At 40.8% G+C, this 559982-nt stretch overlaps 18 protein-coding genes, 2 long non-coding RNA genes, 1 other non-coding gene and 1 pseudogene across 37 annotated transcripts; 11 read left to right on the forward strand and 11 right to left on the reverse strand.

The window, feature by feature from the left end:
- Positions 1-29098: 29098 nt before the first annotated feature.
- On the reverse strand, positions 29099-33996 carry LOC119719275. The gene is made up of 5 exons (XM_038188669.1): positions 33871-33996; positions 33246-33338; positions 32890-33011; positions 31655-31783; positions 29099-29322 (listed from the first exon to the last, which is right to left on the reverse strand). The coding sequence occupies exons 1-5, from the start codon at positions 33926-33928 to the stop codon at positions 29224-29226; spliced, it is 501 nt and encodes a 166-aa protein (XP_038044597.1). The 5' UTR covers positions 33929-33996; the 3' UTR covers positions 29099-29223.
- Positions 33997-59860: 25864 nt separating this feature from the next.
- LOC119721219 lies at positions 59861-94361 on the reverse strand. 2 transcript variants are annotated; one of them, XM_038191178.1, is made up of 21 exons: positions 94219-94361; positions 90848-90912; positions 89218-89334; positions 87387-87478; positions 85308-85476; positions 83789-83919; positions 81594-81720; positions 80378-80509; positions 79335-79487; positions 78350-78509; positions 77194-77570; positions 75363-75543; positions 74490-74638; positions 73900-73979; positions 71530-71618; positions 68883-68961; positions 67001-67067; positions 65628-65787; positions 63732-63815; positions 62683-62753; positions 59861-60131 (listed from the first exon to the last, which is right to left on the reverse strand). In XM_038191178.1, exons 1-21 carry the CDS (start codon positions 94271-94273, stop codon positions 59937-59939), a joined length of 2733 nt encoding a protein of 910 aa, XP_038047106.1. In that variant the 5' UTR covers positions 94274-94361; the 3' UTR covers positions 59861-59936. The 2 variants fall into 2 exon arrangements, with proteins under 2 accessions (XP_038047106.1, XP_038047105.1); XM_038191177.1 differs by lacking the exon at positions 94219-94361 and adding an exon at positions 92891-92960.
- A 236-nt stretch (positions 94362-94597) lies between these two features.
- LOC119721220 (charged multivesicular body protein 2a-like) lies at positions 94598-100306 on the forward strand. Its single transcript, XM_038191179.1, has 6 exons — positions 94598-94748; positions 95573-95779; positions 97132-97311; positions 98666-98796; positions 99404-99465; positions 99933-100306. Exons 2-6 carry the CDS (start codon positions 95612-95614, stop codon positions 100055-100057), a joined length of 666 nt encoding a protein of 221 aa, XP_038047107.1. The 5' UTR covers positions 94598-94748; positions 95573-95611; the 3' UTR covers positions 100058-100306.
- A 9529-nt stretch (positions 100307-109835) lies between these two features.
- Positions 109836-137689, reverse strand: LOC119721221 (metallophosphoesterase MPPED2-like). 3 transcript variants are annotated; one of them, XM_038191182.1, is made up of 8 exons: positions 137517-137689; positions 129566-129625; positions 120014-120213; positions 116613-116762; positions 116426-116572; positions 114668-114896; positions 112341-112456; positions 109836-110988 (listed from the first exon to the last, which is right to left on the reverse strand). In XM_038191182.1, the coding sequence occupies exons 2-8, from the start codon at positions 129574-129576 to the stop codon at positions 110735-110737; spliced, it is 1107 nt and encodes a 368-aa protein (XP_038047110.1). In that variant the 5' UTR covers positions 129577-129625; positions 137517-137689; the 3' UTR covers positions 109836-110734. The 3 variants fall into 3 exon arrangements, with proteins under 3 accessions (XP_038047110.1, XP_038047109.1, XP_038047108.1); XM_038191181.1 differs by lacking the exon at positions 116613-116762; XM_038191180.1 differs by lacking the exon at positions 116426-116572.
- Positions 137690-138270: 581 nt separating this feature from the next.
- Positions 138271-144231, reverse strand: LOC119721222 (annotated as a pseudogene).
- Positions 144232-170241: 26010 nt separating this feature from the next.
- Positions 170242-271207, forward strand: LOC119721223 (calcium-activated potassium channel slowpoke-like). Of its 6 annotated transcripts, none has more exons than XM_038191184.1 (26): positions 170247-171522; positions 187505-187566; positions 193575-193668; positions 204602-204713; positions 210788-210939; positions 211999-212169; positions 213027-213118; positions 215778-215888; positions 240072-240177; positions 241089-241241; positions 241467-241622; positions 242342-242389; positions 248829-248876; positions 251892-252001; positions 252883-252951; positions 254280-254366; positions 256929-257023; positions 258629-258706; positions 259890-259938; positions 260413-260512; positions 263495-263716; positions 264947-265151; positions 266666-266758; positions 268257-268387; positions 269555-269758; positions 270688-271207. In XM_038191184.1, the coding sequence occupies exons 1-26, from the start codon at positions 171190-171192 to the stop codon at positions 270931-270933; spliced, it is 3327 nt and encodes a 1108-aa protein (XP_038047112.1). In that variant the 5' UTR covers positions 170247-171189; the 3' UTR covers positions 270934-271207. The 6 variants fall into 6 exon arrangements, with proteins under 6 accessions (XP_038047117.1, XP_038047112.1, XP_038047113.1 ...); XM_038191185.1 differs by having other exon boundaries at positions 251895-252001; XM_038191188.1 differs by lacking the exon at positions 170247-171522 and adding an exon at positions 185429-185451 and having other exon boundaries at positions 270688-270933.
- A 6710-nt stretch (positions 271208-277917) lies between these two features.
- Positions 277918-325564, reverse strand: LOC119721224 (1-phosphatidylinositol 4,5-bisphosphate phosphodiesterase delta-4-like). Of its 4 annotated transcripts, none has more exons than XM_038191190.1 (22): positions 325382-325564; positions 320815-320921; positions 312333-312485; positions 311346-311580; positions 310441-310570; positions 308753-308880; positions 301366-301432; positions 301157-301250; positions 300116-300233; positions 298458-298543; positions 297546-297666; positions 296723-296808; positions 296061-296143; positions 295481-295618; positions 293700-293720; positions 286444-286534; positions 285616-285795; positions 284972-285079; positions 284081-284142; positions 283143-283269; positions 282818-282964; positions 277918-281059 (listed from the first exon to the last, which is right to left on the reverse strand). In XM_038191190.1, exons 2-22 carry the CDS (start codon positions 320882-320884, stop codon positions 280959-280961), a joined length of 2346 nt encoding a protein of 781 aa, XP_038047118.1. In that variant the 5' UTR covers positions 320885-320921; positions 325382-325564; the 3' UTR covers positions 277918-280958. The 4 variants fall into 4 exon arrangements, with proteins under 4 accessions (XP_038047118.1, XP_038047119.1, XP_038047120.1 ...); XM_038191191.1 differs by lacking the exon at positions 325382-325564 and adding an exon at positions 321393-321583; XM_038191192.1 differs by lacking the exon at positions 293700-293720.
- A 93-nt stretch (positions 325565-325657) lies between these two features.
- LOC119721226 (cyclin N-terminal domain-containing protein 1-like) lies at positions 325658-335496 on the forward strand. The gene is made up of 8 exons (XM_038191194.1): positions 325658-325791; positions 326643-326837; positions 327522-327597; positions 328465-328636; positions 329112-329274; positions 330700-330844; positions 333341-333437; positions 334988-335496. Exons 2-8 carry the CDS (start codon positions 326663-326665, stop codon positions 335087-335089), a joined length of 930 nt encoding a protein of 309 aa, XP_038047122.1. The 5' UTR covers positions 325658-325791; positions 326643-326662; the 3' UTR covers positions 335090-335496.
- Trnat-ggu lies at positions 332097-332169 on the reverse strand. The gene has a single exon. It is a non-coding gene; the product is annotated as a tRNA-Thr (tRNA).
- Positions 335497-340434: 4938 nt separating the features above from the next.
- Positions 340435-385618, reverse strand: LOC119721227 (DNA replication ATP-dependent helicase/nuclease DNA2-like). Of its 5 annotated transcripts, XM_038191200.1 has the most exons (32): positions 385492-385608; positions 384693-384882; positions 383418-383471; positions 382877-383139; positions 382602-382834; positions 380594-382353; positions 379962-380107; positions 379520-379588; positions 378240-378401; positions 375438-375462; positions 375074-375136; positions 374581-374666; positions 373204-373332; positions 371600-371723; positions 371189-371287; positions 369716-369839; positions 369070-369229; positions 368454-368648; positions 365616-365729; positions 363028-363162; positions 362377-362496; positions 361740-361825; positions 361147-361248; positions 359030-359145; positions 358353-358481; positions 356590-356783; positions 354970-355183; positions 354482-354568; positions 343418-343510; positions 342702-342872; positions 341383-341529; positions 340435-340975 (listed from the first exon to the last, which is right to left on the reverse strand). In XM_038191200.1, exons 2-32 carry the CDS (start codon positions 384717-384719, stop codon positions 340913-340915), a joined length of 5490 nt encoding a protein of 1829 aa, XP_038047128.1. In that variant the 5' UTR covers positions 384720-384882; positions 385492-385608; the 3' UTR covers positions 340435-340912. The 5 variants fall into 5 exon arrangements, with proteins under 5 accessions (XP_038047128.1, XP_038047124.1, XP_038047127.1 ...); XM_038191196.1 differs by having other exon boundaries at positions 382602-383139; positions 385560-385618; XM_038191199.1 differs by having other exon boundaries at positions 379962-380104; positions 382602-383139.
- On the reverse strand, positions 348676-351736 carry LOC119721228 (snaclec GPIB-binding protein subunit alpha-like). Its single transcript, XM_038191201.1, has one exon. It carries the CDS (start codon positions 349980-349982, stop codon positions 349236-349238), a length of 747 nt encoding a protein of 248 aa, XP_038047129.1. The 5' UTR covers positions 349983-351736; the 3' UTR covers positions 348676-349235.
- Positions 385619-385629: 11 nt separating the features above from the next.
- On the forward strand, positions 385630-387070 carry LOC119721229. The gene is made up of 2 exons (XR_005270164.1): positions 385630-385847; positions 386368-387070. It is a non-coding gene; the product is annotated as an uncharacterized LOC119721229 (long non-coding RNA).
- Positions 387071-391148: 4078 nt separating this feature from the next.
- On the reverse strand, positions 391149-397204 carry LOC119721230. The gene is made up of 2 exons (XR_005270165.1): positions 395140-397204; positions 391149-392651 (listed from the first exon to the last, which is right to left on the reverse strand). It is a non-coding gene; the product is annotated as an uncharacterized LOC119721230 (long non-coding RNA).
- Positions 397205-397993: 789 nt separating this feature from the next.
- On the forward strand, positions 397994-399414 carry LOC119721231. The gene is made up of 2 exons (XM_038191202.1): positions 397994-398278; positions 398768-399414. Exons 1-2 carry the CDS (start codon positions 398153-398155, stop codon positions 398975-398977), a joined length of 336 nt encoding a protein of 111 aa, XP_038047130.1. The 5' UTR covers positions 397994-398152; the 3' UTR covers positions 398978-399414.
- An 899-nt stretch (positions 399415-400313) lies between these two features.
- LOC119721232 lies at positions 400314-401510 on the forward strand. Its single transcript, XM_038191203.1, has 2 exons — positions 400314-400598; positions 401089-401510. Exons 1-2 carry the CDS (start codon positions 400473-400475, stop codon positions 401293-401295), a joined length of 333 nt encoding a protein of 110 aa, XP_038047131.1. The 5' UTR covers positions 400314-400472; the 3' UTR covers positions 401296-401510.
- Positions 401511-402643: 1133 nt separating this feature from the next.
- LOC119721234 lies at positions 402644-404048 on the forward strand. The gene is made up of 2 exons (XM_038191204.1): positions 402644-402904; positions 403400-404048. Exons 1-2 carry the CDS (start codon positions 402779-402781, stop codon positions 403607-403609), a joined length of 336 nt encoding a protein of 111 aa, XP_038047132.1. The 5' UTR covers positions 402644-402778; the 3' UTR covers positions 403610-404048.
- Positions 404049-404899: 851 nt separating this feature from the next.
- On the forward strand, positions 404900-406251 carry LOC119721235. Its single transcript, XM_038191205.1, has 2 exons — positions 404900-405215; positions 405704-406251. Exons 1-2 carry the CDS (start codon positions 405090-405092, stop codon positions 405908-405910), a joined length of 333 nt encoding a protein of 110 aa, XP_038047133.1. The 5' UTR covers positions 404900-405089; the 3' UTR covers positions 405911-406251.
- Positions 406252-414395: 8144 nt separating this feature from the next.
- LOC119719282 lies at positions 414396-415956 on the forward strand. The gene is made up of 2 exons (XM_038188682.1): positions 414396-414647; positions 415068-415956. Exons 1-2 carry the CDS (start codon positions 414531-414533, stop codon positions 415362-415364), a joined length of 414 nt encoding a protein of 137 aa, XP_038044610.1. The 5' UTR covers positions 414396-414530; the 3' UTR covers positions 415365-415956.
- Positions 415957-420261: 4305 nt separating this feature from the next.
- Positions 420262-425033, forward strand: LOC119721236. The gene is made up of 5 exons (XM_038191206.1): positions 420262-420492; positions 422316-422531; positions 423049-423246; positions 423564-423699; positions 424428-425033. The coding sequence occupies exons 1-5, from the start codon at positions 420488-420490 to the stop codon at positions 424536-424538; spliced, it is 666 nt and encodes a 221-aa protein (XP_038047134.1). The 5' UTR covers positions 420262-420487; the 3' UTR covers positions 424539-425033.
- Positions 425034-449529: 24496 nt separating this feature from the next.
- LOC119721237 (frizzled-5-like) lies at positions 449530-466004 on the reverse strand. Of its 2 annotated transcripts, none has more exons than XM_038191208.1 (3): positions 465680-466004; positions 459188-459257; positions 449530-453985 (listed from the first exon to the last, which is right to left on the reverse strand). In XM_038191208.1, the coding sequence occupies exon 3, from the start codon at positions 453611-453613 to the stop codon at positions 451991-451993; it is 1623 nt and encodes a 540-aa protein (XP_038047136.1). In that variant the 5' UTR covers positions 453614-453985; positions 459188-459257; positions 465680-466004; the 3' UTR covers positions 449530-451990. The 2 variants fall into 2 exon arrangements, with proteins under 2 accessions (XP_038047136.1, XP_038047135.1); XM_038191207.1 differs by having other exon boundaries at positions 449530-454423.
- Positions 466005-466377: 373 nt separating this feature from the next.
- LOC119721238 (ubiquitin-like modifier-activating enzyme 5) lies at positions 466378-474756 on the forward strand. The gene is made up of 12 exons (XM_038191209.1): positions 466378-466706; positions 467509-467554; positions 467811-467900; positions 468590-468699; positions 469026-469112; positions 469860-469944; positions 470230-470334; positions 471127-471254; positions 471691-471826; positions 472848-472923; positions 473406-473515; positions 474557-474756. Exons 1-12 carry the CDS (start codon positions 466558-466560, stop codon positions 474626-474628), a joined length of 1194 nt encoding a protein of 397 aa, XP_038047137.1. The 5' UTR covers positions 466378-466557; the 3' UTR covers positions 474629-474756.
- Positions 474757-477865: 3109 nt separating this feature from the next.
- LOC119721239 (nephrocystin-3-like) lies at positions 477866-514625 on the reverse strand. The gene is made up of 24 exons (XM_038191210.1): positions 514431-514625; positions 512798-512990; positions 508980-509149; positions 506051-506176; positions 502407-502545; positions 501409-501555; positions 498973-499109; positions 497586-497776; positions 495615-495704; positions 494891-495032; positions 493858-494031; positions 491942-492160; positions 491083-491226; positions 490254-490351; positions 488331-488655; positions 487588-487752; positions 486774-486874; positions 484973-485196; positions 484487-484575; positions 483737-483975; positions 482898-483110; positions 481639-481879; positions 480868-480993; positions 477866-480032 (listed from the first exon to the last, which is right to left on the reverse strand). The coding sequence occupies exons 2-24, from the start codon at positions 512949-512951 to the stop codon at positions 479736-479738; spliced, it is 3951 nt and encodes a 1316-aa protein (XP_038047138.1). The 5' UTR covers positions 512952-512990; positions 514431-514625; the 3' UTR covers positions 477866-479735.
- Positions 514626-559982: the final 45357 nt, after the last annotated feature.

Consider the following 559982-nt stretch of genomic DNA (forward strand, 5'->3'; position numbering starts at 1 on the left):
TGCCAACCTGGAACTCGCGGACAGTACCAGCAGCAGTGCTTACCGAATAAGCTATTGGTACTGTTGGTATTTAACGACGGAAAATTAAACATCTTATAATGACTGAATATAACGCGTGTGTTGAAAAGCAAAAAGACACCGACGGGATTCGATACCGGGCTCCGCGATTCGTGGACGACGGATCTAACCACTCGGCCACCAGGCTTCCTTAGAATTCTCCTCAAAAACAATTTGTCTTAATAATAGGCGGAGAAACCTGGAACATTGCTGTGTGCATCTATTATTTTGGCTTCAAGGACGAACAGAATTGAAGTCGGCAGTAATGAGTCAACTGTTGTCATTTGTTTGGATAATTGTATACGGCAGCCTCGTTAGTAGTAGGCCTACACGTGCGCTAAACATACTTATCGTTACGCAACAATGAACACTATTATTATGTAGGCTATTTTGAATTTTGGCGGGGTGGGGTGGGGCAGGCCTGTTAGATTTCTATATCTGATCTTATCATGTTTGTAATGTTTAGCCTATTTTGTGTGTGTCAGAGCGGGGGGGGGGGGGGTTCCAGCTGGGTGGGGGAGGGGTTGGGGTTCGAACCCCCAGCTGTTCGAACCCCCAGCTGTGCCTGTACTACCCATAGTGTTATGTGCATGCATTGAGGAGTGCATGACACATGGTCTGAGCTCCAAGGCCGATCTGCACCTGTCCCGTTCTGTTTATGAAAAAAAAATCAAATTGTAAGGGGTTAACCTTGCATTTTTGTTTAGCAAAATCGGGAAAAATCAGATGTTTCTGGAAAATTGCAGATTGTATGGGGTTAGATGTTTATGAAACATTTCAAATCGTAAGGGATGAACATTGCATATTTTAGCGAAATTGGGCAAAATCAGATGTTTCCAAAAAATTTCAGATGTAAGGGATTAAGGCCAAAAAAAAAGTCTCCGGTTTCTGGTATGCGCGCGGGTCGCCGTAGCCATGCGCGTCGGCAAAATGAAAAAGGTTTTATTTTCAATGAACGATGATGTCTCAAAACCGCCAAACTCACTGGTTTTACTGGAATCCTGCTGCTGCACAATTTTAACATGTTTTTAGATGGGGTTTTGATCGAGAATAAGCTTTATGTGGCCTCTCTGGACTCCCATATATTTGCACTAAGTTTAGTCGGGCACCATTTGCCGTCATCAGCCGACATTTGAAGCAAAAAAGTCAGGTAAAAAAATAAAGAAGCTGCGTCGCCGCACCACTTTTTGGGCAAGCTCCATACCAGAAACCGGAGACTTTTTTTGGCCTTAGGGCGTAACCTTGTATTTCCAGCAAAATTGGGCAAAAAGAAATGTTTATGAAAATTTTAAAATTGTATACCTTGTATATTTAGTAAAATTTGGCAAAATCAGATTTGTATGAAAAATCTAAAATGGTAAGGGGTTAACCTTGCTTTTTAGGAAAATTTCGAACATATTTTACTAAAATTGGGCAAAATCAGATGCTTCTAAAAAATGCAGATGTAAAGTTTCCTAAAAAAAAACAGCTGTTGAAATAGACCCCAATGTTGAACTTTACTGAGTCTGAGGTCTATCGAGGAGACGATCCTTATTTCAACTCCCGGAGATTCGCTGACAGTCTCTATTTTTCTTTTTAAGAAAGTCGAAATAGCTGAAGAGGGAGGTGAGAATCTATATGTGCCCAGATACAAAGAGTAGAAGCCTACGCGTCTGCCTTTTGAAAATACACAATTGCGGTGTTCATTGTTGCGTAATGATCCGCCCAGCACGCGACTGTTTTGCACATTAGGCTGTGTTATGCAGCTTCCTAACAAACCAAACACACTGGGCTCATTATATCGACTTGTTTTTACCCATTAAGGTAAAGCAAATGGACCCAGTAATCTTCCTGGCGCGTTTGCACACCTATAAAGACAACTTTTCTCAGTTTAAGGACAATTCTAAGGTAACGAAATGGCCGAGTGGTTACGATTCGTCGTCCACGGTTAGCGGGGTCCCGGGTTCGAGTCCCGCTGGTGTCTTTTTGGTTTTTAACGTATGAGTTCAATTATTCACTATAAGAGATTTAATTTCCCGTCGTAAAGTACCAACAGTACCTTAGCTTAATCGGTAAGCACTGCTGCTGGTACTGTCCGCGAGTTCCAGGTTGGCGCCTTCGTATAGGTTCAGGGCATGTGGTCCACTCGGAGGATCAGGGCTTAGGGGCCGCCCTGTTCCTCCCTTAGCTCTTTGCTTTTACATGGTGCCTGGCCCTCCGGGGTTATATGGATGGATAGGGAAGGAAGTGTGTATTGGTCGGGGACGCCGAGACCCCGGAAGAGAACTAAGGGATCGGCTGGGGCATTGTTATGGCTCAGACCGATCCCTGAAAGCTTGACTAGCACATAACTTTTTGATTTTTTTTACCCTCTATCTTTTATACTTTGGTTTAGTTTGATATCTACAGCTGCTCGGCAGGTCTACGGGTAGTATCAAAGTTGAAACAAAGGTGTATGTCATAAATCAATGAATATTTCATAATTGACTATAATCAAAACGGAGTTTCGTTTGATCAATTTGACTATCATTATTTAATGACGCGATTGCAAATTGACGTAAGAAAAGCCATAAATTATACCGGGAAAGAACAAAGATGTACATTGTAATATAAATATATTTATAAATCTTTCAAATAACGTGTCTTTAATTGTGAGCATTCCAAACAATACAGTTATTCGCAATAGTAATAGAATGGTATATGATAGCACGATCAATGCGTCTCTATTAAATTTAAAAAAAAATATAATTTAGGCGCCTAGGTGTGAAATATTCTTTGATTGACTATAAGAATTCCATACGAATGAGTTAATTCGCAAAATATAGCAACAACAAAAGAGAAAAGAAAAAGAGAAAAAAATTCCTTTACCCTAAAAACTGGAAAAATAATTTGTTTTAAAAAAGCCAAATTGGACACTTCATGTATTGATTTAAAATTTTGCAGTTAACCTTACATTTTAGCAAAATTGGGAAAAATCAGATGTTTCTGGAAAATTGCAACCTTTAAGGGGTTAACCTTGCATTTTTAGTAAAATTTAGATGTTTATGAAACATTTCAAATTGTAAGGGGTGAACCTTGCATTTTTTAGCGAAATTGGGAAAAATCAGATCTTTCTGGAAAATTTCAGATAGTAAGGGGTTAGCCTTGCTTTTTTATTAAAATTGGGAACATTTAAATGTTTACGAAAAATTTCAAATTGTCAGTGGCTATCCTTGCTTTTGTAGTAAAATTTGGCAAAATAAGATGTGTATGAAAAATTTCAAAGTGTAAGGGGTTAACCTTTCTTTTTTAGTAAAATTGGGAAAATTTAAATGTTTACGAAAAATTTCAAATTGTAAGGGGTTAACCTTGCATTTTTTAGCAAAATAGGGCAAAATAAAAATGTTTCTGGAAAATTGCAGATTAAAAGGGGTTAACCTTGCTTTTTTAAGCGAAATTGGGAAAAATCAGATGTTTCTTGAAAATTGCAGATTGTAAGGGGTTAACTTGGCATTTTTAGCATAACTGGGCACTATCAGATTTATATGAAAAATCTCAAATTGTAAGGGGTGAACCTTGTATTTTTAGCGAAATTGGGCAAAATCAGATCTTTCTGGAAAATGTCAGAGTGTAAGGGGTTAATCTTGCTTTTTAAGTGATATTTGGCAAAATAAGATGTGAATGAAAAATTTCAAATTGTAAGGGGTTAACCTTGTTTTGTTTAGTAAAATTGGGCAAATTTAATTGTTTATGAAAAATCTCAAATTGTAAGTGGTGAACCTTGCACTTTTTAGCAAAATAGGGCAAAATCAGGTGTTTATGTAAAATGTCAGATTGTAAGGGGTTCACCTTGCATTTTTAGCAATATTGGGAAATATCAGATTTGTATGAAACATTTAAAAATTGTAAGAGGTTAACCTTTGCCCAATTAGGGCAAAAACAAATGTTTCTGGAAAATTGCAGATTGAAAGGGGTTAACCTTGCATTTTTAGCAAAACTGGACAATATCAGATTTTTATGAAAAATCGCAAATTGTAAGGGGTGAACCTTGCATTTTTAGCAAAATTGGGCAAAATCAGATGTTTCTGAAAAATTTCACATGTAAGGGGGTTAACCTTGCTTTTTTAGCGGAATTGGGAAAAGTCAGAATTGTATGAAAAATCAAAAATTGTAAGGGGTTAACCTTTGCCAAATTAGGGCACTAAAAAAGCAAGGTTAACCCCTTACATCTGAAAATTTTAAATTGTTAGGGGTTAACCTTGCATTTTTTAGCAAAATACGGCAAAACCAGGTGTTCGTAAAAAATTTCAGATTGTAAAGGGTTCACCTTGCATTTTTACCAAAATTGGGAAAAATCAGATTTGTATGAAAAATCAAAAATTGTAAGGGGTTAACCTTGCCAAATTAATGCAAAATCAGATGTTTCTTGAAAATTGCAGATTAAAAGGTGTTAACCTTGCATTTTAAGCAACTTTGGGCAAATCAGATGTTTCTGAAAAAATTCCGATGTAAGGAATGAACCCTACTTTTTTTTAGTGAAATTTGGTAAAAATTAGATGTTTATGGAAAATTTCAAATTGTAAGGAGTTCAGATTGCATTTTTTTTAGCAAAATAGGGCAAAATCAGATGTTTATGGAAAATTCCAAATTGTAAGGTGTTAACCTTGCTTTTTTTAGTAAAATAGGGCAAAATTAGGTGTTTATGGAAAATTTCAGATTGTAAGGGTTATCTTTGCAGTTTTAGCAAAATTAGGCAAAATCAGATTTGTATGAATAATCAAAAATTGTAAGGGGTTAACCTTGCCAAATTAAGGCAAAATCAGATGTTTCTGGAAAATTGCAGATTGAAAGGGGTTAACCTTGCTTTTTTTAAGCGAAATTGGGAAAAATCTGATGTTTCTTAAAAATTGAAGATTGTAAGGGGTTAACTTGGCATTTTTAGAATAACTGGGCAATATCAGATTGATATGAAAAATCTCAAATTGTAAGGGGTGAACCTTGTATTTTTAGCGGAAACTTTACATCTGGATTGATAAAAGCATCTGATTCTGCCCAATTTTAGTAAAATATGCTCCAAATTTTGCTTAAAAAGCAAGGTTAACCCCTTACCATTTTAGATTGTTCATACAAATCTGATTTTTCCAAATTCTACTAAATATACAAGGTACACCTCTTACAGTTTAAATTTTTTCATAAACATTTCTTTTTCCCCAATTTCGCTAGAAATACAAGGTTAAGCCCTAACAATCTGCAATTTTCCAGAATCATCTGATTGAGTCCTTATTTGCTAAAAAAAAATGCAAGGTTAACCCCTTAAAATTTGATTTTTTTTCATGAACATCTAATTTTTCCCAATCTTATTCAAAAAGCAAGGTTAAACCCACTCTGCAATTTTCCAGAAACATCAGATTTTTTCCCCAATTTCGCTTAAAATATGCAAGGTTATTCCTTTATAATTTGAAATTTTTCATAAACATCTAACTTTGCAAAATTTCACTTAAAAAGCAAGGATAATCCCTTACATCTGAAATTTTCAAGAAACATCTGATTTTGCCCAATTTTGCTAAAATGCAAGGTTAACCCCTTTCAATTTGAAATTTTCCATAAACATCTGATTTTGCCCTGTTTTGCTAAAAAAAAATGCAAGCTGAACCCCTTACAATTTGAAATTTGTCATAAACATCTAATTTTTACCAAGTTTCCCTAAAAAAAAAAAAGTAAGGTTAATTCCTTGCATCGGAATTTTTTTCAGAAACATCTGATTTTGCCCAATTTTGCTAATATCTGCAAGGTTCACCCCTTACAATTTGAGATTTTTCATAAAAATCTCATTTTGCCCAATTTTGCTTAAAATGCAAGGTTAATCCCTTTCAATCTGCAATTTTCCAGAAACATCTGATTTTACCCTAATTTGGCAAAGGTGAACACCTTACAATTTTTGATTTTTCATACAATCTGATTTTTCCCAATTTTGCTAAAAAGCAAGGTTAACCCCCTTTCATTTGAATTTTTTCAGGAAGATCTGATTTTGCAGAATTTTGCTAAAAATGCAAGGTTCACCCCTTACAATTTGAGATTTTTCATGAAAATCTGATGTTGCCCAATTTTGCTAAAAATGCAAAGTGAGCCCTTTAAAATCTGAAATTTTTCATGAACACCTGGTTTTGCCGTATTTTGCTAAAAAATGCAAGGTTAACCCCTAACAATTTGAAATTTTTCATGCACATTAAAATTTGCCCAATTTTACTAAAAATGCAAGGTTCACTCGTTACAATTTGAGATTTTATATAAAAATCTGATATTGCCCAGTTTTGCTAAAAATGCAAGGTTAACCCCTTTCAATCTGCAATTTTCCAGAAACATCTAATTTTGCCAAAATTGGGCAAAGGTTAACACCTTACAATTTTTGATATTTCATACAAATCTGATTTTTCCCAATTTTGCTAAAAATGCAAAGTGAACCCTTTACAATCTGAAATTTTTCATGAACACCTGGTTTTGCCGTATTTTTCATGCACATTGAAATTTGCCCAATTTTACAAAAAAGCAAGGTTAACCCCCTTACATCTGAAAATTTCAGATGTAAGGGGGTTAACTTTGCTTTTTTAGTGCCCTAATTTGGCAAAGATTAACCCCTTACAATTTTTATTTTTCATACCAATCTGATTTTCCCCAAATTTGCTAAAAAAGCAAGGTTAACCCCCTTACATCTGAAATTTTTCAGAAACATCTAATTTGCCCAATTTTCAAATTTTCAAATTGCAAGTTTTGCTAAAAATACAAGGTTAACCCCTTTTAACCTGCAATTTTCCAGAAACATCTGATTTTGCCCTAATTGGGCAAAGGTTAACCCCTTGCAATTTTTGATTTTTCATACAAATCTGATTTTTCCCAATTTTGCTAAAAATGCAAAGTGAGCCCTTTAAAATCTGAAATTTTTCATGAACACCTGGTTTTGCCGTATTTTGATAAAAAAATGCAAGGTTAACCCCTAACAATTTGAAATTTTTCATGCACATTAAAATTTGCCCAATTTTACTCAAAAAAGCAAGGTTAACCCCCTTACATCTGACATTTTTCAGAAACATCTAATTTTGCCCAATTTGGCTAAAAATGCAAGGTTCACTCGTTACAATTTGAGATTTTATATAAAAATCTGATATTGCCCAGTTTTGCTAAAAATGCAAGGTTAACCCCTTTCTATCTGCAACTTTCCAGAAACATCTAATTTTGCCCTAATTGGGCAAAGGTTAACCTCTTACATTTTTGGATTTTTCATACAAATCTGATTTTACCCAATTTTGCTAAACAGTGCAAGGTTCACCCCTTACAATTTGAGATTTTTCATAAACATTTAAATGTGCCCAATTTTACTACACAAAGCAAGGTTAACCCCTTACAATTTGAAATTTTTCATTCACATCTTATTTTGCCAAATATCACTAAAAATACAATGTTCACCCCTTACAATTTGAGATTTTTCATATAAATCTGATTTTGCCCAGTTATGCTAAAAATGCCAAGTTAACCCCTTACAATCTTCAATTTTCAAGAAACATCTGATTTTTCCCAATTTCGCTTAAAAAAAGCAAGGTTAACCCCTTTCAATCTGCAATTTTCCAGAAACATCTGATTTTGCCCTTATTGGGCAAAGGTTAACCTATTACAATTTTTGATTTTTCATACAAATCTGATTTTGCCTAATTTTGCTAAAACTACAAAGTTAACCCCTTACAATCTGAAATTTTCCATAAACACCTGATTTTGCCCTATTTTGCTAAAAAATGCAAGGTTAACCACTCACAATTTGAAATTTGTCATTAATATTTAAATTTTCCAAATTTTACTAAAAAAGAAAGGTTAACCCCTTACAATTTGAAATTTTTCATACACATCTTATTTTGCCAAATTTTACTACAAATGCAAGGTTAACCCCTTACAATCTGAAATTTTCCAGAAAGATCTGAATTTGCCCAATTTCGCAAAAAAATGCAAGGTTCACCCCTTACTATTTGAAATGTTTCATAAACAGAATATTTCACACATAGGGGTCTGAATTATATATTTTTAAATTTATTAGAGACGCATTGATCGTGCTATCATATACCATTCTAATACCATTGCGAATTACTGTATTGTTTGGAATGCTCACAATTAAATACACGTTATTTGAAAGATGTATCAATAATATTTATATTACAATGTACATCTTTGTTCTTTCCCGGTATAATTTATGGCGTTTCTTACGTCAATTGGCAATCGCGTCATTATATAATGATAGTCAAATTGATCGAACGAAACTCTGGTTTGATTATAGTCAATTATGAAATATTCATTGATTTATGACATACACCTTTGTTTCAATTTTGATACTACCCGTAGACCCGCCGAGCAGCTGTAGATATCAAACTAAGCCAAAGTATAAAAGATAAAGGGTAAAAAAAATATCAAAAAGTTATGTGCTAGTCAAGCTTTCAGGGATCGGTCTGAGCCATAACAATGCCCCAGCCGATCCCTTAGTTCTCTTCCGGGGTCTCGGCGTCCCCGACCAATACACACTTCCTTCCCTATCCATCCATATAACCCCGGAGGGCCAGGCACCATGTAAAAGCAAAGAGCTAAGGGAGGAACAGGGCGGCCCCTAAGCCCTGATCCTCCGAGTGGACCACATGCCCTGAACCTGTACGAAGGCGCCAACCTGGAACTCGCGGACAGTACCAGCAGCAGTGCTTACCGATTAAGCTAAGGTACTGTTGGTACTTTACGACGGGAAATTAAATCTCTTATAGTGAATAATTGAACTCATACGTTAAAAACCAAAAAGACAACAGCGGGATTCGAACCCGGGACCCCGCTAACCGTGGACGACGAATCGTAACCACTCGGCCATTTCGTTACCTTAGAATTGTCCTTAAACTGAGAAAAGTTGTCTTTATAGGTGAGCAAACGCGCCAGGAAGATTACTGGGTCCATTTGCTTTACCTTAATGTGTAAAAACAAGTCGATATAATGAGCCCAGTGTGTTTGGTTTGTTAGGAAGCTGCATAACACAGCCTAATGTGCAAAACAGTCGTGTGCTAGGCGGATCATTACGCAACAATGAACACCGCAATTGTGTATTTTCAAAAGGCAGACGCGTAGATTTCTACTCTTTGTATCTGGGCACATATAGATTCTCACCTCCCTCTTCAGCTATTTTGACTTTCTTAAAAAGAAAAATAGAGACTGTCAGCGAATCTCCGGGAGTTGAAATAAGGATCGTCCCTTCGATAGACCTCAGACTAAGTAAAGTTCAACATTGGGCTCTTTTTCAACAGCTGTTTTTGCGGAAACTTTACATCTGGATATTTTAGAAGCATCTGATTTTGCCCAATTTTAGTAAAATATGCTCCAAATTTTGCTAAAAAAACAAGGTTAACCCCTTACCATCTTAGATTTTTCATACAAATCTGATTTTGCCAAATTTTACTAAATATACAAGGTATACAATTAATTTTTTTTCATAAACATTTCTTTTTGCCCAATTTTGCTGAGAAATACAAGGTTAAGCCCTAACAATTTGCAATTTTCCAGAATCATCTGATTGTGTCCTATTTTGCAAAAAAAGGAAAGGTTAACCCCTTACATTTTGAATGTTTTTCATGAACATCTAATTTTCCCAATCTTATTCAAAAAGCAAGGTTAACCCCTTAAATCTGCAATTTCCCAGAAACATTTGATTTTTTCCGATTTCGCTTTAAAAAAAATGCAAGGTTTTCAATTTGAAATTTTTCGTAACATCTAACTTTGCAAAATTTCACTAAAAAAGCAAGGTTAGGCCAAAAAAAAGGCTCCGGTTTCTGGTATTGAGCTTGCCCAAAAAGTGGTGCGGCGACGCGGCTTGTGTTTTTTTTTTTTACCTGTTTTTTTTTTGCTTCAAATGTCAGATGACTGCAAATGGTCGACTAAACTTAGTGCAAATATTATGGGAGACCAGAGAGGCCACATAAAGCTTATTCTCGATAATAACCCCATCTAAAAACACGTTAAAATTTTGCAGCAGCAGGTTTCCTGTCAAACCAGTGAGTTTGGCGGTTTTGAGACATCATCGTTCATTGAAAATAAAACCTTTTTTATTTTGCCGACGCGCATGGCTACGGCGACGCGCGCGCAAACCAGAAACCGTAGACTTTTTTTTTGGCCTTAATCCCTTACATCTAAATTTTTCGGAAACATCTGATTTTGCCCAATTTCCCTAAAATATGCAATGTTCACCCCTTACAATTTGAAATGTTTCATAAACATCTAACCCCATACAATCTGCAATTTTCCAGAAACATCTGATTTTTCCCGATTTTGCTTTAAAAAAATGCAAGGTTAACCCCTTACAATTTGATTTTTTTTTCATAAACATCTAATTTTGGCCAATTTTACATCAGCTTATGCTAACAAATTATCAGGTAACTGGATCATTAAACGGGACAGGTGCACATCGGCCTTGGAGCTCAGACCATGTGTCATGCACTCCTCAATGCATAGATGATGCACATAACACTATGAGTAGTACAGGCACAGCTGGGGGTACTGCCCAAACAATGATGAACGCATTGCGTATGCTTAAAGAATTACCCACAATTCCGGATTTTACCGTTTAGGTCTGGCTCTAATCAGTTTACGCGATCCCCTGACGTCTCATACACTGCCTTTAGGCAAAGTAGTCAGACTTTCGCGGTCTGGTAACCAGACTTTGACTCTTAAAGAAACATCGAATGAAAAGGGAAATATCAAATGCATATTGAAAAGATCGAATGCAAACATACCGATGAAACATCGAATACAAATAGCTCGAAATGTCAAACATATGTGTGAAACATTGCTCACATAGTTGAGAATATCGCAAATATATTGAAGAACAACACACACAATTGTATCGAAAAACATCGCACATTTAATGCAAAAAATCGAACATAATATTGAAAACATCGCACATATATATCGTCAAAACATCGCACATATAAATTGAAAATCGCATATAAATGTAAAACATCGCACACATATATTGAACATCGCACATATATTGTAAAACATCGCACAAATATATCAAACATCGCGCAAATAATGAAAAACATCGCACACTTATATTGAACATCGCACATAAATGTAAAAGATAACAAACACATATTGAACATCCAACATATATATTGCAAAATATTGAATATTGCAACGTTTGACTCGCCGTAGTTTTGACGCAAAGTGTTGTTTTAGAAAGCGTTCAACTTTAGTTGCCGTTTTCTCCGATTGCTATTTTTTACTGGTATGTAGATGGGTGTTATTTCGTGGTGTCGGTGACGATTTGTTTGGTATGTTAATCAGGCTTCTATGCCTATTCCGTTCGCTGTTCCCAACAGTCCTTCACCAGGCTGTAATCAACCATTATTTTCCTGAAAAATAAAGTAAACATTACGTTCTCATCCTTAACTCTAAAATAAAAAAAAACCTTAAATATACACGAAAACAACATTACACAAGAACACCACATTACACCAGGGGAGCTGTTCACGATACCGATGTGCTTCCTATATGATAGCGCTTCGTACGGGTACCCCCGCCCTGCAAACAGGGCCTAGGGCGCTGGGCCGGGAAGGGCTAGGCTGATGAGCTTCACAGAATCTTGTGAAGGAAGTAGGGATGGAATTCTGGGTAACTTATCATGCCCTATATATAAAGACATAATTAAAGCTGCTGTAGCTTTTAAAGGGTACAGGCTAGTCTGGTTCCCTGACCCCATTGACTTGAAAAAATATCTTCAGGTGGGCCCGGGAAACAGTCTACAATCCCGGCCAAATGATTGGGACACTTCCTGAGCCTAGCAACAGTCACCCTCCCCCGCTCCCCCGGTCAATGTTGTTCTCTCTAGCTGATGGAGCACTCACCACGCAATGACAGACAACATTAAACGGGGGTCGGGGGAGGGCGGGGGCCCAGCGAGACTCGGCCAGGATTGTAGGCACGGTGCCTACCGTGCTTATTGGGTAATCCAGGCCTGGCCACCAGGGGTCTACTTTCAAGCCCTATACACGTTTTACATGTATGCACATTGCCACGTTGTCGTTTACAAAAATAAGAGAATATAAAGGGAAAAAAAACATGCAGTCTAGTAAACATGCCCGCGGGCCAGTTAAGAGTCTGTTCAGTAGCCCGGCTGGCTAGTGAACAAAAAAGTTAAGGTCGAACCCTGGTAACTTCCTTCCAACTCCCAAATCATCCCCCCCCCCCATTTCGCTCGAACTACTGTAATACGCGGATAATGACCCATCAGCCTTTTCAGAGTTGGAAGCATTTGTTGCGGAACCGCCTAAAATATAATTTAGGCCCCTATGTGTGAAATATTCTTGGATTGACTATGAGCATTCCATACGAATGAGTTAATTCGCAAAATATAGTGTGATGAATCATCAACTATACGTTGTATACATTAACATGAACTGTATAGTGACTTTTCCTTAGTGCCCAGTCACTCATACTAGAACATCAGCATTTAATTGGCCAGCGCTGTTAGTGGGCGTGGCTTAAGTCATCTACTAAGTAATACTGCATTTTCATTGGTTGAGGCACCCTGTGTACTTAGTAATGAGGGGCATTTATTGTATGTGAATGTATATGACCATGTTGGCCTATAAAAGGCACAGTTCGAGAGAATAAATCTCACTTCTTCGCCTGTTGGGACCAAAGAAGTCAAAGAAGTCTCCTGTCTCTGTTTTATTGTCTAATTGTCACTAATTAGGGTGTAAGTCTCCCCCACTTGAGCCACTCGAGCCACTCGAGCCACTCGAGCCACTCGAGCCACTCGAGCCACTCGAGCCACTCGAGCCACTCGAGCCACTCGAGCCACTCGAGCCACTCGAGCCACTCGAGCCACTCGAGCCACTCGAGCCACTCGAGCCACTCGAGCCACTCGAGCCACTCGAGCCACTCGAGCCACTCGAGCCACTCGAGCCACTCGAGCCACTCGAGCCACTCGAGCCACTCGAGCCACTCGAGCCACTCGAGCCACTCGAGCCACTCGAGCCACTCGAGCCACTCGAGCCACTCGAGCCACTCGAGCCACTCGAGCCACCGGTCAGCCACCGGTCAGCCACCCAGAGCCACCGGTCAACCTCCCAAACCACAGGCTAATCCACCCAAAACCACAGTTTAATCCACCCAATCCCCTAAATCCCAAACACAAGTTGAGTTAGCGCTTTCCCCCTGGTGGAGCAGATTTGGGAGTGCTGTTCGTCACTTGGTGCTGTGGCCTCCAACCGCAGGTGCTTCAACTCCATCGGGACTGGGCCAGAGAGGCAAGGGACCGACTAGGCGACGCACGTTACAATAGCAACAACAAAAGAGAAAGGAAAAAGAGAAAATTCCTTTACCCTAAAAACTGGAAATATAATTTGTTTTAAAAAAGACAAATGGGACACTTCATGTATTGATTTAACAGTTTGCAGTTAACCTTACATTTTAGCAAAATTGGGAAAGTCAGATGTTTCTGGAAAATTGCAGCTTGTAAGGGGTTAACCTTGTATTTTTAGTAAAATTTAGATGTTTATGAAACATTTCAAATTGTAAGGGGTGAACCTTGAATTTTTTTTAGCGAAATTGGGAAAAACAGATCTTTCTGGAAAATTTCAGATTGTAAGGGGTTTACTTTGCATTTTTAGCAAAATTGGGCAAAATCAGATTTGTATGCAAAATCAAAAATTGTAAGGGGTTAACCCTTTTCAAATTAGGGCAAAATCAGATGTTTCTGGAAAATTGCAGATTGAAAGGGGTTAACCTTAGTTTTGGAGAAAATTTGGCAAAATAAGATGTGTATGAACAATTTCAAAGTGTAAGGGGTTAACCTTTCTTTTTTATTAAAATTGGGAAAATTTAAATGTTTACGAAAAATTTCTAATTGTCAGTGGTTCCCCTTGCACTTTTTAGCAAAAATAGGGCAAAATCAGGTGTTTATGGAAAATTTCAGATGGTAAGGGGTTTACTTTGCATTTTTAGCAAAATTGGGCAAAATCAGATTTGTATGAAAAATCAAAAATTGTAAGGGGTTAACCTTGCCAAATTAGGACAAAATCAGATGTTTCTGGAAAATTGCAGATTGAAAGGGGTTAACCTTGCTTTTTTAAGCGAAATTGGGAAAAATCAGATGTTTCTTGAAAATTGCAGATTGTAAGGGGTTAACTTGACATTTTTAGCATAACTGGGCACTATCAGATTTATATGAAAAGTCTCAAATTGTAAGGGGTGAACCTTGTATTTTTAGCGAAATTGGGCAAAATCAGATCTTTCTGGACAATTTCAGATTGTAAGGTGTTAACCTTGCTTTTTTAGTGATATTAAATAAGATGTGAATGAAAAATTTCAAATTGTAAGGGGTTAACCTTGTTTTTTTTAGTAAAATTGGGCAAATTTAAATGTTTATGAAAAATCTCAAATTGTAAGGGGTGAACCTTGCACTTTTTAGCAAAATAGGGCAAAATCAGGTGTTTATGAAAAATGTCAGATTATAAGGGGTTCGTTTACCTTGCATTTTTAGCAAAATTGGGAAAAATCAGATTTGTATGAAAAATCAAAAATTGAAAGAGGTTAACCTTTGCCCCCCAGGCCTTTGGGCAGTAGCCCATCTGTGTGGTCACTGAGAATAATGCATTTTATTCTGTATGCAATAAAATGAATTACTCTCAGACAACTCACATGAAAAACAAAAATGGACCTTGTTGTGATTTCTGGTACAGCTTAACAACTGCTTTTATTACAAATCGACGATAAAACGTCAGGCCAATGGCCCTTGAACTTAGCAGTTTGTAGAAGTCAACATTGCGAATTCTGAGATGGAAAACAATGGTTACCCAGTACATATACCCAATCATTTATCTCCCCATGTCCCCCGCCAACTTGGCACGCTTGCCACACATAGATTTGGACACGCTTGTCCTGAAAACTTGGCTCGCTTGCCACACATAACCTTAAACTTGGCACGCTTGCCACACATAGATTTGGACACGCTTGTCCTGAATACTTGGCACGCTTGCCACACATAACCTTAAACTTGGCACGCTTGCCACACATAGATTTGGACACGCTTGTCCTGAATACTTGGCACGCTTGCCACACATAACATTAAACTTGGCACGCTTGCCACGCTTGCCACACACATTTGGGTACATTTGCCCTTAAACCAATCGGCAGAATGATTGAAAATGTATTAAGTATTTATAGTTCTAATTTGAATATAACCTTAATCTATATTTCCACCGTTAGGACGTACGGTTGGAGAGCTAGCCCCCTTGGGACATGGGGGTGTTAGCCTAGTATTTATACAGAAATAAGGAATTGTTTATCAATGACTGATTTTCATGAGATTGAGGTGGTGGCAGCCCGCATCCCGATCGAAATATGCCACACGCGCAAAGCGCGCCCCACAGGGATGAAGGAACGCCACGACCAACACAAAGGACCACGCCCCTTACTTCCTCAATCGAAACGAAACTGACACGTACTCAAAGCTAAAGTTATAGTTAAAGATATATGTATATATATATGCATATATAGTTTTTTTTTTTTTTTTTTTAAATGCCACTAATGAACATCAACTAACGTTAATGATTAAACGAGTGGTAGCAAAAATACATTACCCGGTACTTTTATGAACATGTCATTACAGTACGGAGCATTAATTAGCCCTCAATGCAGGCCCTAAGATTGTTACGGAAGTACGCATTACCTTCCAGGGAAAGGTGTAACCTTGCTCTTGTTTGGTATTTTGTTGTTTTATTTGTACGTTATTGATTGTGGGTATTTTATTTTCATTGTCATTTTACTGTCATGAGCCGTGCAACCCGCCTACAAGCCATTGGTATGGGTTGTGGGGGACTCCATCGTCCACTGGACTGGCCGAGCTGCTGTGCATGCTTCAGCTGGAGGGGGCTCTGAATGATGTGGCTAATATCCGTTGGTTGGGAAAGCGGGGCCTTCACCTTGCGGACTTTAATGACTTTCTGCATCGCTGCTGGTTAACGGAGCAGACCAACCCCGACTTTATCATATTACATGTCGGCTCCAACGATCTGGGGATTCTCCCCAAGAAAGCTACTCAGGAAGCAATAAAGAGTGTGCTCACTCTCACGCGGTCTCTGTTGCCGCATACAATTATGTTTTGGTCCGCTATTCTGCCGCGGGTCCACTACCCCGGGGCAAACCGCCCAAACAAAGTTGAGCGAGCCCGGGTGGCCATTAATCGCTGGGTAGGCCATTTGATGCGGTTTGCCCCGGGTGGTTTGATCCTTCACCCCCAGATCGTTTGGGACAATCATTTGCTGTTTCGGCAGGATGGCGTTCATCTTGCCGACGAGGGTTCTAGATTGATCATCCACAACTTTTACGATGCACTTGTCACTGCTTTCAACATTTATTAGTGTCCCCTTAAAATCCCTCATTCTTGCACCATTGCCTCGTGTCCCATTTCCGATTTCTTTGTCAAATTCCCAGTTACAAGTCTATCATTAAATTTGAGCCTCTAGGCTATTTTGGCGGCGGTCATAAATGACCGTTTGGCGGAATTTCATTCAGAACGCCTGCATAGGCCTAAGGCTTAGCAATTTACTCAAGGTTGACATCCCCGAATTTTGTAGTCACCATTGAAATTATTGATTTTGATAAAAGTCATGTCGGGCAACATTTTTAATGTCAATCACTACACCGATTTATCACGGGCTCGTGTTGACCTCACTGTACATTTTTGTACAACAGACCTTGTTTTTCATGTATTATAAATCCGTGTAAATTAGTGGCGTTCGGGAAACATGCCAGTTGTTTGGCAAATTAACGGGGACGGAGAATTATGATGGAATGTTTTGCTTGGCACGCAATTAACCGTATTGGGTTTCGCGGGGATCGCTACGACCGGAAACCAAATGGAATAGTGATGTTATATTTTGTTATTTCGCGGGGATCGCAACGACCGGAAATACACTTGTACTTGTACAGTTAATGTGATTGTTTCGTTAACGTGTTTCGCGGGGATCGCTACGACCGGAAACACATGTGATTATTGGTTTATACGTTATTATTTCGCGGGAATCGCAACGACCGGAAATATACTTGTACAGTTATGTTATTGCTTTGTTTTCGGTTTCGCGGGGATCGCTACGACCGGAAACAAATTGGAATATTGGATATACGTTATTATTTCGCGGGGATTGCAACGACCGGAAATAATACTTGTACAGTTATTGCTTACCTCTGTTATTGGGTTCCGCGGGGATCGCTACGACCGGGAACATGACATTGGGCTATAGATTTTCGCGGGGATCGCTACGACCGGAAAATCATTGTTATTATTTGCGTTAATGTTTATCAACTCTTATGATCGCAAACAATTGGAGACAATTTGATGTTTTACTTAACAAATGAACAAGTTTTCGCGGATCGCAGGGACCGGAAAACTTTTGCTGATAATCGATCTGGCAATGAACTGCTCTGGCCGAACGCTAACAAAGTTCTGTTACTTGTCGAAGCCTGATTTCTTTACCAGCTGTCTTGTCGCATGGGGTAATAACTGGGCAATATCAGATTTTTATGAAAAATCCCAAATTGTAAGGGGTGAACCTTGCATTTTTAGCAAAATTGGGCAAAATCAGAATTGTATGAAAAATCAAAAATTGTAAGGTGTTAACCTTGCCAAATTAGGGCACTAAAAAAGCAAGGTTAACCCCCTCACATCTGAAAATTTCTTATTGTTAGGGGTTAACCTTGCATTTTTTAGCAAAATACGGCAAAACCAGGTGTTCATGAAAAAATTCAGATTGTAAAGGGTTCACCTTGCATTTTTAGCAAAATTGGGAAAAATCAAATTAGTATGAAAAATCAAAAATTGTAAGGGTTTAACCTTTGCCAAATTAGGGCAAAATCAGATGTTTCTTGAAAATTGCAGATTGAAAGGAGTTAACCTTGCATTTTAAGCAACTTTGGGCAAAATCAGATGTTTCTGAAAAAAATTCCGATGTAAGGAATGAACCTTACTTTTTTTTAGTGAAATTTGGTAAAAATTAGATGTTTATGGAAAATTTCAAATTGTAAGGGGTTCAGATTGCATTTTTTTTAGCATAATAGGGCAAAATCAGATGTTTATGGAAAATTTCAAATTGTAAGGTGTTAACCTTGCTTTTTTAGTAAAATTGGAAATTTTTTAAATGTTTATGAAAAATTTCAAATTGTCAGTGGTTAATCTTGCATTTTTAGCAAAATAGGGCAAAATCAGGTGTTTATGGAAAATTTCAGATTGTAAGGGTTAACTTTGCAGTTTTAGCAACACTGGGCAAAATCAGATTTGTATGAATAATCAAAAATTGTAAGGGGTTAACCTTGCCAAATTAGGGCAAAATCAGATGTTTCTGGAAAATTGCAGATTGAAAGGGGTTAACCTTGCTTTTTTTTAAGCGAAATTGGGAAAAATCTGATGTTTCTTAAAAATTGAAGATTGTAAGGGGTGAACTTGGCATTTTTAGAATAACTGGGCAATATCAGATTTATATGAAAAATCTCAAATTGAATGGGGTGAACCTTGTATTTTTAGCGGAAACTTTACATCTGGATTGATAAAAGCATCTGATTCTGACCAATTTTGCTAAAAAATGCTCCAAATTTTGCTAAAAAAGCAAGGTTAACCCCTTACCATTTAAGATTGTTCATACAAATCTGATTTTGCCAAATTTTACTAAATACACAAGGTACACCTCTTACAGTTTAAATTTTTTCATAAACATTTCTTTTTCCCCAATTTCGCTAGAAATACAAGGTTAAGCCCTAACAATCTGCAATTTTCCAAATCATCTGATTGAGTCCTATTTTGCTAAAAAAATGCAAGGTTAACCCCTTACAATTTGATTTTTTTTCATGAACATCTAATTTTTCCCAATCTTATTCAAAAAGCTAGGTTAACCCCTTACAATCTGCAATTTTCCAGAAACATCAGATTTTTCCCCCAATTTCGCTTAAAATATGCAAGGTTATCCCTTTATAATTTGAAATTTTATAACTTTGCAAAATTTCACTAAAAAAGCAAGGATAATCCCTTACATCTGAAATTTTCCAGAAACATCTGATTTTGCCCAATTTTGCTAAAATGCAAGGTTAACCCCTTTCAATTAGAAATTTTCCATAAACATCTGATTTTGATCTGTTTTGCTAAAAAAAATGCAAGCTGAACCCCTTACAATTTGAAATTTGTCATAAACATCTAATTTTTACCGAGTTTCCCTAAAAAAAAAAAGTAAGGTTAATTCCTTGCATCGGAATTTTTTTTCAGAAACATCTGATTTTGCCCAATTTTGCTAATATCTGCAAGGTTCACCCCTTACAATTTGAGAGTTTTCATAAAAATCTCATTTTGCCCAATTTTGCTTAAAATGCAAGGTTAATCCCTTTCAATCTGCAATTTTCCAGAAACATCTGATTTTGCCCTAATTTGGCACAGGTTTACACCTTACCATTTTTGATTTTTCATACAATCAGATTTTTCCCAATTTTGCTAGAAAAGCAAGGTTAACCCTCTTACATCTGAATTTTTCAGGAAGATCTGATTTTGCAGAATTTTGCTAAAAATGCAAGGTTCACCCCTTACAATTTGAGATTTTTCATGAAAATCTGATGTTGCCCAGTTTTGCTAAATATGCAAAGTTAACCTCTTTCAATCTGCAATTTTCCAGAAACATCTGATTTTGCCAAAATTGGGCAAAGGTTAACACCTTACAATTTTTGATTTTTTCATACAAATCTGATTTTTCCCAATTTTGCTAAAAATGCAAAGTGAACCCTTTACAATCTGAAATTTTTCATGAACACCTGGTTTTGCCGTATTTTTCATGCACATTAAATTTTGCCAAATTTTACCAAAAAAGCAAGGTTAACCCCCTTACATCTGAAAATTTTAGATGTAAGGGGGTTAACTTTGCTTTTTTAGTGCTCTAATTTGGCAAAGATTAACCCCTTACAATTTTTTATTTTTCATACAAATCTGAGTTTTCCCAATTTTGCTAAAAAAGCAAGGTTAACCCCCTTCCATCTGAAATTTTTCAGAAACATCTGATTTTGCCCAATTTTCACATTTTCAAATTTCAAGTTTTGCTAAAAATACAAGGTTAACCCCTTTCAATCTGCAATTTTCCAGAAACATCTGATTTTGCCCTAATTGGGCAAAGGTTGACCCCTTACAATTTTTGATTTTTCATACAAATCTGATTTTTCCCAATTTTGCTAAAAATGCAAAGTGAACCCTTTACAATCTGAAATTTTTCATGAACACCTGGTTTTGCCGTATTTTGGTAAAAAATGCAAGGTTAACCACTAACAATTTGAAATTTTTCATGCACATTAAAATTTGCCCAATTTTACTAAAAAAGCAAGGTTAACCCCCTTACACCTGAAATTTTTCAGAAACATCTGATTTTGCCCAATTTTGCTAAAAATGCAAGGTTCACCCCTTACAATTTGAGATTTTTCTAAAAAAACATCTGATATTGCCCAGTTTTGCTAAAAATGCAAGGTTCACCCCTGACAATTTGAGATTTTTCATAAAAATCTGATATTGCCCAGTTTTGCTAAATATGCAAGGTTAACCACTTATAATTTGAAATTTTTCATTCACATATTATTTTGCCAAATATCACTAAAAAAGAAAGGTTAACCCCTTACAATCTGAAATTTTCCAGAAAGATCTGATTTTGCCCAATTTCGCTAAAAATACAAGGTTCACCCCTTATAATTTGAGATTTTTCATATAAATCTGATTTTGCCCAGTTATGCTAAAAATGCCATGTTAACCCCTTACAATCCTCAATTTTCAAGAAACATCTGATTTTTCCCAATTTCGCTTAAAAAAGCAAGGTATACCCCATTCAATCTGCAATTTTCCAGAAACATCTGATTTTGCCCTAATTTGGCAAGGTTAACCTCTTACAATTTTTGATTTTTCATACAAATCTGATGTTGCCCAATTTTGCTAAAAATGCAAATTTAACCCCTTACAATCTGAAATTTTCCATAAACACCTGATTTTGCCCTATTTTGCTAAAAAATGCAAAGGTTAACCACTGACAATTTGAAATTTTTCATTAATATTTAAATTTTCCAAATTTTAATAAAAAAAAAGGTTAACCCCTTACAATTTGAAATTTTTCATACACGTCTTATTTTGCCAAATTTTACAATCTGAAATTTTCTAAATTTTACAATCTGAAATTTTCCAGAAAGATCTGAATTCGCCCAATTTCGCTAAAAAATGCAAGGTTCACCCCTTACTATTTAAAATGTTTCATAAACAGAATATTTCACACATAGGGGCCTAAATTATATATTTTTTAATTTATTAGAGACGCATTGATCGTGCTATCATATACCATTCTAATACCATTGCGAATTACTGTATTGTTTGAAATGCTCACAATTAAAGACACGTTATTTGAAAGATGTATAAATATATTTATATTACAATGTACATCTTTATTCTTTCCCGGTATAATTTATGGCTTTTCTTACGTCAATTGGCAATCGCGTCATTATATAATGATAGTCAAATTGATCGAACGAAACTCCGTTTTGATTATAGTCAATTATGAAATATTTATTGATTTATGACATACACCTTTGTTTCAATTTTGATACCACCCGTAGACCCGCCGAGCAGCTGTAGATATCAAACTAAACCAAAGTATAAAAGATAGAGGGTAAAAAAAAATCAAAAAGTTATGTGCTAGTCAAGCTTTCAGGGATCGGTCTGAGCCATAACAATGCCCCAGCCGATCCCTTAGTTCTCTTCCGGGGTCTCGGCGTCCCCGACCAATACACACTTCCTTCCCTATCCATCCATATAACCCCGGAGGGCCAGGCACCATGTAAAAGCAAAGAGCTAAGGGAGGAACAGGGCGGCCCCTAAGCCCTGATCCTCCGAGTGGACCACATGCCCTGAACCTGTACGAAGGCGCCAACCTGGAACTCGCGGACAGTACCAGCAGCAGTGCTTACCGATTAAGCTAAGGTACTGTTGGTACTTAACGACGGGAAATTAAATCTCTTATAGTGAATAATTGAACTCATACGTTAAAAACCAAAAAGACACCAGCGGGATTCGAACCCGGGACCCCGCTAACCGTGGACGACGAATCGTAACCACTCGGCCATTTCGTTACTTTAGAATTGTCCTTAAACTGAGAAAAGTTGTCTTTATAGGTGAGCAAACGCGCCAGGAAGATTACTGGGTCCATTTGCTTTACCTTAATGGGTAAAAACAAGTCGATATAATGAGTCCAGTGTGTTTGGTTTGTTAGGAAGCTGCATAACACAGCCTAATGTGCAAAACAGTCGTGTGCTAGGCGGATCATTACGCAACAATGAACGCCGCAATTGTGTATTTTCAAAAGGCAGATCGCGTAGATTTCTACTCTTTGTATCTGGGCACAAATAGATTCTCACCTCCCTCTTCAGCTATTTCGACTTTCTTAAAAAGAAAAATAGAGACTGTCAGCGAATCTCCGGGAGTTGAAATAAGGATCGTCCCCTCGATAGACCTCAGACTCAGTAAAGTTCAACATTGGGCTCTTTTTCAACAGCTGTTTTTGCGGAAACTTTACATCTGGATTTTTTAGAAGCATCTGATATTGCCCAATTTTAGTAAAATATGCTCCAAATTTTGCTTAAAAAGCAAGGTCAACCCCTTACCATCTTAGATTTTTTCATACAAATCTGATTTTGCCAAATTTTACTAAATATACAAGGTATACAATTTAAAATGTTTCATAAACATTTCTTTTTGCCCAATTTTGCTAGAAATACAAGGTTAAGCCCTAACAATCTGCAATTTTCCAGAATCATCCGATAGTGTCCTATTTTGCAAAAAAAAATGCAAGGTTAACCCCTTACAATCTGCAATTTTCCAGAAACATTTGATTTTTTTCCGATTTTCGCTTTAAAAAAAATGCGAGGTTAACCCCTTTCAATTTAAAATTTTTCGTAACATCTAACTTTGCAAAATTTCTTTAAAAAAGCAAGGTTAGGCCAAAAAAAAAGTCTCCATTTTTTCTGGTATGGAGCTTGCCCAAAATGTGGTGCGGCGACGCGGCTTGTTTTTTTTTTTTTTTTTACCTGTTTTGTTTTGCTTCAAATGTCGGCTGATGACTGCAAATGGTGCCCGACTAAACTTAGTGCAAATATTATGGGAGACCAGAGAGGCCACATAAAGCTTATTCTCGATAATAACCCCATCTAAAAACACGTTAAAATTTTGCAGCAGCAGGATTCCAGTCAAACCAGTGAGTTTTGCGGTTTTGAGACATCATCGTTCATTTAAAATAAAAACTTTTTCATTTTGTCGACGCAGATTTTACACTCTGAAATTTTTCGGAAACATCCGATTTTGCCCAATTTCGCTAAAATATGCAATGTTCACCCCTTACAATTTGAAATGTTTCATAAACATCTAACCCCATACAATCTGCAATTTTCAAGAAACGTCTGATTTTTCCCGATTTTGCTTAAAAAAAATGCAAGGTTAACCCCTTACAATTTGATTTTTTTTCATAAACATCTAATTTTGCCCAATGTTACATCAGCTTATGCTAAACAAATTATCAGGTAACTGGATTATTAAACGGGACAGGTGCACATCGGCCTTGGAGCTCAGACCATGTGTCATGCACTCCTCAATGCATAGATGATGACATAATACTATGGATAGTACAGGCACAGCTGGGGGGTACTGCCCAAACAATGATGAACGCATTGCGTATGCTTAAAGAATTACCCACAATTCCGGTTTTTACCGTTTAGGTCTGGCTCTAATCAGTTTACGCGATCCCCTGACGTCTCATACACTGACTTTATGCAAAATAGTCAGACTTTCTCGGTCTAGTAACCAGACTTTGACTCTTAAAGAAACATCGAATGAAAAGGGAAATATCAAATGCATATTGCAAAAGATCGAATGCAAACATACCGATGAAACATCGAATACAAATAGCTCGAAATGTCAAACATATGTGTGAAACATTGCTTACATATTTGAGAATATCGCAAATATATTGAAGAACAACACACACAATTGTATCGAAAAACATCGCACATTTAATGCAAAAAATCGAACATAATATTGAAAACATCGCACATATACATCGTCAAAACATCGCACATATAAATTGAAAATCGCATATAAATGTAAAACATGGCGCACATATATTGAACATCGCGCATATATTGTAAAACATCGCACAAATATATCAAACATCGCGCAAATAATGAAAACCATCGCACACTTTATTGAACATCGCACATAACTGTAAAAGATAACAAACACATATTGAACATCCAACATAGGCCTATATATTGCAAAATATTGAATATTGCAACGTTTGACACGCCATAGTTTTGACGCAAAGTGTTGTTTTAGAAAGCGTTCAACTTTAGTTGCCGTTTTCTCCGATTGCTATTTTTTACTGGTATGTAGATGGGTGTTACTTCGTGGTGTCGGTGACGATTTGTTTGGTAACACTGTTAATCAGGCTTCTATGCCTATTCCGTTCGCTGTTCCCAACAGTCCTTCACCAGGCTGTAATCAACCATTATTTTCCTGAAAAATAAAGTAAACATTACGTTCTCATCCTTAATTCTAAAAAAAAAAAATATATATATACACGAAAACAACATTACACAAGAACACCACATTACACCAGGGGCCTGAGCTGTTCACGATACCGATGTGCTTCCTATATGATAGCGCTTCGTACGGTACCCCCGCCCTGCAAACAGGGCCTAGGGCGCTGGGCCGAGAAGGGCTAGGCTGATGAGCTTCACAGAATCTTGTGAAGGAAGTAGGGATGGCATTCTGGGTAACTTATCATGCCCTATATATAAAGACATAATTAAAGCTGCTGTAGATTTTAAAGGGTACAGGCTAGTCTGGTTCCCTGACCCCATTGACTTGAAAAAAATATCTTCAGGTGGGGCCGGGAAACAGTCTACAATCCCAGCCAAATGATTGGGACACTTCCTGAGCCTAGCAACAGTCACCCACTCCCCCGCTCCCCCGGTCAATGTTGTTCTCTCCAGCTGATGGAGCACACACCACGCAATGACAGACAACATTAAACGGGGGTCGGGGGAGGGCGGGGGCCCAGCGAGACTCGGCCAGGATTGTAGGCACGGTGCCTACCGTGCTTATTGGGTAATCCAGGCATGGCCACCAGGGCTCAACTTTCAAGCCCTATACACGTTTTACATGTATGCACATTGCCACGTTGTCGTTTACAAAAAAATAGAGAATATAAAGGGGAAAAAACATGCATTCTAGTAAACATGCCCGCGGGCCAGTTAAGAGTCTGTTCAGTAGCCCGGCTGGCTAGTGAACAAAAAAGTTAAGGTCGAACCCTGGTAACTTCCTTCCAACTCCCAAATCACCCCCCCCCCCGCATTTCGCTCGAACTACTGTAATACGCGGATGATGACCCATCAGCCCCTTCAGAGTTGGGAGCACTTGTTGCGGAACCGCCGTTTTTTACCCCCCTGAAGTGCTGGTGTCCCCCAGGTCACACCCCCTGAAAAAAACCACTGTCGTGGCATATAATGCGCATGCGCAGCGCAATTTTTACAACCCACCTTTTAAAAGAAGCGACGTTTTGAAAAAAAAATCCCGCAATTTACTTGTACGGCTGTTGAGGAATGATCGATAACTCATATTTCATCAAAACAAAAATCCAAGTTCGATCTGGCCTGAACTTGACACAAGCCCGTTTTTTGCGCCTGCCTTGCTGTAGGGCGCCCTCAACGGGAGATAATTGAGTTCCAGCTCCTTCCAACCCAAAAAATACCCCCTCCCCTTCCCCAATTTTCGAAATTGCTGTCATCGGATGACTGTCTATCTGCCCCCTTCAGATTTGGGAGCATTGTTGCGGAACCACCATTAGTGACCCCTTTTACATGTAATAACGCATAAAAGTCTACAGACCACGTCACCATTGACGTCATACCAACGGCCAACAGACGGGCAACCCAAACATTTGTTTTTATTCATTGCTTTATTTCTTAATAATTAATGCTAAACGCAAAACATTTGTTGTTCAATAGTATGAATAATATGAATTCGACAAATTTTAAGGCTTAAAAAGGCCCATTAAACGACATGCATTTCGCAATAGCAAAAACTGATAACAGATAAAAGAAAAAGCTCAAAGCAAGACAGCAATAAAATAGTTCAATTGTATGTGTAAAATAGCGTTACTAAAATAAAGAGCTGAAAAAGTACATACATGCGTAAATCTTATTGATAATTCTCAGGAATGTCGAAAGGAAGTACTAATGAATAACAGTGGTCCAAGGTTTGAACCTTCAATGGTACGTATTGAGCGCTGGGCCTTTCAAAGATTTTGGATACATATTTTTCTTGCCTTTTTGAGGTATGCTGGGAACAATAGGACAGCGCTGTTTGGTTACGGTGTCATATGAAAATCCGACTCCTATGAAAATCGGACCCCTTTTCCCGATTATTGGTTTATCCCTCGCACGCGACAGGTCACTCTCCCGTATGTGATCCCAAAAATAGCATATTCTCGTACTTACGCATGCGCAATACTACAAAAGAGTCCACATTTCATGGAGTCGGATGTTTACGCTACACCGGCATAAATACAAAAGAGTTTACCCAAACTAAATAGCGCCCCCTTTTTACCTATCGCGATAGAATCGCATCACCGCAGCTTGTTAAACATTGTCCAATTCATTATACAAATGAAAGCGGAAAGCGCAAAATTTGAGACAAACAAACTTAACGTACACAATTCCTGGTAGGGTTGTCTATTAAGGGGCGTGGCTAACTCGCAAACGGCGATTAGAGAATAACTGGTCCGTGTTTGTGTCAAACATTATCTCATAAAAGGCCAGTGACCGACAATAGAGCCTGAAAAATGACTGATGGCGCGCTTCGCGCAAATCGGGATCCTCGAAGAGGAAAATTAGCGTGTTACAATTCGGAGTTTTTCCCACTTATTTTTGGTACACTGGTGTCAGGAAATCACCATCGGAAAAGTCCTTGGTAAAAATGTTATTAGCATCTCAATCAATGGAAACTGAAAAAATCGCTTAATGTGAAAGAGAAACATCGTGCCCAAAGTTGACATTTCACTTCCAAAAATCTAAAATACATGTGGACTGTTAGAAGTCGGAGCACTCGTACAAAGACGAACATTATTTTATGAAACAATTTTGTGGAGGTCAATGGGCAAAAACTGAAACTTTAAATTTAAAATAAAATGTCTAAAATGTCCTTTCAATACAAACTTAAAAGAAATAATTGTTATTCACAAACAAATCTAAAATTACCTTTGATAATGTCACGCCCCAACTATCGCATCGGTCCCAACTATAGTTGGGACTGTCCCAACTATAGTGCGGCAGTTGGGTCGGCCCAACTATAGTTAGGACTGGAGTTGCGCTGGATGCTTCATGCTTGGTAGATCTTGTTGGATTAAATGTTTCGCGGCGTTGGCACCGTGTATTCATCGTGCATGCATGCCGCAAGGCTGGCCGGTCACGTGGTACTGCCTAGTTGGATGAGTTGTCCAGCTGCTGGGTTGATTGTCCAGCAACATTTTGCAAAATTCAAAGATTGCCATGGCCGGCCACCTATAGATGGGCCCCACCCATAGCTAATGTCAAGGTCCCAAGTGAAGTTAGACAGTATGTAACAGAGCTGAAGGGAATGTTTTATAGTCGTCGTACATCAATGTAAACTATAGTTGGGACCGCCAAATAAAAATATTGCGGTGGTCCAACTACAGATGGTCCCCACCCATAGATAATTTCATTGGTCCCAAGTAAAGTCAGATGTGTATTAGAGTTGTAGGGAATGTTTTATAATCGTACAACAATGTACACTATAGTTGGGACCGCAAAATAAAAAGATTGGAGTGGCCCAACTATAGATTCGCCCCATGAATAACTAATTTCAGTGGTCCCCAGTAAAGTCAGACGTGTATCAGAGCTGTATGGAACGTTTTACAGTTGTACATCAATGTAAACTATAGTTGGGACACCGCAAAATAAAAGATCGGAGTGGCCCAACTATAGATGGGACTGCCCAACAGTGGAACTTACAGTTGGGACCGTCCCAACTATAGTTGGGACAGGCCCAACTATAGTGGGGCAGCCCAACTGTGGAACTACAGTTGGGACAGGCCCAACTATAGTTGGGACCGATGCGATAGTTGGGCGTGACAACAACAACTGTATTCAAGTAAGTCTGTACTAATCTAGAATCCATGGGGTGTAGGTAGGTATAACTATTCGCGTCGTTATCATTTTCGTTCTCACGCAAGTCCGCGGTGTGAAATACACGCGATTAAACAAGGAGACCCAGGTACGAAAATCAGGATGTGTTAAGATAAATTGATACAACATGAATGTTTCTTGGAAACATTCTGTCAAAATTATAGCAAGAGAAAGGGTGACCCCGTGTAAAATGCCCATAGAAGGTTCGCAGAGGGGCCCAGAAGCTCAAAGACAAAATGGCGTACTTTCAAGCTCTATTATGAAAAGATCTTACACAACAAAAAATACTATAATTTGCATCAGAAATTAAACTAGAGGTACATTGTACTCCGAGAGCACGAACCTTAGCAGGGCGGATCCAGGAATTTTCGCAGGGGGGGGGGGGGGGGGGGGGGGTTCATCAGCAAACAATTCTGAAAATGTACACAGGTTTTTTTCTCCGGACACTTGGCCTCCGTAAAATCAAAAACTGGGAGTGGGGGAGGGGGGGGGGAGGGCTGGTACCATATTTCAATAGGGGGGAGGGCGCTTTTCAAATTCGATGATTATTAACACTAGATTACCGAATGGTGTACCGTATTTTGAACAGGCAAACATTATACCAGTATAACTTTTTTGGGTGTCACAGCAGGGGGGGGGGGGGTTTCGACTTATTTTTGTGGAATTTGTATGGAAATTTTTTTTTTTTGACAGAGCTGGGGGGGGGGGTTGGAAAAAATATATCTCGTAAAAAAGACCTTGGAAAAAAACCCAATACGACTAAGGTAATTCGCCATTACATTGTTATTTAAACTGGAATATTTGAACAAACAAAAAGCAAGCTAGTGCAAGGAATGCATCCAGATTCTCCTACAAGGAGGGACGGGTTTCTTGGAGGCCTTCCTAAGAAGCTCCGCCCATCTTGTTGACAATGTTGCCCAAGACGTTCAGCTGCTGGTTCACTTCCGAGGACTGGCAGAGAAGTACGCAGTTGTTGGGATTCTGAAAATGAATGAATGATTAAAGAAAAGGGGAATGACATAAATTGCAGAACTATAGGTTTTTGTCTAAATTGACTTTTTTGGTGATTTTCTTCAAATGGTGTTTGACATGCATTTTACTTCTTTTTTCTTGTTTTTATAATGTAAACATTTATTATACACAGCCTGGCAATGAGGTCACTAGTGCATGTCTATAGGTGCACACCTGTAAATAGGCCTAAACCCATCCGCCGAGCTCATGAATAAAAGTTCTACCCTCAAAATATTCCTTATTATAGAGTTCTGAGAGCCATAGAATTGGGGAATTGAAGCAATATAGCCATGAACCTCTGGCCCAGACTTGGGCCTTCCAATTCTGAGTATTTTGGATGCAATTGAACTCTACGAAATTGGTGCTATTTTTTTTCATGTTGTGGAGGGATAGTTTTCAAAAAGGCTACTTTTCCGCTTTGGGGAAAAATTGTCTTCTTTGGGTGAGAATTCCTCGAAAAGTCAATGGTCACTCCACCAAAAATTGAAAAGAAAATCAAGGATGACATGTTGATCATCATTTTTCTGTGCAGCTTAAGTACCGGTGAGAGTTCTGGGTATTTTTAAAAGAATTTAGAAGTATGGGCATTAAGCACTCTTGTCTATGGGAATTTTAATACACTGTTGCACACCTATGCGCCCCGAGGGACTGTGTGTGACCAGAAGAGGGTCCTATTTCCTGAGGGCGAAGGTCGAGGGAAATAGGCATGGGCGTCGCGAGGGGGGAAAGGGGCGCTTGCCCCTCCCCCCCCCAGCAAGAAAAAAGAGGAATAAAGGGGGAGAAAGAAAAAGAGGCGCACAATCATGTTGTTATTAATTTAATGGGTGTGGGGGGGGGGGGAAGTCTCCCTGCCTTCCCTCAAAAATAATGATAAATCGGGAAAATGCTGGAAAATGTAGGGATTTTGGGGGGAAATGTGTTTTGAGAGGGGGCTGTTATCGGGTGCTGTTATCGGGTACTATCTGGCTCGTTTGTGTGACATCATCTCTTCTTAACCACGCGTACTTCACACGCATAGAGCTATATGACTCTGTGAGATAGCACAACCTCGTTTCCATGAGTACGATCTTGCTGCGCCCATAGACATCTAATAACATTTATTATAATACACCTCTTGCTTGTTCTTTATCCTGGTTGGCTGAAACGTGGTCACGTGTGATTCACTTAATAAAGGTTAGTGTCTGAAACTTGCGTCATCGTGAACTAGACGCGCGTCGAGGCATTGCGCGCGTAATTTCCAGAGTATATTGCCTGATCGGGCATTATAACACATCACCCACAGATTCTGTGTCTTGATTGGCCGAGAGCGAGTTACATGATACTTTCTATTTTTGCTATCTGTCAGTGCACGTCCAAAAGTACCACTCATAGCAACCAAAGGACTATACCTGTAGCAACCAAAATACTATACGCACTGCGTGTAAAAGGCATAGGGGTACGTTGCGCGTTGCGCTACAGAGCTGGGTTCAAACATTTTGTGAAGGGGTAGTTAGAAAAAGTGCAAGTTAATTTTCAACTAATTTCATATTCAAATAGAAGTAAATTTTTATTGTATTCAGATCAAATTAATCAGTTATCGCTTAAAATCAAGCAGAATCTGTGGGAGAGGTGTTATAAAACAAATATTGACTGCTTTATCTATCCGCCCTCGGTAATCCATGGAGCATTCTATTAAATAGAATGCTCAAAGATCATCTGGGGGGGGGGGGGGCTAGTTTTGCTACACCACTCAATGCAGTCAAAATTTGTAAACTATACTCAAACATTTTGGACTGGTATTGGTAACAGCGCCCTCTGACAAAAGTCAAACTCAAAAATGTAATCTAGGGAAACTAAAAGCGTTAATTGACGAATTGTTTATTGCTTAAGAGTTATTTGTTAAATTATATAAATCAGTTCAATAAAGTTTCTTGTCTTATTTTATATTTTGGACATACATGTAGGTGAGTGATATCAATACTTATGGACTGGCATAATTCGGTCAAAGATCTACCTGGATGTTAATACAAATAATCAATGTTTTGCATTCGTGCGATGGTTAGAATATTTCCATTGTACCATTCAACTCGGATTCGCCTCGTTAAATGGAACGTTCAATCTTTCAACTCGTGAAAATAATCTCACCGTTGCACTCATAAACATTCATTATTTGTAGCTTTACAGTCCGTGTAGAGTCAGGAATAAGACCAAACAAACAAAAAAACAGGAATGGCAAACCAATATATTTTGAGTAATTTGACTTATTCATAGGGTATTTATTTGCATACTAAGGTAAAATAATTTATGCTTTAAAAATACTGACCAAATAGGTGTTGGCGAATGCTATGATGAGGTCTGGGATTGCGTCCACGTAGGCGTTGCATTCAGCCTTGTAACCCGCAGGGACCAAGTAGGTGCAGGCGTACTGCCTCATGAACGTCTGCACTAGGTCCTGTAAGCAACATTTTGATTTCCATTGAAACCCAGTCCAAATAAATAACTGTAATGTTAAGCCAAGACAAGATGACTTTGCGGTAGCACCATGTGAATAAATCTCTTTTGAGATTTATTCACATGGTGCTACCGCAAACTCATCTTGTCTTAGTATCTTTCCACCATGCAAACCTTCAAATCTCATCTTAATGTTAAGCCATTATGAGTAATATTATCACGGCTCATGTACATGTTTAATTGCCTTTGATGTCCAGAAAAACCAAAATTTACAAAACCAACCATAAAGCGAAATTTGAATTGCTGGTTGTTTGTTATTTCAATTGTACACAAATAGGCCTACATATTGAAAAACTGTGCAGAGATGAGTGAACATAAGAAGCATGAGCTTGGCTAGCTCCCGATTCATGAATGTTAGTAACATTGGGGAGGCGGGAACTAGACTAGGCCGCAATACAAGCTGCAACCACGCCATCTTGCTAGCAATGCGTTCAAGGTGGAGCAATGAAATCGATTAAAAAAATGTTCTCGATGTGTACTATGTGTACCGAGTACTGGGGTCGAGTACCGAGTACCAAACCGTCGAGTCCGTGCAAAATTCGAGTACGAAGAATCGAGTAAGGGCCAAGTCCAACATTTTTTCGAGTACTGATAGTCGAGTACGGGCCGAGTACCTGTGTGTACTTGAGTTGTACTCGAGCACGAGTACGAGTACAAGTACTCCAACACTGCTGACTGGTTCATTGATTAGCACTTGTGAACCGGGCAGTGCTATCATATAGGATAACCCAACGCCAATGAATGGGCTCAATCTGACCCATTGTGTAGACTGATGCGTGAACAGACTTCAAATGAAGAGATAATGCTTGCATATAGTCTTGATGTTCTAACTTTTGCATTGAACTTTCTGCAAGTTGGGAAGGTCTGCTCTGTTTGTCTCAGAATTAACCGGGCAACCTCATTAACATGTTTAAAGTGAGTAAACATCATAAAAATGCTCAGGGGTAAGTTGTGAGAAATATTTTACCAGACCAACCCCTAGAGTAAAATGGTCCCCGCTATTGTCAGGACCTCGACCATGAGGGAATTATAGAGATTCTCACTCACCAACAATCCCTTGTCGACGGCCATGCCATGCGCCATGGTCATCAGCTGCTCACACCACATACAGGGGAAGTTGGGAGCTTGATCTACGGTCGACAACTTTTGGATCTCTTGGATACCGCTGGCTAAAACATAAAGATGTAAGAACAATATATTTATTAACTTGATATCACTCAAGAATTTGGTTCCTCGAAAGGAAATAAAATGCGTCAATTACTTGTAGCTTCTATCTTTGGTTTCATTATAAAAAAAAATGGAGGAGTGACACCGTATACCCTATGATCCGCAATTGCCCGAACTCCAAATTTCATTCTGCTATAAGAGAGGTATTTTTCTACCATTCTTATATTCTATCTTACCAAGTTGGTGGATCATCCTAGCCACTTTATCACTGGCGGACGTGTCATGCTCTTCTGCATACTGCACCTCTTGTTTCATCGTTAGAACATATTCTTGTGAATAACAAAAAAATGGAAGGAAATAAATTGCAGGTGGGCATCGGGAAAAGACTAATCAAGAACATCGGCAATCACTTTGCCTTGTAGTTTTCAAGCTCTCCCCGTGCTGAGTTCAACTTCAAGTTTCAGCCCGAAAAACACATTTTGCTTTAAAGTGCTATTTTTCGTGCTACCGATACAAAATTTACAAAAGTTATTTACTTTTGATAGAAACAATGACCAATGTTTTCCTTTAAATCCACATTAATTTTAGCTATGGATTGTATTTTACAGATTTCGAATTATTGCGGCACAACAATATACCAGGCGTATCTTTTTGTGCGGTGTGCGCGCAAAATCTATATAAAATAAAAGCACATTTTCAGAGGATTGGATCGTCCATAGTCGAAAAAAGTAGCTTTTCAGGTTAAACAATACTTCGTAAGGAGAAATATGTTGAAGAACATGGGTAGAGAAACTTACTTTCATCTCATTTCCAGAAAAAGAAAATTCGTTTTCTCTGATCATGTCCCTCTGTTTTACTGACCTTGCCCGCTAACCGCCACGATGAACATGATCACCAAAATCCCAACGCTTTTGTCCATTTTAGGAGAGTTTTTTTCCGGATGTACTGCAAACCGTCAAATGAAAACACAAGTTTTGCTCTCTCGTGAGGAGACTGCACAAGGTTTCGACTTTAAGTGACTAGCTTTGAGCTCGCGATAAAGATTTCAGACCGTCGGCGGCAGTTGTTATACCCCATGCAAGGGCGGATCCATGGGGGTGGTGGGGTGGCTATTTTGGGGACACTGAAAAGGTCATTACAAAAAGTTACGAAACATGACTCAATGCTTAAGGCCTTTGGTCGATTTATGTGGCAAACCTCGTCCAGCCCATCCTGAAAACTTTTCAATTTCAACACCCAGCCACCCCTTTTTGGAAAAGTGGATCCGTCAGAGACAAGCTTCCTTTGTTTGATGCCCAGGGGAATAAAGGTTATGTCCCAAGTTATCCAATCAAAAGCCGTGCAAAACAATAAGGTCCTCCCCACCGACGCCTCATCCAATCGTTCACAAGAAGCACCGTTCTAACATTATGCTTTTATTGTTACCAATGCATGTTGGAACTTTCCAACTACCAACCTTTGGTGTCCTCCGATAACTTAAAGGGAATATACATCATTTGCTTTTACTGTAATTTTCAGAAATGGATGGAATTGGGGGGTTGAAAATATATAGCAAATATAGTTACACTGACTTTTTTGAGGCTTTGGGTTCGAAAATGCTATAAAAACCAAGAAAAACAATCATTTTCCTGTAGTCTGGTTCCCTGACTCCATATAAGAAGAAACAGAGCAGTTTACATACATTGGGGAATTGTAAGGTCAGGGAACCAGTCTAACTGGCTCGTACCCGTTGATAGGTTTGTAATCGATAGCAAACAAGTGCGAAGGTCGATTGGGGCCAGTATTTGAAAAAAAAGCCAGTTTTTTCCAACGCTGATCGGCCGATTTCGATTAATAAAAAACTGAACATGTAGGCCTACATGTGCATGCACTTGCATGTACATATACTTGAACATGAACATGTATACCCATGTACATGTGTGTCTAGTTCAGTGACGGCTTGAAGTTGTCGGTCTTCCTCTTTTGCACTGGTGACCTTCAGTTTTCTTGTGTTTCGCCAGCTGATATGCTGTTGGGAATGTATGGAACGCCAAAGAGGCATTTAATGTGATCATCGAATCGGTGATGGACTTTTGCAATCGGTGATGCATATTCACGATCGGTGATGGACTTTCGCGATCGGTGATGGACTTTTACTGGTGATGCATATTCACGATCGGTGATGGACTTTCGCAATCGGTGATGGACTTTTACTGGTGATGCATATTCACGATCGGTGATGGACTTTCGCGATCGGTGATGGACTTTTACTGGTGATGCATATTCACGATCGGTGATGGACTTTCGCGATCGGTGATGGACTTTCACTGGTGATGCATATTCACGATCGGTGATGGACTTTCGCAATCGGTGATGGACTTTTACTGGTGATGTATATTAACGATCGGTGATGGACTTTCGCGACCGGTGATCAACTTTGCAATCGGTGATGGACTTTTGCAATCGGTGATGGACTTTTGCAATCGGTGATGGACTTTTGCGACCGATGATCAACAAGGGCGGATCCAGGGGGGGGGGGGCAAAGGCATCGCAATAAAGGCAGACAATGAGTACACCACCATCTTTTCCTAAAAAAAAATAGGTTAAAGTGGTCAGAAATTGCCTCAGATCACACCACAGAGCATCTACAATCCAAATTTTTTGACCCACTGTCTTGGGGACCAAATTTCCCCCCCCCAAAAAAATTGTGTTCTGAATCCGCCCTTGATGATCAACGACCCATCACCGATTGCAAAATCCATCATCGATCGCCAAAGTGCATCAGTTATTGAACGTGCATGCCGCTGTGGCTTAGGGTTTCTCGTGTTGCCCCTGACGGTGATATTTGTTTACGGTGTTTTTGTGTTTGAAAGTGTCTTTCTCATATGTGAACTGCATTTTTTTTTAAAATTAATGTGCGTAAAATGTTTGTTGTTTGTGTATGCCGCTGTGGCTTTGGGCTTTGGTGCTGCCCAAATTGCAACCGGTAAATGCCCAATCGATGGTATCCGGAATAAAAACACTCCCCCTGTGGATGTGGCATAAACACAATGATTTTTTTTTTATCCAATAAATGGTAAAAAGTTTTTTTGCACCTGGTGATTGATGGGTGGGCCATCGGAGACAGCATATGGCGGGGTTATTGGGGGGCCTGACCAGGCATCCAGGGGGCACAGGAATGCAATCACATCATCATCATCATCATCATAAATCCATCTAATAGCCAATCTTGGTATAGATATGTGGGGCCCTCTGGTCACTTAAGCACACTTAAGCGAGCACATGATGGACAGTACACAGAGGAACTTTCCTTGCAAATGTTTTTCCACCACCACCCCTTACATCCGCCAGTTATAGTGCTCCAAGGTTTCAAGAGACTATACAAATTACAAGGATTAAAATGTTCGCAATTTTTAGGATACAGACAGCCTGCTCCTCATATTTATGGGGCAAATGGAACCATTCAATCCCTTGTTTTTCTATTTTGTTAGGCTAATTTGATACTTGCCGTAGCGATCTCACTGTGTCACGAGGCTATGATGTTTTCCTGACTGAATGTACATCTGTGGGAAGCTATTTTTTGTTATTCAACTTTAATTTGCATTTGTTGTCATTTATTGCCACATATATCTCATTTTCATATAGGCCTACATGTATTTCATTTATTGTCAAGCATATTGTGTATGCCGTGGCTTTGAGTTTCTTGTGTTGCCCACTACTGGTCGGGCCTGGTGTTGCCCCTAAATTGTGTTAATACGGTTATATGTTATATAATATGTCCGTTCTCACTTGCAAACTCCATTTTTTGTAATGTCCGTGAAATGTTTGCAGTTAGTGTATGCCGCTGTGGATTTGGTCCTTTGGTGTTGCCCATATTAACATAACCATAACAATTAACAATTCAAACGGTATATGCCATATCACAGGTATCCGGAATAAAACACTCCTCTGTGAATGTGGCATGAACAGAATGATTTGTTTTATAATAGGCCTATACCCTTCGGGAGACTCTTTAGCGTCACACACTTAGAGGCAAAATATTATCGTCGCAAATAGACTCGATTGCTCGTGGTCAAATTAGTAAAAAATACCCGGCGAATTAAGGTAAAATTGGAGTTACGGGTCATTAAAGTTGGGGGGGGGGCGGACATGTGTGCACTAGTTTATGGGAATGTTCCCCAAATAGCCAATTATGGAATATTATAAGTTATTATTTTTTATCATTATTATTAACATTATTATTATTTGGGTTGATTATCACCATCAATCAGCTCAGAAGCTGAATTGCACAGTGATTTACAGTAAAAATTAAAATGAATTAAAAATAAACACATTTCACGAGAAATCGAAACACATACAAAATGCACAACAATCCATTATTCTCAAAAACATATACACTCGATAATAGCAATTAAAATTGTATACATTTGAAAATCCTATGTTGAACTATTGATGAGTCTGGGCTATTTCGAAATCTCTTGGATGAACTGGGATACTCCTTGAGTGTTCTACTCGATCTAAGATTCATAGTGTGCCAACTTTTTTGATTGAGGAAACCACTCATTAAATTTGCCTGATTTAAAAGCACCTAGTGCAAAGTTTGTACACATAGTGGTTCTTCTATCATAAAGGTGATCCAGAGATAGAGTAATACGGCAAACTCTTTTGGATCGACTAAATTAGATTGGTCTGTTTGAGTGTAATGCTTGAGTGCCAAACCGGCGATGCGTTTGCTAGGACTGGTATAACATAGGGTAACAAGTTCTTTGAGTAAAACCAGTTTCTTTCAGTTTCCTGAACATGAATAATTTTCTATTAGCTTTACCAATCATCTCAGCAATGTGTTTCTCATGTCCTTAAATTTGAGTCCGAGTATTTTTTTACCAATACGCGATAAAAGGTTTTTGCATAATATGATGATTGATGTGTGGGTCATTGGAGACAGCATATATGGCGGGGTTATTGAGGGGTCTGAGCTGGCATCCAGGGGGCACAGGAATGCAATCACATCATCATCATCATCATCATAAATCTATCTAATAGCCAATGTTGGTATAGACATGTGGGGCCCCTGGTCACTTAAGCACACTTAAGCGAGCACATGATGGACAGTACACAGTTCCCCCATCTTTTTTTTGGGGGGGGGGCTTTTCCGGGGGGGGGGGGGGAAGCGCCCCCGTGCTCCCCCCTTGTGACGCCCATGGGTGATGGTCTTTCACATCGGTGATCAACCTTGCATGGACTTTTGCTATCGGTGCAGAGGTTTTTTTTAAAAATATTATCAAAGTAAGTGGGTGAAAATATCCCAGCCAACCCCCCCCCCAAAAAAAAACCCCACTTTCTTCAACTTAAATATGCTGTCATTTCTGGGCGACGGAGGCTGCCGGCGTCATGGGCAGACTAAGCTTTGTTTAGGTTGTCGGTACATAGGTAACTGTTGCGGTTGTACTCCTATTGGAAATTTTTAGTGTGTTTTTATTTATACATTATTCAATATTTTCCTTTGATAACTCCGATGTTTAAAAAGACTGTGCACACCGGTGAATAATTTATTATTCATTAGTTAAAGAATAATGTAACCAATTGGGTTAAAATAGCGAATGTCTGTTCTGTTTTGTGCACTATACAATTGACAAGGCCACTTAAGACAAGCCCGAAAAGATCTCGGAAGTTGCGGCTCGATTGTAGACCGTTGTAGCCTATACATCATGTACATGATGTAAAGGTATGTTCTTAAATTGAAAAGGATTCCATTATTTTGCTGAACGTCAGTTGGTGCATGGAACGCGTTTGCATGTGGAACACCCAATTTGTGAGCCCCCATGTAAAAATGATTGACCTCGATCGTGCCCCAATTCCACGACTGCAAAAAAAAATGTAGCTGGTAAGTGGAGACCTGAAGCACGTGTTGTTGCGAGGGCTAAAGGGACAAGGTGATTGATTGCCAAAGAAGACATGGCTGGCACAAACCATAGAGCTAGCTCTATATTTCCCACAGTGGTCTTAGCAGATTGAGTACCATGCTGCATTACAAAATGTACACATCGAATCATTGCTCTTTGGAAAAACAATGATAATATTTTCTAATCTTAAAAATGATTAATCTAAATTAACTCTTATCAAACACACACACCATGGTTCGAAAATTACATCGGTTACGTGGAAGTAAAATTTATCAGATTTTCGCGAAAGGTATTAAAAAAACAGAAGAGCAAAATAAAGGCTCTGCGCATTTGCAATTAAATTTAACTTGCTCCAGAGCAAGGAACATAGATAAGTATAATACGTGTAAATGATTACGACGCAACACACAGATGCGACGGTCGCGAAAGTCCATCACCGTTTCGGTGATCACATTAAATGCCTCTTTGGCGTTCCTGTTTCGCCAAAAGCGGCATTTAATCGGTGATGGACTTTCGCGATCGGTGATGATCTTTCGCGATCGGTGATCAAAGCTGCAATGACCAGTCGTTGAGTAAAAGTCCATCACGATTGCGAAAGTCCATCACGATTGCAAAGTTGATCACCGGTCGCGAAAGTCCATCACCGATCGTGAATATGCATCACGTGAAAGTCCATCACCGATTGCGAAAGTCCAATCACCGATCTGTGAATATGCATCACCAGTAAAAAGTCCATCACGATCGCGAAAGTCCATCACCGATCGTGAATATGCATCACCAGTAAAGTCCATCACCGATTGCGAAAGTCCATCACCGATCGTGAATATGCATCACCAGTAAAAGTCCATCACCGATCGCGAAAGTCCATCACCGATCGTGAATATGCATCACCGATTGCAAAAGTCATCACCGATTCGATGATCACATTAAATGCCTCTTTGGCGTTCCTGTTTCGCCAAAAGCGGCATTTAATCGGTGATGGACTTTCGCGATCGGTGATGATCTTTTCGCGAATCGGTGATCAAAGCTGCAATGACCAGTCGTTGAGTAAAAAGTCCATCACCGATTGCGAAAGTCCATCACCGATTGCCAAAGTTGATCACCGGTCGCGAAAGTCCATCACCGATCGTGAATATGCATCACGTGAAAGTCCATCACCGATTGCGAAAGTCCATCACCGATCGTGAAATGCATCACCAGTAAAAGTCCATCACCGATCGCGAAAGTCCATCACCGTGCTCGTGAATATGCATCACCAGTAAAAGTCCATCACCGATTGCGAAAGTCCATCACCGATCGGAATATGCATCACCAGTAAAAGTCCATCACCGATCGCGAAAGTCATCACCGATCGTGAAATATGCATCACCGATTGCAAAAGTCCATCACCGATTCGATGATCACATTAAATGCCTCTTTGGCGTTCCATAGGAATGACAGGTTGCAGTTTTGGAAGCCACCAAGATGACCGTGGATTTGTCGTTTTCTGGATGAGGTGGATGACATGTGACCATACGAGGTTGTGCCTGTCACGTGAGTAGCTGAGAAAAACATTCCCTCGTACCCCCGCCCTGTTTGCAGGGCGGGGGGTTCGAGCGAATTAAAGAAAGAAAAACATCAGGTTTGGGCAGACATCACATCACAGGCTGCGGTCCTCGTAGTCTTGGAGTCCAGTGGTTGAATAATCCAGTTTTTATAGCGATTGGTAATCGACACCCGCGCGCGTGTTATAGAGCCGATCTAGTACACCTGGGACCCTGCTGCCTCTGCATGGCCTAACTGCTACAAATGCCCGGCGCCCAAGTCTACTGAAAAACCACCTCCCTCTCATGCCACAGTGGGCTATATACACGTACATGACGTACATGTACAGTACACAGGGGACGAAGTTGGAAAAGAAACACGCATCGCGATATCGGAACGCTTGCGCGTAGTTCAGGCAAGTCATATTAGTTCAGACTATTATATCGCGTTATCGCGATGCGACGTACAGCAATACACGTGTGAACGACAGGACGTCTGACAAGAAAAGTCTGGTACCTTACCCTATCAATCTTGCATCAATGCAGTATTAAGTGCGGACGGCGGGGTACAAGTTTCGGTACATTGATTTCTTTAATCAATATATCGGTAAACGGCCACGGCCACGCACGCACCCGCATCGAGCGCCTGAATTGTATTGCACAGTAAAGAAAACGATCGACTTGCGTATGTGCGCGTGTGCAGTTCGGTAATTTCCGTCGAGTCACAAGTCAGTTCGAGTCCAAGTCCGAGTCCGTAGCCCCGAGTGCGAGTCCGAGTCCGAGTCCGAGTCCGAGTCGTAATTCAAAGTGACTCGAGTCCGAGTCCGAGTCATTAAAAATGTGACTCGAGTCGGACTCGAGTCGAGTCGAGTCACGAGTCAACAAATCTGCGAGGACCACACTCAAAAACATTTTCATGCAAATCCGTCCATAACTTTTTATTGATATTAACAGACAAACCAACCAACAAAACAACAAACTGTAACCGAATTCGATAAAAACATAACCTCCTTGGCGGAGGTAACTAGAGATTCGGCGTTGGTTTTTGACCTGATGTTTTAAATTGTACATATGTTGTGAGATTTTTTTGGGGTGGGGAAACTTCAACCTCTATGCCACCTAGCTATGATATTCCAATACATTTTTTAAAGAAATGTAGATTTTTTTTTTTGTTTTGTTGGAAATGTGACCTATTTTAGAAAATCCCTGCTGACATAGTAAGTTCGCTCAATTTAACACTAACGAAACTGAAGAAACAGTTCAATGATCGTTAAGCAAGGTGAGAATGACAACAATTACAGGTCGAAGGTCATGTCTTACGTTGACACAAAGATGTTAGATTTTTGAAGGTGACATTTCACAGCCTCGCTCCGGGTCTCCCCCTCCCAGCAACCCCCACCCAAACACACACAACCACCACCCCCATCCCCCCAATGTTATTTTATTGAAAACATTTCTACGTGTTCTCCTGCCCCTCCCCCTCCATCACCAGCTTCAAATACGAATAAATAACAACAATCAGCTATGTTGCTATAGGGACCTACATGTACAACTAAAACGAACTGGTGTTGATTTCCCCCCTCTTTTGCTAGCCGGGAGGCGCGGGAGGGGGACTGGTACCCGATCTTCCAATTGGGGCGCTATTCAAATGTGACGATCATGCATACTCTCCACAATAGTGTGCACATAACCTTCTTGCCCCGGCTGACTATAGTCTATGTAACAGACCACGGCGAATGCCGTGAGATGGCTCCGTGGATAACCGGTGATACTCAGACTAGGTGACTACGCCTCTGTATCCAATCTCTTGCGGAAGGCGTACATATAGGAATGAATTATTACTATATAATTGTCATATTTTTTAGGTGTCACAGCAGGGGGGGGGGTTGACCCCCTGGATCCGCGCCTGATATACAATCACCAATCCATCCCCCACAACTGCTATGGTGATAACAAATAAGCACTATCTTGGACGTTTCTCAGCTAATCTTATCCACGAGGATATGTTTCCGTGGGATAACTTAGCATAAATAACATCATCTGTCTATACCCTATTACTGAATTTGCTATTTACACTACATACTAACTAAAATTGAAACTTTGCATATGCATGGGTGTAGAGCAAACTAGTGAAGGTTTGCGGTAACGCCACTGGACAATCTCCTTTGGGACGTGTGCTTGTGAAGGATCAGCAGCCTCATCCAGCCTCATCTAGTTGCAGCCTCATCCACGCAGTCTGGCTATCTTCTGAAGACGATCAGAGAATACTGATTGAAACGTCGAGTTTCAAAACCAGCCGGGTCTTTTCAGAACCACACATCTTCTCAAAGAGATTTTTCCACATAGTGTCACCGCAAACCTTTAAATACGTACTTGTTGATATATCTTGTTGCTATGGAGGAATTTGTGATTTAAAAATAGATTTTTTTGCTAACTAACTAAATGACTGACTGACTGATTGACTGACTGCCACTGGCGACTATCAGTGATAATGCACATCAGCATCAGGAACAGTAGTTTGAGTAGCACCCGTTATCCACGGAGCCAAGTCTCCTGTATAACGTCTGATATGTCAAAGCATGCAGATTTATGCGATCTCGCGCCTCAGCCAATCGGAGTCGACTTTACTAAATCGTGACGTCATTTCATTTCTAAATCAGGACTGAAACTGTCATTGGTCAATTCGAATGCAGTTTTTTTGTAATACAACAACAGCCGTGCGCGTGTCGCGTATAAACATAATACAGAGCGCATGATCACAGCCTTTTTGCTGTGTCTAGGGTGGTTTTAGGCTGATTGGTCAAAATCTATAGAGGTTAAGATGCGGTTGTCTTGCATAATTAATCAGCGAATCTGTTCAAAATTATAGACCATGGCTTTCGCCATGATCTTTTACATAGACTACAGGAACAGCTGATTATTGCAAAATGGACTGATACATTTAACCCTAAAAGGGACGGTGCGGAATCCGCCCCCCCCCCCCATTTTTTTCCGCGATTTTTTCGCGACCGAGCTGTAATGACTTTTTAGCCTCGAGCCTTGCGCATCTTTTGATACCCAAAAACATTTTCCGGCGCTATGCGCCGTGAAAACTGAATATTCCCATATACGTCGTGTACACAGTTCAGAATTACCATTCGTACATATAAATAATTAATTAGCCATAATTCCAAAACCCTTTGACCTATAGCCATGACATTTTCTTGGGTATGTTGATGATGAGTTGCTCTATGCATGTACCGAGTTTCAATTTTTTGTGGTCACTCGATGACCGAGATCTTAGGGGGGCGGAATCCCCCCCCCCCCCGGATGAGAGATGGTCAAAATAACCCGCCCTTTTAGGGTTAAGGCAGGGTTCGAAATTAGCGGTAGCCTGCTAGCCAAATGCAAGTCAAAACAGCGGCGGGCTAGTCAAACTATTCCTTAAGGAGCCGGGCTGGCGAGTCAAACATTTATTGGGATACGGCAAAGATGAACAGACAGGAATAAATAAATCATTAAATTCAGAAAGCAAACCTGTATCAATTTGTGTCTTTTAAAGGGTTACATTATTAGATATGTTTATTAAAAACACTGACAAGATTGCCTCAGAATAGATCAGAAATCAGTTGGAAATGGGGGAAAAACCCGAATTTTACTTACGACCTATTTTCGTTCCAAGGTTGCCCTTGTGGATCACGTGTTTTCACATCGCATGCTTGCGTGAGAACGAAAATGATAACGACGCAAAGATTTACCTGCGTACATCCGATGGATTCTAGATTTATCTAGACTCGTTTGGATCACGTTTTAATACAGTTTTTTCAACAATATTTAAGATTTTTTTGTACATGGAAATAAATCCTTCAAATCTATTCCAACAAATTGTCCTTCCCAAAAGCCATTTGCGTCTCCTGTTTAAGTTTGATATCAGTTTTTACTCATTACACAATTTTTTTCAAATGTCATGCTTGAACGAGTGATCGGGTTCCACGAGTCCACACGGAAGTATTCGGAAGTGAGAGGTCAATTTTTGGCACGATATTTCTCCTTCACGTCATGCGAATTTTTAGTTTCCATAAAATTCCGAGGGTAATTTTCTTAAGAAATCAATATACCCAAACTAATTGAAGCGCCACACCAGGGGTCATCTTTTAGGCTCAAGCCTCTATACACGTTTTACGTGTACGCACATTGTTGTTCATGATACATTCTATAAAGGGGAAAAAAAAAAACATGCGGGCTAGTCAAAATGCCCGCGGGTTAGTTAAAAGCCTGTTTCAGTAGCCCGGCTGGCTAGCGAACAGTCTAGCCCCCCCCCCCCCCAAAAATCCCATAAAAAAAAAATGCACTAGCAAAATGTAACAAATTTGACGTACATGGGAACGGTCTCCCCCTAAATGAGAAGGGTGCATTTGTACACTTTTAGTTAATATAGTGTGCCTGATTGTAGGATTTTCTTACCGCTCCCATTGAAAATATGGCACGAGCCCCCCCCCCCCCCCCCCCACGTATTGATTTTCAGAAGCCTATAACCGGTCTACATTTCAGCACGCCTCCCTGAAAAAAATTCTGGTTCCAACTTGCTAGCCCCCCAAAATATTGGCTCTAGAACCGCGCCTGGCCGATGCATTTTCAGCTTATTGGTAATCTCATTAAATGTAACTCTTCTTTTGGGGCTGAGGTATGTGTTAACCATCAGCACGGAAGCTATGCCATGACACCTCTGATCTGAAGAAAGCTTGCCCTTGATGAAATAATACTTTAGGGTTTTGTGACTCGTATGCTCGGTCAAATGACAATGGCTTTTCCAGTGGAATCTTAACAAGACGATGTTATACAGTCACGATCCCGTGTGTGTTTTGCAGTCAACACCTAAAGACCTGATTCTGTGGGAAAATGTGATCAAATGTGTTCGATTGGTATCGCAGGTGACATAAATTATTCAATCATGTACAGACAGGTTCAAACGGTCACTGAATTTACTTGAACTCACATTCCATCTGGTATGGGTTTGCTATGTGCCTCTTATGTTTTCGTTAGACTTAGCGAGCTGAGCTAGACCAGCCAAGAAAGTTCCCAATCCTCCTGTTTAGAAGTTCTTAACTAGAAACAATACCTTCCTGTCTTAAATGTTCTTCCTTCGCTAATTAAAATCCTTCATGTTGGCTTAATGTTTGACCTATTTTGTGGCTGAGTTTCATCAAGTTTTTTTTATTATAATAGACATTTAGAACATCTTTTGACAAGCTTGTTTTATTATCCCCATTGAAGCAGTCAAACCTGCCCGTCTCCATCAGAAACTCCGGCAGTGTCTTTTCCTTCAAAAAGGCTCTCAAGACCTACCTTTTCCCCCAAACGTAGCTGCATGTCCTTTTTTTTTTTTTGGTCTTCTATTCCTCTTTCTTCTTTTCTAGCGCCTTGTATCCTTTGGTAATTTGGCGCTATACAAATCCAGTTATTATTATTATTTATTATTATAGCGCTTTTAACTAAGATCAAAGCGCTTTACATTATTATTACCTGGCTAGCGAACAAAAACGTTACGGTCGAACCTGTTTAAGGTCGTTAGGTTGGATGCACCAGTGGCAGTTCTACAGGGGGGGGGGGGCTAGGGGGGCGCTAAAGCCCCCCCCCCCCAAGGGCGGATCCAGGGGGGGGGCAAAGGGGGCCATGCCCCCCCCCCCCCCCCCCCCCAAAAAAAAAACGAAACCAATTTTTTTTTTTTTTGAGACATCGCAATAAAGGCAGGCACGTGAGTAACCACCAATTTTTCCTCAAAAAAAACATTGGTTAAAGTGGTCAGAAATTGCCTCAGATCGCACACACAGAGCATCTAGAATCCAAAAAATTTCGGGGCCCGAACCCCACGCCGTAATTTGTTTGACCCACTTTTTTGAGGGACCAAACTTTTTTTGGCCCCCCCAAAAAAATTGTGTTCTGGATCCGCCTTGCCCCCCCCCCTCCCCCAAGGTTTGTCTAGCCCCACAAAAATAAATTCCATACAAAAAAATAAAATCCACTAGCAAAATGTAACAATTTGACGTACATGAGAACGGTCTCCCCCTCAATGAGAAGGGTGCATTTGTACACTTTAGTTAATATAGTGTGCCTGATTGTAGGATTTTATCAGCGCTCCCCAGTGAAAATATGGCACGGCACAACCCCCCCCCCCCCCCCCCCCCCCCACGTATTGATTTTCAGAGGCCTAAGTGTCCGGAGAATATAACCGGTCTACATTTCAGCACGCCTCCCTGAAAAAAAAATTTGGATGCCTCCACCTTGCCCTAGCCCCCCCCCCCCCCCGAAATATTGGCTCTAGAACCGCGCCTGGCCGATGCACTTTCAGTTAATTGGTAAACTCATTTAATGTAACTCTTCTTTGGGGGGATTAGGGATGTATTAACCATCAGCACGGAAGCTATGCCTTGACACCTCTGGTGTGAAGAAACCTTGCCCTTGATGGAATAATACTTAGGGTCTCGTGACTCGTGTGCTCGGTCAAATGACAATGGCTTTTCCAGTGGAATCTTAACAAGCACGATGTTATACAGTCACGATCCCGTGTGTGATTCTGTGGGAAAATGTGATCAAATCTGTTCGATTGGTATCGCAGGTGACATAAATTATACGACAGATTATATCGAGAAAAAAATGTCTTCTTGCCATCCCGCTAGAGCCTTCAAATAAAAAAGATTGAAAATGCCGATGAATATAACCTTGCAATGTATAGTCATTCCATACCTTCATGTTCAGACAGGTCACTGAACAGTCACTGAAATTTACTTGAACTCACATTCCATCTGGTATGGGTTCTTGCCCGGCTGACTATAGTCGAGTCTATGTAACAGACCACGGCGAATGCCGTGAGATGGCTCCGTGGATAACCGGTGATACTCAGACTAGCCTGACTACGCCTCTGTATCCCAAATCTTGCGGGAAGGCGTACATATAGGAATGTATTATTAAGGGAATAAATGTGTGCTCCGGAGGTTTTTATCACTCGTTTAATACCGCTTAGAGTCTGGGTGCTGATAATTACCCGAGCCGGAGGCTCGAAGAAACCTGCCCTTGATGAAATAATACTTTAGGGTTTCGTGACTCGTATGCTCGGTCAAATGACAATGGCTTTTCCAGTGGAATCTTAACAAGACGATGTTATACAGTCACGATCCCGTGTGTGTTTTTGCAGTCAACACATAAAGACCTGATTCTGTGGGAAAATGTGATCAAATGTGTTCGATTGGTATCGCAGGTGACATAAATTATTCAATCATGTTCAGACAGGTTCAAACGGTCACTGAATTTACTTGAACTCACATTCCATCTGGTATGGGTTTGCTATGTGCCTCTTATGTTTTCGTTAGACTTAGCGAGCTGAGCTAGACCAGCCAAGAAAGTTCCCAATCCTCCTGTTTAGAAGTTCTTAACCAGAAACAATACCTTCCTGTCTTAAATGTTCTTCCTTCGCCAATTAAAATACTTCATGTTGGCTTAATGTTTGACCTATTTGTGGCTGAGTTTCATCAAGTTTTCTTTTTTATAATAGACATTTAGAACATCTTTTGACAAGCTTGTTTTATTATCCCCATTGAAGCAGTCAATATTTGTATAATTTATAAAATGTAAGTTGTTTAATTATCATTGGTAGCAATATCCCGTCCAAACCTCTGGCCATGTCAAGCAGGCAACATACATCAAAGTAGCTAAAGAGCAGTGAAGATTCAGAGCCCATCTGAAAATCTCTGCCACTTTTGGTCTGTTTGACGTTTCCCCCTTTTTTTCCTTAAAAGTCTTCACAGTGGTTACCAGGTTTGAACATATTTATTTCATAAACACAACTGGGCATCTTCATCGGGATAGCAGTGTCAACTTTACATGTTCTGAGGACTGATACCATGACAGGTGCATTCCCGAATTAAATTGTGTGTGTGTGTGTGATACTGCACAGTAGGAGCAATCGAACACAACAAACGTCATACAATAATAATAACAGGTTATTATATAGCGCTTTTAACTAAGATCAAAGCGCTTTACATTATTATTACCCTAATCATTGTGCCAATTAAACATTCCATATACCATCTCAGCTCCCTGGGGAGTATACAGCTCGATGCAGCTTGTTATTAGGCGCAAGGAGCTAATTCAATTACAATAACCATCACTGCCCTCGTATTTTTTAGGTACCCATTTACTCCTGGGTGGAGAGAAGCAATGAGTGACAAAGTGCCTTGCCCAAGGGCACACGCACACACGACTCGAACCCACAACCTGCAGCTTTACCCGCAGACCACGAATCAGTGCCCTTAACCACGATGCCACAGCACTCCACATACCGTGCAAGATTAGATGCACTTATTTTTGGCAGAGGAATATTATCTAATTATCACCTAGCGTACTTTGACTCCTCTGGTCGAAAAAAAACCCTGCACCTGATGAAATAATACTTATATGGTTTCGTGTCTCAAACTCGGTCAATTGTTATGAGTTTACCAGTGGAATCTTTAAAACTTTAAAATAATATTCCTCATTAAAAAAAATGGAAAATGTTGACGAACACATGTTAATACCTGTCTTTATGCCATGTATAGTAATTCCATACCTCCATGGACCAATACATTTTTTTCAGCACAGAGTTATTTTCAGACAAACCGATTCAAACAGTTCGTGAATTTGTACTTGATCTGGTATGGATTTAGTATGCGTCTCTCATGCTTTGTCGGACTTGGTGGATTGAGCTAGACCAGCCAAGAAACGTTCCATCCAGATCGTCCTGTTTAGAAGTTTTTCATAACCAAAAACAGTACCTTCAGTTTTGTCTTTGATGTTCTTTCTTCGCTAATTGAGTCTCTTACGTTGGCTATATTCGTTTGGGTCTGGGGTTCATCAGTTTTTCTAACAATGCACATTAGTGAAAGTTGGGAGAAGGGCGTCAGCATGACCAGCCAAGAAACGTTGGTTGTAACAGTATTGCACTAGCCATACGTGATCAGGTACAAAGTGCAAGGAGATTTTCCTGGCTATTTCAAAACGGTTATCATTCGAATTAACCTTTGTACTATTCAAATTCGTCCGTCAACATCGATTTAGTGCACTTCCAATGTTGAATTTCGTCTTTTGTGAGACAATTTCAAATTCAGTTCAAGCAAATTCAAACAATGAGCACAGGTTTTCGTCCGGGATAGTCTGGTTCCCAGACCAAAAGATTCTGACTATTTCTGATGAATCTTAGGTCAGGTAGCCTCCCAACCTCGTCCCCAGTGCTTACTTTATATCCAACCGCGTTTCCAATAGTAAACCCTGGATAGGAAACTTTCTTCCTGTATCCTGATTGGATACTGCAATTGGCCAGTAATGGATTTTATCGTGTACTTGGTGCTATTATTGACAACGTGCAGTACGTGTTTTCGCGATCATTCGTCCACGCCTTCTCGAAAATACTAATTTCCTTTACAATTTGCTCATATTAATATGAAATATGATACTGCATGTTGTCTCGATAAGATCGTAACAGTTTGATTTCAAAAATCGTGTTTTCGTAACTCACGCCGTGCTCGCGCTGCTAAGAATTGACTCTGTTTTTACCCCAGACACCGCATTCAAAAACAAACGCTAATGTGTAACGCATATCCAGGCACCAGACTGTTCCCTCATTTGCATACGTGTTCAAAAATCTTGCACATGCAAATGATCCAATACCAGGGTGAGAGAGCAGGTAGTGGTGGGAGCGTACTGCTCGACACCCTGAGGACGAGGTTGGGTAGCCTCCGGTAATACATTGTATTACAATTTACGTCACGTGACTAAAACGGGAGGAATTCCTCCTTTTTCCGAAAATGCCCGAAGTTTGCCGAGTTCATTTCGTCGACAATCGGATAGCGCCCGAGTATTTCCGAGTATAATATAGGTTTAATTAACTGCTAATTGCTTATTAAAAGTTTTTAAATGAGTGATAATTAATATTCATTGCTTTCATTAAGAAAACTTGAAATTCAACGACGATTTTGTGCATCAAGTATACTCGGATCATATGGGCGAACTTTTTGCTGCGTCATGTACTATTTTGAATTTGACGACCGTTACCGAGTTTTTCCAAAACTCGGTCTTTATTCGACTCAGCTCCGCCTGCTAACAGTGCTATTTGGGTGCCTAATTTCAAAGATTCCAGATCAACATTAGTCAATGTTATCTTACAGAAATATCAAGCTGTATTATCATAACTGTATGATATTACGAAACAAGTGATTTATTTACAGATTTGATCAGAACATTAAAAGCTGTAAGTGATAAAGTGAAATCGGAAACGAAGCCGAGCTTTGAAAAAGGGCCGTCAATGTCGTCATGTATATTTTTAGCCACGGAGGCTGCCTGACCTACAATTTAGAAGTGAGCGTCGGGAATAATTGTCAGGTCTATAGGGAACCAGACTACGTCCGGAAGCATTCGATTTCGTCTCGTCTACGCCTTTCGCCGCTTTGTCTAATGCGGGCAAGTTAAAACTACGATGGCCTTGGTGAAAGGCTACGCCAAACCTAGCCCGACTGCGTCTGGCCGTACAGTACTATCGCAAGCTCTGTAGTACGGCCAGACGCTGAATGCTTCCAAAAAGACTGGATTTTTTTTGGCCGCTGATGTAGCGATTTTGCTACATCTTTCGATCGAGATTATCTTTTCATCCAGGACACAAATTTCCAAAGTTAAGGTTCTTAGTCGTAGAGCAACTCATACCTTTTCGAAAAAACGTTCTTTGGTCTCAATATTTTCATCCATCTGGCCACAAGACGAATTTCAGTCATCAGATTCCACAAATATCGTCCCCCATGCGATCCCCCATGCGATTTCAAAATGGCGGCCGCGCTGTAATGTATGCAATATGCAGGCGCGCCCGCGCAAACTCATGAATATGCATAAACAGTCTGTGACGTATGACCTCGTGTTTTTGGACGTACGGCCCCGCCGCACGCACGTCCAAAAACACGAGGTCATACGTCACAGACTGTTTATGCATATTCATGAGTTTGCGCGGGCGCGCCTGCATATTGCATACATTACAGCGCGGCCGCCATTTTGAAATCGCATGGGGGATCGCATGGGGGACGATATTTGTGGAATCTGATGACTGAAATTTGTCTTGTGGCCAGATGATGATGAAAATATTGAGACCAAAGAACGTTTTTTCGAAAAGGTATGAGTTGCTCTACGACTACGAACCTTAACTTTGGAAATTGTGTCTGGATGAGAAAGATAATCGCGATCGAAAGATGTAGCAAAATCGCTACATCAGCGGCCAAAAAAATTCAGTCTTTTTGGAAGCATTCAGCGTCTGGCCGTACTACAAAGCTTGCAATAGTACTGTACGGACGGCCAGACGCAGTCGGGCTACGCCAAACCTAGCTTGTTCAAGATTCGGAAATCAAGTTCGTCTAATTAATTTAAATAAGACGAATTCGATCTCTGAGTTAATTTGATCTGTAATGACGAATACTCTCAACCCATGACTAAGGGTGACCAAACTTTGAAATTACTGAATTGGTTTTGTTAAAAGCGTGTGAATTTCTCGAGCCGAAATTGAATGTTAGAGTTAGTGAATTTGAATGAAAAAATATGGTTTTAAACTATAGCCGGGAAAATCTATAGTGGATATGTGTAACAGATCTTATGCTTATTAGATCATCCTGTACTCTGATTGAGTATCAGAGTCATTCCGCGTTATGATTAGCCCAACATGCCTAGTAGAGACGCTCTGTCTGTTTGAAGACATCTTGTAGTCTGGTGCAAAAATCAACTCCTAATTTTCACAAGAACAGCCTGAGCAAGGTCAGTCTTAATCTGCTGATCAGGAAGGACTGCCTCTGTACTGTAAATGTAATCAATTTAATGGTGATGATTTTTCCCCCTATATAATGTCGTCAAAATGTTCGGGTGAGAGCCCTTTTAATTCCTTCAGGTTTTCTTAAAAATATATTGCTGATTCTGTGTTTATCAACCTTTACATAACATGGTATACGGCTCTACCTTTTTGACCTCCTTTTTAAGCTTGTCCCTCGCATTTTGAAGAACACAGACTTGTACGTGAACACATACCTATAATTTACAAGTCTGTTGCGGGCGGCGGAACTGGGGGGGGGGGGGGGGGGGTGCAGGAGGGACCTGCCGCCAGATTTTCTCAGGCCAACAAAAGTGCCCCTCTCGCGGTTATAAATGTGCCCCCTCGAGATGAAAACAAAACTGCCCCTCAACGCACACATATGAAAACATATGATCCCGCTACAAATAAAATGTTCTCCTCTCTTGTAATGCCAAACTGCTCCTCAAAAACGCAAGTACATTGTACCCCTCTCGCATTAACAGGATTGTGCATCTTCTCGAGTTGGAAAACTAACCCTCGAAGGCACAAATACCCCTCTCGCAGTAATAAAATTGTGCCCCTCTCGAGATCGAAAACTGCCCCTCGAAAGCACAATTAGTGCCCCGCTCATTAAAATTGTGCCCCCTCACAAGATGGGAAACTATCCCCTAAAAACTAATAATACTCTTCACGCGAATAAAATGATCACTGAACTTGCCATCAAAAGCAACAGTGCCCCTCTTGCGATAAACAAAAATGGTCTCTCTACATATTAGGTAAAAGAAACACAAAGAGCAAGATAGACAACATATTCATATTTTTTTTCTCGTCACATAAGTTTATAGCGAAATTAACTGGACCATTATTCATTTCGTCCACGTTCACACCGACAGAAGGTGGCCCGTTTTTTTAAGCAAGTGCCCCTTTTTGGTGTCCCCCCCCCCCCCCCGTTTGAAAAGCGTTCCACCGCCCCTGATCCGGGCCTACGATTGCACAGCTACGCCAAGTAAATGGATCGTAACTTTATTGCGCAGCTGCGCAACAAAGTCTTACGAACATGACGCATGGCGTTAATTTCTCTCCCACTACGGATCATCCACTCCAAAACAAACCTGAATCCAAGGACAAAAATATCTCAAGGGCGCCGGGTAATGGGGATTCTGCTTCCCAAATGTAGATGACAGTTAATTCCAAGAAATTTGACAAACGTACATAAATTTACCCAAAATTTGCCAATTATGGCTCAGCTGATATCTCCGAAAAGTGTACTGAAAAGATTCCCAAAACTTATACCCATCCCAGCAAAAATGATACCATCTTTTGCTTAAAAAATGTTTTTAAAGTGGTCAGAAATTCTCGGATCGCACAACAGAGCATCAATAACCAAAGATTTACCGGGGCCCTTAAGCGGACCCCGAACCCACGCCGTAAATTTGTAAATCAACCTTTTGGGGAAACCAATTTTGGCCCCCTCCCAAAAAAAAATTGTGTTCTCAATCCGCCCTTGCCTCGACATCTACCTTGATTCCTCCGTTGTGAAAAACTACACCTGATGAAATAATTGGTTCGTGACTCTAACTTGGTCTTAATGGTATGGCTAGCTTTACAAATGGAATGCGTAAAAATCTAAATATTTACGAAAATCTGTAAAGGTACTTGATCGAGTTTGAGTCACGTAAGCATGTAAGTATTATTTCATCAGGTGCAGCTTTTTTTTCAGATCAGAGGAGTCAAAGTAGTTTGAATCTTAATTTGTTGATCAGGAAGGACCGCCTCTGCACTGTTATTTCGGTTGTGTAAAAATCAGACGGTTGTGTACTATATGAACCTAGCAACCCGTTGTTACACAACTTGTTCAATTGTTTTTACACAACTGGTTGCTAGGTTCATAAAGTACACAGCCGAAATAACAGCTGTAAATGTAATCAATTGAATGGTGATGATATATTTTCCCCTACTGTCGTCAAAATATTCGGGTGAGAGCCCTTTCAACCCCTTCAGGTTTTCTTTAAAATATATTGCTGATTCTGTGTTTATCAACCTTTACATAACATGGTATACGGCTCTACCTTTTTGACCTCCTTTTTAAGCTTGTCCCTCGCATTTGAAGAACACAGACTTGTACGTGAACACATAACTATAATTTACAAGTCTGTTGCGGGCGGCGGAACTGGGGGGGGGGGGGGGGGGGGGGGTGCAGGAGGGGCCTGCCGCCAGATTTTCTCAGGCCAACAAAAGTGCCCCTCTCGCGGTTGTAAATATGCCCCCTCGAGATGAAACAAAACTGCCCCTCAACGCACACAATATTAAAGCATATGATCGCGCTACAAATAAAATTGTCTCCTCTCTTGTAATGCCAAACTGCTCCTCAAAAACACAAGTACATATTCTCGCATTAACAGGATTGTGCATCTTCTCGAGATGGAAAACTAACCCTCGAAGGCACAAATACCCCTCTCGCAGTAATAAAATTGTGCCCCTCTAAAGAGATGGAAAATAATTGGCCATCAAAAACAATAGTGATCCTCTCGCTATAACTTCTCGAGATCGAAAACTGCCCCACGAAAGCACAATTAGTGCCCCGCTCATTAAAATTGTGCCCCCTCACAAGATGGGAAACTATCCCCTAAAAACTAATAATACTCTTCAAGCGAATAAAAATGATCACTGAACTTGCCTTCAAAAGCAACAGTGCCCCTCTTGCGATCAACAAAAATGGTCTCTCTACATATTAAACTAGGTAACAGAAACACAAACAGCAAGATAGACAACATATTCATAATTTGTTCCTCGTCACATAAGTTTATAGCGAAATGAACTGGACCATTATTAATTTCGTCCACGTTCACACCGACAGAAGGTGGCCCGTTTTTTAAGCAAGTGCCCCTTTTTGGTGTTGCCCCCCCCCCCCCCCCCCCCCCCCCCCCCCGTTTGAAAAGCGTTCCACCGCCCCTGATCCGGGCCTACGATTGCTCAGCTACGCCAAGTAATGGATCGTAACTTTATTGCGCAGCTGCGCAACAAAGTCTTACGAACATGACGCATGGCGTTAATTTCTCTCCCACTACGGATCAATCCACTCCAAAACAAACCTGAATCCAAGGACAAAAATATCTCAAGGGCGCCCGGGTAATGGGGATTCTGCTTTCCCAAATGTAGATGACAGTTAATTCCAAGAAATTTGACAAACGTACATAAATTTACCCAAAATTAGCCAATTATGGCTCAGCTGATATCTCCGAAAAGTGTACTGAAAAGATTCCCAAAACTTATACCCATCCCAGCAAAAATGATACCATCTTTTGATTAAAAAAATGTTTTTAAAGTGGTCAGAAATTCTCGGATCGCACAACAGAGCATCAATAACCAAAGATTTACCGGGGCTTAAGCGGACCCCGAACCCACGCCGTAACTTTTGAATCAACCTTTTCGGGAAACCAATTTTGCCCCCCCCCCCAAAAAAAATTGTGTTCTCAATCCGCCCTTGCCTCGACATCTACCTTGATTCCTCCGTTGTGAAAAACTACACCTGATGAAATAATTGGTTCGTGACTCTAACTTGGTCTTAATGGTATGGCTAGCTTAACAAGTGGAATGCTTAAAAATCTAAATATTTACGAAAATCTGTAAAGGTACTTGATCGAGTTTTGAGTCACGTGAGCATGTAAGTATTATTTCATCAGGTGCAGTTTTTTTTCAGATCAGAGGAGTCAATGTAGTTTGAATCTTAATTTGTTGATCAGGAAGGACCGCCTCTGCACTGTTATTTCGGTTGTGTAAAAATCAGACGGTTGTGTACTATATGAACCTAGCAACCCGTTGTTACACAACTTGTTCAATTGTTTTTACACAACTGGTTGCTAGGTTCATAAAGTACACAGCCGAAATAACAGCTGTAAATGTAATCAATTGAATGATGATGATATATTTTTTTTCAGATCAGAGGAGTTCAATTGTTTTTACACAACTGGTTGCTAGGTTCATAAAGTACACAGCCGAAATAACAGCTGTAAATGTAATCAATTGAATGGTGATGATATATTTTCCCCTACTGTCGTCAAAATATTCGGGTGAGAGCCCTTTCAACCCCTTCAGGTTTTCTTAAAAATATATTGCTGATTCTGTGTTTATCAACCTTTACATAACATAGTATACGGCTCTACCTTTTTGACCTCCTTTTTAAGCTTGTCCCTTGCATTTTGAAGAACACAGACTTGTACGTGAACACATAACTATAATTTACAAGTCTGTTGCGGGCGGCGGAACTGGGGGGGGGGGTGCAGGAGGGGCCTGCCGCCAGATTTTCTCAGGCCAACAAAAGTGCCCCTCTCGCGGTTGTAAATCGAGATGAAAACAAAACTGCCCCTCAACGCACACAATATGAAAGCATATGATCGCGCTACAAATAAAATTGTCTCCTCTCTTGTAATGCCAAACCGCTCCTCAAAAACACAGTACCCCTCTCGCATTAACAGGATATTGTGCATCTTCTCGAGATGGAAAACTATACCCCTCGAAGGCACAAGTACCCCTCTCGCAGTAATAAAATTGTGCCCCTCTTGAAATGGAAAATTGGCCATCAAAAACAACAGTGATCCTCTCGCTATAACTTCTCGAGATCGAAAACTGCCCCTCGAAAGCACAATTAGTGCCCCGCTCATTAAAATTGTGCCCCCTTACAAGATGGGAAACTATCCCCTAAAAACTAATAATACTCTTCACGCGAATAAAATGGTCACTGAACTTGCCATCAAAAGCAACAGTGCCCCTCTCGCGATCAAAAAAAATGGTCTCTCTGCATAGCTAGGTAAAAGAAAAACAAAGAGCAAGATAGACAACATATTCATAATTTGTTCCTCGTCACATAAGTTTATAGCGAAATTAACTGGACCATTATTCATTTTGTCCACGTTCACACCGTACCGACAAACGGTGGCCCGTTTTTTTAAGCAAGTGCCCCTTTTTGGTGTTGTGCCCCCCCCCCCCCGTTTGAAAATCGTTCCACCGCCCCTGATCCGGGCCTACGATTGCGCAGCTACGCCAAGTAATGGATCGTAACTTTATTGCGCAGCTGCGCAACAAAGTCTTACGAACATGACGCATGGCGTTAATTTCTCTCCCACTACGGATCAATCCACTCCAAAACAAACCTGAATCCAAGGACAAAAATATTTCAAGGGCGTTCGGGTAATGGGGATTCTGCTCTCCCAAATGTAGATGACAGTTAATTCCAAGAAATTTGACAACCGTACGTAAATTTACCCAAAATTAACCAATATATGGCTCAGCTGATATCTCCAAAAAGTGTACTGAAAAGATTTCCCAAACGGATCCCAGCAAAAATGATTTCCTTAAAGGGAATATACATCATTTGCTTTTGCTGTAATTTTCAGAAATGGATGGAATTGGGGGGTTGGAAATATATAGCAAATATAGTTACACTGACTTTTTTGAGGTTTTGGGTTCGAAAATGCTATAAAAACCAAGAAAAACAATCATTTTCCTGTAGTCTGGTTCCCTGACTCCATATAAGAAGAAACAGAGCAGTTTACATACATTGGGGAATTGTAAGGACAGGGAACCAGTCTAGCTGGCTTGTACCCGTTGATAGGTGTGTAATCAATTGCAAACAAGTGCGATGGTCAATTGGGGCCAGTATTTGAAAAAAGCCAGTTTTTTCCAACGCTGGTCGGCTGACCAGCGTTGGAAATTGATACAAAAATACCACTTTTCTTGAAAATGACAGTATACCAGGTGCCATGATTTTACTGGATGCTTTACACTGTCATTCACTAACAGCCCAGCAAGGTATTTCAAACTGATTTGTTAGTTTTATTTTTTTTATGTTTGCAAATGTTGTATTTTCCCTTTAACATTCCCCACAAAAAAAAAATGAAGAAGAAACACACTTGTAGTTGCATTAAAAATGAACCAGATACACACTGTAGAATCGGTCATCCTTTTGTTCAAAAGTGGCATTTTATTCATTTTGTTATTTATGTGTAAGCAACACAAAATATACAAAAATACATGTACATTCAAAGTTACTGTGACTACTCCAAACACTCAAAACAGTAGTATAAAAATACATGGACTACATCAGAATGTAGACCAATTTCTTCTTTCCCAATACAAAGCTCACACGTTCCTTTGTCACATCAAATGACAAATGTCATGATGCCAAAATGTGACATTGACAGTTTAAGCAGGCTGTTCACAGAATCAGTATAATTTCTATTCAGCTGACATCCCAATTTTTATTTACGGAATTCACATTGTCATGTTGCAAACCTTCAATCCTTACCTATATAATTGCTTAATGAACCTCAGCATCTTACTTTACAACCAATTGGTGAAGTTAACACTTCTTTTTTCAGCTGATTTTGACAAATAAAAAGAAAAATCTTGGTATTTTTGCAATGAATTTTTAGATCACAAGCACTGAATGGTGGTCTTCTTATTCATGGCATACTTTTAAATTCGGGCGATTCACAATGCAGTGCGCCACCAAAAGTTGGCCACGGAGAGTTCAATTTTCCCAGTGCATTGTGGGAGATGGTTGACAAATTCACAGCGCGGGACATTTGAAATTGTTAGTTTTTCCGGCCAGAAAGTTCGTAAGCGTATGATTCGAGTATCTGTGTGCCCTTGTCTTTTCGTTTGATCAATATGGAGTTTTTTTGTAAGGCGGCAGAACGCTTTGCCCCAATCTATAACAAATTAGCTCAAGTTTTCTACTGACACTCGTTCAAATGGGCCATGTTTTTCGACCGTGACCTTGAAAAACGAACTCTCCGTGGCAAACTCTTGTGGCGCACTGCATTGTGAATTGCCCGAATTGAGGACACAAAGTATATAAATGTAACAATGTATCCTCCAATACAAGTAAATATCTGAATTTTATTCATCAGTGAACTTTTGCACAATGTAAATGTACTTTTTTGACGAGGGTGGTGGGTGGAATGGAGACCGAATGTCATTATCCCCCTAAACAAAAATCATTTTTGTTGAGAGTAATTGAATTGTTGAACTGTCGCCAAATACATGTAGTTTGTCTCGTTGATAAAAAAGCTATGCAGCACCCCCCCCCCCTCACTTTCTCAATTTAGGGGGGGGGGGTGCATGAGGTGAGAACAATTAATAATAATAATAATAATAATAGCAGGCATTTATATAGTGCTTTTACGCCGCAATGGGGTATCAAAGCGCTTTACAATTATCATTTTCCCTTTTTCAACGGGCAAGCACTCCTGAAACCTTCTCAACTCCCTGCGGAGCATACACGGCCGGTTGGCAGCCATTTCGGCACTCTTGGCTGTAATCAACCTCTCACAGTCACCAACACTGCCCTCACAGGTACCCATCTACTCCTGGGTGGAGAGGAGCAATGAGTGACAAAGCATCTTGCTCAAGGGCACAAGCACCATAACCCTAGGTTATGGCGAGTTTTGTTCCTGCATTCAATAGGGGACATTGAACAATAGAGGACAATAGGGTCCCCAATTCCCCGAAGGTCCCCAATTGTGTACAAAACATATGAGAGGTCTTCCTAAACAGTTAAAGTACAAACAAAAGAGGGACATTAGGGGCTCCCCCATTGCAGGTAAATACACACTTGGTTTCTGGTTACCCCCACCTCCTAAACATTTGTCTGGGGACATCCATTGACATAACCCCAACAACGCATTCCTGTATTCACTCAGTGACGGGTCTAACTGCCTCCGGGCTGGCCTCTCCCATGTTGGACGGTAGAGGGGTGTTAGGCTGTGACAGGTTATTGGTTGGACTGCTGCGGGCGCTCTGGATCCAGTCTCCGCCCCCTCCCGCTCCGCCCACCATTCGCTGCTCAAAGTTCTTCCGGATGTCAAACAGGTTGATCACCGAGACCCTCTGTGTAAAGGATGGGTCAAGGAAACATGCTCCCAACACCTCTGACTTGATAAACAGCTGTGATGCTGTACCATTATAGACCTACCAGGACAGGGATATGGGTTCTACGCATGAACAAAGATCCGTGCCTCTGAAGAGATCCTTCTAACTCTTTCAGTGCCAAAGTCGTACATGTACGAGGTATATTTGTTAGTTCGAAATTGCCAACCTCGTACATGTACGAGGTAATGTTTGTACTTAAAATCGCCAAACCTCGTACATGTACAAGGTAGAGTAAGCATGTTATCACAAGGGGGCGCTCTCGCTCTTTCTAATAATATCATTTTCATTGAGGTACGACCTGTATTTATTTGTTTCCTTCGAGTTCTTGCGAGAGAGCGCAGCACTAACACTCGTATTTTCTGCAAATAGTGCGGAATTCCCCTGTGTGCAGGACAGTGTTTCAGGGTGTATCACTATGTACGTGACTACTATTGATTTTCCAATATACCAAGAATATACCAGAGAACAACAACAACAAATTTAGTGAGTAAAACTTATTTACTTTTTTGTTTACAGAATTTTGAACAATTAAAAAAAAACGCTCAAAGTTGGGCACTTTGGTGTTAAACTTTTCAAATTTTGCGGGCACTGAAAGAGTTCAGGATCTATAAGCGTTAGCCTCTAACTTCTTATGATTCATGAACAAAAGACGGTGTTTTGTGGGCACAAACTTGTAGCATTTGTGCGTGGGCACCAGGCAAGTGACTATTTGGCCACATCCAAACCTTTTGTTTAGAAGCTCCATGAATAGCCCTTGCTGTATCCTGCTATACGGTGTCGAGACATGGTCTGTGAAAGAGCAGCTTAAACAGAGTCTAGATGGCACCTACACTTGCCTCCTCACGAGAGCGCAAAATATATCGTGGAAGGAACATAAGACAAAGGCAGAAATTCATGGCAACATCCAACCTATCTCAATTCTCAACTACAGTAGCACAACGCAGAGCCCGCCTTGCCGGCCACTGCTACAGAGCCAAAGAGCAAGTTGTCTCTGACCTCATCTGCTGGAGATTGCCTTGCCCCAACAGAGGAAGGAGACCCCTCAACTACGTCGACACTGTATGCAATGATGTGAGCCAGCACGTTGATGACATCACCACGGCCATGGCGGTCAAGAGAGTTTGAAAGAGTTTGGTTTCATCCATCTCGGCTGCGGCCGCCCAATGATGATGAGGAGGGTTTGTAAGAATGACATTAAAGGCAGAGTAGGTCATTTGCAACTATCCAAAAAGTAACTCACGAAATAGTTGTTGAAAACTTTACTTGGTTTAAAGATGGGGATGCAGTAAACTTCCTGTGAAATGATTCTTACTGGCATGCTGTCATTTTGAAGAAAGCAATAAAAGAAGGCCATTTCCAAGAATGTGTCAAGTGATGCATTTTTGGAAGTTTCCGTTAGTAGTTGGTTAGTAATTTGGCAAATCCGTGAATGGGTGCGCGCAAGCGTCGACATGACGCACACGAGCACGTTTGCTATCATTCATCGGTTCAGTACATGACATCACGCAGCTGCAATCGGCTGAATAAGAACGTGTCCCGAATGCTGCTTTCGGATGCAATTCAAAACATGACATGACAACTTTTGAATTGCAATCAAGATCCTAGAATACTGTTTTCTCGGAATATACAGTGTTCACAGAGTTAAAATTCATCATGTTAGTTGTTAAGCACCCGTCTTTAAATTTTTTAGCACTTTTGTTGCTTCAAACGAAAAAAAATGCACAAATGACAAATGATCTACCCTACCTTTAACAAACACAGACAGTTTGAATAATTATAGGTCATTCAAAACTAATTCCTTCTCAGATAAAATTTTCATTCATAAATACCTCAGACAGTTTAGCCATTCCTATTGGTCGAGAGCCCGTCACGTGGCCGGTCTTAAACCGATGATAAAGACATGGCCAGCTGGTCTTAAACACTTTTCCAGTGTCACATAAAATGTGGACTCCTAAAAATCCAGTGCCTCTTACAGTTTCATTGGTTGAACGTTCACAACCCTCACATAGGCATGCACAACACTACCAGTGAGTCAGAATTTTATAGTTCTAAATTCAAAACGCAACGCCCCAGGTGCGTTCTGTGCGACATCACGCAGAACATGATACGCGCGCGTCAATCTCCATAAAAGGGTTGTTTACATCTTACTCGCCAGCTGAACACTCCATTATTTTGCTAGAGGGATAATTCAAAAAGCTGGAGTGAACTTGTTGATCAAAATCAGGATTTTTTTTAACGAATTCCTTGATTTTTTTTACCGAAAAGGTATTTATGAATGGGAATAAACATGTGCTCGGTCAGTATTAATCACTCTGTTTAAGACTGCTTAGAGTCTGGGTGCTGATAATTACCCTCGCCTCCGGCTCGGGTAATTATCAGCACCCAGACTCTAGGCAGTCTTTAACAGAGTGATTAAAACCTCTCGAGCACATATTTATTTCCTTATTAATCCTAGCTATACATGATTGGAGCACTGCTCATGCACTCAACCAATCACTGACAAGGATACATTTTTGTTTGGTAATGGTGGCAACTGGAACATGGATGGTGGTTGGGTGAGCCGCAACTGTCCTAAAGATCCTGCATAGAAAACAAAAAATTGGCTGATTTGTAGAAAATGTTTTCTAGCTCAACAAAAATGGAACAGCTCAATCCCTTATGTCTAATTCCAAATGTATTCAGAATAATCAGCAATTGTCTGTCATATTCCTTCATGAGTTTCTTCATTTTAATATTCTGTTCCATTACAAGTTTCTGCCCATGCCATTTTTTTAGATTAAACTTGAAAAAATAAATCTATTTAATTTTTTTTTTTAGAAATACAAAAGTTATTCACTTTAAAATTAGACTTCAGCGGAAAAGAAATCAGTCCATATCAAGCTATGGATTAATTATTTAACAAATAATGACGATAATTCTCGTTTCGCAGACTAGACTGGTTCCGACCTCAAGCAGAAGGTGTAAGGCTTGGGACCAGCCTACTCAGATCTGTACTTTCACAAAATCAACCCAAAATAAAAGCCTTTTTTCAGAGGACTGCAGACACCCCAAAGTAGAAAAAGCAGGATTTGGGGGTCGAAATAAGACATTCAAATGTCAAAACTTGTTAGGAGAAAAATGGTAATATCTAACAGTTAAATTGTGATTTACAAATATTGCATTTGGGTGTTTCACAATGCAGTGCGCCACCAAGAGTCTGCCACGGAGAGTTAATTTTTCCCAGTGCATTGTGGGAAATGGTCGACAAGTTCGTTTTTCTGGTCAGTAGTTTCGTAAGCGTCTGATTACGAAATTACATTATCTGCTTGCCCTTTTCTTTTCATCAATATGGTGTTTTCTGTAATGCGACAGAGAGCTACATATGCCCAAATCTACAAAAAAATAGCTCAAGTTGTCCAATGACACTCATTCAAATGGGCCATGTTTTGACGACCGTAAACTTGAAAAATTGGACTCTCTGTAGCAAACTCTCGGTGGTGCAGTGCAATGTGAATCGCCCGAATCGTTTTGAAATCAGAACTTGTTTTTTTTTTACAGTACAAAGTTGCACTGACTCACCTGTGGGATGGAAGTAGGAATGAGCTCTAGGGTTGTACAGCTGACCCGTCTTGGTGGGCATGAAGATCGCTGGAAGACACACCTCTGTAGGATATCAATCAATCAATTTGTTATAACTCTTGAGATGTTCTTACTTTCACAGGACTGCTAGACACATCTTGAACACAGTGAGTAATGTTGGTGCAATGCAAATGCAGGGTGAGTAAAACAAAAAATGTGGGCTTTTATTTTAGTGAAGTTCTGCATGTAGCACTTTCAAACATCTATAGTCCCCTGGGACTTGTGAGAAGCGATTGCGCTTCTAACTGCATGTACGGATATCCGTAGTCCATTGGGACTTTTGGAGAAGCGATTGCGCTTCTAACTGGACGGATATCCGTAGTCCATTGGGACTTGTGAGAAGTGATTGCGCTTCTAAATTAGTGTAGGGATAGCCGTATAGTCCCTTGGGACTTGGGTGAAGCAATTGCGCTTCTAGGTGTAGGAATACATCTATGATATGAAAGCCCAATTTATAAGCTTTCTTTTAGTACAAGAATCATTCAAATCACTCGTGTAATTTTCAAGTTACGGAATTTTAAACACAACCACCGTTTTAAAGTTCTGTCCACGGATCACAAAAAAAGGTGTGTGTTCTTTCAGCAAAACGAAAACAATTCACACACATCCCTATGTGATTTGTTTTGGTTTTGCTGAAAGAACACTTACCTTTTTGTGATCCGTGGACAGAACTTTTAAAACGGTGGTTGTGTTTAAAATTCCGTAACTTGAAAATTACAAGAGTGATTTGAATGATTCTTGTACTACAAGAAAGCTTATGAATTGGGCTTTCATATCCTAGATTTTGAAAGTTCTACATGCAGAACTTCACTAAAACAATGGTCCCCACATTTGGGTTTCGTTTTTTTTTTTTTACTCACCCTGTACATGTATAGGTTACCAGCCACACATTACAGAAACTCAGTTTTGACACTTTCATGGCTGGTAGTCAGCTTGATTCAAATTAGCAGTTCTACTCTTATGATCAAGGACTGTATCACTGATGTTCAAAGCCCACTCTTTATTGAGCACATAAAACTGGCCACAGCATCTTAGAATGTTTGCTTCTTAAAAAATACAACACCCGAAAAGGGAATACAATTTGAATTACATAAATGAGATGGACCTTTTCTGCGCTTTGAAATACTACCTACTGAGAGAAAACTCAACAGTATTTTTTAAAAGTGTGCAAATATATTTCTTTCACCTCTGTAAATGCTCAAAACTTTACTAGACCTCTGTCAGTCAAGAATATGGACAAAAGTCAGTCACTTTCTTTGTCTTTAAAGATAAAATACAACATTTGCAAACATCAAAAATAAAACTACCAAATCATTTTGAAATACCTTGCTGGACTGTTAGTGAATGACAGTGTAAAGCATCCTGTAAAATCATGGCACCTGGTATACTGTCATTTTCAAGAAAAGTGGTATTTTTGTATCAATTTCCAACGCTGACCGGCCGATCAGCGTTGGAAACAACTGGCTTTTTTTCAAATACTGGCCCCAATTGACCATCGCACTTGTTTGCAATCGATTACTAACCTATGAACGGGTACGAGCCAGCTAGACTGGTTCCCTGACCTTACAATTCCCCAATGTATGTAAACTGCTCTGTTTCTGCTTATATGGAGTCAGGGAACCAGACTACAGGAAAATGATCGTTTTTCTTGGTTTTTATAGCATTTTCGAACCCAAAGCCTCAAAAAAGTCAGTGTAACTATATTTGCTATATATTTCCAACCCCCCATTCCATCCATTTCTGGAAATTACAGCAAAAGCAAATGATGTATATTCCCTTTAAATAATTTCCGATACTTTCTGCAATAATTCATACAAACAGGGACGGTGTTTATACCTTTATTAGCGTCCGCGTTGCTGTCTGTCCGTAGGTTGATCTTGTATTGGCCGGCTAGCTGTTTGACGATACGATCCTCCATGTCACTCTTAGTTCTCTCGATCAGCTGCCTCCGCCGAATCTCACTCTCCTCTGAGAATAACTTCAGACGCTCAAAAAACTAAGGTAAAATGAAAGGCAAATTGATTTTTTTTTAAATTTAGGTTAACTGAACTTTTGTCTGAGGTTAGTGATCACTATGAACATCTTCATCCCTTAAAAATTCATTAAAGAGCCATTTCCCCTTGAAATTACAGTTAACTAAATTTTCACGGATTTTTCAACATATTAAAGCTACAGTCCATCATTTGTAATTTGTGCATTTTGTTCGTTTGAAGCAACAAAAGAGTTCAAAATCTAATGAAGGATACTGAGCAACTAACCTGATAAAGTTTCAGCTAAGCTTCAGCTGTACATTCCGAGAAAAACAGCATTCTAAGATCTCAATTTCAAATCAAAAGTTACTGAATCATGTTTTGAATTGCAGCTATACGCGACGTCGCGCACTGATCCGACGAATTATAACAACCGCGTGCGCGTGTGCGTCGTTTGAATACTTGTGCGCGCTGCGCTGAATAACAAAACGAACTACTAATTTAAATTTTCCTACGGTGCTTCTTAAGAATCACCGTTGGAAATGCCTCCTTTCGTTGATTACTTCAAAATGACAGCTTCCCAGAAAGAATAATTTCACAGGGAGTTTAGTTCCCTTACTATCTTTCAACCAAGTTTGTTTTTCAACAATAATTACGCCAGTTACTTTTCGGATGGCTGCAAATGATGGACTATAGCTTTAAGCCAGATTAGGAGTCCGTGAAATCACCCTTAGGAAAGTCCTTTGTTTACCCATGGAGATAGACCCAGTGTACCGTTATGTTTAACCAATGATAATCCTCAGTGGCCATGGTCATTAAAAAACCGTGAAAATACCCTTACAGGATTAGTCCTATATAAGCCCCATGTAAATGTCTGTGAAACATCTCTTAAAGATTCTTTTCACGGAGAAATGGACTTTTAATGAAAATTTAAGGGATCAGATGTTCATGAAAGTGTGAACATTCTGTGTCCATACTCACATCCATGTTTTGTGTTTCGTGTTTCTTTCATGCTCTCGTTTGGGACAGAAAGGACCAAATTTCCACGGCACTGCTAAGCACGTAATTTTTTCTGCTAACGACAGTTTGTCCTTTTGGTGGAGATGGCTGAGCAGCGAGTTCAGCAAAGGCAGTTTTTGCTTAAAACTTGAGATGTAACAATAGAAATCTCCATGTGCGTAAGTTTGAACACATCTAAGCTGAAGCACGACCAAACATTACGGTTGACTCATTACTTACGTCTTTGGGTAAGTCACTACCCCAATCAGGCAGATTGGCTGGACGTTTACTTCTACTTTTGACTGGTCTGCATAGACAAAAATGAAAGTTTTTATTAAAGAGGTTGTGGAATGCTCGCAGACATTTCCGTCATTTTTCGGGTATATGTAGCCTAAGGTGTGATGAAATAAAAACGACTATTGTTTCTGTCATAAAATGAGTACAAAAGGTACTTTTGAGAGCTGTTTTTCAAGTCCTGTCATGCCTGTTTCGACCCAAACGTGCAATTTGTGTAAAAGTCGTCGTTGCGGGCAGCAAACAAAAAACAGTAAATCGTGACGTAATAAACAGGACTCCCGATGCAGAGTAGCATAAACGAGTCCTGTTTATTACGTCACGATTTACTGTGTTTTGTTTGCTGCCCGCAACGACGACTTTTACACAAATTGCACGTTTGGGTCGAAACAGGACCTGAAAAACAGCTCTCAAAAGTACTCTTTGTACTCATTTCATGACAGAAACAATAGTCGTTTTTATTTCATCACACCTCAGGCCACATATACCCAAAAAATAACGGAAATGTCTTCGAGCATTCCACAACCTCTTTAAAACTGAATGACAAATGGTTACACACAGTAGATGGCCCCATGTGATCACACATGAGAGCTTCATATGCAGGACACATTGTGTGTGCGCACTGGTTCGCAAAGTACGCACGCCTAATTTTATTCTGTACACAAGCCCGCAGCACCTACATGTGATATGAGAGTCCGGTACCATTGGCCAAGTCGTTCAAGAGTCTCTTCTAGTGGGTAGGCCTACACCGCGTTAGGCCAAAAAAAAAAAGTCTCCGGTTTCTGGTATGCGCGCGCGTCGCCGTAGCTATGCGCGTCGGCAAAAAGAAAAAGTTTTTTTTCAATGAAAGATGATGTCTCAAAACCGCCAAACTCATTGGTTTGACTGGAATTCTGCTGCTGCACAATTTTAACGTGTTTTTAGATTGGGTTATGGTCGAGAATAAGCTTTATGTGGCCTCTCTAGACTCCCATATATTTGCACTAAGTTTAGTCGGGCACCATTTGCAGTCATCAGTCGACATTTGAAGCAAAAAAGTCAGGTAAAAAAAAAGAAAAAAGCCGCGTCGCCGCACCACTTTTTGGACAAGCTCCATACCAGAAACCGGAGACTTTTTTTTTGGCCTTATAAGGAAGTTTTTTATTGTTAGGCAAATTAGGACCGAGTTATGGGGACTTTCTGCTGTCCCCACAGCGTTTTCGGTCCCCACAAATTCCTCGTACAGACGAGTGTATGTCCCCACAACTACGGAACAGGAATGTGTGGTCTCCCGAACCTGCTCTTTGGAACTGTTAAGGGGTACTTGAGCACCGAGTCTAGGGGCTCCATACCGTCAACAAGTGAAAGTTACTGCAGTGACATTTTCTGGACGGTGCACGCTGATGATTGCATGTTTTCCATGTAAACAAACTTGAAAAATTAATAAGGTTCGTTTCAGAACCACACATCTTCTAAAAAAAGAGATTCTTCCACATGGTGTTACAGCAAACCCTCACTAGTTTAAACTTCAACAAGATACACACTGCTTGCATAGAGAGTTTTCAGAGTCCAAATTTTATTGTAAGATTGCCAAATGACATTATTGGTCGACAATTTTATAATTTCGTCCTGGTTTTTCTCAGACCTGCCACATGTTTCAGACCGTAAGCCAATTGACCTATCGCAATAGAATCGCGTCACCGCAGCTTGTGAAATTTTTGTCCAATTACATGATGTACAAATGGACGCGAAACGCACAAAATCTGAGACAAACAAAATTCAACGTACAAAATTCCATAGGGTTGTCTAAGGGGCGTGGCTAACTTGCAAACGGCGATAGGTCAATTACCTGAGCTCCTTAGCTGATTTGGTGATCCTACTGTCTGTTGCCCAACCAGCGAGGGGAGAAGTCATATTGCGGCGGTGACCTGCAAAGGAAGACCGAGTTATGAAATGTAACAACAGATCTTTCCTCCAAAATTCTGGAAATATTTTACAGAAAGTGAAACCAAAGAATACAGTTTTGAAAAATACTCTGAATGTGCTGTTGGAAATGTTTAGTTCACTACCACTAGGATTATGAAACATTCCCTGAATGTTTCTGGGCAATGCCGTGAAAATGTTGACATGGCTGTAAAAATGGAAAATTTATGAAATCTTCAAAATGCAAGCATCACAACCTCAAATGTGATATCATATTAAAGGGGACAATAAGACCATAATATTAATGATGTGCCACTAAGGTGGAATATGGTTGAGTGTTTTTTTTCTCTCAAAATACTGGTATTTTGCTGCCAATTATGGATTTTGGGTAGTCCTTTTTCACCTTGTTTTTACATGCAAAATGCAACAGTGTCACTGTAACTTTTTGTTTTTAACCCTAAAAGGGGGGAGGGGGGATTCCAACCATCAAGTGACCAAACATTTTGAAACCCAGTATATGCATAGAGCAACTCATCATGAACATACCCAAGAAATTTCATGACTATATGTCAAAGGGTTTTGGAACTATGGCTAATTAATTATTCATATGTACGAATGGTAATTCTGCTTTGTGTACATAACGTATATGGGCAAATTAGCGTCGGAAAATTTTTATGTTTTTGGTATCAAAAGATGCGCATGGCTAGAGGCTAAAAAGTCATAACAGCTCGGGTCACGAAACATTTTTTTTAAGGCTATGGCGGAAAAAGTTGAAGGGGGGGGGGCCGGTTCTTTTAGGGTTATGGAAGAGGAAAAGGTTCATATTCTATTCCAACAGAGTTTTTGTGATTGATTTTTTAGTTTCTTAATCTTTAAACTTGTGCCAAAGAGGAGAGAACAAACTGTAATGTAAATTTGTTTCAACATGAGTTACTGAAATAATCCCTTTGGAGATTTTATGCTCAATTATTTTTGAAAAATTGTAATGGTAAAATTATTTTTGAAAAATTGTAAGGGTAGAATAAGACTTACATGTATACCCCAACAATGTAAGGGCACTAACAATATTTTCCATCCGTGCACAGTATTAGGAAAACTTTCAAATGCAAGGGAGTTACATTTTTTCCATGTCCTTTTTGTGTAACGCGAGTTGCCAATAAAACGCTTATTGCAAAACCATAGAAGTTCCTTTTGTTAGCCATTTTTGTGGTAGTTTAGTCTTTTAATATCAAGGGATCTTCTATAAGAAATCTACCCTCAATGCTTGGACTAAAATTGACTTTATGAACAGCACGGAGTTGACAAAAGAGTTAGTTCGGAATTGCCACATCCAAATAAGAGTTATTTCTTCAGCTTTGACATTTCATCTAACTATAACTCCGGGAATCTCTGTGTGTCTGTGTGTCTGTCTGTGTGTCTGTACGTCGATTATCTCCAGAACCGGGCACCGTATGAAGTTGAAAATCGGCGGGTGTATTGCTCGGGACACCAGAATGTTAAGTGTCAAGTTAAAAGTTGTTTGGACGAGCGGTTCGCAAAAAAGCTGAAAAAAAAACCCCCGGAAAGTTAGCACCATTTCTCCTCATAAAAGATAAAACATTTTGGCCTCTGTACGCAAGTGCGTTGTGTGACGTCACAATTAACACTACGTACGTAGAGTTTGGTAAACAAAAAAGATGCGTATAACGTACATGTAAAACATGTGCGTTCGGCTTGTGAAAACAACACCACGCATGCGTGTGGCGCCACTGAGTTGTGTGACGTCACAATTAACACTACGTGCGTGTGCGTGCATAGAGCTAGCTGACTTTCACTGGGGGCTATTCCATTATCAACAATGGGTAAAATAAACAATATCACACTTTTCTTTGTCATTACTATTATTGTCTGTCCACATGTAAAAGAAATGCGAGTTCAACCTGTGAGTGTGCGTTCAACCTGTGACTAGGCACATTTTCAACTGGCCCTGCACTAGTTGTATCAAAAGAAAATAACAAAGCCAGAAGCCGGATTTGGAAATGGCCAGGGTGTGCATGCGCGAAGGCAAGTATTCATATTTATGGGAACACCCGACAGTGTTCAAGTCAAGTCCATAACAGGTTCACTGCAAAAGTGGTCACAAGTACATCAGAGGTGAATTCACAAATTCAGGCACGACAATAGGTCTCTCTCAAAGAAGGCCATCTCTGTAGGAGAACTGAACTGCGTATTTTACGCAATCACGCACGCATTGCGCAGTGTTTAACATGTTCCAAACACGGGCGCTGGTTGCTCGAAATGTGTTCGCAATACGACGCAGCTGATGCGCGTTATGCAAGTTGACGCTCAAACTGCCGATGCACGTGGCTGGTCTGTAGGAAATGACGTCATTTGAGAGAGACCTATCAAAGGAACATACTTGTCACAGTTTGTGACTTGACTTGAGACTGAAAGACTTGTGATGGACTAGACTACGACGCTTTTCATCGGTAGAGGTGTGAACAAACCCAAGAATCTAGGGTGTTTGGTTTTTTGTTTTACGTAGCAAAACGTTTTCAATGCATTCCAAAAGATACAACCAAGCTGCTACCTACCATCGGAAGATTTCTGTGGATTTAGCAGAGAGTTGAGCTGATCGTTTTGCAGCTGCTCCAGATTCTTAGCTAGCTCATTCAGTCTCTGCCTATCGAATTAGAAGGGGAAAAAAGGAGATTTTGTTTAGTCCATTTCAAAGAGTTCAGAAAAAGTAATAACTTTCAAAAGCGCGACCAGGCCGCGAATTTTTTTCTCCCAAACGACATCCGCATATGGGTGTACGCTATGGCGTTTTGGACTTTTCTAAAAACATGAGAAGAAAATATAAAATTAGAAAAAAAATGATTTCGAGCATTATGAAATTCAGACTTCATTTCCCTTTAAAAAAAAATCCTCCAAAGCCTCAGATTAGAAAAGAAAAAAAATTTGGGTACAAAACCGAGATTCAAAACCCAGACCCGCAACCTCGCGGTGCAAAATCCTCCTGCGTATCGACTGAATTACCGCACTGTTCGGCGAAACGTGGGGAAAATAATAATAATATACCTGCGTACCTATCACAAAAGTATCGTAGAGGGCGCTAGACAACCATGTATGCGGATGTCGTTTGGGAAAAGAAAATTCGCGGCCAGGCCTGAGAGCCAGGGCCCTTGGGCATCTGTAATCCCTACAATGAACAATAAAACTCTCCCTTGGGACCCTAGCTCAGCCAGTAATTATTGTGAAGCACTACACGTTAATAGATTGACAGCTTTGAAACTACAGACCAACTTCTGTTTTGACGCTGACCCAGAATTACAACGGGAAAAGAGCTTTGGATGGTCACATTTCAGTCTCCCAGATTAAGGGTGTGCATTTACGGGTAGTACGGGAATCGGATACGCGATTGAAAAAAAAAACCACGGGTACCCGTTAAAGAAAGCCGACCCCAAAATTAAAATCTCGGGAGTTTCTGTACAGATTGTTCATAAAGGTCCGCATGATAATACTACCTCATCGGTGCGTTAAAGCTATAGTCCATCATTTGCAGCCATCTGAAAAGTAACTGGCGTAATTATTGTTGAAAAACATACTTAATTGAAATATAGTAAGGGGACTAAACTCCCTGTGAAATTGTTCTTTCTGGCAAGCTGTCATTTGAAGTAATCAACGAAAAAAGGCCTTTCCAACGGTGCTTCTTAAGACGCACCGTAGGAAAATTTTAATTAGTAGTTTGTTTTGTTATTCGGCGAAGCGCGCGCAAGCATTGGCACGACGCACACACGCGCGCGGTTGCTATAATTCGTCGGATCAGTGTGCGACATCGCGTATAGCTGCAATCGGCTCAGTGAGAATGCGTCTCGGACGCTGAATTCAGGCCCAATTCAAAACATGATTCAGCAACTTTTGATTTGAAATCGAGATCCTAAAATGCTGTTTTTCTCTGAATATACAGCTGAAGCTGAGCTGAAACTTCATCAGGTTGTTCAGTATCCTTCATTAGATTTTGAGCACTTTTGTTGTTTCAAACGAACAAAATGCACAAATTACAAATGATGGACTATATCTTTAATACCAGATTCAAGTGTGTACAGTGAGCTCAATATATGTAGCTTTACGGTGTAAATTGCATTTTCGCAAGCATCGTTAAAATCAATATGTGTTGTGTTTCAATGCAGATTGGTTTTCATTTTGAAAATTACCCACAAATGAAATGCAAAACCTTTCTTTTTCGTTACAAAAAGTTGGTGATGGGTACTCAATTCCATAATCTGGGACTGGTTCCTGACATCAGCGGTCGGGAACTCGGGTACCCAGAATTGTGCCTGAACACTAGCCACAGATTTGAGGTACCAGTGGCCAGGGTTAGAGCCCAGCCTGGTCACCTGAAAGCCCAGCTTCATTGTATTCTGAGCTGACAATAGGAAGGTTTTAGGCACAAACACCTGGCCCTATTCAGGTAATTCAATCCCAACTCCCTAGGCCTTTTTGCTACGATGTAGCCTCAATCCTGCAAAATCCTCCAATTGGCCTCATGGGAAAAATAGCATATAGCCTCAATCCTGCAAATTCCTCCATTATTTCTTGAATATGGTCCGTGGAGAGGTAACCACTGCCTGAATCCTGCAAAATACTCCGGCTATGTCTGTCAATAAGCTGAGGCAGAGTGACATCCTGGAACAGTGCGGAGGATTTCAAGTATAATATAGGCCTAAATTTATGCACGGCAGAGCATAAACAACACAAGGTCTGGCCCAAGACCTTGACACAGTGCGTCCTCCGAAATCAGCAACGCACTTTTGCCATGTAACCCCAATCCTGCAAATTCCTCCAATTTGCAAGAAAGATTTTGGAGGATTTGGGATGGTTAGGGTTAAAGGCCAAGCCTGACTGGCCTTATCAAGCCCTTCCCTGAGGTGATGGGTTCCAATGAAGACCATTACACATACTCATATTCCTCCTGGATAAGAGAAAGCTCCTGATTATGCTGCTCCACCAGGACGTCTACTTCAGCCCTTGGGACCATCTCCTGTGATGCACAACATGAAAATAACTACATGTATTAGAAAGGAAATGCTTAACCCTTCACTGTCCAAAACTGTGAGTCACTGTACCAAAATCACGAAAGTTGCAACATTCATTATTTGTATAACTCCTTAAAACATAATCGTCGTTGTGTGGATGGGCGTCGCGAGGGGGGGGGCAAGGGGGGACACTTGCCCCCCCCCCTGGAAAAAAAAAAAAAAAAAAAAAAAAGAAGGAAGGAAAAAAAAAAAAAAAAAAAAAAAAGAGGCGCGAAGACAAAGTGGTGTAAATTTAATGAGTTGGGGGGGGGGGGGGGGCAAAATGTCCCTGCCCCCCTCTAAAACTGATAAATCGAGAATGTGTTGAGAAATACAAGCATTTTTTGGCCCAAATTTTTTTTTCCCCCTCTAGAAAAAATCCTGGCGACGCCCATGGTTGAGTGATCAGAAACCACCAATAGTTTATTCAGGCATTGTACGAAATATGATGTCACAGTTATACACGGTTTTATTACCGGTTTTTCTGAGGACACACTGGAGAGGATGGAGAGAGCAGACAGGCATCTCTCCTCATAGATCTTGTTGATCGACAGGTCCTCTTTCTTCATCTTGCTAAGGTCCACCCCGGTAAGGTCCAGCACGATGTCTGTCACTGTTTCAGATTCTGAATCAAAGACAGGGAGAAGAACTATCGTGAATTCTTTGGCTGCAGCAAACCTACTAAGAATGACGGCTGATTATGACTGCTCCAGTCAGTTTGTATTCATATTTCTATCACACAAAAAATAAAGGCAACTATATAATTACAAAGGCAGAGTAAAAGGGCTTTGGACAACTTTTGGCTGAAATTGGTATCAATGTTTACAATTTATTTGAGTGTTAAAAATGTGTATAGGCACTCTAATGCAACAAGCTTGAGTTTAGTAGACAACTAACTTGACAATTTGCCCCCTGCTTTTATAAAATTAGGCCCAACCCCCAAAGAGGCAAAATTCTGGAATTGTTTTTTCTCTTGATGTAGCACTTGGGTGAGCTGCCCAAATGCTCAAAAGAAAAGTGACATTATCTCAATCATATTTTGCACACGAAGCCCCCCACTTTTTAAAGTCATGGCCCCGCCCATAAAAGGGTCCCCTGCTTTTTTTGAAGATCTGTCATACATACTTGTGCCGCCAGACCTGATAGGTGCAGTGAAGGCATATGTTACGCTGCATTGTTGGACAATTTATGCCACACAAAATCCCCCATGCAAACTGTCCGAGGATGCACTGCAGCATACACCACCACTGCATAATTCAGATCAATCCGTAAATCCTGTTCCCTCACTAGCTCTAGTGAGTGCGCTAATTCCTGCACGAACTACACGTTGTATTCAATGTAACACTGACCTGTTTCTTTGTCATGCACAAATGGTCGGTGGACCCTGGTGTAGTAGAACGCCATTGGGATGTTACCGCAGGGTATGGGTGCACTGTTTCTGTCCTTGTGGCTGATACTGATGGGGTACAGTGGGAAGGAAGATGGCCGTAACTCCTTCAACTTCTCCTCCTCCTCAACGATTTCAATATCCTGCAGCAACATCATGGTGATACAGTTCACTCTCGTTTTAGTACAAACTCTATTAATACAAAATTCTGGTTATAACAAACATAAAGCCTAGATCTCGACTGTGCATTAATGTACAGAATGAATGGGACTGATGTTCCTCTTAATACAGAATTCTGATATAACAAACTATTTGGCTAGGTCCGAAGGGGTTTGTTATAACGAGACTCGACTGTACTTCGGTCATGGTGGGATATTTTTGTACAGTGTTTTAGAGATGTAAAGTGAGTAAAAGGCTGGATGGTTTTAGGCAGTGGCGTTATTAAGACTTTGTGAGGCACCATACAGCAAATACTGAAAGGTATAGTCCATCATTTGTAATTTGTGCATTTTGCTCGTTTGAAGCAACAAACGTACTCAAAATCTGAAGAAGGGTGCTGAACAACTAACCTGATGAAGTTTCAGCACAGCTTCAGCTGTACATTCCGAGAAAACAGCATTCTAGGATCTCGATTTCAAATAAAAAGTTGCTGGATCATGTTTTGCATTGGGCCTGAATTCAGCGTTCGAGACACGTTCTCACTGAGCCGAATGCAGCTACGCGATGTCGCGCACTGATCTGACGAATTATAGCAACCGCGCGCGCAGGTGTACGTCCTGCCAATGCTTGCGCGCGCTTCGCCGAATAACAAAACGAACTACTAATTTGAATTTCCTACGGTGCGTCTTAAAAAGCACCGTCGGAAAGGCCTTTTTTTTGGTTGATTTCTTCAAAATGACAGCATGCCAGAAAGAATAATTTCACAGGGAGTTTAGTTCCCTTACTATCTTTCAACTAAGTATGTTTTTCAACACTCATTACATCAGTCACTTTTTGGATAGCTGCAAATGATGGACTATAGCTTTAACTTATTTTTTTCCAATTCTCTTTTTTTTGTGGCAAACTATGATAAAGCTGTAATGTTTCAGGTGGATTAGTGTAGGGCTGTGCATCTGAACCGGGGACCCAAATACCCGACTCTTGACGACAGGAACCGGTTCCAGATTCTGGGATCGGGTACCCCTAACCAACTTTACAAATTACTTAGTAACTTCTCAGACTATGATACAGAAAGGTTTTGAATGTCATTTGTGGGGAATTTTTCAAAATGAAGAGCAGGCTACATGGAAAACAAAACATATTTCGCATTTATGACACTCAAGACAGTTGCTGTTTACACCGTAAGCTATAAAACTTACTGTAAAGACGGTGTACACACTTGTATCTTGCTGTATTGACGCACCAATGTGGTAGTATTATCGTGCGGACCTTTCTGAACAATTTGAACAGCAACTACTGAGATTTGAATTTTGGGGTTGGGTTCCTTTCATGGGTACCCGGTTACCCGTAAAAGCTCACCCCTAGATTTGGTGATCATCTTAAATTGCTAGCTTGCACAGTCTCTCAGCTCAAAACATAATTCAGATTAAAATGAATCAATTTTCTTCACCTTGTATTTGCACACTTTTAAAGATTCTCTTCACACTTAAAATAAGCCTGAACCATAAACGTGTATTTCTCAGCACATGCCAACAAATATTGGATTATGTTTAAAAGATGTTTTAAATATCAACATGAGAGATCTTCACAAAAAGATATGATGTTTAAAAGTAAGAAATTTAAAAGGTATTTACCATACTATGGAGGTCCTCCATACCGACCGTCCCCATGGCAACCATATCTTCCAGAGTCCCAGAATGTACGGCGATTCTCATTGGCTCCTCTGCTGATGAGATTGGCCGTGATTGGCTGGAGGTGGCCGGGGTCACTATGTCTGTGTCCGACTTGTCGGTTGCCTTCTCGTCTGGTTCCTGGACTTGTTTTTCAGGTTCGGCATCGTGCCGTATGGGCTGGTCGCCAATGGGAACTGCGACGTCGTGAAAGTTTGTGTCCGGGGGCGGGTTTTTCTTGTCGCCGTTGCCTCCGTTGCTGCTGGAATCTTTTCTGCTGGCAGCTGATGATCCCTTGGAACCAATCATGGACTTCGGTTTCAATGCTGATTTCAAGGGGGCTATGTCAAAAAAGTAGGAGTGCAACTTAGAATCAACTTCTTAAAGGGAATATACAACATTTGCAAACATCAAAAAACAAAACTACCACATTTTTACAAAATACCTCACTAGGATGTTGGTAAATGACAGTCTAAAGCATCCTGTAAATTATGGCACCAGGTGTGAAGTCATTTTCAAGAAAAGTGGTATTTTGTATACATTTCCAACGGTGATCCGCCGACCACCTTTGGAATAACCTAACTATTTTTTAACTACTGCTCCAAATTTACCATTTTTTTCAGTCCAAATGTTGTTTGCTATTGGTTACATGTTCATGAACGGGTGCAGGCCAGCTAGACTGGTTCCATTACCTTACAGTTTTCCGACATCTATAAGTGGATCCATTTCATCCTTAGTGGAGTCAGGGAACCAGACTACTTGAACACTTTTGTTTTTCTTGGTTTTTCCAGCATTTTCGAACACAAAACTTCAAACATGTCAGTGTAACAATATTTGATCTATTATACTAACCCCTCAAATAGTTCATTTCTGAAAATTACAGCAAAAGCCAATGATGTACATTCTCTTTAAGTCGTTGGTTACAGAATTCATTGCCTTAATTATGGACGGGAGTAAAACAATGCCCGATCAATGTCGAGGTGATATATAAATTGGCTTGATAACGCAAACTGCAAAATGTTAAACAACATTAAAGAGCATTCTTGAGCAGAATTTTGTCACAGTAAAGTCTAAATTTTGAAAAAATGTTCAACATAACACTCGCTTTTATTTGACCTACATTTTCCATTGCCTCCGTTCTTGTCTTCAAACACATCTGTCTTCAGGAACTTCTTCTTAAAATTGACGCTGCATTTGAGTTCCTTGTGGTCCAGACCCACAGGTTTATACAGCCTTACGTTGAGAGTGTAGTCGTACTCCGGCTCATGTGTCCAAACAACCTAAACAGGGACATAAACAAATGTCAAAACTGAGCATTTTCTGTAATAATCAGCTCAAAAATTAATTATTTTTATTGTTATTTTTCTGACAACACAAGAGTGAATCACTTTTGAATGAGACATTGAATGAAAACAAAATCCTCCTACATTCAGTTTTGGAATAATTTCTATATAGATTTTGAGTTAGTTGTTGCCTGACAATAATTTGTGCATTGGAGGTGCAAAAGCAACCCAACAGAAAAGCCTAGGTTTGGAAGGCGGGGAGCAGAAGCCAAAAAAAAACATTTTAAAAATCGTGGGTTTTTTTTGTTTAAAAAAAAAATCATACAAAGTTAAAATTTGCTCAGAGAAAAAAACCCCAACATATTTGTTGAAGAGCACAAGGCTATTTCAGAAAGCCATGCTTTAGTGGGGTGCTGTGGTCCAATGGTTACGGTGTTCAATTTGTGTGCCGTGGTACATGAGTTCCACTCCTGACCGTGGGAACATGGTGCTTGTGCTCTTGAGCAAGGCACTTTACCATTATTGCTTCGTCCTTCGGATGGGACGTAAAGCCGTAGGTCCCCTGTGTTGTGTAATGCACGTTGAAGAACCCAGTAACACTTATTGCTAAGGGAAGGATTTGCCCCAGGGTTCCTGGCAGTGGCTGCAATATGCGCCGCAGCACCTTGTCAACCCTTATAAGGTGCTATATAATGGGTCTCATATTTCTCATATACTTTATTTACCTTTTTTTTAATAATAGACATAATTTCCAGCGCCTTGAGTACCTAATTGTTGGTAGATACGTGCGCTATATTAGACTCTGTTATTATTATTAGTTACCTTATCAGCGGAGGGTGGTTTGGGTGCCGGTACCTCTACGTAGACTGTTTGAGGCTCCACTATCGTAGCTGGAGGGGCCACCTCTGACTTGGCTCCTTTCTCTGCATCCTCAGCGCTCATCCCCTGCTTAGACCTCCTCCGGAATTTCACTTTCTACAATAAAAAGGGCGATACAAAATTGATTTTTATCAAATCACAAGTGTGGTGGCAAGTTGAACAATGACAAAGGAATGACTTGTGATTGACTTGTGATTGATTTGTGATTGACTTGTGACTGACTTGTGATTGACTTGTGACTGACTTGTGACTGAGCTGTGATTGACTTGTGATTGACTTGTGATTGACTAGTAATTGACTTGTGACTGACTTGTGAATGACTTGTGACTGACTTGTGATTGACTTGTGATTGACCAGTAATTGACTTGTGATTGACTTGGGAGTGTCTTGTGACTGAGTTGTGATTGACTAGTAATTGACTTGTGATTGACTTGTGATTGACTTGTGATTAATTTGTGACTGACTTGTGACTGAGCTGTGATTGACTTGTGATTGACTAGTAATTGACTTGTGATTGACTTGTGATTGACTTGTGATTGAATTGTGATTGACTCGTGACTGACTTGTGACTGAGTTGTGATTGACTTGTGATTGACTAGTAATTGACTTGTGATTGACTTGTGATTGACTTGTGACTGACTTGTGACTGAGTTGTGATTGACTTGTGATTGACTAGTACTTGACTTGTGATTGACTTGTGATTGACTTGTGATTGACTCGTAATTGACTTGTGACTGAGTTGTGATTGACTTGTGATTTACTAGTAATTGACTTGTGATTGACTTGTGATTGACTTGTGATTGACTTGTGATTGACTTGTGATTGACCTGTGTTGCCTTGTGATTAACTGTAATGGACTTGTGATTTGACTAGTGATTGACTGTCGATTGACTTGTGAATTGACTTGTGAATTGACTTGTGACCAACTTTTCATTGACTAGTGATTGACTTGAGAGATATTTTCAAACAGGCTGTGAAGTTATTACCTTGCTTGCGGGTGTGACCATATCACTATCGATGTCTTGCTGGGTGTGACCTGTCTGTGCTGTTGCTCTTGCTGTACTTGCATCCTCATCTTCTTCTTCAGAATCTTCCTCCGTAAATTCTAGCTCATCAGACTGCGAACAGAAAATGAACAAACACCTTTCAAAACAATTACAGTTTACAACTCTGGTCAAAATGTTAAGCGTAATGTGACCTTGGTAAACTTGCACAAGTCTTTTCATTAATTTTGAAAGAACACAATGAAATTACCAACGTAGAAATAACATCCTCTACAGAACTCACTGGTAAACCAACAAATTTTTTTTGAACTATCGTGTAAATGCTGTATATTCCGAGAAAACAATATTCTAGGATCTCAAAACTTGTCGAGTCATATTTTGAACACGTTCTCATTCAGCCGATTGCAGCCGGGTGATGTCACAGACTGAACTGACGAATAGCAATCGTGCACACGTGTGTGTCCTGTCAACGCTTGTGCGCACCCATTCATGGATATACCCAATTACAAACCAACTACTTATGGAAATTTCCAAAAATGCATCACTTGACTAATCTTTGGAAATGACCTTCTTTTATTGTTTTCTTCAAATTGACAGCATGCCAGAAGGAATAATTTCACAGGGAGCTTCAGTGCCATTACTATCTTTAAACCAAGTAGGCTCTTTAACAATAACTTGGTCAGTTACTTTTTTGAATAGCTGCAAATGATCTACTTTACCTTTAATGCCTTATAAATGTTGTGTTGAAACTTTTAAGGAATCCCAAAAAGATTCAGAGAGGAGAAAGTTGCATTAGAAATGGAAAGTTCTTATTTTCTTGTGTTTCAGATGACATGAGTTGCTGACTTCAATGCATAGCTACTACACCCAACCTTACATAAACCCCAACTCCCCAGCCTAATTTACTAGGAACCATACCCATTCAGGCAAATTCCAACACCCACATGGGGAATTATACACACACTGTTGTACTTAGTTTCTGGATTTATGCCAAACCCAATGTAAAAGACCATCAGTTTAGGGGTACTGTACCTATCCCAACAGATTTAAACAAAACCTGCTGTTGTGCTTGGATGGGTTGAGTTCGGTTAGGGTTAAAAAAAAAAAAGTTGTAATGTTTGGAAGTTTGACTACATGAAGACATGCAAGGATTGTTACGGTTCTACAGTTCCAACCCCTACTGCTTGCATGGACTTACCGAGCTGATATCAAACTCATTGGCTGAAGTGTGACTGACGGAATCCTCTTTCTTCTCTTCTTCTTCTTCATTTTCTGAGTCCTCCTCTCGATCCAGGTCATCGATGTAGGCATGCAGATGCTCCATACTGTCAGAAAAAAACAATGTCTCATTAGCCCCTGTGCATTGTATTACATTGTATTTATTCCCTAAAGTCATAAGAGCTAGGCCAGGTTAACCCAAAAAGAGCTGGGGGGGGGGGGAGGGGTGGGAATCCGCCCCCCCCCCTCAACTTTTTCCGCGATAGCTTTGAAGAAAAAAAAAAATTGCAACCCGAGCTGTTATGACTTTTTAGCCTCAAGCCTTGCGCATCTTTTGATACCAAAAACATCAAAATCGGACCACGGGTTGCCGGGCAGCGAAAAATTTTGAGGCGCTACGCACCATGAAAACTTAATTTTCCCATATATGTCATGTACACAAAGCAGAATTACCATTCGTACATATGAATAATTAATTAGCCATAATTCCAAAACCTTTCGAAATATAGTCACGACATTTCTTGGGTATGTTTATGATGAGTTGCTCTTTGCATGTAACGAGTTGCAAAATGTTTCGTCCCTCGATGGGCGGAATCCCCCCCCCCCTTCCCAGCTGAGAGATGGTCAAAATAACTTTGCCTTTTTAGGGTTAAGGCAATACAGGGAATAATGGGTTAACGCCGTTCTACTTTTCACATTTTGTTCCTCCTAACCTTACTTTAATACTTTTATCATATGAATTATAATTCACCCAAGATTTCATCCCGTTCAGAGAAACCTGAAGACGAAAGAGTAATTGTCCACATGACTGCACAAATCTAGTACCCTTCCAATCTGTCACCTTTATCACACAAAATATTATATCAACATTTATATTTACAGTGCCCAGTTCCTTTGAGATTCAACACATAGATCAGGATTGGCATTACATATGTTTCACACTAACTACATCCATGACAACTAAAGTGTTATCATACTCTTTGGTCACGTTTGTCTAGAGAAAAAAAAGGTGCCGCCGGAAAAGAGGTTTTGTAAATGGGCAATGGGATATTACACTCGGAGGCTACTGACCAATTTGAAATAATAAGAAAACGTAAGGCCTAAAATTCTTGCAGTGAAAGCACATTTTATATTTTTGGTATATGGGTCATTCCACCGGGTTGGGAAGCAGTGCATGTTACATCCATATATTTGGTTATATTATGAAAAGTATCAATGCATTCTAAACAATTGTTCAACATAATATTTGTCTGAGGGTGTTTCAATACTTGAGAAAGTTTGAAATCATTTGAAATTACTTTGACAAAAATATGAGCAAAAATGTATTAATTCGGACGTAACATTGACACCGTGTCAATGTTACATCCAAATATTATTTTTTTGCCATTTTTTACACGTATGTAAAATATTATCCAAACCGACATTGCATATTTACAACTGGACACCTGAGCACCAAGAAAAGCTTTGGTTTTGTTATAGTCAGGGTTCAAATATAGCAGAAACAATACCTCAAGTGTGGATGTAACGGTGTAAAAATCACCCAATGGAAGTGTGACATTTGGGTTTTACACCGTGTCAATGTTACATCCACACAACCAAGTTATCATTTCTGCTCTATTTGATACCCGACTACCATAACAAAAGCTTTTCTTATTGTGTTGCATGTACATAGTAAGAAGTACGCAAAGTGAATTTGAGTAATGTTTCGCAGAAATTTAAAAAAGGTAAAAATGTCATATTTGGATGTAACACTGACACGGTGTCAATGTTACATCCAAACTGACTTTTTTGTTCATATTTTTGCGAAATACATTGACATGATTTCAAACTTTCTGCAGTAGTGAAACACCCAACAACAAATATTATGTAGAGCAACTGCTAGCAAGGCATTCATGCTTTTCTTAATATGGTCATATGTCACACTTTGTTCCCCAACCCGTTGGAATGACCCATAACTCTAGTTTATGTACAACATGACATGGTTAATGTAGAGTCAGCTGAATTAATTAATGAGATACGCACAGTAACTGATCGACTGTTACTAATGTTACACATTCTGATTTTTTGAATTTCAGTTTGCACTGATAAGTCTGTGAAGTTTCTTGCAAGAATTTAAGGAAATAAATATATTGTGGTAGATCATATTTAATAAATTGGATATACATATATTCTCACCCAAGTTTGGATTTCTGCTTGAAGTTATCGATGAGGAAACGCCAGCGTCGGCCATGGCCACGACTGCTGGTCAGTTTGGCAAATAGTTTCTCCCAGTTCATGATGCGCTTCTCATGTTCGATACGTTTGGCCTGACAAAAACAAACAGAAAGAACTTTTGAATCACAAACATGTATACAACTGGTTGCAATTATCATTTCTCGATAAACCAACACTCCTGAAATTACCTTTTTTTGTTCAGGTACTTCTTATCTCTTCAAACTTTTGTATTGTGCTTGTTTTTGAAAAAGACTTCGGCATGAGAATGGACCAATCTAGTAAGCACCGCCCCATGATATTCTGACCAATCACAGCCGTGATTTATGTCCGACATGCGTGCACAAAAGTCCGACATGCATGCACGCGCGTATGATGCGCGCGGCAGGAAAATCCAGTGTGGCATTGGAGAGGAGCACGTGTTAATTTGCCCAGTAAACGCAGTGGGCGGGGCTTACTGGATCGGCCCATTACTGTGAATAATCGTTTAACCATAGTTTGACATGCTTCACTTGAACCCACGCTAGATAACAATATTGGACTAGTCTGGACAACTATTCGGGACCGGCCTACCAGGGTCAAACACCTCAAAGGCAACAGTACCAGCATACATCACCATGCACAGCACGGTGCCAGGCCTAAGAAAGTTTGTAATGATGCCTTGACCATCACTTGAATTGAGACAAATCACATATTGTTATGTTACAAATTAATCCCTAGTCAGCCGATGGTCCTCAATTACACTAGCCTTGGTCAAGGCATTTGTCATTATTCGTCCATACGTGCGGTAAATGATCAGCGGCATATCCTCGCATTAAAAATACAGCGCGAGCAGCGACCTCATGCGGCCACTATTCTATGCAAATAATATGGATCCAGACGATCGCCTTGGTCCAATCGTCCATGTGAGGTTTTAGGTGTGGTGCTCATTATGCTAATAGCCTAAGCTGACCTTAAAATTTGTTTTCTTATTGGTCGATCGTTGCGTGGAAACTTGCATAGTTAGTGAGCGGTACTGGCGACTAGACATGTACTGTACATAATACATGCACACACGTTGTGTCGATGTCTCACATTACACACAGCACCAATGCACAAAAAATGTGGTTTCTGACAAGTCCGCAAAGGGCAAACAGCTCCAAATGTTTTGATGACGTCGACATTTACTAGGGTGTGATTGGACACTCCACATATTAGCCCCGCCTACACTTATCTGTATTCGCATATGAGGTTGTGCGCTGGAAATCTAGCGCAAAATAAAAAAAAAACATAAGCTTTCGCGGACGATTGGACCAAGGCGTTCTATAGGATCCAAATGATTTGCATAAAATAGGGCCACGTGAATTCGCTTTTTATGCTGTATTTTTAATGCACTATGTAAAGCGTTTATGTAAATTGTTTACCACGTACGGACGAATAATGATGAACGTCTTCACCAAGGCTACAATTACACCTGTTAATAATTGATCTCCGCACACTCTACCTGTGCATCGGCCAGCTGTAATCTCCTGATGGCAATATTCAGCTGTTTGTGTTTGCTCTCATAGTCTGAGTGAAGCTTCTTCAGGGCTAGACTCTTCTCCTCCCAGGAGCCAGAGTATACGCGGACCAGCCGTACCAACTCGGATGTGGGTGTGTACAGATCGGTGGTGCTGGAATAAGCAGAACAAAAAAGAGACCCGCTTCTATTTAAACGATGTAAAAATGTAATAGTCTCACTTACAAAACTGTTCAACTATGTATCAACATTCAGTCGTCATTTGTCTTTGATTGATAGAATACTTACCTGAATCGGCCAGAATAATGCATATTAGGTCTTAAAGGTATAGTCCATCATTTGTAATTTGTGCATTTTGTTCGTTTGAAGCAACAAAAGTGCTCAAGATCTAACGAAGGGTGCTGAACAACTAACCTGATGAAGTTTCAGCTCAGCTTCAGCTGTATATTTCGAGAAAAACAACATTCTAGGATCTCGATTTCAAATCAAAAGTTGCTGAATCATGTTTTGAATTGGGCCTGAATTCAGCGTCCGAGACATGTTCTCACTGAGCCGATTGCAGCTTCATGTACGCGATGTCGCGCACTGATCCAACCAATTACAACAAATTGGCGCGCGTGTGCGTCGTGCCAATGCTAGTGCGCGCTTCGCCACATAACAAAACGAACTACTAATTTGAATTTCCTACGGTGCTTCTTAAGAAGCACCGTTGGAAAAGCCTTCTTTTGTTGATTTCTTCAAAATGACAGCTTGCCAGAAAAAATAATTTCACAGGGAGTTTAGTCCCCTTACTATCTTTCAACCAAGTATGTTTTTCAACAATAATTTTGCCAGTTACTTTTTGGATAGCTGCAAACGATGGACTCGGGCTTTAAGCACAAACATAAGCTAATCCAGATTTAGGCACCAGTCACAAATCAGCTAAGACCCTGTCACAAGTTAAAGGTAGAGTATATCATTTTTCTTTCGTGCAATTTTTTTGAAGCTACAAAAGTGCTCAAAATCTAAAGAAGGGTGCTTAACAACTATCCTGATGAAGTTTTAGCTCAGTGAATGCTGTATATTCCGAGAAAACAATATTCTAGGATCTCGATTTCAATTCAAAAATCAGCGTCTGGGACACGTTCTCATTCAGCCGATTGCAGCTACGCGATGTCACGCACTGAATCGATGAATGACAGCAACTGCGCATGCGTGTGTGTTGTGTCAACACTTGCTCGCACCCATTCACCGATGCACTGAATTACAAAAACCAACTACTAATGGAAATTTCCAAAAATGTGTCTTAAGACGCATCTTTGGAAATGATCTTTTATTGTTTTCTTCAAGATGACAGCTTGCCAGAAAGAATAATTTCACAGGGAGTTTAGTGTCACTACTGTCTTTAAACCAAGTATGCTTTTCAAAACTTTCGTCAGTTACTTTTTGGATAGCTGCAAATGATTTGCTCCACCTTTAACAATACACAGTTACACATCAGGCAGCATCTTAACTCTTTCAGTGCCAAAGTTGTACATGTACGAAGTATATTGTTAGTTCGAAATCACCAACCTCGTACATGTACATGTACGAGGTAATGTTCGTACTTAAAATCGCCAAACCTCGTACATATATACGAGGTAGAGTAAGCATGTTATCACAAGGGGGCGCTCTCGCTCTTTCTTAAAATATCATTTGCATTCTGTTACGACCTGTATTTATTTGTTTCATTCGAGTTCTTGCGAGCGGGCGCAGCACCGACACTCGTATTTTCTGCAAAAAGTGCGGAATTCCCCTGTGTGCAGGACAGTGTTTCAGGGTGTATCACTATGTATGTGACTACTATTGACTTTCCAATATACCAAGGATATACCAGAGAGCAACAACAACAAATTTAATGAGTAAAACTTATTTACTTTTTTTTTTACAGAATTTTGAAAAAATTAACAAAAACACTTGAAGTTGGGCACTTCATGGTTAAACTTTTCAAATTTCGCAGGCACTGAAAGATTTAATAACTGCTGTCCAAATACAGTTAAATCCAGGACAAGTGTTCACGGCACTGCTGAGCACTAGTAAACATACCTTCTGAAGAGTCTTCCAGCTATCATAGTGAGTCTAGCCATCAGGGATGGAGGCAAGGCATGCAGGAGCAACTCATCCTTCAGATTTAGGAACTACAAGGACAGAAATCCGCAAGCTGAAGTCAAATATGGGATTAAGCCACCATCACAAAGACACAACTGCATGACCGATAGTTTTCTTAGTTCTTGAATTTATTAACAATTGTGATGCGATCAAGCTACATGCATGACACGAGTCGTTTGTCGACTCCGGGCAATTTTTATTTTTTTTAACAGATTTGAAAAGAGCACAATCTCAGCATTACTTCAGTGAAAACTGCATGCTGATACCATCTTTAGTTCAAAAATTATGGAAGTCGGAACACCAAGAGATGTGATGCAGTGATGTGATGAAGTGATCTTATTTTGGCCTGTATCTCCAAATGAAAATTCCCGACAAACGACTCATTTTAGCTTGATCGCATCACAATTATTTAAAGAGAGGAAACTCCAAAAGAAATTAACTGTTAAAGGGCCTTGGAGTACAGTGGAACGCCGCTATAACGAACATTGCGGGATCCACAGAAATTGTTCGTAATAGCAATCATTCGGTACAGCGATTTTAAGCTCCGATACTCATTTTTCAATAAATAGCGCCCTTCAGAACTTCACCCTGCACGCCCTGGTACTTCTAGTTACTGAAAGATGACTTTGAACACGTGCCGAATATTGAATAAGGCCCCCCCAAAAAGTCTCCGGTTTCTCGTAGGGAGCTTGCCCCAAAAGTGGTTCGGCGACGGGGCTTTTTTTTTTTTTTTAACTGGTTTTTTTTGGGGGGGGCTTCAAATGTCAGCTGATGACTGCAAATGGTGCCCGACTAACTTAGTGCAAATATATGGGAGTCCAGAGAGGCCACATAAAGCTTATTCTCTATCATAACCCCATCTAAAAACACGTTAAAATTGTGCAGTAGCAGGATTCCAGTCAAACCAGTGAGTTTGGCGGTTTTGAGACATCATCTTTTATTGAAAAAAAAACTTTTTCATTTTGCCGACGCACATGGCTACGGCGACGCGCGCGCATACCAGAAACCGGAGACTTTTTTGGGGGGCCTAATGTAATTACACAGATTGTGAGCTTACTACCGGTACCTACAGCAATATGGATGGCTTTCCCCTTCTATTCCTTGGGGAAATAATAGTCACTTTTCGCTCTCCTGTTGACATTTTTATAACATTAATATTCGGTACATTTTGTACACAAAAATCAAGAGCCAAGGACGATGTTCGGTGTAGCCAAATGTTCAGTATAGCGGTGTTTGGTATAGCGATGTTCCACTGTACTGCCGTTATAGGTAAGCACTTATTAAGACCAAGCTAAGTATTTATGACGCACATCCGTGGCCCAATTTCATGGCGCTGCTTAACAGTTAGCAGAAAAGGTGTGTTTAGCATAGTAGAATAATTTGCTAACCCTTAGCAGTATTTCACGGCGTGGATGTGCTAACGGTCACGCGTGCATGGAGATTTCCATGTTACGTCACTAAGTTAAGCAAATTTTTCCTCTGATGTAAGCGTGCCTTTTGCTGTGCTTATGCTTACGGTCTCCATGAAATGGACGGAGGCTCTGTTAGCAGAAAATTGTGTGCTTAGCAGCGCCGTGACATTGGGCCCATGTCACAATAAGTGGTTCAAAATACTGGCCTCTGGAGATTCTTATCACAGAATGAGTACAAAATTTCAAAATGTTTAAAGATCACAAACTGTAGGTTTAGGAATCCAATTCAAAAAAGAAATCAATTCTTGCAAGGACTGTTTGATCACTGAATTGCCAAAAATGCTGCCAGTACAGACCTCGGCCAGTGCCGCCTGAACCAGAGCAATAGAGTTGAGAACTCCGTCACACAGCATCTCAAACTTGTTGGTCTCTGCTTGGGTGGCCGCCTTGGCTGCTGCAAGCTCATCTTCACTCTGTTCAATTGAAAAGAAAAACAAGAAGCATGGAATTAAAAGAAAACACATTAAAGGGAATGTTCAACATTTGCTTTTGCTGCAATTTTCAGAAATAAATGGATTTGGAGGATTAGAATGATATAGCAAATGTTGTTAAACTGACTTGTTTCACGTTTTGGGCTTGTAGATGCTGGAAAAACCAAGAAAACCAATCATGTTCTTGTAGTCTGGTTCCCTGACACCACTTAAGATGAAACGGAGAAATGTGTAGACTTTGGGGAATTGTAAGGACAGAATATCGGTCTGGCAGTCTTGTACCTCTTCATTTGTATGTAATCAATTGCAAAGAAAATGCGGAATAACTTAATATGAAAAGAAATAGGAGCGGTTATTGAAAATAAGCCAGTTTTCTCCAACACTGGTCGGCTGACCAGCGTTGGAAAAATACAATTTTTCTTGATGTTAGCACACCAGGAGCCACGATTTTACAGGATGCTTTAGATTGTCATTCCCTAACAATCCAGTAAGGTATTCTGTGATAATTTGATCATTTTTTTTTTTTTTTTATTTACAAATGTTGTATCTTCCCTTTAAAGGATAAAACAAATATGTTATTATTCAAAACTTAACAGCTTCATTTTAAACATCCAACTTGGCATCAAATGCGCAGGCTTACATGTACCTACCTACAGCCATTGGTTCTAGATTTAGTGGGGTTGGCTTGGGAAGCTCATACTCACACAACTTGAAAATCTCACAAGACATCTTGGTCTTTGATTTCACTTGCAGTTTTCACCTAATGACCACCACAAATTTCAGAAAGTCTCATCTACGTACACCTTCCCATCTCATGTGAGCAAAACATTGTGGGACCGAATATTGGATGAACAATCCCACCTGATGCTGTAAGCTTGCTGTCTATTGGTCGATTAGGATTGCGTTACTCAATTCATTGTAAATGCAGGTTGGCATAATAATAGGCGGGAGTCAGGTTGGCGTAGCGGTACTTTCCTCACCTTTCACCGCTGTGACCCGGGTTCGAATCCCACTTGGGCCAATAAATGGATTGGGTTTTAGTCCCTATTCCATGGGTTTTCCCCCGAATATTCTTCTGGAATTTCCTTCCACCTCTAAAACTGTAATTTCTTCTGATTGTCTTCTCTGCAGGTTTCTTCAGGCTTGCGAGCTACAGTGCCTAGGGCGCTTTGAAGGAATCCTTGGTTCCAGTACCAGAAATTAATAATAAAAATAATTTTGAAAAATGACATAAATTTGGCTTAGGTCAAGTAAAAAAAAAATACTTTCTTGTCCTGGCTTTGTTATGGCGGTTGGATTTCTTTTGCTGATACTTTTGTGTCCAAAGCAGCCATCACCCTTTCTACCAGATTTTGAAATTAAATACATGCACATTGCTTCAGTCAATTTTGCTGGAAACAAATAAAAAGACAAAATAAATCTATGATTTAAAAAAAAGGAGGCAGGCGGGATGAGTAACTGGTTTATTTTTTACTTTACTGGGCTTTATACTCACTTCACTATCAGAGTCCCCATCTTCCTCACCCAATGGATCAAGGGTCATGACCTTCTTCCCAGACCCTGCAATAAAAATAACGTAGTGGCTATTATTACGACAGCCGTAACCTAATTTTCAATTATGACATTGCCAAAAAAACGTTGCAAATACATAGGCCAATCACGTGTATAACTGTAGGGACTAGGAATTTGTTGTTCTCTCATTTTTTAAAAATCTATAGGGTATTTTTTTTGTACTTTTTTTTTTAATCAATTGCTAGCCTACTTTTATTTTTAATTGAAGTAGATTTCATTTAAAAATCCCATCAATCCAAATGATAGAGGACATCATATTGCTTCAAAATGAATGGTAGTGTGCCATGGGTTTGTAATAGTCGCACTAAAAAGCATCAACACAGCGTCAACACAGCATCAACACATTACAGAAGCGTCAACACACCGTCAACACATCCAAAACACATTCTGAATTAACAAAAATGGTATATAATTGTAAAGCATAGAATAAAAGAGAATTTCCATTTGTTTGAGTTTCCATTTCGTTGTTAAAAATATAGTATTTTCACGCGAAAAAATGACCTTTCACTCGCACAGCCGTTGTCCGCCATCTTGACTTTGCACAAAGCTTGGACTACACCATTTCAAGTAGGGGTATGTAGGTAATGACATTATCTTGTCATAAACAACAGAGGGATACCAGATCTGTGAGGACTGAGGATCGGAGTGGTGGATCATTATTTTGTGATTTGTGTTTATGTTTCATTTACTTTATTGAAATGGACATCTTTTGGTATTGGCTGGCTGCGCCCTCTCTGTTGGTTTATTGTACAACGCTATCACCCTTTAGCATAATGGTATGGTCCGCACTGCCACTGAGGCATCATGGCAGCCGATTTCGGAGCGGCACGGAGAGCCAATTTTCTTGAACTGAAAATCGCAATTTTCAGACGTTTAACCTATCAATTTTAAGCCAAAATCTTGTTTCTGTCCATACTGTATGGGTTACATACTGCTTTTGTCACTTTTAATGCATTTTGGATGTGTTGACGCTGTGTTGACGCTTTGGAGTGTGTTGACGATGTGTTGACGCTTTTTAGTATGACCGAGTAACTTGGACCCAACTTATCGCCTTTTTAACATTCCGAGATGGTCTGGCGATAGTAGGGTCCAAGCTAGCTCTACTGAGTGGAGCGTTGAATTACGGGTACCCCTCCATACAAACGCTCCACTGATTTGCCATACTTTGGTAGCACTTACACGGTCGTCATGACGGTATGCATTTTGTGCATGCCCTCGCGAGGACAAGGCCCAAAAAAACTGATAAAGAAAATACAAATGAGAAAGACAGTAACCCTGGATAGATCCACACATTCATGACATTCCATATGACCCCTCAAATTGTTTCAAACAACCGGTAATTTTGAAAAAAGAACAAAATAGTCTGAACTTACCGCTCACAATTAAATGTGTCTGCCGAGTTGCACAGTCTATTTCACTGACATGACTGATGCATAATTCATTGCGCGCGTGTGTGACGTCACTATTGAAGAAAAACAAGTTGCGCTTACTCAATAGCTGTTTCATGTAGTCATATGTGCCCCGCGCCGTCTGACTGTGGGTTTTTGGTGCGGGGCACATATCAGTACATGAAACAGTCATTGATTAAGCGCGACTTGTTTTTCTTCAATAGTGACGTCACACACGCTCGCAATGAATTATGCATCAGTCATGTCAGTGAAATAGACTGTGCAACTCGGCAGACACATTTAATTGTGAGCGGTAAGTTCAGACTATTTTTTTTCAAAATTACCGGTTGTTTGAAACAATTTGAGGGGTCTTATGGAATGTCATGAATGTGTGAATCACAAAGAATGCTTCGTTTCAAAACGAATGTGAAGGCTAATCCAATGACAATGTATTGGGGAAAAAAAGAAATTGTCTGAAAACTGGGCAATCTATAAAAGCACGAATACATTTCTTTTGCACTGATAAACTCAAGGTTATATCATTATCAAATTCTAAAAAGTCTCGAGTCCATAAATACCTGAACCATCTGATCCGTTATTCCTAAATGAACCTGCACGGGGTGAATCTCCCATGTTGAAAAACAAAACTAGAGATCAGAAAAGACTTTGTTTTTATATCTTATTTATTTTATTTATTGGCTTATAATGTTTACTTATATTTATTGAGTTAATAATGTTATGTTTGAAAGTGTTTATGTTTTAATGCCATACTTTCCAATTTTATTTTTCTATGAAGATCTGTTCTTAATTTGTATACTCGTTACGTTGAAGTTTGGATTAAAAACAAAATAAATTGCTGTTAAATTTAGCAAGATGGTGTGAACGATGTCAATTAATATGTTTTAATGAAAATAAATAATTGGCTAAACTTTTAAAGCGCAATTTGTTTTAATGGAAACAAATAAAAATAATAAATAATTAATTACACTTTTAAAGCGCATTTCAAAATAGCATTTCAATGCGCTTTACAACGACAAAAATGTTATACTGCTGCAATACAGATATGAGATAATTTACCTTACAATTACAATGAAAATTTATACTAAACAGCATCACTGTAATAACAGATGTGACGGTATGCATTTTGTGCATGCCCTCGCGAGGACAAGGCCCAAAAAAACTGATAAAGAAAATACAAATGAGAAAGACAGTAACCCTGGATAGATCCACACATTCATGACATTCAATATGACCCCTCAAATTGTTTCAAACAACCGGTAATTTTGAAAAAAGAACAAAATAGTCTGAACTTACCGCTCACAATTAAATGTGTCTGCCGAGTTGCACAGTCTATTTCACTGACATGACTGATGCATAATTCATTGCGCGCGTGTGTGACGTCACTATTGAAGAAAAACAAGTTGCGCTTACTCAATAGCTGTTTCATGTAGTCATATGTGCCCCGCGCCGTCTGACTGTGGGTTTTTGGTGCGGGGCACATATCAGTACATGAAACAGTCATTGATTAAGCGCGACTTGTTTTTCTTCAATAGTGACGTCACACACGCTCGCAATGAATTATGCATCAGTCATGTCAGTGAAATAGACTGTGCAACTCGGCAGACACATTTAATTGTGAGCGGTAAGTTCAGACTATTTTTTTCAAAATTACCGGTTGTTTGAAACAATTTGAGGGGTCTTATGGAATGTCATGAATGTGTGAATCACAAAGAATGCTTCGTTTCAAAACGAATGTGAAGGCTAATCCAATGACAATGTATTGGGGAAAAAAAGAAATTGTCCGAAAACTGGGCAATCTATAAAAGCACGAATACATTTCTTTTGCACTGATAAACTCAAGGTTATATCATTATCAAATTCTAAAAAGTCTCGAGTCCATAAATACCTGAACCATCTGATCCGTTATTCCTAAATGAACCTGCACGGGGTGAATCTCCCATGTTGAAAAACAAAACTTTACAGACGAACTTTCGTCAACTTTCGGCGTAACGTTGCTATGCTACCCACGTTGAGGGCGCCATTCGAAATCAACAGCCGTCGGATCAGGAAGATCAGGTACTTGTACCTTCTTTACCAGCATGTAGATGGTGTTTTATTTTTAAAATTGAAATTCTTGAACAATACGTAATTCTTTAAAAACCTTTCCATATTTTTGGAACATTCAGGGTGTTTCATAAGACATTCCGATTTCATTTCTTGTTTTCCAGCAAGAATAATAGTAAACTTATTTCATGAACTACACGACATTTACAATATGCAAAGTCTGTCGATGATGTCATACCTCAAAACAGAGAAGTAAATCCTCCCGTGATTGTGACTCTGTTTTGTGACTGAGACTTCGTCACTATTTCTTTGGTGAAATTCGCCACTCTTTAAAAATCTGAAGACCAACACTGAAATCAGTAAATTACTGTGGTGAGTTTGGTTTAATTAGAGTATGCCTAGGGGAAAATATTTTTGGAAAAAATGTAAGATCCAGACGGACGCCAGTAATTGTGTACAAAGGCTATGGCATGTATGGAGAGTTGAGTGCACTACTCACTAGAGTAAGACAAGGAACACTAACTGGGGCGTTAAGAAATAGAACTCCTTTTTTAACAAATTTTTTATTTTTATTTTTATTTTGGGATGTGGTCTGTCGTACAAGCACCCCACAACGCATAAATCCTCATTAAGGTACGGAAAGTGTCAAATAAATGTCATTTTTCCAGACCATTCCCCTCAAAAGTTGCCGAAAATAACGCAAAATACTTGACAAAATACCTTTCAAAGCTCGTACTGGCTTCTCCACATGTCAAAGATGAAGTAATCGGGCTTCAGTGACATTCACGATTATTTTGGGGGTTGAAAATCCGTGAAATTCGACCAGTTTAACAGTAACACAGACATCAGTTTTGCCACCAGCTAGAGTCTAATAGTTATGCCACCTGAGCTATAAAACTTGTAGAGATCGATGATTAAGATTGCGGTACTAAGATTTACTTACCAATTGTAATACAATTCGAACAAATGATAAAAATTTACCGTTTATCAGAAAGGTCGCGAAACTGTGCATAGACGCAATTGGCATCCGTGCGGTATTCGTGACGGAGCCCTCGCTGATAATCGTAAAATTTCACTTTTCATCCAGATTGTAACTAATCTTGGTTGATGAGCATGGAAAGAGTAGATTTACATACATGCCAAATATACATTCATGTGTAACTTTTGTTATCCTATTTTTCCATTTTGTTTTTCAGGTTTTTTCAGCACAAACATCTCTATCATCAACCGTGACAATGTCGTTCCTCTTCGGAAGAAAAAAGACACCAGCAGAAATGCTGAAGCAGAACCAGCGGGCCTTGAATCGAGCCATGAGGGAGCTGGATCGGGAACGGTCGAGGTTAGAAGGCCAGGAGAAAAAGGTCATCGCTGATATCAAGAAGATGGCCAAGCAAGGGCAGATGGTGAGTAGACTCAAAAGTAAAGATTGGGTACCAGACTTGTGCATATGTTTGGAAATTTTTCCAAAAGAAAACACAAAGAGAAACAGGGGTTTATTTGAAAATTTCTGATAAAAAGCAGTATCCCCTCTGAGTGATCCCCATTTGTTATTTGCCAGGTTTGCAGCATTGAAAATGTGCCAGCATTGTGACGTTGGGTGTGATCCCTGGCTACATGGTATATACAGGTTTATGGTTTCTGACTAGCGCCCCTTGAATAATGACAGTGACAAAATCGGGAACTGTCAATATAGGCCTCGATAGCAGGAATGGCAATACAGAGGTTGCTGGTTCAGACCCCTCTCCAGTCAATATCTTTGTTCAACTTTCAACTTGTTGTAATGCACCTGGTTAGTTTCCCATTTTGGTCTATTTGCAATACTTTTCGAGATTGTTTTTGGAGAAACTGAACCCTTCTTTTTTGGTCATGTGTAATTCAAACAGTTTTGACTTGTAAAAAATACTTTGGTATTAAGAATCAGTCTTAATTTGACCCATGAATTAAGTCAAGTTTGGACTACATGTGTGTTCATTGTTTTAATACAGACAGCATTCACCCTGCCCTGACTGTGACTAGATCCTACAACAAAAAGTATCTGATGAAATTTGTTGATCAAAGCAGTGAACAAAAGATCCGTTGTCTGTGGTTCAGTCCATCACAAGCCCCATCACAAGTCCCATCGCATGTCCTCACAAGTCTCTCATAGGTTCCACCACAAGTCCTCACAAGTCAACCACAAGTCCATCACAAGTCAATCACAAGTCCTCACATGGCTATCACAAGTCCTCACAAGTCCATCACAAGCCCTCACATGACTATCACAAGTCCTCACATGACTATCACAAGTCCTCACAAGTCCCTCACAAGTCCAATCAGAAGTCCAATCACAAGTCCTTCACAAGCCCTCACATGACTATCTTAAGTCCTCACAAGTCCCTCAGAAGTCCAATCACAAGTCCTTCACAAGCCCTCACATGACTATCATAAGTCCTCACAAGTCCCTCAGAAGTCCAATCACAAGTCCTCACAAGTCCATCACAAGCCCTCACATGACTATCATAAGTCCTCACAAGTCCCTCAGAAGTCCAATCACAAGTCCAATCACAAGTCCTCACAAGTCCATCACAGGCCCTCACATGACTATCATAAGTCCTCACAAGTCCCTCAGAAGTCCAATCACAAGTCCTTCACAAGCCCTCACATGACTATCACAAGTCCTCACATGACTATCACAAGTCCTCACAAGTCCCTCACAAGTTCAATCACAAGTCCCTCACAAAATTAACTCTACTGTTTGTCTTCTTTTTTCTCCCAGGATGCAGTGAAGGTGATGGCTAAGGATTTGGTCAGAACGAGGCGGTACGTCAAGAAGTTCATCATGATGCGTGCCAACATCCAGGCTGTCTCCTTGAAGATCCAAACACTGAAATCCAACCAGACCATGACGGACGCAATGAAGGGAGTGACAAAGGCTATGCAGACCATGAACAGACAGGTGGGTAGACTATACCCTTATGACTATTCGTCTTGCTCCCCGGTTCACTCTATTTTAAGAAACCAAGGTATTTTATTTTAGAAAGTCGTTTAGGGGTTGGCATATAATTAAATTTTGTAATAAGTTATTTTTAGTAAAACTACCCAAGTGTCAGAAATCTTTTCAAATGTGTTTTCTACAGCGTATTTTTTTATCGAGAATACATTGCAATGATGCCCAGACGATATAAACTATACACATTATTACACGCTATTCATAAGGTAAACAGCCCTAAGACCGATCTTAAGTTAAGACAAGGTCAGCCGCGTTGCTAAGGAAGTTAGGACGTGTTGCACGCATCTTAAGTTTGGTGAAATCAATCCTAGGACGAGTCGCGAGATAAGATGAGACGGCTTCCCCAAGATGCGTCTTAGCGTTTCGTGAAATCGGCCCCTGGACACATTGATGGGTTTTGTAAAGAAATAGACCATCCGCTTGGTCCTGCCCAACACACACATGGGAAACCAACACATTCTCCTCTTCAGTGCCGGTGTCACGGTCTCACTTCTCCGGCGTGCTAGCTTCTCCGAGAGGGAAATTTCGCTTCAACACGCATGCGCAAAATTGCGCAGTCGCCAACTTTATTTTTGTGCTGAGTTCTTCGTGGTGCACGTAAGATCTTAAGATATTTGTATGTACACGTACGTTACTTTGTACCAGTCCAATCCAGAATTTTCGTGGCGTGCGCGCAACTCCCAATAACCAAAAAGACTTGATGCACATTTACTTTAAAACGTGGTTGCAAAAATAAAGACAAATGGGACGTGATGGACCACGAACGAGCAGAGAACACAGACCAAAGAGTTCGTTCTTAATTATTCCTCCATGAACATACACACACACATGACGCTGGGAACACAAATTAGAATGCTTGCAAGACCATGGAATGACCATACTGCTCAATAGCTGACCCACAGGAAGTGTTACATAACACATTCTTGGGTGTTCCTCACTGTGTTATTTATGTACTTGCATTGAGCACAGCCCAAGGGAAAGTAAGCACAGTGGACACATGAGCATGCATCGTGCTCATGCAGCGTGCATTGTAACGTGCTCAAATATCCGCCAAATCCACCCTGAGAAGCTAGCACGCTGGAGAAGTGAAACCGTGACACCGGTCGCGTGCGTCATGCACACACACACATATGTTGGACTTTTGTGCACGCATGTCGGACATAAATCACGGCTGTGTTTGGTAAGAGCACCATGGGGCTGGACTAAATGGATCCGTGTGTTCACTGAAGTGTCCTCAGATGACCATCTCAGCTCTTTCAAATAAACCAGTATCTTGCTCTTTTTTTTTTTTTGGTTGCAGTTGAAACTACCGCAGATTCAGAAGATCATGATGGAATTTGAGAAGCAGTCGGAGATTCTGGACATGAAAGAGGAGATGATGAACGATGCGGTGGATGATGCGCTGGGTGACGAGGACGATGAAGAGGAAAGGTAAGATGAAACGTTCTCAAGAAAGGGGGGATTTCAAAATGGTGATATTAGATAAAGTTCGCTCGTCCCCCAAACCCTATCCAAGGGGGCTGGGGATCCTAGATTTTTATACCATAAAATACCCGCTCTCCCATTACAATAGAACAAATGCCCTTGTACTTAACATTTGACTAAACAATCCCTTTGACTCCCACATTGTGTAAAATTCTACAGAACCGAAAGCTCCCAATCGCTTCAACAAACGCCCACTGTACTGAACAATCCTTTGTGAACCCCATTTGTGATTTACTCTTTCTGTATATTCAGGCAGGCATGCAACTGGGAATTTAGAAAAAACAAGGAAATTCCACATCACACAAGACTTAGTACAATGGGTTTTTTTTCTTCAATTTGCAATGGCATTCATGAGAGGTAAAAAACGAGGAAATCAGCGGATCCATGAAAAGTTGCATGTCTGCATAGTGCACCACTTACTAAATTTGAATATATTTTTTGTGAGCCTACGATCTATACATAAACTGTGCTTACCATTGAAAAACCATCAAATACCACCAAATTATTTGATGTAGATTTTACCCTTTTGTTTGCTTTTGTTGTTTCTTTCCAGTGATGCCATCGTGTCTCAAGTCCTTGATGAACTCGGTCTTGTACTCACTGACGAACTCACAGGTAAGGGGGTCTTGAACAGTCATATCAGTCTCGGGACAATTATGAAAGTCTTATTCAAGTGTTGAAGTGGCATAGTACATTCACCAAAGCACAAGACCGATCCACTGAGGCCCACTTCAGACATTTAAGGGAATATACATTTGCTTTTGCTGTAACTTTCACAAATTGATTGATTGCAAAGAAAATGCAAACTAACTAAATATGACAAATTGGGAGCAGTATTTGAAAAAAGCCAGTTTTCCCAGGGACCAGCGTTGGAAATTGATACAAAAATACCACTTTTCTTGAAAATGACAACACACCAGTGGCCCAGATTTTACAGGATGCTTTAGATCGTCATTCACTAACAGTCCAGTAAGATTTTTCGTGATAATTTGGTAGTTTTGGTTTTCGATGTTTGCAAATGTTGTAATATTCCCTCTAATGGTACAGTTTTAAAACCAACCTTTGTTTTTCTATGCCTGCAGCAATTCCGGGAACGGGAGGCCCAATGGCGCAGAAGAACCAGCCAGCCGCAAAGCAAGCCGTAGCTGCTGAGGGAGAAGCCGATGATGACTTACAGGCCAGATTAGATAACCTGAGAAGAGAGTGAGCCTTAATCCCTCACTCCTTAATCCCTTGCCTTAATCCGCTCTCCAATAATCCCCTATCCCAAATCCCCTCCCTGGTTTCTACATAATGTGATTTTAAGAGCAGAGTAAAATGGATTGGATAGCAAGGTTGTCATGATATTGACATTCTTATGTCTCTGCTTTTGAATTCACATTAACCCTAACTCCATAGCATAATTTACTAGGAGCCATACCCATCCTGGCAAATTCAAACACTATAATATAGTGTTTGAATTTGCCAGGATGGGTATGGTTCCTAGTAAATTATGGGAAACTGTGCATACATAGGATTATTTCTGACTTTGTTTCTGGAGGTGTGCCAACCCAGTGGAAAAGACTGTCAGTTTAGGGGTACTGTACCCATCCAGACAGATTCCAACAATACATGCTGTTGGGGTTTGATGGGTTGAGTTCTGTTAGGGTTAACCCCAACTCCCCAGCCTAATTTACTAGGAACCATACCCATTCTGGCAAATCCCAACACCCACATGGGAAATTGTACACACACACACACACTGTTGGACTTAGTTTCTGGAGGTATATGCTAACCCCAGTGTAAAAGACCATCAGTTTAGGGGTACTGTACCTATACCAACAGATTTAAACAAAACCTGCTCCCAAATTTGTTAAGCAAATGTAATTTACAAGCCAAAAAAAAAAAAAATTATGTACATGCAGTTGACATTTGTTGTCGGCAAATTTGACCTAAACTTTGCTATTAACTCTTTCAGTGCCAAACTCGTACATGTACGAGGTATATTTGTTAGTACAAAAGCGCCAACCTCGTACATGTACGAGGTAATGTTCGTAAATGTTCGTACTTAAAATTGCCAAACCTCGTACATGTACGAGGTAGAGTAAATATGTTATCAAAAGGGGGTGCTCTCGCTCTTTCTAATGGTACCATTTTCATGCACGTATGACCTGTATTTATTTTTTCATTCGAGTTCTTGCGAGAGGGTGCAGCACTAAATCTCGTATTTTCTGCAAAAAGTGCGGAATTCCCCTGTGTTCAGGCCAGTGTTTCAGGGTGTATCACTATGTTTGTGACTACATGTACTTTAGACTTTCCAATATATCAAGGATATACCAGAGAGCAACAACAAATTTAGTGAGTAAAACTTATTTACTTTTTTTTTTACAGAATTTTGAACAATTAACAAAAACGCTCGAAGTTGGGCACTTTAGGGTTAAACTTTTCAAATTTCGCGGGCACTGAAAGAGTTAAGCACGGTTTTGTTTTTGCAGCTCAGTGGAATTTTCTCAAACGTATTGAAGCTGTAAACTGCATAAATCATATTTGTACGTGTATTAAGCCCTTTTAGTTTTAGATGGAAAGAAATCCTTTTGATATGACCTTTGACATAGTCATTGGTATGAACAGCGTCCTCTGTTGATATATTGTAAGTACAAGTAGAACAATGTTGAACACTTTTCAGGTACACAATTTTTCATAATCAGTGAGAATAGTGTCTGCTTCGAAACAAAGTTTTTCGAATTGGAATTTCAAATTGAAAAAGTAAGCATTACAGATTTTGTAAAATTTTGTTAATTTATTTGGGGGGGGGGGAATGATAGCAAAAAGTAGTAATATGGCATTTGCCCTGACTTTTTCAAGATCCCTGAAAATTGGTTTTGTCAAGGATTTTGCAGGCTTGAGAAAACTAGAGCCAAGCTGCTATTAGATTACGTGGGGACAGATATCCCTTGAAAGAAAGCATAAAAAGAAGGAAAGGTTTCCTTTTCTTTGTAAAAGTCGACAGCATGTGACCCTAACATGCAATTTTGTAAACAAGTGTGACATGGTTTATAGCTGTCTCAATGCCTTTGCCATAACAGAGGTGTCCTGTGAGTGTACAGTGAGTGTATGTTGGTCAAAATATTAATTAAAAAAAAAATAGAAAAAGTTAGTCAAATGTAGCTACTTCTGTTTCAGCTCAGTCAAAAAGCTCATCTTATGTTTGTAATTTTTTTTTACAGATATATAACTTAACTGCAAAATTTTTGGTATTTTTTTCCTTTTCTTTGAATTATTGTATATATAATACAATCAGATTTCCTTATGTCATATAAGCATAACAGCATACAACTTACATAGAACGATCAACAATTCTACGTTTTCATGTGAAGTATTTTATGAATCAGAAAATAAAATACCTTTTGTAAATAGCAACAAATCTTTGATATTGTGATTGTGTGGAGTCAGTTGATTCTTTTCATTTCATTCGTATTTTATTTCATGTCGCAGTAGCAAATGGCGTACAAAAGAGCACATTCTCTGGGAGTTAATCAAAAGTACAAAATCTGTGGGATATCAGCAACAACTTCCATCAAAATGCAACAATCCTAACAATTGTACCTCATAAAAAGTATTTTTTATCGTTTTCTCCCACAACTTGGCTTCATCTTTACGCCTTTGTCAGAACCCACAGTATTAAGATAAACAGTCTATTTTATACAAGTACTGTTTTGCAACATGCAATCTAACATCTTCATGCTGCTTGAGTTACCTTGGCCCTCATCCCACTTCCAATTTTCATAGGTACCAGTTTCTAATAACCACTGTATCACCAATTCAGGCATGCTGTCACTTTTATCACAATGGCCCCCTCCAATGGCCAAAGCATTGTGACAATAGCTATCACAATGCTTTCGCCATTGAAGGGGGCCTTCATGATGGAATAGCTAGCGTGTCCGGATTGGTCTATAACGTAGGTGGGAACTTTCAAAAGCCTCTGAGAAAAACTGCAGAGACGTACATGTACTTCAACAGGACTCGAACCCACTACATAGAAGTGCAGGTATCTTGAGCAATTTTCCACATATCTGTTGGTTTCACAATAAATGTATACAAGTTGGAAATTTACATACCAACAACAACCCTCCTACGTGCATGTATGCAAATCCTTTGCTAGCCTTACACTGTGCACAAAACCTTCCAATATCCTGTCTGTAATTTTTGCAGGTGTAACGCTGGGTTCACAAAAAGTCGCAATCCTTTTAGCACGAACAAGTACAATGCTAAACTTGCCATACTGCTTCTTTCAAATAAAAGTGGACTTATCTTGCAGCAATACTGCTGCTAGCGTACATGCAGTCATTGTGTTTACATGTCATTTTTTTTTCAGCTTCAAAATTAAACAAGCCAGTTCATAAACCCTGTATTAAATTATAGGAACATCCCTATATGCCATCTTCAACACTTTGCTTTAAAACAGGTAGACCATGTTGCAAAGTTGCCATTTTACCATGCATAAATATTTTGTACCAACTACATGTACAATTCCTATTATTCTCTCCTTCATTCAAAGTACATGTAAACCATTTTCTCATTCGAAAACATCCACATACTGGGCCCAAGATTAGAAAATCTTTCATCAAAGACGATGTCTTGTGTATGGCAAGTTATCTTTCACATCAATGTTTCTCTTGTACAATATTTATGGCAGATGGGTAAATTTACATGTATTTTATAACATGAATGGCCATAATATTTAAAATTGTAGCCGCAATCGATTAATCATTGCTAGCACACTCCAAAGATGCTTTAAATACATACTAAATTGTATCAAATTTACAGTTTATCATAAAAAAGTATTAATGGTCCCTTAATACGAAGACAGCATATATTTATTAGGTACAAGGATCTTTCAAAAGTGATGACAGATCCAGAAAACGGGGCAACTTTATCACTTCACAAAACTTACACAATTTTGCTTTTCAGTTGTTCCTTTTAGTTGTTTAGTTCTTTTGAGTACAAAATTTGGATATACTTGCATACATGTAAGTACATGTACATATACACATTATCTATTCAAAGCAGCAGGATATTTTCAGGACCATTGCTGGTAATTTTTAAAACTTTTTAAGATTTTAGTCTTCCATGATAAAAATATGAATATCTAGTCTGTCATAACTTTTTCCCCTTTAATCTGAGTTGCTTGCACAAAACATTTATGGTTCAATAACATTCCATTCCATAAAAAAGGTAGCTGTTTCAAAGTGATACAACAAGAGACCAAATAAATGAGCAAATTTCTCAATAAATGTATTTAAACAACATTTTCTTCTTTAGAAACAAAAGTCATAGTGCTATCATCGAAACATATCCCTACTTTGACAAATTTTGGTACTTAACAACCGCACATACTTGGCCTCCTATTGAAGTTGTACATTCTCATGTTTTCGTTCTCACATTCAAACCATGAAAGCAACTTTGTGTAAAGAAAATGAAAAGTTGAGTAATTTAAATAAGGCCCACATCTTGGCAGTTTGTCTAAGATACAAAGAAGCATTCGAAAGAAGTAAGTTTACAATTTGTGTACCTATCATATTTGTTAGTATTGAATAGCGTAAATCGTTGGCAATAGAAATGTTGGTCAACTAATTCTGGAAGACCAGTTTTACTTCTAAGCAGAAATGAGGTATTAAATACCATTGAAGCAGCATTTTAAACACCCAAATGAACAGAGGAAAGGCCAGGGTTTTTGTTGATGAACCAACATTATAAAGAGTTTTTGAAGCTTTGGCTTTGTATCGGCTTTTGTATCATCTCTAGCACCACAATCATATAGAAGCCTTTGAAGCCACAACCTGAGATGTGGCCACGGTTTCAAAAACACCCATCAACTTGACAGCATGGCCAAAAGAGGGCAGCCTATACCTATGTGAGATAGAGAAGAACACTTTCATTTCACTGGTCACATGAACCGCTTAACCATGCATGAGTACCAGGGAAGTGTCCTTCATTGACAGGTATGGCTTACATTTTCACCATTGAGGGCGTACGTGTGCACAGACTCCCAGAGATAGTTCAATACTGAATGGCATTTTTCACCAAATACTGGTATTAGGCTACAAATACACCTTGCAGCCAAGCTCCATACTCCTTAAAAATGTAAAAAATCTTCCAATCAGCAAAATACAACGCAGTATTCCACAGCTCCCATTTTAAATTTAAACAATGAAAACAAAATTGATTGATCAAAGGTCACACCAAAAATCCCTATTAAAAACCTAGTACACAATCACCGGACAAATTTCACAATACTGAATTATTACACTGCGTCTACAGCCTCAAAATGAAAATCATCAACAAAAAGCCTACGTACATTGTATTAGAGAATATTTACCTCAAATATTTTATACACAAAATTTACAGCGTGATTTAATTTTTTTTGCTTTTTACATTGCACGTCACCTAACTGCACTTCCAATGTTTTCAAGAAACATGAAACAATTTGATAAAACATGTCATGTGACTATTGATCAGAGGGGTAGGACACAAAATATAAAAAAAAAACCCAGTAAAATACTAATGCACATTTCTTTCAAAATGATATGTTGTATAACCGTTTGTACAATTATGCACAAAAGATGCGTAAAATATCTACAGAGTATTCAAAAATACAATGTCACCGTTCTAAATATATGGCACACCAAGAAGGAAATAATACAAAATAAATAAATACTTTATGGTTGGTAACATGCACGTAGCTCAAAGTAATTGCACAAATATTACACAGTGAACTTTTTCTCCTGGTACCCATCAGTGTCCAAATGTGAACCACTCTCGCAAAATGAGCTTTAAAATAAAAAAGTCATGTTTTTGATTCTCATATTGAAAAAAACCCCAAGGCATTTGATTAAAAATATGCTAACTGTACTAGCACGAAGTGGCATTCAGTCTTTCAAATGCTGGATAAATCTACAAATTTTGAGATACCTTAGTTGAAAGAATTTCTTATATATCTGACAGTGTCAACAAATACCTGAGGATTTTAGTCTCATTTTGAGTTGCAACAAGATGCACTCTTTGACGGTATTATGAGGATGTTAATGTGTAATACACAGTTTAATACCTTTCAATCCCAGCACCAGAAAGCTTCTTTAAAGTTTGGTACCAATATCCAAAGTTTTTAACTCAAAGTCTTCCACAAAAAATATCCCAAACAGTACCAATAAGACTGGCGTTTAACGACTAAAAAAAATAATAGTAGGTTTTTACAATGTACATCGTTAATGTTATTCCATAAATACTTGAGACAGTTTTCCTATTGGTCAAGAGCCCAATAATTGGGTGGTTATTAACAGCCGGTGAAACACAGCTGCATTCTGCGCCCCTTCGCGCAGTTCGAGCCGTGCACCAATCTTCATAAAAAGATTTTTAGCACTACATTTGTACGCGCACGAGGCACATTTCATATGGCCAGAGGGGTGTTTCACAAAACATGAGGTAAAATTGTTAAACAAAATCGTTGGAAAATTATGCATTTTTGAATTGTTTTGATTTTGGACCAAGGGTATTTATGAATGGGAATAAATATGTACTTGGCCAGTATTAAATAAACACATTTAAAGGGAAAATACAACATTTGCAAACATCGAAAAATAAAACTACCAAGTTTTTATGAAACACCTTACTAGGATGTTAGTAAATGACAGTATAAAGCATACTGTAAAATTATGGCACCTGATGTGAAGTCATTTTCAAGAAAATGGTATTTTTGTATACATTTCCAACGGTGGTCGGCCGACCACCATTGGAAAAACCAAACTATTTTTTCAACTACTGCTCCAAATTTACCCTTTTTTCAGTCCAAATGTTGGTTGCTATTGCGTACATGTTCATAAACGGGTGCAGGCCAGCTAGACTGGTTCCCTTACCTTACAATTTTCTGGCATCTATAAATTGATCCATTTTATCTTTAGTGGAGTCAGGGAACCAGACTGCTTGAACGGTTTTGTTTTTTCTTGGTTTTCCAGCATTTTCAAACACAAAACTTGAAACACATCAGTGTAACAATGTTTGATCTATTATACTAACCCCTCAAATAGTTCATTTCTGAAAATTACAGCAAAAGCCAATGATGTACATTCCCTTTAAAACTGGCGAGGGACCTGGTTGTGCATTATTGTGTCCAGGTCCCTAGATGGTTTTAAATGTACTTGTTTAATACCTGCCAAGCACATACTTATTCCCTTTTTAATGATACAGGTAAAACATAATGTATATATCCAAATTGATACTGTCCATACCAAACATTAGAAAATAGAAATTATGTAAAAAAATAATAATAATAATATATGTATGTATACTGTTAAAATCAAACAAAAATCTGAAATAATCTTTATCAAGCTTATTCAAACTAAATGGTTTAATTTAAAGGTGGACAAGAGGTAATTGTACATATAGGCTGATCAAAACAAAGAAATGTTTACATCTTAACAGAAAGCATCATACAGCGACACCAAACGTTTGTTCTGGGTTATCCTTATAAGTGACATTTGTGTTCCCAGCGACACATCAATTCCCAATATAATGGGCAGTAATACTGAGTCACAATTGTGGCTGAGACTTTAAAATTTTGGGGGCAAAAATGCCAGAGTAACTTACATGTAAAAAAAAATAAATACATGAGCCACTGGTACCCCTGTGACATTACATGCAAATATTTATGCAATGCAAACCGGTCGGCACTAACTCTCATCACAAAGTGTCGTCGCTCAGTGACATACATGTAATATCTAATAAATAACAAATATGACTTACACTTGTCCATGTATTGCACTACGTACAAAATGTGTCATGATAGTATATGGTACAAAAGGTATTTGGTACAAAAGTAAACAAGGTTTCTAGGACCATTTGTTGAGGGTTCATTGCCATGTACATTCCACTATTAATAAAATGTGAGCTCGTCTGGCTGAAGTAATAAACATACAGCCCTGTGAAACTTCAGTCCAACTTTACTCCAAAACCTCCGAGCCCTGGCCCACTTCTTGGTGGGCTGGTCTATCATAGCAAACTACATTTGTCAAACTAGCATGTCTTTGCTTATAAATACTTTCTCCTTGAGCAAACTTGGACATGTTCGTCACTGCATGGGTGAATGGTTACATGTCTCTTAACAGTGTTGCAGTTTATATTTGTATTGGATCACAATCATCACAAGTCAAGTTATCCAGTCTTAATGGTAATATACAACATTTGCAAACATCAAAAAATAAAGCCACCACGTTATTGTGAAATACCTTGCTTGACTGTACATGTAAGTGCATAATAGTCTCAAGCATCCTGTGAAATCATGGCACCTGGTGTGCTGTCATTTTCAAGAAAAGTTGAATTTTGTATCAATTTCCAACAATGGTTGGCTGACCATCATTGGAAAAATCAGGGTTTTTTTCTTCAAATACTGCCCCCAATTTACCAAATTTAGTTAGTCCACATTTTGTTTGCAATCGGGTACACACCCGTGAATAGGTGCAAGCCACTTAGTCTGGTTCCCGGACCAGACAATTTTCCCGACGGCTATAAATTGCTATGTTTCGTCTGAAGTCGGGTCAGGGAACCAGACTACAAGAACTGCATTTTTTTTCTTATTTTTTCAGCATCTATATGAACTTAAAACTTCAAACAGCTCAGTGTGACAATACTTGCTATAAAATACTAACCCCCAATCCATCCATTTCTGAAAAAGCAAATGTTGTATATTGCCTTTAAGTGAAATCACAAGCTATGCAAATGAACTGTGACACAAAATATCGTTTGTTATCATTCGTCCCCTATTACTTGTGAAAAACATTTGTGACTGGACTTGTGAATTTACTTGCATCACAGTCACCTCAACAACACTGTGTTTTGGGCAACATAACCCTCACAACATGCGTGCTCCAAATTAAAGCTATAGTCCATCATTTACAGCTATCCGAAAAGTAACTGGCGTAATTATTGTTGAAAAACATACTTGGTTGAAAGATAGCAAGGGGACTAAAACTCCCTGTGAAATTATTCTTTCTGGCAAGCTGTCATTTTGAAGTAATCAACGAAAGAAGGCCTTTCCAATGGTGCTTCTTGAGACGCACCGTAGGAAATTTAAATTAGTAGTTCAAGCATTGGCACGACGCACACGCACGGGCGGTTGCTATAATTCGCCGGATCAGTGCGTGACATCGTGTAGCTGCAATCGGCTCAGTGAGAACGCGTCTCGGACGCTGAATTCAGGCCCAATTCAAAACATGATTCAGCAACTTTTGATTTGAAATTGAGATCCTAGAATGCTGTTTTTCTCGGAATATACAGCTGAAGCTGAGCTGAAACTTCATCAGGTTAGTTGTTCAGCACCCTTTTTTAGATTTTGAGCACTTTTGTTGCTTCAAACGAACACAATGCACAAATTACAAATGATGGACTATATCTTTAAGACTGTGAAGATTGAGAACTTTTTTCAGCATCGTTCATTTTGCAGCACATGTACAGCTCACAGACGTTTTCGCTCTTGGACAAGATTTGAGAACAATGCTTTCAACGTGACTATGCATGTCTTCATGCAGTTTTCTTAAGCAGTTTTCTCCAGCACATTTCTCAAGGTATTACAAGATGTTAAATGGAAGCAACTTGGAATAATACTTTCCAAATTCAAGTGTCTGCAAAAAGTGTACAAAAGTTGTAAAACAGCAGTACAAAATTATCATTACTACAAAATAAATCTGAATTAGTTCGACATTACCATGTATCCTCGACACGTCAATGTCTCCAAAAAGCATGTCGTGTACGCAGTTTTGGTGACAAACAAGAAGTGGGATTTAACAATAAAAAATATGCACATTTTGTTTATCTACATGCTATGACAAAAGACTCTTTGGTTGTGACCAGACATTTCACAATGGACTCAGCTGAGGCATACTTGACTTCCTCATCGATAACAAAACTTATGGCAATAATATTTCAACGTTATTAACGATTTCATTCGTTTTGTATTAAAAACGGACAAGGACTTTCTCAAGAACAAACTTTTACAAAAAAGTATCACCAAAAAGGTATCATAAAAGCAACATCGTTGTCAGTAAAAAATGGCGTAAAAGCAATGGTGCAACTTTGGCACTCCTAAAAACTTTCAACAATGAGAAATTTTGGAGTCCTCTTTCTTTACTACATCACCGACATCGAAGGTCTTTGCTTATCAATGAACATGAACCAAACCTTCGTTGCAGCATAAACCTTTCAGTCATGTCAGTAGCAAGCTGAAGTGATACAAAGCTCTCACTTATTGCCCAAATATTTGGCCAGTTTTTAGCTTTATGTGGTGGTTTCCTGTGAAAACGAGCAAAACCTGGTATAAAAAAATTGTTGATACAAAAATGCTCAATTTTCAACCTGACTACATCAGTTGGAAGTTTGATGAAACTTGGTTGCAACACGATGGCACAACTATGTATACTCAAATCTGATTGGTCACTGCAAGTCACATGACTTGCATACTCACATGTGATTGGTCTTTACAGGTCACCTGACTTGACGTCACATGAATATCCTCATTCCTCAAAGCCTACTCTATGCTCCTAAAACTAGCCACATTATTTTCAACTTGCCTAACTTTGCAGATGAAGTTCAGATGTACAGCATTGCACATGGTGTCAAAGGTCACAACACCAGGGGTCACAAAAAGGTCAATATAACAATACGAGTGTTTTCGAAATTGTGGCTTGGTTTCCAACTTTGGTTTCATCTCTGGCTTGAAAACAAACAAGCCTTAAATTTGAAACCAAATGGAAGTACCAATAAGCCAAAGTTGAGAACTAAGCCGTGATTTCGAAAACCTCCAAGGTATCTGCGCTTCATGATCCTTCATCAGAGGTCAAAGGTGAGAGGTGATAAGTCAGAGCGATGTCTCGGCCTCCATGTTGGGTATCTTTGGTGTGGGCAAGTCAAACACGATGGGTTTGTTGGAAGGGCTGTAGTTGACCGTGCAGATTGAAGCGTTGATAAACGTGGTCTTGTTGTCTGTGGTCACGCCGTAGCCCTCGTGGATGTGACCAAAGATGTGGTATTTGGGTTTGACCCGACGCTGGACCGTGGTGAGGAGTTCCACGCAGCCGGCTCGCTCTTTGGAGGTGGTCAAATCACCGTGACCTGTGGCGGTGACAAAACTCATTTAAAGGCACATAGGATCATTTGCAAACACTCAAAAACCAAACTGCCAAAATGTTATGAAATAGGAGATTTGATTGCAAGTAAATGATAGCATGAAACATCCTGTGAAATCGGTGAGCCTGGTATGCTGTCATTCTCAAGAAAAGAGGAATTTTGTATCAGAACTAATGATGGATACGACCTAAACATCACTGAAAACCAACAGTTTTCTCAAATACTACATCCGTTAAATGGTCATGAGCCAGCTGTTGACTTCATGCGTATGCTCAGGATGGCTCGATTGTACATGTATTACTTGCCCATGACAGAACCAGCACTCAGGCACTCCCTGTGACCTATGGGTTCTGTGCACGACAGATTCCGCGTGCTGCACTTTGACGATTGAAAATGAACAGCGTTTTTTCGTGTTTTGCTGCACCAATGGGCACAAAACAGATCAGTGGAACGATGCCAGGCTTTCAAGCAGACCCAGGTGAAACAGTAGGAGATCAGTATGATCAAAACTAAATTTAAAAAAAAAAGGACAAAACTAGGACTTTGGAGAACAAAATCAGGATATAAGTATTTTGCGGGCTCTCGGGTGTAGTTTTCATTATTAAATAATCACCCATAATCAATGAGATTTCATTTTTCGCATTTGTTGGGCAAGACAAAAGTAGGAAAAGTACGCATTTCAAGAAAAAAGTAGGAGCAAGGTAAAAAAAAAATAGGAAAAAGTAGGTATACTTGAAAGCCTGCGATGTCCACTGTAAATTAATAGCCGTTAAATTGGTCCATTTCATGAAATTACGACACATGCAAATGATCCTAGGTACTAAGACAAGTTAAGTTTGCGGCAGCACCATGTGAATAAATCTCTTTTGTGAGTATGTGTGGTTCTGAAAAGAACCGGAGGGACTCAACGTTTCGAACAGTATGCTCTGCCCGTCGTCAGGAGAATGAGGATGCTGGGATGTTATAAGGATGGGTGCGGTGAGGCATGAGAAGGATGCAAACTGGTGAAGCTCGAAACCGGTGAAGCTGAGAAGGATACAAGTTGACTGAAGGATGCTGGATGATCACTGGAGCGAGTCAGTACACAGTGAGGGGGCAAAAGGGAAGGAGCTCAGGATATAGGTGACCCATAGGCGAGAGCTGAACCTAAGTTGTCCTAGGGTATAGGAGATCCTAGGTACATTTAAAACTGACTCTGTGCATGAACAATAGCCATTGCCTTGTGACTCCACTGACAGTGTGGAACACACTGCCTGCCTGTGCTGGTCTAGGCATATATGTTTTGAATTTCCACGAAGAAACAGGGAAGGAAAAACAGAAGGCAAGCAGGGCCTTACCTAAGGGTGGTCCGTGCGTGACAAGGACGTCAATACCGGCAGGGATGAGGTTCCATTTGTCTAGTAGCGGCTGGCCTCTCTGTAAATTGAAGGCCCAGTCACAGAACTCTGGTTGCCTGTGAATGAAACGAAAGAGAAGACGGTTCTATCATCTGTGGTATTATAGTCAAGATTCCAACTAGGCCAGGCTCACAAGGCTTTTGTTCTTGAGCAAGATATTTTACAATGAGCAAGTATCTTGTCAGGACAAAGTTTGCCATAAAGCACACTCAGAGATGCCAACTTTACAGACTACAAAATAGTAATGATTCTTCCTGCAAAGAGTAATGCTAATGTAAATACATAGGACAGCAGTCAAGTTTAAGAGTAACCACAGTACTTTTCAGAGTAACCATAGATAAGGACAGCTGGAATTTTCAAGAGTAGTAACATGCCTCGAAATCATAATAATTACTCCTAAAGAGTAATGGTTGGCTGCACACTAGTTAACTACAAACAAGAAGAATGTAACCATGTCGGCTCTTCCCATCCACTGAGGTTATCTTTACATCTAGACTGAGGCTTTTGAATGGGCTTTCCAGAGAAAAGGCTTGTTATTTTGTAGTCTCCATGCTTTATCTAATACCAAAGTATAACTAATAAACTACTATACTACATCAGATAGTGTTAACACGTATGTAACTGGGTCATTCCACCAGGTTGGGGAACAGTGTGTGACATATGACCATATTAAGAAAAGCATGAATGCCTTGCTAGCAGTTGCTCTACATAATATTTGTTGTTGGGTATTTCACTGCTGCAGAAAGTTTGAAATCATTTCAATGTATTTTGCCAAAAATATGAGCAAAAAATGTAATTTTGGACGTAACATTTACACCGTGTCAGTGTTACGTCCAAATATCACATTTATACCTTTTTTTTCAATTTCTGCGAAACATTACCCAACTTCACTTTGCGTACTTCTTACTATACAAGCAACACAATAAGAGAAGCTTTTACTACGGTAGTCAGGTATCAAATGGAGCAGAAATGATAGCTTGGTTGTGTGGATGTAACATTGACACGGTATAAAACCCAAATGTCACACTTCCATTGAGTGATTTTTACACCGTTACATCCACACTTGAGGTATTGTTTCTGCTATATTTGAACCCTGACTATACCCAAAAAAAAGCTTTTCTTGGTGCTTAGGCGTCCAGTTGTAAATATGCAATGTCAGTTTGGATAATATTTTACATACGTGTAAAAAATGGCAAAAAAAAGAATATTTGGATGTAACATTGACACGGTGTCAATGTTACGTCCGAATTACTACATTTTTGCTCATATTTTTGTCAAAGTTATTTCAAATGATTTCAAACTTTCTCAAGTATTGAAACACCTTAAGACAAATATTATGTTGAGCAATTGTTTAGAATGCATTGATACTTTTAATAATATAACCAAATATATGGATGTAACATGCACTGCTTCCCAACCCGGTGGAATGACCCAACTACTACCTACACTGTATGTTCCACAATATCAATGTGAACTGTAAAAGTCTGACTTTCACTAAAATCACCTCAAGAATAATATTGTAAAAAAAAATTAGGCATGTCCATGTACTTCAGACTTCAACAAAATTGTGTGAAGCAACGGTATAAAGGTAGCTGGAATCAAAATTTATGAACATCTTGAATTGAAGAAAATAGGGGGTGTATAGTTTGATGTATATGGGGCAGAAGTAGGACTTAAAGGGAATATACAACATTTGCAAACATCGAAAAATAAAACTACCAAGTTTTTAAGAAATACCATACTAGGATGTTGGTAAATGACAGTCTAAAGCATCCTGTAAAATTATGGCACCTGGTGTGAAGTCATTTTCAAGAAAATGGTATTTTTGTATATATTTCCAACGGTGGTCGGCCGACCACCGTTGGAAAAACCTAACTATATTTCAACTACTGCTCCAAATTTACCTTTTTTCAGTCCAAATTTTGTTTGGTATTGGTTACATGTTCATGAACGGGTGCAGGCCAGCTAGACTGGTTCACTTACCTTACAATTTTCTGGCAACTATAAATTGATCCATTTCATCTTTAGTGGAGTCAGGGAACCAGACTACTTGAACAATTTTGTTTTTCTTGGTTTTTCCAGATTTCGAACATACAACTTCAAACAAGTCAGTGTAACAATATTTGATATATTATACTAACCCCTCAAATACTCCATTTCTGAAAATTACAGCAAAAGCCAATGATGTACATTCCCTTTAACATGATAAACATTTACAAGAATACAGTTGACATGGTAGAAACTTTGTACACAAATTCCCACGTTACCATGGTGATCCATAGATGCGGAATCCCATGATGTTGACCTCGGCATCCTCCAGGTAGGTGCAGTTGGTCAGCAAGGCCGGGATGTGCTTCCAGTCTTCCTGCTTGACCTCCTGCAACGCGGTGGCAAAGCTCATGAAGACGTGGCTGTTCTGCTCCGTCATCAGCTGCCGGTCAAAGGTCACCTCGTGGTTACCGGCGATCACGATCTTGTGCCGGTGGGGCAAGTGGCCTGAAAAACGGGAAGAAGAAGATTTGAAGAATTTTTTTCTGGAACCTTTGAAAAGGTGACAGACATTATGCTAGGACCGAAGGGAAAGCCTACACACCTCTGACGGAGTCTCTGACTGACTGACTGACTGAATCACTGACTAAAAATGGGCTGAAATGAAACATTCAGACCAAGCTCGGTTTCGGCTAGCCTAAGCCTAGTTGCTATCAATTTGAATTTAAAGGTAGAGTTTATCATTTGTCATTTGTGCATTTTTTTGTTTGAAGCAACAAAAATGCTCTTTATCTAGAGAAGGGTGCTTAAAGGGACACTAGGTCCTGGAACAGCCCAATTGGGCTACAAAACGCGCTTGGAACGAGATGATGTTAATCGGAATTAACATTTAAAATTAGGATATAAACATCCACACAACTATCCTTTTAAAGCTGGGCATTTTTGTGTTATTCCTGTATTATGCGTGCGAGACGAATTTCGGGGTCCACTTTTGCGACCCCATAAATTCGAGCTGTCCGGATGCTAGTTGTGATTTCATTCGTTGAGTGTTCCCCTTTTGCGGACGTTGAAGAAACTATTTTTTTTTGCATTGGTGATTGGTCACCGCTGTTCCCAAGACACACAACGTGTATATCGTACACTGAGAACGACACGAAAAACTAAATTTGTACTCCGTCATGTCCGATGTAAACAACCGGTTTTTTTTTCGTCTTTCTCGGGAATGGTAAGACATTAGGTTAGTTTTCTTTCAACCAGATGTTTGAAATAGGCTAAGTAAACAATCCAAAACATAAAATTTTAGGGGATTTCAGGACCTAGTGCCTTTTTAACAACTAACCTGATGATGTTTAAGCTTAGTGAATGCTGTATATGCTGAGAAAACAATATTCTAGGATCTCGAATTTCAATTCAAAAGTTGCTGAATCATGTTTTGAATTGCATCCGAAATCAGCGTCCGGGACATGTTCTCATTCACCCGATTGCAGCTACGCGATGTCAAGCACTGAACCGACGAATTATAGCAACCGCGCACGCCTGTGCATCGTATAAACACTAGCCGCGCACCCATTCATGGCTTCGCCCAATTAAAAACGAACTACTAATGGAAATTTCCAAAAATGTGTCTTCAGACACATCTTTGGAAATGACATTCTTTTATTGTTTTTTTCATAATGACAGCATGCCAGAAGAATCATTTCACTGGGAGTTTAGTGCCATTACTATCTTTAAACCAGGTATGTTTTTCAATAATAATTTTGTCAGTTACTTTTTTGATAGCTGCAAATGATATACATACACCAAGCGTTGCTGGTACCGGTACCTGTGATAAACATGCCTTGTGAGGGCATTTTTTTTTTTTTAAATTTAGGTTGACTCTTGCATATTTCAGTGATACAAAACCATTGCCCTCTGACTCCACTTTAATGCATAAGGTCCATACAACTGTACATAAAATGTATACTAAGCATGAAAACAATTGAACATTTTGTTTGTCCTTCAGAAGTTTAGAAAAAACTAATCGTCTATAACCTCACCCAGAAACTCATTGAAGGCTACCACTTCCCTTGGCAGTCCAATGTTGCTGAAATTCCCAGCGTGGATCAAGATATCCCCCTCCGGAATCTTAGCCATGTGACTCGTCCTCGAAAAGGTGTCGGAGATGCAAACGAACCTGGTGTGATCTGTGCGACAACAGACAGAAAACGGGTACGGTAGACTCACCTAAGAATTCGTTGAATCTCTTAACTTCACTCGGGCGACCCGTGTTGGTGAAGTCGCCCGCGTGGATCAGAACGTCGCCGGCGGGGAGAGTTTGGATAAGTCGGGCCGCTTGGTTGTGCGTGTCGGAAATACAGACAAAGCGTACGGCCCCTGATATGGACGCAACACAGGAAAAAAAAACGTGCATGGGGACAAGGGTACAGCTTGAGATGGGATGAGATGACTGCATGCAAGGTGGAACGTAACAATCCAGTAAAACATTACCAGCACTAGAAAACTTTGATGCTCCTATGGAAACATGCATTGTCAGCCTAGTTATTACTTGGGTCAATATTGGTCAAGACCCCCATTGGTTTGTACACAGTAGGCCAGGAGGTGAGGAAGAAAATTTTGACCATTGGTGACCTCTTAAGCAAGATGAGGGTTAGAGAATACAATGTAGATGCACCACCAATGAAAACAATTTGAAAGCATTCCAAGATGCCCGTGCGTGAAGCTTTTCGAGTATTTAAGCTCGAACATAATTGAAAATAAATTCACACAAAATCAAAGCAAGCTGCATCATGGCATGTACATGTAAGTTGTAACCAATTCAGTCACAAGTTCAATCAAAAATGGCAGCTCACAAGTAACGGAGGATCAACAGCAACAAAAGATTTCCTCCAGTCACAGTTCATTTGAATATTTTGCCATATTTGAGATTTGGATGTCTTGCAATTCGGGCAATTCACAATGCAGTGCGCCACCAAGAGTTTGCCATGGAGAGTCCATTTTTCTAGTTTACGGTCGACAAAACATGGCCCATTTGAATGAGTGTCAGTAGACAACTTGAGCTAATTTGTTATAGATTAGGGCATAGCGTTCTGCCGCCTCACAAAAAACACCACATTGATAAAAAGAAAACAAAAGGGCAAACATACTCGAAGCATACCTTTACGAAACTACTGACTGGAAAAACGAACAATTTCAAATGTCCCGCGCTGTGAATTTGTCTCCCATCTCCCACAATGCACTGGGAAAAATGAACTCTTCGTGGCAAACTCTTGGTGGCACACTGCATTGTGAATCGCCCGAATTGATTTGATCACAACTCTTAACAAAATGTGCAAGCCAAGGAAGTACCATAAACAAGCAACAAAACTGCCAGACATTAAGAAGACGCATGCGAGACAAAGTGACCAGTTGCTACATGTACCATAGACGGGCATAGGACCATCCCAAATATACCAAATACTCAAATATTCTATCATCAACTGAATAAACGAATAGTTTTTGCCGCTTTGAACATTCAAAAACCAAAAAACTACGCACATACATGTACACACACAACTGTGATGTTATTTTTTTTTGGAAAGTTGCGACGCTTTATTGTCAGATGTTACTGTTTTTTTGGCGATGGTGGTTCACTATTCCCATCCTTTTAGCTGGTTAACTCCTTCAGTGCCAAAGTCGTACATGTACAAGGTATATTTGTTAGTTCGAAATTGCCAACCTCGTACATGTACAAGGTAATGTTTGTACTTAAAATCGCCAAACCTCGTACATGTACGAGGTAGAGTAAGCATGTTATCACAAGGGGGCGCTCTCGCTCTTTCTAATAATATCATTTTTATTCAGGTACGACCTGTATTTATTTGTTTCATTCGAGTTCTTGCGAGAGGGCGCAGCACTGACACTCATATTTTCTGCAAAAAGTGCAGAATTCCCTTGTGTGCAGGACAGTGCATGTTTCAGGGTGTATCACTATGTACGTGACTGCTCTTGACTTTCCAATGTACCAAGGATATACCAGAGAGCAACAACAACAAATTTAGTGAGTGAAACTTATTTAATTTTTTTTTACAGAATTTTGAACAATTAAAAAAACGCTCGAAGTTGGGCACTTTAGGGTTAAACTTTTCAAATTTTGCAGGCACTGAAAGAGTTAAGGCCCTTGACAGTTATAAAATACTGACTTCAAAACACTCCAGCGCCCCATAGCAAATTTTAACTGTCACGCCCCGCGTGCATCGTTTCATTGGCACGGCACAGAGTTTCAGCTGCCAGTTTCGAATATCCGAATATTCGGTCCAATGCAGTTTGGAGTAATCGAATGCTAAATTATTCGAAAATGGACAGCCCTAGCCGAGCAAAATATGAACCATGCTCCACTGTGCTCTGCGTACATGCAAATAATCTAAGCCGTTCATGGCAGGAGGGTTGGTGATTGGTCTGTGTCTGTCTGTTAGTCTGACTGTCTCCCTGTCAATCCTTTGCTAAAACTGTGATTTCAGAATTACAATTAGGACTTAAAACTAGACTTGAAATAGACCTGTAAGATTACAGTATGTACATGTTGTACCACGGCTGCCCAGCTATGGGGGACGGGGGTGAAATGGCGATTGATCTATAGGAATGAAATGCTGTCAGATAAATACATGTGCAGTTCTTTTTTACAAAGTCCTGAAGACACGATTTCATCAAGTCCACAATACTTTGGTTTTTTACTTTTCTTCGGGTTTGTGGGTTACATTTTCCATCTTTTTTGTTTGTTTGGGGGGGGGGGGGGGGTTTGGAAAAGACCTACCGGTAATTTGACTCCTTTATCAACTGACAGGAATATCTGTTTCTTATTTTCAAATCCAAGCTAATTTGCCAACACTTTGGGACCAACCATAGAGCTATATCAAATTACTAGAGCGCTAACTCGATGTACAAAGTAATGCCTGATGGGCGCATCCATGTTTGTGCACAAACCTATGGAAAACTCGAAATTTTGTACGGCTTTTGTACAGCTATTTGCATATCTGCATTTGTATTCCATACCGGTGCGTCATTGAAGCCGATACGCCCAAAACCGAAACGCACGATCAACAAATGAGCGTTTCATTTTTGCTCTACGCAAACAGCGCAACGTGTGCGCGTCCCTCCGCTGCAGATGCTTTTCGCCGTGACGTTTTTTGAACCGTCATGACGCACTTAAGTTGTTTGCGTATCTTCTACTTGCGCGTTGCATTTAGAGTACACTTTTAAAATTCAATCCATCTATTTTGATTGTGTGCTACAAACACGCACATAAATTCAACATGTCTGCGCCCAGAGCGGCTTCACAGCATCTCCGTGCGTAAAAATGAGGAGTTAGCACTCTAGGCCCAATTTCATGGCGCTGCTAAGCACAAAAATTTGCTTAGCACAAAAAAGGTCTGGCTTATAAAAGCAGGTTACCAGCCAAAACTCCACTTGATGTACATTGCTCGTGATTAGTATTCAGCTGTTGTTTGCTTAGCATGAAAATCACATGGAGTTTTGGCTGGTAACCTGCTTTTATAAGCCAGACTTTTTTTGTGCTTAGCAATTTTTTTGTGCTTAGCAGCGCCGTGAAATTGGGCCCTAGTAATTTAATACAGCTCTATGGGACCAACCTTCAGGTTTGGGCGTGTCCGGGCAGACCGGAGTGACCACCCTATACCCTGTGGATGACCGGTTCTTCATGGTGTCCCACACGTACGTAGGCCTGTGGGTCTCTGGATGGACGGCCACCTCCCCGGCATATTCATCCTCAATGTCCTCATCTCGAGGCTTGGCAGACATGCTGCGACTTCCTGTAGCACGGAGGAAGCGTCTGTGGACAAGGAGATATCAAATCAAGTCAAATCAAAACACAAACTAGTGCTTTGGCATTTGTTTTCCACATGCAAGATGATCGGGCACAGAAATATTTTGTGTGTATTATTAAGTGAATAACTCACTGTAAAATAGTTCATTGAGTATGGACCATTTGATTACTAAGTATGAACATGATTGTTCAATTCATTCATTAATTATAAATTTAAAATATTGTCATTTCTTAACTAAAATCACTTGATATCCTATATCCTATAATTTGATATCCTATGCAGTGTTGGAGGTCTTGACCAAAGTCTTGGTCTCGAGACTAGTCTCGAGACCATTTTTTCAGGTCTCGACGATTTTGAGGTCTCGGAATGTTGTGGTCTCGGTCTCGACTCCAAATGTCCCTGTCTCGGACAAGGGTCTTGGATCAAGACCTTGACGAGACCCGTTAAATATTCCAGAGTGTTTGAAGACAACTATTCGATTAACCGCTTATGGAGTCGACACTGTACCGGTATCACCAGGGCAAATCTATGATAACGCATAGTGCATGTCAAAAGAATTTCCGCAGGGAGAGAATGCTTATCGCTAGCATATCGCCGCTCAGTTAGTAGCATGGACTGTTTGTCAAAATCCGTTAACAAACAGACGAGTTCAGCCTTCATCAGGCACGTGAGCCGTGTCCACAAAGTAAAATACGTACCTACCGCCTTATGTAAACCATTTATTAGGCCTAATAATATTACCCCCAAAATAATTGAACCAACATTTCCGTCAATTTGAACTAACGTTAAACAAGGGAAAACCTTACAGATGTAGGGCCAGGATGATGTATGTTGCACCGTGTGTTGCTGGGCTGAGGGCCAAGTTCGCCATGTTGAACTTTTTTCTTACGTGTTGTTTGACAATTTACCAGTTCAGTTACATGTATGTTGAAGTTGATGAAACAAAGTGTAATTGCTGCGACTAATAATAGTTATTTTCATGTTAAAAAGTAATCAAATTATCAGCAAGCTTTGACTTGAGCAGGATTGAAGCTGAGTGATAGTACAGGTTTTTTTCGGTCCTCAAAGTTTTAATGGAACTTGGGCGCCGCCATCTTGGATTGAGTGCGCCCTAACACGTTATTTATTTATTTAATTTTTTTCTCAAAAATAATTTAAATGTCCACCAGTTGTCCACCCAAGTTTGCTTAGATTGTTTTCATACTGACTGGTTAATTTGAATGGATAATGGGAACATTTTTGGAAACAAGTAATTTTTTATTTCTATTTATTTTTTCTCCAGAAAATTATTTCAATTTAATATGTTTCATGTTAATATGAGTTTCCTTACTGCAAATAACTATAACTTTTTTAATTGACTCATTTGCAGATACAATGAATACATACAAAACAAGACTCAGGCAGACAGTCAGCAGCATACCATCACCAGTTTTATTACACCCGGTGCACATACATGTAGCAGCAGTTTGTTTTTTTAAATGAGGTCTCGGTCTCGGTCTCGGTCTCGGACTTTGAGGTCTCGGTCTCGGTCTCGGATGGGGAAGTCTCGGTCTCAGTCTCGGACTATGAGGTCTCGGTCTCGGTCTCCAATGGGGAAGTCTCGGTCTTGGTCTCGGTCTCGGACTATGAGGTCTTGACTCCAACACTGATGCTATGATGTCATCATGACGTCACTATTTTATGCACATCAGAGTCTATGTTCATACCAAGTTTCAAGTTTAGACACATTGTTCAGTTTGAACCAAAAGCTGAGACTTATAGGCCTAATAGTAATGACAATAATAATAATATTAAGTGGGTATTTATAAAGCGCACGTATCCACCAGGACTGGTGCTCAAGGCGCTGCATCATTATTACCCCTGCTCATTGGGCCCATGAAACATTCCTAACACTGTATTTCAGCTCCCTGGGGAGTATACAACTTGATACTACCATTTCAGTGCAAAGCAGCTAAATCAACCACACTAAACCATCTCTGCCCTCACAGGTACCCATTTACTCCTGGGTGGGAAGAAGCAATGAGTAACAAAGTGACTTGCCCAAGGGCACACGCACCACGACCTCAGGCTGGACTCGAACCCACAACCTGCAGCTTTACCCGCAGACCATGAGTCCAATGCCCTTAACCACGAGGCCACAGCACTCCAGAAGAGAAAAAAAACACAGAAAGCAAAGAAAGAAGAACCATTACAAAAGTACATGTACTGAGTGATCACTTAATTGTGACATTTGTTTAACTAGGAAACCTTTCTGAAGCCTTAAAATGTCACCACATTTGGAATCCAAATTTGCAAAATCTCCCAAATCAAATTCTTTGAGGACTTATCACTATTTCAAATTCCGCCATGCTTCACTGTTATGCTTGGGGCATACAGCACAAAAGTCATATAAATTGTTTTTCACTCCCAGATGTCCCCTGAAAACATTCCCACTGAAATTCTTCAAAATTAAGTTTAAAACACTCTAAAAGCATGTACGTACACGCATTCAGACTCACATTATTTAGATACTATTGAATTATTTCAGTAGTGCTACAGCATCACAGTAAATTATTGGAAAGGTATGTTTAAAAAAAAAAGGAAATTTTTTGTCACGGAAGTGCATTTATGGCGAAAGGGAAGAATGACTGGTACAAATAAACAGTGATCTCAGAATGTACCGGTACCGTACATGTCTAAACAAATGTCATATCAAATATGTTCAATATTAGCTACAAGGCATCATATCCACATAATTTTTTTGTAAATATTTGGTCATTCAAATTTTTTTCGAATCATTTATTTTGATCATGTGACCATATTTTACTTTGTCGTTTGTTGCATATACATGTAATGTGCATGTATACATGTATGTATCAAATGGCTTAAACCTAAAGACTACTCAAAGAAAATACATGCACCTTTAAGGAAATTAAAAGTCCCTAGATGGACATGATTGAATATTTTACAGGCAGTAATTTGAGAACTTTTACTGTCAAAGAAAATCAATCTCATGTTTATACAATTTGTTTAACTGTGACAATGAAGATACCGGTAGTTTTAATTGTACAGCAAGATAAATATAAAAAAGGGAAAATTGTGTGTTAGTATTAAGTACTGTACCGTATGTTGTCATACGACAATTTTACATGTAGTTTAGATTCCATCCAATTACATGTACAAATTATTTTACCTGTTTAAATAGAAACTCTCCAAGCTACCTGCAGTTTAATTTAGCACTTGTGAACACTTTGTAAATTGACATTTTATTAGGACACTGACTAACATGATTAAATGCTTTAGTTTTAAAATCAATCGGTCGGAAACGTCAGACCTGAATCCTTCGCAGTCTATTTATCGGTCAAATTGACTCACGAGTCAAATTTTTAATTACTCGGTGCCCATACTGACATGCAATACCGTCCTAGAGTTATCATATGTGCATCCCTGCGTATACACTATCAACTTCACAAAACTCCGAGAGAAAGAGAATTGGGACACGCTTTTCCCCTCGGGGCAATGTGTTTATTTCTTCTTCGTTTTTTTTTTCTTTTTTTTTTTTCCAAGGACCTCTAGAAATCAGCTGAGACCAGCTGATGCAGCGCGCGAATCGGAGCACGGCAACACGAGACCGTTGCATTCAGTACAGAGGAGGCTGCACATTGCAAACCGGACAAGTAGTGGCTAGAAATTCCCCAGGGCCCAGCTATGTGTACATAATATGCAGTCTAGTGAGGACTGCCTCACCAGGTCAGTCGGTGCTGTGCGATATGTCAGTTAAACTCACGTGCGTTGTGTATGAAAGTATCGATCTATCAATATATATTATACCGGTACATGCGACAGAAATAAAGAGATAGGAATAATGATAATATCATGGACAAGTGTAGATGTTAATGGAGTTATTTACTTAAGGCTAGCTACTCAAAGTACGTATGACAGGAGTAATGCCCAGCTATATTTTGGGGGTTCTTACTTGTACAAACAGAGCAGATTAAGTTTTATGCCTTGTCATATTTAATGAGCTACATGTACATGCGTACTGCATTATTACTGCATTGGCAACAGCAGAATTTATACATGATACGGAAAGATTTCCATGTATACAAAGTTCACTCAACACCCTGTGTACAAACCCTATGAGATTGGACTGAAAAATTCTAAGTGTGTTCTAAGAAAATGCTTGTATTTTCTCACTGCTCAAATTGACTTTGATGACATGAAATTGTTATCTGGGGGCTTGTTAGTCAATACAGAGGGAAATTAGTGAACTTCATATATATGGAAATCTTTCCCATGATACATGTAGCTTTAAGCGATCATTATATTATTTTACTATTTGTAAATTTGTAAAAGGATGCTTTAAAATACATATTTGTTTTATTTATTACTGATAAGAATGTAGGATGTAAGAGCAAAATCAATCACCCACATTTTACACAAATGCAATGAATTTTGCAATCACGTAGGCCTACATGTACGCACACATTTATCACAAAAGAATGAAGACACCTTTGTCATTTTTTAAAGCTCAAAATTTGATGCTTTGCAAAAACCTGATAACGTCTGACAAACAACAACTCCACACCTAAGATAGCTGTGTATCTGACTCATGAAAGTAACCGTGCTGAAAGCCACATTGAAAGTAACCATCCAATGCACACGGCTTGCAATGCATCAATTAATCAAAGAAAACTTTTTCCTAATGCAGCTTTCATTAACAACATGTTCATCAGCACCAAAAACTTGACATCTACTAAACACAACTACATCAAACTGAACGATCCTGCCAACTTCAACCTGAGTAATTTCCATAGAGCTACATGTATATCAAATTACTAGAGCGCTAACTCCTCATTCTTGCACGCGGAGACGCTTTGAAGCCGTCCTGGGCGCAGACATTTTGAATTCATGTGCGTGTTTGTAGAACACAATGAAATTAGATGGATTGAATTTCAACGCGCAAGTAGAACACACGCAAACAGCTTAAACTCGTCATGACAGTAAAAAAAAACGTCACAGCAAAACGCATCTGCAGCGAATACGCGCACGCGTTGCGCTGTTTGCGTAGAGCAAAATGAAACGCTCATTTGCTGATCGTGCGTTTCGGTTTTGGGCGCATCGGCTTCAATGACGCACCGGTATGGAATACAAACGCAGATATGCAAATAGCCGTACAAAAGCCGTACAAAATTTCGAGTTATCCATAGGTTTGTGTACAAACATGGATGCGCCCATCAGGCATATCGAGTTAGCACTCTAGTAATTTAATATAGCTCTATGTAATTTCATATTTAATAATCATAACATACTATACAAAAATGTACATGTTCTCACTCAAACTTTTGAACCATTTATTCTCTTTTTATTCACTCTGCTTATACATGTACACGGGACCCTAGCTCATTAATATAGTGATCTTTTTGTGAGACAACTAGTCCATTTCAGTGTGGTATTGCACACAGTGGAACAGACTCAGCACTCCATTCAAATGTTGCACTAGTACTGTGGCTTCATTCGCTAAAGAATTGAATGAACTGTCAAATTCCTATGCCCTAAAATTTAAAGTAAGTAATTCATTGATTAGTACTCAGTCTTATTTCGCTTCTTTTCTTCAGGTTGACATACTACAAAAAAATATTTTTAAAAAAAGTTCAAGAGAAACACGTAGCATTGGAACTCTTTCATATATTCCTGCAATAAGAATATCAGCTTCAACCACAATGCTCATTTAATTAATCAGGCTTTTAATCCCTAAATTTTGCCCCCCCCCCCCCAACATTGCTAATCCAAAGAAAACACACTGATCCCACACATCCAGTCGTAATCATTTATGCAGCACCTCTAGCTTTGCATGATGATGTACATGTATGTACATGTATGTGTACCGGCTGATTGACTTTCACGGTGTCAGGGTAAGATCAAGGCAAAGCTATCTGTAATCTATGGTCCAAGGACAAGTGTATGGAGCACCAAAGGTGCCTTCATCAATAGTTCATATCACTCCATTCGTCAGACTCATCATTCCATTTGGTAAACTCATCGTTCCATACGGCAAACTCATTCCATTCGATGAATTCATCACTTTTTGTGGCGAAATCATTATTTCATTTGGCAATTTTATCACTCCGTGCTGTGAATTTGCCATATCATTTGGCAAAATCAGTACGTCATTTGGCAAAATCGTCATTTCATTCTGCCAAATGACCATGTTCTTTCGGCAAGTTCACTATTTCATTCACAAATTCCCCATTTCATTCGGCAAATTCATCAGGATGAAATCGCCAAATGAAAGGATGAAATTGCCAAATGAAAAGGTGTACAGTACAACTTTGCAGAATGCAAATTTATGAATTAACAGAATGAGGCGATAAAATTGACTATTTAGAATGATAAAATTGCCGAATAGAAAGGTGAATTTGCAGAACGAAATCTGAATTTGAAAAAAAATGAAGAATTCAAAGAAAAACATGATGCAATTGCCAAATGGAATGATGAATTTGCCGAATGGAATGATCAATCTGACAAATCAAATGCTATGAACTATCAAAGGCAGTTCTGGCGTTCCATACAATGCACAAGTGCGGTTCCGCAACATGAATCTACATGGTATGTAACAGACTACAGCACAAACTACACTGACATACATATTTAATATGGCAGACACGAACTACAAGCAAGAAGTCTTGTACTGTATTAAATGCAATATAGATATGCGCCATTAATTGAAGTTGATGCTGAATTTATTTTTATGAACAATGCACATGTAAATCATATTTCAAGAACAAATTGGCCTATATTAGTTATCCCGCGAGCGCCAGTGGAACAAGGAATAATGTAGTGCGCTGTGTCCCACATACAATGTACATTGTACCACTACATTTTCCGTGTTCCACGAGCGCGAGCGTGATAACAAATTTATCTTCAAAGGGGCACTACCCGGTAGGTCCTGAAATCCCCGAAAATGTTATGCTTTGGATTGTTTACTTAGCCTATTTCAAACATCTGGTTGAAAGGAAACCAACCTAATGTCTTACCATTCCCGAGAAAAGACGAAAAAAACCAGCTTGTTTACATCGAACATGACGGAGTACGAATATGTTTTGCGTGTCATTCTCATGTACGCTATACACGTTGTGTGTCTCGGGAACAGTGCGCGGTGACCAATCACCAATGCAAAAAATTGTAGTTTCTTCAACGTCCGCAAAAGGCGAACACTTTACGCGTACGAATGAAATCACAACTAGCATCCAAACAGCTCGAATTTACGGGGTCGCAAAAGTGGACCCCGAAATTCGTTCTCGTACGCATAATACAGGAATAACACAAAAACGCCCAGTTTTGAAAGGATAGTTGTGTGGATGTTTTTACATCCTACTTTTAAAAGTTATTTCCAATTATCAACATCTCGCTCAAAGCGCGTTTTGTAGACCGATTGTGCTGTTCCAGGACCTAGTGTCCCTTTAAGCAAACTTGACGCGCAGTAAAGTTGGACCATCGCTTTAAGCCCAGTTCATACTTCACGCGAAAGCAAGTGCGAAACGAAATTCATGTCGTCAACAATGGTGGACGCGCTTCAAACGCAACGGCTTTACACGAACCTTTTAGCGGTTTAGCGCATGCAGCTGGAATGTCGCTCGCATCTTGGAATAGCGCATTACGCAGGGTGCAATGTAGACCGTGCAATACAGCCTTATATCACACTGTTGTTACCATGGATCGACCAATCAGGATCGAGGATACAAGTTTGCTTGAAGATAAATATACATGTACAGTGCAAGCCTAACTTTAGATCAATTAATACAAGGATCACCTTAAAGGGGCACTATTTCCTGAAATCCCTGAAAATTTCATGTTTTGCATCATTTACTTATCCTATTTCAAACATCTGGTTTGAAGGACACCAACCTAATGTCATACCGTTACCGAGAAAAGACGAAAAAACTTCGGTTGTTTACATCGGACACGACGGAGTACGAATGCGCTTTTCCTGTCGTTTTCACTTTCAGTCAATGTACATACGATATGTATACATAGGCCTACACAGCACCGTGCTTGCGAACAGCATGCGGTGACCAATCACCAACGCACAAAATATGGTTTCTTACACATCTGCAAAAGGCGAATCACTTTACAGATGAAATCACAACTAACAGCTCGAATTTTTGGGATCGCAAAAGTAGACCCCAAAATTCGTTCACGCACGCATAATACAGGAATAACACAAAAACGCCCGGTTTTGAAAGGATAGATGTGTGGATATTTATATCCTACTTTTAAATGTTCTGTCAGATTTACATCATTTCGTTTTGGCAAAGCGCATTTTGTAGCCCAATTGGGCTGTTCTAGGACCCAGTGTCCCTTTAAGAACTTGGAGCATTCTAAACCAACTAGAATATGGAGGGTTAGTATGGACGGTTAGTAATCATGGGAACTGGTGGCCTGAGTTTGATAAGTCCCTAGGCCAAAAAAAAAAAGTCTTCGGTTTCTGGTATGGAGCTTGCCCCAAAAGTGGTGCAAATGTTGGCTGATGACTGCAAATGGTGCCCGACTAAATTTACTGCAAAATGTATGGGAGCCAAGAGAGGCCACATAAAGATTATACTTGATCGTAATCCCATCATAAAACATGTTAAAATTGTGCAGCAGCAGGATTCCAAACAAACCAGTGAGTTTGGCAGTTTTGAGATATCATCTTACATTAAAAAAAAAAACCTTTTCATTTTGCCGATGCGCATGGCTAGGACGATGCGCACGCATACCAGAAACCGGAGACTTTATTTTTTGGGCCTTAACCATGTTAACCAGCATTTGGGGGAAAACGCATTGAATCAGTAATAATGCTTGCCCTACAGGGAGAAGAAATTTTGTATCATTGAAAATCCTTTCAGGGATGAAAAGCTGGAGTACATATTTCTGGCACCAATATGTTATCTACAAAAAAAGGTGCCTAATCCTTTATCTTTTGCCTATTTCACGCACATGGATACATGTTCAAAAGTGCCATTTAGTTACTAGACCATGCGTGAAATTGAGGCTATTTAAAATATTGATGAGATCGCATTATCAGAAGGTCTTCCTTCATTGTTTTATTTCACTTGGTTCAGTTTCATAAATAATTCTTATTGTTTACAGGACACAATGAGGCAATTCAATATCCATTTATAACTTTGAAATTTACATTTATTTCAAAAATTGTAACTTTCACCCTGACTTTTGCAGGCACTGCATAAAATATCTGGAACATACATGGTTTCCAAACTTGTCTAAACAACATTTCTATCGAACACTCTGAAGTAAAAAAAAATTACAAGGAAAGTCATTGTCTGAAATGACTTTCAGGTTTTTGTTGTTGTTTTTTTAATGATGAGTTCTTACCTGAAAGACATGGCTGTGGTGAATGGGGAGCATCAGCCTGATCACTGTCCAAACAATCCCCTGCAAAGTGGACAGAAAATTCAATATGACCCAAAAAACTTCTACTGTAAAATGCAAAGACCATGGCTGCCTAATCAATATGACCCAAAAAACTTCTACTGTAAAATGCAAAGACCATGGCTGCCTAATCTATCGCTAGGATTTCCTGATGTGACATGCAGAATGTCATCATTTGGCCACTGTAGCTACATATATTAACACTGCTGCACCAACCCAGTGATAAAAAAAGTGAATATCAGGATATCCTGACCCGGTAAGGCAAAGCAAAGTTATTTTTCATCTGGACTTTTGAAAAAAGGGAAGAGGTGGCCTTTTTTTCCCCCAAAAACAAAAGGAAAAGAACAAGGGAGGGGGCCGCAGAAGAAGGAAGTACGGTAGGCAGGGACGAGGAACTGGTATATTTTGCTTTATTTGTAACCTTTAAAATCCTTACTGCAGGATACTACATTCTCTTCCAATACTATACCACACAATACCAACACCTTTATTATACAGACGTACCGTGTATTTACCTAGAAATCAATGTTGGCCAGTAACCGCACCACCGGTATGCTACAACTGGGTTGTTATAAATGATAACTTTTTTTTAGGGAAATGAAAAATTCTGATTTTTAAACTTTAAATCAGATTAGTCTTAAAAAAGTGATCTTTTTTATTTCAATAACTTTATCTTTATTTTACCAGTTAAAATAAAAAAAAAAGTTTTGTCCATTAAATTATGATGCAAATTAAGTAATTCATCTAACATCTGGTAAAGTCAGTGTATTCTGCACTGTTTTGTTCACCTCTGAAACTCCTACAGTAGGCCTACAGTTTTCATTTTTCTACATAAGATTATCTACTTTCAAAAATAAATGTACATATTGTACATATTGATCATTACGTGCAGCTTCACAATACATATGGGTTACTCCATGAAGTTCGGGCAAAAAGTGTGACATTGGGTCAAAGTTCCCAAATGTTGATCTGAATATTGTTTTTTATAGCTCAACTACTATATTTTTAGGAAATAGTATGCTTTTTACCCAAAACATAAAACTGAATTTGTGGTTGATTTTTATATTCATGATGGGAAATTCAAAATACCTATGCTACATGGACACCAAATCTAAACAATTGCTCTGAACATTTTTGAATGGGTTAGGTTATTTGTCAGTTTTCTTGTTGTTTAAGATTAACTTTTAGGGTATAATCAAAGGGGAAACAAATGGTTCAGCAGATGCTCAAAATAAGTTGATACAACCCATTGTAAATTGAGGCTTTTTGTGTAATTTTGACTAAATTGTGCTTGTTTGGAAAAAGTAACCAAATCAGCTAGAAGAGATCTAAAATAGCATTTATGAGTAAAAGTTTGACTTAAATGACACAGTCAGTGAACCACCTTTCTAAAATGATGTTCAAAATGTATGCCTTTGCTCATCGTGCTGAGAAATATGGCTGACAATGTGTCAATTTTACCTATGCTACATGGACACCGTGTCCTGTAAATAGGTAGAAAACAGCACAATTTATCCAGTAATTAACTGAAAATTAAGCAAAAAATGGCTGAATCATGTTTTATGGCAGTGGACATGCAAACCGAATACAGAAGCTGAATTTTGGATACATAATTTGGATGTACGTATGAATTATAGAGTGTGGAACAATACCTATGCTACATGGACACCGTGTCCTATTTATCAATTTTCACTTTAGAGGAGCAAACCCTTATGTAAAATAGAGTTCATCTGTATCTGATTGTTATTAATTTATTGTAATTAACCACTTTCTTGGTTCTAACATTAAAAAAATAATTTGTCTACAATCATAGCTTCACAACTAAAGGAATACTCTCTTACCTATGCTACATTTTCTACCTATGCTACATTTGGACACCACGCTATATTTTGGAACATAAATCTTAATTGCTGAAGAACAATTTTCCAAAGCATGTTTTATTTTGAATATCCATCCAATTACTATTTACCAAAGGTTAAGATGTGTCAATATGTGTGGAGTTATTTCTGCTTGAGGGGTTTCTTTAGTTTGAAAATACCTATGCTACATGGACACCATTTCAAAAAATGATACTTTTTCTTCTTGCATATTACAATGTATAAACAGCAGCAAGTTTGGAGAATTCAACTTTTTAAAAACTCAACTTGGAGTGAGTTGAACATATTAAAATCAAAATCTTTCAGATACAGTGTGCTGTATGGAGATAGCAAGCCTTAGTACCTACCGGTATGCTACAGGACACAAAAAGTGCGGACACCAAATGTTTCACATGCATGTAATATCAACACGAGCAGCTTTTGTACAATTTTATGCATAGATACATGTATGGGTGAATATGACTTTAATCTAATAGTAAATTACTTAAAAGGATTGATCAGTTGGCATTTTTGCAACAAAACACAAAAAACAACAACACATGTTTCTGTTAATTTAAATGTCACACTTTTTACTGACATTTTTAGTGGGTTTTGCACACATATTGCCCAATAAAAATTATTTGAGGGCAGATACAGTCCTAGTTTGATTTTATTTTTAAAAGTAACATCACATCCTTTGAGGAAAATGTTACTTTGAAGGATTTGAAAGACTAAAGTTTTTACAAATTGATAACAAACAGAGTAATTTCAGCATTATCAGCTATTATTCCAACTTCATGGAGTAACCCATACATGTACCGGTATGTGAGGGATTTGATCTGGTAATGAAATCATTGAACTGAGCATGAGTTACAGACACACTATGGAAGCCAAGTGTCTTCATCTGTTGAAATGTTTATTTTTGTGCAAATTAAAAGATTGCTGATTGTATGTTTACAAGTATGACTTCTTCGAAATTAACGATTTACTGTATGTGGTTTTTCATAGGTTTCACCATGCTATTTTCTGTCAACAGAAAAGTTATTCACTTTATAATGAGCCATTCATCAGAAAATATCAGGCCAAGTGCAGTTGGGGAATTTTGAATTGTCTTCAAGCAAACTTGAATTCTATGCCTGATTGATTGAAAAAGCAGGATTGACTGGCTCTGACTACTTATATCTTTATACAGCTGCGTGCCTTGACTGTAGGTGTTTGATAAGCCAGCTGTGTATGACTTGACTGCTTTTGTCTGTCAACTGTAGGCTACTATTAGCTGTACAATTCCCCCCCCCTCCCCGGTGAAATGGTCAAAATAACCTGGCTCTTTCAGGGTTAGCCATGATTAAAATTGTTTGTTTTACCGTTTTGGATTTCCTCAACAACAAAAACAGTAAACGAACCATTGACTGTTATGTCGTTTTACAGTTTTGTAAAATGGTCAAACGGTTTTCAGATAAATACGGTTATTCCGATATCAGTTTAGTAAAATTCATTACAGCATAACGATCAATGATTTTTGTTTTACAGTTTTGCACAAATAACTTTGAAAAACAGTAAAACGATACAGACTGTTTTTTAAATTCAGTGTCATAGTTAGGGCCTAAGTCCGTAGTGCATTTTGTGGCGGTTGGCAAGGGGGGTGGAGGGGGACCATGCCGCGCACGAAGAAGCGTTACCTCGTCATAATTAAAGTGCGGTGTGATTCCTGGCTTGACCCTGACCCCCATCTACACTGCGATTCAGTCGGTGCCGTAACAGGGCTAAAGAGTTGCGAGCAAAAATGGCGCTGGAAAATTTCATGGATCAAATTTCACAATGGATACAGGATGGTAAGACGTATAAAGAAGTTGCAGATATTTTTAAGGAAATTGGAGTTCGGCGTGGCTCTTCAATGGCCAATATTCGCAAATTTTGTCATGAGAACGACAAAAATGTAAAAAGGGCAATTTGGGTCCCACGCATTGACTCGATCCCAAGGCCAGGACACATTAACATTCCAAGGTGCATTGCTTAATTGCCGAACCCAAAATGATCGACAAGACCTATTTGCTCTTTTCACACTCCGCCAAGGGGCATGCAGAGCCTCGATCTGGCAACTTTACACAATAAAAATTTAACCCCGACACGGGAATCACTGAACGGGCAATATTTATTGGGCAGTGGATATTTTGCCGGAGACGGCAAACCTTTAGTAAACGTTAGTTTGCCGGATATGCATTGAACATGTGCAGTTACTGTTTTTTTGTACCTTAACATTTTCTGGTGACAAATTTTAGTCTGGCTCCATGCCAATATTATCGTTGTAACCTCGTATTCACAAGATGGGATTCAGACCATTTTATAATTTTGGACTTTATTTCCCTTTAAAAAAAATCCTCCAGAGCCACGAATCAGAAAAAGAAAATGTAATACTCTGCAATAAAATGTTTTGAGACATGTTAAAATAATAAAAGAAGAATACTCTTATTTATTTGGGGATGGGGATGGGGAAATTTAAAATGTGGCAGGAAGGGATCGAACCCGAGTCATCCCGCTCACTAAAGCCTTTGCTTAACCACTACACCAAACGTGCTACACAACTTTTGGTGGGAATTTAAAATATATAATTCAGCCCTATCTTAAAGAGTACAGCGCCCTCTGTTGATATGGATTGCCACCAGCAAACCTTTAGTAAACGTTAGTTTGCCGTCATTACCTCCAGCAAAATATCCACTATCTATTTATTGTGTAAAGTTGCCAGATCGAGGCTCTGCATGCCCATGACGGAAGTGTGAAAAGAGCGAATTGACCGTTTTGTCATCGTCATGTTTTTGTCAAACAACACTCTAAAAATAGCAACTAGGTAATCGCTTATCGCTTTTTACAATTTAAAAAACAACAAAAAGGTAATTTTTCTGGTCACTAATTAATACCGTTTGACAAAACTGTAAAACGACAAAACAGTCAATGGTTCGTTTACTGTTTTTGTTTTTGAGGAAATCCAAAACGGTAAAACGAAATACGATTCCCTATTAATCCCGGGACATACCGTTATTTCATTTTACCATTTTGGATTTCCTCAAAAACAAAAACAGTAAACGAGCCATTGACCGTTTTGTCGTTTTACAGTTTTGTAAAACGGTCAAACGGTATTAAGTCACAAAAAGCAATTACCTTTTTATTGTTTTTGTAAATTGTAAAAAGCGATAAACGGTTAGTTGCTTTATTTTTAGAGTGTTGTTTTACAAAATCTCAGAAAGTTGACTGGATATCGCCGCTATGCACCATCATCCAGTTTGACTTGACGCCGGTGTTGTGCAAGCGTGACAAAAACATGACAATGTCAAAACGGTCAATAGTCTTGTCGACCATTTTTTTTTTAGTCAGGTTTAAGATGGCAATTATAGCAATGCACCTTGGAATGTTAATGTGTCCTTGGGACGGTGACTGCCTGTGAAATTGCCCACCTTACATTTATGTCGTTCTAGTTCTCACGACAGAATTTGAGAATATTGGCTATTGAAGAGCCGCGCTGGACTCCAATTTCCTTCAACATATCTGCAACTTCTTCATACGTCTTACCATTCTGTATCCATTGTGAAATGTCCCCCTTGAAATTTTCCAGCGCCATTTTTGCTTGCAACTCTTCAAGCCGGCCCCACCAACTGAATCACAGTAGATGGGGTCAGGGTCACGCCAGGAATCACACCACGCACGAGTTATGCCGAGGTAACACTTCTTCGTGCACGGCATGGTCCCCTTCCACCCCCGGCCGGCCTTGCCCACCATAAGTACCGCCACAAAATGCACTACGGACTGTTAACTATGACACCGAAGTAAAAGGAAAAACAGTCTGTATTGAATACTGACCGTTTTGCTGTTTTTCAAAGTTATTTGTGTAAAACTGTAAAACAAAAATCATTGATCGTTATGCTGTAGCTCTACTGAGTGGAGCGTTGAATTACGGGTACCCCTCCATACCAACGCTCCACCGATTCGCCATACTTTGGTAGCACCATCACAGTAGCATAGTCACAAACCCACGCGAGGACAAAAAGACCCCCAAAAAACGGTAAAGAGATTACAAATGAGAGAGACAGTTATCCTGGATTGATCTATACATTCTTGACATTCCATGAGACCCCTTATATTGTTCCCAAACAGCGAACATTTTGGAAAAAAACAGCAAAATAGTCTGAAAACTTACAGTTCAATGTGTTTGCATGGAGGCTCAGTTCTTGAATTAGCTTGTCAATGAGGGCGTCTGACGTGACGTCACCGTCGTTGCTCGATAGCGAAGAAAAACAAGGTGCGCTTTATCAACGACTGTTTCGTGTAATAATACGTGCTCCGATCCGCGCCGCGCCGTACGACAGTATGGGCTTTGAACACACCCAAGGAGCACGTATCGTTACACAAAACAGTCGTGGATAAAGCGCGACTTGTTTTTCTTCGCGATCGAGCAACGACGTTGACGTCACGTCAGACGCCCTCATTGACAAGCTAATTCAAGAACTGAGCCTCCATGCAAACACATTGAACTGTAAGTTTTCAGACTATTTTGCCGTTTTTTTCCAAAATGTTCGCTGTTTGGGAACAATATAAGGGGTCTCATGGAATGTCAAGAATGTATAGATCAATCCAGGATAACTGTCTCTCTCATTTGTAATCTCTTTACCGGTTTTTGGGGTCTTTTTGTCCTCGCGTGGGTTTGTGACTATGCTACTGTGACGGTGCTACCAAAGTATGGCGAATCGGTGGAGCGTTGGTATGGAGGGGTACCCGTAATTCAACGCTCCACTCGGTAGAGCTAGTTATGCTGTAATGAAAGTTATGAAACTGTAGCTGGAGTTACCCAGCCCTGAGTTTTATCATTGGGTTGTCTATTAGGGCTGGAGCGCATTTTTCTCAAAACTTGTAGTATTTGCAAAAAAAATTTGGAAAATGTTCAATTTTGTCCCCGTTACACACTAATTGCAACTGCAACTCACCCCAAACTTGCCTGGAATAACCATTACACAGGTCCTTGAAGTAAAAAACGATCCACGATGAAGATTCAGCCTACAATTGCAGTGAAAACAGGAGGAATAACCGCTAACTTGACAACCTTGCTGGATTGGCCAGGACCGCTATTGGTTTGTGCACAAAAAAATTGTGTACAATGAATGGCGGTCGATTAACAGGCACAGAGAGCGATCGCTGTCAACTACTCGTTTTGCCGGCTGTGCTGGCTGTTGGCGCATGACGTCACGCGGAAGCGTTACACCCGATGACTGTTTCATGCACTATTGGTTGCGGTTCCAGTACCAAAGCTGTGATGCGAGTGGTAAACCTTATACTAGTGCATGAAACAGTCATCGGGTGTTACGCTTCCGCGTGACGTCATGCGCCAACAGCCAGCGCAGCCGGCAAAAACGAGTAGTTGACAGCGATCGCTCTCTGTGCCTGTTAATCGACCGCCATTCATTGTACACAATTTTTTTTGTGCACAAACCAATAGCGGTCCTGGCCAATCCAGCAAGGTTGTCAAGTTAGCGGTTATTCCTCCTGTTTTCACTGCAATTGTAGGCTGAATCTTCATTGTGGATCGTTTTTTACTTCAAGGACCTGTGTAATGGTTATTCCAGGCAAGTTTGGGGTGAGTTGCAGTTGCAATTAGTGTGTAACGGGGACAAAATTGAACATTTTCCAAATTTTTTTTGCAAATACTACAAGTTTTGAGAAAAATGCGCTCCAGCCCTAATAGACAACCCAATGATAAAACTCAGGGCTGGGTAACTCCAGCTAATGAAACTGTAAAACGGAATAACTGTATTTATCTTAATACCGTTTGCCGTTTTACAAAACTGTAAAACGACAAACCGGTCATTGGTTCGTTTACTGTTTTTGTTTTTGAGGAAATACAAAACGGTAAAACGAAATAACGGTATGTCCCGGGATTATTGTAGGCCTAGGCTACCGGGATTCCCTATTGACGAATCCCCCTATTTTTATTGACAATGACACCCCACACATCGTTAGTAAAACTCCCGTAACAAATAGGTGATTCTACTCACTGATTTCCTCAAATTGTTGATCTCAGATGTTATTATCATTCATCGTGTCTTCCATCAGTCATTTCTGCAAAGCTCCTGTTTCTTTGAGCCTAATAAGTGTCGTTTTTCGGTGAGATAATGTGGGCGATTTGTCGGGAATTTACATCGGCACGACTGCAGTGCAGTATAAATTCTTGCTTTTATTTTTATGAGAGCGCCCTCCAGCGGTGAAAAGGTGACAGGCATTTTCGTTTGTCGGTCGATTTGTCTATGATTCATACAAAGTTCTCGTTTATATGGACACATTTTAATGTTCTAGCAAGAACGAAAATACCGGGAAAATATTTCCAAAAACGAGGCTATAGTTTCAAAAGGCGTTTTGGCCATTACGGCTAAACCCCTCAACTCCAAAAAATTAGCTGGGAATTTCTCCTATGTTTTAAAAGCGAACAAATGAATTAATCGAGCATAAAAAAAATCAACTGACTTAACGATAACAATCTGTTAGGTTCTGGCTCAAAAAAGTTATAATACCAACAACATCGCGATTTGTAATTTAACAAATTGTCGATTGCTCAGGGATCGAGGAGGAATTTCGAGGAAAGACATTGCAGAGAAAGAGTTTTCAATCTATTATAATTCAGACTCTTTTTTGCGTTTAGTGGTGATTGTTTTGTTCACAGAAAACTCGAGACAACGGGAATAGATAATAATACATGGAAGAAAAAGAACACACACAGGTGATAGTGTTCAAAGTTTTATTTTAGCATTCATTATTCAAGTCCGACACCAGTAATATTAAAAAATACAACGTGCGTATACTGTCAAAATAATCAAAAAACAACTTATCAATAAATCAGATTTTGTCTTCCCGTAGTAACACCTGACTTAGCGGGAATCGAACCTACGACATTAGCAAAACTGAGCAATGTGTCTAAATCTGGACAACTTGTCAAGTAGATAAACAATTTTTTTTAAATTACATGTCACCTTGATTCGGATTATTACCAATAATTTTAAAGTCCAACCACCGTAAATTCTTTTAATTTTAACCCAGCACCTAACTTCCTGTCATCCCTCAATCCTTTGATGATAAATTTACGCCTGAAAAACGAGTGGAATTTCAGGAAACAACTAAAGGGCGAAATTCACTATCGCAGAGAATGAACGGCTCCACAATAATGTTTCAATACCCTGAGAAAACATATAAATGTATTATATGACTGCTATGATTGAATGGGGCATACTACCAACATTGGAATTATTAATACATTGATTAAAGACAATCGTATTCATTAAATCACAAGATCTATTTTGGCGTCCAGAGGTTAATCAAGAAATTGACAAAGTAAAGACATGAAGGGAAGACACAGAAAATGACTTCACTGATTAACAGTCTAATGGATTTTGTTGTTGAAATAATGACCATAGTAGAAAGGCTTCCTCAAAACACTGCACAGAATACTGACAGCCAGTGATAATGAAGAAAGGTTTAGAATAAGGAAGACATTACAGTAGCCGTTGTCCAAACTTTGGCTTCACCTCCGGGTTCGGCCGCGTCGGTGATGTTCTGGAACAAACAAAGCATTTTTTGACAAAAAGGGTCCACTTTCAAAATCATAGGAGTTTGTTCCTGTCTACTAAAGAATGGAGCCACGTTGAACTGGCGTCTCCTAAGTCAGTGACCTGAAAAGAAATTATAAGCCGTAGCCCGTAATCCAAGCCGGAGATCGAGAGAAAGTCAAGTTTACGAAATGAAGTGTGATAGGCCTACTGCTTATTTTTTTCGAGTGCTTCGTTTCTTCCGCACTACACGAGCCACCTTAGCCTTGGGCATTTTGCAGACGTATCGAAGCTTGTGACCGCAATCCTGGTAGCCCCACTGCTTGTTGAGTGCATACGAGCACATCCCCGGCGAAGCTGCGTTGATTTCAGAAGCCCTGTAGCCAACCACGCCGCCATCCAGCCACAGGGTCCCAGCCACCCTCCCGATCCAGAACGGGCTGGTCGAGGAAGACTGAGCCACCAAGAAGTCGTCCTCCTCGGCTGAGGTGATGGAGACCAAGTTGGCTTGTTCCATGACGTCGTTACCGAAGAAGTAGGACCGGCATTTGTCTTTGGCCTCTCCCCAGGGAAGCCCCATCTTGGAGAAGTGGTAACAGGAGTCTCCAAACTCTTTCCAGGTCGGGAAACAGTATTTCTTTGCAGAAGTGCCTGCTGCCTCCGGTGCTCCTGCTGCTGCTGCTGATGATGATGACGAAGATGACGACGATGAAGAAAACGAGAATGACGGCTGCACTACACGTGACCCCTGCCCACCCGGTACAGCTACACTAGACGTCTTGTACTTCTCCGTCTTCTTAAACTCGCAAACGAATCTCAGCTTCCCTGAACAGTCCTTGTGTCCCCACTCTGCCCTCTGGTTGATATATGCGCAGCCGTCCATGGCGTCATCTGTCTGAACAGCAACGGCGTTGAAGACGGACCCCTCGTCAACAATCCAGCTGTTTTGCCCTCCAACTCTCTTCTTACCGATCCATGTGTGGGCTCCACCTGCCTGTCTCCTTACCATTAACCCCAGTAGGAGGTTTTCCAAGACGTTTTCTACGGTGACCAGATGGGCTTGGTAGTCACGGAAGCCTTCCCCAAGGTCAGCGCTGTTGCAGAAGCTCTCTGCTTCATTCCACGATTTCTCCTCACTGGCAACGAATTGGTAGCAGGAACTGCCCTGTTTTGTCCAGCCTGAAGGACAAGATGCTATTATGCTGGAAGAGACAGCGGGTCTAATTGGTCGGTTCATAGGGGAGGTCTCAAGAGCAGGTACCGACTGAGCTGGGGCCGATCGATCCGGGACAGGGGTCGTCTCAGCAGGGACAGATTGATCCGGAGGTTGAGGCCTTGGCGCTGCTGGAACGGCGTTACTCTGGCTAACCCCGCTTTTGCTCTGAGCCGGGCTTTTGAAGGCAGCTCCGAATTTGAAGGGAACCTTACCACCACCAGATCCGCTTCTTTGGACTTGGAAACTCTTCTTGAAATTCAGACCAGAGAAGGGCGACTTCTTGTTCGTCGAACCGAGAGTGCGTGTGCTGCTGGGTTTACTGCTCGTCTTCTTTTTCCACAGGTTGCTGAAGCTGAGTTTACGAGTTATGATTGGACTCTTCTTAGGTGCGCTCTGTGCTGGACTACTCCTGGATAACTTGAACCTTTTGGCAAAATTGCCGAAATTGAAAGTACCTCGCCGGTTTCTGGTGCTCCTATGCGGTTGCTCCGAGCTGTCCGCCCTGTCTACCTTACCTGTAAGTCCCAATGGTTCTTCGTCGGTCTCGGTGTCTGGTTCTCCCAAGTATAAGAGACATCGATTTTGAAATGCCACTAGGCCCACCGGGCAGCCACTCATCTTACAGATGTATGGTGCGGTTTGATCGCAGTCCAATGCTTGGCTCCATACCCCGTCTCCGTCCTTGTGCATCTCCATGCATCCACCGAGCGCGCCCCGCTGAGGGTCGGCCGGGCCTTCGCTTCCAAAGTCCCGCTCTGCTGTCCAAAAGAATCGGTCGCCATCAGGGACATCGTAAAGTCCGATCCACGTCTCCGAGAGGTTTTCATTTCCTGATAATGCCTTCTGCCATTCAGTGAGGAACCTGTACATCGATGACAATGTTCACACCATTTGTATTACGACTCTTTTAAGTCAACTGGATTATTGCTAAAAATTAACACATTCTGAAAAGCAACAAACTAACATGTCTAGCTCCGAAATCAGAAAATAAAACAAAATTCCATTACTGAAAAGCAACAAGCATTTCATGAACTGCTGTTATAAAGTTCAGGGTATGTTTATCTCCAATACAATCCTTGTTACCTGTTTTCATCGTCTGTGGCTATAGACACCAGATGACCGCTGGCCCCATCCTTCCGGTATCCCTGGCAGGAATCTTCAGCTGCAGTCCACGATTTCCCCTCGTCGAAGTACTTGAAGCAGCTACCGGCGTGCGGCGTCCAGCCCACGGGGCAGATGCTGAGTTCACAGGCGTAAGGTAGAGGGGCGTCACAGCTCGTCGACCACAGGGTTGGCTGGCCATCGTCCACGATTGCTTGGATACAGTCTCCTCCTCCGCTGATGTCAAGGAGCTCGTTGTCAAGGAGACTGAAGAGGTCAGTCGGCAACCCGTTTGACCAAGTCTGGAAAACAAACACCCATAATGATCTGTTAACAGACATTCCGTGCCTTCTCAATAGCGCCCTCTCAGAAGAAAATGGTAACCACCTTGGGGGATTAAAATATCCCGGTGTAATAAGTCTAAAAAAAAATTAGCACCTGGTGTAAAATAAACTAAGGCTTGATCAATACAAGGGCGGATCCAGGGGGGGGGGGGGCAAAGGGGGCCATGGCCCCCCCTCCCCACCAAAACGAAACCATTTTTTTTTTTAATGTGACATCGCAATAAAGGCAGGCAATGAGTACACCACCATCTTTTTCTCAACAAAAATTGGTTAAAGTGGTCAGAAATTGCCTCAGATCGCACCACAGAGCATCTAGAATCCAAATTTTTTTCGACCCACTTTTTTGGGGACCAACATTTTTTTTTTGCCCCCCCCAAAAAATTGTGTTCTGGATCCGCCCTTGGATCAATAGACGCGATTGCATAACTACAGAGTTGCAGGTTTTGCACTGACCATGGTCACTCATATTGTGTAGATGTAGTGCAACCCCCCCCCCCTCCCCCACAACCCACCCCCTCCCAAAAAAGTGCATAAATAAAAACAATTTTACCTGAGGCCAAAAAAAGGTTCCGGTTTCTGGTCTGCGCGCGCGTCGCCGTAGCCATGCGCGTCGGCAAAGTGTTTTTTTTTTAATGTAAGATGATGTCTCAAAATCGCCAACTCACTGGTTTGACTGGAACCCTGTTGCTACACAATTTTAACGTGTTTTTAGATGGGGTTACGATCGAGTATAAGCTTTATGTGGCCTCTCTGGGCTCCCATACATTTTACACTTACTTTAGTCGGGCACCATTTGCAGTCATCAGGCGAAATTTAAAGGGGAAAAAAGTAAGAAAAACAAAGCCGCGTCGCCGCACCACTTTTGGGCAAGCTCCATACCAGAAACCGGAGACTTTTTTGGGGCCTAAAATATCCATCATAAGAATGAAGGCCTCCTTACCGAATTGATTTTGATAATTTCCTCCGAATTATGGATCAGATATGATAACTGATTTATTTCTTACCAAAGTATTGTCACCTCTTACCAAAGTATTGTCACCGTCTTTCTGACGCGCTAACCCCATCCACACACCGCCCAGTTGTGCCTCGTCCATTATCAAGCTGAGTAACATAGTTTCTTTCACGTCCGCAAGAGACATCAGGTGACCCGCTTCGCCGTCTTCATTGGAGAAAGAGCGGCAACTGGCCTCTGCCTCCTGCACATACAAATTTACATTGGTTAATAGTTTTGAAGATTCAGATATCCTGACGCAGTTTTCGTTTCCAGAATTTGAAAGTTTAGAGAGAAAGAGAGGATGCTTTCCGGAAGAACATTTCGGAATATGTGAGTATGTTACTCTGTCATCCAGGACATTTTGAAACCTAGGGATGCAGTTGGCTTGGGCCTATGGGTGATTTTGTAGAGAGAGAAGATTGGATATTTTCAAGGAGGTTGGAGAGTGCAAGGAGGCAAACCATATCTCATAATTTCAGAAGATATACTCGTCGTTCCTTCCACAGTGCGGAGGTATTTCGCTCTCCCTCCCCTATCGTGGTGAGTCAAAACTGAATGTCGCGGGCTGCCTTTAATAGACATCTCCCCATTACCCTTGATTATTTAGGTTGGTGTATAATAGTGGTCGTTTTTTTGCCTTAGACTTCCGTGGCCCTGGTTCCAATCCCTCCTTGATCCACACATGAATTGGTTATTCGTTCTCTGTCTGATTCCATAGCCTTTCTCTAAGATTTCCAAGGTGATTCTCCTACCCAAATTTAACATTTCTTCATATTATCTTCTGTAAACAGTTTTCTTTCGGCTTACGAGCTACAGTGCCATAAGCGCTGATGTCGGTTTTCATTACCAAAATGGATCATTTTCATTGATGTTTTAATCCATTCATGATGTTTTAATCCATTCTTTTTGGGGGGGGGGGGGGGTGGGGTTGCCTTTTTAATCATCCTGCCTTGTTTCAATTTTTTTTATCACGGTAATCTCCCTTTGGCAAATACAATTTTTGTGTTAATGTTTAAATTTATTAAATTTATTGTCAGGGTCTTATCTTATGAAACGGTTTAGATATGTTGTCTTATATATTTATATCTATAAATAATGTACTTGCTTTTTTATATGTATTAACTAAGTTTTTTTAAGCTTTTTAAAAATTTTTTTTTTTATTATAGCTTGTTTTATCGGTGCAGCAGGTCCTCGGACCACAGTACTTGTGCTTTTGCTGCCCCTTGCCTTTCTTTGTTATGTTGTAAGAATGGCTAGATAAATAATAATAATAATAATTGTGAGGTGAAAAGTGAATTTACACCTACCTCCCATGACATCGGCTCCCAGAACATACCGATGCACTTGAAGTCCAGTCTGGTCCAACCCTCGGGCACTTGGCCCAAGATGGCACAGCCAGGGTCACGGTGACACACACCGCCATAAACCCCCACATAGAGGGGGTCATTTTGAAAAGTTCAAACGGTGATTTCTAAGTATTTTCCCCTCTCGAATGTGAATTTCTCTCCAACATTTATTCCTAAAGGCACTGATTTGTTTCACACGACACGTTAATTGTTTGTGCCAATTTCATCAACAGGTGTTCTTCGGATTGCGTGTTTTCATGTAGCCCCGCCAGAAAATCGATGGAAAATAATCGATAAAATATATTATTATTTGAATGGGCCTTTTATTTCCTGGTATCGATTGCCTCGATCTGATTAAGTTAACTAACCATTGTTGTAACCATTTACAGTATTGATTATTTGTGAGATGTAAATGGACGGAATTCAACTACATGTATTGTTATTGCATCAATCGTTATCAGTGCTTCTTCAGTGAGGCATTCTAGATGAGGAAAGAAGATGCGAAGGGAAACAGTAAAGGGAAAATGGTGTCAATATTAATTTAGAAAAATATGTATCAAATTTATGTGGGTCATGTGCTTGTCAACTATTTGAACCCAACATAGATAGACAATACGGTATGAACAATGAATGAAATCGGTCCGAAATTGCCTACGCCGGCCAAATCACGATTTGCATGCCCTCAAAATCTTCAGTTTTTGAGCATGCTGTGGGCCATGAACTTGAGGGTTTGTAAAAAAAAATATGGATGGAAGCCGTGCACAGGACTGTGAGCTTGTAGTTCCGTTCAATTTGGATGAAATTAGGGCCCTTAAAGCGCTCTATTTTGCAATGGAGTGTAGGCATCGTTTTTCAAAATGGCGATGGGCTTCGGGACTATTTTCAGGGGTGATCATCTTCGGATAGAAATTTCTCCTAAAAGTCATCAGTTGACTCCCCGCAAATTGAAAAGAAAATAAAAGATGATGAAATAAGCTTTAATTTGATGTGTGTCTCGAGCACCTTGGAGAGTTGTGAGTATTTTTTCCGAATTTCTGAAGTGTGAGCATCTACCATTGGGGTCTATGGAAGTTTATTTACTGGTCTGTAACCCTAACAGGGCACCGGGAAGGCTCATTTCTTCCGGACGCATGACGTAATTTCTTCGAGCCCTTATTGGATAGAATTTGTTTGAACATAACACGGGTCGACACATATAGAAAAAGAAATTTATTTTATTACGTCAGAGATGGATCTAGTAACTTTTGTTGGGGATGGGTTGGGAGGAGGGGAGTGGTTCAGGCCCGTCAGATTCAGATACACATGAACATACTTTATTGTGTCAGAGCTGGAGAAGGGTTCGACCCCCCCCCCCCCCCAGCCTCTCTGGATCCGTGACTGCATGTCACTGACAGTCAAAGGCAAGTCTGTAAAAGCCCCATGTTATGGAATTTTCCAATTCAATCCTTAAGGTACATTGGGGTTTTCCACTTGACTATATATGCCATTATTAATGGCATATATAGTCATTGATCGAACAAAACTTCGTTTTGATTATAGTCAATTATTAAAAATTCACATAGACCTTTGCTTTGTTTTAAATACTACTGTAGAGGCAAAAACACAAAAAGTTATGTGCTAGCCAAGCATTCAGGGATCGGTCTGAGCCATAACAATGCCCCAGCCACCCCTTAGCTCTCTTCTGGGATCTCGGGGGTCCCGGCCAATACACACTTCCTTCCCTGTCCATCCATGTAACCCCGGAGGGCCAGGCGCCATGTAAAAGCAAAGAGCTAAGGGAGGAACAGGGCGGCACCCTAAGCCCTGATCCTCCGAGTGGACCACATGCCCTGAACCTGTACGAAGACGCCAACCTGGAACTCACGGACAGTACCAGCCGCAGAGCTTACCGATTAAGCTAAGGTACCGTTGGTGTTTGACGACGAGAAATTAAACACCTTGTGCTAAATGTACTTAGAATTACGCAACAGTGAACACTATTATTATGTAGGCTTTTTTGAGCTATCGGGTGCGTTCAGGGGCGGATCCAGGATTTTTTGCGGGGGGGGGTCCGGGCACCTTATATCCGATTATTGAGGACAGGCGGACCGTGTCATTATTATATTTGATTAAAATTTATTTATTTTTCGTGTGTGTCTGACCAGTTGGGAGGGGGGGGGGGTTCGTCCCCCTCTGGATCCGCGCCTGACTTCTACTATTTGTATATGGACAGATATACAGATTTTCAACTCCGTCACTACTATTTCAACAGTATCACGTCTTTAGAAATAAAACGATAATTTGTTTTTACGGATTTGCTTCCTCAAAAATAATGTAAACAGTACGTTCTCATCCTTAATTCTATATAGAACCAAAACAAACATTTAAACGTAGATGAAAACAACATTAACCAGGACACCACATTACACTAGGGGGCCCTGTTCACGATGTCCTGATCTTATGTTTCGTACAATAACGCTTCGCTCGTAACCCCGCCCCGCAAACAGGGGCTAGGCGCTTGGCCGGGAATTAAGGGCTGATGCCATTCACAGAATCTTGTGAAGGAAGTGGGGATGGCATTCTGGATAACATATCATGACCTATATAGCCTTACTTTTGATGAAATTTGGCCAAAAAATGACTTTTCTCAAAACGATGCAGATATTCCTTTAGAGGTAAGAGGAGCATCAATTAACCTTCAAACACCCAATATTTTGCATATTTGGGCAAAAATCATGGATTTTTAGAGAAAACCAATCTCATTTCTGACTTATTTCACCCAAAATTTTCGTCCAAATTTCCTATTGAAAAGCACATCTGTACAGAAATCGAATTGAAATGTGTTCTAGGATCCTTTAGGCCTCTTTCCAGCAAGTTTGAAGCAATTTGATTTTTTGGCCAATATTGGAAAAATGCAAGGGGTTAGCCTTACTTTTTTGGTGAAATTTGGCAAAAAAGAGACTTTTCTCCAAACGATGCAGAAATTCCTTTAGAGGTAAGAGGAGCATCAATCAACCTTCACACACCCAATATTTGCAGATTCGGACAAAAGTAATGGATTTTTAGAGAAAATATCCTAATTTTGACTGATTTCACCCCAAATTTTCGTCCAAATTTCATTTTGAAAAGCACATCTGTCCAGAAATCGAATTGAAATGTGATGTGGGGTCCTATGGGCGTCTTTCCAGCAAGTTTGAAGAAATTTGATTTTTGGGCCAAAATTGGAAAAATGCAAGGGTTAAAAGACAAAATTATAGCTGCGGCTGTTTAAGGGGTTGAGGCAGTAAAATGGGTCCGAAGTAGCATACGCCGGCCAAATCACGATTTGCATGCCCTCAAATTCTTCAGTACTTGAGCATATTGTGGGCCAAGCACTTGAGGGTTCGTAAACAGTGAGGATCGATGCAAGCCGTGCACAGGAACGTGAGCTTGTATTTCTGTGCAATTCGCATGAAATTGGGGCTCTAAAAGCGATCTATTTTGCGTTGGAGTGTAGGCGCCGTTTTTCAAAATGGCGATGGGTGATCATATTCGGGGCACTGTTGAAAGCGGACACTCATAGACACTCTTTGGCAGTAGGTGGCGCTCTTCATCCCTGCCGACTGACGAGACAAGCTTTTCACGACGGGCCGATGTCGCCGGCTCGATTTTTCTTCGCACGTCCCCCCCTGGCTCGCTCTTTAAATCTGTAGCTAGCAGTTTGCAATTTGCCACTCTGCAAACGACCCCTCTACCGCTGTGCCACTGGCCAGAGGTGGATGAAATTAGTGGCGCACCCAAGGGGGGGGGGGGTTGACCCCTCCCACTCGTAGAGGTTGTTAATTTTTAATATTTTTTTTTTTTGGGGGGGGGTTCATTTTTTTGGTCCACGAATTGACCGATATGTATGTGGCACATTTTCGAGTATTATAATAGGGGTGTAAGTGGCGCCACCAACGTCAAAATATTTCCCCTCCCACAAAAAAAACACCCGATTTGTTTGAAAAAAAACACCCCAAAATTGTGAGCCCCCCCCCCCCCCCCAGCTAAATCCTGTGTGTGCTACTGGGTAAAATAGGCGCCAAAGATATCGGGAAAGTAGGAACAAAAATATCCAGCTAGTTTGCAGGCCTTTACACAGTTTGAAAAGTTGGTTTTAAATTGCGCGCTCCAGTTCTGAAATTGCGCACACTATTCAAAACGAATAAGGATCCGAGCATCCCGCTCTTCATTCGAAAATCCAAATTAATTAACTGAACCAAATAAATCAGCGCATGTCGATGTCAAGCATTAAAAATAAAACATTTTTCTGAGACCAAAAATTTTGGGCTAATATTTTTGGATTCTTTTAAACTTCTACAAAATTTACCAATTGACGTAAAATGAACGGTTACCGTAGTCATATTGATCGAACGAAACTTAATTTTGATAAAATCAATTATTTAATATTCATAGATTCACGACGTGTACCTTTGATTCCTTTTTAAATACTACCGGAGACCTGCCGGGCAGATGTAAATATCCAACTAAAGCAAAGTTAAAAAGCAATAGAGGATTTTAAAAAATCAAAAAGTTATGTGCTAGCCAAGCATTCAGGGGTCGGTCTGAGCCATAACGATGCCCCAGCCAACCCCTTAGCTCTCTTCTGGGATCTCGGGGGTCCCGGCCAATACACACTTCCTTCCCTGTCCATCCATGTAACCCCGGAGGGCCAGGCGCCATGTAAAAGCAAAGAGCTAAGGGAGGAACAGGGCGGCACCCTAAGCCCTGATCCTCCGAGTGGACCACATGCCCTGAACCTGTACGAAGACGCCAACCTGGAACTCACGGACAGTACCAGCCGCAGAGCTTACCGATTAAGCTAAGGTACCGTTGGTGTTTGACGACGGGAAATTAAACACCTTGTGCTCAATGTACTTAGAATTACGCAACAGTGAACGCTATTATTATGCAGGCTTTTTTGATCTATCGGGTGCGTTCGGGGGGGGGGGGGGATCCAGGATTTTTACCGGGGGGGGGGGGGGGTCCGGGGACCTTAGATATTTATATCCAATTAGTGAGGACAGGCGGACCGTGTCATTGGAGAAAAGTAATTTGATTTTTTTGGCCAATATTGGAAAAAAATGCAAGGGTTAGCCTTACTTTTTTGGTGAAATTTGGCCAAAAAAATGACTTTTCTCCAAACGATGCAGAAATTCCTTTAGAGGTAAGAGGAGCATCAATCAACCTTCACACACCCAATATTTTGCAGATTCGGACAAAAGTAATGGATTTTTAGAGAAAATATCCTAATTTTTGACTGATTTCACCCCAAATTTTCGTCCAAATTTCATTTTGAAAAGCACATCTGTCCAGAAATCGAAATGAAATGTGTTTTAGGGTCCTATGGGCGTCTTTCCAGCAAGTTTGAAGAAATTTGATTTTTGGGCCAAAATTGGAAAAAAAAAAGGGTTAAAAGACAAAATTATAGCTGCGGCTGTTTAAAGGGTTGAGGCAGTAAAATAGGTCCGAAGTAGCATACGCCGGCCAAATCACGATTTGCATGCCCTCAAATTCTTCAGTACTTGAGCATATTGTGGGCCAAGCACTTGAGGGTTCGTAAACAGTGAGGATGCAAGCCGTGCACAGGAACGTGAGCTTGTATTTCTGTGCAATTCGCATGAAATTGGGGCTCTAAAAGCGATCTATTTTGCATTGGAGTGTAGGCGCCGTTTTTCAAAATGGCGATGGGTGATCATATTCGGGGCACTGTTGAAAGCGGACACTCATAGACACTCTTTGGCAGTAGGTGGCGCTCTTCATCCCTGCCGACTGACGAGACAAGCTTTTCACGACCGGCCGATGTCGCCGGCTCGATTTTTCTTCGCACGTCCCCCCCTGGCTCGCTCTTTAAATCTGTAGCTAGCAGTTTGCAATTTGCCACTCTGCAAACGACCCCTCTACCGCTGTGCCACTGGCCAGAGATGGATGAAATTAGTGGCGCACCCAAGGGGGGGGGGGGGGGGGGGGGGTTGACCCCTCCCACTCGTGGAGGTTGTTAATTTTTAATATTTTTTTTTGGGGGGGGGGGTTCATTTTTTTGGTCCACGAATTGACCGATATGTATGTGGCACATTTTCGAGTATTATAATAGGGGTGTAAGTGGCGCCACCAACGTCAAAATATTCCCCTCCCACAAAAAAACACCCGATTTGTTTGAAAAAAAAAAAACCCCAAAATTGTGAGCCCCCCCCCCCCCCCAAGCTAAATCCTGTGTGCGCTACTGGGTAAAATAGGCGCCAAAGATATCGGGAAAGTAGGAACAAAAATATCCAGCTAGTTTGCAGGCCTTTACACAGTTTGAAAAGTTGGTTTTAAATTGCGCGCTCCAGTTCTGAAATTGCGCACACTATTCCAAACGAATAAGGATCCGAGCATCCCGCTCTTAATTCGAAAATCCAAATTAATTAACTTGACCAAATAAATCAGCTCATGTCGATGTCAAGCATTAAAAATAAAACATTTTTCTGAGACCAAAAATTTTGGGCTATTTTTTTTTGGATTCTTTTAAACTTCTACAAAATTTACCAATTGACGTAAAATGAACGGTTACCGTAGTCATATTGATCGAACGAAACTTAATTTTGATAATAATCAATCATTTAATATTCATAGATTCACGACGTGTACCTTTGATTCCTTTTAAATACTACCGGAGACCTGCCGGGCAGATGTAAATATCCAACTAAAGCAAAGTTAAAAAAAAATAGAGGATTAAAAAAAAATCAAAAAGTTATGTGCTAGCCAAGCATTCAGGGGTCGGTCTGAGCCATAACGATGCCCCAGCCAACCCCTTAGCTCTCTTCTGGGATCTCGGGGGTCCCGGCCAATACACACTTCCTTCCCTGTCCATCCATGTAACCCCGGAGGGCCAGGCGCCATGTAAAAGCAAAGAGCTAAGGGAGGAACAGGGCGGCACCCTAAGCCCTGATCCTCCGAGTGGACCACATGCCCTGAACCTGTACGAAGACGCCAACCTGGAACTCACGGACAGTACCAGCCGCAGAGCTTACCGATTAAGCTAAGGTACCGTTGGTGTTTGACGACGGGAAATTAAACACCTTGTGCTCAATGTACTTAGAATTACGCAACAGTGAACGCTATTATTATGCAGGCTTTTTTTAGCTATCGTGTGCGTTCAGGGGTGGGGGGGATCCAGGATATTTTGCGGGGGGTGGGGGGGGGGTCCGGGGACCTTAGATTTTTATATCCAATTAGTGAGGACAGGCGGACCGTGTCATTGGAGAAAAGTAATTTGATTTTTTGGGCCAATATTGGAAAAAATGCAAGGGGTTAGCCTTACTTTTTTGGTGAAATTTGGCCAAAAAAAAGACTTTTCTCCAAACGATGCAGAAATTCCTTTAGAGGTAAGAGGAGCATCAATCAACCTTCACACACCCAATATTTTGCAGATTCGGACAAAAGTAATGGATTTTTAGAGAAAATATCCTAATTTTGACTGATTTCACCCCAAATTTTCGTCCAAATTTCATTTTGAAAAGCACATCTGTCCAGAAATCGAATTGAAATGTGATGTGGGTCCTATGGGCGTCTTTCCAGCAAGTTTGAAGAAATTTGATTTTTGGGCCAAAATTGGAAAAAATGCAAGGGTTAAAAGACAAAATTATAGCTGCGGCTGTTTAAGGGTTGAGGCAGTAAAATGGGTCCGAAGTAGCATACGCCGGCCAAATCACGATTTTGCATGCCCTCAATTCTTCAGTACTTGAGCATATTGTGGGCCAAGCACTTGAGGGTTCGTAAACAGTGAGGATGCAAGGCGTGCACAGGAACGTGAGCTTGTATTTCTGTGCAATTCGCATGAAATTGGGGCTCTAAAAGCGATCTATTTTGCATTGGAGTGTAGGCGCCGTTTTTCAAAATGGCGATGGGTGATCATATTCGGGGCACTGTTGAAAGCGGACACTCATAGACACTCTTTGGCAGTAGGTGGCGCTCTTCATCCCTGCCGACTGACGAGACAAGCTTTTCACGACGGGCCGATGTCGCCGGCTCGATTTTTCTTCGCACGTCCCCCCCCCCTGGCTCGCTCTTTAAATCTGTAGCTAGCAGTTTGCAATTTGCCACTATGCAAACAACCCCTCTACCGCTGTGCCACTGGCCAGAGATGGATGAAATTAGTGGCGCACCCAAGGGGGGGGGGGGGGGGTTTGACCCCTCCCACTCGTAGAGGTTGTTAATTTTTAATATTTTTTTTTGGGGGGGGGTTCATTTTTTTGGTCCACGAATTGACCGATATGTATGTGGCACATTTTCGAGTATTATAATAGGGGTGTAAGTGGCGCCACCAACGTCAAAATATTCCCCCTCCCACAAAAAAACATCCGATTTGTTTGAAAAAAAAAACCCCCAAAATTGTGAGCCCCCCCCCCCAAGCTAAATCCTGTGTGCGCTACTGGGTAAAATAGGCGCCAAAGATATCGGGAAAGTAGGAACAAAAATATCCAGCTAGTTTGCAGGCCTTTACACAGTTTGAAAAGTTGGTTTTAAATTGCGCGCTCCAGTTCTGAAATTGCGCACACTATTCCAAACGAATAAGGATCCGAGCATCCCGCTCTTAATTCGAAAATCCAAATTAATTAACTGAACCAAATAAATCATCTCATGTCGATGTCAAGCATTAAAAATAAAACATTTTTCTGAGACCAAAAATTTTGGGCTATTTTTTTTGGATTCTTTTAAACTTCTACAAAATTTACCAATTGACGTAAAATGAACGGTTACCGTAGTCATATTGATCGAACGAAACTTAATTTTGATAATAATCAATTATTTAATATTCATAGATTCACGACGTGTACCTTTGATTCCTTTAGAAATACTACCGGAGACCTGCCGGGCAGATGTAAATATCCAACTAAAGCAAAGTTAAAAAAAAATAGAGGATTAAAAAAAATCAAAAAGTTATGTGCTAGCCAAGCATTCAGGGGTCGGTCTGAGCCATAACGATGCCCCAGCCAACCCCTTAGCTCTCTTCTGGGATCTCGGGGGTCCCGGCCAATACACACTTCCTTCCCTGTCCATCCATGTAACCCCGGAGGGCCAGGCGCCATGTAAAAGCAAAGAGCTAAGGGAGGAACAGGGCGGCACCCTAAGCCCTGATCCTCCGAGTGGACCACATGCCCTGAACCTGTACGAAGACGCCAACCTGGAACTCACGGACAGTACCAGCCGCAGAGCTTACCGATTAAGCTAAGGTACCGTTGGTGTTTGACGACGGGAAATTAAACACCTTGTGCTAAATGTACTTAGAATTACGCAACAGTGAACGCTATTATTATGCAGGCTTTTTTGAGCTATCGGGTGCGTTCAGGGGGGCGGGGGATCCAGGATTTTTACCGGGGGGGGGGGGGGGTCCGGGGACCTTAGATATTTATATCCAATTAGTGAGGACAGGCGGACCGTGTCATTGGAGAAAAGTAATTTGATTTTTTGGGCCAATATTGGAAAAAATGCAAGGGGTTAGCCTTACTTTTTTGGTGAAATTTGGCCAAAAAAATGACTTTTCTCCAAACGATGCAGAAATTCCTTTAGAGGTAAGAGGAGCATCAATCAACCTTCACACACCCAATATTTTGCAGATTCGGACAAAAGTAATGGATTTTTAGAGAAAATATCCTAATTTTTGACTGATTTCACCCCAAATTTTCGTCCAAATTTCATTTTGAAAAGCACATCTGTCCAGAAATCGAAATGAAATGTGTTTTAGGGTCCTATGGGCGTCTTTCCAGCAAGTTTGAAGAAATTTGATTTTTTGGGCCAAACTTGGAAAAAATACAAGGGTTAAAAGACAAAATTATAGCTGCGGCTGTTTAAAGGGTTGAGGCAGTAAAATGGGTCCGAAGTAGCATACGCCGGCCAAATCACGATTTGCATGCCCTCAAATTCTTCAGTACTTGAGCATATTGTGGGCCAAGCACTTGAGGGTTCGTAAACAGTGAGGATGCAAGGCGTGCACAGGAACGTGAGCTTGTATTTCTGTGCAATTCGCATGAAATTGGGGCTCTAAAAGCGATCTATTTTGCATTGGAGTGTAGGCGCCGTTTTTCAAAATGGCGATGGGTGATCATATTCGGGGCACTGTTGAAAGCGGACACTCATAGACACTCTTTGGCAGTAGGTGGCGCTCTTCATCCCTGCCGACTGACGAGACAAGCTTTTCACGACGGGCCGATGTCGCCGGCTCGATTTTTCTTCGCACGTCCCCCCCTGGCTCGCTCTTTAAATCTGTAGCTAGCAGTTTGCAATTTGCCACTCTGCAAACGACCCCTCTACCGCTGTGCCACTGGCCAGAGATGGATGAAATTAGTGGCGCACCCAAGGGGGGGGGGGGGGGGGGGGGGGTTGACCCCTCCCACTCGTAGAGGTTGTTAATTTTAAATATTTTTTTTTTGGGGGGGGGTTCATTTTTTTGATCCACGAATTGACCGATATGTATGTGGCACATTTTCGAGTATTATAATAGGGGTGTAAGTGGCGCCACCAACGTCAAAATATTCCCCTCCCACAAAAAAACACCCGATTTGTTTGAGAAAAAAAAACCCCAAAATTGTGAGCCCCCCCCCCCCCCAAGCTAAATCCTGTGTGCGCTACTGGGTAAAATAGGCGCCAAAGATATCGGGAAAGTAGGAACAAAAATATCCAGCTAGTTTGCAGGCCTTTACACAGTTTGAAAAGTTGGTTTTAAATTGCGCGCTCCAGTTCTGAAATTGCGCACACTATTCCAAACGAATAAGGATCCGAGCATCCCGCTCTTAATTCGAAAATCCAAATTAATTAACTTGACCAAATAAATCAGCTCATGTCGATGTCAAGCATTAAAAATAAAACATTTTTCTGAGACCAAAAATTTTGGGCTATTTTTTTTGGATTCTTTTAAACTTCTACAAAATTTACCAATTGACGTAAAATGAACGGTTACCGTAGTCATATTGATCGAACGAAACTTAATTTTGATAATAATCAATTATTTAATATTCATAGATTCACGACGTGTACCTTTGATTCCTTTTGAAATACTACCGGAGACCTGCCGGGCAGATGTAAATATCCAACTAAAGCAAAGTTAAAAAAAAATAGAGGATTAAAAAAAAATCAAAAAGTTATGTGCTAGCCAAGCATTCAGGGGTCGGTCTGAGCCATAACGATGCCCCAGCCAACCCCTTAGCTCTCTTCTGGGATCTCGGGGGTCCCGGCCAATACACACTTCCTTCCCTGTCCATCCATGTAACCCCGGAGGGCCAGGCGCCATGTAAAAGCAAAGAGCTAAGGGAGGAACAGGGCGGCACCCTAAGCCCTGATCCTCCGAGTGGACCACATGCCCTGAACCTGTACGAAGACGCCAACCTGGAACTCACGGACAGTACCAGCCGCAGAGCTTACCGATTAAGCTAAGGTACCGTTGGTGTTTGACGACGGGAAATTAAACACCTTGTGCTAAATGTACTTAGAATTACGCAACAGTGAACGCTATTATTATGCAGGCTTTTTTGAGCTATCGGGTGCGTTCGGGGGGGGGGGATCCAGGATTTTTACCGGGGGGGGGGGTCCGGGGACCTTAGATATTTATATCCAATTAGTGAGGACAGGCGGACCGTGTCATTGGAGAAAAGTAATTTGATTTTTTGGGCCAATATTGGAAAAAATGCAAGGGGTTAGCCTTACTTTTTTGGTGAAATTTGGCCAAAAAAATGACTTTTCTCCAAACGATGCAGAAATTCCTTTAGAGGTAAGAGGAGCATCAATCAACCTTCACACACCCAATATTTTGCAGATTCGGACAAAAGTAATGGATTTTTAGAGAAAATATCCTAATTTTTGACTGATTTCACCCCAAATTTTCGTCCAAATTTCATTTTGAAAAGCACATCTGTCCAGAAATCGAAATGAAATGTGTTTGAGGGTCCTATGGGCGTCTTTCCAGCAAGTTTGAAGAAATTTGATTTTTGGGCCAAAATTGGAAAAAAACAAGGGTTAAAAGACAAAATTATAGCTGCGGCTGTTTAAAGGGTTGAGGCAGTAAAATGGGTCCGAAGTAGCATTCGCCGGCCAAATCACGATTTGCATGCCCTCAAATTCTTCAGTACTTGAGCACATTGTGGGCCAAGCACTTGAGGGTTCGTAAACAGTGAGGATGCAAGGCGTGCACAGGAACGTGAGCTTGTATTTCTGTGCAATTCGCATGAAATTGGGGCTCTAAAAGCGATCTATTTTGCATTGGAGTGTAGGCGCCGTTTTTCAAAATGGCGATGGGTGATCATATTCGGGGCACTGTTGAAAGCGGACACTCATAGACACTCTTTGGCAGTAGGTGGCGCTCTTCATCCCTGCCGACTGACGAGACAAGCTTTTCACGACGGGCCGATGTCGCCGGCTCGATTTTTCTTCGCACGTCCCCCCCTGGCTCGCTCTTTAAATCTGTAGCTAGCAGTTTGCAATTTGCCACTCTGCAAACGACCCCTCTACCGCTGTGCCACTGGCCAGAGATGGATGAAATTAGTGGCGCACCCAAGGGGGGGGGGGGGGGGGTTTGACCCCTCCCACTCGTAGAGGTTGTTAATTTTAATATTTTTTTTTTGGGGGGGGTTCATTTTTTTGGTCCACGAATTGACCGATATGTATGTGGCACATTTTCGAGTATTATAATAGGGGTGTAAGTGGCGCCACCAACGTCAAAATATTCCCCCTCCCACAAAAAAACACCCGATTTGTTTGAGAAAAAAAAACCCCAAAATTGTGAGCCCCCCCCCCCCCCCCAAGCTAAATCCTGTGTGCGCTACTGGGTAAAATAGGCGCCAAAGATATCGGGAAAGTAGGAACAAAAATATCCAGCTAGTTTGCAGGCCTTTACACAGTTTGAAAAGTTGGTTTTAAATTGCGCGCTCCAGTTCTGAAATTGCGCACACTATTCCAAACGAATAAGGATCCGAGCATCCCGCTCTTAATTCGAAAATCCAAATTAATTAACTTGACCAAATAAATCAGCTCATGTCGATGTCAAGCATTAAAAATAAAACATTTTTCTGAGACCAAAAATTTTGGGCTATTTTTTTTGGATTCTTTTAAACTTCTACAAAATTTACCAATTGACGTAAAATGAACGGTTACCGTAGTCATATTGATCGAACGAAACTTAATTTTGATAATAATCAATTATTTAATATTCATAGATTCACGACGTGTACCTTTGATTCCTTTTGAAATACTACCGGAGACCTGCCGGGCAGATGTAAATATCCAACTAAAGCAAAGTTAAAAAAAAAATAGAGGATTAAAAAAAAATCAAAAAGTTATGTGCTAGCCAAGCATTCAGGGGTCGGTCTGAGCCATAACGATGCCCCAGCCAACCCCTTAGCTCTCTTCTGGGATCTCGGGGGTCCCGGCCAATACACACTTCCTTCCCTGTCCATCCATGTAACCCCGGAGGGCCAGGCGCCATGTAAAAGCAAAGAGCTAAGGGAGGAACAGGGCGGCACCCTAAGCCCTGATCCTCCGAGTGGACCACATGCCCTGAACCTGTACGAAGACGCCAACCTGGAACTCACGGACAGTACCAGCCGCAGAGCTTACCGATTAAGCTAAGGTACCGTTGGTGTTTGACGACGGGAAATTAAACACCTTGTGCTAAATGTACTTAGAATTACGCAACAGTGAACGCTATTATTATGCAGGCTTTTTTGAGCTATCGGGTGCGTTCGGGGGGGGGGGATCCAGGATTTTTACCGTGGGGGGGGGGGTCCGGGGACCTTAGATATTTATATCCAATTAGTGAGGACAGGCGGACCGTGTCATTGGAGAAAAGTAATTTGATTTTTTGGGCCAATATTGGAAAAAAATGCAAGGGGTTAGCCTTACTTTTTGGTGAAATTTGGCCAAAAAAATGACTTTTCTCCAAACGATGCAGAAATTCCTTTAGAGGTAAGAGGAGCATCAATCAACCTTCACACACCCAATATTTTGCAGATTCGGACAAAAGTAATGGATTTTTAGAGAAAATATCCTAATTTTTGACTGATTTCACCCCAAATTTTCGTCCAAATTTCATTTTGAAAAGCACATCTGTCCAGAAATCGAAATGAAATGTGTTTGAGGGTCCTATGGGCGTCTTTCCAGCAAGTTTGAAGAAATTTGATTTTTGGGCCAAAATTGGAAAAAATGCAAGGGTTAAAAGACAAAATTATAGCTGCGGCTGTTTAAAGGGTTGAGGCAGTAAAATGGGTCCGAAGTAGCATACGCCGGCCAAATCACGATTTGCATGCCCTCAAATTCTTCAGTACTTGAGCATATTGTGGGCCAAGCACTTGAGGGTTCGTAAACAGTGAGGATGCAAGGCGTGCACAGGAACGTGAGCTTGTATTTCTGTGCAATTCGCATGAAATTGGGGCTCTAAAAGCGATCTATTTTGCATTGGAGTGTAGGCGCCGTTTTTCAAAATGGCGATGGGTGATCATATTCGGGGCACTGTTGAAAGCGGACACTCATAGACACTCTTTGGCAGTAGGTGGCGCTCTTCATCCCTGCCGACTGACGAGACAAGCTTTTCACGACGGGCCGATGTCGCCGGCTCGATTTTTCTTCGCACGTCCCCCCCTGGCTCGCTCTTTAAATCTGTAGCTAGCAGTTTGCAATTTGCCACTCTGCAAACGACCCCTCTACCGCTGTGCCACTGGCCAGAGATGGATGAAATTAGTGGCGCACCCAAGGGGGGGGGGGGGGGTTGACCCCTCCCACTCGTAGAGGTTGTTAATTTTAAATATTTTTTTTTGGGGGGGGGGGTTCATTTTTTTGTCCACGAATTGACCGATATGTATGTGGCACATTTTCGAGTATTATAATAGGGGTGTAAGTGGCGCCACCAACGTCAAAATATTCCCCCCCACAAAAAAACACCCGATTTGTTTGAGAAAAAAAAAACCCCAAAATTGTGAGCCCCCCCCCCCCCAAGCTAAATCCTGTGTGCGCTACTGGGTAAAATAGGCGCCAAAGATATCGGGAAAGTAGGAACAAAAATATCCAGCTAGTTTGCAGGCCTTTACACAGTTTGAAAAGTTGGTTTTAAATTGCGCGCTCCAGTTCTGAAATTGCGCACACTATTCCAAACGAATAAGGATCCGAGCATCCCGCTCTTAATTCGAAAATCCAAATTAATTAACTTGACCAAATAAATCAGCTCATGTCGATGTCAAGCATTAAAAATAAAACATTTTTCTGAGACCAAAAATTTTGGGCTATTTTTTTTGGATTCTTTTAAACTTCTACAAAATTTACCAATTGACGTAAAATGAACGGTTACCGTAGTCATATTGATCGAACGAAACTTAATTTTGATAATAATCAATTATTTAATATTCATAGATTCACGACGTGTACCTTTGATTCCTTTTGAAATACTACCGGAGACCTGCCGGGCAGATGTAAATATCCAACTAAAGCAAAGTTAAAAAAAAATAGAGGATTAAAAAAATCAAAAAGTTATGTGCTAGCCAAGCATTCAGGGGTCGGTCTGAGCCATAACGATGCCCCAGCCAACCCCTTAGCTCTCTTCTGGGATCTCGGGGGTCCCGGCCAATACACACTTCCTTCCCTGTCCATCCATGTAACCCCGGAGGGCCAGGCGCCATGTAAAAGCAAAGAGCTAAGGGAGGAACAGGGCGGCACCCTAAGCCCTGATCCTCCGAGTGGACCACATGCCCTGAACCTGTACGAAGACGCCAACCTGGAACTCACGGACAGTACCAGCCGCAGAGCTTACCGATTAAGCTAAGGTACCGTTGGTGTTTGACGACGGGAAATTAACACCTTGTGCTAAATGTACTTAGAATTACGCAACAGTGAACGCTATTATTATGCAGGCTTTTTTGAGCTATCGGGTGCGTTCGGGGGGGGGGGGATCCAGGATTTTTACCGGGGGGGGGGGGTCCGGGGACCTTAGATATTTATATCCAATTAGTGAGGACAGGCGGACCGTGTCATTGGAGAAAAGTAATTTGATTTTTTGGGCCAATATTGGAAAAAAATGCAAGGGGTTAGCCTTACTTTTTTGGTGAAATTTGGCCAAAAAAATGACTTTTCTCCAAACGATGCAGAAATTCCTTTAGAGGTAAGAGGAGCATCAATCAACCTTCACACACCCAATATTTTGCAGATTCGGACAAAAGTAATGGATTTTTAGAGAAAATATCCTAATTTTTGACTGATTTCACCCCAAATTTTCGTCCAAATTTCATTTTGAAAAGCACATCTGTCCAGAAATCGAAATGAAATGTGTTTGAGGGTCCTATGGGCGTCTTTCCAGCAAGTTTGAAGAAATTTGATTTTTGGGCCAAAATTGGAAAAAATACAAGGGTTAAAAGACAAAATTATAGCTGCGGCTGTTTAAAGGGTTGAGGCAGTAAAATGGGTCCGAAGTAGCATTCGCCGGCCAAATCACGATTTGCATGCCCTCAAATTCTTCAGTACTTGAGCACATTGTGGGCCAAGCACTTGAGGGTTCGTAAACAGTGAGGATGCAAGGCGTGCACAGGAACGTGAGCTTGTATTTCTGTGCAATTCGCATGAAATTGGGGCTCTAAAAGCGATCTATTTTGCATTGGAGTGTAGGCGCCGTTTTTCAAAATGGCGATGGGTGATCATATTCGGGGCACTGTTGAAAGCGGACACTCATAGACACTCTTTGGCAGTAGGTGGCGCTCTTCATCCCTGCCGACTGACGAGACAAGCTTTTCACGACGGGCCGATGTCGCCGGCTCGATTTTTCTTCGCACGTCCCCCCCTGGCTCGCTCTTTAAATCTGTAGCTAGCAGTTTGCAATTTGCCACTCTGCAAACGACCCCTCTACCGCTGTGCCACTGGCCAGAGATGGATGAAATTAGTGGCGCACCCAAGGGGGGGGGGGGGGGGTTTGACCCCTCCCACTCGTAGAGGTTGTTAATTTTAAATATTTTTTTTTGGGGGGGGGGGGTTCATTTTTTTGATCCACGAATTGACCGATATGTATGTGGCACATTTTCGAGTATTATAATAGGGGTGTAAGTGGCGCCACCAACGTCAAAATATTCCCCCTCCCACAAAAAAACACCCGATTTGTTTGAGAAAAAAAAACCCCAAAATTGTGAGCCCCCCCCCCCCCCCCCCCCCCAAGCTAAATCCTGTGTGCGCTACTGGCTAAAATAGGCGCCAAAGATATCGGGAAAGTAGGAACAAAAATATCCAGCTAGTTTGCAGGCCTTTACACAGTTTGAAAAGTTGGTTTTAAATTGCGCGCTCCAGTTCTGAAATTGCGCACACTATTCCAAACGAATAAGGATCCGAGCATCCCGCTCTTAATTCGAAAATCCAAATTAATTAACTTGACCAAATAAATCAGCTCATGTCGATGTCAAGCATTAAAAATAAAACATTTTTCTGAGACCAAAAATTTTGGGCTATTTTTTTGGATTCTTTTAAACTTCTACAAAATTTACCAATTGACGTAAAATGAACGGTTACCGTAGTCATATTGATCGAACGAAACTTAATTTTGATAATAATCAATTATTTAATATTCATAGATTCACGACGTGTACCTTTGATTCCTTTTGAAATACTACCGGAGACCTGCCGGGCAGATGTAAATATCCAACTAAAGCAAAGTTAAAAAAAAAATAGAGGATTAAAAAAAAATCAAAAAGTTATGTGCTAGCCAAGCATTCAGGGGTCGGTCTGAGCCATAACGATGCCCCAGCCAACCCCTTAGCTCTCTTCTGGGATCTCGGGGGTCCCGGCCAATACACACTTCCTTCCCTGTCCATCCATGTAACCCCGGAGGGCCAGGCGCCATGTAAAAGCAAAGAGCTAAGGGAGGAACAGGGCGGCACCCTAAGCCCTGATCCTCCGAGTGGACCACATGCCCTGAACCTGTACGAAGACGCCAACCTGGAACTCACGGACAGTACCAGCCGCAGAGCTTACCGATTAAGCTAAGGTACCGTTGGTGTTTGACGACGGGAAATTAAACACCTTGTGCTAAATGTACTTAGAATTACGCAACAGTGAACGCTATTATTATGCAGGCTTTTTTGAGCTATCGGGTGCGTTCGGGGGGGGGGGGATCCAGGATTTTTACCGGGGGGGGGGGTCCGGGGACCTTAGATATTTATATCCAATTAGTGAGGACAGGCGGACCGTGTCATTGGAGAAAAGTAATTTGATTTTTTGGGCCAATATTGGAAAAAAATGCAAGGGGTTAGCCTTACTTTTTTGGTGAAATTTGGCCAAAAAAATGACTTTTCTCCAAACGATGCAGAAATTCCTTTAGAGGTAAGAGGAGCATCAATCAACCTTCACACACCCAATATTTTGCAGATTCGGACAAAAGTAATGGATTTTTAGAGAAAATATCCTAATTTTTGACTGATTTCACCCCAAATTTTCGTCCAAATTTCATTTTGAAAAGCACATCTGTCCAGAAATCGAAATGAAATGTGTTTTAGGGTCCTATGGGCGTCTTTCCAGCAAGTTTGAAGAAATTTGATTTTTGGGCCAAAATTGGAAAAAATACAAGGGTTAAAAGACAAAATTATAGCTGCGGCTGTTTAAAGGGTTGAGGCAGTAAAATGGGTCCGAAGTAGCATTCGCCGGCCAAATCACGATTTGCATGCCCTCAAATTCTTCAGTACTTGAGCACATTGTGGGCCAAGCACTTGAGGGTTCGTAAACAGTGAGGATGCAAGGCGTGCACAGGAACGTGAGCTTGTATTTCTGTGCAATTCGCATGAAATTGGGGCTCTAAAAGCGATCTATTTTGCATTGGAGTGTAGGCGCCGTTTTTCAAAATGGCGATGGGTGATCATATTCGGGGCACTGTTGAAAGCGGACACTCATAGACACTCTTTGGCAGTAGGTGGCGCTCTTCATCCCTGCCGACTGACGAGACAAGCTTTTCACGACGGGCCGATGTCGCCGGCTCGATTTTTCTTCGCACGTCCCCCCCCTGGCTCGCTCTTTAAATCTGTAGCTAGCAGTTTGCAATTTGCCACTATGCAAACGACCCCTCTAACGCTGTGCCACTGGCCAGAGATGGATGAAATTAGTGGCGCACCCAAGGGAGGGGGGGGGGGGGGTTTGACCCCTCCCACTCGTAGAGGTTGTTAATTTTTAATATTTTTTTTTTTGGGGGGGGGGTTCATTTTTTTGGTCCACGAATTGACCGATATGTATGTGGCACATTTTCGAGTATTATAATAGGGGTGTAAGTGGCGCCACCAACGTCAAAATATTCCCCCTCCCACAAAAAAACACCCGATTTGTTTGAAAAAAAAAAAAACCCCAAAATTGTGAGCCCCCCCCCCCCCCAAGCTAAATCCTGTGTGCGCTACTGGCTAAAATAGGCGCCAAAGATATCGGGAAAGTAGGAACAAAAATATCCAGCTAGTTTGCAGGCCTTTACACAGTTTGAAAAGTTGGTTTTAAATTGCGCGCTCCAGTTCTGAAATTGCGCACACTATTCAAAACGAATAAGGATCCGAGCATCCCGCTCTTGATTCGAAAATCCAAATTTATTAATTGAAATAAATAAATCAGCTCATGTCGATGTCAAGCATTAAAAATAAAACATTTTTCTGAGACCAAAAACTTTGGGCTAATTTTTTGGATTCTTTTAAACTTCTACAAAATTTACCAATTGACGTAAAATGAACGGTTACCGTAGTCATATTGATCGAACGAAACTTAATTTTGATAAAAATCAATTATTTAATATTCATAGATTCACGACGTGTACCTTTGATTCCTTTTTAAATACTACCGGAGACCTGCCGGGCAGATGTAAATATCCAACTAAAGCAAAGTTAAAAAAAAAATAGAGGATTAAAAAAAAATCAAAAAGTTATGTGCTAGCCAAGCATTCAGGGGTCGGTCTGAGCCATAACGATGCCCCAGCCAACCCCTTAGCTCTCTTCTGGGATCTCGGGGGTCCCGGCCAATACACACTTCCTTCCCTGTCCATCCATGTAACCCCGGAGGGCCAGGCGCCATGTAAAAGCAAAGAGCTAAGGGAGGAACAGGGCGGCACCCTAAGCCCTGATCCTCCGAGTGGACCACATGCCCTGAACCTGTACGAAGACGCCAACCTGGAACTCACGGACAGTACCAGCCGCAGAGCTTACCGATTAAGCTAAGGTACCGTTGGTGTTTGACGACGGGAAATTAAACACCTTGTGCTAAATGTACTTAGAATTACGCAACAGTGAACGCTATTATTATGCAGGCTTTTTTGAGCTATCGGGTGCGTTCAGGGGTGGGGGGGATCCAGGATTTTTTCCGGGGGGGGGTCGGGGACCTTAGATATTTATATCCAATTAGTGAGGACAGGCGGACCGTGTCATTGGAGAAAAGTAATTTGATTTTTTGGTCCAATATTGGAAAAAATGCAAGGGGTTAGCCTTACTTTTTTGGTGAAATTTGGCCAAAAAAATGACTTTTCTCCAAACGATGCAGAAATTCCTTTAGAGGTAAGAGGAGCATCAATCAACCTTCACACACCCAATATTTTGCAGATTCGGACAAAAGTAATGGATTTTTAGAGAAAATATCCTAATTTTTGACTGATTTCACCCCAAATTTTCGTCCAAATTTCATTTTGAAAAGCACATCTGTCCAGAAATCGAAATGAAATGTGTTCTAGGGTCCTATGGGCATTCTTTCCAGCAAGTTTGAAGAAATTTGATTTTTGGGCCAAAATTGGTACAAATGCAAGGGTTAAAAGACAAAATTATAGCTGCGGCTGTTTAAAGGGTTGAGGCAGTAAAATGGGTCCGAAGTAGCATACGCCGGCCAAATCACGATTTTCATGCCCTCAAATTCTTCAGTACTTGAGCATATTGTGGGCCAAGCACTTGAGGGTTCGTAAACAGTGAGGATGCAAGCCGTGCACAGGAACGTGAGCTTGTATTTCTGTGCAATTCGCATGAAATTGGGGCTCTAAAAGCGATCTATTTTGCATTGGAGTGTAGGCGCCGTTTTTCAAAACGGCGATAGGTGATCATATTCGGGGCACTGTTGAAAGCGGACACTCATAGACACTCTTTGGCAGTAGGTGGCGCTCTTCATCCCTGCCGACTGACGAGACAAGCTTTTCACGACCGGCCGATGTCGCCGGCTCGATTTTTCTTCGCACGTCCCCCCCCCTGGCTCGCTCTTTAAATCTGTAGCTAGCTGTTTGCAATTTGCCACTCTGCGAACACCCCCTCTACCGCTGTGCCACTGGCCAGAGGTGGATGAAATTAGTGGCGCACCCAAGGGGGGGGGGGGGGGGGGGGGGGTTGACCCGTCCCACTCGTAGAGGTTGTTAAGTTTTAATTTTTTGGGGGGGGGGGGTGGGGGTTCATTTTTTTGGTCCACGAATTGACCGATATGTATGTGGCACATTTTCGAGTATTATAATAGGGGTGTAAGTGGCGCCACCAACGTCAAAATATTTCCCCTCCCACAAAAAAAAACACCCGATTTGTTTGAAAAAAAAACACCCAAAATTGTGAGCCCCCCCCCCCCCCCCCAGCTAAATCCTGTGTGTGCTACTGGGTAAAATAGGCGCCAAAGATATCGGGAAAGTAGGAACAAAAATATCCAGCTAGTTTGCAGGCCTTTACACAGTTTGAAAAGTTGGTTTTAAATTGCGCGCTCCAGTTCTGAAATTGCGCACACTATTCAAAACGAATAAGGATCCGAGCATCCCGCTCTTCATTCGAAAATCCAAATTAATTAACTGAACCAAATAAATCAGCGCATGTCGATGTCAAGCATTAAAAATAAAACATTTTTCTGAGACCAAAAATTTTGGGCTAATATTTTTGGATTCTTTTAAACTTCTACAAAATTTACCAATTGACGTAAAATGAACGGTTACCGTAGTCATATTGATCGAACGAAACTTAATTTTGATAAAAATCAATTATTTAATATTCATAGATTCACGACGTGTACCTTTGATTCCTTTTTAAATACTACCGGAGACCTGCCGGGCAGATGTAAATATCCAACTAAAGCAAAGTTAAAAAGCAATAGAGGATTTAAAAAAATCAAAAAGTTATGTGCTAGCCAAGCATTCAGGGGTCGGTCTGAGCCATAACGATGCCCCAGCCAACCCCTTAGCTCTCTTCTGGGATCTCGGGGGTCCCGGCCAATACACACTTCCTTCCCTGTCCATCCATGTAACCCCGGAGGGCCAGGCGCCATGTAAAAGCAAAGAGCTAAGGGAGGAACAGGGCGGCACCCTAAGCCCTGATCCTCCGAGTGGACCACATGCCCTGAACCTGTACGAAGACGCCAACCTGGAACTCACGGACAGTACCAGCCGCAGAGCTTACCGATTAAGCTAAGGTACCGTTGGTGTTTGACGACGGGAAATTAAACATCTTGTGCTAAATGTACTTAGAATTACGCAACAGTGAACGTTATTATTATGCAGGCTTTTTTGAGCTATCGGGTGCGTTCAGGGGCGGATCCAGGATTTTTTGCGGGGGGGGGGTCCGGGCACCTTAGATATTTATATCCGATTAGTGAGGACAGGCGGACCGTGTCATTATTATATTTGATTAAAATTTATTTATTTTTCGTGAGTGTCTGACCGGTGGGGGATGTTTCGTCCACCTCTGGATTCGCGCCTGACTTCTACTATTTGTATTTGGACAGATATACAGATTTTCAACTCCGTCACTACTATTTCAACAGTATCACGTCTTTAGAAATAAAACGATAATTTGTTTTTACGGATTTGGCCGGGAAACAATCTACAATCTTGGCCAAAATGATTGGGACACTTCCTGAGCCTATAGCAACAGTCACCCATGCCCCCACTCCCCCGGTCAATGTTGTTCTCTCCAGCTGATGGAGGACACACCGCGCAATGAGAGACAACATTGAATGGGTGCCGGGGGAGGGTGCCAGGGCCCAGCGAGATTCGGCCAGGATTGTAGCTGGTGCATGGTGATGAAGTAAGGGAAACTGCGTTTACGAAGTAACTCAGTCTTTTTTTAGCACACAAAAAAACACACTCGGCGGCATACCGTCAGTTGTTAAAAACAGGAAAATTTCGAATGAATACAATCATTTGCAAAACAAATCAAATTGTACGTTTACTTAATTGCTGTCACTGTATGCCCAAACAGGTTTCATTCTTAAAACAATTTCAATTATTATAATTTATGTCCCGTATATCGCTGAGAGATAAGACCGGCGAAAACGTTTCCATTTGTGTTTATTTACATTGTATAAATGACAACAGTTACCCCTTAATTTAGAATACCTTCGTGATGAGACCATGCAAGGAATCAATTCCCCTAGTCCCGTATACGCGTAATTCACTTAATGTTTGCGAAATTAGATTTGGATGATAATTACATGAGTTGATTTCTGGATGCAAAAAAAAAAAAAAAAAATCTATACATGCACCATGACCAAACGGCCGCGAACCGACTCTCTCGTAAATCGTGTAATTTGATTAAGACAATCGCTGGCTTCCCGTAATTTGATTGGTATCCGCCATTATCATGGCGGCAAGATATTTTCTACGTCACGTGACGAGACTGTGAATTCATCATCAGAGACTGGTTCCGTGAAATAGCCTGTGATTTCTTATTGTCTGAGCATCTAGCATTCCGTCACTTGGAGATGAGTTTGAAAATGAACCGCAGGACGTGTAATCGGTCAATGTCTATTTATACCATATGTAAAAGAAAAGCTTAATTAATTACTTTTGGAAACACTCAAAGTGTGTAAGATATGCACATGACAAACAAGGGCGGATCCAGAACACAATTTTTTTTTTGGGGGGGGGGGTCAAAAAATTTGTGGTCCCCAAAAAGTGTGTGCAAAAAAAATACGGGGTGGGGTTCGGGGCCCGCTTAAGGGCCCCTAACATTTTTTGGATTCTAGATGTTCTGTGGTGCGATCAGGCTGAGGCAATTTCTGACCACTTTAACCAATGTTTTTTGAGGAAAAGATGGTGGTGTACTCATTGCCTGCCTTTGTTGCGAAGTCACTAAAAAAAAATGGATTCGTTTTTTTTTTTGAGGGGGGGGGGGGGCACATGGCCCACTTTGGCCCCCCGAATCCGCCCTTGATGACAAACAAGAGAGAGGGAACAATAACGAAAATGTACATCTATAAGGAAAACAATAACTACATTGTTAAAAGGGGTTGCCGTGTTTATCAAATGGTGTGCCCTTCTTTTTAAATATTATTTTTTATGGAATAAAAACTTATTGTTGTAAAACATGTTCAAACTCTGTTTTCTCTATAGTTTCCAGATATTACTTCATTAGTTAATTTGTGACCAGCTCCACAGAAAAGGGTATTAAGTCGCGCTGAGCAGTATTGTGTAATGGCCCGCTCAACATTGAGAGGATGAAAAATTCATCAAATTGTGATTTTCAGTTTTTGTTGTGAATGACATTTTTAATACTTACAGTTTCAGGTTTCATTCACAGAAATGTTGATTTGATGAACAAATTGGAAAAACAACCATATTGTGTGCATGGCTCTGATATCAGCCATTTCAAAGCTTGTTTTCTCAGTTGTGTAATTTGAACTCCAAGGAAGTAATTAATATGCAAATATGTCATATCTCCAGAACGGGAGGGGCTATTGAGCTCAATTATATACCAGAGGAAAGTTTACGTTCACATTTTTGCGACATAATACCCTTTTTTATGGTGCCGGTCACATTTTGTTCGTCGTTCTACGTAAAAAAAAAAAGAGGAGATTATATCATATGATAAATGCTAACTGTTATCAATGTGTAAATATGTATTCTTGCCTTTCATTGAAAAATGTCAATAGTTTTGATTACATAATGTGGTGGCTTTGCCTATTTACAAAGGCAATAAAATTCGCCAGCTGGTTTGGCCATGGAGGAATACTGGCGCGTGCAATTCGCCGAAAGAACCGAAAAGTGCATGTTGACCTTCGCACAACTAAATATAAATTCATTTATCTTGCATGTTCGAGTCTATTTATACACTTTGAAAACACTCTTGTTCAAGTTTGACTAGAAAAGAGTCAAACTATAGCTGTAGTCTTTTCGAGTCAAATGGAACTAACGGAACAATCTTGTTCAAAATTTAGAATTGGACATAGTCGTTTGTTTTTTCTAGCTTGACAGCAGTAATTTACCAGTTTGGATGTCAACAAACTCTACGCGGCATTTTGATACAGCTACTTAGTAGGGTTTCATGCCTAAACCTATATCCCCTTGGCATTGGATTCAACCATCCCAGCGTTACGATTCAACAAGCCTTCTCTTTCCCTCCTTTGCTCTTCTTATATAGCGCCCTCTGTCTTGTGTCAACAAGATAGGGGGCGCTATACAAGAAGAGCAAAGGCGACGCATTATTGTGTTTAAGTATTTTGGCACAGAATTTGATGCCACCGAAGAAGCCACGAGGGTGAAAGATTGTAAGGAGGTACAATATTCCAATGAAATGAATCCTCCTAATTATTAAGTTTCTTGATCAGCTCTTTTCTTGTGTTGATTCTAGGGCACGGTCGGCTGTTATTTTTTGAAAATCGGGCGTGTTTAGATGATGGGTGCGGGATGTAGGATGGTAATCAATTTTTCGAATTGTAAAAAATATAAATGATATGTAAACCCTAAATTGAGGCTTACTGCTTATTCAAAAAGCTTAGACCTATCAAAACAAGATGTCGATGCAGCAAGAACAAATACAGCAGATAAATGATGATGTCATAAAATATTCTTACGTGCATTCAGAATTTGCAAAGCACTGTATATTGGGGGAAAACATTCGTAAATGTTTGCATTAATTTCTGTTGATGGGAGCGCCCTATAGTCTAGGTTAAAGAGCAATCGATGTTCTTGTATGTTTTATTGAAACAAGATCACTCAGTACAACCTCTCCTTCGCATTAAGAATACATAGCCTAATGTACCAAATTTGTGACAAAACAGTTATTTAACCGTCGTTGAAGTGAGCTGTGAGTTCGTGCGTCTGTAATATCTTATCCTCGAAAGAGAGCACCAGATAACATTTTGATATGACTCATAAATCTAAGCCGATTATTAATAACAATTCTGTTATCTGAAATCTAACCTCTTGTGCGCATCATTAATTGCGTGCGGGTGTTGGGTCTGAGCGTAGCTGGTTCTGCACAGCGCCGCATGCGAGTCCTGCAAACCAATTGTATTCCGCATTAAAAATGTTGGGTCGATGCGGTACCAGCGCCACAACGCACTGTGACTTCTGCAGGCAGGTAAAAAGCTGTGTACGCGACGGTCATCAACGCTTCGCGAACCTGGCCGTCGCTTTGAACTACCCGAGTGGTCATTGCACGGTCTTGGCCTTTTCGTCATCACTCCTCGCTTTCCAGCGAGAAAAATGGCTTTGTTTTGAGGTGAATCAATTTTGATTTCATCGACGGGAGGAATACCTGGAGTTAACGGATGTTGACTTCGTCGTCTTCACGTTAAGGAACAAATAGTTGGCTCGATAACAGATTTTGCTCATTTAGACTTCACAGTGCGTTCGTGTGGAATGTTGCAGTTTTGGAGTGTGCGCTTTCTGTCTACCATTTGTAGGCTGTTCGACCTTTTTTGACTAATGGCTTAGTCGGTGGAATACTCGGAGTATTATGTGAAGTAGGTCTGACAACTAAACGGTTTACCTGAGTTCTAGTGTGTGGTTACAACGAGTGGGGAATTCTTTGTGCCCTGTAGTTGGATTTACCCTTTGAAAAGAATACAATAAGCCGATTGCTGAGCACATTCGTTGCAAGGACGAGAATTCAGACGTCTTTTCAACGAATTTGAATAGAATTACGCGACCCAGCCATCCGTGGCATAGTACTAGTAAACGGAACCACGTAAACAGTGTAGTCAACAAAAAAGTAGTGTCAGAACAGGAGATATGGCAGGCAAGTAAAGGCCTCCAGCTCGCTGCATGAACAGTGGATTTGGTGATCCCATTTCATCAAGATTTTCAAGGAGTTAGGAGTTCGTTAGCCAAGATTTCCAAGAAATTGAGTTCCTTACAAGTCAGTTTTGGGGTTGATATTGTCATACCAATATATTGGTATCGCTGGGTATCAGAAGTTACCGTTGTTGAAGAGCTACATAGTGCATCATGAATCTTTCGGAGGAGTTATGCGAGGCAACCTACTGTGGTTACCCAGACTGCAACGATAGGTACTGGTGGATGTTCCTGACCTCCAGTTTGGCCACTTTTTTCTTCGGTATCGGCTCAGTCTTCATAGTCAGATTCATCAGCAGGTTGCTATGCCTGAACCACCGGCGGCCCCACCCCGGGACTGTGCCCGAGGGGTCGAGCTGGTGTGGCGGTATCTGCCCCATGAACTTGCTGGACAAGAACGCGGAGAGTGAGATGCGCTCTATGGAAGCGGCTAAGGACTGGGCTACCAGGCTCATGTCGGCCCAGAGCCGCTTTGGCAGAATTCTGGTAAGTAAATGCACAGAGCCTGATGTCACTTGTTACGTCACACAGGCTGTCGCCAACATATCATAATACAGCCACCCAACTATATACCCCCTCAACTTTATACATGTACGTTGTAAGATAACGTGTACATTTTAAACCATCGAAATTTCAGCTCAGTCATAAACAAGAAGTGTAGAAAAAATATTTTATTCGTGCTGAAAGTTGGCATCACCGTACCCCAATAGGCCATATTATAGTAATAATTATGACAAAACGTAATGTGACAATATGTAATGTGACGATTGAGAGCACATGTGCATTTTTGTTCGTACAAATGTGGTTTGTCACCCGAGATTTCTGCGCACGGTAATTGTAGGAAATCCTCGGTTTTGCAGGTTAAGTTTTTGCAAGATTTAAGTTAACTTTGTTTGAACATCTTTCCGTACATGATAATGCCCGAGGTACGCGACATTCGTGGGTTCGCCCTCGGGCCATTCTTACCCACGAATGGCGTGTTACCGAGCGGCATTATTCGACTTAAACTCCACCCGTGACGTCCCCCTATTGTTTCTATTATAGCGCTCCATTATTTTGCACGAATGGAGCGACTTTGTTTCATACAAAGAAAGACACAAGTGTTGTCATATTGCGTAACTGTAAAATGCGTCAGTATAAATGGAATTGTACTGAGCAATTGTAATCATTTAGTAAGCTAACATTATGTTCTTACGTAACCAATTCAATGCCGAATTCTGGGTGCTCTTGGTATAAATGCTAATAAGCCACACCCAGGCACCATGCATTCGTTCTTTCTAGGAAAGCGTGCTGATGACGCGGTGTGTTCATCTCAAGACGTTGAGGACTGTTATGATCATGGCGCACGCGTGATACAGTGGAATTATATAGCGTGTCACATGGCCAGGAAACATTATCTTTTGAGAATTGATATAAATACATAGATTTTGGGACGTTTTCGAACGATTTCTTCCCGACTTTAAGTTCAGCTTTACTAGTAACCAGTATTGACGTTTCGGCATCGATGACGGCGATTTTTCACTGACCTGAAGTTTAGAATTTCTTCTTCCGTTATAATTTAACATTTCAATCATACTGAGCATAAACACAACGTTCAAAAGGCCATTTTTTTGGAGTGTAGGCCTATGGATTTCACTGCTTGGTTTTAGCGTTTAAGTACGTAATCGTATTTGTGTATCAACGGAAACGCTTAGGCCTTCGCAACCACACGGCTGTATAATGACCAACAAGACGCATCAACTTACGCCGTAAACTTTGATATGTGAAACATACTAAAGGAGCGTTTTTTACAGAATTTCTAGAAACCTTACTGTTTTCATGCAAGTTCAATATTTGATCACAACCACTTTTATACAGAAATTTCATCTAATCCTCATATCTCAACTCGGTGGTAAATTCACATTGAACAGCCAAATGTTCTTTGATTAATGAAAGAAGATTTCAGCATGGTGTTGGGGTAAGAAGGGGGGGGGGGTTGACGCGATGATATTGCGCATCTTTGAAGAACCCACACAGACCCTTCAATCTACGTACGTCAAAGATTGCCGCAGGTGTGTTCAAGGTGTTCGTGCAACGGCAGATATCTTCAATTATTAAATTCCGTAAGAAGAACTCGAGATGAAGGCTACCCGCTTATATTATTAAACCGATAGTGGCAGGAAATCCAACGGGTTTCGTTTAGGGGTATATATTTAACACGGGGCGCTTTGGTCCCGCACTACCCGCAGTTATAATATACACAGCTGCCGACAACTAAATCCAAAGAAGCTATTCTGGATTATGAAAACAACGTTTGAAGACAGTGAAATCACTCTAAATATAGGCCCTAGCTTGTCCTTTAGTGTTCGACGAATGAGTTTCGTGAGATCGTGGGATTTATCAAACTGTTTACCAGGATACCACCTATCCATATAGTAAACCCATTTGCGAGTCAAATTTGAATAAAATCTGGAACGCTGACTTAATCCAATGCTTTGCACGTTTTAACTTTGCATTCTCCCGACCAAAGAGACTGTTACTATATCACAGGATTCGGGGCAAGCCTTATGCTAGCAACCCTCACCTCCGGCATGGTCTGGTGTCTTTGAGCCATTCTCACCCATTCTGAACAATGTATTGGTGCTGAGCGTCTCTTGCATGTGATTAGTAACAGTGTCTTTGGTCTGGACTCTGGAGAATGCAAAGTTAAAATTTGCCAAGCATTCTGAGCAAGTCAGTGTACCAGATGTTTTCAAATTTAAATCCCAAAGGGTAGAGGTCACTCGCAAATGGCTTATTCAAACACTGGTTCATTTGTTTGTTTGCTTATGCTTGCTTTTTGATTATTTGTTTGTTGGTCGGTTTCCCCGAGCAAGAGGATGAAACATTAAAGTAAAGCTATAGCTCATTCTCTAAATTCTTAAATTCCAAAGAATAACTGTTTTTTAGTCGGTGTTCCTGCATGAAATTCCAGAAACGATCCGGCCAAGATTCGATCCTCCCAAGATTCGAACCCCCCCCCCCCCCCCCCCCCCCCCATCCAGCACGTCAGCGTTTATACACCTTGATCCAAGAACTTGATTCGGTTTTGGAATCTTTCTTGAAATTATTTTCATGCTCACTTTAACATGCAACTTCGCTACAGGCTGAGTGCAAAATCAATGTTAAATGACGACGTGTCTAACATTAATTGAAACAGACTTTTCCCTTTCTACGAATAGTATGTTTTGCAGTGCTTGGTGACTGTCAATTCTTTTTCATCGAGCAGATGAAAATTGGCTCCATTTTATCAATTTGATCTTCAGTTTGACAGCACCAGTCTAAATATACTCAGTTGTTATTATTTTTTTATATCGAATGTAATTATGCGAAGTGCACAGGCACAAGGATTTTGTACTTGGAACTGGGAGGACTATACGGCCGAGCGTGGGCCTCTTTACTTGCTTGGTCCAAGCGCTCCCTAATTAACACAGCACTTTAGATTTAATATCAATTCCATCAAAACACTCCATCACACCTCCACGCGCCTGACGATGGCCTTTCGGTGATGCTCGGAATATTCAGGAGGAGAAAAATGGTGTTTGGCAGGGTTGGGGGAGTCGACTGGACGGGGGAGTATTATAATAGTAGATTCTGATATCATGGGAATGCCACAAGACAGGAAAATGATGAGCACCTAAAAGTATGGTTGTACCGAAAATACCAAATCTCCGAATATTCGATCTTCCACCAAATAGCATTTTATACCAAATAGACTGTTCAAAAAATAATGTGAGCGTCTCGACAGCCACTTTACACGCGTGATGAGAGAGCTTCCGTTATAAATATTTGCCCTATGTTTCATCTTTAAAATACACAAAGTATAGGCCTACCAGCTAATCAGTTATATTGAAAAAAATATATATACCTATCGATACATGATATTCGTAAAAAGTGTTAGCTCAATGTCAGTGTTCAAATGTTCAATGGAATCTATGTTCCAATAATCGAATAAAAAATTATTTGAATACGCACAGCACTAGTTACAGAAAATATTTGCCTACCCAAAAAATACCAGGCAAAATGTCATGCTATACACTCAACCAAAAAAGAAAGTCCCCCTTAATACTTCTTTGTCTTACTCAAAAACTACTGAGCACATCCTGCTCAAATTACGACTGATCAGTACAGAAAGTCCTTAGCAATCCAGCCATACTCTTTGTTTGGCCTAAAACAGTAATAATGTGTACAGAATTATGCAATGTATGACATATGGTACCGAAAAATTAGTTGCACCTTTGTATACGTGCAAAGTGAGTGTGAACCGCAACTTGCGCGTACACAGAAGTGCAACTGCTTTCGATACCATTTGTCATAAATTGCATAAATTCGTACACGTTTTCACTGCTTTGGGCCAAACAAAGAGTATGTATGGCTGTATTGCTGAGGAATTTCTGTACTGATTAGTAGTTGTTTGAGGGAGATGTGCTCAGTAGTTTTTGAGTTAGACCAAAAAGTATTTGAAGGGGGGGGGACTTTCTTTTTTGGTTGAGTGTATCTGTGCATTACGTTTAGCAGTTTGTTTTTCTTTAGCAGACTAACTCTGCTAACCAATATCACATTGTAGGCCTATTCTACGAAAGCCCTGTAGTGCCATCAAGTATATATTTGGCCACGTTCGTTTTTATGAGTTATATATTTGGCCAAGTTCGTTTTTATGAGTTATATATTTCGCAAGGTTCGTTTTTATGGGTTATATATTTCGCAAGGTTCGTTTTTATGAGTTATATATTTGGCCAAGTTCGTTTTTATGAGTTATATATTTCGCCAAGTTCGTTTTTATGAGTTATATATTTGGCCAAGTTCGTTTTTATGAGTTATATATTTCGCCAAGTTCGTTTTTATGAGTTATATATTTCGCCAAGTTCGTTTTTATGAGTTATATATTTCGCCAAGTTCGTTTTTATGAGTTATATATTTCGCGAAGTTCGTTTTTATGAGTTATATATTTCGCAAGGTTCGTTTTTATGAGTTATATATTTGGCCAAGTTCGTTTTTATGAGTTATATATTTCGCAAGGTTCGTTTTTATGAGTTATATATTTGGCCAAGTTCGTTTTTATGAGTTATATATTTGGCCAAGTTCGTTTTTATGAGTTATATATTTGGCCAAGTTCGTTTTTATGAGTTATATATTTCGCGAAGTTCGTTTTTATGAGTTATATATTTCGCAAGGTTCGTTTTTATGAGTTATATATTTGGCCAAGTTCGTTTTTATGAGTTATATATTTCGCCAAGTTCGTTTTTATGAGTTATATATTTCGCCAAGTTCGTTTTTATGAGTTATATATTTCGCCAAGTTCGTTTTTATGAGTTATATATTTCGCAAGGTTCGTTTTTATGAGATACATTTTGTCCAAGTTCGTTTTTATGAGTTATATATTTCGCCAAGTTCGTTTTTATAAGATACATTTTGTCCAAGTTCGTTTTTATGAGTTATATTTTACGGAGTTACGGAGTTTTATGAAGTTACGGAGCCCCTAAAGTGACATCCAAAATTATTTTTTTTATCTCGTGCGCACGACATAGTATCTCGTGCGCACGAGATAATTATCACGTGCACACATATATCTCGTGCGCACAACATATGTCTCGTGCGCACGACATATATCTCGTGCGCACGAGATAATAATAAGTATTAACGGAGCTTGCTGCACGTGCAGCGGACGAGTTTGTGTGTAACGAAAGCAGCGTGTCAGTTACGGAGCCCCTAAAGCCCCTGTCACACTTTTGCGTATCCCAATTTCTTATGAGTTCCTTATCAACAATTTTCAATACGCAGCCGTACGATCAAAAATTTCGAAATGTTTTGATTACTTTGACATATGTGCGACGCACATCTAGCGAACAAGTAACGAATTCAGCGTATCCACTGCGTATGAGATGCGTATAAGTTGCGTATGCAGTGCGCAAGTTCGCCATCTGTGCGTTTCTCATAAGTTACGAATAAGTACAATGCGCTCCCCGCTCGCAAGACGAGCGGTACTAATTCGTGCAATACGTCGCTATGTATACGTCCAATATAGGAGGTCAGCGTATTGCCGCGTATGAACGGCTTATCCCTCACAAACACATAGCGTACTCGTACCGCGCTCGACCGATGCGGAACCGATGCGCTGCGTATTTATAACTTATGACCTGCGCAACAGCGTACGCAGCGTAGTTTTGTGCATGCCCAAAACTATCCAGCGTACTGGGCCATACCATGCGTATGCCGGCGTACATAAAACTTACATAAAACGATAGAGATGCATATGAGGTGCGTATTGTGCGTACGACTGCGTATGAAAAAAAGTCAATGTGCAACTCATAAGGAATTAGGATACGCAGAAGTGTGACAGGGCCCTAAAGGGACATCCAAAATTATTTTTTTACCTCGTGCGCACGACATAATATCTCATGCGCACGACATAATTATCTCGTGCGCACGACATATATCTCGTGCGCACGACATAATTATCTCATGCGCACGAGAAATATGTCGTGCTCACGAGATAATTATGTCGTGCGCACGAGATATTATGTCGTGCGCACGAGATATTATGTCGTGCGCACGAGATATTATGTCGTGCGCACGAGGTAAAACAATTTTTTGGATGTCCCTTTAGGGGCTCCGTAACTGACACGCTGCTTTCGTTACACACAAACTCGTCCGCTGCACGTGCAGCAAGCTCTGTTAATACTTATTATTATCTCGTGCGCACGAGATATATGTCGTGCGCACCAGACATATGTCGTGCGCACGAGATATATGTGTGCACGTGATAATTATCTCGTGCGCACGAAATACTATGTCGTGCGCACGAAATAAAAAAAAAAATTTGGATGTCACTTTAGGGGCTCCGTAACTTCATAAAACTCCGTAACTCCGTAAAATATAACTCATAAAAACGAACTTGGACAAAATGTATCTCATAAAAACGAACTTTGGGAAATATATAACTCATAAAAACGAACTTGGACAAAATGTATCTCATAAAAACGAACTTGGCGAAATATATAACTCATAAAAACGAACTTGGCGAAATATATAACTCATAAAAACGAACTTGGCGAAATATATAACTCATAAAAACGAACTTGGCGAAATATATAACTCATAAAAACGAACTTGGACAAAATGTATCTCATAAAAACGAACTTGGCGAAATATATAACTCATAAAAACGAACTTGGCAAAATATATAACTCATAAAAACGAACTTGGCGAAATATATACCTCATAAAAACGAACTTGGCGAAATATATAACTCATAAAAACGAACTTGGCGAAATATATAACTCATAAAAACGAACTTGGACAAAATATATACTTGATGGCACTACAGGGCTTTCGTACTATTCTCCAACTTTCGTCTATCTATATCGCGGAGACTATACCAGATGATGATCCACAGATAGATTTGTCTTGGGTGATACACGGTTATCCGGGGAAAGGGTGTGCGGCTGGTATAAGTTTTCCCCCAGAAAAAAAATGGTGCTTGATTTTTTTTTCTTCAAAGTATGTACGGATGAATCACTGTTAGCCCTGAGACGTAATGACGTCATGCTTTGTTTACATTTACACTTTCCTTTGGGAGCCATGGCCATGAGAGCCACCAAGCTCCCGCAAGGAAGCCCAGGTGTAAACAAAGCATGACGTCATTAGGTCTCATGTAAATTCCTTGTCTCCGCTGCCGCGAATCATTTTGATTGGGGTGGGGGTGGGGGTGTGGAGAGGAGGGGGGGGGGGGGGGGGTGAGAGGGAGGAGTTGCTTACAGCTCTCCCGAGTGGTGCGTGGGCGGCCTCAGGGGAGTCCAAGCGCGGAACGTCTTTGTCTTCCTTTTCATCGTTGTCGAGGATAATTGCGTACACATTCGTGATCAGGATCTTAGATAGAAAAGTGGTCGTCGTGATTTTAAGTTCATCCTGATTCCTTGAAAGTTATCAGTTATCAAATCCATTGTACGCCCGTACACGGTAAACACTTAAGAGGGATGATTTCTCCGTTAAAATCATCATGGGAGTGACATTTATCTGTTGAACAGATGCAAATTTATTCGTCATAAAAAGGAGGTTTTTTTTAGGTTTTTTTTTAAACACAACCCCCTTGCACAGACACTGAATACGAGATAGAGTAAATAAATTCAGACAGTCTCCTACTGGTTAAAGGTAATGACACCATTGTGCAAACATTCGAAAAGAAGCTTCCAACTGCATGAAATATCCCACTTTATTGTAAGTAAATAGTAGGATCAAGCATCCTATACAATCCTTGCGACTATAGCAGTATACTGTTACAGCAAGAACAGAGGAATTACTCATCGTCAGATCGTAAGGACCAAAACATCGTGGGGACAAAAATAACATTTGTCAAACTGCTCCCAACTGACTGAATTTAGTTTAGTTTGCAATCGGTTACATGTTTGTGAAAAAGCGAATGGTAATAATTTCCCAGAGGTTGCCAGTCAAAACGTAGTAATGAACATTCGGGAACGAAAGGCTACAGAGGAACTTTGCGTCGAGAAAAATGAAGACCTATTTTCGCAGTTTTCTCAAAAATTATAATCTAATGTGCTGAAATTTTGACATGGGTGAAATAACCTGCTTATCTTGAATTGCTGTATCGGCAAAAACACTTGTGCACAATGGTTTTCATTACCTACACAGCGTTATCAGAGAAATTACTTTTCATCAGTCAGTTCGCGAGAAAACACTTAGAAATAAAGAGAGAATGGATGCTCAATCAGCAACCGTGTGTATGTGCGATATCCTTCGCGTCTCGCATGGGCGTTCGAGTGCGGCTAATATGAAGGTTATTGCGTGCACGTCTCACCGCATAATACATCAAAACCTTAGAAAACCTGCGCTGGGCGAGCAGGCAACACGCCGGCAATTTTCATAATCATGACGACCAGCAACAACAAGCACAGCCTCCCTCTAATTAATTTCATCTGAAGTGCACCCCGTGCGAATATCATATTATGATTTGGCATCAACACTATAAGAGCCGCCTCAGGGGTCCTTCAGATCTGCATAATGTTTAACCGTGATATCGTGTTCTGCCGGCCTTGCCGGACGAAGTCTCTAGCCTTCCTATGACAATGATATCCAGATTTGTTATCAGAAAATATAACATTCCGTGTATACTCCCAACAAATAAATGTTATATAATCGGCTCCACTTACTTTTTTTTATAAATTATTAGCGAAATCACAGATATCAAATCTTAATCTTGCGTTTATTTTAATTTAGAAATCATGTTTATTGCCCGATGTGTAATATGATAATGAACGGAACATGTCACCGTCCCTTAATACCATTTGCCCCACGACAGTAATATTTGCTACAATTATAATTTCAGCCTATTATTATTATTATAATATCGTTGCAGTTATGCGTTATATATTTACAATTGCCATACGATCAGTTCTTACTATTTTAACCATTTAGACCCGTTCTTGAACAAACCAAGTTGATGACTTGTTTCATTTTCGTTTCATTCGCAAATAAGATGTAAAACTCAACATCCAACGTGGGTGGGAAAAAAGTGCAAAGACCTTTCAGAGAAAATTTTAACCACAACCAGAAAAAAATAATAATATAAATCGTTATGTTATGCCAAATATATGTCAAATTCTAAACAGTTATTTATCACTTTAACGGCTAAAACGCTGTATAGTTTTGGGTATGTGGTATAAAAGTTACGTCCATCAAATTTTCATGCGGTTTACTTTAAAATAAGCTCTAAAGGCCCTGGAGCGTTCCGTGTGATTGACTCGCAGTTCAGCGGTGTCTCTTGAAGTCCTTTCACGTTGAGTGGTGATGACGTCTAACGCCTGCATGACGTCGAAGGTCATTCTCACATTACAATCATGAATATTCATGTCCAGTAGATGAGATTCTGTCAAGATCTCCCATGTCATCAATGCGTACTTATTACAACTGGGAATATTCATGATATGCAGATTGGCTCTTATGAAAGTTGTTGGCTTGTTTTGCGTAAACTCAAGGCGGAGGACTGAATTTCTTTCGAGGAATAAAACATCTCATATTTCAGTAAGCCTATACTTGTCTGTTTTCACATGCATTGCTATACCGTGTTGTTTTGGTGCTTAACATGACATTACAGCATTTTATTCATGGTTTGTTTTGCATTATATTTTGTGAAAAATTGCCAAAATGATATGCGATTGACAAAGGAACACAAAATCTAATAATTTTGCACTTATTAATTAAAACAACTTCTATTTGTTAGCCTTCAGAACTGAAGGAAGTACAAACACAAAAAACTTTTTCCGCAAATGACAAACACCGAATAATTTTCCCTGTTTTGAAACCGAAGACATTGTCACAAATAAAGATGGCGATACGTCCACACGCAGCAGTCAACACCTCATATGTACAAATCGGAGTTATTATTTACACTGCCGTTTTCTCGTACAAAGGAAAATCGGTTCAGACTGTGTGTGCAGTCACGGTTCCCGTCTCTCGACCGGTCACGGCTCGATGTGCATTAGGAATTAGCGCCCATGTCCGGCCGTGACATCTCGTAGCAACGGTGTGTCGGTCGGTCGGACCCGACCGAGGTAAGGGGAGGTACAGACCGGGGGTTCCAAGCGGCGACGACCCGCTCGGATGATTTGACAAGGTCACAGCAGGTCCTTTAGGGATTAACTTTTACCGATAGCAGAAATGATCAAACAGAGCCATGATCGAACCAAATCGAAAAGTTATGTAATGTTGTCAAGCCATACGCCCGATAACAAATCAAGATTGTTTTGGGTTCCAACAGAGAGATTTTTTTCAATTAAAAAAATTGCGAAATGGCAGCGAGGCTAGTTGTTCTCCTTCCAATATAGAATGCATTATTAAGATACCATCATCAGGCCCGATGAACTGGAACATAATAATTGTGCGTATGTTTCGCAACATTCTTTTTAAGGTTTCTTTCCATGACTGAAATAAAGTACGTAAATCGCGATATCGATTGGGCGAAAACTGGAAAAGGATCCGTCCCGGTTTCATTTCCTTTAGACGAAATGACGTCACTTCCTCTTCTGTAGACGTAGGTGAAATACATGAAGATTGCCTCTATTTTAACTGATTTTTTTGTAGGTGTGAAAAGAGCGTACAATTTCCAAGCAAGCAAATTTAGGACAAATGGATGGGTAATAGGAGCATCCATTCACTTGTTATTGCAATTGTTATACTTATTTTTTTTGTCATCTCAAACGACGGAGATTCGAGCGATGAGGAACAAACAACAAGCTCTGTAAATATATAGTAACATGATCTTCACTATCGGTTAGGCTATACGCTCATATCACATAACAAAATGCTTCTAGTCGACTGCAATTTAATTAATGATAATGAATTGCAATAACTGCTATGAAATATTCTCATAGGGACCAACATTTCTGTTCGCCTGATAACAAAATTGATACAGACAATCTAAAACATATCTGAGTACACGTATACCGAATAAAACACAGGGTACAACTTTAAGTGTTCCCATTCAAAATGTATGTACAGTCGACTCTCGTTAGTACAAACTCTGTTAATACAAAATTCTGGTTATAACAAGCATTAAAGCCTTGGTCCCGACTGTGCATGTATGTGCACAATGAATGGGACTGATGTTCCTCTTAATACAAAATTCTGATATAACAAACGATTTGGCTAAGTCCGAACGAGTTTGTTATAACAAGACTTGACTGTATATCAGTGTGGAATATATTATGTGTGAAAATGACAAACTACACACTCTGAACTTGGCTAATGATGGTTTGGTCGTTCTGCGACCGAAGTTTCATCATCGTAAGATTCGTAAGACGCTAATATTAAACAAATTTTCAGTGTTTCAGCTTTCAACTCAATTTTTTTCAATTCAATTGAACACAAATAAACAAAACGAAAGTAAACGACAAAGATAAATAATATAAAATTGCGGCTTTTGTCCCCAACAACGGATCATACAAGGTTACGAGGTGATAAATATCAATTTAGAATTTGACATTGACGTAAAATTAATATGTCATTAACAATTTTGAAAGAACAAACAACTTTAGGAAACGGTGAAAGAAAAAAGATGATTTTCTATTTTGCAATCGTTGTTCGGTATGTTTGTTTAACGTTATTGCGTTATTGATATCTCCATTAAGCAAGCATCATTTTTCATTGATTGAAAATTGTATTTTTTTTGTATACACAAACTGATTGTAAATGTCAAGCACAGATCATTTTAAACATAGGTTCTCCGGCACTGTAACATCGACATGTACTGTATTTGGTTTGCATTGAATAATATGCAAACGTCTCCATTTTTTTGCTGTGCAAGAATCGATACGCATCGGCCTCAAACTGAAATTCTTGTGAATGCCATAATATGATTTCTAATGGGAAGGGGAAAACCTTTACCAAAATGTCCACCTTCTGTTTTTCATCTTGGGAAGAGGTTCAGCAAAATAAAAAGCTCATTTGTTTAAGGCAATGATAGAGCCGATTGGTATTTCTTTCCGCACGGTCCGGAGCAGAGGAATGTTTTCCTTCGCAGTTACGCCGCGGCCGCTGCGGCAGATTAACGGCATTAAAATATATCAAGAAGAAGAAGAGATCTGGAAATCGGCGACTATCCGTAGACAACCTTGCTCGGGGTTCGGTAATCCACTTCCCTTCTGCTCCCGAGTTTTGTTTTGTTATTGCATGTATGTGTGACTGTGTGTCTGTAGCTGTGTGGGATGGCGGGAACCAGACGAACAAACCAGCGCATTTACCGGCGTCGCGTCGGCGCGTTTCTGCTTGACAGCCAATAATAATATCGTATACCGTCTTGCCTCACTGGTTCGCGCGCATCGTCTCACCTACACGGGATGCGGGGAATCTGGGCCAAATCTGCCCATGGGCGACTCCGATAAACCCCAACTGGCTCCAGTATAGAAAACAGCACCTTGGGATGGCAGGATGTTTTTTGCTTCGTCCGGGGAAAATCCAGATTGAAAGGGGATTGGACCTTGCCCTGAGTACAGGAGGAAGAGGGTACAGGGGGGAGTGACCAGGGGACGACCAGGAGCATGGACTGATGCTCGGATCTATTTCTAAGAACTCGTAGAGGATAGGGTACAACTTAATTGGAAACCTAGCGTGCAGTTTTTCAAATTCGTTGATGCTGCTGCAAAAAAAAAGAATTTCCTCGTAATAAATTTGTAATCATTTATTTACCTGACTTTGACAACTTCTAAAATCAATAGACCTTTAATCGTAATGACGTCACAATAAATTGTGTGCCTTTTCTTATGGGAGCTTGGCGGCTTTTTGTCTATACCCGGCTTCCGTAACGTAAGCAAGCCACTATGCGTGACGTGTCTCAGGCCAATTAATGTGAACCTTTTTTTATTTAGATAAAAAAATACAAAGACGAGAAGGAGAATATAAGATGTCCAATCATAAAAGGCGGGAGCGGCTATCTTTCCGTAAAATTGATCCCTCTTCGAAATAAATAACGGATAGGGTTATAGCATTAATAAGCTGTGTATTGAACTCTAACTTTTATTTAAACCTCCACTCTCTTCTGAAAAATAACATGCCTTTAAAAAGTTTGGAGAATTGACTCAGAGTCAATTTCTGAGAACATTGGTTCAATATTGTTTATTTATTTATTTTATCTTATCAAGTTTTCCCCAGCTTGTTTCTCTAGCGGGCAAGCACCTCACATCATGCCCGGCTGATACGGTAGACCAGGAGTACGAGAGACATTCATTACACCTCGGTAATTGGGTTGTCGTCTCATGAACTGAAACACTGCCGTCATCTTGCCACGTCAGGTTTTTTTCCTCCGTTGAAAATAATCCCAGAACCCTAAGCTTGATGAGACGCCATCAGACTTCATCGTCACACTGTAATTACTGCGATGGTGGTGATATTAAAGTTGTGCTTCGGCACAAATTGGTTCGATTTGTGACCGTAATAAATTATCAAAAAAATAGTCTGCAAGTCTAGCGCTAAAGTATTTTATCTGTCATCACGGAGTAGAAATGGTCCCCCCCCCATTACGGATTAGGATGTTGCCCGCATGTATCCCCTTTTTGAGGGTGTGGAGGGACAAAACTGCTCGATTTCTCGCAGTTGAAATTGGATTTCAAAGTTTATGCATTTTAAGCTAATCAGACAAGCGATTAAACATTCAGCCAATGAGCGTTTGTTTTGCATGATTAACATATAATATTTACATATTACTCTGACGTCATGTAAACTTGAAGACGTCACACGTGCTTAAAACAAAATGGCCGCGCACATGCAGCGGAAGTTTTCTGCTAATCCTAATTTGAAATGTTCTTGAAGAAGGCCTTGATTTCTGTGTGTGTAGTAGTACTAGTAGCGAGGTGACGAAGGTTACAGGATGCTTATCGTATGATGGGGGTATGTCCAAGACCTTTCTGCTAAATTTTCAAGTCGATTATTTCCACTCGCACTCGGGCGCGCGGGCGACGATCCGTCCTGCATCATCATGACTCGGTGCACTACCGGCCAATGTACCGGCGCGGTACATGTGGCACTCTGGTACGCCGGCCAGTCGTCAGGTCGTTGTCCAGACTGGGACCTTGAACTGTACTTTACTCAGTCTTTAGCTGACAAAATTTTCCAAAATTTTCAAAATAATGTTAATCCTCCAGCTAATCTTTATGCAGAAAGTAAAATTTCCCAATAGCCTATTTCCACCAGGGCTTCAATTTCCACCACGTGCTTCAATCTCCACTGCCATTGACGCAAGTGTGGACTTAGTCCAAACATTTGGGACTCTCAATACATGTGTATGAGCATGATGAGAGTCCCAAAACTTACGGTATTGAAAACATGCAACACAAGAAAAAAGACTGGCACCTGAAACAACCAGCCCAACACTGCTTCAGTTCTGCATCAATCAACTGTGCCAAAAGAAACAATTGGCATGAACTGGGAACTATAGTCTCTATTTACTGTACATTTCTCCACAGTCAGCCACCAGACTAGTAATGACACTGAATGAAGAGGGCAGTCTTTTCAAATAGTTGGACCATGGTTGGACATGTACCAGTCTAGTCTTTCGCCTCATTTTGAAATCACTTGACTTCCCTCTCATGTGCAAAATATTGAAAAAAAGTCTCCTTTAAAAATTGAATTGAGTCTGCAAACTTGGTCGGTGAAATGAAGACCTTTTCTTTGCCCAATGGAATGTTTGGAGAAATTTGCTGGCTAAAGAGTGAGTAAAGTTGGCCTGATTTAGTTTTGCACGTTTCAGAGCAGTCCAGGTGCCAGTCTGGTGTGAACTTTAAGAAGGTGGCACATGCTACTTAACCTATTTCTCTACTCACTTAGTCATGGGCACATTTTACATACATCTTACAGGAGCAGGTGTTTTTGGCTGTCAGACAAAATATCACGATTGAGTTCCTTAAAGTGAATTAGATGTCTGTGTTCTGTTGCAGGCTAGGAGCAGACACAAATGAAATCAAGTCTGATGATGTAACAAGGACAAATTTTTCTCCGGTTTTCTCAGGGTAGAATCTTGCTTAATTGATAATTTGAGGTTTGATGTTTGCGAGGTTGACAAATTTCAACACTGCTGTGTACATCTTGTATCTGTGGCACATATATTTTTTTATACAAGGCACAAAAGGCCGATCAAGGTGGGGCCCACAAGAAGAAAAGAGCAGAGAAAAGTGAAGGATAGAAGATTAAGTTTAATATGAGAGATGCACATTCACATTGTGCTTGAACCGAGATAGCAGGAGGTCATGGGTTCGAGTCCCACCCGAGTGATTTGTTCCAACTTTCACTTGGGAGGTAGCACACTGAGTATACAGTGTTTAAACGTCGGTGAAGGGCAAAACCTGATTTGAACTGAGATAGGTTATAGGTATCTGAAAAACAGGATGAAGTTGGGAATTTCAGAGTGACGCAGTGCGTGGAAAGAAACTTGAAGAATACATCTTGGATATATTAGTATTTTGCAGTAAATTTGTAGCCTCCAACATAATTATAATTAAACATTTCCAATATCTCTACTTCTTATAAAAAAAGTGGGAAAAAAATGAAGCAATAACAATTGAATATACACCCTTTGAATAATGTGTAAAATGTGCTCATTTCTTCCTTAGTGTTGTATTTTGTACACATATATCATTGCAAAGTTTAAGCTTCCATTAAAAATTTGGACGATCATTGAGTGTTAATATTCATACTCCACAAAAAAAAATTGAAATAGACACTTTATGAAATGCAAAAAAGTAGCGAACAAAACAAGCAGACTAATAAGATCCAGTGGTGGTTATTTGGAACTTTTTAGCTAATAAGCTGGTGCCAGAATGTGGCTGTTTCATATTCTTAGACCTCCCTAAAAAAACCTAGTAAATTAGTTTCATGGCTCATTGTAAGAGTAATAAAGTAACATTGACCAGTAAAAACGTGTTTTGTCTTCTTCTTTTTTTTGCAGTTGATCACATACTTTTGCGTCAGCATGGGATCCTATGCAATTTATGTACTAGACACAAGCAAGTAAGTACTCATTCCTTTTTGTATGTTTATTTTTATTGTGTATGTTTAAAGGGAATGTACATCTTTGGCTTTAGCTGTAATTGTCTGAAAATAAACTATTTGAGGGGTTAGTATAATAGATCAAATATTGTTACACTGACATGTTTGAGGTTTTGTGTTCACAAATGCTGGAAAAACCAAGAAAAACAAAATAGTTAAAGTAGTCTGGTTCCCTGACTCCACTAAAGATGAACTTGATCAATTCATAGATGCCGGAAAATTGTTAAGTAAGGGAACCAGTCTAGCTGGCCTGCACCCGTTCATGAACATTTAGGAAAAAAATTTGGACAGAAAAAAATGGTAAATTTGGAGCAGTAGTTGAAAAATAGTTAGGTTTTTCCAACGGTGGTCGGCCGACCACCGCTGGAAATTTATACAAAAATATCACTTTTCTTGAAAATAACTTCACACAGGTGCCATAATTTTACAGGATGCTTTAGACTGTCAATTACCAACATCTTAGTAAGGTATTTCGTAAAAAATTGGTAGTTTTGTTTTTCGATGTTTGCAAATGTTGTATATTCGCTTTAAATGTTTTGCTATTACATTGTTTATTTTTTAAAAGATGACTAAATTATATGTTTTGCTAAAAAGTGAATCTCCAATGACTTATTTGGATTTTTTAAAAAATTTCCACCACGTTTTGACGCAGTTTTGGCTCAACATGTGACGTAACTGGGGTTCAGTTTTTAGGGGGGGGGCACAAATTGGGGGCCTCATTTTCTGAAGGCACAAATGGGTTGAAGTTCATTCACCTTCCGGGGGAGGGGGGGGGGGCACAGAAACCCATGCCCCATTAGTTATGCTATAGCATAAAATATAAAGAGCGGTTTTAACAGTTTGCAATGGCTGCTCCAGCCATATGGTCCAGCTGGAATTGATAAGCCATGAAGTCACTACACGGTTGACTGGCCAAGTCCATCATCCATACAATGGCCAGGCCTGCATGTCAGGCTACTGTCTGCACGTCATCAACTCCTGCAGTCCTGTATGGGATGGAAGAGTCTGTGTTGGCCTCATTGAAAACAGTTGTAACCCTAACAGAACTCCACCCATCAAACCCCAACGGCATGTTTTGTTGGAATCTGTTTAGGGGTACTGTACCCTACCCCTAAACAGTACCCCTTCAGGGGGCTGAAGGGAGCTGAACCAACCCCAAAGATTCCCAAAGGTTCCCACAATGAAACAGGCTGCCGCTTAACATTGTACCTACATGCACCAAAAGGTGATCAGATCCAACTTTGGAATTTTTTTTATTAAAAAAAATGAAAATGAATAAACTGCTGCAAACTGCTTACTTGACCTGAAAAACTATCAAAACGGTTAGAGCAGGTTCATACTCGGCACGAAAGTGAACGCAAATGTAAATATGTGACTTCGGGGCACGTTTCGGCACTGAATTTTGCAGCGAATGCTTCTTGACGTCAAATTGATTCGCATCTTATTCGCTTTTGCTTGAAATATGAACCGGCCTCGAGTCTAAATTTTTGATTTATTAACAAATATATATATTTTGTAAAACAATTTTGTATATATACAAAAAATGATCAAATTATGATCAATTGTATCACATGTAGTGGTTATGGCATTCCTACATCAAAGTTACCTTGTCAAACAGTGAAATTAATACATCCATGCATGAGGGCACACGGCAAAGTATATGACCATGTGTCAATGAAATTCTGGTCCCTCAATTTTTTTTATCAAGTACACGTAAAGCATCCTGGTGACGTCTGTTGATGTTAGCTGTTGTACGTGCAACTTTACAGATCAAGTAATGGAATGCTACACTTATGTTGATGTGTTAAGCAGCTGTCACCTTTGTAGATAAGTGTGTAATGGCATGCATTGTAGATACATGAAATCGATATTCTCTTCAAAATTATAATGAAAACAGGACTAGGCAAGCATCTGAGTCCATTTTGTGGGTCAAGGCAAGGATTACGCAAATCTAATTCACAATTGAGAGTCAGTCAGATGTACAAAGAGGTGAGAGAGCACACAAGTTTGGCCCTCTGGAAGCAGCAAATTCAGTTATTTTTTAGCAAAGGTGAGACTTTTAGCAAGTCTAACAGTAGTCAGTCAGTCAGTTAGTCAGATGACATGCTCTCATAGAGCGTTTTCGAAATGACTGGCTTCGGCTTCGTCTTCGGCTTAAGGAGATTTTAGGCCCCGAACTTCTGGAACTCCAGCTACATTTTTATGCCTGTTATGCTCAGGAACATTCAATCGGTTGATGTGAAGCAAAAAGTGGAATATTTTTGTTTAGTTTGCCTCTCAGAGATTCAGAAGTCCGAGGTAAAGCCAAAGCCAAAGACGAAGCAAAGATTTCGAAAACCCCATTAGACTAGCAAAAACCTAGAAAAACTCATTCTTTCCCAAATTAAACACCTACACATGTACGTACCATATGTTGCAATGAATCCCTTTTATCCAGTTTTACTGCTGTAATTAGATTTAGAATAAAGCCAGTTAATAATTCATAACACTTCACAAAGGTCTTCAAATTCAATGATCATTTAGGCCTATGGGGTCATTCCACACAAATGAAAGTAGTAGGTGAAAATGTAAACTACACAACCATGGCCTACATGTAGTTTGTATCTACATGTAGTTTCATGAATTTTATACATTGTACAGGGTGTCTACAAAAAGGTAGCAGTCAACAACATTTTTTTTCTGAGGAAACTAAATCGTTTAAAAAAAAAAAAAATATCACCATGAGATGATAAAGTGTTTCTTTACCCTTGACAGGAGTTTTGTTCTGTGTGATTTGGACCTTTTGTTTATAAGTTACGGCAAAGCTTGTAAAGACTGTCAAAATCTGTTTGTGCCACTTTTTTCACCTACAGTACTTGGTACATGTATGTGAATGCCTTTCATTAGATACCAAGTGGCCAAACTTGGAATTCAAGTCCTTTCATTTAATTAGCTGTATCTCTGGACTGGGATGTCCAAATGAGATGGGATAAAGACCATTGTGTAGAGTATTTACTAGATAAGTTTGGCAAAAAGAGAGTGCTAGTATTTTAAATATTTATGGATTGATTGCTACATTTCTTTAGGACACAGATACATACATGTATTGCTTTTGGTTGTATCTATGCACAGTGAAGTACCGGTACCTGAGTGAGTTTTCAAGCTGAAGCTCACAATTGTAATGTGCAAAACAGGCATGCAACTTTTCCTCAGATTTTTTTTACTTCTCATGAATGCCATCATAAATTGAAAAACACTGTACAAAGTCTTGTGTTGTGTGGAATTTCCTCGTTTTTTCTAAATTCCCAGTTACATGCCTGGCACAAGTTTTGAACAGTTTTTATGTTCCAATGTGGCACCTCAGTTTCTCCATTTTTTAAAAAAATTGCAAAGAAATTAAAAGGGTCCCGTTCTTTTTAAAAAATCCATTGTATTTTTTTAGTTTCTCACCCAAACTGCCAAAAGTAGTTTGTATTAATTGCTATTTCTCTAGCAATACAAAAGTGATCCGCTTTGGAGTGAGACATTTCATTACAGAATACTGTCAACAATGCTTTAGGCAGTTCTTTTTGTGCATTAGAGGCGTAAAAGCAATAAAAGCCTTTTCCAGATGTTTCCAGATCTGCAAAAAAAAATTTTTTAATTAAAAACTTTTTTTTTTTCTAAAATAAAACTCAAAATTGAAAATTCTTACGGAACTAAGAGCATGATTGGGTAACTACTCAGGAAGAACAGTTGAAAGTAATTAAAGTTGTCCCCACATGACCTCATTACTCATTGCTGACAGAAATAACATTACCTAGACACTCTTTGTGGGTTGAGAACCTCATTTTAATATTCTGCTCAAACAACATGAAGCCATCAGCATTGAACAAAATAATTACACCATTCGCCAATTACAATAAATTGCCCAGATATTAGGACCAGCATGACCAGGGCTGTATATTTTGTAACATCTAGAGGTGGTCTACGCTTGAGCGCTCCAGTCATAAAAACCATTGTTGAAATCAATTAGAATTACAGAATGATTAATCTGATTGTTACCAAACAAAAAACAAAACAGGGAAAGCAAAACCAGTAGTCCAAACCATACAAATTGACTTTTAATGGGACTCCCTTTTAAAGCGGTCATAAATACGCTACGCTTGAGATCCGAGAATTGATTATTAACCTCTGGTTACCCCCCCCCCCCCTCCGGGAATTGTGAGACACCAAATTAGGTCTCATCAGAGTCTGGTCATTTAGCTGATTGATTTATTGAGTTTGGTTAATTGCTAATTTGGATTTAATTATGTTTTATCTATTGTCGGGAGTACAGCACCAAGGTCGTTTGTGGAAATCACTGTTAGATGATGGGCACGCTCAGATGTTGGGGGGGGGGGGGAGATTCGTCTTCCCAGCTAATTAATTAATAGGCTTAATATACACAGGGTTATTGCTGTCAATTTTAACTGCTCTTTTTCTAACGACTTTATAAATGAATGTACATTGTAGCTGTTATCTTTTTCAATTAATTTATATCTTTGTTGTATCCATGGAGGAGTGCGATTTATTAGTGTGATTTTTTATTATGTTTTTTCATCTTTGAAAAAGCTAGGAAAAAAAATAAACATCTTTGGTGTCAGTGTCTCTTTTAAACACCTTTTTAGGGAAAATGGCTTTATCATCAGTGATACCGTATGTTTTAAAACTTGCTGCTATTTTGAAGTGGTGAAAGTCCAGAAAAAGAAGAAGTTTTACAAATGTGTATGTATGCTACATGTATGTACATGTACATGTATGTACTCTGATTGATGTCACATAATGTAGGCCTAGATCAATGATTGAACAGATGTATACAGATGTACGTGTAATGCATGATCTCATGATACGATGCATATGCCAAGATGTGTTGGTTGCGATTGGTCACGATGAATTGTTAAACATGAATTCATTAAACATGTACTACTTTGAATGATGGCTGACATTAGAACAAATGAAGTGAACATTTCAGGTTAGTGCCTGGCAATTCCACCATTCATGATATCACATTAGCGCGTGTTATGTTTCTGCTTTTAAATTGAAGAACACGTGAAATATCACATTAGAACTTGGCTGTAATAAACACAATGGTATCCTCCAAAGATTTTTTGCAAAGATTTTTTAGTATGCCTCCTGACGATGACTAGAGCAGGCTAGTCGAAACGTTGAGACCAAAGACAAGTTCTTTTACAACTTAAAGCAGGACTGTTCTTATCAGAACAAAAACTACTTAGCGAAAGTTGATAATAAGCAGGACAAATTCTTTTCAGAACTAAATATCTTCTTTAGCAGTAGTTATTACCACGTTATTACCACGATACTGATACACCACCATGCAAAGCCTCAAATCTTATGTTTAATATTGCGATTTTCGGCTGTCATTGCTAATTTTGGAATAACCCTCCTGTGCCAAGCAGTCTCTTCAGTCAAAATCAATCAAGTGACTGTTTTCAACAGTTAAGAATTCCCATTCTGCATAAATAACAAGATTGACTGGCCCTGACTGTTTATGTAACTTGATACAGCTTGGCTTTGACTGTGGATAATTGATAAGCCAGCTGTGTTCACAACTTGCCTGCTTTGTCTGTTCATGGTCTGTTGACTGAATGTGACTAGTCACAGTGCTTGCTTGACATATGATCTGACTGCTGGTGACTAGCCTGTTTTAAAAGTATAGCAAGGAAGTGGATGGAAATTTTGACTGTCTGTGACTGTTTAAATAGCAGGAGGGTTAAAGAAGATATTGGTCATAGCCAGATGTTCAGTTATTGTGGCATTCTAGCCACGAATTTTGCAGCACACTGAAAGAGTTGCAAAGTCTGATAAAACTATTCATATAAAGCAGAAATCATTGAAGCTTGAATGATAACGAGAGCATCATGACTTTTGAATTGTTGATAGTTTGTAATACATGACAGCCTAGCATTGGAAAGCGTTTTATGCATTTCTTGTCTTGTATCACTCTGCAGGCCAATTGAACGATGTTTTCCTCCGGACGGAGACCTGCTGTTTTTTATTGACAACATCTTTAACTTCTTCTTTCTTGCTGTATTTATATTGAGGGTAAGTCACTTGTTTTTCTTCCGTGACAATGACAACCCCAGCCCCAGTCCCACTTTGCCAACAATCTTTAACACCTTCAACCCAAATCCTCATGATTCTTCGAGATCCAGCAGATCTGACGGATTTTCAGAGAATTTCGGAAGGTCAAATAATTCACTTTTACAAAGACATTGACTAAAATCGGGAGCCACCAACATAGGGCTGGATAGCTCAGTTGGTAGAGCACTGGAACGGTAATCTAAAGGTCGCAGGTTCAAACCCCGCTCCAGTCAATGTTTTTGTTTTACCTTGAAACACTTTTACTTCACACCGGTCTTGATGAAATTTCAAGTATAAACAAAATGTCATCGACACCTTTCACAAAGTTTGATTTGGGGAAGTTATAGGGTGGTCCCTAGCAAAACTGGGATTTGAATCCTGCCTACTAATGAGTCTCCTAGTACTTGCATGTGTCAGTGAGGCCAAAAAAAAAAAATAGTTCTGCTTCCGGTTTCCCTACCTACCCTATTCTGACAGCCCCTACCCTAACTTTTTTTATTGGAAAAATGAGGAAAAGTTACCCCAAACCATCAATTTCTACCTTTTGCTCTTGACTACATGCAGACCCCTCCATATGATTGTACACAAAAAAATTGGCAAAAAAAAAATAATTTCCCTACCTACCTACCCTATTTTCGAATGCCATGTAATCGGAAGCAGAACTATTTTTTTTTTGGCCAGATGAACCGAATGGAAATCTCGTGTATAGGGTTGTCCAGTGCTTGGAAGTGAATCTACACTGTACAAGTGCACATTGTGTAAGAAATGACGATCGTGCATTTTTGCAATCGTTTAATCAGTCAATGAAAAAAAAAAAAAAAAAATGCAACGATGATCCTGTTTGCACACTCTTCACATGTAATTTTTTGAAACGTTAAAACAATTAAGATCTCAAATGATACCCAAAAAATCTCCAAAACGCTTCATCAATAATGCAAGCAGATGTATATATAATAGGAATAATATTTATGTTGGCAGGCTTAAACCCGTGGAAATGCCAAATTGCAATTCTTAATGGAAAACTGCTGACACTGCAGAATCATTGACACTTTCGTATTAAGTGAACACGTTCTCTGATTGTCGTGTACTATCAGCGGCATGTGCACAATGATATAATTAATCGTAGCAGGTATGTTATTGTGCTGGCACTCATTATGCGGTGTTCTTCTCATTCCACCTGCTCAGTGGTAGTTATCAGGTGTACGATAATTACTAACACCAGTTGGCAAATTAGCTTTGCAGGGTTCAATTATGCAAGCATTTTTGCTGTAGTACCGCACTTTATCAAGTGCTAATGAAGTGGCTTTTTTATCTACCCCAGTTATTGTTAACCAGAGAAGCATCACTTTACGAAATCCTTGGATTGCATGACATGTTATCATTTATTCATCTATTTATAAAACAAAGACAGAAATCACAAATAGTCTCGGGTGGGGGGAGTGCATCTCTACAAGACAGATAAATATAATATCTTCATAAGTGAGATATTTTGTACAGTATATGTTATTGTTTTTATGCTTTCATCAAAAATTCATATTTGGCAATGTAATTTTAGCTTTCTTCACCTTTGTCATAATTTAACCCTAACCCTGCTGAATCCAACAGGATCCAACTACTGTATGTCACATACCCGATGGAGCCTGTTGGATTGAGCAGTTAACCCCTTGTGTACATTCCTCATGCAAAATGTTGGATTCAGCAGGCAACTGAACCGCATTATAACGCATTGTTGGACTCCATTGGATTCAGCAGAAAATGAGGCACAGTGGATTGAACAGGAAAGTCCGGTTGGACTCTGTTGGATTTAGCAGGGTAGTCCTGAGGAAGTACTAGGGGGTTCTTTTGAGTCCACTTTTTCCTTCTCTGTTCCATCACAAATCTATGATTTTGTAATTCGGGATGCACTCCTTAATGTATTGTGGCGGGAATATCTGTGACCCGATCCGTAGTCCCTTTACCCAGACAACCTAGCTTAGGATCAATACCCCAGCAGCCGGGAATGCAGGCCCGTTTGGATGGAAATATACCGCCCTATACGCGTAGCAGCACTCACCCACGCCCCTCAACCTCAAAGATGGACAAGGACAGACAATTAAGTACACAACAGTCAATGACCTCAATTACTGATTGATTTATTTACATAGAATCATGTCATATGATGGACCTCTCGTTAAATTATAATGTTAGCCTCTAATAAGTGATTGTCTCTGAGCCTCTCAATTATCTCTGTAGGGGTAGCCTCGCATTAGCCGCTACGGTAAGGCAGTGCTGGGCAGCACGGCAATGCCTGGCTGGGGATAGCCTCTGAATCCCGGGTAAGAACCGTACGCCTCCAGCGTTCCTGTGCGCCTCCACTCTCCCGCCCTCGACCGTTTCCAGTCGCAATCCTTCCTCGAGGCGGCGGGTAGATGAGCGCGCCCTTCCGGCTCCGTCACGTTACAATCGGCAGATCGCTGTATGTCGCTCCGCCTCCAGTAGCCTCCGCGGACTCCGTGCCTCCTTATGCCAGCCCGACTTCACCGCACCACCCAGCACACGCCCGTCAGCGCGCGCGAGCTAATTTGCCTACCGTCTCTTCCCCGCAGATGATCTCGGCGTACGCTCGGTCTACTGAGCTGTGTCTACCTGAGCTGAGTCTACATGTACGTCTCGCAACTGCCACGGGGCCTTATATAGGGCCCACAGCCGCGAGCGCGCCCTCTCTAGACTACGCTGCTATAGTAATTTGCGCCACAAAGCCTCCTTCTTAGCATGAACGTCCTCGTTCATAACAGCTAAAGACCTGATATTCAAAAGCAAATTACTCAAAACTTTCTTATCAAAACTTTTAATCTAAACAACGAAAAGGTCCATAACGTCAACACGTCGGCACCTCTTTATACATGCGCCTCATAAAGGAAACATAGTTAACTTTATAAAACTCTGAGAAAACTTGATAGAAAACTTTATAAACTTTTAAGAAACTTTAAGAAAACTTATATAAAGGTTTTAGAAAACTCTGTATAAACTTAAGAAATGATGGCTTAGAGAAACGAGCCTAACTCATAGGAACCGGTACGAAACATGTTGCCTCTGTGATCTCTCGGATGCGCTGTTACTTCTTGCGGAAATCTTGGTCGAACTGGACATCGTACACCCTCTCCAACCGCTGCTCACGAACTTTCACACCCTCCTTGTACTCGAGGGTGGTCGACACCTCCTTCACTCGGGTAACCCTGCCCCTCAGTACCTCTTCCAGGGATGTCACGTGGATTGGGCGCAGATCCTCTCGGATGTGCGCAGCTGCTCCGTTGTTGGGTGCTGCCTCAGCCGCCTCATGTTGTTGCAACTCTTCCGCCTCCTCTTCACTGCTATCCACGTGGTCCTGCTGGGCCATAAGGAGCATCCCCCGAGGCTTACCACCAAGTGGCTTACGCACTGGGGCTGGCACATCTTCTTCTAGCAAGGACAAAGAGGCCGGTGACAAAGACAGTCCTCCACTCGCCTCCGGTCCTACAATCGAGAGATCCAGGGGGCCTCCTTGAGTGATTGTACTCTGCTTAGCGGACTTCCGCTTGGCTGGCGGTTCCTCCTGTGCCTCTGGCTCACTTTGAGTCGGTCGCTTCTCTCCCCGTGGTTGTTCGTCGACGTCGTCTTCCTGATGGAGTATACGTAGGGCCTCTGCCCATGTCTCAGCATCTCCAAGATCCTTCACCTTCCGTCCCTCTGTTCTCTTCACCACCATCCGTCTGGTCTCCTTTGCCGCTTTTTCTCCCTCTTCCGAACGTCGCCTCTGCGCCCGCTCTCTCTCAGTCTCCAAGGGAAGAAGATCCACCTCATGGATGTGGGCCTCGTGATTCTGACGGTAGTGTCTTCGCAAGTTATCCTTCCTCGTACTCTTGAAGGGACACCGTACGCACCAAGCGAAGATCTGAGACGGGCCATGACCCACCTGTCTATGTCGGGCCAGGCTGGTCCTGTGCTGAAACGTCAGTGAGCACTCTTCACATTGGAACTTTTTCTTTTCCTGCTCCTTCATTGTGTTCAGTCGTCGTCACCTAATAAGTAAACAATAAAAACAAATTGATAAGTTACTGAATTTGTACAGAATTATATACCGCCTAACGGAAACGGAGAGGTAGCCTCCTTTCCCTCCGTGGGTTTCTTCGATTCTGGCTTACAGGATCATTCTCCGTGTCCTGCATAGTCTCTGTAATTCCGTCTCCGTCAATGCTCCCTATGTCAAGTACTGGGTCAGTTTGTGTGTCCTCCTCTACACCTCTGTCAGGAATCGTTTCCTCGTCACTCCTCTGGTGATGCCTCCCTGCAGGCGATCGCTCCTGATCCACATGAGGCGGAGTTTCAGTGACTTGTCTTGGAGGTTCTGTTTGCCAAGACTCGATAGGAGTGCCTTTGTAAGGCTTCAGTCTATCGAAATGAACCACGAGCATTTTTCCTCTGGGTTTGTCTTGTATCCTGTAGTTTACGTCTGACAGCTTCCTTATGATGAGGTACGGCCCTTCCCATCTTGAAACTAACTTCTGGGAGGCCCCTTTCTTCCTTGCATGGTTATACAACCAGACGAAGTCACCTTCATTATAACCTGCACCCTCAACTCGTCTGTCATACGACAACTTTTGGCGTCTAGCACTAGTCTTGGTTTGTTCTCTGGCTCGCTCGTGGGCCTTTTGCATCCTCCTGCGCAACTCCTCCCCATAGTCTGTCTTTGGTTCCATGGCCTCGTCATCAGGAGGAGGCGCTTCTATAGTAAGGTCCACCGGCAGCATAACCTCCCTGCCCAACATGAGCATGTTCGGAGTCTCGCCTGTTGATTCTTGTGGTACCGATCTGTATGCGAATGTAGCAAAGGGGAGTTGCTGGTCCCAGTCTCTCTGGTTACGATGGGGGTCTAGCATCATCGCCACCGTATCGATAAGTGTTTTGTTATACCGCTCCACTAATCCATCTGATTTGGGGTTGTAGGCAACCGTGCGAGTTTTCTGAATGCCTAGTATCTGACACATCTCGGCGAAGACGTCCGCCTCGAAGTTGCGACCCTGATCTGAGTGCAATTCCTTTGGTACGCCATATCGGCAAACGAAATTCTCTACAAATGCCTTGGCTACCGTCTCGGCTGTACTGTCGGGGAGGGCGTAAGCCTCCATCCACTTGGTGAAGTAGTCGGCTATAACTAGCACCCATTTGTTGCCTCTCTCCGTCTCCGGCATTGGGCCGACGAGATCCAACGCCACCCTTTCCATCGGAGCGCCGATTCGGTACTGTCTGAGTGGTGCACGCCTCTTCCGAGCAGGCGACTTTCGTTTAGCACAGATATTGCATTTCCTGCACCAGGCTCTCACGTCCGCCGCCATTCCAGACCAGTAATATCTCAACCTCAACTTGGCAAGTGTGCGACTGATTCCAAAGTGTCCTCCGGTCTTCCCTCCATGCAACTCATCCATCTTCGCCTCTCGAAGGCCGACTGGGAGGACTATCTGCCACTTTACCTCCCTACCGTCGTTCGATTCCCATCGCCGACATAACACTGACTGTCTCATCTCTAGTTGGTCCCATTGCGACCAATAAACTTTGACTGCAGTTGCACGGGAGGACATGCTCTTCCAATCTGGCCTCTGACCTGACTCCTCTTTCTCAAGTACTACCCAGGCAATGGAGGGGTCTTTCAGCTGACCCTCCCGCAATTCGTCTGTGGTAACGTTTGGCTCGGCAACAACCACTCTCACATCCGCCGGCATAGGTGCCTCTACAGTATCATCGTCCACTCGTCCACACTGCTTGCACGGTCGACGTGACAGGCCGTCTGCATTTCCATGTTTCTTCCCAGGGCGATGAACTATTTCATAGTTGTACTGCCCAAGCACCTCCAGCCATCGAGCGATCTGCCCCTCTGGGTTCTTAAAAGTGACTAACCACTTTAATGCCGCATGGTCCGTTCGTACAGTTATCTCTTGTCCGTATAGGTACTGCTTGAAGTGTTTAAGATAGACAATAATTGCAAGGAGCTCTCTGTGCGTCACGCAATAATTCCTCTCAGGCTTGGAGAGTGTACGGCTCGCGTAGGCTATAACGCGCTCCTCTCCATTTTGCACTTGCGACAAAACAGCTCCGATGCCGACTCCGCTAGCATCTGTATCCAACAAGAACTTGCCCTCGGGTTCTGGGTATGCCAGTATTGGCGCCTCTTGCAGGTGAGTCTTCAAGGTTTGGAACGCCTCCTGGCATTCGTCACTCCAGTGGAAGACACGTGCTTTCTCAGTTAGCCTATGGAGCGGGCGAGCCACATCAGCAAAACCTCTGATGAATCTTCTATAATAGGAGGCCAACCCAAGAAAACTCCTCAGTCCTCGGACGTCAGTCGGAGTTGGCCAAGATCTTATCGCCTCCAGCTTGTCTGGATCGGTAGATACTCCCTCCGGGGACACCACATGTCCCAGATACTTAACCTGCTGTCGGAAGAGGTGGCATTTCCCTGGCTTTAATTTAAGTCCAGCCCCACGTAACCTCTGCAGAACCTCCCTCAAACGGTTGATTTCCTCCATGATGGTTCGTCCATATACAATAACATCGTCTAAATAGACGAGCAAGGTTTCCCACTGGAGGCCACGCATTATCCTCTCCATGAGCCTCTCGAATGTGGCGGGGGCATTGCACAGACCGAAGGGCATAACCCTCCAGCTGTACAATCCCCCGCGCACAACAAAGGCAGACTTCTTCTGAGCCTCTTCATCAAGTTCGACTTGCCAATAGCCGGAGGCAAGATCTAGGGTTGAAAACCATCTTGCCCCCGCTAGTGCGTCAAGGGTGTCATCGATTCGTGGGACGGGGTAAGCGTCCTTGATCGTCCTTTCATTGAGCCCTCTGTAATCCACACAAAACCTCTGCGTTCCGTCCTTTTTCCGAACGAGAACTACATTGGACGCCCACGGGCTGTCGGATGGCTCTATAATCCCCCGCTTTAACAAGTCATCCACTTGCGAGTCGATCTCCTTTTGCTTACACAGGGGTTGTCGCCTCGGTCTTTCCCTAACAGGTCTGGCACTTCCGGTGTCTATGGTGTGTTTCACCCTGTCAGTCCTCCCTATGTCGTGGTCTCCTCTGGAAAATACATCCGAGAACTCCGACAGCAACCCAGCAACGGCGTAATGATAGTGCGTATCTAGCCCCTCAACGCTTCGCTTCCAGAGGTCCTGAAGGTGTCCGGGGACATGAACATCTTCCGATCCTTTTTCCATAGCCTCCTGTCGCACCTCATCGACATCCTCTTCATCCACTGGTGTGAGGCATGCGGCAGTAACCCCACAGCGCAAAACGCACTTCTGCCTCCCTGGGTTCAATACCCGCACCGGTAATGTATCTCCATCCATGTTCACCAGTGACCTCGCAACTATAAGACCCTTATCCGCTACCACGCCGCCTCCTTCGACTGGCTCTATCACACCAACATGACACAAATCAAGTGACTTATCCATCCTCCCTGGTATAATGGTTTCATGTCCCGGCGGTATGACAGTAGTTCTGGCTACCACAATCCTCGCGCATAACGCTGTTCCCCATCGGCTTGTACATTTGATGTGTTCTCCATGCAACACAAGCTCCAAGGCCTTAAAGTCCAACATTCCTCCCGTTGGTATGAGAAAGTCCATTCCCAGAATTCCTTGTGCCTTAACCTTTGCAAAAACTGCACGTACTGGAAAAATAGTTCTTCCTACCTGAACCTCAATTTGTGCCACACCCAAAGTTTCTATCGGTGTCCCATCCGCCTGAAACACTTTTAAGCCATCTGTCTCTAGCCTCGGCCGCCTCTCAGCTGGAATTCTGTAATACACCTCGGCTGAAATAACTGTATCAGTGGTTCCGGTATCCACAAGGAGCGGAATGTCAAGGGAACGAATTTTCCCCTTAACATAAAGTCCTTTCTTGGGAGAAATTGTGGGCACAAGTACCTTCCGTTCAACTACCGGGATATTACTACTTGAGGTTGGTTTTAGATTGAGGGTTGACCCTGCTGTGGTTTCAGCCCTTCCTCGGGTCCTAGGAGAGGCTGATTGCCATTTCCCTGAGGCTTAGTTTTATTTCTCTTTTCCGGACAATCTCGTAAAAAGTGTCCATACCCTTGACAATGATAGCACTGGTCGCCTGGGGTTGCACGTCGCCTCTGGTGGAAACAGTATACCCTGGTGTCACGCCTCTTCTTTGTTTGACCCCCCTCGTCCAAAGTTTGGTCCGTCTGTCGTTCTGCGCCATGCTGAACGACATCCTCCACGGCGTCCTCCAGCACCCTAGATTTTCCAGTGCCGAACTTGGGCCCATTCCTTTGAGCCTCAATCTTCTCGAAGTTTTCAGTTGCTAAGGCTGCCCGTATCGCCTCATCAAGTGTGGAAGGGTTGGCCCGGAATACCCCCTCTCGAATAGACTGACTAGCTATCGCATCAGAGAAGTGTCCTCTTGCGAGGCGGTCCCTTGCGGTTTCCGTAAACTCCGGGTACGAAAATGATGCCAATTCACGTACCGCCTGGCCGAGCTCCTGTATGGTTTCCTTCGGCTTCTGCCTCCTATTCCTTAACTCCAGGAGGAAATTTTCTGCGCGCTCTCCAGGTCCAAAACGCCCATCCAAAAGCTTGAGAAGTTCGCTGTATGAATGCCTCTTCTTCTCTCCGTCCCCATGGTGAAGAAGTATCTTTAGTGCCGGACCCTGGAGGCTCGCCGACAGAAACACCGCCGCCTCCTCGTCATCCCATCTATTTGCTATTTTACATGACTCAAAGTGTTCCTTGTAGTCTATCCACGGTTGTTTACCTCCAAAGCGGTCTGGGACAATCCTTGGGCGACCCGAGCTCTTAGTCAGCCTCTCTTGTAACTGCTTCTCACCGATTATTTTTTGATCTCGTTTAAGAGGCCATGGTGTCTCCTTATTAGAGGCTCTTGCGCCTCCTATTTCACGAGCTGGCTCCTCACTTTTCTCTAGTTCACTTATGACCTCCACTGGCTTCGGTAACTCCGCGATTGCCTCCACAGGTGGCGTTGTGTCTCCTCTAATGCCGGTAGATTGTGCCTGTGGCATCCAAGACTTATTCTTCTTCATGATACTCCTCGGAGGCGTCCAGTTACCTCCAGTAGCCTCCTGCCCTATGTCCTGCACCTGGGAAATGGAGGCAAGTCCAGTGTGTACACCTGAATCCAGCGAAGTCCCCTGACCTATGCTCTTCCAAGCATCCTCTAGTCGAGATATCCTACTCATTAGTTTCTCTATTGTAGCCTCATGGCGTGAACTCTCCTCCATTGAACGCTGGAGCTCATCCTCCCTTCCCTGGAGGTCCACTCGGAGACTGTCAACCTCCTCCTGAAGTTCCTTAGCAGTCTGGTCTGTCATTATGAGTTTGTGTCTTCGTCTTAGTTAATTAAGTCTGATCTATTTGAGGCGTCCTATCTATTAATAATTGTTGTCCTCGCCTCCTCAAGGATGAGAACGTGGGCAAATGGCAGCTAGGCGTATAATCCCACTTCTGACACCATTTGTGGCGGGAATATCTGTGACCCGATCCGTAGTCCCTTTACCCAGACAACCTAGCTTAGGATCAATACCCCAGCAGCCGGGAATGCAGGCCCGTTTGGATGGAAATATACCGCCCTATACGCGTAGCAGCACTCACCCACGCCCCTCAACCTCAAAGATGGACAAGGACAGACAATTAAGTACACAACAGTCAATGACCTCAATTACTGATTGATTTATTTACATAGAATCATGTCATATGATGGACCTCTCGTTAAATTATAATGTTAGCCTCTAATAAGTGATTGTCTCTGAGCCTCTCAATTATCTCTGTAGGGGTAGCCTCGCATTAGCCGCTACGGTAAGGCAGTGCTGGGCAGCACGGCAATGCCTGGCTGGGGATAGCCTCTGAATCCCGGGTAAGAACCGTACGCCTCCAGCGTTCCTGTGCGCCTCCACTCTCCCGCCCTCGACCGTTTCCAGTCGCAATCCTTCCTCGAGGCGGCGGGTAGATGAGCGCGCCCTTCCGGCTCCGTCACGTTACAATCGGCAGATCGCTGTATGTCGCTCCGCCTCCAGTAGCCTCCGCGGACTCCGTGCCTCCTTATGCCAGCCCGACTTCACCGCACCACCCAGCACACGCCCGTCAGCGCGCGCGAGCTAATTTGCCTACCGTCTCTTCCCCGCAGATGATCTCGGCGTACGCTCGGTCTACTGAGCTGTGTCTACCTGAGCTGAGTCTACATGTACGTCTCGCAACTGCCACGGGGCCTTATATAGGGCCCACAGCCGCGAGCGCGCCCTCTCTAGACTACGCTGCTATAGTAATTTGCGCCACAGTATTCTTCCTCCAAGAGCGATTATGTGATTGTAAAGCAAATGATCCACCTAACAAATAATTAATTATTTGAAGTCAATATAAATGCCACTTAAATAGCACATTACAAATAGGCCATCAGCCTGGTGTTTGGTCAGTGTCAAATCAGGGCCTAAATGATTAAAGTGCGCATGTGTAAGGTATACCGCCCCTAAAGTGTTAACAAGCATTTTGATGGACATTTTGAAAAAAAGGGTGATAACACCCAAAAAGCTGCCACCGCTGCAATGCTATCACATATTTTCCAACTCTGGAGTCGTACCTTGCCAAAAATCGCTATGACGATTATTCCCCTCATTTGATACCAGTGGCCAACATTTTGGACCGAGGCTTATGGGCTAAAAGTACATGTAGCAAGGTACATAATGTAACAGGGATGGGAAAAATGTCACACTTTGGACCCTCATTTAAAGAATGACCCACGAACCAACGAGTACGACTGTTTAACTACAATGTAGGTCATGGTGTGGGGAATTTTCTAGATAACTAGTTTTGTTTGGCTATACTTTCTTTTCATTTGACAGTTCATCAGCTGGAACGACAAGTTCTGGTTCTGGTTTTCAGTCAACACTCAGGTTGACATTTTCACCATTCCACCGACAATCGTTGCCCTTGGGGTCTCCAGGACATGGTTAGGTAAGTCTGCATATACCGGTACATGTATGTATGTGGTACTGAGTGATTTTTGAAGCACTATCATTGGATAATTCGGGCGATTCACTATGCAGTGCGCCACCAAGAGTTTGCCATGGAGAGTCCATTTTTCAGGTTTACGGTCGACAAAACATGGTCCATTTGAATGAGTGTCAGTAAACAACTTGAGCTAATATGTTATAGATTGGAGCATAGCGTTCTGCCGCCTTCCAAAAAAAACACTGGTCATATTGATAATAAGAAAAGAACAGGGTAAACAGATCCTCGAATCATACGTTACAGAAACTACTGACCGGAAAAACTAACAATTTCAAACGTCCCGCGCTGCAAATTTGTCGACCATCTCCCACAATGCACTGGGAAAAATGAACTCTCAGTGGCAAACTCTTGGTGGCGCACTGCATTGTGAATCGCCCGAATTGGGGCAGTGTCAGGAGAAGACATTAGGGCTGTCCTGAACATACCGAATACTCAAATATTTGATCATCAACCGAATATTTGAATAACTTTTTGCCGGTTTGAATATTCAAAAACAATCAAATTATGTACATACTCATCCGACTGTGATGTTACGTTAATATTGTAAAGTTACAGCACTTTAGTTTCAGGTGCCAAATTTTTTGGCTACAGTAATTTTTTTTGTTGAGGGTGGTTTATTGTTCACATCCTTCCGCGGTTCGAAGCTCTTTAAAGTTATAAAATACTGTAAAAAACTCTGGTGCCACATATCGATCGCCGCAAGCAAATTTTAAGTGGCACACTCGTCATGCAATTTTTTTTTCCGGTGCAGCACGCTGTTGCAGCTGGCAGTTTTGAATATATCCGAATATTCGGTCAAACGTTCTTCTGATGAATCGAATAGTAGATTATTCAAAAAATGGACAGCTGTAGAAGACATACAATGTGATTGGTTGTCAAAGCAGTGATGATGGGCAACACATGCACAAAGTCAACCAATCAGTGGGTACTTTCTAATATAGGATTAGGTTTACCCACAGTTCTTTACAGCTTCCGTCCAAGACTCTGTAAGGACTAGTTTAGACCAGTTTGTTGAACCTGATAACAAATGAATGTTATTTTGAAGGAAAAAAAGAACCAAAACAAAGAAAAAAGTAACAAAATAGAAAAAATATATATACATTTTAAGCAAGACAAGACTTTTTGTCATGTTTTGGTCACAAAAAAGGATTTCTTTAAGGTTTGGAATATTTCAGGTGTCAGAAAAAATCCTAAGAAATTCTGGATGTACATATACTAATATTAAACTAAGCTGCCCCAACCCCTAATATTAAAATCACTCTTTAAGTTGTAGATTTCAAAATAAAGTCCAATTTCTGAAATGGAATTTGGAAGTTTAAACTAAAGCCACTTTTCTATTAATTACGATAGGAAGAGGAAACTAGAGTTAAAATAGGAGAAACTAAAACAAAATAATTAAATTAACCCCAAAACACAAAACAAAGGCCACAGAAGATGAGATTGTCCCACAAAGGAATGACATACATGCAACATACAACAAATTCTGACTAAAACAAATCTAACGAAACAACTTGTTAATTTTGTTTTTTATTTCAAAGTTCATGTACATGTACATGTACATTGTATACATGTAGAATGCATTCTATTAGTAACCCATGGTTTGAAATTAGCGGTAGCCCGCTGGCCTAATGCTAGTCAAAACAGCGGCGGGCTGGTCAAAGTGTTCCTTAAGTAGCCCGGCTGGCGAGTCTAAAAATGATTGGGATACGGCAAAGATGAAAGGACAGGAATAAATAAATCATTAATTTAAATTCAGAAAGCAAACCTGTTTCAATTTTAATATAATTTTATCAACTGTTTTAAACTTAAAGGGCTAAATTGTATGTTTATTAAAAACACTGACAAATTGCCTCAGAATAGATGATAAATCAGTTGGAAATGGGTAAAAACGAATTTTACTTACGACCAATTTTCGTTCAAAGGTCGCCTTGCTGGATCACATCTGTTTTCACATTGCGTGAGAATGAAAATGATAACGACGCGAAGATTTACCTACACACTAATCCGATAGATTCCAGATTTATTCAGGCTCATTTGGATCACGTTTTAATACAGTTCTTATAACGGTCATTTCAGATTTGTTTGTAAATGAAAATATATCCTGCAAGTTTGTTCAAAAAAATTGTCCGTCCCAAAAGACATTTGAGCCTCCTGTTTAATATTACCCAATGACTGCCACAACATTTTTTCATAAATTTTCATGCTGGAGCAAGTGATCGAGTTCCACGAGTCCACATGGAAATTTTCGGAAGTGAGAGGTCAAATTTGGGCACGACATTTCTCTTTCACGTCATGCAATTTTTCAGTTTTCCATAAATTTCGAGGGTGATTTTCTTAAGAAATCAATGTACCAAAACTAAGTTCAAAACCCTAGCTGACTTTTACACGTTAATTTTCTTTTTGAGTGTCCCTGAAGCGTGCCACCAGGGTAAACTTTCAGGCTCTATACACGTTTTACATGTGCACATATTGTTGTTTATGGGACACTACATGTACATGTATATTAAAGAAAGAAAAAAACATGTGGGCTGGTGAAAATACCTGCGAGCTATAGTTAAGAAGCTGTTTCAGTAGCCCAGCTGGCTAGTGAAAAAAAAGGTTAAGGTCGAACCCTGTGTAACCAGTCAAAAAATCATCTAATAAATGATATGACGTACATCATATCATTGACCTGCTCTCGCTTGAGTAGATACCGGTCCTTGGCCAAAACAACATTTTCTGTATGAGCAGTTCTTAATTATAACCTCAAGGTCAGGGTCATTTCTACCACAAGACCACAACAAAAGACTAACTGTTACCAGAAGAGTAAGAGGTAAACCCTTTCTGAATAACCGTTTTGATTTTTTCCCCACAGTTGAACAATCATTGTTGTTGTGTGGCATGCGCAGCAAACTATATATTCAGTATACACAATGTATTTTGATTCAAGGGTAACAGTAAATGGTTCAACAGATTTCAACAATAGAGTCCCTTTAGGCATGGAGGAAGGAAAACAGAACTTCCCTTCTTTAACAATGCGACATTTATAAATATATAAATAAATAATAGATCACCGAATACTAAAAAAAAAATGTATCTATTTAGAATGTACTTTTACAAGCCCAAGAGGGATTTTGTGCTGATAAATGTTCAACTCCAGAAACTAGGCCCGAAGAGGAAGCAGTCCCTCGGCCAGTTGCAATTTCCTTGTCCTGATACTGCAAGTGTCTGTAAGATAGATGAGTTCCAATAAGCCCCAAAGATCTTACTAAATCATAGTTATTGCCAGACCAGAGTGTGGTGCATCTGCACACGCACGTTCACATCCACAAAATTGGCAAATACTCGTAACATTAATCAAACTGCCGGACGTTAGGATCGGTGCTGGATCTGGGCGAGGTATTTTAGATTATTGTTCGGCAGGTGGTTTGAGTCTTGGACTGGGACATTTCCACATCAAAAATGTGAGTGGCCTGGTTATATTTGAAAGGGCATCAGATCTGGTTTAGGTTCATGCAGTTTGATAATGCTGGCTCAGAAATTCTTTGAGCAGCATTATTTCTGAAAGGAAACAAAATTATCACGGCAGACATGATTTTCTGAGAGAGTGGAAATTTGTGTACATCTTGGAGACAATTTTGGATAATACAATCTTGAAAGCATATTGGCTTCAAATTTTGTTAGAGTTAATTTGTTAGACTAATATTTCACAATCATATGTGGTGTTGGGTCATTCTTTAAATTTGGGGTCCCCTTTTGTCTGCTCCCTGTTAAACCTGACATCTATGATTATATAATTCTGATGGGCAATTCCACAGTTACTCACGTTACATTTTTGATGTACTTTTGAGTTTCCTTGGGCTGTAATTACCTTACTGAAAATGTTTAATAACTGTCATCCCCATGGTAGATAGAGTAGACCTAGACCTACCTAAGCACCAAAGATGACATCCAGAAAAATGTGTTATAAGACGCACAAAATCGGTCACTCACGTTACGAAAATGTAACGTGGAATTGCCCTGATGCAATCCTTGATGCAGTCATCCTCCAAGAGTGATTACGAATAGCAAACTACCTACCCAACAAATAAAAAATAGTTTGAAGTCATTCTTAATGATACCGTACTTAAAATATTTTAATTTTTAAATATTTTTTTTAACATTTTTTTCTATCCCCGTACCTTGGGATTTGCCAAGGTACGGGGATAGAAAAAAATGTCACACTTTCGAGCTCAAATTTATAGAATAACCTCTTTGCACTGTTCTGATGTGAGAGAAACCATAATTGTCCCCAAAAGATGCCAGTCGTTATAAAACTGATGAAAGTTGACGTACATGTACATGTACATGTAATACATATACAGTGTAACAGAACACTAGTACTGAATTGTGATGTAGCAAGGGCTATCGGTTGAAACTTCTTAGACTTTCCCATTAAACAAAAGGTGATTTATTTCACCTTTTTCTGACATGTAGGCCTAGCTACATCCCCTCTAACGAAAGGAGAACATATTATAGAGAGAACCTAGGGCATTCACACGTTCTATTTCATATTGTAGAAAGAGTTCTGTTGCAGAACGTTTGCCTTACATGAACATTTGTATTCAAAATTCCCAGTGTTTCAAATTCAAACACACTCCTATGATTGTAGGAAATCAACAACATTGTAGCCCTCTTTTTATATTTTGTTGGGTTCAAATTTTTCACATTTCCTTTTTATTAATTTTTAAATAAATGTTATCAAGATGAAGCTTTGCATGCCAGGGAAGCTAGAACGGCAAGAGTGGGCAACCTTTTTTTTTGTACGCCCGTGGAAAGATTGGACGGTTTTGATAAATGGGCTCGATTGACTCAGCTAGGATTCTTTAATCTCCCTTGGAATTATCTCAGCTACCCAGAGGGGTAGCACTGCAGAGTCTGAGTCTTTGAGAAAGACCGATTACGCCAGGGTGACTACACTGATACAAAGTGTCTCAAAGTGTTCTTTAAAGTCGGTGTGTGATGGAGGTCTTTCTGCAAATTGTTTTGAGAGTTCCTGTTACCAGACGGTTCCATTCATACATGTAAAAAGAGTGTTGCGGTCGGTTGTGTTGGTCATTTTGCATATACCCAATTATACATAAAATTGATGTCTAATTCAGTGGAGAAAATTCCAGAATTTGACCGCATCTGAATCTCCTGTCTTGAGCAAAACAGTCTAGGTCTTTGACAATTACAATACGTGGGAAATTGCTGAAAATAGACATAGCTGTACCGGTAGTTCATGTGGCTGGTTTTGGACATGACCGTATGGACTCTGGATTTGCATGGGTACATGTAGGGCGTGAAGTATGCATGTCTGATTTTTTTCCAAGTGTACACAAACCAGTTGCGCCAGCACGCAAATATCAGGCATCATGTGAATGTCCCTTCCAGTGGTCACCCCGACTCGCCCTTTGTATCCTGTAAGGGCCAACTTGTACACGGAGTCGAAACACTCCTCCCACCCAAGAAAAATGAGATGTGTTGTTTTATTTTATGCAAGACACAAGTGCAGTCCTTCTGATTTGAAAATCACAGGTGTGTGGAAAACGCACACCTGGATTTTTCTAGGCGTGTGATTTTTCTAGGCGTGTGATTTTTCTAGGCGTGTGATTTTTCTAGGCGTGTGATTTTTCTAGGCGTGTGATTTTTCTAGGCGTGTGATTCTGGGGTCCAAGCTGGGACTGAACAATCTGGTTTTGTTTTTCAAAATATTCTTCTTGGTTTACAATAAAGCCATATTCTCTTCACCGCCGTACTTTAGTTTTCAAAAATTATGAAGTGTAATTATGCCGTAAATGTATGCCAAAGTGTGCGGCACTGAGGGATTCAGGCATGCGATTATTCGAACTTCTCAGGAAGCTTTTAGGCATGTGATGGCGTGGGGGTGTGATCGCACGCCTCAAAACAGAAGGACTGAAGTGTAGTTTTAGTAAATATGCAATTTACTGCATTATTGCTTTTGAACTACACGATTTTGACTGACATTTGTTTTGATACTTCCCCTCACTAATCAGGTTTGCGATGCTTACGGATCATGATCCTCATGCAGCTGCCGGAGATCCTACAGCTGCTGAGAGTGCTGCGGACAAGCAACGGGATCAAGCTGACCAGCTTACTGACCATAGTGGCTGGGGCGTGGCTAACATCGGCTGGCATCTATCACTTGGTGAGTCGTGCAGTGGCTACTGGAGCCTGAATGGGATGGGGAAGGGGAGAGGGGAGGGGGAGGGAGGTGAGGGGAACAAGCATGAGGCTGCGGACAAGCAATGGAGATAAGACCTGACCAGTCAACCATTATTGGCAACCAGGATCGTAACTGGTGTTAACCAGACGTTAAAATGCTCCATTGCACTAATATTGTCTCATTTAAAGATATACAAATGTAGTCTATCATTTGTAATTTGTGCATTTTGTTCATTTGAAGCAACAAAAGTGCTGAAAATCTAAAGAAGGGTACTGAAAAAGTTTCTGCTCAGCTTCAGCTGTATATTCCGAGAAAAACAGCATTCTAGGATCTCAATTTCAAATCAAAAGTTGCTGAATCATGTTTTGAATTGGGCCTGAATTCAGCGTCCGAGACACGTTCTCACTGAGCCGATTGCAGCTACGCGATGGCGCGCACTGATCTGACGAATTATAGCAACTGCGCGTGTGCGTGCTTCGTGCCAATGCTTGCGTGTGCTTCGCCGAATAACAAAACGAACTACTAATTTAAATTTCCTACGGTGCGTCTTAAGAAGCACCGTTGGAAAGGCCTTCTTTCGTTGATTACTTCAAAATGACAGCTTCCCAGAAAGAATAATTTCACAGGGAGTTTTAAGTCCCCTTACTATCTTTCAACCGAGTATGTTTTTCATCAATAATTACGCCAGTTTCTTTTCGGATAGCTGCAAATGATGGAATGTAGCTTTAAAGTTCATAAGAAAACTAATGAAAGATTAGAGACACCCATCAACATCCCAATTTGCATGTAGCAAATGTGGAAAATCAGAGCAGAATTATTCCAGTAAGAGGACGAAAATGCTTAGGAAATATGATTGTAGAACTCCATAGAATTATCCTTTGATACACATTTGACTATTAATACCAGATAAAAACAAAATTAATTTGTAACACACTGAGAATATAGTGTTTTTACGTCGGTGAAGGGCAAAAAACCTCATTTGATTTACATCACCCGACGCAAAATTCCATCTTATGAACATTAAGTTTGTTGTCTTTATAGGTTGAGAATTCAGGCGACCCCTGGCTACACTTTCAAAACTCCCAGCCACTGACATACGGACAGTGCATCTACATCACAGTGGTGACAATGTCTACTGTGGGCTACGGGGACTTGACTCCACAGACGACTTGCGGAACCATCTTCATCATCTTCTTCATTCTTGGAGTCTTGGTAAGCACACTTTCTACGTGCAATACATTCGCCACAAAACTTTCTGAAGATACCTGCCTTAAAGTGTGCCATAAAACTTGCTGATGAAATAAGTCTGAATGACCCCGTACTTTTAATCACTTTTTCTCGCCCAAATTCAATACAAACACTTAAGCAGAATTGCAAGCTAATAGCAAAAAAAATATTGGTCAACAAAAAAGAGGTTTGACAAAGTATGGGCTTCGCGTCCAATCATGAGGCTCAACCGTTTGTTAAAGAGGCTCAACCGTTTCCGAGCAAAGTAATAAATATTTTAGCAATCAGGTGCACAGTTCACATTGGGTGCTATAGGGCTGTAGCTCTTTAAATTCTGTCATTCTCCCTTTCCCACCACTCCCAACTCAAACAAATTTTTTGGTCTCAAGCAAGTGATTACTTTAGTCAAGAACTTCAAAATTCATAAAATTTCCTCCTAAGAGTATGGAAAGCGTATTTTGCATGTTGAAAAACAGGTTCTTTAAAAACTGTTTCCTTCCCTAAAAAAACTGTTTCTTTAAAAAAAAAAGGATTTGCCAAAAAGTGGGAAAAGTTTTCTTTCAGTCTCGTCAATTACCTGCTGGAGAAGTAGAAACACAGCAGCTATTTTGACACTATGATATGATGTCACGCTTCTCACTCAAAACTCTGTGTTGTTACGACAGCAGCAATCAAAGCGACACCGTGTAGGTTTTACTTTGACGTCATACCCCATCTCCCAGATGCATACAGCATTTCTTAACTTCGGCCCGTCCTTTCCGTCACTGTGGAAGAGCGGTCTGGCTCCCGCGCTCCCAGCCCCTCCGTATATTAATCCAATCATCAATTTTGATTTCCCACAGGCCATCTTTGCCAGCGCCTTGCCAGAAATTGTGGAGATCGTCGGGCAGGGGAGCAAGTACTCCGGTGTCTATGAACCCGTCAAGGGGAAGAAGTAGGTCACGGGGAAGGAAGAGGGTTTCTTAGGGACGTGTCAAGGGCCCAAAATATCTGGGACAGATGGACACAGAGTGTGCTTCCTGTGATGTCTTTGTTTCGTCTCATTACTGTTGGTTTCATATTTTTTTTATTGTGTTATCTTTTTTCTTTTTGGAAGGTGCACCATAAAGGCCCAGTTTAAGGATGTAGTATTTAATTGATGTTTACTGAGCTACTTTTTGCTTGTTCATATTGTCTATTGAAAAACTGTGATCATCATACCATTGTTTTGTTAGGCTGTCAAGTTTATTTGCCATTTTAAGCTTTTTTGGGGGGAGGGGGAATGAGGGGGAAGGGGCGATGGGGCTGTTTCTTGTCTTTTTGTCTACTGAGGTACATGTACTTTTTGCTTGTTCATATTTTTTATTGAAATAATATGATCATTGTACCATTGTTTTTTTAGGCTCTCAAGTTTATTTGCCATTTTGCAGTTTTTTTCCTCTCAGAAATCCTTTCCTTAAACCTTTTTTTTTGGGGGGGGGGGGAATGAGGGGGGATTGGGACATTTCTTATCTTTCTGTGTTTCATTCTTTTGCTTGTCTTTCGTCTCTGGTAAAACATATTTTGTCTCTCTAGTCTGTCTCATTGTATCAGAGCAAACGGATGTACCTAAAACATCCATTTCTGTCTGAAATATAGTCTAGTTTTACCAACTAAAAAAACGTTATCTTTCAAGTTTGTCCCTTGGCACTCAAACCAAATCAAAAAATAAAAATTCGAAATTGATAGTTACATGTAAAACAAAAACAAATCATCTCTCTAATTCCTCCTGCTTGCAGTTTTCTGCATTCTTGTGTTTTTACGTGTCTTTCTCTATCCATCACTAGCCTTTCTTCCTGCAAGCTTTCCTTTCAAAGTGTCTCATTTTGGCTCTTGGAGTATCTCACAACATCTATCAATTCCCGACAGTCGGTGTCCCCTGTGCTCTTTCCATGTCATCTTTCCCTTGTCCTTTTATCTACTGATGCCCCCTCTCCTTTCTCTCACTGCCGACTGACCCTTTATTCCTCCATTTGATCCCTGCCCGGGGCATTAGGTCTTAACAGTAGCGTCCAGGTACTGAATCCGTCCTTTTTACTTTGTCGCAAGCAATCTCTTGGGTCCCTGTTCTTCCCTTTGAGCGCTGGTCTGCCGCTGATTCACTTCAAAGCATGGCGTTTTACCCTAGCTCACTCTGTCCTGATAGCCTGTCTCATTTGTATCCTATTTGGTCGTGTTTTGTTGTTTATTTGTTTCAACATTTCACCGATTTTGAAAAAAAATAATGTGTGCATTTGCATCTTACTAATTTTGCATAGTGGAAGTTGTTTTTTTTGATTGAGCTCAACAATACTGTTAACACACGCATGTTTACGTTACAAACCTAGTGTGGACATTCCATTGCTTCCGTGTAGTTAAGAAAAACCAGTGAAAAAACTCAGTTTTCTCAAACTGTGAAAACTCTTTCAACCCAAATTTTTTTCTATGATTCCCTTTAGTGTTTCTCTTCATTCTGCCACAGATAAACCTTACCCAAAAATGCCTCTAAACCTGTTTTCCAGAAATGGGGAAACACTGTGTGGACTTGCCCAAGTCCACACAATGTCGCCTCTACCTTTTTAATTTTTGTATTCAAGAAAAAGCTCTTACTACACTCTTCATTCTACTTGGTCTTCCACAAAAAGATGTTTTCATTATTGAAATGTGCAAAGATTGATAATCTACTTTTCAAATCGTAAGCAGGATGGTGCTAATTTAAAATTTGACATGTATTTTATCTGTAACATAGCGTTGCTGTTTGCTTTGATGCAGTATACCATTAGACAGCTCATAACACAGATTATAACGCCTCACCCACATATTCTGTGTCTTGATTGGCTGAGAGCGAGTCACATGATACTTTCTATTTTTGCTATATTTCTGTGCACGGCCAAAAGTACTATACCCATAGCAACCAAAGTACTATGCACATGGCGCGGTATTTGTGTGCAAATGCATACTGGTGTGCGCGTTGCGCGTAGCACGTTTTGTTCCAAAGAGAGCGCGCCGCAGAGTTGGGTTCAAACATTCCGTGAAGGGCTAGTTTGGAAGAGAGAAATACATTTTCCACCAATTTTGTATTGAAATTGAAGTTTATTTCAACTGTGTTCAGATTTAAATAATTTAAAATATTAAAACCAAGCAGAATCTGTGGGTGAAGTGTTATAAAACAAAAATTGAATGCTTTATCTCGTGGTGAAGTAAAACTAGCCTCCCTCGGTGATCCATGGAGCATTCTATTTTCCTAATAGAATGTCCATGGATCACCTCGAGAGGCTAGTTTTACTACACCACTTGAAGCAGTCAATATTTGTATACTATGCTAAAATCAGCAGCTCAATTAGGAAACCTATTATAGGAGTGCAACACCAGAAATCCATCTTTAACGTTTGTGACATTCGGAACACAAAAACCAAAAACAGAATCCTAGAAATTGAAGCATACTTTACATGTACATGAAGCGCACGCCTGTTTTCACATTTTTCGGCTGTAACTTCTTGCATGCTGATTTTGCCGTTCTTGCCTTTGTAGACTCTTGACGGAACTTACTCCGTTATTAATTCGGTGCTCCCTCCCCCCTCCATTGTCTATTCCAGACACATCGTCGTCTGTGGCCATATCACCTACGACAGTGTCTCCAACTTTCTAAAGGACTTTCTGCACATAGACCGGGATGTCGTCAACGTGCACATTGTCCTGCTGGACACGTAAGTACACCTAAAGCCGCTATTTTTTTTTTCTTGTGGACTTTAATTGATTTACTGCTGCAAATTTGCAAATTAGGAACGTGAAAGTTGTGACAGTAGTGCAGTTGCATCTGGTCTGACGTTACTGAGTGAGGCGTTGTCATTGAGTTAGCTGATTACGCACTGACGGATCCTTCATCTGTATGGGTGGTTCTGTGGGGTAGGAGTTGGCGGAAAGTGCTGAGAATAGCCCTAAAAGCTCCTTCATCTCATAGCTAGCATGCCCACATCTTATCAAAGGGCACATAACCTCAGAGTTAAGAACGAGTGTGACATGGGCACGAGTGTGCTACAATAATTGGAATCATTAGTACAAACACCTTTTGAATCCATATTTTTAATGCAATAGTAAGGGCCAGTCCATACTCTATGCGAGTGTGTAGCCAATTTTACATCACAAAACATTGGCAGCGAAATTTGCCAAAATTGAAAATGTAGTGGGAATTCTTGATGTGACGTCACAAATTACCATTCTTGTTCGGGTGCTGAGTATTAACTGGCCCTAATGATGTAGCTGCGTATTAGTGTCCATCCCTTTGTAGAGTAACTTCGGTAATTTTTTCGTTGCTCAGTAAATATCTTCTGTGTTGAGTAACATGCGGTCATCCCACTCTGATAAAGCCACTTGCAATTAAGCAGGTCATTAACTCGCAGCGTTTGAGCTTAACCAGGCTTCATCTGTCTTATAACAATCCCTCTCATAATCAAACAGACAGCCGTTTGTCCTCCGGTTAATTTACAACCCGTAATTTATGAAGGCCACTTGCGACCAGGAGATCCGAAAGTCAAAATATAAATATTTGTCCGTACATCTCCTCGGGCCGAGACTAAGAGCGGATCGTCGTAATGAATGCGTAATGTTCCAGGGACAGGCAGACGTGCCTGCCTGTGTTTTTTTTTTTTTTTTTGGATGGGCAAGCTGAAATGAAACAATCCGGTGCATGATTAGACAAAAACGAGTTGTCTTCTTAATTTACAACCTGCTGGTACTAGGATTGTTGTTTGCATAGGTCTGGCTGTCAGAGGACGTGGAAACTCATAACTGCCGCACGCAATTGATGATGAATTACATGGATGCTCCATCATGGGCTTGTAAATTTGACAGCTTCACAGCGCCCTGCTAACTTTGGATTGCGAACAGCTGCTTCCGGGAGCAGATGTAATCTTAAAGTTGCGCTCTCTCTGTGATATGTTTTGAGTTTCACTTTGAAAAATATATTTTGTTTATAAATTTGCTATTCTTCTTGCAACGCTTAAGTAATTTGCTTGTGAATGAGACATCGTAAAAAAAAAATCTGCTCACATTTAGTTATGGACTGACAACTTTACATATTGCAAATTATTTGCAGTCTGATAATAATTCAGGTGTATCTTTTTGTACTTATGGGCGCAAAAACAACCCAAAATAAAAGCGCATTTTCAGATGATTGAAAACTCCAAATCTGGAAAAAGTATTTTGTCCCTTTTATATTAAACATTTATATTGAAATTTCGGGTATTAAATATGAAGAGCACAGGCAGAGCAAGGGACTAGAGCAACTTTAAAGATTGTTAGTAAAGGGTCCACGACACTTATCGGTTGTTCATCGTCAAATGTTCACTCAACCGACACCGTATGCATCCATTTGCCTTTGGGGGAGTTACTCCGCTTTTAGCGGGGCTGTTTGTTACGTGGGGCAATCACAATTTCACGGACGTTTCGCGGTCCGGCGGTCAATGCACTTGGCCATATAAATTTCACTCTGGGAAATCTGCATAATTCAATTTCTCTTTTTGTCGGGTAAGCTACGATCGCGGCCTGGTACATGTAATGGACATCAAAGGAATAGGCCCATTCTCGTAGTAAAAGGTACACGTACCTAATGCATTCCTTGGCTAGTACTCCTATGCCTAAATCAAGCTTTTTTCCCCCAGGATGTGAAAGGATAGATCTTTCCTGTTTTAGTATAATGAATGAATCAAATTTGATTTTTTTTTTGCGAGAAGTACCGGAACATGTAATTCACCTTAAATCCCTTGGGTTTTAGCAACGAACCTTTTCTGAGTCTTGATCCTTGTACATTAGTCACTTCGCTGGATACCATATTTCATACTGAACTTTCATGGGCCATTAAACCCAACGTAAATTAGTAGTGGCTAGGCTCTACATGTTCATGTTCCATTCCCAAATCCCACAAAATCTTTCAAATCTGACAGATTTTTGTAGGATTGGAGTTGGGGAGGATTCTTCCATGCGCCAGACTTCATCATCCACAGTCCCGCAATTTGCAACGCGTGACTACTTGCACGGATCTCTCCGGGATCTTTCCTAGTTCTGAGGAATTGCAACATCCCACAGAAGTGACAGTCCTAATGTATCTGTGTGCCCTGGGCAATGATGGAACGTTTCAGTCGAGTTTCTGAGATCTTGAATAAAATTGGCGGGAAGTGTGAGTGGATGTGCACTATAGTGGCACGTGTGCAGTAAAATGAAAAAGCTCTGGAGTTAAAAGGGGAATTACGGCCTCAAATCCCCGAAACTTTCATGTTTTGGATTGTTTACTGATCCTGTTTCAAAGGTTTGGTTGAAAAGGAAACTAATGTCTCACCGTTCCTGAGAAAAGACGAACAAATTGGACGCAGCGAACATTTTATGGCATACGCATGTAGTATAAGCTGTGTCTGTTCAATGCACCATACACGGTGTGTGTGTGTATCACATAATACACACAGCACCAATACACAAATGTTGTTTCTTACACGTCCGCAGAATGTGAACCACTGTGCGGCAGGATTCACAACTAGCACTCAACAGCTCCATTTTTAAGAGGCTAAATTTTGGCCCCCGAAAATCGTTTTTGCATGATTTTCACAAGAATAACACAAAAATGCCCAGTTTTAAAGGATGATTGTGTGGGCGTTTAATGCTCTTTCCAATTAATTAAATTTTATTAAAAATGTGGTGTTTTTTTTAGCCCAATTGGGCACATTCCAGGCCGTAATGCCCCTTTAAAGTGAATATGATTGAAAACATACCGTATCCTAAGGTAAATAACTTGTTTCTTATTCAAAATATTAAAAAAAAAAAATGCCCATGACTATATGTGTAAATTTTTCTCTTATCTTACACAATGCGTATACAATTTCAGAAAAACAAATTACAAAAATAAAAGCAGAAAAAAAAATGTGTGCAAGTGAGACTTTTTCATTGATTTTTGTCTTGACTTCGAACGTGCGCTTCCTTGACAACTGTATATAAAACCACATGAACGGATAGCTGCACGGACTGCATATATTGTAAAATGCAATCAATAAAGTGCCTTCAATAAGGGAGTAATAAAGTGGTGGAGCAGTTTTAAACGTCTTGTAGAGGCCTGCAATGTATTCGCCGATAATGGCCCCCAAGCCGAGGGGGAGGGTCATTACCAGTTGCCAGGCCCCTATAAGATTTTTAACCAGACATTTAATGCATGTACTGCTCCACAACGCTTTTATTCCCATTCAGTATTATTCCTGTTCATGGTGTAATTTAAAATGAGACTCCATTTTTTAATTTTTTTTTTTTAATTTTTTTTACAGCTGAATTTGAGATTAAGGATTCCAATTTTATCACATTTTGGGGGACGTTCTACTCCTAGATAATATCAAAATGTTTAATGTTATAAGACGCTTGCAGATTTCCAAGCACTTTCAAAACCTTGTGATGTTACTTTAGTGTGAATGTCTTTCCTCAGAAAAATTCATTTGTGATTTTTTTTATGAGTACCATTTTTAATTCATCAAGGAAAAAGTGCTTCTTGTTATCCTAGCATTTACCATAAAAACATTCATTTGGAATTCTTGATTTTCTTTGCCAGCGACAAAAAATTTCATTGTAAAAGCCAAAATAGACATTGTCGTGTAAGTACCGGTAGAAGTTCCAAAACTAGACATTGTCGTGTAAGTAGAAGTTCCAAGAAGAAAAGGGGAAACAAATTCATTTGAACAACCATAGATTAAATTGTGATTGAAGATGTGCATGGTATTGTTATAAAGCATAAATTGCCGACAACTATTTTCTCGTCGCTCTGTTACAAGCATGTACATTGTATGTACACAAGGGGCCTTGACTTAAAGCAATCTGCTTCAATGCATTCTCGGCGTCCTGATCACAAACATGCACCGCACTGATTGCGATTTGATTAAATAAAGACCAACACGCTGTGTGGCACGGAACAAAGACGACACCAACACAAAATTGATCAGGACGATGGCCAAATCTGGAAGCCGGAGTCTTAATCAGCCGTGCCATCAGAACTGACAGCAGATTATTGTAGTGGGCAAATTATGCAAATGATTTAACAATCATGATCTACGGAAGATGCGACTAGCAACAGCAGCAGCTTATAGCTGCAGCGCTATTTATATTAAATTCAGTGTCTACGCGCAGTTCACAGCTTGCTGATTGAGACTGCATACAGTGATTAGTTAATTAAGTGTGAATTACTATTGATTGATACATGCCTACTAAAGAGCTAAAGCGAAAGTATTGAAGTGAAGACTAAATTAACCTAATGCGATGAGTATTGAGTAGAGAATGCCTAAGCTTGACAAAAACAGACGGATATGAGAGACAAGAACTAACGAATAAAAAAAATCATGAAGGCACTGGCATGACAGACATGAATTACTTCAATTAAACAGAAATACAAAAACGGTTGTAGTTCACTTTTAAAGTTGAATTCCCCGTGCTTTTTTTCGAATTTCATCCCGAAAAAAAGATTGCTTTTCTAAATTGCTGTTACTACTTTACAAATTTAGAATCACTTCTGGCCAGACAATAATTCAGTTCTGGCGGGGTAGTCTGACTTCCACCCAAATCCCAGTATCGATAATGTACTGACCCGGCCTTAACCAGTCTCCTAAAAGGTGGATCTGTTTTTGCTCAAATTAAAAACCTTTTTTTCCCCAGAGATTGCAAACGCCCAGAAAAGTTTAAAAGATTTTTTTTTTATTTTGGATTATACAATTAATTAAGGTTTTTTTTTTCATTTTTTGTAATAAAACATACTTGAAAGTTGAAAAATTCTGAAGTGAAAAAAAAAAATCAAATGTGTTGAGGAGCGTGGGGAAAGCATTTTTAATTATGCCAATGGGGGGAAGATTTGGAAAATACACAAAATTCTTAAACCTGAAAGTTAAAAGCACCAGGTAAAAGATTAACATACATGTAGCCTACATGTGAGTTGATAAATTGATAGGCAAACAAACGTCAATAGGCACAATAGTGACAGTACCAGCGATTCCAACAGCAAATCATCGCGTCAGTGCAACAAGGTCGTAACTTGAATCTGCAACAAAGTTGTATCTTGCGTATCACGACGTCCATTGACTTTATGTTTATATCCGATTTATTTTATGCGAGACACGACCTCTTGACATTGAAAATTCGCGTTTCACTTACGGTACATGACGTCACACGCCATTTTAGGAGAAACGTCCTTGTTGCACGGACACGACAAAATGGCAGTTAAGTTGACTCAGTAGATACAATTTCACTTCACAAATTTTCTTAAACACTGCTAATTAAATCTCCGTTCTGAAATTATTGTCAACAGACACTCCCAGTTACTAATCATTTAAACGGTGTAATTAAGGCAGTGAAAGTGACTTCCCTAATACATTTGCCAACTACTGAAACATATTTCTTGCAATTCGAAGAACAAGTCTGATATTGAGGCAGTTAGATCAGATCTGCGGACGGGAATTTTTTCTCACTCTGTGTAGTCTAGCATCATGTACATTCTGTTAAATTTGTTTGGCAAATAAAACTGAGCATTGACAAACCAAGTCGATTGTATTTTGCTTTCAACCAGACAATACACTACAACCCCTGGACTAAAAACAAAATCAAAGCCAGCTTTAAAAACAAAAACACTCCGTCTGATTGTCTTGATTTTGTCCCGGCATTAGGCTTTTTCCAAAACAGATGGTCCGGTAGCGAAATGTCAACATGGCAGAGTGCTTTGTGCATATAGATAGACGGTTCCACACTGAACTCGCAGACAGCTCCGACAGTCATTTATCATCCGATTTGGTGCTCATGGTTGGGACCGCTGGGGGTAAATCGAGGAGAAACGGCAGGCTGGCCTCGGCAAAAGTTTAATAGAGCGGGCTCTGATTTTCTGTGCAGACTCCTAGTCCTGTCGCCTTGTCATGAACTGCTGGCATTAAAGGACAATTAGCAATGTTGGCAAAACACTTGGGTGTTTTGGTTGTGTACCTGTTTGTATTATAAAGTCAGTTTGATCAGGTGACGGGGGGGGGGGGGGGGGGGGGGGCGCGGAAATCAGGTTAAGTGTATACGCTGAGTGTAATATATGCACTGCCATACCAAATGTCCTCAATTGCAGTGCACAACTCTGTCAATTTATTCAAAATAGGCACGTTTGTATTTGTGGGATGATGTAATAACTGGAAATGGGTTAAGATTGTGCAGGGAGATGGGTTATTTGGCACAGTGTGAGTGACATCTCCGGACATGGTCTGTAAACGAAGAAAGCACCTTAATAAGAGCAAAACAATCAATTGAACAACTTGGATAATTGGTCTATAATCTATTTTTAACGTTGACCCATTTCCCAATACTAGGATGTTTCCTTGACACACAGGAATTTTTATCCAAGGAAAAATTACAAACTAGGTGAAACTGATGCCTTCTATTGGTACAGGAATTGCCTGTGGAAAGCTAAAACTCCTCAAGCCATAAACATTATTCCTTTTGTACCAAATTATAACTTCTTAAATTGTCACATGAGATTGACTACTGCCAAAAAAGAAACCGGTTAAAGCTATAGTCCATCATTTGTAATTACTGCATTTTGATCGTTTGAAGCAACAAAAGTGTTCAAAATCTAATGAAGGATACTGAACAACTTTACTTGATGAAGTTTCAGCTCAGCTTCAGCTTTATATTCCGAGAAAAACAGCATTCTAGGATCTCAATTTCAAATCAAAAGTTGCTAAATCATATTTCGAATTGTTTTGAATTGCAGCTTTACGCGATGTCGCGCACTGATCCGACGAATTACACGTATAGCAACCGCGCGCGCCTGTGCGTCGTTCCAATGCTTGTGTGCGCTGCGCCGAATAACAAAACGAATTACTAATTTAAATTTTCCTACGGTGCTTCTTAAGACGCACCGTTGGAAATGCCTTCTTTCGTTGATTTCTTCAAAATGAGAGCTTGCCAGAAAGAATAATTTCACAGGGAGTTTAGTCCCCTTACTATCTTTCAACCAGTATGTTTTTCAACAATAATTACGCCAGTTACTTTTTTGGATAGCTGCAAATGATGGACTCGGCTTTAACATGCAAAAACCAAAAAAATAAAAACTTCAGTTTACTGCAGAAAATCAAAAAAAAAAAAACCACCCAAAATAGCTTCTTATGCTATCCCTGTATTGCTTGCAGCTTTAATATAATACAGTTGTCAAAATTTGACATTTTAATTGTGTAACTTTGGTATCGTATATCGAGCCACATATATGGACGTTTGGTTATCTCCAAAATCTACATTTACTTCCAGCGCACACAAGTAGCGTGTATGGCACGGCACCGTTCCTTGGCCCATTGATTGAGCTTGATTTGACATTCACGTTTTTGTCGATTGCGTGACACAGATCTGATTTCACGGTTCAGCACAATTATCCCAATTCATCATGTCGCTGATAGCCCCTACTGCGCGGTGAAATATTAAACAGAAGCGGGTAACCAGAACGCGTAGTTCAGCACATTCTGGAAACTAACCAGTTCAGTCAGATGGCTGGGCTTTTTGTCACTAAAGGCTAACAATTACATTTTCACCAGAGCTTTTGGAGATATGAATTGAAACATCTCGAACATTGTTTTTGTTTCACATTTGTTGTACACCCTTGTGACAAAGTTTATTTATTTTACTGTTAAATTTTTATTGTTATTTAAAAAAGATGAAACCTTCAGCTCACATTTTTATACATGTGTACTAAATTCCTTTAAATTTTGTAACACAATTCCCCCCATTTAAAATACTTTAATACATTTGTGATTAAAATTCTTCTTATGGTGGTTAGAATTCCTGTTTTCAGTTTTCGTCAGAGGACAGGCACATTTTGGAATTGAAAGGATAAAATGAGAATATTTATTGTCTCAAAAGATGTAATTTGCTGGGCTTCAAATTATAATAAAGAGATTGATAGTCATCCCAAATATGGAAATGTATGCTGATTATGCATAATATTGTCCTTTGATCGCCCAAAACTCTGTCCTGTAGGCTCCCCGTCATGCACACCAATAACGTGGAAACTGAACTGCCATTTTTGAAATTTTGAGATAATTTAGAAGGCAGTTATTGTCGGTAGTCATGGCGAACAAGTCAATTTAGTAAACAAAATGGCCTTACTGTACACAGCTGAATGTGCAGACAGTAATGTGAAGAGGGAGTAAATCAAATTCACTGAGATCCAAAAAAAAAAAATGATTAGTCTCTCCATGAGAATATAAAAAGTGAAATAAAGACCCCAACAGTGAGAGAATCGGATGTGAGATTTATTTTGCTCTCTGATGAATTTTTTTTTTCATTTGTTGAGATTTTGTACCTTACTGTTGCCATGGCATCAGTGTCTGAGGCCATTCATTATGACATGACGATCTGACGTCATTAGCACGGTCCCAACCTCCATGCCGAACACTTTGCTATTTTTAGACTGAAACAGGGAGCTGACAATAACGCTCAAGCATGAATTGAGGTAGTTTTCAAGAGAGAGCCCCGGCCATTCAGGGTCGTTACAAGAAATGCGGAGAGAAAAAAAAAAAAAGAAAAGAAAATGAGAAATTTCTTTTGCAACCTACAACAATTGGTGCGCACGAGTGGCATCTCTCAATCTTCCATTAAATTTGTTACGCCAATGACAGCGCTGCACAATAGCAGGCCTGATGCGTTGTCATGAACACCGTTTCCTGCTCGGAGGAGGATCCCAGCATACATTAAGCCGCCTCTCTCTGCGATTGATTCCCTCGTACATGCACAAACAAGAGGGCAAATCTCTAAGAGAAATAGCTTGAAGGGGGGGGGGGGGGCAACTGGTCTTTCGAACATCACAAAATGAGGATGCGGCAGAGTGTCCCCAAAGACGGTAACTGACAGAGTACCAAGGAATGAAGGAGGGCATTAAATACCCTCCTCATCCGTTGCAATCGCCTTGGATCAATTCATTAACCTTCACAGTGTACTGCTTTGGGGTGTAAAGATAAAGCAGAATTATTGATCCTGTGATGACTTTTTTGTACAAAAGCAGTTGATCGCAGATCTTATATTAATTTGATTTAATACTGGGTTTTGGCCTTCAACGACGTAATCCATGTATGTGACCTGTTCTGTCAAAATCAGACTTTTCTGGGCATAAGGTCGAAAATGATATTTTTTTTACATATTGTTAACATATGTTCTTTTTCCTATTAATAGGTGGTTTAATTTTTGAAACCGGTCATTCCTGGGCAGAGTTATGCTATTTTGAAGTTCATTGTGTCGAAAAGTGGAAAACGGAGAAAATGGCCACGAACGTCACAAAACAGTTATTTCTTTAACTGATATACATGTACCTTCTCAAAATCATCAAAAATAGTATATGTAGAGTTCAAATTAGGGTTTCAAACTTTTATAATATATTTTAGACATGTTCAGGATTACAAATATGCAAAAATTTGAAAATCGATAAAAATCACCCCCACAGCGTTTTTTGGCCCTATCTCAATTTCAACCTCTGCCCAGAAGCGTCTGGTTTTGACAGAACAGGTCACATACATGTATTATAAACACTGTAAACTCGGTGTTGTCCGAGGGCCTGTCAGAAAAAAACTCAAGGTCTTGCTTGGGTAAGACTCAAACCCATGATCATCCTGGTCATGTTTTGAAGTTTGGTATTGTGTTTGTTTGCTTGCAAGTCACACACAATGTAAGATTACTACAGAAGCAGAGTTATACAACAGAACTTAAAATAATTGTTTCAACAGTCAAAATAATGAATTCAGGATTGTATTGGATTGCCCCTTTCTCAATTGAATACATGTACGGTAGACAATTTTTCTGCTTTCATTTGAATAATTATTTACAAAATCATAAATTTTAATAACGTACCGGTACATTTGACGATAGATGCAGTGTCTACGCACTGCCCATAGAGTTTGATACGCTTTCAGCTTCAAATTGGTGACTAATTACTTTATCATGTCAACGACTAAAGATACCGGTACATGTACTGCTAATAGAGTGCTAGTGTTAAAATGAACATTGTAAATTGTTGTATGATGTTGTGCTGGCCCCCCAGAGCATTAGTTAAATTTGTGTTGCATCGATCTGTATGTTATTATAGAAACTCGGTGCAAATAGGCGAACAGCAACGAATAAAAAAAGGGGGGTTTTATCAATTGCAGATGTTGTTTGTCTGAAAATGCTTTTTGATGAGAGTTTCTGCATTGTGTTGTCGGATGAGAGTTCTATTCAGCGCGGACGTTGGCCTCAGATCACTCCGACAATTGAGACACTTTGTTAGAGTCTCGCTATTGATAAAAGTCATCAAAATTTCACCAGATTGAGGATTAATTGTAGAGAAGTTTTGTAAATGTCACAAGAAATCTTTTATGGACAAGGAAAAACAAACCATTTTTATGAAGAGTCACTGATATGCCGTCAATTAAATCAATGTGCACGCAGTTGTATTGGCAAGAAAATGTTTTGATAATTTCAGAATGAGATATGATTTCATTCGTTTTTGTAAAGTGAAATGATATTCAATAAAAACATTTTGTCAAAGTAAGAAATGTATTAGTATGTTCTAATAGACTGCTATTGGTCGGGGACAGGGTGGATGAGGATGTACATGTGAAAATTACATATTTTACCTTTTGTGATTGAGGATTTTTCAAAACATATACTCTAGGTGCTTCTTTGACAAAAATCTGTAGAGAATTTTTAATTTTTTTTTTGGCCTCGCCACTTACAAAACAGGCTATTTTCAAACAAAAGTTACATGTAAATTTACACATACATGTACTATGACGATGACCCTTGATGAAAAGTAAATGTAGCCACGCCTGGATCAAGCGCCATTAACTTGGACTTTGGACAAAACAAATTATCCCGAAAATTGCAAAACAACACTCTGCGCTTGAGTCGATTGACTCCGCATAAAATTTATTTGCCCTGGCCCTGGGCATATTAAACTTGCATAACTGGTCCTGCATATGTCCTTATCTTATTCAAATCATAACCAGTATTTTTATTACATGTTTTGTTTTGTAATGAATGTTTGCTTTGGAAATCACCTAGAAATGGGGATTTGATTGTTGAGTTAGAGCATGCCAGTAATCGGCACTTGATTAGTTCTACAGGATAAATTGAAAGATAATAAAATATAATTATAAGTCCAATCAGAAATAACTTGAAACAAAAACTCCAATTAGAAATTTGACCGGAATATCAAATGAATTGTTAAGAAATACATTTCAGTGGTTGGGTAAACAAACAAATTGGCTTCTAGGAGATGAACAAGCATCAGAACAAACAACACAGTGAATGAGACAGCTGAACCAACAGACAGACAATTAGTCTGACAAACCAACATGCATTTTACCAATGATGAAATTCACACTTTGATCTCAACATCCACAATAAGTACAATGAGAAGGTGTATCAGACATTTCAAAATACTTGTAATACCATGTGTCAGTTTTTTTCCAATGCACCTCATTTCTTGGGCTTATTTAATACACATCAAAATTAAACATGGATTTAGAATATCTAATTAAGAGGATAAATTGAGCTAATTATGAATACAATGAAACAATTATATATATATTTAAGAGTTACAAAATATGTAACATTGAAAAGGACACCACCGATCAAGTTAAGAAATAAATAGATTTAATACTACACAACATGGACATAAAAAACTAAAAAACTATAGACATTATTAAACATACATGAACATCTGCCGAATAAACTGCACCAAATTTTCACTTCTGGGTTAGATTTAATGAAATGGAATAAAAATTGATAATTTCTTTCAACGATAAAATGGAATTACAAAGCACTCCAGTTTTGTCATTCCACACGAACACTGAAAAGTGAAAGGACTGAAAGCTTTAAGTGATACAAAAATCAATATGTAATCACTAGGCTATGCGCTGAAAGCCCCACGCGGCTCGGACACCAGTGATATCTGCAAATGAACGCCAGCAGCAGAAAAACAGGTGTAAGTTTAATTTGTGTTCTCGGACACACCGCGGATAAAATTACCGACATGGGAAACGTCTTGAGAACACTCTGGCATATCGCGTTGACAGTGGACGGTGGAGAATATACGCAGATGCTAGGTTGTTAACCTGATGTCTTCATGCACCGTCTTCTCCTCTCCCCCCTCCCCCTCCCCCCCCCCCGACCAACCCTGTGACTTTTTGAGCCATTCTCATTTGCATAGCCTTTGCAAGATTAACTTCTTAAGATAGTGTCAGCTTAAGAGAGATACAAGACTGTAAACCTGCTACTTTTAAATTTTCTTTTTCTTTTTCCTCTTTTTGGAAAGATATCAGTTTTTGAAATGGAGATATTGTTAAGATTGTAGAAGTAGGGCACAATGTTATTAGAATTTTCCACGAGAACGCTTAATTTAAGATAACAACTGTAATGTACTTGTTCCGAGTTCATATGAATTTCTTTTATTCATGATTATCAGGACATTTCTGATGGCATATTAAATGAAATAATTTGAGAAAGATTAATTTTAAATCCTGTTGATGACTGTAAACAACAAACAATGATGATCAAGTTCTCACCACACATGTATATATGGGTATGTAACTCAAAAGCCATATTTTTAATAACAAAATTTGCAGGTGTAGTATTTATTGACTCGGGTTTTTACACACAGAATTTGGCAGACGGAACTAATTGAATTTAATAGAGCACGCACATGTAACGACCGAATGCACACACGCCTGGCCAGTCACTCCCCATTGTATTTTTATTCCCTTGTTCATATGTATGACCGCCAGCCTGTGTGGAATATTTATTAATTTTACTAGGGCTCACACGGTGCTTGGTAATTGATATATACATGTATGCGTTATTTGTCAGTGGTATACATTATACATGTAAGCACATGTGTTGTAGTCATAATGTCTTAAAGTTGACTTTGAATTTCGATATTTGTACAGTTTCAAGATAAGGAGAATGCACGAGAAAGTGTGGATTCGTAATTTAAGAATTCACGAGGCGCGAAGCGCCGAGTGAATTCGTAAATTAAGAATCCACACTTGCGAGTGTATTCTTCGACTTAAACCATTGCGTCAAAAGAAGTATTGGCATTAACAGTGAGTGGAGATGAAAAGACTTGGGATAAATGTTGCAACCTGACGCCACTTTCTCGATTGTGTACAAAGTCTATGGAGAGTCAAGATTTTTTTAAAAGTATTTCTTAACAAAATTGGAAATATTTCATCATCATTTTTGCAATGAATGCCATTCATTGAGATGATATATGGAGAAAAAAAAGTGGCGTCAGGTTGCAACATTTGTCCCGGCTCCTTCTGTCGACAAATTGATAGTTCAGACGATGATTTCTTTCTGACTCGAAGTAGGTTTTGCAGTGACGGCGGAGAATCTGACAGTGAAGATGCATAAGTAATTTCAGAAGGAAATTTTCATACGGTCCTATTAATGCTCATTATAGAGAACATTTATCAGACGTGTTCAAAGTGTGGATTCGTAATTCCGAATCCACACTTTACTTCGTTCCGAATCCACACTTTGTGACCAGCGTAACAGATTCGTAGTTCCGAATCCACACTTTTAACAATAGTGTGACGTCATAGCAATGGTTTAAGCAAACAGAGGGAACCATAGTACCAAAATAAAGAGAAGGGTTGAAAAATAAATTATATTCTTCACAATTTCACACAATTAATCAGTTCGCGCCGGCATTAGTTTGACATTGACCGGTTCCAGGCGCAGGATTGTTTTTTCACGAATCTCGATGCCAGACTGGTTCAGGCCGTCATCTGCGGGTAGCACACCCTGATATTTCTGGCCTCGCTCGCTGCGAGCAGGTCGCTGACAGATACTTCCGGCCTTGCTGGTTGCGTGTTTATCTGTCATCCGTTCCGAATACCGCAAAATGGCTGTGTGTATACACGTCATCTGACTTGAACTGGTTAAAGTTGTTTTCGTTTCTTTTTAAGAATAGTTGGCATATTTACAGAAATTAAATTTGTACATAGTAATAACAGGAAAGTAATAACAATAACATGTAATAATTCTTCACCGCACACTAAAAATATTTGAAACATGTTAACTTTAACTCTTTGACTCTTTCTAACTTGACCGAGTTTGAGAAAAACCATGACAGTCATGAAACCACACATACTAGCCGACTATCTTTTCGCAATCACAAAAATCCTCAGAAGTTCTCTTTAAGGAGTTCCAGAAATGCGAGGTGGCACCGCGATGATTTATTAATGATATTTATTCCATCAGTTGTTCCTTATCGATTAACAAGTCCACTCGGCTGCAACCCCGGCCCAGTTCAAGTGCACAAGCCGGGTATTAAAAAATTTACAACGAGCGCACTGTCAACATCGGGAATGCAATATATGCGAAGGCCAGCTCACTGAACTTAGAATGCAGCATGAAGACATAGGCCTAATCAAGAGATTTCTTTTATCGATGAATTTTTTATTGCTATATATTTCTTGTATCTTTGTGGAATAGGGAAGTTGGTCATTTAATTTTAATCACTCGGGAGCTGTGTACACAATGTTTGTTTTCTTAGCCCATAATCGAAAATGATAATGTTTATAGTAGGGATAATTTTTTGGAAGTGCTAACTGAAATTTTTTGAGTGCAGACAAAACAATTATAGCTGATTTTTCCCCAATTTACCTTAGTGCATTATATCATTGTGACTAGTGCCCCTTGAACAAAGACATTGACAAACTTGAGAACCGCCAACAGAGGGCTGGATAGCTCACTTGTAGAGCACCGGAACGCCGATCCGGAGGTCGCAGGTTCAAACCCTACTCCTGTCAATTTCTCTGTTCGACTTAAACAAATTTGCTAAAAAAAATATCAGCTGGGACGGTGATGCGATGTTACCATGCGAACTGCTTCTCTGTTCAATAACAATTTGGAAGAGTTTGGACCAAATTTGTCAATCATCCATGTTTTTTTTCTGCTTAATAGTGTTGTAGTAATGGTCCTTGATATCAATTCTTGTACAAGTGCTCAGCATCCTAGGTTCCAGCTAGGCCAGTCACATTTGTGTCATTTTTGTAATAAAAATGACAAATTCTCTAAACTGTCTGCCATATCAGTTCCATCCTAAAGATTGCTATGACCTTGTGATAAAACTACTCTGCTTATAATTTTTCTTTTTCGGGGGAAGGGGGGGGGGGGTGCTGGTTTAACTATTTTTGCCTGGTGTGTGATGTCTTCTGTCTCTTTGGGAGGGGGGCTGGGGGAGGGGGATGGGGGCGCTGGGGGCGCTGGGGGAGGGGGACGGGGAGGGGGCTTTAAGACTTGTATATGCAAGTCTTAAATTATTTTCTGTCAACATCTCTTTTTTTACCTGTATATCTTTAATAGCAGGATTAACAATATACAATGCATACGTCTCCGGTTCAGGCCAATGTACATGTATGTACTATTTCATATTGGGCTGTATTTATCTTATGTAGCCTGTCCATAAGCCACAGCCTCGGTTTTCTCATTACGATAACAGCCGGTATTGTTGCCGTTGGCGCATCTGACCTTTTTTTGCCCGGTATCTGTTGGCAGGATCATCATTGGGCCGTGCAGTTTGGAAGAGAGCTAGAGAGAGTTAATTTGTTATAAGGAAGGCAGGGAACCAGCGCTGATAGAGGGTCCTTAGGCCGATGCTGGGTACTGGCGAAGGTGTTCCGTTTAATTGTAACAATCACCACAAACGGGCTGGATTATACGCCTGTTTCAGACGGCATTGCAGAGTCACGCCACACCAAATTATGCCAAAGCTTTGAATTAACACATGAAGAAGTTGATGCTTAAAACAGTTACATTATTATTGATTTCATCTGGCAAAGCTCACATGTCTCTTGCCAGAACACAGCGTATATGGGGTCCACTTTTTCCCCGTCCCTGTTACATCTGACAGCTATGATTGTATAATTCTGATACACTCCTTAATGCAGTCGTCCTCCAAGAGTGATTATGAATAGCGAACTACCGACCAAACCAACATTTGTTTGAAGTCATTCTTAACGATACATGAATGGCGCAACCAGGACAGGAAATACTACACTTTGGACTTTGGAATATAATTTATAAAATGAGTAGTGTAGGGGTGACTACGTTGAATGATTGTTTTTTCTGCAGTTATTTTAAAAGACTGCAGAGTTTAGTCAATGGGAAATTAATACACAAATCTTACCCTTCTGATGTCAAAGTCTGTTTTGGTCGCCCTGTGAACACTATTTGGTTTGGCCCAGCTCTTGAAGCAGGTGTTATTACAATGGGCAAGTTGTGTAGTCTAACCTCAACGGTTCTCATCAGGATTTGAGGAATTTTTTTTAGGAGTAGCAAGTTGTTGTAAATTTGCAAAAATCATGTGGAAAGATACGCGTATGTGGACATTTTAGCTCGGCACCATTTTTAGGGTATGTTTATATCTTGGCTCCAGTTGCTTGAACTGATTTTCTTTTGAAAATCAGTTACCGCTGCAATCATAGAATTGTGTGCATGTGTGTTTTTCTCGTACTTAAGTGTACCACACATTTCATGCACTCAGCAAACTGAACACTACATATTTATGAAACATCTTTTTCCAGGAAGCTAGGCAGTCTCAACCGAAAGCAAGATAGAAAACTTAATCTGGCATCATATTTTCAAATGTCCGTATATTTTTTTCAGATCAAATGTTGAACATATCAGTCAAAGTTTGCTCAATAGATTTCAAATGCCTGTCTGAAAAAGTTGAACTTTTTGTGGGAAGTCAAATTGTGTGCAAAGTGATTACTGCCTTAAAAAATCCCCAAAGATTGATGTCCAATTGTATGTATAATTGAGTATTGAAAATGGAAATTTGAAGTTTCACTGTGGCTGTCATGTCATTACAAATTTGCGAAAGAATTACAAATTTGTGTAAGAAAACAAAACAAAACATTAAATTTAAATGGTAAATTTGTGCTCGACTGCTGGAGCTCGATCGTATCATGTTTTCTACAAATGGAAGTGGGCTTATCCCATCCTACATGTATATGTATGTCTCATGTGAATCATTGAGTATGAAAGTAAACCCAGGCCAAATTCCTTTAATAGGCATTTGACATTTATATCAAGGAAGCCATCGTCATGTGTCAGGGAGAGTGGGGGGGGGGGGGGGGGGGGGAAGGAATGGGGGTTTGGGAGTAATTTGACTTTCATCTCCCCGTCCGCCCATCCGTGTGTCTACGTGTTTGTCAGGGGAAGTCATAGCATGATAAGACTCGTGTCTTGCGCGGGTCCTTGTCATCACATTCAGCAGGATCGATAACGCTCAAGTGCATGCACTCTTGGTTGATGTGTAGCCGCGAGCTTGCGATACCCGGTCACTCCCGAGCTAATGAGCGTCCCTGTTGCTTTCAAAATTTGCCCAGCACTCTGGGAGCGCATCATTGGGTCAGTTAGGTGGATTGCTGACTTTAATCCTCGCATTTTGTCGTCATGTGGAATGATCACTGTCACATATTTTGTCTTCTGCTTATTTTGACACCAGTTTTTATGAAAATTCAGTCTGCAATGGGATAAGCTTACGCTAGCGGGTATTTTGTAAAAGTTATAAGTTAACGTTAATGTTATGTGCAAGTGAGGAGTGTAGATGGCGAATAGTACAAGACAATGTCATTGAAGTCATTCAATTTATTTTGGATTAAGTCAGCATATTAATATTGGATGTTTTTTTTGGGAGGGGGGGGGGGGAATACAAGAATATATTGTACTCCCAACAATATTGCACTCTTCTTCGACTCGATCTGTGCTTTTATAGCTTGTCCAATACTTTTATCCCTTCAAATGCATCCAATATTATGTACAGTGTAATTACCAGTACATGCATATAACTTTATTATTTATTTAACCGGAAGGTTTGTTCCCAATCCCATTAACAATCAACCTCAAGGGTACAATTACTTTTTATGGGCAATTTGGTTAACAATAGATTTAATGAAGCTGAGCAGCACGTATGGGTCTGCTGTGGTGACATTCGATGGAATGTCATAAACGTTGTAAATTCTATTTGAAGAAAAGTCATTTGTCAGGTCAGTAAAAACACACGAAAAACATAGAAAACACAGAAAATCGTAGAAGATATAAAACCAAAGGGGGGACCCCCCTTCCCCTTGTATCTTTCCATTCCCCACCACTTTTGGATAACCTTGACAGAGATGAGTGTACTTTGCCTCTCCATTTTCAGAAACATTCCGTCACGTTGATGCAAATGTGCGTTCGCCAGTCTGTAATGATAATGCATTCATGCCCATCAATGATTCAGGACCAGAAACGAGAGAAGTTGGCGCATATCGTATACCCAGACCTAAATATACAGTTTCGGAAACTGGAGGACCGCAGCCACACTTAACTTGACCAAGTACATGTATGTGGACACCGGCAGGCCAGGGGCTGGCATAATTGATGAAGATCTAACTAAAACAGAATTGCGGCTGCATGCCTGGGTATCATGGCGTACCAGTCACATCAGGGATTATTCCATTATTTTTTTGGCATCAAAATTTTGATTTAAAGCCAGAGTCCATCATTTGCAGTTATCCAAAAAGTAACTGGCGTAATTATTGTTGAAAAACATACTTGGTTGAAAGATAGTAAGGGGACTAAACTCCCTGTGAAATTATTCTTTCTGGCAAGCTGTCATTTTGAAGAAATCAGCGAAAGAAGGCCTTTCCAATGGTGCGTCTTAAGAAGCACCGTTGGAAATTTCTGTTAGTGGTTCGTTTTTTATATTCGGCGAAGCACGCGCAAGCTTTGGCACGACGCACACGCGCGCGTGGTTGCTATAATTCGTCGGATCAGTGCGCGACATTGGGTAGCTACAGTCGGCTCTGTGAGAAGGTGTCTCGGATGCTGAATTCAGGCCCAATTCAAAACGTGATTCAGCAACTTTTGATTTGAAATTGAGATCTTTCTAGAGTGTTATTTTTCTCGAAATATACAGCTGAAGCTGAGCTGAATCTGAGCTGAAACTTCATCAGGTTAGTTGTTCAGCATCCTTCTTTAGATTTTGAGCACTTTTGTTGCTTAAAACGAACAAAATGCACAAATTACAAATGATGGACTATACCTTTAAATGATTTACAAAATGTAGACAGCAGCTGAAAAGAGAATGGCAAAAAAGGACCTAACAAACCCCCCCCCCCCCAATAAAACCAAAACCGCCCCCCCCCAAAAAAAGAGCAAAAACATGATGGTTTAAACGCAGCTTATCCACATATTGAAGGGCTGTTCGAAAGCAGAAATTATCAAAGATTGTATCAATTACAGAACATTACAGTCAGTGAAAATTAATGAAAAACTGATAGCATATGCACATTTTCAATTCCCTTCTATTTTTGTCCTTGTTTTTGTCCTTGGAAAAAAAAAATTCTCTTGCAGGATACATGAGACTGAATTACCGGGTTTCATTGTCCCAATAGTTGCTATTTTTGCTGCTGGTACCCAATAATTGAGGCCATATACCGGTACCAGTAATATTTGCAGCACTCATGTACTGTCTGTGATCTGCCATAAAATTCTGTTTGGTATTACAAAATATGGATCTGCATATATAAGGAATATTAAATGAGGATTTTGTTTACGATGAGTAGTGGCTTTTATGTTTTAATTCATATTCATAAATAGTCGAGACAGTTTACCAGCTCCTACTTCAGGTCAAGAGACTGTCGGGTCGGTGGTTTTAAACTGCTGAGAACACACCGGCTGGTTTGAAACACTTTCTCCTGCACCGCTGTGTTCTGCGCCACATCTCACATGACCGCATAATCCACATGACCGTTATCAAATTTTGAAGTGCATTTATCTCAAGTAACATTTTTTTCTGGGGGGGGATGTGGTGTTTGGATAAACCAATTTCTGTGAAAGTATGACCCAGCTGCCACTAAGTACGCAGCCGACAAATTGAACGGACACGGATACCTTCCTACCCAGATTTAGGTAACACCAAAGTGGATGACAAAATTATTTTCCAATCTCAGATTTCGCCACGTTGCAATATTTTTCCTTTTTTAAGCTTTGGAGGTGGCATTGTGGGGTTGGATAAACATCCTAGATGGAGTAAGTCCCAGCTTTGTAACCCTTACGGGATATCTGAGCCAGTATGCGTGGGCCGGCCATTATGCGCTGGTACCCTGCACTTAGCCGCTTCGCTCCATCAACACTAAATGTCTCGGATGTCGGTGTCGATCGGGCGTTGTGTATAAGCCAGGGACTCCTGATCACAGCTGAAATTGAAGAACCCGTTGCGAGTTTCGCGTGTGCATCATCTGCTGTGCGGCACATGTGTATTTGCATCCGTTCGCCGGTGAAAAGTGCAGATCAACTTGTCCATCACCGCGCCGGCATTTGGGAAAGGGCGGTGTGTACGGACGGAAGGCGAGATGCTCAAACGTTTTAGACATGCGACTCTACCTCCTTGACATGTTAGCTGTTACATCGACCTTGCATGTTTAGGTAGTCAGTGAGCAAATTCTGTAGCACAGGCAGATGTATATACGTCCATTTTTTTTTTTTGCCATCTTCTGCAGCAGAATATTTTTCGCAGAGCACAAGTCAGTTCGTGTCTCCAGACTGGCATTTTCGCTGAAAATAATTTGTCCAAAATCATTTCAAGATTATAAAGTACCGTAATTATTTATTTATTTTCAGGAGTACAAAGAAACAAAATAGCTGGAAGTATACATGTACACTACAAACAGCTCAGTTTTTCATTTCCATTGGAAAACTGGTTGGTGTATTGCCTTGAAACAAATGAATTTATTGAGTAGTAGTAGTGTGGACAACAATATAACAAATGTTACATCAAAAGACACAGAGAACAAGTAGATGTGTAATTCATTCATACATTATTCTCTTTTTTGTGTGTGTAAAACAGTTGAACATTTTCAGTTGAGATATAAACATACATGTTTGCAGTAGCCATGAAATGTTTTGTCCTCAACAAAATAACATATACGTGTATGGCCTTTATTATATATTTTTGGTAAACGTTTTTCTACTCCGATTAGAAAACAACACCAGTACACAACTGCGCTAGACCAATATGCCTCATCCATTTCAATCAACCAGAACCAACAAGAGAAAGCAGACGTGTCTGGCCAAGCACACTAAACGCCAGCTGCCAAAGCTATTCAGGCATCCATTTATCAGAGGGCCATGCTATATCCTTTCCTGGAGGCTGGCCTGCATTGCTGACAGGAAACCCTGTGTTTATTAATGGGTAAAATCCTAACAGAATCCTCAAAACTGCCCTCTCCAATTTCCAGATTTTTCCATTTAGCAAATTTGCATTCATATTTTTTTCCCTAGCGAGAGTGGTGCGAAGACGAGGAGCACCTACAATTAAGACGTGGGTCACATCAGGGAGCAGTCCTAGGTTTCCCTGTCGTTTTGGGGGAATGCAGACAGTGTAGAAAGGAACGGATTTTTAGCGCTTGATTTTATGATGTTTCTTGAAATTTTGGACTCGTTGGCAAATAATTGGTTGGGGCTCTTGGCAAAATCTGATGATGGTGTTGCCCCCCCCCCTCTTCCCTGACAAACCTCTGTAATACCTGTCTAATGATTTTTGGAGGGAAGGATTCTAAAAAAAAAAAATCCTTAATTTAAAATTGGCTCTTACTTTCTGTGCACATCGGTCTAGTTTTTGTACACGTCAGTCTATAACACAGGAAATTAACATGGGCAAAAACAACTCCATGTATTAAATATGGCCATAGTTTAGGTGTCTTCTTATTTATTACTGCGTGTATATTCGCCACATCTAACATACACACTTATGTCTGTGTGTACTTAAAATATGCTGATGAAATTGTGCAAAAATTCGACAGCACAAATTTGTGACGTGTAAGTTTCAGCACGGTTGAAATTTGCAGCCAACAAACATGATTACAGGGCAAGAAATTGGACACGCATGAACGGTTCACGGCCTCAATCTAATAAGGCACGGCAGGGTTTGCACCATGGCCGCTGTTAAGTTAACATTCATGTTTGCTGTTTGTCCCTACCCTGTTCCCAGACATTACTCTGGTGGTTCCTGTCTAATGGTAATAAAACTCATAACAGGTTCCCCACGCAGCCGCTGTCGCGTTGTTTGCAGAGCAAAAATTACAGTCTGCGCAAAATTGGCCCCACGGGGGTGGAATCGCAAACTCCCTCCTTTCAAATGAGAAAGAGAATCCCGCTTTAATCAAAAACGAGGATGTTTTCTCCAGGAATTGGGTTGTTGTTAGGAAAAGGCAGAATTTCAGCAGGATACACGAGCACCATGACATGCAAGATATCAGATCAGCTGTCACAAATGTTTTCTTTTTTATACCAAAATGACAAGTTAGCTGGATGGAAGAGTGTTTGCGTGGGAAGCAACATTACTCCTGAGGCTAATATGTGACCCAAACAAGAACAGGACTTAAACACTTCCGTAGCCTCATGCATTACGTTTATTTAAGCTGAGCGCTGCATTTACTCTAAAAACAAAGATGTTGACAAGCTGGAAGGATGCTGCAAGCATGAATTTCAGTCGGCAGAGCTTCGTCACTGTACTCCAAAGATAGCAGGTTCAATTCCTGTTGGGGTCCCTTTTTAGTAACAATGTTAACCTAAAAATTTATAACATTCCTTAACTTTATATTGTGCTGTGATGCATACGCACAATTTTTATGTGGGGGTGGGGGGGGGGGGGGATCGCTAGGCTAGACACCATGTAATACTTGGTGGCAGTGTTTATTTTGGAAAGTCCTCAAATTACAGTCATTATACAGCAATATGCCATCAAACCACAATATACATGTACATGTAGTGCTGTGAGTGCTGCTTGTATATTCTACACGTGTAGGCAGAATTTTTATGACGTCATAATTGATTGTTATCCCAAATTGAATAGCAGCGCAGTGAGCAATTAGTAATGCACATGAATGTGTATACCTTTGGTGCGCAGGCAGGGCTGAATGCCACTCAAAATGGCGTCACAAAATTCTCTATAACGAGGCTGTTCCTTAAAGGTAACATGGACACCGTTTGCAAACAAAATTGTTTCTAGCAATTCAAGGAGCAGAGATACAATAAGTCTGAAACAGGTTATTAAAAAACTAACCTATCGAAATTTCAGCTCAGTAGATATCACTTTTTGAGAAAACTCTGAAAATGTGTCTTCATATTTCTTGATGCAAAGCCTACTGGTTACCATTGAAATCGCAATGTTTTCGTCCTAACCATCTCAAGCAAATGATAGTAATTCCTCTTTTGTTGAAAATTATACCTATTATATACTGACAATCAAGTAGGATATTTCATGATATTGTGACAGTTTTTTAATGTTTGTCAATGGGGTCCATTGCTTTGAATGTCTACCAGCATTGGTTATATTCTAATGAGCATATGCTGTAAAGTACGACTCGGTGAATAATTTGGGTTCTGATGAGTAGGAGTAATAATGATGTCCATGTAATGCGCAGATTACAAGTTCATGTTCCCTCCTGAACGTGTTTGTCTACACTTTGAAAATTCATATTTTTATGCAAAAGATCAGACATGTCTGATAAAACCCTCTTTTAAACCCGAGTCAGGCATATTGATGATTTTTGTCTCATAGTGCTGCAAATTATTTGATCTTGCAATGCTATGCAAGAAAAAAAAAAGTCCCGCCGGCAAAGCAGGGCCGTGATCTTCAACTTACAAGAGCGGATGCTTTTACCACTTCACCACTCATAGAGTTTTAGCCGTGAGCCATTTCAGAATGCGGCGCATTGACGCTAACCTTCTCCGGCATCAAACTTGAAAGTTTGGCAAACTGTAAAAGTACCATTTTTAATTATTTTTTTTTCATGCGGGATGTGTTTTTCTGCTTTTTTTTGCAGGACGGACCCTGATCTGGAGTTGCAAGCATTGTTCAGACGTCACTTTACCAAGCTCCGATATTTCCAGGGCTCTGTGTTCAATCCCGCTGATCTGCAGAGAGTCAAGGTATAATTTGGCAAAACTTACATTGAATTTAAAAGATTAAACTCTTTCCAAAAAAAAAAGTATAGGTCTGTTTAAACAATTAGATTTGTTTTGTTTTTAATTGGTTTGTCCAATTTGTCAGTATATTGGATTTGAGGTTTAGAACTTAAAGTGACTAAGGTTTTTTTTAGCTTTACAAAATTAGTGGACCCACAGGACCTCCTGTTCCTGCGAGCATGTTCACCACTGAAAAGAGTTTAAAGTTTAGTTAAACGTACATTCAAACGGTCAAAGAATCAACCATTATATATATTCATAATTGTTGTATTTTATTAATCTACATTCCTTTGTCGCTGTTCATCAGAGGCTGTCCAACTTCAAGACACAGCTGACTTATCTTTCACCCAACTAAATGTCCATTTCAAAATCAATCTCAGACACTTGTTTTAATGAAAGTACTTGTATTATCAGAGTTATAGTCAAGTAGATCACCATTGAAATCACAAGTGAAATCACCAGCAAATTTACAATTGAAATCACCAGTGAATAAGTAAAATCACAAGTGAAATCACCATTGAAATCACCATTGAAATCACAAGTGAAATCACCAGTGAAATCACCATTGAAATCACCAGCGAAATCACCATTGAAATCACCAGCGAAATCACCATTGAAATCACCAGCGAAATCACAAGTGAAATCACCAGCGAAATCACAAGTGAAATCACCAGTGAAATCAGTAAGGAAATCACAACTCGGCCACAAGGGAAGTATGGTGACAAAAGAATACTTTTTTCCAAAGTATATTTTAAAAACTTGTCACTCAACTTGAGACTGGATAAGTTTGTAATTGACCTGAGTGACTTGATACAACCTCTAAGGACCTCAGTGCAATGGTTTGCAAAATTCTTTCTTTTTTGGTTTCATTGTAGCTGAATGAATCGGATGCCTGTTTGATCCTGTGTAACAAGTACAGCCCCAAGCCGGACACGGAGGACTCAGGACAGATCATGCGAGTCATCTCTATCAAGAACTTCAACCCTGAGATGAGAGTGATTGTACAGCTCATACAAGACCACAGCAAGGTTAGGCCACAGCCAAATCTCTTGTCTAGAGCAAACAAGGGAAGGAGGTTTTTTTTACCACTTTTGATAGCCCCGTGGACACACCGTACATAAGGCCCCCCTCCCCACAGCGTACGGTTTGTACATTGTCCGTGTATGCTTTAGAAAATGTTGGTATAATTATGGATGACCCCTTGGCCTATGTTTATGTTTATCTCATCTGTGGTGACTTCTTCCTTCTTCTAGACGCATCTAATGAACATTCCCAGTTGGAATCAAGCTTACGGCGATGATGTCATCTGCATCGCTGCTCTCAAGCTGGGTTTCATGGCCCAGACCTGCCTGGCTCCTGGATTCTCTACCATGATGGCCAACCTGTTTGCCATGCGCTCCAGCTCAGAGGTAGGCAGGCTTGAACCTCCCACCCCCTTACCCCAACCCCCTCACCCCAACCCCCTCGTTAGAAAGAGGGTGTGTGACCCATGGGACTATCAGAGCTATGGGATCATGACATCTCACCCTCCCACCCCAACCGCCAACCCCCAACCCCCAACCCCCCTCCCCCAACCCCCCTCCCCCACCCCCACGCCCACGCCCACGGCCCAGTCCCACCCCCACCCCAACGGGAGAATGGGGAAACTTGTAGTTGATCATTGTGTTCAAAATGTCAAATGGTTAAAAAAAGGAATATCCAAAAAGAAGAATGGTTGGAAATATAGACTTGTTAAACCTGGTATATCTGTTTCATTGTTTGATGGTCCAAGTGGGCATTTGATGTGGTTCAAGCATGAATGCTGCTGGAATAGAGACTAATAAATCAGTCATTTAGTGAAAGACAGTGAGTTTTGTCCGTACATGTGATGTATTAAATTTATCATTGTGATTTAGTTTAGCTGCATGCTTTGCGCCGAAATGGCAGCATGGAATTGTGTATACATACTTCCCAGGGAGCTGGCTGAGATGTTTCATTGGCCCAATGAGCAGGGTAATAATGACGAAGCGCCTTGAGCACCAATACTGGTGGATAGGTGCGCTTTACGAATACGCATTACTATTCTTCTTATTGTTATTGTTTGGGGAAGTTTAAGTGACAGACTTTTTGGCGTTTTCCCCCACTTCAGATTCATATTAAACCTGTGAAAGATGACCCAAATGAACGGGTCTCGGAGGTGAGGTGTTTAAATCATGCACATTTACTCGCAATTTATGCACAGTTTCTTCCAGTTATTTTCTCTTGGGCTCTGTGGTCTCCAGGCAGCTTGACCAGTACTTCCAATCTTAAAAGTTTCATGTCTTATAGTTACCGGTAGTATCAATCATGAAATTCTAAGATATACAAATTCAGAGAGTTTTGAATTTCTTCGGTTTCTGTCTTTCTGGCATTGTGTGATGGATGACAACTTTAACATTTTCCGACACTCTTTTTTTTTCCCACACAAATATTGTTTAACATTTTGCATCTCAAATCCACCAAATACCTTTGTCACTCTTGGATTGCTATCCCGTGTAACACCTCTTCTTTCTTGTTTTGCAAATTCTGAGTATATATGAGAAGGTTTGTTGGAGATCTGTCAGAAAAAATATTTGGTGATGGTTTTCTTATTTTCATTAACTACAGGCCTGCATCCTTTTGCAGTATGTAGTACATTAGACAACTTGCTGTAGTATAAATCACCATAATTTCAAATATTAAAGGCCAAAAAAAAAATTCTGCTTCCGATTACATGACATTTGAAAATAGGGTAGGTAGGTAGGGAATACTTTTTTTTTGGGGGGGGGGGGCAATTTTCTTTGTGTACGATCAAATAGAGGTGTAGTAAAGAGTAAAAGGTAGTAATTGATGGTTTTCGAGTTTTTATCCTCATTTTCCCCCCAAAAAATTAGGGTAGGGGCTGTCAAAATAGGGTAGGTAGGGTAACCAGAAGCACAACTATTTGTTTTTTTGGCCTCAGTTCTCCAGCTAATTCTTGCGTAGAAAATTAGTTTTTAATTTTAAAGGGATTTCTTATCATGCTTCTGAAGTTTTTCAAATTGGGTATTTTCCATACTTTCTGGGTGAATTTCAGCCCAAAAAAACCCACCCATGTCATTATGCATGTTGGATGATTTGATAACACACGGTCGTAACTTTCATGAATGCTACCGGTAAGTTAAATTTCAAAGTAGTATAGCAATTAAGTTTATTTGTACAAAGTATGTGTCACAAGGACAAGTTTATATGGTAGTTTGTTTTGTATCAAGAAGTAAATCAAACCAAATTGAATCTGTTTCCTTGGACCAAGTCACAGTTGTAGTGGAAAGCTTGCCTAGAGTCAGAATGAGAATTAACACATTAGTGCTATAGCCGTTAATGAGAGACGAAAAGTTGCATAAACTTTGGTAGTATTACCTACTTTATTACAGATGTTGTGAAGCAATTGGCCTATCGCCGTTTGGGAGTTGGTCCACGCCCCTTATAGGGCAGCCTTCAATATTGACTAGCTGTTCGCGAGGTCAGCGAAGTTCGCGAACTTATTTGGATCCTAAGTTGCGAGTAAACATCGAGCTCTGCAGGTTCATTTGCATCGCATGACAATGCGCCTTTGTTATGCTAAAACTATGCTAATATGCTACATTTGTACAGCTGCTGAGTTCGCAAAGTGCGCGAACCTATCGTACGCGGAGTTGGCGTAACCAGCTACCGGTCAGTGCTCCAGTAATATTCAGGCTTTGTTGCGTCGGCGGTATTTGTTTAAAACCCTATTTGCAGATAAGTAGGATCCAGTTGCCACAAAGCAGCTTAAAAAAGAAAACAAAACAGACACAAAAATCTTTCAGATCAAAAAGGTTTTTTTTTTTATAATAGAGTGCTTCCAATAACAAATTTAGATGTTTGATTTTGAGTTAATTTAACTGTAATGTAACAAGTGTGTGAGTATATCAGTCGGGGTTATTTGAGACACTAACCTTACCCAAAAAAACCCAACTAGTCATAACACAGTAGTTAAAAAACCCTAACTTGTCGAAAGTTGTTGATTATTACTACGTTAATAAACTTACATATAAATATTGGAACAAATATATATTGGCAAAACATGAGTATGGGACTGAGAAATGTTACCAATATTGTTAGGAAATACTTAGGACAACGTAGTGATCAATACGCTATGTATACATTGAGCATTCCAGGGGTGTGAAATCTCAGCTTTATAGCTGATTTCAGCTTTTTTTGTTTTGGATTTCAGCTATTTTCCCTCACTTGCTGTGTACAAAAGTATAGGAGATTTCCAAAGTTCAGTTTTTTTACACCTTTTTCAGCTGTTTTCAGCTATTTTCAGCTATTTTTGTCAGAGGTCACTCACACCCCTGGCATTCGATGTGTGAACATTTCGCACATTGGGTGTAGGTTGCTTCTTCGTCAGCTGTTCGGATATACGTCCAACCCAAGGATCTTTGCCATAATAGTGAATGCCCAACGTATACATAGAGTTTGTCTAACGAATGGCTAATGAATGTGACGACGGGGACTTGGAGAGCGTATGGGTCAGCGGAGACACGTCACGTGACCGGCCGCAGCACGCTAGGCATACGTTGGCCATTCCTTGTGTACGTTCAACATTCGTTGGATGGACGCTACGCATGTGTTGTCTTTTGTTCCTATGGACGTTAGTTATACGCCCAGCATTCATTCCTCATTCGTTGGACATTTGTCTTATACATCAGGAGTTCGCTACAAAACAGATTTTGGCTAAGAATTTGAGCGTATCTGGACTTTGCCAAATTTCGAGAAAAAAATTCAGTACGCTAGGCATACATGTAAGTTAGCTCTATTCACTACTATGTGACAGGGGCTTTAAGGAGAAGCACTACGCACAAACATTCTGTACCAGTTGTAGCCCTGCAAGCACATAATTCTCGGTTAAGAGAAGGGCAGATTTGTTAACAATCCTCCACAATTCCTTCAAACCTGTGAAATATGCCAACATTCTTGGCTGTCTCTAGCAGGATCTGTGCTTATGATAAACAGAGCTATGGAACTGGGCCCCGGTCATGGATAAGCAAAGCAATTTGCATGATATTATAGGGTTTTTGTGTGATTACACCTGTTTTGCTCCCGTTAACTGCTGCATTTCATTGCTTCAGGAAATACTCATTTGCATGGCAGATGTTCCCTTCTCACCAGCCTACGTCCGACGGAATAGATAACGGTGGTTCTGCTTCGCCGATAGACAAAAATCCTTTAAGCCCATGGGTTATGAAACACAAACAAATATTTTACGCATATTGCACCATGCAGTCACTATGCACAGCTGTTAATTCCAACCCATGCTGTTTTAGTTAATTGCCAATTTTCAGTGTAAAAAACCCCAAATCTACACACATTTGACAAGTGAATTGAAATGGAAAGTCTTTTCCCATACTTGTTAAGCGTGTGATGAATTTGTCAGCTTTCAGATCCGTTATCACTGGCGATTTTGGAAAAAGTGTTTTTTCCCCCGGACTTCCATCGTTTAAAGATTTTGTTTTGGTTAGTGTGAGGCTACTTACACGTATAATTAAATTCCAGTTCACCCACTGGGTGGTGAACCATGAAGGACCTCCATGGGTGAACCAATTTCTTTGTGTGTGTGTGGTTTGTTTGGTTTTTTCATTTTTTCCATATGTCCATTCTGTGCAAATTCCTCCTCCATAAATTATTATAATGATAAATTTCCCTCTCCCGTCCGTGCAGTAATTCTCCCTCGGTGCGTAATCCTTTTAATCCCATAATTTCATCCTTCAAAACGCTGAGAACTCAACCGTACATGTACGTTAAGCGCATATCCGGCCAGAACTATTTATAGATTCCATCCAGATACTTTGAAGTTCATCGACCAGGGACTTAAATTGATCAAAAGCCGCAGATTTTAGCCAAATCTTTTAAGAAGGGTTGACGTGCAAGCTTTGCAGTGGAAAAAGAGCATTGATATTTCATGGCTCTTATCATTTCATCAGTAAAATGCAAGTCCTCTTGTTTCCTTGATGTAAAAAGGTTTTTTTCTAACTACAAAAACTAAACAAATTTATATAAATGAAATAGAAAAATATATTTCTACCACCATGGATATACACTGTACAATGTATGTAAGATACCGTTGGTCTTGTGGTAAAGGTCTATACTCATGTTTTTTTAATTTTAATTTAAAAAAAATCCTAACCATTAATGTAATCCACAATCCTTCCCTTTGATTCTTCCAAATTGTTTGTAAATAACCTTTCCAAACACACTGTGAACTCTCCGAAGCCACTAACAAGTTAAATCAATTGAATTACGCTCGTCGAGTGTGGTCCAGCAACTATGCCTTAATCAAAATGTATTCCTACTTTCTTATTTCTCAATTGGTTTTTCTCAAAAAGGGCAGGGCACCCCTGGAGCAATGGAATGCTGTAAAATGTTCTTGTTAAATGAACGCTACTTGAAGTGTCTGAGAGAATTTCATTATTTGTTGAAATGTTAGAAAGCTGAGCTGGACCGGTATCGGTACATATGCTCCTGTTTAAGTAAAGGACTGACATATTTCCATTTAGGTTTGGAATTTGGCAAGTCCAGGGTGGATGCAGAAAAAGGTCGTTGTCAATTAAACAGTCTTTGATAATTATTTGGGAAAAATCCATAATGATACAGAGTTCTGAATGGAATATAAATTCAATTTTCTTCCATCAGTTTTGTTGTCATTGATTTTCTTTTTTTTTTGGAGGGGGGATTTTTGAGTTCTTATTTTTGGAATGGTCTAGTACTCTTGAAGCGATAGATTCTCTATTTTGGGTCATAGAAAATCTCAATGTCAATTGTGATCTTGCCTTGTGTTATTGTGTTTTATCAGTAAATGAATAATTAAACAAGGTCAAATTCTTTAAAAACAAGATCATTCTGAAAGTATTCTGGTATAAAGGTACATTTAAGGCAATATTGAAATGTTACCTTTTTGCCAGTGTTTTTTTCTAAATTTAAAGGCACCGGTATTGCAATGTTTTCATTTTATTTGTTATGGCTGCTGAGGTACATTAGCATGCATGTTCATGTATGGGACATTACAGGCTTGAAAACTCATCATCATCTTTAAGTAAAGATAGTGAAGAATGAAACAATATGTGGGTAGCACACTTCTGAAAAATCCAAGATCATCTCTTGTTTTAGATTTCTCTCTATTTTCCTCTGTAGCTTGGTTTGGGTTGAATTCTTGATCTGTTGATGGTTGTCCATTTCATTAATTTCTTTGGGTATTCATGAACAAAGTTATAAGTTAATTATTAATGATGAGAATGGGATAAAGTATGCATGGCCATGTAAATTAGAAAGTGGAGGATAATTTGCATATAATGCTTGCTAATGAACGTTCTAAGGCCTGGGAAAAAAAAACTTGTTGTGTCAAAGGTAAGTATTTTTGTTTGCAACTTTTTCAAGATCTTGTCAGTTTTTGTAAGATTTCTGGAAATTTTGCTCAATGGAAGCATTGAGTGGAAAATGAGGCTAACCTGAAGGAACAAGTTTTGGGCAGCAGCTTCTAAACCCGCGGCTTCTAAACATCGGCGAGAAAATCAAATTTCTTCTCAAATCTGGCCATGCGTTGCTCTTACATCTGCGTAGTCTGGGGAAAAAAAAATCTGTTTTGATATACCAATGTGGAAATGAATTTTTTTGATGAAGTGAAATCAATTTGACTTGTTCTTAGAAGGAAATATATGTCAAATCGTCCGGAATAGTTGTCAGTGCAGGATGAGTCTATTAGTTTTGTTAATTTAAGAAAACACTAAAGTGACAAATTAAAAATCTCTATCGTAGCCATACGAATATATGGCTTACCAGTATAATTAAAATGGTTTGTTAACTCTTTCAGTGCCCGCGAAATTTGAAAAGTTTAACCCTAAATTGCCCAACTTCGAGCGTTTTTTTTTTTATTGTTCAAAATTCTGTAAAAAAAAAAGGAAATAAGTTTTACTCACTAAATGTGTTGTTGTTGCTCTCTGGTATATCCTTGGTATATTGGAAAGTCAATAGTAGTCACATACATAGTGATACACCCTGAAACACTGTCCTGCACACAGGGGAATTCCGCACTTTTTGCAGAAAATACGAGTGTAAGTGCTGCGCCCTCTCGCAAGAACTCGAATGAAACAAATAAACACAGGTCATACCTGAATGAAAATGATATTATTAGAAAGAGCGTGAGCGCCCCCTTGTGATAACATGCTTACTCTACCTCGTACGTGTACGAAGTTTGGCAATTTTAAATACGAACATTACCTCGTACATGTACGAGGTTGGCAATTTCGAACTAACAAATATACCTCGTACATGTACGACTTTGGCACTGAAAGAATTAAAAGTTTCACAAACTTAGATATATATAAAGTGTAAATGTGCCAATATGGACATTGCAGCACATGCTCAGAATACTCCACAGCTTATACTTAATTTACATGGGACACAGACGTGCCGTCCAGTCCACAATTCACAGTCAAATAGCAAGTGATCTCAGCCAGTAGTGTATTCAATGCTTGTCGTATTCTTATGTACCGGGTACACATTGAATGTTTTGTAAGATTTCTTTGGCTAACTATATATTCATGTTTTCATTTATACTGCAGACTCAGTCAGTGGTGAAAAATGCATCCTCTCCCACAGAGACATACCTTGTAAGTTGACAGTGTGACGGGTCGAAGAGGTTTGGTATTGTCAATTTGTTTTGTCCATTTTCATTTCCTGAGAAGTAGTTAGTTTTCCCTGGAGCTTTCTGTCAATATTTCAAGTTACACACAGAAATAAGGTACCACTACACATCCCTGTTGTGGAACGAAAGGAAAGAGAGTTTCGATTGAAATTTCTAAAAAAAAAAAAAAAATTATTCCAGAAATGTCTTATTTTAGCCTGAGAGAAATGGGCAGTGTCTTTTGTTCCACCTACCCATAGGAAGAAAAAACTTTTCCCTTTACATTTTCAAATATAAAATTGTAGAAAATTGTGCTTGATTTTAACAAAATTGATGAAAAGCTTTGTGTCCGCCTTACTTTCCTTTTTGTTGAGAAGGGGTCGACAGAGTTTTTTGAAACTCAAAGAACAACAAAGAAAGACATTCTTTTTATCTGAGGATTTGAGATCTGCTTGTCATGGTTTTTTTATGCACTCAAATTATAAGCACAAATTGTCAAGGTAAAAATAGTCAAATTTTCAGGAGAAATGGAGCAATGCACAATTTTGGGAAAGATTGTTGAATTGCCCACATCCCTGGGCAATGTCTCTGGATCTAGCCTTCATTTGAATGGTCATTTCAGACACTGTAGCTTGTTGTGTAGCTATAGAAATAGAGTTCAGAACTACTAACATTTCTTGACTTTTAATGCCATATTTTTCCACATTTCTCTTCTTTATGTATTTAATTGAATGGTCCTGTTATTACCGGTGCTTATATCTATCCCTTTTATTTGTGATCTGCTCTGTGACGGAATTCACAAGATGTGAACAATCTTCATCAGTCATTCACTTTTTTTTCTCCAAAATGGCCAACTCTCACATAGCGCGCATCATGTTACTATCAGGGCTGAACTTTGCCATGTTTTACATCAAAGTTTCCCCAAATAAATGTATATTTCACAAAGAAAAAATTAACTTCCAGTTGCAATTACAGTTGTTGAGAATTTACAAAGTAGCTTTCCCAACAGTGATCGTACTACGGCCACCATTTGGCAGCATTTTTAAAGACTTATGCGGCTGACACATTTGCATGGGCTCACTTTACATTCACGCTAACGTTCGCAGGAATGGAATGCAACCCTTGTCTTCACAGAGCAGACCACACTTATACTTACTGGTAGTGTTTGAAATTAACATTTAGATTAACCCTAGACCCTAGAAACCCTTTGATTGTTGTATATCTTTCACATGTTTTCTCTTTCTCTTTTTATTGGTGTGTTTTGATACTGTGTGATCTTCGTGTATATTGCTGTGCCCCTGTCTCTTCCTGCCATTGGCCTAAATGGTACGAACCGTAAGATTAACTGTCAAATTCATTAAAATTAATGGCCGATATTAACACCCAAGGTGTGGTCTCGTAACAACTTATTTTTTTTAAACCAAAATTTACTAGTGCCCCTTGAACAGAGACGTTGAAAAAATGGGGGACCACCAACATAGGGTTGGAGAGCTCAGTTGGTAGAGCACCGGAACGGCAATCCGGAGGTCGCAGGTTCAAACCCCGCTCCAGTCAATTTCATTGTTCAACTTTTAAAGAGCATTATTCCAGAGGTTTTCAAAAAGGCATAAGTAAACTACATTCATAGTATGCCAAACGTGACACACTCTCCTTACAGAGCCACGAGTTACTTCAAATTTTCCAAAAAAAGGCTTTGAGGCCAAATTTTAAATTCACTTGAGAAATACTGTAGAAAAATCATTCATTAATGATTTTATACACTGTGCTGAAAGGCTTTATTCAATGACAAAAATCACTTTAATCAAAGAATGAGTCGTTTTCTACAATTTAATCGCAAGAAACTTGTCCTTCGCTGTGAATCGAATCAAAATGTCAAACCGAGGAATTTCCGACCTTTAAAAAAAAAATCCAGGCTCTGTACTACAGAAAAATTTAAACATTGTGTTTCTGATAATAGAGATTATCACTTGTTTACGTTGAGCCCATTGTATCCCGTGTTCCCCGGGTGTACAATTTTGCTGAATAATACATGGGTTTCTGAGAATAGCTATTGAATATAACACCATCTGCCAATGTGTAGCGTTAGAAATTCAGCATGCCAGAATATTAACCCACATTTGTTTTTCTCATATAGCATAGTATCTCTGTCTTTCTCAATTTGTTTTACTCTTAAACATTAATTGAGACTCACCTTGCAGTGTGTAACAGCTTGTATGGTTCCAAAAGTTTGGTCCATCTGGTGGGGCTATATTTTTTTTAACAAAAACTACAATTTCTATACTTAAAATTCAGTTCACTATAATGGTGCATGTCCCATTAAATTCTTGGAAAAGTAGAGGGAAAATTATAAATATAACCATTAATTTCCCTCCCCCATTAAAAAAACCCCCCAAACCAAAAACACTTTCAATAGAGAAATAACTCCTTTTAGTGACAAGTGCCATCAGTTCTCAAAAGATTTTAAAAAAACGGTTGGAGATCGGTACATTGTGGGAGTTATTTTATAACTTGAGCACATATTGAGTTCGGACTTCCGCGGTGGATTTCACCCCTATTTTGAAAACTATCCATTGATAGACATTATTATAACCAAGTACCAGTATGTAAACGTCACATTCCTTTCGCCAATGCATGTATCATGCACTGTTGCAGGAACAATTCTATAATCTGCAGTAACCTTGGGTGGGGGGGGGGGGGGGGGGGAATTACAAGCCGGTATTCAATTCCTGTGAACTTTTCACTTCAAGGCTGAGGATTATGCTTTATTCTGAGTGGCTTTGTTAACATTGGAAAATATCTCCCATGCAGATTCCCTCTGTTAAAAACGCACAACATTTTGAAAATATATTTGCTTACTGTCTTTTTCTTTGAACAAGAAATGCTTAGATTTCAAGTTAGCCATTTTTAGATGTTTCTTTGCCTCTTTTCCTGGTAATGTTGAAAGTACTTTTGCTCACAGTTTTACAAGAATTGTAATTTTTGAAAAATGTAATTTTTTTAGGAGAGTCCAGAGGGTTGGATGTCTCACTATCTTCATGGCTGCGGCAATGAGATCTATACTGAGAGTCTGTCCAGAGCATTCGATGGCATGAACGCACCAGAAGTAGTCAAGTGAGTATAGAAGAATGAGGGGGGGGGGGGCGCAAATATTTTCTCTCAAACGACATCCGCATATGGGTGTATGCTATGGCATTTTGGACTTTAATTTTCTAAAAACATGAGAAGAAAATATAAAATTAGAAAAAAAATGAATTCGAACGTAATGAAATTCAGACTTTACCGGTATTTCCCTTAAAAAAAAATCTTTCGAAGCCTCAGGTTAGAAAAGAAAAAAAACTTGGGTACAAAACGGTGATTCGAACCCGCAACCTTGCGTTGCAAAATCATGACCCTCTATCGACTGAGCTATTGCACTGCTCGCCAAAACGTGGAGAAAAAAAATTAATTATATACCTGCGTACGTGTCATAAAAGTATCATAGAGGGCGCTAAACAACCATGTATGTGGATGTAGTTCGGGAAAAGAAAATTCTCGGGAGGGGCAGGGGTCAGACCCAATAAATATACATGTAGATTATATTTATCCTTGGATATTGAGAGGCCTTGGGAATGAAATTTTTATTTCCTTTCACATGTATCTGATCACTAAGCTGATTGACGCTCATTGTCCGGATTGCGAGGTTTTGTGATGACAATTGACCATGCATAAAGTTAATGTGGAAATCATTAACACTTTTAAATTAGTGCGTATGCACACTCGTGTCATCACGATGTCAATGCTTCCAGATAAAACCTGCTCCAAGCAAAACCTGGATGGATACATATACTGATATGATACACCTAAAGTAAAAAAAAATGCAAAAACAAAGCATTAATGACTCATAAAGGCATGTAATACTTTGAATAGATAATTCAACTAACCTTGAAATCATTTACTCTAAACAGTGATGTCTGCTAGATGATAATATTGTTATGTCTTTATTTTTGTCCCAGGGAGTGTTTCACTAAGCTGAAGCTGCTTCTGATTGCTGTACAGCAGACTAACGAGTTTGACGAAGCTGAGTAAGCTCGAATTATCCAGAAAACAGTACTTACCAATTTGATTAAAAGACGTTACAAGTCCATTGAAATCAGTCACTTGTTAATCACAAGTCAGTAACAAGCCAGTCACAAGACAATCACAAGTCAGTCACAAGTTGATCACAAGGTGGTCACAAGTCAATCACAAGTCAGTAACAAGTCAATGACTAGTCGGTCCCAAGTCAGTCACAAGCCAGTCACAAGTCAATCACAAGTCAATCACTAGTCAATCACTAGTCAGTCACAAGTCAGTCACAAGTTGATCACAAGGCAGTCACAAGTCAGTAACAAGTCAATGACTAGTCTGTCCCAAGTCAGTCAAAAGTCAATCACAAGTCAATCACAAGTCAATCACTAGTCAGTCACAAGTCAGTCACAAGTCAATCACAAGTTGGTCACAGGTCAATCACAAGTCATTTACAAGTCAGTCACAAGTTAGTAACGAGTCAATCCCAAGTCGGTCACAAGTCAGTCACAAGTTAATTTACAAGTCAGTTACAAGTCAATGACAAGTAAGTGACAAGTCGGTCACAAGTCGGTCACAAGTCAGTCACAAGTCAGTCACAAGTCGGTCACAAGTCGGTCACAAGTCGGTCACAAGTCAGATACAAATCTGTTACAAGTCAATGACAAGTAAGTCACAAGTCATTCACAAGGCAGCCACAAGGCAGTCACAAGTTGATCACAAGTCAATGACAAGTCATTCATAAGTTAGTCGCATTTCAATCACAAGTCGATCACATTTCAATCGCAAGTCAATGACAAGTCAGTCACAAGTAAATCACAACACTATCACAAGCCATACAGTCTTTAAGTCGAGCCCAAAGTGATTCAGCTGACATGCATGCCTTCGTTATTGTTATCCCAATGTTACTCGTGACTTGATGTAAGATTTGACTTGTGGCCTGATTTGATTTCATGAACCTCTTAAACCTTGCACACTGGATCCCATCCACAGACATGTAAGTACATCTAATACTGCTTGACCAGGGCCCAATTTTATGGCACTGCTAAGCACAAAAAGTTGCTTAGCACAAAAAAGTCTGGCTTATAAAAGCAGGTTACCAGCCAAAACTCCATGCGATTTTCATGCTAAGCAAACAACAGCTGAATACTAATCATGAGCAGTATACATCACATGGAGTTTGGCTGGTAACCTGCTTTTATAAGCCAGACTTTTTTTGTGCTAAGCAAATATTTGTGCTTAGCAGCGCCGTGAAATTGGCCCCTGGTTGCAGGCCTGAATATTCATTTGATCGATTCCAAACGAAATTAACAATTTACAATTTGTGTTTACCTTGTAATTTCAGAATTATCATCAACCCTGGTCCACTGCTCCTCATCACCCAGGGCACTGTGGGATTCTTCCTGGCTCCAGATGCCACCGAAGCAAAGAGGTAAAATGGCGTTATGCCTAAAAGTACAAATCAATTTCCATATCTTCTTTAAAATTGATCTCCTTACAAGGCAGGAAGACAGGTATATATTACACCAAACTTCAATTTACATATCGTCAGTCCTGTTTGTGAAAATCTCACTAACATTCGTGTACATTTGTTGAAAACCACGCAAAAAATCACACAACCTTTATCCTCGATTAGCATTTGAAAAGCTGTCCCAGTATTTTTGTAGGGAAAAAGTAATTGTTTTTTTTAATGTAGTTAGTTATGCGGTTATTACAATGTTAGAAAAACCTCTTCAGTGATGCATAATATGGGCTTTACATGTACGATGGCTTGAATGGACCTAGGGGTGTATTTGACAGTCTTCCCCCACCCCCCCCCCACCCCCTCCCCCTTGTGAAATGTTCTGGAAGGCTTATTAGATATCCCACTTGGGGTTTCCGCGGCAGATTTTTTTATACTGGGATGAGAGTGGGAGAATCGTCGCTCTGTGAGTGATGAAGCGTGACGACGAGGCGTTCGGCCTGGAAGGATCGCTGTCAAGAAACGGGCAGTGATGATGAAAATGTGCAATATGAAGCAAATGCAATGTGGCTACATCGAGGATGCACAGTTAGCTTCAATTTCACATGCGTGCAGTGACTGCTAGCTTCTGATCAGTGACGTACATTGTATTAAAGTGGGGATGGTGCTTTCTCCCCCCCCCCCCCGAAGATTAAAAAAAAGGTGTTTGACAGCTTTGATGATTTGCTGGAACGCTGAGTGTCACCTGTTGTCTTATGGTGTCCAATTCCTTCTGTTTTGAACACTCAGTTGGTGTCCAGCCCCCCCCCCCACAACATTTTCTTTTGCCATGGCAGGCTGACTTCCTAAAAATTCCTTGCTATCTTCCTGAGCAGAATATCTGCTCCCCCCCCCCCCTAACAGCGATATCCTGTATAAGCCACTGCTTCCGATGTGCATGTTATTACGTTCCGGCTAAAAATGAAATAACAGCTATTACTGAATTGGGTGTGAGTTTATAATTGGGTGTCTCATTTGTGACCTGTTCTGTCAAAAGCAGACGCTTCTGGGCAGAGGTTGAAATTGAGATAGGGCCAAAAAACGCTGTGGGGGTGATTTTTTTCCATTTTCTAATTTTTGCATATTTGTAATCCTGAGCATGTCTAAAATATACTATAAAAGTTTGAAACACTAATTTGATCTCTAATTATAGTATTTTTGATGATTTGTTAAGGTATATCAGTTAAAGAAATGTCTGTTTTGTGACGTTCGCGTCCATTTTCTCTGTTTTCTACTTTTCGACCCAATGAACTTCAAAATAGCATAACTCTGCCCGGAATGACCGGTTTCAAAAATTAAACCACCTATTAAAAGGAAACAGAACTTATTTTAACAATATGCAAAAATATCATTTTTAACCTTATGCCCAGAAAAGTCTGATTTTGACAGAACAGGTCACATTTGTTGATAATTTAACTATGTTTCTTTCAGTCTGAATTAGGTTCATGTATTAAAGTGAACTCGAAAGTTGCGTATGTGAGAAATAAAATCGAGGTGGCAGAAACAAAATTTTGATTTTCAATTGAAATTTTTTTTCCCCCGAGCTTACAATAGATCAGATAGATTGCCCTTCGCAGTGTCTATTTTCGTATTTTTGGGGAATTTTGTTTATGACTCAAAGTTAAAGATTTTAGTTTGTATTTAAAGTTTTCCTGTCAAGCATCTGCTTTCCTAGTCTGACACATTTGTGTGTGTGTCAGACTAAGTGATTTTTCTTTCATATTTAGTGACTCCATTATTTTACGATTTGTTTAAAGGGAATGTACATCATTGGCTTTTGCTGCAATTTTCAGAAATGAACTATTTGAGGGATTAGTATAATGGATAAAATATTGTTTAACTGACATGTTTGAAGTTTTGTGTTCAAAAATGCTTGAAAAAACAAGAAAAACAAAAATGTTTCAGTAGTCTGGTTCCCTGACTCCACTGAAGATAAAATGGTTCAATTTATAGATGTCGGAAAATTGTAAGGTAAGGGAACCAGTCTAGCTGGCCTGCACCCGTTCATGAACATGTAACCAATTGCAAACAAAATTTGGACCGAAAAAAATTGTAAATCTGGAGCAGTAGTTGAAAAATAGTTAAGTTTTTCCAACAGTTGTCGGCCGACCACCGTTGGAAATGTATACAAAAATACCATTTTCCTGAAAATGACTTGACACCAGGTGCCATAATTTTACAGGATGCTTTAGACTGTCATTTACCAACATCCTATTAAGGTATTTCGTAAAAACTTGGTAGTTTTATTTTTCGATGTTTGCAAATGTTGTATATTCCCTTTAAGATGCAGAAAATGAAAACGTCCAAAGAACCACATAAAACATTCCCTTTTTTCAGGATGTCATATTTCCGAAATCGTAATATACAGGTACATAACAACAAATTTTAAAAGCAAAATGAGTTTCAATTCCCCGGTCGCTTCTGAAGTATGCCCGCTTTAACAAATCCTGATTGTCATTGATGATTGAATGTTCTTTTTGGTGATATCGGCAGGGCATACTACTACTGTCGGGCCTGCCACGGTGAAGGCGTCGGAGTGGAGAAGATTTGGAGGTGTGAATGTAAAGAGTGTGCGTGCTTGGATAACAGTGAGTTCCCAATTATTCATGCTCGTATTTTTTACTTTATTGTCCTAGTGTATTGAAGGCATATAGGATCATTCATAATACTTATCCCAAATCTTAAAGGGACACTGGTGTTTGAAATAGGCTAAGTAAACAATCCAAAACATGAAATTTTCGGAGATTTCAGGACCCAGTGCCCCTTTAAAAGCAACTTGCCAAATTAATTATCAAAAAGCCTACTTGGATTCAAGATCATACTTCAATTATTCCGTCTGGCTTGCTGTCTTTTGGAAGAAATCAAGAAATTTAGGTGATTTCCAAAAAATCAATAAATTGACTGATTTTTTTAGTAAAGAGTGCTATAGATGGAATCGTGTTTTCCTGATCAAACAATTGTGCATGGTTTTTCACTGTTTTCCCGAAAACTGTAATATTCACTGAGCTGAAACTTCAACAGGTTAGGGTTTTGAATTCAACGTTCATCTTCGGATTTTGAGTGGTGTTATTATTGTAAACGAACAAAATGCATGAAAAGCAAATGATCCTAAATGCATTTAAGACACATACTGGGGAGACAAGTTCCCAAAGGAACATAAGAGTCTTGCTATGCTTATCAGTGTCTGAATGAGGGCCTAGCACTACCATGCAAACTTGGGGAAATACAAATGAAAGTTATATGTTAAAGGAGAGAGTAAAATTTTCTTTCTGAAAAATATGTCTTAAGCCCGGTTCATACTCGGCGCGAAAGCGAACGCGAATTTGTGACGTAATGGCAAGTATTCGTGCTGTGAATTCGTAAAAGTTGAACATATTTTCGCAGTGAATGTTTCATGACGTCAAATTTGCTTCGCATTCGCATTCGCGTGAAGTATGAACCGGGCTTTAAAATTTGCTTTAGGGTTTGCCCTTCACTGACGTGTACGTACATTGTTACTTTCGTGAATACTGTATACTCATTGCAGCTTGTGAGTTTGTGAGAATAACAGTCGCAATCTTACTTGGGTGGGACTCGAACCCATGACACCCTGCTTACTAGTGCAGATGTTTTTATGCATCACTTCAGATAACAACAAATGATGTACATACATACTGAAATTTGGATCCTTGTGGAGACATTTCTTTGTTCTTGTGTAGTAAAGTTTTCGAGTTTAAAAGTGAAGTTTCAAAATGCTCTTATTTTAACCAGAATTAATTTCCTTGGCTGAAATTCGGACTTAATATCCCTTTTCTAAAACTCTTCCATTTGCGACGGATCAACCCATCTTGGAAATTCCTAGTTTTTGAGTAAAATCCATATATCTATTTCGTGAAAACCTTGTGGAGACGTATTCATCTATAGAAATTGCCCTGTGGAGACGTATACAATCTTTTGTTCCCTATTGTACACACGTCTCCAGAGGGCACAGTGTATCAGATCATGTATTTGCGCGCTGTTTTTTTTTCTCCCTTTTCTTGTTCTCCTTTACCAACTATAACTAAGTTTCTTCTCTGTGAGGCATTTGCCAAAAAAATACACAACAGATTTTATTCAAATGATTTACATTTCACTTACTCAATAACTTCACCTTTACCAATTTGACAAATTTTACTGTATCTTGCCGTTTGCTGTTTTCTTTCTTGTGATATCAGACCATTCTAAGAAATACACCCACAAAGACGGACACAAACTGCTAGCGATGACAAGACTTGGAGATGTTCACGAGCCAGGTAAGATAATTCCTTTAACCCGTTCGCGCCGGAGGCCGTGTATACACGCAAAGGTTTTGCGGTATTCGGAATGGATATATGACAGATAAACACGTAGGGAGCGAGGCCGACCCGCTCGCAGCAAGTGAGGAAAATATGAGTGTGCTGCCCGAGGGTGATGGCTTCCACCCGCCTGGCATGAGGTCGAGTGAAAAGTAATCCCGCGTCTCGTTCTGTTCTTGTCAAAAAAATCCCAGTGTGAACTGGTTTAAGGACGAGATTATTTGGCTACCTTTCATTCACAACTGAAGCGCAGTGATACCCATTTGTCTCATGCCAAGAGGGACGGTGCAATGATGCTTAGCTGCAATTTTCTTAGCAGCATGTATACTGATATTGGATTCCATCACGTTGATAAGAAATATTGAGATACTTTTTTTGGAATCAGTGGCCATGGCGTCAGAACATACCATGAACCGATCAACACCATCAGATCGTTTTTGGTTCACCCTAAAGATAAGACCTCACATCAAAACAAATAAGATGAAATTGCCCCAAAACTTATGTGATGCGATCAAGCTAAATGAGTTGTTTGTCGGGAATTTTTATTTGGAGATACAGGCCAAAATAGGGCCACTTCATCACATCAGTTGATCACATCTCTTGGTGTTCCAACTTCCATAACTTTTGAACTAAAGATGGTATCAGCATGCGGTTTTCACAGCAGTAATGCTGAGATTGTGCTCTTTACAAATCTGTAATAAAAAAAATTTGACCAGGGTCCACAAACGACTCGTGTAGCTTGATCGCATTACATATGTGGGTGAGACGTGGGTGGCAGATCGCTGGGCACCAGGTTAAAAAAAAAATTCCAACCTGAAGCTAGCCCCTTTAACAGCCATTGGTGAACACATCAAATATCACCAACACTACACTACAACGGCCGACCAGCGTTGGAAATTGATACACAAATACCATTTTTCTTGAAAATGACAGTACACCAGGTGCCATGATTTTACAGGATGCTTTAGACTGTCATTCACTAACTGTCCAGTAACGTATTTCATAATAATTTGGTAGTTTTGTTTTTTTGATGTTTGAAAATGTTGTATATTCCCTTTAAGAAAAAGACATTTTCGCCTGAAAAAAATTATAGTGATAGCTTTATAATTCATGGGTATTTTCTTTCGACTATTCCATTTAGCACCTGCGAGGTCAACGGGCGGCGAATTACCAGAATTGAAAATAAAAGGGTAAGCTTACTGGCCATTTCTTATAAGTACCGACACCTTGCAGGTATGCAGTGTTTCCCTCGAGTCAAATTATGAGCGATGTGGTGTATGTGGAATAAATTCTCTGAGATACATAACTTGAATACAGTTACACACTGCGTGCATATTGTGTATGAGTTACAGTATGGACTTTCATTCATCATACATGTACCTACTCTGCGGAATTCTTAGATTTGATATCCGAAGAAAATACATGTGCTGTTGATAAAAAAATTGACACACTACGAAACAGTGCAAGAGAAATCACAAATTGTTGTTTGCAAGTAAAGAATCAATATACAATTCTCTTTCCTATTTATACGTTAATATTCATTTTTTTAGGGTGAAAAAAATTAAATTGATTTTGTTAATAATAAGAACCCAACTTGGAGGAAATTGGCAAACCCTTGTCCTTCCCAGTAATTGGACTTTTCTTTGGATTTGTTATTCCTACAGAGTCAACCTGTCAGAATCATCAGATCACGATCAGCCGGCCTACGATTTCACCGGTCTCTTTCATTGGTCCCCGGCCAGGACAGTTGAAGACGCTCTGATTGTGAGTGCCATAAGCATCTCTCATTTCATTTTATATAACCGACATACAGATCCTTGTCATTTGATTGGTGGAACTCACATCACGTGTCATTCATTATCACTGTCATTCACGCCGCGACTCAAAAAGTACTATCCGCCCATGGGGATGAAAAATACTATTGAACAGTTAGGATCAGTCTTGTTCCATGATGCGGTATTTGTGTGCAAATGCATGCTGGTGTGAATGTTCAGTGTTGCGCGTATTGTTCCAAAGAGCCAGCGCTACAGCGTTGGGTTCAGACATTTTCTTGAAGGGGTGGTATGGAAGAGAGAGATACATTTTTTCACCAATTTTGTATTGAAATAAAAGTTCAAATATATCAAATGACAAGGATCTACATGTATATAATGTCGGTTATATACATGTAAAACAAATATTGAGTGGCTTTAAATTGTGAAATGGGAGGAATATTATCGCTCGGTAAAATCTGCATTTTTTATCAGTTCACTTGGCTTCACCGCGTGAAATGGAAAAGTCCAGATTTTACCGTGCGATAATATTCCTCCCATTCCACGCTGATCCACTCAATATTTGTATACCATTTCCACAATTATTGTAGTACCTTACTAAAATCAATTGAAATGTTGATAACAATCTGTACTTTACTGTGGTGAGCAAATGTTCACTGTAAACGCCAGTTCCATTTTTGGAAGTTGAAGAATTGAACAGGCTGAGTCATATTTAATAATCTGAAACCTAAACAAAAAGTAACTTGGTATTATCTGGAAGGTGATGAATACATCAGTAATTTTAAAGAATGGGCATTAATCCAATAGTGCATTGCCTGATACCTCTTAAACACTGCCCTAAACCCCCCAAGTACCTAACGGTTTAAAAGATTCATCAAGTACTATACAATGTAATAATACACTGTAGATTAAAGAGGTTGTGGAATGCTCGAAGACATTTCCGTAATTTTTCGGGTATATGTAGCCTAAGGTGTGATGAAATAAAACGAATATTGTGTCTGTCATGAAATGAGTACAAAGGTACTTTTGAGAGCTCAGGCCTTCATTTTTAAGGAGCGCTAGCACGATCGCGCTCCTTCGCGCTCCTTAACACGGTTTCTGGCGCGCGAATAATAGCGCTCCTGGGTAAATTTGTAAGCTTTTTTGTAAGTTTTTGTCTACATAAAAGCCAACAGTAAAATCTTGTCAATCCAAATTTCATATACTTGATTTCTTAACTTGTCATCCCGATGTTTGAACGATTTCGTTGCAAAACAAATCAACAAATACATGGTAGCCATTTTCTTTTCATCAACGACATGTAGCACGTTCCATTATGATCAAGGTTATGGCAGGATCGTCATTCAGACGTGCACCGCCGTTAAGTGAATAAAATGAAATAATAATTTCGGTTGAGATCAGTTTATAAATTAGTTTATAAATATTTATAATGTAAAACTAAATAAATAAACCTCCGATGAAGTGAAAACACAAAACAATTATGAAATGGATGGGCTGAGCAATTAAAACCACCTACTTTGTAATACCAACACCCCTATTTTCGATAAAATGGACGTGCTTCCAAATGGGCGGCCCAAGCACACGTGTTGAGTGTGGTGTGTGGGCGACGGTTCCCGTCCCACGCATAACGCGTACGGTACATAATGTTATGTACTTGTGTTGTGCGCGATCTAATACTGTGCAGCCAGACAACAGTGGGTAGGCCTATGTGAAATTACACCGTTTTTCTGGAAGTTATGATATTCCAAAGGGAGCCAGAGTTTTTGAACGGCATTTTGAATGATCTCCGGTACATCTACAAGAAACTAGCGTTCATTTTTGACAAGTTTGGGTTGGAAATACCTTACGAAAGGTCGAGCTCATTTGTCCCACAATGATAGAGTGCAGAGCGATTTTCCGTGTGTCGACTACCGGGATATGCCCGCAAGCGCGGCCAGTCAACTGGCCACCCGTGCACGTTGACATTGTTTGTGCGTAAAAATAAAATAAAGTGAGTATAATAAAAACGAAGTAAAATAGAACAAAATAGAAACACTAAAGAACCACAAGTCAACTCCAATTTGTTTTTCATTTTTATTTCCACATCAGGATGATTCACAAACAAGTAAAACTTAAACCTGTTAAATTGACATGGATTAAGCACTCAATTTGTAGTGAACAGTCGCATCTGTTTCTCAGTTCTGATGCAAGTGTGTGTGCATGACATGAAAGGCTTCAGGAAATGATTTGGATTTATTTTTTACTTTGAGCACAAAACATGAAATCGAGCTCCTCGGACTTCCCAGGAGAGCAGTTTTGGGTGCTCAAATTGAGCTCCTCGGATTTCCCAGGAGAGCGATTAACTGAGCTCCACGAATTTCTAAAAATGAAGGCCTGGAGCTGTTTTTCAGGTCCTGTTTCGACCCGAACATGCAATTTGTGTAAAAGTCGTCGGTGGGGGCAGCAAACAAAACATAGTAAATCGTGACGTAATAAACAGGACTCGTTTACACTTCGCTGCATAGGGAGTCCTGTTTATTACGTCACGATTTGCTATGTTTTGTTTGCTGCCCCCAACGACAACTTTTACACAAATTGCACGTTCGGGTCGAAACAGGACCTGAAAAACAGCTCTCAAAAGTACCTTTTGTATTCGTTTTTATTTCATCACACCTTAGGCTACATATACCCGAAAAATGACGGAAATGTCTTCGAGCATTCCACAACCTCTTCGAGCATTCCACAACCAATACAAGTGCTAAGGGGCTAATGCTGGAGTTGAAAAACGCCAAACCTTTTAGAAACTAATTTTGGAAAGCGAACTTTTACTGAACAAGCACTTGACATTTTTCTAATACTGATTTTCTGTAATTTCTCACTCTATAAAATAAACTGCCAACAACGAGGTCAGATAACTAGTCTTTGATTTTAAACACAGTTTTTCAGTTTTTGGGTTTTCTGACCCTGTCGCATGTTATTGAAATCTTTTCTACAGACATCAGCCCAGAAGCGTCGATACCTGGTCAATCACGTGATCGTCTGTCTCTTCGGGGATGAGTTGTCACCTCTGATCGGCATCAGGAACTTTGTCATGCCGCTGAGAGCCAGTAATTTCAAGTATGAAGACCTGAAGACCATTGTGTTCCTGGGCAACATCAAGTACATCGAGCGGGAGTGGGACAAGATTATGAACTTTCCCAAAGTCTTTGTCTGTAGTGTAAGTCGCAACTTACAATCATTAATACTCATCTCAGACTTGCGTTTCAGTGTCGTGCCAAACCAGATAATATAAGTTTTCCCGGCCAATTTTCTAAAATGTTCACTCAATTCTGAAAATCAGTCATTCATTTTCGTCTGAATTTGAATGCACGTCTTTAATCCCATTTCAATTCAACGAAAGTTCAATCGTTTTCATTGTCCGTGCATTTGGTTTTGAGAAACAGACGGCCAATTACGTTATCTGTGCATTCTTTTACGTAAGCATACCTTTTCGCGCAGATTTCTGGCATACAATTTCGTGAATGTGCAATCAAAAGTACGTTTTTCTCATTCAAAATAGCAGATTGCATCACATAACATTAAACTAAAAGTGAAATAGAATGACCAATGTCTGAAATTGCCATCTAAAAGCGAAAAGGAAGTCTTGTAAACGAATCTGAATGACCATAAACGAAACGTGCTGCTCAATCACTTAATTGATTGAACTGAAATGGAATCGAATGCTGTGGTATTGAAAATGAAACGCTTGTTCAGAGTGATTCTCAAATTCAGACGAAAATGAATGACCGATTTTCAGAAGTGAATGAACATTTTAGGAATTGGCTGGGAAAACCTATATTTGAAGCAAACGTATTAATTTTCCGTTGACAAGAGTCTGGAGTCATTCTGAGCAATTTCAACAGTCAATCTTTCGGATAGAGTCCCTCCTTCATGTTCTTAATTAAAGTATCTTCCTTAAACTTCTTAATGAAAGCTCCTAAAGTAGCAAACTTTTGCAAAGTTTGATGTGTGGTAATCGATATATGTGTCTTCTTTGTTTGGTAGACAATGAGTGTTTTAGACCTTAATACTAAATAAATAGACTCTTCAAATCCACTTTGGTAACTTCACCCAATGTTTTCATATTTCTGCTCTGTTCATTCTATCTCTTGACTCAGAGCTGAAAATATTGAATTACCCCGGTACAATAAAAAACAAAACAAATTTAGACAGTACGTTTTAATATGTAAAAACATAGTTGATTTCTAACATGTCTAAAACAGCCTTGAAATAGGCACACATTCATTCCGTTTCGTCTCCCTTGCATATTTTGGTCTGCTCAAAAACTGTAAGCCTTGTTAAGAAACAACACGTAAATGACTAAAAATGCAAATAAAAAAAGGTAGCTATTTAGGCATAACTGTACATGTATGTTTTTTAAATTTTAAAATTGTTTCGTCATGGACAGGGTTCGCCGCTAAGTCGCGCTGACATGCGTAACGTCAACGTGCACCAGAGTGCCATGTGCGTCATTCTGTCAGCCAACTTAGGGGACAGCATCGAGCAGGGACTGCAAGACAAAGAGACAATCTTATCCTCCTTGAATCTGAAATCAATCATGGCGGCGGGAGCTCACAGCCGACGTTCCAAGATCATCGCAGCCTATGCAGCTGGTTAGTATAGTGGAGTCCCTAATGTGGCACCCACTGACTTTCCCTCGACTTTCCTCATGCAGTGTTGCCAAACCTCTTTGTTGACCAGCTTCAAATTCATTCAGTTAAAATTCATTCAGTTAAATAGCTTCAACCAATGGGTGGCTTGTGTGTAAAATGCTCGCCTCTCACCAAGGTGACCACGGTTCGAATCCTGGCCGCAGATCACATGTGAGTAGAGTTGTGCATTGGTTCTCTCCTGTGCCACAAGGGTTTTTCTCCGGGCCCTCCAGTTTTCCTCCCTCCGGAAAAATCAAACACTTTTGATCTCAGGCTGTGCTCCGTGATCATATATGGGTTGATGTGGCCGGCAGTCATAGGTGCCTTTACGTGCCAGCAGCCCGACCACTGCGTCCTTCGCAATTCAGCGTACCAGCTGCGAGTAAGGATGATTAGCCTCCCAAATTATTATTATTATTATAACCTAAAGGTACATATGTCCAATTGGGCTACAAAACACATTTTAAACAAAATTATATCAACTGGAAAGAGCATTTTAAAAGTGGGATATAAATGTCCACACAACCATCCTCTAAAAACTGCGAATCTTTGTGTTAATTTGCAAGAACCATGCAAGAACGAATTTCGGAGGTCAATATTTTGACTCTCAAAAATCGAGCTGTTGATAATTAAATTGTGTTTTAAAACATTTTTTTCCATAAATGTAAGATTTTCTGTGACCAAGACCTTAATTTGAAATACTAAATTTTGGCGATCTGCATACAAATGTGCACCTTTAAAGGGAATGTACATCATTGGCTTTTGCTGTAATTTTCAGAAATTAACTATTTGAGGGGCTAGTAAAATATATCAAATATTGTTACACTGACATGTTTGAAGTTTCGTGTTCGAAAATGCTGGAAAAACCAAGAAAAAACAAAAATGTTCAAGTAGTCTGGTTCCCTGACTCCACTAAAGATAAAATGGATCAATTTATAGATGCCGGAAAATTGTAAGGTAAGGGAACCAGTTGTAGCTGGCCTGCACCCGTTCATGAACATGTAACCAATAGCAAACAAAATTTGGACCGACAAAAATTGTAAATTTAGAGCAGTAGTTGAAAAATAGTTAGGATTTTCCAACGGTGGTCGGCCGACCATTGTTGGAAATGTATACAAAAATACCATTTTCTTGAAAATGACTTCACACCAGGTGCCATAATTTTACAGGATGCTTTAGACTGTCATTTACCAACATCCAAGTAAGGTATTTCGTAAAAACTTGGTAGTTTTATTTTTCGATGTTTGCAAATGTTGTCTATTCCCTTTAAAACCAGTACGGTTTACAAATCAAATGTGCACCTTGATTCTAGAGCATGTGCAACATGTGCGTGTCAAGCTTGGCGCCACCTTGGCGCCACCTCAATCAAGTAATCCTTCCAATCCTCCACACCCTCTGCAGACACTACTCAGAAGCCACCCTTAGCTGTCACTCACAAGCCCCAAACTATTGATTGCCGTTTCATGTTGTTTCAGAGTCGCCGACTAGACTGAACGGCGGTAGCATCAAGAGGAGCCTCTTCACGCAAAGCTCGCCCAAAATCACCGTGCCAATGATCACCGAGCTAGGTAAATGTAAAGGCTTGTATACTGGACCGCTGGTCTGAGTACAATAGTTTTAAGTGCCAGTTTAAAGATATAGTCCATCATTTGTAATTTGTGCATTTTGTTCGTTTGAAGCAACAAAAGTGCTCAATATCTAAAGAAGGGTACTGAACAACTAACCTGATGAAGTTTCAGCTCAGCTTCAGCTGTATATTCCGAGAAATACAGCATTCTAGGATCTCAATTTCAAATCAAAAGTTGCTGAATCATGTTTTGAATTGGGCCTGAATTCAGCGTCCGAGACGCGTTCTCACTGAGCCGAATGCAGCTACGCGATGTCGCACACTGATCCGACGAATTATAGCAACCGCGCGCGCGTGTCGTGCCAATGCCCGCGCGCTTCGCCAAATAACAAATCGAACTACTAATTCAAATTTCCTACGGTGCGTCTTAAGAAGCACCGTTGGAAAGGCCTTCTTTCGTTGATTACTTCAGAATGACAGCTTGCCAGAAAGAATAATTTCACAGGAAGTTTAGTCCCCTTACTATCTTTCAACCAAGTATGTTTTTCAACAATAATTACACCAGTTACTTTTCGGATAGCTGCAAATGATGGACTATAGCTTTTAAGGCATTCTGTGGCTAAAAATGAACTAAACAAGACTAAACCACCTTCGAACTGGCAAGGCGCGCTTCAGAGCCAACATGGCCAAGTGGGGCCTCGTGGACAGTACCATGTAAATGTGGGACTGCAGACCAAACTGTAGACCATATTCTATCTGATTGCCCCATCTACCAATCTCTGCATGGAGCAGATCGACGGTCTAACTTATTTGGACCAGGAGACCAAATTATGGTTGACCCAAACTGCAAGTTGATATCTGAAGCTGTCTATACGACAAACGAAAGAAGCACTTTTGCAATTACCAATTTTGTTTCTCATTTGGGACTAGTCTTGTGAAAATACTTGTGATCTGGCAACAAGAAATTGAGCTACTGGTCCTGTTTTCTGCAAGATACATAACTCGGAATTTGAGCTCTGAATAAGCCTTAACTTGTTATATCTTAATAAGTGATACCTTTTACTTTAATAATTCACCCACCCACTAAACTGAGATCACTTGAGCCCTCTGTTTTTCCTTTAAATGGCATCATCCCGTGAGAAAAATGCAAAGACTCCAATTTGTTCCATTTTGTTCCAAATCTGCATTTTAACTTGAATTTTGGGTTTCAAAGTTTGTATTAATGTTTAGCTTCATTGCATAATATCTTTGCTTTATTAGGATTTGGATTCATTTTGAGTAAATAAAGAGAACTAGCCCTTTAAGCATGACAGGATGATCTTAAAAATGCAAGAACTAAATTTGTATTGTGATGTTTTTGAAAGCTCAATAGAAAGATTTTAATGACTTGAAATTGTTATTTTAGAAAAAAAATTGACTGCACAGAAATAGTTTTATGATGGTTGGTTTGAAAGCTCACAGTGATTTTGAACGTTTTGGATCTTGTATTTTCCTCGCAGTGAATGACATCAATGTGCAGTTTCTGGATGACGACGATGAAGATGATCCAGACACAGAGCTATATCTGACTCAGCCGTTTGCCTGCGGTACAGCCTTTGCTGTCAGCGTGCTAGATTCCCTCATGAGTGCAGTAAGTCTCTAGCTTAGTTCCTAGCTCCTTGCTGTATCTGACTCAGCTGTTTGCCTGTGGTACTGTCAGCGTGCTAGATTCCCTCATGAGTGCAGTAAGTCTCTAGCTTAGTTCCTAGCTTCTTGCTGTATCTGACTCAGATGTTTGCCTGTGGTACAGCCTTTGCTGTCAGCGTGCTAGATTCCCTCATGAGTGCAGTAAGTCTCTAGCTTGGTTCCTAGCTTCTTGCTGTATCTGGCTCAGCCGTTTGCCTGCGGTACAGCCTTTGCTGTCAGCGTGCTAGATTCCCTCATGAGTGCAGTAAGTCTCTAGCTTGGTTCCTAGCTCCTTGCTGTATCTGACTCAGCCGTTTGCCTGCGGTACAGCCTTTGCTGTCAGCGTGCTAGATTCCCTCATGAGTGCAGTAAGTCTCTAGCTTAGTTCCTAGCTTCTTGCTGTATCTGACTCAGCCGTTTGCCTGCGGTACAGCCTTTGCTGTCAGCGTGCTAGATTCCCTCATGAGTGCAGTAAGTCTCTAGCTTAGTTCCTAGCTTCTTGCTGTATCTGACTCAGCCGTTTGCCTGCGGTACAGCCTTTGCTGTCAGCGTGCTAGATTCCCTCATGAGTGCAGTAAGTCTCTAGCTTAGTTCCTAGCTCCTTGCTGTATCTGACTCATCCGTTTGCCTGCGGTACAGCCTTTGCTGTCAGCGTGCTAGATTCCCTCATGAGTGCAGTAAGTCTCTAGCTTAGTTCCTAGCTCCTTGCTGTATCTGACTCAGCCGTTTGCCTGCGGTACAGCCTTTGCTGTCAGCATGCTAGATTCCCTCATGAGTGCAGTAAGTCTCTAGCTTAGTTCCTAGCTCCTTGCTGTATCTGACTCAGCTGTTTGCCTGCGGTACAGCCTTTGCTGTCAGCGTGCTAGATTCCCTCATGAGTGCAGTAAGTCTCTAGCTTAGTTCCTAGCTTCTTGCTGTATCTGACTCAGCCGTTTGCCTGCGGTACAGCCTTTGCTGTCAGCATGCTAGATATCTCATGAGTGCAGTAACTCTCCAGGGTAGTTCCTAGCTTGACCAAGGTCACTTTCACTTGTACAAACATTTGTATCATTTGTTCTTAACTAGAGACTCGACTTCAATCCTATTTAGAACCTAAACATTAAGCTCCATGTTTTTTTTCTTCTTTTGCTAGACATACTTCAATGCAAACTCCCTGACTTTGATCCGAACCCTGATCACGGGCGGGACCAACGCTGATTTGGAGGAGATCTTGTCGGAGGGTGGGGAGTTACCCCCAGGAGTGCAGATTGGTAGAAGCCGACTCAAGGAGTTACTGCGAGACAGGTGTACAGTGGACCAGCTCAGTATCGGCACGGGGGTGTTCCAACACTGCAAGGTATGAGGGGAGGGGCTCTGTGACCAAAACTTGTTATGCTGTTCCTGTTACCTTGGTACTTTGTAATCTGCCATTCAAGTATCATTAAGAATGATTCCAAACAAATTTGTTGGGTAGGTAGTTTGCTATTCATAATCACTCTTGGAGGAAGACTGCATTAAGGAGTGCATCAGAATTATAAAATCATAGCTGTCAGATGCAACAGGGACAAGAAAATAAAGTAGACCCCAAATTTATAGATTGACCCACATGCTGTGTGTTCAAACCATAGAGCTATATTAAATTACTAGAGCGCCAACTCCTCATTCTTGCGCGCGGAGACGCTTTGAAGCCGTCCTGGGCGCAGACATTTTGAATTCATGTGCGTGTTTGTAGAACATATTGAAATTAGATGGATTGAAATTTAAAAGTGTACTCTACATGCAATGAATGGGCAAGTAAAACATACATGTACATGTACGCAAACAACTTAAGCGTGTCATGACAGTTCAAAAAACGTCACGGCAAAAAGCATATGCAGCGAATACGTGCACGGGTTTCGCTGTTTGCGTAGAGCAAAATGAAACGCTCATTTGCTGATCGTTCGTTTCGGTTTTGGGCGTATCGGCTTTGATAATGCACTGGTATGGAAGACAAACGCAGATATGCAAATAGCCGTACAAAAGCCGCACAAAATTTCTAGTTCTCCATAGGTTTGTGTACAAACATGGATGCGCCCATCAGGCATTACTTTGTACATCGAGTTAGCGCTCTAGTAATTTAATATAGCTCTATGGTTCAAACTGGCAATTGACAAGTGAGTTTTGCCAGGTCAAACCAATTCTAAGTTGAAATCTTCCTGATGCAAAAACTCTTCTTAAAGTAATGTGTTTAAAGGTTGATCATTCATGGTATTCAAGTATTTGTTGCCTATGTTTTCTACCGGTCAGGACGGCCACACGTATGGTTCCCTGTTCCTCCATGGGCTGGAGAGTGGCATCCTATGTCTGGGTATCTATCGCAATCTCATCATCTCGGGCAAATCGTCCGGGAAGCGCTACGTCATCACCAACCCCTCCCAGGAGTTTGAGCTTATGAGCGGGGACCGAATCTTCTGCCTCAAGCACTTTGAAGACCTGAACATGAACAACGAGATACCGGTACGAGAGACGGATCTGATTGGCTCGGATCTATAGTCCAGCTAGATTTAATCAACCAATCAAATGGCAGGATTGCCTAGATGCAAAATTGTATTCAGAAATTCAGTCTGTTCTTCAATCACTCTGCAGTAGCAATAGCATAATCAGGCAACAAAAATGTATTGTTTTGTGCTTCGTGCATGGTGTCAAATCACGTTTCATCAATTTTACATGAATATCCTTTTCGTAGGAAAAGATGCGCAATGTTTATCTTATAAAATTCTGTAATTAAAAGTCGCAAGACGTCCTAATAAGTTGCACTATTTTGGTGTCAAGTAATTAACAGAACATGCTCGATCGGATGTTGGAAGCTGCAGGCCAACGAATTCGTGTTCATGCACGAGTGACGTGATAGTGTCATGTAATTTCTGGATGTAGTGTTTTGAGTAAAAAAAATCAGGTTTTTGACCCCAGTGACCCTAGGATGACCTTTGACCCCAGTTTGGTCATGTGCATGTTGGGGCTGGGCTACTGATACTCTTGACAAAGTTTGGTTGAAATCGGTCAAAATATGTAGGAGCAATAGACAATGTCAACGTTTGTTACTAACTAACTAACTAACTAACTGAAGGACTACCGGAGAGACACGATGATTTGTTGGGCTGCTATCCCGCAGCTAGAAAATGTTGTTTACAATGTATTTTTAAGTTGTACACAAAGTTGTGATAAACATCGAATCCATTTCCCTTATCAAATAACCGTTTTTTTTTAAATTATTTTCTTGCTAACATTTTTTTCTGCACTTTTAAAGCTCAGTAATTCGTGCACTCAGACTAACAACGAAGTGACATAGAATTGTTTTTTCTTTTCTGCTTTTATTTATTTGAGTCAGAGTTATGATGTGATTGCCAAAGCATGCATGATTATTTTTGTATACAAAAAATGGTTCATGCTGGTTAGTTCTCGAAGCTGTCTTCCGATAAAATCAAGGGTCCCAAGTACGTTATCTTTGTCAGTAAAGACAGAGCTATTTTACCTTAAAATTAAATATTGCAGCAGACATAAATATTGTATGAAAGTTTGCCATTTTTGTGTGAACTATTTAATGTTAGTACCATTAATTATGATTGTAACCTTGACTGATTTATGTAGCGTAGTTACTACCAAACTGTTAGGATAGGTCATTATAATCGATTCCGAATTCTTGTCCACTCCGAATTTCTCGCAATGTGGTAGATTTCTTGGATCTTTTTGATTCTCGTCTGCTATAATCTTCAGTCGTGAAGCCCATTTCCTGACTAGATGACCCACTCCTCTCAATATTCTTAAAAGACTAATAAGTCCACGCTTATGAAAAGGCGAGTAGATGTGCTAAGATTGCATAAGAACTGACACTAAAGCAGCTTTTTGACAGTTTTGGAGTGAAAAAATCTTCAAATCCTCCTCAATCATCAAACATTACCAAAGTATTGTAACCTATCTCTTGTAAAATATTTACGAATATAACTCCAAATTGCAATATCTTGATATAAGTGGTAACTACCATCCAAATAAAGATAATTTTAACGTAAATATAATTTGATAATTTGAAATGTAAAAACAGAGTTTTGTGAGTTCTAACAATTAGTGTTGTGTACAAGTACTTTTTTTTTTAGTAGCGTGTTTCTTTTTACTTTTTAGAGGGCATCATGTATATAACTTTAGGAGCAACTTTTTCATTCATTAGATATGTAACTTTTTATGTTATACCTCGACTTGTCTGATAAACAAAAACAATAAAGATCTGGTTTAAATGCGTACTTAATTTATGTTAATTGTAAATACAACATGTACAGACTTCTGAATCGACGATTTAAATAACTCATTCTGTATCTTTGCATTTTATAATCTAAATCGCCCCAATATTTAAAAACAAAAAAAACATTAGCAGGGTATTATTGTAAATAGGTCAGTTCTGTTCTCGTTCTGTTCTCTTTTGTAAATCCGACATCTTGTAAATAGTCTGGCCAATTTGAATCCATCTTGCGTGGGTCAATGCAGACGTTTGTGGTGCCAATGTGAAAATGTAATCAGTTAAGCCAGGTTACACACACATGACTACTTATTTATTAGGGATGAATTTGGAAGATGAATCACAAAAACTCTTCTTTTTTTTTTCTTTATTCAAAAGAATTGAATGCATGCCTGACATGATCATTCAAACAGAATGTTGTTTTGAAGGATTTGGATGACTTCCAACCTAAATGCTGTACTTCTTTCAGTAACTTGTGTATACACGCTTAATTTGCATACAGCGGCCATATTTGGATTTGTTTAATTTTCATTCAGTAACAATAGATGCACAAGAGGTTTACTCGTGCGTGTCTCTGCGGAATAAACGCACTCCTCCAACATGGCTGCAATGCAAAGGCTCTATCGTCAGCACCTGGAAAAACAGCATTTTCTTTTTGGGTACTTAAGTTTCATTTCTTGCTAATATAATGTATATTCCTGTATACTCGGAATAGGTTAATGTACACATTAAAAATAATTTTTGGTACACTAATTATTAAACAAATTTGGGCTCTAGACTTCATGCACTAGTACCCGGTAACCCAAACTGGAAAAGGGGAAATTTGATGGAAAAAATAACACTTGTTTCTGTATGCCAACTAGTCATTTGATCTTGTATTCATCTATATGTAGGAATGGAAAATTGCACCACGCAGATTAACATTTTAAGAATGGATAAAGTTATGGCAAATATTTATTTAAAGCTATAGTCCATCATTTGCAGCCATCCGAAAAAGTAACTGGCGTATTATTATTGAAAAACATACTTGGTTGAAAGATAGTAAGTGGACTAAACTCCCTGTGAAATTAATCTTTCTGGCAAGCTATCATTTTGAAGTAATCAACGAAAGAAGGCCTTTCCAACGGTGCATCTTAAGACACACCGTAGGAAAATTTCAATTAGTAGTTCGTTTTGTTATTCAGCGCAGTGCGCGCAAGCATTGGCACGATGCACAGGCGCGCGCGGTTGCTATAATTCGTCGGATCAGTGCGCGACATCGCGTATAGCTGCAATTCAAAACAATTCAAAACACGATTCAGCAACTTTTGATTTTTAAATTGAGATCTTAGAATGCTGTTTTTCTCAGAATATACAGCTGAAGCTGAGCTGAAACTTCATCAGGTTAGTTGTTCAGTATCCTTTATTAGATTTTGAACACTTTTGTTGCTTCAAACGAACAAAATGCACAAACTACAAATGATGGACTATATCTTTAATGCAAAGGTTCCTGGGTCTAAAGTTGTGTTCGGTACATCAAAAATTTTGTTTTTGTGGGGTTTTTAAATTTAAAACTCACTGGCAAAGTCGGTGGTCAGCAATTATGCATGGAGCTAAAAGTAGAAAAACAAATAATTTTTTTAAAAAGAGAGGGTCCAATAGAGGTTCAAAATTCTGACTATAAAAAATTGATACCCAGTTTTTGAACCTGATGTTTACATCCGGGTGTGCATGAAAGTCCTTTATAACTTTCAATTGATGCTGAATTTTGGGTTCTTACAAGTGTTTTCATAGCCAACAATCCTCATTTTGGACACGATTTGTGAATCACTGTGTCATTGTGCCAATCAGTGTCAGGGGTGTGCATTCAAACCGAGTACCCGACTGTTGATGTCAGGAACTGGTTCCAGATTATGGGATCGGGTTCTGGTAACCAACTTTACAAATTATTTATTACTTCTCGGACAATGAAAAGGAAAGCTTTTGGAGTCATTTGTGGGAATTTTCAAAATGAAAACCAGGCTACATTGAAAATCAAATCAGATTTCACGTTTGTGTGTATTTTATAATGTGCAACAAATAACGTTTGCGAAAGTTGAAGTTTGCAATGTATACCTATGAAGCCCAGACGACTTCCTGGATTTGAATTTTGGGGTGGGGTTTCTTTTACAGGTACCCGGTTACCGGTGTACGGGTACCAGTTCCCGTGCTACCCGTAAATGCACACCGCTGATAATCAGTGTAACACAACAAGTTGTATTTATGTACATATTGTGAATCTATGCAGTATACTCCTTCCTCATGTACCCCAAGCCTGCCTTTTGCCAAGAACCATAGTACTAGCCAAGTCATTAGCATTGACCATTTTTGCAGTTGTTCATAGTATATTAAACAAAATTGTACATAATTCCTAAATTTTTCAAGCCAATAGTGTAAAATCCTGACATTGTTCTTGTCAGACGAGCACAATTTCACTTTTTCAACTCTTCAGCAATATAGAGAAATCTCTTATTAAATGTCACGATCAGAGTAATAATGTGTTTTCAACTTGTAACAAAGTACGTACTGCTGCATCTAAAAACCACATCCATATAACTGGTTATTTGATAGCATGTATATTCTGAACCTAGCAAAGCAATTGCACATAGCTGACAAATTGCACATTTTGTTGTCATTGCAAAACTTGTAGGAAAACAGCAGCCGTTATGGGAATGCTAGGACTCAGTAGCTAGATTTGATTTCCAATTTCTTCATTTGTATAAAGAAATTGAATTTCAAGGCAGGTCAAAAGTCACTCGATCGGTGTATGCAATTGTTTTGTTTAACCATTTACCAACTGAACTGTACTACATTGAATTACATTGTGTTTATTCATGATAAACCTGTTACACTTTAGAGTACTCAGTCGGTTTTGGGTGCTACAGGGAGTAATAGGCCATTTTCAGCGCCTTTTTCACTCAGTTTCACTTACATTTCCCATAATCATGCTGTATTTTGCAGTTTGCCGTAGGCCTAGCCAGTAAGTGTCATGGCTATCTTGTTTGTTGGCCGGGTTTTTTTTTTAGTTCACAACTTCTGAGGCTCAAGTAGAGGCTACTGTCTTGAAAAGTATGGCACCATTTTTTTGAGATTCTCATTTTATATTTGCATTGAAAGGGTACTAGACAGACATGACAACGATCTGCTGTAGACCTTTTTGTGGTTGGCACTTTTTGCCAACCATGGGTTGGCAAAGTATGGAAGGTCAACGTTGCAAAAAAACAGGAATGTTAGCGATCTTTCCAAACATATCATTGAATTGCTGGAGATACAAAATAACAAACAAACGTTACCAAAGATTTAATAAAAAGCCTCTTTCTTACATTATGAGGTTGTTAATATGCAATTTTTGGCAAAATCTGTTGCCAACCACTGCTTAAATTTATGTCCTTTTGGCAGCCCATACAAAATGGCGCTCAATATTTACAAATGAAAGAAAGGTCTATAGCTTACTATCTTGGTATTGGATTTCTAACTCTAAAAAAAAATAATAATAAGATGTAGAAGTTTAATTTTGTTTTGGTTAATTTGTATTTTTCTGCACTTAGAAATTTTGAGCGTATTTTTAGTTACTTAGCATTTGGAAACGAAAACTGATGAAAAAAAAATCATATTGGGCATTGAAATAACAAAGGTGTCCATTTTTTGTGTGTTGACAAGAATATTTAGAAATGTTCACAATTTTCAAAGAATGTTTAAAATGTTACCATTGTAAACATGCCTCTGTTCACCTCTCAACCAGTTGTGTTATGTCAATTGATAGTGGTATTTAGGATATTGAATTTTTGGACATAAAATCCTGATTTGGATTGATAGATGGTGAAATCTTAACTTCAACCGATGTGGAGCACTATTATTTTATTTAAACTAAATCAGTGTTTTGATAGGGTTTATTTCACTTATTGAATAGTAGTTTGTGTTGGATTCCAGTATTAACTCAAGTATGGTAGCACAAAAAGCAAAATACAACATTCCGCTAATAGTCGTTCAAATGTAGAAATATGTGTAAAATATTGTGTTTCTTCCCCCTATTTTTCCCCCTGATTTGACTTTCTACAAGGTACTGTTGTGATAACTACGCCGTTCTGCTGCATAATTTTGTGAAGATTCGCTAGTCAAATTTCGAAGCAACTCTAAACATATTTTGTTTTGTCTCTAGTAAGCAATCAGACTCCCTCTGTATGTGAAAGTATCCATTCTAATCTTGCTGTAGTTGAGAAAAACCTTTCTATGTCTTTTTCACACTTTTCTCCGCTATATTACCTTGATGTACTATCTTCTTCGAAAAAAATTACCTTTTTCTCATCTTGTCAACTATTCGAGAGGGAAAAGTAGCATTTGTTCACCTTTTTCAATCTTATATGCATGTACGCTACAATTACTGGAAATGAAAAAAGTATCTAATTAACATAATAGAAATATTCAGTACTTTCTATATGTTATAAACAATGCAATGTTCTCAATGTACATCAATCTAATGTACCTTTCTCTATTTCTCACTTTTGTCAAAAATAGCATTTTACGGTGACCACTTACTCTGGTGTATTCGTGCAAATATTTCAATGACAAAAAAATACATAATGTAAATAAAGATTTACCCTTTATAATGCCTACCAACCTTGTTTACAATAAAGTCTAAATAATTGTTACCACATATTGTTTGTTTTCTGATGGTGTCTTAGCTTTGTTTCTGTGTTTCCCTGATTCTTCAAAACCTTTCTCGATTTTCTTTTGAAGTTTAAGGAATTTGTTGAGGGAAAAATGTTTTGATGAAAACTGCGGTAAAAAAAAACGATCAGGGATCATGCTCCTGTGTGAGTTTATCAAAAAATATCTGCCATTTGCAAATTCATTTAGCTAAAAAAAATTTAGAATTTTTTTTTACTACCATTGTTTAGCAAACAAATACAAGGGGTATCATTACTAAATTTTCCACATTTTGTTAAGAAACACATTCTCGAGTTTTGAAGATGACAAAATTGGAGATGCTGCTAATTTTGTCCAATAAAATTTTGAAATTTGAAAGCAAAAATAGAAATGTAAGCAGTATAACATTTGAAAATTAATTTTAAAGGGCAAGTCCCCCTAGAAAAGTGAGGGAGAAAACCACAATTTGTCAAATAACAGATTTGATAATTAAACAATAGAAGAGGAACCCTTTATCAAATTTTAAAAATGTTTGAACAAACGCACGCCTTCTTTTTGACAATTTGAGAGTAAGACGACCAATGTTCTGATATATATAGGACAACACCTTTTTCTTTTATTGTGATTTCAAACATATATACCTTTAAATATTTTCTCATGCAAAGTTAAGTTCCACAAGTCTCCAACGTAAACGTCCATTTGGAAGTCAATTTAAAGGCTAGAATGAGATGAAGGCACAAACCGTTTGACACAATACTGAAGGAAGTACATAATTTGTATCAATGCCCGTTGCCAATACTATAACCAGAGCCCAATTTCATGAAACAGCGAAGCATGGAAAGCATAAGCAGAAAAGGGTTACCAGCTAAGCGTCATGCAATGTTAATTGCTTTCGGCTGGTTTCCAGCTAATTTTAGCTTAGCACAACAATTTACTGAATGACATTTCTTGCTAAGCGGTTTTATCAAATTGGAATGACGGCCCAATGTTATGACTTTGCTTACAGCAAGCGACAACATTTCTGCTGCCTGTAACTGAACATTATGCGCTTACAGTTGATTTTGCAGTACATGCATTTGTACACCCATAACTAAGGATTCTGTGCTTACATGGTTAGCGCAGAAAATGTCTTTGCTAGCGCTGTAAGCACAGAATAATAATAGAAGTTGCAGAATTAAAATTGGGCCATTTCATGTCAAATCTGAGAAATGATTATTGAAAATGAAAAGCGGTTCCGATTCAGCTAAAATTGTAACTTTGTCGAATTTGTATCACCAAGAATAATGAATTTTATAACTACGACAGCTAAAAGTTTTTATTGAGTATGTAAATGATTGCATTTGTCATGAAATGGCCCACTTGTTATTGGAATGAATATATATCTTATTTGTTCGTACATAAATACAAGAATGTAAAATTCTGTAATTCAGATACAAATATTGCTCTTACCACTTTATGACACTAATGTATTCTTGAAACATGATTCCAGTTAAATGTCTTCCGAATTTCATACGAGTTGTGCGACATTCCAATTCATTTTGTTCTCATTTAATTCCATATATTGCTAATATATTACATACAAACGTTAATACCCTAAAAAGTTAAAAAGAGCTCATGCAAATATTATAGACTGAAATTTCAACCATTATTTGATCAGGTATGAAAAAATATTGTTAAAAACCTATATTGATGTTTGGCACTGAATATTACAAAAAGAACCCTTAAAACAATAAAAGTTGACACATCCATGTTGCCTCCTCCAAACCACCACTCAAACACCATATAAACAACTACCCATTTTCCACAAGAGCCATATCGCCATGAACAAAAACATTATTTTGAGTAAAAATAAGAATATTTAGCATGAGCAAGTAACCTCTGTTAATACACGTGATAACGTAAAAAAATATCCATTCAAAACTAACATACAACCTTTTTTTTATGCAAAATATCAAACGATTGTCTGATTGTGATTAAAGCAAAGAATTTCAGCAGGAGCATTTTACATTGAATTTATGTTTGCACCATATTCAAAATTGTAATATTTTACTAATTCTATTCTATCTTTCCTAAACTACTAATAATGTGTCTCACCTAATATAAGTACACGTACAATATTAAAAACTCTAGCGTAAAAAAAATACTTTGTATATCTCCTCTTTCTTGTTTTTTTTTTGTCGTAAAAATTTATCACTTCATTTTACCACATTTCACGAATTGTAATTTGGCAAAATAATAAAATCTTATTTAGTTTTCTTTGTTTGCCCCATCGGAAATCAAGTCTTGAATACAAAATCGAATTTGATTCTTTCAAAATAGAGCAGATAAGAAGCTCCATCACTTGAAAAATAAAATGATTTTTAAAAACATATTGCGGAAAAAGATACGTGCAGTCAGTTAGTTGTACCCCCCCCCCAAAAAAATGTGTAGTATACCATGTAAGGTATAGTTAACATCATGTAACATTGCATGGCTAATGCAATGTTTAAGGCTATCATGTACATTCTCCATTGAGTAAAAACTGTAGAAGTTTGTCACAAAAAAAGCATTCGACAGACCGTCTTTTTGTCTCCAAAATCTAGACCCAAGCTCAACTGCATATTGAAAAAGAGGAAATTTCAGCAACGGACAAGACTTAGGAGTTGTAGTAGAATTAGAAAAGTTTATAAAGTCTTCAAAACTTGCAAAATGTTGGGTTTTTAAAGTTAAATACCGAGGTAAGTTATAAAATACAGTATTGAGTCACAGACAGAAGTGAAGCTAATTTAGATATATTTAGACTGAAATTGCCGTCCCTAACAATGTCTAGTTCCCAAACTGCAAGAAATGACAATGAAAATGCGTAAAGCAGGTTTTTAGCTTTATCATTATTTGCCCATTACAGTTCTACTTTCGTGTCACCAGACCACATTTACTCACAACCATATATAGAATTTTACACTCACTGTCAAAAACCAATGTTGTACAAGAATACCCATTTCTTTTATGATAAAAAAAAACTTAAGGAATGTGCAATCACTCGATGCTGATTGGTTAAAAAAATAATTTTCCAATGACCTGAATTTTGTTCTTAAAAAGGGTAGAAAAAGTTTACAAATAAGTCAAATTGTTTAAAATGTCATCGGCAGTTATTCAGCTGTTTTCTTTCTTAAATTGTTTATGTCCTACCTGTAAAAACCTCTTGCTACACGTTTTATGTTTGGTCACTACAAATATACCCCCAAAATTTAACAAATCAGTTTCCACTAAAAACCCATCTGTCGTTCTTCTTATTTTATATGGGGAATGGTCTTTTAAAGATGTTTTGTAAAAAACATAAAAAAGTTTCACAAAATCATATCAAGAGGACATACAACTATACCAGTCCACTAAGCTTAACTAAACCTTCACATTTTAACCCTGGTTATATTATGTAAACCTGTTGGAAGTTACTTTTTATAAGTGGTTAAAAACGTTAAAAAACACACTGACTGCCAGTCCTGGCAAGTCTCAAGAATTGCCTGCGGACATACTTAAAAACCTTCAACAGTTCAAGCCAGTAAACCTAGTTTCCACTAACCAGATTCAACCAAACACCAGTATCTACCACTAACCGGTTTCCAACTAACCAGGGTTAGTTTTACAATTAACGGTTAGTCTGAGGAGATGACATGAGAGTGTGGACAAAGAGCGTGGCTGGATCCAGATCGTCACCTTCCATGGACAGCAGAGGGACATGGTGATACCCTGAAAGAACAAGAAGAAATGTGTCAAATCAAAGGTGCAAAGTTAAAGCACTGAGGTTAAAGGGAATGTACATCATTGGCTTTTGCTGTAATTTTCAGAAATGAACTATTTGAGGGGTTAGTATAATAGATCAAATATTGTTACACTGACATGTTTGAAATTTTGTGTTAAAAAATGCTGGAAAAACCAAGAAAAACAAAAATGTTCAAATAGTCTGGTTCCCTGACTCCACTAAGGATAAAATGGATCAATTTATAGATGCCGGAAAATTGTAAGGTAAGGGAACCAGTTTAGCTGGCCTGCACCCGTTCATGAACATGTAACCAACAAGCAAGGAAAATTTGGACTGAAAAAATAGTAAATTTGGAGCAGTAGTTGAGAAATAGTTAGGTTTTTCCAACGGTAGTCGGCCGACCACCGTTGGAAATTTATGCAAAATACCACTTTTCTTGAAAATGACTTCACACCAGGTGCCATAATTTTACAGGATGCTTTAGACTGTCATTTATCAACATCCTAGTAAGGTTTTTCGTAAAAATGTGTTAGTTTTGTTTTTCGATGTTTGCAAATGTTGTATATTCCCTTTAACTGAGATATAGATTTTTTTTTAAAAGTCAACAGAAACTAGCACATTATTGTGAATTTCATGGTTGGTTTCTCAAAAGGAGTGCTCTGCCAAAAAAGAGGGATTTGAAAAGCCCAACGGCCATTGCGTCAGGAATATTTCAGCAATGCGTCATTCTATAAGTTTAGGGTACAAAGTGTGACATTTCTCCTGTTCCCTGTTACATTGGTACTTTATTTGCCGTTCGAGTGTCAGTAAGAATGACTTCAAATAATTGTATATTTATTGGGTAGGTTTGCTATTTGTAATCACTCTTGGAGGACAACTGCATTAAGGAGTGCATCCAGAATGATGTCAGATGTTACAGGGACAGGAAAAAAAGGGGACTGCAAATTTATACAATGACCTGACTTTCAGTGGAGTTTCAAAACGATTACTGGTATCATTTAAACATTTCTGTTTGTATGGCCTCCTAGTGTAAGTCAGTAATCAACTGTATCAATGGGGAATGTATAATAGACAACTGAATACCAATTTTGTCATACAGCATGCAGCCTTGCACCAACACGAAAATGGTATAAATTTGTGTAAGTTAAGATAAAAAGTAATGAATGTAAATGCACATTACAGTCCTGGAGCACTTGGGAGTGGTCAGGTAGTGCTTTCTATCAAGTCACAAGTTATCACAAGTCATCATTGGTCATCACAAGTCTTCACGGGTGATTGCAAGTCATCACAAGTCATCACAAGACATCACAAGTCATCACAAGACAATCACAAGTCATCACAAGACATCACAAGTCATCACAAGTCATCGCAAGTCATCACAAGTCATCACAAGTCAACATAAATCATCACAAGTCATCATAAATCATCACAAGTCATCACAAGTGACCACAAGTCATCACAAGTCCATTAAAAGTCATCACAAGTCCATTAAAAGTCATCACAAGTCATCACAAGTCCATTACAAGTCAATCAGCCCCATGTCAACTCACAAACTATTCAAATGAACTGTGACTAGGCATTCCTTCATTGTTGTTCATCCTGTGTTGTGACTGGACATGTGAATTAACCCGTGATTTACTTGTGACTAGACATGTGATGTACTTCTGATCCGTCACAGGAACCTCGCCTACACCATCATCCACCATGTAACCATCTTGTAGAGATCATTTCCAGCCTGTTCTTACCTAGTTGGATGCTGGCGATGGGAATGGTGTACTGAGCAATGAAATCATCCTTCAGTCGGTCGTGATCGTAGACGACAAATCGCAGCATGGCAAGCTCTGGGGATTTGATCTCAAACTCCATGATGTGGTTCCACTCTGGGTTGAACCCTGTAAGTAACAACAAAAGTATCTCAGTCCTCATTTCCTTATTTTTTGCGATCCCCTCCCCAATTTTCTGTTTAGCAGCTGCATGACCTTTGACGTTTTATTCCATTTTTCAAATCTGCAAGTTTTATCTGAGGACTGTAATGAGTGAACAATATTGCGTGTGCTTTCATTGACCAACCATTGTTTTCCACTACTTCTGTCTTTTCGTCGTACTCGGCATTGACATCCAGGACGAAGACCTTGACATAGGGGTCAATGATTTCCTTGGATCCGGATGGCTTGGGCAGTTGCTGACCGCTGATGACCTGCGAGCAAATGAAAACAGTTACAAGTGGTTTTCTTGGATAAGCAGGGAACAGAATAATGCCATGTCCCAAGTTACATGGCTATTCAGCTTGTAATTGTACACATGCACCTATGGAGACATTTGAGGACAGCCAGGGGCAAGTTCAGGCAAGGACCATTAGTCGACTAGTGCTTGATTTGTGATGTACCTCACGCCTGCGCACTGATAGCAACATGCGAACATCTCTAGTCAAACGCTGGTCAAAATGTCATCGCAAAACTTCTGGATCCTTGTTCACTGCTGTATGTTATGAATGCGCGCGGCTATTGGTTACCAGCGATGCAACCAGCCCCAGTAGGTTGTTTCGAAATAGTCAACCATCGTCGACTAGACAGAGTTCGGGCAAGCGTTAGTCGGACTATGGTTAACCATTGGTCAACTATAGTCCTTGCGCGAACTTGGCCCAACATGCAGGTTTACAGCACTGCTAAAGTTGCTATCACCTAACAGTATACAACAAGTGCAGGTTGAGCAGTCAACCAACTACAGTCAAGTTGTAAAAGTAGTTTTTAAAACAACGGCATTAAAAAATCTAGTTGTTGTGTTATAGTGAATGAACAGTCAACTAATAAAACAGGAGGAAAATAAGTTTTAAAGATGTCGGATAGAACAAAAACTAGTGGGGCAAGGTAAAACAGGACACACAAGTTGAGGTTCACCTGAAACAAAAAATTGACAAGCCCTTCAAATTTGTGCTTTGCCCCACTGTACTGCAAAATGGCAATTTCTGAATTTATGCTCATTTCTTGGTAGTCACATGTCTGTCTTACCCTGAGAGTGAGTTTCTGGGTGTACTGGTCTCCAGGGCTGTCAGGGTTGAACTGCATGTTGGCTGGGGACAATAATAATAATAATACCACATCAAAACATGAAATACGTGAATGTCAGCGTTGGATCATTTGAGAACACTGTGTCGTTCATTATAGTATACAAAATGTAGGCAGATTGACAACATTTTGCTTTCAGAAAACTTCTGCAATGATTAAAGGGACACTAGGTCCTGGAACAGCCCAATTGGGCTACAAAATGCGCTTTGAACGAGGTGATGATAATCGGAAATAAATTTTAAAAGTAGGATATAATATCCACACAACTATCCTTTCAAAACTGGGCATTTTTGTGTTATTCCTGTATTACGTGTGCGAGAACGAATTTCGGGGTCCACTTTTGCGACCCCATAAATTCGAGCTGTTTGGATGCTAGTTATATCATTCGTACGCGTAAAGTGTTCGCCTTTTCCGGACATTGAAGAAACCAAAATTTTTTGCATTGGTGATTGGTCACCGCGCGCTGTTCCCGAGACACACAACATGTATAGCGTACATGAGAACGACACGAAAAACGTATTCGTACTCCGTCATGTCCGATGTAAACAAGCGGTTTTTTTCCGTCTTTTCTCGGGAACGGTAAGACGTTAGGTTGGTTTCCTTTCAACCAGATGTTTGAAATAGGCTAAGTAAACAATCCAAAACATAACATTTTCGGGGATTTCAGGACCTAGTGCCCCTTTAAGACACCCATTCCCTCTTACTTTTAAATTATTTGTCATCCGGTTGATTACTAGTTTTAAGCAGCTTTTTGTTTATTTCTTAACTTTGAAAGTAAAACAATCACGATTGACAAAAGCGAGGTGCAGAGCAAACCCTTTTTGTTTTAGTTACCTTTGCGAAGAAAGACTGGCTTGAGAATGTAGCCACTGTTGCCGTTCTGCTGGAACTTGCCAAGGTTCAGATCCATCTCGTCACATGGTGTCTGGAAGTTCAGAGCAACTGTACAGAGACAAGTGGTTCAAATAGATAACAGATGTGATGATTTGAGAATTTCACAATGACGACGGTCAGAGCAGACTGACCGGAACGTTGAGTTTATACCTCTGGTTCTTTTCAGAACCATTCTCTTAGTTTGAGAAATCATTCCCACATGGCGATGTCGCACACTGATCTGACGAATTATAGCAATCGCGCGTGCGTGTGCGTCGTGCCAATGCTTGCGCGCTTCGCCGAACAACAAAAACGAACTACTAATTTAAATTTCCTATGGTGTGTCTTAAGAAGCACCGTTGGAAAGGCCTTCTTTAGTTGATTACTTCAAAATGACAGCTTGCCAGAAAGAATAATTTCACAGGGAGTTTAGTCCCCTTACTATCTTTCAACCAAGTATGTTTTTCAACAATAATTACGCCAGTTACTTTTCGGTTAGCTGCAAATGATGGACTATAGCTTTAAATTCATAATGCTTTGCATGGAGACAGTTAGTTTGAAAACTGAAAATACAAAAACCAAGATATGGCTTGGTCAGTACTTACCAATCTGTGAACCAATCGTCCACATCTTCATGGGGTTGTAGTTGGAGGAGTTTGTCCGTCGGCCACCAGGGTAGATCCTGGTCAGGAAGCGAGTGTTATGCTCTACCATCTCCTGACCGCTGTTCTTAGCCAAATCAAAGGCTTTACTCTCACCAAGGGAGACCATCTCATTGCATTTGTCTGAAAACAAAACAAGGTCAGAACATAAATGACACAACATTGTGGTCAAATACAAATTATATTTGTCAATTTCTATATAAATTCATTCAAATGATGTAATTTTTTAGCCAATGGTTAAAGAGCTGTTCCTTCATGTTTCATTTTCAAGAGGTTTCTGCTCTTAGCATAAAACGATTTTCAGATAAACCATTTCTGGAGTGTATTTAAAAAAAAACAACTATTGTACAATAATTTATAAGGGAACTATGATGGAAAAAAAAAATATTTATTGACAACAGCCTTTGATTTGAATTTAATTTGTTTAATTTTACCGTAAGTGGGAGAGTCCTCACTTTGCTTTGTCTAAGTTTCAGTTGTTTTGGGGAAATAATGTAGTATCCAGACGCCACTTCAGTGGTTGTGTACAAAGTCTACGCCGAGTCAAGAAATAGTATTTCCTGACAAAAATGTTTCTCAGTCCCAGATTCATGTCTTTGTCAATATTTTTGCAATGACTGACCTTTATTGAGATGATATATGAAGAAAAAAATAGCATCAGGTTGCAACCTTCTTTCCATTTTTAGTAGAGAACAGTTTGTAGAATGACAGTCTTGCAAACACTGATTACATCTATGAAAATCGGAAAGACAAAATCAAGTAAAGACTCACGGTTTTCCTTGGAATGTTGAAAACTCTTGAAGTGGACACTCTTGCAGACGTTGACCAGGTTGGAGATTTCCCTGGCAAGTTTCAACTTAGACTGTTACAAAACAAATTACAAATTATCAGTCTTGAATTTAAAACTGTATGATCGTGTAAAGCTTGATCTTGCAAATAACAATGTATTGGTTGTTTGTCATAATTGAGTGACATAAATTCCTGCATGAAAAGTTAATTATTCAATAGCAATGGCAATTATTGGCACGATTTGGCAGGCATTACAGTCAGCATCTACTGCGCAAAAGCTTTCTAAGCACACAAAAAATAATGAAAAAAAAAAATCAACTTAACTAAAACAAGAACAAAAAAGAAAACAAAAAAGAACTAGAGGTTCGCGTTTGTTGTTACAAACGCAGAGTGGTCGGGCAGGCATTTTTGTTCATTAAACACTGCCGAGTTAAGTTATGAATAGTTTTATGTAAGAACGAAGGATCAAAAATTAAATCCTTTACAGTACAATCAATTATTTTTTGATAAAATTAAGTAAAACATTCTATGTACACATTTAAGTTATTTCTGGCTTGATGACGTAATTATCCAAAAACTGAAAGTGAATACTGATTTAGTTCGGAGTGGATACATGTTCATTGTGCGGAAGTTAAATAATGTATGAAAATATGAAAAATGTAAGTGTATGTATTCATAATATCTAACTTCCAGTTTCATCACGTCACAGTATTTGGAAGCATGCAAAAAGTGGACATTGTAATGGATATCGTTATTTGGGCTACGAAGATATTCGACATGGATCGAATGATATAAAATAGACTTAAAATGCGGGTCGTTTTCAAATTCTCATAGAAGTAACTTCCGGTCTGATGACGTCATGAATTTGAAACCTTGCTAAGTTATCTGTGGTTATTCAAAGAATATCAAGGGGCGATTTGATAAAATTTGAACGGATGGTTTTCAAATTAACGAAAGCAAACACTGTTTTATGTGTCGCTAGGGGGCGCCCTTTCGAAAGATGACGTCATCACACTGCGTTTGAGTCTGGCATTCCTCACTAAACACTTTCATAATCTATATGAGTGTAGTAAAATGAACCCGCTTTTGAGTTATATTTGGTATTTATTGCACTTCCGGTAACACCGGAAGTGAAGGTCAAGCGTTTTTTTGTCCGGGAACAAGAAATGTTTCTCACGGCATAGTCTACAACCTCACGAAAAAAACGAACACGATAATCTATTTAGTTCAAAAGATATAGTGTAAACTATTTGGTCAAAATTTGCCCTTAAATCGCTTGTAATTTGATACCCGATGACGTCATGCTGACGTAACAAAATGTATAACATCTTCGTAACATGGTACAAGTTCACACAAGGTTTTGTGATTGTACCGTAAACCGTTCGGAAGAAATTTTGCTTTGTTTTTATTTCAGGCTAACGTCTTCATTTTGAATTCATCTAACTTTGACCTTCCGGTAGACCCGGAAGTAAAGGTCAAGCGACTTTATGTACGCGACAAAAAATGTTGAGTAATTAATGGTCTATCTCATTACAGAATACAAACATCATTGATTATTTAGTTCAAGAGTTATAAGTGAAAGTAATTGGTCACTTTTCCACCTAAAATCACTTGTAATTTGACACCTGATGACGTAATCATGACGTCAGAGTAACATGCACCACTTCGGATGAGGGTCGATATATATTGAAAGTTACAAGTTCATACCATATACCGTTTAAGAGAAAACCCGCGGAGAAGTGTTGTCCGGAAAAAGAAAGAAAGAAAGAAAGTAAGAAAGAAAGAAAGAAAGAAAGATTAATCGTAACAGATCCAAAGAGTGGTCGGGTTGTGCCTGACCACTCAAAAAGCAGTATATGCATAAATGCAGCGGCATGGGTGTTTTTCAATTAGTATCCATAATGTACATTCAAAACCAAAAGACGTTTGATCATGGGGTATGACATACTTCCCTTAATGCTTGGGGGTTTGATTGTAACATAACATAATGACAATGTCACCGACTGGGATGACAAATGTAGGAATCTAGGATGGCGCTGTAGTGCTTATCTTGCCTCCCACTACTCTGACCATGGATCAAATCACGCCCAGCCCAACACAGGTTGGGTTTACAATCCCTGAAAGGTTCTGTCCTGGGGTTTTGCCCTCCGTTATCGGACTTTTTCATCCAACATTTAAAAAAACAAACACTTCACAAACGTCGTCCTTCCAGAGGTTTCTTCACTGAGACTTGCTCGAGCATGAAAGTTTGCTCTCATTACCGGTTCCATCATAACCGTGACGGTGTCGCAAGCTCCTGATATTAGCTCTGTAATTCAAGTCCCAAAAGGTACCTTTCCATTTACATGGGCAATGGTGCTTTTGAAAAATCCTTTATTTTATCAGAAATAATTGTGCCAATCAAAGGAACATCTGAAGTCATGGTTGGTCCAGAATCACTGTACTGGGGGTGTCATTTTTTATTTACTTGTGCGCTTTTCTATGGAGTTTTCCTCGTCCCCACCAGGTTCCCATATGAAAGCGCACATGTAAACAAAGTGTGATGTCATCAGTACGGAAGCTTATTCTTACCAAGCAGGTATGGGCTCCATGCGCAAACAAGAGAGGGCGCTTTTTTACCATGGGACACACCGAGTATAATGAAAAGCCATAACAACGAACACCGCTATAACATACGCCATTATAACAAACACTGCTATAACGAATGCTAAAGTAACAAACACCACTATAACGAACATATGACTATAGTATAAAGAACAGTCCCTCTGGCTCCCACAAAAATAAATTTTATTATAATGCACAATCACTATAACGAATGCCACTACAACGAACACTGCTATAATGAACGCCATTACAATGAATACCGCCATAACGAACGCCACTATAACGAACACCGCTATAACGAACACCGCCATAACGAACGCTACAATAGTGAACACCGCTATAACGAATGCCACTAACACAAACACCGCTATAATGAACACCGCTATAACGAACACCACTATAACGAACACTGCTATAAGGAACGCAGCTATAATGAACGCAGCTATAATGAACGCCACTATAACGAACACCGCTTTAACGAATGCCACTATGACGAACACCGCTATAACAAACGCCACTACAACAAACACCGCTATAAGAACGCCACTATAATGAACACCGCTATAACGAACACCGCCATAACGAAAGCCACTGCAAGGAACGCCGCTATAACGAACGCCACTATAACGAACACCGCTATAATGAACGTCACTACAACGAACACCGCAACAACGAAGTCCACTATAAAGAACACCGCAAAAACAAATGCCACTACAATGATCACTGCTATAACGAACACCGCTATAACAAATGCCACTACAATGAACACCGCTATAACGAACGCCACTATAACAAACATTTGGCTAATGCCCCCTTGACTTCCAAACAACTACATTACATTATAATACACAATAATATAATGTTAATAATTTATTTTTAGTATAGCATTTTACATAAAAATCTAAAAACACTTAAACCACATAAAAAGTAAAGTTAGTTAAAAAGTAGTAGTTAAAAATAAGACCTTTAAAAAAAGAACTGTCTTAAGCTGCAATTTAAAAATTCCCACATTAATGTTTCTAAAATAAGCTAAGTCTGTTCCATCAAATAGATGCATAGATGGTTAATCCATGATCATCATATGCCTTGCTGTGGACGAACCTTAGGATGGTTAAGCTTAACCCATCACAACTTTGAATGTGAATGTTGGACACCTGAACTGACATCAACTCTGTTAGGTACTGAGGCCCAGACTCACCACAGCGGACAAGTTTAACCAGTTCGCGCCGGGATTATTTTGACATTGACTGGATCCAGGCACAAGATTTCTTTTCATGAACCTCGATGCCAGACTGGTTCAGGCCGTCATCTGCGGGTAGCACACCCTGATATTTCCACCCTCGCTCGCTGCGAGCGGGTCGCAGACAGATATTTCCGGCCTCGCTTGTTGTGTGTTTATCCGTCATCCGTTCCGCATACCACAAAACCTTTGCGCGTATACACGTCATCCGACGTGAACTGGTTAAAAATAAGACAAAGGATCTTGAATTCAACCCGCACCGTAACCGGAGGCTCATCTTGTTCCTGAGGTATGGGTGTCATATCTGCATGACGATCCGTTTTTCTTCTGTTAACCAGTCGTGCGGCAGCATTCTGAATATGTTGCAATTTCTTGTTCTGATAATCGTATAAACCAGAAAATAAGCTGTTACAATAATCCAAGCAAGAAGAAACGAATGCATGTATTAGTTTCTCTATGTGATTGATCCAAAAGATTCCTAAGTTTACCAATCCGCCATAGTGAGTGAGACGCCACCTATACAGGATTCAATGCGTGTCAGCATAGTCAGCATGGGAGAAATACGAATCTGACAGTCATCTGCATATAAACGTGGCGCACTCCGAAGCTTACCCAACTTTCCTCGTGTAGTGTTGCCAAACCTCTTTGTTGACAAACCTCAAATTCATGCAGTAAACTACTGGTACTTTTACCTTATTAATGCGTGCTATTCAACCTCTGTGAACAATTTCGGTGTCATAAAATTTACTCCGAAATTCAAAAACGGTGGCGTCCGGAAATTGGGCACAAATTCGCAGAGTGTTCCCTAACATGGCGCACTTAAATAAATCTCGGAAAATTCCAAATTAACATTTAAGAATTTCTGTTAACTTGATAAATTCTGATAAATCATTATTATCTCTACTTACATACCCAGCCAGATGTTTGTCAGAAAATTGTTTTCTTATTTTTTCGGGGCATTTTTCAAGGGTTCACATTGCACTTGAAAATAAAACCGAAAAATCACGCCAAAATGAGTTTTTCTTCTAACTTTGTAACGGGTAAATAAACTCGCGATTTATGAACGAGAGTGTTTAGAACTTGATGAAATGTCACTTTCTGTGAAATTTCAGTTAAAACTTTTGCTCTAGCTACATGTAGGCGCTACAGGCGAAAAATCAAAGTGCGCCACGTTGGGGGCCTCGCCACGATCAGGTGCATCAACAATATAACAGAGTTTAGACCATGACGGGTGATAATGTCCTCGAGTGGATCCATATACAAGGAGAACAAAACGGGTCCAAGTACAGAACCCGTGGAACGTCTGCCTCTTTGACAGTATTGACCCAACTGACACCCTTTGGGTTCTCATTCTCAAAAAAAAAAGGTCAAAAACAACCAATCATAAACTTTCCCCCAATCCCAAAACGAATAACGAACGACCACTATAAGGATCATGTTTAATGGGCCCCATCGTGTTCATTATAGCGGTGTTCTACTGTATAGCGAAAAGTACGTACGGCTTATTTTATTCTGAACATGCACAAAGCCAAAGTGGTCTCCCCCAACTCTCCTTTTCTTGCCGTTGAGGGCGTATTTGTGCACGGAGCCCATTTGATTGTAACTAGTGGCACAATTATCTCTGTACACAAGGAATACTCTGCACAGTCACACACTAACATGGACAATTGAATACCTATCAGCAAAAAAATACACGGAAGTCTTTTCTCAAGGCCTATTTACACATACGCGATTTTGTCACGACGACTTTGTCGTGTGGCATTGTCGCAGACAAGTGTTTACAAATACGCCATATGTTGATTGTGCTGAGCATACTATTTACTGCTGTTGGATGAAATGTGCATTTTATGGATTTTTGTATTATAAGTAATCACAGCCGAGTGAACACTGAGCAGGTATAGATAACTGAAATAGCTTAAATGAAGTAGCAAGCATACTCTGTGTGCAAAACTAAATATTTGCTTGTTGTGACCTGTGATATGATAGTACATAATACTCATGAAGTGCACATATCTACCGGTACCCCTAGTTGTGCTGGAGGCGTTACATCACTATTACCCCTGCTCAGTGGGCCCATAAAACAATCAGCAGACCATCTCATCTCCCTGGGGAGTAAAAAACTTGATGCTGCCATTTTGGTAAGAGGCAGCCAAAATTAAGTAACCATCTCTGTCCTCACAGGTACCCATTTACTCCTGGGTGGGGAGAAGCAATGAGTGACAAAGTGCCTCGCCCAAGGGCACACACACGCCATAACCCCAGGCCGGACTCGAACCCACAACCTGCAGAACCCACAGATCTTTACTTGATGCTCCAGACCACAAGGTCATAGCACTCCACGAGATATGTAAGACAACATTTCTGCTATCAAACATTTCGTCAAAAGGCAGCCTGACCACGACGACAAAAAAAAACTAGACCGTCTAAAAGCAAAAGAAGTACTACAGAGGTGCCATACACTACAACTATGAAACAGACAGTTACATTACACTACAAGTGCAAAACGTTGGAGGCAAAACGTGGGAGGCAAAACCAACTAAAGACGTTACCTCAATACGGGATACGGAAGGATCATTGGTGGATATAAAATCCATCAATTGGGATAATCGGTCTTTGTTCTGACTTGGCTTGCGTTATCAAGAAGAAAGCAAGACAGGAAAATGTTAACGCATGCAAATAAGCAGGTTTTATATTAATCATAAAACAAAACATGAATATTCATAAGCAGTTGACAATTCTGAAAATGAACAACTCGCAAGATGCACATGCTCTAACTTGGAATGCAAGCACTCGAAGTAAGTCAAACTTAACAAATTAACATAGATCCACAGCAAACTGTGCTTACAATTGTAAGTCTTGAGAAGAGCGAAAGTGAAGAAATGCATGTTAATAAATACTTCTGCCATGTTAGACAATTTTGGCGAAACTGCAACTTTAGCACGTTTGCGCGTTGCTTTAGTGCGCAAGCATACGTTATATCACAAATCAACCACTACTTGACTAACGCGCGAATTTGCTGCTTGCCTGTCGTTTTGGTTGAATTTTTCCCTTAAAAAGGATGTAACAGCCTTCAGCATTGCTTACCATTTTTCACAATTTTGTACATTTTTTAAAAACATTTTTGCAGATATCAAATCATGAAAATATTAAGCAAAAAATATAAGTAGAATGTCCGTCAAAGACGTTGTTAAATAAAAAATGGGTCATGTTCTAAAAAAGGGAACATTTTTCTAAAAAAGGGAAAATTGGTTGCAAATGCTGGACATTTTGGCACAAATGAAATGCAGCCCCAGTCTCATAACACCTGAATGTTATAAGCGATTATTTTCAATGTTAATAGTGGCATGAAAATTAAAAGAAAAATTTTAGAAAGTGAGTGAGAAAGTGAACAAACCTGCCCTTCCTTCTTAGAGCTCTGTAAGACAAAGTGAAGTAGGTGTGGATGGACGGTGCCAGTGCAGGGAAGTTGGATTAAAACAAAAACAGAACACAGGTGTTAAACATTAAAAGGTAAAGTATGATTAAACTTTGAATCAAATTAGGTTTTGCCCTTCACCGACGTTTAAACACTGTATACTCAGTGTGTTACCTCCCGAGTGAAAGTTGGAAAAATCACTCGGGTGGGACTCGAACCCACGACCTCCTGCTTTCTAGTGCAGATGTCTTGCCACTCGACCACCGAGCTAGCAGGATCGATTGGCCGGTTCGAATCTGATGTACATAGCAGCGGGTACCACATAAACTATTATAAGATGGAATTTTTGCGCCGGGGTGATATAAATCAAATTAGGTTTTGATTTATATCACCCCGGCGCAAAAAATTCCATCTTATAATGATTAAATTTTGAAACATTTACTCCAGTGTGTTATTTCATTAGAAAGGTTTGGGGGATGTCTAATACTTGGTGGTAGTGAAGAGCATTCCGCCTTTTAGAATGGAAAAGTGATAAGATCCTTACACAAAAACTGTGGAAAACGGCTCGAAAGAAAAAACAAGGCAGAAACAGTATGCCCCTTCGGCTTCGTCGGTGGGGCATAAAAATATGTAACAAACACTGCAATAAAATTAATTTTTTCACAGCAATTGTACTGTCCTTAAGATTGGTATCATTTAGCCTCCCTCACAGATATCTTTGCCGTTGATATTAATTCTGACAAATTATTTTGGTTAGTGGAATAGATTACTTAGAAATAAGAAACAAGTTTTAAAAAGTGTAAAAGATGGGAAAGGGGTTATCTGTGAATGACAGTAAGCTCATGTTGAGACAACTTACATCGAAAACAAACTTTGTAACTATTTAATTGGAAAATGTGATTTATCATCTAAACCAAAACAGGAAACTGACTAGGTGAGTACCGGATTATTATACTGAACAAAGAAATTGGAAAATGAAACTGCAAATTTCGGAATATTGTTTCCCGTGATCTGGAGGCCACAGGCTGATATCCCACTCTGGCCAATTTCTTTATTCAACCTAAGAATTGTTTAATAAGGGAATAAACGTGTGTTTGGTCGGTATTAAACACTCTGTTTAAGACCAGTTGGAGTCTGGATGGGTGATAATTACCCGAGGCAAAGCTGAGGGTAATTATCAGCACTCCAGACTCCAACCAGTCTTAAACAGAGTGTTTAAAACCGACCAAACACATATTTATTCCCATTCATAAATACCTTTTCGGTCAAAGTAACAAATCTTTTCGGTCCAAAATTCAAACAAGTCAAAAACTAGACGTTGCCAACCATTTTGTTCAACAATTTTTCTTCATGGTTGATGAAACACCCCTCTGACAATAATATAGGATGACCCTCTACAACTCGTTACCTTATAAGGACATTGGCGTGCGTGTCGCGCGTACTGCGCGATGTCGCACAAAACGCAGCTGGGCTGGTGTGGTTTGAATTTTGGACCATTAATACTGATTCACTGGTAGAATTGTGCATGCCCAGGTGAGGAATGTGAACGTTCAACCGATGAAACGTTAAAAGGCACCGGATTTCATGGGAGTCCAAATTTCATGTGACACTGGAAAAGTGTTTAAGACCAGCTAGCCGTGTCTTTATCATCCATTTAAGACCGGCCACGTGACGGGCTCTCGACCAATAGGAATGAATAAACTGTATAAGGTATTCATGAATTCAAGTTAAAATGGAGAAATTGAAAGAAGCATTCCAACCTTCTTGTCCTTTTTAGCCAGTTCTTCTTGGAATTCCGGATCGTTGGATTCCAACTCGGCCGCTTCATCCTCATCACTCACATCGCCGTCATCTTCTTGAGTAGTCTCAGCCGCAGCCGGTGCCGGTAGCTTCTTGTTCTGTCAGACGTAGAAAACAAAACACTTACAAAGTTTAACTTGTCATTCACCCTTCAACCCATACATAGGCCAACCTACACATTTTTTTCCAGATATCATCAGGGTTTTTTGTTTTTTAGTGCTAACCCTTCATGAGTTTGTAAACTGAAATCTTGTTGAAATTGTTACACAAATTTCATTAAAGGTTTCAACTTTTACTAGATGATGGAGGAGATGGATATTTATTTCCAGTACCATACTATATCTATTTCCTTGTAAAAATGGTGCCAATATTCAATGCACATGCAAAAGTTGTTAAAAAACTAAAATCTAAACAGACACACACATGGATTGTACCCAAAATTTCCAAATGCTTTGACTGAAACATCCAGTGAGATTTTTTTTTTTTAAAGACGTTTAGACGTAGACATCATTTTCGATAAATTTTCCCCAGGTTTTGTACCTTGACGAGTACTTTCCCCTTCAGGTCCTCAGGAGAAGGCAGAACTGTCTGCTCCGATGTGATATCCTTCATGTAAATCTTATCTGGTTAATCTACAGTCAAGGAACACTATAATTGAATACATCCTTTTTGGTATAAATTTTCTCATTAACCATAAAAGGCCTGGGCCCAATTTCTTGGCTCTGTTTACAGTTAGCGAAAAATCCCTGCTTACTATAGCAGGAAATTATGTGCTTACGGTAAGCGTATTGCACCCGTTGGCAAGGAATTTGGGCTTATGCGCATGCGTACATCCCTGACGTCTCCTGACGATGACTAGGGCAGGCTAGTCGAAACGTTGAGACCAAAGACAAGTTCTTTTAGAACTTAAAGCAGGACTGTTCTTATCAGAACAAAAACTACTCTGTGAAAGTTGATAATAAGCAGGACAAGTTCTTTTCAGAACTAAATATCTGTAGGAAATGCACTCTTCAAAAGTGTGGAATATTAATGATCATTATTACAAATCTTTGATTAAACTAAAACTCTGAAGAGCACAGATTTCTCAAAAAATGAAATTATTTTTCATAACATTGAGTGATTTGATTTTATGCAGGGTGTGGAATAGCGCTGGTATTTTCAGGAAGCTGTGTCCTGTTTGTGGTTGGTATTTTCAAGGATACCGCCAAACGTTGCCTTGATGTGGTGTGCCATGACCTTCTGCTGCTCGATGCTACAGTGATTCTCCAAGGATAATATCAATGGGTACCTAGCAGGAAGAAGGGAAATAAACGCAGTACACAATCGGTTGTTAACTTGGTGCAAAAAGGGCAAAATTTGCCCAAAATTAATTACCTTAAAATCAACATACGTGTATATCGACAGATGACGATTACGAAAAAAGTGGTAAACATGTTTTTTTGTCTGAACTTGTGCAAAGTGCTAAATTTCCCAAAAAAAATAATACAATAACTCATAATTCTGAACTAATGTTCATACTGAGGTAATATGTCGCCTATTATTTATGAGCTCAAGTAAGATTCTAACTTTCAAACACTCTTTCAAAAATGTCAGAAACAGAGTTAAAACGCATATAAAAATGTTGCTTTTGAGGTCTTGTCGATAATCAGTATCTAAAAATCTTATTTATGAGAAGAATAAATTCTCAAGTAGTTTCAGTTCATTTTATGGTGCTTTGTCTCACTTGGCCATAGTAAAATGTTTCTTTTATGTTAAATTCATGGAACTTGAAAATAGGATGCAACACTGACCGTGTGTATAAAATGAAAACCCTTTTTCAGATGGTTTCAGAAGCCCAAAATCAGAATAAAGAAGTATTTTTTGTTTTTGTTAAAACGAAACATACAATTTAAAAATTCATCAGGAGGGAAAATCCAAATCCATTGCTTGAAGAGCATGAAGTGTGCATCTTTAATCAAGACTTTTGTTATTCTTGAAGTTTTAATCATGTTTCGATACACAGTGGACATTACAGAATGCGCTTACTCTGACGTTGCGAAGGCGTATTTTCCAATGGCCTCCATTGCATCCTTGAACTTGATCTTGGAGGTGAGTGTGTGACCGTGGTAGACAACAGGCTCCTTGTCGGAACCATCCCAACAATCCACTACAAAAATCACCAGAAAAAATCCATCAGGCAAGGTGCATGATTATATATTTCTATAATAACTTAAAGAGAATATACAACATTTGCAAACGTCGAAAAACAAAACTACCAAATTCTGAAGTCTTTTTGAAGAAAACTTGTATTGTTGTATTAATTTCCAACGGTGGTCAGCCGACCACCGTTGGAAAAACCTAACTAGTTTTCAACTACTGCTCCATATTTACCAATTTTTTTTTTTCAGTTCTAATTTTGTTTTCTATTGGTTACATGTTCATGAACAGGTGCAGGCCAGCTAGACTGGTTCCCTTACCTTACAATTTTCCGGCATCTATAAATTGATCCATTTCATCTTTAGTGGAGACAGGGAACCAAACAACTTGAACATTTTTGTTTTTCTTGGTTTTTCCAGCATTTTCGAACAAAAAACTTCAAACATGTCAGAGTAACAATATTTGATCTATTATACTAACCCCTCGATTAGTTCATTTCTGAAAATTACAGCAAAAGCCAATGATGTACATTCCCTTTAAACTGTACAAGGAATTATAAAAAAAAAACATACATTGCCTTGGTAGAAAAGAACTTTTCCATCTTAAATAATCACAGGACTAGTGAGGGTTTGCTGTAACATCATGTGAAAGAATCTCTTTTGCGAAGATGTGTGGTTCTGAAAGAAACGGTTGGTTGTGAAACTCGACTGAGGGGTGACTTCTTATGTGTTACATGCATACAGTAGCATTTGGAAGCATTAAACTCCATCTGCCATTTTGATGAGTCACTGCTATACTTACACTCCACACATCTACAGCCTCTCTGCAAAGCTCGCACATATGCCTCAGTGCTGCTAGGCCCTCGTAGCTGATCCTTCATCAAATAGCTGTGAGTAGATAGGATAAAACAACAATAGCAACACAAAATCATCCAATGTGGGTGAGGTATCCTACTGCCGTTTCATGAAGAATAAAACCCGTTTCAGGTCCCAAAAGAATTTGAAAGGGAAATGTGCACTTTGCAAAAATTTCCTTCATGCAGCATTTTATACAAATGTACAAAAAAAAAAGACACCTTTAATTTCAGGTACGATCAAGTTTTTACCGTGATTCTTCATTAAGCATTTGAGAATAAAAAACCCTACATTATAAAAGAATAAAAACTAAATGAATAAACAAAATTCAGACAACTATTTTTTTGCCATCCTCCCAGATGTGGGGAATAATGTGAAACACTTTGCTGCTAGGTTCTGAGGTACATGTTCATGTACACTACAACCTGGGCCCAATATCATAGCGCTGCTTAACACTAACAGCCCATTTTGTGCTTACCGAGCCTCCATCTATTTCATGGAGACCGCAAACAGTAAGCATAGCAAAAGCAAGCTTAACCCAGAGGAAAAAGTTGCTTAAATCAGTCACGTAACAATGACGTATGTGTGCAACCGTTAGCACGTTCCCGCCATGACATAGTGCTTAAGCAGCAGCTTGATTTTCTGCTATAGTAAGCACAACTTTTCTGCTAACTGTTAAAGCCAGAGTCAATCATTTGCAGCTATCCAAAAAGTAACTGGCGTATTTATTGTTGAAAAACATACTTGGTTGAAAGATAGTAAGGGGACTAAACTCCCTGTGAAATAATTCTTCTGGCAAGCCGTAATTTTGAAGAAATCAACAAAAGAAGGCCTTTCCAACAGTGCTTCTTAAGAAGCACTGTAGGAAATTCAAATTAGTAGTTCGTTTTGTTATTCGGCGAAGCGCGCGCAAGCATTGGCACGACGCACACGCGGTTGCTATAATTCATCGGATCAGTGCGTGACATCGCGTAGCTGCATTCGGCTCAGTGAGAACGTGTCTCCGACGCTGAATTCAGGCCCAATTCAAAACATGATTCAGCAACTTCTGATTTGAAATCGAGATCCTAGAATGTTGTTTTTCTCGAAATATACAGCTAAAGCTGAGCTGAAACTTCATCAGGTTAGTTGTTCAGCACCCTTCTTTAGATCTTGGGCACTTTTGTTGCTTCAAATGAACAAAATGCCCAAATTACAAATGATGGACTACCGGTATATCTTTAAGCAGCAGCATGATTTTCTGCTATAGTAAGCACAACTTTTCTGCTAACTGTTAAACAGCGCTATGAAATTGGGCCGTGTATACTGCAATGTAGAAGTCGAGTCCATCACGAGTCCATCACGAGTCCATCACGAGTCCATCACAACTCCTTCAGTCTCGAGTCACGCCACAAGCTCTTCAAATGAACTGGGATAAAGGCATTCTTTCTTTCCTTTTTTTTTCACCCACTGTTACTTGTGAAGCGACTTGTGATTTACTTATGACAGGACTTGCGATTTACTTATGACTTGCGATGGACTTGTGATAGACTCGACTACAGCATCGATATATCTTTGCAACTTAATAAGGTGGAAAGCCTATTTGTCAAGATCATGCATGCTCACGTGTTGTGCGAGGAGTTGATGAAGTAATGACAGAACGGCTGTTTCATGTCCTGGTAGACGGTGCTGTGAAACGGGTTGAAGAGCAAACCATTGGCACCCTTCATGAACAACTGGAACCCTGCGTGTGTGCACAGAAGAGTGTGAGGGAAACGGGGGAAAGTGGTGTGCAAATAGTGGCAAGGCACCAGACTATACTGAGGTCTCAGACAAAAACTGTTGGAAAACAGCCTCCAAATCTTCAATTGATTCTACAACCGTAAACGCATGACGTGATGAAAGTTAACAAAAAGTGGCCACATTGGATAGGTGATTTAGTTGACCTGGCCACATTATACAGCCACATTGCAAGTAGAACTGAAATGAGTTGATAGATTTTAATTTAGCTGCTCTGAGTGAAAACTGCTATTCAGCGATTAATTTTAACTGAGGAAAAATGCTGATCACACCTACAAAAAAGGAGGCCGTCCAACAGTTTCATCTAAGATTGCACACAGTACTGCTTTGATAAAGACAAAGAAACCAACGAAAGTGGACAAACAAACCTGCAATAGTTCCAAACATACCCATTTTAAAATACATTTTTTTGGGGGGGGGGGGAGGGGCTGGGGGAAGGGGTGTCATTGTCAACCACCGTTTTAAGGTTCTGTCCACGGATCACAAAAAAGGTGTGCGTTCTTTCAGCAAAATGAAAACAATTCACACACATCCCTATGTGATCCCTATGTGATTTAAAACGGTGGTTGTGTTTAAAATTCCGTAACTTGAAAAGTACATGAGTGATTTGAATGCTTCTTGTACTAAAAGAAAGCTTTCGAATTGGGTTTTCATGTCCTAGATTTTGAAAGTGCTACATGCAAGACTTTACTAAAACAATGGTAATTCAGTAAACACTACTGAAAACAAACACCATAAAATCATTGAAGAAAAATCTGGAGTCATGCAATGTACACCAATCCAATGTTCCAAGAAAGACCTGTGTCTACAATTGTTCTAAGTGTCTTTATGGATTGGAGGGGACAATTAACCAGCAAAAATACAAACCATCAAAGCTGAGAATGTTACGCTTGCGGCAATCGTCCGACGGCTCATACTTCTCGATGATTTCCTTGCACCATGGGGCTTTGATTTGAAATCGCTGGAAAAATTGGAAGCATCAGAAAAAGAAGGATAACAGAAAGGGAATTTTAGCTGATGGTAAAAAGTGCCATGATATTGTGCATGCATTACCCCCAGTTTCCACTAGGACATACCTTCATTTCTTCATGCATGAACTCCACAAACTCTTCCAAGGTCCAGTAGTCATCCTCCCCTGAGTACCTAACCAAGCACAAGAAATAATGAAGTGAAAGGGTGTTAATGCATTACTTCTTGGCTAATTGCTGACACTGTGTGTGGACAGCTTCGCCTTGGGAGATAGTCCCAATCATCCAACACCCCGGGGGCATTAGTTTTCACTATTTCCCCACAAACCATGTTGTATATTATGTGCTTGCCTGCATTTGTCAAATTTCATACCACAGAATGACCCAGTGCAGAAATGCAATAGAATGGCATTAAAGTTCATCGTTCCTTTTTTCCTTCCTCATTCATTTTTACCATAGGATGGCCACTATGTGCACTAGTTGGACTTCCCTGCTGGTCCACTGGGCCCCAAAAACACCAGCCTATGAATATTCATTGTTCACCAGAAAAAGAAAGAAAGTACACTTTCACTCCCTTCCCTGCTTGTAATAAGAAAAATGTTGCATTAAAATATCACTTTTGAGCTACATGTCCATCAGTGCTTTGAAAAAGTGACAACTACATTTGTACCTTAAGTACATGTATACATGTACATATACATGTACACACAAGAACGATATTGTGTTGGGAACACAGTGCACATGTATGTAGGCCTACATTGTGTCTTTTTAGCAAAAAGTACATGTATGAGTGCTTGGTAGGGTGAGTTGAGTGCATGAACAGTAGTGCTGTGTAGGCTGCATGTTTTCCATACCTCAGAAACTAACTTGGGTACATTTCAGATCCTGCACCCTGTGTGTCTGTTAACTATAGTACAAGCAGGGTTGACGATTGAAATCTGGAGGCAAACCGTGTGTAAATACATGATACTGTCATTGCCGGTACATGTCATAGATGAAATGAAAGTTATAAGATGACAACTGAGCTTCAAGTCATTACATGACAAGGTAATCTAGTTCCTTCGTTATCCAAATCTAACTCAGGAAAACGTAAATTTGGGTCTTGTGGAGTTCATTCTTTTAATAACCTCCCTGCGACACTTAAACATCCGTTGCCTCCCACTCTTGCCAGTTTTAAGCGCCTCTACATGAACCTGACAGTTTAATATTATATGGTACATGTATGTCTTGTTTTTGTCTTTTTACTGCGAATGTAACAACCATGATTAATCTTGTCTCATTGTACTGCATATCAATCTTCTTAATTATATCTTTGTAATGTTTTTAATGCCTGTTCTATTTTTATACCATTGTATGCTTGTTGTAACTGCTGGGCACCTTTGAAAAACAGTGTTCCACTGAAAGGTCTCTCCAGGATAAACAAGAAATAAATGTAATGTAATAAAAAAAATGTAATTAATAAAATTACATCATGGTTACGCTTAAGGATGCAACAAGTGCAGAACCTGTTTAGACTTTGGAGAGGATCAAATTGAAGTTTCCATTTGTTTGAAATGTGGTAAATGAAAGCAGAACATTTTACACATACATGTATGATAACCAGGTGTGGGGCAGTGTAATACACAGGCGTGCACACATAATTACAATCATTTGTAGCTGTTAAGGATCCATTGGTCATACCGGTATGCTTCACCTGCCAAATATGATGAATGAATTCAGCGTGTTGGCCACCGGTATCAAATGAGGGGAATAATCGTCATAGTGATTTTTGGCAAGGTATACACCTCAAGAGTTGTAAAATATGTGATAGCATTGCAGCGGTGGCAGCTTTTTGGGTGTTATCACCCTTTTTTTCAAAATGTCCATCAAAATGCTTGTTACCACTCTAGGGGCGGTATACCTTGCGCATGCGCACTATAATCATTTATGCCCTGATCTGATACTGGCCAAACCTCCAGGCTGATGGCCTATTAGATTTTTGAGAAGAATTTAACTCTTATGACTTGTGAATCTTTCAAAATTATTTCAGTACAATTAATTAACAAAAAGTGTTATGATTTAATATGTAGCACTGTGAAGTCAATGCCACTAAATAAACCAAGGGGAAAAAAACAAACCCATTTAGAATTCCTAAATTGTTGGCATACTTTGAATACCCAGCCCCTATTCATTCTCAGTACGTTTTCGCATGGATTCCCCAGCCTACACACTTTATCTACCGGTAGTAAAGTAATTTTTCTCAATGGTTTATCAAGCATGACTAGATCACACAGTGCCTGATGCCATTAACTGCTTGCAGGTCAGTCAAGCAGAGAAGGTCCCAAAAGAAATTCGTGTTTTGAAGGCTGAGAATACAAACAGGCCTATTGACTGCAGTTTTGCTGTCCTTTTTAAAGGCAATTTCAGTATTTACATGTATCGCCTACTCATATTGAAATCAACAAGAGTCCAGTGGAACCAGGTCAGATAAAAAACAAACAAGTTGTCAACCAGTTTAAACACTGGTTGACCATAGCTTTTGGATTTTCTATCCGGTTAGAGTCTCTCAATCCTGGTCCTGAGTGACCAGGGTTGGATTTTACCCACGTAGAGCACCAAACTCAAGTAGAAGCCATGTTGGATTCTTGCTAATGTCAAAGGATTTCCCAAAAACTTGAGGATCAGCCTGAGTCCAACATTTTTATAACAAAGTTAATTTGCTTCAGTTTTTGGCAGGAATTCATGGAGGACCGAGACGTATTCTTTCCTCTACCTTTCTTTGCTTTCAGAACAACATTTAGGAAACGTCAAACTTATGAGTTTTTGTGAACAGTAAATTTAGCAGATATCTTAAATTCTGCAACATTGGGATATAGCTGACAATGGCGGAGGTCATTGTTATACTGACCAGTTACAACTTCTGGAGTCACAATTTGTTTATGTTTTACGTCAGTTCCATTCATGTATTACTTCTTGTCCTTGAGAGTCTGATCAGTGATTAAAGGGACACTAGGTCCTGGAACAGCCCAATTGGGCTACAAAACGCGCTTTAAACAAAATGATTTTAATTGGAAATAACATTTAAAAGTAGGATTTAAACATCCACACAACTATCCTTTCAAAACTGGGCGTTTTTGTGTAATTCCTGTATTCTGCGTGCGAGAACGAATTTTGGGGTCCACTTTTGCGACCCCATAAATTCGAGCTGTTTGGATGCTAGTTATGATTTCATTCGTGAAGTGTTCGTCTTTTGCGGACATTGAAGAAACCACTATTTTTGCATTGGTGATTGGTCACCGCTGTTCCCGAGACACACAACGTTTATATCGTACACTGAGAACAACACGAAAAATGTATTCGTGCTCCGCCTCCGATGTAAACAAGCGGTTTTTTTGGGTCTTTTCTCAGGAATGGTAAGACATTAGGTTGGTTTCCTTTCAACCAGATGTTTGAAATAGGCTATCGGTAAGTAAACAATCCAAAACATGAAATTTTCGAGGATTTCAGGACCTTGTGCCCCTTTAAGCATTACTCTCTCTCAGGACTGAAGTTAGAGGAAACAAGGAATATATGAGGTGAACCAGCCAGCTGACCCCGGCAAGCTCGGTGGTCAAGTGATAAGACATCTGCACTAGTAAGTAGGAGGTCGTGGGTTTGAGTCCCACCCGAGTGATTTTTTTCTCAGGATCACTGGGGACAACACTGAGTATACAGTGTCTTAAAAAATGTTGGTGAAGGGCAAAACCCAATGTTGAATGTACTGGTATTGCATTTTGCAAGTTAATCCCATGCAATCAGGATTAAAAAAAATGGCCCTGGCAAGAATCAAATCGGGGTCACCAAAGGTGCAAATTAAGGGAAGAACCACTGCACCAACCCGATCGCCTTACATGAAACAATAAGTGAGCTTTACTTTCAAACCTGGCAGTTGTTGTAAGCAAATGTGCAATGGTCTGTACAAAACACTAATAACGGGTGCATCATGTCATGCGCCATCACTGGACAGAACTACATGTAATAAAACAGTATTGGCTGGCATGATTGTGCTCAGGGGAAGAGCCTCGATGTTGTTTGACTTTCTTTATGGATGACAAATGTATGTATCACACAATGAGAATGCAACACACAAAGGCATTGAGTGGAGGTTGAATGATATGCACATAAAATTTGTGTATGTGACGTCCATGAAAAACACTACCAATGTCAAATGTTATTAATAACAGGAGGTTCAGCTGCAATAACAATCGTCATGAAAGGCAGTTCAGAGAAGTCTTTGTATCAGTCATTTGTTTTAACCGACAGCTTTGCAAATTTGATGCCTGAAAGAAAATTGTCACTTTCACTTATTAACACGTTTTACTTTTACCATCAGATAAACTGAGCACATCTATCATTGAATTGTGTTACAATTTATAAGACAATTATAACCAATTTTTTTTATCGAAAGAACCTTTGACATTTTTTGCATCATACCAGTAGTTGCCTAAAGCAGTCAACAGCATCTATCAACAAGATCTGCTTGGACAGTAGTAGCAGCTTGTAATAATGACAATTGATGTCAGTGGGGGATAACTGATGAGCCGTATGAGCTTCAGAAACCTTCAATACTTTTTCCTGATGAGTTTTTCTCATATTACAATGGTCACCATCCATAAAATTACGTGTCTGTAATATGAAGCTTTATTAGGACCTAGAAATGTAAGGAATTGCTGAGTGTTATGACAATGACAATATACAAATAGGCTGACATGTGGAAATGTTATTCTTGACACAGCTTTGGACGACTGAAGTAGGCTCACATTGGAGTCTTTTCTTTCATTGGGGGGGGGGGGGGTGTTATTTATGAGGTATTTCTATAGATGAGATCTTTTGGAAATTCTCTGAATATCTGATGGTTATATTCAAAATTGGCACAAAATTTAAGAAATCCTTAAGTGAACTTTATTCAAAATTTCAAGGTCTGAAGATAAACTTTTGTTTGAAGGTGTTTACAAACAAACTGACAAGCTAAGTTTCCCTCTGAATGTCCCCTTGGAGAGAACATGGGTGCACATTCAAAGACCAACTTCACACAAATTTCTGGAAGAAAATTAGTAGCAAAAATACAAGAAGAGACACATCAAGTTGTCTCAACTAACAAAAAACGCAAAGTTAAACAACATCAACAAAATCACAGTCCAATTTTTTCCACAATCTGACACGCCCCCATCTGGTCTGTAGTGGGCTTGTTTTGACAACAGTAACATGAAACACACCCGGTGATTCATTGGGAGTTCCTGTTGCTATAAATGGCACAGTCCGGTGACCGAGGCACAAAAGCAAACACTACAAGCTCTAAGCCCTGTCCACACAGACCCCCACAGACTAAGAAGATTGGATCCTTCCCCTCAATTGGCAAAGGAATTGCTATGAAATATGATGGGAAAAAAGGCATCTACAATAGCATTGGCCAACAAAATAAAGACTATCTTTTTTTTCTTGGAGCATCGAAGCTATACTTGTAAATCTGATTGTCCATGGGAATATTTAGTGACCATTACCAAATGTTGAGAATTTGGTGCAGAGAAATACCCCCTCCCCCCAAAAAAAATTAATAAATATATAAAAAAGTAACTAAAATTAGCCAGAAGCTCATATAATAAAGGTTTTGACCCGTCTCAAAACTTTCAATATATGTACATGTAAAAAGATATTCTCATATGAAATCCTCATTGTATCACAAATATTTAGGTGCTTAATTCTCATGAAAAGTAGTTGAAAGTACACCTCAGCTAAAAGGCAGTATCTTGTCCGACCTATTCCTTTCATTTCAGCCTGTTGCCAGTATAACATGCTAAGCCAAACCCTGCATACATGTACATGTACATTCAGCAATGAGTTCTACTCCCATGACGTCACCACCCACTTTTCAGCTCCCCAACCAAAGTCTTGCAGGAAACCCCCAAATTATCCGCCCATCTCCCTGCGGAAGCCGTGGGTGCTATATGCACCCTTTCATTCATGGCCTATCCTCCCACATACACGTACTCAGTCAATGGACTAGACCTTAAAAGGCAAGATTAAATGAAAAGCCCTAACCATGAATCACTGCTGTCACAAAGCTCACTTTGCTGTGACACTAAATGGGACGCTTCAACCATATCCTTAACCATTGGAGTTGTTTCTGTGATCAGGAATGCTGTTTTTCCAAGTTTGGAGGCCGGTTCATACATGTACTTTATGCAAATGCAATGCGATGTTGATCTCACAAGCATCTGCTGCGAAATTCGCCGGAGTTGAAATGTTTTTGACTTTTGCGAATTCGCAGCGCGAAAACTTGATCTGGCGGGCGTCACAAATTCGCATTTGGGTTTGCTATCGCGCCGAGTACGAACCGGACTTGACACAAGGGTTTTGGATTTAAAAGGGTTTTGGATTGAAAAAAAAACATGCTCTCAATTCCTTTGTACATTTGAACTTTGTGCAGCTCTCTACTGAAGTGTTGTGGTGAAGGAAGGGGCACATGTCTGGTGCAGACCAGAAAAAAGGCTTTGGAGATAAGGTCTTGGGAAAACCAAGTAAAATGTAAAAATGTGCAGCCTACTGATATGTTTTAAAGAAGGGTACATCTACTTTTCACGTGCATTTTTGTGCTCCCCACTATTGCAAGATCTTCCGTACAATGTACAACAGCACAGGAATGGGTATATTTGTGCATAAAGTGAAACTATTTGAAATCCTCTGATGAATTTGATCAGAAATTTGTACTTACAAGTTGCCAAATAGTCGTTTACCTGGTCTAGATGCATCAATTTATTGAAAAATAAGTTGTTAGTATAGTGCAAACAATACCCCCAGTATGTGTCAGCTCTGTGTGCTATGTGGTGATACTGATTAGTTTTTGAGACCACAAATGATTTGGAATATACTCTGAACTACCCAAATCTCGAGATCATTTTACTTTTGATAATACCGATGCCAACATTTCTGTGTCCATTAAATCAAGTTTTATTAAAGGAAGAAAAACTAATGCAGCACAATAATATGCATTCCATATTTCTGTTTTGGTATAAAGTTATGTCTTGGAAAAGCCCTGTGAAGTGTCATTAATTATTAAACAGAGCTGACACATGAACATATTACTATTAAGAAAATGGTTATTAGCATAGTAGTTATTTCAGGTGTTACACAGCGATATTTTTTCAAACTAAAGCAACATGTTAGTTTCTACTGGAGTTTGTTTCCTTAAAATATGCATCCATCTATAGATTTTTTTGTTTTTTTTCTGGGAGGGATTTGTGGCTTTAAAAATGGAAACATTTTGGGCACTATAAAGGGAATCAAGGATTAGTATATTAAAAGTAATATCGAGAATGTCAAGAGTGGATTCGTATTTCTGATTTTTCAAATCACCTGAGAACCTTTGGTCCTCCAATTCAGGCTCAAGACTGAACTCATATGTACAAAGGAGATGTTAGGAGCAGGGGAAGCGGGTATTTTTTTAAATGGAGGAAACAAAACAGAAAGTTGTTCTTACTCTTGAAAGACTTTGACTAGTTCCGGTCTGCGGGTGACCATCCGGTAGAAATTGATGAACTCTTCGGCATCCAGAGCGTTGGAGACCGTCTTGCCCTTGGCATCTTCATGCGTCCGCACATCGGCTTTCTGTTATATAATTGGCAAAGGTCAAATGTCAAACTAATGAGCTCAAAGGTATGCATACAAAATCAAAGAAACAAATGCGTTAAACATCCTTTCAAAAACCAGAAACTTCTGTGCAGAGCTTGAATGGAGATATAAAAACACAACATGGGCGCGACCTTTTCATGGCTTTCAGTTTTTTACAAATTTGTAATTTTTCAATATGTCTAAAATATCCTGTCAAAGTTTCTGATTGAAATTTTACCTCTTAAGGTAATGTTGTTGGATGATTTGTAGAGTTATAACAATTCAAGAAAATGCACAACCTAAAACTTTTATCAGGCAATTTCTGTATTTACGTCTGCACGAAAACAAAATAGGCATTATTTGGCCAAGGAAAGTTGGCTTCATCAATGACCACCAGTGTAAAGGGGGAAATCTACTTTTTAACAACTCCCAAAAATGGATTTTCTACCAGATACCCAGAAGTGTCTGTTTTTGACAGAAAGCATCAATCTTTAGGGTTTACTGTGAAACTGTCAAGCTTTGGTAGTGGATGTGTCAATATTTTCACTCAGTCCTATATCATGTCAAACTTGTTGGCCTCACTTTGAACTTGGAGAGATGAGGTTCTTATCTTTGGCAATGGTACAATTTGTGCATCTGATGAGGTTTATTGCTGCTAACACGTTGGTGGCCTACAACGAGTCTTGTTCATGTAGCTTGATATAGCTAGTTTTAGCAGTCATTTGAATGTTTGGATTGGTTGGCCCAAGTATAAGTTTACACAGCAATTGTGTCGACAAAGTTAATAGGTTGATAGTATTTGCTAAAAGCAAACACAACCAGACTTAGGTGAAGTAGAAATGTTGGTTGGAGTGAGGGGTAGGAAAACACAGAAATGGGTAGGGCTGTTAAGGATGGAGAAAGAAATCATGGAAACGACACTCAAAGTTTGGGGAGAATTGGCGCTACCTTGAAGTGTCAACACATGAATTCATTCAGGATTGAGTTATACATGTATGCCCTTCACTGACATTATTTCATAAGCATTATACACTTGGTGACATCCGAGGAATTGCCAGAAAACTTCACAACTTTACTTGGGTGGGACTTGAACCCACGACCTCCTGCTTACTAGCGCAGCCGTCTTACCCCTCCACCATCGAGCTTGTCACTCAACAGCCCAAATCAATGTTTGTGAGTTGAGCCTATCTATATTAACTATATCTATCTATATTAACTCCCTAGGCCTTTTTGCTAGGATGTAGCCTCAATCCTGCAAAATCCTCCAATTGGCCACATGGAAAAATAGCATATATAGCCTCAATCCTGCAATTTCCTCCATTATTTCTTGAATGTGGTCTGTGGAGAGGTGACCACTGCCTGAATCCTGCAAAATCCTGCAAAAAGGCTGAGCATAAACAACACAAGGTCCGGCCCAAGACATTGACACAGTGCGTCCTCCGAAATTAGCAACGCACTTGGCCATGTAACCTCAATCCTGCAAATTCCTCCAATTTGCAAAAAGAATTTTGGAGGATTTGGGATGGTTAGGGTTAATAAACTAAATTAGAGGACTACCTCAAAGAGTTTCTTGGCGTGGTTCTTGTCCATCTTGACATTCATCTTCTTGAGGAGTTTCAGGCATTCCTCAAAGTCTACTGAGCCATCCTGGTTCCTGTCAGCCTTCTCAAAGGCCTCCCTGATCCAACTATGGTTCCAAACAGGTCAAGGATCATTAAACAAAAATCATTTTTCCAATAGGATTCAGTACAAAAACTTGGGACTCCTTACTCCTCCATATGAATTGAAGAGTTATGCTCAGTCGGTTCCAACAGAAACACACAGACACACAATTACAAATGGCAACGACACAATGACAAACTCCTTGAAGTAATTTTATGTACATGAGCCACTGGCATGCAGCTTGTAAGAGAAATTTTAAATCTGCAGGAAACCAGTTGGATATTCTTGGTACTGAGACTTTCAAGGGAAAGATCGAGCCCAAGTAAAGTATATATAATGGCTTGGCTAATTTCCTCAAGCCTGATAAAATTTTCCAAAACCAAATTTTGAAGGAACTGGGAAGTTCAGGGTTAAAGGTACACTGTAAGTTTAAAACACACTTTCTACTTTCAAAGGAGTCATCGATCCCAGTAGCCCCAGCAATCTCAAAGGATCGTTATCTCGGGTGGGGTAAATTTACATTATTGGCTTACTTTAGACAAAGTAGGGGAAGTTAAATGATAGATATTTTCCATGTGGCAAACATAGTTTTCTAGAGGGGTGCAACTTCTGTTCAGCAAAGTGAATTCTACAATGTTCCAGTCAGTGTGGGGAAGTGCCACCCTTAGGTACATGTATACCCAGTGAGACTGTGTTCACCTTCCTAAATCCTTTAAAAACAATCCTCAAAATCTTTTGGTTGATGCCAAAGGATCTGGCCGGGATAACGGTTATTTAGGAAACTTCAAGTCAAAGGATACACAGCTTGTTTGTCTTTGACATTGATGTTCTGAGACTTCTTCTGGGACCATCGTAGCCCCTGGACCCACATACGAGCTTCCTCCTTTGTGGGAGCCACCAGGTTGATGGTATGATTCTCGGCTCCGACGATAAGGGCAAAGCACAGCTCCGAGGCGTACTTGGACTTGATCTTGTTGTTCTTGAAGGTGTCGGTCTCATGGCCCGTCCTGACCTCATGGATGTCCTGCACGGGAACTGTTGGAGAAAAAAAAAGTATATTCAACAGATTTGGCAGGCATGAAATATAAAGAGTTGTCATCAAGTCAATCAAGTCAGTCGCAAGTCAGTCTCAAGTCAGGGGTGTGAGTGACCACTGATAAAAATAGCTGAAAACAGCTGAAAAAAAAGTGTAAAAAAGCTGAACTTTTGAAATCTCCTATACTTTTGTACACAGCAAGTGAGGGAAAACAGCTGAAATCCAAAACAAAATTTCACACCCCTGTCACACGTCAGTCACAAGTCAATCACAAGTCAATCACAAGTCAGTCACAAGTCAATCACAAGTCAGTTACAAGTCAGTCACAAGTCAATCACAAGTCAGTCACAAGTCAGTCACAAGTCAATCACAAGTCAATCCCACGTCAGTCACAATTCAATCACAAGCTCATGAAAACTTAAAGTGCAGTAGTACACATGCATGTATAACATGGTTGTAGTACAACTTTATAGCCCCCCCCCCCATCCCCCAAACTCTTCAGCCACTGACTAACATTTATTCTTGAATTGCCTTAGAATGCAGGAGAAATCATCATACGGTACATTTCAAAAATGTCCGGGGGCATGCCCCTGCACCCCGCAAGCAAATCAGCCAACATAAAAAAAACCATCTTTGCCTTATGAATATGCATGAATCGTAAATAAAATTAGACAACTATAGCTTCTTTTACTGCCCCTTCTTCACCAAAATTAGATTCAACTAAAATATTTCCACTGTGGAGATGACTTACTCTTGGATCGAGACGACGTTTTCTTCGAGGGGTGGTATTCTAGCACTAGGCAGTCATCGCTCAAGACAAAGTTACGGCTGTAGGTTTTGGAACCATTCTCTCGGACTTTGGTGAATTTGGTTCCATTGTGCATGTGTTGCAATACCGGATTCACTGAAGAAAAAAAAGACGAATATGGCAACAAAAATGTTAAATTAGGTCAAGAAAGAGGACAAAATTAAACTGAAATGCATAAATTTGAAACTCATAGACCAAAAAGTATTACAAAAATGCCAGCCAGGAAAGCCATTACAGATAATTATAGAAGCAGCTACGGTACATGCTACAATTAATTTAACAGGCAATCTACCAGTTGCATAGATAATGAGATATTTGTACCGCATTAAACCACTTACATGTAAACTGAAACTGCCATTAAGTACAGTGTTAATGGTACAGGGTATGCCATTAAGTGTATTAAACCCATAAATTATCACTGTTGAGTCATGTGAGTAGAACACATCCACATTTCTAAATTAATTTCTGAATTACAAACACGTGTATGCAAACTAGGCAGCGATCGGGACAACAAAATCTGGTACGCGTTTTTGTTACCATGGAAACATAGTTCATTATTCATTTCCTTCGTTTCCTTGACTCCAGGTTCATTTTAGATGAACAACCCTCTGTGGTGTGTTACTCAGCTTCCTGTGAAACGTCAGTTCTCTCTCCCCCCCCCCCCTAACAAAATTTCTGGTTTTTCAAAGTATCCAGGTTTTTACATGACCGCAACTGAGACTTTTTCTAACAGGAAAATAGCTATTAACAGAGAATATGGAAATGTTGATATTTTGATTTTGGATTGTTGTCTTTACTTGTTTTTTATTTTAGTTATACCGGTAGTAATTTGCATAATGTCATAATTTACATCAGCAGACAGTACAACTTTTTTATGCTTGCTCATGGTACATGTACATAATGAACATACTATTACATGTACATAGTATTTCTTCTTAAATGTACATTTAAATGTGTTTAGCCTTGACTTATGAATGATGTTTGTACAGTGTGTAACTGTGTTTTTTGTACAGCAGTAATTATGTACGTATATTATGTGTTAACCTTGCTCTTTGAATTAATGCATTTGATACATTGTGGAAAATCTTTACGTTTGTAGTTTCATTATCTTCGATTTTTTTCTATTGAAAAAGGATCTTGTAACCAATGCCTTATGGTATTAAAAGTAATGTTCACTTGATTTTACTACGTTTCCTTTAATAACAGTACTATTTACCTGGTATCTTGTACACATATATAATTATGTACTTTGCACCGTACAAACGTAAGCAAATCTTCCCAAAAAGTACCTTTATTGATTATTCACAACAAATACGGTAGACTGATTTGAATGAAATATGGTGATATATTTTTGTACATGGATATATTATTAGATCACTACAAAAGTACACAAATTGTCAACAACTTGTGAGTACAGAAAGTGAAAACATAGCGAGAATTGCTTCCATGCATTACAATAATACAAACCACTTTACTTTACTTGTGAACTACCCGTAGCATAGATAACGTGGGCAGTGGACATGCATACGTGTGTTCTTTAATCAATGAAACCATTACATGGGCGCAAAACAAATAAATTGATCTGATAGTCCTGGTGTTATCAGTTTCAGTCTGTCAAAGCTGTGAATTATGACATCCTCCTTCGCATATTTCATAGAATGGAACACACTCAGCCTTATCAAATGATAGGATTTTCAGTCCCTAAGTCTGATTATTGAGAAGATACTCAAAGTCCAAATTATTACAATCAATTTAATTACAAACATGAGGCCACGAAAAAAAAATACCTGTGTCTCCGGTTACCCCACCCAACCTAGCAAATCATGCAGAAACTAAATCTTTTATTCAACAAAATTTTTTTATATAAATAAAAATTTACGGTGCTGCCCCAACCCTAGTTTTTACGGACATTGTCCTGCATTTTTTTTGAAATTTTTATTTATTTTTGTGTAAGTTGGTCGGCAGTACGGTGCAGTCTTGCTGCAATGTGCAACAAAAGCGTAACAAATGCAGAATGAACAGTTGATTCAAGTGTTAATAAGGGAATAAATGTGTGCTGCAGAGGTTTTTATCACTCTGTTTAAGACCACTTAGAGTCTGGGTGCTGATAATTACCCGAGCCGGAGGCGAGGGTAATTATCAGCACCCAGACTCTAAGTGGTCTTAAACAGAGTGATAAATACCGACGGAGCACATATTTATTCCCATTCATAAATACCTTTTCGGTAAAAAAAAATCATATAATTCGTTCAAAACATCCCGATTTTGTTCAACAAATTCACTTTATGCTTTTTAAAACATCCCTCTTGCAAAATAATGGAGTCGCGCAGAACGCACCTGGCGCGTTGCGTTTTGAATTTAGAACTATAAAATTCTGACTCCCTGGTAGTGTTGCGCATGCCTACGTGAGGATTGTGAACGTTCAACCAATGAAACGATAAGAGGCACTGGATTTTTAGGAGTCCACATTTTATTGTGACACTGGAAAAGTGTTTAAGACCAGCTAGCCATGTCTTTATCATCCGTTTAAGACCGGCCACGTGACGGGCTCTCGACCAATAGGAATGCGTAAACTGTCTTAGGTATTTATGAATTACTATTAATGTTGCAAAACAGTTTTTTAAATGACTTGATCCCAATCATCCCATCCTAATTTTTCCTGGCTTTAAAACTCTAGGCCAACCCACCCACTTTAATTTCTTTTTTAATTAATGGGAAACACAACATTATTTTTTCTTGGCCAGATGAAATGTACATATGGTACGTGTACATGAGGCATGTGAGTACATGCAGACATACTTGTACATACATTGTACTTGTGCATACGCATGTGTACCGGGGTATACATGTACATGTGACAAGTATTCAAACTGTATTTTCAACTCACTTGTCATATACCCTCCTAACGAAAATTATGAAGTGCCGGTATGTAGTAAGCTCATTGCATACATGTACATGTACCGGTATATAACTTGCAGAATGGTAGTTGGTACATGATGTACAATGCATACAAAAAATGTACATGTACAGGGTACACATATTGAGCTGATATGGGTGAATTGCACTGCATACACTCCAGCTACTGAGACCAAACAACTTTTTTTTATGGAAATGGCCTGAATGTGATGTTTAGGGTCAAGTTTGTTTTTTTCACAGTTGGTTCTGTCTGACACATGACTTTGTCCGGTACGACACACGAAACACAACCATTCATAAGATGAAATTTGCTTCGGGATGATGTAAATTCAATATTGCGTTTTGCCCTTCACCGACATTTGAACCTTCCCAGAACTCTGAGATAACATTATGATTGGACTTGTACAAAAAGAATGATTTAGATGTGTCTGCTACAGACATTGTGACCTCAAAAGAAGTAACTGATTAGAGCGCTGCACTTCTTAATGATGGCAATATTCAAAAGTGTCCTGTACGACACATTTTGCCTGTCTAGCTTACACGACAACTGTCCTTTATTTTGTAAACTTTTTCTATTTGATAAAGCAATCATAATATCTGACCTGTGTTCATATGTTTTACAATTTTTCAAGTTGGTAACAAGAATTAACCACTGATCAATTAATTCATAGAGTTTTTTACCCACATTCACTGTCGGAAAAAAAGTGAATTTTCTGTGCCCCAAATGACACATTAAATTTCAGCAACAAATGTTACCCTGAAAAGTAAATTAAAAAAAAAAATTATTGAACAATGATGCCTAGTGGTTCCACTCTTTGACTGTGCCCCAGGAATCTTATTTATTCTGATACATTGTACTTTCTAAAACAGGCTTGAAAACAATCTGTGAATGTTCAGTACAACACATGTACTATGTATGTGTACATATTCGGCCCATACATGTACATGTACATGTACTGTACCCGGTACATATGTATACTTTTGTACAAAAAGATCCTTTCCTAATTCACAAACAGTGTCATTCATTCTCTTGAATGTGAAACAGCAATTTTCCTAAACAATTTAAAGCAGGATCCAACGTCGATCTGACATGAAATTAACTCACAGCCTGCATTCTCAAACATGACCCCTGAGTGGCTGTGATTAATATGTAACTTTTGCCAAAGTATGATAATATCCTACCTTCGTGATCTTCCATATTTTCCCAGTGCATGCAAACTGAAATATTGTTCCAAGTGAACACCACCTCTTTATATATCAAAGTCTACACTTTACACTGAACTATGCACTGATTCAAGGGCACGGCCCAACATCCTGGAATTACTATTTGCATTTCAAAGGAACAAAAGAAAAAAACTTAGTGTCAATGCCAAATTTAGATTGAGAAGGAATTCCATATATAAATGCCAATGTTTCAAAGGCTGTTTCCACGCTTGCTGATTCTGTAGGCCTACTCATTGAAAAATAAAATCCACCAAAAAAGGAAAAAAATTGTATTGATCTGTATTCTGTTTATTAAAAACTAACAACAATTTACACAGTACAATGTACAATGGGCTGAGGGGGCAGAGCTGTGCAGTAAAGCATGCCCTCGGGACTTCAGGATTAAATCTCAGTCCTAGATTACCGGTACAGACCACGTGCACAGCACATTATAAACTGTAGCGTATACTATACAAGTTCTAAATTCATTGTTGAAGATTTTCTTTTCAAACAACATAAATCTCAAAGTGCATGATATGGTCTTGATCTGAAGTATTTTCTAAATAAATTTATAAGAAAAACTGATGTGACATTGTGAAAGTACATTGTATTTTTCCACTCTTTACATAAGGCCAAAAAAAAAAAATATTCGGTCTCTGGTCAGACCAAAGTTCTGGAATTGATGCGGCCACGCTTTTTGCTTTTTTTTTTTTTTTTCAAGCTTGGATTGTACAGACAAGTGGGGTAGGCCTACTATTTTGCTTTTTTGGTGTCCTCATGTACATTGGTGTCCTCCATAATTTGCCACGGTGCTTTCGATCATTTGCCTTGGTGCAATTTCCCATTTCTCGGTGCTCTTTGGTAAAACAAATTGAGGAGGTGCGGAAATAGAGGGCGCTGTTGGAGCTACCGCGGAACATTTTGAAAAAAAAAAAAGATCGACGCGCATGATTAAAATCGACGCGCGCGCTGACCAGAGACCGACTTATTTTTTTGGGGGGCCTAATTTACAGTCTTTTGTTTTTTCATGCACATCCACTCTGAACGAGTCCAATTAGCCACTCCAGGTAAAGGGCTACAAGCTAAAAGAAGATTACGTGTAATTAATGAAGTACAGGTACTCTGGAAAAGTGAAGGTACCAACATGTAGGACAGATCATAGGTTGGAGGGAAACAAGCACCAGGCAAGGAATTCAAAGAGATGCAGCATGTTGGGGAATATCCTTTTATTCTACATATTCATGCGACATTGTACATTGTAGGTATTGCAATATATTTATGATGAGAACAGGCAGAAAGCCGAATTTCTCTCTCAAACACTTTGACTTAGCCAAATACCAACATACATTGTACATGCAGCGGTACATACCGGTACATGGTATTTGGCACGTGTATATAAGTAATAGACTTCTTGTACGGAGCATGTTTGGACAGGTTGCAATTTAAATCCAGCGACCATGAAAGTACGAGGTGTAAGGTGTCTAGTCATGCATACCACAGCTCTAGTAGAAAGACCTGTCCCACTGAGGGCGCTCCACGCAAGGGGTCTTTAGATACCGGTACATGACACACAAACTTGGCATTTCAACGTGTATTTGTGTGAATTTCTAAACACCCCCAACAACACACAAAGTGAATATGGCGAAGTAAAAAAAAAACATGTTTCTCGTCCCCGCCTGCTTCCTTTTTGGAGGCCGCCTGGATTTTTTAAATTATTTTTAATTTTTGAAAAATGCAGTAAAAAACACTGAAAAAGTCCACAAATTCATTGGAAAATAAAAAAACTGTTCAATTGTAGACAATACAATTCTTAAATAAAAAAAATAAAAATAAATAAAAAGCCCCTCTTCCTCCTTTTTTTCAAAAACCCGGACGAGAAACATGTTTTTTTTTAATTCGGCCTTTTAAACTTTGCAAACTCAAACAATACAAAATTATGTAAATGAATTTCTGTACAGCATTGGTCAGATTTTAGTTTCCTTTTGAGGTATTTTCCTCTTTCAACAAGCCCAGGGTCATCTGGGTTCAACATCTGCTCTTTCAGACAATTCCCCGGTTGGTTCATTTTCCCATTTATTATCAGGAAGTTGATATTGACCTTATTGAATGACTTCCATTCAACCACATACGTTCAAGGTTTTTTTTTTATTGTTACGGAAGAGATGACAGGAAAAGATTAATGTGCTACTTGATCTGTACACTTTTGTCTGGAGATCGCAAAATTTTGTTGTTCATATTGTTTAATTCAACAAATCTGAAAGTCGGGGTCACTCACAAAAAATGCAAATAATGTCCAGTTTTACAAGAAAAAAAAATGTTTTGGCTTTTCCTAAATATGCACAATGTATACAGTGAATTTTGAGCCAAAGTGTCAACATTAAGACTGGTGCTACGTATGTATTAAGTGAAAATGCTCTGTGTGATATCAGGTCCCACGCTAGTTTCAGACTTACATAAGTTGTTCACACATCGAATCCTAGCACACACATGCAGGGCCCCAATTTCACGGCGCTGGTAAGCACACGATTTTCTGCTAACAGAGCCTCCGTCTATTTCATGGAGACCGTAAGCACAAGCACAGCAAAAGGCACGCTTACTTCAGAGGAAAAATTTGCTTAAGTTAGTGACGTAACAATAGAAATCTCCATGCACGTGCAACCGTTAGCACACACACGCCGTGAAAAAGTGCTTAAGGTTAGCAAATTTTTCTGCTATGCTAAACACAACTTTGCTAACTGTTAAGCAGCGCCGTGAAATTGGGCCCAGGTGTTTGGGTATGGTTTTTTTTTTAAAAAGAAACATGTTTTTGGATAAGTGGATGATACCTAGGACACCGTTACTTGTCAAGTACAAAAATGTAATAATGTTTTCTCAACTGGTATTATCGTTTTGTGAGAAATGTGTTTGAGAGTCCCAAAAGGGCGCATTCAGATACAACATACATGTACATGTATCACATCCCAATTGCAAGTTTCACTCAACTCACAGTCTGTAGCTAGGAGTCCGGCACTAGGACCATTATCGAGTGTGCATTGTCTGCACAAATGTAACAACATGCCACTTGAATGTACTGGGTAAGCCTCAGACTCGCACAATGTACATGACTCAGTATGTTTCATTCTTCTTTTCACAGGTTGTACAAACAGACCCCAGGATAAAATCACGAATGAGTAAACACTTACAAAACACTGTGCGCTGCGTGACAAAAATTCCACACGAATGCATTTTTTTCTTATCTTCGATAAATAGAGTATATAATCAATAACTGATTGAGCAGATTGAATGGACCATTGACCCATTTAGTACAATAGAAAAAATAACTAAACCAAACCACAAACTGATATTAAAGCACTTGATAACTTCCTTTATACAACATTTGCTTTTGCTGTAATTTTCAGAAATGGACGGACTTGGGGGACCTTAAGTATTTTATAGCAAATATTGTTACACTGAACTGTTTAAAGTTTTGTGTTCTTTGATGCAGGAAAAACCAAGAAATACAACATTAGGTTCTTGTAGCCTGTTTCCCAGACCCTACTTCAGACAAAATGGAGCAATTTATAGACGTCTGGGAATTGTCAGGTCAGGGAACCAGACTACATGTAGCTGGCTTGCACCCGATCATGGCTGAGTAACTGATTGGTAACAAAATGTGGGCAAACTAAATTTGGTAAAATAAATTTTCACTTATTATTCACTTAGTCAAGCAAGGTATTTCATTAATTGGTAGTTTTGTTTTTGATGTTTGAAAATGATGTATTTTACCTTAAAAACAGGGGGGAGGCTGAATGTCATCTTGCACTGATGTTTTGAATGGTATTGTAATGTATGTTTATCATCTGTGCAATTCCTATTTTGTTTAAGATTATTAATTTTAACATTTTTACATTATTGTATTTTAATAGTAGGTTTGTGTGAGTTGGGATCCATGGCAGATCAGTGAGTTTTTCTTACTGAATGGATCACCCAGGATAAATAACAAATAAATAAATAGATAAATAGATAGATAAATAAATTTATAAGCAAACCTTGGAAACTGAGGTAAAATCATAAAACTGCTAGTTTAGGCGGCTTCCTAATCGAGCACAAGTATAAAATTACTTCAAACGTAGATTAATTCGGGTAAAAATTGACCAATTTTGGGAAAGAATTTCCTCACAAGCATCGGCAGTTAGAATGTAGACGATGGGCAAAATACACACCCATGAAATGAAGCCTGGTCCAGTTGCATCAAAACTCCATCAAACATCGTGAATTTAATAATAATGTCAAAGTTACCTGAAGAATGAATCAATTCACACTTTACCTTGGGACGCGTCCGTCTCGGTGTCAGCTTTCTTGCCTCCTTTTCGGAGTTTTTTGGAAAAGAAACTCATCTTGTAGATCTTACTATCTCAGTGCCTGGGTGATGGTCTGAAAAAAAAAAATAACACCCAAACAATTAAATAAAACTTAAAGGTATTAATTTAGTTACAAAGACTTTGACATGTCTAGCTCCCACGTTCGATACTTCTATAGGTCAGTTTGTACTCGGCACGAAAGTGAATGCAAATTTTGTGACATCAGGGCAAGTATTTGCAAAACACATTTCAACTGTCGCGGATCCTCCACAAATATTTCATAACGTCAGACTGCTTCGCATTCGCACGAAGTACAAACTGGCCTTAAGTTTCCGTCAAAAAACAATTGACCCCTAATTACAAAAGGTGCAAACTCTGTACTTATGTAGCGTGATCCATTACAATTGACATTCAACATCCACTCGTACTGTTCAAATGGTGGAAAGACGTATTTTCTAGTTGGCATATGGACAGTCGATGGTTTTAAATAAAACAACAGGTCCCTGTATTCCCAAGAAATTATGTACATGTACGCAACACTCACGTGCTTGCTCAAGATATTACAGGAAAACTTCTTTGTAGTCAGCAGAGAGACAAGATACCAGTAGGCCTACCACTGCACTCTAGACAGCCAACACTCTCACACACCCTAACCATGGACTTGGGGCCCACACAACCGATAATTAGTTCTGCCCACACATTGGGTACAGTCACCTCTTCACGCTGCTAAACCACTCACACGTAACTTGTCCGAGAGTATATATGCAAAACACACCCATCAGTGACCTTCGATCGGTTTGGGGAGTTGCAAAACAAATTTATAGTGACAGGAAGAGTCAATGGACAGTTTCTGATCCGATGAAAAATATTGATAAAAGGCAGGGTAGGGCTATACTGAATCGCATTATTGTTGTTGACTTTGTGTTGATAAGTCCTCTCCAGCCAGCAATATTACCAGGGAGATTTTATTGTAATGTACACAGCATTTGACACTACTTGTTTTACATGATAACAAAGTATAATGAGCAAATTTGCAGGATGGTGCCTCAAGTTTCAGTGTATTTTATCACCTCCTTCATTTCAATCAATGAATACATGTACATGAGGGCCCTAAGGACTGCCCTTATCAAATTTAAATACGGTTTAAAATTTGAAACAAAATAATACTAATAAATCACTTTATCATACACATATGGACTGACAACTTTGCAGCAAAACAATGGACTTTTTGTCACAAGAATGAGCCAAAAATATTCCATTTCAAATAATACAATGTAGATTTCTGAAGTGACATTTTTGGCAGATTCGGGCCTTGGATCTCCAGAAACAGTTTCAAAACTAATTTTGACCATGCATGCCCAGGTTCGTACACCTTTTTACCACTCATCTGAGTGCATTTTGCAAAGAATGCAAATATGCGACCTCTCAAAGTTCAACTTGTGCGGTACATGTACTTCACATGCATGGGCTTACGACTATGCACACATGGACATCCGTTGTGACTCTGACAGGAATTGCATGTTTAATGTAAATTTCCACTTGCGCCATACTGTACACATGTACGTGTACATGATGTATGTTCTCCAACCTGCGCAGTGGCAGGGAACTGTCTACTGCACTGCCTGCCAGTGGTCATTTTGTCTCTGCTACCAAGTACAGTCAATGACCATAATGCGCATGCGTCAGCTGATACTTATGGTTCTCGGACATTACTTAAAGGGAAAATACAACATTTGCAAACATCGAAAAATAAAACTACCAAGTTGTTACGAAATACCTTACTAGGATGTTGGTAAATGACATGCTAAAGCATCCTGTAAAATTATGGCACCTGGTGTGGGGAGCCATTTTCAAGAAAATGGTATATTTGTATACATTTCCAACGGTGGTCGGCCGACCACCGCTGGAAAAACCTAACTATTTTTCAATTACTGCTCCAAATTTACCATTTTTTTTTAGTCTAAATTTTGTTTTGCTAGCTATTGGTTCCATGTTCATGAACGGGTGCAGGCCAGCTAGACTGGTTCCCTTACCTTACAATTTTCCAGTATTTTTTATCCATTCATCTTTAGTAGAGTCAGGGAACCAGACTACTTGAATATTTTTGTTTTTCTTGGTTTTTCCAGCATTTTCGAACACAAAACGTCAAACATGTCAGTGCAACAATATTTGATCTATTATACATGTACTAACCCCCCAAATAGTTCATTTCTGAAAATTACAGCAAAAGCCAATGATGTACATTCCCTTTAAGGAATAAATACATGTAGGTGCTTGGCCAGTTTTAAACAAGTATGGAAAGGCCGGGTCTTGTCGCCGATAATAAACCAAACATGAGGGCCATTATCCGCGGCCAGGCCCCTAGCCAGTTTTAAAGGTACTAGTTTAAAACCAGACAAACACATATATTCCTATTAATAGTCTTTCAGTCAAAAAGTCAAAACAAGTAAAAAATTCACAAATTTCCAACGATTTTGTTCAAAAATTTACTTCATGTTTTGTGTAATCATGTACATGTAATTTAGGACCCCGTCATGCCCGTTCCATATATAGGCCTATAAGCATAAGACACAAAAAGATGCTTTTAAAAAGACGCTTTTATGTTTTGCAACTTTTATAGTCACCAGCAGGAAAATTAACTTTAAAATTATATTTTTTAGTTCATTAATATAGCCTACCATATTGAATATCTGAAGCAGGCTTGTAGAAAGAGGGCATGGTTTTTATTCACGAGGAAAATTATGGGGTAAAAGGATGACACTCGCAGGCGCACGTCTCTTTGCTAAAACAGGTAAGAAAATTGCATTTTCTTCCAAAGTAACCGTTTATTAGGGCCTATAGGCCTACTAATCAAAATTACAAAAACCTACCTCCTAGTCTCAATAGAAAAAGACTGCCATGACAACTGAGGGTGCAAAAGTCATTTTGGAAAATTTGACAGTCTTTTGCAAAAAAAAATTTTTGTTATAAACTTGTGTAGGAAAAAATGTTGCAACCCGACGCCACTGGCAGTTGTGTACAAAGTCTATGGAGAATCAAGAAAATTTGCGAGGTATTTCCTAACAAAATTGGAAATGTTTCTCAGTCCCAGATTCCTGTCTTATCATCATATTTGCAATGACCGACCTTCATTGAGATGATATGAAGAAAAAAGTGGCGTCAGGTTGCAACAATTTTTCCGAAGTGCATATTTAGCCGGCTAGATTCAGTTAACGATATTAAGTCGGCTAGATTGTACAGCGGCCTCTTTAACGCGTATCATACGAGTAGGCCTACATTATAAAAGGTACACAGTATATCATCGTTTGAGCAGCACCTGTGGCTGAGTGGATAGTGCGTGTATCTCATGAGTGAGCCCAGCAGGGTTCAAATCCCCAGCATGTGACATTTTCGGGGGGGGGGGGGGGGGGGGGGGGGGGTCCACAGTGACCTAGTATCAGCCATCAGAAACTGATAATGTCACAATGTGTCCAAAAAAGTCAAATTTTGCAGGGAAAATATTGAAGAATTTACTGAAAAAAAACTTAATTTGCAGACAAGTCTCAGTCCTTTGTTTGTGCACAGGTAGCCCCACTAATGTGGCCGTCGGTATGCTGCGCTGAACCTTAGGTTCAGCGCAGCATACCGACGGCCACACTAGTGGGGCTAGTGTACTCCTAGAACTATGAGGCTCCGCGTGAGCGGAGCCTCATAGATGTAGAAGCACTTGTACGCATGCACATACTATCATTTCGCCTGTACCGTACCCCCCGCGGCGCGCTCCGAGCGAACCGAAAATCATCGCTCGATCATATGCGTGCACGTTTCAAGTGTTCGGTTGGCTCAGTGCGGAAAGGGCATATTTTTCATCATTTTGGCCTAAAAACCGACAGAATCCACCTATGTTAGTTGTGCCCAAGATACGTATGTCAAGAGGTAAAGTACGGAGTATAGGGGCAAACTGTGCAGCGGTTCTGTGTGAAATGTCTGCATTTTGATGGACGTTTTTGTACTTTATTAGTGTTTTGTGCTGCAGACAATTTTGCGGGCTTCTACATCTATGAGGCTCCGCTCACGCGGAGCCTCATAGTTCTAGGAGTAAGGCTAGTGCACAGGGTGTTATAAAGTGATGGCCAGATATGGGAATCTTTCCCAGTTCCCTCTCTTTTTTTAATTTAAACGGAACAGTGAAAAAAAAAGTGTCATAAGCTACACGATTACCCCCATTTGGTGTAATGACTTAATTGGGGAAACTGGTGGGGAGGAATACAGCAAACTACGCAACCCCCCCCCCCCCTACTCCTAGAACTAGTATGAGGCTCCGCGTGATGAGCCTCATAGTTCTAGGAGTACCCCCCCCCCTCCCCCCTGACAAAAGTGACACACGGTCACGAAGCCAAAGAAACCAATCTGTAAATAATGGTAAACCCATGGAGGTGTTCTTATTCCGATCCTCCATGGTAAAACTGTGTTTTTATTCCTCCATGGTAAAACACGACAATCCAATCATTTGCCAATACTAGCATGACTAGTGGGCAGACACAGTGCACCTACCTTGTGCAAGCTGAGGGACGCTCCGACCAACCTGTCTCCAGCGAGATGATAAACTGAAAGGGTAAAGGCCAGGTCAGACTGATATTGCAGTTGAACTCACTATAGCCTTAGTTACGTCTCGTTAGTCATCCATCATGTCATGCGTACATAAAACTAGTACGGGTCCTTGACCACCATCTTAAGGACATTTGTGAAGTGTCAAGGACGAAAAAATAATTATTGGTGAATCGCAATATCGCCCTCTTGTGTCGACAAAACTTTTTAGGTTACAACATCATAAATCACAAAACACCCGCAGTCGAGTCCACACGCGCACGAAAAGGCTGGGTCCTGCAATTTGCAAAATACACTTTCTTTTTAAAAACGAATTTAACTTCAAGTTGCTGCATTATTGCATGGACTGCTGTAAGGTAAGAAAATATTTATGCTATGTGTGTGTGTGTGAGATAAGAAAAGGCTTGGACTTTTTGGTAGTGCCGGTCGCCATAGTCAGATAGTGGGAAATAAAAATGGTGACTGAAAACTTTTTCATAAGTTGGCACTCAGTGACAGCTAGCAGTGCCAGTGATACCATGTTGAATATCAACAGGATTAATTTTGTGGATAGAGGGAAGGTTTTGATTTATGAGGGTACTTACGGGGTAAAACATGAAAATATCAATGTGACAATGACAAAACATACGACAGGAAAACAAAGATGGCGATAATGCCCAACAAGTTTTACAGCATGCGCTGATTGGCTAGTATTTTTGTAACATAATCTCTGATTGGTTGAGAATGATAGAGGGTGTAGGGTTACTAGAAAGAGCAGCCAATACCAATGGCTGACAAGCTAAATTGGTAAGAATGTCACATCTCCTTAAATTCTGTATAAAATGATAACACTTTCACGATGTCAATCTAGACTGCTTGAGGCTGCAAATTATTCTGAATGATAAGCACGTTGCAAGAAGTTTAAAAAATGAGGGATTTCCCAAAAATAGAGGGGTCCTAAAACTTCGTAACTTTAGTTTTACCTGTGTTAGTTACATCAAAGAGTTGCCCCACAAATTTATAAAAATTTGTCAGTCCCTAGGCTATATCAGCACTAGGTAAATCATTCAAAATCAATTTCAAAGGAATAAAGTTACTTATTACAGGCATATCTTAGTTTAACAATGGAGCGATTTTTTTTTCTCAATTAATTTTTTGTCAAGGCCTTTTTTCACACATCCATTTCAGTCCCTCCTGACTCTACTCCAACTTTTAATCCTTCCTTTAGCTATCTTATTTAGTTCAGCAATGGCCGACATTGCTATATTTGGCACTCCACCAGAGCCAGTCTTTAATCTCAAGGGGCGTTGCCTGTCGTCTGAGCTTCTTGAAGAATTGCTGTATGTACAGGCTGCTCAGAATGAGAATGCAGTCAAAAATGCCTGCAGTACAGATGGGGCCTTTAAACAAGGATCCATTGCGGGTAAATATTCAGTATGTGCCATCGTTTTCCTTTAATATCATGGGCGTCGCCAGATTGTTTCTGGGGGGGGGGGGCCAAAACATATTTTTGCCCAAAAATTCCTGTATTTCTCAACACTCTTGATTTATTAGTTGAGAGGGGGACAGGGACATCCCTCCCCCCCGACTCATTAAATTTACACCACTATGACTTAGCGCCTCTTTTTCTTTTCTTTTTTTTTTTTTCTTTTTTTTTTTTTTTCTTTTTTTGGCTTTTCCGGGGGGAGGGTCGCGATGCCCATGTTTAATATAATGAAGAACAATAACGTTATACATCAACCATTGGTTTTCAAGAAAATTACTTTAAACTTCAGGGGTGTGAAATCTCAGCTTTTTAGCTGATTTCAGCTTTTTTTTGTTTTGGATTTCAGCTTTTTCCCCTCACTTGCTGTGTACAAAAGTATAAGAGATTTCCAAAATTCAGCTTTTTTACACCTTTTTCAGCTGTTTTCAGCTATTTTTTATCAGTGGTCACTCACACCCCTGAAACTTTCTGATAACAAAATATGCCTGTTGATACACAGTCCCAAGTGTTTGAATGAAATGTCAGTTAAATCTAACTTTTATGATGGGTTACAACACTTCTGACATTTGATTCATTTAGTTTGAACCAATTTTCAGCCTTTTTTTGTTTCTTAATGTACAGAAATGGTGTTCCTGGTATGCGATAAATTTAATCAGCCTCCTGAGGCCCGCTACCTAGCAGTGGAGATCTTTGACAGGTACAAGGCTCATCATCTAGATACCTTTTATCAAGCTTTAAACATGTCATCTTCAACTTGGGTAAAATCCAGTTTAAATCCCCTACAAGGAAATATGACAAAATATACATGTACATATGTCTGAAAGTTGCTGGAATTGACGTCCCTGTCCAAGCTAATCCAGTCAGGAATCTTGGGGTCATGTTTGAGTCTGGGATGACTATGTCTGTTCAGGTGTCCAGTATCATCAAAGCTGCAAATTTCCACCTAATCAACATCAGTAGGGCCCGTAAACTGCTGACTGTGGTGGCCACCAAGTAACAGCCTCTTGATTGGTATCAGTCAGAAACTGAAAAAGAGGCTTGAAAATGTTCAGTGATCTGCTGCCAGAGTAATTTCAAACAAACAGAAGTTCGACTCCATTACTCCTGAACTTATCAAATTTCACTGGCTTCCAATCACACAAAGAATCAACTACAAGGTCATCATTCTTATGTTTAAAGCATACTGGAAACAAGCCCCTGCTTACATCACGGACATGCTCCAAATTAACCACAGAGACCACTTCGATCATCAACCTCCTGTTCACTACACTTTGTTGAGCCCAGAACCCATTGTGTCTCTTTTGCTGATAGATCATCTTCTGTATACGGCCCTAGAATCTGGAACAAACTTCCAGAATACATTAGAGATACCACCTCACTGCATACACTCAAGACACTCCTGAAAGCTCACCTGTTTCAGGAGGTGTACCCTCAACAATTGTTCTTCTTTTTGGTGCCCCATCAGCACCTTAATTAGAACAAACTTTTTGATTTTGGCGCTTTATAAATTTGTTTTATTTTTTATTTTTTTGATTTGGTAAAACCTTTTGTTTACCCCCTTCAGATTCATGACCAAGTATGTCCATGACCAGTTCAAGAAGTTACACTCAGACAAAGGAGGAGGCAAGAAGACAAACACGACCTGGAACTCTTTCTTGAAGAAATTACAGAAACATCTCAAGTTGTACATCATGTCCTGTGTGCAGATAGCGAGCAAGATGTGCTCCCATTACAAAGTAGGTTTCGCAAAATCCATTCTAATCTAAAACCAAAATGTTTTCTCGTTATTCAGAGACCCTTTTCCTCTTTTTCCAAAATATGTCTGCAAGCTACTTTTAAATACTTTCATCACATCCGAGTCAGTGTGAAAATTATACTTATAACTGGCAGAAAAAAGTGAAATATTATTAGAAGGGTTGCAATTATTTAACTGTGTTATTTTTGTCATTTGTCTATATTTATCTGTTTATGACAATAGTTTTAGGCTTTGGTGTTTGAATAGTCTTTTTACTTCATTGTTGGCTTAAAATTATTGTTTTATTTGTTGCCGCAAATGATTTTTTTGTATAGTGGACTGAACCTTAATTATTTTTTTTCTCTATCTTCCTTTTTTTCACCTTTTTACTGTCCATTTTACGGTGTTCTTGAATATTTCTCTATGTTCATTTTAGAGAGAAACAAAATAATAACAAGTGTTTTCTCTACATGTAGATTTTGACCAATCGGAAGTGCAGCCGGTTTCTCCTCAACGCTGGCCTAGGATGTACCTCAGCAACCATCTTAAGGACCGAACTGACCATCTTGGAGACACTAGACTATCGAGTCTACAACACCTCACCCCTCACGTACATTGAAACACTCCTTGAGATCATGGGTAGGTGGCATAAATCATGGAGACGGAGGGGGCAGGGTGGGTAGGGGACACATGGCAGGAGCATCATTATAAACAGGGGATGTTGGGAAATTTTGTATTTTGGTGAAAGATTCGGAAATTAATAAGGGAATAAATGTGTGCTCGAGAGGTTTTTATCACTCTGTTTAAGACCACTTAGAGTCTGGGTGCTGATAATTACCCGAGCCGGAGGCGAGGGTAATTATCAGCACCCAGACTCTAAGTGGTCTTAAACAGAGTGATAAATACCGACCGAGCACATATTTATTCCCATTCATAAATACCTTTTCGGTTAAAAAATATCAAATAATTCGTTCAAAAAATCCCAATTTTGTTCAACAAGTTCACTTCATGCTTTTTGAAACATCCCTCTGGCAAAATAATGGAGTGTTCAGCTGGCGAGTAAGATGTAAACAACCCTTTCATGGCGATTGACGCGCGCGTGGCATGTTCTGCGCGATGTCGCGCAGAACGCACCTGGGGCGTTGCGTTTGAAATTTTGAACTGTAAAATTCTGACTCACTGGTAGTGTTGCGCATGCCTACATGAGGATTGTGAACGTTCAACCAATGAAACGGTAAGAGGCACTGGATTTTTAGGAGTCCACATTTTATTGTGACACTGGAAAAGTGTTTAAGACCAGCTAGCCATGTCTTTATCATCCGTTTAAGACCGGCCACGTGACGGGCTCTCGACCAATAGGAATAGCTAAACTGTGTGAGGTATTTATGAATATTGGTTTATGACTGAGGGAGCTGCCATGATGCCATTTTAAGGGTATAATTTGGCATGAATCCTCGGGTGGCCCGGTGCACAAGTACCCCCTCAACGGTAAGAAAGGGAGAGTTGGGGGAGACCACTGGGAGAGACATTCAAACGCACTATGGACAACACCCGACAGTCGAACGCAGACGCCATGGCTTGGTGCACATTCAGAATAAAGATTCATGCAAGAAGCAATACGTGCATGCGATGTGTGCTAGCTGTCCATAGGGCTCTTGAAAGTGGTCAAATTGCGCCCTCTCTTGTTCACACACAGAGCCCGTTGATCTCAGTTCACCTGCTGCTACAACAACAAAAATTACAATTTTACAAAATTTTTCATTCTAAGATTGAAGTAAACATATCAAGTGTTTTATACAATTTAAAAAAAAAAAGGCCTGAAATCAGGCACTTGCAGGTAAGGACCGTCGATATATCGATATTACTCGATTGTTAGATATGATTTTGTATCGATATTGCTGATATAAATTTTTAAATAATATCGAAATATTGCAATGTCCAATATTGAGGAATGATATCGAAAATGCATCAGATTATTGTTGAAATAAATCTCCCGTTTTTGTTTAAATTTTTCCACAAAACACATGGAATAACTTTGCATTTTTTTTCACAATTTCTCTGAAGGTCATAATGATAATACGACCAGTGTGAAAATCCTGCACGAGACCAGCTTGAAAGTGATGGACCTAGCGTATCTGAAACGGGGCTCCGTATACGACCAACTCTTCAGGGTGGCTAGTGGGAGAAAGACTTCTACCCCGGAGGAGAGGTATACATAGTCATCTTCTAAAATACTGTAGAATTTGTACAATTGATTTGTACAAACGCGCTGCAGAATAAAAAGTACATTGGATGTTACTGAATCTCAAAAGTTTTAATAACTTCTGAAAGATGAGAGGAGGAGAGGTATACATAGTCATCTTCTAAAATACTGTAGAATTTGTACAATTGATTTGTACAAACGCGCTGCAGAATAAAAAGTACATTGGATGTTACTGAATCTCAAAAGTTTTAATAACTTCTGAAAGATGAGAGGAGGAGAGGTATACATAGTCATCTTCTAAAATACTGTAGAATTTGTACAATTGATTTAGTAGAACAAGCGCTGCAGAATAAGAAGTACATTGGATGTTACTGAATCTCAAAAGTTTTAATAACTTCTGAAAGATGAGAGGAGGAGAGGTATACATAGTCATCTTCTAAAATACTGTAGAATTTGTACAATTGATTTGTACAAACGCGCTGCAGAATAAAAAGTACATTGGATGTTACTGAATCTCAAAAGTTTTAATAACTTCTGAAAGATGAGAGGAGGAGAGGTATACATAGTCATCTTCTAAAATACTGTAGAATTTGTACAATTGATTTAGTAGAACAAGCGCTGCAGAATAAGAAGTACATTGGATGTTACTGAATCTCAAAAGTTTTAATAACTTCTGAAAGATGAGAGGAGGAGAGGTATACATAGTCATCTTCTAAAATACTGTAGAATTTGTACAATTGATTTAGTAGAACAAACGCGCTGCAGAATAAAAAGTAAATTGGATTTTACTGAATCTCAAAAGTTTTAATAACTTCTGAAAGATGAGAGGAGGAGAGGTATACATAGTCATCTTCTAAAATACTGTAGAATTTGTACAATTGATTTAGTAGAACAAGCGCACTGCAGAATAAAAAGTACATTGGATGTTACTGAATCTCAAAAGTTTTAATAACTTCTGAAAGATGAGAGGAGGAGAGGTATACATAGTCATCTTTTGAAATACTGCAGAATTTGTACAATTGATTTAGTAGAACAAGCGCACTGCAGAATAAAAAGTAAATTGGATTTTACTGAATCTCAAAAGTTTTAATAACTTCTGAAAGATGAGAGGAGGAGAGGTATACATAGTCATCTTCTAAAACACTGTAGAATTTGTACAATTGATTTAGGAGAACAAACGCGCTGCAGGATAAGAAGCAAATTGGATTTTACTGAATCTCAAAAGTTTTAATAACTTTTGAAAGATGAATAAGAAAATTGACTGGAGCGGGGTTTGAACCTGCGACCTCTGGATTACCATTGCAGTGCTCTACCAACTGAGCTATCCAGCCCATGTGTGGGCAGTTCCTTATTTTGTTAATGTCTTTGTTCAAGGTGCACTAGTCAGAAGCCATAAACCCATATATGTCATGTAGCCAGGGATCACAAGTCAAGGTGCTAGCAACATTAGCAAAGCTGCGAACCTGGGAATTAGCAAAATAAAAAGTGTTAGATGGTGATCTACAGGGTGTTTAAAAAAAAAAGGAAACCAGACTTCAAAGAATGAGTATGGACAGACCATATGTTTACTGGCTATAAAACTGGTATCATCTGAAAGCATAATCTGTATGCTTTTCAGTGATACCGTGTTTAGGTTTTCTGAGTCATGCATCACTGAGCATCATTGTCTTGAAAATTAGATGCAAAAATGCAGTTGGTTCACTTTCATAAAAAAAAAACATGGGCACGGTGTGCCTATTGCTACGGAAATGTCTGTGAAATGGCTTGAATGTTAATCCTCGGGAAAATGGCACATTGTTTTGAACGTTGTTTGGTCAAAACGAGAAATTCATGACAAACAATAAAATCCAGTTTTGAAACCAACTTGACTTCTTTTTTTTCACTCGTGTCTTCTTCTTGAATACTTATTCTCATGCACACCCTGCCTATTGTGTTTTTGTTTTTGTAAAGTGAACCAACTGCAATTTTGCATCAAAATCTCATGACAGTGGCACTCAGTGATGCATGACCCTGGAAATGTAAACAAGGTATCATTGAAAAGCATAGAGATTACGCTTTCAGATGATACCAGTTTTATAGCCAGTAAACATTTAGTCTGTCCATACTGCATGGTTCTTCAAAGTTGGGTTTCCTTTTTATTGAAACACCCTGTACATAAACATTAAAATATAAGTTTTCTTCTACATGTATTTGTAAAAAGTTCTTTTCTACTTATAGGCGAGACCTTTTCAGAGACCTCACTCAATAAAGAAACATCAGATTCAAGTCTAACATGAATGACCAAAGACTGTAAATGTTTGGATTTTCAACATACAAATCAGTTAGGCTTTAATTATAAAGTTGGATTTAACATCTCTGAAATCTCTAGGCTAGTTATGTGATTGATTTTTCTCTCTAAAAATTTGAGCAATTGTTCTAAAATAGATTTCAAAAGGTCCCAAATAAGGTCTCGACTAGATCGCTGAAAATGCCTGTGTCAGAGCACTGTTTTGTTTCTACCAGGGAGAAGTTTGCGTTGGTTGAGCATGACATGATGTTATTTGCAATGGCGGTAATTGGTGCAGCATCCTATGTGACTGACAGGACTACCAGTGATCAGGTAAATCCATATTTCAAAACAAAATGTATTCCCATAATCCCAAGATATTTCTACGGGACTTCTTTATAGGTCCATTTTGGGGCCCCAGATGGTAAGACTTGTTAACGGAAGAATAGATCATTAAATTCATTTGTTTTGTTTGAAGTAACAAAAGTGCTCAAAATCTAACGACGTGCTTAACAACTAACCTGATAAAGTTTAAGCTGTGTGAATGCTTTACATTCCGAGAAAACAATATTCTAGGTTCTTGATTTCAATTGAAAAGTTTGCGAGTCATATTTTGAATTGCACCCAAAATCAGCACCCGGAACATGTTCTCATTCAGACGATTGCAGCTACGCGATGTCACACACTGAACCGACGAATAGCAACTGTGCGCACGTGTGCGTCATGTCAAAATCATGTGCAAAATGACAGCATGCCAGAAGGAATAATTTCACAGGGAGTTTTGTGCCGTTACGATCTTTAAACCAAGTAATGTTTTTTAACAATAATTTGGTCAGTTACTTTTTGGACAGCTGCAAATGATCTTCTCTACAGTTAAGCAAACTGACAGGCAGGCAGGGTCCATTGCAGTGTTGGCACAATTTAAGAACTCAAAGCTCGCTTTGTAAGACATGTTGATTAAGGTGTGGATTTTAGGTCTCAAAATGTTCTTGAACATGTGAAAAGTTTGTTTCCAAAATGCGATATATGCCATTGTGTTCCCTTTTAGAATACCGTTCTCTCCTGGCTGCCCAAGTCAGCTTTAGAAGGTTTTATATAGTTAAACATAATTCATAAATACCTAAGACAGTTTACACATTCCTATTGGTCGAGAGCCCGTCTTAAACGGATGATAAAGACATGGCTGGCTGGTCTTAAACACTTTCCCAGTGTCACATGAAATTTGGACTCCCATGAAATCCGGTCCTTTTTAACGATTCATTGGTTGAACGTTCACATTCCTCACATATGCATGCGCAATACTACCAGTGAATCAGTATTTCATGGTCCAAAATTCACACTACACCAGCCCAGCTGTGTTTTGCGCGTAGTAAGCGCGACACGCACGCCAATGTCCTTATAAGGTAACGAGTTGTGGAGGGGCATTCCATATTATAGTCAGAGGGGTGTTTCCGTAAAACATGAAGTTAAATTGTTGAAGAAAATGGTTGGCAATGTCTAGTTTTTACCTTTTTTTCAATTTTTGGACCAAAAAGATTTGTTTTTTTGACCGAAAAGGTGTTTATGAATAGGAATAAATATGTGTTCAGTCGGTATTAAACACTCTGTTTAAGACCGGTGGGAGTCTGGATGGGTGGTAATTATCTCGGCTTCGCCTCGGGTAATTATCACCCATCTAGACTCCCACCGGTCTTAAACAGAGTGTTTAATACCGACCGAACACATACTTATTTCCTTATTGAAGAATACACTACAACGAAAAATGAAATTTAGAAACAGCTGTGATTCAGTTTCATTCTTTAAAAATTCATAGCCGTGCAAAATGTGCACTATTTTCAAATGGATATATCGCGTTTCATGTGAACCTTGTTTTATTTCTAAAGGTAATCAATCATGTGGGTCGTATCACATGCATCCCCACAAACGACATCCTGGAGTTTGCTACGGTTCTTGTCCAGAATCTCCATTCAGATGATCACCCATGAGGCAACTACAGCACACAATGTTGACTGACTTGTATTTTTTTTCAAGATTTTTGTTTTCACTATTATAAGAAAGCACATAATAACAAGTGTAAATAGTTTTAAAGGTTTTGTTTTTTGTTTCAGTTTAAATTTTCAAACACATCCGCAAAAAAAAAAAAGACTGGAAAGCTGTGACTTGTATATATTCTAGTGTACTAGAGCTCCACTGATAGAGCAGGGCCATGTTGGTTTTCTCAAAATATGGGGGTTTTTTTGGGGGGGGGGGTGAAAAATAAGTCAGTGAAACACAAAGCAAGTATTGAAACCTTGTTTATGCTAATGACAACATCAAAGAGTGTAGTTACTTTCATTCACGTATTAGTAATTTTATTACGTATTAAACCTACTCAAAGTATTGATATAGTTTTGTAGAACTGATATAAAACAGTATTTTATAACACACACAATAGAGTCGTTTAGGCCATATCCAAAAACTTTTCAATATGGCATGTATATCCCAGCTGATATGTGTATATCCCAACTCATATTTTTAAACAGTACAAAGTTGTATTTAAATTTCCTCTCCTCATGCTATTATTTGAGCTTCACCCAAATAATAGATTTTTTGTTTTTAAACTGCTATTTTTTTATAGCAGTACTAAAGTTAATCACTTTTGAATAAGACATCAAACAAACAAAAACGCTGACGTTAAGTTATGGAAAATCGAATATACAAACTTTGATTTTTTTTTTTGCAGCCCGACAATAATTTAGGCCTTTTTTTATGTTACGTGTGCAAAAGCAACTCAAAATAAATGTGTATTTTCAGAGGGTTGAAACCTCCGAAGTAGAAAACTGTAGTCTTTTCTGTTTACATAAAATGTACATATTGAAAATTGGTTGGGAGAAAAAAAATCGCAAAAGTTGGAGAGAATTGTTAGAGCAACTTTAAGCCTTTCTTTCAAACTGATTACAATGTACATGTATAAGATTTGAGGCTTTGCATGGTGGGGTATCGGTATCGTTTCGGTTTGCGGTAACACCATGTGGTAATAACTACTGCTTAGAAGATATTAGTTCAGAGAAGAACTTGTCCTGCTTATTATCAACTTTGGTAAGTAGTTTTGTTCTGTTAAGAACAGTCCTGCTGTAAGTTCTAAAAGAACTTGTCTTTTGGTCTCAACGTTTCGACTAGCCTGCTCTAGTCATCGTCAGGAGACAGGCTAGTCATCGTCAGGAGACAGGCTAGTCGAAACGTTGAGACCAAAAGACAAGTTCTTTTAGAACTTACAGCAGGACTGTTCTTAACAGAACAAAACTACTTAGCAAAGTTGATAATAAGCAGGACAAGTTCTTCTCAGAACTAATATCTTCTAAGCAGTAGTTATTACCACATGGTGTTACCGCAAACCGAAACGATAATGTACATGTACCTTCAAATTTCTCTTGTACAAGTACACTGGATATAATGGGAAAAGAGAACAAGTTGTCTGAGGTTCGAAACTTTCTAGCACACCCCTTCGTTTGTATTCATAAATGAGTCAGATGAACACTAAACTATTCAATGCTACAAAATTTATCAGAATGTTGACTTTAAAAACCTGCAAGATTTTACGAGAATACAGCACGTTTAGGCACCATGAATAGGATCTACAACGGGTGTAATGTCATATATTTTTTTAAATTTATTTTGTGTCGTGACTGGGCCCATCCAATCAAGGGCAATAAAATGGGTATTTCGGAGGAAAAAAGCATTACAGTTTACAAAATATTGCGAATTGATGACTATTATAAAATTGAAATTGTTCACCTCAACTTCTGTTCAATTGATCATGCAGATATACATGTAACAATTCGGGCGATTCACAATGCAGTGCGCCTCCAAGAGTTTGCTGTGGAGAGTCCATTTTCCAAGTTTACGGTCAACAGAACATGGGCCATTTGAATGAGTGTCAGTAAACAACTTGAGCTAATTTGTTAAAGATTGGGGCATAGCTTTCTGCCACCTTACAAAAAAACCCACAAAATTGATAAAAAGGAAAGAAAAGGGCAAACTGATAATCAATCATCTGCTTCAGAAACTACGGACCGGCAAAACAGACAATTTCAAATGTCCTGCGCTGCGAATTTGTCGACCATCTCCCACAATGCACTGGGAAAAGTGAACTCTCTGTGGCAAACTCTTGGTGGCGCATGGCATTGTGAATTGCCCGAATTGAAGGTAGCAGACCAGTAAATAAACTTCCATAGACCCCAATGGTAAATGCTCCCACTTCAAAAATTCGGGAAAAATACTCAACTCTTCAAGGCGTTCGAGACACACATCAAATTAAAGCTTATTTCATCATCTTTCATTTTCTTTTCAATTTTCGGGGGGTCAACTGATGACTTTTAGGAGAAATTTCCATCTGAAGATGATCACCCCTGAAAATAGTCCTGAAGCCCATCGCCATTTTGAAAAACGATGCCTACACCCCATTGCAAAATAGAGCGCTTTTAGGGTCCAAATTACATCAAAATTACACAGAACTGCAAGCTCCCAGTCCTGTGCACGGCTTCCACCCATATTTTTTACAATCCCTCAAGTTCATGGCCCACAGCATGCTCAAATACCGAAGATTTTGAGGGCATGCAAATCGTGATTTGGCCGGCGCAGGCAATTCCGGACCGATTTACTGGTCTGCACCCTATAGAGAAGCGAGGTTTTGAAAAATTTCCCCAAACCACTTGTACGGCACGAGGAAGGATGGATGACTCATATTTCATCAAAAAATTGCAAGAAAAAAAATCTCTGACTGCGATTTCTGGCCTGAAAACAAGCCCTCTGTTTGCGGCTACCTTACTGCAGGGCGCCCTCAACGGGCGTTAATTGAGTTTTTGCTCCTTCCGACCCCAAATTACCCCCCCCCCCCCTTGTTCGCTCGAAATTGCTGTGATCGGACGACGGTCCATCGGCCCTATTCAGATTTTGGGCGCATTTGTTGTGGAACCGCCATTGGTGACCCCTTTTGAAACGCTGCCCCCCCCCCCCCCAGGTTCCGCCCCCCCTGAAAAAAAAACACTCCGCAAACATTTGACAACAAACGATGGAAGGCGCCATTTTGAAACTATAGGTAGCAGACCAGTAAATAAACTTCCATAGACCCCAATGGTAAATGCTCCCACTTCAAAAATTCGGGAAAAATACTCAACTCTTCAAGGCGTTCGAGACACACATCAAATTAAAGCTTATTTCATCATCTTTCATTTTCTTTTCAATTTTCGGGGGGTCAACTGATGACTTTTAGGAGAAATTTCCATCTGAAGATGATCACCCCTGAAAATAGTCCTGAAGCCCATCGCCATTTTGAAAAACGATGCCTACACCCCATTGCAAAATAGAGCGCTTTTAGGGTCCAAATTACATCAAAATTACACAGAACTGCAAGCTCCCAGTCCTGTGCACGGCTTCCACCCATATTTTTTACAATCCCTCAAGTTCATGGCCCACAGCATGCTCAAATACCGAAGATTTTGAGGGCATGCAAATCGTGATTTGGCCGGCGCAGGCAATTCCGGACCGATTTACTGGTCTGCACCCTGAATAAATTCAAAGGCGGGAGTCTGTGACTAGACTAGTCAGTGTTTGGTACTAAGACATTCACACAAAAGGTGAACATGGACTGGCGAGACATGTACACGCTCTACATCTAGATAAAACATGGACGGACAATGCAGTACTGCAATAGCTTCACGTTCCTCTACATATAGAAAAGACCACAATCTTCGGATCAATATGCTTTGATGCAACAACTTCCTTTATACATGTATTTTGAAGCCATGTCTAAAACACATGGCTATTTATACATGAATTATGAAGCCGTGTCTAAAAAACATGGCTATTTATACATGTATTATGAAGCCGTGTCTAAAATACATGGCTATGACTTGCAATTACACATGCGCTTATGGAGGCGGCTGCAGCCACTTGCCATAGACGCGTGTCTTACAGCCAGACATAGCCAAAGTAATTCAGCTGTGGTGTAACACTGCACTATTGCTTCAGCGCCCTCTGTTGACCACTGTCTATCCAAGCAGCAAATAAGTCTTTTCAAATAAAATACATAAATTACACAAAGACCCTCTTCACTGAATTCTAATCCTGTTAGAAAGCTTTGGCTCATTTATACAAAAGTATCAGCAAAGGTGTCCAGAAAATGGAAGAATCCATCTTGGAAAATCTGCCATCTTGAAAAAAAAAAAAAACCCAAAACGGCCGCCTCCATTTTTTTTCAAAAAGCCTGTACGACAAGCTACAGTATTATATTTTTTCGCTTTGCCTTATTGGTTCCGTGGGCCAATTCCTTTGAAGCAAAAACTTAAAAAAAAAAAATTTAAAAAAGGGGCTACAGGCTTTGCATGGATATTCATGAACACTTTACTCCCAATAAGCCATTTGCGAGTGACCTATACTGTTTGGGATTCAAATTTGAAAAACATCTGGTACATTGACTTGCTCAGAATGCTTGGCACATAACCTTGAATTCTCCAGACTAAAGACACAAATAGACAGGGCCCAAGTACCGGTAGAAGTTCCCCCTGAGTTAACAATTATCATGGTTGGTTGTTGCGCCATTTTTCCCCTTATACATGTACTTGATTATCCACTGGCTTTCTAGAGCAAAAGCTAATGACTCGTGGTTTCACAATACCAGCCTTGTGCAACAAACAACAAGGTATATTATTAACAAGCAAATATGCATTAAAGGATAAATAAATCATATCGATCTGACACTCGATGCATATTTGATGTAATGTAGATAAAGCCATCAGTTTGGGTGTGTGTGTCTGGGTGCGTGTGTAAACACCGGCAATCGTGGACGTAGGACAAAAGAATTGGGGCGCAAACAATACGTCTACGATTGACCGAACGTCCACGATCTCAAATCGTGTGCAAAACCAATGAGAGCTGTCGCTAAAAAGTTAGAGTACAAACAAAGGAAAGAGGATTAGGGACAATGGGGCGTCCACGATTGCCGGCATTTACACACGTGTGACCACAAATTCGTATCCTTGTGGAGACACGCACACAATAGGGAACAAAACTTTGTAAAGGTCTCCACAGGGCAATTTCTATAGATGAATAGGTCTCCACAAGGTTTTCACGAAATAGATATATGGGTTTTACTCAAAAACTAGGAATTTCCAAGGTGGGTTGATCTGTCGCAAATGGAAGAGTTTTAGAAGAGGGATATCAAGTCCAAATTTCAGCCAAGGAAACTAATTCTGGTTAAAATAAGAGCATTTTGAAACTTCACTTTCAAAATTGAACACTCTACTACACGAGAACAAAGAAATGTCTCCACAAGGATACAAATTTTAGAATGTGTGTGTGTGTGTGTGTTTTTCCCTTTCATTTTACATATTTTTAGCAGCAGAAATCAGCATTCTTAGGAGTGAGGTGAAGAACTGAGTCATCAGTTTTATAAGTAAAGAGCTCCAAAATATATATTTCAAAATCATATGGAAAAAAAAACAACGAATGGGTGGGCACTGACATCTTGGAACTTCATTCTTATACTGGCTTATCTCATTCCAAATTCTCTTTTTGGAGGGGGGGGGGGAGGGGGTTGAAACAAATGGCTCATAAATTGTTTACTAAATGGTAGCTCGCAAGCCTGAAGAACCTGCTGGAGTAAACAATGATAAGTTCAGTTTTAAAAGTGAGGAAAACCCCAGTCCAAGGAGAGGCTGAAAACCCAATCCACAGCCAGCCTTGGTGGGATACGAATCCTGGGGTCGCACACAGTGGTTTGAATGCAAAGCAAGTACCACTGTGCCAACCAGCGCGTTGAACGTAAATCTTCACGTTTTACCCCATGATGAAGGAATGCACGCACTGCATGCGTCTACAGGCAGGGTGGAGATGTAAGAATGAGTTAAGGAGTAGAAATTATTCATCTTCAATTTACATTTACTTTCAGATAATCTTCAATTTCAGCTTACGATGCCAAACTACTTGTGAATCGAGAGCACAAAAACCACCATCTTCAGTAGTGTTAATTTAGAAGTATACCAAATATCTACAAGTAAATACAATATTTTTTTAATGCCATTTAAAAGTGGTATCTTTGCATTGTTAAAAAAAAACTCCAAGAAAGTTGTGTAAGCTAATAGAAGAAAATGATCCAATTGATAATTGAAGAAGTAAGCTTTCAGCAAGTAAAAGAAATGTGAAGCAAATTGTTTCCCACTCATGAATTTGCCCATAAATGTCAAGAGCAACTAAGCAATATAACCTAAAATAAAGAAAATAAGGAAAATCAAAAGGATATGGAATCGATCGTTTGCAGGCAGTCCATCAGCTTTTCCATCGGTGCATTTTTCCTGAGTGCCCTGATGCAGCCTATCAGTATCAACTTGTGTTTGGCTCTTGTTAGCGCAACATTCAAACGGCGAATATCTTGCAAAAGGAATCCAGTCTAAGGAAGAGAAAATCACGACATCTTAAACTGATGAAGGAAATTTTTTTACAGGTCGTATTATTTCTATTCCACAGTTTATGGAAATAATCTCAGAAAATACTCCTCCAAAAATCCAATTCATAACATCATTCGCATTCTAAAGCCACATTTCTCAAATGTCAATAGTTTCCTACAATACCTTAACCCTAAACGTCCTGAATCCTTCAAAATCCTCTTTGCCAAAAGGGAGGAATTTGGAGGAATGAGGTTACATGGCAAAAGTGCATTACTGATTTCGTAGGAAGCACTTTATCAAGGTCTTGGGCCGGACCTTGTGTTGTTTTTGCTCAGCCATGCATAAATATAGGCCTGGATTATGCTTGAAATCCTCCGTACTGCTCCAGAATGTCACTGGCCAAGCCTCAACATACTGACAGTCACTGCTGCAGGATTTTGCAGGATTCAGGCAGTGGTCACTCCTCCATGGACCATATTCAAGAAATAATGGAGGAATTTGCAGGATTGAGGCTATATGCTATTTTTCCATGAGGCCAAGTGGAGGATTTTGCAGGATTGAGGCTACATCCTAGCAAAAATGCCTAGGGAGTTAGGGTTAAAATCACAAAATGGGGAGGAGGGGGGGAGGTGCTCACTTAAGGCCCCCAAAAGTCTCCAGTTTCTGGTATGGAGCTTGCCCAAAGGGTGTGGCGACGTGGGTTTTTTTTTCCCCTACTTTTTTTTTTCCAAATAATGTCGGCTGATGTTGCAGATGACGCTTCGATCCCCTTAAAAACTCTCAAAAATATCCTTCAGAGTGGAGCTTGAGGTGACCTCAGTTAGGCCATAAAGCTTGAGAATTCCGCACCCACTTACAATTTTGACAGACACGAACATTCTTCAGGAAATTTGGATAGTCGAAAAGAAACCGGAGACTTTTTGGGGGGCCTAATGAGGTTTTTTTATCATTTGCCTCTAATTCATCACCGTGAGTTATCAAAAAAATGATCAGCAAGGTTCACTTTGCTTTTAAATCAAGACGGCCGACTTGTAAAGGTGTATGTAGGAGAGGGAGACAATATTTTGTGTGGATAAGACCAAGAAAACACAAAGGGAAAAAGTGAACAGTTGTCACCAAAAAAGGTTTGATTGAGCCAGGGAGGATGGAAACAAAATAGACTCTGTGGCCTCACCTCAGATTGTTGGTCCTTAGCAACGAAGGACACAATGATGACATCTTTGTCTCTTCCCTGGTACTTGTCCACCGTGTTCACTTCAATGCCTTCACCCAGCATGGTTCCCAGCAGTTTACACTGGTTCCGGTATGGAGATATGATGCCGATGTGTCCGGCTTCACAGCCACACTGAATGACAAACAAATTCATGTACAGTTTTAACTGAACATTTAAGCCAAGTTTGGTCTTTCAAAGTTTTCAAAAAAGATTATGCTTTCATTTGAAATGACCCCGATTATGAGTAACTTGAAATTTTGAGATAATAATATCTTGAGCAAGTTTTTAATTTATGGACAGACAAAGGCTATGTCTGCATAACAGGCTTCAGTGATATGGCTACGTCTATAAGTGTCAGGATATGCTCACATAATTGTTGTTGTAACTGATAAGTCCTACACAATAGATTGAGACAAGCGATTCAAATTTGGCCTAAATCCTATTATTATGTTGTTGTATTTTACTAAAATCAATTTCGATTGATCATTACTCAAGCGAAATGCAAATCAATTTAACATTAACAAGTCTGAACTCAGAAAAGTTTGCTTAAAAACACATGTTTTTTACACAAAGTTAACAGTAAAAATGACTACACTAATTCTTATGGATGAAATGTCTCCAAGTTTGCCATAATTGCAGACCGCATGTTACAAGCACAAATTCTCAATTTAAACTACCTTCATGAGACACTGAACAAGATGTTTCACCAGCATGGCCTCTGCTGAGTTGACTGTGTGTTTCTCATTTGATGATTCTGGATACTTGACCTGCTTCACAGAAGTAAATACATATCACAAAGTGGTCATTTTGTCTTATTTATAAAACAAAGTCTTCAAAATCTCCCACTTTTAAATTCCAGAATTGGTTTACTTTTATCATGCCACAATAATTAAGCACTTCATTATGTATCATCAATTTGAATGGTTAAGATTTTTTGTGGGACCTTTCGGAGTTTGTGGATTGCTGAATTGCAGACATTGTGACCCCAACTGCATAAAACTTGGATGAACTGTTTGCACAAAACATAACTTTTGACACAGGGTACAAAAAGAGCTCAATTGTTTGTTTACTGCATGTAGAAAAACAGGTTCATTGACGGACGGAAGAGTGAATATTTATAACCATAATTAGTCTGATTGAGCAGAGCTAACATTTTATTGCTTGAATATTTCAACTGTCACAAAAAAATTCGAAAACATCAGCCATAATCTTCTGGCCAACTGGTTGAAAATAGGTTTTAATTATTGTTTCTAAATATGGATTTTCTCCTTTAGGCCCCCCCAAAAAAGTCTCCGGTTTCTGGTATGGAGCTTGCCCAAAAAGTGGTGCGGCTACGTGTGATTAAACTCAAATCTGTATTTGAAGCTCTGACCCAAAAGTGTCTAGTTTTGGCAAAACACATCGCATGAGGTTCCTATTCAATTAAAATTAGAGACAAGAACATTGGAATTACATTGTAACGCCAACCAAAGAAAATAATGACCTCCAATGTGGAATCTTTCATTCTTAACTTGTGTTTATTTTTTATGACGCACGCTTAAGTTAAAGTTATACAAATGCAATGAACTAACCTACACATCAAGGAAACACCCAGCTTATATTGAGGCAGATCACTGCCAATGCTGAACTGCACAATACTTGATTAGTCATATGGTTTGCCTTTCATTCTTAACTTGTGTTTATATTTTATGACGCACGCTTAAGTTAAAGTTATACGAATGCAATGAACTAATCTACACATCAAGGAAACACCCAGCTTATATTGAGGCAGATCACTGCCAAAATGCTGAACTGCACAATACTTGATTAGTCATATGGTTTGCCTTTCATTCTTAACTTGTGTTTATATTTTATGACGCACACTTAAGTTAAAGTTATACAAATGCAATGAACTAATCTACACATCAAGGAAACACCCAGCTTATATTGAGGCAGATCACTGCCAAAATGCTGAACTGCACAATACTTGATTAGTCATATGGTTTGCCTTTCATTCTTAACTTGTGTTTATTTTTTATGACGCACACTTAAGTTAAAGTTATACAAATGCAATGAACTAATCTACACATCAAGGAAACACCCAGCTTATATTGAGGCAGATCACTGCCAATGCTGAACTGCACAATACTTGATTAGTCATATGGTTTGCCTTTCATTCTTAACTTGTGTTTATATTTTATGACGCACACTTAAGTTAAAGTTATTCAAATGCAATGAACTAATCTACACATCAAGGAAACACCCAGCTTATATTGAGGCAGATCACTGCCAATGCTGAACTGCACAATACTTGAATAGTCATATGGTTTGCCTAAAGGATTTCACGGTCTGTTGTGTAGTCAGTGTCATAATATTTCAAGGTTTATTTCTAGGATATTACTTCCCGTCAAGGTAAAAAAATAATCAGAAAATTAAGATTTCAGGGATCTGAAAAAAGAATTTGCAGAATCATTTTACGATGTAAAAATGTTAAAAAAGCTTTACAATGTAGCAAATAATGCTTTTATACAGAATTTCATTTTGTTGGCTTCTTTTTTGTAGTTTAGTAACTTAAAGGGAATGTACATCATTGGCTTTTGCTGTAATTTTCAGAAATGAACTAGTTGAGGGGTTAGTATAATAAATCAAAATATTGTTACACTGACATGTTTGAAGTTTTATGTTTGAAGTTTTGTGTCCGAAAATGCTCGAAAAAACCAAGAAAAACAAAAATGTTCAAGAAGTCTGGTTCCCTGACTCCACTAAAGATGAAATGGATCAATTTATAGATTTCGGAAAATTGTAAGGTAAGGGAACCAGTCTAGCTGGCCTGCACCCATTCATGAACATGTAACCAATAGCAAACACAATTTGAACTGAAACAAATGGTAAATATGGAGCAGTAGTTGAACAATAGTTAGGTTTTTCCAACGGTGGTCGGTGGTCGGGGACCACCGTTGGAAATGTATACAAAAATACCATTTTCTTGAAAATGACTTCACACCAGGTGCCGTAATTTTACAGAATGCTTGTGACTGTCACTTACCAACATCCTAGTAAGGTATTTCGTAAAAACTTGGTAGTTTTATTTTTCGATGTTTGCAAATGTTGTATATTCCCTTTAACTTAAAGGGATCTTCTGAAAGAAAATACACCCTACATTGTAAATGCTTTGACTTTATAGAATAACAACACAGAGTTGACAGAAGACCCCCCCCCCCCTCAAAATATAATGCGAGTTACCATGGAATTGCCCATATCCTGATTGACACTTAAAAGTGCTGACTTTTAACTACCCTCGTCTATTAATGCAAGCTATCTTACAATGTATTCAGAAACTATAAGAAAACAGTCAACGGCTTATTTAACATTGTAAAAAAATAATCAGAAAATTAAGATTTCAGGGATCTGAAAAAAGAATTTGCAGAATCATTTTACGATGTAAAAATGTTAAAAAAGCTTTACAATGTAGCAAATAATGCTTTTATACAGAATTTCATTTTGTTGGCTTCTTTTTTGTAGTTTAGTAACTTAAAGGGAATGTACATCATTGGCTTTTGCTGTAATTTTCAGAAATGAACTAGTTGAGGGGTTAGTATAATAAATCAAAATATTGTTACACTGACATGTTTGAAGTTTTATGTTTGAAGTTTTGTGTCCGAAAATGCTCGAAAAAACCAAGAAAAACAAAAATGTTCAAGAAGTCTGGTTCCCTGACTCCACTAAAGATGAAATGGATCAATTTATAGATTTCGGAAAATTGTAAGGTAAGGGAACCAGTCTAGCTGGCCTGCACCCATTCATGAACATGTAACCAATAGCAAACACAATTTGAACTGAAACAAATGGTAAATATGGAGCAGTAGTTGAACAATAGTTAGGTTTTTCCAACGGTGGTCGGTGGTCGGGGACCACCGTTGGAAATGTATACAAAAATACCATTTTCTTGAAAATGACTTCACACCAGGTGCCGTAATTTTACAGAATGCTTGTGACTGTCACTTACCAACATCCTAGTAAGGTATTTCGTAAAAACTTGGTAGTTTTATTTTTCGATGTTTGCAAATGTTGTATATTCCCTTTAACTTAAAGGGATCTTCTGAAAGAAAATACACCCTACATTGTAAATGCTTTGACTTTATAGAATAACAACACAGAGTTGACAGAAGACCCCCCCCCCCCTCAAAATATAATGCGAGTTACCATGGAATTGCCCATATCCTGATTGACACTTAAAAGTGCTGACTTTTAACTACCCTCGTCTATTAATGCAAGCTATCTTACAATGTATTCAGAAACAATAAGAAAACAGTCAACGGCTTATTTAACATTGTAATGAACAAAGTAATTGGTCAAATGCTTACATTAAACAATGAATCAAAGTTCACCATTACATTTTTTTTGCGTTTAAAGGGAATGTACATCATTGGCTTTTGCTGTAATTTTCAGAAATGAACTATTTGGGGGGTTAGTATAATAAATCAAATATTGTTACACTGACATGTTTGAAGTTTTGTGTTCGAAAATGCTGCAAAAACCAAGAAAAACAAAAATATTCAAGAAGTCTGGTTCCCTGACTCCACTAAAGATGAAATGGATCAAACATACCAGAAAATTGTACGGTAAGGGAACCAGTCTAGCTTGCCTGCACCCGTTCATGAGCATGGAACCAATAGCTAGCAAAACAAAATTTAGACTAAAAAAAAATGGTAAATTTGGTGCAGTAATTGAAAAATAGTTAGGTTTTTCCAACGGTGGTCGGCCGACCAGCGTTGGAAATGTAGACAAATATACCATTTTCTTGAAAATGGCTTCACACCAGGTGCCATAATTTTACAGGATGCTTAAGCATGTCATTTACCAACATCCTAGTAAGGTATTTCATAACAACTTGGTAGTTTTATTTTTCGATGTTTGCAAATGTTGTTTTTTCCCTTTAACAATTAGCACATTTCATGAGGTGATAAGGAATTTTGCGTTACGTGCATACATGCATCCTATTACATGTACTGGTATGTACCAAGACTTGTGTTACATAATTTGTATCAAATATCTGGCACTGTACGTACAGATCGGTAATTTAAGTGCTTAATTCACTTCTTCACAGAGCCGTGAAATTGAGCCACGTATTACACGTGTCGCTCTCTCTTTTTAACCATGCTAACAAAGGCCCACAAAAAGTTTCAGTCCATTTTTAGAGACTCTCTTTGGGTATTTTGAGTCACTAAGTGCTCTGTTGATGAGTTAATTTGTGGTGGTCTTAAAGAACGGCTGTCCACATTTTCGAAAAATTCAGTCTTCGATTTACTGCGTTTGACCAAATATTCAGATATTTCGAAAATACCAGCAGCAAATGTGTGCTGCGTCGGTAAAAAGTTGCACGAAGATTACAGCACGCCAGTTGGAATTTGCTTGCTGCGATCGATATGGGGCACTAGAGTGGCTTGCAGTAAGTATTTTATTAAGTTCTGTAAAGGGCTGTAACCTGCTAAAAGGATGTGCACAATGAACCGCCATTGATAAAAAAATTACTGTCAACAAAAAAGTGGCACCTGACTATATGCCGCAACTTTATGATGAAATAACATCACAATCATGTGTGTATTGTGCGTAGTTTTCTGTTTTTCAAACCTGCAAAAAGCTATTCAAATATTCAGCTGATGATCAAATATTCAAGTACTACCTTAACCCTAACGTACTGGTACCTGAATCCATCAAAATCCCGTTTTTTTTAATATGTTGGGGGATTCAGGATACCTCCATATTGAAAAAGTTGGGGGATTTTGATGGATTCAGGACAGTAAGCCTAGCGGTACTGCAAGATTTTGACAGATTCAGGATACCTCCATATTGAGCAGTTGGGGGACTTTGATGGATTTAGGATCTCAAAAGTTTAACTCTTTGGCTATTTGTTTGGTGTGTACAATGTACGAGGTAAATACACTGGTGGATTTTGATGGACTCACTGGTGGATTCTGATGAACTCAGGGCACCAAGTTAATTGCAACGAATACACAGACTTGTTCTGTGACAGCTTTCAAAGTTTACTTGTTTAAGGAGCTTGAGTTACAGTCACAAATGAGTAAAATATGAGCTTACAGGTGCCCTTTAGAATTTACAGATATGAAAAAAATTGCAAATTTATGCTCTTAGCAGTAGATACAAAACATTGCTTTCATTGTCAAATACTTCATAGCGTTTTGTCCTTAGTAAACGAATGCTAAGGTGTAACGTTCTCATGCAAAGATGGCACAATTCCTTCCTTTCGCACTTGTGAACCAATGCACACTAGAGATGTGCTAGTCATTAGCTGTCATAACTAAGCCACACAAAACAATCTAGGGTTCCTGCTTGGTGATGCCGGACTCTACAAGGCACTGTCTATATTCACTAAATAATACTCAATAAATACACTGGTGAGTACCCCGAGTAGATCACAGAGCACTATCTCAACTGTTGAAGGTTTACCGGACACTGTCAAATCCTAAATATTGTTCAGACAAGTCACTTGTTATCTCAGATGTATTCGTAGTAAGCACAGTCAACCAATGGCATGAAGTACTTGTCAGCATCAACTTCCGACGCGGTGATGTTGTTGAGTTGGCACATCCTGCCCGACAGATTGAAGGAACGGCACTTGGGGTCCACTGAGCATGCCAAGCAACACTGCACCGGGCTGGTCATGACGGTTTCCTTGAAGGCGTGGCCGAGCAGACAGCGGGGCTGGGCATGAGGACTTGAGTCCATACGGGGGACGGCCTGGCAGCGGGTAGGGGTGCGGCACCTGGTGCGCTCACATATGAAGGGCCTCCCGCCGGTGCAGTTGTACAGATCCCACACTCCTAAACGGTACTTCAACACGAAACAGCCGGGCTGGGTCAAGTGGTTCCCCGGATTGAGGTTGTTATACTCGCTCTTTTCTTCCCCAATACACTCCACCCGACCATTATCTGACATGTATGTGCAGCCCAGCCAAATGATGCGGTTTGGGTTGCTCCTTTCGATAGCATCGTTGAGCATTCTCCACATGAAGTCATTCTCTCCTGGGGAGTTGGGCACGGCTAAGTGCCCGCCCTGCTGCTGACAGACTAGCCGTGCTTGGTCCCAGTCATAAAGGCTGTGGGCGTACATGGTGTAGCATGATTGGTGGTGACGAACCCAGTTCTGTGGGCAACCTTTATCGTGCATGTCCAAACTGGAACCACTTGCGATGCACACCAAAACCAGAACGCTAATCAACATTAGAGCAGGACCCCTAGGCATGGTTGCAATGCCAATCTTCTTGTTTCACCTCTCAAATATGTTTTACTCCGCCAGTTTAGCATGCAGACTACTGCCACAGAAAAAAATGGCAGTCTGGATACGAAGCTTGCAATTACTAGTTCTATTCCTGTCGCTGTCTTGTCATAATTTCTGCTGAACTGAGACGTACGCAATAAGCATGAAAAGGTATTTGTTGCATGAACGACTCCGGTGTTTCGGATGAAAACTGAAGATCAGTTTCAAGTAAAACAAAAAACAGGTATGTTCCTCGGTTCCGCTTTGCCACAAGTCCATTTGATTTCCACTGGCAACCTTTGTCTGGCACCACTAACTTTCAGCCTCACTTCTCAATTTAACAGAAACAGAGACAAGTAAGTTTGTCTTGTGGAGGCAAGATTCATGGTGGCTGATTACAGCCTATTAATCATGTACACGCAGAGAGAGAAAGAGTGAGAGCCACTCTATAATCATCAATAAAATGTGATAAGCCATCCGTAACGGCCTTAGTTGACAGGAACGTCACTCGCCGATGTAAACAATTGATGTGTAAAGAGAACAGAGTCAATCTGCTAGAGGCAGGTTGCCAGGGCAATTAATTACATGCATTGTACTGGAATATCGTTGCCCCGGCAATGCTTACTTACGGAAGATTTGGCCTAGATTTAGCTCTTATTAGCCCCTCCCTCCAACACCATCCAGGGCAGAAGATAAGATAATGCATTGATGCATGACTAAGGTTTAAATGTACATACCGGTATTCATGCAGCGAAGGATGTTAAGGAACTACCCCCAAAATGGGTGTCTGGCTACTTTATAAATTCAAAAGATTGACTTTGTTCCTTTAGTCGAAAAGAAGACACAGGAAGTATTTCTCAAGGTAGTAGGTAGTGGTTGAATCACTTGAATGTATTAAAACAAACTAGGAACAAAGTTACACCCTGAATGGGCATACCAAACTATGTAATCATTACCAAAAAAAACCCAATCACATTGTGATAATTTCAGAGTGTGAGTAGAGGAAGAAGTTAAAAGGGAAAACCGTGTTCCATTTGTGTACGAAAGTGTCTGAGCGTTAAACTGGTATAGCGCCCTGTCGTGATTATGAATCTAGAAAATTCCAACGTGATTCCAATTTTAGTTACATTTGTCCTCAAATCATTCCGATAAATCTCTCAATTATTCCTTCAATCGAATGTAAAATCCCAGGTTAAACCCAATTTTCCTAATCATCTGTATGCCGTCTATCAGCGGCCGTGCGTAGATACTAAAAGTGAGTAGATTTATAGATGATTTTAAGGGATATTTTGTGGGGGTTTTGTAATGGATAAATAACGTGGATTTCATCACATGTTATATGGGTACATGTACGTACATTTTATTGATCTTTTAACTAAGGATTATGCCATCGTATTTAATCATTATTGCTGGTTAATTTAGTGTAATTTGGGGCTTATAATAGCTTATCTAATCTCTCAGCTTGTTAGATAATTTAGTTGATACTGGGGAAGATTATTACATGTATCTCAGTTCATTTTCATGTGCTTTTCATGTCACCTCATAAATGTAGGTTCCAATATTTATTATTGTATTAATTTGGTTTTCTTGTAGAACTACGGCTTACATGGCCTCCATTACAGTACACGGCTCCCATTCCACGGCTATACACGGCCTCCATTACAGTACACGGCTCCCATTCCACGGCTTACACGGCCTCCATTACAGTACACGGCTCCCATTCCACGGCTTACACGGCCTCCCATTCCACGGCTTACACGGCCTCCATTACAGTACACGGCCTCCCATTCCACGGCTTACACGGCCTCCATTACAGTACACGGCTCCCATTCCACGGCTTACACGGCCTCCATTACAGTACACGGCTCCCATTCCACGGCTTTCACGGCCTCCATTACAGTACACGGCTCCCATTCCACGGCTTACACGGCCTCCATTACAGTACACGGCTCCCATTCCACGGCTTAAAAGTTACACAACTCAGTCTTCATCAGTAAATCTTCATCATTGTAATTTGAGAACAATCAGTAATTAAAGGAGAGCAAATCGACTCAATCATAGACTCGTCACCAGTCTCCTGTCCTGCCCTTTCTTTCAATTTGTATCAAATTTCATAAATGTTTCTGGCAAAAATCTGTCAAATTGCTTTGTGATTCCTTAGATTATTTTGTTAAATGTCATAAATTATTGTCAATCACAAGTCAATAACAGGTCCATCATAAGTCAAATCACAAGCCCAACACACGTCAATTACAAGTCAAATCACAAGTCCATCACAAGTCCATCACAAGTCAAATCAAAAGTCAAATTAAAAGTCTGTTACAAGTCAATCATAAGTCAAGTCACAGGTCAATCATAAGTCCATCACAAGTCAAATCACAAGTCAATCACAAGTGACAAGTCAAATCAAAAGTCAAATTAAAAGTATGTTACAAGTCAAATCACAAGTCAATCACAAGTCAAATCACAAGTCAAATCACAAGTGACAAGTCAAATCACAAGTCAACTACAGGTTAATCACTCATCAATCAAAAGTCAAATCACATCACAAGTCAAATCACAAGTCAATCACAAGTCAAATCACAAGTCAATCACAAGTCAACCACAAGTCAAATCACAAGTCAATCACAAGTCAACCACAAGTCAAATCACAAGTCAATCACAAGTCAACCACAAGTCAAATCACAAATCAAATCACAAGTCAATCACAAGTCAAATCACAAGTGACAAGTCAAATCACAAGTGACAAGTCAAATCACAAGTGACAAGTCAAGTCACAAGTTAAATAAAAAGTTTGTTACAAGTCAAATCACAAGTCTATCACAAGTCAAATCACAAGTCAAATCACAAGTCAAATCACAAGTCCATCACAAGTCAAATCACAAGTGACAAGTCAAATTACAAGTTAAATAAAAAGTCTGTCACAAGTCAATCACAAGTCTATCAAAAGTCCATCACAAGTCCATCACAAGTCAAATCACAAGTTAAATAAAAAGTCTGTCACAAGTCTATCACAAGTCAAATCACAAGTCTATCACCAGTCAGGTATCAAGTTCAAGCAGGATGGACAGTGACAAAGCAATGCCTTTGTTCCTTCAGTCTCGATGACTTGTGATGACTTGTGATGGCCGTGACGGCCTCTAGTGACCCTATAATTTTCTCCCAATAACAAAAATGTCTGTTCATCATCATATCCCCACCCACTGTCTATCAAGCCAATGAAAAACAAATCTGACAGTAATTGAGACATCTGGAAACTACGTTCAAAATTCAACAGGAAATGTGTGAAATGTTTCTGTGGTTGTGATGCCCAGATATAACACCACATAACAGGGGGAAAAAAAGGCCACTTGTATTTGCTAGACTGGTACTAAGATAATGGCATTGGAAAAAAAAGTGAATCTTAAATTTTAGCCAAACGAACAATTCATTAAAAATTAATTCAGTAATGCAGATGATTGGTGACAGAAGTCAAGGAAGCTAGCCTGCACTATTAAGGCATTAATATTTTAAGGGCATTCCCCACTGACGTTAGTGGAAACCTTTCTTTTCACTTCAAATGTTTATTCCTGATTCGTGCTTTTGACAATTTTTTATCTCTTCTTTTTTCTCTTTTTTCTAAACCATATTTCTTAATTTTAACTGTATTTTATTGTACATGTAGTTACATTTGTATACATATATTCACATAAACTGTTATAGTCTGTTTCATATTCTGTATTGTCATTATTTTTATACAGGGTCAAGAGTATTTAATTGATGAGGCTGTTAAAATAAAACTACAAATAAATAAATAGATATAAATAATACAACTACATTTTATATAGCATAAGCCATAATCTATAAATAATCATATAGCATAATCTCTATCATCAAGGATTTCATGGGAGTCCAAATTTCATGTGACACTGGAAAAGTGTTTAAGACCAGCTAGCCACATCTTTATCATCCGTTTAAGACTGGCCACGTGACGGGCTCTCGACCAATAGGAATGCGTAAACTGTCTTAGGCATTTATGAATGGTTGATAAAACAGCGATTGGGTTTAAACACTTTTTCTGGTGTCACATGAAATTGGGTCCCTATGAAATCTGGTCCCTTTTACCCTTTTATTGGTGGAACTCACACGTGACCAGTCACTCTCCTATTTATCTTCACTTAGGCATGTGCAATACTACCGATGAGTCCGTATTTCATAGTCTTAAATTCACACTACAACCGTCTGGCACCGCTGCTTTCTGCACCACATCCCACAGTACGCGCCAATCTCCATATAAGGAGATTTTTAGAACTATTCGCACGAGGCACATATCATTAACAAAGCGAGAGGGGTGTGTCACAAAACATGAAGTAAACTTGTTGAACAAAATCGTTGGAAATTTATAATTTTGACTTGTTTTGACTTTTTGACCGAAAGGTAAGTAAAGTACGTTTAACACCAGCTAGGGGCCAATGTTTTTTTAAAGATTTTTGAGAAGAACGTACCTTGTCAGTGTTGAGGAAGCATACAGTGGTTGCTGGCTGGAGTGCTTGCAAAACCCACGAGTTGTCACCTGGCCCTAAACGGAAGTCCTGTTGGCAAGAAATTCATAATTTAAGGAATCAAATTTTTTTGTATTTCAAATCTGATATTCAATTTATCGCATTTTCAAATTAGTTTGCCTAGAAAATGCACACACCACATCTGGAAGCTACTGTAAAATACAAAAATAGGACAAAGCTATGGTTTCTTGCTAATAAATGCAACTTATTCCTGAAATGGTCTTGGACAGTATAAAACAACAGTTATTCTTCAATGAACACGCAGACATTATGGTAATAATAATTTTACCATATCGGTATTCCAGAAGAATCAGATAAATCTTAAAATGTCAGACAACAAAAATGAGCTCCCTAATCATTTTTAATGGCCTTTCAAAATGTTTGACTTTATTTAAAGCAGCTTTTAATTAATACGTGGAAACACTTCTCACCGACTTGAAGGTGTCCCATTTAGGCAGATTCAGTGTTGTCATGGCAACCTTTTCATTACCACATCGTAGCTTGCCATCGTACACCAGTGTGTTACTGAGCATCATAATGTCAGAGTTCATACGATACTGCAGGCTGAGTTGGACAGTTGCCAACGGATTGGCCTCGTGTTGGACCCCTAGTCGCTGGAAGAGGCTCTCATCCATGCCTAGCTGCCTGTGGAGAAAAGGTGTACAAATATATCATGGTTTGAGGGTCGAGGGGAGGGGGAGGGAGGGGGAGGCAGTAGGGAAGGGGAACACCCCCCCCCCCAAAAAAAAAACCCAACATGCTACTGTGGTAATTTCAGTAAACTGCATGACGACCGGTTCATACTTCATGTAAATAGGAATGCAAGGTAATTTTTAGGTCACTAAGTAATTTTGTGCCAAATTTTGCTTATTTCGCAGAAGGGAATAATTGCTGTAATACCACAAATTGCCATTTGTATTCGTTGTACATGTATATTGTTCTCTTTTGTTCTCTGGAATTTTTTGTCCACGGTTTGAATAGATGAACACGTACTGCTTTATAGTAGAGTGCGATGTAAATCTTCAGTAGGTGTGAACAAACTAGCAATATAGCCTTTATTTTAAAATAATAGTTTACAATAACTGGTGTCTCAACACTGATTGCTTTAGTCTTACTCCTTTTGCTTTTTTTAAAGACAGGGTGAGTAAAAAAAAGTGACCTGGATTAATGATTTTTTTTCTCTTAAAAAGCAATTAAATTCGACACACCAACGGAGCATATATTAAAAGAGCATGTTCTTTCACTGATCTGAAAAAGGAAATTACTGAAATTGATCCATGCTATGAAAAGTTATGCATATTTACTAGGAAAATCCATTTTACAGCTGTCCATGGGGGCATGGAATGCCATTTGAAGCTATTGAGCTCAGTGAGAACCAGAGATTACACAAAGGCATTCAGACACAAATGACATTTTTTATAATTTTTGTCAAGCCTGAATCATTATTTTTACCGTCAGATTTTGTGTTTAGAATATGAGGAATTTTTTTCCGGAAATAATAATGATGAATTTTGACTGTTTTCCTGGGCTGGAAAATCCAAGAAAAACAACCATGTTCTTGTAGTCTGGTTCCCTGACCCCACTTAAGATGAGACGTTGCGATTTATAGAATTTGGGGATTGTAGGTAAGAGAATCAGTCTAGCAGGCTTGTGCCCCTTCACAGATGTGTAATCAATTGCAAAGAAAATGCAGAATGACTAAAGATGAAAAGGTAGGAGCAGTTTTTGAACAAAAAGCCAGTTTTCTCCAACGATGGTCGGCCGACCAGCGTTGGAAAAACACAAGTTTTCTTGAAAATGTCAGCACACAAGGAGCCAAGATTTTACAGCATGCTATAGATTGTCATTCACTAACAGTCCAGTAAGATATTTCGTTATAATTTGATCATTTCGTGTTTCAATGTTTGCAAATGTTGTATCTTCCCTTTAAAATAGACATATTTACCTTGTGCACAAATGTGCACAAAAGTCCGACATGTGTATGCCGTATCTCAAAAAGACTAATTTCAAACTGTCCACCTTCATGTGAATCAACACTTTGCAGTTTTTACCTTGCGACGGTACTTTGAACCAGCGGGGGGAGCTGCTTGTGGTCACCGACTAAGACAAAGCGCCGGGCGTGGAAGAGCGGTCCTAGACACACCAATTGGCTGATCTGAGACGCCTCGTCGACGATACAGACGTCAAACTTGCGACGCGTCAGGAGGGTATGCTTGGCACCTAGGCAGGTTGTAGCGACAACGAGCTTCAACAGAAAAAAAAAAGCAAAGACAACTTTCAATATTGGTTGTAATAATTTCATGGCTCTGCTTACCAGGCAATTGTGCATTTATGATAACCACTCTGTGCTTACAGCGCTAACAAAGAAAATCTCTGCATATCGGGCAAGCACAGAATTCTTGGTTACAAGATGAACACTTATGCACAAGCACATGCTGACTCTAGAGCACCAAAACTTTTTGCTAACAGAAAAGGTTCTTTGCTTATTGTAAGCTAAACCCCGAAGTTGGGATATCTGCATTGAAATAACAAATTGAGTTCATTTCACTTGGTTTTTGCCTTTCAGTACAGTATTAATTTCCTTGCCAATACTACCATAGAACACCATGCAAGAATTTATTTCGAACCGATAGTTTTATTAATATTTTCTTATTTAAATGTACATGCTTATGCTTCAAAGAAGATCATAGTTGTGACTGGTCAAAACATCATTGGCTTATTGGATCAATCCATTCTCACCACATGTCAGATTTTTGTCAGATACTTGGTTGTGCAGTCACGATTGTGATTGGTCAAAACATCGTGGTGCAGGGCTTATTGGCTCAATCCATTTCACCACATGTCAGATTTTTGTCAGACACTTGGCTGTGCAGTCAAGGTTGTGATTGGTCAAACATCCTGGGGGCTGGGCTTATTGGCTCAATCCATTTCACCACATGTCAGATTTTTGTCAGACACTTGGTTGTGCAGTCACGGTTGTGATTGGTCAAAACATCATGGGGGCTGGGCTAATTGGATCAATCCATTCTCACTACATGTCAGATTTTTGTCAGATACTTGGTTGTGCAGTCACGATTGTGATCAATTGGTCAAAACATCGTGGGGCGGGGCTTATTGGCTCAATCCATTCTCACGACATGTCAGATTTTTGTCAGACACTTGGTTGTGCAGTCAAGGTTGTGATTGGTCAAACATCCTGGGGGCTGGGCAAATTGGATCAATCCATTCTCACCACATGTCAGATTTTTGTCAGATACTTGGTTGTGCAGTCACGATAGTGATTGGTCAAAACATCGTGGGGCGGGGCTAATTGGATCAATCCATTCTCACTACGTCAGATTTTTGTCAGACACTTGGTTGTGCAGTCACGGTTGTGATTGGTCAAACATCCTGGGGGCTGGGCTAATTGGATCAATCCATTCTCACCACATGTCAGATTTTTGTCAGATACGTGGTAGTGCAGTCATGGTTGTGATTGGTCAAAACATCGAGGGGCGGGGCTTATTGGCTCAATCCATTCTCACCACGTCAGATATTTGTCAGACATTTGGTTGTGCATCACGGTTGTGATTGGTCAAACATCCTGGTGGCTGGGCTAATTGCAACAATCCATTCTCACTACGTGTCAAATTTTTGTCAGACACTTGGTTGAGCAGTCATGGTTGTGATTGGTCAAAACATTGTGGGCCGGGGCTTATTGGCTCAATCCATTTTCACCACGTCAGATTTTTGGCAGACACTTGGTTGAGCAGTCATGGTTGTGATTGGTCAAAACATCATTGGGGCGGGGCTTATTGGATCAATCCATTCTCACCTTGGTTTCCAAGAGTGAAGCTAGCTGCTGCACACTTTTGGCCCCGCCCAGTACTTCTTTCTCTGTGTACGCAGTGAGTTCCGGGTGAACACGGTGCACTTCCCCTAGCCTCAGGGGTGATATGCCAAACTTGAGAAATACGAGAAAAGTCTGGGAATTACTGAAGGTTTCATTTTCTTTCTTTTCCCTTCTTTTCAAGAATCTAAACTTGTTACCAATGGTGATGATTGTGATGGTGATAATGACAGACGTAGATGTTGTTGAAAGCCACCTTATACACAAGAGAGAGCTTCCATGAGAACTTGTAGCTCAAGTTTCTTCTTTAAAACCTGTCAAATATCAGCCATATTGCTACCTGTCTTTTTATATCATTTTATTCCTAACAGTCCTGAATCCTCCAATTTCAATATGATTTTGCCCCCCCCCCCCCCCCCCCCCCCCGAGGGAGTTACGGTTAATACACTCTTTGAGGGTTTTCAAATCAAATATTCAAATATTTGATCAAGTTCAGGTTTGAATATTCAAATACACAATTATTTTAAAATGCAGCACTATTGATTAATGAGCAACATTGAAACTTTTCACATAATTTTAAAGAAATAGTTAACAGTTGATTTCAAATAATCTGGACAAGAAAATAGGCTCGGCTAACAGTATAAGTAATTCAAATTGAGTACCTTGGTTAACTTGAGAAGAATATTGTCCACAGCAGAGTGTGTGTAGCTTGTGAGTAGTACAGACAGATCACAGGCACACAAGATACGAACTAGGGCCACGATTGTAGTAGTCTTGCCTAAAAACAAAATTTAAAAAAAAGTAAAAACAAATTTGAACATAGTCTTCTTTTGTTTTGCTTGACAATTATTCACTATCAACATGTCAACTTGTTACAACTTTGATGTATGGGGGAATACCCACTTATCCTGAATAAATATGTATTAAACAAGTAAAATCAAAACAAAAGTGAGGACAGAAGTCACGGTTATTTCAAATCAATTTGTGAGATTGTTCATTTTGATTATGTGGGTTTTGTCATAAAAGTGGATTATAAAAATGCATGGGATATATCGTCGCAGAGCTGACATACCGACGAATAAGCAAAAACCTTGTTTCGAGTAATTTGCGTTTGAAGTTGGACATTTTTGTGGGCGCCGTATTTTACCCTTAATGTTTTGATAAAAACCCTTTCGGTAAATATTCGGAATAAAATAGGAAACTAAGTATCCATCAGGTCACTTATTTAATCAGAGAAGTTGTGCGATATGATTTTATTTGATTGTAAACGTATTCGTCAGTTTGTCAAATTACATTAATCTCCAATATCCGGTTGATCTTCACACTGTTTGTATGCTATTCGTCAGTTTGTCGGATCGCGCGTGCACGCACGCGCAATCCGACAAACTGACAAATAACCTTTGTTGGTACTTTGAACGCACACCTTACTACCACCTTTGTTGGTACTTTGAACGGTTACCAGCGAATTGTTTGTAGCTATTCGTCAGTTTGTCGGATTGCGCGCGCACGCGCGCACCAATCCGACAAACTGACGAAAAACATTCGTTGGTACTTTGAACGCACACCTTACATAAGCTGGTTACCAGCGAAATTTCGTATTCGTCACTAAGTCAAATCATGGATTTGTTTTTGTGAGTGATTCGCCACAAGGGGGGTTCTGAATCTCAAAATCCAGACAAAAATTAAGAATTTTGGCATAAATACTTGAAAGAGCAACCTTCATAAACCCTAAACATAACAAAATCTCGATATTGCCAAAATGGTCGATTCGCCGGTATGTCAGCTCTGCGACGATATGTACAGTACCTTTAAAATGGCAAAAGGATAAAAATCAATCCTAAAACATAATGGCAAGAGGGAAATGACTTAGTTCACTTTTGAACCATTGTTTTTGTTGAACACAGAAACTTAACTGATACAGGATTCGAACCTGCAACCTCTGATCGCATTTTTCTAGAAGTGGTACGTTCAAACCCAGTTTAATAAAAAAAAAAAAGAAGACTCTCTTCACTCAGCAGACATCTTTGAGGTTTTTGCTATTTTTATTCAGTAACAATGAACGCACAAGAGGTCTACTCATGCGTTTCCCTGTCAAAAAGCACTCCCCTCAAACATGGCTGCAATACAACAAGCTCTCGTGTTCCCTAACGTGGCGCACTTCAAAGCTTACCCGACTTTCATGTAGTGTTGCCAAACCTCTTTGTTGACATACCTCAAATTCATGCAGTAAAATACTAGTACTTTTACCTTATTAATGCTTGCTATTTGTACTCTGTGGACAATTTCAAAATTTCTGAAATTCAAAAACGGTGGCGTCCGGAAACTGGGCACAAATTGGCGGAGTGTTCCCTAACGTGGCGCACTTGACTAAATCTCGGAAAATTCCAAATTAACATTTAAGAATTTCTGTAACCTTGATAAATTCTGATACATGATTATAATCTCTACTTACATACCCAGCCAGATGTTTGTCAGAAAATTATTTTCTTACTTTTCGGGGCATTTTCCAAGGGTTCACTTTGCACTTGACAATAAAATTGGAAAATCACGCCAAAATAAAATTTTCTTCTAACTTTGTTACGGGTAAATAAACTCGCGATTTATAAACAGGAGTGTGTAGAACTTGATGAAATTTCACTTTCTGTGAAATTTCAGTTAAAACTTTTGCTCTAGGTAGGCGCTACAGGCGAAAAATCAAAGTGCGCCATGTTGGGGGCCGCGCCACGTTAGGGTACATCAACTATATTGAGAACAGTAAATTTTGTCCTAATATTTTTACCTGTGCCCGGCATGCCAATAATTAATGTGTAGTCCTGACATCTCAAGACTGCTTTGATAGCTGTCTGTTGATCGCTATTCAAAGATCCTAGAATTTCAGCCACTGAAAAAGAAAAACAAAAAAATTCAAACCCATTCACAAAGAATCTATATTGGTTGCTTTGCTAAAAAAAGTAATAAAAATAACTAAGTAAGTTTTACTCATCAACAGGACATCAATATAAAAAGATACAAAATTGTAAAGTTTCCATCTTCAAAAACTCTTTTATCCACTGCAATATAAATTGTTGAAAGTGGGGATGAATTAATGAGTGCATGACCTCATTGTGTTTCCCTGACTAAAATTAAGATACAGAGTTTACTTGCAGATACTTGTAAAATAGTTAAATTATATAAAACAGTGACAATTTTTTTTCAACTGTAAATGCAAGCTGGGGTAAGGTATAGGCGCCCTGCAAAATCATTATATTCAGTAAAAAAAAAAAATACAATTTTTATATTACAATTTCCTTGAACTTTCAGGCATTCCAGAGAAGAAATATGATGAAGTATTTGTTCTGAAGACTCCATAATCCAGATTGTTTGTCTGATTACCTTTAGTCTTTGCAGAGTCAGGAATCTGTGGTTGGTTGTCAAACTGTGGCTCACTAAGATCCACTACAAGCTTACGTAATCTGTAACTAAAATAACATTCAAAACAAACATCTTAAAGTCTTACAATGATGATGATCCTATAAGATGTATATACCGGGTGTCCCCCAAAAAACCCGAAACCTCAAAGCACCCTCTGTGTCACAGCTTCAAAAAATACATCAGAAATATTGATACATATTTGAAAAGTATAGTTCATCAACATTGTGACTTTACTTCTCTGATCTTCAAATTCCCTGAGGATCTTCATCTGAAGTTACAAACAAACTTTAAGAGTTAGCTCTTGGGTAATCACAGTTAATTGCAATGTTAATGTTCACTCAAACTCAATCAATGATATTTACACTGGACAAAATTCCTAGGCCCAATTTCATGAAGTTGATTTAAAGTTTAAAAAACTGCCCAGAAAATTTACGCATTAAGCAGAAACAAACTGGGAACCAGTCACAAGCAATGTAGATTGCACGACAATTCGGCTGGTAACCGGTTTTCGCTAAGCAACTATATTTTCTGCTTACCAAATTTCTGTGGTAAGCAGGTCCATAACATTGCCCCTGATCAATTTTTCTTTACCACTTACGCGTTTTCATCACTGAGCAACAGTCGGGCCAAATTGACCAGACTAGATGCCATGCTATTGTAAGCATCGTCTTTATCCATTCGAAAGAACTGGCTGCCACTTCTGTTAGACTTCAAAGGTCTGAAATAAACAAATTTGACATACCTTAAATTTCATCACGGATATTTTGTCTACAAGATAATCGTTCTTTTTGACTTCTCGTATAACAGTTGCATCATGCCATTTTTATCAGGGTAAGAATAAATGTTAACAATAAATAATTCTTTGCCAGCAAAGAGTGAGAATATATCAGATTAGGATGGTGCCTAATGGAGATTATGGGTTCAATTTGTAATTTTCAAATACTAAAACAGAGGCCATAATCGTTTAAGCAGACAAGGCATTTTGTAGGCCGAACAAGTGGCTTTTGTGCAACTTCTGTTGATTATTTACCAAAGTTTTGTAGGAATTCTGTATTTCATTGGTAACAAAATGTTATTCCTAGTTTAATACAAGTTTGTGAACAAAAATTGCACATTGAACAGAAAATTTACCAAAAAAACGTTGCACTTCCTTTTCACAAGGCTGCTAACACTTATTCTTAAATTTCTTAGAGGCATATATGGAACGGTGATTTGTAGCTTCGCACACTGAAAAAAAAACAACCTTTACCTTTCTGACTTGATGGTAACTTCCATGGATGTGATACTTTCCACAAATCCTGTGCAGGTGGCAATCCGTCTGGTTCCTTCTACAGAAACGGCGACTCTGTCTCCCGTCGAGACCTGAAAACCCAACAGGGACTTGCTGCAACAACAAAGACAAACACAGTTTTGTTGGAGAAACTTCAACAGACAAACTTACAATGTAAAGTGCCTTTGTGTTCAACCAATGGAGGAATGTTCAATTGGCACTGAAGCCGAGGGCCTCGTGCTGTCATTTGTTGAGAGGATTAAAAACAGAGAAGGTCATAAATTCGGGCGATTCACAACGCAGTGCACAACCAAAAAGTTGCCATGGCAAGTACATTTTTCAAGTTGACGGGGAACAAAACATGGCCAAATTGAACGAGTGTCAGTAGACAACTTGAGCTAACATGTTCGGGGCCTAGCGTTCTGCCGCCTTACCAAAAAACACCATATTGATAAAAAGAAGAGAAAAGGGCAAACAGATACTTGCATCATATGCTTACAAACCTACTGCTAGAAACACTAACAATTTCAAATGTCCTGCGCTGCAAATTTGTCGACTATCTCCCATAATGCACTGGGAAAATGGACTCTCTGTGGCAAACTCTTGGTGGCGCACTGCATTGTGAAACACCTGGATTCATACAACGGCTTAGCACTAACAGCCTCGGTAGCAATGCTAATTTGAAATTCGTCTATAGAAGACATTACTTTCAAACAAGGATAATACAACATTGGCATTGGCCAATTTCAGATGGAAACTTAATGGAATTTATTCTAACTAACAGGTAGGCCCGGGAATCTGGGAACGTTGTATATTGCCTTATCTAGTTCTCAGACCTATGGAAACTTGATGGTTCTTGTTAACACATAGCAACCGATGAAAACTGGTGCGCAAATGAATAGATGCTTCATCGGCTGACGTAATCCTGTCCGCACCTATTATTCTCTACTCTTAACTTTCGAAAAGGCCCAACATTCATGTAAGTTATGTTACAGTGCAAAAATGTTAAAAGCACCATTATTTCCAAATTATGCATATTTTTATTGACTATCAAATAACATTTCATGTGACAAACACATATTTGGAACAGAATATTCAACATCTTTTTGTTCCAACCATATTGTTTCAAATCACAGAAATGTTTCAGACAAAATTTTCACAAGACTATTCCATGACTCTTAACAAATTAAACATCAAATCCTAACCCTTCTGAATCCAACAATGGGTACTGCCTGCTGGATTTTCGTCATTTAACCCTAACCGCCCTGAATCCTTCAAAATCCTCTTTGCCAAAGTGGAGGAATTTGAAGGATTGAGGTTACATGGCAAAAGTGCGTTACTGATTTCATAGGATGCACTTTGTCAAGGTCTTGGGCTGGACCTTGTGTTGTTTTTGCTCAGCCATGCATAAATATAGGCCTGGATTATGCTTGAAATCCTCCGTACTGCTCCAGGATGTCACTGGCCAAGCCTCAACATATTGACAGTCACTGCCGCAGGATTTTGCAGGATTCAGGTAGTGGTCACCCCTCAACGGACCATATTCAAGAAATAATGGAGGAATTTGAAGGATGGAGGCTATATGCTTTATTTCCATGAGGCCAATTGGAGGATTTTGCAGGATTGAGGCTACATCCTAGCAAAAAGGCCTAGGGAGTTAGGGTTAAACAGTTTAATAGCAAAAGACCTTTATTTCTAAATTTGAGATCCGGATGGATAAACGCTAACTCCCTAGGCATTTTTGCCAGGATGCATTTTTGCCAGGTTACGGTGTTCGACCCATAGGTGCCATTGAATGTGGGTTCAAACAGTGACAGGGATTATGGTCCTTGTTTTCTCAGGCAAGACACTTTCCTCTCTCCAGACTCCACCCTGGAGCATAAATGGGTGCCTGTGAAGGTAGAGACCAGACTGCGCTGATCTTGAGCTGCTCCACAGAACAGGTCTTGTGGCCTGATGAACAGGGGTAATAACTGTGAAGCACTTTGAGACCTTCAATGTATCAACCCTAACTCCATAGGCCTTTTTGCTAGGATGTAACCTCAATCCTGCAAAATCCTCCAATTGGCCTCAAGGAAAAAATAGCATATAGCCTCAATCCTGCAAATTCCTCCATTATTTCTTGAATATGGTCCATGGAGGGGTGACCACAGCCTGAATCCTGCAAAATCCTGCGGCAGTGACTGTCAATATGTTGAGGCTTGGCCAGTGATATCCTGGAGCAGTACTGAGGATTTCAAGCATAATCCAGGTCTATATTTATGCATGGCTGAGCAAAAACAACCCAAGACCTTGACAAAGTGCATCCTACGAAATCAGTAACGCACTTTTGCCATGTAAACTCCAAATTCCTCCACTTTGGCAAAGAGGATTTTGAAGGATTCAGGGCGGTTAGGGTTAATAAAGCGCTGTATAAGCATCACATTATTATTATTACTTCACACTCCGTTATTGTTGTGTTTTGTTGGATTCAGCAGGGTGCCTAAAAAAAACAACTTGGGGCTAGGATGAAATTAAGGAATATAGAAACCTTATTAGAAAAAACTGATCTTCATTAAATGTCTTACTCAGGATGATGAGGTGATCGCTTGAAGGTCACATGGTAGGAGTCTTGTGTTTTATTGTGTCTACATCCAGCCAACAGCAAGCCACTCAGACAATGACCCCCGCTGCTCAGTTCCCTAGGCAACGGTCAAACAAGCATCAGAAAAGTTGACACAATTTCTAGGAGACAATCTTTAATATATTTGAACTTGAATTCAGCTTTGTGCAATCAATCAGTTCTTTCTTGTGCTGTCAATATGTAAAATACACTACAGACTTTTTACAAGGATAGATGGTGTTGTGTAACCAATTTAATCCCTCCCTCTCTGGCTGGCAAATTCCACGAAGCCAACCCAGCAGTCAAAATAAATCAAGTAAATGTTTTAAACAGTTTAGTACAGTGGAATGCCACTATACTGAACACCGCTATACCGAACATTCGGCTATACCGAACATCATCCTTGGCTCCCGGTTTTAATGTACAAAACGTACTGAACGTTGTTGTTGAAAAAAGTCAACAGATTAACAAAAAAAATAGTTTCATCGTGTTTGAATGTTGAAGAGCGATAGATGGCTATAACTTTCCCAAGGAATAGAAGGGAAAACCACTTGTTGCTAAAGTTTCGTGACGACTCCTTGTGCAGCCGCAGGATGTGGGAAATGCCACTTCACTATTGGTCAAAAGAGGGTACCGGCGGTTCAAAATCGCTATACCGAACGATCGTTATTAGGAACACTTTATGTGGATCAAACGATGTTGGTTATAGCAGCGTTCCACTGTACTCCCTTCTCATATACAGCAGGATTGACTGGCTGTGATTGTTATGAAACTTGATACAGCTATACTGTGGCTGTAGGAGATTGATAAGCCAGCTGTGCGTACCAGTCACCAGCTTTTGTCCGTTGATGGAATATGACTAGTCACTGTGCCTATAGAAATATGATCTGACTGTTGGTGACTAGCCTGCCTAAAAAGCATGGAAGGGGATGTGGAATTAATTTTTGATTGTCTGTGACTGATCAAACAAAAGGAGGTTTTTATAATGATGTCTTTAATGTATGGGATACACTTTGTGCACTCACTGTTATCTGAATGAGCCCAAAATCATGAATAAATACTAACATGATTCAGACGGGAAAACCTAGCTTAGATCACAAAAAAGGTTGAAAAATGGCTCATTTTTTGTCACCTTATGCCAAAAAAATACTGCAACAACCTCTACAAATGGATGGCCAAGGCATTAAACAGCCGTTCTTGAGAAACAGAGGTTGTGAGAAATAGTCAAAAGTTTACTCGGTTGGACTCGAACCGCCGGCTTACAGAGGTCATACCACTCAACCACAGAGCTTGCTGTGGCCGGCTGGCCGGTTCGAATCTGATATAGCAGCAGGTACCACAATCAAAACCTTACAAATATTTAATTTACATCCCCCCACCAAGTAAAAAGTTCCTCATAAAAGATTTATAGTCTTGTAAGGGCTGGACTAATCCTTCTTAAACCAAAAAATATTAATTATTCTTTAAAGCTGTCAAAGCTTAAAGGGTCCATGAGATACCTTTTTCTTAGGAACATATTTTGTGCAACTTTCTACTCCTCTTAAATGTATGAAAACTATTTGACATCCCTTTTTGGTTAATTTTATTGAAAAGTGCACTTCTTTAGACATTAAAAAATTTGCAATGCTTTTCCTGACAACTGAGGGCGCTGTTTCTGTGATGTCATTTCAGGAAGACACTGTTCAGTTTATGGCTTTTCTGTTCAAATTGTGAACCCAAAAATGTGCTCATTGAAAACGTGTGAGAAAAGTTTGCACACTGTCTCACTGCCATGTACTGGCACAACTAATCACCAAAGAACAGAAAATTAACGACAGCAAAACATCCAAACTTCTCCCAACTTTTGATGCTGAAATAGCTGTAACGTTGAGTTTTTTTTCCACACTTCGTCACCATTTTCACGAAGAGCCACACATGTTAAAAATGACAATTTTTCAATTTCGATATTTTTTTTTCACAAGCAAAACATCATTAATTTCTTAATTACATTAATGATGCAAGGGGCAGGCATCTCAATTAGTGCATTTTGCATTTTCACAAAGAGACACGAGCATAGGTGTCCCTTGAACACGTACAAAACACATTGGACGGAAAGGCGAAAAAGTAGGTCAAGTCAGATTTTCGTTTTCACGAAGAGCCACACATCTTTATTACATTATCAGATGCGCGCGTAACACGTGCGCTCCTTCCCTATGGAATGACACGTTGAACAGAAAGGGCCTAAATGTAGGAAACGTGGATTTTTGTTTTCACGAAGGGACACACATCTTTACTTCTTTATTCATTTTGGCTATAATGTAACTATTATTTTGGCTAATTAAGTATTGTGCTGATTCTAATTTCTGAGTTTACATAAAAGTTTACCTTTCAAAGAATCATGTGAATGTTTTCTTACTGCATAAAGGTGTTGCAAAGTAGTAGTTTTTGTAGTTTTAAAATAGGAGGAACTTCTCTTGCGATTATCTCGAAAACGTTTCTTCTTCAAAATCCACATCTGTGGCTCTTCTTGAAAACGGTGACGACTTTTGCTAATGAATATTAAATTGGCATTAGCATAAAAACAAAAAAGATATGGCAAAACAAAACTTGAAAATAAGGTTGAATGGAACACAAGGGTGCATTTTCAAGGATTGCATTAAAAACATTTCATTGCATGGGCCCTGAGAAGTAGTACTCAAATAACACATAACAATTCTTAATTATTTTGGCAGTTGTTATTTCTTTCCGTCACAGCCTCTTTAGTAGCTTTCTGCCTATTCATTAGAATCTAAAAAAACAAATATGAGAAATAAAAGTGTGTTACCTCTCCTGGGCAGCGGTCGACCAGATGTGTTTAGTGTGGTTCTTCTTTTCCACTGCCATGCCCTCTAGTGTGCACAGTAAGTACCAGCGGCTGAAGTACTCCATGTGGGACGGTGACAGGTGGCCAAGTTGCTCAGAAAAGAACTGGTACCCGGCCTCGCTTAGCTGGTGACCAACACCTTTCTCGCTTTCAATTCTGTCAAGAAAGTAAACAATGAACACGAATAAAACTGCTGCGAAATGGTAACAAACTGGAGTGATCTGAAATTTACAAATCAAGAAAATTCGGGGGTGTAAAGTTTTGATCTTTTAGCAGAGCCTTTCTCAAAGGCAAACTGCTTCTGCCTTGGAGAAAGTTCTTGCTAAGGTTAGAAAAATTAGAGGGTAATTTTGTTGAAGGAAATGAATCAAATTTGAGTGCTTTTTGGGCAACCTTGGCCAAACTCCAGAATCTCAAAAATCCATTAATTTTTTAATGAAAAGCAAAGGAAACGAAACCAATGTTCTTGATCCCTCCCTTGCAGAGAAATAGGAACACACATACTTTCAGAAAGAAAGTGATAATAAAATTCACAAAACAAAAACAAGAAGGAGATTATGACTTTTGAATGTCTTACCTTTGGAGCATTGCACAGCTGACCAGATGCGGGCAGTGTCCGCAGGTGAAGTCATCCTCAATTGGAGCTGGTAACCGTGGCAACGTCCATGTCCCATCGACGGCTAGTTTGGCTCGTAGGTTGATGTAATATGCAAGCTGGTTCCTCAGATGTATGAGTTCTATTCACCGAGAGAGCAAGAAAAATAGGAACTTTGACACTCAATATTCAGGTTCTTGTTGGAGTCTTGCAGGGAAGTGTGGCCTAGAGGTTAGGATTCGTGACTCGTGATCAGAGGGTCAGGGGTTCGAATCCAGCTGCTATAGCCATATGTTGTGTCCTTGTGAGGACTTGTGAGGTCTTGTGAGGATTCATGACTTGTGATCAGAGGGTCAGGGGTTCAAATCCAGCTGCTATAGCCATATGTTGTGTCCTTGTGGGGACTTGTGAGGTCTTGTGAGGATTCATGATTCGTGATCAGAGGGTCAGGGATTCAAATCCAGCTGCTATAGCCATATGTTGTGTCCTTGTGGGGACTTGTGGGGACTTGTGAGGTCTTGTGAGGACTTGTGAGGACTTGTGAGGTCTTGTGAGGTCTTGTGAGGTCTTGTGAGGTCTTGTGACGACACCACAATGATTTTCAGGGACAGGTTGACCCCAAACTGACCTCTCTTGTCCATGTGATTGGCTGGAACGGACAGCATGGCTCCAGTCTTGAGATACAGCAACAGACCCAGGTCACTAGCCGGGCCGTCATGGATATCACCCAACATCAGACTGTACAACACTAACTGTGAGACAAACAGGGGCAAAAGGTACAAATTGTTTGGCGATATGACGATAGTAAGTCCAGGCAACTTCACCTTTAACTGTCAAGTAAATCACAAAGGGTCACGGATTAGGGTCCCAATTCATGAACCTCCTTAGCAGAATTGTTGTGTGCTAAGCATGAATCAGGTTTGGTTGGTAACCTCTTCTTGCTATTAAAGCAACTAATTGTGAGCTTGGCTAATTTCTGTGCTTAAAGGTTCCAAGAGATTGGCCAGTGGTTACTCTTCATCATTATTCAGGTGAACAAAGAAATTGTCTGAGGCAGGGTTTGAACCTGGGGCCTCATGAATATCCTACCAGTGTTCTACCAACTGAGGCATCCAGCCCCTAGTCTGGTGTTCTCCAAAAGTGTTTATGGGACACACTGATATAGGCCCCTGTCATACGACGCCATCTTCGTAGGAAATTTACAACTGTTTATTCAATGCCATCAGGTGCGTGTGTGCGCAGTGTGCAAAATGTTCTAAAAAGGCGCATTTCGCTCAAAATTTCTTAGAAATACAATTCGGCACAACAGATGCTCGTCACGAAAAATGCGACAATCATGTGACAATCTGTAGGCAGTGACGTCATTTGAGAAAGCTATTACTAATTTGGGAAACTCAAAACATAGGAGTGGATAGCTCAGAAGTAGTGTTCAAATAACGTTTTTTCAACCCAAATTCAAATTTGATTCTAAAAAGGACTCCCCCCTTTGGTGTTCCTTCACACAAAAATGACTTACAATGGAATATTAAAAAAAAAAAACATAAAAACAAATTTAGGTACAAGATTATTTTCAATTAACAATATTTATCTATCTAAGATTGCAATGGCAGTCAGTATTAAAGTTATCGTACAAAAAGTATTTGGTTCAGATTATTTTTGGCCAAAATAATAATACCGGAGTCTTAATATAGCGCAGGTATCTACCAACAAATAGGTACTCAAGGTGCTGGTAATTATGTCTATTTTTTAAAGACGGGTAAATGAAGTTTATGAGAAATCTAAGACCCATTATGTAGCACCTTTGTAAGGGTTTACAAGATGCTGCGGCGCATATTGCAGCCACTGCCAGAAACACCAGGACAAACCCCGTCCCCTAGCGATAAGTGCCACTTGGTTCTTTAACATGCATTACACAACACACGGGACCTACGGCTTTACGTCCCATCCGAAAAACGAAGCAATAATGGTAAAGTGCCTTGCTCAAGAGCACAAGCACCATGTTCCCCATCAGGATTCAAACCCACATACGTTGGCACACGAGTCTTGACATCAATTTGACCATGTCCTGGGTATTGTGGGGATACAGATTGACTATACCTACCTGGCTCCTGTGTTCAATAGAGTTTGTCTGCCTCCCAGTTTTCAGCTCTAGTGGAACAGTCATCTGAGTCTTCTTGCCGTGCGGTTTCCGCTGGTGAATCTGAAGAAAATACAATCAATTGTATTTGCTTACAACAGAATAGTAATAGCCTCAAGGCATTGGATGACTCAAGAGTTAAGAGAGTTTGAAAGAGGACCAACATAGGACTAGATAGTTCAGTTTGAATGTTTCATGACCCCCCCCCAAAAAAAATTTTTCCAAAACAAATACAAATACAAAAGAAAATTGTTGTAATTTTTGTCAAACGTTTTCTTCTTCTAGGAAATTCAAACCTTACATATTTAGACTCTCCACTATGCAAACCAAAGTCTTACTTAATCTGACCATATCAGAATCATGCATATCACTCACCTTGACTTCTACTGTTAAGTCCACCTTGCCTTTTGTCCCCCATCTTGGGGACCAGACTGTTTCTTCAATCTCCTTGACAGTAGAGACACAGATGTTACATTTCTCGCTGTTGTGCTGTCCGGGCCTATGTAGCAATATCAAAACATTTTCAAGAGTTTTTATGATTGTAAAATTCACACCGGCACAGCTGCGTACATCGCGCAGTAGGCGCCAATCTCCATATTAGAAGTTGTTTACAACTACTAGCAAGAGGCGGAAAAGATATTTATGAATGGGAATAAATATATGTTGGACAGTATTAAACAAGTCTGTTTAAGACCGACTGGGGGCCTGGTTGCCAATAATATCCCTCGCATTCGGCTTGGGCTATTATCTGCATCCATTCCCCCAGCCAGTCTTAAACGGACGTGTTTAAAACCGGCCGAGCACATATTTATTCCCTTGGATTCTTAACAAAGAAAGCAAAAAGTAATTGAATGGTTTATGCTTATCCTTCTGTACATGTTCATTAGGCACCCAACTTAATCAAACAGAATTCAACAGCATGAAATGTGCAAACCCAAGTCATTTTCGACTTTTGGAAAATCCTGTCAGGGTTGAAACATCAGGCCCTCTAGCCCAGGTTGGACGACGTCTTCATTGCATCATGACTGACCTCCAGGGTATTAATTCTACTACCATAGCAAAAAAACATTATACCACATTTTTTTCATATTTTGACCTGACAGAGGAAGCTGAAATTTTGTTTACATAATCATTATGTCCAGAATTATGCCTATGCTGGGTTTAGAAAAGGTAAATATGTCCATGAACGACATAAGCCGTCGAAAACGTTTTCAGTATGAACTCCAAGTGTGAAGACTTCTGCGTGGATGCAACACATTTATTATACCATGTATGCGGCCACGTGCTGGGTATGCATGCACGCGCGCCCGTAAGTGGACTTATTTACCTTTTCTAAACCAGGCGTAGGCATAATTCTGAACACAAGGAATATGTAAATAAAATTTCAGCTTCCTCCATCAGGTAAAAATATGAAAAAATACGAAAACAAATGTGTTATAATTGTTTGCGCTATGGCAGCAGACCTTCATACCCTGGACTCTGTCGTGTGTACACAACGGAGTCCAACCGGGGCTACAGGCCATCTTACCTGTTTTTCAATTGGTATATTTCTGTTCAATCCAGCCAGTAAGCAGTTCACAACAGTTTTAGTCATTTTGTGTAAGTCATGAAGTGAAGAGCACGCTAAATTCAACAGATTTCAACAATGGCAATTATATGAAGCCTGCTGATTTCAACAGAATCCAATTTCAAAATGTATCCCCTGCTGAATTCAATAAGCTTTCTGAGATTTAGCGGACAAAGTAGGTGGGCGCTATTAAGATCTTGGGTAAATCGGCTGAATACAAAAGAGTTAACACAAACTAAATAGCGCGATCTATCATGTCCGCCATAACTGAAACAGGTTTCGTGGAATCACACAACTATCTTTCATCCACTTATCCAGATCAACAACATCCACGAAAAGTAACTGTTGAATACTTTTTGGTTCAGCAAAACATGAATAGACTAAACAACATAGTTTGATCGTGTGAACGTACATTTTGACATCTATCGCGGCGCTCTGCTTAGGCATTGGCTGCAGGTATCTCTCCGCCCATTGCTTCATCGTTCCCACATATTCCTGAGCTTCATCAAGAACGTTCTGCTCTGTCATTCCAACAGCATACCTGGGCCGAGAGTAAATGGGAAGAAATCAAACATCAAAGCATTTAACAGCCTAGAAGATTTAACCCATCAGCACCTGTACTACAGTGTATTACATTGTATCTTACTCTTGAATGAACCCATAAAACCACAGAGTGATTAGACAGTTTGGGGCGGTACAGGGAGTAACAGGCAGGGTGGTTTTGGGCGGTACAGGGAGTAACAGGCAGGGTAGTTTGGGGCGGTACAGGAAGTAACAGGCAGGGTGGTTTTGGGCGGTACAGGGAGTAACAGGCAGGGTAGTTTGGGGCGGTACAGGGAGTAACAGGCAGGGTGGTTTGGGGTGGTACAGGGAGTAACAGGCAGGGAGGTTTTGGGCGGTACAGGGAATAACAGGCAGGGTGGTTCGGGACGGTACAGGGAGTAACAGGCAGGGCAGTTTGGGGAAGTACAGGGAGTAACAGGCAGGGTGGTTTCGAGCGGTACAGGGAGTAACAGGCAGGGTGGTTTGGGACGGTACAGGAAGTAACAGGCAGGGTGGTTCGGGACGGTACAGGGAGTAACAGGCAGGGCAGTTTGGAGTAGTAGAGGGAGTAACAGGCAGGGTGGTTTGGGGCGATACAGGGAGTAACAGGCAGGGTGGTTTGGGACGGTACAGGAAGTAACAGGCAGGGTGGTTCGGGACGGTACAGGGAGTAACAGGCAGGGCAGTTTGGGGCGGTACAGGGAGTAACAGGCAGGGTGGTTTGGGGTGGTACAGGGAGTAACAGGCAGGGAGGTTTTGGGCGGTACAGGGAATAACAGGCAGGGTGGTTCGGGATGGTACAGGGAGTAACAGGCAGGGAATTTTAGGGCGGTACAGGGAATAACAGGCAGGGTGGTTCGGGACGGTAGAGGGAGTAACAGGCAGGGCAGTTTGGGGTAGTACAGGGAGTAACAGGCAGGGTGGTTTGGAGCGGTACAGGGAGTAACAGGCAGGGTGATTTGGGGCAGTACAGGGGACCGGGAACAATCTTAATACTGCATTTTAATATTTATATGAAATACAACCAAAGTTTGGGTGCAAACATATTTTTAATTTACATAGCTGATTTTATTTTAGTAATGTACATGAGGCAAAACATAAAAAAAAGTCTGTAAAACAAAGATCAGGTAATTTTTTTTAAAACCAAACTACTATTAAAGGTAAATCCAGCCATATACAGGGAAATGTGAGCGGATCCAATTACACTTTGCTTGAATCCCAACTTCTTGATATCCTTTTTACTCACATATCTTTGAGGTACGCCAACTGGTGTGAGACCCTGTCAACAATCTTCAGCAGACCTTCCTCGTTAAAGTTCCTTCTTTCTATTGCCTGAAATAATGATTAAAAAGCAACTTTAAAATAGCTGAGTGACAAAAGTCAAGAGGTTGTGGTTGAAGGTTTCTTTGCTCTATTTTGTTTTTTGTTGTTTTGTTTCTTTGTGGGTTTTTCTGGAAGAGAAAAGTGTTGAAATGAGGCGCAGTTGCCCAGTGTGATCATTTGTAAATAGCAATCAAAGTTTGAAATTGTGGAAGATATTTAAAAATTACTTTTTTCATTTTGTTGCTAGCACAGATCCATATTGCATGTCAGGTCCAAGAAAAAAGTTACATTTAGCTGCATTTAATTTTTACAGAGCACAAAGATATTGAATTACATTGCTAAGTCATTGAAAGATGCAAAGTGTTAAAAATAGCAACTTCAAATTTTTACGGCAAATGGAAACGTGATTAGCGTACCTTGTCAAAGACTTCATGCAGCATCGTTCCTAGCAGCATGGGCTTACTAGCTCTGTCCATACCCTGTGCAAGAATATCAGTTAGTGATATGTAGACAGTGAAGACATCTCAGGTTATGCAACTCAAATAATTGAATAATCTCAACTGAATAATTGCGAACTTTGGCTGAGTCTGATTCAGACAATTTTATTTGCTTCGTTTAATCACAGCAGAGTGTTTTCAATTTCAGTGAAAAATCTCCAAAGAAGACCCACTTAAAACTTCACAAGCAATTGAAATAACACCCCGACATATGTCAAGTTCAAGACTTGATACAGAACATTTCAGTTTGATCCCAGATACAATTGTCATCAAATATACTTACTTTGAACTTTTCACTAAGCACAGACCTAGGATTTAACAAAAACAAAACAATCATCGGTCATCAAAGAAAATGAGTTGATGCAGTTTACAAAGAAGAAACAAAAATACCCAAGTCCAAACATGAAGGTGGTTATGACGAAAAAAGGCTGTGTGCTAGGGCTGTGCCGAATATTCGAATATTCGGTTATTCGATCGATAATCGAATATTCGAATATTTATTTTCGAATAAGAATATTCGGTGGTGATATGCAATGAAATAAAAAAGTGGAAAAAACTCTTTTTTTAACAACAAAAGTGTATTCTCAAAGTTAAGTTTCAAGTTGCTGCCAAAAAACCCCATAAAAGTAGCTTGTATATATGCCAAGCAATAATGCCATACATATATTACTTCTGCTTTGGGAGTGCTTGCAGTAAAGCCAACCCATTTTTTTAACGCCGGACTGCAACACCAATCACTGATGCTTCCGACAAGATAAACAAGACATTTTGTCTTTCATGTCTTCACAAAACACTTCCTGACACCTTTTCATATCAAACTTCTAGCATGAGTAGTAACGTTTCCGTTGTCCGTATTTTTGTTTGTAGTTGTCCTACTTACAATCCCTACTTCAAAAGAAAACCGCCGCTGTTTTCCCCGATGCGATCCTGGCAAGTTTCCACGCGCGTTGGTGTTACATGTACATGTGTGCAGCATAGGAAAATGCAGCGTGGCATTGGAGAGGAGCACGTGTTAATTTGCCCACATGCGCAGTGGGAGGGGCTTACTGGATCGGCTACTGACATCGCAAAAATGGCATGCCAACATCGATGTAGAAGACCTCTGCAATCTCATGCAAAGAACTTGATTTCTTTTTTCTGTGTGGGCCTTTGTATTTTCCGTTTTCATGTACTTATTTTGAGGACGTACTGCTCGCACAGGGTCACACAAGAAGCGGTACATTACACTGATACAGGGAAGCCAATTCCCCCAAAAGTTTTCCATCGCCTGTTCAGTCGTGTCGAATGCACGTGGTTATAGGTAATCGCCTTGCATGCAGTATGCTGCCCACAGCACGTGGCGGTGTTGTAGAAAACTTGTCATGAGCCCCAACATTACATTAAAATGTTTTGAAAACCTTGGTTCATTTACGTTACAGACTCTGGGATTTTTCTAAAAGAATTTCTTGTTTACTTTTAGGGGTAAATTTATTATGGCTGTTAGATGTTCGCCTCAATGCCTCCGTAATTATATACATGTACATGTACAAAATAATCTAGTTCTCTAACTGATCAGAGCACCCTTTTATCGAACACATTTTCGTTCGCTGTCCGTCAGCTTTGTTCGCTGGGTTAGTCTGCTAATTGCACCCAATATTTGCACAAATAAAACATACATAAACACTTCAAAAACTAGTTCAGCAATTATACTTTCAGTAATAATAGCGGGAACCTCTGGCTTATGTCCTCCAAGTCGAGCAAAACGCAAGAAAAAGGGCAGACAACAGAGAGGATTTCAAACTCAAAAGAGCTCTCATTTATTTCGCCAGACAGACTTTGCGGTCAACTCACCGCACCGTACCCCTGATTCCCAGCGTAGAAAACCACAGCTAGACAAAATGTATCAAAATGTTGCAAGTTGGAATATCCAAACCTTTCAGTGGCCTATTTGTTAGAAAGTTATCTCCAGAGCACGCGCTTAGCCAGACAAAAGAACCGGGTCAGCGCACCTGTGCCCTAATTAGCCCGCCAACAATGCGCCCGACGGAGCTCGGCTGGCGATTTTTTAATTTTTTTTTTGCTGAAATGTCACCCTTCGTGTTTTGGGTACACAGCTTATAATACATCCCCTGTGGGCAAACAATGAAATACTGCTTTGCACGTGTCAAGCTGGGGCGTGTGTATGCCGCGCCCACGCCCATTATTTGCATAAACTTAAATATGCATTTACAATTCAAAGACCCATATTTCATTAAATAAAGACATTAAATATCATAGGTTTTTTTCTTGGAGTTTTTGGTTGTTGAGAATAAGTTTATTTAAAATGATATAAAATCATTTCCTCAATTCTTGGTGACAAAAGTGCGAGTTATTATTATAAAAGTGATTTTGTTATCCTCAATACTGTGACTAGGAAGTACACCGTTTTGTAGACTTAAAGAAACTTCCAGTAATGATATGCTTGGTTCCTGTTTGCGAGTTAAGGGTCGGATAGTCACAATAGCTGACGCCACCCGCCGTGTTTGGGATTCACGGCTTAATACGTCCCCATGCAAACAAGGAATCCTTCACTCTAGCTTCTCTGGTTATTGTTTAATCTTTAAATTACTGACGACTGAAGAACAACTGATTGTTGTCAAATACCTGACTTACCTGTGAAGAAATCATGCATGGCATGCTGACGTGCGCACGTACGTTGACTACATGTACATGTATGGCATATTTTTGCTTTTGAGGGAATTTGGAATGGCCAAATAACCGAATATTCGAATATTCGATCGATTGGAAGGTCGAATATTCCAATATTTAATTATTCGAATTGACTCAGCCCTACTGTGTGCATGAGAATGTATACTTTGGGGTTTTTTCGGTTTCAACATTATTTCAGTTCATTTTCAAGGTCCATACACTGTAGTTGTGTCAATCTCTTGTTGATCCCGAGTCTATCACAAAACAAATCATAAGTCCGATGACAAATCAGAGGAGATTAACAATGATGTTTATTGCGCAGAGTCAATTAGTGAATTTCAATGCCCTTATTGGCCCTCTGGGGTAGGCCAAAGTGCCCTCTATTATTTAGTCCTGGATTTATTGGAGGAAAGCTAACCTTCTCATGCATCGGATACTGCGCGAGACATTTGTGCCAGTAAGCAATCGGTCAGGGTGGACCACTAGGAAGTTATTCTGCTGGTCTACGGTGCACATCCCGGCCGAGTCAAACCGTCCATGAACGGCAACTGTGTCCCCTTCCTCAACAAGTGTATTCAACCTTTGAAAAAAAAAAAAATTCTGAAAACCTTTCTTTGCCCGTCAGTGCAAAAGAGGCAAATTTGCATGTAGGATATTAGGTAATTGATTCCATACTGAGTCATAATCATTGAGCTATATTAAATTACTAGAGCGCTAACTCGTCATTCTACGCGGGGAGACGCTTTGAAGCCATCCTGGGCGCAGACATTTTGAATTCAATGTGCGTGTTTGTAGAACACAATGAAATTAGATGGATTGAATTTTGAAAGTATACTCTACATGCAACGCGCAAGTAGAACATACGCAAACAAAAGCGCGTCATTGACGGTTCAAAAAAATGTGACGGCAAAAAGTATCTGCAGCGAATATGCGCACACGTTGCGCTGTTTGCATAGAACAAAATGACATGCTCATTGCTGATCGTGCATTTCAGTTTGGGGCATATTGGCTTCGATAACGCACCGGTATGGAATACAAACGCAGATATGCAAATAGCTGTACAAAATTTCTAGGTCTCCATAGGTTTGTGCATAAAAATGGATGCGCCCAGCAGGCATTACTTTGCACACCACATTAAATATAGCTCTATGGTCATAATGCATCCCCTGTGAACTTTAGTTTATTAATTGAAACTATTAGTTAATTCAAATACATTGGCGCTAAGTTTCCCGTAATTTATATAATGTTTATATAATGCTATTAAGCAAAAAGCAATTTGGGAAAAAAATTTCAATTTGTAGATTTATTGATTTTTGTAATCTTTGATATGCCTACTATATTTATTTTAAAGAAATAGTCAAAAAATTGTGGAATAAAAGTGTCTTTAACTCAGGGAAACTGGCATCTTTCATTTTTACAAATACAAACTTGAAACTTTCAAGGCCTTTTTATCAACATTTTTTTTGGTGACATGTTGATAAATGCCAACTTTCTGTCCGATTGGAGTGCAACACACGGTATTGTAAGGAGAATTTTATCCTTTCCTAATACCCACAAACCCTCATTTTGACCTCTGCCCAGTTTCGTCTCACTTTACCAGAATGCCTCACAACTTTGCATGCTTGACAATTTTAGTGAAATAAATGTGATAAACCAACAATATTTAACGTTTTTGACAGCTGAGTGAATCACACTTACCAAGTTCCTTTAAGTCGACAACTTCTTTTCTTGTGTTCAGTCAGGCAAAGCAACTGTAAAACCTTCTCGCTGCAACATAATTGGAAACATTTTTTTAAAACCTAATTTTGATTTCAGAAGTTTTTCATAGAATGATTTGTGACAAAAGGTAATATATACAACAGTTGCAAACATAAAAAACCAAGCTACCAAATTATTATGAAATACTTTACTTGACTGTAAGTGAATAACAGTCTCAAGCATCCTGTGAAATCACGGCACCTGGTGTGCTGTCATTTTCAAGAAAAGTGGAATTTTTTTGTGTCAATTTCCAACGATGGTCGGCCAACCAATGCTGTCATAAATATCAGAACCCATTTGAAGCAATTTGGCTATTTCTGGTACATTATTTCCCTTTCCGTTTCTGTACGCCGTTAATATCTTCATTTCTTTTCCCGAGTACCTTCCGCAGTCCTGAATGCCGGTAACCCTGTAACGGTTCAAGTCAGCCGGTAGAGATGCCTCCTTCTTCTGCTGGGAAACGCTCTTAAAGGGCGACAGAAGATTGAAATCTCTTGTGACCTGAGCTTCCATGCTGTCCAGATTCTCCTCCAATGAAAAATATACCAAGATATTGTCAAAATTTTCTCAAAAATTGCCTTTACCTGCTCAAAACATATCAAACCAATCAGCCACAAAACTATTTTTGTCTGCAATTACAGGGCTCATGCAATGCAAGTTTTTTAATGCAGTCCTTGAAAATGCATCTTTGTGTCCAATTTAACCTTATTTTCAATTTTCGTTTTTGCCATTTTCAAGGGTATTTTGGTGCCTTTTTGGTTTTTATGCAAATGCAAATTTCCATATTCATGAGCAAAACTGTGGTGTCATTCTGGGCAGAAACCTCAATGTTACAGATATTTCAGCACAAAAAGATGCTAACATTTTGGATATTTTACTGTCATAAGTTTTCTTTTCTTTAGTGTTTTGCGGTGTTGTGTCAGTACTTGGCAGTACATGGTATAAGATGCAAACATTGTGTATTTTTCTGTTTTTCTAGTTGCGGTAATACGAGATTATAAATTGTAAACATACCTCCGAATTCTCAGCAGACTCGAGACACTCCATATCCATTGCAGCCAGTAACGAGTCGTTCAGTTGGCTTTCCCATAATGCACCTGTTCCCTGACTTGGCCTGACATCCTCTGGCCACAACAGGTCATCGTCATTCTCAGCTCCAGCAGGCTCACGATGCTGGTCACTCTCAACTGTTTTATTGCCGTTTGCTCCAGCACTCTCAAAATCTCGTGATTTCTCCTTTAATCTCACGGCATTCGGAGAGATTTTCTCCTTCATGACGGTCGACGCTGTTCCTGTGGTGTCGAGAATGTTCGTTCTGTCAGCAAGATTCCGTGGGCTTGCGTCAGACCCTGAAGGTGATCCTTCTGAAATTTCACTATCCAGGGATAAAAGATTTTCCTTTTCTTTTTGAAAAAGTGATTTTTTGGCCGAGGTCCCAATGAAGGGTTTCTTACTGTCTGTACATTGAGGAATCATGTCACCTTGTTGAAATGGAGAATTTTCTTTGGTAAACATGTCAGTATCATAATTATAAACCTCCCATGAAGGGTGATTGGTGGACAACCGTTTTGCATAGGGTGAGTTCCCCTTACTGGGGGATCTCTTGCGCGTGGTCAGCCAGGTTTTGGATGCCGCCATTTTGGATTGACAGCTACCAGGTTTGTGCATGACTGCTGCCTTAAGTTTTACTTTCGATGGTTTCAACGCAAAGGGATTTGCGGAATTCTCTGTACTTTGGCGAAATAAATCCTCCTCCGAAGGATAGTTGACTGAGTTCTGATTGGGAATATCACGAACCAAGTCAATCTTATCGGTGGAAATGACTACATCCGGCAACACCGTTTGATGGTCAGATGTTGAATCTCCAACGATCTCAGCCATGATAAGATTCAGATGTTTGGCTGGGCTGCTGCCTGATCTCTGTTTCTTCCTGAGGGTCCTTGAGAGTTTGGAGGACGGCCTTTTAGCCTGAAGCATTGGTCTGTCTCCGAGAGAGGTCATCTTTGACATTGTTGTTGATTGACCGGCAATCGTACTGTCCAAACATGGCATGACTGATGATGATGCAGCATACTCCTGTAGCATCTCTTCTAAAGGATCAATGTCTTGCTTTTCATCTTCTTCAAGATCACATCCCGTAGGAGGTTTCAGAGTCTCCTCAAGATCTTCGTGGATGTGTTGTGGACTTTTCAAGTTTATCGAAGGCACGTTAGCAGCACTGAGGTTTAGTCTGCTTTCCTGAAAGGTACTTGGCTTAGAAACCAATCCCTTTGACTTATTTGCGAATGGGTTACGACCACTTTTACTCAGAATTCCCTGAGTTTTTGTGACACCGTGTTCGAGAGACTTCTGTTGACTTGGCAGACGACTTCTGCCATCCTTTCTTTTTGCCGACTGAGCAAATTCTTCAAGCATCTCTTGAAGCAAATCCTGTGACTCTCCACTTCCTTCATCAGCATGCAATCCTGCACTATCTCCAAACAATTTGAAGGACGATGACTTTTTTTCACATTGACTTTCATCTCTACTCCTCCCAAGACCAACTCCCTTGGCTCTTACTCCGCCCCTTTTAGGGGTACTGTCTTGTCTTAACCTGCTTAATGTTTTAGCTTTGTTCACACGTTCAGGCTCAGCACTTGGTGTTTCTGGTACAAAAGTTGAGAGGGTTGTGCCGAGGTTTCTGATGGGCGTCGAGTCATCCTTGTGAGGTAGTTTAGTGAATTTTGGTCTGGTTCTGTCAGAGTTCAAAATGGCCTCTGGGGTTTCTGGAATAACTGGATAAAAAAAAGTCAACAATGATTAGCTAATTTTCCATCTCTTAATAAGTCCCCCCCCCCCTCCTTTTTTACCCAATGCCACACTCCTTATTTCCTTCCCCCTGCCTAATCCCTCCTTTGTGTTGTTCTTTCCAAAAAAGTAAGGGACACACAAGCATGCATGGCATAAGCTTGTGTGAGTCATGCATGTTACATCATCATATCTCAACTTCTCTTAACGTTCTGAAAGCCAACTACATTCTTACCAGTAATTGGAGATCCTTGACTTTCTTGCGAAACAGTGTTGCCATAGTTACCGCCTGCTGGGTCTTGAGGTTTGACACACCCAGACGCTTTAGTTTTCAGCATGGAGTTTACTTTGGACACTAGTGAAAGGCCATGATCAGATAAGTCCTGGTGAGTGTTTCCAACGTTCTGAATATTACCGACACTGACAGCCTTTGTGTCATTGTCACTCCCATTTATCTCGATATTTTTCTTTGCTTCGTCTTGCTGTTGATGTCTTGCGTGCAGGCTATCAAGTCGGCCCTGTCTTTCACACCTCAGGTCAAATTTCCTCGTGGTTTGGTTATCTTTGGTTTGTTGGATTGTTCTTCCAGGTTTTATGCTTTTCCCAGTTGGAATAGGTGGACTCTTTTGCTTCTTCCGCGGTTGAAAATCTGAGTAGTCATCATCTAGTTTGTGGCACTTGGGAAGAGGTGCGGTGGCTTTTTGAGGGAGTGCGGTGCAAGGTTTTGAGCCAGGCAAGACCTGAGTGAACAACTTGGACTGTCCACCTGGTGGCTAAAAACATAAGGGAAAACAATTTTTCAGATTGTTTTGGTGCAGTGTTCAAATTAAACAATTGTAGAAATTTGAAGGAAAAAAAATTGAGTGATGGAAATAAAAACATATTGAGTGTAGCTGATAGATTTAGAAGGCAAAGTCAACAAACATCAATTTTGCACTGAAAACTTTGGGTAGTACTAGTATTCCATTAAAATTTTGGAAATATTCCCAATAAACTGGTTTTGTTAAGAATTCTTTTTTTTAGATAATGAATTTGTGTATTTAAAATTTACCTTTTTTGAAAAGAAACTGTTCAGCGATGTCTGCCCTTTAACACCAGTTCCTGTCTGGGAGGATAAGTTTAGAGGGTTGATTTGTAAGTTACAAGTAAATATTGTATCATTAAAGAAACATGACTAGTCAGACTAGGCTAAGCGAAAGCCACAATTGAGGCATTTTTTTTGCAAGTATAAGGCAGTGTATATTTGTCCGAGAACCGGTCCCCCCGATTGTTTTTTCATTGTTGTTCCGGCACTGCACTGAACATGTTCACTAAATTGTGCAGCGAGTGTTTTGTTGGACTTACACATTTTTACCTTGACGACTCTTTTCAAAAAGGAAAATCAAAGGGTACATGACCGGTGACGCCGAGACAAATAGTACTGCAATAATTTTTTTGACAAACTACAAATTTAGCCTGAAGATTACCAGTCCGAGTAACTTGGACCCAACTTATCGCCTTTTTAACATTCCGACATGGTCTGGCGATAGTAGGGTCCAACTCCAAGCTAATTCGTATATGCCGAGCAACACAATTTTGTCATCGACACAAAACCCAACATTGCCCAACAAAAACATCAGATTTCACCCTCAAAATGGCCTACAAATTACTAGATATGCCACCTGAGGTACAAGTGGACATCGATAATTAAGATGGTTGTACTGAAGTTTACTTACGATCCGAATGAAAAGTGAAACTTTTTTTATTTGTACTTATTACACGGTAAAGCAATGTTCAGTTTTTGTCACGGAAGGGCGATTTCGCTTGGTTCAAAATGGTACAAGAGCGTGGCGTAGTTTACAAGCCACGTTCATGAGTCTAAGGCTAGGTTAGATGCAGTCGGGCTAGGACCAAATTTTCAGACTAAGACTAGGGCGATTGTGAAGTGTAGGGCCCCTGTTTTGTTTTGATCAAATTAGAGTCAAAAATGTTTTTTATTGCTCAAAAATCACCTTTACAATAAAAAGCAGACTTTTCTCAATTCTAATGACACCGTTTTGCAATTCTTGGGGTAGAAATCACGATTTTCCCGCACGGTGTGCCTTGCGATTCAGCGCGCCATGCGTGCTCATGACTTGCGAAGGTGTTGTTGCCGCACTTTCATCATTTTACCCCCAAATTTCCCTAAAAATTAAACCCTGCCCTCCATCTATTACCATGATGACATACTTATTTATTGAGAATGTCGCCAACTAGTTTGGTAGGACCATTATTAATTTCAAAGTTGATTTTGTTCCATTAGGAACCTGGGAACCGGGCCCTACACTTCACGATCGCCAAGACTTACCTCTGATTTCTTAAGCGTTTTGCCCATGATCGGATCAGTCGGTAAAAAAAGAAGGCTCGTGAGTGTCACACTGTGTCAATGAGAATGAGCAATCGACACTCGTCCTGCCTGTGATCGCGACAAGAGAAGCGATCTTTCCAATGCCCAGAACCCAGTCCTCAGGTCCTATGTGTCAACAAGCCTCAACAACCTGACAACATGGACAAGAGCAGCGCGGCGTCAACAAACTTCAACTGTCGTCAACCTAGCCCCATAAATGTGGCCTATTTACTGGACTGCCTCCGTAAACATAGGCCACACATCCACATGTACAAAAATCGTGTCGACTTTGCCAAATTTTGATTTTCACATTTAGGCTTAGTTTGTAGGATTTTTTTGCTTTAGAAGCATACTCACCCTCTTTATAGGCTAGTCAGAAAGTGCTGCCTTTTTCAGATGTCTAATTTTTGTGAAATTTCATGTTGAAATTTTGATACGCAAACGTGTAAAAATGAATCTGGAAATTTCACAAAAAAATATACATCTAAAAAAGGCAGCACTTTCTGATTAGCCTATAAAGAGGGTGAGTATGCTTCTAAAGCAAAAAACCCCTACAAACTAAGCCTAAATGTGAAAATCTAAATTTGGCAAAGTCGACACGATTTTTGTACATGTGGATGTGTGGCCTATGTTTACGGAGGCAGTCCAGTAAAAAGCCCATGGGGCTATCGTCAATTACCCAGCGTCAACAAATTTGGTAGAACTAGAAGTTTTGGAAAATCAAAAACAGCTTTATGGTAGAAATGGCAATAAAGAACACCTTCTGCATATAAATTATAGTAAAAACTATTTCAAAAGTTGTTGGGTTTTTTTCAACGCGAAACGTACGATGACTCTGTCATCGAGTTCGTGTTGGCCGCCATTACTACGCATACAGTACTACGCATGCGCGAAGTGTACAGCGCCCACTATCGCAAATACAAACCGCAAAGGATCATGGGGCTGCAATCGGAGCAACAGCGCCATCACACGGCGGTGGGAAAACGTACACACGGCATGCACGGTGCGGTGTGTACGATATTTTTTGGCTGTCCATTTTTCTGACGTTTTGTGTTCGATGGGAGGTGATTATTGTGCTGTTCTGGGTTGCAATAATGACTGTTGTTATCCACAAAGGTATGATCTTTGTTATACATAAATCAAAGTTGTTTTGTTGTACAGAAAAAAAATGTTCTCACGTGCAGTTCTGACCCGACGCGATCGCGATGTGCCGACGACCGGCACGCGACCGGGGAAACACGGGACACTCTGCATTGTCATGACTGTGTCGGCCAATGCATTTAGAGTTTCTGTGCCCCTCAAAAGCTCCTTTTTATGACTCTTTTCGTATCGGAAAAATATGTGGCTTTTATAATGGTTTAATTGTTACTTCTGTCAGCGAACGATGTGTGACCTTTACAGACAATTTTTAATGATTGTTTATATAAAATATTCTGTTCACGAAAATGTAAAAAAAAAAAATACATGCACACTTGTATATATTTGTCCTAGTCAGCTAGTACTGTAGTAGGCCTAGCTAGCTAGCCTACTCCATTGTTTTACTCATAATAATTATTGCGAAGTCTTATGTGGTTTATTTTTTCTCCGTCATCAAACAATAAATATCTCTATCTTACGTTTCCCCTTCTCTTGATAGATGTCATCATAGAGCATGTAAACACACTCGGATTCCACTCATACAGGGATAAGAAACACTTCCCTCTCTGGACCCAACTGACCCAACGGCAGGATTTCACAGTAAAATCATCGACTACAGTCTGCAGCAACCACTTTAAATACGGCCAGCCATATCCTGATGAACTTCACCCATCTTTATTTTTGAGAGGATACGACCTTCCTGAGACACTGTAAAGAGCACCGGTGAAGAGGCGAGTATTGGATCTCACTACACCACTGCCGGCCATCTGAGAAAATCAAAACTTTGCTGTACCTTTTCTTAAGTTTTTATTTATTTTGTTCATTCTTACTCCAGGTTTGTATGCAAAATAAAACAAATTATAAATGGCATGAACCTACATGTACATGAACGGTCTTCACTTATGATAATGATAATAGAAATTATATAAATTGTAAAAGGTTTTGCAGGTTCATAAAAATAAGAGACATGTTTAATTAAAAATAATGTAAATAAAATTTGGAACAAAGTTGCACACAATAAGGATGTAGAAAATGCAAATTGAAATGATCAAGTCATGTTTTATAAAAGTACATGAACATTGTTTAAAAATGCAATTATGACCTGCGTCTCTTGACGAGAGTTGAATTAATAGTAAAAAAAAACCCTGGAAAATTGAAAATAAAACTGGCAAATGCAAGCCTACTCGAGTGTCATAACAAGAGTTGTATGAACAGTTGTCAAAATATCAAGGAATATGGCCTCCGATGCCCTCAAATAAAAAAAAGCCGAGTCTCAAAACAGCAGTTGGAATAAATAGGTGAAAGTAATTGGCAAATATGAGCCGTGTTTCTTAATTAAAAAGCTGGCAATATTTGAGCAGATTCTCGTAAAAAGAGTTGGATAAGTTTAAAAACTTGGCAAATATGACCTGTGTTTCTTAAATAACCGGTATCCCCAATATTGGCACAAATTTACTTGGACGAATACAAGAAAACCTGTTTAACATAAAAAAAAATTGGGGGGGGGGGGAATGAAGATGATAACAACAAAACGCAACACGAAAATAAAGATGGCAATCACTGAGCGATGTACCGTGAATGGCAAGGCGCGCTGAATCGCACTGCACCACTGTAAACCGCGCAGGAAAATCATCACTTCTACTCCGAGAAACTGTTCAAAAATTACACAAAAGTGTCATTATATTGAGAGAAGTCTGCTCTAGGTTGACAAGGTCATTTTGAGTAGTAAAAAACACTCTTGACTCTAATTTTATCGAAACCAAACGGGCCCTACACTACACGATCGATCGCTCAAAGTTTTCGTGTGTGATCGCAGCCGTCATTTTGTGTTGGTTGCGCGATGCGCGCTTCAACATCCGGGACTGCAAAATAGTTATGCTCCGTTTTGCATCCCATGATGCTTTGCAACAGGGCGCCCTCTGTTGGTAGAAAGCTATTTGCGATAAACCTTATTCATGTCATTGGAACAAATGGAAACACGGTTAATTTATCCTCGCGTGACCGGTTTTCGACGATATAAGGCCTTTTCTTCAAACTGACCAACATGAACGAAAGTATCAAACCAAAAGAGGTCTCGGTCACTTTATTCATATCACAGACGTATAGAATAAACTTGGAGAACGTTGATCACTCCCGGCACTTTTGCGAAATTACCTGGTTTGTTGCTGTCCGTGGCGCACCGCGCGCACAGTAAGCATTGTGACCTATTTGGATATATGGTGAAGATTAAAGCTAAAGTCCATCATTTGTAATTTGTGCATTTTGTTCGTTTGAAGCAACAAAAGTGTTCAAAATCTAAAGAAAGGATACTGAACAACTAACCTGATGAAGTTTCAGCTCTACTTCAGCTGTATATTCTGAGAAAAACGGAATCGAATAGCTTAGCTCCTCCTCTTTCCTTACATGTTAAACTTGTTATGATTGGTTGAAAAAAAACCACCATACTTTTCACAAAGAAAAAAGTGGCCAATGACACCTTTCGATAGATAAGGCATCGTTCGAGACTTACATTGATGTACCATTGCTTACCACGCGTTTCATGATCTTGGACTCTGCTCATCACCTGTTTTTCAGGACACGTTTTCTCCAATTCTACTTTAGATAAGACATTTAAAAATTATCCATTTGTAAATCAGTTATCTGGCATTAAAGCTGTGGTCTTTTTAGGAGTTTATTTCATTTTAAAATAATGTAATTTTTGATCTGAATACTGTTCACTTCAAGGAAGTTATAGAAATTTGTGATGGAAAGAACGTGCGCTTGTTTATTGGGCTGTACCATTTTGTTTGTGGGGAGGATATATACATGTACACGTTAGTGTATACGTCAGATTTCTTGAAGAATGCAAAAATGAAATAAGATGTTTATATCAAGTTTGACAAAATCGGACAAGAAGTTGTACTATCAGGCATACCTTCACATCGATATGTGCACAAATCCTATATGTACATTGTCATGTATAGGTTTGTTTTAACCATTTTATGAATGGAATGTGCCGGGCTACATTTTAGGGTTGAACGCACAGCCACACAGGGCCAGCGTTAATCCGATTATGTAGCCCTGGACCTCTGTGTGGTACTCTGCGCGCCAGATTTAAACTGTAAAATTAAGTGAACAAAAGTGGGGGTAACAAATTCATATGTAATGTGGCAAAGAAATGAACAACAAAATTCAAAGGTCGTATACTGTTCACAATTATGCCTCGATTTCTATTACAAATTGGAAACGTATCATTTTGAGAAGAAACGGCATATCAACATGATTAGAATGATCAGGCGTTTCTTTATACCAGTCCTGGAAATTCGAAGCTCAAGATAAAAAGTGTGTCACGAAGTCAAGTAACGAGTCAAGGTGCGCATGGCGCCCCTGCGCCCCGGATGCTGGCACGCAGCGGCGGCGGAACGGGTTTGAAACTGGGGGGGGGGGGGGGGGGGGGGATCACCAAAAAGGGGCACTTGCTCAGCATTTTTTTTTGCACATCCGTGCTAAAAGGTCGACACGTGTTTTTCACCGGACACTTGGCCTCCGTAAATTCAAATAGTTGGGGGGGGGGGGGGGGGGGGGGCTGGGGGGGGGGGGGGGGGCTGGGGGGGGGGGGGCTGGTACCATCTTCCAACACAGGGGCGCTCTTCAAAACTGATGATTATACGCTAACTATGGCCAAGTTCGGGCAAGGACCATTAGTCGACTAGTGGTTGATTTGTGACGTACCTTACGCCTGCGCACTAATAGCAAAGTGCGAACGTCTCTAGTCGAACGCTGGTCAAAATGTCATTGCAAAACGTCTGGATCCTGGCTCCCTGCTGTACGTTATGAACGCGCGCGGCTATGGTTACCAGCGAAGCAACCAACCCCAGTAGGTTGGTTCCAAATAGTCGACTAGCGTAGTTAACCGTCGTCGACTAGACAGAGTTCGGGCAAGCGTTAGTCGACCAATGGTTAACTAAAGTCCTTGCGCGAACTGTGCTCCTTTTCAGGGCGTATGATGCGGCTTTGTTTTCATATTCCTCGTTTATATCAAAACTATCTATATGTATACCATTATTGGGAAATGGTTACTTCTAAGAAATAGAAAGATACTTTAAGGGCATTTTTCTTATCTCGAAGGGGCACTTTTATGCTCGAGGCGAGGGGGCACATTTATGGCCGCAAAAGGGGCACTTGAGAAACTCGAGGGGGGGGGGGGGGCAAATGCCCCCCCCCCAGCCCCCCGGTTCCGCCGCCCCTGCTGGCACGCCTTTACTATCTCGTGGAGTATGCTTGTGTTTTTCTTTACATTTTGTCTACCGATTTGGTAGAGAAATTGTCATACATGTTGTGAATATTAACCAATAAAAGTGTAGAATTACTCGCATCTGTTTTGACGATGTGACGTCATACGCGCTCACGAAGAAAAATAATGAGTAAAGTAAGATGGCGACTGATAATAGCCCGATTCCGAAGACGAGGGAAATTATTGGCGACCACGCCCCCAGCCGGTCTTAAATGGGTTTGTTCAATACCGGCCAAGCACATAATTTATTCCCATTCAGGAACACCTTTTCGGTCAAAAGTCAAAACAAGTCAACATTTCCAACGCTTTTGTTTAACAATTTCCATTTAGGTTTTATAACACCACTCTGGCTATGTTGTGGTATGTGCCTCTCGCGAGCAGGCGTAAACAACACCTTACATGAAGATTGGCGCGTGCGTGGCGCGGACTGCGCAGTGTGGCGCGGACTGCGCAGTGTAACGCAGCGGTGCGGGGTAGTGTGAATTTAGGACTATGGAATACAGATTTATTGGTAGTATTGCGCGTGCCTAAGTGAAGATAATTAGGAGAGTGATCGGTCACGTGTGAGAGTTCAACCATAAAGAGTAAAAAGGACCAGATTTCAGGACCAGATGTCATGCGTCGCGCGTACTGCGCGATGTGGCGCAGAACGCGGCGGTGCCGGTGTCATATGAAAATCCGACTCCTTTTCCCTTTTATTGGTTTATCCCTCACAGTCATGTGACAAGTCACTCTCCTAAAAAAGGCTATCAACATACTTAAGCATGTGCAACACTACCAATGAGTCCATATTTCATGGAGTCGGATATTCACGCTACACCGGTGTAGTGTGAAATTAGGACTCTCGAAATAGAACTCATTGGTAGTATATTGCGCATGCCTAAGTGAAGATTGTGAACGTCCATTAGTAAGACTAATTTTGGCTGGCCCAGTACTACAGTTGGCATACTGGCTTTTTTACTTTGCATTGTTACCCAGCAAGTCAGAATGAGACAGCTACAGATGAATGAATTCACACGGTGTTTTATTCACTTAAGGAGTTTAATATTCATATTAGTTTACTTAGTACCGTAATTTTCGGAATTTGCCCATAAAAATGTTTACTGCGGCTTATACACAGGGCGGCTTACACGCCGAGCCTTAAAGAATAAAAATGACATTTTACATGTGTATTTAATGTACTGGTATAAGAAAACATCTGTTGCTGAAATGAATTATCTATTAAGAAAGTCATTAACAAGCCGAACGCACGTCCCACGAAAAGGTACCGAGCGGTAAAAAGTATAGCTGCCGGCTATTCGCAAATGATACTACGGGGTTAATTTGAACTTTATTCAAACTGTCTTCTGTTGTTTTGTAGTTTAGACAGATGTGTTTGACCAGATGTAACAATTAAATTTAACGAAATACTCTGGTCTGGCCATTTTGTGCTTAACAAAAAAAAATCAACTAGCAAATGTGGAATCGCATTGATTCCAGGGGAGGATCGCGATTCAGGAAACGAGAGGGGGGTATGAAGGTGGGGAGGCGTGCCGAGGACACGCCTTTCTATGGGTGCAATATTTTGGAATCTGCGATGCTTTTTCGTGCATTTCTAAGAACTAAGATAATTTGAGAAAAAAATAATAACTTTAGCTTCCACTTATTATTTTTCGCCCCATGTTACTACTTTTATAACATTAGACAGCAGCTGAAGGGGGGGGGGGGGGGCTAGATCCGCTACTGGATCCGTTTCGGCTTTCACGGAGGGGCGACTAAACAATTACAACAAAAAATGCCATGATGCATGTGTAACAAAAGCAATTAGGCCGATTGTCTGGTATGATGATATATTTGTACAACGTCGGTGGCAGATGGCACTTCAAGAATTTAGTTTCGCGAGAGATTATGTTTCCTATTAAATATCAGGAATTTAGTACGCCACAGGGTTGCATGGGAGTATAGTTTCTCGTTAAAATTATTGTCTGGAATAAAAATGGTCATATAATAACCCACTGTGACAGTTCTATCCATCTACATCATGTTCTGTTACGGGGTGTGAGTTTTACTTTTTGCCATAAATTCGGCATTGTGCCCAGCAATTTAAATTTCAAACTGCTGAATAATGAAGCTAAGGAATTTACATAACGAATGTGGTACGCTTTCATACGAAACAATGACGACAGAAGAAAACAATACTTCAAGGGTCCGATTTCAGATCTGGACCAATTTAGGGTTGGACTAGTTTGAATTATTCTATAGAAAACTGAAGTTAAAATATTCCATCTCATGCATGTTTCGCGTCGATTGCAACCCTGTTGGATGTTAAGTTAACATTATTACATTCTTCTATAACGTCCATAATGAGCTTTATATTTGTTTTTTTTCCATCCTGCTGTCGGCTGACCCCTGCGACGGTGTCTGTTACTGTCGGATAAGCCGCCATCAGACGTGTCTCGTGTCGCAGGTTGGTTGTCTTTAGACGTCTCACGTGTCGCAGGATGGTTGGACATTGCTTGGTGAACCTCTCTCTGCAAACAGCACACACACAAAACAGTTGTGTCGTTTTTATGGCAACAGGAGTGGTCGATAAAGAAGGAACAACATTGAGTATTCGAAATTTGGGTCGTATGTATAAAAACTAGCATTTGCTTTTACTACCCTTTTTTTAAGCATTTACTTGCATTTGTATGAATAAAAATGAAGCAAATGCTTTTACTGGAAAGCATTTGCTGAAAGCTAAAAGTATTTACTTTTTACTTGCTAGCTTTCGCTAGACTAGAAGTGTTAACTTATTTCGTATGAATAAAAAGGAGTAAATGCTTCAGATTTCAAGCATTTACTGGTCATTTTATAAGGCTGGGTTGGGGCAAACTTGAAAATATAAAGCAAATACTTCTGCGCAAAAACTGCTGCATTTATTAATGTTACGTAAGTGTTTCGACACAGTTCATTGGAATGTTCCAATAACAAGTACTTGCGGTAGTAATAAAAGGTCTGTATTGAGTACTCTTACTAATCTGTTGCAAGACAGCTTTATTAAACAGTGGAACGACAGACTACATTGTGACCTTAGAAAAGATAGTAACCAGAAAAACAAACTTCGTACTTACCGTATGTTTAAACAATTATATGAGTTTGAGCCATATTTATGCTACTTATTGGATTCTGGTTATAGATCTTGTTTTTCTCAATTTAGATGTTCATCTCACAAGTTGATGATTGAAGTTGGTAGATACACTGGTTTAGCTCTACATGAAAGGTTATGTCCACATTGTCTACTTGATGTTGAAACAGAAATGCATTTTCTTTTAGAATGTCCTTTATATAATGATCTTCGAACTAACTTTCTCACTGACATTTGTAAAATAGAGACTGGCTTTAATGGTTTAACAACAAATGATAAATTCATTTTTCTCATGTCGTCGGCAGATAAACACACTATTATATGTGTGGCTAAATTTATTTTCCAATGTACATATCTTAAAGAGAGGAAAAGCATGACGTAATTTCAAAGCATATTCTTTGTTATACCACCTGCCAAATAATTTAATGTTTAATTTCACAGTTGTAACCCTTCCCCAGGGTCATGTGGTTTGTTCCTATTTGTGGAATAAAACATAACATAACATAACATTAATATTAATCGCACCAAAATTGACACAAAACGTTAATAAACTACATATAATACCATACACTGTATTTTGACTAACATTTATGCGCAATTTAAATACTTTTTTTATTATGTATTTTATCTAGAATTAGAATCTAGAATTTCACTAGAATTAGAAACGATAATTTTGCATTTTGTTCACGATATGTTAGCGACATGAAGTGTTAGCGTAAAATTCAGTGCGGCACAGAATGATTAAGGATACATTTTATCCAACGGCACCCTGGGGACAGAACAATATGAAATCATTTGGTTAGTTTATTAGGTCACCAATCTTTGCAAACTACATGTATTATTTTTTCAATATTTCAATAAACAAAACTCTTTGTGTATCGAATGTTGGTATGATTTTACCCACTTTAACACGTCTGTGATTTTTATGCAATTGTGACGTCTACCGGACACTGTGGACCTTTACAATTTTCATGAATGATGAAAGTATACTTTTTATATTCTGCAACTGCCTAAAAGTGTCATCATTTTTGCTGGATTTGAGGATCAAAATGTATGTACTACTACATGTACTGTATCACTTTGATTTGGACTATTACACCACGTGTAAACCCTGTGTGGGTGGGTGGGTGGGTGTCGGAGTGCGTGTGTGTGTGCGGCAGTTCGTACACACAAAAGAAACCCTATTGTTGGCAATCATTCGTCCATGAAAACAATCCAACAGTAAGAAGCATTTGCTACCCGTTGTCTAGCAAATGCTGAACAGTAAAGGAAAACTTTTATTCATACGAAATCAAGCATATGCTTTTCCTTAATGCTTGTACTCCAAAGTAAATGCTTTTACTTTTTGCTTAAACTTCCTAGCATTTACTAGTTTTTATACATACGACATGTATCTTTGGACTAGAGAGTACCTTATTTTCGTTTCGGACTATTGAACCTTCGGACTGATTAACCTTATTCTAAATTCGGACGACCAAATCTTCGGATAAATGAACCTTCGGACTAATGAACCTTCGGACTAATGAACTTTCGGACTATTGAACCTTCGGACTATTGCATTAAATGTTGGGATTAACGAAACTAATTTCATTTTCGGACTATAAACGAACCCCCTTTAATGGAAATTGTGTTCATTCGGACTATCGAACCTTTGGACTATCGGGCGGCCCTCAGTAATTATTGTAATTATTATTATTATTACTATCATTATAATTCGTATGTGTCGTCCTGTTGTTCTCAAACGTGGAGGGAAAGCCCTATAAGAGTAATTTCTGTGCGTCAGATAAAAAAAAAAATCAGGTTTATCAATTTAAACCACGCCTTCAGAATACCTGGTGTGGAGACACTGTATGTAGGTAGTCTGACACAAGATGAAAAATAACTTTACTCACGAAGTAATTTTTCAGATCCGTGCTTTCCTCCCTAGAGATTTCATCCTCGTTTTCAGTCCAGGAACACACCACCAGGCCGGAAATCAAAAGGAAAATGGTCAGAACTTTCAGGCTGGGAAGTTCCATCATAGCGGCTCCAACTTCTTGCTGCTTTTACACCAATATCGTACCTTTTTACGCAAAAACTTTAGAGCGATGTTTTCCAAGTTGCCTTCACTTTAATATACACAGAGTATAGCGTTCAAGTCAGCTTCCTGATCTCGAACTGAGCCAACACCACAATGATTGCTTGGTAGCCTTAAACTTTATTGCAGGCTCTGTTTATGCAGGATTACTTCATCTCCAACTGAATATCAATTTCATGGCATAATGAATGCACGTGACAAGACCATGGTTGGTTTTTTTGTGGGCAACAAACTTGAGGCTTTGTAAAAAGAGAAGGGCGGCAATCGTGAACAGGAGTGCGAGCTTGTATTTCTGTGAAATGTGGATGGAATTGGGCCCTAATATTACTCTATTTTGCAGTGGAGAGTAGGCATCCTTTTTTCAAATTGGCGATGGGCTTCATCTGGATCTCGAGCTGGCTCGTCATACTACGACAAAAACAATGGCCACTCACATCACATCAGAGTTCATGACCTACTTCTTTTAGGGGCGATTATCTTTGAGTGGAAATTTCTCCCCAAAGTCATCAGATTACCTCCCCCTCTCAACATAGAAAATGAACAGTAAATTAAAGACGATGAAGTAAGCTTCAATTTGATGGGTATTTCAAACAGCTTGGTATGTATTTTTCCTGATTTTTGGAAGTTGGGGTGGGGTCTATGCCAGTTTAGTTAATGGTCTGCAACCATAATGCGACTCTCCAATGCCACAGTGCACATTCCAGCTTCGCGTGTCATACGCGCGTGCATGCGCATGTCGGACTTCAGTCACGGCTGTGATTGGTCAAAACACTGTGGGCGGGGATTAATGGATTGATCTATAATACATATATAATTATACAGAATTCGCTTTAGAATTCAATCCCAGTACATCGCTGCAAATAGGCCTGTCGGGGCTTCATGTGCGTGCTTGCACAAAAAGTAGGTAGACTGGCACATGCAACTGTCCTCACTGGTGCGGTTCTCCACGGTATACGCACGTAAAACACATTTTCATGCTACTTCGCTGCGCTCATCCGCATGAAAAACAGTTTCACACCCTTGAACAAACGGAACAGAGAAATACAGAATTTCATTTCTATTTGATTTATTAGCATGGGATTGGGGTTAGTCTCAGAGTGAACCAAACAAAGAAAAATCTTTTGGGGGTAGAAGCAGTATCATTGAAATCATTAACAACTGTTCTGATATTATACCTCGAAAAAGACTATGATTAGCCGAGCTAAGTGAACCCTCATGTTGTCGATCAGTTGTTGTTTTCTTCTGTCGCTTTCTGTTCTCCAGCTCCTTGAGGGCCGATTCTTCTGCTGCTAGTATCCTCTTCTGTTTTTCGGGGGATTGATTCTTGCCAGTTCCTTTCTACAGATGCTGTACCGTGATCCAGCCTGCTTTGCTAGAATCTGCGATCTGAATTTTTTGTTTTCGATCGGCGGTGATCTCCTCAAGTTCTTGTATGGCTTCCATTGCTGATGTGAGGTCGTCCTTGGCTAAGAGAGACAACTTGATTTTGTTGGTCAGGATTTGAATTTTCCCGCAGAATTCGTATTGGGCGGAGTTTCCGGATCTCTTGAGATCTTGAGCCTCTATCTTGTTTCTTAAATCTAGTATAGAAGCGTTGTCATTTTTGCTATGGTTGGAGATCGATTCGAATTTCTGATCAAAGTACGATTGAAACTTTTCGAACAGAGCTTCGGTGTTCAAGGTTTCTTTGGTAGACATTCTACAGCAACGTATAAGCAAGGACTATAAGTAGAACAGTTGTGTACTCGGCAGTGAGCTAACCTGAAGTGGCGTATACGGGTGTGTCACATATAACCAGGAGATTTATGCTTCATTGCTTTTCTGTAAAACACATAGACCCGAGTATGCGTGTCTACTTTGCATAATTACGTAAAACTACAATTGCCCTTCCCACTCCTATTGTCAAGGGAGAAAAACCCCATGCTATTTGATGTTACGGAGGCCAAGTGTCCGGTGAAAAAACGTGTCGACATTTCAGCGCGGCTGTGCAAAAAAAACCCACCAAATTCTGGATACCCTGCTGCACCAACGGAAGATGCCTTTGACTGAGCAAGTGCCCCTTTTTGGTGATGCCCACCCCACTCCTCCCAGTTTGAAAACCGTTCCGCCGCCACTGCCCCCATTTCCAAAAATAAGTAAAAATGCTCACAACTCTCCAAGGTGTTTGAAACACACACATCAAATTATAGCTTATTTCATCATATTTCAGTTACTTGCATTTTTTTTCGGGAGGGGTGTTATCCGATGGCTTTGCAGAAAAATTTCCATCCAGAGATGATCACCCCTCAAGTAGTTCTGAAGCCCATTGCAGATTTGAAAAACATGATGACTACGCTCCACTGCAAATTAGAGCAATTTTAGGGCCCCATTTTATAAACATTTCACAGAATTACAAACTCGGCACTCTTCGGGTTTTTTTTGGGGGCATCAAACCCTCCTTTTTTGTGTTCACAAAATGCTCTAAAAACAGAGAAATGCATGCAAATCGTGAATGGCCGGCGTAGGCTATTTTGGGCCTATTTACGGCCTGCATCCATATGCTCTTGACCACGTTCATTCATTATGCCATGAAAATAATATGCAGATGAAGCGCAAGTAATCCTGCAATAAATAATTTAATGAATAAAATCCTTTATTGCAGAGACTGCAATCAAGTTGAAGTACACCAAACCATTGTTGTAGTGTGGCTCAGTTTGAGATCAGAAAAACTGAATTGAACGCTAACTCTGGGTACAAGTGAACGCAAATTTGTGAAACATCGCTCTAAAGTTTTTGCGTAAAAAGGTACGATATTGGTATAAAAGCAGCCGGAAGTTGGAGCCGTTATAATGGAACTTCCCTGCCTGAAAGTTCTGACCATTTTCCTCTTGATTTCCGGCCTGGTGGTTTGTTCCTTGACTGAAAACGAGGATGAAATCTCTAGGGAGGAAAGCACGGATCTGAAAAATTACTTGGTGAGAAAAGCCATGTTTCATAATTATGTCTCTATAGACCACGTATTCTGAGGGCGTATGCTTTTGTACAAAATGCAACACATATTATTTTACTGATTGTTTGAATTGATATCTGAATTTGAAATCCGATGTACAGAAATCACGCTGTGAGGGCGGGGTTCAGGATTTCCTCCACGTTTGAAGAGAAAAAAAACCTATGGCGAAGCGTATAAGCTATACAATCATGCCGACTTCGACTCGGCGTCGTGCTCATTTAAACTATTCGGTGTACTTTTTAACCAATTTGCAATTTCTTTTGGATGAATTGTTGTATTATTCTTACTTTAAAGTGAATAACATAAGTTTATATTAGCTGTTGAAGAAACAAGTTTCTGGAAAATAAAGAGAATTTAATGAAATGAATATTGAATACTTAAAATTGTCCCGTCGTTTATCGACCACTCCTGCTGCCATAAAAAAACGACACTTTTTTGTTTGCCTTGTTTGCAGAGAGAGGTTCACCAAGCAATGTCCAACCATCTTGCGACACGTGAGACGTGTAAGGACGACCAACCTGCGACACGTGACACGTCTGATGGCGGCTCAGCATCTGACAGTAAAATAGATACCATGGGGCTCGGCCGTCGAAAAGCAGGAATGAAAAGAAGCAAATTCGGCCGCATCAAGTTGTTACGCCTACACAGTGGAGATGGATTTTAGGCCCCCTATGGCTTGCTCTAGTACATTGTACCGTAAGCAGGGGTCTGTCTAGCCTTGTTCCACAATACCTATGTTCCCCAAAATCCTTAGGGTAGGGTTAGGGTATATAAGGGTTGGGGGACATAGGTACATTGGGAAACATAATAGTGTACACCCCGTAGGCAGATGTAGCACAAGTTGTCATCATTTACACGTCAATAATTAACCACATTCTGAGGTCATTATAAAGGACAATAATGTAACACGGTTGCGATCGATGCGAAATGTGCATGGGATGCAAGATTTTAATTTCAGTTTTCTCTAACAGAATAATTACCTTTATCATGCTGCCAGCATGTCAATTATGTTCCCCGTATGCAATAAAAGTACTGAATGATAATGATTTTGTACTAAGACTATTTTTCTTTCCAGTCTCGCTTTGGTTACGTTGATTTCAATGGGAAAGATCAAGATGGCCGCAACACGATAATGGTCTATTAATCTATGCCTCCGGCCAACCCTATAAATTAGTCCAGATCTGAAGTCGTACCCTTGCAGTATCGTTTTTTTCTTTCGTCTTTGTTTCCCTATATTTAGCTTCATTATTCAGCAGTTTTAAAGTAACACAAATACCATCCAGAAGTAAAACTCACACTCCGTAACAGAGCATGCTGCAGACGGATAGAAGTGTGGGTGATTATGGAATGTTTACTCAAGACAGTTATTCTAATGAGAAAGTATACGTGCAACCCTGTAGCGTCATTCTTGATATTTGTTAGGAAATAATATAATTTCTCGCGAAACTACGCTCTTGAAGCGCTATCTGCCGCCGAGTTTGTACAATTTCCAAGGACTATTATCAAACCAGAGTAGACAACAAGCCGAAATTGTTATACATGAATTTTCTTCGGGGGGGGGGGGGGTAAACCGATGACTTTGGGGAGAAATTTCCATCCATGATCACCCCTAAAAGTAGTTCTGAAGCCCATCGCCATTTTGAAAAATGATGCCTACGCTTCCATGGTGAAATAGAGCAATTTTAGGGCCCCATTTCATCAACATTTCACAGAATTACAAGATCGTATAGTCCTGCTTACGGCTTCCACCATTCATTTTTTTCAAACTCTCCAGTTATTTGCCCACAAAATGCTCCAATAGCAGAGAAATGCATGCAAATCGTGAATGGCCTGCGTAGGCAATTTTGAGCCTATTTACGGCCTGCAATATGCTCTTGACCACGTTCATTCATTATGCCATGAAAATAATATGCAGATGAAGCGCAAGTAATCCTGCAATAAATAATTTAATGAATAAAATCCTTTATTGCAGAGACTGCAATCAAGTTGAAGTACACCAAACCATTGTTGTAGTGTGGCTCAGTTTGAGAACAGAAAAACAGAATTGAACGCTAACTCTGTGTACAAGTGAACGCAAATTTGTGAAACATCGCTCTAAAGTTTTTGCGTAAACAGGTACGATATTGGTATAAAAGCAGCCGGAAGTTGGAGCCGTTATAATGGAACTTCCCTGCCTGAAAGTTCTGACCATTTTCCTCTTGATTTCCGGCCTGGTGGTTTGTTCCTTGACTGAAAACGAGGATGAAATCTCTAGGGAGGAAAGCACGGATCTGAAAAATTACTTGGTGAGTAAAGCCATGTTTCATAATTATGTCTCTATAGACCACGTATTCTGAGGGCGTATACTTTTGTACAAAGTGCAACACATATTATTTAACTGATTGTTTGAATTTATATCTGAATTTTAAATCCGATGTACAGAAATCACGCTGTAAGGGCGGGGTTCAGGATTTCCTCCACGTTTGAAGAGAAAAAAACCTATGGCGAAGCGTATAAGCCATACAATTATGCCGACTTCGACTCGGCGGCGTGCTCATTTAAACTATTCGGTGTACTTTTTAACCAATTTGCAAATTTATTTGGATGAATTGTTGTATTATTCTTACTTTTAAGTGAATAACATAATTTTATATTAGCTGTTGACAAAACAAGTTTCTGGAAAATAAAGAGAATTTAATGAAATGAATATTGAATACTTAAAATTGTCCCGTCGTTTATCGACCACTCCTGCTGCCATAAAAAAACGACACTTTTTTTTGTTGGCCTTGTTTGCAGAGAGAGGTTCACCAAGCAATGTCCAACAATCTTGCGACACGTGAGACGTCTAAGGTCGACCAACCTGCGACACGTGACACGTCTGATGGCGGCTCAGCATCTGACAGTAAAATAGATACCATGGGGCTCGGCCGTCGAAAAGCAGGAATGAAAAGAAGCAAATTCGGCCGCATCAAGTTTTTACGCCTACACAGTGGATACAATTAGGCCCCCTATGGCTTGCTCTAGTACATTGTACCGTCCTTGTTCCACATTACCTATGTTCCCCCAAATCCTTAGGGTAGGGTTAGGGTAAGGGTTGGGGACATAGGTACATTGGGGGACATAATAGTATACACCCCCGTAGGCAGATGTAGCGCAAGTTGTCATCATTTACACGTCAATAATTAACCACATTCTGAGGTCATTATAAAGGACAATAATGTAACAGGGTTGCGATCGATGCGAAATGTGCATGGGATGCAAGATTTTAATTTCAGTTTTCTCTAACAGAATAATTACCTTTATCATGCTGCCAGCATGTCAATTATGTTCCCTGTATGCAATAAAAGTACTGAATGATAATGATTTTGTACTCAGACTATTTTTCTTTCCAGTCTCGCTTTGGTAACGTTGATTTCAATGGGAAAGATCAAGATGGCCGCAACACGATAATGGTCTATTAATCTAGGCCTCCGGCCAACCCTATAAATTAGTCCAGATCTGAAGTCGTACCCTTGCAGTATCGTTTTCTTCTTTCGTCTTTGTTTCCCTATATTTAGCTTCATTATTCAGCAGTTTTAAAGTAACACAAATACCATCCAGAAGTAAAACTCATACTCCGTAACAGAACATGCTGCAGACGGATAGAAGTGTGGGTGATTATGGAATGTTTGCTCAAGACAGTTATTCTAATGAGAAAGTATACGTGCAACCCTGTAGCGTCATTCTTGATATTTGTTAGGAAATAATATAATTTCTCGCGAAACTACGCTCTTGAAGCGCTATCTGCCGCCGAGTTTGTACAATTTCCAAGGACTATTATCACACCAGAGTAGACAACAAGCCGAAATTGTTATACATGAATTTTTTTCGGGGGGGGGGGGAGGGGAAACCGATGACTTTGGGGAGAAATTTCCATCCATGATCACCCCTAAAAGTAGTTCTGAAGCCCATCGCCATTTTGAAAAATGATGCCTACGCTTCCATGGTGAAATAGAGCAATTTTAGGGCCCCATTTCATCAACATTTCACAGAATTACAAGATCGTATAGTCAGTCTTGCTCACGGCTTCCACCATTCATTTTGTTCCAACTCTCCAGTTATTTGCCCACGAAATGCTCCAATAGCAGAGAAATGCATGCAAATCGTGATTTGGCCTGCGTAGGCTATTTTGGGCCTATTTACGGCCTGCATCCATATGCTCTTAACCACGTTTATTCATTATGCCATGAAAATAATATGCAGATGAAGCGCAAGTAATCCTGCAATAAATAATTTATTGAATACAATCCTTTATTGCAGAGACTGCAATCAAGTTTAAGTACACCACACCATTGTTGTAGTGTGGCTCAGTTTGAGAACAGAAAAACTGAATTGAACGCTAACTCTATGAACAGGTGAACGCACATTTGTGAAACATCGCTCTAAAGTTTTTGCGTAAAAAGGTACGATATTGGTATAAAAGCAGCCGGAAGTTGGAGCCGTTATAATGGAACTTCCCTGCCTGAAAGTTCTGACCATTTTCCTCTTGATTTCCGGCCTGGTGGTTTGTTCCTTGACTGAAAACGAGGATGAAATCTCTAGGGAGGAAGGCACGGATCTGAAAAATTACTTGGTGAGTAAAGCCATGCATGTTTCATAATTATGTCTCTATAGACCACGTTTTCTGAGGGCGTATACTTTTGTTCAAAATGCAACACATATCATTTAACTGATTGTTTGAATTTATATCTGAATTTGAAATCCGATGTACAGAAATCACGCTGTAAGGGCGTGGTTCAGGATTTCCTCCACGTTTGAAGAGAAAAAAACCTATTGCGAAGCGTATAAGCTATAGAATCATGCCTACTTCGACTCGGCGGCGTGCTCATTTAAACTATTCGGTGTACTTTTTAACCAATTTGCAAATTTATTTGGATGAATTGTTGTCTTATTCTTACTTTTAAGTGAATAACATAAGTTTATATTAGCTGTTGACAAAACAAGTTTCTGGAAAATAAAGAGAATTTAATGAAATGAATATTGAATACTTAAAATTGTCCCGTCGTTTATCGACCACTCCTGCTGCCATAAAAAAAACGACACTTTTGTTTGTTGGCCTTGTTTGCAGAGAGAGGTTCACCAAGCAATGTCCAACCATCTTGCGACACGTGAGACGTCTAAGGACGACCAACCTGCGACACGTGACACGTCTGATGGCGGCTCAGCATCTGACAGTAAAATAGATACCATGGAGCTCGGCCGTCGAAAAGCAGGAATGAAAAGAAGCAAATTCGGCCGCATCAAGTTTTTACGCCTACACAGTGGAGATGGATTTTAGGCCCCCTATGGCTTGCTCTAGTACATTGTACCGTAAGCAGGGGTCTGTCTAGCCTTGTTCCACAATACCTATGTTCCCCAAAATCCTTAGGGTAGGGTTAGGGTATATAAGGGTTGGGGGACATAGGTACATTGGGAAACATAATAGTGTACACCCCCGTAGGCAGATGTAGCACAAGTTGTCATCATTTACACGTCAATAATTAACCACATTCTGAGGTAATTATAAAGGACAATAATGTAACACGGTTGCGATCGATGCGAAATGTGCATGGGATGCAAGATTTTAATTTCAGTTTTCTCTAACAGAATAATTACCTTTATCATGCTGCCAGCATGTCAATTATGTTCCCCGTATGCAATAAAAGTACTGAATGATAATGATTTTGTACTCAGACTATTTTTCTTTCCAGTCTCGCTTTGGTTACCTTGATTTCAATGGGAAAGATCAAGATGGCCGCAACACGATAATGGTCTATTAATCTAGGCCTCCGGCCGACCCTATAAATTAGTCCAGATCTGAAGTCGTACCCTTGCAGTATCGTTTTTTCTTTCGTCTTTGTTTCCCTATATTTAGCTTCATTATTCAGCAGTTTTAAAGTAACACAAATACCATCCAGAAGTAAAACTCACACTCCGTAACAGAGCATGCTGCAGACGGATAGAAGTGTGGGTGACTATGGAATGTTTGCTCAAGACAGTTATTCTAATGAGAAAGTATACGTGCAACCCTGTAGCGTCATTCTTGATATTTGTTAGGAAATAATATAATTTCTCGCGAAACTACGCTCTTGAAGCGCTATCTGCCGCCGAGTTTGTACAATTTCCAAAGACTATTATCACACCAGAGTAGACAACAAGCCGAAATTGTTATACATGAATTTTTTTCGGGGGGGGGGGGGGGTAAACCGATGACTTTGGGGAGAAATTTCCATCCATGATCACCCCTAATTTCTGAAGCCCATCGCCATTTTGAAAAATGATGCCTACGCTTCCATGGTGAAATAGAGCAATTTTAGGGCCCCATTTCATCAACATTTCACAGAATTACAAGATCGTATAGTCCTGCTCACGGCTTCCACCATTCATTTTTTTCAAACTCTCCAGTTATTTCCCCAGAAAATGCTCCAATAGCAGAGAAATGCATGCAAATCGTGAATGGCCTGCGTAGGCAATTTTGAGCCTATTTACGGCCTGACCACGTTCATTCATTATGCCATGAAAATAATATGCGGATGAAGCGCAAGTAATCCTGCAATAAATAATTTAATGAATAAAATCCTTTATTGCAGAGACTGCAATCAAGTTGAAGTACACCAAACCATTGTTGTAGTGTGGCTCAGTTTGAGATCAGAAAAACTGAATTGAACGCTAACTCTGTGTACAAGTCGGAACGCAAATTTGTGAAACATCGCTCTAAAGTTTTTGCGTAAACAGGTACGATATTGGTATAAAAGCAGCCGGAAGTTGGAGCCGTTATAATGGAACTTCCCTGCCTGAAAGTTCTGACCATTTTCCTCTTGATTTCCGGCCTGGTGGTGTGTTCCTTGACTGAAAACGAGGATGAAATCTCTAGGGAGGAAAGCACGGATCTGAAAAATTACGTGGTGAGTAAAGCCATGTTTCATTATGTCTCTATAGACCACGTATTCTGAGGGCGTATACTTTTGTACAAAGTGCAACACATATTATTTAACTGATTGTTTGAATTGATATCTGAATTTTAAATCCGATGTACAGAAATCACGCTGTAAGGGCGGGGTTCAGGATTTCCTCCACGTTTGAAGAGAAAAAAAACCTATGGCGAAGCGTATAAGCTATACAATCATGCCGACTTCGACTCGGCGGCGTGCTCATTTAAACTATTCGGTGTACTTTTTAACCAATTTGCAAATTTATTTGGATGAATTGTTGTCTTATTCTTACTTTTAAGTGAATAACATAATTTTATATTAGCTGTTGACAAAACAAGTTTCTGGAAAATAAAGAGAATTTAATGAAATGAATATTGAATACTTAAAATTGTCCCGTCGTTTATCGACCACTCCTGCTGCCATAAAAAAACGACACTTTTGTTTGTTGGCCTTGTTTGCAGAGAGAGGTTCACCAAGCAATGTCCAACCATCTTGCGACACGTGAGACGTCTAAGGACGACCAACCTGCGACACGTGACACGTCTGATGGCGGCTCAGCATCTGACAGTAAAATAGATACCATGGGGCTCGGCCGTCGAAAAGCAGGAATGAAAAGAAGCAAATTCGGCCGCATCAAGTTTTTACGCCTACACAGTGGATATAATTAGGCCCCCTATGCCTTGTTCTAGTACATTGTACCGTCCTTGTTCCACAATACCTATGTTCCCCCAAATCCTTAGGGTAGGGTTAGTGTAAGGGTTGGGGACATAGGTACATTGGGGGACATAATAGTATACACCCCCGTAGGCAGATGTAGCGCAAGTTGTCATCATTTACACGTCAATAATTAACCACATTCTGAGGTCATTATAAAGGACAATAATGTAACACGGTTGCGATCGATGCGAAATGTGCATGGGATGCAAGATTTTAATTTCAGTTTTCTCTAACAGAATAATTACCTTTATCATGCTGCCAGCATGTCAATTATGTTCCCTGTATGCAATAAAAGTACTGAATGATAATGATTTTGTACTCAGACTATTTTTCTTTCCAGTCTCGCTTTGGTAACGTTGATTTCAATGGGAAAGATCAAGATGGCCGCAACACGATAATGGTCTATTAATCTAGGCCTCCGGCCAACCCTATAAATTAGTCCAGATCTGAAGTCGTACCCTTGCAGTATCGTTTTCTTCTTTCGTCTTTGTTTCCCTATATTTAGCTTCATTATTCAGCAGTTTTAAAGTAACACAAATACCATCCAGAAGTAAAACTCATACTCCGTAACAGAACATGGTGCAGACGGATAGAAGTGTGGGTGATTATGGAATGTTTGCTCAAGACAGTTATTCTAATGAGAAAGTATACGTGCAACCCTGTAGCGTCATTCTTGATATTTGTTAGGAAATAATATAATTTCTCGCGAAACTACGCTCTTGAAGCGCTATCTGCCGCCGAGTTTGTACAATTTCCAAGGACTATTATCACACCAGAGTAGACAACAAGCCGAAATTGTTATACATGCATTTTTTTCGGGGGGGGGGGAGGGGAAACCGATGACTTTGGGGAGAAATTTCCATCCAGTCATAATTACCCCTTAAAACATAGTTCTGAAGCCCATCGCCATTTTGAAAAATGATGCCTACGCTTCCATGGTGAAATAGAGCAATTTTAGGGCCCCATTTCATCAACATTTCACAGAATTACAAGATCGTATAGTCCTGCTTACGGCTTCCACCATTCATTTTTTTCAAACTCTCCAGTTATTTGCCCACAAAATGCTCCAATAGCAGAGAAATGCATGCAAATCGTGAATGGCCTGCGTAGGCAATTTTGGGCCTATTTACGGCCTGCAATATGCTCTTGACCACGTTCATTCATTATGCCAGGAAAATAATATGCAGATGAAGCGCAAGTAATCCTGCAATAAATAATTTAATGAATAAAATCCTTTATTGCAGAGACTGCAATCAAGTTGAAGTACACCAAACCATTGTTGTAGTGTGGCTCAGTTTGAGATCAGAAAAACTGAATTGAACGCTAACTCTGTGTACAAGTCGGAACGCAAATTTGTGAAACATCGCTCTAAAGTTTTTGCGTAAACAGGTACGATATTGGTATAAAAGCAGCCGGAAGTTGGAGCCGTTATAATGGAACTTCCCTGCCTGAAAGTTCTGACCACTTTCCTCTTGATTTCCGGGCTGGTGGTGTGTTCCTTGACTGAAAACGAGGATGAAATCTCTAGGGAGGAAAGCACGGATCTTAAAAATTACTTGGTGAGTAAAGCCATGCATATTTCATAATAATAGACCACGTATTCTGAGGGCGTATACTTTTGTACAAAATGCAACACATATTATTTAACTGATTGTTTGAATTGATATCTGAATTTTAAATCCGATGTACAGAAATCACGCTGTAAGGGCGGGGTTCAGGATTTCCTCCACGTTTAAAGAGAAAAAAACCTATGGCGAAGCGTATAAGCTATACAATCATGCCGACTTCGACTCGGCGGCGTGCTCATTTAATTTATTCGTATGTCCGTGGTGACTAATCGTCACCACGGAATAGTTTAAATGAGTAAGCCGAATAGTTTAAATGAGTATGCCGCCGAGTCGAAGTCGGCATGATTGTATAGCTTATACGCTTCGCCATAGGTTTTTTTCTCTTCAAACGTGGAGGAAATCCTGAACCCCGCCCTTATACAGCGTGATTTCTGTACATCGGATTTCAAATTCAGATATAAATTCGAACAATCAGTTAAATGATATGTGTTGCATTTTGAACAAAAGTATACGCCCTCAGAATACGTGGTCTATAGAGACATAATTATGAAACATGCATGGCTTTACTCACCAAGTAATTTTTCAGATCCGTGCTTTCCTCCCTAGAGATTTCATCCTCGTTTTCAGTCAAGGAACAAACCACCAGCCCGAAAATCAAGAGGAAAATGGTCAGAACTTTCAGGCAGGAAAGTTCCATTATAACGGCTCCATTTTCCGGCTGCTTTTATACCAATATCGTACCTTTTTACGCAAAAACTTTAGAGCGATGTTTCACAAATTTGCGTTCACTTGTACACAGAGTTAGCGTTCAATTCAGTTTTTCTGATCTCAAACTGAGCCACACTACAACAATGGTTTGGTGTACTTCAACTTGATTGCAGTCTCTGCAATAAAGGATTTTATTCATTAAATTATTTATTGCAGGATTACTTGCGCTTCATCTGCATATTATTTTCATGGCATAATGAATGAACGTGGTCAAGAGCATATTGCAGGCCGTAAATAGGCTCAAAATTGCCTACGCAGGCCAAATCACGATTTGCATGCATTTCTCTGCTATTGGAGCATTTCGTGGGCAAATAACTGGAGAGTTGGAACAAAATGAATGGTGGAAGCCGTGAGCATGACTGACTATGCGATCTTGTAATTCTGTGAAATGTTGATGAAATGGGGCCCTAAAGTTTCATCATAGCGGCTCCATTTTCCGGCTGCTTTTTATACAAATATCGTACCTTTTTACGAAAAAAAACTTTAGAGCGATGTTTCACAAAGCTGCGTTAATTTGTACACAAAGTCAATTCAGTTCCCTGATCTCAAACTGAGCCACACTACAACAATGGTTTGGTGTACTAAAACTTTATTGCAGTCTCTGTTTATGCAGGATTACTTGCGCTTCATCTGCATATTGATTTCATGGCATAATGAATGAACGTGGTCAAGAGCATATTTATGGTTGCAGGCCGTAAATAGGACCAAACTTGCCTACGCCGGCCAAATCACGATTTGCATGCATTTCTCTGCTATATGAGCATTTTGTGAGCAAAGAACCTGAGGGTTTTTAAACAAAAAAGGAATGGTGGAAGCCGTGAGCAGGATTATACGATCTTGTAATGCTGTGAAATGTTGATGCAATTGGGCCCTAAAATTGCTCTATTTTACAGTGGAGCGTAGGCATCATTGTTTAAAATGGCGATGGGCTTCAGAACTACTTTTAGGGGTGATCATGGATGGAAATTTCTCCCCAAATTCATCGGATTACCGCCTCCCCCCGAACAAAAACATATACATGTATAACAAATCCGGTTTGTTGTCTTCTTTGGTGTGATAATAGTCCTTGGAAATTGTACAAAACTGGCCACAGATAGCGCTCCAAGAGCGTAGTTTCGCGAGAAATTATCATTTCCTAACAAATATCAAGAATGACGCTACAGGGTTGCATGTAAACTTTCTCATTAGAATAACTGTCTTGAGTAAACATTCCATAATCACCCACACTTCTATCCGTCTGCAGCATGTTCTGTTACGGAGTGTGAGTTTTACTTCTGGGTGGTATTTGTGTTAATTTAAAACTGCTGAATAATAAAGCTTAATATAGGAAACAAATACGAAAGCAGAAAACGATTCTGCAAGTGCAAGGGTATTACTTCAGATCTGGACTAACTTAAGGTAGGACTGAAGGCCTAGTTTAAATTATTCTTTAGAGAAAACTGAATAAAAATCGTGCATCCCATGCACATTTTGCGTCTATCGCAACCGTGTTACATGATTGTCCATAATGACCTCAGAATGATGTGGTTAAAGGGAATGTACCTCATTGGCTTTTGCTGTAATTTTCAGAAATGAACTATTTCAGGGGTTAGTATAATAGATCAAATATTGTTACACTGACATGTTTGAAGTTTTGTGTTCGAAAATGCTGGAAAAACCAAGAAAAACAAAACTGTTCAAGCTGGAAATTTTTACAAAAATACCATATTCTTGAAAATGACTTCACACCAGGTGCCATAATTTTACAGGATGCTTTAGACTGTCAATTACCAACATCCTATTTAGGTATTTCGTAAAAACTTGGTACTCTTATCTTTCGATGTTTGCAAATGTTGTATATTCCCTTTAATTGACGTGGAAAATCTGCCTATGGTACTAGAACCATGGAGCTATAAGCCATAATACATGTATCCATGTAAATGCCCGTCGTTGCCGTGCTTGCTTCTTTTTTTATTCCTGCTGTCCGACGGCCGAGCCCCACTGCGATTGTGTCTAGCCTCCATCAGATGTGTCTCGTGTCGCAGGTTGGTTGTCCTTAGACGTCTTACGCTTCGCAAGATTTTTGGACATTGCTATGTGAACCTCTCTCTGCAAACAAGACCCCCAAAAACGGCGTTTTTTATGGCAGCAGGAGTGGTCGATAAACGATATTCATTCAATTAAATTCTCTTTATTTTCCATGCAGAAAATTATTTTGTCAACAGCTAAAAATAAAAATAATCCAACAATTCATTTTTCAAACGTGGAGGAAAACCTGGACCCCGCCCATATAGCGTGATTTCTGTACATCGGATTCAAAATTCAGAGAAATTCAAAAAATCAGTTAAATAATATATGGTGCATTTTATACGCCCTCAGAATACATGGTCTAGGGAAATAATTATGAATAACATAATTTTATATTAGCTGTTGACAAAACAAGTTTCTGGAAAATAAAGAGAATTTAATGAAATGAATATTGAATACTTAAAATTGTCCCGTCGTTTATCGACAACTCCTGCTGCCATAAAAAAACGACACTTTTTTGTTGGCCTTGTTTGCAGAGAGAGGCTCACCAAGCAATGTCCAACCATCTTGCGACACGTGAGACGTCTAAGGACGACCAACCTGCGACACGTGACACGTCTGATGGCGGCTCAGCATCTGACAGTAAAATAGTACCATGGGGGCCGGGCTCGGCCGTCGAAAAGCAGGAATGAAAAGAAGCAAGCACGGCCGCATCAAGTTTTTACGCCTACACAGTGGAGATGGATTTTAGGCCCCCTATGGCTTGCTCTAGTACATTGTACCGTAAGCAGGGGTCTGTCTAGCCTTGTTCCACAATACCTATGTTCCCAAAAATCCTTAGGGTATAGGGTTAGGGTAAGGGTTGGGGGACATAGGTACATTGGGGAACATAATAGTATGAACTCTAGTAGGCAGATGTCATGTAGCATAAGTTGTCATCATTTAGACGTCAATAATTAACCACATTCTGAGGTCATTATAAAGGACAATCATGTAACACAGTTGCGATCGACGCGAAAATGTGCATGGGATGCAAGATTTAAATTTCAGTTTTCTCTAACAGAATAATTACCTTTATCATGCTCCCACCATGTCAATTATGTTCCCTGTATACAACAAAAGTACTGAATGATAATGATTTTGTACTAAGACTATTTTTCTTTCCAGTCTCGCTTTGGTTACGTTGATTTCAATGGGAAAGATCAAGATGGCCGCAACACGATAATGGTCTATTAATCTATGCCTCCGGCCAACCCTATAAATTAGTCCAGATCTGAAGTCGTACCCTTGCAGTATCGTTTTCTTCTTTCGTCTTTGTTTCCCTATATTTAGCTTCATTATTCAGCAGTTTTAAAATAGCACAAATACCAACCAGAAGTAAAACTCACACTCCGTAACAGAGCATGCTGCAGACGGATAGAAGTGTGGGTGATTATGGAATGTTTACTCAAGACAGTTATTCTAATGAGAAACTATACGTGCAACCCTGTAGCGTCATTCTTGATATTTGTTAGGAAATAATATAATTTCTCGCGAATCTACGCTCTTGAAGCGCTATCTGCCGCCGAGTTTGTACAATTTCCAAGGACTATTATCACACCAGAGTAGACAAGAAGCCGAAATAGTTGATATGCAGATAAAGCGCAAGTAATCCTGCATAAAACGAGACTGCAATAAATTTTAAGTACACCAAACCATTGTTGTAGTGTGGCTCAGTTTGAGATCAGGAAACTGAATTGAACGCTAACTTTGTGTACAGTGATCGCAACTTTGTGTGAAACAATGCTCTAAAGTCTTTACGTAAAAAGGTACGATTTTGGTGTAAAAGCAGCCGGAAGTTGGAGCCGCTATGATTGAACTTCCCTGCCTGAAAGTTCTGACCATTTTCTTCTTAATTTCCGGCCTGGCGGTGTGTTCCTTGACTGAAAACGAGGATGGAATCTCTAGGGAGGAAAGCACGGATCTGAAAAATTACTTGGTGAGTTAAGCCATGTTTCATAATTATGTCTCTAGACATTCTGAGGGCGTATACTTTTGTACAATGCACGATATATTATTTAACTGATTGTTTGAATTTCTCTCAATATTTTAAATCCGATATACAGAAATAACGCTACAAGGGCGGGGTTCAGGTTTTCCTCCTGTCTCCCGCATTTGAAAAAAAAAACCTATGGCGAAACGTATAAGTTATGATGCCGACTTCGACTCGGGTACTTTTTTAACCAATTTGCAAATTTATTTGGATGAATTTTTCGACTATTCTAACTTTTATAGTGAATGACATAATGTTGACAAAACAAGTTTCTGCATGGAAAAAAAAGAGAATTTAATTGAATGAATATTGAATGCTCAAAATTTCCCGTCCTTTATCGACCACTCCTGTTGCCATAAAAAACGACACATGTTTTGGTTTTATTTGCAGAGAGAGGTCCACCGAGCAATTTCCAAACATCTTGCGACACGTAAGACGTCTAAGGACAACCAACCTGCGACACGAGACACGTCTAATGGGGGCTCAGTATCTGACAGTAAAATAGGCCCCATCCCAGTGGGGCTCGGCCGTCGAAAAGCAGGAATGAAAAAAAGCAAGCACGGCAAAGACGGGCATTTACCTGGATATTCTGGCTTGTTCTAGTATCGTAGGCAGGGGTCTACCCGTCGCTCACATTAACCATGTTCCCCAATACCTATCTCCCCCCACAATCCTTAGGGTTAGGGTTAGGGTTGGGGAACATAGTGCGCCCCCGTAGGCAGATGTAGCCTATATGTTGTCCTCATTTCCACGTCAATTAACCACATCATTCTGAGGTCATTATTAGGGACAATCATGTAACACGGTTGCGATCGACGTAAAATGTGCATGGGATGCACGATTTTTATTTCAGTCGTCTCTAAAGAATATTCGATCACTTGGGGGAGAAATTTCCATCCAGAGATGATCACCCATAAGAGAAGTTCTGAAGCCCAACACCATATTGAAATATGATGCATACGTTCCATTGCGAAGAGCAATTTTTGGGCCCAATTTCATCAACATTTCACAGAAATACAAGCTCCGCGTAGTTCTGTTGACGGCTTCCACCCTTCATTTATTTTTTAATAAAACTGAGTTCATGTTGATAGGTTCTCCACAGCAACTTTCCAAAATCTCTGTTCCTTTTATTACTGTTGGGGACTCTCACATCAAACCAGTCAGCCAAGTTCGCAATCTTGGTGTAATTTTTGACTCGTCGATGTCGTTCATGAATCACATTTCTAACACAGTTCGCTCTGCTACATTTCACATCCACAACATTTGTTACATCTCGTCTTGATATGGGAAATGCACTTTTATTTGGGCTTCCAGATGTTCAGCTATCCCACCTTCAACGCCTACAAAACACTGCTGCACGTGTGGTCACTTTAACGACAAAACACTCCCATATAAAACCTGTCCTTTTGGATCTTCACTGGCTCCCAATATCGTCTAGAATCATCTACAAACTGATGCTCATTGTCTTCAAAGCACTTAATGGGCAAGCACCTGCGTACATCCTGGACATGCTCAATATATACAAACCATCTCGCAACCTTCGCTCTGGAAATAAATATCTTCTTCAAGAAGTCAAATCTCATCGTACCTGGGGGGACAGATCTTTCTCTGTTGCAGCACCACATCTCTGGAATCAACTACCTCTTCATATCAAAACCTCCACTTCTATTCACTCATTCAGAACATCTCTCAAAACACACCTCATGTCGAAAGATCCGGGTTTTTTCGTAATTAAACTGATTTTGTTTGTTTCGTTTTCATTGTAATAGCGCCCTGAGCACTTTGGTGGATATGTGCGCTTTATAAAACTTCGTTATTTATTATTATTTTTTACAGACCCTCCATGTCTCCACAAAATGCTCTTACAGAAAAATGCATGTAAATCGTGAGTCGGCCAGCGTAGGCAATTTTGGACCTATTTACTGGCCTGCAACCATATGCTCTTGTAGTTGTCCACGCGCATTCATTATGCCAGGAAATTAATATTCCGATGAAGCGCAAGTAATCCTAGATAAACAGAGCCTGCAATAACGTTTAACAAACCATTGTTCTAGTGTGGCTCAGAGATCAGGAAGCTGAATTAAACGCTAAACTTTGTGTATAAGTGAACGCAACTATGTGAAACATCGCCCTAAAGTTTTTGCGTAAAAAGGTACGATATTGGTATAAAAGCAGCCGGAAGTTGGAGCCGCTATAATGGAACTTCTCCGCCTGACCATTTTCCTCTTGATTTCCGGCCTGGTGGTGTGCTCCTTGACTGAAAACGAGGATGAAATCTCTGGGGAGGAAAGCACGGATCTGAAAAATTACTTGGTGAGTAAAGCCATGTTTCATAATTATGCCTATAGACCATGTATTCTGCGGGCGTACTTTAGTACAAATGCGCCATATATCATTAAACTGATTGTTTCAATTTATAAATCTAAAATTTAAATCCGATGTACAGAAATCACGCTATAAGGGCGGGGTTCACGATTTCCTTCACGTTTAAAAACAAACAAATCCAAATCTCGTGCTCTTTTTAACCAACTTGCAAATTTATTTGGATGAATGTTGGATTATTTTTAGTTTTATAGTGAATAACATAATTTTGTATTTAGCTGGTGACAAAACAGGTTTCTAGAAAATGAAGAGAATGTAATTGAATGAATATTGAATACTCAAAGTTTCCCGTCCTTTATCGGCCACTCCTGTTGCCACAAAAAACCGGCACATTTTTGGTCTTGTTTGCAGAGAGAGGTCCACCGAGCAATGTCCAACCATCTTGCAAAACGTGAGACGTCTAAGGACAACCAACCTGCGACACGAGACATGTCTGATGGCGGCTTATCTAACAGTAAAATAGATACCATGGGGCTCGGCCGTCGAAAAGCAGGAATGAAAAGAAGCAAGCACGGCCGCATCAAGTATTTACGCCTACACAAGGGAGATGGACACCATCGCAGGGGTCGGCCGACAGCAGGAATGAAATTGACAAGAAGCAAGCGCGGTAGCGGCGGGTATTTTGGATATTATAAAGGCATGTTCTAGTGTACAGGCAGATGTAGCCTAAGTTGTCATCATTTCCACGTCAATAACTAACCACATTCTGAGGTCATTATAAAGGACAAGCATGTAACACGGTTGCGATCGACGCGAAACGTGCCTGGGATGCAAGATTTTAATTTCAGTTTTCTCTAACTAAACTTCATTATTCAGCAGTTTTAAAATAGCAGAATACCGCCCAGAATTAAATGTCACACCCCGTAACAGAACGTGTTGCAGACGGATCATAGAAGTGTTGGTGATTAACATAGAGCTATATTAAAATCAATATAGCTCTATGGTGATTATGGATGTTTACTCCAGACAATAATTCTAATGAGAAACTATACATGCTACCCTGTATCGTATCATTCTGGATATCTGATAGGAAATAATAAAAAAAATTCGCGAAAATGGGCTCTTGAAGCGCTATCTGCCGCCGAGTTTGTACAATTTCCAAGGACTATTATCACACTAGACAACAAGCCGAATTGGACATGTATCGTAGTGTTATTTCGTAACTGTATTTAGTCAATCCTCCAAGAACGCCACAAGGGATAAAGTAACAGATCTAGCCCCCCCCCCCCCGTCTTCAGCTGCTGACAAATGTTATAACATTAGCAAAATGGCGCCAAAAATAATAAATGGAAGCTAAAGTTCTTAAATTTAAACTCAATACCGCAGGAGAAGGCATAGTAGATTACAATTTTTTCCGCAACCCATAGGAAGACGTGTCCTCTGCACGCCTCCCCCACCTTCATATCAACATCAACACCCCCCTTTTCCTGAAAGTTATAGGTCCGCCCATCGGATCCCTTGGACTTGAACACAAAATGGCCCACAGATCGGTAAAGAGTGGTAAATACGTCCACGATTCGAGACAGAGGTTTATATACCCTAAGTGTGACTGTCCCTATTACATACTCTGTAAAAGTTACGATTTTTTTTGGGGGGGGGGGTAATATTTTCATAATGTTGTTAACGGTATAATCATTACCTATGGTAGCCCGAGGTAATCATTAAAATGCCGACCAGAGTATTTCGTAAACTTTAATTATTACATCTGTTCACACACATCTGTCTAAACTATTATATACCAGTCTACAGCAAAATTTGAATTAAGTTCAAATTACCCCCGTGGTATCATTTGCAAATATCCACCAGCTTACTAATTAAGTAAACTATTATGAATATAAAACTCGTCAAGTGGATAAAACACCTTGTGAATTCATTCGTTTGTAGCTGTCTGACTAGTTGCTGGGAAACAATGAAAATTTAAAAAGGCAGTAATCCAACTGAGCATTGTGCATCGTGGGATCAACACATGAAATAACATTTATACACAATTAGGGCGATGGTAGCCAAATTGTTACACTTTGCAGAAAAAAAGATAAAATACACGAAAATACCCTAAAGCATACACTGGGCAATTCAAAAGTTTTATAAAGCTTTATTGTACTTCAGGCAGAATTAACAGGATGTTTCGTAAAATTTCGTTGGTAATCTCTAGAATTTTGCTTGCGGACAGCGGATTCGTCATCCCGAAGAAAGAATCGTGAAATCGCGATATGCACAGGCGCTGCAGAAATATCTTTTGGCATATTTAAGTGAAGTTATAAGATTCAGCGGCAGTTGGAAAGAATTCCATACATGGACATCACTACATTTCCCTGCAGTGATCTATCAGCCATCAGGAAGCGATAACATGTCATAAAAAGTCAAATTTAGCCGGGAAAATATTAAAGCATTTACCGAGAAAACACTTTGAATTTGTCAGACCAGTCTCAAAGGGTTTGTGCACAGGGTGTCAAGTGATGTCCAGGTTTACGAGGTAGGCCCCTATGCCTGACATTTTTCTGTATTTATTGACGCTCGCCCTAGACACCAAAAGGATGCAGTTATTTGACTACTCAAGTCTAATGGTATATATTAATACGGCGAAACATTTGAAGTAATACGTGTGCCAGTATATAAAGGGAAGATACAACATTTGTAAACATCAAAAAACAAAATGATCAAATTATCATGAAATATCTTACTGAATTGTTAGGGAATGACAGTCTAAAGCATCCTGTAAAATCGTGGCTCCCGGTGTGCTGACATTTTCAAGAAAAATTGAATTTTTCCAACGCTGGTCGGCCGACAAGCGTCGGAAAAAAATGTGTTTTTTTTCAAAAACTGCTCCCAATTTTTTATATTTAGTTGTTCCGCATTTTGTTTGCAATTGATTACACACCTAGTAAAGGGGCACAAGCCCTCTAGACTGATTCTCTATACCTTACAATTTCCCAAAGTCTATAAGGCCAAAAAAAAAGTCTCCGGTTTCTGGTATGGAGCTTGCCCCAAAAGTGGTGCGGCGACGCGGCTTTTTTTTTTTTTTTTACCTGTTTTTTTTTTTTTTTGGCTTCAAATGTCGGCTGATGACTGCAAATGGTGCCCGACTAAACTTAGTGCAAATATATGGGAGTCCAGAGAGGCCACATAAATCTTATTCTGGATCATAACCCCTTCTAAAAACACGTTAAAATTGTGCAGCAGCAGAATTCCAGTCAAACCAGTGAGTTTGGCGGTTTTGAAACATCATCTTGTATTGAAAAAAAAACTTTTTCATTTTGACGACGCGCATGGCTACGGCGACGCGCGCGCATACCAGAAACCGGAGACTTTTTTTTTTGGCCTAAATTGCTCCGTTTCATCTTTAGGTGTCAGGGAACCAGACTACAAGAACATGATTGGTTTTCTTGGTTTTTCCAGCGTCTACAAGCCCAAAAACTACAAAAAGTGAAACAAGTCAGTTTAACAATATTTGCTATAACATACTAGTCCTCCAAATCCATTTATTTCTGAAAATTGCAGCAAATGCAAATGTTGTACATTCCCTTTAACGTTACATTTCTTAGAACTTTCTGGTCAAAGATTGGTGTGCTAAATGTGAACGAAGTCCAAAACTCGTCAAAAACTTTCTGGAAATATATATAAAACACTACATACTTGGTTTTATTGATGAAATTGTTGGAAATTACTCCGGCTGTGCAGCATTATACTGTCTATATATATTACTACTTGATTACGCATGAGGAGGATATTTCCCTATACATGGGGAGGATATATCTCCCACACTTTTTGACAAGGGGGATCGGCCAATGAACTCCCCCCCCATTGATTTGCCCTCTCCCCCACGGTATTCCCCACCCGTACCCCCAACAAACCCCCTCAGAACTCGTTGACAGAAATTACTTCAAATGAGGGGCCCCACCATGTGAAAACTCTGAAAGATGACCACACTTCGGAGTGAATTATAATATAATGTAGTGTATATGAATATCCAGTGCTGTACTAAAGCCTCAATTTTACTTCGAGGAGAAGGATGTCATGTTTGGTAATTTCTATAAATATAGCGAAGTTGGATGTTGAAACTTTTTGAACTGTGCCTGGTACTATCTTTATTATCTTCCAGATGCTAAAATTTGATGATTAGTACCGTCGGCGCCGGAAATGACGACAATGACGTTCTTAAAATGTTTTTATCAAAACAAATTTGGTCATAATCTTCACTAAGTTTGCACCTTTGTCATTTTGTATTTTAAGCTGAAAACTTGCAAGGATGCTAGCTTGCCCATTTATTAGTCAAATGGTAGGATTTCGCTTAGATGTCGGAAATACACGCCTTCTAATATATATTACACATCTCTTTTGTTTTTTTAAATTAACATAGTTTCCCCATGGTTGCCGGATTTTAGTTGAATTTTCGTTTTGGGAGTCCCAATGAACACATTGCCACCAATATGCCGGTTAACTAAAATGTCAGGGTCCTCATCAATTCTTTCTGGACTAATTAATCAGGTATTAGAACATTTTGTGGGCCGTGAACTTGAAGATTTGTCTTAAAAAAAGAAGGGTGGAAGTCGTGCAGCGGACTGCAAGTTCGTATTAGCGTGAAATTTGGATGAAGTTGGGCCCCGATGGCCGCTTTTGCAATAGAGCGTAGGCGTCAAAATGGCGATGGATTTCAGGCCTGCTTTTAGGGGTGAGCATCTTTGGATGGAATTATCTCCCAAAAGTCACAGGTTAACCCCCCCCCCCCCAAAAAAAAAATTGATGTGTGTCTCACACATATTGGAGAGTTGTGAGTTTATTTAATAATTTTGGGATGTGTGCGTAATTATTAATACTAGTGCAGGGCCAGTCGAAAATGTGCGTGTTCGGAAGGGGCAGTTGAGAACTGCAGCTCGGGCAAATAACGCATATTATTCAATGGTGTGAACGCACACTCGCAAGTTAACGCACAAAATGTCGTCAACCCCCGGCACTGATATTTACCCCTACTGGACAATATGGTATCGCCCTACAACTGTAGGGCGTAGTTGTAGGGCGATACCATAATGTATTAGAGTTGCTCAGTCAACCGCCTACATACAGTGCAGTGATGGTTGCTCAGTTGACTACAAAATGCATGTGCCCGTGCATGACTCACGTACGACGAAGACATGGTGTGCAGTGCTATCGCCCTACAATGTGCCCGTCCTTTTTCCATTGTTGCGTCATATTAAGCACGCGCGCTCTTGCTCAAACATGACGTAAACAATTGAAAAGAACATCAGTGCGCGGAGTTCTAGGCTATCATTCTGGAGCGCTAGGCCTCAGAAAATACTGCTTTTTTGCAGCTTTTTCGAGAACCGCTCGTCCAAACCCCTTCAAACTTGGCACTGCACATTCTGGTGTCCCGAGCAATACACCCGCCGATTTTCAACCTCATACGGTGCCCGGTTCTGGAGATAATCAGCGGACAGACAGACAGACAGACAGACATGTTCCTGGAATTACTGAGGCAGTCCGTTTACTGCATTTGGTTTACTGGTTGTTCGTCATAGCGCCCCCAATAGTTAATTGATTGATCACGTGATTACTATGACAACATTATGCTGACAAGATGGCGCGCCACACCAGTTTGTCAGTTGCAGTAGTTTAGTTGACATGGTTGACGGTTCAGTTTACTGCAATATTATCGCAATTTAATTTTATAAAGCCTGGCTAAACTGGTAATTTAACTTGGTGCGTAACCGCGTTCATTTAACTGTAAAATGGAGGTTTCCTCTGACGGTATCGATCCGTAAAACCTGGCTACAGAAATGAGGTGAGTTATTTTGGCCGAAAGCTTCAAATTCATTTCAACTTTACTAGGCTAGTTGCGTTCTATATGCCACACACTGTAGGCCTACCAGACTAAACACCGTGCTGAAGAGTTTAGTCCAGTGCGTGGCCATAGATTGGGGCTAGATTATTTAGTATCTCCCATTCCCAACAGGACATAATTATGTACATCCAGACAAAACATCGAAACGATGAAAAATGAAATGAAAACCTATATAAGGCTATAAAGTATGATTATGAACAAAACCAGTTCAGAAAAAGAAACCTACAAAAATTCCTCAGGACAGGTAGCTTAAAAAAGGAACAGCTGGTGATGCAGAAAGAGGAACAAATCAACCGTAGACATCAACATTCAACTGATATTTGTCATCTAACTTCTTTTTTTGGATCAAATTTATCATGGGAAATCTTGTCTCCCCTCCACCCATTATTTCATCGTGTTCGTATCGAAAAAAAATCTCCAATGAAGGTTCGTCGTGTGAAGATTTTGCATGCTCCGTGGCTAGCTGTGCACGGCCGGCCACACGCACGCCCTACACATGGCCGATTGAGGGATTTTACGGTCATCCAATTTGGAAGAGAATCCCCCTGTTTTTTTTTTACCAAACCAAAAGGTGGTTAATCTCTTTGTACCTTCAGAAACATTGTGTAAAAATTTCATTGCCGAATTACTCCATCGGGTGTTTAAGAAAAAACGTAAAAAACTAAAAGGCTTGTCGAAAACATACGTGCCGCGCCATAGACTTGCTGGCTAAATTTAAGTAAACTATATTTTGCCGTCTAAGCACTGAACATGCACTGTGACTTTTTTTGGGACTTAGAAATTTTTACCGTGACAAATCTTAGTCTGGTTCTGCGCTAACATTGTTGTTGTGACTTTGTATTCTCAAGATGGGAATTAATAGACCATTTTACAATTTCGGACTATATTTCCCTTTAAAAATAATCCCCCAGAGCCCTTAATCACAAAAAGAAAATGTAATACTCTGTAATTAATGTTGGAGTCAATTTAAATAAAAAGATTGGGATGAAAAAAATAAAATTGAAAATGTCGCCAGCAGGGATTTGAACCAGGGATCTCTCACTCACGAACTAGCCTCTACATGTACATGCCCTTATCCACTAGGCTATCGGGTGCTGCACAATGGTGGAGGTATTGCGCTGTACAGTCTAGCAGGCTAAATATCATTAACTGAAAGAAAGGCAGCTAAACTAGCCATCTAAATTACACTTCCTTATTCAAAGCTACAGTCCATCATTTGCAGCTTTCCAAAAACTAACTGACGTAATTATTGTAGAAAAACATACTTGGTTGAAAGGTAGTCTAAAGACGCAACGTTGGAACTTCTGTTAGTAGTTCTTTATACATTCAGCGAAGCGCGTGCAAGCGTTGACAGGACGCACACGCGTGCGCGGTTGCTGTAATTCGTCGGATCAATGCGCGACATCGCTTAGCTGCAATCGGCACAGTGAAAACATATCTTGGACGCTGAATTCAGGCCCAATTAAAAAACTGATTCAGCAAATTTTGATATTAAATCGAGATCCTAGGATGTTGTTTTGCTCAAAATATACAACTGAAGCTGAGCTGAAACTTCATCAGATTAGCTGTTTATCACCCTTCTTTAAATTTTGAGCACTTCTGTTGCTTCAAACGAACAAAAAGCACAAATTACAAATGAGGGACTATACCTTTAATTCTTAAGCTTATTTGACTTTGGCTTTACCCCTTACTCCTCTTCAAATCTCTCTGCCACAAATTCCATCATACAAGTCATTTACATAATTATGATACATCTCTAACAGACCTGCTGGTTCCAGTAGAAGTTTGCCTTCAGTTCCACAAGCAAGGCAGCCATATCAAATGTCTGTGTCAGATGATGGAAGCGTTTTAAGGGACTCGACACCCTATCGATTGCCTAAAATTCAACAGCAACTGGCCCACAGATTACCAAGAACAGAGAGAGTTACACGCAGTGAGCCAACAGACCTAGATCAGCTGTACAAAGTTGATTATGTCGGGTAAGGAAAGATGAAGAGTGCCTGAAAGGTTTAAAGGAACAGAATTAAGAAAAAATCTACAAGATGCAAATAAAATGATAACCAACAATACATTTACATAACTGGCCTAGCCTGATTTTCAGAGCCATGCTCAGAGGTCAGAGTGGATGAGTTTGTACAGCAGGGAAGCAGTTTATTATTGTAAAATTGAGAAAGTTTTTTTGTGGGTGAGGGTCATAGGTACCCGGTAATCACTTTTGGGTCAGTCTTGAGAAATTACTGTGACTCAAAAACTCTAAAATCTAACGTATTGGTTATTGTCTTAGAGAACTAATATGACTTTTTTGTAAAACTCTTTCTGTAAACTCTTAAATTTGCCATTGGATTGCCAAACTTCAGAGGTTCCAGTCAGAGACTGTGTGCATGTAATGATGAAGTCATAAATTTTGAATGGAATTAAAAGATGTACAAAACTTCAGCCTTCATCTCTACAGAAAAGGAAAAACATTCTGCTTGCTTCTTGAAAAAAAATCTGCAGGTCAGACAGAATGGAAATGTATCTTAGTAAAAGACACAAACTACCGGGTCCACCCTACACAATATCACAACGGCACAGGCAAGAAGGCATCCATATGCCCACCTTCCAGAAAGTCCAATTCGAGCCTGTCCTCCCCTGCAATAGAGTGGTAGAGGCCAATGGGCATGCAGAACTGGAACGGTCCACTAGCAGAACTAGGTGAGTTTTAAATTTTGAGTTGAGGAAAGATGGGATGGATAGGAAGATAATGTCAAGAAGATTCTATCTGCCAAGTTTTTGGCAGTGTAACTTTTGTTTCTTTTTGGGGGGGGGGGCAAAAAAGGGTTCAAGTAAAATCATCCTTAAGTTTTACCACTTGCTTTTCTGCAATGTCCAAAAGACATAAAGTTTCATATAATCTGTTTCATTCATTTATTTATTTATTTTTAATATTTTTATCAAATCGCCCAAATGGTGAAGCATTGCCATTTCCCCCATTTAAACTGCAGTATTCTTTTGCACTTTACTTTTTTCAGTTTGTCAACCAGGGACACAGTAATATTGGGACTTGGTAGGCATGTTGCCGGTACACAACAGGAAAGTCCACCCGCTGTAGATAAGCATTCTGCTTGGAGATTATCACCACACAAGCACAAAAATTATGATATCCAAGTGAGTACAGATAATCATGGGCAGAGAGAATTTGATTGGGAAGAATTTTCAAGTAGAAGTTCTTTATACAGTACATTTGTCATTCCTACAAATCATTGCTCTGAACTTTATTCAGATCTGCACTGTTTAAAGGAATAAATATCACCATGAGTTTGCTATAAATAATTTAAGCACTAATTATGATGCAAGTTCACATGAGGCGTGGTGCTACAAAAAGTTACAACAGCGCCCTCAGTTGCCTTTTGTTAGCCAGTTTAATTGGGATCCCTGAGGAGGAATTTGATCATAGCCCCCTCTGTTGAGAACAATCGGCACTTGCTCCATAAAGCATATTAAAGGGCTTTCAAAAATAATTTTATACCAAAATGCTACCTTTTTGCATTAAATTTTGTTTATGACTCGCCAGTCGCCACTGCAAGAAGAAATATGGGACAGCATTGTGGGGTTTCTTCTCTAACAGTACGTGTAATATCAACTGAGGGCGCTGTCGCTGTGGTGACACTTTACACACTGAACATTTTCGAGATTTCTGTAGAAGTTATGAACCTAAAATAAAGCTCATTCAAAAAGTTTTTGTTCATGTGTGTTATTTAAGAAAAAAAAAAGAACAGTGAATTGACCTGGGAAAAACAAGATCTTCCACAATTTGCTCAAGAAGCAGGAGACTGCAGTGTCTGCCTTCCTTTGCTCATGAACATCACAAACATTTTGACTCTCTTCTTTAACAGGCTATCCAGGGCCAGACAGGGCCATTCTCACGAGATTTCGTCATTCACTGCAACACCCCTAACAGCTGGCTGCAAATGAAACTGAACAAGCAAAAGACGAGTCGCAGATGACAATTTGTCGGTAGGAAAGAAGTTCTAAGATTCACTGTTGCCTAAGACCTGAAATATACTGTCCAAAAAGGTAACAAATTGTGGATGTAGTTGATAGAGAAAATGAAAAGTGGTTCCAAATAAATGTAACGAAACATCCATGTAATCATTCTACAAACGGGAAGATTGTGGTATACAATGTGCACAGTTTTAGAGTAGGAGTGCCATGTTCTCCCCCATCCCCTGCCTTCAAAAGTGAACCAAATCAATCAATTAATTAAGTGAATTTACAAACAAGAAATAAGAGGAAGAAATTTCAAAGGTCAAGAAGTGGTGTGCCGTGGAAATACTTGCTAGCATCTTCCAACAGAAATCAGAGTCAGAATTTGAGTGCCGTATTGATGAAAGTTTCACGTCTGTAAATATCCCTGGCTGTATGGCATACTGGTTTATGGCTTCTGACTAGCGCCCCTTGAACAAAGACATTGACTAATTGGGGAACCACCAACATAAGGCTGGATAGCTCAGTTGTAGAGCACTGGAATGGTTATCCGGAGGTCAAAGGTTCAAGCCCCGCTCCAGTCAAGTTCGTTGTTCAACTTTTCAATTGTCTGTAAATTCAACCGGGAATGGCAAAAAGAGTAAATGAGTTTGGTAAGAAGTAATACATGTATATGCCAGTTTTCATTTTGATATTCTTAACGGCTTGTTAAACATGCTAGCTAAAAGTCATTTGTGTTGCAATTTGTTTTTACTGTGGGAGTGGGTTCCAAGTGTGCTGAGTGATAAAGAAGTACAATAAGTATATTAAATATACTATGGATATAGTTGATATACTTGTAATATATTTTTAATTATTAAAATGAGAGCGAGACAGTGCATTTTAATACTATGTGACATATTTCTAATATATTTTTAATTATTAGAATGAGTGAGAGAGAATATGTGTCTAATGAAGAATAAATCATGCAATGGGACAATCTTATAAACGTTCATCTAATAAGATATGAACTTTTAAAATCATGAGGTTTTTAATATCAACAGGCCAGGCAACCCTTAATTGAACATTTATTCCTGATACTGATTTGAAATACCAGAGCTTCTTGAGTTTCTTACACTTTAGTTTTTTCTCCTTTGAGTAAATTTGTGAACAACCAAAATATGTCGCATGATGATGTACTTTCTGTTTCATCACTGCATTCCATGTGTGGCTGAGTGTAGTGTGTTGAGGTTGTGCTGTTTTGTCTGGTTGAGTTTTTGAAGTTCTTAGCATTTTTGAGGAATCCTGACTTTGCTTGAATCTGTTTTTTTTTTTGCAGTTAACTGTGTCTCTTTTTTAAAACCATGCAATAAAATATAACACCTTTCAATAAATTGTCAGTACTGTTCTGTATGTGGTATTTATATAAGTGACCATTAGAAATGACGCCAGAACGGTCACACATGCCCAGCAGCTCTGAAAAAAGTTTAGAGTATATCACTGTATTGTGTGATTATTTCACTTATTTTGAAACAAGATGCATGTATACATTGGTGATAAATAGGCGAGATTCGGTGATTGTAATAGGCAACTGAATTAGTACGGCAGATAGGTGATGGAATTGTGCCTTTGATGATACAAGCATGGCATTTGGCACACAGTCAGAGTATGTCATGAGAAAGATATTTGGCTATAGGGCCATGGCAGATTGGTCCTTTGAAAAAAATATAGGTAGAATAACAAGCAATGGCATCCATTTTGAAAATTTTGAAAATTGCTTGTTATTCTACCTGTATTTTTTTTACAAAAAACAAATCTGCGATGGCCCTATATCCAAATATCTTTCTTAAGATATACTCTGTGTGCCAGATGCCATGCTTGTATCATCAAAGAAAATGTACATTCCTGACCTCATGTCCTCAAATCATTTGTAGAATCATAGAATGATCAGTATTTTCTTGTACACATGTGTACTTTCAGTGACACACTGCTAATTACACTTAAATTTTGTTGTACAATATTGTATAGGAAAAAAATATTTCATGTCTTGTAGGTGATACAAGCTTTAAGAGATCCCACCTCACCAGTATCTTTATTGTATACACTTTATTTAACCTTTCATGAAATGCAACAACAAACACAGTCAGTGGGCAGGCTTCTTCTCGGGAAGTATAAATCAACCTGAAAGCCAACAGTGAAGTGCTGCTAGATTTATCTTCCAGACAAAATGAGCTATTTAGGAAAATATATTCTGGATGGAGGGGCCAGTAAGAAATGAAGTTCTGTTCAGAGGTTGTTAGATTAACCGAAACTGTTTTAAGTTCGTTTTAGTTGGATCGATTGGTACCTCCCCCTCCCGAAGAACCAGATTTATTTTAAAACAAAAAGAAAGCTACTCATCATTACTTAGTCTTCCCTCCAAACGCTAACTGTCATAAACAATTTCTAAAATCAAACATCGGGATGGTAGTTTTTAAAAATATATTACAAAAAAATTGCGGTTCCAAATTTTTGTGTTTAGTACAAAGAATGTGCCACTGGTTTCTGCACAACAATGGATTTTTTTGAGAAGTTAGAATTTTGCATTAAAAAATGCCGAGGAAGTTTATGCGATGTCAAAACATCATTTAACAAGAATCGCCTGCTCTGAATTTTCCATTTCTTTGATTAGATTTTCAAGTTTGAAGTCCCCGTCATAACACTTGTGATTTTTCGAGAGGCATTATAGATGATTATAGAGTACAAGCAATGTGCTTGTCAGCTTGCAAAGCCAAAAGTTAAGACGCCTTGTCGAGTCGACCCGACCTTCTGCCCCGCTTGCAGTAGAACACACAAACTCAAGCAAGGCGCATGACATTCCTGTCTTTCAGTTCGCGCCTATGCCAAGCATACGCCAACGAGTTCGCAGTGTTGAAATGAGCCTCGGTGTCATTGACCCTTGACCTTGGCTCACCCAGCCTACTGAAACTTGATGAGAGTAGTGACAGACAAATTTGCTTGGGTTGAGGGGCCCCAGACTTGCCAGACCATGGATAAAAAAAAATTATATTATTTTGTTAAATAAAACAAGCGAATGATTATTCCGAATTCATGGAAATATTGGTTACTCTTTACACGGTTTTGCAGTTCATTACCGATGTTAAATCGATCTTAATTATCTTTGGTTTATACTTCTTTGTATATAAAACAACCTTGTGCTGTTTTAAACAATGGCATACTTGGGACTCCGTACCCTGATTTTGACCTGTTGTTTCTGGGCCGTATAAATAACCAACATTTCGCTATCGAGAAGCTGCTGATGTGTTGTGACTGTCGAAAGTATGTTCACTTTGAAGGTCACTTGCAAAATTTCAAAAACTGTTTTTTAAGCTAGTTTGGCTTCTTGGGTTTGGGGAAACTGTCCTTTAAACAGACTATAATGCTTAGTGCAGTGCATGCAGTGTATTGTCTCAAAATCATGAGATTCACTTTTATGTTTTAATTGCAATAATGTATGTGTATGTAGTTTGGTTGTTCAAAGCAAAGATTATTTATTACATCCCTCTGTGGTTGAGTTAGTACTAATTTCGAATTGTACTATTTTTTTCATAAAAAAGTAAGACCATGATCTCATGTCGATGTTTGATCATATGAAACTCTCTGATGCACCCATGTATGCCACGTTTTGTAACAAAACTAAAGTGATCTAGTATACTTCAATGTTGATAACAGTAATTACTGTACCATTGTTATCTATTCTTTGTCCCATCCCCTGCATGGTGATAATAACCTAAAAACAATACTTGTGGTGTTTTCGACACCTACTTTTCGTGTCATATGCGTTAGGCCTGGAAGTGTAAAGGTTATAGGTGGGCCTGGCTGGGTGGCTTGGGGGGGGGGGGGGGTGAGAATGGATTAGTTTTTGAAGTTGATGTGCTTGCGCTTATAAAGGGAGTCTTTTTCATGAACAGGATCCTGCTTGTTCCGTTATGAACCCTGAAAGCTTAAGTATACTCGTTTGTTGCTATCATCACGGGAAAAACACATGTTTGCTGTTTTTATCAATCAAATGCTTAATTTTCTTTTTAGTTTGAAATAAAACATTCCATTATCTTTGAATATGAGTTGATTTCTGTCCTAGTTTGAAATGCGGTGGTCGGGACGGGTAAGGCCATGCTAAGGTCAAAGATGGGTCATCACCCCATCTTCCAACCAATTTGTAAAGTTTACACCGTCTAAATGGACTATATGCCTCGGGTAAACTTGGCCTTGTTGCTTTTTAAACACCTCACGGATGCATTAAGTTAACAAAAAAAAATTAACCACCGGTTTTTGACAGCAACTTAGTGACATGTCGAGGGCAAATAAGGCCAGGTATCACCGCCATAGAATCTAACCCGCAAAATTTGCGCATCGTGTTCCGGACGCGATTTTTACCAGTTTATTTTTCGGCTGTCCAGATTCATTCTTTTCATCACAGTGGCTATTTTACAACTCTGAATCTCCAAACTATTTCCCCTGAAATTGTGTATGTTTTGTCATTCACTGAGGTTTAGGCCCCAGTTATTTTCTATCGTGTATTAAAAAAAGAGTAAATAAAAATTTAAACCACAAACTGGTTTGCTTTTTAGGGTTTTTGACGATAACTGGCAGGTGTTGTTAAGGGGGGTCATGTTTGCTGAGCACCAGTACGTGCTACTGTTTGCTCCCACTTTAAAGGAAAATACTTGTGAATAGGGGTAACTTTACCCAAGTACTGTCCCGGGCCAGTAACCCAAATCAAACTAATGCTTGCCCAAACTCTTCTTTATCCCTAATTCCCCTTGTGGACGCCACAGCACTATTTCGACAGCCAGAAGCAGACATTGTGTGTTTCAGATTATAGACAACACCCAAAAAAATCTTACCTGAGATTTGGGGATTTTTTTTTTTCGTTTTGGATTGAAGTTATGGGGAGAAATCTTGGGGGAGTGTGGGATGCAAGGGGTGGACCAGTTAAACTGGGTCGGTACCGCAGTTTGCCCATTATGACCGGAGCAGTCGCTCAATCACGCGCGGGGGCACACGGCCGGCCTCCCATTGTTGACGGCTGACAATGGCTAGTGCCACGGTCGAAACACGGGGGAGTGTTTACTGAACGGAATGCGGTGTTCGCATCGAGTATATGGAAAAGGGAGGCACTCTGCGACCCAAAATGTAAGGCCTGTGTTTACCCAGGAAAACGGGTGCTGAATAGGGGAGAGCATTGAGGGGTAGCTGTGCACACAGTAAGGGGGACCACAAACCTGCGTCTTGGGACTGAGGCGCCCTAGTCTCTCAATTCCGGTGTTATTTTTCACTTTGGGAAAGAAAAAAAAACCTTTTCAATTACATTTCTCCCAAATGTTTTTCAGTAATACCAAAATCAACTTTAAGGCTAATATATAGTAGGTCACCAATGCGTCCTATTTAAAATCGGGTTGTAAGGCCGACAGATCTGAATACAATATGCTTATTAACAAGAAACTCCTCAACCAAGGATTTCCATGAATGTCACTAAAATTGAGTGACATAATAAAACTATTTAACTTAAAATGTATTTTTGTTTAACACGTGCCGTCTATGAATCTCTAGCTTTGCCGTCAGACCAAAGTTTTAAAATACATCAGTTTTTAGGCTGGATAGAACTATATTTGGACTTTACCCTTTAGTGACATTTGCCAAAGTATCACACAAACTTATGCATGAAAAACAAGTCGATATTATAATAGATGATATAATGAAGAACATACTGAAAATTTTACCTCAAAATGATATTCGAGGTAAAACAAAATCTCGGGATCAAATTAATTTGAAATTACCCTCAATGCATCAATTTATATTTTCACTTTTTTTCCAGTGACAAGTTGTTTCTAAACTCACCGTTTCCTAACTTCCTCAATTCTGTATAAGTCCAAGTTCTAAACCTTACGCATTCGCGTTTATTATTCTAACGTCAGTGTCTCACCGTCCGGGATAATAGGCGCAGTACATGTTTAGTCTATCAGTGGAATATCCTCTTGCACAGCAAAGAGTCTAAAGATGCGAGCACATTCGTCGATTAATAATACAAAACAAGCCTGCGTCTTGACCTCGGGATTCTGGCCATTCAGCGGGCGCCTTCTATCTGGTCTTCCGTAACCCGTTGATGTATTACAAAAACATGGCACCCCAAATTAGTCCACTTTTTTTTTTCGAAATGACGTGACAGTTTCTAAAGATGACCACTCCGATTGGCTCAGGCGCGCCGCGGGGTCTCATAAAATTTACATGCTGTGATATATCAGACGTTCGTACCGTGGCTCTGCCCACGTGAATGTCTGAATCCTCAGACTAGTGTATTGTAACCCGTTAAATCATTCTAATCTATTTTTTTCCAGGCAACGATCGGCTTGATTGCGCCCAGCAATGTCAGAGCTTACCCTCCCCATCAAAACTTATCGTTCTTTTAAGCGAACCAGTGACACTGGTATATTGGTGGTGGGGTTTGCCCCGGGCTTCCAATTTTGTCACAGCGCTTATGTCGAGATTCAAGTTTACCTTTCCAAATTTTTCACTGCAGGCTCTCCTTTTGGAGTACAATAAATCTTGACACAGTGCGACAATCCTACTGTGATACCTTATATATACTATATAAAGCGCTGGTGATGGGTTGGCCACTCGGATTTTGTCGGGGGGGGGGGGGCTAAGCACGTTAAGAGGGCGGGGTGGGGGCAACAAAGGCGGACCCGCAACAAAATTTCCCCTCAAAGTTCAGCGTACCGATTGGCCAATCAAGTGCTGCAAATGCGAAAAGTGGAGAGGGGGCGATTAAGGGGATCAGAATCGAGTAATAGAATAGTCATTTACACTCCTCTTCTGTTAATTTGCTCAAAAAAGATACTTTAAAAGACGTTTTCTTGACAAGCAGTAAATTTCAGGGTTTTTTTTGGGGGGGGGGGCGGGAGGGATACTGGGAATTTGTGGGGGTGGGGCGGGGGTGGGGCGGGGGTGGGGCCCACCGGATGGTGTTCCGGATGTTTGAGGCTCGAATCCCGATTTAGTCATTACTACTGCATCATCTGACCTCAATCCGTGAATGTAAAAACAGTCGGGCGGCACACATCCAAGGGATATACACTGACGTTATGCGCCTGTGAACTTGACCAGATTATAGATGCTATTATGTGCATGATGCTATAGTGCGGATTTGTCTTACAAAGTCACGCAAGTGTATCCATCATCTCATATCTGCCTCACGAACACGAAGTATCAATGAGACATTGATCAACCGACGTTGCTGGCACACCTTTTCCCCCCATACCTCCATACTTCCAGACGTAAGGACGAACCCCTGCTGATACAGCCGAGGGAATAACGAGTTGACGTGGCAGGGGTTTACTTGGATGGCACTCTTTCATTTGTGCTAACTTCAAACGTTGCATTTAGTAATCGGATGGTCCAGTTCTCATTAGGACCATGGTACGGACAACAATCGCTTCTCTCTAGCTCAAGAATGAATCTCTTTGTTGTGACTAATTGTGACATCTAGTTAGTTGACCTCGATGGTTCCCATGACGTCTTTACAGTCTTAAATGTACATGTAAATGAAAAGTTACAAAACACCAAATCTCGCAGAAAATGCCGTAACTCGGTTGGATCAATACAAAACTGTGGTTGAAAAAGTTGTCAAACTCTATTCCTTTGGAATTTAAGTTTTCCAACGACTTAAGAACGAAAAATCGTCCGAACACGAAACGAAGCATACAAGTAACAGTTTCAACAGTACCCACCTCCTAGCTACATATAAACATGTATCAAAACAAAGACAATATTAGTCTTTCAAACTACAGTTTCCTTCACGCGGGAAAATTCATTTAAATATAATTTTTCAGTAGGGCACGGATACCGTACCACCTAAAATGCGACTCGTCTATCCTCCGAATTAGGAATACAAATGCAACACCATTCCATAGACCTGTATAGATCCAGTTGACTAAAACTACAGTACGATCCCCTACCGGAAAAGCAATCATTTTTAAGTGCCTGCTTTATTATGAGTAGTAAAACAATGATGATTGATTTTGTTACTTGAGTAAGGTCTTGAACCCTGACTGTGATATATTGCGATGTGTATACATGTACAATCAACGCCTCGTGCTTCTTTAAACTAATGGATACCTAATGGCAAATCGATTTTGTGGCGTGTAGTGACGGAAAGGGTGTCAAGCTGAGAATGTTTTGGTCAATAATGATTATTAGTATATATCAATACTATACACAAACTCATTTCTGACCGGTCGCCGAGGAGCATGAGGTTAACTGGGTTATTTGTGACCGAGTGAGGGCGCTGTTCCGACGTCATTTTATGACTGCAAACACTAGAAAAACTGAATCCCGTTTATTTTAACACTTTTGGGAACTTTAATTAAATCTAATGAGCGTTGTACAGGTGTGGTTTTTGAGCTGGAGCAATATGTAAGCTTACGTCAGTAACCTTCAATTCAAATCTGTGTATACCTTAAAACAAATGAAGCCTAATTTAGTTGTACATGCGCACGTCGTGAGGAGTACCTGTATTATCAAATGTTATGAAACTGCTGCAATGTAGGCCCAGCCCCATCCTTTCGTAAGGCAGGCACAACCGTAATTCTCTACTGTTTTAATTATATACAGAATGTTTACGTCACGTAAACATCCATGCAAACCACACATCCAGCAGCCATTTGGTACTCGACAACGACAGCAATACGATGCACTTCTACGAAGCACACGCACATGTGCCGAATTTACATCTCTCTATATGCAAACTCTCTAGTGCACAAGAGGCATCCATGTAGCATTCGCATACTCTATCTGTTCCTTGGTAATTTTAGAAGGATTTAAAAAAAAAATCAAACATGAGAACAGGATATTTACAGGTACATGATATTTATAGGATGGGCCTACTTCAATTTGATAAAAAAAAATCTGAACAGTCCAAGATCTGGTGCCCTATTATTGAAGATTGCAAAAACGCCTAGTTGCATCATTATCTACCGCAAGGCTTCAAAGGCGCGCGGGTTTTTACCAAACGATGGGAAATCGAATTGGCGGGGAAAGCGAACACTACCACTCCGGGAAACGCCCTCTAAGCGGTTTGATTTTCCGGTCTTATTCTTGGAGAGGGAACATCCGAGACGATATCTTCGAACTGTCTTGCGTTACAACAGGCTCCGGGCGTAGCGCGGCTACCGTTTCTGATGGGAGGCTAATGTTACCAATTGATACAGTTAAACTTTTTTACGCGGACCATAAACTAAGTGCGTGTAAATGCTTGGCCTGGCTTTCGGGCTGGAGGTATACGTGTGTTTCTTTTTGCGGTGTAAAGTGACACCATTTGCATGGTAACCTGGTTTTTAATCTTAATTTCAAACTGTTGATTTCCGCAGCGCAGATGCGCAAGCAGGTATCTAAGTAGTAAACTGAGGATGGAAGTTCAGTAAAATAAGAACATGGAAGGTCCTGCTTGGAAAAAAAGTCCAAATTTGTGACAATTTTTCAACAACATGTCGTTCTTAGGTTGGGTTTCTCAACAGCATTTTTTATTCCTCCATTGACCGAAGTTGGTTGTGAGATGCCCGTAAGCCCTTTTGATGTTGTCAGGGAACATTGGTTTTCCAGGATCTGCCTCTTACCAACACCATAACACCCCCTCCCATTTCCCCCCATCTCTTGCCCAAGTTAAGTTTAGTCTAGTTTAAGACCTCAGTTTTTCAAAGTACATTTTATTTATTTACCAACATTTTAGCAGTGTTACCATTACCCTTCCCAAAAAGGCTCTCTCGGACACACCAAATTGATACTATAATTACCAAATTAGAATGGCGACATCCAGTAATAAGGATGTCGTCAGTGAACAAATTGGGATTGTACATGTACATGTGCAGTTATAGAGGTCGGTTGTCAGTCACTGTATGTTGATGTAGGGTTTATCAGTACATTGATCCACGGAGGAACATTATAGCGTTGGACATGTCTGAGGTTTTTGCGGTGTGAGAGGGATCAGTGAAATGTTTAGACTGTCATGTCCCCTGCAGCAAAAACTGGTCTTACCTGGCGCTTGAAGTGTTGTCGTTTGTCTTCACTTCTTCCATGTGGTTCCCATCATCTCCCCTGTGATAGAGAAAGATGACAAATGATGCTGATGAATTAAGAGCTCAAAAATAAATAATTCGACCACGGCATAAAAAGGATGTCCTCATTATAGACAGAGTAAAAATTAACCGAACTCCTCCAAAATTTTGAGAAGCCGATCTGACTGCAAACATGCCTTTTTCAGTGCGGGTATATGCCACAACTTTGTCCTCATAGCATCGAACAGTACGCTCTCACAGTAGCTACTCGATCTTCCGTCTCGGTATGAACCGTTTCATGGATCGCGCCATCTTGGATTAATATTGGTAGTCACGTATATTTCTTTGACTTAAAGGATAGTTGACATGCACGTGACAATCACGTAAGCCAGTAATAACGTTTGTCCGAAACCGAACACAATAAAAAACCACACTACTTAAGCCTGGAATAGTCTGATGCCTTTCCAACAGTGCAATGTTATTGGATAGAGTGTCTAGGGAGCATTATCTCGTGGCGAAAGACCGGGGAAACTCATAACTATACGAGGTGACAAACTGACAACCAAACGTGCATGCCCAACCCCAACGATTACAGAAAAAATTAATCATATCCATATAAATCATATAAATCATATTTTCGTCTAATTTATGTCATCCGCCATGCAAAGCTTCAAGTCATATAAATCATATTCATCAATATGGCAAAGTAAAATATGTGTTGAGCGAAATTATGGACACGATACAATGTCAAAACCACAAAGCTCACAATAAGATACATCCATTTATTATTGTGATCACCAATCAGAAATGGGTATGTAGTTACCCAGCCAGGGTCTATACTATTAAGGTCGAGGTTGAAGCTGTTAAAGAGAGGTACACCCTGGGGACGAGATTCGAGCCGTTTTGCCCTATTATAGCTTCCGTGTACATTGCTTATTTTGCCAGTACGGCGCGGCAGATTTGGTCCGCTCTTTGAGCAGATTTCCGGCCCGCTCTTTCGAAAGTCGCTCGCTTTGATCAAAAGTACGATGGCTCGACTTGTTTGTTTGTTTGGGGATCCAATATTCATCATGCTAGACCCCAACCATTGCCGGGCCGCGTGTGATGGTGGGGAGTCCTGTCAAAACCCAAACGACTACAGACCCATCCGTTCTAGAGTCGCGTCGATTGTAGTGAGGTGTTGAGGGATGGATGCTATAAGCCCGGTCATTTTTATCTACACATCGCGGTAGATTTGATGCCTCGTAAATCCAAGTCAGTTCATCTAGCTGTCAAACAGAACGTGACCCTTGACCTTTGAGAGAAATCATGACCAACGTGTTGAACTTGCCAAGTTCAGCACGTTGGTCATGATTTCTCCCATCCTAGAGCACCGAGGCATGTCTGGCGCAAAGTGGGGGAGGCATGGTAGGAAGTATAGATGGGTAGAAAGTAATGGAAATTGCTCGCCTTCTCAGAAAAATAAATCAGTGTTCTTTGAGTTTTTAGGTTGTCACCATTCATTAAAACACCAAAGACTATTAAAAACAATCAAGTACACGTTCACTAATACAAATATAAAACACCAAGTACATGTTCTAATTAAAACATCAAGTACACGTTCTAATTGACTAACGCATTTCAAATAAAACCGATTAGGCCTCTATTTTAGAAATTATGGATGGTGTTGGTTTAAACGTGTAGTTGTATTTTGGACATGTAGTTGGTATTTCAAAGCTTTTTTTTTTAAACTTGAAGTTGGTATTTTTGACTGTTACATGATAATCTACCAGTTTCTGTTAGCCTATTGGGAATGTTTCTCATTTCGTGTCCCTTGCACTTGCATTTCTACAGGGGTTACTGTATTTTGACATAATATTTCCCCCCATATTTAAAACCCCAACACAAAAACGCCCCAGCCGATCATGATCGGGTACAACAGCATGTATTCAGAAGAAAACTCCTCTAGATCCTTACTGGGTGCACTGAACCAATTCAAGCCCCATTGAAAACAGTGTAAAATCAACAAAGTTCAGGGCCAAATTACATGCAAGCCGACATCACTAGGGTTTCTCAAACAAAAATAAAATTATTGTCTTGTATCTTTTAAATTTCTTTTCAATTTCGGGTAGACTAGCCGATTACATTCCTAAATATTCACACCGAAACAAAATCACCTCCCGAAAAGTGATAGTTCCCAAGCCTGCATGTAGCCGTTTTACAAGTGGCATCCTTCCACTTTCTCAGGCAAATAGGACCCATTTTTCAACCGTAATTTTAGCAAGCCTGCCCTCAGATGGAAGCCCCCAAACCAGGGAGTTGATCCTTGGCTACATTTACACAATTCCACCGTTTTTAAAGCCAAACGGTCTCCGTTTTCAACAGAAACTGTGGGGTCACTTTTTATGCTAATCAACTCGCGTAGAAATTCTCACTTGAATTATAGTTCACTGCACCCTACTGTTTCCCCGCTACAAAAAGCCGTTACAATTCAGAACGCCCTCTACTGGCCGGATGGGTACTGTTCAGTGGTTGTTGTACTGGTTATGTAAACCACTGCTAACGACTAGCAAACTAGAGGCCACTACCACCAGATGACTGCTTTGGCAATAACCTAGCCTAGCGCTTTAGTGCGGCTTGAATTGCGACTACCGCAGTATGCCTTTTCAGCGACCCATGACTTCTTCTCTTAGTAACATTTGGAAAATGAAATATATTTCTGTGCACTTTAAGTTGGTCTTTTGCTGTATTCGTATCCAAGACCATGCACAATTCTTTGAAAACACTCCATTTATAGGATTCCAGCTACAAACCATTCTCCTTCACACCATCTTCTGTAATCTCACGTAATCCTACAATCCTCCAATCGATCCATCTCCATTCTTCCACAAATAATGTTCCACCCTCTTACTCGCACGGTGCACGACCATTGCGGTCAAATTCTTCGTTGGCAGGCTCTCTTCAAGTTCACTCATGACTTGGTTCACTAGCCGCATTATCAGCCCCTTCACTTCTGTTCGCGGAAATCCCTACTTGAGCCACCTGCGAAGCCCTGGACGAATCTCCATGGGGGGCTTTTGTGCTTGAAGTCCCGATCAATGCTGAGATGGGATAAGAATCCCTGTGTTTCGGTTGTTGCTGATGAGACGCTTGTAGCTAAAGGTGATTTGCAAGTGGAAACATCTTCCTAGTCTCTCGGGGTTGTCTTCAGAATTCGCCCTCGTGGCAAATTCTGAGTCGTTCCGCCGCTGCTTCATATCTGTGCGCACCTCGGTTTCATTCGCCGCTATGCCTGTCTCTTTGTTTTTGTCTGACTGATTGCTGCTATCATCGAAACTGAATGTACCCACCCCTTGTATTTGGGTGTGATTCAAATGGCGAAGATCACCAATAAATTCATGCTAAAGATGAGTAGTGTCATCTCCAAAAACACATGGAATCTATCCTCATTCTTTTCCAGTTGTGTAGTGAAAGTAAGCAGAGGGAGGTAGTCTGCATTTCACAACCCCATATACCAAAAGGGACAAACAAGTTTACAGCCCCCACCTCAGGACCCATGAGCTCAATGCTTCCAATGAAAATACTTTCATGTTTTTGACATGCATTGTTAACTAATTTTAAATCCATTTACGCCCTAATCGTCATTTTTTTAAAGTTTGTCCTCGATCGCCTGCTTGCATCACCGAATGCACTTGCTTTCATCCCGCTTAGAGTGACACCTTTGTCCCCATACTTGTCGTTTCTGTAATTTTAGAGAACAATGAACAGAGGAATACAGAAAGGCGGTCGACCATTTGATCGAAACTTGATTTCTTTTTCTTGCTATTAATTGAACATTTTGAGCTCAGGCGCTACCGTTACATCCCAAACTTTTTGCAAGGACGGCTTGTTGTCCATATACTCTTCGAGACCTGTTGCGGGCTAGCCTTTAGTGTATAAGAAAACACGTTTGGAACACCGTTAGCCGGAGGTTCCTGAAAATGATAATGAAACTGCTATAGTGAATCCCCTTCCATCCTGCCAGGACTTTGCTGTTGATCTTGGGAAGAACCTCTCTGCATATGTGGCTTTGATAAGGGTGGATTTGCCGCAGAAATCACACCATGAATACTTGATTTCATGCATTTCTGTGTTTACAAATGCCTCAAAATCTTCAGGAGAAATACATTTCGAAGCGTAATACTCGCCAATGGCTTCTACAAATCCTCGGATGATAAAAGTAATCCGCTGGGAGGTTTCTTTGCGACAGAGGTCGAAGAGGGTGCACAGAGACGAAATGATAGGATATCCGAAAGAAAGCATCATAGAATTGCAGTCACATGTATAGTTACTTTTTTTTAAATGTTGACTGAGGCTCTGTAACTTTTAAATCGACACCAAGGCAATGTTTCTTTTAAAGTATATTTGCCTATTTTTCTCTTTCGTGGCAGTACAATAATCCAGGCAAGCCCCTTTACTCAAACAGGCCAGCTGTTGCATAATAGCGTACAGACAACTCATTTGTCTGCTTTGCAAATCCCTCTCGAGTACAGTTTGGCATCATGGAGATTTTCTCGAGTGCCTCTCGAAAAGGTTGGCACAACACTATAGTGAAACCACGGTGGAACCAACTACTCTTCACACAAGTTACACCCTGACTGCTTGATATTCTGGGGATACAATGTAGTTGCGTGGGAATTGTGACTACACCTGCAGTGCATCCCAGGAAACAACTCAAAAGACGATAGTAACGATAGTGAAGAAATAGCTTTCAAGAGATACTTGGAAAGAGTGCTTTTTCCCCGATAAATCAGGCGAAAGGCCACTGGAGGCTATACTGAAAATAACAGCCTATAGTTGCCATTTCGCTTGAACTGCATGATATTTAATTACGAGGGAAAAGCATGATTCTGGCTTCCAGAGTGGGGCAGTGAGAGGGAAGAAACTTGAAGCAAACGAAATGTGGATATTACAAGAGTCAGGTGGTCGTGCAAGGGCAGGTGATCCTATGAAAAGGGGAGAAGAGAAACGAAAGTCCTCTTGAGTACATTGAACAAAATAAGCAGCAGCTAGGGAATCTAGCCACGAGAGGTCCCACTAACCACTATGCTATTAACCAAGTAGGCATATTGTTCGTGGTCAAGCATATCACGGAGCCACCAATATCTGAGTTGGGTTTTGTCTTTACTGAGTTGCATCCGAACCTGATAACAGCTTAAGAGGAATCTTATACAAAAATCAAATATTCCTATGACCGCAGTTCATCCTTCTCTTATATACCTTCATTGTTTGCTTAAAGAAAACAAATGAAATACTAAAACCAGAAGTTGGTGAGAACAAGTCGAAAAGCCCGGCTACTAGATGACGTAACATGAGATTCGTGATGTTTTCAATGTAAACTTCAAATAGCAGCTAGGCTGTAGTGCAGGACTTGAACAAGCTTGCAAAGCCACTCCTCCCGGTGGCAAGAAAATACCAACAGTAGTGTTTTCGGCTGTCTGTAATCCCTTCATTGATCCACGAAGACTTGAAACGTTTAGGCCAAAACCAATGCAAACATGTCGCTTAGTCACTCTGCCAGAAATGCAAATACATGAATCGCTGCGTTTGAAGCACAAGTGACTTCTGTTGTTAGTGTGGACCTCTACAGTTTATTCATACAACTACTTTCATTTCGTGTGACCCAGGTACAATAATTATGCGGATATTTGTGAAATAAAAAGATTTAATCAATACCCCTGAACCATTCTTGACCTCGAAGATTACTGCTGCTAAAATAATATTAAGACGATTTCTATTTAAGCATTGTTTCCTTTGAATGAACCTTTCAAGGACGAGTTTCAGGCATATTAGGGGTGGCTAACCACCCCTTTCATCTGACCAATGTTAGTTATCTGCATAATATTGGAAAACATTCTCTTATGGAAAAAGTCAGTGACAGTCATGGTTGCAATCTTAGATCTGTGTATGTGTTGACTTCAACACCTATGTCACCACTTTCAAGTACCCTGGATCTACTACAATATCGTTTCCCTTAGCTGATTTTGCTCATCAACATTAGTCAAAGTATATATCTGACATCCATCATTTCTTTGGGCTCTGTTAGTACATGAGCACTGTCGAAAGAGGCTTTCTGCGAAGCTCTTCAGTACGGTGAGCTTAAGCCCATGTCCTCCACATCTTAGTTAGTCACCCTCTTGAGATTGACTGGCAGAGCACAGTAAACACCGTGGCCCTCTTTTGGTACCATCTCAAGGATTTAGGCCGAGTGCATAATGGGAACGTTGGACAACACAACGAGCTGCTGTAAGCTCTGTTGACATTACGTGTGACAAAAAAACTTTGTCACTTCTTGCTTTCGGATATCAGTGGTTGCCTTGTACATGTACATGTACATCACAATGACTTGTTCAAGATCGTTCAGTAAAGTTTCCTTTTGACACCATGCGGGAGTAAGTACGGAATGGTGAAGAGTGTTCGTCGCTTCAATTCGCGAAGAGAAAATTCGTTACAACCACAAGACGTATACTTTTTGTTCCCGTGGATGCTAACAATTTGCCACCGAATCCCGCGTGATTTGGTGAGAATTCATGCAATTTGAAAGTCGCCATTTTGATTTAGCAGTATGCGCTTAATTGTCCCTATCTGTTTCGGTCTTAAGGAAATACTGATTGAAATTAACTTTGGGTCTGTGCGACTAATTTTTCGTCAATTTTCCCGTGATTTTGGTATGCTGAGAGTCTTTTGAAAGTCAGTTTCTCAGTCTCGGTATTGGGGAAATTTACTTCTTGAAATTCATGTCACGGGATCTTGGATCTTTTGTTCCGGCTCAAAATGATTTTTAATAACCTGTTCAAAAGTAGTGTGAACTGCATGCAAGGACTTTGCCTAACTGAGTCTAGTTTTCTGAAAACACCCTCTGACACTGACCGCTCCTTTTCTTCGCAATGAAAGCCTCAAAATATTGCCCCAGTACATTTTGTCCGGTCCGAAATCTGATAGCTCCCAAGTCCAAAACTGCCCTCCTTTCATCCGTGCAAAAGGCAATAACCCTAGTCTGCAGCCACGCCATTCATACCACAAACGGGAGGACGGAAGGGCTTTTGGGTCCCTAAAACCTCTTGAGTCTTGACCCTCGATTAACCACGCTCTCAGACTATACTCTCCGGTCCTAGAAACAGGAAATTGGCTGGGTTTTAGGCCGAACAAAATCCCCTCCCAACCTGTAGGATGCATGCCTTATGCACAAAGAAATAACTAATGAAATAATACGCTATTGTGTCTATGATTGACTGAAAACACATAAGCCTCTTATATAAAGAGTTCAAATATTCCGTATTAGACTCCTAGTCCCACAAAAGAATGGACGAGAGAGAAATTGACAGTGTTATTAATTGCTGTCTGAGGGACCGTTGACTAATTAGCATGAACACTTGCTCGTCGTGCCTATGTATGGGTGTAATTATTTGCTAATTACCTTAGCATCCTGGTGGTAGTTTGCGGTGCTGATGACAAAATAATTGGGTCTCGTGATGGGGTGTTTACCAAAAATTAGTCACGCGAGATGATGAAGCATTTTATTTTTCTTTCAAATATCATTTTTTCCCTTATAGTTTAAAGGGAAGATACAACATTTGCAAACATCAAAAAACGAAATGATCAAATTATCACGAAATACCCCACTGAATTGTTAGGGACTGATAGTCTTAAACATCCTTTAAAATCGTGGCTCCTGGTGTGCTGACATTTTCAAGAAAAAGTGTATTTTTCCAACGCTGGTCGGCCGACCAGCGTTGGAGAAAACTGGCCTTTTTTAAAAACTGTTCCTAATTTTTGATATTTAGTTATTCTGACTTTTCTTTGCAAATGATTACACACCTGTGAAGGGGTACAAGCCTGCTAGACTGATTCTCCGACCTTACAATTCCCCAAAGTGTATTAATTGCTCCGTTTCATCTAAAGTGGGGTCAGGGAACCAGACTACAAAAACATGATAGGTTTTCTTGTTTTTTCAGCATCTACAAGCCCAAAACGTGAAACAAGTCAGTTTAACAATATTTTCTATAACATACTAATCCTCCAAATCCATTTATTTCTGAAAATTGCAGCAAAAGCAAATGTTGTACATTCCCTTTAAGGAAGGATGGGCAGAAACAAAAATGGAGGGGACCTATGCTTTGTTTCGTTCGTTTCCTTTATTGCTTGCGTACTTATCTTTAAAATATACCTGTGAAATTGTGAAATGCATTTGGCTATGTTGGAAACACGTGTCACCTCGTGTGAGACGGTCAGTGCGCACAACACAATAGTCATGTATTGATGCAAACTTTACAATTTATGCAATTTTTCCTTTAGGTAAAAAAAAATGAAATGATTACCTTTTAATCCTAAATTGATTCTTTGGATTTCGTCAAAGGCATTTACGTACATGTATAGTTACCACATGGAAACTGAATTTCCAATTTTGTCAAAGACGAGACTGCATTGACATTTCCCCCCAACATTTTTGACGCATGATTTCGTTAAGAAAATCGCAATTGCTTTAGAAGCATCAACCAACTTCCCATGGTATCGATTTTAGAAGAAATTACATAGCTGTCTATTCACACGCAATCTAATTATCAGTTCTCACGGTGTTGTTCCTTAAAAAATGAGTTGTTTTACTACCAAACTGAGCCATGTTCGATATTTTTTAATAATGTTGGCTGAATTTGAGCCACCAATTTGCGGAAACGTAGCTCGGTTCCAAAGAGCACCAGCACTAAGTTGCAATCTGGGCTGATTTATAAAATCTAATTTTGTTGGAACTTTTTCGAAATAATTTGATCAATTGTGAAGTTATTCACGACGCATGGACCGTCCTGAAACAGATTTGGTTACAATACAGATTATGTACCGAACAAAGTGGGTTAATAGACTCTTTTTCGATTTTAGGTTTTTGTCTTTGGAGTGATGTATATCCCAAAGTGACGGTGATTGTCATGTACGAGCAACACGATCTCTCTCTTTCTCTCCACAGTGCTATCTTCTCTGGTAATGACTTTCTTTTTATCAGTAAACAGCCTTTCTCCCGGCTCGTATGTTATGACAAACAGGAACACCTTAAAATGTTGAATGCTCCAACTGCATGGCCAAATACCACATGAGGCGGTGGCTATGAAGAAAAGACGGAACATGCAATTTTAAGAGAAAGCATCTGTCGACATTGTGCTTGACAATTGATATGAAAGGGGAAAGCAGGATTTTGTCAAGGAGTTTCACAGGGAGACAATGTAGGAAGAAACTTGAGGAATATTTCAGCATATCAGCCCTCGGAAGACAACGGTATAATATGATGGATGAAAAGGCAACATATCATGTACAGTGGGTTGATGAGTATGCGATGGGGGAACGAGGAGTCTTTGAAAGTCTTACTTTCAGCCTTTGGATGGGTGTGGTTCACAATTATTTTGTGGGGTTTCAAGTTGCTGGAGACCATTAGAGAATCATGATGTATCAGGTTTTTTTGTGGAGGAGAGGGGAGTGGTTGGTAGGTAGGTTGGCTGGCAGGCAGGCTGGCTGACTCACTGAGTGGGAGCTGTTTGTCATTTTCATCTTTGGTTTAGGAAATATTTCAAACATTATTTCTCAACGAGGTCTTACTCTTTTCTCTTATTTCAAATATTACTGAATACCAACTTGTTTCCTCTTGTTTTCCCCCAAACGTGTTACTTCACAGGTCATGCTTTCATGGCCATTTTTTATGGATTTAAAAATGTGATTCATCAAAACCACAAGATGAAACTAAATATGGACTGACAAGTTTTGATATTCTCCCCCAACGTTTTAAGTGCAAGTCCAATTGCAAGCTCAGACCTCAAGTTGCCATCACGTACAGATTGTAATGCATGGGCGTTGATGTAGATTAGATCCATGTAAACTATACACCCTAGGGCCTAATACCCTCATCATACACGGGGAAGCACTTCCCTCGAAATGTCCCACCATTTAGGACAATTTCTCCCTCACAATCTTATTAGGATATGTGGTTCCGCATCTCACCTTTCCTCTTTGGTGCATTTTTGGAAGCGGCTAGTTCAATTCAATCGGGCCTGGTTGTCGCTGTATCTACACCATACATTGGTGATCTGATGTCGCGGGGACTCTGTTGTTTCCATTAACGCGGCGATTCGTGTTACATGGACGGAGGAGACGATATGTGCATTAAAATTGATTGGTGGTGGCCAAATTGCTCGAAAAGAGGTCAGAAAGTGTGACCCATATCAAATCACTGCCTGCCGTTGTAGTAACATGCTCATTGATCTTCTCTGTGCATCTTTGGACCAAACTCGGAACATTTTGTCTTTTACTTCGTCTCCAATCGAGGTTCTCTCCCTATCGGTATATTGAAATGTTATTCCTCCGATGGGTAGGCTTCAGAATAGTCATGTTTTGTTAGTTAAACAAGCATGCGAGTGTGTTTGGTGTGTTTTGTTATAATACTATTTTTTTTAAATTTGTTTTAGAGTTGCATTTAGCCTAATAAAGATACAAAGTACTTCTATCCAACGATGAGAGTTGGTTTCAAAATTTGAAGATTGTGGTCTCAACAAGCGTAGTCCAGGACAAGCGAAAGGTGACCTTTGCCTTATTATCAATTGAGATTTGATCTGAATGGTATCCTCACGGATCGTACGTGTCGAACCAATGAAATCTCTAAATGCACGGTTTACCCACTTTTGATTAGGAACGAGGGCAGGGTTGGGTGGTTGGCCCTGCAGCCGCTCGAGTTTCGCCTTTGGTAAACACGCTCATTGGAAGCCAGTGTTTTCGTTGAGAGATGGATCTTTTTGAGGACCGGCTGTGCCGATTTTCCTGCGCAGGCGATTTCCGGGCTACAGAGGCATCTGCTCGTCGTATGTCGAATATTTTTGGAACTCCTTACTTAGAAAGGAAAAAAAGTACTTTGCACGCACTTGCTTCAATCATAGACCCTGTATGGAGCCTAGGCTTCAATCACAGAAACATATTGGCTTATCCCTGGGGAGATTTGGGGGCCAAACGAGACTCGAACTTTGTCAGCGACGGTATGTATTTAACAAGACTGGCAAAATAGGGGTGGAAAACTGAGGGGAAAAAATCTGATGTTCGCAAATTCTGGGGACAACACACCTCACACAACGAGCAGGGAGAAAATAAACACGGCACATCGACAGCTGAACAAAAGGCGGGAGCCAATCAGACAAAAATTGTCTGTTGTGGTTTGGGGGGTTCTTTGGCTTGCAAAAGCGCTGAAAAAAGTTGGACTAAGGTTTCCTGTCCTAGTCATAGCAAGAAAAACTACCAACGTACAAACAACACCCCTAAATCGGTTCTTTTATTGTGTGGGTACAGAAAAAAGGGGTAAATGGAATCGCGATTGGCAGCCTCTCATTCTCAAGAGACCGGTAGTGTGGACGGTTGGCATTTGTTCCTTGTCCTGTTGTAGGTTTTTATATTTTTCTTTTAGGCCCGTGCTGCTCCTAACCGCTATGACTTTTTCTCGCAAGCGGGCCCGGGCCAACCCGTGTGCCCCTGAGGTACGGGCCATCTTGGGTTACACTCCCCTACGCCGGGGGAATGCCTCCCCCATTCTCCGCTCTTCTTTCCCCCTGAATGGGGGTGCCTGCACGGGACAATGGAGTGCCCACTATTATCCCCAAACAAGGGCTGCCATATTCCGTGTTTATTTTATTCTAAGTGAGTGTGCTTGGGTTTTTTTTTCTTCTGAGGTGCACTCAGTGTTGTGCGGTTTCCTCTATGGCGTTTGTTATGCTGATCTGACAGGCTCAAGTAGTATATGGCTCCCTAAAAATTTACATCAAAAATTCAAACCAAATGTGCGGTTGGAAACAATGTAGACCACAATAAAATTTAAGTTGACCCAAGTAATTTTTTTTCCATTATGCCGAATAAAATGCATGGAATTCAATGAAATATCATTATTCTTCACAGTTTAAACAACTTATGGTCATAGAAATTAAATGAAACACGTCTCTTTTGCCACCCATTTTGTCATCTTTTCTGGCATATATAGAAATCAATTTATAAGATTTATATTTCATAATTCTATCATCACCAAGACGATATAGAATGCCCGGTTTATGTCTGTACGTCTGGTCGATGTCTCGTGTAACAAATCACTCCATGGGCTACATTTTTACTGGCATGTTTACGACATGAATGTAGCCCCAAATAATGTTTGTTGATTTTTCTAAATGTGTTTGACTGGTGTGGCCTGGGTTGGCATATTTTCAGCCTCACGGTCTGCATACTGGTTGCTTGTTCATTTCAAGGGAGAACCAGATTATCTGTTCGATTATTTGATTAGAAAATTGTGGTCTGCATCACAGGAGCCTTCGACAACACTCCTGTAATCTTGATGACAACTTCTGTGACCCATATGAGAGACTCGAAATATGACTCGTAAGCGTGAAATATCGGTCAGAATTTAACAAAGTGGCACAGATCAGTATGCCTCCGAAGCTTTAAATAAGGCACAACACGAGGAGAGAAAACTTAATGATTGTTGGTTAAGTGATGTGACTGTTAGTAATTATAAAATGTTCCCTTTTTACTGAAATATAAAACCAAACTGCCCTTTGTCCTAGTTAGTCGAATAGTCAGTAATTATTACCAATCTTGACATGATTAGGCCTACGCTTGGACGGTTCTGGTTGACAGCTGTGAAGTTGAACATTGAAAAACCGGCACAATTTTCAAACAACCTTCAAATGCCGAAATCTTTTTTTTTTCTTTTCATTTCCTCCTTAGCTTCAGATCAAAAAGCTCTAATGAGGTCTAAAGACGTTTGTATGAGGAAAAAGGAAGCCCACAAATTACTTCTCCCCTGCTACCTATATAATTCTCAAAACCCAGCATCTCAGAAACCCCGCGGATTTGAGGCGAGACATCTTTTGGTCATCAACCTACCCGACCAACAGAAGTCAGCCTTTTCTCGCTTGTTAAAATCCCAAAGGCTTATGTAACCAATTTGGAAACCCCGCTGTCAGGCCTTGACAAGCCCAGTTCCCCGCCTGCTGCGCACTCCTTTCGTCCGGTTGAATTCCTCTCGTGCACGCCGCTCATCACCACCGCGCCCGAAATTAGCGGACCACGGCGGCCGCCATGTTGAAACTGGTCTCCTGTCAGCTCGGGTGATTTGTATACCGGCGTCCATTAGTGACAGACGTCATTAGCCGCTGACAGGTCGCCCGTCGGTTTGACACGGTCTGTATGGTTTATGACCCACTCCGCCAGACTTTGCAAATTTTTATTGTGTGGTGCACGGTGGCGGTCACCCAACATCCTAACTTAATTTGAGGGAATAAACATGTCTCGTAAAAACACCTTATTGATTCATGACATGCACGAGAGTTTATTTAACCATGTTTAAAATGAACCTTTGGGAACCAGCGATGACTATTGTTTGAATAAGCATCCTGCTTAAAATGAGGACTAATCGGTTGGCTTGTTTGGGTTTCGGACACATGGCCTTTCTCTCCAGTATAAGTCGATCTCGCAAAGAAAATTGAGCGACAGCATTAACTATATCGAACTCTGGGTTTCTGAAATACAATGTGAATGTGATCAAAATTGACAACACAAAGTTTCACCAAAACTTAACTTCTTTATATCTTTCCACATAATGGCCTACTGTAAAATAGGAACGCATCAAGGGAACTTGAATCAGTAAAAGTACTGATATTCTAAGAGATGCAAACTGCAGTATGTGGTCTCTTGAGTATTTTGGCAGTGACGGCAAGCCCCGTGTATATTTGTTTACTTTCCTAAACAGCCGTCGCCTCAAGGCGCAGTGTTGCACTCCTGACTCGGGTCTATGCCCATGGAAGCATTCAGAAAAAAACCCGAACAGCTTCCATACTGGCAGACCGTCTCATTAGCAAGACGCTTTAAGTCCCGCCCACATAATTAGGACATTTCTTGACGGTAAGGGGGTGGCGCTCAGCCAGCATTTTGGCAAGATAAACAATGTGTTAACGCGCCACTGAGTTTCTAAAGAAAGGGGGACTCGGAGAGGGGTTTAGGGGAGGCTTCTAAAGAGTGAAGAGATGTAGTCAGGGTGTTACGAGGTGACTGGATTCCAAACAGAACAATCGTCCTCGCCGTCAAATTCCTGGGCTCCTCATTGTGTTTTTTTTTCTAAAAAAGATGTTCAAAACTGTTACTCTCCAAGTATGGACCCCCAACAGATATACCAAACTTACTTTTTTAATCCAGCATAATTATGTGCATTGAAATGTTCTGAAGAAAATAAGTGTCTGCCTTCAAACTTTTCGTGAAAAGTCTTGGTCAGTGTCTTTTCTCCTTGTGGGAATCTCACGATTAATAAACTAATATAGACATATTTTTCTTTAGCCTAAGGGCGAGTTTGAGAGAAGAAATGTACTCTGGGGACAAGACTGCACAGTGAAAAAAAAAATCTGATTCACAGACATTCCTTGGTCTTCATGTAGGTATGTTCTCTACTCGGAAATAAGCCTCCGGATCTATATGTACCATGAGAGAGCGAAACCCCAGAGTTATGGAGACAAGAAGAAGAGGGGACAGAAGAGAAGACGGGAGATAGACAGCCGTGCGGATTAGTGGCCCCTAACCAAAGTCCCCATTGTCCAGGCATTCAAAGAGTTGTGTACTAAAGGTTATAATACTGACAGGCCCAGTCTCTAACAATGCCCACACGGGGGCAAGAACACCTATAATGAGCGGGCCCTAATTGCCTATTCAGTCTGCCGAAACGTCCCGGTAATGCTATTCTGCCGGAGTGGCTTCTAGCACAAGGCTGACAAATTAGGGTGCCTAAGAGCGGTGCTAGGTTGGGGACGCGCCAGTGGGCACAATCCGCTACTCTTGCCGATCTTCAAAAATAAGAAAAGTCAGCATCGAGCAGCTATGATTAATAAGAAAGTACATGAGACGAAACACAGAAGTACAAAACTCAAACTTCAATTTCCATCTTTTTCGTTTTAACTTCCTTTATATTTCCCCTCACGTCACTTAAAGTGCCAATTTTACCATAAAAGGACAACAATAAAATGCTAATCTTCTGCCTTATTTGATACAAAAATTAGGATACACTTTTTATAATATGAGTCAGTTCATGCATGTCACACAATCCCTCAATTTATACCCTCCCCCCAAGCACGGCCGTGGAAAATTCAACTGCAGCCCGAGTGAACAATCAATGAACCGCGACAAAAAAAGTGTCATCGGTGTTTCGATTTCCAATACTCATCGTTATACTCCTCATAGGCCTACTCACTGTACTGGGCCAGCACCAACTAACTCGTGGCTCCGTAAAAGGCAGAAAATTAACAAGCAATACCAGAAGAACGCATTTGCGTCCATACAGTCTACATTTAAACAGTTATATGGTACATACCAGGCACACTGTGCTTAAGCTGAATTTTGTACCATATTAATGTGAAATACTCACTGATAGTGTTACATCACGGGTTTTCATGTACATGTTCTGAAGTTAATATCTTAGATACAGTTCAGACGTGAAAAGTATAGCAAAGTCATTCGGTAAAATAACTTGGACAGTGCAGTAGTTGAAATATATTTCGCATAAAATATCTACATACAACCTTCCCAGTGAATAAGTTAAATGACAAATCACATATATTCACGGTCAGATACAAAGATTTTCTTCAAGTTAACTGTTCACATAATGGTAGCATAAGAACTTGTTCCGGATTTACAAAATAATGCAGAATACATTTCATTAAAAAGGAAAATTATATTCAAGAACATGCTTTGAAAATTGTACAATCGTCCTGTTCAGGTCTCCCGCAGCTGTGAGAACAAATACATGCACAACAAGGCACAGATTATTCATTTATAACATCGGCCATATTGGGGTCAGAGTTCAATATTTACTCAGTAAATAAGTAATTTATCATTACTACAATGCCGCTGGTATTTTTGTTCTTTGCCGCCGTCATGGCAGTATGTCACCATGTGACGTCACAGACTCATAATTCACGAGCAGCGGGAATGCTTAAGTTTCCGGCAACGAATGATAAATTGCTTACATAATAAAAGGACGAGGTTGAAATTCCATAAGTGTCCAACGCATGCGCTGAATCAAGTAAATAAGCAAAAATGGCGGCTTGTCTCTAAAAGTGGAGGTTAGATTACGAAAATGTGAACATCAAAATGTGAAAGTCTGTAGTTTGGTAGAATCAAATAAGTCAATCAGTAAAATGTAATTTCTGACGTTTCAGTGGGAAGACTGCATAGACTTGTTTTTATCTCAGTTATCTTAATGGCTGTCGCAGAAGGCGTCACAACATGAGAATGTCACTTATCAGTCAAATATTTTGGCGCCTCAAGGCAGTACCAACCAAGCAATGCCACTCAAGTTGTTAAAATGTCGCCAGAAGAAATCGGCACATGGTCCAGAAATGTCTATGCACAACGTGGTGATAATTTCAAAATGGAAAGTCTAAGTAATACAGTGTATCACCTAGTTACCACCCTTTGCTCTGGAGGCTAACCGTTAACCCACTTTCATAACCGTTTATAGAAATTTGACAAAACAAAATAACGCTAACCAGCTTGCTTTCCAGTGTTAGAAAAGATACTATCATCCATATAGTTTCAGTACATTCAATATACAACTTATATTACAAAAATAAAAACATGTGGTTTATGTTCAGCAGAGTTAAAACATGCAAGCTTTTTTGAGTAAGACATTAAAGACATGAGAACAGTTTTCAACCACTACATCATGATCCTTATCAGAAACATTCAGGCTGTGATCATTCATGTACAAGAAAATCACTGAGTGGGGTTATTGGGCCACGTCTATAAAAAGCACCTTTGCAGCCGGAGACCCCGAACAAAGCTTAATACACTCTTTACTCACTGGCCCCATTAGTGGGGTATGGCACCGTTTACCCAGCATTTGTCCCGCTAAGAACACGGTACACATTCGAACAAAAGGGGGAAAGTTTTTTAGAAACCCGTATCTTTCATTAGCGTGCATTGAACGCCGGCAGTGAGCGTGTTGACGTGGGTGATGTAACCGGTGTTTGCTCTACTGCTGCCCCGCTCGCTTGAGTGGGGACAACAGGAGTCAACTATGGCGCTGATAAAACAATTAGACATAAAAAATAACACATGACTTCCTTAAAGCATAATATAATGTACCACCATGACCACGATGATAACACAGTATGCAAAACACTGCTGGTATACCATATCACAATGAAATTATGAATAAGCTAGTAAAAGTATAAAAAAATTCAATTTCTGTACACATTTTAAATGTTTGTTTAAAAAAACAGTGTTTTTCAGTTGCCAGTTCTTTGAAGGGGAGCTATACACATCAGGCAATAAACATTGTTAAACAAGTTCTTGAAAGCACTAATATGGTCCATTGATCCTTGGCATTTTGATCAAACATGTGCTAATGGAACTGCCTTTGGATTTGTTGGCTTACCAATTCTGTCAAGTTCTTTCTTACCGAATAACCGATAGTAAAATCGTTTCCACGATTCCAGTGTCTTGCCCGACCAGATCCAAACTCCTGATGTGATCCCAACGACAAGGCACATAAAGTACTTGAGCATAAAAACCGAATAGTCCGGCTGGGAAACGTCTGCATTGCCGCAGGAGCATGTTTTTGTCCTTTCCCATTCGCCACGGGCGTGCTGCTCGTAGAAATAACAGCCGATGACTATGGTGGCTGGCACGGTGTAGAGAACTGTGAAGACCCCGATTCTGATCATGAGTTTTTCGAGTTTGTCCGTCTTGCTCCCTCCAGCTTTGATGACATGTCTGATGCGAAACAGGGAGACGAATCCAGCCATCAGAAATGTTGCTCCCAAGATCAGGTACACGAAGAGTGGGGCAAGCACAAATCCTCTGAGTTTCTCTACGTTCTGGTTTCCGACGAAGCAGATTCCGGCCACTGGGTCACCGTCCACTGAGCTGAGGGCCAGCACGGCGATGGACTTGATGCTGGGGACGAGCCAGGCTGCTAGGTGGAAATACTGGGAGTAACTGGCTATTGCCTCACTGCCCCATTTCATACCTGCTGCCAGGAACCATGTCAGGGAGAGGATGACCCACCAGATGGAACTGGCCATCCCGAAGAAGTAGATGAGGAGAAAAACGATGGTGCAGACGGCAGGGCCTGTCGACTCGTACCTGATGTACTCTCCGTTGCATGCCACTGCCTCGTGGCCTGCGATGAGCCGGATGATGTAGCCTAAGGAGACGAACAGATAGCATCCACTCAGGAAGATGATAGGTCTCTCCGGATACTTGAACCTCTCCATGTCAATGAGGAACGTCAGGGCGGTCGTCAGTGTCGACACGAAGCACAGAATCGACCATAATCCAATCCAGAAGGTCGCAAATGTTTTCTCATCGGACGAGAAGAAGGCACCATTGCAAGGGGTAGCGCAGCTAGGGACCTCACCGGTGCTGACACGGTTGTAGTACGGGTGTTGCTGTGGCACCGGCAGGAAGGGTTCCTTGCAGGAGCAGGGGCATTTACCGTTCGTTGGCCGAGGTTGGCGGGGCTTGGTGATGGTAGGTATGGTGGGTTTTGGTGTGGGCTTCTCCGTGGTGTTGAATCCCATGCAGAGTTGATCGGGGTTGCCAAACTCCGGTAAGTCCTCACAACGCATTCTCTCCGGCCAGGCGAATCCGTACTGCCTCATCAGCGGGGCGCAGCCGGACTTGGCTCGCTCGCAGACCGACCGACAGGCCGGTAACGGCTTGTTGTAGTTGGTGACACAGATCGGCGTGTACATGCTGCACAGGAAGAACTTCAAGTCCGCCGAGCACTGGATCTCCACCAGAGGCCAGAACTGATGCACTTCCAGCCCAGCTTCATCCTGTGTATCGTGGTTGAACTGGTTGGGCATGTACGTCATGTTGTAGCCAATATCACGGCACATGGGGATAGTTATTGGTTCACATTTGACGTCCCTGATTGCCAAACACGGAGTCAGAGACATCCAAAGTAGGATGAAAACACACAGGATACAGGGAGCGCTGGAGCAAGCCATGTCTCCCCTAGTCCCAACCGGCACGATATGAAATGCAGAACACCGAGATTTTTTTTTTACTCACAAGTCCGTGTCTTTGTGTATGCACAGCGTTGATCGGTGTACAAACAGAGCCGTTGGTCAAACACAAGCCACCGTGCGACAGCTACCACATGTACACGCTAGTACCGCAGCCAGCGCGCGAGTCACACGGAGCAAAGACTAACAGTCAACGTCGGAGTCCAAAGCTTGATCCCGGCAATATATCACACTGGCAGCACTCACTCACTCGCTGTTGAAATAGCACTCACATTTTATGCACGACTAAGTTCTCTCAAAACTGTGTCCCATTAGGTGCGATTTTTCTTCCACAGAGAAAGTCCAGTGGAGCGGCTGTAATGGACAAGGAGGAAAAACAAATCAGCAGTCAGTAATGAAAACTTGCCACACAAGCGATATTTTCCCCGGGTCTAATCGGTAGTAGTCCCCGTGTATCAGCAATAACACGCCGGTGGAGATGTGTACACACGGATGTCGATTTAGTTAATGACCGGAACAGTGGAGATGCCGCGAGGTTTATGGTTAACCCTGGAGCATTAGGAAGTTGTGTCCCGTCAGAGCAGTCTGGGAGCCCCGTTTATGTCTCAATGTGACGATTCTCACAGCCCGTAGCCAACAACCTGCCAGTGAGGTGTCAACGGACCTAGCTGTCACTCTTCTGTCAGCTCATTATGCCCCTATTCATACGTGACGTCACCCGTCCATCATGTAATCAATCCTCCAATTAGCGGGTATGGATGTGGGCGTGACGTCGTGGTCTCCGCTCACCAACTGGCCCCATTGTAAACCGAGAGAGCGAGGGGTGAAAGGAGGATGGAAAAGAACAGAGAAAGGGGTGGGAAGAAAAGAAAAGCGAAGAAAAGAAGAGAGAAGCAAAGAGAATTTAGTAAGGGAAATATTTGCTTCGAAAATAACACAGGAACTCTTACATTGCTAACTAAAAATGACCTGATTTTCTTTAATATTTGATTTAAACATTCCAGCTATGCCCTAGTTTGTGATAAGAGATACGTATCGGCCATAAATCAACACGATTCTCATCATTTACCACTCAGTATAGATACACAAAGTCGTTGCGCACAAACTGACAACATAAATCGCACCTAACACACACACACACAATGTACAAGTTTGATATTTATTATCTCATGTTCAAAAAGACTTTGTGGATTTTATCAAGGATGATTTTACTTTACTACTTAATAAGAAACAGAAATGCAACCCTCCCTAACATACCCAACTAAACAACCTGAGACTTCACGGGACAGACAAACACACAAAACCAAATAAAACACACACATCTCGGCGGGGAAACGCCATGATCAGTGAACTGCGCGCCGCCAGCCAAGTTCCCACCGGCCATAAGGGAACAATGACGGTTCACAGTTCAACTCCTTGTGCGCTGTGATTGACAGCTCCCGAGGGACCATCAAAAAACAATTTTCATTTCTAAACTTTGAGTTCTCTCACTCTTTTTTTGTTGTTGGCTACATCATGTGACCCTACCGGGTTTACCCTGGAGTCAAACGGAATATTGTCAGTGTTCAAGCGCGCAGGAGAAACGGAGATATCGCTCTGCTTGTTGGTTTTAGGCATTTTGTATGGGGGTTCAGGCGTGATATTTGGAGTCAAAATAAAAACACACCAATGATTGCTGTTGCAATCGTGGGACCCTGCAACGGTTCATGAGGCTGAGATTGACTTGGGAATACAAAATTTGAGGATGATCTTTGCTGTTGGCCAATTTTACACAATTGTGGTCTTTGCAAAACGTTAATTGCATCTTATGCGATTTGAAGGTTTACATTGTCAAGTCAGGAGTAAGTTGGGGCTGCATCACTTGAAATGAATTTTCTTTTTTAAGTTGTTGAGTTTCTACCATCTCTCTGTAGAACCACCAAACTCACAAAAGAGAATTTGACTATACATCTTGGTGATACGATTGAAATAATAAGGTATCGGTTCGTGATTGATTCTTCATACAGCCCTTTTTGATGAGTTTAGATAGAGTTTGATGATATTAGAATTATGAAATCAAGTTAAGCTTTGACTACAGGCGTAGGCATACACGGTATATAATGATGACTTGATCAGGCCACAGTTAACCTGTCAGGCAGGAGCGAGAGGTATTTTCAAGGAATTGTGCCGCACTGTCGAGTGATGACAGCCCGCCTAGCCCGCTGGATTATCGCCAGCGTCAACCCTAATCCAGAATTTATTGTTGCTGCGACCAACCCGGAATAACCCCGCTGTGATCGGTGCTGATCCCCCGGATCTGTCCCCCTGCACAACTAAACATGATCCCCGCTTATTGATGCCCTATTATGAATGGGTGTTTTCTCGGTGAATAGGGAGTACGAAAGAAGTGAAGGGGGGGGGGGGGGCTATAGTTCTGCACCATGAAGCCATCATTAGGGAAGAAGGTCAGCCTAAACTCTCGGTGGTATAGTTGGACAAATTGGGCTGCCTCGTGGGGCTAATTAAGGTCTGTTGGAGATTTCGTTTTGTTGGGTGGGTGAAGGGGGTTGATGACATCGGCTAATTGGCATCACAGGACAGATGACAGGAGGACGGTACAGCAAGATGGCGACGAAGAGACACGAGACATGGGGACTGGTATTGATTGGGAATTGGGAATAACCATAGAGAAGTGTGTCCTTTCTCTATGGAATAACCATAATATCCCAATAATGAGGCAGGGATGGCATGGGGAATGTAGGAAAGGGTTGCAAAAAGTATTTTCATAGAAAAAAGTCCCTTGTGAGGCATTGCATGTAATCATAGACGCACCGTGTACACCAAGTACCATCGTTGGGTTTGGGCCTATCTGCACCTTTGACACCTGACATCTGACAGTTGACAAATGGAGCGATTCTAACAAAAATAAGTTTTGGAGTCCAATCTTGACAACAGCGGAGCCTGACACGTAGCAAATTCATTAATAAAGTGAGGTGTCCACATTCTGATCTCTGAGCAGTTTCACCTTATGGACCCCGGACGGGGAAATTTAAGATGCACGCGACGCGCAAGAAAAACACTTGAAATTTCGGCGGTACTTGAAGTCAACCCTTCATCTTGAAAAAAAATGTCTTCCGTTGCTCAGTGGAAAGTTATGTTGATCCTAATAGGAATGTTGTTAGCTTTCCACGTGAAATGATTGTCTAGGGGTCCTCGAGGTCTCGAAATGTTTCCCACCGTGGAAATATTGTTGGTGTCATAGAGAGAGGTTATCTTTCTTTCTTCAGTGCAAAATAAAACAGTTCAGTGTCGAGTTGAGGCCATTAATAAGACGACTTGATCATTACTGGCCAGGGATCCTCAGTTGCTCGAACTCGTTATTCAGAAGCGATAGATCTCTAATTAGCGCCACAAAAAGAAACCAACGAAACAACTTAAAACTGTGCAAGTTTGGGTACAGGATAGGCTTTTCGCTAAAAATCGTTACAAGTGCTATACCAATCCCTAATTCAACTATGCATCCACCCTCAGTGAAAGTTTCACACGGGTCTCGAATATAGGCCCTATATTTATTTTTCCATCAAAGATTTTGAAAAGTGTGTGACCTTGAAAATGCTACGTTTGACTGTAGTCAATGCTGTAATCGTTGAGCGGAAAGCTGAGTTTATTATTTTTTGTAGACTCAAAATCAAAGAGAGTACATACGTAGGTCGACACTTAAACACTTTTGTTGTGTGCGTGTTTGTTGCAAAGAACGCAAGCCATTTTTCTACAGTTCAAACAAGTGCAATAAACGACAGCAACACAGTCATGCTTGAGTTGACGTATGCCTTTGGAATGTACGCTATGATCTTATAACAACAACATGCCGTTTGAATAAAAGTTTGTTTTCAGTCAATTGAAACTGGTTATTTGTTTTACATTTAATGCAAATTTTGACCACACTGTATTATTGTACGAACTCGGTGTTTTGTGCTACGACTCAGGGAGAAAGTTTTAATAAATTCACGATTTTACCGGTCTTCCAACTCAAACTTCGTCTGGTGAAATCAAAATAACATCCGACAGAGACCTGAAAGTAGGTCTATCTAAACACGAAACGACTGGCGACGAGTCTAGCCACAGCTGTCAATCATTTTGTGCCGCTTCCTTCCTGCCCGCCCGTGCGGCAACGAATTTGTTTTTACAATAAGCTGATAACCGTGTCCCGTGGAGTCATAACAAAAATTTGTAACAATTTCAGGTTTTTCTTTTTCCCTTCAAGGTCAGACTGTGGAAACTATTTTTTTCCTGCGCGTGGGTGTATAACACGTGCCACCTGATGCAACAAGAGATGTTGAAAAATGGAGGAACTGTTTTCCTTCCTCCATATGGTTGAAATAACGATGATCGGAATTTGGGCAGACAGGACTTAGTTTAGTGAATTCGTAACTTAAGATTGAAAGAAACTGTTGTTTCAAATTGACTTCCGTTTACGACGTGCGTTTGTATCTTCTGTTAACTCCTTCGTTTGGTGTAAGCAAAATTTTGAGATTATTAGGCCTATGACTTGAATAATTCAGTCAACTCATTTCATATTCAGGGGAAAAAAATAAGTCGTCTATACATGGCATTATAAGACACACTTCAAGTGCTCGATAAAATATAAATGACACGAAAGCCCTTCAGTTCAAGCCAAAAAAAGATAAACATATACAGTGTATATCAGCATTACTTGAATCAGTCCGACTCCATTCAAATGGGTTCTGTTCCGGAAATATATAGTCAAAATATATGGGGGGGGGGGGACGTTTAAATAACTACCAACATTTACTCGAATATGTTTTACATTTCAATGATTGTTTTTGTCTTCATCATGCATATTCCTTTGGGGTTTTCCCATCACAATGGGCACAGAATATCAGATAAGATGGATATTATGTGAGTCTTTAGCACATTTTGGCACATTTCTTTCACCAAGTTGACTTCAATTTCAATGTTCAGTTTTTTGATATGCCCATAGGTTCGTGGTTCCATGATGGGGAAACAATTAAGCTAAAAACTGTCAGTTATAATGCACACAACAGGACGTCGTCTTGCTGATGGCACATTCTCTAAGCGCCCGGTTAAGAATAACGCCCATTCCAGGCTAATGAGCTTTAATTGTATCACTGTGACAATCGAGGTATTAGTCCTGCATTATTGGCCAGGCGTGGCAGTGTGGCTGTCAATCACCTTGCGGTCTCTGAGTGACAGGTCGTGTACCTGATGTTCTGGATCCAATTTCATGGAACATAATAAGCAGCAATTAGTGGGTAGCACGTTTATGTGATAAACCGTGCTGTGTGATAAACTGTGATATTAAGTTGATGTGCTAAGCCAAACCAGCTGAACTGGGCACCAGTGGCATCACCACGGCCACAAGACAGCATGATATTTTGACTGGTAACCTGTTTTTGCAAAGCAGATATTTTCCATGCTTCGCGAAATGTTGTGCTTTGCAGCCTATATGAAAACTGCCCCTGGCGTTACCGTTCTACTTATGGAGATAACCTTTATCCCTCGATTTCAGCAAAAGAGATTCAAAATGTAACTTACCAAACCTCCATAAGTCGGGCTGTAATTTCCCTTTCCACTGGTGTCCATAACTGGAAGCTGCGCCGGATACCTGGTTAAGAAAATGTGATGAAATATATTATTAGTCTTTGGACTGTAGTTTTGTGTTTGTGTGTTGGGTGTGTTGTTTGTTTGTTTGTTTGTTTGTTTTTTGGCTGCCATATTCTCACTGTTTACGCTCAATGCCACTTCTGGGATCATTTGCCGGGTCATATGAGCAGGAAACCTTGGCAAAAATGTTACTTTTATCCAGAAAAGTGTCCTTTTTTTACCACGAAAAGTAATAGACCGGGAAGAACCCGGATGCTGTCTAATCTGACGTACAGGACTATTTTAGAGTGCACCTCTTGGAATCAGATCCGGAAATTTCAGAGTTTGTTTAGTGCGTGAGAAGATGTCGCTGTAGAATAACTCGAGAAACCTGCTTTTATAAATTGAAAATAAACATTAGCTTGCAAATGTTCCAGCCCATTTTCTGACCGTAATGTACCTTTGAAAGATAGGTTTGGATTGGTTTGAGCGAAGTACAGAACTGACTAACTCGGGACGCTTTGAAACAGTCTATGTAATGTATCGTTATGCATTACCACACAAACTGCATGACTTGTGCGAATTTTGAAATTCGACGATGCACGGAACCGCGACAGAGGCCCGTATGCGACAAAAATTCACATGCCAATCACGCAAGACGTGATGAGTGAGATGAGACATTTGCAGTTCGCGTGCATAAGAAAATAAACTATTCGACCAAATTCACTCATCATCCTACCCCTAATCTATATTCTAATATATATCATGAAAATATTAATTAAATTGGTCAAAATAAACGACCTGAAAACTGTAGCAGTTTGCATGATGTCTCTAATAAAGGAATGCTCTTTACTCTGGTTGAAGTTCAAGTACTGAAACGATCTCGCTCTGTACTGATGAAAAGATCAGGGGTTCGTTCACATCCAAATGAACCGCTTCAAAATGTCATCTGCAAGGATCGGGGAATTAAAGTGATGGCCCAAAAAATCTTTCGATGATGAGTAGGCCTAATGCAGGGATGTGTATACTATTATTATAGAAGAAGCTGGATGGTTATTTATGGTTGTATCTAGTAAGCACTGTATATTCACTGCTTTCCGCAGGGTGGAGCTCGAAGTCAGCATTATAAAGCCACACTTGCAGATATGAGTAGCAGGCAAAATTTGGGAGGGCCACGTGGTTCCCTCACCCCACCCCACCCCGGATTCGCCAATGATCACTTCAAGAAAGGACACACCTCGTGAACACAACAGGAAGTGGCAGACAGGACGCTTCAACTGTGTACTCCTAGATATCTTTCATCTGTTTGCGCTCCATTTTTCTAAAATGTCAGCATTTCCTAGTATTAAGCCAAAAAAAATAAGTCTCCGGTTTTTGGTATGCGCGCGCGTCGCCGTAGCCATGCGCGTCGGCAAAATGAAAAAGTTTTTTTTTTCAATGAAAGATGATGTCTCAAAACCGCCAAACTCAATGGTTTGACTGGAATCCTGCTGCTGCACAATTTTAACGTGCTTTTAGACGGGGATATGATCGAGAATAAGCTTTATGTGGCCTCTCTGGACTCCCATATATTTGCACTAAGTTTAGTCGGGCACCATTTGCAGTCATCAGCCGACATTTGAAGCAAAAAAAAAGGTAAAAAAAAAAAAGCCGCGCCGCCGCACCACTTTTTGGGCAATCTCCATACCAGAAACCGGAGACTTTTTTTTTTGGCCTTAGGGAATCGGTTCGTAAAACAAACAGACTCATTATACGTGATCAAGTTGAAAAGACTTGGGGAAAGGCTAATCCACTTCGCTAGGTTTGTAAATTTTCTTTAAAATTTATCGATAAATGACACTTTTGCTACTTTACCAAAAACCTTTTAAAATTTAAAGATCTTGGTCTAAAATACTTAGAGCAGCTAGCATGTAATATGTTTTAAAAGATGGACCAAAGTTTATAAGCCCCCAAAACGGGCCTTGTTACCACACATAAACCCTAATTGAAGTTCTGTTCAGCATTCGACATTCTTTTGCGTTAAATTAAGGTTGCTGACCGTATTTAAATGAAGCCGTCAGATTCCCTGGAATTTTCAGGACTAACAGCTCCGATCTTTTTTTATTAAATTCCTTCCACGCCGCACGCTGGGCCGCCTGCCAGTTAGTATTAGACCCCACGTCGCGCCTTGCTCTTCATGTTGTCAGCTTACGCGTCCAGTTCCCTTGAGATGTCGTAATTACGAGGGCAAATGAGGCTGGGAAGAATGCACATTGGTTGCAATATTTGGCGATCGACCATTCATTATTTCAAAAGAATCTGAGTGAAAGACATCTTTGTACATTTTACACATGCACGCCAGCTCTGCCTCATAGTACTTCAATGTGTGACCATCCTAGAGCGAAGCAACACCATCAATTATGATTAATACAACACTTAAACAGAATGAAAAAAAGCACACATTGAATTCAGTTTTCTCTCGTCTGGTCACCTGTTCGACTTACAACAGTTTTTCTGGTATTACTATTTTTCCCAAACAAACGTCTCTTATTATTGTGTATGCATTCAAACAACCAAAACTTATTCGCGTTGTTGACACTGTTTAAATTTGTCCGATTTTTCGTCCACGTGGGTCTAATGTTCTGGAATATACCCGTAAAACGAAGAACATTTTCACAATTATATTTAGCGATGGTTGGTACATCAGTGATATGTGACTGAATTGCAAATCGCTCAGCATGACAATCGACGCCATGGTTGGGATTCGGAATCTCAGTCCCACCACATGCCAACGTAAGAAATTGAAAATTGCATCGAGCTGTTTAGTGGATAAAAGAAAACACATTTCACTATTTAAAGCTTGAAATTACGATGAATGAAATGCTTGTTCTTTTTCCTAGGTATATAGTCAGCACGGGCCGAGCTCACGGGCTCTGCAAAGAACACCGCCGTCATTTCCCACTTGAAATGGCGCGACCGCCCAACGAAAAAGTGCGCATCAATCTCCCCTCCCCGGCATCGCCAGAGCACCCTCGGGCCAACGACTGACCCAATTAAAAAGAAATTAATCATGGGTCGAGTGTTTGTGCAAGATAAAGGTTTCTTTTTTAATGTGAAAGGGGCAAACTTCACCTCGATAAACTCTACTCGGCCGTATCTAGAATCTTGAATATAATGCAGCCGACACTGAGGCTAGCATAACAAACACGGGTCTACTATGGAACTACACTCACAGCCCGGCTGAGCAAAAAAATCTAATATTAGTGGCCTTGCTTCTTGGTCGTTTTTTTCTCAACAAAATGTTCTAACTTCCCGCCCAGACCTAATAAAATACATTCCCTAGTCGTCGAAGGTGGCAGGTGGCAAATGAAAACCTCAAGTAGGGACAATTTGGCACCGTCCCGCCCGCTTCCAGTTCGCCAAATCTGCCGGATAAACGCTGTCACTTCCCCATGTCAGCCGCGTTATTATTTTTTTGGGCGAGTACGGCAATTACACACAGTGAACATCCAACGCAACACTGATACTGTTGTCTGGCTTATCGGCATCTTGTCAGCTTTGTAAAATATTAGCCCATGGGCAAATACAAGCAAACTCGGTATCAAACAAGATTAGATCAAATTCTGTTGCTACTGTGGAACGGGGTCCCCCGAAAAGCAAACACAATACTCGGAAATCGCCGTCAGAATTGATCCATCTCGGAGAGATTCAAATGTATTTTTATAGTTAACAAAAAAACATTTCGAAACCCAATTATGAAACTGGGTTTGCGCCAGACTGTTGGCTTAAGAGGAAGTTTGTATTTTATTTCAGCTGCATTAGACTTCTTTTTTTTAGCTTAAGTTCCGCTTCGACTTACCGATTACAAACAAGGTTTAAAATAAAATGAAAATGGACTATAAACAGACCTTGAAGTAAAGCAGAGCCTATATTTAATTCGCATATTATGTGGTTTGCCGGGTTTGGGATCAAGTAGCATTCATGTCCGCGTATGACACTTGCCCTATTCCCACTTCAAAAATCTAAACATATTTAATGCTTTTGGAGCAATGCTAACTGTTGATAGCCCCACGGTACCTTTTTTCACTTAAAAACAAACAAAACAAAATGGCGTACCCCAAAAAAAACTTTATGAAATGCTCAGTAAAATCACTGTACCGTCAGTGGAAACAGAGAGGATGGCTTCCTAATAACCATAAGAGAATGAGCATTGGGTACATTTTTAATCCTTGTCAAATTTCAGTTTATATAGTTTCTCTGAAGCGACAAGGATTTGAGGCGTTTGTCCATATATAGTTTCCCGACACTCTATTATTACTCCACTCAAATCAAACATCAAGGCCTCGTGCTACATATCCATCAATCCCATCAAGCACAGAATTCATTCCAGAATAGCTGAAAGAGCCAAAATATCTACATAATGAAAATAAATTATAACCCGTCATTATCTGCCAAATCAGCTCCAAAAATGCAACGCCTAACCAGTGTACCTCGTTTTCTTCTAAGGTCTATTCATGCTGAAGACCCAGCGGGGTTTCCTAGGAGCTTCCTGGATTTCTGTCACCCGTTCGACGTTTTGTTACATTCGAATCTAGCCCCATACAACCCCTCCCCAGTCATTAGACCCTATTGTTACCCCGTCTGACCACCCCCTGTCCTCCTCTTGTGAGTGCTATAAACCCATCAGTGTCTGAACAACTGCCACACTGCCCCTCCCCGTACTAAACTACCTCTTTATAATGCATTGTCTCTTAGCTTATTAAGATTGCTTCTCCGCCCAAATTAATCACAAGGCTATTCATTCCCTTGTCTCCTATGAACAATTGTATTAAGTTGGATTTCCGTGTCTTTCATTCTTTTCCTGGTTTGAGTTTTTCAAGGAACGTAAGATGTACTTTTAATTACGCGACGACGACCTACTACTGAGAACCGAGCAATTTGGGTCTCTTTCATGTACTTTTAAGTCTATAATTATCTGTGTCAATCAAAGAGGGTATGATCATGATGTGATGGGATGCTAGAGTGTATCTATCTCGACAACAAAGTTGGGTCGATCGACTCTGTGTAAACCACTAGATTGTTTGGGATTTTTTTCTCCAAATAATGATGACTTTAAAAAGGAAGAGTAAGTTCGGCGACACAACTCCCACTCATAAAAACAAACCAAAACAGGAAGAAAACACCGATACAATTATTATTTCCATGCAAAGTGAAATTTTAGTTGCGGGATAGCAGCTCAAAAAAATCATCATGTCTCTCCGTTATTAGTTAGTAACACACATTGGCATTGTCTATTTGCTCCTATATATTTTGACCGATTTCAAGCAAAAGTTGTCAAAAGAAGGTCGCCCTCACACGACTGATTTTTTTTTACCTCAACGTCATAACCCTGCATAAAATTCCCATAGACACCAGTGCTAAATGCCCATACTCCCAAATTCTTTAAAGAATACTCGGAACTCTCACAGGTATTTAAGCTGCACAGAAAAATGACGATCAACATGACTTTTTTCGGTCACCTTTCATTTCTTTCAGTTTTTGTGGGTTGACCATTGACTTTTCGAGAAATTTTCACACAACGACTCCTATTTTTCCCAAAGTGGAAAAGTAGCCATATGATCCCGCCAAGAACACACTAGTGGCAAAATAGCGCCACTTTCGAGCTCAATTGCATCCAAAATGCCCTGATCAGACTTGAAAGCCCCAAGTCCGGGCCAGAGGTTCATTGCCATATCTCTCCAATTCAATTTTATGGCTTTCAGAACTAATGTAGAATATTTTGAGGGTATAACTTTCAGTCATGGGTTTAGGCCTATTTACCGGTATCCCCCCCCAAAAAAATCCCATGATTGACATCCATATTCTTAGCAGTCTTGAAATTTAGAGGATTCGTTGTTAGACTAGTCAAGAGAAACCATTAATCAGAGTGGGTCAGCTAGAAGCTGTGCTCTTTGAAACTAAAATTTCGAATGCATTCAAATAACAAAATTACCTTTATGAATTATTTGTGGTGAAATGCCATTTATGATGTCAAATTCTTTTTAAGATTCTTTTTAAGATTCCCATATCTGGCAATCATTTTTCACTCCGTGCACAAAATGGGACTGGTCTGAAAATTTCTAAGTGTTTTCTCAGTAAAAATTCAAAATTGTCACTGCTAATTTTGACTTTTTAGGGCATATTATCACTTTCTGATGGCTGATAGGTAATTTATGGGAAAAATAAGTGATGGCCAGATATGGGAATCTTTTCTTATAACTTCCCAACCTCACCAGTCTCCTTATAATAGGCCTACATGTCAATCCAAATATTTCTTTAAAATGGCTTAATTTTCGACTTGCTCGCAACTCCGCTGTTCCGAAGTGGTCAAGGCGATATTTAGGCTATATCGTCCTTAATCAATTATTTCTCGGAAATTTCCCGAGTATTTTGAGTATTTCCCAGATTCAAAGAGTTGGAACTAACCAGATTTGTTGTCCTGCTTGGCCATAACTCCCATAAGCAGACTAGGGTCACCTACTATACGCATCATCCCTGATCCAGACCGCCATTTGTGCTGGATGGGTTGCCGTTCCTTTCTTGCTGGGGCAATGAGAGTTGAGTGCCACTAATATTTTTTTCCAGGGAAACTGCCACATCATGTTGCTCATTGTCTTTTTTTCAATCTTTCTTGCACTTTGAAGACACATTTCCCTTGTATTTCGGAGCTGCATGTTGTCCATAATATGCCTACATTACTCTCATGATGGAGGTACATCGCCCTAATCATGCTCTAGGTTTACCAGGCCCACCCTTACTACCGTAACTCAGTTGTCATTTGATGAATAGAAAGAATTCTTAATTTGAATAGTAAGAATTCCCGTTTTATCTGGGTGTTTTTGTTGGCATTATACGTCTCACTCTAAGCATTCTTTTCTTTCAAAGTTTCAAGCCTCACTGAATTGATGGTATGATGATTTCTTTGTTTGCGAGGGGCAGTTGCATATGCAGGTTGTGGTGCATTGGGCCTGGGCCAAGGCTTTAGCAAACATTCAAACAAACATGACTTTTAATTAATGCAAACAATAGTCTGACAGCAAAATACTACTGTCAACTAGTACCGATGACGGATGACACACGCCCTCTATAGTCGTTTTTTTTTTTGCTACGGAACTTCTAGGCTGATGTCTAGACGTCTACACACTATATACCAATGTACCATCACTAATGTTACCCGTCTCTTTCTGTGAAACGTGTGCCTGCCATATGGAACTGCACTGCATGCTACGGGAAACAGGTGTAACGTTAGTGGGTAGGTCATCAACACATTCTTGTGTTACATTTTTGGTAAAAAGTAAACCAACATGGCAACTGTGGATGAACTGAAGGAAAGGATTGCTCAACTTGAAGTAGAGCTTGCCAAGGAACGAGAAAAGACAGGTGGAAATGTTGCTGGAGCTAGAAAGAAAATCGACCAGATGTCTTCGGAAGTGGTCGATAGCAATCCGTACAGGTATAAAAACTAAAGGAAATTCAAACTAAATGGAGTAACAAAACGTGGTTAGCCCGAGTCATAAATTTGGCGATCATGTAGTTACGGGCCCCCCTTTGGTTTCGATCAAATTACAGTCAACATGTGTAGTTTTCATCATTCAAACAGCCCTTTCAATCTAAAACAGCTATCTCTTAATTCTAACACCTATTTTTGTAATTTTGATTATGAACAATATCTTCATAAGTTCATGTAGAAATTACGATTTTTTTTTAGGCGGTTTGCGATTGGTGCCATGCAATTAAGCGCTCCTTGCGCGTTCACGGTACATCGCCATCTTTATTATTGTGTTGCATTTTATCCTCAAATTTTCCTCAAACATTCAAAACCCTGCCCTCTATCTATGACAATACCTGCATGTTCTTAATGTTGCCAACTAGTTTGGCAGGCACCTCCCCCCTCCCTAGTCAAACAAATAAAAAGTGCATTTTGTTCTCATATAAGTTATAGGGAACTGGGCCCGTTACTACACGATCGCCATAAACGACATACAGAAAACAATTGATGATTTCATCATGGATCTTATTACCTTGAATTTTGCATGTACCTGTTATCAATGCACAACCTAACTTGCTTGAATATCAGCAGTTTCCATGATGTGTTTTCCAATCTGCTCAAAAATAAAAACCTATGTAAACAAGTTGAAGTTGTATTACAATAATAAAGCTAAAAATATTATCCTAGCTCTCCCTTTAGCAATCTATGCAGTATGATACATATAAAGTATTTAATGCTTGTTCTTTTGACTTGTATTTTGTTGCAGTCGACTGATGGCACTTAAGCGCATGGGAATTGTTGACAATTATGAGGTAAGATGCATGTATGTTGACATTAAATTTTTCGGTGAACATTTAGGCTCATCGTATCATTGTACTAAATGTTTGCAAGAATTTCTTAATTCATAGTTTGCAACAGTTGATTTGTCGCATGCGGTTATGCGGATTGTTTGAGATGAGGTATCCAGTTGTAAATAAATTGAAATCAAGATACATAATATTTTCAATTCAAAACAAGAATCTGCATACTTTACTCTTTTGGACGGCATTTTATGCTTGTTTTCTCCAGAGAATACGAGATTTCACAGTGGCAGTAGTTGGAGTGGGCGGAGTCGGCAGCGTGACTGCAGAGATGCTGACAAGATGTGGTATCGGCAAGGTACATGCACTAGGGATACCGCAATTTTTACAACATTTTGCTGTATTGGCAAATAGGGTTTGTATAACACGGATCACTATTTGTCAAATAACACCAATATTTATAAAATATTGAATGGCTTTTAGGGGGATTCAAGAATAAATTGCACAAGCTATAACAATATTGCACGAGTCAAAGATGAGTGCAATATTGTTATGGCGAGTGCAATATATTCTTGTATCCCAAGAAAAAAGTCATCCCATATTATTATTATTATTATGTATATCAGGCTGACTTGATCCGCAAGAAATAAATTTCAGGACACTGTCTTTATTTCTCAAATTTCGTCGAATTATTCGCTGTTTACCGAAGAAAATTTCGCACCGCTCAAAACTGCCATTGTGGTTGTTGACAACAGTGTGTGTATACTCTGCTTGTTCTGCGCGCTGCGTCCGCACTACGCTCTGTTGACTGGTCGACAACTGTGCATTTCTACGCTGTAGATTGCGCGGGAACCAACAAAAATGCCCCGATTACTGCAATATAAAAAATAATATTGCAGTCATCCGGGTACTTTTTACGGAAGCATAGATAACGCTGATTTATTTTTACCACCGGAAGCCTGATATAAATAATAATTCATTTTACTGCATCGTAAAGTTCATTTTATTTAAATTTCAATTCCCTGTTGGTCTGTTTTTGCGTAACAGCTCTTGCTGTTTGACTACGACAAGGTGGAATTGGCCAACATGAACCGTTTATTCTTCCAACCCTACCAAGCTGGCATGAGCAAAGTACAAGCTGCAGAGAAGACTCTTAGGTAAAACAAAATGGCATGTAAATCATCTCCATGTTGCCATGAAAACTATTATGAAAGAAACGAGAAAGCTGTTGAATGATCTAGTTTTCTTTTCCTTTTTGGGGGGATGAAAAAAAGTTTATAAAGCTGCGAACATTCTATTAGAACTTGTGCAACTTCAATGGGCCTAAAATGGCTGTGTCAGTGGATTACTGGGAGAATTTTCTGATGCCAAGTTTTGGACCAGTCCTCAATGAATCATAGAACTACGCAAGTATTCTCTGAAAGATGTTTTGTATTGAATATAATGGTTTATAATTCAAATAATATTGTCTTTACTTTTCTAGAGATATCAACCCAGATGTGCAATTTGAAACTCACAACTACAACATCACCACGGTGGACAACTTCCAACACTTTATGGACAGAATTAGGTAAAGAAGGAAAAAACAAATACTAGTCTGAAAGTGTAGTGCTGTGGAGACCAGTGGAGTGCCATGTCTGATGAATTTGCTACTAATAATTGTACGTACTGCACAGCATGTACAATCAGTCAGCAAAATTATATCTTTGCACTGTAGATTTGTTTTATTTTCAATTGCTACTTTCCTAGTAATGTTAACTTTTGAATGAGACACCGAAAGGGAAAAAAAAAAAAAATCCACCGGCGTTTATTTAATGAATTTATTCTTCCCAAAATTTGAATTATTGGCTGCCAGACAATTTTTCGGGTATCCTAGGGTGGGTTTGTTTGAGCTCAAAATGAAAGCCTCTTTTTCAGGGGGTTGCAGATGCCCAAAATGGGAATAAATTTGATTTTTTGTTTAAACAAAACATACAAATTAAGAAAAATTTGTTAGGAGAAAAACAATCTATTTTTTGAATAGCACAAGGTATGAAACTTTAAAAGTAACTTTCAAGCAGAAATTCGTAGCAGATATATTTGAGACCTCCTGTAAACTGAAATTAACTGGATTCTGAAACAAAGTCGTATCTTGCGCAAATACGCTCAGTGCAACAAGTTCGTACTCACATATTGGGCCATCCATTGATTTTGTGTTTACATCCGTGTTACTTTAAGTGAGATACGACCTTTTGACATTGAAAGCTCGCATTTCATATACATGACATGATACGCTATTTGTGCAAGCTTCAATTGTTGATGCGTTGTCTTTCTATAGCCATGGTAACTTGAAGGGGGACGGTAGTGTGGACTTGGTGCTGAGCTGTGTGGATAACTTTGAAGCAAGGATGGCGATAAATACAGTAAGTTTGAACACATTCACTTACACAGAGAAAATATTCTTGCTAATACATGTACATTGTAGTACACTGGTCAGTAATCAAAGTTGCATGTAAATATTACATTTAGCTGCAATAACCATTTTCTCCGGTTTTAATTTTGACCATTTTGACGAGCAAATAAGTACCACCTGGATTTTTTTCAAGAGCCCCCGCTGTGATTTCATCATGGCTATTGCCTTCTTTGCCACCCAGCTTAACATTAACTTTGTGGAGAGCAATGAATGTTCATTATCTTTGTTTTTCTAGGCATGTAATGAACTGGAACAGAATTGGATCGAGTCTGGAGTCAGTGAGAACGCCGTGTCTGGTCACATACAGCTGATCAAACCGGGAGAAACCGCCTGCTTTGCTGTAAGTTCACTCATTGATTGCATCACATCCAGAATCAGAATAAATAGTGTTAGACTGGCTATTGCCTTAAAAAAATAGGAAAGCTTTTTGTGAAGTAAAGGCAAAGGGATGCCTTTCTTTCATGCCAAATTTTCAAATGGCATCCCCCCCCCAAGTTGTTTCCTTCCCCCCCCCTCAGTTTTCCCTCAACACTTTTTCTACAAATAGATTTATTACGTTTTTTTTCTTCGCTGTTAAGATTCATTTCAAGTTGAAGATAGAGAGTGAATCTTCGGTTCTGTGGACACATTTTGGGCCAATGAACGCATTATAAACTGTGGTACTTTGGTGGACAAAACACGCCACACATGCATTTACATAATGTATACAACCGTAGATAGTTTGCAGCCAATGTCTTTGTACATTTGTTATACATTTGTTATACATCATTCTGCGGTTTGATACATTTCTCATTCATAAAAACGGACCATTGACAATGGGCCCGCGGGCGCGTACACAGGCTTTTAGTTACCATTTACATGTAGTTATTGGACTCTTCCTTACTTGCCCCTTAGATTTTGAATATCATCAGATTTTAATTTGACTGCCCCCAAAAATATTTCAATGCCCCCCAATTGCCCCTTCCCCCTAAAAATTTGAGAGTTTGGCGCCGCCGCTGCTTAAGAGTCAATTTGTGAGCCACAAGTCTTTGTATGTTTAGAATACACATTTCAGAAAATGATAAATTTCAAGTAACCTGTATTTTCACCTGCTTCTGTTGACCTTTTCTAATAACTTTGGCTCTTTATGCAGTGTGCCCCACCGCTTGTCGTAGCAGAAAATATTGATGAGAAGACTTTGAAACGGGAAGGCGTCTGTGCTGCCAGTTTGCCTACTACTATGGGTGTAGTGGCTGGCCTGCTTGTGCAAAACACACTTAAGTAAGACCCAGACAATCTGAAAATGTTATGTTATTCATTTCAACGATCTTCATGTATTGATTTTTTTCAAACAATGTTGAAGTTTAAAATCGGATTATTCCTCAGTGCTATTTGATTTGACCAATGATAATTTTTAGTTTATAAATGTATTTGTATCTACGTCATGATTATCCATTGTGACTTTCCAGATCAGTTAATTGGATTCCTTCCCGAGTTCCAAATTTGAATTGAGTGAAGTAAACAAAAAGAAAATGAGAGGAAACAAACATGTCACAAAAAAGCTCACACAGTCTGGTAGGGAGTGAAAAACCTGAGAATCACATCCTGCTAGGAATAGAACCATGTTCATCTGTTGTGGGAGACAAGGCAAGTTATGTATCGGCCTAGTTGCCCATGTTAAAAACAGTATAAACATTTCTTGCACCTTTACATTCAGATATCTTTTAGGTTTTGGGTCCGTTACACACTACCTGGGATACAGCGCTCTGCAAGATTTCTTCCCCACCATGTCTATGAAGCCCAATCCGGCCTGCGATGATAGCTTCTGTGGGAAAAGACAAGAGGAATTTCAGGTATTTGTTGTTTTTTTGTACAAATACATATAATGGGCTCTGTGCACAAGTACCACTTCAGTGGCCAGAAAAGGAGAGTTGGGGGAGACCTAGACTGGTTCCCGGTCCATCCACAGCGTATTTTGAACGATCCAAAGTTATTGGGGGCGGGGATTAGTCTTGGAGACCATCGCAAGTAAAATTTGAATGTATTCGCGTGCCGACAACGTCTGATGCTCATGCGAAGACACTGTGGCTAACAGCTTTGGCACATTCACAAAGTCGTGCATGTGCGAACCAGTAGAGTGCAGTACACACACGCTGTGTGTCCTGTCCACGGGGCTCTCAAAAGTGGTAAAAACGCGCCATCTTTTGTTCGCGCACGGAGCCCGTAGCTTAAATGACCTCCGATTCTAATCTGAAACCAAACGTACTCCAGAGGTGCAAGCATGCCTTGGATAGATTTTCTCAGTATTTCAATACTTAAAATAAGGCCCCCAAAAAAGTCTCCTGTGTCTGGTAAGGAGCTTGCCCCAAAAGTGGTGCAGCGACGCGGCTTTTTTTTTTTTACTTTTTTCTTCAAATAGTGCAAAATATATGGGAGTCAAGAGAGGCCACATAAAGCTTATACTTGATCGTTACCCCATCTAAAAACACGTTAAAATTGTGCAGCGGCAGGATTCCAGTCAAACCAGTGAGTTTGGCGGTTTTGAGACATCATCTTACATTGAAAAAAAACCCGGCTACGGCGACGCGCGTGCATACCAGAAACCAGAGACTTTTTTTTTGGCCGAAAGGAGATTGAAGCAAGATTTGAACCTGCAACTACCAGAATATTATATCAGTGCTCTATCAACACTGGTATCGAGCCCTTCGTTGGCCATTGTTCCCAGGTGGATTTCAGATGCCATAAAGCCACAGAAAACTTCATTACTCCTCAGCAACCATTTGGAACTACTCATTTTTAAAAATAAATTTCAATGTAAAAGTTTTCTATTTCTTGTTTGCTTGATTCTATACATTTTCTTGTTGCTCTTTGTAGAGGAAAGAAGCCTTGAGACCCAAGACTGTGGAAGTAGTCAAGGAGGAGGAGATTGTGCATGAATCTAATGATTGGGGTGAGAAATTAACAGATTTATATATTTTTTTGCATTTTACCTTAACCCTTAGTTGTTTTAAAATTGAATACTCTGCAGTAACCCAAATACTTCTTTGTGCTTTTTCGAACAGTCTAAGGACTTTTAAGTCTTAATACATTAATCCATTTTGCATCACATGGTAATTTGCCTGTTCACCAGTTTTTTGCTCAAAAGATAGGGGAAATATCAGTGGTGTAGTCGAGTCCATGACAAGTTCAGTCACAAATAACAGAGGATGAACAATAAAAAGGAAATTTGAACAACTTTTGAGATGAACTTGACAGAACTTGTGAAGACTTGCGCTGGATTCGACTACAACACTGGAAAAATATTTTGATTTTTAAATAATTTTCCATCAAAAGATGGTAAACTATTGGGATAGAATACTGTGACAACCTACCATGCTTACTGGTGCTCCACAAGCTTTCTCAAACGTAGTTGTGTTTATTATTCCTTGGTAGGTATTTCACTGGTTGATGAATCAAGTGTGGATGATCTCAAGACACAACCAGCCCCTGAACTTGCCTCTGGCTTGTCTTATGCCTATGACAAACCTGATGAAACAACAAAGGTATCACTTGTTTACCATTCAGAGGAACTTGATGTTGTTCGGGTGTGATTAGGTTGGGTTGTGTTGGTTTTTGGTTGTGTTGGGTTTTGGTTGTGTTGGGTTTTGGGTGGGCTGGGTTTTGGTTGTGTTTGGTTTTGGGTGAGCTGGGTTTTGGTTGTGTTTGGTTTTGGGTGGGCTGGGTTTTGGTTGGGTTGGGTTTTGGGTGGGCTGGGTAGGGATGGGCTGGGTTGGGTTGGGGTGGGCCTGGTTGGGTTGAGATGGCATGGGCTAGGTTGGGTTGGGTTGAGGTGGGCTCGGTTGGTTTGGGTTGAGTTAACCAGTTCACGCCAGCGGCTGTGTATACACGCAAAGGTTTTGCGGTATTCAGAACGGATGACATAAACACGCAACGAGGTTGGGTTGGGTTGGGGTGGGTCAGGTTGGGTTGGGTTGGGATGGGGTGGGTCAGGTTGGGTTGGGTTGGGATGGCATGGGCTAGGTTGAGGTGGGCTTGGTCAGTTTTGGTTGGGTTGCGTTAACCAGTTCGCGCCGGAGGCCGTATATACACGCAAAGGTTTTGCGGTATTCGGAATGGATTACAGATAAACACGCAACGAGCGAGGCTGGAAATATCTGTCAGCGACCCGCTCGCAGCAAGTGAGGCCGGAAATATGAGTGTGCTGCCCGAAGGTGATGGCTTTAACCCTCCTGGCTTGAGGGCAAGTGAAAACCAATTCCGCACCTCGTTCTGTTTGTCAAAATAATCCCGGCATGAACTGGTTAAGGTGGGCTTCGTTGGGTTGGGTTTTGGTTGGGTTAGATTGTGTTTGGTTGGATTGGGGTGGTCTTGGTCAGGTTGAGTTTGTTTGGTGGGGTTGGGCCGAGTCTGGTCGTGTCGGATAAGGTTTGGTTATGTATAAATGCATTCATTTGGATCGAGTTGGGTTGGGTCGGGTTGTGCCTTTTTATTTTCTTGGGAAGAAATATTCTAGAAATGTTGCAAACGATATTTCAAATGGTTGTGTTGTAAATGTTAAAACCATTTGTCTCTTTGCCTTACAGGACTCTGATGAAGTGGTGGCAGATACCGACCAGTCATTGGATGAATTAATGGCACAAATGAAGTCACTTTAACAAATGTTCAAATGTATCCTAGCATTCCAGAATAACTTATTTATAAAACATATACTACTCATCTATTTGACCTATGTTATACACAGATTGAGAGAAAAGTCAAACCAATGAGATGTTTTGTCATTGGAGAGTGCATGTGATATATACCCTTCTATTATTGATCGTGGCTCTTTGAAATAGTGTAATTTGGAAATTGTAATTGCATGAAAATGATCCTCCTTGAATTTATTGTCATTTTATGATAACAGACCACGTTACTAAACTCATCTTGCATTGCATCTGTATGGCCAACATGACTTTAACCCTAACTCCCTAGGCCCTCAATCCTGCAAAATCCTCCAACTGGCCTCATGGAAAAATAGCATAAGCCTCAATCCTGCAAATTCCTCCATTATTTTCTGAATATGGTCCGTGGAGGGGTGACCACTGCCTGAATCCTGCAAAATCCAGTGTCAGTGACTGTCTAATAATAATAATATTACCGAAGTCTTATATAGGGCACGTATCTACCAACAATTAGGTACTCAAGGCGCTGGAAATTATGTCTATTGTTCCCACGGTCTGGATTTGAACCCATGTACCACGGCACACGAGTCGAAGGCTTGGCCAGTGACATCCTGGAGCAGTACGGAGGATTTCAAGCATAATCCAGGCCTATATTTATGCATGGCCGAGCAAAAACAACACCAGGTCCAGCCCAAGACTTTGACAAAGTGCATCCTACGAAATCAGTAACGCACTTTTGCCATGTAATCTCAATCCTCCAAATTCCTCCACTTTGGCAGAGAGGGTTTTGAAGGATTCAGGGCGGTTTAGGGTTAAATGTAAAAATAAACTGTTCTGCTTTTTATCAAGTGAAAGCATTAAAATGTACTAATGCAGTCATGGAAATGACGGTTCAAGGCCTGATGAACAGGGGTAATAATTGTGAAGTGCTTGAGACCTTTGGTATAAAGCGCTATACATGTATAAGCACCATATTATTAAATATGCCACATAAAGGCGGTCGGAAGACAATAATTTAATTGTGTCTCCAATTTGTGGCATGACACCTGGGTCTTGGACCCCAAGCCACAGTAGTCAAACATAGGCAGAACTCTTTAATTTGTAGAGAAGAAAATGAAGTTTTGGAGAAGTCTTTTAGCAGTATTCTTTATCATCACCATTATCAATTTCATATTCAGGCTTTCTTCAGAGGGGGTGGGGGTCGGGGAAAAAACCCCTCGGAAAACAATTCAGGATCTGCCTCTGATATTTGTCAATAGAATCAAACAGCTGTCATTCTTGTTCAATTGACAATTACAACTGAACATTTCAAAGATGACCAGCATTTTGTGAGCCTATCTTTAGCCCTTATTAACCCTAACGTCCTATAAAGGGCTCTTTGGGGGTCAAGGACCAAATACCACAGAATACTACATGTGTTGTGCACACTTGTATGGAAAGAAATGCATACTGCAGGTTACTCCTGAGTACATGTAATATTTTGTAGCTTTAGTTGAGGTTAGGGTTAAGGCAACTTCACTCAAAAGAATGTCCAACTTCTTGCAGCCGGAGAACAGCAACGTACCTTAAGTATTCCACGTGTACACCAGTAGAAAGCTCTAATTCAGTGGATGTCATTTCCTCTTGAAAGTCCTGTTCTGAAAAGAGAATCTAGCTATGGATTATTTTTATGTTGAAAAGTAACGTCCGGCAAATTGTCGCTTCATCTGTGGAAGGCCGTGTGCTGAAGAAATGTATCCTCCAGTTTAGGTGACAATTGTCAATGGATTTCTAATACTGGAGCATTTTTATGCATGTATTTTATATCAACAAATACATGAACACGTATGTAGGAAATTATATATCATCACTGTCAACAAAAAGCTTGTCAAATATATGTCCTTGCTTATTTTATGCATTGTAGAAAGTTCTGCATGAAAGATGAATGCAAAATAAATCATGAAAAAAGGCATCGTGTTTATTTGATTTTATTTGGTCTTCACACCAGATATATTTTGATCCAAGATCCATTCGTGTTATTACTTACCAGTATTGGCTCCTTCATTATGCCACACCCTGCTTTAGAAGAAGCGGTCCACCACTTCCAATCTGAGTTAACTAACATCTGGCTTGGCAAACTTTGTGGTAACTTGGAGTCAACAAAAAATCATTTAGCACTCCCGCACCCCCCCCCCCCAAAATTGAATGAAAATAAAATAGCAATTTTTTTCTTCTTTTCATTCTTAACAATGTGTAATTTTTTGTTTGTAAATAATTTCAAATGCTCATTTCAAGCACTTTACCCAAGGGCAAAATTTCTTGGAGATCTCACCAGATAAAAACAACCAGTGATCTATAATTAACATTTTTACATGCGCACCCCATGTACCTGCATGATCAGGGCAGGGAGTTGTCCTCAATGTGCTTCAATAAACAAATGATTGAAAGTAAACATACTTTTATTTTCTGTTGAAATTTACTAAGTATAAATGCATAAATTAATATTTATATTTACAAAATATAAACTTGAAAAAGATATATAAATTATGATAAAAATACACCAAGTATAAAACTTGTCAGAATTATGATACAACTAAGAAATATATAAGTTTACACATGTATCAAAAAGATAGATATTTGTACATACGAAAAAATGCTCAATCGTACATCTTTTACAGTGTAAAGTAGAAGCTGCCGCCCTTCCATGAATGTGTTTTAGTTAAAGTTGTAATTGAGTCGATCATATCAATCATAAGTCAATTAACAAGTCAGGTCAGAAGCAACAAGAGATGAATAATGACAAAGGAATGCTTTTGCAACAGTTCATTTAACTCTTTCAGTGCCCGCGAAATTCGAAAAGTTTAACCCTGAAGTGCCCAACTTCTAGCGTTTTTTTGTAATTGTTCAAAATTCTGTCCAAAAAACAGTAAATAAGTTTTACTCACTAAATTTGTTGTTATATCCTTGGTACATTGTAAAGTCAATAGTAGTCACGTACATAATGCTACACCCTGAAACACTGTCCTGCACACATGTGAATTCCGCACTTTTTGCAGAAAATACGAGTGTCAGTGCTGCGTCCTCTCGCAAGAACTCAAAACAAATAAATACAGGTCGGACCTGAATGAAAATGATATCATTAGAAAGACGGAGAGCGCCCCCTTGTGATAACATGCTTACTTTACCTCGTACATGTACGAGGTTTGGCGATTTTAAGTACGAACATTACCTCGTACATGTACGAGTTTGGCACTTCGAACTAACAAATATACCTCGTACATGTGTGACTTTGGCACTGAAAGAGTTAAATAGCTTGTGGGTTGACTGGGGACTGGAGGACTTGTGGTGACTTGTGACCGACTCCATTACAACTCTGGTTGCACTAATCTGTTTTGTGTCTTAGCAAAGGCGTACTATACACAGAGGCCCAACTATGCAACAAACACAACATGGACTGAAAATGTGAAAAAGAGTAATGCTTAAAATGCTTGTAAATGCCAGCCCACTTGGTCAAGTAGGGATGTTCTCACTTAGTTACTCATAAAAAATTTCATTCACACTAATGCCTACAAACAGCAGAACAATGAGATATTGCATTTGCTGTATTCAAACTTGTTTCAATATCGGATTGTGTGTGTGTGTGAAAATACTGTTTCTTCATGACATTCTCTCCCTGTTGCCCCAATTCCTCCCTCCTCCAACCCTCAACCCCCAAAGCCAAACTAATCTGACATTTTCTGGACGGAATAACTTACTTTAATGAATACCATCACTGGGCCAATTGTCATAACAGATGTGTATTTAAACTTGCATTGTCATTACTTCTTAAGTGTTGACATGATTTGAACATCTAAACGGTCTCCAGACATTCTAACCATTATGATACTTTCTGTGTTTATGACCAAAGTTTTCAGAAAGCAACAAATAGGGCATGAAGAATTGACATAAACTGGAGGCACAGTTTGATATATTTTTTTTTGTGTAAAATGAAAGATTGTTTTCCCATCCACAAGACAGAGCTAACATACACAAAGCCGTAGCATTAATTAGGCCCTGGTCGCAATTTCCCATAAAGATGAAACCAACTAAGATTGGGCACACAGTGAAGAAGGCACCGAGTTGTCTGTACTTATCAAGCTACCGGTATGATTTGCTTGAAGCCCAAAGAGAAAAAGTTCAGGGCTTGAGCACTATTTTAACATACTCTTTAAAACAATTTGAAAAAGGATAATGCACTTCAAGCCAATTTTTCCCAAAAGACGGAAATGACAGACATTTGAATACCTTTGCTGCATAAAGTCTGGCACACAAAGGCGGTGCAAGCTTGTGCACATTCAAATGAGGTGTGAATGGACGCATGCACATGGTACATGTATGTCCTACGCACTACTAGAGCTGGGTATACGACACGGCACCATCTACTGTTGGGATTCCCACGGAAATCTTGAAATGAAATTCCATGACTTTTCCAGGACAGATATTTGGCTTCCCATGACGAGTTCCTGTTTCGGCATCTTAGAGCCCATCTGAATTCATATCCAGGATCCGGACAAGTTGCGGGTAGAATCATTCTCTTTGTCCGGAATAAGCTCTGCATTTGTCCCAGACATGTTACAAGGACATTTTCATAAGCAAATGCTTGACTCACCAATACTGACAACTTCATTGTGGGGAAGTTATTCAGAATCCTGCAACTATTATACCCGATACAATGTCTGGAACTCATCCTGTACATGAATTGAGACAGGCCCTTACGAGTCTATTGCAATGGAGGCAAGGGACACCACTCCCTATCAGCCTTCCAGTTTGGCACAACACCACAGATGAGCACCACAAAAGCATCGTAATGGTATATTTAACAATCAACAAGTCTAGAGCATACATGCATAAAGAGGAAGTGTAGTAAACTGGAAGGCAAACTGGAAGACTGCCATAGCCAAATATTTATGCATCATCATGTGTGGCTTGTGCAGGATTCCATGACTTTTCCATGACTGACCATGACGCCTTTAAATGCCCGGATTTTTCCAGGACTATCGGAACCCTGTACTCTTCCTGCATGGAGTCCAACATCTGCCGTACAGTGCAGTCCACAGCTCTTCACTGCACACCAAATGCTTCGCTACCTGCTGTCATTGAACAGAAGTTGCGGACTCATCGGGATGATTGGCCTCACGGCAGAGGAACCTCCGCTGGACGACCGTCGCGAGAACGGCTTCTTGGCGAACGCCGTCTCCATCTCCTTGATATCCATGGCACGTTTGTAGAGGATCGCAGCATTCTGGAAGTCCCTCTGCTCGTAGCGCAGGACGGCCAGGTTGCGCAGTGTCTCAGCTACCCTGGCATGGTGGGGGCCTAGGTTCTCCTCGTAGATACGCAGCGCTCGCTCATACAGTGGCAGGGCTTCGGTGTGCTTGCTCTACAACAGAAACAAATATGCATCACGTATATCACATAACACACCACCAGGAGGAGTAGATAAGATGGGGAAAAAATGCATTTCTGAATAAAAGGCCAAATTTTGTATGAATGGTGGACATACAGTTGGTATCTGTGTTCAAATTACGGGTAGTTGGGGAATATTTTTTAAAAGAAAGAAAAAGAGTGAACTCCTTAATAAAAAAGGTATGTTTCGAATGCTGGTTTTCGGGACTTAATATGATTACAATGAATATACTGAACAAGAAAGCACTCAGAGAGCACAAACCTCCGCCAAGGCTAAAGAATTCCCCGCCATATTGTCACTACACCCAAAAGAAATACTCGCATAAATGATGAAGAATCCTTTAAAAAAATCCTGGTTCCAGACTCAGAGCCGGATCTAATCGAATTGTACTTGTACCAAGGAGCACCCCTAAAGATTTTTTTTATAAAAATCCGTTCTTAATTTTTGAGTTATCTTGTTAACGGACAAACTCATCAACCAACCAACAAACAAACCAACGCCAATGAAAACATGACCTCCTTGGCGGAGGTAACAAATTTATTGGTTTCTACACCAGATACCATGTCACATAATCTGCTAGCTGAATTGTTAAGTAAGCCCATCTTGTGTAAAATTTCATCACTGCATATTCTTGCATTATTTATATGTTAATGAAGTACCCAGGCATGGGGCTAAACTCTTTCAAAACCAACTTTCCAAACCACACTTTCTTCACATTATGAATGCCCTCTGTAAACTCTACCTTCTCCCTGACCTATGGCACTGAAGAACTCTATAAATTGTCAATACTTAGAAAATTAAGGCCAACCTGTTGACAGTAGAGCACAGCCAGGTTGACCAGTGCTGTAGCCACGCTGGAGTGGTTCCCACCCAGGCATCTCTCCTTGGTTTCCACAGCTTGGATGTACAAAGGCTCAGCATCAGTGTACTTGCCCTGTATCAAATGGAAGATTAGTATTCAAGCTGTCACTTGACGAGGCTTGCGTACCAGAATCTGTAACCCCGCCTTTAAAACAAGACTACGTAATTCGTTGGCCAATTTTATACAAAGGGTTCGTTAAAAACATTTTTTTAAACCCTACAAAGTACTAAGCCTGTTGCACATAAAGGAGCACGTCATCTTCAGCAGTCCATCAAACTCGATGTTGACTGGGGTAAGAGTTGTGGTAGAAAGAGGCTTCAGGTAACACTTATTGGATCGCATGTGCACAGGTAATCCAGCTTGAGAGTGGCAGACACGCTTGCATCTGGGGCAGCAGACAGCGTTGTCCTCATCAGAAGGTGATTTGTGACGGCTACCTTGACTTGGGGCTTGATGTAATCATCCAGGCGTTTTCATTCCAAAGCTTGCACAGCCCTTCGCCAACTTAGCTGGCAACATAGCAATGTCTTCCCACGTGTTCACATTAACACCAGCTACTTTCAGATGACACTTCACAACATATAAAACGTTCACTAAAAGGCTCTTTTTTTTACACTACAAAGTACTATACCCGTAGTACACAAAGGATCATGTAGATAGTACAACTTTATGAAGTGAAGCCAACAGTCTGTATTTTTTATAGAATCTAATAATCACCTGTTTTCGATATAGCATTCCCAAATTCCGTATTGATGACACCACTGTGGGATGGTCTGCTGGCAAGAGGGATTTGCGAATGCTCAAGACTCGCTCATACAGAACACCGGCCTTATTCAGATCGTTTGAATCATTGTAGAGTGCTGCTAGATTGTTCAAAGACTGGGCAACGTCTAGGTGCTGTTCTCCAAGTAGCTCCTCACGCATAGACAGGGATCGCTGAAAGCTTTGCTCTGCAGTACTGCAAGAGATTCGAAAATACTAAAATTACTTGGGTTTTTTTTAGTTGTTGAATCACAAGATTTACGAATATACCTTAGTAAAAGATAATACTATGAAATTGGCAAGGCCAGGGCAACGTATCATGGAACTACTGGACAGAAACACAAAAAATGCTTAGAAAATTTAAGTATTAGGACGAAATCGACACAAAATCTGCCACAACAATTCATAAACATTACAGTAAGGCGGGTAATCATTATGTTCTCAGTATGTAATTCTGTGATATAAAAATATACATATTTTGCAGCTCAGTAAAATGGGCACCAGATTTTTGACGGATACTTGACAATTAAATGAAATATGGACACCAACATTAGCAGAGAAGCTGATCATCTTATGAAAATATGATTACAATGATGAATATTATATCTTTAATAGCAAGTGTTGTTGGCGAAATCACAATCTTTGGTTTATTACTTAGCACTTAATTATGTAATTATGATGGCACTTCAAGATATAACTACTATACTTGCTCATGCATGTTCAGTCATTTTTTAATATTCAGTGTTTTTTTTAATGAGAGGAAGCTATATTGCGAAGGACGCAGCTACGGCATGGTCGAGTTGAAGGCATGTATAGGCGCCTTAGGCTGCTGCCATATGTAGCACAGCCAGAGATCGAAAGTGTTGATTTTTGCGGAAGGAGGAAAAGCTGAGAGCCTGGAGAAAAACCCTTACGGCACAGGAGAGAATCAATGAACAACTGTACCCACATATGGTCCGAGCTGGGAATCGAACCCAGGCCACATTGGTGAGGGGCGAGCGCTTTACGCACTAATCCTGCCACCCATGTGATGATGATGTGGTAATGCTTACTCTTATAAAACAAAACAAACCACTCAGGTTTTATATAACATTGCCAAGTAGGTTTTTAGACCACTGAAATTAGACTACTGATGTCTATGCTGGACAAAACAGCTTTATGTGTGTAGCGCTGAAAAATTTATGTTTGTCTCTTCCAAGACAGATGGAAAATACCTGATATTGTTTTGAAGATAATACAACACCCCAAGTTCATTCAACGTCTTGGCCAGCTCAAGCGAATCAGGCCCCGTTGCCATCTCCTGCAGCTGAAGGCTGCGCTTCTTCAGGGCGTTGAGGGCGCTCTTCTGATGGGGCGGGACGTGCGGTGGCTGTGTGCGCTTGAGTATAGAGGTGACTCTTTTCTGCAAGGGTCCAGCCTGTTCATGTCTAAAGGTGTGATGGTAAAATTTATCCTCGTCATATATGCCAATTCGAAAAATGAACATTAATTAACAGACCTAAATACAGGATTGACCCAAAATTGTCCGAGTGGGATCTGAACACACAACCTCTGGATTACTGTACTAGTGCTCTAATTACTAAACTATCCAGTCCTGTATCGGCATCTTCCAGATTGTCAATGTCTTCGTTCACTGAGCTGGAGTAAGTCAAGGACCTAAGATCTCCTGAAGCTGAAACTGAAGGGCCAAGATTTGAAAACCCCTTAGTCTTGATTGATAAGACTGATATCTTTAACCCTAACCCTGTCATGTGCAACACAGTGCAACAGGTGTAAAAAGTCTGCGGGGCCTTGCTGCATTGAGCCATCAACACAAGAGCATATAAACAGCCAATTCTGAAACAATGGGAACTTGTCCCATTGAACAATGCTACAATTGTCTCCTGCTACAGTTCGTGACCACCGACTCTGAGGCAGTTTGAACTGGAGATGTTTTAACCTGATGGATCTTGCTACACTGGGCAGGCTTGTCATTTTGACAAGTGTTACATGTTGCCGCAATTTGGGCAGGTTTTCTTACCAAAACACCCTAGGGGGTTAGGATTAATCTTACTTGTTCTGCTTCTTGTACAGCACCACCAGCGATTCCAGCATTTTCAGCACATTGGGATGGTCCCCGTCGAAGGCATTCTCGCTGATCTCCAGGGCCTGTTTGTAGTAAGCCTCGGCCGTCGCGTATTTGCCCCACTGACTGTGCAGACCGCCAAGCAGATGGAAGGACTGGGCCACACTGGGATGGTCGGGGTCGATGGACTCGCGGATCTCTAGCGCCCGCTGCAATGGACGCACGGCCTGAGGAGTAATTTGATGTTGAGAGACTGACCAATAACAATACAAAACTTCCAGCAAAGCTCTTATGATCAAAAACATGTACACATCTTCATGTACAAAGGGATGTACGAGAATTGTTTTCGTTTTGCTGAAAGAACACTAACTTTTTTTGTGACCCGTGGACAAAACTTTAAAACAGTGTTTGTGTTTAAAATCTAGTAACTTGAAAAGTACATGAGTGATTTGAATGATTCTTGCACTAAATGAAAGATAATGAATTGGGCTTTTACATGTATATCATTGATTTGAAAGTGCTACATGCAGAGCTTCATTACAAAATGATCCAGCTATTTGGACTTCCTTTTTTCGACTCACCCTGCATACTCTACACTGCTGCTCATCTGTTCATGTACTAACTTCATGTATTTAAATACACCTTTTTGTTTTTGCTATTTCATATGATATAAATCAATCACTACAGTTGGACGAAAAAAAACCATCCAGAAGACTAGAAAATCAATGGGGCATTCACCTGAATAAGAAGGCCCATGTCTTTCAGAAATCGGCCCAACATCTCATGAAGAAAGGCTATCGTTGGTAGAGAGAGAACTCCAGCATACACTGACAATGAAACAATGAGTTTGATTTGGTCATAGTCTTATGCACATAACATAACGCTCCTGAGCATTAATTAACCCTTACCCTCTTAGATCTCTCAAAATCCATGAAATTGTTTTCAGAAAAGTACTTGCAGGATGTTTAGGAAAGGACGGCCCACCACATTTTTGATGTACAAGGACAATGATATCACTTAAAAGTAAACATAACACGATTCTGCGATAATTCTGCCAAAAGTGTTTGTTGAGTTACAACTTCTTGATTTTCATCGTTACAATACAAAAAGTAAGTGCATATAAATTGGCAAAAGCAGGGATAACATGAAAAGACACTATTTTAACAGATTTTTTCACTAGTGTTCTGATGGCATCATCAGGAGATATTGTATTGATGTGGTTACCTTCTGCCACTTTCTTGACAGTGTCAAAGTAGACAGTAGCGATGGCCTGTGTGTCCAGACCCACCAATTTCCAGAAGTCCAGCAACTCTGAACAGCGCCCTCTGGTGTACAGCAAGCGAAAGACGCAGAGGTTCGACAGGCATTCATGCAGTTGCTGGCTGTCACCTGTGGACTTGACCAGGAAAGGGAGCTCGTCTGCCACGCGAGCTGTCACAGTGCCTGGCCTGAAGAAAAAAAGTATACCTCTTCCACAAAAGACATCTTACTTTGGGCAAAATTAAAAATTCATAAAATAAGAAGCGGGGTCAGGCTTAACTCCTGGGCAACTGTTCACACACATTCCTTAATGACACATTACATGTACGTTGAACACACTGACAGCAATTTTACATCCTACTTTTACAGAACTTTTTCACAAATTAGTACCTGAAAATGGTTCACTGCCTTTCAGCAGATTGTCACCACACCAGTTACAACCACATTGTGCTTGTTTTCGCTTCAAAGAGGAGAATCAAGCCAATTGACCTATCGCGGTAGAATCGCTTGAGAATCTCGTAAACGAAGCTTGTGAAATATTGTCCAATTACATGATATACAAATGGATGCAGAACGCCCAAATCTGAGACAAACAAAACTTAGTGTACAAAAAATCCATAGGGGTGTCTAAGGGCCATGGCTAACTCGCAAACGGCGATAGGTCAATTATGAAACGGATTCACAACAGCCATAGCCATACCAAGGTGGCTGTTGCAGTGTGCATGTGAACCAGTAATCATGGTTGCGCTGAGTTGACCTCTGAGTGATGTTATGACTATGCCAGTATAAATTCAGTGCTTTCCAAAAGCTAGTAAAAAAATTAGCAATGTTGCTCTGGTGGAACTCAAACCCTGGACCTTCTCCTTACTAGTGCAGACGTCTTTAGAAGAATATGCAGTATGTCCCAAAAAAGTGTCCGTCTAAAACCACAAACTAAATTTTAAAAATCTTTAATTGTGCAGATACTCCTTAACCTTGGCCTTATCCCCTATGAGTTTTATTTCATTTCCCTTGCGCCTCACTGCACAATGGTCAATTGATCACAACAGCAGTTTTGGACACTGTGACCAAGTTCCTTGCCTTAATCAATTTAAGTGCTTTGTTATGTAAGCTGTGTAAAATCCTTTATTTGTTAAAAAGGGCTGCGGTTGGGAATTGTAGTCATTTGCCTGGCTATCAGTCATCATGGCAAGACCTCAAAAATTTAATGCTCAGGGCAAAGGATTCCAATCCCTAACAGCATCCCTTTTCACAACATGAAAGATTTTACAAAGCTTACATAACAAAGCACTGAAATCGATTACGGCAAGGAACTTGGTCACAGCGTCCAAAAATGTTGCTGTGATCAATTGAACACTGTGCAGTGAGGCATGAGGGAAAAGGGGTTTAGGCCATGTATCTGTGCAATTAAAAATTTCCTAATTTTACTTTGAGGATTTGTTGATATTTCAAAAATAGTTATACTGACACTTTTTTGGGAAATACTGCAAGGCCGGCCACTCTGGTACCAGCAAAAATAACTTTACATCTTATCATTGCATACTATCACTTCTATCATGAAGGCCCTTTCCATGGTTAAAGCATAGTGTTAGTTATTGTTCAGAAAATCAGTCAAGCAGTTGCTTTGAACAATAGGTGCACAATGGTTTCTCCATTGATGGGGGCTTCATGGGTGTACAGGGGTCACATGCCTGGATTTGTCTACACTGAAAATGCCCCCCTGCTATAGTCTTCACGCATATCCAGTGCATGTGTGGCAACTTACTGAAGAAGTTTGGTGTAATAGTTGATGAACTGTTGTGTAGCGGCAGTCAGATCCTGTTCATGCACGCCCATACAGTGGTTTACTTGGACTGCTTCCTGAACCTGTGGTACAACATAAATAATGTCATATCACGCTCTTCTCGCCACCAAATATTTCACATCTTCAAAGTACTAAAAAAAGAACCACGTCAATTTGTAGAAAAAGAGATAAGTTAATTCTAGATAGACAGCAATGGCATAATCAATGTCAAAAGGTTTTACTGAACTATGTCACGTACATGTATGCATCATTATGATTTCACTGCTTGTACTCTTGAAAAAGGAGTACAAATGGACTTGGTTTGAAAGTCATCAAGAGTCATGAGTCCATATTTCATAGAGTCCTAATTTCATAGAATCCTAAATTCACACTACACCAGCACCGCCACATTCTGCGCCATGCACGCCCCAATCTCCATATAAGGAGATTTGTTAGTATTACTCGCGAGAGGCACATACCATAACCATAGCTAGAGGGGTGTTTAAAAAAAAAAAAAGTAAAACTGTTGAACAAAATCTTTGGAAATTTCTAATGTTTTTATTTGTTTTGACTTTCTGATAGAAAGGTTTTTATGAATGGGAATAAATTGTGCTTGGCCAGTATAAAACAAGTACGTTTGAAACCGGCTTGGGGCATGGTCGCCGATAATGGCCGAGCCGAAATCAGCGTCCAGGCTCCAAGCCGGTATTAAACGGCCAAGCACATATTTATTCCCTTATTATTGACTTGTTATTTAACTTGCAATGGAGTGGACTGTCACTCTGATCTCATTTACCTGTTCATATGCAAATGTCAATGAGCCAGCCCTGTATGTGAACACATGACGATCCAACAGGTCATAACACAAAGGAGCCCATGTGACCCAGGTCAGGTCAGGGGTCAAGTGGAACAGTTCCGACTCTGAAACGCCATTGCGAGAAATGTACACCAACTGACATATCTGAAATAACAGGAAACAAATCGCATCAACAAGAAAATCATTCAATATTGGGTTTTGCTCTTCACCAACATATTTTGTAAACACTGTATACTCAGTGTTGCCCATGAGCGATTGTGAGAACAAAGTCACTTGGATGGGACTCTAACCCATGACCTCCTGCTTACTAGTGTAGACGTCTTACCACTCGACTACCGAGCTTGCCTGGGTCGGTTGTCTGGTTCGAATCTGATGTAGCAGCGGGTACCGCAATGAAACTATTCATAAGATGGAATTTGCGTTAGGGTGATGAGAAAAAAATCACTCGGATGGGACTCCAAACCACGACCTCATGCTTACTAGTGCAGACATCTTACGAGTGACTTCTTCTCACAATCACTCAGGAGCAACTATGAAATACGTCAGTGAATTTACATCATCCTGACTTAAGTTGGACCCTTTGACCCAAATTGACTAAGTCTTTGCTGTTTGTGGGATCTTCAATCAAGTACCAATGAGAACCTAATGTATTTTATGATTTCTGGAAAAATACATGAAACAAGCATAGATTGTTCACCAATCAACAAATTGATTCAACTCACTCGCTTGATCAATCCACTGCCTGTGCTGCCCTCATACTGCTCCTCGAGCGACTCCAATATATACCTGTACATCTCTACAGTATCACCATGCTGCAAGCATGCATCCAGTTTGGCATCTGCCACCGTGCCACTGGCCGTTTGCGCCAGTTCGTCGATGAGCACGGTGAGGTACAGTGGGAGGCGAGAGGCAGGGGTGCGACAACCGGAGACCACACGGGCTTCTTGCTCGCTGGTCAGGGGGAAATTCCTCTCTTGGTTCAGGCAGTGGAGGAGTTCCTTGGCATGGCGTGGGCTGAGGGCTTCCAGATGAAGCGTGGGCCAGGATCTGGGGAAAAACCAAAGAAATTCCAAGTAACATATCATAAAAGGTCCGGGGCTGAAAGCACACTAGGTTACAGAAAACTGACTTTTTCTTTTAATGTATTTTTTTTTCACAGATAGGTTTGCAGCAATTTTTAGCTCAACAAATACACTTACAGGGAAATTTTTCTCGAAAGCAATATATTATGCAAGATATATATTATTTTGCTATTAAGCAATATTTATGTTCTGCTACATTTACTTGGGGCTAAGGATCATTTGTTGAAAGCAGTTCCATAAGATCTGGGCCAAATTTCACGGCTCTGCTCACCACAGAGTTCAGTGCTAAGTTGTGCTAACAGAAAATTTCTGTGATAACCCTGTAAGCACGGATCCTTGGGATGAACGCATGCGCAGAAGCCGAAATTCCTCGGTAACTTGCAAAATACGCTTACAGTAAGCACAGATTTTTCGCTAACGGTAAGCAGAGCCAGGAGATTAGGCCCCGATACTATTCTTATTAAGCAACTTAATAATTGCTATTTACTACTTATAAAACAAACATATTATTTCACATCATAAAGACTTTAGAAGTTAATGCTATTTTGAAGTACTTCAGTTTTTCTATTAAGAGGAAGATACACATACAGTTACTTCCAGTCTTCACCACAAGTAGTCCAGCAACTGTCATGTATTCACTCCATGTATTAAACCTATTTAATAAATACCTTGGAGAGTTGATGGTTTCTGATTGGTCGAGACTCGATCAAGTGGCCGGGCATTAATGGTGATAATGACCGGCTTCAAAGAACAAGCGAATAAATGGCCCCTGAACCAGCATTGATCCAGCCCCATGGAAGGCAATGATTGGCCAAATTTACAACAGTCATACGGCAGCTTGTAACAATACAGCACTGCACATGCGCTCAACCACGTTTGCGTGAGACTGACGCGTGCGTACGCAACACAGTTGCTATGGGTGCGCGCGCGTAAAGAAGTTTTGAAACAACATCGTACAGCGGCAGTGCACTATATACTGAGGATGTTACGACGAAAGCGTAGATCTATGATTTATTTTCTGTAAATACTTCGCCCATCGACATTTTACCAAGCATCTTTGTAATTCTGGACACAAGGAATGTGTAAACGAAATTTCAGCTTCCTCCATAAGGTAAAAATATGAAAACATTGTTGTAATTTGTTTGGCTACGGCAGCAGAAGTCGTACGCATACGCAATGAAGACGTTGCAATTGTCCAGCGCAGCCTCGGCCCGGCTGTGGTGTATATAACAACGCTTATTGAAGAGACAGGGTACCACGCATAAGCTAAAATATGGCCCATGAACATGAACACAAAAAAGTCTGGAAGTATCGCCGGAAAAAAAGTCACAAAATTGGAGCATTTTAAATGTTTATTTCGTTAAAAAGGTATTTATTAATGGGAATAACAGTGTGAGGATCCGGTCTTCACTGCGTGATAATGACCGGGTTTGGGGGTGACCACTGTTAATGGACCGAGACGAAAACAGCGGTCACCCCCAAACCCGGTCATTATCACGCAGTGAAGACCGGCTCCTCACACTGTTATTCCCTTAAGAAAACAGCCATAGATGCATGTCTTACCTCCAGGCAGGAAGACAGTTGTCAGGATTGGCAGTCACTATGACCCGGATATCAACAGGTAGAGGGTCCAGTAACCATTGTAGGTGGTTCTCCGCATTCTGAACAGAATAAGACACACAATTACTAATAAGACACACAATTACTATTAATAATAATAATTTGGGGACTAATCATCCTTACTCGCAGCTGAGAAGCTGGATTGCAAAGGACGCGGCTACAATGTGGTCGAGCCACAGTCATGTAAAGGCACCTTGGCAGCCAGCCACATCGACCCATATATGACCACGGAGCACAGCCTGAGTTTGAAGGTGTTTGAGTTTTCCGGAAGGAGGAAAACCAGAGGGCCCGGAGAAAAACCCTCGTGGCACAGGAGAGAACCAACGCACAACTCTACTCACATATGGTGTGCAGCTGGGAATTGAACCAGGGCCACAGTGGTGCGAGGCGAGCGCCTTACACACTAGCCACCCGTATTGAATTCAATGCAAGAATTCCTATCAATAATATTAGCAATTTCCATTCCTTACAAAAAACCAGGGTGAATGAAGATCCTGATATAGACCAATCAGGGCACGCTGCCAATTATATAACGAAGGCCACCTGCAGTGGCGAAAGCATTGTGCTAGCTATTGTACAGATCATCAGTAGCTTTGCATAACAATAGCTTGCACTATGTGTGAGTACAGTGATCACATGCCCAAATACGGCAATACATCAGCAACAGTTTCTAGTGGTCATGCAGCAAATGAAAGCAAATACTCAAGTGTTTAAGATGGCCTAGTAGATACACAGCTACAGTCAAAGATTAAAACGTGCTATGAACCTGTACCTGTATTCTGTCCAAGGAATCAATGACCAGAATGATGCCACCAGGAAGGCGAGACGAAACCCGCTCCAGCCATTTAGGGAACTCATCACGGAGTCTGTTAGGCTCACAGGTCAGGGATGGGGGTGACGTCACGTACTGCATCAACTATACAAATAAACACAAAAACATGCACAATGGTGTAAGCTGGTCAAAGGTGCCGCTGGTTGAGTAACTCGATTACTGAAGTACTCGCCAGTAGTTTATGCTACTCGTTGTTCTACTCATGGTTTTTCATCTACTCAAGTACTCGTAGAAGCAGGTATTTGCGAGTAGCAACTTAAGGTTCAGGGTTCATGGCTCAATACGTCCCCTGCAAACAGGGAATCACTCCCTCAACCTCTCTCTCCCTAGGATTCTATTTGTCCAAAAAAAAAAAAAAAGACCCAAAACATTGCACAGCAAGTTTGCGAATTGGCAAGTGGAGTTTAAATTGGGTTGATTGGAAATAGAATCACTTTGAGCTGTTACAAGATGAAGGGAAAGTCTGGTTACTAACTGATTGCGATAGCAAATTGAAAAGTCTGATTGCCAATACTGAATCAGAGAACATAAAGAATTGGAATCTTTATACTCTTGATGAACAAACCTGAACATACTGAACAATTTACAGTGATAATGAAGTTTGCGAGTGAAATATTATTTTGGGGTTAGGTCTCTCTTCGCACAGAATTGCTTATGATATTAACCCTTTAGCACCTGCATTTAAATGTATTACATTGTATTTACTCCTCCATAAATCAACACAAGCATAGAGTGCTGGGTGGTTTGGGGCCGTTATAAGTTAAACTTACTATTCAGGAGGTACTGGTAATATGCCTACCTGCGCTGTTATTCTCCTGATCATGCTGATTGCATCAGCACTGCAGGAGACGGGACTCCCAACGAAGTGATAGACCACCAGACTACCGGGGCTTCTCTTCTGATAGAGGGATATCCATTTGGCTAGGAGCAGTGACTTGCCTGAGCCTGGGATACCACTGACAAGGAACGGTGGGAGGGGACCGGCTGCGGCTACATGCTCATTCAGTCTCTCATAGTGCTGGCAATCAAAGCAGATACATATGACTTATCTTTTATCATGATGGAATGTTTTGCCTCAAAGAGATGTACATTAAAGGGAATATACAAACATTTGCTTTTGCTGTAATTTTCAGAAATGGATGGACTTGGGGGGTAAGTATATCGTAGGAAATATTGTTACACCGACTTGTTTGAAGTTACATGTATGTGTTCGTAGATGCTGGAAAACCAAGAAAAACAACCATGTTCCTGTAGTCTGGTTCCCTGACCCCACTTAAGATGAAACAGAGCAATTTATAGACGTCGGGGAATTGTAAGGTTGGGGAAACAGTCTAGCTGGCTATGTACCCATTCATAGGTGTGTAATCGATTGCAAACAAATGCAACCTAACTGAATAATGTAAATTTGGGGGCAGCATTTGATAAAAGCCGTTTTTTTTCTAAAGCTGGTCGGCCGACCAGCACTGAAAATTGATACAAAAATACCACATTCTGTGCTTGAAAATGACGGCAAATCAGGTGCAATGATTTTACAGGATGCTTTAGACTGTCATTCGCTAAAAGTCCACTAACGTATTTCACATTAATTGGGTTGTTTTTGTTTTTTGACCTTTGCAAATGTTGTATATTCCTTTTAATGTTGGGTTTTCCCTCTCCCTGGCATAATTTAATAAGCACTGTGTACTCAGTGCTGTATGTAAGCCTGTGAGAAAAATTCACGAGCTTACTTAGGTGGAACTCGAACCCACGACCTCCTAGTGCAAACTTCTTAATCACTCAACCACCAACCTTGTTGGGTCAGCTGGCTGGTTTAGAATCTGATATTGCAGTTGGTATTTGTGTTTATGGGTATTTTTTACAGGGCTCCTGACGTGAATTTTACTTGGGCTCATATTTTGTTCAACTTTCTACTCCTCTTAAATGTAGTATGAAAACTATTTGACATCCCTTTTTGGTTAATTTTATTGAGAAGCGCTGTTTTTTTTAAACATTTCAAATTGTCCTCGCTTTTCTTGACAAATGAGGGTGCTGTTGCTGTGTTGTCATTTCAGGATGACACTGTTCAGTTTACACATTTTCTGTTAAATTGTGAACCCAAAAGTTACTCATTGGAAACATTTGTGGGAAAACTTTGCTCATTGGCCTAATGGCATGTACTAAAACAACGAATCACCAAAGAAAGAAATATTTACGATAGCAAAATATCCAAAAATGTGGCAAATTGTGATGCTAAAATAGCTATATCATTAAGGTTTCTGCCCGAAAATGACATCACACTTCTGTTCATGAATATGTAAATTTGCATTAGCATACAAACAAAAAGGCATTACAATGCCCTTAAAAGTGGCAAAATGAAAATTGACAATAAGGTTAAATGGGACACAAAGGTGCATTTCCAAGAGTTGCATTAAACAATTACATTACATGGGCCTTTTGTTTCCATAATTCACAATTCAATGAAGGGAAAAACTGTTAAACCCAATATTAACAGTCTTAGGACACTGTAATGGTACAACTAACCCCATAAATTGTTAACATCAACCCATGATTGTTGGGAGTGTACTATTTGATGCATTAGATCATGTTAACCTTGACTTTGTACATCCTAAATGAATGCGTAGTTATTTGTATGCATACAGGTACATGCACAGGTGATGAACGAAACAATAAAATGGTGTTTCGCACCAAAAGGTATAAAGTGAAAAAGCCGCTCACCTTTTCAAATCCTAGTTCACATGATGATATAGATGCAGTGTTGAGGAACTCGCGCTGTTCCCCGTCACTATGCATGTCCCATTGGCATCCAGCACACAGATCCTCATAGGTAGAGTCCAGCTCAGTCTGAGCGTACTTACGCTTGGGATCAACACACGTATCAATTCCTAGTTCCTGTAAATCAAAAAGGCCATCGCAGGCACAATGATGTAGTTTGTATGCATTCATATTACAATCTGGGAATATTAATTGACCTGTCTGGCCTGTCCATCATAGGCCAATCAGATCACTACTTTTGGTCAGGTGACTTAATAACAGTTGATTTTGGTGCGGTCTACCATCAGGTCAGTCAAACTTGGTCACATGCCCTTTGAGAAATATTCACAAATAAATTGGTTTGATGCAGCAGTGTACATGTACATTATTTTTTTATTGTTATATCGTGTGCTTGGAATTTGTAAATTTCATTGGTCTAGGACGGCCGGGCGTCTGGACAATAAACATGCATGTCACACACTTAGGGTGATATTGCACGCTAGCCAAGGGAAGTTCTTAATATATTATCATTTGTCATGGCAAACCAAGCCCACATATTCGCTACACTGACACTCATCGTCAGCAATTGACACTTGTTGTCTGCGTAGAATTTGTGACATTTCCCTGCGCACTGAATATTCTTGATTCTTGATCTACGAGGTCATTTTCTGGAGCATTTGTTGCAATGTTTTTGGTGGTCACTTTTTGTAACAAGTGATCTGATTGGACAGAAATTGTGCTAATCTATATTTTGGAAGTGTCATGAATAATTAATCGCCCGAGGTCAAACTAGTAAATATGTGGTCTCGGTTTGCCAGGTTACTGTCCTACGACAACCCTAGCTAGCGACGATGACGTGGGCAGGACTAATGGCCAAAGCTCAAACGGATTAACTGGGAAGACTAGACTTTAGATGAGATGGCTTCTTAAAGAGGTACAATTACTGCATTCTTGCATTCATGACAAACTAACTGGACCAAGAATGACAAGTACTAACCAATTGGAGGATTTTCTTGAGCTCTGAAAATGCTTGCTCCGCACCATCTTGGGGCTCATTGTAATTGCTGATGATCTTTGCACATCCCGTCTTATTGACAAGGCCTTTCAGTTCTTTGGCCTCCCCTTGACTCAGTTTGCATCTGCAGTAAACAGAAGGAAAATCGTGGAAAACATCCTTGCCAATTCACCTATAAAATGTCAGATATTTGTCCGGTGACCATCTAAAATTTGGCAGTACGATGCAACTCAATGTATATGCTTGGGCGGTACTGAATTTTGATAGTCCACTGTATACCATCACAAAAATATCCCGTATTTATAATTATCACATACTTTTCTGGGCGGACTATTACCGTATGTCATCAAAATACAATAAGACACGTGGTGATAGGGAGTCTGCAATAGTCAGCATGGACAGAACTTCAAAGGCCCTGCAGGATGAATAGTTAGTACAATTTTCACCTTATCTCGATACCATGACAAAGAGGAATTTAAACAGTTATACAGGGTGGCCCCCAAAAAGGGAACAACATACTTCCACTCCCCTGAGACTCAAACAAGCTATACCATTCCTCCTGGAAAACACACAGCCTACTTCGAATTTCACTCTTCCCCTTATTTTTTACTTGCATCAGCACTACAAGTGTGTTACACAAACAAAGAAAGTACATGTTCAATGTGTAATTCTTACAAAAGCAAATTGCAACATTACTTTTACATACCCTCTGAATGCTGGATTGCTGAAGCAGAAGACAGCTGATCTTGCTCCGGGGTTGTTCAGATGACCTATCTCATACTCATCACACGTAAACCTAACAAAGACAAGAGGTTAACCCTCGGTCATTCGTAAGGACAAACTGTACTGATATTGGCAGCAAATTATATCACAGTAAGGTTTCAAAAATCATTTTTGACCCTCAACCCTTGACCCTAACAGCATTTTAACATGATTTTTCAAACACCTTGGGGGATTAGGGTTAAATTCATTCTAATCAGGGAATTGTTCTAATGTCCTAGTCTGTTCACAGTGTTACCATTACAACATTTAAGAAATCTGCTTCAGAAGTACCGGTATCCATGCACAATTTGTGGCATGGTGTGCCTTTTGACCATGTGGTGAAATAGCAGCAATTTGATAAATACGACCAGATAAAAAAACAGGCATAAATTTCCTTATTTTTGCACTCATGGGCTTAATTTGTACATCACACGAAAGACACAAACACAACACTTTTGATTTTAATCACTCCTTGACAGCGAAAATCCTGGTTAAAAAAATTGAGTTTTGAACTTGTAGTAAATTATTCATGCTCTAGGATTTCAACATGACTGCACAAACAGTCAATAAACATTAAGGTTGTCAGGAAAGAGTTATTCAGTATAAGGTTGAACAAAGTACTTGACTTTGGCATGTCAAATTGGTTGAACCTACAACCTCCTACTTGTCATACAAGTACTCTACCAATTGAGTTATCCAGCCCTATGCTGGAGGTCTCTAAAACTGTCCGTGTCTTTGTTCATGGGCTGCTAGTTAAAGGTATAGTCCATCATTTGTAATTTGTGCATTTTGTTCGTTTGAAGCAACAAAAGTGCTCAATATCTGAAGAAGGATGCTGAACAACTAACCTGATGAAGTTTCAGCTTAGCTTCAGCTGCATTTTTCGAGAAAAACAACATTCTAGGATCTCGATTTCAAATCAAAAGTTGCTGAATCATGTTTTGAATTGGGCCTGAATTCAGCGTCAGAGACACGTTCTCACTGAGCTGATTGCAGCTACGCGATGAGCCGACGAATTATAGCAACCTCCCGCGCGTGTTCCTCGTGCCAACGCTTGTGCGCGCTTTGCTGAATAACAAATCGAACTACTAATTTGAATTGGAAAGGCCTTCTTTCGTTGATTTCTTCAAAATGACAGCTTGCCAGAAAGAATAATTTCAGAGAAAATTTAGTCCCCTTACTATCTTTCAACCAAGTATGTTTTTCAACAATAATTACGCCAGTTACTTTTTGGATAGCTGCAAATGATGGACTCTGGCTTTAAGAACCGAGCGTGTATATTAAACATGTTAAATGACACAATCATTGCAGTTTTGCAGTGGAGTCCAACACAAGTCCTAACAGGTCACTGCAAGTCATTCAGTCCCAAATCAAATCACAAACTATTGAAATGAACTGTGACAAAGGCATTCCCGTCACTTTGTTCATCTACTGCTATTTGGTAGAGCACCGAAACAGTAATCCGAGGGTCGCAGGTTACAACTCAAATCCAGTCAATTTCTTTGTTCAACGCTAAAATAATTATAATGCACCTAGTCAGTTTCCCTCTATGGTTTCTTTGAAAATTTGTAGTAAAAAAACGGTATCCTTTCTGAGTGATCCCCGTTTACTATTTCCCGAATTTGCAACATTGCTAATGTTGCTTGCATCGTGACTTTGGGCATGGTTCCTGGCTGCATGGCATATTGGGTTTATGGCTTCTGACTAGCGCCCCTTCAACAAAGATATTGACTATAAAATTGGGAAAGTTGGTAGAGCACCGACACAGTAATCTGGAGGTCGTAGGTTCAAACTCCGCTTAAGTCAATTTCTTTGATGGGTGGACTTGTGACTTGACTAGTGATTTACTTGCGACCGGATTCATAATGGACTTATAATAGACTTGAATTCAGCAACATATCACTGTAAAACTTACAGATTTGTTTGTTCTCCTAGAAAAGCCAGAAAGATACCGCAGTCATTAACCAGCCGCTTGTGCATGCTATGTGCCTTCAACAGCTCATCATCTGAACATTCTTTCATTCTTTGTTCAGAGAAAGGCAGGTGGACCATCAGGAAGAAACGCCCCTCTAACTCACACAGCTCTCTCAGTTTGGGTTCAAATTCCTGCAATAAAAATTACATAATGTACAAAATCACTTTGTAAGGCAAATTTTGGTGCTTTCCAGTCTGTTACTCCTGCTAAGAACTAGGGGCGTGCATTTACAGTTAGTACCAGTGTTGTAGTACTCGTACTCGGTACTCGTACTCGAGTACTTTTTAACTTGTACTCAAATGTCAAAGCACTCATATTCGACATGTCAAAATTGTACTCGATCATCAAAGTACTTGTACTCGAATAGCAGTACTCGAAAAAAAATGGTATAGATTGACTTACCACTGCCTTATTTTATTATCGATACATTCAGTTGGAAATGGTTGATTGGGTTGCAGAGAAATCAAAGTTTCCTGTTTTTTCCTCTGTGCACGGCCAAACACATTTAACAGCTAGCCGTGAGTGGGTCTGTATATCAGTCTGACTGGGACTGGGCCAACTACGCACAATGAACCATTTGCCATTTGCCGTATGGCCGTATAGAAGTACTCGTACTTGGAATACTCGTACTCAGAGACCTGAACTAGTACTCGGAAGTACAAGTACTCGTACTCGATAACCTAAGTACTCGGCAGTACTCGGTACTCAGAAAATAATACTCGACTACAACACTGGTTAGTACATGAACTGGGTGCCCGATTGAAAAAGACACAGGTACCCGGGTACCCTTAAGAAACCCAGTGCAAACTTCAGAAGTTGCTGTTGAGATAGTTTACAAAGATCCACACGATAACACTACCCCATCGTCAATGTAAAATATCTTTTGTTTTCCCATGTGGTCTTGTTTTATTTTGAAAATTCTCCACATATTACTTCAAAACCTTTCTTTTTCATTGTCTGAGATGTAACTAAGTAATTTGTAAAGTTGGTTACAGGTACCCGATCCCATAATATGGAACCGGTTCCTGACATTAATGGTCGGATACTCGGGTTTATGATGCACTTCTATTCTAATACACACGGACAACTGTTATTGGCCTTGCTGTGGTTTCTAAACATTAAGAACCATTTTGTATAGTCTTTCACGAGTTCCATAATTTTCAACCATGTTTTGCAATGAATTAAACTGTATTCTTATTTTGTGTTTAAGCCCTTTCCTGGGCAACAGGGAATGATTCTAAAAGGTAACAAAATGGCGTTTCTATCGTTTTGGAAACGAACTCTTCACATGCAATGAAAAAAAAAGCAAGACAACGTTTGTCGGTACCTTGTGCATGATCTCCACTTCAGCCTGCATGCTTTCAGGGGCAGAGAGATAGACACGTAAGACATTGAACAGTGAACTCTGTGGTAGGCTAAGCATAACTTGATTCCATGCAACCACAGAGATGGGGCTCTCCTCTCCTGTAAAAGGGCAATAAACATAGTTTATCATAAGATGGAATTTTGCGTCGGGGTGATGTAAATCAAATTAGATTTTGCCCTTCACTGATGTATAAACACTGTATACTCAGTGTGTTACCTCCCGAGTGAAAGTTGGAAAAAATCACTCGGGTGGGACTCGAACCCACGACCTCCTGCTTTCTAGTGCAGATGTCTTACCACTCGACCAACGAGCTAACAGGATCAGTTGTCTGGTTCGAATCTGATGTACATAGCAGCGGGTACCGTATTAACTATTCATAAGATGGAATTTTGCGTCGGGATGATGTAAATCAAATTATGTTTTGCCCTTCACTGACGTATAAACACTGTATACTCAGTGTATTACCTCCAGAGTGAAAGTTGGAAAAAATCACTCTGGTGAGACTCGAACCCACGACCTCCTGCTTTCTAGTGCAGATGTCTTACCACTCGACAACCGAGCTAACAGGATCAGTTGTCTGGTTCGTATCTGATGTACATAGCAGCGGGTACCGGTAGCCCAGGTTGGACGAAGTCTTCATTGCAATACGACTAACGTCCAGGGCAAGAATTCTCTACATGAAACCACCCAACATTTTTACCAGAGTTTTGCTATGTTTTACCTCGTTATAGAAGCTTATTTCACGCCTACATACTCTATGTGTCCTTATCTGTTGGGCTGATGGGTTCAGGAAGTCCATATGCAATGCTGACTGACGTTAATCAGGAAAATAAAGTCTAAAGCAGCGTTTAACTTGTACGTGTTTGTAGTCTCTTTTCATCAGTTTATTCCAGAGTCGTACGTCAAGTACAATGTACGTACGTGCGTACGAAAGTGCGTACGCACGCTAGCGCCCTCATTTGTTTAGTTTTGGTTTGAACCGTGACGTCACTCCAGTCAACCGATGTCGCGAAAACGCTCAACCAATGACCAAAGCCGAAACGTGTTTCTGGTAACTGGCGCGAAAACACGCTCGGTCATTGGATTAGCGACCGCGCCTTCAAGTAAGTACGCGTGCGTATGAGGGTGGTTACTAAGCAAATCGCGCGTGCGCACTGCATATTCATGTGCATAGTCTGGCCCCCGGACCAGACGTGATATGAGCGTCGAGAATAATTGTCCGGTCTAGGGAACCAGACTACACGCTGCACAGACGTACAGCATGTACAACTAGAATAGACTCGGCGGTGAGAAACTGATGAAAAGAGTCTACAAACACGTACAAGTTTAACGTTGCTTTCGAGTTTATTTTCCAGATGAAGGTTGGTCAGCATCGCATATGGAATTCCTGAACCCATCAGCCCAACAGATAAGGACACATAGAATACTACGACGTAAAAATTAGCTTCTCCAACAAGGTAAAAATATTGAAATTATTGGTCAGAAATGTTTTCGTTCGGTTTTGAGCACTTTTTACCCAGGACTCCCTACGTAACGTAGGGAGGAAAGGGAGTCCACCAGGGCTACGGGTACTGGGTACCGCATTAACTATTCATAAGATGGAATTTTGCATTTAAAGAAAAAGAGTTAGGTTGATAAAAAAGGTAGATAAAACACAAGCTGGCTGGTTTTAAACACTTTTTGAGTGACACATGAAATGTGTACTCCTAAGAAATCTGGTCCCTTTTACTCTTTTATTGGTTGAATGTTCACAATCTTCACTTAAACATTCACAATACTACCATTGAGTCTGTATTTCACGAGTCCTAAATTTATACTACACCGGTTCCGTCGCGTTCTGTGCCACATCACGCAGTGTGGGTCATTTTGCGCCAATCTCCACATACAGAGATGTTTACGACTACTCCCGAGAGGCACACACCATAACATAGCTAAATGGGTGAATTCAAATTGTTGAACAAAATCGTTGGAAATTTGTAAAGTTTTGACTTCTTTTTGACGTTTTATCTCAAAAGGTATTTATGAATGGCAATAAATACATGCTTGGGCGATATTAAACAGGAATGTTTTAAATCGGCTTAGGGCCTAGTCGCCAATAATGTCCCTTGCCCAAGGCAGCACTGTTGCCAGCTCTGGGCATTAGGGGGGAAGGGGGGGGGGACACAGTACAAACTAGGGGCCACACCACAAGAATAAACACACTTATATATACTTTTTACGCTTATAGTTTTTGCCGATTGGGGGGGGGGGGGGGGGCCCTGGGACCCCCTTGGCGACGGGCCTGGCCCAGAGCCAGTTTTAAACGTACTTGTTTCCGGCCAAGCACATATTTATTCCCTTAATACTACACATTTCCAATTTGTTTTGACAAACAAGGTTAAAGCATCTGTGACCTACCTCTGTTAAGATTTGTGAAGGCACTGTCAATATCTGTCAGATTAGGGTAGACCTCATGACCCCTTGGTAACATCTGGAGTTGTGACATGCTGCCAAGCGAGGGCTCACTCTCCAAGGCTGTCCACCAATCACCTGGGTAGGAATTGCCTACAGCCAAAAGAAAACCAACCTGACATCAGAATTTGTTAAGTGATATGCCCAACTGGGATGCTTAGAATGACGTGTTGTAACTTGGGGTCTATAGTTTGGGCTTTGTTCAATGTAAGTTACTGGTAGTTTTGGGGCTGGGCCTGGGACTGGTAGTTTTGGGGCTGGGGCAGTATCGGGCCTGAAGCTGGGACAAACAACTGTTTTAGGGGCTGACATTTGGATATTTGTAATGTTTTATTTTTTTTTTAGTTTCTTTTTTATTTGGATGTATTTATAAGCACTGCGTACTACATTTATTATTTGTCTCGACTTGATGCAATTCAATCTGTGATTACCACATCTTGTCTTAAGGAACAAACAAACCATTTATAATAATACATATATCCAGGGCTTTTCTCTAAGCTGTCCCAAATTTGTATGGATCATTAAAAAAAAAATTATGTAACTGTGTGTGGAGAATGGGGGGGGGGGGGAGGAATGGTCCTTTTCATATAATTTCATTTATCATTTCTCCAGGAATAAACACTAACAAACAAAGATAATACAAAAGTGTCAACTAACAAGAAAATCACATTTTCACGTTTGCTTCTGAATATGGAAATTCGCATTTGCATAAAAACCAAAAAGTTGGAAAGCAAACAAATTGAAAATAAGGTTAAATAGCACACCAAACATGCATTTTAAAGGATCGCTTTAAAATAATTCCACTGTATGGGCCCTTCAATCTCAGATACGTCCTTTTAAACAAACAAAATGAAATCATGCAATCAATCATTGGCTTTTGGGAAACACCTGTTGAATAAATGTAACATCTTATTGAAGCACTGATGCACAACACATACATGTACCTGTATCAAGTGAATTAACGACGCCATTTTCTCCATTCATTGCAGCCATGGGTGGAACATTCCTATGCAGTGTCGCTTCAAGGATGCTCCTTGCCTTCATATGATCCCGGATTTCACTCTCTTTGGTCTCGCGGAAAATCTGTAAAATGATATTAATTAAGGATGTGAATCTACGTTTAATTTGATAAACGTTTAGCAAAATTTTCCCGTAGCGTTTAAACGTTTAAGCGTTTAGTCAACACTTCAAAAAGACTGCCGCCTGTGTCCCAGTATAATGTGCCATAACTGCGGTCACATTTATATACACTTGTATACACTTTAACCACCATTTTTCCATGTTCTTTTGAAGTCTGCAGGCTAAATAAATTAAGAAGAAAAGAATCGTCTGCATTCTGCAAGTGTTGTTGAATCAAATGAACATACACTCAAGAAATGTCAAGGCCTGAAGAAGATCGTTTATTTATATTTTTTAAGCCCCAAGTTTCTTTAAAAAACAAAACCACACCTTTTATTTAACGGAATGCAAACTGCATCCAAATTCCAAAATATGAAAAACTTTGCCTGCACAAATTTCCCAAAAGCGGCAGCATTCTTGAGCTGCTAGTTATCTACAGGCTGCTAGTTATCTGCAGGCTGCCAGAAAAATAGTCACATCTGATTTCTTGCTACGCAACCAGCAGTCCCGGCCCAGGCATCACAGGGGAGCCTCCTAGCAACATTATTTCTAGGCAACCTGAAGTTGCGCTTGGTGGAAGGAACGTCATATTCATGAAAGCAGACGGACCCGTGATGAAAGCAACCAATGGCGTATTTATTTGCCGGGAACCGGATCATTTCATTGGGTGAGATACTTTCATCACTGTTTATCATCTAAGAATCTTCCAATTACTGGCGGCAAGTCATCAAAGGATTTAAAGTTCGATGGCCTACAGGTACAGCTGAACCCAACGGCATACTTTGTAACAACGAGAGCGGCATTGTATCAATTTGAACAATGCCGCTGTCAATCATTCTCTGGAAGGGCTTTTTCGGAGCTGGATTTTATTTGGGCATTTTTTTTTCAAAGGCCCCAGGGTGTTTATACGAAAAGTGAGGGAAACTGAAATAAACATGGAATTTCATTCCTGTAAAGGCCTGTATCGTGTACATGTACATGAATAAATGATACATAAATGTATTTTCTTTTTTTGTTGTTGGTTTTTATTCGGGGGGTTGATATTCCAAATAATTAATTGAATGCACGTCTTTTTTTAAACTGGACTAAAGCACAGTAAGGCCAGTATTGCTTGTCCAGATTTTATTCTAAACCAACTTGACAGGGGCCTTTTTTTGACGACTGCGTTACCATTACTTGCCGTTGGGGAAAATGTTAACTGACAAGAATTTTAAAAAAGTGCCCTTAATACCAATGGGTCTGTATTTTACGTCCTACATGCATCCTTTGGTCGTCACTCCTCAGGCAACCAAATTTAAATGTTAAAAAAAATAATAAATATCCAACAATTTTATTTTTCGATGTAATTTTTATAAACAGGAAGGTTTTTCTGCCAATGATAGCAAAATTTAATAATGTTCCTACAGAGGTAGAATTTTTTTCACGTATCACAATATATTTTCAAGCGGGAGGGCTGCACTTTTGCGTAAAACGAGCAAATAATCTACGTTGATATCGCTCTTTAAAAAAACGCAATTTCCTTCCTATAATAGATCCCGTAATATGCCATCGCCCCTCAGATCCCGCCCTAAGATCCAAAAAATAGTTTTTATTTTCCCCCCGCCAACACCAAACACATTCTGGATCATCGTCATCGATTTCCTTGTTACGGAAGCGGCAGTAACTTTTTTTAAGGGAGCGGCGGACTTTACAGCACTTGGGGGAAAAAAATAATTCCAATGCATCAAAATACATCGTTTTAAATAACGCCTTCACTTGAGTAGCTTACGGGGGAGCAGGGTAAACTTTTTTTCCTTGCCGGTTTTAAAATCATTATGAAAGTGCTAGACATTGGTTTCATTACTGCACACATCAAGTAATGATTTCAGCAAATACAAGCACATTCAGAGAAAAATACAGAAAACAGACAGATTCAGAATTGTTTTAAAATTCAGTATAAGAATAACCTCAGGAGAGGCGACGTCCCCGCCCGGCATCGATCTCGGCCCAGCGGCGTATTGAAAAAATCAAACACAACCAATTGTATACACTGTGTATCAATTTGACACAAAACAGTTGCTGATCATGGAACAATGTATTAATAAAACTTCTTGGAACGTGATCAACTATAAAATGCGTTTCTAATTCTTTATAAGTTAAACAAAATAAACATCATAGATTCTTTGCAAATAAAACTGGAGTGTAGATTGCGCAAAATACAAGGTCCCATTTTTGAAATTTGAACTCCGTTTAAACGTTTGGGAAAATTTCTAAACGGATTTGATTTTTTTTTTCGTTTACACGTTTACACGTGTAAACGTCACATCCTTAATATTAATGGAAATTACAAGTGCGTGTGGACAATAAGATCTGGTGCAAAATGCCATGCTGATGGCACATATGGAACTCCATACTTTTGGTCAATTTTTAGAACAGACCATTCGACTGACCGACCATCCACCAAGTGACATGTTGAAGATCCTGCCATTTCCTCCTTCAGGATACCAGCCAACCACTACACAAAATGGCGTCTACCTTGTTCGAGGAAGATGTTGTACAGCGCTAGTGCGAGTGCACAAAAAGATCTGCCTGTGTTGCAAGAAGTCTTGCAAATTCTTGTAAGAAATAGATCAAATTGATCCCTGCCAGAGATGTAAAATGCGATGCCGAAAAACATGACTCCGAAAAATGCAACGACAATGGCACAAATGGAACACCACACTTTTGGTCAATTTCCAGGACAGACGGACCGACCACCAAGTGACATGTAGAAGCTCCTGCCAGAGCTTAAAAAGAATGATTACTAACCCAAACTTTTTCTGGGATATTTCACAAACATTGAAAAAACACAGAGAGGGGCAGTAAGGCCGAGTTAAAAAAGAAACATGTTTAGCATTCTGCCTTTTTGAAAAAAAGGAAGGAGGAGGCCCTTTTTTCTTCTTTTCCTCCAAAATGGCTGCCAGACCGGGTTATTTTTTTTTTAAATGGCCACCACTTGGACTCAGGAAATGACATACCAGCTTTATATGGGCTAGATGCAACAAAGAGGCCAAAATGATGTCACCGTTTAAAATGTATCATTTTTTTGGTAAAAAAAACAAACAAACAGTGTCCAAAAAGGAAGCAGGCGGGTATATATTTTATTTAATTTGGAACAGTGAGTAAAAATTTAAAAAACCTGGGCCCAATTTGATGGTGTTGCAAAGCACACGATATTTTGCTAACCGAGCCTCTGTCTATTTCATGGAGACTGTATGCAGCGAGCACAGCAAAAGGTTCTTAGCAGAGAAAAAGTTTGCTTGAATCGGTGACATAACAATAGATATACTGCATGTGCGCAACTGTTAGCAGATCCACGCCATGAACTAGTGCTTAAGGTTAGCACAATTTTAAGTTAGGACAACTTCTCCGCCAACTGTTTAGCAGCAGCTTGAAATTGGCCATGGCCTTGGATTTTTTCCAGCTTGATTTCCATGAGGTTAGAGCGCACCTTAAATTGGCGTTGCACTTTATTCCTGTCCTGCTCAAAGGTTGCTGCCCTCTCCAATGCCTGATACTCCGCATCCAAAGCCATGTCTCGCTCTTGCCGAAGCTTATTGCACGTTTTCTGCATCGCCTACAATTAAAACACGATGAGAGCATTGAAAGTACATTTTGTTTTTGTGGTAAGAATGTAAAAGAAACACCAACTGTCATTTATTTTGGGGTAGCAGGTCTACCAATCACCATAATTACTTTGCTTTTGCTGCTCCAAGCCCATCTGGAAGTAGTGTTCTGTATTGCAGTTCTGTATTGTTGTTGATAACTGAATAAATAATAACAATGATAATAAGCATTACCCTGGACTGGACATTTGAAAGACATTCCCAGAGACTTGTGCACAAAATTTTTCAAACTTCAATGTGCCCTAACCCAATATTCTCTTGTTTTTTCCCCACAAATTTTGGTATGTTTATTAATTGGCAGGGTAAGCCTTAAGGATTTTTTTTTTGTATAGCAAAACTTCTATGCATAGCAGTTTACCAATTTTGCATAGCAGTTTTGTTATACTCAAATTTAGCCTCGGCTTTGCAATTACTATTTACCTGTCAGTGTCAGACTGTACAAATTACAAAGCAATAAGAAGTAACTTACGTTAAGCTGTGAACTTAATGACTCATCAGTTGTCTGTTTATTTCAGGAGCTGCATGCTTGCTGAAATAACTTTCGAGTGAAAAAGCAATTTATTAACCCGGGCCATTCCTGGCCCGGGTCTAGATCCGCCTGCCAATTATTGGCAGTATTTGCCTTGATACCGGTAGTTTTCGTAGTAGCCATGTTTTCATCAATATGCTACACAGCCCACAAACGACAACACAGCTGGGATTTTGACGTTTTAGTTCCCACGAATCCCACGTGCGTCTCAAGTGATTTACTTGAAGGGGTAAACCCGTTTTCTGTGTCGGCAAAATGTTTAAGATAAACCGACAAATATCTAAAGAATAGTGATGAGAAAAGGGCTTGATTTACCCGGGTGCACGCATGCACCAGTGCATGTAGATTTTAGCTTGTGCACGTAGCTTTTTTTGCTGAGCATGCACGATGTGCATGTAACTTTTTTAGCCACCAAAATACTCATTTCATGCATATATTTACCAGTGAGTGAGAATAAGAACAAAGTTTGTTGAATACTTGACCAGATAGTGTACAAACGTGTTATTTCTTTTATAATCCATAAATTATTCCTCGCACAGTCGCAGCAGATTCAAAGTACGAGGTAAAATCTCAACGTACGTCCTGCAACCTCCTCTGATCATGCACGTGATTTACCACGTGATACATGCTGCGGATAATTTGGTATCGCACTGATGCTCCGGGCATTCCTTATGTCCAGATCATAAGTGCGATTCCAAATTATTAGCTGCGTTTATCACGTGGTCTCGTTATCAGACGCCGCCTGTTTACAAACTAAACACGTACAGATTTTATACAGCTGAACAAAATTGACGTTCTTTTTCAGTATTTAAGCTTAACTAAATCAAAACATGATGGATGTTTACCATGTCCGATAGTTGTGGAATTTAGTGGACCGAATTTTGGTGGCAAGTACACTTTGTGTCAACTTTTCATGATCAAAATGTTGTATAGCAGTTTTGCGATGCACTTTAAAAATTGCGTCGCAGTCGGCCTCGAATGTGTCGCAAATTGCGATGCCATACCGCTTATTGCGGACCCTGTTAATTGGACCAGGAGCAACAAATATAATCTAATTGCGACAATAAAATTGTGCCTCTGAAAGGGGGCTGTGACATTAGGGAGACATGAACATGTCTCCCTTATGACCGATGTCTCCCATCGTGCGAAGAAATTACGATAACGTGTCTCCTGAGTGGTATCTTTACACGTTTAATAATAATACCGAATGATCCATAACAGAAATTATCCAGAAATTAGTTTGAGGTTTGATTCATCTGCTGAAAATAAAGACTGCTGTCATTAAAAAAAATTAAGAATGAAAGCCCCATTTTACAAATTTAACCCTTACCTTCTCAACTCCATTAATCTATCCCTCCAATTTGGGGATTTTGGTAGGCAAGCCATTCCAAATCCAGCAAAATCCACCTATAGTGGTGGTGGATTTCAGAGGATTTGGTCTTAAAGTTTAGGGACTAATTTATATTATATATATTTACCCTAAATTAATATCTGGAGTCTGCGCTCTAAACTTGCAGCGGCTTCTTCTGGACTCCTGGTTGTTCGTCAAACTTCTCTTGGTTTGGTCGATGATAATTATTTACAGGCGTATATACAAAAACTAGTGTGTCCTTCAACGGGAACAGTCACTGTAAGGAGCAAACACTACCTAATGGTTCCTATTCCTGTATCCAGACACATATGGCATAAAAATGGCGACTGGAACTGTAGAGTAGACGACTATAACACTGCTACATGTAAGTCTCTACACAGCGGCGGAGTGGGGTGGTGAAAGCATGCGCTCCTGGTTTATATACCGACGCGTAGAATGGAATGCCCTGCCCTGCCCAGTCCAAAGAACTGAACACAATGGGCAATAGAACACAAAAATGCCTTGGCCACTAGGGCAGAACTCGGAACAAAAAAGGACTTTAATAACTGACTTTTTATTTCTTCGGCTAGGACTGCACATAATATATACAGCTGCTGTAGGAATTTCACTACAAAAGCATTATGTGAAGCAAGGTCAGTGATGAATTTTGGCGGTTTGGTCCAGTGCTTAATAAAAGACACTAGGTAGGGTTAATGGATAAAATGTTCGTTTAAAATAAGTTGTCTTTAAACAGCAACGGTACTGTAAATGTTTAAATATAAACTTTTATCACAGCCTGAGTGTTTAATTTCAATGGACTCAGCAATACTTTTCGAATAAATATACTTGGAAAAGAAGGGTTAAATGTTTCTACCTGGAGCTCAGCCCGAAGCCGTTTGTTTTCACTTTCCAGCTTCTTCTCTTTCTTGATCAAATCGCTCATCTCGTTCTGTTTGCCAATCTTGTACATCTCAAAGTCCCGCCGGACTTTATCCACCTCTGAACTGTCCATGTCCACAGACAGGGCCGACCTCAGGCTCACTCCTGGAATGCAATGTTTACATGTTGAAATGTGAAAACAAAAATTGAAAACTAAGGGCTGTCCCGAATATTTGATCACCAATTGAATATTCAAATAGTTTTTTGCCGGTTTGAATATTTGAAAAGGGAAACTATGCACGTGCTCGCTTGACTGTGGAGTCATTCAATCGTAATGTTGTACTTTTATTTGTCGACGGTCACTTTGTTGATGACACACACATGTACATTGGTCCCATTCTTCTAGCTGGGTAAAATCCCTGGACAGTTATGGGCTCCATGCACAAGTACCCTTTCAACGGTCAGAGGAGAGTCGGGGGAGACCTAGACTTGTTTCCCAGTTCAGGGGTGTGAGTGACCACTGATAAAAATACAATGTAGCTGAAAACAGCTGAAAAAGGTGTAAAAAAAGAAACTTTGGAAATCTCCTATACTTTTGTACACTGCTTTGGGCAATTCTCCATGGGAGAGCAAAAAATGTCAAAAATAAATATTTACATATTAAACCTATTTTGCACTTTTTCCAGACCTAAATTAAATGGGGAATTCAGTTCAAAAAACGAAATTGAAAAAAAAAAAAATTTCTGGTAAAAACAGTGATTTTTGCAATTGATGATGAAAACGCTCAGATTTGTTAAAAAATATAAATTTTGTGTACATGTATGTATTACTTTCTGAATTACAGGGAAAAGGTTTGATTTATTTTATAATGTTACAAGTTACTAACATTACTCAGGGTCATTAAAAGAAATCTATATATATAAATATATATATAGGTTATAGTGTAGGCCTTCATTTAAAAATGTCACAATTAGCACGTAATTCCGTTACCAAAAAAAACGGCAAAAGTTACTTATTTCACAAATTTTCTCGTTTTTTTTCTTCAAATCATGTATGTTGAGAAAAGACCCTACTATAAACATAAATGAAAAATAAAAACTTTTAAATAGTAATTTCTTGGCATTTTTCCAAGTGGTAACGGAATTACGAAATGGTAACGCAATTACAGTAACGGAATTACGCATGCACAAAGTATGCACATTTTCTCCAGATTATGTACATGTACATGACATATTGAATAGGAGATTTGCATACATACCGGTTTGATTTATTTTATAATGTTACAAGTTACTAACATTACTCAGGGTCATTAAAAGAAATCTATATATATAAATATATATATAGGTTATAGTGTAGGCCTTCATTTAAAAATGTCACAATTAGCACGTAATTCCGTTACCAAAAAAAACGGCAAAAGTTACTTATTTCACAAATTTTCTCGTTTTTTTTCTTCAAATCATGTATGTTGAGAAAAGACCCTACTATAAACATAAATGAAAAATAAAAACTTTTAAATAGTAATTTCTTGGCATTTTTCCAAGTGGTAACGGAATTACGAAATGGTAACGCAATTACGGTAACGGAATTACGCATGCACAAAGTATGCACATTTTCTCCAGATTATGTACATGTACATGACATATTGAATAGGAGATTTGCATACATACCGTACCTAGGACAATAACATTAAATACTAAATTACATGTACTTAGTTAAATCATTTCCCCCTTTAATTTGCTGTTATGCAATTAAAAATAATCAGGTGTTCCATTAATATTTTTTACTCTTACTTTTTCTTTTTTACTATTTAAAAAATGCTAATAGTTGTTTGGATGCTTAAAGGGAACATACAAACATTTACAAACATCGAAAATAAAACTACCAAGTTTTCACAGAATACCTTACTAGGATGTTGGTAAATGACAGTCTAAAGCATCCTGTAAAATTATGGCACCTGGTGTGAAGTCATTTTCTAGAAAATGGTATTTTTGTATACATTACCAACGGTGGTCGGCCGACCACCGTTGGAAAAACCTAACAATTTTATAACTACCGGTACTGCTCCAACTTTACACTTTTTTTCAGTCCAAATTTTGTTTGCTATTGGTTACATGTTCATGAATGGGTGCAGGCCAGCTAGAATGATTCCCTTACCCTACAATTTTCCGGAATCTATAAATTGATCCATTTTATCTTTAGTAGAGTCAAGGAACCAGACTACTTGAACAGTTTTCTTTTTCTTGGTTTGTCAAGCATTTTCGAACCCAAAACTTTAAACATGATCTATTACATGTATACTAACCCCTCAAATAGTTCATTTCTGAAAATTACAGCAAAAGCCAATGATGTACATTCCCTTTAAAATATGTGTTGCCAAAGCTATTGTCTGGTACCCACAGAAAATATATTCCACGATAAGTATATGAAAGTTGAGTACCAGACTGTACTTGTACTTCTACTTGACATTACTTTACATCTTCCCTTGCTCAGAGATGCCAACCAGTACAGTTTTATTCTATTTCGCACGATAAACTAATGAAATACGATAGCACAATTGTTCATAATAAAATTTGATTTTCGGTAAAAAAAAATTATGCATTGCTAACCAGCAAATGCAGCCGTTGACCTTGACCTTTGACCTTAAAAAGGAAGCCCAGACATGTCTATGCCTACATTTACATTTTGATCTGCTAATTTTCACTAACCTTTCCCCTTGTGCCATTACATAAACTTCTAAAATTTGTATTGTGATGAGTTTATGTTGAATTCAATGTTAATGTATTGAATACCTATTACATGTAAACCTATGGCGTAATTCCGTTACCGCCCAGACGTTATTCCGTTACCGTGATTAAAATGCAAATTATTTTTTCAACTTTGTTCTGCATTGTAGTTAACAACAACCCTGAACTCTACAAATGACAGGTAGTGTCCAATTTTAAAATTTCAAAACTTCAGAGAGTTTTATTAATTTATGCGAGAACTCAAATACGCTTGTCCTCTGTCCGTAATTCCGTTACCGATATTAAGCTCCGCCCCTTAAAGGGTAATCTTGTGGGATTTTTTTTTTTTAGCGTTCAATCAATTCTACTGGGTCTTGGCTCCCTTTCCATGTTTAGATTAGTTGCCTAGCATAGAACATATTTTCTTGGGAAAGAATAATCCTTGACAAAGTGACAAAATTCCGTAATTCCGTTACCAAAGAATTGCCCAGCAAGTGAGGGAAAAAAGCTGAAATCCAAAACAAAAACAGCTGAAATCAGCTTTAAAGCTGAGATTTCACACCCCTAGGGAAAAAATACAAGTATTAACAAAGTGTGACGTCATTATATTTTAGGTCGACTGGGACTGTACATGCTGGAAGACTTGTGATGGACTTGCAGGTACTTGCGACAGACTTGCCTACATTTACATCCCTACCTTAGAGTATAAGTGGATTTAGGTGTGAAAGGATAAAGAGGAATCTGTGTGTATGCCAAAATGATTCTGGTTATTTTAAAACGGAGGAGGAAAATAAAGCAAAAAAAAATAAGATTCTTCATAAAAAAAAAAAAGATGGAAGGATTTTAACCTATTGCTGTTTGCGAGTTAGCCATGCCCCTAAGACAACCCCATGGAGGTTTTGTAGACTAAGTTCTGTTTGTCTTAGATTTTGCACGTTCAGCATCCATTTGTTTATATCATGTAAACGGACAATATTTCACAATCTTCATTGACACAATCTATGTTGAATCTGCGCGATTCTATTGCGATTCTATTGCGATTCTATTGGGATAGGTCAATAGGTCTACATCTTGAAATTAGCCAACAAACCTTTCTGTCGTCTGCCGAATGAGCCCACGGAACGCAAGGTCCCTCCAAGGGTCTTCCGGGGTTTCAACTCGATGGGGATGCGCTTGATGACACCAGGATTGCTGTCCGATATGTCAGCATCCTCGTCATTTGGAAACGAACTCCCCGTTCCCATGATGCACTGCAACAGCCCAGCTGGGCCCTCGTGCACAAACTACAAGTAAAATAGACATTCCATCAGTAGGAAAAGTGCACTAAATTAAAATTGCAATTCATTGTGTAAAAACATAAAGAGACACAGAAAGTCGATCCTAGGCAGCAGCAGGAGAGTTGTATCCAGAAGAATTACATCCAGTTTATATGAAGCATCAACCTCCCCAAAACATCTGGGGATATCAGTCTTTAGGTTTCCAGGAGAGAGGAAGAATGAGAGAGTAGTTTAAGTCGAATTACACAATGGGTTGGGATTGGAATTTGTGTAGGCCTACATGCACATGAGGAGGCTGTACGATGTGCCGGTCAAAGAACAAAACAAATGCAGGACCAGTTCACTGTTAAATAAAGGCAGTGGATATTTTGCCGGAGACGGCAAACCTTTAGTAAACGTTAGTTTGCCGGATATGTTGCGCATGCCTACGTGAGGATTGTGAACGTTCAACCAATGAAACGGTAAAAGGCACTGGATTTTTAGGAGTCCACATTTTTTTGTGACACTGGAAAAGTGTTTAAGACCAGCTAGCCATGTCTTTATCATGCGTTTAATACCGGCCACGTGACGGGCTCTCGACCAATAGGAATAGCTAAACTGTCTGAGGTACATTGCATTTATGAATAAAGGTTTGCCGTCTCCGGCAAAATATACACTGCCTTAAATAAATCACTTGCTTCGTAATATCATACAGTTATGATAATACATTTTGATGTTTTTGTAAGATAACATTGAGTAATGTTGATCTGGAATCTTCAAAATTAGGGAACCAAATAGCACTGTTAGCAGGCGGAGCCGAATGAAGACCGAGTTATGGAAAATCTCGGTAACGGTCGTCAAATTCAAAATTGTACATGACGCAGCAAAAAGTTCGCCCGTACGATCCGAGTTTATTTGATGCACAAAATCATCGTTGAATTTCAAGTTTTCTAAATGAAAACAATGAATATTAATTATCAACTCATTTAAAATAAAATTAATAAGCAATTAGCAGTTGATTGAACCTATATTATATACTCGGAAATACTCGGGCGCTATCCGATTGTCGACGAAACGACTTCGGCAAACTTTGGAAATTTTCACTTCAGAAAAAGGAGGAATTCCTCCCGTTTTAGTCACGTGACGTAAATTGTTATACATTGTATTACCGCAGGCTACCGGACCTAAGATTCATCAGGAATAGTTGGATCTTTTGGTCTGGGAACCAGACTACAGTATAATTATTAAGAATCAGTGAACGAGGATGCAGCTAGACTTGCCAAGCGCAGCAGGTGCTCGGTATCGACAAGACCGTTATATCTTGTCGCGCATTCTTAAGAATGTGCGCTCAATCTGGAAGAGTTATTTTTTGCGAAGATTGCGCAAGGATCCAGTTGCACAATCATAAGATTGTTCATGCACATTCTTAAGAATGCGTGATTTTCAAGAAAGCGCACAACAACATACCTACCGTACCGACGTCAATTTACAGTCGATGATCGATGTCACATTGCCTTTTGGGAGTATTTTTTTAAAAATCAAACAGAGGGTAAAACATTACCGTATAGATTCAATAAAAAAAAAACCATGAGACTAAATCATGGCTCAGAAAACAAAAAAAAATCCATCGCATTCGCAACCCAATCTTCGTCACCGGCACCGACACCGACACCGTCAACTTCGGCATGTTTGGTCGATTTCGACTCAACTTTCACCAAACAACAGAGGGCGTCATCAGGATTACGATAGTGCGATAGGTTCGCTCCATTGATCTCCATATACACAGACTATATGGAGATCAATGGTTCGCTCGTACCCGTACCCAGCCTCGACTCCAGGGGCGCGTGCTCGTTCCTTACACTAACCCCTGGCTGTGATGATGACGTAAATGACGCTGAATGGCCAGCCATAGATATAGAACTTAAAAGTTATTTTAAGTTCTATATCTATGGTTATTTTAAGTTCTATATCTATGCGGTGGGCTACTCACAGCGTACTGCGCGCGCATTTCGAAGATTGCACGCCGGGCGGCGATATCTTTTTTTACACAACTATCTGGGGTGCTTTGTGCGCTTTCCTATGGGGCTTGGTTTTTATAACCAGGCTTGAGTAGAGGCTACTATTTTTCAACTTGGTACGGATTTCGGACTTTATTTCCCTTTTAAAAAAAATCCTCCCTGGCTTCGGATCAGAAAAGAAAAAAGGAAATTGCTGCGATACAAGTAGTATCCGACTGAAAAATAACGTTTTTAAGATACAACTTTAAATTGTTGGAAAAAAAAGCAAAATCTGAAAGGGCAGAGCGAGGAATCGAACTCGAGACCTCCGATCATAAGCCAGCATGCCTAATCATTAGGCAACGGCGATGCTCGGCGAAACTTTGCAATTCATAAATTATATACTTTCACACATGTGGAGAGATACGACAGCCCATTAGCGCCACTGCAAGTATATATGTTGCGGATTATTTAATTCGTTATTACGGATTATTAATTCCTTATTACATATTACTAATTCGTTATAACGGATTATTAATTCGTTATTACGGATTATTTAATTCGTTATTACGGATTACTAATTCGTTATAACGGATTATTTAATTCGTTATTACGGATTATTAATTCGTTATTACGGATTACTAATTCGTTATAACGGATTATTAATTCGTTATTACGGATTATTTAATTCGTTATTACGGATTACTAATTCGTTATAACGGATTATTTAATTCGTTATTACGGATTACTAATTCGTTATAACGGATTATTTAATTCGTTATTACGGATTAATAATTCGTTATTACGGATTACTAATTCGTTATAACGGATTATTAATTCGTTATTACGGATTATTTAATTCGTTATTACGGATTATTAATTCGTTATTACGAATTACTCATACGTTCTGAGTCATACTCGGCAAGTATGGCACAGGAGTGCAAACGTTGTATGCAAAGATAGCGCCGCCTAGCGGCCCTATATACACAGGCCCCTGGTCACGTGCTCTCCACGTGTGAAAACATCAGACCTAATTCGTAATAACGAATTAATAATCCGTAATAACGAATTAAATAATCCGTAATAACGAATTAAATAATCCGTAATAACGAATTAATAATCCGTAATAACGAATTAAATCATCCGTAATAACGAATTAATAATCCGTAATAACGAATTAAATAATCCGTAATAACGAATTAATAATCCGTTATAACGAATTAATAATCCGTAATAACGAATTAATAATCCGTAATAACGAATTAATAATCCGTAATAACGAATTAAATAATCCGTTATAACGAATTAGTAATCCGTAATAACGAATTAATAATCCGTAATAACGAATTACACAATCTGTAACATATATACTTGCAGTGGCGCTAATGGGCTTTCGTAGAGAGAGTATACGCGCGCGCGCGTAGGTAAAAGGTTACAGGATTGTAGCCGTGATTCAAGTCGCCTGAAAAAAGGGTACCCTGTACTATTGTGTCAATAAAATATTCGCCGCCGGGCGCCCCCATAATGCTCGCGTGCTTTGCACGTAACGTCACGTACGAAAAAAAATAGGATTGGACGCGTGACCAGTGACCTGCTCGCCATCAAGGTCATGACTCCGCAAGGTTTGAAACGGTGTGGACGGTAATTCTGTCCCCCGTTAAAAGTGTCCGGGGGGACAGAATTATACCTAGGTAAAAGTGTCCTCCCCGACCCGTTAATTCTGTCCCCCTTCAGGTAATTCTGTCCCCTCCAGGGTTTTTGTCCCCCTAGTTTTGTAGCGCAGAAGGCCAGTAATTCCCTTTATGTTTTAATGAATTCATACAAGCAATACATTTTCGTACTTTTTAGTCTGCCCCTCATGAAGATGAATAAAATTAACTTTTTGGTCTCTTTGTGAAATGTGAACAATTATGTTTCGATCGACTCGGACTCGGAGTACGGTGCAATTACAGCAAGGTAGTGCACTACAGTAGCCCTATTCTACGGTGGACGCCTCATGGATATAACGACTACTTGGATTGGTCGTCGTTCCCATAAACGGCCGGATTGCATTATGTCGACGCTCAAAATTGTCCACATAATCCGCAATGAAACAGAAATCACATCCGGTATGGAAGGTACGCATTTCTGTAAGAAGTTTTCGGATAGCATTTGCGCACATTGTCTAACTGCGGTCTTGAACAGCTGCAGCCAGATGCTTTATACATAGGTCATAAGCCACTTCCTTCACAAGATTCTGTGAAGCTCATCAGAGTATCCCAGCGTCCTGTTTGCAGGGCGGGGGGTACGAGCGAACAGAAGCAGGACGAAGGTCACGAACGCAAGAGGGCGCAATCAATACTACCTCTTTTTATTTCTTTTGAAATTAAGTCGAAGCTTAAGAATTTATTGAGCAACGGAATCGTTCTTACAGTTAAATGGTCCCGTATAGCATTAGGAGAATGAGGAAAAGGGCTTTTTGTTGTTGCGCTCCGTTGAAACAAGAAACAATTATATGTAATATCTAACGGAATCTAAAAGCTACGAAAAAAAAGAAATGGGAAAAAATGGGTCTACTGGGGATTATTCTGGCCCAAAAGTGCAGTAAAGGGTTCGTTTTTCTTTTTTTCTTTTGACGATTTTTAAACGGTAATTGATTGGACGGTATGTACACGGATCTGACTTATTATTTATGATGTAATCGGCTGACTGATAAGGTTTACGCACAAAAACCCTGGCCAATGAGATTTTGTATAGAATGGTGGGCGACCCACTTTTTACGAGAGTGTGCTGGTAATGGCTGAGCCTGCGTGCTGCCAAATTTACCAATGGCATCCCTACATTTTCTTGGGCAAATAGGACCCATTTTCAACCCTAATTTTATCAAACCTACTCTATGATAATTAATAGCCCAAACGCTAGGGAGAGGATCCTCGGCTATATTTGCACGATTCCACCGATTTTTGAACTAGACAGTTTCTTTTTTACAAAAACTTGAAGGGTCACTTTTTATGCTAACAACTTGCGTAGAAATTTTTGAAACCCTAATCAATCGTGAATTTATTGCGCCCGCTGACGGTCTTATTGCGCCATTCGGATATATCGTCTGTCTAGCCCCCCACCCCACCCCCACCACCACACAGAAAAAAACTGTAATTAAATACTAGTTTAAAAATGTGCTCGTTTATTCAGAAATTCATGAAGCATAATATCCAAACTAATTGAGTGTCTTTCCCATTTGCAAAAAATCTTTTTTAAAGCCCACTATATGATGGTTGCGGTTCCCGGCTCTTTACAACTGTGTTTGATAAACGCACGTTCCAAATAAACACAACTGAATCGCCTTCCTCAGCATTTTAGGGAAGCCAAGCCAATCTAAACCGATTAAAACTGAATTTGACAGGATCACGACTTCATAACTGGTTGGAGAGGGGCACTAATCCTGCCACCTCACGCCTGCATACATTTGAAATATCCGTACGAGGAGATTGTTGCAGTATCGGAAGCACGAACCGAAGCACTTGTTTTCTGTGGGGACACGACGTGCTCAATGTCAGCCACAGTAAGACGAAACTTCATAATAATGACAAAAGTACTTGTACATGACGATATTATTGGCGACATACCTTGGGCCAAGGACAATATTTTGACATGGAACTGCTGTAATGGCCTGATGCCGTCGGTGACTGAAAAAATCCCCTGCTTCCGTTCCAATGTATAATTGAAAATGGCGTAACGGTAGTCACTACGTTCAAGCCCCCCCCCACCCCCCACCCCTTAGTGCACAAACTCTGCGCAGATACCTTTAGGCTGCGACACATGCGAGCCAGGCGAGTTGGGGCTGACAGGCCTCCCTATGGGACTTACTGCACAAAAGCGAAACAAGTGGCATCCGCTACTACGTCCGGGCTTTTCTCCAAACGTTTCAGGTCTAGCGCCGTGCCGATTTGCGTGCTTGTTGGCCCATTCATCCGCTTCAAAGCGGTACCGAGTTTGTCCAGATCTATTCAGGATAAGGTACCTCTAGGCTGCAACACATGGGAGCCAAGCGGGCTGGCGCTGACAGGCCTCCCTATGGGACTTACTGCAAAAAAGCGAAACAAGTGGCATCCGCTACTCCGTCCGGGCTTTTCTCCATACGTTTCAGGTCTAGCGCCCAGCCGATTTGCATGCTCGTTGGCCCATTCATCCGGTTCAAAACGGTACCGAGTTTGTCCAGATCCATCCAGGTTAAGGTACCTTTTGTCTGCGACACATGGGAGCCAGGCGGATTGGCGCTGACAGGCCTCCCTTTGGGACTTACTGCACAAAAGCGAAACAAGTGGCATCCGCTACTACGTCCGGATTTTTCTCAAACAGTTTCAGTTCTACGCCCTGCCGATTTGCATGCTGGTTGGCCCATGCATCCGCTTCAAAACGGTACCGAGTTTGTCCAGATCCATTCAGGTTAAGGTACCTTAAGGCTGCGACACATGGGAGCCAGGCGGGTTGGCGCTGACAGGCCTCCCTTTGGGAATTACTGCACAAAAGCGAAACAAGTGGCATCCGCTACTTCGTCCAGCCTTTTCTCCAAAAGTTTCAGGTCTAGCGCCCAGCCGATTTGCATGCTGGTTGGCCCATTCATCCGCTTCAAAATGGTACCACGATTGTCCAGATCCATCCAGGTTAAGGTATCTTTAGGTTGCAACACTAGGAGCCAGGCGGGTTGGCGCTGACAGGCCTCCCTATTGAACTTACTGCACAGAAGCGAAACAAGTGGCATCAGCTACTACGTCCGAGCTTTTCTCCAAAAGTTTCAGGTCTAGCGCCCTGCCGATTTGCATGCTTGTTGGCCAATTCATCCGCTTCAAAACAGTACCGAGTTTGTCCAGATCCATCTAGGTGAAGGTACCTTTAGGCTGCGACACATTGGAGCCAGTCGGTTTGGCGCTGACAGGCCTCCCTATGGGACTTACTGCACAAAAGCGCAACAAGTGGCATTCCGCTACTACGTCCGGGCTGTTCTCCAAAAGTTTCAGGTCTAGCGCCCTGCCGATTTGCATGCTGGTTGGCCCATTCATCCGCTCTTAAACGGTACCGAGTTTGTCCAGATCCATCCAGGTTAAGGTACCTTTAGGCTGCGACACATGGGGGCCAGGCGGGTTGGCGCTGACAGGCCTCCCTATGGGACTTACTGCAAAAAAGCGAAACAAGTGGCATCCGCTACTCCGTCCGGGCTATTCTCCATACGTTTCAGGTCTAGCGCCCTGTTGATTAGCATGCTGATTGGCCCATTCATCCGGTTCAAAACGGTACCGAGTTTGTCCAGATCCATCCAGGTTAAGGTACCTTTTGTCTGCGACACATGGGAGCCAGGCGGATTGTCGCTGACAGGCCTCACTAGGGAATTACTGCACAAAAGCGAAACAAGTGGCATCCGCTACTACGTCCGGATTTTTTTCGAACAGTTTCAGGTCTAGCGCCCTGCCGATTTGCATGCTGGTTGGCCCATTCATCCGCTTCAAAACGGTACCGAGTTTGGCCAGATGCATCCAGGTGAAGCTACCTTTAGGCTGCGACACATGGGAGCCAGGCGGGTTGTCGCTGACAGGACTCCCTTTGGGACTTACAGCACAAAAACAAAACAAGTGGCATCCGCTACTACGTCCGGGCTTTTCTCAAACAGTTTCAGGTCTAGCGCCGTGCCGATTTGCATGCTGGTTGGCCCATTCATCCGCTTTAAAACGGCACCGAGTTTGTCCAGATCCATCCAGGTTAAGGTACCTTTAGGCTGCGACACATGGGAGCCAGGCGGGTTGGGGCTGACAGGCCTCCCTATGGGACTTACTGCACAAAAGCGAAACAAGTGGCATCCGCTACTAGGTCCGGGCTTTTCTCCAAACGTTTCAGGTCTATCGCCCTCCACATTTGCATGCCGGTTAGCCCATTCATCCGCTTTAAAACGGCACCGAGTTTGTCCCGATCCATCCAGGTTAAGGTACCTTTAGGCTGCGACACATGGGAGCAAGGCGGGTTGGCGCTGACAGGCCTCCCTATGGGACTTACTGCACAAAAGCGAAACAAGTGGCATCCGCTACTTCGTCCAGCCTTTTCTCCAAAAGTTTCAGGTCTAGCGCCCTGCCGATTTGCATGCTGGTTGGCCCATTCATCCGCTTCAAAATGGTACCAAGATTGTCCAGATCCATCCAGGTTAAGGTATCTTTAGGTTGCAACACTAGGAGCCAGGCGGGTTGGCGCTGACAGGCCTCCCTATTGAACTTACTGCACAGAAGCGAAACAAGTGGCATCCGCTACTACGTCCGAGCTTTTCTCCAAAAGTTTCAGGTCTAGCGCCCTGCCGATTTGCATGCTTGTTGGCCAATTCATCCGCTTCAAAACAGTACCGAGTTTGTCCAGATCCATCTAGGTGAAGGTACCTTTAGGCTGCAACACATGGGAGCCAGTCGGTTTGGCGCTGACAGGCCTCCCTATTGGACTTACTGCACAAAAGCGCAACAAGTGGCATTCCGCTACTACGTCCGGGCTGTTCTCCAAAAGTTTCAGGTCTAGCGCCCTGCCGATTTGCATGCTGATTGGCCCATTCATCCGCTCTTAAAAGGTACCGAGTTTGTCCAGATCCATCCAGGTTAAGGTACCTTTAGGCTGCGACACATGGGGGCCAGGCGGGTTGGCGCTGACAGGCCTCCCTATGGGACTTACTGCAAAAAAGCGAAACAAGTGGCATCCGCTACTCCGTCCGGGCTATTCTCCATACGTTTCAGGTCTAGCGCCCTGCTGATTAGCATGCTGATTGGCCCATTCATCCGGTTCAAAACGGTACCGAGTTTGTCCAGATCCATCCAGGTTAAGGTACCTTTTGTCTGCGACACGTGGGAGCCAGGCGGATTGTCGCTGACAGGCCTCACTAGGGAATTACTGCACAAAAGCGAAACAAGTGGCATCCGCTACTACGTCCGGATTTTTTTCGAACAGTTTCAGGTCTAGCGCCCTGCCGATGTGCATGCTGGTTGGCCCATTCATCTGCTTCAAAACGGTACCGAGTTTGGCCAGATGCATCCAGGTGAAGCTACCTTTAGGCTGCGACACATGGGAGCCAGGCGGGTTGTCGCTGACAGGACTCCCTTTGGGACTTACTGCACAAAAGCAAAACAAGTGGCATCCGCTACTACGTCCGGGCTTTTCTCAAACAGTTTCAGGTCTAGCGCCGTGCCGATTTGCATGCTGGTTGGCCCATTCATCCGCTTTAAAACGGCACCGAGTTTGTCCACATCCATCCAGGTTAAGGTACCTTTAGGCTGCGACACATGGGAGCCAGGCGGGTTGGGGCTGACAGGCCTCCCTTTGGGACTTACTGCACAAAAGCGCAACAAGTGGGATTCCGCTACTACGTCCGGGCTGTTCTCCAAAAGTTTCAGGTCTAGCGCCCTGCCGATTTGCATGTTGGTTGGCCCATTCATCCGCTTTAAAACGGCACCAAGTTTGTCCAGATCCATCCAGGTTAAGGTACCTTTAGGCTGCGACACATGGGAGCCAGGCGGGTTGGGGCTGACAGGCCTCCCTATGGGACTTACTGCACAGAAGCGAAACAAGTGGCATCCGCTACTAGGTCCGGGCTTTTCTCCAAACGTTTCAGGTCTAGCGCCCTCCACATTTGCATGCCGGTTTGCCCATTCATCCGCTTTAAAACGGCACCGAGTTTGTCCCGATCCATCCAGGTTAAGGTAACTTTAGGCTGCGACACATGGGGGCCAGGCGGGTTGGTGCTGACAGGCCCCCCTATGGGACTTACTGCAAAAAAGCGAAACAAGTGGCATCCGCTACTCCGTCCGGGCTATTCTCCATACATTTCGGGTCTAGCGCTCTGCTGATTAGCATGCTGATTGGCCCATTCATCCGGTTCAAAACGGTACCGAGTTTGTCCAGATCCATCCAGGTTAAGGTACCTTTTGTCTGCGACACATGGGAGCCAGGCGGATTGGCGCTGACAAGCCTCACTAGGGAATTACTGCACAAAAGCGAAACAGGTGGCATCCGCTACTACGTCCGGATTTTTTCCGAACAGTTTCAGGTCTAGCGCCCTGCCGATTTGAATGCTGGTTGGCCAATTCATCCGCTTCAAAACGGTACCGAGTTTGGCCAGATCCATCCAGGTGAAGCTACCTTTAGGCTGCGACACATGGGAGCCAGGCAGGTTGTCGCTGACAGGACTCCCTTTGCGATTTACTGCACAAAAGCAAAACAAGTGGCATCCGCTACTACGTCCGGGCTTTTCTCAAACAGTTTCAGGTCTAGCGCCGTGGCGATTTGCATGCTGGTTGGCCCATTCATCTGCTTTAAAACGGCACCGAGTTTGTCCAGATCCATCCAGGTTAAGATACCTTTAGGCTGCGACACATGGGAGCAAGGCGGGTTGGCCCTGACAGGCCTCCCTATGGGACTTACTGCACAGAAGCGAAACAAGTGGCATCCGCTACTAGGTCCGGGCTTTTCTCCAAAAGTTTCAGGTCTAGCGCCTTCCACATTTGCATGCCGGTTGGCCCATTCATCTGCTTTAAAACGGCACCGAGTTTGTCCAGATCCATCCAGGTTAAGGTACCTTTTGGTTGCAACACATGGGAGCAAGGCGGGTTGGCGCTGACAGGCCTCCCTATGGGACTTACTGCACAAAAGCGAGTTTGTCCAGATCCATCCAGGTTAAGGTACCTTAAGGCTGCAACACATGGGAGCCAGGGGGGTTGGCGCTGACAGGCCTTACTGCACAAAAGCGAAACAACTGGCATCCGCTACTACGTCCGGGCTTTTCTCCAAAAGTTTCAGGTCTAGGGCCCTGCCAATTTGCATGCTGGTTGGCCCATGCTTCCGCTTTAAAACGGTACAAAGTTTGTCCAGATCCATTTAGGTTAAGGTATTTTTTGGCGACGACACATGGGAGCACGGCGGGTTGGCGCTGACAGGCCTCCCTATGGGACTTACTGCACAAATGCGAAACAAGTGGCATCCGCTACTAGGTCCGGGTTTTTCTCCAAAAGTTTCAGGTCTAGCGCCCTCCACATTTGCATGCCGGTTGGCCCATTCATCCGCTTTAAAACGGCACCGAGTTTGTCCAGATCCATCGAGGTTAAGGTACCTTTTGGTTGCAACACATGGGAGCAAGGCGGGTTGGCGCTGACAGGCCTCCCTATGGGACTTACTGCACAAAAGCGAAACAAGTGGCATACGCTACTCCGTCCGGGCTTTTCTCCAAAAGTTTCAGGTCTAGCGCCCTGCCGATTTGCATACTGGTTGGCGATTCATTCGCTTCAAAACGGTACCGAGTTTGTCCAGACCCATCCAGTTTAAGGTGCCTTTAGGCTGCGACACATGGGAGCCAGGCGGGTTGGCGCTGCCAGGCCTCCCTATGGGACTTACTGCACAAAAGCGAAACGAGTGGCATCCGCTACTACGTCCGGGCTTTTCTTCACAAGTTTTGGGTCTATCGACCTGCCGAATTGCATGCTGGTTGGCCCATTCATCCGCTGCAAAACGGTACCGAGTTTGTCCAGATCCATCCAGTTTAAGGTGCCTTTAGGCTGCGACACATGGGAGCCAGGCGGGTTGGCGCTGCCAGGCCTCCCTATGGGACTTACTGCACAAAAGCGAAACGAGTGGCATCCGCTACTACGTCCGGGCTTTTCTTCACAAGTTTTGGGTCTATCGACCTGCCGATTTGCATGCTGGTTGGCCCATTCATCCGCTGCAAAATGGTACCGAGTTTGTCCAGATCCATTGGGGTTAAGGTACCTTTAGGCTGCGACACATGGGAGCCAGGCGGGTTGGCGCTGCCAGGCCTCCCTATGGGACTTACTGCACAAAAGCGAAACGAGTGGCATCCGCTACTACGTCCGGGCTTTTCTTCACAAGTTTTGGGTCTATCGACCTGCCGATTTGCATGCTGGTTGGCCCATTCATCCGCAGCAGAACAGTACAAAGTTTGTCCAGATATATTTAGGTTAAGGTTTTTTTAGGCGACTACACATGGGAGCAAGGCCGGTTGGCGCTGACAGGCCTCCCTATGGGACTTACTGCCCAAAAGCGAAACAAGTGGCATACGCTACAACGTCCGGGCTTTTCTCAAAAAGTTTCAGGTCTAGCGCCCTGCCGATTTGCATGCTGGTTGGCAATTTCATTCCCTTCAAAACGGTACAAAGTTTGTCCAGATCCTTTAGGTTTAAGGTGCCTTTAGGCTGCCACACATGGGAGCCAGGTGGGTTGGCTCTGACAGGCCTCCCAATGGGACTTGCTGCACAAAAGCGAATCAAGTGGCAACCGCTACTACGTCCGGGCTTTTCTCCAAAAGTTTTCAGGTCTAGCGTTCTGCCGAATTGCAAGCTAGTTGGCGATTTCATCCGCTTCAAAACGGTACCGAGTTTGTCCAGATCCATCCAGGTTAAAGTGCCTTTAGGCTGCGACACATGGGAGCCAGGCGGGTTGGCGCAGACAGGCCTCCCTATGGGACTTACTGCACAAAAGCTAAACAAGTGGCATCCGCTACTAAGTCCGGGCTTTTCTCCAAAAGTTTCAGGTCTAGCGCCCTGCTGATTTGCATGCTGGTTGGCCCATTCATCCGCAGCAGAACAGTCCAAAGTTTGTCCAGATATATTTAGGTTAAGGTATTTTTAGGCGACTACACATGGGAGCAAGGCCGGTTGGCGCTGACAGGCCTCCCTATGGGACTTACTGCCCAAAAGCGAAACAAGTGGCATACGCTACAACGTCCGAGCTTTTCTCCAAAAGTTTCAGGTCTAGCGCCCTGCCGATTTGCATGTTGGTTGGCAATTTCATTCCCTTCAAAACGGTACAAAGTTTGTCCAGATCCATTAGGTTTAAGGTGCCTTTAGGCTTCCACACATGGGAGCCAGGTGGGTTGGCTCTGACAGGCCTCCCAATGGGACTTGCTGCACAAAAGCTAATCAAGTGGCATCCGCTACTACGTCCGGGCTTTTCTCCAAAAGTTTTCAGGTCTAGCGTTATGCCGAATTGCAAGCTGGTTGGCAATTTCATTCCCTTCAAAACGGTACAAATTTTGTCCAGATCCATTAGGTTTAAGGTGCCTTTAGGCTGCCACACATGGGAGCCACGTGGGTTGGCTCTGACAGGCCTCCCAATGGGACTTGCTGCACAATAGCGAAACAAGTGGCATACGCTACAACGCCCGGGCTTTTCTCCAAAAGTTTCAAGTCTAGCGCCCTGCCGATTTGCATGCTGGTTGGCCCATTAATCCGCTTCAAAACGGCACCGAGTTTGTCCAGATCCATCCAGGTTAAGGTACCTTTAGGCTGCGACACATGGGAGCCAGGCGGGTTGGCGCTGACAGGCCTCCCTAAGGGACTTACTGCACAAAAGCGAAACAAGTGGCATCCGCTACTACGTCCGGATTTTTCTCCAAAAGTTTTGGGTCTATCGACCTGCCGATTTGCATGCATGTTGGCCCATTCATCCGCTGCAAAACGGTACAAAGTTTTACCAGATCCATTTAGGTTAAGGTATTTTTAGACGACGATACATGGGAGCAAGGCGTGTTGGCGCTGACAGGCCTCCCTATGGGACTTACTGCCCAAAAGCGAAACAAGTGGCATACGCTACTACGTCTGGGCTCTTCTCCAAAAGTTTCAGGTCTAGCGCCCTGCCGATTTGCATGCTGGTTGGCAATTTCATTCCCTTCAAAACGGTACAAAGTTTGTCCAGATCCTTTAGGTTTAAGGTGCCTTTAGGCTGCCACACATGGGAGCCAGGTGGGTTGGCTCTGACAGGCCTCCCAATGGGACTTGCTGCACAAAAGCGAATCAAGTGGCAACCGCTACTTCGTCCGGGCTTTTCTCCAAAAGTTTTCAGGTCTAGCGTTCTGCCGAATTGCAAGCTGGTTGGCGATTTCATCCGCTTCAAAACGGTACCGAGTTTGTCCAGATCCATCCAGGTTAAAGTGCCTTTAGGCTGCGACACATGGGAGCCAGGCGGGTTGGCGCAGACAGGCCTCCCTATGGGACTTACTGCACAAAAGCTAAACAAGTGGCATCCGCTACTAAGTCCGGGCTATTCTCCAAAAGTTTCAGGTCTAGCGCCCTGCTGATTTGCATGCTGGTTGGCCCATTCATCCGCAGCAGAACAGTCCAAAGTTTGTCCAGATATATTTAGGTTAAGGTATTTTTAGGCGACTACACATGGGAGCAAGGCCGGTTGGCGCTGACAGGCCTCCCTATGGGACTTACTGCCCAAAAGCGAAACAAGTGGCATACGCTACAACGTACGAGCTTTTCTCCAAAAGTTTCAGGTCTAGCGCCCTGCCGATTTGCATGTTGGTTGGCAATTTCATTCCCTTCAAAACGGTACAAAGTTTGTCCAGATCCATTAGGTTTAAGGTGCCTTTAGGCTTCCACACATGGGAGCCAGGTGGGTTGGCTCTGACAGGCCTCCCAATGGGACTTGCTGCACAAAAGCTAATCAAGTGGCATCCGCTACTACGTCCGGGCTTTTCTCCAAAAGTTTTCAGGTCTAGCGTTCTGCCGAATTGCAAGCTGGTTGGCAATTTCATTCCCTTCAAAACGGTACAAATTTTGTCCAGATCCATTAGGTTTAAGGTGCCTTTAGGCTTCCACACATGGGAGCCACGTGGGTTGGCTCTGACAGGCCTCCCAATGGGACTTGCTGCACAATAGCGAAACAAGTGGCATACGCTACAACGCCCGGGCTTTTCTCCAAAAGTTTCAAGTCTAGCGCCCTGCCGATTTGCATGCTGGTTGGCCCATTCATCCGCTTCAAAACGGCACCGAGTTTGTCCAGATCCATCCAGGTTAAGGTACCTTTAGGCTGCGACACATGGGAGCCAGGCGGGTTGGCGCTGACAGGCCTCCCTAAGGGACTTACTGCACAAAAGCGAAACAAGTGGCATCCGCTACTACGTCCGGATTTTTCTCCAAAAGTTTTGGGTCTATCGACCTGCCGATTTGCATGCATGTTGGCCCATTCATCCGCTGCAAAACGGTACAAAGTTTTACCAGATCCATTTAGGTTAAGGTATTTTTAGACGACGATACATGGGAGCAAGGCGTGTTGGCGCTGACAGGCCTCCCTATGGGACTTACTGACCAAAAGCGAAACAAGTGGCATACGCTACTACGTCTGGGCTCTTCTCCAAAAGTTTCAGGTCTAGCGCCCTGCCGATTCGCATGCTGGTTGGCGATTTCATTTGCTTCAAAACGGTACCGAGTTTGTCCAGATCCATCGAGGTTAAGGTACCTTTAGGCTGCGACACATGGGAGCCAGGCGGGTTGGCTCTGACAGGCCTCCCAATGGGACTTACTGCACAAAAGCTAAACAAGTGGCATACGCTACAACGCCCGGGCTTTTCTCCAAAAGTTTCAAGTCTAGCGCCCTGCCGATTTGCATGCTGGTTGGCCCATTCATCCGCTTCAAAACGGCACCGAGTTTGTCCAGATCCATCCAGGTTAAGGTACCTTTAGGCTGCGACACATGGGAGCCAGGCGGGTTGGCGCTGACAGGCCTCCCTAAGGGACTTACTGCACAATAGCGAAACAAGTGGCATACGCTACAACGCCCGGGCTTTTCTCCAAAAGTTTCAAGTCTAGCGCCCTGCCGATTTGCATCCTGGTTGGCCCATTCATCCGCTTCAAAACGGCACCGAGTTTGTCCAGATCCATCCAGGTTAAGGTACCTTTAGGCTGCGACACATGGGAGCCAGGCGGGTTGGCGCTGACAGGCCTCCCTATGGGACTTACTGCACAAAAGCGAAACGAGTGGCATCTGCTACTACGTCCGGGATTTTCTCCAAAAGTTTCAGGTCTAGCGCCCTGCCGATTTGCATGCTGGTTGGCAATTTCATTCCCTTGAAAACGGTACAAAGTTTGTCCAGATCCATCAGGGTTAAGGTGCCTTTAGGCTGCCACACATGGGAGCCAGGCGTGTTGGCTCTGACAGGCCTCCCAATGGGACTTACTGCACAAAAGCTAAACAAGTGGCATCCGCTACTAAGTCCGGGCTTTTCTCCAAAAGTTTTCAGGTCTAGCGTTCTGCCGAATTGCAAGCTGGTTGGCAATTTCATTCCCTTCAAAACGGTACAAATTTTGTCCAGATCCATTAGGTTTAAGGTGCCTTTAGGCTGCCACACATGGGAGCCACGTGGGTTGGCTCTGACAGGCCTCCCAATGGGACTTGCTGCACAATAGCGAAACAAGTGGCATACGCTACAACGCCCGGGCTTTTCTCCAAAAGTTTCAAGTCTAGCGCCCTGCCGATTTGCATGCTGGTTGGCCCATTAATCCGCTTCAAAACGGCACCGAGTTTGTCCAGATCCATCCAGGTTAAGGTACCTTTAGGCTGCGACACATGGGAGCCAGGCGGGTTGGCGCTGACAGGCCTCCCTAAGGGACTTACTGCACAAAAGCGAAACAAGTGGCATCCGCTACTACGTCCGGATTTTTCTCCAAAAGTTTTGGGTCTATCGACCTGCCGATTTGCATGCATGTTGGCCCATTCATCCGCTGCAAAACGGTACAAAGTTTTACCAGATCCATTTAGGTTAAGGTATTTTTAGACGACGATACATGGGAGCAAGGCGTGTTGGCGCTGACAGGCCTCCCTATGGGACTTACTGCCCAAAAGCGAAACAAGTGGCATACGCTACTACGTCTGGGCTCTTCTCCAAAAGTTTCAGGTCTAGCGCCCTGCCGATTCGCATGCTGGTTGGCGATTTCATTTGCTTCAAAACGGCACCGAGTTTGTCCAGATCCATCCAGGTTAAGGTACCTTTAGGCTGCGACACATGGGAGCCAGGCGGGTTGGCGCTGACAGGCCTCCCTAAGGGACTTACTGCACAATAGCGAAACAAGTGGCATACGCTACAACGCCCGGGCTTTTCTCCAAAAGTTTCAAGTCTAGCGCCCTGCCGATTTGCATCCTGGTTGGCCCATTCATCCGCTTCAAAACGGCACCGAGTTTGTCCAGATCCATCCAGGTTAAGGTACCTTTAGGCTGCGACACATGGGAGCCAGGCGTGTTGGCGCTGACAGGCCTCCCTATGGGACTTACTGCACAAAAGCGAAACGAGTGGCATCTGCTACTACGTCCGGGATTTTCTCCAAAAGTTTCAGGTCTAGCGCCCTGCCGATTTGCATGCTGGTTGGCAATTTCATTCCCTTGAAAACGGTACAAAGTTTGTCCAGATCCATCAGGGTTAAGGTGCCTTTAGGCTGCCACACATGGGAGCCAGGCGGGTTGGCTCTGACAGGCCTCCCAATGGGACTTGCTGCACAAAAGCGAATCAAGTGGCATCCGCTACTACGTCCGGGCTTTTCTCCAAAAGTTTTCAGGTCTAGCGTTCTGCCGAATTGCATGCTGGTTGGCCCATTCATCCGCAGCAGAACAGTACAAAGTTTGTCCAGATATATTTAGGTTAAGGTATTTTTAGGCGACTACACATGGGAGCAAGGCCGGTTGGCGCTGACAGGCCTCCCTATGGGACTTACTGCCCAAAAGCGAAACAAGTGGCATACGCTACAACGTCCGGGCTTTTCTCCAAAAGTTTCAGGTCTAGCGCCCTGCCGATTTGCATGCTGGTTGGCAATTTCATTCCCTTCAAAACGGTACAAAGTTTGTCCAGATCCATCAGGTTTAAGGTGCCTTTAGGCTGCCACACATGGGAGCCAGGTGGGTTGGCTCTGACAGGCCTCCCAATGGGACTTGCTGCACAAAAGCGAATCAAGTGGCATCCGCTACTACGTCCGGGCTTTTCTCCAAAAGTTTTCAGGTCTAGCGTTCTGCCGAATTGCAAGCTGGTTGGCGATTTCATCCGCTTCAAAACGGTACCGAGTTTGTCCAGATCCATCCAGGTTAAAGTGCCTTTAGGCTGCGACACATGGGAGCCAGTCGGGTTGGCGCAGACAGGCCTCCCTATGGGACTTACTGCACAAAAGCTAAACAAGTGGCATCCGCTACTAAGTCCGGGCTTTTCTCCAAAAGTTTCAGGTCTAGCGCCCTGCTGATTTGCATGCTGGTTGTCCCATTCATCCGCAGCAGAACAGTCCAAAGTTTGTCCAGATATATTTAGGTTAAGGTATTTTTAGGCGACTACACATGGGAGCAAGGCCGGTTGGCGCTGACAGGCCTCCCTATGGGACTTACTGCCCAAAAGCGAAACAAGTGGCATACGCTACAACGTCCGGGCTTTTCTCCAAAAGTTTCAGGTCTAGCGCCCTGCCGATTTGCATGCTGGTTGGCAATTTCATTCCCTTCAAAACGGTACAAAGTTTGTCCATATCCATTAGGTTTAAGGTGCCTTTAGGCTGCGAGACATGGGAGCCAGGTGGGTTGGCTCTGACAGGCCTCCCAATGGGACTTGCTGCACAAAAGCGAATCAAGTGGCATCCGCTACTACGTCCGGGCTTTTCTCCAAAAGTTTTCAGGTCTAGCGTTCTGCCGAATTGCAAGCTGGTTGGCAATTTCATTCCCTTCAAAACGGTACAAATTTTGTCCAGATCCATTAGGTTTAAGGTGCCTTTAGGCTGCCACACATGGGAGCCTGGTGGGTTGGCGCAGACAGGCCTCCCTATGGGACTTACTGCACAATAGCGAAACAAGTGGCATACGCTACAACGCCCGGGCTTTTCTCCAAAAGTTTCAAGTCTAGCGCCCTGCCGATTTGCATGCTGGTTGGCCCATTCATCCGCTTCAAAACGGCACCGAGTTTGTCTAGATCCATCCAGGTTAAGGTAGCTTTAGGCTGCGACACATGGGAGACAGGCGGGTTGGCTCTGACAGGCCTCCCAATGGGACTTGCTGCACAAAAGCGAATCAAGTGGCATCCGCTTCTACGTCCTGGCTTTTCTCCAAAAGTTTCAGGTCTAGATTTCTGCCGAATTGCAAGCTGGTTGGTCCATTTATCCGCTTCAAAATGGTACCGAGTTTGTCCAGATCCATTCAGGTTAAGGTAGCTTAAGGCTGCTACACATTGGAGCCAGGCGCGTTGGCGCTGACAGGCCTCCCTATTTGACTTAATGCACAAAAGCGAAACAAGTGGCATCCGCTACTACGTCCGGGCTTTTCTCCAAAAGTTTCAGGTATAGCGTTCTGCCGAATTGCATGCTTGTTGGCCCATTCATCCGCTTCAAAATGGTACCGAGTTTGTCCAGATCCATTGGGGTTAAGGTACCTTCAGGCTGCGAGAAATGGGAGCCAGGCGGGTTGGCGCTGACAGGCCTCCCTATGGAACTCACTGCACAAAAGCGAAAGAAGGGTTATCCGCTGCTACGTCCGAGCTTTTCTCCAAAAGTTTCAGGTCTAGCGCCCTGCCGATTTGCATGCTGGTTGGCCCATTCATCCGCAGCAGAACAGTACAAAGTTTGTCCAGATATATTTAGGTTAAGGTATTTTTAGGCGACGACACATGGGAGCAAGGCCGGTTGGCGCTGACAGGCCTCCCTATATGACTTACTGCCCAAAAGCGAAACAAGTGGCATACGCTACAACGTGCGGGCTTTTCTCCAAAAGTTTCAGGTCTAGCGCCCTGCCGATTTGCATGCTGGTTGGCAATTTCATTCCCCTCAAAACGGTACAAAGTTTGTCCAGATCCATTTAGGTTGAGGTATCTTCAGGCTGCGAGACATGGGAGCCAGGTGGGTTGGCTCTGACAGGCCTCCCAATGGGACTTGCTGCACAAAAGCGAATCAAGTGGCATCCGCTGCTACGTCTGGTCTTTTCTCCAACAGTTTCGGGTCTATCGACCTGCCGATTTGCAAGCGGGTTGGCCCAATCATCCGCTTCAAAATGGTACCGAGTTTGTAAAGATCCTTCCAGGTTAAGGTACCTTCAGGCTGCGAGACATGGGAGCCAGGCGGGTTGGCGCTGACAGGCCTCCCTATGGGACTTACTGCACAATAGCGAAAGAAGTTTGTAAAGATCCTTCCAGGTTAAGGTACCTTCAGGCTGCGAGACATGGGAGCCAGGCGGGTTGGCGCTGACAGGCCTCCCTATGGGACCTACTGCACAATAGCGAAAGAAGGGGCATCCGCTGCTACGTCTGAGCTTTTCTACAAAACTTTCGGGTCTATCGAACTGACGATTTGCATGCGGGTTGGCCCATTCATCCGCTTCAAAATGGTACCGAGTTTGTCCAGATTGATCCGCGTTAAGATACCTTCAGGCTTCGAGACATGGGAGCCAGGCGGGTTGGCGCTGACCGGCCTCCCTATGGGACTTACTGCACAAAAGCGAAAGAAGGGGCATCCGCTGCTACGTCTGAGCTTTTCTCCAAAAGTTTCAAATCTATCGACCTGCCGATTTGCATGCGGGATGGCACATTCATTCGCTTCAAAATGGTACCGAGTTTGTCCAGATCCATTCAGGTTAAGGTACCTTCAAGCTGCGAGAAATGGGAGGAAGGCGCGTTGGCTCTGACAGGCCTCCCTATGGGACTTGCTGCACAAAAGCTAAAGAAGGGGCATCCGCTACTACGTTCGGGCTTTTCTCAAAAAGTTTCAGGTCTAGATTTCTGCCGAATTGCAAGCTGGTTGGTCCATTCATCCGCTTCAAAATGGTACCGAGTTTGTCCAGATCCATTCAGGTTAAGGTAGCTGTAGGCTGCTACACATTGGAGCCAGGCGCGTTGGCGCTGACAGGCCTCCCTTTTTGACTTACTGCACAAAAGCGAAACGTCCGGGCTTTTCTCCAAAAGTTTCCTTTCTAGCGTTCTACCGAATTGCATGCTCGTTGGCCCATTCATCCGCTTCAAAATGGTACCGAGTTTGTCCAGATCCATCCGGGTTAAGGAACCTTCAGGCTGCGAGACATGGGAGCCTGGCGGGTTGGCACTGACTGGCCTTCCTATGGGACTTACTGCACAAAAGCGAAAGAAGGGGCATCCGCTGCTACGTCTGAGCTTCTCTCCAAAAGTTTCGGATCTATCAACCTGCCGATTTGCATGCGGGTTGGCCCATTCATCCGCTTCAGAATGGTACCAAGTATGTACAGATCCATTTAGGTTAAGGTACCTTCAGGCTGCGAGACATGGGAGCCAGGAGGTTGGCGCTGACAGGCCTCCCTATGGGACTTACTGCACAAAAGCGAAAGAAGAGGCATCCGCTGCTACGTCTGGGCTTTTCTCCAAAAGTTTCGCGTCTATCGACCTGCCGATTTGCATGTAGGTTGGTCCATTTATCCGCTTCAAAATGGTACCGAGTTTGACCAGATTCATCCGGGTTAAGGTACCTTCAGGCTGCGAGACATGGGAGCCAGGAGGGTTGGCGCTGACAGGCCTCCCTATGGGACTTACTGCACAAAAGCAAAAGAAGGGGCATCCGCTGCTACGTCTGGGCTTTTCTCCAAAAGTTTCGGGTCTATCGACCTGCCGATTTGCATGCTGGTTGGCACATTCATCCGCTAAAAAATAGTACCGAGTTTGTCCAGATTTATCCGGGTTAAGGGACCTTCAGTCTGCGAGACATGGGAGCCAGGCGGGTCGGCGCTGACAGGCCTCCCTATGGGACTTACTGCACAAAAGCGAAAGAAGGGGCATCCGCTGCTACGTCTGGGTTTTTCTCAAAAAGTTTCAGATCTATCGACCTGCCGATATGCATGCGGGTTTGCCCACTCATCCGCTTCAAAATGGTACCGAGTTTGTCCAGATCCATCGGGGTGATGGTACCTTCAGGCTGCGAGACATGGGAGCCAGGCGGGTTGGCGCTGACAGGCCTCCCTATGGGACTTACTGCACAAAAGCGAAAGAAGGGGCATCCGCTGCTACGTCTTGGCTTTTCTCCAAAAGTTTTGGGTCTATCGACTTGCCGATTTGCATGCAAGTTGGCCCATTCATCCGCTTCAAAATGGAACCGAGTTTGTCCAGATACATCCAGGTCAAGGTACCTTCAAGCTGCGAGACATGGGAGCCAGGCGGGTTGGCGCTGGCAGGACTCCCTATGGGACTTACTGCACAAAAGCGAAAGAAGGAGCATCTGCTGCTACGTCTGGGCTTTTCTCCAAAAGTTTCTTGTCTATCAACCTGCCGATTTGCATTCAGGTTGACCCATTCATCCGCTTCAAAATGGTACCGAGTTTGTCCAGATCCGTCTATGTTAAGGTACCTTCAGTCTGCGAGACATGGGAGTAAGGCGGTAGGCTCTGACAGGCCTCCCTATGGGACTTACTGCACAAAAGCGAAAGAAGGGGCATCCGCGGCTACGTCTGGGCTTTTCTCGAAAAGTTTTGGGTCTATCGACCTGCCGATTTGCATGCCTGCTGGCCCATTCATCCGCTTCAAAATGGTTCCGAGTTTGTCCAGATCCATCCAGGTTAACGTATCTTCAGGCTGCGAGACATGGGAGCCAGGCGGGTTGTCGCTGACAGGCCTCCCTATGGGACTTACTGCACAAAAGCGAAAGAAGAGGCATCCGCTGCTACGTCTGGGCTTTTCTCCAAAAGTTTCGGGTTTATCAACCTGCCGTTTTGCATGCCGGTTGGCCCATTCATTCGCTTCAAATTGGTCCCGAGTTTGTCCAGATCCATTTAGGTTAAGGTACCTTCAGGCAGCGAAACATTTGAGCCAGGCGGTTTGGCGCTGACAGGCCTCCCTATTGGACTTACTGCACAAAAGCGAAAGAAGGGGCATCCGCTACTACGTCTGGGCTTTTCTCCAAAAGTTTAGGGTCTATCGACCTGCCGAATTGCATGCGGGTTGGCACATTCATCCGCTTCAACATGGTACCGGGTTTGTCCAGATCCATCTAGGTTAAGGTACCTTCAGGCTGCGAGATATGGGAGCCAGGCGGGTTGGCGCTGACAGGCATCCCTAAGGGACTTACTGCACAAAAGCGAAAGAAGGGGCATCCGCTCCTACGTCTGTGCTTTTCTCCCAAGGTTTCGGGTCTATCGACTTGCCGATTTGCGTGCAAGTTGGCCCATTCATCCGCTTCAAAATGGAACCAAGTTTGTCCAGATCCATCCAGGTTAAGGTTCCTTCAGGCTGCGAGACATGGGAGCCAGGCGGGTTGGCGCTGACAGGCCTCCCTATGGGACTTACTGCACAAAAGCGAAAGAAGGGGCATCCGCTGCTATTTCTGGGATTTTCTCTAACAGTTTCGTGTCGATCGACCTGCCGATTTGCATGCCTGTTGGCCCATTCATCCCTTCAAAATGGTACCGAGTTTGTCCAGATCCATCCAGGTTAAGGTACCTTCAGGCTGCGAGACATGGGAGCCAGGCGTGTTGGCACTGACAGGCCTCCCTATGGGACTTACTGCACAAAAGCGAAAGAATGGGCATCCGCTGCTACTTCTGAAATTTTCTCGAAAAGTTTCGGGCCTATCGACCTGCCGATTTGCATGCAGGTTGGCCCATTCATCCGCTTCAAAATGGTACCGAGTTTGTCCAGATCCATCTAGTTTAAGGTACCTTCAGGCTGCGATACATGGGAGCCAGGCGGGTTGTCGCTGACAGGCCTCCCTATGGGACTTACTGCACAAAAGCGAAAGAAGGGGCATCCGCTGCTACTTCTGGGATTTTCTCCAAAAGTTTCGGGTCTATCGACCTGCCGATTTGCATGCTGGTTGGCCCATTCATCCGCTTCAAAATGGTACCGAGTTTGTCCAGATCCATCTAGGTTAAGGTACCTTCAGGCTGCGAGACATGGGAGCCAGGCGGGTTGGCGCTGACAGGCCTCCCTATGGGACTTACTGCACAAAAGCGAAAGAAGGGGCATCCGCTGCTACTTCTGAGATTTTCACGAAAAGTTTCGGGCCTACCGACCTGCCGATTTGCATGCGGGTTGGCCCATTCATCCGCTTCAAAATGGTACCGAGTTTGTCCAGATCCATCCAGGTTAAGGTACCTTCAGGCTGCGATACATGGGAGCCAGGCGGGTTGGCGCTGACAGGCCTCCCTATAGGACTTACTGCACAAAAGCGAAAGAAGGGGCATCCGCTGCTACTTCTGTGATTTTCTCCAAAAGTTTCGTGTCTATCGACATGCCGATTTGCATGCGGGTTGGCCCATTCATCCGCTTCAAAATGGTACCAAGTTTGTCTAGATCCATCCAGGTTAAAGTACCTGCAGGCTGCGATACATGGGAGCCAGGCGGGTTGGCGCTGACAGGCCTCCCTATGGGACTTACTGCACAAAAGCGAAAGAAGGGGCATCCGCTGCTGCTTCTGGAATTTTCTCCAAAAGTTTCGGGTCTATCGACCTGCCGATTTGCATGCGGGTTGGCCCATTCATCCGCTTCAAAATGGTACCGATCCATTGTCCAGATCCATCCAGGTTAAGGTACCTAAAGGCTGCGATACATGGGAGCCAGGCGGGTTGGCGCTGACAGGCCTCCCTATGGGACTAACTGCACAAAAGCGAAAGAAGGGGCATCCGCTGCTACTTCTGGGATTTTCTCCAAAAGTTTCGTGCCTATCGACCTGCCGATTTGCATGCGGATTGGCCCATTCATTCGCTTCAAAATGGTACCGAGTTTGTCCAGATCCATTTAGGGTAAGGTACCTTCAGGCTGCGATACATGGGAGCCAGGCGGGTTGGCGCTGACAGGCCTCCCTATGGGACTTACTGCACAAAAGCGAAAGAAGGGGCATCCGCTGCTACTTCTGGGATTTTCTCCAAAAGTTTCGGGCCTATCGACCTGCCAATTTGCATGCGGATTGGCCCATTCATCCGCTTCAAAATGGTACCGAGTTTGTCCAGATCCATTTAGGGTAAGGTACCTTCAGGCTGCGATACATGGGAGCCAGGCGGGTTGGCGCTGACAGGCCTCCCTATGGGACTTACTGCACAAAAGCGAAAGAAGGGGCATCCGCTGCTACTTCTGGGATTTTCTCCAAACGTTTCGGGTCTATCGACCTGCCGATTTGCATGCGGTTGGCACATTCATCCGCTTCAAAATGCTACAGAGTTTGTCCAGATCCATCCAGGTTAAGGTACCTTCAGGCTGCGATACATGGGAGCCAGGCGGGTTGGCGCTGACAGGCCTCCCTTAGGACTTACTGCACAAAAGCGAAAGAAGGGGCATCCGCTGCTACTTCTGTGATTTTCTCCAAAAGTTTCAGGCCTATAGACCTGCCGATTTGCATGCAGGTTGGCCCATTCATCCGCTTCGAAAATGGTACCCAGTTTGTCCAGATCCATCCAGGTTAAGGTACCTTCAGGCTGCGATACATGGGAGCTAGGCGGGTTGGCGCTGACAGGCCTCCCTATGGGACTTACTGCACAAAAGCGAAAGAAGGGGCATCCGCTGCTACTTCTTGGATTTTCTCCAAGAGCTTCGGGCCTATCGACCTGCCGATTTGCATGCGGGTTGGCCCATTCATCCGCTTCAAAATGGTACCGAGTTTGTCCAGATCCATTTAGGTTAAGGTACCTTCAGGCTGCGATACATGGGAGCCAGGCGGGTTGGCGCTGACAGGCCTCCCTATAGGACTTACTGCACAAAAGCGAAAGAAGGGGCATCCGCTGCTACTTCTGTGATTTTCTCCAAAAGTTTCGTGTCTATCGACATGCCGATTTGCATGCGGGTTGGCCCATTCATCCGCTTCAAAATGGTACCAAGTTTGTCTAGATCCATCCAGGTTAAAGTACCTGCAGGCTGCGATACATGGGAGCCAGGCGGGTTGGCGCTGACAGGTCTCCCTATGGGACTTACTGCACAAAAGCGAAAGAAGGGGCATCCGCTGCTGCTTCTGGAATTTTCTCCAAAAGTTTCGGGTCTATCGACCTGCCGATTTGCATGCGGGTTGGCCCATTCATCCGCTTCAAAATGGTACCGATCCATTGTCCAGATCCATCCAGGTTAAGGTACCTAAAGGCTGCGATACATGGGAGCCAGGCGGGTTGGCGCTGACAGGCCTCCCTATGGGACTAACTGCACAAAAGCGAAAGAAGGGGCATCCGCTGCTACTTCTGGGATTTTCTCCAAAAGTTTCGTGCCTATCGACCTGCCGATTTGCATGCGGATTGGCCCATTCATCCGCTTCAAAATGGTACCGAGTTTGTCCAGATCCATTTAGGGTAAGGTACCTTCAGGCTGCGATACATGGGAGCCAGGCGGGTTGGCGCTGACAGGCCTCCCTATGGGACTTACTGCACAAAAGCGAAAGAAGGGGCATCCGCTGCTACTTCTGGGATTTTCTCCAAAAGTTTCGGGCCTATCGACCTGCCAATTTGCATGCGGATTGGCCCATTCATCCGCTTCAAAATGGTACCGAGTTTGTCCAGATCCATTTAGGGTAAGGCGAGGCGTCATAAATAAATTAACCGTTCGAACGCGTGCGCACGCTAGGAACGGGGCCTTTTGTTACATCTACCTCCCGTTCGCACGCGTGCTCACGGCATCCCGTTCCGAACGCGTTCTTATACAACAAAATGCCAGTCACGGTCTGTGCACACACGAAGAGCTCATCGGCACTAAAAGTATCCGACAAACTTTCTCGTCGCTACAGGCTAGCCCGTACAGTACAGGGGGGGGGGACGTATAAAAATACGGGCACCTTGAACGGGGAAAGCAGTCCTTTGCAAACTTTACTATCAGTATGTAAAAACCTTAAATATTCGATTTATAATTCGCTGATCGTGTGTACAAGGCCAGTTTATAACATCACTCACAAACTTCTTACAATGTTTAAACTTGTTTTTGTGAACATTATATGCAGTACCGTACCTGCTAATTTACATTTCCGTGCTTGTACCCACAAAAAAAGAAGAAGAATACTCGCACTTCGTTTTACATAAAATAAGTGTTAAACGTCTCAATTATTTTTTTGGGTTGGATACGATCTAGTGTAGTATGTCTGGTTTTCTCAATTTTTATTTTAAAACGACTTTATCTTCTTCGTCTGTTTTCATTTCTGAACTGCAAACGCGTTTTTCAGTAGATTCCGTGGTAAAATTTAACGAATTACGCCCAGGTTTCTGGCTTTTAAATTGCCCAGGAATATCTTAAAAGGTCAGGCATGGTTGTCTCTTGTTGAAGTCTCAGTAATTCCTGCCACCAACTGATCATCGTCGTGCAAGGTGCGAGGTTCATGCGCTGCACCGTCCTCCCGCGTGCGAACGGGCCCCCTGCTGTACGTCGTGTAACCTGTCTCATGCCTCTTGCATTTACATGCTATGTAGTATGCAATGCTAGCCCGGGGGCTGACTGTTTATAAAACGTGGGAATTGCGTGCTCAGGGGGAAGTCCCAAGTCGTGCAAAACGGCTGTTTCATGTATCATTTTCTTGAAATGTTTCGCTGCGTGGCCTTTGTACGTCAAAAAAAATTAAAATAATATCAAACAAAACTGAAATCTAATACTAATAAGTAATAGACCCTCACAATTATTTAAACTGCACTGTGTATAGGCCTACATATACATGTACATGTACATGATTGTGTTCGCCGGCGTGCTGACAGGCCGCCATGCATATACACGGGCATGTACAATGTACATTGTACTCGCAATCGCGCATGCCATGCAGTAGTGTAGCATGGTCAGTACAAAATGGCATGGTTCCCACCGGCCGTACCGCCGTATAATGATAATGACAGAAGGTGCATGCATGGTACGTCGGAACTTCGGCAGCATCAACATGTCACCAACAGCATTGAAAACAATCAGAACTTTTTTTCCAGAAAGACATTTTCCGAAGTCGCGAATATATATTGAGAATTAAATGCTTGTGTTTGTAGCGGACCAACCTCGACAGAGCACGCAGGGGGAATGGGTGGACCATGGGTGGACTATGAGTGGAAAGTACTGTGCATTTTACGCACGCCGACCACATTGTTATTCGAATCACGCTGGTGTTTCACTTTGCACGTGATTGTGCTGGCTTTCAAAGTTTCCATCATTTCCAGTGAGTATCATGGTATAATGCGTCTCAAATAAATGTCTGAAATGAAAGCATGTATATGTAATTCTTATAGCGGGCAATTTTGGTGGCTATGCGGCACATTTATAACACTGAACAATATACCCGACCACTAAGACATGAATTGACCTATCAACAGAGCCACGCGTTGGCAATAACTGGGAACAAAGACTGGCTGCATCTCGTCTGTTTGGTAACAGGGGGGTCAGGGCCATCAAGAAATAAACTAAGAGTGGAGTACAAAGGACAGTCTGTCGTGGGTTTCTTGCATATTGAAACATTGAATATTCGACCTTAAATTATCATCTATCATCTACCATCTACCTGTAAATTGTTAACGTAAACGAGGAATGCACATGCCAGCTCTCTTTTTTGGTAACTTAAAAAAGCAAAACATTGGGTTTAATAAAGACAGCGCGTTCTCATGTTTCCATGTACAACGTGAAGAAGTAAAGTTCTGCTTCTGTTTCAGTAGTTAAGTGCTATGCCAGGCGCGGATCGAGAGGGTGACCCCCCCCCCCCCAACTGTTCTGACCGTCACAATAATAATTAAAAAAAATAACAATTATAGTAATAGTAAAATAGACGACTGTTTGGCATATTTAATATTCATTCACAATATCTTCATATTCATACTCGAAGTAGTGAACTCATACTTAAAAAAAAACTCACTTGGGAACTATTATTTGCAGGCGTACATGAATGTTCACGCAACAAATGTACATGTACATACAAACATGCAAAGGTGTTAATCTTCTTTTCCCTGCCAGGGTACATGTATTCTCCAGGGTAACAAGTGATGCGTGCTAGCAATTAGCCAGATTCAAAAGAAACCAAAACCCCCCTACTCGCGGAATCATCACACAACCTTCACAATGACATTTAGAGCTATGCATTGTCGCGGTAACGCCTTGTGATTTGGTTCGCGCTTGTGCCAAACAAAAGAGGTAAACTACGAACCAATCAACATGAGCGTCGTTACCTGTGGTTTACTATGTGGCGGGATTTCAAAGTCTTCTATACAGAAGCAAAGCGTCATTTCCTTGGCGTCCTCTGAAAACCTGTCCCTATCTTTATTTGAAAAAAAACTTTCTCGAGTCCAGACGCTTTCTACATTCCTGCAAAGATGTCGACCAACAAAATTACTATCAAGTGGGTTAATGCAAAATGGGATGGCCTTGTCGAAGATGTTGTTCAGAGCAGGGTGAAATCCCGCGATCCCCTAGAAATCGGCATGGAGGTGCAAGTGACCTACCGATCTAGCAGTCACAGGGCAGTAATTGTTGGGATCGGCGATGATGTTAAGAGCATAGACAAAATAATAAAATACTTCAGAAAGAGATAAAAGGGCGTCCTTTGCTAACAAACGAAATATCAGTCTTGGTTCATAAAATGTGTACATATAAAGCTTATCATTAAAACCACTTGTCATTAACAATTTATTGTATATTTTTTTTACTTCCCCCTTACAATAATTTTTGTATGCTTATTTGAGTATTTATCTTGAGAGCTGTAAACAATTAATGGAATAAAGTTCTAGAAACGGATATCAATCGCGTCCATTAAAAAAAAAGATATGAGGTATTTTAATTTATAAACAAAATTGGTATTTAGACTGACAGACAGTCGCATTGTGATAACCATCGAAATTCCATTTGTGCACAAAATATACAATAAGATTGCGGAAACCCAATTGTTATTTTACCCCGCCCAACTGCATTATTATACAAATAACGAATGTTTGTGAGTGCAATGGTAAAAATAATTTCATGAGGTGACAGATTGAATGTTCTATTCCACGAGGCGAAGCCGAGTTGAATAGAACATTCAATCTGTCACCGAATGAAATTATTCTTTCCATTGCACGAACGTGAAACATTCATTATTTGTTTAAATAATGAATGAATAAATCCTCGTCATCTGATTGGTTGACTTTTAATCACAGTGCAATAGAACTAGTATCATTGCACTGCGCGCCACTCGCGCGCCGTGCAATGGTACGAATAATTCATGACATGTGATCAACGATCCACCAATCAGATGACGGGGATTTATTCAGGCGTTGTATAATATTTTTTATTACGTATCCAGCTAGCTCACCTTAAATAATAACTCTTCCCAACTTAGCATTTCTTTGTTGGAACGTGGACCACATCTATAGGGTTTTTACTTCCGCCCCGCCCGACAGCGTCATTTTGTTCCCCCACTAGGCCCAAAAGCATGGAGGATGTTCCAAGAATCCAGTCCACCATAAAATATTAACTCTTTCCATCTCAGCACACAGGGTTTTATTTTTTGCCACGCCAGAAATCCGAGCTTGATCCCATTATATAAACCTGAATAAATTGTTATTGTTAAACAGGGTTGAATACAGGCCATTGTGATTCCCCAGCATCGAAAAGGCACAGCGTCGGCTGTGCACTACGCTGCTCAGCATCAGTCGACAGTAGGCACAGTAAACAGCCGTTGGCAATTCGAGAGGATCTTCTGGGCGCGGACGATAACAAGTTTGGCTCCTTGCCAAGTAAGGACAGCGTGGGAATTTGTCGATAGTATCACGCAGTGCAACAGCTAGCTGGGCAGATCGTTATGCTATGAAGGCGAAATTTACCACCAATAAGATAGTTCTGAGTATGAAGCTCACGAATTTTTTTTATTCACTCTTCCGATCTCCGCATTTTCTAATAGAACCTGCATGGACCATACATTTTTTTCGCCCCGCCCTGCGGCCGACAACGATGTTATTGCTTTTATTCTGAGCATGTAGCCGCCCACCAAATATTTTTTTAACCCTTCCAATCTCCGCATTTTTAATATAACCTAGACCATACATATTTTTTTCGCCCCGCCCAGCGGCAGACAACGATATTTCAGGATAAAAAGGCATAAATCTTATCAAACTCCTCATACCTGCTCGTGCTGTCTAAACTCTGAAATGTTTTTTTTATTTAATGCTTGCTCCAATATCGGGTTTTCAAATTCCAAATCTGATTTAAATTCCAAACCAAAACGGATTTTTTTTCTGTACAAGTATAATACATAGTTGTTCTTCGCATCTTTGTTGTGCTGCTCCCGTTCTCGCACGCAAAGGAACGGTTGATTAACATAACAATACCCCCTCAGTGAAGCTTGCCCAAGCACGATCTACGGAACGCGTTCTAAAAGCCGTTCGGCACGGGAAGGAACGGGGGCCGTTCAGAACGGGAAGGAACGCGTGCGCACGCGTGCGAACGGTTAATTTATTTATGACGCCTCGCCTAAGGTACCTTCAGGCTGCGATACATGGGAGCCAGGCGGGTTGGCGCTGACAGGCCTCCCTATGGGACTTACTGCACAAAAGCGAAAGAAGGGGCATCCGCTGCTACTTCTGGGATTTTCTCCAAACGTTTCGGGTCTATCGACCTGCCGATTTGCATGCCGGTTGGCACATTCATCCGCTTCAAAATGCTACAGAGTTTGTCCAGATCCATCCAGGTTAAGGTACCTTCAGGCTGCGATACATGGGAGCCAGGCGGGTTGGCGCTGACAGGCCTCCTTAGGACTTACTGCACAAAAGCGAAAGAAGGGGCATCCGCTGCTACTTCTGTGATTTTCTCCAAAAGTTTCAGGCCTATAGACCTGCCGATTTGCATGCAGGTTGGCCCATTCATCCGCTTCGAAATGGTACCCAGTTTGTCCAGATCCATCCAGGTTAAGGTACCTTCAGGCTGCGATACATGGGAGCTAGGCGGGTTGGCGCTGACAGGCCTCCCTATGGGACTTACTGCACAAAAGCGAAAGAAGGGGCATCCGCTGCTACTTCTTGGATTTTCTCCAAGGGCTTCGGGCCTATCGACCTGCCGATTTGCATGCGGGTTGGCCCATTCATCCGCTTCAAAATGGTACCGAGTTTGTCCAGATCCATTTAGGTTAAGGTACCTTCAGGCTGCAATACATGGGAGCCAGGCGGGTTGGCGCTGACAGGCCTCCCTATGGGACTTACTGCACAAAAGCGAAAGAAGGGGCATCCGCTGCTACTTCTGGGATTTTCTCGAAAAGTTTCGGGCCTATCAACCTGCCGATTTGCATGCAGGTTGGCCCATTCATCCGCTTCAAAATGGTACCAAGTTTGTCCAGATCCATCCAGGTTAAGGTACCTTCAGGCTGCGATACATGGGAGCCAGGCGGGTTGGCGCTGACAGGCCTCCCTATGGGACTTACTGCACAAAAGCGAAAGAAGGGGCATCCGCTGCTACTTCTGGGATTTTCTCCAAAAGTTTCGGGTCTATCGACCTGCCGATTTGCATGCGGGTTGGCCCATTCATCCGCTTCAAAATGGTACCGATTTGTCCAGATCCATCCAGGTTAAGGTACCTTCAGGCTGCGATACATGGGAGCCAGGCGGGTTGGCGCTGACAGGCCTCCCTATGGGACTTACTGCACAAAAGCGAAAGAAGGGGCATCCGCTGCTACTTCTGGGATTTTCTCCAAAAGTTTCGGGCCTATCGACCTGCCGATTTGCATGCGGATTGGCCATTCATCCGCTTCAAAATGGTACCGAGTTTGTCCAGATCCATTTAGGGTAAGGTACCTTCAGGCTGCAATACATGGGAGCCAGGCGGGTTGGCGCTGACAGGCCTCCCTATGGGACTTACTGCACAAAAGCGAAAGAAGGGGCATCCGCTGCTACTTCTGGGATTTTCTCCAAAAGTTTCGGGTCTATCGACCTGCCGATTTGCATGCCGGTTGGCCCATTCATCCGCTTCAAAATGCTACCGAGTTTGTCTAGATCCATCCAGGTTAAGGTACCTTCAGGCTGCGATACATGGGAACCAGGCGGGTTGGCGCTGACAGGCCTCCCTATGGGACTTACTGCACAAAAGCGAAAGAAGGGGCATCCGCTACTACTTCTGGGATTTTCTCCAAAAGTTTCGGGCCTATCGATCTGCCGATTTGCATGCGGGTTTGCCCATTCATCCGCTTCGAAATGGTACCGAGTTTGTCCAGATCCATCCAGGTTAAGGTACCTTCAGGCTGCGATACATGGGAGCCAGGCGGGTTGGCGCTGACAGGCCTCCCTATGGGACTTACTGCACAAAAGCGAAAGAAGGGGCATCCGCTGCTACTTCTGGGATTTTCTCCAAAAGCTTCGGGCCTATCGACCTGCCGATTTGCATGCGGGTTGGCCCATTCATCCGCTTCAAAATGGTACCGAGTTTGTCCAGATCCATTAGGTTAAGGTACCTTCAGGCTGCGATACATGGGAGCCAGGCGGGTTGGCGCTGACAGGCCTCCCTATGGGACTTACTGCACAAAAGCGAAAGAAGGGGCATCCGCTGCTACTTCTGGGATTTTCTCCAAAAGTTTCAGGTCTATCGACCTGCCGATTTGCATGCAGGTTGGCCCATTCATCCGCTTCAAAATGGTACCGAGTTTGTCCAGATCCATCCAGGTTAAGGTACCTTCAGGCTGCGAGACATGGGAGCCAGGCGGGTTGGCGCTGACAGGCCTCCCTATGGGACTTACTGCACAAAAGCGAAAGAAGGGGCATCCGCTGCTACTTCTGGGATTTCTCCAAAAGTTTGGGTCTATCAACTGCCGATTTGCATGCGGGTTGGCCCATTCATCCGCTTCAAAATGGTACCGAGTTTGTCCAGATCCATCCAGGTTAAGGTACCTTCAGGCTGCGATACATGGGAGCCAGGCGGGTTGGCGCTGACAGGCCTCCCTATGGGACTTACTGCACAAAAGCGAAAGAAGGGGCATCCGCTGCTACTTCTGGGATTTTCTCCAAAAGTTTCGGGTCTATCGACCTGCCGATTTGCATGCGGGTTGGCCCATTCATCCGCTTCAAAATGGTACCGATTTGTCCAGATCCATCCAGGTTAAGGTACCTTCAGGCTGCGATACATGGGAGCCAGGCGGGTTGGCGCTGACAGGCCTCCCTATGGGACTTACTGCACAAAAGCGAAAGAAGGGGCATCCGCTGCTACTTCTGGAATTTTCTCCAAAAGTTTCGGGTCTATCGACCTGCCGATTTGCATGCGGGTTGGCCCATTCATCCGCTTCAAAATGGTACCGAGTTTGTCCAGATCCATCCAGGTTAAGGTACCTTCAGGCTGCGATACATGGGAGCCAGGCGGGTTGGCGCTGACAGGCCTCCCTATGGGACTTACTGCACAAAAGCGAAAGAAGGGGCATCCGCTGCTACTTCTGGGATTTTCTCCAAAAGTTTCGGGTCTATCGACCTGCCGATTTGCATGCGGGTTGGCCCATTCATCCGCTTCAAAATGGTACCGAGTTTGTCCAGATCCATTTAGGTTAAGGTACCTTCAGGCTGCGATACATGGGAGCCAGGCGGGTTGGCGCTGACAGGCCTCCCTATGGGACTTACTGCACAAAAGCGAAAGAAGGGGCATCCGCTGCTACTTCTGGGATTTTCTCGAAAAGTTTCGGGTCTATCGACCTGCCGATTTGCATGCGGGTTGGCCCATTCATCCGCTTCAAAATGGTACCGAGTTTGTCCAGATCCATTTAGGTTAAGGTACCTTCAGGCTGCGATACATGGGAGCCAGGCGGGTTGGCGCTGACAGGCCTCCCTATGGGACTTACTGCACAAAAGCGAAAGAAGGGGCATCCGCTGCTACTTCTGGGATTTTCTCCAAAAGTTTCGGGTCTATCGACCTGCCGATTTGCATGCCGGTTGGCCCATTCATCCGCTTCAAAATGGTACCGAGTTTGTCCAGATCCATCTAGGTTAAGGTACCTTCAGGCTGCGATACATGGGAGCCAGGCGGGTTGGCGCTGACAGGCCTCCCTATGGGACTTACTGCACAAAAGCGAAAGAAGGGCATCCGCTGCTACTTCTGGGATTTTCTCCAAAAGTTTCGGGCTATCGACCTGCCGATTTGCATGCAGGTTGGCCCATTCATCCGCTTCAAAATGGTACCGAGTTTGTCCAGATCCATTAGGTTAAGGTACCTTCAGGCTGCGATACATGGGAGGCAGGCGGGTTGGCGCTGACAGGCCTCCCTATTGGACTTACTGCACAAAAGCGAAAGAAGGGGCATCCGCTGCTACTTCTGGGATTTTCTCCAAAAGTTTCGGGTCTATCGACCTGCCGATTTGCATGCGGGTTGGCCCATTCATCCGCTTCAAAATGGTACCGAGTTTGTCCAGATCCATCTAGGTTAAGGTACCTTCAGGCTGCGATACATGGGAGCCAGGCGGGTTGGCGCTGACAGGCCTCCCTATGGGACTTACTGCACAAAAGCGAAAGAAGGGGCATCCGCTGCTACTTCTGGATTTTCTCCAAAAGTTTCTGGTCTATCGACCTGCCGATTTGCATGCGGGTTGGCCCATTCATCCGCTTCAAAATGGTACCGAGTTTGTCCAGATCCATCCAGGTTAAGGTACCTTCAGGCTGCGATACATGGGAGCCAGGCGGGTTGGCGCTGACAGGCCTCCTATGGGACTTACTGCACAAAAGCGAAAGAAGGGGCATCCGCTGCTACTTCTGGGATTTTCTCCAAAAGTTTCGGGCCTATCGACCTGCCGATTTGCATGCGGGTTGGCCCATTCATCCGCTTCAAAATGGTACCGAGTTTGTCCAGATCCATTAGGTTAAGGTACCTTCAGGCTGCGATACATGGGAGCCAGGCGGGTTGGCGCTGACAGGCCTCCCTATGGGACTTACTGCACAAAAGCGAAAGAAGGGGCATCCGCTGCTACTTCTGGGATTTTCTCAAAAGTTTCAGGCCTATCGACCTGCCGATTTGCATGCGGTTGGCCCATTCATCCGCTTCAAAATGGTACCGAGTTTGTCCAGATCCATCTAGGTTAAGGTACCTTCAGGCTGCGATACATGGGAGCCAGGCGGGTTGGCGCTGACAGGCCTCCCTATGGGACTTACTGCACAAAAGCGAAAGAAGGGGCATCCGCTGCTACTTCTTGGATTTTCTCCAAAGTTTCGGGCCTATCGACCTGCCGATTTGCATGCGGGTTGGCCCATTCATCCGCTTCAAAATGGTACCGAGTTTGTCCAGATCCATTTAGGTTAAGGTACCTTCAGGCTGCGATACATGGGAGCCAGGCGGGTTGGCGCTGACAGGCCTCCCTATGGGACTTACTGCACAAAAGCGAAAGAAGGGGCATCCGCTGCTACTTCTGGGATTTTCTCCAAAAGTTTCGGGCCTATCAACCTGCCGATTTGCATGCAGGTTGGCCCATTCATCCGCTTCAAAATGGTACCAAGTTTGTCCAGATCCATCCAGGTTAAGGTACCTTCAGGCTGCGATACATGGGAGCCAGGCGGGTTGGCGCTGACAGGCTCCCTATGGGACTTACTGCACAAAAGCGAAAGAAGGGGCATCCGCTGCTACTTCTGGGATTTTCTCCAAAAGTTTCGGGTCTATCGACCTGCCGATTTGCATGCGGGTTGGCCCATTCATCCGCTTCAAAATGGTACCGATTTGTCCAGATCCATCCAGGTTAAGGTACCTTCAGGCTGCGATACATGGGAGCCAGGCGGGTTGGCGCTGACAGGCCTCCCTATGGGACTTACTGCACAAAAGCGAAAGAAGGGGCATCCGCTGCTACTTCTGGGATTTTCTCCAAAAGTTTCGGGCCTATCGACCTGCCGATTTGCATGCGGGTTGGCCCATTCATCCGCTTCAAAATGGTACCGAGTTTGTCCAGATCCATCCAGGTTAAGGTACCTTCAGGCTGCGATACATGGGAGCCAGGCGGGTTGGCGCTGACAGGCCTCCCTATGGGACTTACTGCACAAAAGCGAAAGAAGGGGCATCCGCTGCTACTTCTGGGATTTTCTCCAAAAGTTTCGGGTCTATCGACCTGCCGATTTGCATGCCGGTTGGCCCATTCATCCGCTTCAAAATGGTACCGAGTTTGTCCAGATCCATCCAGGTTAAGGTACCTTCAGGCTGCGATACATGGGAGCCAGGCGGGTTGGCGCTGACAGGCCTCCCTATGGGACTTACTGCACAAAAGCGAAAGAAGGGGCATCCGCTGCTACTACTTCTGGGATTTTCTCCAAAAGTTTCGGGCCTATCGACCTGCCGATTTGCATGCGGGTTGGCCCATTCATCCGCTTCAAAATGGTACCGAGTTTGTCCAGATCCATCTAGGTTAAGGTACCTTCAGGCTGCGATACATGGGAGCCAGGCGGGTTGGCGCTGACAGGCCTCCCTATGGGACTTACTGCACAAAAGCGAAAGAAGGGGCATCCGCTGCTACTTCTGGGATTTTCTCCAAAAGTTTCGGGTCTATCGACCTGCCGATTTGCATGCGGGTTGGCCCATTCATCCGCTTCAAAATGGTACCGAGTTTGTCCAGATCCATCCAGGTTAAGGTACCTTCAGGCTGCGATACATGGGAGCCAGGCGGGTTGGCGCTGACAGGCCTCCCTATGGGACTTACTGCACAAAAGCGAAAGAAGGGGCATCCGCTGCTACTTCTGGGATTTTCTCCAAAAGTTTCGGGTCTATCGACCTGCCGATTTGCATGCGGGTTGGCCCATTCATCCGCTTCAAAATGGTACCGAGTTTGTCCAGATCCATTTAGGTTAAGGTACCTTCAGGCTGCGATACATGGGAGCCAGGCGGGTTGGCGCTGACAGGCCTCCCTATGGGACTTACTGCACAAAAGCGAAAGAAGGGGCATCCGCTGCTACTTCTGGATTTTCTCCAAAAGTTTCGGGTCTATCGACCTGCCGATTTGCATGCGGTTGGCCCATTCATCCGCTTCAAAATGGTACCGAGTTTGTCCAGATCCATCTAGGTTAAGGTACCTTCAGGCTGCGATACATGGGAGCCAGGCGGGTTGGCGCTGACAGGCCTCCCTATGGGACTTACTGCACAAAAGCGAAAGAAGGGGCATCCGCTGCTACTTCTGATTTTCTCCAAGTTTCGGGTCTATCGACCTGCCGATTTGCATGCGGTTGGCCCATTCATCCGCTTCAAAATGGTACCGAGTTTGTCCAGATCCATTAGGTTAAGGTACCTTCAGGCTGCGATACATGGGAGCCAGGCGGGTTGGCGCTGACAGGCCTCCCTATGGGACTTACTGCACAAAAGCGAAAGAAGGGGCATCCGCTGCTACTTCTGGGATTTTCTCCAAAAGTTTCGGGTCTATCGACCTGCCGATTTGCATGCGGGTTGGCCCATTCATCCGCTTCAAAATGGTACCGAGTTTGTCCAGATCCATCCAGGTTAAGGTACCTTCAGGCTGCGATACATGGGAGCCAGGCGGGTTGGCGCTGACAGGCCTCCCTATGGGACTTACTGCACAAAAGCGAAAGAAGGGGCATCCGCTGCTACTTCTGGGATTTTCTCCAAAGTTTCGGGTCTATCGACCTGCCGATTTGCATGCGGGTTGGCCCATTCATCCGCTTCAAAATGGTACCGAGTTTGTCCAGATCCATCCAGGTAAGGTACCTTCAGGCTGCGATACATGGGAGCCAGGCGGTTGGCGCTGACAGGCCTCCCTATGGGACTTACTGCACAAAAGCGAAAGAAGGGGCATCCGCTGCTACTTCTGGGATTTTCTCCAAAAGTTTCGGGCCTATCGACCTGCCGATTTGCATGCGGTTGGCCCATTCATCCGCTTCAAAATGGTACCGAGTTTGTCCAGATCCATTTAGGTTAAGGTACCTTCAGGCTGCGATACATGGAGCCAGGCGGGTTGGCGCTGACAGGCCTCCCTATGGGACTTACTGCACAAAAGCGAAAGAAGGGGCATCCGCTGCTACTTCTGGGATTTTCTCCAAAAGTTTCGGGTCTATCGACCTGCCGATTTGCATGCGGTTGGCCCATTCATCCGCTTCAAAATGGTACCGAGTTTGTCCAGATCCATCCAGGTTAAGGTACCTTCAGGCTGCGATACATGGGAGCCAGGCGGGTTGGCGCTGACAGGCCTCCCTATGGGACTTACTGCACAAAAGCGAAAGAAGGGGCATCCGCTGCTACTTCTGGGATTTTCTCCAAAAGTTTCGGGTCTATCGACCTGCCGATTTGCATGCGGGTTGGCCCATTCATCCGCTTCAAATGGTACCGAGTTTGTCCAGATCCATCCAGGTTAAGGTACCTTCAGGCTGCGATACATGGGAGCCAGGCGGGTTGGCGCTGACAGGCCTCCCTATGGGACTTACTGCACAAAAGCGAAAGAAGGGGCATCCGCTGCTACTTCTGGGATTTTCTCCAAAAGTTTCGGGCCTATCGACCTGCCGATTTGCATGCGGGTTGGCCCATTCATCCGCTTCAAAATGGTACCGAGTTTGTCCAGATCCATTTAGGTTAAGGTACCTTCAGGCTGCGATACATGGGAGCCAGGCGGGTTGGCGCTGACAGGCCTCCCTATGGGACTTACTGCACAAAAGCGAAAGAAGGGGCATCCGCTGCTACTTCTGGGATTTTCTCCAAAAGTTTCGGGCCTATCGACCTGCCGATTTGCATGCGGGTTGGCCCATTCATCCGCTTCAAAATGGTACCGAGTTTGTCCAGATCCATCTAGGTTAAGGTACCTTCAGGCTGCGATACATGGGAGCCAGGCGGGTTGGCGCTGACAGGCCTCCCTATGGGACTTACTGCACAAAAGCGAAAGAAGGGCATCCGCTGCTACTTCTGTGAATTTCTCCAAAAGTTTCGGGTCTATCGACCTGCCGATTTGCATGCGGGTTGGCCCATTCATCCGCTTCAAAATGGTACCGAGTTTGTCCAGATCCATCCAGGTTAAGGTACCTTCAGGCTGCGATACATGGGAGCCAGGCGGGTTGGCGCTGACAGGCCTCCCTATGGGACTTACTGCACAAAAGCGAAAGAAGGGGCATCCGCTGCTACTTCTGGGATTTTCTCCAAAAGTTTCGGGTCTATCGACCTGCCGATTTGCATGCGGGTTGGCCCATTCATCCGCTTCAAAATGGTACCGATTTGTCCAGATCCATCCAGGTTAAGGTACCTTCAGGCTGCGATACATGGGAGCCAGGCGGGTTGGCGCTGACAGGCCTCCCTATGGGACTTACTGCACAAAAGCGAAAGAAGGGGCATCCGCTGCTACTTCTGGATTTTCTCCAAAAGTTTCGGGCCTATCGACCTGCCGATTTGCATGCGGGTTGGCCCATTCATCCGCTTCAAAATGGTACCGAGTTTGTCCAGATCCATTTAGGTTAAGGTACCTTCAGGCTGCGATACATGGGAGCCAGGCGGGTTGGCGCTGACAGGCCTCCCTATGGGACTTACTGCACAAAAGCGAAAGAAGGGCATCCGCTGCTACTTCTGGGATTTTCTCCAAAAGTTTCGGGTCTATCGACCTGCCGATTTGCATGCGGGTTGGCCCATTCATCCGCTTCAAAATGGTACCGAGTTTGTCCAGATCCATTTAGGTTAAGGTACCTTCAGGCTGCGATACATGGGAGCCAGGCGGGTTGGCGCTGACAGGCCTCCCTATGGGACTTACTGCACAAAAGCGAAAGAAGGGCATCCGCTGCTACTTCTGGATTTTCTCAAAAGTTTTTCGGGTCTATCGACCTGCCGATTTGCATGCGGGTTGGCCCATTCATCCGCTTCAAAATGGTACCGAGTTTGTCCAGATCCATTTAGGTTAAGGTACCTTCAGGCTGCGATACATGGGAGCCAGGCGGGTTGGCGCTGACAGGCCTCCCTATGGGACTTACTGCACAAAAGCGAAAGAAGGGGCATCCGCTGCTACTTCTGGGATTTTCTCCAAAAGTTTCGGGTCTATCGACCTGCCGATTTGCATGCCGGTTGGCCCATTCATCCGCTTCAAAATGGTACCGAGTTTGTCCAGATCCATCTAGGTTAAGGTACCTTCAGGCTGCGATACATGGGAGCCAGGCGGGTTGGCGCTGACAGGCCTCCCTATGGGACTTACTGCACAAAAGCGAAAGAAGGGGCATCCGCTGCTACTTCTGGGATTTTCTCCAAAGTTTCGGGCCTATCGACCTGCCGATTTGCATGCGGGTTGGCCCATTCATCCGCTTCAAAATGGTACCGAGTTTGTCCAGATCCATTTAGGTTAAGGTACCTTCAGGCTGCGATACATGGGAGGCAGGCGGGTTGGCGCTGACAGGCCTCCCTATGGGACTTACTGCACAAAAGCGAAAGAAGGGGCATCCGCTGCTACTTCTGGGATTTTCTCCAAAAGTTTCGGGCCTATCGACCTGCCGATTTGCATGCGGGTTGGCCCATTCATCCGCTTCAAAATGGTACCGAGTTTGTCCAGATCCATCCAGGTTAAGGTACCTTCAGGCTGCGATACATGGGAGCCAGGCGGGTTGGCGCTGACAGGCCTCCCTATGGACTTACTGCACAAAAGCGAAAGAAGGGGCATCCGCTGCTACTTCTGGATTTTCTCCAAAAGTTTCTGGTCTATCGACCTGCCGATTTGCATGCGGGTTGGCCCATTCATCCGCTTCAAAATGGTACCGAGTTTGTCCAGATCCATCCAGGTTAAGGTACCTTCAGGCTGCGATACATGGGAGCCAGGCGGGTTGGCGCTGACAGGCCTCCCTATGGGACTTACTGCACAAAAGCGAAAGAAGGGGCATCCGCTGCTACTTCTGGGATTTTCTCCAAAAGTTTCGGGCTATCGACCTGCCGATTTGCATGCGGGTTGGCCCATTCATCCGCTTCAAAATGGTACCGAGTTTGTCCAGATCCATCCAGGTTAAGGTACCTTCAGGCTGCGATACATGGGAGCCAGCGGGTTGGCGCTGACAGGCCTCCCTATGGGACTTACTGCACAAAAGCGAAAGAAGGGGCATCCGCTGCTACTTCTGGGATTTTCTCCAAAAGTTTCGGGCCTATCGACCTGCCGATTTGCATGCGGGTTGGCCCATTCATCCGCTTCAAAATGGTACCGAGTTTGTCCAGATCCATCCAGGTTAAGGTACCTTCAGGCTGCGATACATGGGAGCCAGGCGGGTTGGCGCTGACAGGCCTCCCTATGGGACTTACTGCACAAAAGCGAAAGAAGGGGCATCCGCTGCTACTTCTGGGATTTTCTCCAAAAGTTTCAGGCCTATCGACCTGCCGATTTGCATGCGGGTTGGCCCATTCATCCGCTTCAAAATGGTACCGAGTTTGTCCAGATCCATTAGGTTAAGGTACCTTCAGGCTGCGATACATGGGAGCCAGGCGGGTTGGCGCTGACAGGCCTCCCTATGGGACTTACTGCACAAAAGCGAAAGAAGGGGCATCCGCTGCTACTTCTGGGATTTTCTCCAAAAGTTTCGGCCTATCGACCTGCCGATTTGCATGCGGGTTGGCCATTCATCCGCTTCAAATGGTACCGAGTTTGTCCAGATCCATCCAGGTTAAGGTACCTTCAGGCTGCGATACATGGGAGCCAGGCGGGTTGGCGCTGACAGGCCTCCCTATGGGACTTACTGCACAAAAGCGAAAGAAGGGGCATCCGCTGCTACTTCTGGGATTTTCTCCAAAAGTTTGGTCTATCGACCTGCCGATTTGCATGCGGGTTGGCCCATTCATCCGCTTCAAAATGGTACCGAGTTTGTCCAGATCCATTAGGTTAAGGTACCTTCAGGCTGCGATACATGGGAGCCAGGCGGGTGGCGCTGACAGGCCTCCCTATGGGACTTACTGCACAAAAGCGAAAGAAGGGGCATCCGCTGCTACTTCTGGGATTTTCTCCAAAAGTTTCGGTCTATCAACCTGCCGATTTGCATGCGGGTTGGCCCATTCATCCGCTTCAAAATGGTACCGAGTTTGTCCAGATCCATCCAGGTTAAGGTACCTTCAGGCTGCGAGACATGGGAGCCAGGCGGGTTGGCGCTGACAGGCCTCCCTATGGGACTTACTGCACAAAAGCGAAAGAAGGGGCATCCGCTGCTACTTCTGTGATTTTCTCCAAAAGTTTCGGGCCTATCGACCTGCCGATTTGCATGCGGGTTGGCCCATTCATCCGCTTCAAAATGGTACCGAGTTTGTCCAGATCCATCCAGGTTAAGGTACCTTCAGGCTGCGATACATGGGAGCCAGGCGGGTTGGCGCTGACAGGCCTCCCTATGGGACTTACTGCACAAAAGCGAAAGAAGGGGCATCCGCTGCTACTTCTGGGATTTTCTCCAAAAGTTTCGGGCCTATCGACCTGCCGATTTGCATGCGGGTTGGCCCATTCATCCGCTTCAAAATGGTACCGAGTTTGTCCAGATCCATCCAGGTTAAGGTACCTTCAGGCTGCGATACATGGGAGCCAGGCGGGTTGGCGCTGACAGGCCTCCCTATGGGACTTACTGCACAAAAGCGAAAGAAGGGGCATCCGCTGCTACTTCTGGGATTTTCCAAAAGTTTCGGGCCTATCAACCTGCCGATTTGCATGCGGGTTGGCCCATTCATCCGCTTCAAAATGGTACCGAGTTTGTCCAGATCCATCTAGGTTAAGGTACCTTCAGGCTGCGAGACATGGGAGCCAGGCGGGTTGGCGCTGACAGGCCTCCCTATGGGACTTACTGCACAAAAGCGAAAGAAGGGGCATCCGCTGCTACTTCTGTGGATTTTCTCCAAAAGTTTCGGGTCTATCGACCTGCCGATTTGCATGCGGGTTGGCCCATTCATCCGCTTCAAAATGGTACCGAGTTTGTCCAGATCCATCCAGGTTAAGGTACCTTCAGGCTGCGATACATGGGAGCCAGGCGGGTTGGCGCTGACAGGCCTCCCTATGGGACTTACTGCACAAAAGCGAAAGAAGGGGCATCCGCTGCTACTTCTGAGATTTCTCCAAAAGTTTCGGGCCTATCGACCTGCCGATTTGCATGCGGGTTGGCCCATTCATCCGCTTCAAAATGGTACCGAGTTTGTCCAGATCCATCCAGGTTAAGGTACCTTCAGGCTGCGATACATGGGAGCCAGGCGGGTTGGCGCTGACAGGCCTCCCTATGGGACTTACTGCACAAAAGCGAAAGAAGGGGCATCCGCTGCTACTTCTGGGATTTTCTCCAAAAGTTTCGGGCTATCGACCTGCCGATTTGCATGCGGGTTGGCCATTCATCCGCTTCAAAATGGTACCGAGTTTGTCCAGATCCATCCAGGTTAAGGTACCTTCAGGCTGCGATACATGGGAGCCAGGCGGGTTGGCGCTGACAGGCCTCCCTATGGACTTACTGCACAAAAGCGAAAGAAGGGGCATCCGCTGCTACTTCTGGGATTTTCTCCAAAAGTTTTGGTCTATCGACCTGCCGATTTGCATGCGGGTTGGCCCATTCATCCGCTTAAAAATGGTACCGAGTTTGTCCAGATCCATCCAGGTTAAGGTACCTTCAGGCTGCGATACATGGGAGCCAGGCGGGTTGGCGCTGACAGGCCTCCCTATGGGACTTACTGCACAAAAGCGAAAGAAGGGGCATCCGCTGCTACTTCTGGGATTTTCTCCAAAAGTTTCGGGTCTATCGACCTGCCGATTTGCATGCGGGTTGGCCCATTCATCCGCTTCAAAATGGTACCGAGTTTGTTCAGATCCATTAGGTTAAGGTACCTTCAGGCTGCGATACATGGGAGCCAGGCGGGTTGGCGCTGACAGGCCTCCCTATGGGACTTACTGCACAAAAGCGAAAGAAGGGGCATCCGCTGCTACTTCTGGGATTTTCTCCAAAAGTTTCAGGCCTATCGACCTGCCGATTTGCATGCGGGTTGGCCCATTCATCCGCTTCAAAATGGTACCGAGTTTGTCCAGATCCATTAGGTTAAGGTACCTTCAGGCTGCGATACATGGGAGCCAGGCGGGTTGGCGCTGACAGGCCTCCCTATGGGACTTACTGCACAAAAGCGAAAGAAGGGGCATCCGCTGCTACTTCTGGGATTTTCTCCAAAGTTTCGGGTCTATCGACCTGCCGATTTGCATGCAGGTTGGCCCATTCATCCGCTTCAAAATGGTACCGAGTTTGTCCAGATCCATTTAGGTTAAGGTACCTTCAGGCTGCGATACATGGGAGCCAGGCGGGTTGGCGCTGACAGGCCTCCCTATGGGACTTACTGCACAAAAGCGAAAGAAGGGGCATCCGCTGCTACTTCTGGATTTTCTCCAAAAGTTTCGGGCCTATCGACCTGCCGATTTGCATGCGGGTTGGCCCATTCATCCGCTTCAAAATGGTACCGAGTTTGTCCAGATCCATCCAGGTTAAGGTACCTTCAGGCTGCGATACATGGAGCCAGGCGGGTTGGCGCTGACAGGCCTCCCTATGGGACTTACTGCACAAAAGCGAAAGAAGGGGCATCCGCTGCTACTTCTGGGATTTTCTCCAAAAGTTTCGGGCCTATCGACCTGCCGATTTGCATGCGGGTTGGCCCATTCATCCGCTTCAAAATGGTACCGAGTTTGTCCAGATCCATCCAGGTTAAGGTACCTTCAGGCTGCGATACATGGGAGCCAGGCGGGTTGGCGCTGACAGGCCTCCCTATGGGACTTACTGCACAAAAGCGAAAAAAGGGGCATCCGCTGCTACTTCTGGGATTTTCTCCAAAAGTTTCGGGTCTATCAACCTGCCGATTTGCATGCAGGTTGGCCCATTCATCCGCTTCAAAATGGTACCGAGTTTGTCCAGATCCATCCAGGTTAAGGTACCTTCAGGCTGCGAGACATGGGAGCCAGGCGGGTTGGCGCTGACAGGCCTCCCTATGGGACTTACTGCACAAAAGCGAAAGAAGGGGCATCCGCTGCTACTTCTGTGATTTTCTCCAAAAGTTTCGGGCCTATCGACCTGCCGATTTGCATGCGGGTTGGCCCATTCATCCGCTTCAAAATGGTACCGAGTTTGTCCAGATCCATTTAGGTTAAGGTACCTTCAGGCTGCGATACATGGGAGCCAGGCGGGTTGGCGCTGACAGGCCTCCCTATGGGACTTACTGCACAAAAGCGAAAGAAGGGGCATCCGCTGCTACTTCTGGGATTTTCTCCAAAAGTTTGGGCCTATCGACCTGCCGATTTGCATGCGGGTTGGCCCATTCATCCGCTTCAAAATGGTACCGAGTTTGTCCAGATCCATTAGGTTAAGGTACCTTCAGGCTGCGATACATGGGAGCCAGGCGGGTTGGCGCTGACAGGCCTCCCTATGGGACTTACTGCACAAAAGCGAAAGAAGGGGCATCCGCTGCTACTTCTGGGATTTTCTCCAAAAGTTTCGGGCCTATCGACCTGCCGATTTGCATGCAGGTTGGCCCATTCATCCGCTTCAAAATGGTACCGAGTTTGTCCAGATCCATCCAGGTTAAGGTACCTTCAGGCTGCGAGACATGGGAGCCAGGCGGGTGGCGCTGACAGGCCTCCCTATGGGACTTACTGCACAAAAGCGAAAGAAGGGGCATCCGCTGCTACTTCTGGGATTTTCTCCAAAAGTTTCGGGCCTATCGACCTGCCGATTTGCATGCGGGTTGGCCCATTCATCCGCTTCAAAATGGTACCGAGTTTGTCCAGATCCATCCAGGTTAAGGTACCTTCAGGCTGCGATACATGGGAGCCAGGCGGGTTGGCGCTGACAGGCCTCCCTATGGGACTTACTGCACAAAAGCGAAAGAAGGGGCATCCGCTGCTACTTCTGGGATTTCTCCAAAAGTTTCGGGCCTATCGACCTGCCGATTTGCATGCGGGTTGGCCCATTCATCCGCTTCGAAATGGTACCGAGTTTGTCAGATCCATCCAGGTTAAGGTACCTTCAGGCTGCGATACATGGGAGCCAGGCGGGTTGGCGCTGACAGGCCTCCCTATGGGACTTACTGCACAAAAGCGAAAGAAGGGGCATCCGCTGCTACTTCTGGGATTTTCTCCAAAAGTTTGGGTCTATCGACCTGCCGATTGCATGCGGGTTGGCCCATTCATCCGCTTCAAAATGGTACCGAGTTTGTCCAGATCCATCCAGGTTAAGGTACCTTCAGGCTGCGATACATGGGAGCCAGGCGGGTTGGCGCTGACAGGCTCCCTATGGGACTTACTGCACAAAAGCGAAAGAAGGGGCATCCGCTGCTACTTCTGGATTTTCTCCAAAAGTTTCGGGCCTATCGACCTGCCGATTTGCATGCGGGTTGGCCCATTCATCCGCTTCAAAATGGTACCGAGTTTGTCCAGATCCATCAGGTTAAGGTACCTTCAGGCTGCGATACATGGGAGCCAGGGGGTTGGCGCTGACAGGCCTCTAT

The sequence above is a fragment of the Patiria miniata genome, unplaced genomic scaffold, assembly GCF_015706575.1.
Source record: "Patiria miniata isolate m_02_andy unplaced genomic scaffold, ASM1570657v1 HiC_scaffold_13, whole genome shotgun sequence".
Taxonomy (NCBI): domain Eukaryota; kingdom Metazoa; phylum Echinodermata; class Asteroidea; order Valvatida; family Asterinidae; genus Patiria; species Patiria miniata.

Coding starts and splice junctions, on each gene's coding strand:
- LOC119719275 (XM_038188669.1), bottom strand. CDS start 33,928: ATGGACAAAAGCGTTGGGATTTTGGTGATCATGTTCATCGTGGCGGTT. Junction 33,339..33,870: donor CGTGGCGGTTAGCGGGCAAG/GTCAGTAAAACA, acceptor GTTATTCACAAG/AATATGTTCTAACGATGAAA. Junction 33,012..33,245: donor TAGGATGATCCACCAACTTG/GTAAGATAGAAT, acceptor TTTATGTTTTAG/CCAGCGGTATCCAAGAGATC.
- LOC119721219 (XM_038191178.1), bottom strand. CDS start 94,273: ATGGGAGATTCACCCCGTGCAGGTTCATTTAGGAATAACGGATCAGAT. Junction 90,913..94,218: donor TAACGGATCAGATGGTTCAG/GTATTTATGGAC, acceptor TTTTTATTGCAG/GGTCTGGGAAGAAGGTCATG. Junction 73,980..74,489: donor GTGTGTCCTCAGAAAAACCG/GTAATAAAACCG, acceptor TGTGCATCACAG/GAGATGGTCCCAAGGGCTGA.
- LOC119721220 (XM_038191179.1), top strand. CDS start 95,612: ATGTCGTTCCTCTTCGGAAGAAAAAAGACACCAGCAGAAATGCTGAAG. Junction 97,312..98,665: donor TGCAGACCATGAACAGACAG/GTGGGTAGACTA, acceptor TTTTGGTTGCAG/TTGAAACTACCGCAGATTCA. Junction 99,466..99,932: donor ACTCACTGACGAACTCACAG/GTAAGGGGGTCT, acceptor CTATGCCTGCAG/CAATTCCGGGAACGGGAGGC.
- LOC119721221 (XM_038191182.1), bottom strand. Junction 116,763..120,013: donor GGACACGCCCAAACCTGAAG/GTTGGTCCCATA, acceptor CGTCCATATCAG/GGGCCGTACGCTTTGTCTGT. Junction 116,573..116,612: donor GAGATTCAACGAATTCTTAG/GTGAGTCTACCG, acceptor GTTGTCGCACAG/ATCACACCAGGTTCGTTTGC.
- LOC119721223 (XM_038191184.1), top strand. CDS start 171,190: ATGAATCTTTCGGAGGAGTTATGCGAGGCAACCTACTGTGGTTACCCA. Junction 252,952..254,279: donor AACGAGTTTGACGAAGCTGA/GTAAGCTCGAAT, acceptor TTGTAATTTCAG/AATTATCATCAACCCTGGTC. Junction 268,388..269,554: donor TAGATTCCCTCATGAGTGCA/GTAAGTCTCTAG, acceptor TTCTTTTGCTAG/ACATACTTCAATGCAAACTC.
- LOC119721224 (XM_038191190.1), bottom strand. CDS start 320,884: ATGAGTTTCTTTTCCAAAAAACTCCGAAAAGGAGGCAAGAAAGCTGAC. Junction 297,667..298,457: donor AGGCTGTAGATGTGTGGAGT/GTAAGTATAGCA, acceptor TGATTTTTGTAG/TGGATTGTTGGGATGGTTCC. Junction 283,270..284,080: donor CCCAGAAACTCACTCTCAGG/GTAAGACAGACA, acceptor ATTTGCTCGCAG/GTCATCAGCGGTCAGCAACT.
- LOC119721226 (XM_038191194.1), top strand. CDS start 326,663: ATGGCCGACATTGCTATATTTGGCACTCCACCAGAGCCAGTCTTTAAT. Junction 326,838..327,521: donor TAAACAAGGATCCATTGCGG/GTAAATATTCAG, acceptor CTTAATGTACAG/AAATGGTGTTCCTGGTATGC. Junction 330,845..333,340: donor ACTTCTACCCCGGAGGAGAG/GTATACATAGTC, acceptor TGTTTCTACCAG/GGAGAAGTTTGCGTTGGTTG.
- LOC119721228 (XM_038191201.1), bottom strand. CDS start 349,982: ATGCCTAGGGGTCCTGCTCTAATGTTGATTAGCGTTCTGGTTTTGGTG.
- LOC119721227 (XM_038191196.1), bottom strand. CDS start 384,719: ATGGGCAAAACGCTTAAGAAATCAGAG. Junction 368,649..369,069: donor AGCTGTGCAATGCTCCAAAG/GTAAGACATTCA, acceptor CTTTCTTGACAG/AATTGAAAGCGAGAAAGGTG. Junction 340,976..341,382: donor GCCTGCAAACGATCGATTCC/ATATCCTTTTGA, acceptor ACTCATTCTTAC/ATCTCCACCCTGCCTGTAGA.
- LOC119721231 (XM_038191202.1), top strand. CDS start 398,153: ATGGAACTTCCCTGCCTGAAAGTTCTGACCATTTTCCTCTTGATTTCC. Junction 398,279..398,767: donor CGGATCTGAAAAATTACTTG/GTGAGAAAAGCC, acceptor CCTTGTTTGCAG/AGAGAGGTTCACCAAGCAAT.
- LOC119721232 (XM_038191203.1), top strand. CDS start 400,473: ATGGAACTTCCCTGCCTGAAAGTTCTGACCATTTTCCTCTTGATTTCC. Junction 400,599..401,088: donor CGGATCTGAAAAATTACTTG/GTGAGTAAAGCC, acceptor CCTTGTTTGCAG/AGAGAGGTTCACCAAGCAAT.
- LOC119721234 (XM_038191204.1), top strand. CDS start 402,779: ATGGAACTTCCCTGCCTGAAAGTTCTGACCATTTTCCTCTTGATTTCC. Junction 402,905..403,399: donor CGGATCTGAAAAATTACTTG/GTGAGTAAAGCC, acceptor CCTTGTTTGCAG/AGAGAGGTTCACCAAGCAAT.
- LOC119721235 (XM_038191205.1), top strand. CDS start 405,090: ATGGAACTTCCCTGCCTGAAAGTTCTGACCATTTTCCTCTTGATTTCC. Junction 405,216..405,703: donor CGGATCTGAAAAATTACGTG/GTGAGTAAAGCC, acceptor CCTTGTTTGCAG/AGAGAGGTTCACCAAGCAAT.
- LOC119719282 (XM_038188682.1), top strand. CDS start 414,531: ATGGAACTTCTCCGCCTGACCATTTTCCTCTTGATTTCCGGCCTGGTG. Junction 414,648..415,067: donor CGGATCTGAAAAATTACTTG/GTGAGTAAAGCC, acceptor TCTTGTTTGCAG/AGAGAGGTCCACCGAGCAAT.
- LOC119721236 (XM_038191206.1), top strand. Junction 423,247..423,563: donor CGGTCCACTAGCAGAACTAG/GTGAGTTTTAAA, acceptor TACTTTTTTCAG/TTTGTCAACCAGGGACACAG. Junction 423,700..424,427: donor ACAAAAATTATGATATCCAA/GTGAGTACAGAT, acceptor CTTCTTTAACAG/GCTATCCAGGGCCAGACAGG.
- LOC119721237 (XM_038191208.1), bottom strand. CDS start 453,613: ATGGCTTGCTCCAGCGCTCCCTGTATCCTGTGTGTTTTCATCCTACTT.
- LOC119721238 (XM_038191209.1), top strand. CDS start 466,558: ATGGCAACTGTGGATGAACTGAAGGAAAGGATTGCTCAACTTGAAGTA. Junction 469,113..469,859: donor CACTTTATGGACAGAATTAG/GTAAAGAAGGAA, acceptor GTCTTTCTATAG/CCATGGTAACTTGAAGGGGG. Junction 469,945..470,229: donor CAAGGATGGCGATAAATACA/GTAAGTTTGAAC, acceptor TTGTTTTTCTAG/GCATGTAATGAACTGGAACA.
- LOC119721239 (XM_038191210.1), bottom strand. CDS start 512,951: ATGGGAACGGGGAGTTCGTTTCCAAATGACGAGGATGCTGACATATCG. Junction 497,777..498,972: donor AAGTGGAGATCATGCACAAG/GTACCGACAAAC, acceptor TTTTTATTGCAG/GAATTTGAACCCAAACTGAG. Junction 495,705..497,585: donor CTAGGAGAACAAACAAATCT/GTAAGTTTTACA, acceptor TGTCTTTGTTAG/GTTTACGTGTGATGAGTATG.